Consider the following 495,125-nt stretch of genomic DNA (forward strand, 5'->3'; position numbering starts at 1 on the left):
ATCCCCGCCGGCCATGTCAGTGCAGCGCTCCCGGTCAGCGGGTCTGACCGGGGCGCTGCAGGGAGAGAAACGCCGCGAGCGCTTCGGGCAGGCGTAACAGTACCCCCCCTTAGGTCTCCCCCTCTTTTTGTCTGGATGTCGCTCCACAGAGGATGAGCACATCGGGAGCGATTGTAGAGTCTCCTTCTGGGGGACAGTGAAGTCCTGGGTTTTAACAAGAATGGCAGACCGGTCAGAAGGAGTGGGAATGGGGAGGGGGGGTAGAGGGTGAGGCTTGGCACGGGGCAGAGTGTCACCAGGACGGGGACTATGAGGGGGCACTGCACAGTCCTGACAGGCCTTGGGGAGACCAGGCACAGGAGGAGACACTGAGGACCGACAGACGGGGCTGGGAGCAGACGTGAGGCACTCTTTGCGGCAAGCAGGACCCCAATTCTTGATCTCCCCGGTGGTCCAGTCAAGGGTGGGAGAATGGTGCTGGAGCCATGGCAGACCGAGGAGGATTTCAGAGGTACAGCCGGGCAAAACCAAAAATTAAATTTCCTCGAGATGCGGTCCAATGTTCATAAGCAGGGGCACCGTGCGATAATGCACAGTGCAGTGCAGCTTGACTCCGTTGACCGAAGAAATATAGAGCGGCTTGATGAGACGGGTCACCGGGATGCAGTATGTATCAAGCAAAGAGGCCAGAATAAAATTTCCAGAAGAACCAGAGTCCAAGACGGCCACAGCAGAGAAGGAGGAGTTGGCAGAAGGAGAAATCCGTACAGGCACAGAGAGACATGGAGAAGCAGACTCCGTACCCAGAGACGCCAGGCCCACATGAGCAGGTTGCGTGCGTGCGTGCATTTTCCAGACGTGGAGGACGAATAGGGCAATTCACCAAGAAATGTTCGGTACTAGCGCAGTACAGACATAGATTTTTATCCCTACGGCGAGACCTCTCTTCAATAGTCAGGCGAGACCGATCTACTTGCATAGGCTCCTCGGCGGGAGGCACAGGGGTAGATTGCAAGGGATACCGAGAGAGAGGTGCCCAGGGATTAAGGACTTTTTCCTGGCGGAGTTCCTGGTGTCTTTCCGAAAAACGCATGTCAATGCGGGTGGCCAAATGGATAAGTTCATGCAGGTTGGCAGGAATCTCTCATGCGGCCAGCACATCTTTGATGTTACTGGATAGGCCTTTTTTAAAGGTCGCGCAGAGAGCCTCGTTGTTCCAAGATAATTCGGAAGCGAGAGTACGAAATCGGATGGCGTACTCGCCTACTGAAGAATTACCCTGGACCAGGTTCAGCAGGGCAGTCTCGGCAGAAGAAGCTCGGGCTGGTTCCTCGAAGACACTGCGAACCTCAGAGAAGAAGGAGTGTACAGAGGCGGTGACAGGGTCATCGCAGTCCCAGAGCGGTGTGGCCCAAGACAAAGCCTTCCCAGACAGGAGACTAACCACGAAAGCCACCTTCGACCGTTCTGTAGGAAATTGGTCCGACAACATCTCCAAATGCAGGGAACATTGTGACAGAAAACCACGGCAGAGTCTAGAGTCCCCATCAAATTTGTCCGGCAGGGACAAGCGAAGGTTAGGAGCGGCCACTCGCTGCGGAGGAGGTGCAGAAGCTGGTGGAGGAGATGGTAGCTGCTGTTGCAGATGCTGTAGCTGCGACTGTAGTTGCTGTACCATGGTGGACACTTCCGACAGCTGGTGACTTAGATGGGCGATCTGTCGGGATTGCTGGGCGACCACCGTGGTGAGGTCAGAGACAGCTGGCAGGGGAACCTCAGCGGGATCCATGGCCGGATCTACTGTCACGATTCGGCAGGCTGGAGGTGGATCCTCTGTGCCAGAGAGGGATTGGCGTGGACCGTGTCAGTGGACCGGTTCTAAGTTGCTACTGGTAAAGCGGGATGGTCTTGCAGCGGCGGTAGCAACCAGGTCGTATCCACTGGCAACGGCTCAACCTCTCTGACTGCTGAGATAAGCGCGGTACAAGGGAGTAGACAAGAGCAAGGTCAGACGTAGCAGAAGGTCGGGACAGGCGGCAAGGTTCGTAGTCAATGGTGGAATAGCAGGAGGTCTGGAACACAGTATGGGTAACACAGTAAAGCTTTCTCAAGGCACAAGGCAACAAGATCCGGCAAGGAAGTGCAGGGAAAGTGAGGTCATATAGCCAGGGAGCAGGTGGAAACTAATTAGGGTGATTGGGCCAGGCACCATCATTGGTGCACTGGCCCTTTAAATCTCAGAGCGCTGGCGCGCGCGCGCCCTAGAGAGCGGAGCCGCGCGCGCCAGAGCATGACAGCCGGGGACCGGGACAGGTAAGTGACCTGGGGTGCGAGTCACGGGCGGGCGCGTCCCGCTATGCGCATCGCATCCCCGCCGGCCATGTCAGTGCAGCGCTCCCGGTCAGCGGGTCTGACCGGGGCGCTGCAGGGAGAGAAACGCCGCGAGCGCTTCGGGGAGGAGCAGGGACCCGGAGCGCTCGGCGTAACACAGAGCAAAATTTGCTTTCAAAAAGCCAAATGTGACTCCTTCTCTTCCAAGACCTGCAGAGCACTTTTCACCCCCATATGGGGTGTTTTCTGAATCAGGAGTAATTGGGCTTCAAATTTTGATGGGTATTTTTTGCAATTACCCTTTTTAAAAATGTAAAATTTTTGGGAAACCAAACATTTTAGGTAAAATTTTTTTTTTTTTTTTTTACATATGCAAAAGTCGTGAAACACCTGTGGGGTATTAAGGTTCACTTTACCCCTTGTTATGTTCCCCGAGGGGTCTAGTTTCCAAAATGGTATGCCATGTGGAGTTTTTTTTTGCTGTTCTGGCAATATAGGGGCTTCCTAAAGGTGACATGCCCCCCAAAAACCATTTGTCGCTCCTTCCCTTCTGAGCCCTCTACTGCGCCCGCCGAACTCTTTACATAGACATATGAGGTATGTCCTTACTCGAGAGAAACTGGATTTCAAATACAAGTTAAAATTTTCTCCTTTTTACCCCTTGCAAAAATTCAAAAATTGGGTCTACAAGAACATGCGAGTGTAAAAAATGAAGATTTTGAATTTTCTCCTTAACTTTGCTGCTATTCCTCTGAAACACCTAAAGGGTTAAAACACTTACTGAATGTCATTTTGAATACTTTGGGGGTGCAGTTTTTATAATGGGGTCATTTGTGGGGTATTTCTAATATGAAGACCTTTCAAATCCACTTCAAAACTGAACTGGTCCCTGAAAAAATAGTGCGTTTGAAAATTTTGTGAAAAATGTCAAAATTGCTGCTGAACTTTGAAACCCTCTGGTGTCTTCCAAAAGTAAAAACTCATACATTTTATGATGCAAACATAAAGTAGACATATTGTATATGTGAACAAAAAATTTTTTTTTTGAATATCCATTTTCCTTACTAGCAGAGTGCTTCAAAGTTAGAAAAATGCTACATTTTAATTTTTTCATCAAATTTGGGGATTTTTCACCAAGAAAGGATGCAAGTTACCACAAAAGTTTACCCCTATGTTAAAGTAGAATATGTCACGAAAAAACATTCTCGGAATCAGAATGATAAGTAAAAGCATTCCAGAGTTATTAATGTTTTTAGTGACAGTGGTCAGATGTTCAAAAAAATGCTCTGGTCCTTAAGGTGTAAAATGGCCTGGTCCTTAAGGGGTTAAAGAGCATTTTGCAGAGAGCTCAAGCGGCCCAGAGCAAAATTTATAACAGATCTGCCAGGGTGAGGTCCTTCAAACCTGGGGAAAGGGTCCTAATTTTAGTGCCCACCTTTGAAAGTAAGTGTCTAGCCAAGTGGCAAGGTCCCTATGAGATTGAAGAAAAGATGAGTGAGATGAACTACAAAGTTCATCAACCAGACAGGAGAAAACTCTTCCAGGTTTACCACAAAAACCTGATCAAGCCATGGAAAGATCGTGAGGCTTTGGTGGCCTCCCAGGTTAAGGTTAAAGATGTAGTGCAACCAATTCCCCCAGTAACAATAGGTGAGACATTGTCAGTGAACCAGAAGCAGGAGGTGAGGGAATTCCTGCAGGGAAACAGACACAAATTTTCTGATCTACCGGGCCACACTCACCTAATAAAACACCATATTAAAACTGAACCTCACAGTAAAATAAACCTAAAGCCATGCAGGATTCCAGAAGCGTGAAGGGAGGCAGTGTCCTCTAAGGTCAGGCGCATGTTGGAATTAGGTGTCATTGAGGAGTCTACTAGTGAATGGTCAAGTCCCATTGTGCTAATACCAAAGCCCAATGGGACGTGGAGATTCTGTAATGATTTCAGAAAATTAAATGAGATCTCAAAATTCAATGCATATGTAGATTAATTTATTGAGAGGCTTGGGAGAGCAATTTACATCACAACACTTGACCTTACAAAGTGTTATTGGCAGATACCGTTATCTAAGGAGGCTAAAGAGAAGACTGCATTTTTCACTCCAGAAGGCCTGTTTCAGTATGTTGTGATGCCATTTGGGTTACATGGGGCCCCTGCTACAGAGGCTGATGGATTTTATCTTGAGACCACATCGTGATTATGCCGCTGCTTACCTGGACGATGTGGTAATTTTTTCGTCTGACTGGAAAAGTCACCTCTGGAAGGTAGAGGCTGTGTTAGACACCAACAATGATGCAGGCTTAACCATAAACCCTGAGAAATGAGCAGTGGGTCTAGAGAAAGCAAAATACCTTAGTTATATTATTGGTATAATATATTATATTATTGGTATATTATTGGTATATCTGGTTAAACCCCAGATCATTAAGACTGAGGCGATACAGAACTGACCCAGGCCATTAACAAAGAAACAGGTGAGGGGTTTCCTTCGCATAGCCAAGTACTACCGTCTGTTCATGCCCAACTTTGCCTCAATTGCTACACCATTGACAGACCAAACAAAAGATGGTAAGTCAGGCAGAAAAGGCTTTTCAGAGCCTAAAGTCTGCCCTATCTGAACAGCCAGTGCTTGTTTCCCCAGATTTCAGCAAACAGTTTCTGGTCCAGACGGATGTGTCCGATACAGGCTTGGGAGCAGTCCTGTCACAAGTGGTAAATGGGGAAGAACACCCAGTAATGTACCTGAGTAGAAAACTGAACCCAGCAGAGAAGAATTTTGCCATAGTTTATGCATGTGATATTATGGTACATGAATGTAGAATAGTTCAAGAAGTTTGTTTAAACTGTAAAACAGTGTCAATACTTTGTTCAGGAATGCAGATGAAGTGCTAGGACTCTGGGAAAGTTGGGTGTATGTAGTCATGTGATGACGTTCATAGAATGGTTCTTGTGATATAAAGTATGTTGTACATGTGTGATTAAGATTAAATTAATTAGGAATACATGGAGTATGACCAGTGAATGTTTTCCGGTGAAGTTGTTTATGTAAGTGTTTATGGATCCTTTTAAATTGGTAAAAAAGGAAAGAAAAAAGCAATCCTTGTAGCATTAATTGAACCTATCTGATTTTATTAAGTTCATTTTCACAGAAGTGCAGGATGGATGCAGGAAAAAAAAATGAAATGTATAAGGAAATGCAATTAATGGTCTGATTATATTATAGGAGTATCCAGAGAAGAAGTTTGGCCAAGGAAAATAAATTAAAAGTGATCACTATTTAATTAATGAATATTACTTTAAGCATTTAAAATCAGCAAAGGGTTTATTGATCATAAAATAATGAGTATTGAAGGTGATTTTTTTCCCCCCAATTTTTGAAAGAACTCTGTATATTTTTATTCTTTTACATTTTGTTTTTGGTGAGAATGTGAGCCCTGTGTGTTGTATGTCTGTATTGTTACATGTTACATGTGTCTTGTATGTCTCTTGTTGTAAAATAGCGCAGAAATCCAGTGAGACAAACTGGAAGCTCAAAACGTTGTTGAAGAATGACCTAGCCTGAGGGAAAGCAGAGAGCCAGACTCAAAGGGGTGGTGACTGGTGACAGAGGAGTGGGAGGAGAAAGGGCGGGGTTTATAGGGAGATTGACAGAAAAAGCCTTGGTCTCCTGAAACACAGTCACATTAAATTGAAGAAACTACATATCTACTGTTGACGCTTGAGTGTGTTTACATACTCTGCATACACATTGTGATATACCTATACATTCTAAATTGAATTTATTTGAATAATATCAATTTTGAGTGGATAACTTTATAATGATAAATTTAGTGTAACACGAAGATGCTGGTTGTCTTAAACTTATAAGGTAAAAAATTCAAAAGCCATGATAGGATATCAGAGAATCCATGGTTGATGCTGAGTTATAAATGTAAGTTTGTTCCAAGTAATGTAAATATGTGATAAATAAGACAGGATATATAGTGACCACACACAGAATGGAGTTCTACTGCAATGAACCACTCATCTGAGCTGGTGGTTCAGAGGAGTAGAGTTGAAGATATTCATTGAGATATGTAAGATATCTGAATGTAAGACATAATGAGTACGGGTACACTTTGTTACCGCCCACAAGTATGGGCCTATTGGAGTGAAGGTTTTGTTGAATCCTGGGGCGAACCAATCTGTAGTTGGCAATTCAAGTGTTCAAAGTCCGAGAGCGGCCAGAGAAAGTGGCCATCGCAAAGATCAGAGACACATGAAAGAAACAGCCCCAGAAGCCAAGGGGACTAAATGGTGAAGGAGGCTGCCAAGGCTGCAGTGCTCCTGTCCCCCACAATGATGGTACAAAGTGTACAGGTGGATGGGGAGTGTGGATCTGTCTGGTTAGGTCTCTTGCAGGAACCAGCTATGCATGCTGAGAGAGACCAATGGAAGAAGGAAGAGGTGGTACAGGCCAAAGACGGTATCTAGAGAGTTGGTAAGAAACTGAGTGTTCCAGCAGTCTTGTACCCCATGGTAACATGTATGACCTCATGCACTAAGCAGAAGGGAGCTATGTGTATAGTAACGTCCATACATTGGGTGGCCTCAGGATTCAACAATGCAGAAAGGAGGTTTGTACAGACGTCATCATTTACATCTGTTATGACCTAGGTATAAACAATAAAGGTACCTGACCAACACGCTCCATAAACATCTTACCTGTTTCAAAGACTATGAGTAGACTTCATTTAACTGCCTGGGGTGAGTCAATATTAGTATCTCCTTGTCTAACTGTACTGATTCCTTAACCATAGATACAGCAAAGAATACAAATAAGAACCTAATAAACCATCATATCCAGTCCTACCAAAAGTTTGCAGCAATTGCAAATCCCACCTTTGTAGACACCATGGCCATAGAAACAGCTTACTCAGATATTAATCTTTGGCTCGAGTGGATGAGGTATACCGCAGGGAAAGGTAACAAAACAAACTGTTTTGTTTGTGGTAGTGCTAGACCTCATCTAGGTACAGTCCCATTAAATATTCTAGAGCAAGTAGAGGACTGCTTCCTCAGCCCCTACACCAATATCCCCACTGATCACACAGATTGTGAATGGTGGAAGAAAGAATATCCTATACCCACTAAAACCCCTAGACCAGGAGAAGGTATCACCATTTACCCTGGAAATTATACTTGTTATGTCATTGCAGGTGATCAAGGCAGATTCATGGGAACTTTTTCTGAGGGTTACTGCTCCATCTACCAAGTTTTAAATAAAGCAAAACTACAAGGCCAAGTCCAGTATCTAGGTGATATCTACTGGTTGTGTGGAGACATGAAACTTAGAACCCGGTTGGAAGGAGAGTGGACTGGAGAATGCACATTATTATGCCTGTGCATATCTTTAACCATGAGCCAGCGGAGGAACCAGAGATCCATCATAGGAGCAAACGAGAAGCCCCCAAAGGAAGCATCGACCCTAGCCATAAAGAAATTAGAAAGCCTGTCATTAGAACTCAAACGAAATTCAGGAGTGTCAGATCCCTGGGACCAATATTTTATTGGAATGGGGGGATGGCAGAAAATGTTAATGCAAATAGGAATATCAATTCTAACAATTCTCATTCTCCTATCTTTTATCATCTGTTGTGTTCTACCATGCCTGAAGAAGATGTGTGAAAAAGCCATGGACAATGCTAATCCCTTGATAACAAATATCGACTACGAAGAATACCCAGATAAACCCCATTCACCCCTGAAGAAATACCCAAATGCTAGAAAAAAGATTAATATGTAAGGGACAGCATCTGAAAACCTATGTACAAAGTCTGTGGCAAGGGGGGTCATGGAATAGCCATGACTCGTCTAACGTACAGCAAGAAGACAAAAGAGTTGGAGAAGTACATAGGACAGATGAGATAGGACTTTATTTTTCGGGCAAGAATGTTTTAAATATATTAGCAAACGGGGCAATGTGGTAGAATGAGAATAGATATAGCGTGAGGATATATCTAAAACATAATCATGTATAATCATATATAATAATTCAATACAATCTATGGGACTTTAAAGAATATCTGCTTCAAGATTAAACTTTGCTCGATCAAATAGATAGTCATGCTGTACTAGAACACATATTGATACATCTTCTCAACAAACATGCCTGATATTTGCCTAACAATGACCGATCAACAAAATGTCAGTGTCAGGCTGACCTTCTGGGGGTAAAGAGGCACAAAAGTATGATTACTTAGCTTTTACAGAGAAAAACAGAAAAATAAGCTTAGCGCATGACAGAACTTACATGTCTGCAAAATACACGTCATTCAATAAAGATCGATAATATGGGTGTTGATTTATGTTAATCTTGAGGCCTTATAAACCTTTGTAAAATGCTTGAATAAACGAAGAGATTTGGTTATCTGAACCGTGTGTCAGCTGTCACATTTCTCCTCCACCGATGCATGCATCATCTATATATTCAATTTGGCCGGGAATAGATAAGCACTGTATGTCTGAAGAAGTCATTCTACTTCACTACTGCCTGTGTGAATACTGCCATTGCCGACCCCACCATGTGAACAGTTCCCTACACTGTCCAAAGGAAAAGCTTGCTTCTTTCATTTTTAACAAGGCCTCTGCAAAATGAAAAAAGTAATCAGATTGGTTGCTATGGGCAACTTTTCCTTTGCACAGGTTTTGATAAATCTCCCCCTCTATTCTGCCCTGTTTGTGTCTTTATATTCTGTCTGGTTGTTTGATAGTTTTCCCATTGTGTTTCATATCTGTCTTTGGCTGTGTTCATTATTTGTTTTACGCCCATTGCACTTTAGCACCGTCACCGTGGTTTTTGATCCGACGTTTAGAGCGGATGGGCAAGTAGGCAGGGAGAGTGGTTATTAGGGAAAGCTTAAGGCTCCCTTCTCCCTGTCCAACCCCTGTCGGTCATGACATCACATTTGCAGAAGCCTGGATTTTTCAAAAGTGATCGAAGACTTTGCCTCAGCAAAAGCCAGGAAGGTTCGCTTCTAGTATAGCGTTTTTGTTGTTCGGCAGCATTTGTTAAAGGGGTCATGAGGATAAATGGCTATGTTGTGAGATTACCATAACACTGTGGCCAGCTTTTTGTGAACTGGTATTTCCTGTTTGACTTTTCTTTTTTGACTACAAATTCCACAATTCCATTTTCCTCCCTCCCACACATCAACCACCCCACCCATTGAAACATAAATGAGCTTCAGACCTGTGGTTTTCAATCAGGGTGCCTACAGCTGTTCCATTAGTTGCAGGTTGATCCCTCCACCCATTGAAGCAGACAGGCTCCCTGTCATCAGTTAGGTCTCGGCCGCATTGCTAGCTGGGAAAAATCTGAGACAACAATAATTTTGTATGCTGTTAAAAATAAACGGTGGGGTGAAAATCACATAAGAATTGTGAGAAAACCGTCACACACCGGTACAGACACTATATTATGAACTTCACTAACTTTACAACCCCTGTAGATAGTCAAATAAAAAAAATCCCAGCATACCCCTTTAACCCCTTAAGGACCCAGCCATTTTACACCTTAGAACCCAGCCATTTTTTGAACATCTGACCACTGTCACTTTAACCCCTTAAGGACGCAGGACGTAAATATACGTCCTGGTGAGGTGGTACTTAACGCACCAGGACGTACATTTACGTCCTGTGCATAACCGCGGGCATCGGAGCGATGCCCGTGTCATGCGCGGCTGATCCCGGCTGCTGATCGCAGCCAGGGACCCGACGGCAATGGCCGACGCCCGCGATCTCGCGGGCGTCCGCCATTAACCCCTCAGGTGCCGGGATCAATACAGATCCCGGCATCTGCGGCAGTTCGCGTTTTAAATGAACGATCGGATCGCTCGCAGCGCTGCTGCGGGGATCCGATCATTCATAACGCCGCACGGAGGTCCCCTCTCCTTCCTCCGTGTGGCTCCCGGCATCTCCTGCTCTGGTCTGAGATCGAGCACACCAGAGCAGGAGATGACCGACAATACTGATCTGTTCTATGTCCTATACATAGAACAGATCAGTATTAGCAATCATGGTATTGCTATGAATAGTCCCCTATGGGGACTATTCAAGTGTAAAAAAAAAAATAAAAATGTTAAAAAATGTAAAAGTAAAAGTAAAAAAAAAGTGAAAAATCCCCTCCCCCAATAAAAAAGTAAAATGTCCGTTTTTTCCTATTTTACCCCCAAAAAGCGTAAAAAACATTTTTATAGACATATTTGGTATCACCGCGTGCGTAAATGTCCGAACTATTAAAATAAAATGTTAATGATCCCGTACGGTGGGAACGGCGTGAACGAAAAAAAAAAAAAAAGTCCAAAATTCCTACTTTTTTAATACATTTTATTAAAAAAAATTATAAAAAATGTATTAAAAGTTTTTTATATGCAAATGTGGTATCAAAAAAAAGTACAGATCATGGTGCAAAAAATGAGCCCCCATACCGCCACTTATACGGAAAAATAAAAAAGTTAGAGGTCATCAAAATAAAGGGATTATAAACGTACTAATTTGGTTAAAAAGTTTGTGATTTTTTTTAAGCGCAACAATAATATAAAAGTATGTAATAATGGGTATCATTTTAATCGTATTGACCCTCAGAATAAAGAACACATGTCATTTTTACCATAAATTGCACGGCGTGAAAACAAAAACTTCCAAAATTAGCAAAATTGCGTTTTTCGTTTTAATTTCCCCACAAAAATAGTGTTTTTTGGTTGCGCCATACATTTTATGATATAATGAGTTATGTCATTACAAAGGACAACTGGTCGCGCAAAAAACAAGCCCTCATACTAGTCTGTGGATGAAAATATAAAAGAGTTATGATTTTTAGAAGGCGAGGAGGAAAAAATGAAAACTTAAAAATTAAATTGTCTGAGTCCTTAAGGGGTCAAACATTAATAACTCTGGGAGGCTTTTAGTTATCATTCTGATTCCGAGATTTTTCGTGACATATTCTACTTTAACATAGTGGTAAAATTTTGTGGTAACTTGCATCCTTTCTTGGTGAAAAATCCCCAAATTTGATGAAAAATTAGAAAATTTAGCATTTTTCTAACTTTGAAGCTCTCTGCTTGTAAGGAAAATGGATATTCCAATTTTTTTAATTCACATTTATAATATGTCTACTTTATGTTTGAATCATAAAATTGATGTGTTTATACTTTTGGAAGAGACCAGAGGGCTTCAAAGTTCAGCAGCAATTTTCCAATTTTTCACAACATTTTCAAACTCACTATTTTTCAGGGACCAGTTCAGGTTTGAAGTGGATTTGAAGGGTCTTCATATTAGAAATACCCCACAAATGACCCCATTATAAAAACTGCACCCCCAAAGTATTCAAAATGACATTCAGTCAGCATTTTAACCCTTTAGGTGTTTCACAGGAATAGCAACAATGTGAAGGAGAAAATTCCCAATCTTCATTTTTTACACTCGCATGTTCTTGTAATCCCAATTTTTGAATTTTTACAAGGGGTAAAAGGAGAAAATGTATAATTATATTTGTAGCCCAATTTCTCTCGAGTAAGGAAATACCTCATATGTCTATGTAAATTGTTCGGCGGGCGCAGTAGAGGGCTCAGAAACGAAGGAGCGACAAGGGGATTTTGGAGAGTATATTTTTCTGAAATGGTTTTTGGGGGGCATGTGTGCCAGAACAGCAAAAAAAATAAAATAAAAAAAAAAACACATGGCATACCATTTTGGAAACTAAACCCCTTGAGGAACATAACAAGGAATTAAGTGAGCCTTAATAACAACTTTTGCATATGTAAAATAAAAAAAAATGATTTCACTAAAATGTGTGTTCCCCCCCAAATTTCACATTTTTGCAAGGGTTAATAGCAGAAAATATAAATATAAATAAATTGACCTGAAGAGAAGGAGTCTGTCAGAACATATGGGCCAGAATTATTGTGTGGCGTCCATTTTTAATTGTTAATCTCAGTGTTAAATTCCAGAATGTCACAGGGTGTCTGCAAGTGTGAAACATCCCTTGTCTGTGTTTATATAAACTACTTTATGGCTCAGATAAGGGCATTGGAATTCAGGTCACTTTTAACTCAGGAGTGTATATATATATATATATATATATATATATATATATATATATGAAAATACTTTTCCGTATATTCTTAACAGTAATTAGATAAGCTTTATCTATCATTATTATCGTGATTATTATTAGTTGCATGTTTATGTTATGTGGTCAGTATACCATTTATAACCTATTTAGTTTTCCTGCATCTATAAGTTAGTATGTATGTAATTTGGTGGTCTGATTTCATCCCATGAATAGAGTCTACAGAAATTCCTTCCACCTTTTTTGTCCTATTCATGTATTTGACATGACACTGCACACATGCACATTGCACTTATTTCACTAGTCACACACCTGCACACCCATATATGTGTATGTTCACGCATGTACATATATTTTTGTGCATGCTCACTTTATGTTTACACACACTCACATCATAGGTACACATTAGCTCTCATTTTCTTCCTTCTCTTTTTCCATCTTTTTTTTCTTCTTCTTTCTTCTGTGTTTTTTCTTTTCTCCTTTCTTCACCCTCTTTTTTTCTTCCTTTTTCTTATCTCACAAGAGGGTCACGGGTATCACTTTAGATTTAGTCCTAAGGAAACATAAAGGGTATAAGACGAACTAATTATTATGTTTTCAGATTATTTATAGGTATTATTTTCTCTTGCATGTTAAAATGAGTAACATATTCAGATGTATACCAAAAATGGATGACAGACAGTAACAAAGGATTGAGAGCCCCTTTACTCGGAAGTTGGGAATAAAGTGACCAGTTTTTATACCGGTTGAACACTGGGAAAACCTGTAGATGGGATGAGCTAGTTGGAAAGTACAGATGGAGTAATACTGAATATGGAGCTATTTTCAAGCCTGTAACACCTTTGACCACATGGACTCCTAATGGAACCTATTGGACTATATGGATTCCTATATGGATTCTAAACTCAGTTTATTAGACTATATGGACCCCTTGTTGAGCCTATAGGACTATGTGAACTGTTTTCTTTTTTGGCGCCACTAGATTGGGACTACTAGCTGCTCACTGGATCAGCAGAATATGCATCACAATTTGATATTATCTTACTATTTATGTGTAATATTGTATTATTTATATATAGGTATTTGTTTTCTTTTTCTTCCTTTTTCTAATTTTTTTATGTCAATTATGGGTGTATTTAATACACTTCATGGTATACTATACAAATGTGGGCAGGTTATTGAGCATCACAAATGACCTTGCAGGTTTGATAGCGGTGTCCTGCTAATAATGGATATAATAATAATAAGTGTGCAGTTAGGATATGGTATATTGTTTATGTTTTTATTATTATATAATCATGGTTTGGAAATATTCTTATGTATTTTATTATAAATTTTTCATTTTTCACTTATATGTTTTTACACATAATTATGGTTTGGGAATATTAGTATAAAATGTATTCATATATATATATATATATATATATATATATATATATATATATATATGTATATATATATATATATATATATATATATATATATTATTTTTATATTTTTTTCACTATAATCACATTTTCTCTCTTTCTTAGAGGAGTGTCTTTAATAACTTGGTGTAATTTAATAACCGGTATACAATGCATTGTTTAATCACTAACTAATTACATATTTATATATATTTTTTATAATTTTTTATTAATTATTATTTTTTATTTATTAATATACATTTCTTTTCCTGTGTGAATTTATATGATTTAACCCCTTAAGGACTCAGCCCATTTTGGCCTTAAGGACGCAGAAATTTTTTTTTTTACGTTTTCATTTTTTCCTCCTCGCCTTCAAAAAATCATAACTCTTTTATATTTTCATCCACAGACTAGTATGAGGGCTTATTTTTGCGCGACTAGTTGTCCGTTGTAATGCCATCACTCACTTTACCATAAGATATATGGCGCAACCAAAAAAAACTATTTGTGTGGGGAAATTAAAAAGAAAACCGCAATTTTGGAAGGCTTCGTTTTCACGCCGTACAATTTACGGTAAAAGTGACATGTGTTCTTTATTCTTTGGGTCAATGCGATTAAAATGATACCTGTGATAACATACTTTTCTATTACTGTTGCACTTTTAAACTTTTAAACCAAATGAGTACGTTTAAGATCCCCTATTTTGAAGACCTATAACTTTTTCATTTTTCTGTATAAGCGGCGGTATGAGGGCTCATTTATTGCGCCGTGATCTGTAATTTTTATTGATACCATATTTGCTTATATAAAACTTTTAATCCATTTTTTATTAATTTTTTTTGGTATAAAATGTTATAAAAAAGCAGCTATTTTGGACTTTTTTTTTACGTTCACGCCGTTCACCGTACGGTATCATTACCATTTTATTTTAATAGTTCAGATATTTACGCACGCGGCGATACCAAATATGTATATTAAAAAATTTTTAACACTTTTTGGGGGTGAAATAGGGAAAATGGGGCAATTTACGTTTTGATTGGGGGAGGGGTTTTTTCACATTTTTCTTACTTCATTTTTTTACTTTTTTTTCTTTGATTTTTACACTTTAATAGTCCCCATAGGGGACTATTTAAAGCAATCACTCGATTGCTAATCCTGTTCAGTGCTATGTATAGGACATAGCAATGATCAGGGTTATCGGTCATCTCCTGCTCTGGTCTGCGGGAAGGCAGATCAGAGCAGAAGACTCCCGGAAGACAGCGGAGGCAGGTGAGGGGACCTCCGTCTGCCGTGCTGGATGGTCGGATCGCCATGGCAGCGCTGCGGGCTATCCGATCATCCAATTAAGTGACCACGATCCGGCAGATGCCGTGATCGGTATTGATTACGGCATCTGAGGGGTTAATGGCGGACATCCACGGGATCGGGGGTGTCCGACATTACCGTCGGGTCCCTGGCTGCGATCAACAGCCGGGACCTGCAGCACATGATCCGGGCATCGCTCCGATGCCCGCGGTTATGCTTAGGACGTAAATGTATGTCCTGGTGCGTTAAGTACCACCTCACCAGGACGTACATTTACGTCCTGCGTCGTTAAGGGCTTAATCTCTGTAATCATGTTTTTCTTAGGGGGCGTCTCAACATATGGTGTAACTCATTAACTTGTATTGGATTTTTAACATTTGCATATTATTTAAACATTAATTTATTATTCCTAATATTTATTTAACTATTAACTATTCATATTTATTTCTAATATTTTTCTTATTTATTTAGTGTAAATTTATGGTCTTATTGATTATAGGTACTTACTATCTATACATAACGCGAGTATATATCATTCTTGATGTAAGTCATGTGATGCGCTCCAGCGGTCACATGTTGCGGTTCATTATGGTTCCGGCGCATGCGCGGTGGGGCGCGCTCTGGCACGGTTGTGTTCCGATGTCCGCGCGCTGTGTTTGACGGCGCGTGCGCATTGGGGCGTGCCTCGGCCGGTGTGCGTTCCACCGGTCATGTAATGCGGCTCATCACACAGGAAATGACTATTCCCAATATCGGAAGTTGTCGCCGACGCCATACAATGATGGCGCGGCGCATCAGGACACCGCTCTAAAACACTTGCAAGGTATTTTCTTAATTAATTATGTATGTATATAAAGTGGGGAGTCTTTCTAGGCACAAACACCCCTGAGGAAGTCACATAGGAGCGACGGAACGCGTGTGGTTCCGTGGCCCCGTCCTGACTTAATTGGCTGATTACCTCTATTTCTCCTTCCATCCATTCCAGACTGGTGACTTTTATTGTTGCACTTTAACTATGTGTATATATGAGGAATTATTTGCATGTAGTCTGGACTGGATGGGATAGTTTTGTTATTATTATTATATATCTATTTCAGGACGGGAGCTTATCTAGTGGAGGGGGTTCATGGCCCCTCACTAGGGCTGAGTTTGTGCTCTAAATGAGCTGTTTTAATGGTTTTTAACCCTTTTTCTCCCCATGTCCATTTGTTGTGTTTTTTGTAATAATAAAATTATTTTGCATGATTTGGTTTGCTCTATTTTCAGTGTACCACTTGCTTTCTTTCTTTCTTGATTCATTGCTGATTTGTACACTGTAGTAGCACCCAAATACTATTTATTATAACCTTTCTATTGGTGGATTGAGCCCCCCATTGTGTTGTTGGTGGATCCCACAGAAATTTCTTATCTGACAGATTTATAATTGTAAGAAGAAACGGGACTGAGATTCTATTCATTATTTTAAACTTGGGAGAGACCATTAATGTCAGATTCAGATTGAAGACTTGGGAAATCCCGAAATGTCTGTTGTGTGTGTATGCTACATGTCGAAATCTAATCCAGCTAATTATATTTATTGGCCATTAGTTGGAGAGATGACTTGACATGATATATCTATATCTTAGGTAATGTCTGCTAATTTTTAGGAGAATATTTTTGCAACCCATGGACAAGAGTGCCCTCTCTGGTCAGTGAAATAGTTACATCTGGGCGAGACAAGGGCCTAGCACGTTTTTGTTCAAGAGACGTGATTGGTTGGGTTTTTATCTGATCACGATAAGAAACATTGTTTTAAACTGAAATGTAAAGGGAGAGTGGGCAATTCTTTGTCCTTCTTGTTGGAGAGATCCCTGGATTATCTTTCTGCTCAGTGAACAGGCTCCTCTTATCCAATCTGCATATACCCACTGGCATTTCAACTTCGTGGTAACTATTAAAGAACTGTAATATTATTTTTCGATTATTGTTGGCTATTCTATAGCAGGGAGAGTTTGTACTTTAAGGTAATTTATATCTTCCCATCAACAAATTTTGGATGAATTTATAGATTTCTGTCCAGGTACAACTTTAGTGAATCTGCAGACACTAACATCTATCTGAACAGAATAATTTTAATTATATTTGTGATTCACATTTTCCAAAATAAATAGTCCCAAATTATAGAATTAGTAGAGACATTCCCCTCTGCATAGCCATCAATAATTTATATGTTATCAAGGCAAAGTTTCATTCATAATATCTCTAAGCGGGAAAATCATTGTTGCATGTATTAACATATCTTGTATTTCATATACTCATTTCTTATGTAGACCAACTGCATATATGCTATATACCGTTGATATCTATGCTGCCATCTTGTGGTCAATTTTGAATACCATTGTGAACTAGGGCGGTATAATCCCATCTAGTGGGCAAATTTAGGTATTACAGTAGTCCCTCAAGGTACAATATTATTTGGTTCCAGGACGACCATTGTATGTTGAAACCATTGTATGTTGAGACCAGAACTCTATGGAAACCTGTTAGTTGGCCACCAAAATGTCATCAACAAATAGGAAAAAGTGAGAATTAAAGAGAAATAAGTAGATAACTAATATAGATAAAAGTAAGAAAGATCTGATGGAAGCTTTAAATCACTGTCTACTTCAGTGTTTTCCAACCAGGGTGCCTCCAGCTGTTGCAAAACTACAACTCCCAGCATGCCCGGACAGCCAAAGGCTGTCCGGGCATGCTGGGAGTTGTAGTTTTGCAATAGCTAGAGTCACCCTGGTTGGAGCACACTGAAATAGATGTACTAGAGCAGTGGTTCGCAACCTGGGGTACAAGTACCCCCAGGGGTACTTATCAGTTCTCCAGGGGGTACTTGAAAAAAAAATCAGTAATGGCAGCCACAGCCACTGGTTACTGGTCTGGGCCACTTTGAAAGAAATGGTAGGCTGATGTAATTGCGCTGAGAAGCGGAGCAGGAGGACAGCAAAGGGGAAGCGTGGGCACTAGGATGCTGTGGGCAGTAGCTACCATCAGCTTTGTTGCTCCACTGCCCCTGCAGACCAGGGACCTACTTCTAGTATCAATAGGTCCCCAGACCAGAGGAGCAGTGGAGCACCAAAGCAGGACAGTATGATGGCCTACAATTTTATATGGGGGCAGTTTGGGGGCCTACAGCTATATTTGGGGGCACAGAGGGGACCTAACAACTTTATGGGGGCGCAAAGCAGGTACTATTACTTTGTGTGACAATAAACATGGGGAGTTTGTAAATAGGTGGCTATTGCACTGCAGAAAGGAGCCTAAAATGTTTGTTTGGCTGGTTATGTGGAAAAGGCTTTTATTGGAAAAATCTTAGTGGAGGTCTAGGCCAGATAGTGAAAAAAAGAAAAGTAAACAACTCCAGTTAGAGAAGACGTCACCTGTAAATCAGGGGACTGGGGAGATCGAAAGAGGAACAGGGGCCTGTTATAGAGGAAAGTAAAGGCTATCAATTATACTATAATCATTACAAAATGTCTCTAACATGGGGGTATCATTTTTGGGAATGGGCTGTCAAGGGGTACTCAGGCAAAAAAGGTTGAGAACCACTGTACTAGAGCTTCTTCAGGGTCCTGTACAGTTCACAAAATATCCTAAAAAAAGTAAAATGGAGCCGCCCTTACTTGGTGTCCAAAGGAGCAGCTAACATGGCTTAGTTTAAAATTAGTACAGAACATGTAATACCTCCCTGTACTGTAGGGGGCGCTACCAGACAGGAATTCAGTGCATGCACTTCAGGAATACAGGGGTTTTACCAGTGAATGCCCATTCTGATTGGTCGATTCTTCAAGCCATTGACATGTTTTTCAGATTCCATAGCATTGTATGTTTACTCTGGTTTCAAGTTACAATGGTCCAGAAAAGACCATTGTATGTTGAAACTATTGTATGTTGAGGCCATTGTAAGTTGAGGGATCACTGTATTGTGACTTAGTATGGTATAATTACATCATATTGATCTGCATATTTTATCGTATTTTATATTTCTATATTTTAATTAAAAAAATGTATATCTATTTTTACATATTTTATTGTTGAAATCTTATTTGTGCAACGATATTCCTATCTTAAATATTAACAAATAATAGAGGTATTTATTGTGTCGGCCTCTGAAGATCTCACTTGTTTAAATTTTCTCTTTATTATTCACGATCCTCATTTTTATTTTTGAGAGATAAAGATTATTACTTTATCTTCTTCGTGTATAAATTATACGACAAGTCATATTTGGCTTTTTGAGAGCAAATTTTGCTCGGGGGGCATGTCGCATTAAGGAAGCCCCTATGGTGTCAGGACAGCAAAAAAAAAAACACATGGCAAACCATTTTGGAAACTAGACCCCTTGAGGAACGTAAAAAGGAATAAAGTGAGCCTTAATACCCCAAAGGGGTTTCACGACTTTTGCATATGTAAAAAAAAAAATTATTTCACTAAAATGTGTGTTTCCCACCAAATTTCACATTTTTGCAAGGGTTAATAGCAGAAAAGACCCCCCAAAATTTGTAACCCCATCTCTTCTGAGTATGGAAGTACCCCATAAGTGGACCTGAAGTGTACTGCAGGGGCGCTACAATGCTCAGAAGAGAAGGAGTCACATTTGCAAACTTTGCTGAAATGAGGGGGGGACATGTCGCATTTAGGAAGCCCCTATGGTGCCAGGACAGCAAAAACAAAACAAAAAAAAAACACATGCAATACCATTTTGGAAACTAGACCCCTTGAGGAACGTAACAAGGGGTAAAGTAAGCCTTAATACCCGACTTTTGCATATGTAAAAAAAAGAACATTTTTTTTTTCACTAAAATGTGAGTTTTCCCAAAAATTTTACATTTTTACAAGGGTTAATAGCAGAAAAGACCCCCCACAATTTGTAAATACATTTCTTTGGAGTAAGGACATACCTTATTTTTTGATCATAATGGCTCGGCGGATGCACAGCAGGTCTTGCTGGAGTGGAAGGGCAGTCAGGGGCCTTGACCTTCATATGGAACCAGGATATGGGACCCCACCTCAAGGAGCGTTAATGGGGGAGCACTGAGCCCTAAAATAGGGGAGCACTATGAGGGACAACGGGCCGTAACTGGGGTATACAGGTGGGGTACAGAGGACCGTAATATGGGGTACAGTGGGCAAGAAAATTATAATAAAAAATTATAAATTCCCAGAATAATGACCCAGAGCATAGCCAAAACTAAAAAAAATATGCCCGCCCCAAACCCTATGCTTTGAGTCATCATTCTGGGTATGTGATGTGTGTGGCCGTCCCTAAGATGACTTGGATAGACTAAGTGTCTGGGCATCCACTTGACAAATGAGGTTCAATGTGGATAAATGTAAAGTTATGCATCTTGGTGCTAATAACATGCATGCGTCGTATGTCTTTGGGGGGATTAAACTGGCAGAGTCACTGGTAGAGAAGGATCTGGGTGTACTTGTAGATCACAGACTACAGAATAGCATGCAATGTCAGGCTGCTGCTTCCAAGGCCGGCAGGATATTGTCATGTATAAAAAGAGGCATGGACTCGAGGGACAAGGACATAATACTCCCCCTTTATAAAGCATTGGTACGGCCTCACCTGGAATATGCTGTTCAGTTTTGGCACCAGTCCATAAAAGGGACACTGTGGAGCTGGAAAGGGTGCAGAGACGCGTAAGTAAACTAATATGGGTCATGGAACATCTTAGCTATGAGGAGCGATTAAAGGAGTTACAATTGTTTAGTCTTGAGAAGAGACGTTTAAGGGGGGATATGATAAATGTATATAAGCATATTAATGGCCCATACAAAAAATATAGAGAAAAACTGTTCCAGGTTAAACCCCCCCAAAGGACGAGGGGGCACTCCCTCTGTCTGGAGAAGAAAAAGTTTAGTCTGAAGGGGCGACACGCCTTCTTTACCATGAGAACTGCGAACTTATGGAACAGTCTACCTCAGGAACTGGTCACAGCAGGAAAAATTAACAGCTTTAAAACAGGATTAGATACATTCCTGGAACAAAATAAAATTAATGCTTATGAAGAAATATTAAATCCCATCCCTTACCCAATATCGCGCCACACCCCACCCTTCAATTCCCTGGTTGAACTTGATGGACATATGTCTTTTTTCGACCGTACTAACTATGTAACTATGTAACCTGTTGCCTCAAATGCGCACCTGCTCAGGTGGAGAGAGAGCGCTGTGCATTTGAGGCAACATAAAAAAAGTCCTCGATGATAGTGACTCAGTGACTCAGAGGTCTTATCAGTTTTTAGTTTTTTTTTAGGTTTTTGGGGGCAATTTAGAGATTTATGGGGTTAAAAATTTGGAATGTACTCTGGACTTGGTACATTGGTCAAATTATGGAAAATTAACATAAGAATGGAAAATTTAGGGCTCCATGGAACTGTGATACTCCCTGAAGCAGTTTATGCCGAGGCCCGGATTATCTGGGCAAGTGTCACATTGATATGTGGTGTCCTTCCGAATCCCCTTCCTGAAACATACTCTGCATTTTTTCTGGGTTTGTACCTTCTTTCCACTGGGGGGGGATCAAACCTGGAAAGTGTTGGCCTGGGACGATCCTGGCGCCTATAACTCCAGACCCTTGGGAAGTCCGGCCTGATCTTTCCCGGTCAGCAAAGATCAGGAACCTTAGGACTTCTTCTTGGTACTGGAGGAATGTCCCTGTGTTGCCAGCGTACTGGGATAGTACAAAAGCGTTGTACATGGCAACCTGTACCATGTAGACCGCAACTTTTATGTACCATGCCCGTGTTTTCCGCATGGCGTTATATGACTTGAGTACTTGATCTGAGAGATCAACTCCCCCCATATACCGATTGTAGTCCAGAATACAATCGGGTTTGAGGACCGGTCCCACGGTACCTCTCACAGGGACAGGGGTGCTGCCGTTCCCATGAATAGTGGTGAGTATAAGGACATCCCTCTTATCCTTATACTTCATCAACAACAGGTTATCATGGGTCAGGGCACGGGACTCATCCTTGGGGATAGGCGTCTGGACCAAATTTAGAGGGAGGCCTCTCTGGTTCCTCCGCACAGTCCCACAAGCGGACGTGGATCTGGCAGAAAGGGATTTGAACAGAGGGATGCTGGTATAAAAGTTATCCACGTATACGTGGAATCCCATATCCAGCAAAGGGTGCATAAGGTCCCAAATTATTTTCCCGCTAACACCCAGAGTGGGGGGACATTCTGGGGGTTCAATACGGGAATCTCGTCCCTCATATACTCTAAACTTGCAAGTGTACCTGGAGGTACTCTCGCAAAGTTTGTAGAGTTTCACGCCATACCGCGCCCGCTTTGGGGGAATATACTGGCCCTTAAAACTGATGAGAGACTCATCTACAGAGAGGTCCCTGAGCGTACATAGGCCTCCAAAAATTTGGTCATGGGTGGGATCACCTTGGGGCGGACATGCCGCATTATCTGCATAATGCAGGCATTTCCGAATCGCCTCCAACTGCTTCCGAGTCATCGCCATACTGTAAAGCGGGGTCTGATAGAGGATCCAGTACTGATGAGCACTTGGTTTTTTGACCAGGCCCATATGCAGCGTGAGGCCCCAAAATGTCCTCATTTCCTCTGCATCAATGGCGTACCATTCATTGGACCTGGCCAAAAACGAATTGGGGTGATGGGCAATGAACTGCTGGGCATACAAGTTCGTTTGCTCCACCATGTGATTGACCAGGCTGTCACTGAACTGTCACTGTCAGGCTGTCACTGAAAAACTTAAAAAAGTCTATATCAGGGAATCCAGCATGGTCAATCCGGATTCCTGAGTTGCCAACAAACTCAGGAATCAGTGGCTGATAACCCTCTAGGGGGCTCCAGACAGGGTAACCGGAAGGGGGCTCAGCTGCACTTGTCTGGGGGGCCGGACTCCTATTACTAGGGGCATTGCCACTTGAACTAGTGTAGGCCACTGGGTCACTCTCATGGGGGGTGCGTGGCCTCGCCTGGCGGCGTCTCCGCCGTCTTACAGGGGACTCATCATCACTGCTAGAGGAAGAACACAAAAAAGTAGGGTCTTCCTCGTCCTCACTGGCAGATTCGGAGTCGGAGGCTAAAAAAGCGTAAGCAGGCCATCGCCTTTTTTCTACGGTGGCGGGGGTGGGGTGGTGGCGTGGGGGAGGGTGTGTGTGTAGTGTGTGGTGCTTGGTGTAAACTTTCAGGAAAAAAAAGCTGCGGCCCAAAAAAAAAAAATGGGTGGCACTCACAGCACGCTGAACCCCTAATAGGGCCCGGGGTCACACGGATCAGGTGACAGCGGACCCTTGGGGACCTATTAGGGGGTCGGATTAAATTTTTTCTTTTTACTGTTTTTTCACTTTTACTTTCACTTTGATTCCCTACCTGTCCCTGAAAAAGCTCACCCTCATCTAATGGGGTCCTCTTCTTCCTGAGGGTCTCCGATGCTCCGAGGGGGGATCCCGGTCCTTATCTTCCCGCTCTGCCCAGTGACTGAACTCAGTAAGCGCGCAGAGCGGGGAGAAGGAGCCGTTAACCCCTCCTTCGCCGCACTGCTATTCGCCGGACGATCGCCGGCCAATAGCAGCGTTGCTGGAGAGGTGACAGTATTGTCACCTCTCCCCAGCAACAGCAGGTGATTGGCGGTGTATCGTACACCGCCGATCACCATTTATTACTGGGTCATCGGGTCACAATTGACCCGAATGACTGGAATCGGCGCAGATCGCTTGCATGAATTCGCTTGCGATCTATGCCGATCGTCGACATGTGGGGGTCCCGGGACCCCCCTCGGCATTTATATGGCATGCCTGCTGAACAAATGGCCAGCAGCGGAGACTGGAATGACTCAGGACGTATACATACGTCCTGGGTCCTTAAGTGCCAGGGTCCCAAGACATATGCATAAATCTTGGGTCCTGAGCAGGTTAAATTGTTCTTTAACCCCTTGGGGACGGAGCCCATTATGACCCTAAGGAGGGGAGCATTTTTTGCAAATCTGACCACTGTCACTTTAAGCATTAATAACTCTGCAATGCTTTTACTTTTAAATTTGATTCCGAGATTGTTTTTTTCGTGACATATTCTACTTTATGGTAATGGTAAATTTTCGTCGATACATAATTTCTTGGTGAAAAATTCAAACATTTTATGAACATTTTGAACATTTTGCATTTTTCTAACTTTGAAGCTCTCTGCTTGTAAGGAAAATAGACATTCCAAATAAATTATATATTGATTCACATATACAATATGTCTACTTTATGTTTCCATCATAAAGTTGACATGTTTTTACTTTTGGAAGACATCAGGGGGCTTCAAAGTTCAGCAGCAATTTTCCAATTTTTCACAAAATTTTCAAAATTGGAATTTTTCTGGGACGAGTTCAGTTTTGATGTGGATTTTAAGGGCCTTCAAATTAGAAGCACCCCACAAATTACCCAATTATAAAAACTGAACCCCTCAAAGTATCCAAAATGACATTCAGTAAGTTTGTTAACCCTTTAGGTGTTTCACAGGAATAGCAGCAAAGTGAAGGAGAAAATTCTAAATCTTCATTTTTTACACTCGTATGTTCTTGTAGACCGAGTTTTTGAATTTTTACAAGTGGTAGGAGAAAAAGCCCCCCAAAATTTGTAATCCAATTTCTCCCGATTAAGGAAATGCCTCATATGTGTATGTCAAGTGTTCGGCGGGTGCAGTAGAGGACTCAGAAGGGAAGGAGCAACAATGGGATTTTGGAGAGTGAATTTTGCAGAAATGTTTTTCGGGGTGCATGTCACATTTAGAAAGCCCCTATGATGCCAGAACAGCAGAAAACCTCACATGGCATACCATTTTGGAAACTACACCCCTCAAGGCCCGTAACAAGGGGTCCAGTGAGCCTTAACACCTAACAGGTGTTTGACGACTTTTCGTTAAAATCAGATGTGTAAACGAAAAAAAAATATTTTCACTAAAGTGCAGTTTTCCCCCCAAATTTACAATTTTTACAAAAGGTAATGGGAGAAAATGCCCCCCCCCCCCAAATTTGTAACCCCATCTCTTCTGAGTATGGAAATACCCCATGTTAGGACGTAAAATGCTCTGCGGGGGCACTACAATGCTCAGAAGAGAAGGAGCGCCATTGAGTTTTTGGAAAGCGAATTCGTTTGGAATGGTAGTCAGGGTCCATGTGCATTTACAAAGCCCCCCGTGTTGCCAGAACAGTGGACCCCCCCACATGTGACCCCATTTTGGAAACTACACCCCTCACAGAATTTAATAAGGGGTGCAGTTAGTATTTACACCCCACTGGCGCTTGACAGATCTTTGGAACTGTGCAAATGAAATATTTATTTTTTCTTTTTCACTTACCACTGTTCCAAAAATCTGTCAGACACCTGTGGGGCGTAAATACTCATTGCACCCCTTAATACATTACATGAGGGGTGTAGTTTCCAAAATGGGGTCACATGTGGGGGGGTCCATTGTTCTGGCACTATGGGGGCTTTATAAACACACGTGGCCTTCAATTCCGACACATTTTCTCTTCAAAATCCCAATGGCGCTCCTTTTCTTCTGAGCATTGTAGTGCACCAGCAGAGCACTTTAAATCCACATCCATTTTGGTGAAAACTTTTTCTTTTTTTCATTTTCCCATCCAAATTTAATGAAAATTCGTCAAACACCTGTGGGGTGTTAAGGCTCACTATACCTCTTGTCACGTTCCTTGAGGGGTGTAGTTTCCAAAATGGGGTTACATGTGGGTATTTATGTTTTTGTGTTTATGTCAGAACCGCTGTAAAATCAGCCACCCCTGTGCAAATCACCAATTTAGGCCTCAAATGTACATGGTGCGCTCTCACTCCTGAGCCTTGTTGTGTGTCCGCAGAGCATTTTACGCCCACATATGGGGCGTTACAAATTTTGGGGGTCTTTTTTTCCTTTTACTGCGTGTAAAAATAAAAAGTATGGGGCAATACCAGCATGTTAGACTAATTTTTTTAATTTTTTTACACTAACAGGCTGGTGTAGACCCCAACTTTTCCATTTCATAAGGGGTAAAAGGAGAAAAAGCCCCCAAAATTTGTAGTGCGATTTCTCCCAAGTACGGAAAGCTGGAGGCTCTGTTTTGGAAACACTGCCGTACATTATGTTTTTTTCAGTTTATTGGGGGGACGGACAGTATAAGGCGGTGTATATGTAGGGTTTTAACCTTTATTATGTGGTAGTGTAGTGTAGTGTTTTTAGGGTACATTCACACTGGCGTGTTACGGTGAGTTTCCCGCTAGGAGTTTGCGCTGCGGCGAAAAATTTGTCGCAGTCCAAACTTGAAGCAGGAAACTTACTGTAAACCTGCCTGTGTGAATGTACCCTGTACGTTTACATGGGGGGGGGGGGGGGGGGCAAACCTCCAGCTGTTTCAAAACTACAACTCCCAGCATGTACTGACTGAGGAGTTGTACTTTTGCAACAGCTGGAGGCACACTGGTTGGAAAACCTTCAGTTAGGTTCTGTTACCTAACTCAGTATTTTCCAACCAGTGTGCCTCCAGCTGTTGCAAAACTACAACTCCCAGCATGTACTGATCGCCGAAGGGCATGCTGGGAGATGTTATGTTATGCAACAGCTGGAGGTACGCAACTACAACTCCCAGCATGCCGAGACAGCTGTTTGGGCATGCTGGGATTTGCTGTTTGGCAACATCTGGAGGGCTACAGTTCATAGACCACTGCACAGTGATCTCGAAACTGTGACCCTCCAGATGTTGCAAAACTACAAATCCCAGCATGCCCAGACAGCAAAGAGCTGTTTGGGCATGCTAGGAGTTGTAGTTTTGCAAGATCTGGAGGGATACAGTTTAGAGACCACTGGATAGTGGTCTCAAACTGCAGTCCTCCAGCTGTTGCAAAACTACATATTCCAGCATGCCCCGACAGCTGTCTGGGCATGCTGGGAGTTGTAGTTTTGCAACATCTGGAGGGCTACAGGTTAGAGACCACTGTAGCCCTCCAGATGTTGCTAGGCAACTTACCGGCTTCCGTAGGATCCAGGGAGCCGTCCTCTTATGCCGCATGACGTCGCAGCCCGCCGATCACCGTCACAGGTAAGTGGATCTTCAGTGCTGGTCTCCTTCGGTTCCCCGTTCTGCCCCGCCTATTGTGGGTGGTCAGGACGGGGAAAACGAAAGTTAACCCCTCCGACCCCGATCTGCTATTGGTGGTCGCGTCTAGACCACCAATAGCAGGGATAGGAGGGGTGGCACCTCTGCCATCTCACTCCTATTCCTTCAGGGATCGTAGGTGTCTTAGACAACCATGATCCCCCTTATATTCTGGGTCACCATAGACCCGTAATGACCCGGAATCGGCGCAAATCGCAAGTGTGAATTCACTTGCGATTGCCCCAATCGCCAACATGGGCATTTGCGCGGGATGCCTGCTGATCGATATCAGCAGTCACCCGGGTCCGGTCCCCGTCCAGCGTGCGGCGGGGACCGAAATTCCCACGGACGTATGGATACGCCCTTCGTCCTTAAGTACCAGGAAGCAAGGGTGTATGCATACACCCTTCGTCCCCAACAGGTTAAGGCCTCCTTTTAAAACCATTGCACTTGTCTACATTCACTGGATATTTTCTGAATGCAAAATTGAAAGCTGTATTAATTGTGTTATATTTTTTTTCTATTCTATTTGTTTAATGTTATTTAATTAAAGCATATTTTCAAATGGTCCTATATATTTTGTGTCTGAACTGACTGACTGTGCCTGTATTTATGATAGAATATTTAGAAATTTGGGGCCCCATTTTTAGGTTTGCCCAGGGCCACACTCTGTCTAAAACCGGCCCTGACCCCCAACACCATTATACCAACTATGAACTTTTTAAATTATTTGCTGAAATCAGCTTGAATCCCCCAAATAGGGTACCACCGCAGCAAGCGCTGACAACTCCATTTCCACACGTGGACGCTGCCACTTACCTCCCAACCAGTCTATCCACAGTGTAATCCCCATTTCCAGCTCCCCAAGTCGCGGACAACATCATCTGATGGGCTGGATGCAGTCCGTGCCAGTCCACGGCTAGTAGGAGAAGAGCAGGACACCGCGTTTCAAAGTGGGCATTCTAGGACTTCTAGTAGTTGTACCTACCCCAGCTCCTTTATCAGCAAACAGCTACCACTCTGTGCTGGACGCACTCTGTGCCAGCCTGCAGGATCGCGATCTTCAGTTTCAATTCTATCTGGGTTGGTAAGTGGTGACGTTCAGACTTATTGATCAGCAGAACTTTTAACATTACAGACCACATAAGTGTTTCAGCGTTGTTCATGTGTATTTTATATTCTATTTATTTAGTTGGTACTACGATTTTTAATATTCTTTTTATTAATTCATTTACATTGTATTCCTGAAACCACTAATCAGCTCAATTGTCAGCTGCTGTATGCTCCAGAGGAAGTTGTATAGTTCTTTTCCTTCTGACCGCAGTGCTCTCTGCTGACACCTCTTTCAATGTCAGAAACTGTCCAGAGTTCAAGCAAATCCCCATAGCAAACCTATCCTGCTCTGGACAGTTCCTGACACGCATAGAGATGTCAGCAGAGAGCTTTGTGGTAAGACAAAAAAGAACTATACAACTTCCTGTGGAGCATAAGTACCCTTTTAAGACATAAATGGGACAATAATAAAGCTTAGGTACAAATATATGTCATCAGCATGTTGACCTCATTTCTTATATAATGTTCTGGTGGATGTATTTCATTTGTATTAAATGCTGTGGTCATGTCCCAGCCATTTACAAAGCCAACATTGAGACCTTTGAAGATTATTTCCATTATAAGGTAGTGAACATATGCATGGAAATCACTTGTTCCTTCATACTGATTTACCATTTCACTAGTATTCTCAGTCTTAATGATAACTTTTGTTTGGGGACTTCTGAGTAGGAGACGTTCTACAGCACGACGAATGTTGAGGAGTCTTCTGATATAGTGATGGACAGGAAATAGTCTAAAATGTGCTCCAATATTTAACGCAATAACAGTATATTGGTTGCCTCCTAAAAGGTCAATTTCACGTGGAATGGAGTGTTCCTCTTTGACCGATGCATAGTCCATATTCACAAATGGCCTTCCATGTCTTTTCCAAAAAACATACATATTTCTTTCAATGTCCACACCTAAATGCTTTTGTGCCCAGCCAGTTTCATGGACATTAAGTAATGTCAATGCTGAAAAAAAAAAATATTTCATTCATTTTACGGTACATAGTTTGGTACATAACATTGTTATATTGACAGCTGATCAAACTTTATTATGAAAAATACCTTTTGTCATTAAGGAGGACCTGCAGGCAGTATTAAAAATAATTTTATACACTTTTAAAGCTGTAAAGAAAAAGGAGGGGGCATAGCAATAACAGAAAATGAAAATACAGGAAAATACAAATTGACATACATTTTTTTTCCCTGCAAGTCCACTTTAACCCCTTAAGGACTCAGCGTTTTTCCATTTTTGCTTTTTCATTTTTTCCTCATTACCTTCTAAAAATCATAACGCTTTCAATTTTGCACATAAAATTTTTGGGGGCTTCCGTTTCTACGCAGTGCATTTTTTTTTGTAAAAATGACACCTTATCTTTATTCTGTAGGTTCATATGGTTAAAATGATACCCTACTTATATAGGTTTAATTTTGTCGTACTGCTGAAAAAAATCATAACTACATGCAGGAAAATGTATACATTTAAAATTGTCATCTTCTGACCACTATAACTTTTTTATTTTTCCTGCTTATGGGCCGGAATGAGGGCTAATTTTTTGCGCCGTGTTCTGAAGTTTTTATCAGCACCATTTTTGCATTGATCAGACTTTTTGATAACTTTTTAGTCATTTTTTTAATGATATAAAAAGTGACCAAAAAGACGCTATTTTGGACTTTGGAATTTTTTTGCGCGTACGCCATTGACCGCGCGGTTTAATTAATGATATATTTTTTATAGTTTGGACATTTACGCAGGCAGCGATGTTTATTTTAATTTTTATTTACACAGGTTTTTTTTATGGGAAAAGGAGAAGGGGTTAAATGACCTTTGTTAACTTTTTTCACTTTTTTTTTGCAGTGTTATAGCTCCCATAGGGGGCTATAACACTGTACACACTGATCTTTTACCCTGATTCCTGCAAAGCCATAGCTAGATAGGGGCTCGATTGCTCAAGCCTGTAGCTCAGGCTTGGAGCAATCAAACGCCAATCGGACGCGACGGAGCAAGGTAAGGGGGTCTCTGCTCGCTTCCTAGCTGATCTGGACATCGCTATTTTATCGTGATAGTCCCGATCAGCCCAACTGAGCTGCCGGGAAGCGTTTACTTTCATTTTCAGCGCGGCGATCAACTTTGATCGCCGTGTCTGAAGGGTTAATAGTGCAGGGCACAACGATCGGTGTCACGCGCTATTAGCCCAGGGTCCCGGCTATGAATAGCAGCCAGGATCGACCCAGTGTGATGTGGGATCACGACGTGACCCCGTTTTAAACACCGGGACTGGACCCCTTTAAGGTCCAATAATAAGATTGAGCAAAAAGCAGATAGAGTATAAGAAAAAAAAAATAAAGATGTTGCGCTAATATTTTACAGTATTTTTAGCTTTCATCCTAAAGATTATTTTCCTCCTTTACACACACACACACATATATATATATATATATATACACACCAAAATAGAAATGCTGCGGCACTCCAAAAAGAACAGTGAAAAAATAATTTATTGACCTGACATCAGAAGCGACGTTTCAGCTGCCCGATTGCAGCCTTTCTCAAGCTCAACCATGGGCAACACACCATGCTGTATGTATGTTTCCGCCCCTCTCTTAAAGTATACCTGCATTTATGAATTGTCAATATTGCTAGAAGTTATCTTTTACTATATTGATGTTGATCACGCACCTGTGTGAGCAGCACCCTGCACGGGCACTTTATGTATTATATTTTCTTTAACCCACTTTGTACCTGATCTTAAATATGATCCCTTTTTACACTGTTTATATATGCTAATGATGGAAATCACATGTTGTACACTTCCTGTATAAATACTGTGTTGTTATCACTGGTGGTTGAGCTTGAGAAAGGCTGCAATCGGGCAGCTGAAACGTCGCTTCTGATGTCAGGTCAATAAATTATTTTTTCACTGTACTTTTTGGAGTGCCGCAGTATTTCTATTTTGGTGTGGATTTTTGCACATCCCTTCTCCTGTGGTGTTTTTTCTGTTGGCACCCACTGCTTTCCATAATCTGGTTGAGCTGCTCCATTGTTTATATATATATATATATATGAAATCCCATCCCTTCCCCAATATCGCGCCACACCCTACCCCTTAATTCCCTGGTTGAACTTGATGGACATATGTCTTTTTTCGACCGTACTATGTAACTATATATATATGATGCTAAAACCATCATGGAAGCAAAGGTCAATTTTCATCTTCTTAAACAAAGCATTTCTTAAGGGCTTGTCCATACAAGCATATTTTGTTTCAAACTTGCAGCAGGTTTCCCGCTGCAAGTTTGAAAGTGGCGGGCTCTCCACCAGCTGTCTGCAGCTGATTTTCAGAAGCAGAATCTGTGGAAAATCCGCTGCAGACCCAACTGACTTCACTGGCGTCTGTGTCAGAGCAGGCAGAGAGCATGCCCCTTTCAAACTTGCAGTGGGAAACCCCCTATAAATTTGAAATAAAATACGCTTGTGTGAACAAGCTCTTGGTGTAGATCTTTCGATCAACACACATTTCCAATAATCTAGTGACTGTAACCTGTTAACTGTAATATTACAAAAAGTCAAAAGTCCCCTTTCAAACTCTATTAGTGAGCTCACCATGGCAAAATCCCTGTGGCTGAGATTTCCATAGTCTCACTGCTGTTACAGTATGTTACAGTATTGAATCATCTTATTTGTTGTAGAAACATTCTTTCCCCTAGACTTGAAGAATGTCACATTGTGATAGTTACTGTTTTGAGTATTAATACATCATGGGAGACATTTCTGTATTGATTCTTGCTATATTTATACCTAGTTATTAGGTCTCCCTTGCCTTGAGGCAGATTTTTTATGAACTAAATAACCCTGATTTTTATAACCTTTAGTTTATCCATTCCATTTATTATTTTAGTTACCCAACTCTGAATCTTCTCAAGCTCTATTATTACTTTGTTGTGAATTTGTGCACCTAACTACCAATATACTATGTCTGGTTTTAATATTGTTCCATCGTTTAAAAGATAAGTTGAAAATAGGTTGAAAAAAGACAAGAGTTCATGAAGTTCAACCTAAAGCCCTACTGTGTTGATCCAGAGGAAGGCAAAAAAAAAAAAAAACATGAAGCTGATGCCAATTGCCCCATGAGAGGAAAAATTCCTTTGTGACTCCAATATGACAATCAGAATAGATCCTTTGATCAACCTCCTATTCCTGTAAATCTAGTATCCATAACCTGTAATATCATTGTTTTCTAGAAAAACATCCAGGCCTCCCTCAAACTTTAATGAGTTGGACATCACAACATCATGTTGGGAGATTTTAACTATCCAGATATAGATCGGGGTCGGGGGCTGGCTAAAACTACAAAGGGGCGACAATTCCTAAATTTATTGCAGGATAATTTTATGGGCCAGTTTGTGGAGGACCCAACAAGAAGTGATGCCTTGTTGGATCTGATCATTTCCAACAACGCAGAGCTGGTTGGTAATGTAACTGTGAGGGAAAACCTTGGTAATAGCGACCACAATATAGTTACTTTTGACTTAAAATGTAGAAAACAAAGACAGGCGGGGAAGGCAAAAACATATAACTTTAAAAAGGCAAACTTCCCTGGGCTGAGAGCTGCACTACAGGACATAGATTGGGGGAAGGTGTTGTCAAATACTGATACAGAAGGTAAATGGGACATCTTTAAATCAACTCTAAATAACTATACAGCTAAATATATACCAAAGGGGAACAAATATAAACGATTAAAACTAAATCCTACATGGCTGACAAATGATGAGAGCTTAATAAAATCTGTAAAAATGTAATAAAAATGGCAAAAATTCAAAATGAGAGACAGGTGGCCAAAGAAAGCAAAACTAATCTTAAATATTTTTTTAGATATATAAATGCAAAAAAACCAAGGACAGAGCATGTAGGACCCCTTAATAATGATAATGGGGAGGTTGTCACAGGCGATTAAGAGAAGGCAGAGCTACTGAATGGGTTCTTTAGTTCTGTATATACTAAGGAAGAAGGAGCTGACATTGGACAGGTCAGTGCTGGTAACACATCATGTAATGTACTGAACTGGCTTAATGTAGAGATGGTACAAGGTAAGTTAAGTAATTTAAATGTAAGCAAATCTCCAGGGCCAGATGGACTACACCCAAGAGTTCTTAGAGAGGTAAGTTCAGTAATATCTGCACCCTTGTTACTGATATTTAGAGATTCACTGGTGTCTGTTGTTGTGCCAAGGGACTGGCGCAAGGCGAATGTGGTGCCAATCTTCAAAAAGGGCTCTAGGTCTTCCCAGGAAACCATAGACTGGTAAGTTTAACGTGCATTGTGGGTAAATTGTTTGAAGGACTTATAAGGGATTACATACAGGAATACATAGGGGATAATAGTATGATAAGTGATAACCAGCATGGGTTTACTAAGGATAGAAGTTCTCAAACCAATCTAATTTGCTTTTATGAAGGGGTGAGTAGAAGCCTTGACAGAGGAATGCCTATGGATATAGTGTTTCTGAATTTTGCTAAAGCGATTGATACTGTCCCTCATAGATGTCTGACAGGTAAGTTAAGGTCTTTGGGTTTGGAAATTTTAGTTTGTAACTGGATTGAACACTGGCTCATGGATCGTACCCAGAGAGTGGTGGTCAATGATTCGTACTCTGATTGGTCCCTGGTTATTAGTGGTGTACCCCAAGGTTCAGTACTGGGCCCGCTGTTTAATTTATTTATCAATGATATAGAGGATGGCATTAACAGCTCGGTTTCTATCTTTGCAGATGACACCAAGCTTTGTAGCACGGTACAGTCTATAGAGGATGTGTATAGGTTACAAGATGACTTGGATAGACTAAGTGTCTGGGCATCCACTTGGCAAATGAGGTTCAATGTGGATAAATGTAAAGTTATGCATCTGGGTACTAATAACATGCATGCATGGTATGTCTTAGGGGGTGTAAAACTTGCAGAGTCACTGGTAGAGAAGGATTTGGGTGTACTTGTAGATCACAGACTACAGAATAGCATGCAATGTCAGGCTCCTGCTTCCAAGGCGGCAGGATATTGTCATGTCATGTCATGGACTCGAGGGACAAGGACATAATACTCCCCCTTTATAAAGCATTGGTACGGCCTCACCTGGAATATGCTGTTAAGTTTTGGTCACCAGTCCATAAAAGGGACACTGTGGAGCTGGAAAGGGTGCAGAGATGCGCGACTAAACTAATATGGGGCATGGAACATCTTAGCTATGAGGAGCGATTAAAGGAATTACAATTGTTTAGTCTTGAGAAGAGACGTCTAAGGGGGGATATGATAAATGTATATAAGTATATTAATGGCCCATACAAAAAATATGGAGAAAAACTGTTCCAGGTTAAACCCCCCCAAAGGACGAGGGGCACTCCCTCCATCTGGAGAAGAAAAAGTTTAGTCTCAAGGGGCGACACGCCTTCTTTACCATGAGAACTATGAACTTATGGAACAGTCTACCTCAGGAACTGGTCATAGCAGGAAAAATTAACAGCTTTAAAACAGGATTAGATACATTCCTGGAACAAAATAACATTAATGCTTATGAAGAAATATAAAATCCCATCCCTTCCCCAATATCGCGCCACACCCCTACCCTTCAATTCCCTGGTTGAACTTGATGGACATATGTCTTTTTTCATCCGTACTATGTAACTATATGTAACTATGTGGCAGAGAGTTGCATAGTCTCACAAAGAATCTTTCTGTTATGATAGTAAAACTTCTCTTTTCTAGACATAGAGCATGCCTCCTTGTCATGGATATCGGCCTACGTCTAAAAAGATCACTAAAAAGATCTTTGTACTGTCCTTTCATAAATTTGGACATTTTGATCAAATCTCCCCGAAGGCGTCTTTTCTCCAAACTGAACCTATAATACCTATCTTGGTACTGTAATTCTCACATACCATCAATTATCTTTGTTGCCCTCCTAGTGATTAATAAAGTTATAGAATCATGTTTTCATGTACATCTATGGCTCTGTTGATGTACCCTAAGCTGCTAGAAATGCAGATTTTTGTCAAACCCTGCTACAGATGCTATATATATTTTTTTTTTTATTATTCCATGTTCACTCTCAATGTTAGAAATGTGAATTTATGTGTAAATACAGATCAGCCCACTGCACAATACTTTGCTCAACTTGTTTTGCATTGTAGTGTGATAGCTTTCTAAGGGCTCCTTCTGCAGGCATACTGCTGGGATTTGTAGTGCAGCAACTGGACACAGTAATGAAGGTCACTCAGCCTACTGTACAATGCTTTGCTTAAATTACTTTGTATTGTATTTGTATAGTCTTTCTGAGATCAGTAGTTCCTCAAGGAGTTCCTCTGTGCACCACTAATTGGTCAGCCTTTTCTCTAAGATGGTGGCCACAATGCAGTGCCCAGTGCACTATGAGCTAGAACTACAAATCTTTGCGCGCTTCTCCGGCAGCAGGTTAACTCTTTCTGTGCTGACCGGACCAGAGGATTGTAGCATGAATTCATTTCGCAGTTTACACATTGCAGCAAATAAATCTTTGCCTCCCCCCCTTACTTTTCGCGTGGCCCCCTTGTAATTCGCACCGCTCCTGTACACTGTAATGCGGTCTGCAACACATGAATAAAGTCCGTTATTTTTTTGGGAGGGGGGGAGTACAGTCTCACTAGTGGCAACAGCAGCAGGCACACACCCGAATCCTGTTCGTGCTTTGTGGTGAGGGACTGTGTGGGAAAAGCCTTGTGGGGGTGTAGGGTAGTTGGGGTGTTGCTGTTCTTGATAATAAAAGGGCGCTGTTAACCCTTGTCACTCGTGATGCCAGGGTGGGGGTTAAATTCTGTAATGTTGCTGGGCCTATCGCCACCCTTCCCAAAAGCGATAGATGTGTGCGTAATAAATGGATTGTCCACAACCACTGTTGAACTTAAAACTTGCAGGAACTTTTACTGAAGAATTTCTGAAGCAGGCAATATCAATTACAGTCCAGATAACAAAGTCTATTTATAGCTGGGCAGCGATTGACAGTTGGTTGGGATCAGATAAGCTTAATGTAGCTTCTCATAGATTCTGTAGCATAGATCCGCTGGATTTAGTGGTGCGTTTAGGTCCAGTGATCTTGCAGAGATAACGAGGAATTGTAGAATGTAACAGTCTCTAGCATAGGCCGCGGCCGCAAGGCTTTGGGCCTAGAACTTGTCTTTGTAAGTTGCGGAGGTCCTACCTCATCCAGAGAGAATAATGGCGGCCGCTCCCTTACATGGGCAGGAGCTGTCACTGAAGAAAAAGCCCGTGGCTTTGAAACGCGTCTGACCTTGTCTAAAGCACAAAGACATTAGGTGTATATCACTTTAAAGAACCTATCCGCTCAATTACCAACTTGCAACTGCTGGATGCCTGCGGTATCGGGACCACCATTACGCGCGCACTGCTAGCGCATCATAGGGACACGCACCTGTTGTCGGTTACTCATTCGCAGCCCCGGACGGCAGAGCTCCTGGACACCACTCCTGGACACTACTCCGTTAGGCCGGACGCCTCTCCATGCCAGCCCAGGACATTCGGAGCCCCCGGAGAGCCACTCACCCCGACCGGAATACAGACAGGCACTGCATCCATCGCGGCTGTTGAGGAGGGTGAGTGGTGCTGTGCACCGCGATACATTTGCTACAATTATGCTTACCGATTCAGCTTACTTGCTACTGCATCCAAGACCACAACACTGGTGCAGGACTTATAATTGATTTACCCTTGATAAGTGTTACTATTGAGTCTCTGCAAGACTATATGATACTTGTGACACTCCCGGCATCCGCGCTATATTTGTGATTTTTAGCATACAGCATTGATGGATTCTATTTCTTCTCAAGGAGACTTGTGATCATTGAAAGGAGACTTTTTATCTTTGCAGCGGATATTAATTTAATTTATCTTTTGTATTTTTGTGCTATTTTTTATTAATATTTTAACATTTTATTGCCTTTCACCTGCCAGGGCCCTGCCAGGTGATTGGCTGTATACTGTATTGTTCTACATAATAAACACAATTTTATTTTCACTAAAACAATTGGATCCACATTCTATTCACTCATTTCCATTTTCCATACCCCTAGTGCTTTAGAGGACTGGTTTTTACATATTTTATATATATATATTTTTTCCTATATTAGATTAGGCCCCTTGGGTGGGGGTATCACCTTTAACCTCAAGCACTGTACTCTCTCTATATCATAAGTGAGCTGCATATTATTATCTTTTCCATATTTACATTCTTATTTACATAAATATTAGCTAACTAAGGGGTGACGAGGGGCTAACTAAGGTAGAGGACCCCCCCTATTCCTAGGGAGTCTGACTTTGGGGACCTCACCACAAGGTAATGTATGAAATACGGTACCGGGACACCACACTACGTTTATGTGTATTTTCATACATTGTTTTATATGTATGGTTTTAAGGTATTTTTTGTGTCAGTATTTTACCAATGTGTATATTGTGTATGGGTTGATCTGTTTGTGGGAAAGTAAGTGTTAATTCTTGGGATTATTCCCTGGAACTCCTCCTTCTTACTTCTGGATCCCCATATATACCTGACTATACCTAAAACTTTGTGTGCATAGACAAAGGGTTCTACACGTAGTCTTTCTCGTTGCTGTTTTATTCTGGCTGTTCGGCATATCTTGCGGTTTTTATTGGGATCCGAATAAAGTTTACATCTTTTATCACTGGCTGTTCTACATTTTGTCCATACAACGTTGGAGTCAAGCCGTGTTGGGGATCAAGTGAGAGGACCTCCTCCTTCCCTATAGATTTGTAAATTACTTCTATTTAAAAAAATCTTTAGTCTTCCAGTACTTATCAGCTGCTGTATGCTCCAGAGGAAGTTGTATAGTTATTTTCTGTCTGACCACAGTGCTTTCTGCTGACACCTCTGTCTGTGTCAGGAATAGTGTTGAGCGGCATAGGCCATATTCGAATTCGCGAATATTCGCGAATATATGGACGAATATTCGTCATATATTCGCGAATATTCGCATATTCGTTATATCCTCATTTTATTTTCGCATACGCGAAAATTCGCGTATACGAAAATTCCCATATGCGAAAATTCGCATATGCGAATATTTGCATATGGGAATTTTCGCATATGCGATTTTTCGCATGCCAGTCTCACACAGTAGTATTACAGCCTTCTTTACACCACACAAGCTGGAAGCAGAGAGGGATGATCACTGTGATGTGTACTGTGAAGAAAAAAAAAAAACGAATATTCGTAATTACGAATATATAGCGCTATATTCGCGAAATTCGCGAATTCGCGAATATGCGATATTCGCGAATAATATTCGAATTGCGAATATTCGCGAGCAACACTAGTCAGGAACTGTCTAATAAATCTTGAATGAAATCCTCCAGTAAACGATGGGATAGCAAGGCGCTGACACGATAGTAAAAGGGAACTGACGTTTAATCACCCATGATGCAACGCGTTTCACAGTACAACTGCTTCATCAGGCATACTCAGGTGACTACAGACATACATTTTATATGGTCTGAAAATTAACTCTTTCAAGGGAAATCTTAAAGGAACCTTGACTATTAAAAAGAAAAAAACTATAAAATAGACATGTAATTGACCAGGACACAAAATATCAAATGAACAAGAACTAAATTATTAAACACAATTTACAATATAACTATACATTATCAAAAATAATAATAATAATAATTAGAGATGAGCGAATCGAAACTGACGAACCCGAATTCGTTACTAATTTCATGAAATATTTGATTTGCAACAAGTGCGAATATCGCCGCGATTCTATTGCGCAAATCGCTTAATTAAATTCCATTTTACAGCGTTCCCGACTAAAGGAGACCTAAAATGGCGGATCCACATGTGAGTACATGGGGCAGGGGATTATGGGAGGGCGGGAAAGTGCGGCGGGAAGGGAGGTAGGCGGAATGACCCTGAACCACATGCGAGATGCAGCCTATCAGCATTCATTGACCCCTGTGATGTCACGGCCCTATATAATCGGCAGCCATCTTGCTGTTGCTCATTTCATCCATGCACTCATAGAGAGAGAGGACGGACTGCATGTGTGTGAATTGCTTATACCACAGCGTACCACTGGCAAATGCTAGTCACATCAGCTTTGTAGACAGACAGAAGTGCAGTGCTTTGGTGTTCTCACTGAGAAGGATCTTACGCTATATAAACCTCCTATTCACATTATTGAGCATTTCATCAGAGAGGGGCAGATAGCTTTTTGTTGCCTCATACACATCAACAAGCTGCCTGAACTTTATGAACCATCTTATCACCTTATTTTGCAGCGCAATTCTGTGCTTTTTTTGCTCCACAAATCATCTGCTGCTTAGATTTGCGTGTAGACTGTATAAAAACCAGGTCACACCATTCTTAACACTCTGTGACAGAGTGCAATTTTGGGTTTAATCCCTGTTTTCTTTTTTTTTTTTTGTGGTGCTGCACTGTTGTGTCCTGCTGCTGTTCACAAATACGTTTTTTCAGCGGACTGTAGTGCATTTGTCTGCCCTCATACGTGCATACCACATACCTACATCAAAGCATTCTACGTCTTCCAGTTCCGGCACAGGAGATGCAGGACGCGTAGAGAAGGCGCTCCCGTCCCACGGCCCATAGCAGCTTCATAACGGCGAGTACCGGTGATCTAAAGGGCCACGCTATTCACCCCTCCGACTGCCATACACCCGGCGAATCGATCGGTACCTCCAGTGGGGAGGAACGTCCGCTGGACAGCCACCGGAACGGCCTGCAATGCACAGTTGCGGCGCACCCAAGATGGCCGCCGCAGTATCAGCGCTGACACAGGAGCAGCCCACGCTGCAAGTTCGCGGTGCGCCCGAGAAGGCCGCCGCAGTTTCTCCGCATTTCCCAGCGCAAGTACTGGCATGATTACCAGAGGCCACCATACAGGATGATGACGCCACCACAGTGGGGATGGACACCAATGCTACTGCACAGCGGGCAATCACCTCAGGGTCGTCCCCTGTTCCCCCCAGCAGCGACAAGCCACACCAAAGGTTAGTGTTAGTAAGGATGCAGACTCTCTACAAATAGACTACCAACGTCTGGCCCTGGAGATGTCTCAGCAAATGACACCCAATATGAAATCCATAGTGGAGGATGCCCTGAGGAATGCTTTAGAGCACCTGCAGCTAGAACTGTCTGATCATGCGGTCAGACTGGGGGAGGTTGAATGGAGGGTCTCCTCCTTAGAGGACAGTGACATAAAAGTTTCCAACAGAACGCGCTCAGCTGAGCTGGAAATTGCCAGATTGTCAGATAAAGTTGAGGACCTAGAAAATAGGTCCCGCCGTAATAATCTACGAATTGTTGGGGTTAAAGAGTCAGTGTTACAGCCAGATCTCCAAAGGTTCTGTGAGAGGGACCTGCCGAAGGCTCTAGGCTTGTCACACCCCTGCGGGGTGGAACGAGCCCACCGAATTGGAATAGCTCCTGTGTCGTCTCAAAGGGACACTGGCCCGTTGGCTCATCGCCCACGCCAAGTGATACTCCGTCTTTTAGACTTTAATGACAAGGTTGACCTGCTGCGGGCATATAGACGCCTATCACAACCACTGGTGATTCAAGGCATGCGCCTTTTTAATATTTGAGGACTTTTCAGTTGAAGTCGCTAAAAAACGGAGGGCGTTCAGTGCTATGTGCACGTCTCTCTACAATTGGAACCGTCGCTTCCAATTGCAGTACCTGGCTGTCCTGAGGGTATTTAATGCGGATGGATCCTCCTCAACCTACAACACCCCAGAAGCAGCCGAGGCTTCCCTGAACTTGCCTCACTCCCCCTCCAGGGGCCGTACCCCCCAACCTAGGAAATCGGGCAGTCGGTCTCGCTCACCCAGAGGGGATAGGACCCCCGGGACGACTACCAGGAATGACTCTTACTCACCTGACCCAGCCGGACGTAGGAAGCATCCACGTTCACCCAGACGACATAGAGGGGACAGGCAATCTTCCCCAGACTGATCTCAGTGATAGTTTGATACTTGACTAGTTCTTATTATGTGTACTGAAGTAGGCTCTATGATCGGATTGCTTTACCTAAGACCTAACATGTTATGTTCTATTTATGTGGCTGTCTAGCGGATAGCGATTGTTTCTTCGGATACTAGTACTCTAAACCAACTCCCACCTACTTCTCCCTACCCTTCTCCTCTTCATTCCTTCTTTTATACATCTGATTCCAGCTTTTCCCCTCGTACGCCATCCTCCTTCTCCTGTCCCCCCCCCCCCCCCCTTGCACTCTGTCCCAATTTTCTCTCCTTAACCACGTTCAAATCTATGTCTCACTTTAATTATTACCAACACCGGGAGTTGATGCTTTTCCTAATTATATACAGTTGGTTGTAATGTTGATTCCCAATTGGAGTGTGCTACTATTGTCCAAGATGCATACTCAGGGTTTACTATTAACCCCTTCATACATCTGGTTGCTGTATTTTTTGTTATTGATATTGTTTTGTTGATGTTTTGTTCACATGTACTTCGCCCTTGGTGCACAAGATATGAGGTCTGGGATGTCCGATCCAGCGTTGCTGCTCCTGATGCCTACACCCAACCTACATGCCCGTTATTATATTCCAGCATTCCGATCACCTTATTTCAGGTACCATGATTACATTCATTTCTTGGAACGTCAAGGGTCTTCGCTCCCCACACAAGCGAAGGCTCTTGTTACGTTATCTCAAAAACCAGCGACCTGACATAGTCATGTTGCAGGAAACTCATTTGTCTCAGCGACACTTTTTCAGGATGCAGCAGCAGTGGGTCGGACATGTCTATGGATCTTCAGCGGTTGAGGGTAAGGCGGGAGTTCTCACATTAATGCATAAGTCTTTCACTCACGCTCTACTCTCTCAGACAACAGACGAGGAAGGCAGGCTTTCCTACCTACAGATAGATCATAATTGGGAGGTCTATAGTCTTTACAATATTTATGCTCCCAATGGGGAAAATAAGACATTTTTTGAAGGTCCTCGGGATACGATATTAACTGACGCCACTCCCCATAAGATACTAGGGGGGGATTTGAATACGGTCTTGGATCCCCTGATGGGTAGAAAGAGACGCTCCCCTGTACAGCTTAACCCTAGACAGCGTTACTGTGTTCTACCCGACTTCCTGACTACCCTAGACCTAACAGACGTCTGGCGCCTATCTCACCCGGATGACAGGGAATTCACGCACTTTTCTCATGTCCACCAGTCTTGGTCTCGAATAGACTACATTCTACTTGACCGACGGCTTAATGATCATATTGACGGGGTAAATATGGGTGACTTAGTGATCTCTGACCATGCCCCTTTGACCGGAGCGCTCGTCATGACATTCATCTCCATAGACGTACACGCCAGAGATGCCCACTCTCCCCCTTACTCTTTAATTTAGCCCTAGAGCCCCTGGCCAAAATTCTACTGGATTCCGCTGTTTTCTCGGGAATACGGGTGGGGTCGTCCGCGATTAAGCTCACTATGTTTGCGGATGACGTTCTCTTGTTTCTCGACAAGCCAACCTTATCCTTACCTAGTGTGCTATCCTTGCTCCGACTGTTTGGCGAATTTTCTGGCTACAAGATCAACATAGATAAATCTGAACTGTTGCCAGTGGGAGCCTCTCCGCCACGCTGGTTGCCAGACGTTGCAAACCTAGGGATACATTTAGCCTCTAACTCTATAACCTATCTGGGCATAAAAATTGGGAGAACCCCCAACTCCTTTTACCGCCTTAATTATACCCCTCTGATTTTAACCCATTAAGGACATAGGGCGTATCCATACGCCCCCGTTTCCAAGTCCTTAAGGACCGAGGGCGTATGGATACGCCCTGAGCATTTCCGGCCCCCACCGCTAGCCGGAGGGGAGCCGGAGCCGGATGCCTGCTGAAATCGTTCAGCAGGCATCCCGGCATATCGCCCAGGGGGGTCATTATGTCCCCCCATGTCGGCGATTGCCGCAGATCGCTGGACAATTCAGTCCAGCGATCTGCGGCGGATTCCGGGTCAATCGGGTCTCCAGTGACCCGATGACCCGGAATTACTGGCTGATCGGGGCCGTCAGAGACGGCCCCGAACAGCCATTGCCAGCAGGGGTGAGGTGGCACTGGTGCCACCTCACGATCGCCCTGATTCGTCGGCCGGATTACCGGCCGACCAATCAGGGCGCCTGCTGCGGGTGTCACTCCCGCAACCCGCTCCGCCCCTCTTCCGGAGGACGTGAGCGGGTGCGGGAAGACGACCCCCGGTGCTGGGGACCCCGATCCCCGGCGTCCCTGTTGGGATCGGGGCCCCAGGAGCAGCGGCGGCGGCGGAGACGACGAGGGACTGACCTGATGCGGCGAGGATCGTTGGAGGTGAGTGACAGCCTCCTGCTGTTGCTTAGCAACAGCTCCCAGCATGCAACAAGGGCATGCTGGGAGCTGTAGTTATGCAACAGCAGGAGGCAGACCACCACAACTCCCAGCATGCCCTTATGGGCATGCTGGGACTTGTAGTTTTGCAACAGCTGGAGGCACATTCTTTCTATGGAAAAGTGTACCTTCAGCTGTTGTGTAACTACAACTCCCAGCTTGCACAAACAGCTCAAGTGCATGCTGGGAGTTGTAGTGGTGCATCTGGTGGTTGCATAACTACAACTCCCAGCATGCCCGTTGGCTGTCGGTGACTGCTGAGAGTTGTAGTTTTGCAACAGCTGAAGGCACACTGAGTTAAGTAGTAAACCAGTGTGTCTCCAGCTGTTGCATAACTACAATCCCCAGCATCCCCAGCCAATGTAGTATGCCTCCGGCTGTTGCATAACTACAAGACCCAGCATGCCCTTCCGCTGTCCGTACATGCTGGGGGTTGTAGCTTTTGCAACAGCTGAAGGCACACTGGTTGCAAAACACTGAGTTTGTTACCAAACTCGGTGTTTCACAACCTGTGTGTCTCCAGCTGTTGCAAAACTACAACTCCCAGCATGCACTGATAGACCGTACATGCTGGGAGTTGTAGTTTTGCAACAGCTGAATGTCCCCACCCCCCCCCCCCCCCCCCCCAATGTGAACGTACAGGGTACACTCACATGGGCGGAGGATTACAGTAAGTATCTGGCTGCAAGTTTGAGCTGCAGCAAATTTTCTGCCGCTGCTCAAACTGCCAGCGAGAAACTACTGTGAACCCCCGCCCGTGCGACTGTACCCTAAAAACACTACACTACACTACACTACCACAAAATAAAATAAAAAGTAAAAAACACTACATATACACATACCCCTACACAGCCCCCCTCCCCTCCCCAATAAAAATGAAAAACGTCTGGTACGCCACGGTTTCCAGAACGGAGCCTCCATCTGTTACAAAACAACTACTCCCAGTATTGCCAGATAGCCACTGACTGTCCAGGCATGCTGGGAGTTTTACAACAGCTGGAGGCACCCTGTTTGGGAATCACTGGCGTAGAATACCCCTATGTCCACCCCTATGCAAATCCCTAATTTAGGCCTCAAATGCGCATGGCGCTCTCACTTTGGAGCCCTGTCGTATTTCAAGGGAACAGTTTAGGGTCACATATGGGGTATCGCCGTACTCGGGAGAAATTGGGCTTCAAATTTTGGCGGATATTTTCTGCTATTACCCTTTTTAAAAATGTAAAATTTTTGGGAAAACAGGCATTTTAGGTAAAACAATTTTTTTTTTTTACATATACAAAAGTCATGAAACACCTGTGGGGTATAAAGGTTCACTTAACCCCTTGTTACGTTCCCCGAGGGGTCTAGTTTCCAAAATGGTATGCCATGTGTGTATTTTTGCTGTCCTGGCACCATAGGGGCTTCCTAAATGCGGCATGCCCCCATAGCAAAATTTGCTTTCAAAAAGCCAAATATGACTCCTTCTCTTCTGAGACCTGTAGTGCGCCAGCAGAGCACTTTTCACCACCATATGGGGTGTTTTCTGAATCGGGAGAAATTGGGCTTCAAATTTTGGGGGGTATTTTCCGCTATTACCCTTTTTAAAAATGTAAAATTTTTGAGAAACCAAGCATTTTAGGTAAAAAAATAATAATTTTTTTTACATATGCAAAAGTCGTGAAACACCTGTGGGGTATTAAGGTTCACTTTACCCCTTGTTACGTTCCCTGAGGGGTCTAGTTTCCAAAATGGTATGCCATGTGTGTATTTTTGCTGTCCTGGCACCATAGGGGCTTCCTAAATGCGGCATGCCCCAAGAGCAAAATTTGCTTTCAAAAAGCCAAATGTGACTCCTTCTCTTCTGAGACCTGTAGTGCGCCAGCAGAGCAATTTTCACCCCCATATGGGGTGTTTTCTGAATCGGGAGAAATTGGGCTTCAAATTTTGGGGTGTATTTTCTGCTATTACACTTTTTAAAAATGTAAAATTTTTGGGAAATCAAGCATTTTAGGTAAAAAAAAAAAATTTTTTTTACATATGCAAAAGTCGTGAAACACCTGTGGGGTATTAAGGTTCACTTTACCCCTTGTTACGTTCCCTGAGGGGTCTAGTTTCCAAAATGGTATGCCATGTGTGTTTTTTTGCTGTCCTGGCACCATAGGGGCTTCCTAAAGGTGACATGCCCCCCAAAAACCATTTGTCGCTCCTTCCCTTCTGAGCCCTCTACTGCGCCCGCCGAACAATTAACATAGACATATGAGGTATGTGCTTACTCGAGAGAAATTGGGTTTCAAATACAAGTAAAAATCTTCTCCTTTTTACCCCTTGCAAAAATTCAAAAATTGGGTCTACAAGAACATGCGAGTGTAAAAAATGAAGATTTTGAATTTTCTCCTTCACTTTGCTGCTATTCCTGTGAAACACCTAAAGGGTTAATACACTTACTGAATGTCATTTTGAATACTTTGGGGGGTGTAGTTTTTATAATGGGGTCTTTTATGGGGTATTTCTAATATGAAGACCCTTCAAATCCACTTCAAACCTGAACTGGTCCATGAAAAATAGCGAGTTTGAAAATTTTGTGAAAAATTTCAAAATTGCTGCTGAACTTTGAAGCCCTCTGGTGTCTTCCAAAAGTAAAAACTCATAAATTTTATGATGCAAACATAAAGTAGACATATTGTATATGTGAACCAAAAAAATAATTATTTTGAATATCCATTTTCCTTACAAGCAGAGAGCTTCAAAGTTAGAAAAATGCAAAATTTTCATTTTTTTCATCAAATTTTGGGATTTTTCACCAAGAAAGGATGCAAGTTACCAAAAAATGTTACCACTAAGTTAAAGTAGAATATGTCACGAAAAAACAATCTCGGAATCAGAATGATAACTAAAAGCATTCCAGAGTTATTAATGTTTAAAGTGACAGTGGTCAGAATTGCAAAAAACGCTCCGGTCCTTAAGGTGAAAAAGGGCTCGGTCCTTAAGGGTTAAAAATACAAAAGGAACTGAGGAAATGGGCAGGAATACCACTCACTTTCATGGGTAGGTGTCATTTACTAAAAATGTTTAGTTTTGCACCCTTTTGTACCCCCTTTGTACCCCCTACACCCTTTTGCACATCTTTTGTACCCCCTACAGACCCTTCCCCTGCTACTGCGCCATGCGGACATCCGCTCACAACAATTGGCATTTACCAAATTTATTTGGAGTGGGAAGCGCCCACGTATAGCGCTTCATAAATTGACCTTACCTAAGCGTGATGGTGTCTTTAATTTCCCTAATATAAGGGGATACAACTTAGCATGTCTCTTCCGTTTCGTGATAGATTGGCTCCTTGGTTCCTCTTTCCATGTTAACTTTGGCCTGGAAAGGGACTTGGCAGCTCCCTGGAATCTAGCGGCACTGTTACATACCTCGTATTCTAGGTTACCTCCGCTGATCAAACACTCCACTTTATTAAGAGATACCATTGTAGCATGGAAAGAGGCACGTAAACTGTATCATCTTCCCTTCTTGGTGTCAAAACATCTCCCTCTTAGAGGCCTACCTGAGCTTCCGGATGGAGTCTCGGCCATAACCTTGGCAACATGGAAGGATCATGGCATCCGCACAGCAAATGATATAATGAACACTGCGGGACATACCTGGCTCACGCCTGAGCAACTGGTGGCCACATTACACTTACCAGCATCACATATGTATCCTCTCAATCAAATATATTCCTTCCTCAGACACCGATTGCAGGATCTGTCTAAGGAAGCAAATGTCCACCCTATGGACGAGGGTATATAACAAAGTTTTGAGATGAACTTTTGTTATTGACCAAATACTTATTTTCCACCATAATTTTCAAATAAATTCTTTAAAAATCAGACAATGTGATTTTATGGATTTTTATTTCTCATTATGTCTCTTATTGTTAAGGTATACCTATGATAAACATTACAGGCCTCTAATCTTTTTAAGTGGGAGAACTAGCACAATTAGTGGCTGACTAAATCCCTTTTTTTGCAATTTTGGGCTCCCTCGCAGTTTTTGAAAAAACGACCTCATGTTCAGAATTTGCCGTTCTTTCAGGAAAATGTTGGCATTTTTTTCCTCATAGAAGTCTATGGGAGTGAAAAAATGGCAAAAAAGAAAAAGCCATGTGAGTTTTGACATTGGCGTTTTTGCATGTGGTTTTTGCATGCAGTTTTTATTCTTTTTTTTTTTTTTTTTACTAGCTATCCAAAAAAAGGGATGGATTTAGTTTTTTGGTTTTTTTTTTATTACATTTTGTAGGTTACCATAAAAAAAATAGAGTAGGGATGGAAAAAAATTTAGGGAACTAAATTTATATTTTTTCAAAATATTTTTGTTTTTTAAATTTTCAATCAAGGACCAATTTATTTGAGTGGGTAGGGACATAAAAATGTAGCTGGCAATACAAAAAATGGATAAAAGGCCATGTGATTGCAAAAATGTTTATAACTTTTTTTATAAATTTTGTGAAACTTTTATTAATGTGTTTTATAAAGTGTGTTTTATTTTTACTAGTTTCAACTTTATTTATTTTTAAATTTTTTACATTATTTAGGTACTACAACTACTCACAGCTCAGAACAGATGATTCCATGCTGGGAGCTGTAGTACCTGCACTAATAAACAGATTGCAGTGGGTGTCACTCCTGACCCCTGTTGCAATTGTCCTTTATAATTAGTGTTGAGCGGCATAGGCCATATTCGAATTCGCGAATATTCGCGAATATATGGACGAATATTCGTCATATATTCGCGAATATTCGCATATTCGTAATATTCTCGTTTTATTTTCGCATATGCAAAAAAGTTGCGTATGCGAAAATTAGCATATGCGAAAAATAACATACAATAATTAGCATAAGCGAATATTCGCATATGCGAAAATTAGCATATTCAAATTTTCGTATATGCGAAAATTCGCACACAGGTCACACACCTTAGTATTAGAGCCTTCTTTACACCACACAAGCTGGAAGCAGAGAGGGATGATCACTGTGATGTGTACTGTGAAGAAAAAAAAAAAAAACGAATATTCGTAATTACGAATATATAGTGCTATATTCGCGAATAAAATTCACTTTGCGAATATTCGCGAGCAACACTATGGGAGAAGTGGATGGCTGGCATTGTACTATGCTGTGATGTGAAGTTCTCTTCACATCACAGATTCACATTTGGTGTTCAGAGTTGCGATTAGCTGGATGGTGCCAGCCAATCAAAACTCTCAGTGTCATATTTGAATCTGTGATGTGAAGAGAACTTTACATCACAGAGGAGTACAGTGCAGGGGAGCGGAGAACTGTGTCTTTTTTTCAAATCACATGGAGCACAGCTGATGCTGAGCAGTAGATATGAGTCATATATCTACTGCACAGCAAGAATTTACAGTGAACCTGTGATGTGTATACAGTATACACATTGCTGGTTCACTTAACCCTTTGCTGAGCTGAGTTCTATGCACCAGCCCAGCAAGGAAAGAGTTAACTTACACTGCTGGACAGTGTAGGTTAACCCTTTGTGTGGTATATGATATATACAGCAATCTGTATATAGCTGTATATAGTGTATACAGAACACGAGGTCCACTCAAGGGACAGGGACATAATACTCCCCCTTTATAAATCATTGGTACGGCCTCACCTGGAATATGCTGTTCAGTTTTGGGCACCTGTCCATAAAAGGGACACTGCGGAGTTGGAAAGGGTGCAGAGACGCGCGACTAAACTAATATGGGGCATGGAACATCTTAGCTATGAGGAGCGATTAAAGGAGTTATAATTGTTTAGTCTTGAGAAGAGACGTTTAAGGGGGGATATGATAAACGTATATAAGTATATTAATGGCCCATACAAAAAATATGGAGAAAAACTGTTCCAGGTTAAACCCCCCCAAAGGACGAGGGGGCACTCCTTCCGTCTGGAGAAGAAAAAGTTTAGTCTCAAGGGGCGACACGCCTTCTTTACCGTGAGGACTGTGAATTTATGGAACGGTCTACCTCAGGAACTGGTCACAGCAGGAACAATTAACAGCTTTAAAACAGGATTAGATACATTCCTGGAACAAAATAAGATTAATGCTTATGAAGAAATATAAAATCTCATCCCTTCCCCAATATCGCGCCACACCCCTACCCCTTAATTCCCTGGTTGAACTTGATGGACATATGTCTTTTTTCGACCGTACTAACTATGTAACTATGTAACTTACCTCCCTGGCTCCACTCCCTAATGATGATGTCATTAGGGGGTGGAGCTACAGACGGGAACCAGGGTGGTAAGTGTGAGGCTCTGTACACATTGTATATTTTGTATAATGTGAACAGACCCTTCTGACAGTGTCTTCCCAGACAGGGAGTCTCCAGCTGTTTCTAAACAGGCTGTCTGGGCATGCTGAGAGTTGTAGTCTTGCAACAATTGGAGGCCAGCTGTGTGGGAAGACATTGCATTATGGGCGCTCTACCCAGTTGAGAGCGCCAAAACTGTACTAATCCATTTTTTTTTCTTTTTCATTTCACATCTGTGAATGCAGAGTACAGTGGATTTGGTGGACTATGGCGATGAACTGGATTTTTTTTTAAATAAAATGTCTAACCAGGGCTGTGGGGGAGTGTTTTTTTTAAATACATTTTTTCCCAATGTGTTATGTTTTTTTTAAATAGAATTTTTAGGCTTAGTAGGGGAAAAGCAGTCTTATAGACAGAATCCATTACTAAGCCGGGGCTTAGCATTAGCCCCAGAAAAAACTAGCGTTAATCGCCATTTTATTAAATGGAAAAAAAAAATCTGTTCATCGTCATAGTCCACCGAATCCACAGTAATCCTCTGGATATGCTCATCCACTTCATCACAAGTGACATCTGACACCCCCAGTCAACAGTGGGTTCCTCAGACACAACCCTCAGTTAGCATGGCCGGGAGCAGTCCCTATCCTCTCATTGCCTTTGTCCTATGCTGTTCCCTCTCCTAGAGAAGAATCTTATGCTGTTGGTTCAGCTCCACTATTCACTGAGGACGATCTAAGCAGCTACTGCCCAGCCAAGAAGGGACGGAGACATGTGCCACTCGCTCCGCTAGGCGGCCAAGTAGTGATGCGGAGAGTGACGTGGGAAGCGGTGTTGCCAGGGTTCAGTGTCCTGAAGCAGACACTGTTGGGGAACCTGAGGAGGACATCAGTGACATGCAGACAACTGTTGATGATGATGAAGCCGATCGCAATTGGGAGCCGGGTGCAGAAGGGGCTTCATCATCATCATCATCAGGAGAAGAGAGTTGGTTGCCCTTGAGGCAGCAGCTGAGACAGCAAGGCGGAAGCACGGTTGGCAGTCAGCATGGTGGTAGGAGTTGAAATTCTGGAGCAAAATGTGCCCGGGGGAGACCAAATGCTTTGCGTTTGCCTACCTTTCTGGGAGGGGTTCCAGGAGACGGCGCCAGTAGCAGTCAATTAGTGCGGACTGTAGGTGGGAAAATCAGCTACTCGGTGGTGTGGCAGTTTCTCATCATGCATCCGGAGGAGGTTCATGTAGCCACATGCAAAATATGTCGGCAGAAGGTGAAGCGTGGCCAGGGTCCCAATGTCAGCACCATGGCCCTCCATCAACACATGCTTCGCCACCATAAAGCGGCCTGGGAGAACCGTGGCTCCGATGGAGTGGTCCAGCCTGCGGTATCACCCAGTGGCCATCCGCTCCCTCCTTCATCCAGCCAAGGCTCCACCACCTCAGCCGAAGGGAGCTGTGTGTCTGGAAATGGGAACCATGGTGACCGACAGTGGGAAGAACATCGTGTCCACGTTGCGACAAGGAAGTGTGAAACATGCGCCCTGCATGGGACACGTGTTGAATCTGGTTGTCAAGCACTTCCTGAAGTCTTCACCCCATTTGCAAAAAAATCCTGACAATGGCAAGGAAACTGTGCAAGCACTTCAACCACTTGTACACCGCAAAGCACACCCTCCTTGAGCTGCAGCGTCAGAAAGGTATCCAACAACATAGTCTTAATTGTGACGTTGCCACACGTTGGAATTCCACCCTCCATATGTTGAACAGACTATACGAACAAAGAAAAGCCATCACCGATTTCTTGATGATCCAAGCAGATAGGAGTACTCCCCTGTGTAACTTCAATGTGAACCAGTGGCAGCTCATACATGACACTTGCAGTTTGCTGAGGCCCTTTGAGGAAGCCACATTATTTGTAAGTCGCCTGGATTACGGCATGAACAACGTAATTCCACTCCTACATTTCCTACAACAAATGATTGAAATGATGGCTGTCACAGCAAAGGAGACGTTGCGCCTACATCTCAAGGCTACATGAGCCCTGTGGGGGCTGAACTGGAGGAGGAGGATGAGGGGCAGATTTGAGCACAGTTTAGGTTGGATGAGATGGCCAGTGTTTCTAGTCATCGGACAGGAGAGGAGGAGCAGGAGGAGCCAGAGGAGCTAGAGGGTTATGAGGAAGACAGAACAGAGGACCCAGACACACCGTGGCAGTATGCAGTGGAGATGAAGGCAGGTAGTCCCTCCGAGTCACTGGCGCAAATAGCACGATGCATGCTCAGTTGCTTGCGTAGTGACCCCCAAATTGATGAGTACACAAGAGGGGTTCACAACCCCTAAATTAAAAGGTGAACTTTGAAATCTCTATTGAAGATGCATGTTAGGTAGTGCTACCATCCAAAAATTTAAGGCTCAAGCCCAGAAGCATCAGTAAGCCAAGTAATTCCTGAGAGAAACAGGCGCAGGCATCAGCAGTACACCCAAGGGTTTCATAACCCCTTTACATTGCAAGATCAATGTTGAAATTTGCATTAAGCATGTATTTAGCTACTGCTAAACATCCAAAAATTAAAGGCCCAAGGCCCGAAGCATCAGTGAGGCAAGTAGTTCCTGAAAGAGACACAGGATGAGTCAGGAGCAGGTATTCTCAGTACCCAAGAGGGTTTCATAACCCATTACATTTAAAGATCAATGTTGAAATTTGCATTAAGCATGTATTTAGCTACTGCTAAACATCCAAAATTTAAAGGCCCGAGGCCCGAAGCATCAGTAAGGCAAGTAATTCCTGAAAGACACAGGATGAGTCAGGAGCAGGCATTCGCAGTACCCAAGAGGGTTTCATTACCCATTACATTTAAAGATCAATGTTGAAATTTGCGTTAAGCATGTATTTAGCTACTGCTAAACTTCCAAAAATTAAAAGGCACAAGGCCAGAAGCATCAGTGAGGCAAGTAGTTCCTGAAAGACACAGGGTGAGTCAGGAGCAGGCATTCGCAGTAGCCAAGATGGTTTCATAACCCTAATTGATAACCCAAGAGGGTTTCATAACCATAATTGTGAAGTGTTGGTGTAGCAGCATGGTCAATCTACTCGGAGGCATCTGGCATTGGTGGCTGGAAATCCTGGCTGATTCATTCCTAATTCCTCTTGACAAAGGTCAGTCTCTCCACATTTTTCGTGGACAGACGAGTTCGCCTTGGGGCGACTATGGCCCCGGTAGCACTAAACACCCGCTCTGGTGGCACACTACTGGCCAGGCAGGACAGGTTTTCCAGGGCAAACTCTGCGGCCATAAAACAAGTTTGGCTGTCCAGAAGTCCAGCGGATCTTCAATGTTTGTTGGCATGGCAATGTCAATGTATGCCACCACCTGCTGGTTCAGGTCCTGCTCCATGCCTACTTGCTGCTGATGAGTTGCTTCACTATGCGAGTGAAGAAAGCTACTCATCAGTGACTGTAGACTCAGGCTTCTGCTCATGGAGCTTATACTGCTCCTGCCACCCCTCTCCTCCCCAGCAGCCATGGCAGTGGAAGGTGAGCGCAGAGGGCCCCCCGAGTCAGACCTGTGAGTGGATGGACCATGTCGCCGATAGGCATCAGCCAACTGACTACGTAGGATCTCTCTGTAGTAGTTCAGTTTGTCCTCCCTCTCAGTGGGTGTAAAAAAGGCCCCCATTCTGGGACGGTAGCGAGGGTCCAATAAAAGGTGGAAAGCCAGAAGTCATCCCGCTGATGAATTATACCTACTGTGAATCATGGGGGTGAAACATCATGCTTTAGGGCTATTTTTCTGTAGAGGGACCAGGATGACTGATCTGTGTAAAGGAAAGAATGAATGGGGCTGTCACATATGGGCAGGGAAGGTGTGCATACTATTCTCGCCCACTCCCCTATCCCTGCCTACTTAAGTACCCACTCTAGGCAATGGTTCTGTAACCACTGTGACAGTCCCTCCATAGACAAGTGAGGGACGTAATGGTCAAAATAATAAAATAATACAGACTCAGGTCCAGGAACAGTAGGGAACAGACAGACTAACAAAAGCAAAACTAACACACACAATAAGTAAATGTCCACTATCCACGTCAAAAGCCAGGAGTTGTCAAAGTACTAATCACTAATACCAGAGAGAAGTCGAGAAGATAAGCCAAAAGTCAAAGATGCTGGGTAAACAAGAATAAACAGGGTAAATCGCTAGCTACTGGAGTTGGACGTTTTTACAGGCATTGAATAAGAGCAAACTGCCAGGTTAAATAAGCAACCCCGCAGGTGCTCACATCAAGAAGTCAGCTGACCAGCCGGACAGCTAAGCACAACAAACAGCAAAAACAAACAAAGAACGTGTCAGAACCTTTTAACCTTATAGGTTCTGACAGGGGCCATGAATCATGAGATTTTGAGTGAAAACCTCCTTCCATCAGCAAGGTCATTGAAGATGAAACAGGGCTGGGTCTTTCAGCGTGACAATTATCCTAAACACACCGCCCGGGGAAAAAAGGAGTGGCTTCGTAAGAGGCATTTCAAGGTCCTGGAGTAGGCTAGCCAGTCTCCAGATCTCAACCCCATAGAAAACCTTTGGAGTGAGTTGAAAGTCTGTGTTGCCCAGCAACAGCCCCAAAACATCATTACTCTAAAGGAGATCTGCATGGAGGGATAGGCCAAAATACCAGCAATAGTGTGTGAAAACCTTGTGAAGACTTACAGAAAACGTTTGACCTCTGTCATTGCCAACATCACAGTTCCCCCCTTTACAGCCCCTATCACAGGTCCCTCCCCCTTTGCAGCCCCACACATCACAGGTCCCCCCCCCTTTACAGCCCCTATCATCACAGGTCCCCCCCTTGACAGCCCCTATCACAGGTCCCCCCCTTTGTAGCCCCTCACATCACAAGTCTCCACTTTACAGCCCCTATCATCACAGGTCCCCCCCTTGGCAGCCCCCCCTCCCTTTACAGCCCCTATCACAGGTCCCCCCTTTGTAGCCCTTCACATCACAGGTCTCCACTTTACAGCCCCTATCACAGGTCCCCCCCTTGGCAGCCCCCCACATCACAGGTCCCCCCCCCTTTGTAGCCCCCCACATCACAGGTTCCCCCCTTTACAGCCCCTATCACAGGTCCCCCCCTTTGTAACCCCTCACATCACAGGTCTCCACTTTACAGCCCCTATCATGACAGGTCCCCCCCTTGGCAGCCCCCCACATCACAGGTCCCCCCCTTTGTAGCCCCCACATCATAGGTCCCCCCCTTTGTAGCACACCACATCACAGGTCCCCCTTTACAGCCCCCAACATCACAGTGCCCCCCTTTACAGCTCCTATCATCACAGGTCCCCCCCCGCCATCACAGGTCCCCTTCTGCAGCACCCCCCCCATCAAAGGTCCCCCTCTTACCAGACCCCCACACACACACCACATAACTGGACTCCCACCCTTTCCCTTACATAGTAATAACATTAGGTTCCCTTTTCCTCTCACCGAGTATAGTAGATCTTCCCCCAAGCAGCTGCAGACACTGTGCCGACAGGAGGAGAGGCCTGGAGCAGTGAGGAGGCAGAGAGTAGAGGACTGTCTTTTCAGCTCCCTTTACAGACTCTGTACTCCAGTCCTCCACTCACTGTATCAGCTGTCAGGAGCCTCAGGACCTGTGTGTGATGCTGCAGCTGCTGAGCAAACAGGTCCTGACACTGCTGACAGACTGACACAGTGACTTGTTGGGACTCAGGCAGCCTACGCTCCGCCCACTGCCGACCCACAGGGCAGTGGCCTACCGGGAATATTCCCGCTATCCCGGTAAGCCAGTCCGGCCCTGCTCCTAACACTCGTGATTCCACACAGGTTTTTTTCTGACATTTTTTGCAAAACTGCCACTGCAGTTTTTGAGCCAAAGTCAGAAGTGGATCTGTTGGATCTATAATATTCTGATATATTGATCGCTATATATATATATATATATCAGAATACTAATATGCCTTTGCTAAAATGCTCTATACCATTACTAAATATTGCAGAAGAACTTTGCTTTCCTTATTTCAAAATGTTTACGCTTGCTCTTTTCCCGTTATCAAGACTAGAACCTTGAGATGGAGACTATGGATGCAAGAAGTCTAAACATTGGGCTTTGTGGAAAGATGGAGAAATCTCAAGCTAGAGACGTTGCAACATAAATGACTTATGCTACGCCACGCTCAAATGACCAATCAACATTTAGAACGAAGAATAGTTTTGCCTTTCTTGCTCCCCTTTTTTGTCAGTTTGTAAAAACTGATGTGATTTCCATATAATAAACCAAACTCTCTGGAGTCCGTACCGAGGAGGGAACTCCTACCAAGGTGTGAATTTTCTTGCGTCGACACTCGGCAAAAATAGTACAGCAGTAGTCACTCACAGATTAAGGCCACACATTAACCCATCCTTAACATTTGGTGGCAGCGGTGGGATGGCCGGAACCACACTCGAGGGAAGATATGGATCCAGCGGAGCGACACTTTGGGCTGCCCGAGGCAACCCATTATTACCCAAACTAGGGGCCTGATCAACCCCACGAAAACACAGTAAGTCTGCAGATTTTATGAATCTGTAGACTTACTTGTGTATTTTGGGTAGTTTTGTGGGAGTCTGGACAAACCAAGTCGACCCTCTAGGATTGAACTCTTAGCGACAGAGATGTTCCCGCTGTGTTGTTCTCTTGTTCTCTGTTTTTAGTCGCTTGTGATTGACTGCCGCTTTAAATAGGTTCGGAAGGCAAAAGGCAGAGATTTTTTCCTTTTGCCTGTCACAAACTTGCAGTCTTATAAAAACCATTTTTTTCTCTCTTAGTAAGCTGTGAATTCCTTATCAGGAGCAGCAGATACAGTGTTCCGTAGCAAGGTGTCAAATTTGGTTCCTAATGCCAACAGGAGAATTTAACTGTGAGAGACTCTGCGTTTTTTTTTTTTTTTTTTTTTTTTTTTTTTTTTAGTCTTTAAAAATCCAGTTTTTTTTGTTCCTGATTGTTCGGATTTAATTTAATTTTTGATTTTTTTAAATCTAGCCTAGTAGATTGGGTCAAGGAAGCAAAGTGACGTAGATTTTTGAGTTCTAGGTCCTCTAATAACTTCTTTGGGCGTACTATTGGGCTTGATAACTTTTCTGGATGTCAGACAAGCTGATAGCTTCAGATAGTATTGGCCTGGTCACTTTTCCGTATTAGAGGACGGCATTACCAATAACTTCACACAGTATTAGAGGAGCCAGGATTGGCTCTCGTAGCTTTTGTACCGTATTAGTAATGCATCAGAGTAGCAGATTATAGTAGCATCATACACACTGTGGTTATCACTATGAGACTCTTTTTGTTTGGTGTTTAGTATCAATTTGTTTGGCCAATCCACTTAGAGTTCTTATTTGGGGATAGGGTAATTTGCAACCCTCTCTCTACCTGAGACTTTAAAAAGAGCTTTGAAATTGTCCAGTTCTTGCATTGATTAACTTTTAGAGATAGAGATGAACACTTTGCTGTCTTTTTTTAAAAGCCAGGCTGCTTCTGTCCCTGGATATTTAGAGGCCCGTGCAATAGTCATGCACAGTGAAGGGAAGAAGCATCTTGAAAAAATGAAGAAACTTATGTCTATCTGTGGCATTCATGAGAAGGGCAGATTATACCAAGATTTATGGGCTTAAGTCATTAAGGAGCATAAAAGGGAGTGCCAGGAAGTGTGGCACAACCCACTTCCTGTGCTGTCAGCCATCTTGGAGAACCAGGACCTACTTACTCGCTGTAATGAGCCTTCATCCAGTACACCCAAACAGAACTTGCCAGTTGCTGGAAGGTTTCCAAATGGAACTTCCTCTAGCAGTCATCCTTGTGCTGAAGCACTTGATCTCTTTCCGGGTATGATTCAGGATGGGGGGTTACTCTGTACGCAATGACCCGTTCACTGGCCTATACCCAAATCAAACCCACACACTCCCTGATCAGCCCTCACCGGAAAGCTCTGTATTTAATTCTGCTAATATTTGCTGTGCTTCCCCAAGAAGTCAGACCTCTCTACCCAGTGAAGACAGTTCTCCAGCCCAAGATAAACCCCAGACACAGTTTCATTCTCCTACCAAGGATGATGATCATCATCATCATCATCAGTCCCCAGGAAAGATACTACTTTCACCTGTTAATACATTCACACCTACTGTGGTGCAATTTCTTGAGCCTTCCAATATCTCCAACAGTAACATGTACCAAACCCTTATAGCAAATATGGTGTCTGAATCTTTTCAACCGGCCCTTGGAACAAAGATCTGGAATAACACCCTACTCCGGATTGGCATAGGTTCCATGGAAACCAAGCAAGTGCAAGCTATAGTTGACCCTGCAAATCCATATCTTCAGCATAATGATGGCCTTGCTGCTGCCTTAGTGCAGGCAGGGGGGATTAGTATACAGCATGACTCTGATCTTTTGGTACTACAACAAGGGCCCATTTGAACCTCCCAACTGGCCATTACAGGTTCTGGGACACTGCCTTGCAACATGATAATACATGTTGTTGGTCCCAGATATTCCTCTGCCCAAAATGATGATTGCATAAGGCAGCTTCAGTCCACAATACACCACATTCTCAATCCAGCTGGAGAGAAGGAAATTTCCTCTCTGGTCATTCCACCCATCAGTTCTGGATTCTTTAGATTTCCTTCTAATATCTGTACCAATGCAATAGTGTCCAGTATTAAACATCACAAGCCAATACCAACATTGCAAGAAATCAGGCTTATCTCTAAAGCATACGAAACAGTCCAAGCTCTGGTGGATGCTGTCAACTTGTTCAAGAAACCTAACCTCTTCGGTAAACACCCAATGCCACATGATGATTCAGATAACCTACAACATGGATTACCCAGATCCATGTCAACTAAACTTTTGCCCATACAGCCTGATGATTCCAGAGATCTACTGCATAGTTTTGGTGAATCCAGTCTACCGCATACTATGCCAATACCACTTACCTATGGTAGTATTAAAGGGTCTGAAAAACCTCTTTCAGAAACTCTTTATAAATAATGCAAGTAAATAATCTTGTAGCCAAACTCCCTGACCCAGAGGAACAGCCAATGCTTTTTCTACAGAAGAATCAAGCAAATCCAACAAACCTATTCATCAGTATGCAAGGATTTATATAATCTAATCTCTATCAGAACTGGAGACGCCTTTTGGCCTATCATTTCTGCCAGCCTTGACAGTTCTACTATTGTGGACGAGGAGACATACTCTTCTGGAATAGAATTCTGCAGACAACTACAAGCCTAAGGCAGAGAAAGACTAGTTTCAAGCTCCACCAATTTCTCTGATGCCTCTACGGAATCAGCTGAAACGTTTTTCTTCAGACTACTTAATCTGTTCCAGGATCAAGGTTATGACTAGAGATGAGTGAACTTTTCAAAAATTTGATTCGGGCGAATAGCCAAATTTTCCGGAAAAGTTTGTTTCGATCCCAATTTTTTTGCGGCGAATCCATATTAAAAAAGGCTATTTCTAGCCTACATACAGCCTCTATAGGGGTATAGAACACTTTGCTGTGTTCTAAAATGCATATGGAGTGTGCTTGGTTAGTGAAATAATAATGTTATTCAGAATAACATGCAGATTACCGGCATCGCTTATAGAATCACTGCCGCACAGCAGCACAATGACAGAGCCTGGTGGTGGAATCAGTGTCAGGAGACCATATAGTGACTGAATGACAGCGTGGAGGTGTTGGTAGCATGAGAACACCATATAGTGGCTAAATGGCACAGTGTGGAGGTGTTGGCAGCATGAGGACACCATATAGTGGCTGAATGACACAGCTTGGATGAAGCTGAAGCATGAGGACACCATATAGTGACTGAATGACACAGCATGGAGGTGTTGTCAGCATGAGGAGACCATATAGTGGAGGAATGACACAGCATGGACATGTTGGCAGCATGAGGACACCATATAGTGGCTGAATGACACAGCATAAACATGTTGTCAGCATGAGGACACCATATAGAGGCTGAATGACACAGCTTGGATGAGACTGAAGCATGAGGACACCATATAGAGGCTGAATGACACAGCATGGAGGTGTTGGCAGCATGAGGAGACCATATAGTGGATGAATGGCACGGCCCGGAGTTGCCAGCAGCATGAGTATGCACTAGGCCTTCACAATCCCTAAGATTAAAAGATGAATTAAGAAATTTAAACCGAAGATTTTGAATAGCGGGTGCTACCTATGAGAAAATTTGAAATTCCCAGACCCAGGCCCAACAGCGGCATCAGTAACCCATATATTGCCTGAATGACACAGCCTGGAGTGGGCTGATGTACGAGTACACACCAGGGCTTCACAATCCCTCCAAAAAAGCACCACAATTTTAGAAATGTTTGAGAAAGATTTTGGATAGCGGGTGCTACCTATGAGAAAATTTGAAATTACCAGACCCAGGCCCCACAGCGGCATCAGTAACCCATATATTGCCTGAATGACACAGCCTGGAGTTGGCTGATGCACGAGTACACACCAGGGCTTCACAATCCCTCCAAAAAAACACCACAATTTTAGAAATTTTTGAAAAATATTTTGGATAGCGGGTGCTACCTATGAGAAAATTTGAAATTACCAGACCCAGGCCCTACAGCGGCAGTAACCCATATATTGCCTGAATGATACAGCCTGGAGTTGGCTGATGAACGAGTACACAACAGGGCTTCACAATCCCTCCAAAAAAACACCACAATTTTACAAATTTTTGAAAAAGATTTTGGATAGCGGGTGCTACCTTTGAGAAAATGTGAAATTACCAGACCCAGGCCCCACAGCGGCATCAGCAACCCATATATTGCCTGAATGACACAGCCTGGAGTTGGCTGATGCACGAGTACACACCAGGGCTTCACAATCCCTCCAAAAAAACACCACTATTTTAGAAATGTTTGAATAAGATTTTGGATAGCGGGTGCTACCTATGAGAAAATGTGAAATTACCAGACCCAGGCCCCACAGTGGCATCAGCAACCCATATATTGCCTGAATGACACAGCCTGGAGTTGGCTGATGCACGAGTTCACACCAGGGCTTCACAATCCCCCCAAAAAAACACCACAATTTTAGAAATTTTTGAAAAAGATTTTGGATAGCGGGTGCTACTCATGAGAAAATGTGAAATTAACAGACCCAGGCCCAGCAGCGCCATCATTTTTTTATTTGAAATTTAAAACAACCTTTGCATGTCCCGGACCCCAGGGTGTGGATACGAAGGACCAAATCCAACAAGCCCCCACAGGGCTCATGTGGCCGTGAGATTTAGGCGAAACGTCTCCATTGCCCTGACCGGCCATTGTTTCCAATGGAAGGGCCACTGAGACTTGTCCGGGCAGTGGAGGCTTAAGACACAGAGGAGGATGTGGAGGCGGAGTAGCACACTGTCGCAGGAACAACGGGCTGACATAGTGTAGCAGGAAGCAGCATTGAGTACACACCAGGGATGCCAAAGAATCCCAAAGAAAAAACAACCATTTTTAAAATAATTTTAAGAATATTTAGGACAGCGGGTGCTACCTATATGTTGCATGAATGACACACCCTGGAGTTGACTGATGCATGAGTACACACTAGGGCTTCACAATCCCTCAAAAAAAACACAACAATTGTAGAAATTTATAAAGAAGACTTATGGATAGCGGGTGCTACCTATGAGAGAATTTTTAATTCCCAGACCCAGGCCCAACAGCACCATCAGTAAACCATATATTGCCTGAATGACAGAGGCTGGAGTTGGCTGATGCATGAGTACGCACCAAAGCTTCACAATCCCTAATAAAAAAAGACAAACATTTCTGACGAAAAATTTTAACAAAAATTTAGGACAGCGAGTGCTGGAGGCTGGAGTTGGTTGCAGCATGAGGAGACCATTGAAATGTGTGATTTTTTTATTTGAAATTTAAATCAAAATTTGTGTCCCGGACCCCGCCGTGTGGGTACAAAGGACCTTATTCTCACAAGCACCCACAGGGCTCATGTGGCCATAAGATGTAGGCGCAATGTCTCCATAGCCGTGACCGGCCATTTTTGGTTTTTGTACCTCTGTTTAAGAACAAAGGCATATCCAAGAGTCCAGAAGACTCTATAATGCAGGATGGTGGACCACCAAAAGACATTCTTCTATAAAAGAATTTTTTTATGAAATAAAGAAGCAGAGCGTATTTTTTGGGAAAATTTTACTTAAAAAATCACACGCAACAATCGTTCAATGGTGTAATGGTTATTATTGTGGAAAATTCAAGTTCATTACTGTGATAATTATCAGAAAATTTGAAAAAAAACACTACCCAAGAGTGTTTAATAACCCCATACATTGCACCATGAATGTTGAAATTTTAATTAAGCATGTATGTATGTATTTCAAAAATCCTAAAATGAAAGGCCCAAGCCCAGAAGTATCAGGAAGTCAAGTACTTCCTGAAAGACACAGGAGCAGTCAGGAGTAGGCATCAGCAGTACTCAAGAGGCTTTAATAACCCCTTACATTGCACGATCACTCGCGAGATCGAGAAATAACAGGTGTGTTATGCCCTCAGATGTCCGGGGCTGCACGCGCGCTACACTGAACGGACCAGCATGTGTCTATCTTTCACCGACAGGTGTGAGTAACCCGCTGAACCCCCTTTGCGATAGGGATCAGGGATTTCAATTATTTGCCAGGAAAGAAGAATCACAACTAAGCGCCGGTCATAAGCTCGGGTTCATTAAGTCCCTGCCCTTTGTACACACCGCATGTCTCTACTACCGATTGGATGGTTTAGTGAGGTCCTCGGATCGGCCCTGGCGGGGTAGGAGAAGGCCCTGGCAGAGCGCCGAGAATTTAAAGATCATTGTTGAAATTAGCATTAAGCATGTATTAGCTACTGCTAAACTTCAAAAAATGTAAGGCCCAAGGCCTGAGGCATCAGGGAGGCAATTATTTCCTGAAAGACACAGAATGAGTCAGGAGCAGTCATTTGCAGTACCCAAGAGGGTTTCATAACCAACCCCTTACATTTAAAGATCAATGTTGAAATTTGCATTAAGCATGTATTTAACTACTGCAAAACATCCAAAAATTGAAGGCCCAAGGACTGAGGCATCAGGGAGGCAAGTAGTTCCTGAAAGACACAGAATGAGTCAGGAGCAGTAAGGAGCAGTACCCAAGAGGATTTCATAACCATCCCCTTACATTTAAAAGTCAATGTTGAAATTTGCATTAAGCATGTATTTAGCTACTGCTAAACATCCAAAAATTGAAGGCCCAAGGCCTGAGGGCAGGGAGGCAAGTAGTTCCTGAAAGACACAGAATGAGTATGGAGCAGGCATTCGCAGTACCCAAGAGGGTTTCATAACCCCTTACATTTAAAGATGTATGTTGAAATTTGCATTAAGCATGTATTTAGCTACTGCTAAACATCCAAAAATTAAAGGCCTAAGGCCAGAATGATGCACTGATGCAGTGAGGCAAGTAGTTCCTGAAAGACACAGGATGAGCCAGGAGAAGGCAATCGCAGTACCAAAGAGGGTTCCAAAACCCTAATTGATAACCCAAGAGGGTTTCATAACCAACCATCATTGGGAAATGTTGGTGTAGCAGCTTGGTCAATATACTCTGAGGCATCTGGCATTGGTGGCTGGAAATCCTGGCTGATCCATCCCTGATTCATCTTGACAAATGTCAGTCTCTCCACATTTTTGGTGAACAGACGAGTTCGCCTTGGGGTGACTATGGCCCCGGCCGCACTAAACACCCGCTCTGATGGCACACTACTGGCCGGGCAGGACAGCTTTTCCAGGGCAAACTCTGCTAGTTGTGGCAATAAATCAAGTTTGGCTGCCCAGAAGTCCAGCGGATCTTCAATGGTTGTTGGCATGCCTGTCACGAACCGAGACGTGCGGGTGGTAGGATTATCTATAAAATCACTATTTGTCTGCACTAGACCGAAAATAATGATAAATAATCCCTCTTACACCACCCAATTTGACGATATCGCTGCCAATACCTGCCTATTTTAAGCCGACAGGAAGCTATCAATCCAATCTGGATATGCTACAATTCCCAAATATAATCTACTATCCCCAGTAGTATATAACAAAAAAAAAAAGATTAATCCAAATCTATAATGTAGCCAAAGTAAATTTAAGACTATAACTTCAATCTCTTCAAGGACAATGTAAGTCCATTTTACCAGACATAAGGCGGTACTTAATAAACGAATGATTTATTGTGAAAGAAAAATATTCACAGTACATGTAAAAATAGATGTTAATAAGACAAAGTTTCACCACACAGAAAATAAAATAAAAGGGAAAAAACGTAGAGTCCTTACTTACAAAAGTTAGAGTTCTATCCCATGGGGTCTGGTAGGAAATGGCGTCTGGCATCCAAAATTAGATCTCGTCCCTCATGCAAGCGCACCTAGTCCCCCCAGGTCTGCAGTTTTATACCCTGCTATGGACATGTGACACCTCTATGTTCAGCCCCTGGGCAGGACAAGGTGGAGAGATAGATTCTGCCCCCTTCCTCTTGATAACCTTATGCCCAAAGAATAGGAAATTACCCCTAACTTTTATCATGGGTCAGGCACCCACATAATTTTGTTATATTTGGGTTCTCCATCAAATCCTCTTTCTAGGGGTACCTGACATAACCCCCTTATTGTGTATGATTTACCCAGTGCATACAGTTCGGGCAGGGACCAATACACAGGGGTCATGTGAGGACTCATTTTAAAGGTATCATGATGGAGAATCTAACCGTATAATATAGGGGCTGCGGACATACTTCCCTGACCCCCATATATAATATTTGGAAGATATGGCATCTACATCAATTGATCTATTGACATCAGGCCTTGGAGTCTGCTTGGCTGTGAAGGTGTTACCTTTCCTGACATAGAGCAGCTGTGTTAGTGAACCCCCTGCTAGGATTAGTCACAGCTATACCCAGGCTGGATAGACATGTAGGCTCCATGGTGCCCTGATCAAAAGAGAATTAATTGCCCCCCACTGGCCACTGGATGCTATTGCTCAGATTTTCGTCTCCGGACAGTTAGACCAAACAGAAGGGATTCTTTGAAATGTTCAGCGATGCAGATAGGTGTGTAATGGAATTAACAGTTGTGCATACCGATGGACATATATTACAAATGACAACATTCACCCTGCAACATGGATATTTTTTGCAGTGGTATATGACAATGGCCATGTCAAGGTATGCCACCACCTGCTGGTTCAGGTCCTGCTCCATGTCTACCTGCTGCTGATGAGTTGCTTCACTATGTGGGTAAAGAAAGCTACTCATCCACGACTGTAGACTCAGGCTGCTGCTGATTGAGCTGGTACTGCTCCTCCCACCCCTCCCCGCCCCAGCAGCCATGGCAGTGGAAGGTGAGCGCAGAGGGCCCCCGAGTCAGACCTGCGAGTGAATGGACCATGTGGCCGATAGGCATCAGCCAACTAACTACGTAGAATGTCTCTGTAGTAGGTCAGTTTGTCCTCCCTCTCAGTGGGTGTAAAAAAGGCCCCCATTTTGGGACGGTAGCGAGGGTCTAATAATGATCCAGAAGTCATCCCACTGACGAATTTTGACAATTCGGGGGTCACTACGCAAGCAACTGAACATGCCTCGAGCCATTTGCGCCAGTGACTCGGAGGGACTACCTGCCTTCATCTCCACTGAATACTGCCACTGTGTGTCTCGGTCCTCTGTCTCAACTTCCTCATAACCCTCCAGCTCCTCTGGCTGCTCCTGCTCCTCCTCTCCTGTCCAACGACTAGAAACACCGGCCATCTCATCCAAGCTAAACTGTGCTCCGCTCTGCCCCTCATCATCCTCCTCCTCCTCCAGTTCAGCCCCCACAGCGCTCATGTAGCCTTGAGATGTAGGCGCAACGTCTCCAATGCCGTGACCAGCCATGGTTTCAATCATTTGTTGTAGGAAATGTAGGAGTGGAATTACGTCGTTCATGGCGTAATCCAGGCGACTCACAAATAATGTGGCTTCCTCAAAGGGCCTCAGCAAACGGCAGGTGTCACGTATGAGCTCCCACTGGTTCACATTGAAGTTACATAGGGGAGTACTCCTATCTGCTTGGATCATCAAGAAATCGCTGATGGCTTTTCTTTGTTCATATAGTCTGTCCAACATATGGAGGGTGGAATTCATACGTGTGGTAACATCACAAATAAGACTATGTTGTGGGATACTGTTCTGACGCTGCAGCTCAAGGAAGGTGTGCTTGGCGGTGTACGAGTGGCTGAAGTGCATGCACAGTATCCTTGCCATTTTCAGGATGTTTTGCAAATGGGGTGAAGAATTGAGGAAGTGCTTGACAATCAGATTCAACACGTGTGCCATGCACACTTCCTTGTCGCAGCGCGGACACGATGTTCTTCCCATTGTCTGTCACCATGGTTCCCATTTCCAGATTTCGTGGAGTAAGCCATACTCGGATTTCTTTACGAATGAATTTTAGCAGTTCCTCCCCTGTGTGACTCCGTTCGCCAAGGTAAACCATGTGAAGAACAGCTTGACACCGCCGTGCCCTACACACATGGTACGATGAATGGCCACCGAGATTTGGACGTGCAGTGGAGGCCGAGGACACGGTGGAGCATGAGGAGGTGGCGTCCCACACTGTAACAGGACCAACTGCCTGGGAGCGAGAGCGTGGAGGAGGAAGCGATGTGACCTGTCAAAGTTGCTGTTGTGGCTGTGCAGGAACCACATTTACCCAGTGAGCCGTAAAAGTGAAGAATTGTCCCTGCCCGTAGTTACAGCTCCACACGTCGGCGCTGCCGTGCACTTTTGAACACACCGACAGGCTCAAGGACTGGCCCACATCTCTTGCACAAACTTATGCAGGGCTGGTACTGCCTTCTTCGCAAAGAAATGACGGCTTGGGACTCTCCACCTCAGCTTGGCACAAGCCATCAATTCTCTGAAAGGTGCAGAGTCAATCACTTGAAAAGGGAGGGACTGCAACACCAGTAACTTGGACATGAGCACATTCAACTTCTGCGCCATTGGATGAGTGGGCGCATACTGTTGTCTCTTGGACATGGCTTCGCCGATGGATTGTTGGCGGAATGGCTGACTAAAAGCGGGAGAAGCAGGAGCGACAGAAGGAGGGTTTGACACACAGCTCCCTTCGGCAGAGGTGGTGGAGCCTTGGCTGGATGAAGGAGGGAGCGGATGGCCACTGGGTGATGCAGCAGGCTGGACCACTACATCGGAGCCGCGGTTCTCCCAGGCCGCTTTATGGTGGCGAAGCATGTGTTGACGCAGGGCCGTGGTGCCGACATTGGGACCCTGGCCACGCTTCACCTTCTGCCGACAGATCATGCATGTGGCTACGTGAACCTCCTCCGGATGCCTTATGAAAAACTTCCACACCGCCGAGTAGCTGATTTTCCCACCCGCAGTCCGCACTAATTGACTGCTACTGGCGCCGTCTGCAGGAACCCCTGTTCCACTACCTCCCGGAAAGGTAGGCTGCCGCGAAGCAGGTGGTCTCCCCCGGGCCGCCTAGCGGAGCAAGCGGCGCATGTCTCCTCCCCTTCTTGGCTGTCCAGTAGCTGCTGACTGTCCTCTATTGGATCGTCCTAAGTAAATAGTGGAGCCGAACCCACAGCATAAGATACTTCTTTAGGAGAGGGAACAGCATAGGACAAAGGCAATGGGAGGACACGGACTGCTCCCGGGCCATGCCAACTGAGGGTTGTGCCTGAGGAACCCACCGACTGTTGACTGGGGGTGTCAGATGTCACTTGTGATGATGTGGATGAGCGTGTTAACCAATCGACGACGGCAGATGGGTTGCTGGTGGAGACATGACCGCTGGCTGATAACGGGTGCTCAGGCCTCCAGCTGCGACTCCTACTGCCATTCGCCCCAAGTCTGCTGCCAACTCTGCCTGAAGTATTTAGGCCTCTGCCACTCCTCTGTGCACGTCCTGGCACTTCTCTGCCTGACATACTGTGATACAATTCTGACAAGTCTGTGTGAGTGTCTGATTTAGCATAGCTAGAATCATGATGAATTGTATAAAGAATAGTAATGGCTCTTGTTCTCTATGAAATTGTATAAAACTAGGGTTACTTAAGTTCAGAATATCGAGTTCCATATCTTATCTGCACATGAGGAAGATGGATGGTGATTGGTTTAACAGTACTGTTCACACGCCACCCCTTCTGGTAAACAACTACTGGGCATGCGTGATATGTCACACTTATATAACATGTTGTGTAAGAAAGCGCATAACCGTAAGTGGGCACAAACAAGACTTAACCCTAACTAGTAGCACACGTGATCACCACGAGAATGCGCAGTGGGTGCGTGAACCAATTATTGAGCATATACAGGACTGCGCAAGGCGTGGTAAATCAGGGACAAAAACTCTGGTAACTCCCAGAATCAATGGGATTTCCAGCCACAGCGGTTGCGTTGTGTGATGCAGACATAGAAGGGTATCTCCTACGATCGATGATGAGTCCCCCGATCACGGAGTGATGACACAATATCCGGTAAATGTATTGATTCTTACTTCCATGATTCATTGTTTATATTTCATTATGTTTAGATTTTAGCAAATAGGTAAATAAAATATGTCTTATGTTTAGAAGTGTGCCTGTTTTGTATAACAGTGAGCGTTTTGAGGAGTTTCAAACTAGTTAGCAAGACACATACTTAGTGCGTTTATGGAGGTATTACAATATGCTACACTACTCTTTATACAGTATTTGTCTAGAACAGCAGCAGGTGATTACTTACGGCTGTCCTTGAACAGTATTAACCCCTTCAGGACGGAGCCCATTTTGGCCTTGAGGACCGGAGCGTTTTTTGCACATCTGACCACTGTCACTTTAAACATTAATAACTCTGGAATGCTTTTAGTTATCATTCTGATTCCGAGATTGTTTTTTCGTGACATATTCTACTTTAACATAGTGGTAAATTTTTGTCGATACTTGCATCCTTTCTTGGTGAAAAATCTTTAAATTTGATGAAAAATTTGAAAATTTTGCATTTTTCTAACTTTGAAGCTCTCTGCTTGTAAGGAAAATGGATATTACGAATACATTTTTTTTGGTTCACATATACAATATGTCTACTCTATGTTTGCATCATAAAATTGACGAGTTTTTACTTTTGGAAGACACCAGAGGGCTTCAACGGTCAGCAGCAATTTTCCGATTTTTCACAAAATTTTCAAACTCAGTATTTTTCAGGGACCAGTTCAGGTTTGAAGTGGATTTGAAGGGTCTTCATATTAGAAATACCCCATAAATGACCCCATTATAAAAACTACACCCCCCAAAGTATTCAAAATGACATTCAGTCAGCGTTTTAACCCTTTAGGTGTTTCACACGAATAGCAGCAAAGTGAAGGAGAAAATTCACAATCTTCATTTTTTACACTCACATGTTCTTGTAGAGCCAATTTTTGAATTTTTACAAAGGGTAAAAGGACCAAATTTTTACTTGTATTTGTAGACCAATTTCTCTCGAGTAAGCACATACCTCATATGTCTATGTAAAGTGTTCGGCGGGCGCAGTAGAGGGCTCAGAAGGGAAGGAGCGACAAGGGGATTTTGGAGAGTACGTTTTTCTGAAATGGTTTTTGGGGGGCATGTTACCTTTAGGAAGCCCTTATGGTGCCAGAACAGCAAAAAAAAAACACATGGCATACCATTTTGGAAACTAGACCCCTCGGGGAATGTAACATGGGATAAAGTGAACCTTAATACCCCACAGGTGTTTCACGACTTTTGCAAATGTAAAAAAATAAATAAAAAATTTTACCTAAAATGCTTGTTTTCCCAAAAAAAATTTATTTTTAAAAAGGGTAATAGCAGAAAATACCCCTAAAAATTTGAAGCCCAATTTCTCCCGATTCAGAAAACACCCCATATGGGGGTGAAAAGTGCTCTGCTGGCGTACTACAGGTCTCAGAAGAGAAGGAGTCACATTTGGCTTTTTGAACGCAAATTTTGCTCTGGGGGCATGCCGCATTTAGGAAGCCCCTATGGTGCCAGGATAGCAAAAAAAAACCACATGGCATACCATTTTGGAAACTAGACCCCTCGGGGAACGTAACAAGGGGTTAAGTGAACCTTTATACCCCACAGGTGTTTCACGACTTTTGCATATGTAACATTTTTTTTTTTTTACCTAAAATGCTTGTTTTCCCAAAAATTTTACATTTTTAAAAAGGGTAAAAGCAGAAAATACCCCCCAAAATTTGTAACACAATTTCTCCCGAGTAGGGCGATACCCCATATGTGACCCTAAACTGTTGCCTTGAAATACGACAGGGCTCCAAAGTGAGAGCGCCATGCGCATTTGAGGCTTAAATTAGGGATTGCATAGGGGTGGACATAGGGGTATTCTACGCCAGTGATTCCCAAACAGGGTGCCTCCAGCTGTTGCAAAACTCCCAGCATGCCTGGACAGTCAACGGCTGTCCAACAATACTGGGAGTTGTTTTGCAACAGCTGGAGGCTCCGTTCTGGAAACAGTGGTGTACCAGACGTTTTTCATTTTTATTGGGGAGGGGGGCTGTGTAGGGATATGTGTTTATGTAGTGTTTTTTTTACTTTTTATTTTATTTTTTGTGGTAGTGTAGTGTAGTGTTTTTAGGGTACAGTCGCACAGGCGGGGGTTCACAGTAGTTTCTCGCTGGCAATTTGAGCTGCAGCAGAAAGTTTGCGGCAGCTCAAATTTGCAGCCAGATACTTACTGTAATCCTCCGCCCATGTGAGTGTACCCTGTACGTTCACATTGGGGGGGGGGGACATCCAGCTGTTGCATAACTACAACTCCCAGCATGCCCGTTGGCTGTCGGTGACTGCTGAGAGTTGCAGTTTTGCAACAACTGTAGGCACACTGGTTATGTATCACTGAGTTTGTGACCTAACTCAGTGTTTCACAACCAGTGTGCCTCCAGCTGTTGCAAAACTACAACTCCCAGCATGTACGGTGCATGGTGTACGGTGACTGCTGAGAGTTGTAGTTTGCAACAGCTGGAGGCACACCGGTCGTGAAACACTGAGTTAGGTAAAAAAAAAATCTGAGTTTCACAACCAGTGTATCACTGAGTTTGGTAACAAACTCAGTGTTTTGCAACCAGTGTGCCTTCAGCTGTTGCAAAAGCTACAACCCCCAGCATGTACGGACAGCGGAAGGGCATGCTGGGTCTTGTAGTTATGCAACAGCCGGAGGCATACTACATTGGCTGGGGATGCTGGGGATTGTAGTTATGCAACAGCTGGAGACACACTGGTTTACTACTTAACTCAGTGTGCCTTCAGCTGTTGCAAAACTACAACTCTCAGCAGTCACCGACAGCCAACGGGCATGCTGGGAGTTGTAGTTATGCAACCAGCAGATGCACCACTACAACTCCCAGCATGCACTTTAGCTGTTTGTGCAAGCTGGGAGTTGTAGTTATACAACAGCTGAAGGTACACTTTTCCATAGAAAGAATGTGCCTCCAGCTGTTGCAAAACCATAAGTCCCAGCATGCCCATAAGGGAATGCTGGGAGTTGTGGTGGTCTGCCTCCTGCTGTTGCATAACTACAGCTCCCAGCATGCCCTTTTTGCATGCTGGGAGCTGTTGCTAAGCAACAGCAGGAGGCTGTCACTCACCTCCAACGATCCAGACGCTGCAGGTCAGTCCCGCCGCCGCAGCTGCTCCTGGGGCCCCGATCCCAACAGGGGCGCCGGGGATCGGGGTCCCCAGCACCGGGGGTCGTCTTCCCGCACCCGCTCACGTCCTCCAGAAGAGGGGCGGAGCGGGTGCGGGAGTGACACCCGCAGCAGGCGCCCTGATTGGTCGGCCGGTAATCCGGCCGACGAATCAGGGCGATCGTGAGGTGGCACCAGTGCCACCTCACCCCTGCAGGCTCTGGCTGTTCGGGGCCGTCAGAGACGGCCCCGAACAGCCAGTAATTCCGGGTCACCGGGTCACCGGAGACCCGATTGACCCGGAATCGCCGCAGATCGCTGGACTGAATTGTTCGCCGACATGGGGGGGGCATAATGACCCCCCTGGGCGATATGCCGGGATGCCTGCTGAACGATTTCAGCAGGCATCCGGCTCCGGTCCCCAACCGGCTAGCGGTGGGGGCCGGAATTCCCACGGGCGTATGGATACGCCCTCGGTCCTTAAGGACTCGGGATTCAGGGCGTATCCATACGCCCTATGTCCTGAAGAGGTTAAGGCCCTTGACAGATTAACAGGTACTAGATGGTAAAATAATTGGATGTACCTATGCGGTATGCACTGATGAGGGCAGTAATATGCCTAACTATTAGTGTTGCTCGCGAATATTCGCAATGCAAATTTTATTCGTGAATATCGCATATTCGCGAATTCGCGAATATTCGCGAATATAGCACTATATATTCGCAATTACGAATATTTTATTTATTTATTTATTTATTTATTTTTTCACAGTACACATCACAGTGATCACCCCTCTCTGCTTCCAGCTTGTGTGGTATAAAGAAGGCTCTAATACTACTGTGTGAGACTGGCGTGCAAATGTTCGCATATGCGAATTTTCGTTTATGCAAATTTTGAATATGATAATATTCGCATATGCGAAAATAAAACGAGAATATTCCGAATATGCGAATATTCGCGAATATATGACGAATATTCGTCCATATATTCGCGAATATTCGCAAATTCGAATATGGCCTATGCCGCTCAACACTACTAACTATTAGCAGAAAAAACTCTGAATTTTTGTAAAACACCAGCCGGTGGATACTATTGTTTGGACTTTGACGGTTTGGAGCACCTTGACAGATTAACAGGTACTAAATGGTACAATACTTGCATGTACCTATGCGGTATGCACTGATGAGGGCAGTTATATATGCGTAACTATACGCAGAAAAAACTGTTTAAAAAAAAAAAACAGCCGGTGAATAGTATTGTTTGGACTTGTACAGTATGTAGCCAGCCCCTTAACAGATTAACAGGTACAAAATGGTGCAAATGCACTACAGTCCACTGAACAATCACATATTTCTGAACAGCAGCAGGACCCAACAGTGCAGCACCACAAAAAAAAAAAATCCAGGGATTAAACCCTAAATTGCACTCTGTCACACAATTCTGAGCAGCATAAGTTTTGTGGAGCAAACAAAAATAAACTCAACTGGGCTGAACAATGAGGAGATAAGATGCTTCAGAAAGTTCAGGCAGCTTGGAGATCTGTATGAGGCAGCTGACAGCTATCTGCCCCTCTCTGCTGCAATGCTCAATAACGTAAATAGGAGGTTTAGCAATCAATGATCCTTCTCAGTGTAACAGCACAGCACTCTGCACTCCTGCCTTTCCCTAATGCTGATGTGACTAGAAGTTGCAGTGTAACGCTGTGGTATGAGCTATTCCCAGATACGCAGTCCCGTCCTCTCCATCTGAGTGTATAGATTAAATGAAGAGAGGCAAGATGGCTGCCGATTATATAGGGGCTGTGACATCACAGGGGTCAGTGAACACTGATAGGCTGCATCTCACATATGATTCAGGGTCAGCCCGCCTATCTTCATTCCCGCCGCAGTTTCCCGCCCTCCCATAATCCCCTGCCCCATGTACTCACATGTGGATCCGCCATCTTAGGTCCCCAATAGCCCGGAACGCTGTAAAATGGAGTTTAATGAAGCGATTTGCGCGATAGAATCGCGGCGATATTCGTATTCCTTGCAAATCAAATTTTTCATGAAATTCGTAACGAATTTGGGCTCATCAACTTCGATTCGCTCATCTCTAGTTATGACCTAGGAAGCAAATTCCATAAGAAATTCTTCATCAGCACCTTTGTTACTGGCCTCCACGTGCTAAAGAAAGGTTTACGGACACTAGGCCTGAATATGTGACACTTGAACCAAAACAGCTTTTACTCATTGTCAAAGCTATTGAAAAACAAACTGAAGTGGCACCTACTAAGAGAAGCTCGGATGTGTCAATCTATCAAGATTCCCCGACGATGCTTAATACTACAGCACAATATCCGGTTCAGAATTATGTCCCTCAGTTCCAAACTGTTACTGCTCGGTACCGAGTTCCGAATTATCCCCCTCGAAGATCACCCATCAGAACGATCATCTGCTACATATGTGGTAAAATTGGACATCTCCAGCGAAACTGCAGATCAAGACTTCCTCCTTCTAACTACCGAATGGATACAGCCATTTCAAGGCCAATGATATGGACCAAAAACAATCTGGACCTCTCTCTGGACACCCAAACTACTCCAGCATGAATCAACAATGAAGACCCGACAACAGAATAACTCGAGAATCCAGCTAATTATGTGCCATATAGAAATTATCAAAAATCTGGATCTGAAATTTACTCCTTAAACTCAAAGCCACCATTATATATGAGGATGATGGCATGCACCTTGAATTATCTCAACCACTCACACCTGAAGAAGTCTGCATTTTGCAAGCCTGGTTTTGCGAAACGAAGACTATACCCGATGTCTATCTACAACAAATTCCTGACTGAGTCTAGTCCGAAGGCCCAAATGATATTAGACTCTTGCCTGTTCTGCCTCTTAAGGTCTTCTTAAAAACCGGAGCCAAGAGTACCCAGTATCCGCTCAAAGAAAACCAAGAGACTTTTCTTTCTGAACAAATCGCAACTCTTCTCAAGAATGGAGCCTTAACCAAATGTGTTTCCCCAGAAAACACTTCTTTGTTTCCAGTAAAGAAGAAGACACCAAAAGGACAACCTGAGAAGTTCCGCATGGTACAGGACCTTCGTGCCATTAATGCTGCCACAGTTCTAGATACTCCCATTGTTCCTAACCCACATACTCTGCTCAGCTCGATATCACCAGATGCCAAGTTTTTTACTGTTCTGGACTTAGCCAATGCTTTCCTCAGCATTCCTTTGCATCCAGACTATCAATACCTCTTTGCCTTTACTCACCAAGGAGGACAATACACCTGGGCACGCTTACCACAGGGATCTGAAAACTCGCCCAATCACTTTTCTCAAAGCCTTATCTACCTGTCTGCATCCATGGGTATGAGCCCATCCTAATGTGACTTTACTTCAATATGTGGATGACCTTCTACTCTGTGCCACATCGCAAGATGAGTGTGCCATCACTTCGGTTGATCTGCTATCTTTTCTTTCTTCAATCAACTGCAAGGTGTCCCTTGAAAAAGTTCAGTGGGCAAAACAAAAAGTAGTCTTCCTAGGACAATGTATCTCTCAAGGTGCTAAACACCTCTTGGAAGACAGAAAGCAAGCCATACAAGAGATTCCTGTTCCTACAACTGTCAATCAACTACAGGCCTTTCTTGGTATAATCACTTACTGCCGTCAATGGATTCCTGATGCCTCAGCACTGATACAACCTCTGTATGATGTCATTTCAGCTATGACGCAGAAGCAACCGCTTTCATGGGAAGCCATACAGTGATTGAACCGCCTAAAAGACCTTATCATGTCCATTGCTGCACTTGACATCCCGAACTATGAACTGCCATTTTTCCTGTTTGTCTCTGAAACAAAGGTCCATGCCTCTGGAGTCCTTGCACAAAAACATGGAGACAAATTAAGACCTTTGGGATACTACTCATGCAGACTATATTCTGTTGCAAAAACTGCACCCACCTGACTTTGAACTGTGAAAGCTGCTAAAGACCATTTGCACAAGACTTAGGACATCATTCTTGGACATTCTATCATTATCCTTGATTCATATGATCGGAAAGCTATTTTGACTCAATGCCAAAGAAATCCACTTTCTCTACAAAGACAAGTGAGGCTTCAATGCTCTCTCTCTCTCTTACTCTCAGATAAAGACACTCTTCAAAGATGTGCAATCCTGAATCCAGCTACCCTGTATCCTCTCTCGAGGGGGGATGATGAAGAAAAACAAATTGAACAAAATGATGGAGACCTCGGTGACCGTAAGCACAATTGTTTAGAGGTTATGGAAATGGACGGACGGTCCAAGAAACACCATTGGACAATGCAACCTTTACTCTCTACACAGACGGGTCCAGATATGCTGATGACAGTGGCAACTTCCACACAGGATACTCAGTGGTTAGCCCATTCAAAGTTCTGCGAGCAAGACAACTCCCTTCCCGTGTTTCAGCACAAGAGGCGGAACTCATTGCCTTAGCTGAAGCCTGCCGCATTTTGAAAGGACCAAACGCCAACATCTACACGGACTCTGCCTATGGGCATGGAGTGGCAATGGACTTCGGATTAAAATGGGCCTTGAGGGGGTACATGACTGCAAGTAGAACCCCTATAAAGAACTTTGAAACTGTCAGGACCCTGATTGAAGTCTTAAAATTGCCTGAACTGTCAGGACCCTTAAAATTGCCTGAACAAGTGAGAATCATCAAAGTCAAGGCGCATGGAAGATTGGACTCTGAAGAAGCCGAAGGAAATATCTTGGCAGACAAGGCAGCTAAAGAAACTGCAATACTGCCCCTTGCTCGAGAGGAATCAGGGGTATATGTGGTGACAATAAGACAGAAGAAGGGATCAGAAGAACCAGAAGAGGAAAAGGAGAACCCCGGACTCAAGACACTGAAACAGTTCCAGACTCAAGTCTTGGACAAGGGAAAGAGAAAATGGGAGAAAATGGGAGCTGAACAAAATGAATCGGCCTATGAAGAAAAGCAAACAAGATTTGTCTTCCCCAAGCCCTTTACCGGATAGGGGGGGGGGGGGGGGGGGTGACTTAATGGGCTCATGGAGTCACCCACAGAGAAAAATTATCACTTCTATCAACAAAATCTACCTTGCACCAGGAATAACAACACAATATGTCAAGTGATGTGACATTTGCAACACCTGTAACCCTGGAAGAACAGAAATTACTCCGGAGAAACATTTGGCCAAACCATGCTACCCATTTCAGAGAATCCAGGATTGACCACATGCAATTGCCCAAAATTGGAAAGTTGAGTACGTGCTAGTAGCAGTGGAGATGTTCTCAGGATGGCCAGAAGCCTGCCCAGTCACTAATATTACAGCAAAGACTACCATAAAAAAAAACTACTAATGGAACTGGTATGCAGATTTGGAGTCCCTGAAGTAATTGAAATTGACCAAGGACCGGCTGTCATTGCGGATATTTCAAGAAGAATTTTGAAAATTGGTGGGAGCAGACCTCGGATTCCATACCCCATATCATTCCGAAGCAGTGGGAAAGTTGAAAGACTAAATGGCACCCTAAAGAACAAAATCATAAAAGTCAGTAGAGAGCTGTCCCTTCCATGGCCAGAAGTGCTGCTCATAGCCCTATACCCTGTTAGAAACACACCCCGACAGCCAACAGGTCTAACCCCATTTGAGAAACTTTTTTTAGGGGGGGGGGTCCCTAAGCTAGGATGTTATTACCCTCAACAGCTTAATGCAGGAAATTATAGTTTGGTAAAATTTGTTATTACCCTGTGTAATGAGCTGAAAGTAACACATGTTGCAGTTTTATTCTTCCATTCCAGATCCAGACACTGAGCAAGGAAATCACAATCTGCAGCCCGGAGAGTTTGTCCTCGTGAAAAGACATGTGAGGGGGCCGCTGGAACCAAGATTTGAAGGTCCTTATCAGGTTCTACTGACAACTCTGATTTCGGTGAAACTGGAAGGAAAATCAATATGGATACGCCTCACACTGCAAGAGGGTTCCTACACCATGCTTCTGATACATATCCTTTTCCGTATACCTGGAGTACAAACCCAGCAACTCAATCCGACTACACCACACAACTGGGCTGACTTGACAATGACCCAAGAGTTGTTTCCCACGTTTTGATAACTCTTCCAGTGCCCAAGTGACTACCTTTAAATTTGACTTCTGTGACATAGTGAATTGTCCCGAGGTGCCAAAGCAATGTCTTATGTATGGGGATGAGCAGTGGCAGATATAATCCAAGAAAAATAGGAAATACCACAAGGCGCTGCTCCTCCTAGGACATACATATGCAGCAGTCCATGTGACAATTAACAGAGTGTCTTTATTTGCAACTCAAGTTTCGAGCTCGTGCTGAGCTCTTCGTCGGGCATAATACAGAACGTGATTCGTCGGGAATCACAGTGGTTAAAAAGCCCGGGGAAGGGACTTCTTCCGGGTCAAAAGGTCATTAAAAAATGTTTAATACATATTTAAAACCATAATAAGGATGAACATATTAAATTTTACATATGAACAGACGTTTAGAATAAATACATGCATATGACAGATGCTTGGATAATGTAATAAAAGGTCAATTTGTAGCGCTGCTACCCACGTACAGAGACCATGCTAGCGGCCTCTGAATGAATGGGATCCAGAATTAGGCTAAATAAACAAAACATAGTAAATCATAATAAACTCTCATTCACTGTGATGCACCTAGGGGTGAAGGTTAGTATATTTTGGATATTTTGCAGCAGAGCACAAGCTTCTCAGGCTGCGCTCATAGCCGCATTATGACACAGGATCGCAAATTACCTATGGTGCCGCGATGTCCCGGACATTCTAGGTAAGGCTGCATGAGTGCTGACATCCATGGGATGTCACAGTCAGCATTGCTAAGGTGTGCCCTGGTCTGTTAGCTATAAGAAAGTGCTGACATCTGTAAGATGTCATAATCGGCAGTGCAGTGGTGTATTGAATGTAAGGGAGGACACTGTTGGAAGCGCTTAGTAAACTGACATAAGCGCGGTGTTTTGATGAGTGCGATATCCTCGTTGTTTATATAAGGGAGGTAGGTGCTATGTTGTTATTACATAATGGGCACTGGAGCTTTATTGTTTGTCTTTTTGAAGAGTGTCAAAATGTATCAGACGGAATGTGCGTATGTACCCGTCCGGTACAATTTCAATGAGCGTGATAGATAGAAAAGAACAGTTATGCGTATGTACCCGTCCGGTACAATTTCAATGAGTGTGATAGATAGAAAAGAACAGTTAGGTGGAGAACACAGGGTTACCCGTGGTACCATAATAGCTGGATATAGGACCCACTGCACTGTGTCACAGACTCAGTGTGTAGGCAAAGACAGGAAATATTAATGTGGTAGCCTTGAGGGTGTATGGTAGTTGGGATGTTGTAGTAGGTAAGGGGTTAATGTTAACCCTATAGTTCGTGATGCCAGGCTGAGGGCTACTATGCTGAGGTAATTCTCCGGCCTATCGCCGCCCTTCCCAGTAACGATAGGTGCATGTATAAATGACTGAAGGTCCACAAAGTTCTTGAACTTGAACAAACTTTACTTAAGTGCTTGCGGTACATCCAATTCACAATGACAGTCTGAGGAATATAGTCTCTATATAGCTCATTGACTGACAATTCTTGCGGACCTTGAAATAGATTAAAGTCTCTGAATTTAGGGTAATTATTGCAGATCTGTCCGGATTTAGGGGATAGATAAGGGGTGGTGATGCTGCAGAGTGTTTAGGGATTGATACACTCTCAATTAGAATCGATCAGCCGTTGCCAAAAGGCTCGGGCCTAACTCACTGCGGGAGATAGTTGTACAGATCCTTCCTCGTCAGGAGCACAGGAGCAAAGAGAGAGAACAATGGCTGCTGCTCCCTTATATGGGCAGGGGCGGAGAGAATCTGATTAGTCCGAACATCTGTCACTCACCGTTACAGAGTGTGAGGGGATTGACTACGTAACAGGGACCTCCAAAGGTCCTTAAGCAGAAATACATAGAGTTCACCTGACCACGTGACCCGCAGTTCCTGCTACACTATGGGCAGGTAATTAACTATTCATTTACATTTATACAGTCATATTTACATGAATCCTAAATAAACCATTAGCTAAATGACTATCTATATGAGAGGTGACTAGGGGTGAACTACACAATTGGGACCTGACGTCCTAGGGACTCTGGCTATGAGGACCCACAACAGAAGGTACCGGATATGATACGGTACCGGGACACCACATAAAAAAATTATATAATAAGTTAAAATGTAGCAGGCTCTGCACATAGACATAAACAGTGGTTATTAGTTATAAAATTGATTAAAATAGTCCGGACAATGCAAGAAATATATTTTACTACTACGGGCTAAGTGGAATGAATAATTTTACGTGGTTTTACTATGCTGCATGAAAATTGTTAATGGCTGACAGAATATGAATTATAGCTGTTAACCAGCCTGTCTTGCTGATACAAGGTGTTATAATTATTAGATAAAAACATGTAGGGAAGATGAATTCGGCACAGAGAAGTTGTCAAAAATGATTAAATTAAATAAACAGGTTGGGAAGCAAGATGCATATAACTAGTAGTAGGTATAAAATTGTTACATACAATGATGGTTACAAGAAAAATGCATACATATACATAAACTCAATGTGTTTGCTGGTTGCATACATGCCATGCGCCCTAGCAAATTTGATGGATATTAAAATTATTATTATTACAATGATAATACCCCGGCCGAGAGATACAAAATATTTATGTTAAATATAACCGGGGATGTATACAAGGATAAAGAGTACTGAATGGAACTGAAATTATTACTTGTAAGGATCATATTTGACATAGTATATAATTATAATGGTGTGGCCCATACAGGATATATCAGATGATGGTCTCAACCACTTTGTTCAGCCCTTTTGGGAAAATTGTGGATAATTTGTACATCCACTAAACCTCTTTCTTTTTTAGAGTTTCAAAACGATTTACTATGTGGCTGGGTACATGGTCAATCGGTGTAACTGAGATTAGATTTTCTCCTCATTTGTGTAAATTGGCGCTGTGTCTAGATACACTTTGTAGCATGAAGTTATTTTTGATATTCTCTCTGTGTTTGTTTTGGCGGTTCCGGAGCGGCTGGATGGTCCGTCCTACTTACTGTGAACCACAAACACAATCTAGTAGGTAGATGACGAAAGAGGACTGACAAGTGAACCTGTATTTGAGTTTAAACTTCTCACCGGTGCTGTTAGAATGGAATATTTTAATTCCATGTTTTATCTCTTTGCAACACAGACATCTCCCATGATTACATCTAAATGAACCAGGAGATGTTGTGGAAGAGGTATCCAGAGCTTTTTGTTGTTGAATAATGCTGGGGGCAAGAATACTTTTAAGTGTGGGAGCCCGGCTGTATGTGACTTGGGGTGCACTGGGTAGTTTCTTACACAAAATATCATATATATATAATTATTTTGTAAAATGTGCCAGTGTCTTCCCAGAATACTCTTAATTTCCGTAGCGGATTGCAATATGTGGTGATGAAATTCAGTTTCCGTTGGTCCTCCATGTTTTCTGTGATGTTGATAGTTTTTTCCGATTTTAAACAGTACGCCTGGCTTTTGTTTTTCACTCTGTTATATGCATCTCTAATGATGGGCTGCGGGTAATTTTTCTCTTTGAACCGTTTTGATAGAATTTTTTCTTGTTTTGGAAAGTATCATTGTCCGTACAGTTTTTCCACATTCTTTTCTATTGTCCATACGGAACATTTCTGAGCCACTGTTTGTAGTGGGCACTGCAGTATTCCAAGTATGTATGGGCATGACAATTCAATATTTACATATGTGACGGATGACCACTGGGGGAACAACTGTGACTATTGGAGAGCAGTGGGATGTAACACGGGGACTGACTGGGACTCTAGACCACAGAGTGCCAATAGAAGAAAAGACAATACCGACAAATCCCTACTACAGAGAATAACAATTGGATGTTGCATAGTCCCATGTGTAAAGAAAACAATAATCTCCACTGTAGAGGCCGTATTTCAAACAGGGACAATGTATGCGGATATCGAACTTACCATTTCAGCTTATATGAACCAAATTGATACATCAGACCCAAGCATGACCGAGGGAATTCCCCCCATGAGAACAACTATCCTGTATGCCAATGGTGCAAGTGCAAACCCAGCAGAGTAGGATGAACATAGAAGTCCCAGGTAAAGGACAATACATTAAAAAAGGAATAAAACAACTAGCACTCAGGAGGACTCAGGAGGTGGCGGAAGCCTTTTAACCTCAGAAACGCTTCGCCCAATAATGTCCATGAATATATGCCGCACACTCATCCCTCTGTCCACATGAACTATTGAAGATAGAAGGATAAACTACATGCCATCCTGTAAATTTATTTTGCATTCCCCCAACGTGGAGTAAGTTAAGGCTTCATATGTATTGTATCTTTGCCCTCTAAATTGATGTCCTCCTGAGCGCTGGTTGTTTTATTCCTTTTTTAATGCATCATTCACACGGCTGTACTTGAAGTCCATCCGGATTTGTACCTTGACGCTCTCCAACCCTGATTGGATACCTGCCCTGGTTGAGGAATGCCCTTTATATACACCAACGTGGCCCTGGTGGTGTTTGCAGTGGATCCTATAATATATGGGACCCACTGCTCACACCAGGTGAGTGTTCTCTATATCTTTTTTATTTTGAAATTTTATTCTTCAGATTGTAGCGCTCCCTCTTTTGCTAATCTCTTGTTAATTTATCAAGTAAAGGACAAGTCTGAGTACAAAGGGGGGTGGTTCACCAGGAGCCGCTCGTCTCAAATCAGTGAAGCATCCCATGCCCGTTTTTTTTCCTCCGCCTGAACCTGGGACTATTAGGCAGAATGCACCATAGGAAAAGATGGAAGGAAACAAAGTTGTTAGGGGGGAATTGTTGGGTCTATAATATTCTGATATATTGATCGCTATATCTATACTCATATGTCTTTGCTAAAATGCTTTATGCCATTGCTAAATATTGCAGAAGAACTTTGTTTTCCTTATTTCAAAACATTTCAGCTTGCCTTTTGCCCGTAATCAAGACTAGAACCTTGAGATGGAGACTATGGATACAAGAAGTCTAAACATTGGACTTTGTGGAAAGATGGAGAAATCTCAAGCTAGAGACTTTGCAACATAAATGACTTATGCTAATCCACGGTCAATTGACCAATCAGCATATAGAACGATGCATAGTTTTACTTTGCCCCCCTCCCCCCTTTTTTTGTCAGTTTGTAAAAACTAATGTGATTTCCAAGTAATAAACACACCTCCCTGGAGTCCATACCGAGGAGGGAACTCATACCAACCTGGTCTGGTGTGAATTTTCTTGCGTCGACACTCGGCAAAAATAGTACAGCAGTAGTCATTAACCCATCCTTAACAGATCCATCAGAAAGGAGAAGTATAAGTCCTTACTTCATATTTCCCATTCCTATTGAATACACTTCTGGCTTTGTCTCAAAAACTGCAGTGGCAGTTTTCCAAAAAACGCCAGAAAAAAACCTGTGTGGAAACTTAGCCTGAAGACAGTGATTAAACTGTACAGGGTAAAAAATTGGCTGTTTCCACACACCAGAAAAAACTGCCAAAAATGCAGAAAAAAGCTGTGGCAGTTTTTCTGGTGTTTTTTAACCCCTTAAGGACCGGAGGTTTTTCCGTTTTTGCATTTTCGTTTTTTGCTCCTTGCCTTTAAAAAATCATAACTCTTTCAAATTTACACCTAAAAATCCATATGATGGCTTATTTTTTGCGCCACCAATTCTACTTTGTAATGACGTCAGTCATTTTGCCCAAAAATCTATGGTGAAGCGGGAAAAAAAATCATTGTGCGACAAAATTGAAAAAAAAACGCTGTTTTGTAACTTTTGGGGGCTTCCGTTTCTACGTAGTACATTTTTCGGTAAAAATGACACCTGATATGTATTCTGTAGGTCCATACAATTAAAATGATACCCTACTTATATAGGTTTGATTTTGTCGGACATCTGGAAAAAATCATAACTACATGCAGGAAAATTAATACGTTTAAAATTGTCATCTTCTGACCCCTATAACTTTTTTATTTTTCCGTGTATGGGGCGGTATGAGCGCTCATTTTTTGCGCTGTGATCTGAAGTTTTTAACGGTACCATTTTTGCATTGATAGGACTTATTGATTTAAATGATATAAAAAGTGACCAAAAATGCACTATTTTGGACTTTGGAATTTTTTTGCGCGCACGCCATTGACCGAGCGGTTTAATTAATGATATATTTTTATAATTCGGACATTTCCACACGCGGTGATACCACATATGTTTATTTTTATTTTTATTTACACTGTGTTTTTTTTTTATTGGAAAAGGGGGGTGATTCAAACTTTTAATAGGGGAGGAGTTAAATGATCTTTATTCACTTTTTTTTCCACTTTTTTTTTGCAGTGTTATAGGTCCCATAGGGACCTATAACACTGCACACACTGATCTTCTATGTTGATCACTGGTTTCTCATAAGAAACCAGTGATCAACGATTCTGCCGCATGACTGCTCATGCCTGGATCTCAGGCACTGAGCAGTCATTCGGCGATCGGACAGCGAGGAGGCAGGAAGGGGCCCTCCCGCTGTCCTGTCAGCTGTTCGGGATGCCGCGATTAGCCGCGGCTATCCCGAACAGCCCGACTGAGCTAGCCGGGAACTTTCACTTTCACTTTTAGCCGCGCGGCTCAGCTTTGAGCGCGCGGCTAAAGGGTTAATAGCGCGCGGCGCCGCGATCGGCGCTGCGCGCTATTAGAGGCGGGTAACCCCGCGTTATATCAGGAGAGCAGGACCAAGGACGTACCGGTACGTCCTTGGTCCTTAAGGGGTTAAAGGTGTTTTTTAAAGGTGTAAAAAAACAAACAAGTGGAAGCCTAGCTGCTACTTTCAGCCAGGCCTACACATAGATAATCTCCAAAAAGTAGAGATTTTTTACTTTTCATACAAAAGGTATTTCCTTTCTTTTTTGGGACACTAATTCTGTTGAAAGTAGACACACTAAACAATGGTGTACACCAAAAAAGTACTTTAATATCCCAGTACAGAACATAGTCCTGTACAATACTGAAGCCCTATCAGGTTGAGTCCCTCAGTGTCCTGGAGGCTCTCCTGCAGTGTCTCCCCATAATGAAGTTAGTGTTACTATGTCTAGCCAGTACAAGGTTATGTATTATGTGTAAATAAAGTATAAAGGACCTTTGGAGGACCAATGCCAATGTATAAAGGACCTTTGGAGTTATCACATGTTATGTTATCACACGTTACCCAGAGAGCACCAGTAAACCACATGACCTGCAGCTTGACCTATGGGCTTCTAGCTCAGCCCTCATTTATAAGGAAGGGAGGTGCTGCAATCTGCCTCTTTTGCTCTTTCTGCTGAGGACAGCAAAGCACAGACACCTCCGATCCAGCATTCAGTACACCTGAAGGCCATAAAGCCTGCATATGTCATTAAGTTCAGACATCTATGTCTACTGTCTCTACCTACAACCAAGTCAAGTTACCAGTCAAGTCAATTATAGTCAGAGGGGCTGCATGGAAGCCTGATCCAAAAGTATTGCAACCCCAAGCAAGCTGCAGGGCCCTTTCCGTGTTACTGGCTGACTCTCTGGGATTCTGGCCTAGCTGTAAAGACTGTAACAACTGTCTGACCTCAGTAAATCCTCCGCTAACCATAACCCGGTCGTGGTCTCTTCTTGCCCTGCCTAACCTTGGGATAACTGAGATATGGTTTGGGTGGTTGCCGATCCCCAAAAACCACTCTGGCGTCATGAACATTAGGGGTTAATAACACCTTGCCACTGGGCTATACCATCTGCCCCATCCACCTACACCCTTCACACCCCGTGGTCACACGACAACTTTGGCGTCACCACAGTACCAAAAGCAGTTATTACAAAAAAGGAATAATTTCTGAAACGCTTGAAAAAAGCCATTAAGTCTTCCAATACCTTTGTGTGCATTTTAAAAATGGCAGGCATCTGCCAACTACCAGGGATACTTTATGCAGCTTTATTTTAGTATACAAAATCTGCTAGTACATTAAACAAACTGTTAGTTACCATGGGTTACCCCATGTCACCATAACTTATCTTTTAAACCACTTTGAAACTACTTGAATGAATTCCTAGTAGTGTTATGCAGGGCAATAGAGCTTTTAGACAATGTTATACATGTATTTTGGGGCTTATTTCATTGCCAGTTTGTGGCAAACTAGTTCGACCAGAACCGAATATTTCCCAAAAGTTCGGCAAGCCCGGGCAGGCAATTGAACTTTTCAAAAGTTTGAGGCCTGTGCACCATTAATAAAAGTCCGAAACCACATGTTTACAGTCTTAGAAGGTGACACTGTAACCCATTTGAGAAAGGCTGGGTTCACAACACGTTTTGTTAACTACGGTTCCCGTACATGGCAGGGAGGAGGGGGGCGGGGCTTAATCGCGGCGCCCGCACTCAGCCGTATTCAGGAACCGTATTGAATGCATGTCTATGAGCCGACCGGAGTGAACCGCAGCTTCCGGTCGGCTTCGTTTTCGGCCGTATGCGGTTTCCCGATCGCAGGCAAAAACGCGGTCGACCACGTTTTTGCCTGCGGTCGGGAAACCGCATACGGCCGAAAACGAAGCCGACTGGAGGCTGCGGTTCACTCCTGCCGGCTCATAGACATGCATTAAATACGGTTCCCGAATACAGCTGAGTGCGGGCGCCGCGATGAAGCCCCGCCCCTCCTCCTCCCAGCCATATACGGGAACCGTTGTTAACAAAACGTGGTGTGAACCCAGCCTTACACATTTCTTGATTGTTGTGTTGGGTGTCTGGAAGTAAGCCACCTGTATAGACAGGGAAGTTTTATGTAAGCGCTCGACAAGCAAGATTTTATTTTGTGTTTTTTTTGCCTTAGTGTGAAGGCTGTATGTTGTCACAATTCGACTGGCTGGAGGTGGATCCTCTGTGCCAGAGAGGGATTGGCATGGACCGTGTCGGTGGACCGGTTATAAGTTGCTACTGGTAGTCACCAGAGCCCGCCGCAAAGCGGGATGGTCTTGCAGCGGTGGTAGCAACCAGGTCGTATCCACCGGCAACGGCTCAACCTCTCTGACTGCTGAGATAAGCGCGGTACAAGGGAGTAGACAAGAGCAAGGTCGGACGTAGCAGAAGGTCAGGGCAGGCAGCAAGGATCGTAGTCAGGGGCAACGGCAGGAGGTCTGGAACACAGGCTAGGAACACACAAGGAAACGCTTTCACTGGCACAATGGCAACAAGATCCGGCAAGGGAGTGCCGGGGAAGTGAGGTATAAGTAGGGAAGTGCACAGGTGAAGGTACTGATTAAAACCTCATGCGCCAATCAGTGGCGCACCGGCCCTTTAAATCGCAAAGACCCGGCGCGCGCGCCCTAAGGAGCGGGGCCGCGTGCGCCGGGACAGCACAGACGGGGAACGGGTCTGGTAAGCGAGTCGGGATGCGCATCGCGAGCGGGCGCGTCCTGCATCGCGAATCGCATCCCGGCTGGGAACATTATCGCAGCGCACCCGGTCGGCAGGTCTGACCGGGGCGCTGCGAATAGGAGAACGCTGTGAGCGCTCCGGGGAGGAGCGGGGACCCGGAGGGCTCGGCGTAACAGTACTTGGGTCTCCCCCTTTTTTTGGAACCTGAGAATTTGAGGACAAGATCCTTGTCCAGGATGTTGTCCTCAGGTTCCCATGATCTCTCCTCTGGGCCGCAATTCTCCCAATCAACCCCAAATTTTTTTTTACCTCTGACCGTCTTGGATGCCAGAATTTCTTTCACCGAAAAAACGTCAGAGGACCCGGAAACTGGAGTGGGAGAAACAACTTTGGGAGAGAAGCGGTTAAGGATGAGTGGTTTAAGGAGAGAGACATGGAAAGCATTAGGAATACAGAGAGAAGGAGGAAGAAGGAGTTTGTAAGAGACAGGGTTGATTTACCACTTGATTTTGAAAGGACCAAGATAACGTGGTCCCAGTTTATAACTCGGGACACGAAAGCGGACATACTTGGCGGAGAGCCATACTTTGTCTCCGGGAGAAAAAATGGGAGGCCTGTAAGAGAGAATTTTGAGTCTCTTTCCAAATGGTGGAGATGTCCCGAGTCACCTCATCAACAGCGGGCAAACCAGAGGGCATGGGAGTGGGAAGGGGGGGAAGAGGGTGACGGCCGTACACCACGAAAAATGGGGATTTACAGAAGATTCAGAGACTCTGAAATTGTACGAGAATTCGGCCCATGGTAGAAGATCTGCCCAGTCATCCTGGCGGGAGGAAACAAAATGTCGCAAATAGTCACCCAGAACAGATTAATTCTTTCTACTTGCCCATTGGATTGGGGATGATAAGAAGACGAGAAGTTTAATTTGATTTTGAGCTGATTAGAGAGAGCCCTCCAGAATTTAGACACAAATTGAACGCCTCTATCCGAGACGATATGCGTGGGCAGCTCGTGAAGGCGAAAAATGTGTATAAAAAATTGTTTCGCCAACTGAGGCGCAGAAGGAAGACCTGGAAGAGGGATAAAATGTGCCATCTTGGAGAATCGATCAACGACCACCCAAATAACTGTGTTGCCATGGGATAAAGGTAAGTCAGTAATAATACCAATCTGAGACCATGGTCGTTCAGGAACAGGCAGAGGATGGAGGAGACCAGCAGGCTTCTGGCGAGGGGTCTTGTCCCGGGCACAGACTGTACAAGCCCGCACGAAATCAACAACATCAGCTTCCAGGGTAGGCCACCAATAAAATCGAGAGATGAGCTGGATGAATTTTTTGATGCCAGCATGGCCTGCGAGGTGTGAGTGTCCCCACTTGAGAATCCTGAGGCGCTGGCGTGGAGAGACGAAGGTCTTCCCTGGAGGAGTTTGTCTGATGGAAGCTGGAGAAGTGGAGATCAGACAGTCCGGAGGAATAATTTGTTGCGGAGAAGCTTCCACTTCAGAGGCATCCGATGAACGAGAGAGGGCATCAGCCCTAATGTTCTTGTCAGCAGGGCGAAAATGAATTTCAAAGTTAAAACGGGCAAAGAAAAACGACCACCTAGCCTGGCGAGGGTTCAGCCGTTGGGCAGACTGAAGATAAGAGAGATTCTTGTGAACTGGATATTTGGATCCCTCCAGCAGGTGCCTCCATTCCTCAAGCGACAATTTTATGGCCAGTAGTTCTCGATCACCAATGGAGTAGTTTTTCTCCGCCGGAGAGAAGGTCCTAGAAAAGAAACTACAAGTAACAGCATGCCCGGAAGAATTTTTTTGTAGGAGTACTGCTCCAGCTCCCACCGAGGAGGTGTCTGCCTCCAGCGAGAAGGGCTTAGATGGATCAGGTCTGGAGAGTACGGGAGCAGAAGAAAAGGCAGTCTTGAGATGATTGAATTCGTCTTCCGCTTGAGGAGGCCAGGACTTAGGGTTTGCGCTTTTCTTGGTTAGGGCCACGATAGGAGCCACAATAGTGGAAAAGTGCGGAATAAATTGTCTGTAAGAATTGGCAAACCCCAAAAAACATTGGATAGCACGGAGTCCGGAGGGGCGTGGCCAATCCAATACGGCTGATAGTTTATCTGGGTCCATTTGTAGTCCCTGGCCAGAGACTAAGTATCCTAGGAAGGGAAGAGATTGACATTCAAAGAGACATTTTTCCATTTTGGCATATAATTGATTGTCCCGAAGTCTCTGAAGAACCATGCGGACATGCTGGTTTTTGTAGGTTAGCAGAAAAAATCAGAATATCGTCTAGGTAAACCACAACACAGGTATATAGAAGATCACGAAAAATTTCATTTACAAAGTCTTGGAAGACGGCAGGGGCGTTGCAAAGCCCAAAGGGCATAACCAGATATTCAAAGTGTCCATCTCTGGTGTTAAATGCGGTCTTCCACTCGTCCCCCTCCCTGATGCGGATGAGATTATATGCACCTCTTAAGTCCAGCTTGGTAAAGATGTGGGCGCCTCGTAGGCGATCAAAGAGTTCCGAGATAAGAGCTAGGGGATAGCGTTTTTTTACAATGATTTTATTAAGTCCGCTTTAATCAATGCAAGGGCGTAAGGAGCCGTCTTTTTTGGAAACGAAAAAAAATCCAGCTCCGGCAGGAGAAGAAGACTTGCGGATAAACCCCTTTTTTAAATTCTCTTGGATGTACTCCGACATGGCTTGTGTTTCCGGAGCAGACAGAGGATAGATTCTGCCCCGGGGTGGAGTAGTACCAGGGAGGAGGTCAATAGGACAGTCATAAGGCCTGTGAGGAGGCAAAGTCTCTGCTTGTTTTTTGCAAAAAACATCAGCATAATCCAGATAGGCCTTGGGGAGACCAGATATCGCTGGAACCACAGGGTCTTGACTAACAGTACAGGGAGCAGGCTTAAGACAGTCCTTGTGGCAAGAAGTACCCCAGTTCTTGATTTCCCTGGTGGTCCAATCGAGGGTTGGACAATGGCGTTGAAGCCACGGTAATCCAAGAAGAATTTCCGAAGTGCAGTTAGAGAGGACCAGAAATTCAATTTTTTCGTGATGGGGTCCGATGCACTTTAAGAGGGGTTCCATGCGGTAACGCACAGTACAGTCCAATCTTTCATTATTAACAGAGGCGATGTAGAGGGGTCTGGCGAGACTGGTCACCGGGATGTTGAACCTGTTGATGAAAGAGGCCAAAATAAAATTTCCTGCAGATCCGGAATCCAAGAAGGCCATAGCTGAGAAGGAGAAGGTAGAAGAAGAAATCCGCACAGGCACAGTAAGACGTGGAGAAGCAGAGTTCACATCAAGAGCTGTCTCACCTTTGTGCGGAGTCAGCTTGCGTCTTTCCTGACGTGGAGGTCGGATAGGACAATCCTTCAAGAAATGTTCGGTACTGGCACAGTACAGGCAAAGGTTCTCCATGCGGCGTCGTGTCCTCTCTTGAGATGTCAAGCGAGACCGGTCAACTTGCATAGCCTCCACGGCGGAAGGCACAGGAATGGATTGCAGTGGACCAGAGGAGAGAGGAGCCGGGGAGAGAAACCGCCTCGTGCGAACAAAGTCCATATCCTGGCGGAGCTCCTGACGCCTTTCGGAAAAACGCATGTCAATGCGGGTGGCAAGATGAATAAGTTCATGCAGGTTAGCAGGGATTTCTCGTGCGGCCAGCACATCTTTGATGTTACTGGATAGGCCTTTTTTAAAGGTCGCGCAGAGGGCCTCGTTATTCCAGGACAATTCGGAGGCAAGAGTACGGAATTGGATGGCGTACTCGCCAACAGAAGAATTACCCTGGACCAGGTTCAGCAGGGCAGTCTCAGCAGAAGAGGCTCGGGCAGGTTCCTCGAAGACACTTCGAATCTCCGTGAAGAAAGAGTGTACAGAGGCAGTGACAGGATCATTGCGGTCCCAGAGCGGTGTGGCCCATGACAGGGCTTTCCCAGACAGAAGGCTGGCTACGAAAGCCACCTTTGACCTTTCAGTTGGAAACTGGTCCGACATCATCTCCAAATGCAGGGAACATTGTGAAAGAAAACCACGGCAAAATTTAGAGTCCCCATCAAATTTGTCCGGCAAAGATAAGCGAAGTCTGGATGCGGCCACTCGCTGCGGAGGAGGTGCAGGAGCTGGCAGAGGAGATGATTGTTGAAGCTGTGGTAGTAGCTGCTGTAGCATCACGGTCAGTTGAGACAGCTGGTGGCCTTGTTGCGCTATCTGTTGCGACTGCTGGGCGACCACCGTGGTGAGGTCAGCGACAACTGGCAGCGGGACCTCAGCGGGATCCATGGCCGGATCTACTGTCACGATTCGGCTGGCTGGAGGTGGATCCTCTGTGCCAGAGAGGGATTGGCGTGGACCGTGTCGGTGGACCGGTTCTAAATTGCTACTGGTATTCACCAGAGCCCGCCGCAAAGCGGGATGGTCTTGCAGCGGCGGTAGCAACCAGGTCGTATCCACCGGCAACGGCTCAACCTCTCTGACTGCTGAGATAAGCGCGGTACAAGGGAGTAGACAAGAGCAAGGTCGGACGAAGCAGAAGGTCAGGGCAGGAAGCAAGGATCGTAGTCAGGGGCAACGGCAGGAGTTCTGGAACACAGGCTAGGAACACACAAGGAAACGCTTTCACTGGCACAATGGCAACAAGATCCGGCAAGGGAGTGCTGGGGAAGTGAGGTATAAGTAGGGAAGTGCACAGGTGAAGGTACTGATTAAAACCTCATGCGCCAATCAGTGGCGCACCGGCCCTTTAAATCGCAAAGACCCGGCGCGCGCGCGCCCTAAGGAGCGGGGCCGCGTGCGCCGGGACAGCACAGATGGGGAACGGGTCTGGTAAGCAAGTCGGGATGCGCATCGCGAGCGGGCGCGTCCCGCATCGCGAATCGCATCCCGGCTGGGAACATTATCGCAGCGCACCCGGTCGGCAGGTCTGACCGGGACGCTGCGAATAGGAGAACGCTGTGAGCGCTCCGGGGAGGAGCGGTGACCCAGAGCGCTCGGCGTAACATATGTTTTAAACTTTACTTCCATGTACCTGTCTCTATCCACTATTTGCCATAATTTGCCTAGCTCCACTGAGCTAATCTCCCACAACAGCCACACTGCTACACTTTAGTGTTCAGATTGATGGGGAAAAACAACAGGGTGGTGAAGTAAGTTATTTTGCATAAAAACTGTACATTTATACTCATTTCCAATATGTATGTGGATCAAATCTGATTTTACCAACTTTGTTTAGTGGAAAAACACCTTTAACTACACAAATTCCTTTGGGCTATGTTCACATCTACATCAAAGGCTCACTTAGGAGCCACCATCTTAGATTTTGTTGTATCTGACACTACAGTGCTATTTGTCTCAAAAAAAGGATGCTACTCATGTCTATGTACAATGAATCTGGAAGAGACCTGTGACTTCTTTATACATAAAAACCTTTATAAATGTTGCTGCATTGTAGTTTCTAATACTCACTTTTTAACTTTTTTTCAAAATATGTCATCCATTGGTGCACTGTTGAATCTCCAAACATGTAAAGAAACTTTCCCTGCATACAAGTGTTCAGTTCGTCCACACTATGATAGGTTTTCATTGTGCATGATTTTGGGTACCATATTTCTTCCATGACATGTCCACTGGGATATTCTAATCCCATTCCAATTTTGCAGTTATCTTTCTTCTGTAAACTTAAACCTTCATAGATAAAATAAGCTATTAATATTTTATTTATTATAGATGTGCATTATTAACAAAGGCATACATTTATATAGATTTGACGTGGCGAGTGGGCTTGTACTTTTTGATCAAAATGTATACTAACAACCTGTTAGTTTTTTAAATTATGCTGAGAAGCAAGTAGATCAAAATACAAAAGGTGTATGTGTATGTTTTGGATCCTAACACTTCAAACACGCATGCCGCAAGGTTTGAATAGACGACTTGACACCATACTGCATTATTAGTGGAAGTCCGTTCAAAATTATTTTTCTTTACATAAATATTTATTCTTATGCAAACCGACGTACTTCCACTTTATATGCAATTATATGGTCTCCAAGTTTAGTAAAAATAACTCCTTCCTCCATTTCTCTATCATTTTGTATCACATATTTTTTGCTTTATACCACAGCGATCATTCATGTTCATCAACATTAACCTGTTTCACCTCAAGTATGTTGTTTGAGATTACCCAAGTCGAAAAATATCAAAGTTACATGTTCTCCCATCTAATTTTATGGATATTAATGTGTCTGTTTTTATATATATTTTTTTTTCTCTCTGTGTGATCACTCACGATTATGAAAGTCTTTGTTATCTATTTTATAAGCTCTTTATACGACAAATCCTGAGTATCCAAGTAGATTTAAGGCATCGCCAATGTACTATGTTTCATTTTGTAGTATATATATTTACCACTGTACGGTGATGCTAATTACATATGCAGGTGCGGCAGAGGCGTCACCTGTGGTGTCGTCACTTCCACCTAGCATATATAAGCAGACTCACACAAAATTGTTTTATGTGTATGACTAAGGCCCAACGGGCTGAAACGCGTCACACCGCATGAATCCTTGTTGTATCCCTTAGCAACATGCATTTTAGCCAATAAAAGAAGTTCCTTTGCACAAAGGGTCTGCGCTGGATATTCCTTTCTCTGCTTACTATGTGTGGCCATGTTTCTCTATTTGTGTTGTACATTTGTAGTCTTTCCCTTCTTCCATGGCCCGCACTCCACTCCACCCATTCGGCCCAGGAATTTTAATTAGCAGGAGACTGCATAAAGGTTTCCTCCTAGCATTCTCCCAGCCCTCTGGTAGGGAGTACATGGTAGGTGTTCACACTGGGGGCTATTGCAACTTTTTTTGTGGCCTCTGATCAGGTTTTAACAAACCATTAACAAAAAAACGATTAAAGTAATTTTACTATTTATACAATTCTGTTGGATTTTTCTGACCATTTAAACCAGGGGTCTCAAACTCAAATTATCCGGGGGCCACTGGGGCGTCCCTTACATATAATGCCCCCATCATGCACCCCTCACATATAATGACCCCCCATCATGCGCCCCTCACATATAATTACCCCATCATGCACCCCTCACATATAATGCCCCCATCATGCGCCCCTCATCATCCACCAGAAACCCCCCAACTCCCCGTGTGGTAATAGCATGAGCTGACGGATGATGGGGGTGCTACTTCTGGGGGTTCCCCACATTAGGTGGGCAGCAGGTTCCCCACATTAGATAGGCAGTAGGTTCTCCACATTAGATAGGCAGCAGGTTCCCCACATTAGGTAGATAGTAGCAGTTTCCCCACATTAGGTAGTAGCAGGTTCCCCACATTAGGTAGTAGCAGGTTCCCCACATTAGGTTGAAGCAGGTTCCCCATATAAGTTGGTAGCAGGTTCCCCACATTAGGTAGTAGCAATTTCCCCACATTAGGTAGTAGCAGTTTCCCCACATTAGGTAGTAGCAGGTTCCCCACATTAGGTAGAAGCAGGTTCGCCACATTAGGTAGAAGCAGGTTCCCCACATTAGGTAGAAGCAGGTTCCCCACATTAGGTAGTAGCAGGTTCCCCACATTAGGTAGTAACAGGTTCCCCACATTAGGTAGTAGCAGGTTCCCCCACACCCTCGACTCTCTCACACACACACACACACAGACAGACACCCACACATGCGCACACACACACACAGACAGACACCCACACATGCACACACACACAGACAGACAGACACCCACACATGCACGCACACACACACACACAGACACACTTACCTGTACTGCGCTGCGCTTCTCTCCGGCGGCGGCCTGACGAGTGACGTCACTGATGTCCTCCTGTATGGGTCTGTGGAGGGACGTCACATGCGAGATGTCCCTCATCAGAATCGGGCCAGCCGGCGAAGCATTCCGGCATTTAGCGCTGCTTGCTGGAAGCAGGGCTAAATGCCTGAAGAAACCACTTGCCCGGCGCCCAGAACTGCATGTCCCGGGCGTCGGGCAATACAAATCACACATCCCTGGTGCGGGCCACAAACTTTTGTTCCGCGGGCCACAAATGGCCCGCACGCCGGGAGTTTGAGATCCCTCATTTAAACCCTTTCACAACCCTTTGAATTTTAATTTATGGCTTATGTTTTCTTCCCTCTTACATTCTAAGGCTAAGTTTCTACTGTTTTTTTTTTTGGGGGGGGGGGACGGCAAGAAACATGCCAATTCTGCTGCATGGCGTTTTTTCGGCCAAAAAATGCTCAGCCAGATGTTAGCTGAAAATCAATGAGAAATCACTAAATTCTTATTCCACTTGGCGTTTTTCATTTTGCCATTTTTTTTCATCCTTTTGGCGTTTTTTCACTCTTTTTTTGGCGTGCAGCATGTTGAGCCACTGGTGATTTTTTAGTCAAAATCGTGGCGTTTTTCTCCCATAGAAGTCTATGGGAGTGAAAAAACGACAATAAAAACGATATGTGGGTTTTAACTTTTGCAGGCAGTTTTTATTCTCTTTTGGACTTTAGCAATCCAAAAAAGTGATGGAGATACCTTTTTTTAATAAAATTTCGTAGGGTACCATTAAGAAGTAGAAATAAAAAAGATACAGTAGTGAAGGAAAACATTGTATCTAACGAAATGTATGTTTTTCATAACAAAATCTTTATTAATTTTTAAAACAGGGATCAATTTATGTGTGCGGGCAGGGACCTAAAAATGTAGCCGACAATAATAAAATGTAGTGTGTGTATGTTTTTCACTTTTTTCTTTATTTTTTATTTTTTTTTAGGTATGACTACTACTCCCAGCATGGAACACACTGTTCCATGATGGGAGTAGTAGTACCTGTACTATTTTCTCTTGCTCACATCTCTGCACTATACTCTGGCCGGCCACTCACTCACTCATTCACATGAGCGATGTTCAATTCACATCACTGGCCAGAGTATAGTGCAGAGATGCGAGCACTGTATAGAGCCGCTCCACATCTCTGCAATATTATGGACGATCGCATCGGGTGTCACGACTGACACCCGGGGCGATATGTCTATTAGTACAGATACTACTACTCCCATCATGGAACAGTCTGTACTACCTAAAAAATATAAAAAATTGAGAAACAAGTGAAACACACACACTATTAAAAATTAATTAAAATGTTGTTATAAAATATATAAATTTTATGAAATAAAAACATTTCCATCACTACTGCATCCTTTTTTTTTTTACCCAACAAATTTTGGCCACAAAAAAAAACTGCCAAGGTCCAATTTCCACACAAATGAAAAAACGCCAGAAAGAACGCCAGACGCAGGAAATTGCACTGCCGTTTTTCCAGGCGTTTTTTCTTGCGTTTTTTTTTCTTCAAACCAAAAAACGCAGGACAAAAAAACAAGTAGAAACTTAGTCTAAGACTCATAACTTATATTTTTTGTGGAACAAGTTGTACTTTATTATTGGTGCACTTTATTTGATCATATAATCTATTATTGAGCCACAATAAGATTTATATAAAAAAAAATAGGAATACAGCTTGAGGTCTAAAATATATGGAGCATATCACAAATCGCATTTAGCATATTATGATTTATTAAATAGATGGATAAAAAGCTGTCTCAATTGATGTGATTATTGCACTCACTGACAAGGACCCTAACAATATTAACAACAATATTAAAATGTTTCAATAAAATCCAAAGATAAAGTCCGAACTTCCTAGTTCCTAGTTCGAACTAGCACACTTGCAAAAAAGTGAACAACAGTCATTGGATCTGACAGAGCGCCCAATAAGTACAAAATATTCACTCCATCAGCACAAGTCACTAAAACTGGCAAAGTGGTATAGTAAGAAGATGAAGAAATATCACTCACGCGATCAGTGCAGGTCCCCCGGTTCTTGCCGCCGGCTGTGTTGGAAACAGCACGCCAGTGCAGACCTATACTCACAGTGCCACGGGCAGAGCACTGTGGTGCTGGTAACACTGTTCTTCTCCCATGCCTCCTGGTTCTTACACATGGATCCTGACTGCAGACCTGGATGTTCTTGGAGATAGCAGCGTTAATAGATGACGGGGCTTCTGCTAGTCCTTGATCCGGGTGGCATGTACAAGGTGCAGGTGAGGTATAAGGAGTGGGTGAAGTATATGGAAGTTGGCTGGTATCCTCGTTGTCAGATGGCGCACCAGAAGGAATTAAATAAAACATAATATTGCGGATTTTAGACGTGTTTCGGTCCCACCTTAGGGGCCTTCCTCAGTAAGGTCAGCAGATAAACAATAGTAAGTAATATTCCTTATCTGCTGACCTTACTGAGACAGCTTTTTATCCATCTATTCAATATATCATAACATGCTAAATCGTTATATGTGATATGCGCCATATATTTTAGACTTCAAGCGCTTGTCCTATATTTTTTTATAATTACTTATTGGATTTTTATACTTACGGTTTAGTGTATAACAAGCTACTTGGCCCCTATATTGTTTTATCAGTAATAGAGAGCCATCCCTCTTCTCTTTTTGTAAGAAAATTTATATGTGGGCAAAATAAAATATGAAATTGCGCAATTTTGAGGGGGCAATGATTGCAATCTGTTTAAACTGACATGCTAACTTTATTATTTGGGACAGTATAATTCCAATAAAACCAAACAAATAATTAATTTTTTCATGGTTAAAAAAAATGAAAACATGAGAAAGAAAACTCTGTTTATTGCCATGTTCTGACCCCTATAACAAAATTTTTCCACCTATCGAGCAATGTTAGGGTTTATTTTTTGTGCCATGAGTTGTAGTTTTTAACAGTAGTTTTTGATCACTTTTTTATAAAAAAAAATTTCAGGGAAAAGGGGAAAAAAATGGGAAAAGGGGGTGATTTAAATTATTATTGAGGAGGGGGGGGGGTTATATTCCCCAGACACCAGGGATAACTGTTAACAGCATATAACCCTTTAAATGGCAGATATGAGAGCAATTTCCGATGTCTGTCATTACCGTATTATGTCTGCTGCTGATAGCAGCCATTTTCCAAGTAATGACGTGGACTCGTGGGCATGCACCATATTCCCATGATGTTCCGGTATGTCAAGGGTTGGGAAAAGGTTATGATGTGTGAAAAAAACAAAACACATTTTGTGTAGGTTTCAATAATAAATATGTAGACATAATGTAGGGTTGTTTGGGTTTTTTCTTGTAATGTCTTTCAACTTACAAAAATTTTGTACAATTGTTTTGCAAAAGCTGACACTAAGCTGTCTGGATGGTAATAGTAAATCTAGCCAGTGTGTGCCAGAGATTGCCCCAAAAACTGTGATATATTAGGAGTAGAGTTCAGTGAGCCGAGCCCCCCCAAACTCTGATCCATATTTCAGGGGGTTCCCGGCTCACTGACCTTTATGATCTTTCTGCCAGCTGGGTAACTTAGTTATGCCACCCGCTTCCCAAGCCTGTCAATAACTATAGCAGGCTCAGGAGTAAGACTCGCCGTGATAAACAACTTTTGGCACGTGTGATTGACTTGTGAAAAATTTTCTTGCTGGTCTGAGCACTAAGCGGGATGTGCAGCAGCTGCGGCCATTGCCGTAACACAGATACTGTTTTCACCACAGTGTGCCTCCAGTTGTTTCCCCACTACAACTCCCAGCATGCGCTGACAGCCAATAGATGTCAGGGCAAACTGGGAGTTGTAGTGGTGAAACAACTGGAGGTACACTCTATAGGTGAACTAAGGGCGTAAGTCAGCCCCCTGCATGAATAAGTGATGTCACGCCGGCTGGGGATGTCTGCCTGGTAAGTGAGCACACTACCAGGCAGTAAAAAAAAGGATTTTTAATATAGTTAAAAAAAAAGGGGGGGGGGGGGGTTAGGGATATATGGGCAATAGGAAGGGACAGAAAAAAAACTACCAAAAAAAAAAAAAGGATGGTGGGAGCTACTCTTTAAGGACACAGCTCATTATGACCTTAAGGACCAGACCATTTTTTGCACATCTGACCACTGTCACTTTAAGCATTAATAACTCTGGGATACTTTTTTTTTTTTCGTGACATATTCTACTTTACCATAGTGGTAAATTTTCGTCTATACTTGCATCATTTCTTTACATTTAGCATTTTTCTAACTTGGAAGCTGTCTGCTTGTAAGGATAATAGACATACCAAATATATTATTTACTAGCTTTTGCCCGCGGCTTTGCTCGTGTTAAATTTGGCTTAACATACATTTACTTTTTATGATCCTATAGTAATGAGGCCGCACTAGGTAAAGTCTACAGGCATCCAAACGACCCGAAACATTACATCTGCTGTTTCGTGGAACTGAAGATCGACATCCTTTGAGGACTTATACTGAGTCTGTGCGCAGGGGAACCCGCCTTCTCGCGCTGCTTATATACTGCCAAAAGTCCTCATATCCTATCTTCATATCCTGTCCTCCTATCCAGTCCTCCTATCTTGGCCTCCTATCTTGACCTCCTATCCCAACCTCCTATCCCGACCTCCTATCCCGTCCTCCTATCCCGATCTCCTTTCCCGACCCCCTATGCCAACCTCCTATCCTGACCTCCTATCCCGTCCTCATATCCTGTCCTCCTATCTTGACCTCCTATCTTTACCTCCTATCCCGACCTCCTATCCCAACCTCTTATCCTGTCCTCATATCCTGTCCTCCTATCTCGACTTCCTATCTCGACCTAATACCCTGACCTCCTATCCCGACCTCCTATCCCGACCTCCTATACCGTCCTCCTATCCCGACCTCCAAACCCGACCTCCTATCTCAACCTCCTATCCAGTCCTCCTAACCAGTCCTCATATCCCGTCCTCCTATCCCTTCCTCCTTTTTCGACCTCCTATCTCGACCTCCTATCTTTACCTCCTATCTTTATTTCCTATCCCGACCTCTTATCCCGACCTCCTATCCCGACCTCATATCCTGACCTCATAACCTGACCTCCTATCTCGACCTCCTATCCCGACCTTCTATCCTGACCACCTATCCCGACCTCCTAACCCGACCTCATATCCCGACCTCATATCCCGACCTCATATCCCGACCTCCTATCTCGACCTCCTATCCCGACCTCCTATCCCTTCCTATTATCCCGACCTCCTATCCTGACCTCCTATCCCGACCTGCTATCTCAAACTCCTATATCAAACTCCTATCTCGACCTCCTATCTTGACCTCCTATACCGTCCTCCTATCCTGACCTAATATCCTGACCTCCTATCTCGAACTCCTATCCGACCTTCTATCCCGACCTCCTATCCTGTCCTCCTATCCTGACCTCCTATCCCGACCTGCTATCCCGTCCTCCTATCCCGACCTGCTATCCCGTCCTCCTATCTCAACCTCCTATCTCGACCTCCTATCCCGTCCTCCTGTCCCATCCTCCTATCCTGTCCTCTTATCTCAACCTCCTATCTCAACCTCCTATCCCGACCATCCCGTCCTACTATCTCGACCTCCTATCTCGACCTCCTATCCCGACCTTCTATCTTGACCTCCTATCTCGACCTCCTATCCCGACCTCCTATCTTGTCCTCCTATCTCAACCTCCTATCTTGACCTCCTATCCCGACCTCCTATGCCAAACTCCTATCCTGCCCTCCTATCCTGTCCTCCTATCTTGGCCTCCTATCCCGACCTCTGATCCTGACCTCCTATCCCGTTCTCCTATCCCTTCCTCCTATCTCGACCCCCTATCTTTATCTCCTATCCCAACCTCCTATCCCTTCCTCCTATGTCGACCTCCTATCTCAACCTCCTATCCTGTCCTCCTATCTCAACCTCCTATCTCAATCTCCTATCCAGACCTCCTATCCCATTCTCATATCCCGTCCTCATATCCCATCCTCCAATCTCGTCCTCCTATCCCGTCCTCCTATCTTTACCTCCTATCCCGACCTCCTATCTTGACCTTTTATCTCGACCTATCTCGACCTCTTATTTCGACCTCCTATTCCAACCTCCTATCCCGTCCTCTTATCTCAACCTCCTATCCCAAACTCCTATCCCAACCTCTTATCCAGTCCTCCTAGCCCGATCTCCTATCCCGACCTCCTATCCCGTCCTCCTATCCCGACCTCCTATACCATCCTCCTATCCCGACCTCCTATCCCGACCTCCTATCCCGACCTCATATCCCGTCCTCCTATCCCGTCCTCCTATCTCGTCCTCCTATCTCAACCTCCTATCCTGACCATCCCGTCCTCCTATCTCGACCTCCTATCTCGACCTCCTATCCCGACCTCCTATCCCGTCCTCCTATCTCAACCTCCTATCTCAGGCTCCTATCCCATCCTCCCATCCCGACCTCCCATCCCAACCTCCTATCCTGTCCTATCCTGATCTCCCATCCCGACCTCCTATCCCGTCCTCATATCCCGTCCTCCTATCCTGTCCTCCTATCCCGACCTCCTATGCCAACCTCCTATCCTGACCTCCTATCCCATTCTCCTATCCCTTCCCCCTATCTCGACCTCTGATCTTTAACTCCTATCCCGACCTCCTATACCGTTCTCCTATCCCGACCTCATATGCCGTCTTCCTATACCTTCCTCCTTTCCCGACGTCCTACCCAGACCTCCTATCCTGTCCTCCTATCACGTCCTCCCATCCTGTCCTCCTATCCCGTCCTCCTATCGCATCCTCCAATCCCAACCTCCTATCCCGACCTCCTATCTCGACCTCATATGCCATCCTCCTATCCCGTCCTCTTATCTCAACCTATCTTGACCTCCTATCCCGACCATCCCGTCCTCCTATCATGACCTCCTATCTCGACCTCCTATCCCAACCTCCTATCCCAACCTCCTATACCGTTCTCCTATCTCTACCTCCTATCCCAACCTCCTATACCGTTCTCCTATCTCTACCTCCTATCCCAACCTCCTATCACGTCCTCCTATCTCGACCTCCTATCCCGTCCTCCTATCCCATCCTCCTATCTCAACCTATCTCAACCTCCTATACCGACCATCCCATCCTCCTATCTTGACCTCCTATCTTTACCTCCTATCCCGACCTCCTATCCTCACTTTCTATCTCGACGTCATATCCCATCCTCCTATCTTGACCTCCTATCTTGACCTCCTATCCCGACCTCCTATCCAGACCTCCTATCACGTCCTCCTATCCCGTCCTGCTATCACGTCCTCCTATCCCGACCTCCTATCTGACCTCCTATCCAGACCTCCTTTCCCGACCTCCTATCTCGACCTCCTATCCCGTCCTCCTAGCCCGTCCTCCCAACTCAACTTATCTCGACCTCCTATCCCAACCATCCCGTCCTCCTATCTTGACCTCCTATCTCGACCTCCTATCACGACCTCCTATCCTGACCTTCTATCCCGACCTCCTATACCGTCCCACTATCCCGGGCTCCTATCCTGACCTCCTATCTCGACCTTCTATCCCGACCTCCTATCTTGACCTTTTATCCCGACCTCCTATCACGACCTCCCATGCCGATCATCCCGTCCTCCTATCTCAACGTCCTATTTTGACCTGCTATCTCGACCTCCTATCCCGACCTTCCATCCCGTCCTCATATCCCGACCTGTAATATGTGTACCAGGTATTGAAATATCTCCTGCCGTACGGAACTTATGTGGGAACATACATTTCCCATTGATTTTCATGGGACTTTAAACAAAAACCCCAACCCTCACAAATGGGGGTAGTTAAGGGTTAAATTAACTATCCTATATTTTAACCCCTTAAGGACTGAGGGTTTTTCCGTTTTTGCACTTTCGTTTTTTCCTCCTCACCTTTTAAAAATCATAACCCTTTCAATTTTCCAACTAAAAATCCATATTATGGCTTATTTTTTGCGTCACCAATTCTACTTTGCAGTGACATTAGTCATTTTACCCAAAAATGCATGGCGAAACAGAAAAAAAAATCATTGTGCGACAAAATCGAAGAAAAAACGCCATTTTGTAACTTTTGGGGGCTTCCGTTTCTACGCAGTGCATATTTCGGTAAAAATTACACCTTATCATTATTCTGTAGGTCCATACGGATAAAATGATACCCTACTTATATAGGTTTGATTTTGTCGCACTTCTGGAAAAAATCATAACTACATGCAGGAAAATTTATACGTTTAAAAATGTCATCTTCTGACCCCTTTACCTTTTTTATTTTTCCACGTACAGGGCGGTATGAGGACTCATTTTTTGCGCCGTGATCTGAAGTTTTTATCGGTATGATTTTTGTTTTGATCAGACTTTTTTTTTCACTTTTTATTCATTTTTTAATGGTATAAAAAGTGACCAAAATACACTTTTTTGGACTTTGGAATTTCTTTGCGCGTACGCCATTGACCGTGCGGTTTAATTAATTATATATTTTTATAGTTCGGACATGTACGCACGCGGCGATACAACATATGTTTAATTTTATTTTTTTTACACTGTTTTATTTTTTTTATGGGAAAAGGGGGGTGATTCAAACTTTTATTAGGGAAGGGGTTAAATGACCTTTATTAACACTTTTTTTTTACTTTTTTTTTGCAGTGTTATAGGTCCCATAGGGACCTATAACACTGCACACACTGATCTTCTACACAGATCACAGGCGTGTATTAACACGCCTGTGATCAGTGTTATCTGTGCTTGACTGCTCCTGCCTGGATCTCAGGCACGGAGCAGTCATTCGCCGATCGGACACCGAGGAGGCAGGTAAGGGCCCTTCCGGTGTCCTGCAAGCTGTTCGGGACGCCGCTATTTCACTGCGGCGGTCCCGAACAGCTCGACTGAGCCGGGTCACTTTCACTTTAGAAGAGGCGGTCAGCTTTGACCGCCGCTTCTAAAGGGTTAATACCGCACATCGCCGCGATCGGCGATGTGTGGTATTAGCGGCGGGGTCCCCGCCGTTGATAAGCGCCAGGACCGACGCGATATGATGCGGGATCGCGGCGCGATCCCGCTTCATATCGCGGGAGCCGGCGCCGGACGTAAATATACGTCCTGCGTCGTTAAGGTTAAGTGGACATATAAGTAACATGTGACCAAGTATTATCGAACTCTCTCCAGCTGTTTGGAAGTTACGCAGTAACATACGTTTCCCATAGACTTGTATGGGACTTAAAAAAAAAAATCCAACCCCTTTTTCATCCCCTTAAGGGTGGAATTTCGAAAAATCCTTTCTTATTCCTTGTCTACATATTAAAATCAACACCTGTGCAAAAATTCAGGTTTCTAGGTCCAAGGGTTTAGGATGAGCGTTGATGAGTCAGTGAGTCAGGTCTTTTGCCCGCAGCTTCTCTCGCTTTAAATTTGGGATAACATAGATTTACTTTTTACGTTCCTATAGTAATGAGGCCACTCTGGGTAAAGTCTACGGGCATCCAAACAACCTGAAACATTACATCTGCTGTTTCATGGAATTGTTGGAATCATGGAATCTGCTGTTTCATGGAGTCTGCACGCAGGGGAACCCGCCTTTTCGTGTTGCTTATATCATGCCAACAGTCCTCATATCTCATCTTCCTATCCCGTCCTCCTATCTCGACCTCCTATCTCGACCTCCTATCTCGACCTCCTATCCTGACCTCCTATCCTGACCTCCTATCCCGACCTCCTATCACGTCCTCCTATCCCGTCCTGCTATCACGTCCTCATATCCCATCCTCCTATCCCGATCTCCTATCCCATCCTACTAACCCGTCCTACTATCCCGTCCTACTATCCCGTCCTACTATCCCAATCTCCTATCTCGACCTCCTATCCAGTCCTCATATGCCGTCTTCATATCCTGTCCACCTATCCTGACCTCCTATCCCTTCCTCCTATCTCGACCTACTATCTTTACCTCCAATCCCGACCTCCTATCCCGACCTCCTATCCCAACCTCCTATCCCGTCCTCCTATCCCGACCTCCTATCCCGTCCTCCTATCCTGTCCTCCTATCTCGACCTTCCCGACCTCCTATCCCAACCTCCTATCCCATCCTCCTATCCTGTCCTCCTATCCCGACCTCCTATCCCGACCTCCAATCCCGACCTCCTATCCCGACCTCCTATCCTGTCCTCATATTTCGTCCTCCTATCCCTCCTATCCCGTCCTCATATCCCGTCCTCCTATCCCAACCTTCTATCTCGACCTTCCCGACCTCCTATCCCGACCTCCTATCCCATCCTCCTATCCTGTCCTCTTATCCTGACCTTCTATCCTGTCCTCCTATCTCAACCTCGTATTCCGACCTCCTATCCCGTCCTCCTATCTCGACCTCCTATCCCGTCCTCCTATCCCGACCTCCTATCCCATCCTCCTATACCGACCTCCTATCCCGTCCACCTATCCTGACCTCCTATCCCGTCCTCATATCCCGTCCTCACATCCCTTCCTCCTATGCCATCCTATTATCTCGACCTCCTAACCCAACCTCCTATACCGACCTCCTATCCCGAACTCCTATCTCGACCTTCTATCTTTATCTCCTATCCTGTCCTCATATTTCGTCCTCCTATCCCTCCTATCCCGTCCACCTATCCTGACCTCCTATCCCGTCCTCATATCCCGTCCTCACATCCCTTCCTCCTATGCCATCCTTCTATCTCGACCTCCTAACCCGACCTCCTATCCCGACATCCTATCTCGACCTTCTATCTTTACCTCCTATACCAACCTCCTATCGCGACCTCCTATCCAAACCTCCTATCCCGTCCTCATATCCCATCCTTCTATCCCTCCTATCCCGACCTCCTAACCTGTCCTCCTATCTAGACCTCCTATACTGTCCTCCTATCCCGACCTCCTATCCTAACCTCAATACCTCATTACCATCATTACCACTACAGACCATATAAGAGATTACATACAGTTATATCAGGAGACCAACAATCTCCATCAGTACACTACAGACCGTATAAGTGATTACATACAGTTATATCAGGTGACAATAACCCCCATCATTCCAACTACAGATCATATAAGAGATTACATACAGTTAAATCAGGTGGCTAACAACAACCCCCCATCATTACCACTACAGACCAAATAAGAGATTACATACAGTTATATCAGGTGACTGACAACAACCCCCATCATTACACTACAGACCATATAAGTTATTACATACAGTTATATCAGATAACTGACAACAACCCCCATCATTACCACTACAGACCATATAAGTGATTACATACAGTAATATCAGGTGACTGACAACAACCTCCATCATTACCACTACAGACAATATAAGATATTTCATACAGTTATATCAGGTGACTGACAACAACCCCCATCATTACACTACAGACCATATAAGAGATTACATACAGTTATATCAAGTGACTGACAACAACTCCCATCATTACCACTGCAGACCATATAAGTGATTGCATACAGTTTTATCAGGTGACTGACAACAACCACCATCATTACCACTACAGACCAAATAAGGCTTGTTTCACACTAGCAAAATAGCAAGTTCCATTGCTAGTTCCGTTCTAAAATCAGCTCTCACCGGCAGTAACCAAATCTTATACGTCCGTTAGAAAATCCCATTATAGTCTATGGGATTTTTCTAATATCCGTTTTAATCCATTATAGCCCGTTACTGATAACGGACATTATTTTGTGACGGAAGATAGTATGGAAGAAAACAGATCCATTATCAATATCGAGCTATAATGGATTAAAACGGATATTAGAAAAATCCCAGAGAGTATAATGGGATTTTCTAACGGACGTATAGGATTTGGTTACTGTCGGTGACAGCTGATTTTAGAACGGAACTATTCAGAATAACATGCAGATTATCGGCATCGCTTTTAGAATCAATGCCGCAGAGCAATACAATGACAGAGCCTGGTGGTGGCATCAGTGTAAGGGGACCATATAGCGACTGAATGACACAGTGTGGAGGTGTTGACAGCATGAGGATACCATATATTGCCTGAATGACACAGCCTGGAGTTGGCTGATGCATGAGTACACACCAGGGCTTCACAATCCCCCCCCTAAAGAACTCAACAATTTTAGACGTTTTTGAAAAAGATTTTGGATAGCGGGTGCTACCTTTGAGAAAATTTTAAATTCCCAGACCCAGGCCCAGCAGCTACATCAGTAAACCATATATTGCCTGAATGACACAGCCTGGAGTTGGCTGGTGCATGAGTACACACCAGGGCTTCACAATCCCCCCCCCAAAAAAACACTACAATTTTAGAAATTTTTGAAAAAGATTTTGGATAGCGGGTGCTACCTATGAGAAAATTTGAAATTCCCGGACCCAGGTCCTGCAGCGGCATCAGTAAACCATATATTGCCTGAATGACACAGCCTGGAGTTGGTTGATGCATGAGTACACACTTGGGCTTAACAATCCCCCCCAAAAAACACTACAATTTTAGAAATTTTTGAAAAAGATTTTGGATAGCGGGTGCTACCTATAAGAAAATGTGAAATTCCCCGACCCAGGCCCAGCAGCGGCATCAGTAAACCATATATTGCCTGAATGACACAGCCTGGAGTTGGCTGATGCATGAGGAGACCATTGAAATGTCTGATTTTTTAATTTGAAATTTAAATCAAACTTTGAGTGTCCCGGACTCCAGCGTGTGGGTAAGAAGGATCAAATCCAACAACCCCCCACAGGGCTCATGTGGCCGTGAGATGTAGGCGCAACGTCCCCATTGCCCTGACCGGACCTTTTTTTTTTTTTTTTTGTACCTTTGTTTAAGAACAAGCGCATATCCAAGAGTCCAGAAGACTCTAAAATGCAGGACGGTGGACCATAAAAAGACATTCTTCTCTAAAGTAATGTTTTCTGAAATAAAGAAGCAGAGTTCATCCATCTCCCTATTATTTTTGACAATTTTAATTAAAAAATCACACACAACAAGCGTTCAATGATATAATGGTTATTATTCTGGAAAATTCAAGTTTATTACTGAGAAAATTATCCGAAAATTTTAAAAAACAGCACCCAAGAGGATTTAATAACCCCATGCATTGCACCATAAATGTTGAAATTTTTATTAAGCATGTATGTATCTATTTCACAAATCCTAAAATTAAAAGCCCAAGCCCGAAGCATCATGAAGGCAAGTAGTACCTGAAAGACACAGGAGCAGTCAGGAGTAGGCATCAGCAGTACCCAAGAGGCTTTCATAACCCCTTACATTGCACGATCAATCGCAAGATCGAGCAATAACAGGTGTGTGATGCCCTCAGATGTCTGGGGCTGCACGGGCGCTACACTGAACGGACCAGCGTGTGTCTATCCTTCACCGACAAGTGCGGGTAACCCGCTCAACCCCGTTCATGATACGGATCGGGGAATGCAATTATTTGCCATGAAAGGAGAATTCCAACTAAGTGTGGGTCATAAGCTCTGGTTCATTAAGTCCCTGCCCTTTGTACACACCGCCTGTCTCTTCTACCGATTGGATGGTTTAGTGAGGTGCTCGGATCGGCCCCGGCGGGGTAGGCGACGGCCCTGGCAGAGCGCAGAGAATTTAAAGATCAATGTTGAAATTAGCATTAAGCATGTATTAGCTACTGCTAAACTTACAAAAATTAAAGGCCCAAGGCCAGAAGCATCAGTAAGGCAAGTAATTCCTGAAAGACACAGGATGAGTAAGGAGCAGGCATTCGCAGTACCCAAGAGGGTTTCATAACCCGATACATTTAAAGATCAATGTTGAAATTTGCATTAAGCATGTATTTAGCTACTGCTAAACATCAAAAAATTAAAGGCCCAATGACAGAAGCGTCAGTGAAGCAAGTAGTTCCTGAAAGACACAGGATGAGTCAGGAGCAGGCATTCGCAGTACCAAAGAGGGTTTCATAACCCTAATTGATAACCCAAGAGGGTTTCATAACCAACCATAATTGGGAAATGTTGGTGTAGCAGCATGGTCAATCTACTCTGAGGCATCTGGCATTGGTGGCTGGAAATCCTGGATGATCCATCCCTGATTCATCTTGACAAACGAGGATGAGATGACCATAAAGACAGGAGTTTTGTCCGGCGCAGAAAGGAACGGTCAGAAGGCAGAATAAAATCAAGGGATTTATTGAATGCAACGCGTTTCGCTGCGCATGTGCAGCTTCCTCAGGCATGACAAAATGAGGCTAGTGGCAGGTATATATACCCCCAACACTTAACCATTTAAAAACTTTTGAATGTTACCACATGATAATATATGCGCAAGTATACATACAATAAAATAAATACAAAGGGCATATAAATGACATAAATGCAGAAAAATATAATTATAAAAATATGGGTGGTATAGAAAGCAATATGTTCACAATAAACCTTTGAAATACAACTAATGTGAATAGACGTTTCATATAGCTCAAAGGATCACACCCATCGCAGAAAATAATTCTCCGGTGGGTGTATTCACAAGGGGATCAAAAGAACAGAATAAAGAAACAATGTTATCTGGATAGGAACCCATAAATACAAGAAGATATATATGACAAAAAAGGGGGGGGGGGAGGGGGGCAGTCCTAAGTATGTATGGGACTGCACAAGCATAGAGAAAGAAGGATCCAAAGAAATGGTTAATTGTTGGTCATTATGGTCTTTATGGTCATCTCATCCTCGTTTATACTTTACTAAGGAGGACTGCAGTGGACCGACTTATACACTTCACGTTGTGTGGGCGCACAACCAACTTTGGTAAGCGGCTTGGGATTACTTCCCTTCCCCCCACTCACAAGATCTGCTGATCCCGCACATGAGGCACCTTCTTCCCTCTCTCTAGATTTCATCTTGACAAACGTCAATCTCTCCACATTTTTAGCGGACAGACGAGTTCGCCTTGGGGTGACTATGGCCCCGGACGCACTAAACATCTGCTCTGATGGCACACTACTGGCCGGGCAGGACAGCTTTTCCAGGGCAAACTCTGCTAGTTGCAGCAATAAATCAAGTTTGGCTGCCCAGAAGTCAATGTTTGTTGGCATGGCCATGTCAAGGTATGTCACCACCTGCTGGTTCAGGTCCTGCTCCATTTCTACCTGCTGCCATGCCATTTGCGTGACTCGGAGGGACTACCTGCCTCGATTTCCACTGCATACTGCCACGGTGTGTCTGGGTCCTCTGTCTCGACTTCCTCATAACCCTCCAGCTCCTCTGGCTGCTCCTGCTCCTCCTCTCCTGTCCGATGACTAGAAACACCGGCCATCTCATCCAACCTAAACTGTGCCCCACTCTGCCCCTCATCCTTCTCCTCCAGTTAAGCCCCTACATAGCTCATGTAGCCTTGAGATGTAGGCGCAACATCTCCATTGCTGTGACCAGCCATAGTTTCAATCATTTGTTGTAGGAAATGTAGGAGTGGAATTACGTCGTTCATGGCGTAATCCAGGCGACTTACAAATAATGTGGCTTCCTCAAAGGGCCTCAGCAAACGGCAGGTGTCACGTATGAGCTGCCACTGGTTCACATTGAAGTTACATAGGGGAGTACTCCTATCTGCTTGGATCATCAAGAAATCAGTGATGGCTTTTCTTTGTTAGTATAGTCTGTCCAACATATGGAGGGTGGAATTTCAACATGTGGCAATGTCACAAATAAGACTATGTTGTGGGATACCGCTCTGACGCTGCAGCTCAAGGAAGGTGTGCTTGGCGGTGTACGAGTGGCTGAAGTGCATGTACAGTTTCCTTGCCATTTTCAGGATGTTTTGCAAATGGGGTTAAGAATTGAGGAAGTGCTTGACAACCAGATACAACACATGTGCCATGCAGGGCACATGTTTCACACTTCCTTGTCGTAGCGCGGACACAATGTTTTTCCCGTTGTCAATCACCATGGTTCCCATTTCCAGATTTCGTGGAGTAAGCCATACTCGGATTTCTTTACGAATGAATTTTAGCAGTTCCTCCCTTGTGTGACTCCGCTCCCCAAGGCAAACCATGTGAAGAACAGCTTGACACCACCGAGCCCTACACACATGGTACGATGAAGGGCCAGTGAGATTTCTACGTGCAGTGGAGGCCGTGGATTGTTGGTGGAATGGCTGCCTAAAAGTGGGAGAAGCAGGAGCATCTGGAGGGTTTGACACACAGCTCCCTTCGGCTGAGGTGCTGGAGCCTTGGCTGGATGAAGGAGGGAGCGGATGGCCACTGGGTGAGCCATCCGCTCCAGGCTGGACCACTACATTGGAGCCACGGTTCTCCCAGGCCGCTTTATGGTGGTGAAGCATGTGTTGATGCAGGGCCGTGGTGCCGACATTGGCCCCCTGGCCACGCTTCACCTTCTGCCAACATATCTTGCATGAACCTCCTCCGGATGCCTGATGAAAAACTGCCACACCGCCGAGTAGCTCATTTTCCCACCTACAGTCCGAAAAAAATCAGTTTTTTAGTAATACACCAGCCGGTGAGTACTATTGTTTGGACTTTCACAGTATGTAGGCCCTTGACAGATTAACAGGTACAAAATGGTACAATACTTGGATGTACATATGCAGTATGCACTGATGAGGGCATAAATATGCGCAACTATACACAGAAAAAAATCTGTATTTTTGTAAAACACCAGCCGAAGAATACTATTGTTTGGACTGTCACAGTATGTAGGCCCTTGACATATTAAAAGGTACACTACTTGGATGTACATATGCGGTATGCACTGATGAGGGCAGTAATATGCGCAACAATACGCAGGAAAAATCTGTATTTTTTTTAAAACACCAGCAGCTATGATACAGGCAAGGAGTCAGGACATTCCCTGTATCTAGACTTGTTACAGATACAGAATAGTAGACTGCTTTGATGTAGGCATGTGGTATGCACGTATGAGGGCAGACAAATGCACTACAGTCTGCTGAAAAATAACTTATTTGTGAACAGCAGCAGGACCCAACAATGCAGCACCACAAAAAAAAAAAAAACACAGGAATTAAACCCTAAATTGCACTCTGTCACACAATTCTGAGCAGCAGATGATTTGTGGAGGGAAAAAAACACTGAATTGCGCTGAAAAATGAAGAGATAAGATGGTTCATAACGTTCAGGCAGCTTGTTGATCTGTATGAGGCAGCTAACAGCTATCTTCCCCTCTCTGATGCAATGCTCAATAACGTGAATAGGAGGTTTATATATCAAAGATCCTTCTCAGTGAGAACACCAAAGCACTCTGCACTCCTGTCTTTCCCCAATGCTGATGTGACTAGCAGTTGCAGTGGTACGCTGTGGTATAAGCAATTCACACACACGCAGTCCCGTCCTCTCTATCTCTGAGTGCATGGATGAAATGAAGAGAGGCAAGATGGCCGCCGATTATATAGGGCTGTGACATCACAGGGGTCAATTAATGCTGATAGGCTACATCTCACATGTGATTCAGGGTCATCCCGCCTACCTTCATTCCCACTGCAGTTTCCCGCCCTCCCATAATCCCCTGCCCCATGTACTGACATGTGGATCCACCATTTTAGGTCTCCTTTAGCGTGGAACGCTGTAAAATGAAGTTTAATTAAGCGAATCGTGGCGATATTCGCATTCGTTGCGAATCAAATTTTTCATGTAATTCGTAACTAATTCTGGTTCGTCATCATTACCACTACAGACTATATAAGAGATTGCATACAGTTATGTCAGATGGCTGACAACAACCCCCATCATTACACTACAGACCATATAAGTGATCACATACAGTTATATAAGGACAACAACCCTCATCATTACACTACAGACCATATATGAGATTACATACAGTTATATCAGGTGACTGACAACAACCCCCATCATTACTCTACAGACCATATAAGAGATTACATACAGTTATATCAAGAGACCAACAATACCCATCATTACACTACAGACCATATAAGTGATTACATACAGTTATATCAGGTGACTGAAAACAACCCCCATCATTACTCTACAGACCATATAAGTGATTACATACATTTATATCAGGTGACTGACAACAAACCCCATAATTACCCCTACAGACCATATAAGAGATTACATACAGTTATATCAAGAGACCAACAATCCCCATCATTACACTACAGACCATATAAGTGAGTACATACAGTTATATCAGGTGACTGACAACAACCCCCATCATTACCACTACAGACCATAAAATGATTACATACAGTTATATCAGGTGACTGACAACAACCCCCTTCATTACCACTACAGACCATATAAGAGATTACATACAGTTATATCAGAAGACCAACAACCCCCATCATTACACTACAGACCATATAAGAGATTACATACAGTTATATCAGGTGACTGACAACAACCCCCATCATTACCACTACAGACCATATAAGAGATTACATACAGTTATATCAGGTGACTGACAACAACCCTCATCATTACACTACAGACCATATAAGAGATTACATATAGTTACATCAAATGACTGACAACAACCCCCAACATTACCACTTCAGACCATATAAGAGATTACATACAGTTATATCAGGTGACAACAACCCCCATCATTACACTACAGACCATATAAGTGCTTACATACAGTTATATCAGGTGACTGACAACAACCCCCATCATTACACTACAGACTATTCATGAGATTACATACAGTTCTATCAGGTGACTGACAACTACCCCCATCATTACACTACAGACCATATAAGAGATTACATACAGTTATATCAGGCACGCATTAAATTTGGGGTAACATAGATTTCCTTTTTACGATCCTATAGCAATGAGGCCGCTCTGGGTAATGTCTACGGGCATCCAAACATCCCGAAACATTACATTTGCTGTTTCATGGAATTGAAGATCGATATCCTTCTGAGGACTTTTATCAAGTTTGCGCGCAAGGGAACCTGCCTTCTCGCGCTACTTATATACTGCCAACAGTCCTAATATCCCATCCTGATATCCTCCTATCCTGACCTCCTATCCTGTCCTAATGTCCCGTCCTCCTATCCCTCCTATACTGACCTCCTATCCCGTCCTCCTATCTTGACCTCCTATCTCGACCTCCTATCCCATCCTCCTATACCGTCCTCCTATCTCGACCTCCTAAATCAACCTCCTAACCCGACCTCCTATCCCGTCCTCCTATCCTGACCTCCTATCCCGTCCTCCTATCTCGACCTCCTATCCCGATCCCCTATCCCGACCTCCTATCCCGATCTCCTATCCCGACCTCCTATCCCAACCTCCTATCCCGACCTCCTTTCCTGTCCTCATATTTCGTCCTCCTATCCCTCCTATCCCTTCCTCATATCCCGTCCTCCTATCTCGACCTCCTATCCCGACCTCCTATCCTGTCCTCCTATCCCGTCCCCCTTTCCAGACCTCCTATCCAACCTCCTATTCCGTCCTCCTATCTTGACCTCCTATGCCGACCTCCTGTTCCGACATCCTATCCCTTCCTAATATCCCGTCCTCCTATCCCTCCTATCCTGACCTCCTATCCCGTCCTCCTATCTCGACCTCCTATCTAGAACTCCTATCTCGACCTCCTATCCCGTCCTCATATCCTGTCCTCCTATCCTGACCTCCTATCTTGACCTCCCATCTCGACCACCTAACCCAACCTACTATCGCGACCTCCTATCCCGTCCTCCTATCCCTTCCTCCTATTTTGACCTCCTATCTCTACCTCCTATCTTTACCTCCTATCCCGACCTACTATCCCGACCTCCTATCCTGTCCTCCTATCTAGACCTCATATCCCGACCTCCTATCCTGTCCTCCAATCCCGACCTCCCATCCCGACCTCCTTCTATCTCGACCTATCTCGACCCCCATATCTTGACCTCCTATCCCGATCTCCTATCCCGACTTCCTATACTGTCCTCCTATCCCGTCCTCCTATCCCGTCCTCCTAAATCGACCTCCAATCCGGACCTCCAATCCTGACCTCCTATCTCGTCCTCCTATCTCTACCTCCTATCCCGACCTCGTATCCTGTCCTCCTATCTCGACCTCATATCCCATCCTCCTAACTCGACCTCCTATCCCGACCTCCTATCACAACCTCCTATCCCGATCATCCCGTCCTCCTATCTCAACCTCATATGTGTACCAGGTATTGAAATATCTCCAGCCGTACGGAAGTTATGTGGGAACATACATTTCCCATTGTTTTGCATGGGACTTTAAACAAAAACCCTGACCCTCACAAATTGGGGTAGTTAAGGGTTAAATTAACTATCCTATATTTTAAGTGGACATGTAAGTAACATGTGACCAAGTCTTAGCGAAATGTCTCCAGCCATTTGGAAGTTATGCAGTTACATATATTTCCCATAAACTTGTATGGGACTAAAAAAATTTATAATAAAAAAACCTTTTTCACCCCCTTAAGGGAGGAGTTTCGGAAAATCCTTTCTTATTCCTTGTCTACAGCTTAAAATCAACACCTGTGCAAAAATTCAGGTTTCTAGGTCCAAAGGTGTAGGCTGGGCGTTGATGAGTCAGGTCTTCTCTTTTTATATATAATATTACATCAGGTGACTGACAACAACCCCCATCATCACCACTACAGACTATATAAGAGATTACATACAGTTATATCAGGTGATTGACAACAACCCCCATCATTACCACTACAGACTATATAAGAGTTTGCATACAGTTATGTCAGATGACTGACAACAACCCCCATCATTACACTACAGACCATATAAGTGATTACATAAAGTTACATAAGGACAACAACCCTCATCATTACACTACAGACCATATATGAGATTACATACAGTTATATCAGGTGACTGACAACAAACCCCATAATTACCACTACAGACCATATAAGAGATTACATACAGTTATATCAAGAGACCAACAATCCCCATCATTACACTACAGACCATGTAAGTGATTACATACAGTTATATCAGGCGACTGACAACAACCCCCATCATTACTCTACAGACCATATAAGTGATTACATACATTTATATCAGGTGACTGACAACAAACCCCATAATTACCACTAGAGACCATATAAGAGATTACATACAGTTATATCAAGAGACCAACAATCCCCATCATTACACTACAGACCATATAAATGATTACATACATTTATATCAGGTGACTGACAACAAACACCATAATTACCACTAGAGACCATATAAGAGATTACATACAGTTATATCAAGAGACCAACAATCCCCATCATTACACTACAGACCATATAAGTGATTACATACAGTTATATCAGGTGACTGACAACAACCTCCATCATTACCACTACAGACCATATAAGAGATTACATACAGTTATATCAGGAGACCAACAACCCCCATCATTACACTACAGACCATATAAGAGATTACATACAGTTATATCAGGTGACTGACAACAACCCCCTAAACTACTAAACTAATATGGGGCATGGAACATCTTAGCTATGAGGAGCGATTAAAGGAGTTACAACTGTTTAGTCTTGAGAAGAGACGTTTAAGGGGGGATATGATAAACGTATATAAGTATATTAATGGCCCATACAAAAAACATGGAGAAAAACTGTTCCAGGTTAAACCCCCCCAAAGGATGAGGGGGCACTCCCTCCATCTGGAGAAGAAAAAGTTTAGTCTCAAGGGGCGACACGCCTTCTTTACCGTGAGGACTGTGAATTTATGGAACGGTCTACCTCAGGAACTGGTCACAGCAGGAACAATTAACAGCTTTAAAACGGGATTAGATACATTCCTGGAACAAAATAACATTAATGCTTATGAAGAAATATAAAATCTCATAGAGGTACATCAAGTGACTGACAACAACCCCCATCATTACCACTTCAGACCATATAAGAGATTTCATACAGTTATATCAGGTGACAACAACCCCCATCATTACACTACAGACCATATAAGTTATTACATACAGTTATATCAGGTGACTGACAACAACCCCCATCATTACACTACAGACCATTCTTGAGATTACATACAGTTATATCAGGTGACTGACAACAACCCCCATCATAACACTACAGACCATATAAGAGATTACATACAGTTATCTCAGGTGATTGACAACAAACCCCATAATTACCACTAGAGACCATATAAGAGATTACATACAGTTATATCAAGAGACCAACAATCCCCTTCATTACACTACAGACCATATAAGTGATTACATACAGTTATATCAGGTGACTGACAACAACCCCCATCATTACCACTACAGACCATAAAATGATTACATACAGTTATATCAGGTGACTGACAACAACCCCCATCATTACCACTACAGACCATATAAGAGATTACATACAGTTATATCAGGAGACCAACAACCCCCATCATTACACTACAGACCATATAAGAGATTATATACAGTTATATCAGGTGACTGACAACAACCCCCATCATTACCACTACAGACCATATAAGAGATTACATACAGTTATATCAGGTGACAACAACCCCCATCATTACACTACAGACCATATAAGTGATTACATACAGTTATATCAGGTGTCTGACAACAACCGCCATCATTACACTACAGACCATTCATGAGATTACATACAGTTATATCAGGTGACTGACAACAACCCCCATCATTACACTACAGACCATATAAGAGATTACATACAGTTATCTCAGGTGACTGACAACAATCCCCATCATTAACACTACAGACCATATAAGAGACTAGTTTTTGCCCGCGGCTTCGCTCGCGCTAAATTTGGGGTAACATAGATTTATTTTTTAGGACCCTATAGTAATGAGGCCGCTCTGGGTAAAGTGTACGGGCATCCAAACAACCCAAAACATTACATCTGCTGTTTCATGGAATTGAAGATCGACATCCTTTTGAGGACTTTTACCAAGTCTCCGTGCAGGGGAACCCGCCTTCTTGCGCTGCTTTTATACTGCCAACAGTCCTCATATCCCATCCTCATATCCCGTCCTCATATCCCGTCCTCATATCCTGTTCTCCAATCCCGTCCTCCTTTCCCGTCCTCCTATCTTGACCTCCTATCTCGACCTCCTATAGCGACCTCCTATCCCGATTTCCTAACCTGATCTTCTATCAGACCTCCTATTGTGACCTCCTATCCCGACCTCCTATCCCGTCCTCTTATCCCTACTATCCCGACCTCCTATCCCGTCCTCCTATCTCGACCTCCTATCTTGACCTCCTATCCCGTCCTACTATCCTATCCTTCTATCCTGTCCTCCTAACCCGACCTCCTATCCCAACCTCCTATCCTGTCCTCCTATCCCGTCCTCCTATCTCGACCTCCTATCTTATACACCAAAGACTAAATAAAAGATTACATACAGTTATATCAGGTAACATCAACCCCCATCATTACCAATACAGACCATGTAAGACCATACAGTTATATCAGGTGACTGACAACAACCCCCATCATTATACTACACACTATATAAGTGATTACATGCAGTTATATCAGGTGACTGACAACAACCCCCATCATTACCACTACAGATCATATGAGTGATTACATACAGCTATATCAGGTGACAAACAACAACCCCCATCATTACACTACAGACCATATAAGTGATTACATACAGTTATATCAGGTGACTGACAACAATCCCCATCATTACCACTACAGACCATATAAGAGATTACATACAATTATATCAGGTGACTGAAAACAACCCCCATCATTACCACTACAGACCATAAAAATGATTACATACAGTTATATCAGGTGACTGACAACAACCCCCATTGTTAACACTACAGACCATATAAGAGATTACATACAGTTATATCAGGAGACCAACAACCCCCATCATTACACTACAGACCATATAAGAGATTACATACAGTTATATCAGGTGATTGACAACGACCCCCATCATTACACTACAGATGATATAAGTGATTACATACAGTTATATCAGGTGACGGATAACAACCCTCGTCATTACCACTACAGACCATATAAGAGATTACATACAGTTATATCAGATGACTGACAACAACCCTCATCATTACACTACAGACCATATAAGAGATTACATATAGTTATATCAAGTGACTGACAACAACCCCCATCATTACCACTACAGACCATATAAGAGATTAGATACAGTTATATCAGGTTTCTGACAACAACCCCCATCATTACACTACAGACCATATAAGAGATTACATACAGTTATATAAGGTTACTGACAACAACCCCCATCATTACCACTACAGACCATATAAGAGACTAGCTTTTGCCCGCGTCTTCACTCACGTTAAATTTGGGGTAACATAGATTTACTTTTTACGATCCTATAGTAATTAAGCCGCTCTGGGTAAAGTTTACGGGCATCCAAACATCCTGAAACATTACATCTGCACCCCCACCATCCCCACCTTCTTGCACTGCTTATATACTGCCAACAGTCCTCATATCCCATCCTCATGTCCCGTCCTCATATCCCGTCCTCCTATCCCGTCCTCCTATCTCGACCTCCTATCTCGACCTCCTAACCCAATCTCCTATCCCGACCTCCTATCGCGACCTCCTATCCCAACCTCCTATCCCTTCCTCCTATCCCGTCCTCCAATCCCTACTATCCCGACCTCCTATCCCGACCTCCTATCCCATCCTCCTATCTCGACCTCCTATCCCATCCTACTATCCCATTCTCCTATCCCATCCTCAGAACCCGACCTCCTATCCCGACCGCCTATCCTGTCCTCCTATCCCGTCCTCCTATCCCGTCCTCCTATCTCGACCTCCTATTCCGACCTCCTATCCCGACCTCCTATCCTGTCTTCTTATACCGTCCTCCTATCCCGACCGCCTATCCCGACCACCTATCCCGTCCTCCTATCTCGACCTCCTATCCCGACCTTCCCGTCCTCCTATCCCAACCTCCTATCCCGATCTCCAATCCTGACTTTCTATCCCGTCCTCATGTCCCATCCTCCTCTCCTGTCCTCCTATCTCGACCTCCTATCCCGACCTCCTATCCCGACCTCCTTTCCTGACCTCCTATCCCAACCTCCTATCCCGTCCTCCTATCTCAACCTCCTATTTCAACCTCCTATCCCGGCCTCCTATCCCGTCCTCCTATCTCAACCTCCTATTTCAACCTCCTATTCCGTCCTCATATCCCGTCCTCCTATCTCGACCTCCTATCTTTACCTCCTATCCCGACCTCCTATCCTGACCTCCTAACCCGTCCTCCTATCCCGACCTCCTATCTTGACCTCTTATAACGATCTCCTATCCCAACCTCCTATCCCGTCCTCATATCTCGTCCTCCTATCCCTCCTATCTCATCCTAGTATCCAGTCCTCCTATCTCGACCTCCAAACCCTACCTCCTATCCCGACCTCCTATACAGTCCTCCTATCCTGACCTCCTATCCCATCCTCCTATCCCGTCCTCCTTTCCCATCCTCTTATCTCGACCTCCTATCCCGATCTCCTATCCCTACCTCCTATCCCGTTCTCCTATCCCGACCTCCTGTCCCGACCTAATATCCCCTCCTCATATCCCGTCCTCCTATCTCAACCTCCCATCCCGTCCTCCTATCCTGACCTCCTATCCCATCCTCCTATCCCGACCTCTTATCCCGACCTCCCATCTCCTATAGACCTGTTAGTTTAACTTCTGTTTTATGTAAATTGTTTGAGGGTTTCCTAAGAGATGCTATTTTGGAATATCTTGATAAAAATAAATGTATGACCCAATATCAGCATGGATTTATGAGGATTCGGTCCTGTCAAACTAACCTGATCAGCTTTTACGAGGAGGTGAGCTCCAGACTGGACCAGGGGCAGTCGCTGGATGTCATATATCTGGATTTTTCCAAAGCAATTGATACGGTTCCACATAAAAGGTTGGTGCATAAAATGAGAAGGTTTGGGCTGGGGGAGAATGTGTATAAGTGATAGGAAACAGAGGGTGGTTATTAATGGTACTTATTCTGATTGGGTGACTGTTACTAGTGGGGTACCACAGGGATCTGTCTTGGGTCCTGTCCTATTTAATATATATATTAATGACCTTGCAGAGGGGTTGAATAGTAAAGTAGCAATCTTTGCAGATGACACTAAACTCTGTAAAGCGGTAAACACATTGGAGGACAGTGAACTGTTACAAATGGATCTGGATAGGTTGAAGGTTTGGGCTGGGAAGTGGCAGATGAGGTTCAACACTGATAAATGTAAAGTAATGCACATTGGAAAGAAAAATCTGGGCTGGAATCATTTATTAAATGGGAGAACACATGTGACGACTGACATGGAAACGGACTTAGAAGTCTTAGTTAACAGTAAATTTAGCTGTTAACTAAGCTAAATCATCCCTCCTATCCGACCTCCTATCCCGGCCTCCTATCTCGACCTCCTCTCCTGTCCTCCAGTGTCGGGCAGCTGCTGCCAAGGCTAATAAAATCATGGGGTGCATCAATAGGGGCATAGATGCCCATGACAAGGAAATAATTCTACCGCTGTACAAATCCCTAGTCAGACCACACATAGAATACTGTGTACCGTGCTGGGCACCAGTGTACAAGAAAGATATAGTGGAGCTGGAGAAGGTTCAAAGACGGGCAACCATCTTTGAGTAATACGGGGAATGGGAGGACTACAGTACCCAGAAAGATTATCAGAATTTGGGTTATTTAGTTTAGAAAAAAGAAGGCTTAGGGGAGACCTAATAACTATGCATAAATATATCAGGGGACAGTACAGAGATCTTTCCCATGATCTATTAATACCCAGGACTGATCTATAACAAGGGGGCATCCTCTATGTCTAGAGGAAAGAAGGTTTCTACACCAGCACAGACAGGGGTTCTTTATTGTGAGAGCAGTGAGACTGTGGAATTCTCTCCCGGAGGAGGTGGTCATGGTGAACTCTGTAATAGAGTTCAAAAAGGGTCTGGATGCATTTTTGGAGAGTAATAACATCGCTGGTTATGTATACTAGATTTATAGGGACAGAACGTTGATCCAGGGATTTATTCTGACTGCATATTGGAGTTGGGAAGGAATTTTTACCTCTAGTATGAGGGTTTTTTGCCTTTCTCTGGATCAACTCAACTCAATAAGGACTTATTAGGGTTATAGGTTGAACTTGATGGACTCTGGTCTTTTTTCAACCTTATGAACTATGTTACTATGTTACAATCTCAACCTCCTATCCCGACCTCCTATCTCGATCTCCTATCCCGTCCTCCTATCCCATCCTCATATCCCGTCCTCATATCCCGCCCTCCTATCCCGTCCTCCTATCCCGTCCTCCTATCTCGACCTCCTAACCCGACCTTCTATCCCGGCCTCCTATTTCGACCTCCTCTCCTGTCCTCCGAACCCTTCCTCTTATATTGACCTCCTATCTCTACCTCCTATCTTTACCTCCTATCCCGACCTCCTATCCTGACCTCCTATACCGTCCTCCTATCCCGACCTCCTATCCCGACCTCCTATCCCCTCCTCCTATCTCGACCTCCCATCCCGACCTCCTATCCGACCTCCTATCCCTACCTCCTATCACTTCCTCATATCCCGACCTCCTATCTCGACCTCCTATCTTGACCTCCTATCTCGACCTCCTATCCTGTCCTCCTATCCCGTCCTCCTATCCCATCCTCCTATCCCGTCCTCCTATCCCGTCCTCATATCCCGTTCTCATACCCTGTCCTCATATCCCGTCCTCTTATCTCAACCTCCTATCCTGACCTCCTATCTTGACCTCCTATCCCGTCCTCCTATCTCGACCTCCTATCTTTACCTCCTATCCCGACCTCCTATCCCGACCTCCTATACCGTCCTCCTATCCTGACCTCCTATGCCGACCTCCTATCCCGTCCTCCCATATCGACCTCCTATCTTGACCTCCTATCCTGACCTCCTATCCCGACCTTTTATCCCGACCTCATATCACGTCCTCCTATTGAAATATCTCAAGCCGTACAAAAGTTATGTGGGAACATACATTTCCCATTGATTTGCATGGGACTTGAAACAAAAACCCTGTCCCTCACAAATGGGGGTAGTTAAGGGTTAAATTAACTATCCTATATTTTAAGTCAACATATAAGTAACATGTGACCAAAAAAAAACAACCCACATGGCATACTATTTTGGAAACTACACCCCACAAGGCACGTAAAAAGGGGTACAGTGAGCCTTAACCCCACAGGTGTTTGATGACTTTTGGGTAAAATTGGATGTGTAAATGACATTTTGTTTTCCTCTAAAATGCAGTTTTTTTTCCTCAAATTTACCATTTTAATAGAGGTAATAGGAGAAAATGCCCCATAAAATTTGTAACCCCATTTCTTCTGAGTATAGAAATACCGCATGTGTGGACCTAAAGCTCCGCACTACAATGCTCAGAAGAGAAGGAGCCACATTTGGCTTTTTGAAAGCAAATTTTGCTGAAATGGTTTTTGGGGGGCATGTCACATTTAGGAACCCCTTATGGTGCCAGAACAGAAAAATAAAAAAAACCACACGGCATACTATTTTGGAAACTACACCCCTCAAGGCACATAACAAGGGATCCAGTGAGCCTTAACAACCTACAAGTGCTTGACGACTTTTCCTTAAAATCGGATGCGTCAATGAATCACTAAAATGCATTTTTTTAATACCAAATTTACCATTTTTTCAAGGGGTAATAGGAGAAAATGCCCCCCAAAATTATTTGTAAACCAATTTTTTCTGAGTATGGAAATACCCCATGTGTGGAAGTAAAGAGCTCTGCGGGTGCAATACAATACTCAGAAGAGAAGAGCAAATTTTGCTGAAATGGTTTTTGGGGGGCATGTCGCCTTTCGGAGGCCCCTATGGTTCCAGAACTGCAAACAAAAAAGCCCCCCAAAAAAACCACATGGAATACTATTTTGGAAACTACACCCCTCAAGGGGTACAGTGAGCCTTAACACCCCACATGTGTTTGATGACTTTTCCTTAACCCCTACAGGACCCATGACGTACCGGTACATCATGAGTCCTCTCCCGTTCTATAACGCGGGGCCATGACATGGCCCCGCGTCATAGCGGGTCGGGTCCGGCCTCTAACAAAGGCCGGGACCTATGGCTAATCGCAATGCCGCACACTATTAACCCTTTAGACGTGGCGTTCAAAGTATAACTCCGTGTCTAAAGTGAAAGTAAATCATTGCCAGTTAGCTCAGGGGGCTGTTCGGGATGTCCGTGGCGAAATCACGGCATCCCGAACAGCTGTGACACAGCAGGAGTGTCAGGATTCGGCAGGCTGGAGGTGGATCCTCTGTGTCAGAGAGGGATTGGCGTGGACCGTGTCGGTGGACCGGTTCTAAGTTGCTACTGGTTGTCACCAGAGCCCGCCGCAAAGCGGGATGGACTTGCAGCGGCGGTAGCAACCAGGTCGTATCCACCGGCAACGGCTCAACCTCTCTGACTGCTGAGATAGGCATGGTACAAGGGATTAGACAAAAGCAGGCTCGGACGTAGCAGAAGGTCAGGGCAGACAGCAAGGATCGTAGTCAGGGGCAACGGCAAGAGGTCTGGAACACACGCTAGGAACACACAAGGAACGCTTTCACTGGCACAATGGCAACAAGATCCGGCAAGGAAGTGCATGGGAAGTGAGGTAATATAGGGAAGTGCACAGGTGAAGACACTAATTAAAACCCATGCGCCAATCAGTGGCGCACCGGCCCTTTAAATCGCAAAGACCCGGCGCGCGCGCCCTAGGGAGCGGGGCCGCGCACGCCGGGGCAGTACAGACGGGGAGCGAGTCTGGTAAGCGGGTCGGGATGCGCACCACGAGCGGGCACGTCCCGCATCGCAAATCGCATCCCGGCTATGGACATTATCACAGCGCACCCGGTCAGCGGGTCTGACCGGGGCGCTGCGAACAGGAGAATGCTGTGAGCGCTCCGGGGAGGAGCGGGGACCTTGAGCGCTCGGCGTAACAGTACCCCCCCCCCCTTGGGTCTCCCCCTCTTTTTAGAACCTGAGAATTTGTGGATAAGGTCCTTGTCAAGGATGTTGTCCTCGGGTTCCCATGACCTCTCCTCCGGGCCGCAATTCTCCCAATCAACAAGAAACATTTTTTTACCTCTGACCGTCTTGGATGCCAGAATTTCTTTAACCGAGAAGATGTCAGAGGACCCGGAGACAGGAGTAGGAGCAACAACCTTAGGAGAGAAGCGGTTAAGGATGAGTGGTTTAATGAGAGAGACATGAAAAGCATTAGCAATACGGAGAGAAGGATGAAGAAGGAGTTTGTAGGAGACAGGGTTGATTTGGCATTTGATTTTAAAAGGACCAAGATAACGTGGTCCCAGTTTATAACTGGGGACACGAAAGCGGACATACTTGGCGGAGAGCCACACTTTGTCTCCAGGAGCAAAGACAGGAGGAGTTCTTCTTTTTTTGTCGGCATGTTTCTTCATCCGGGATGAGGCCTGTATGAGAGATTTTTGAGTCTCTTTCCAGATGGTGTAGAAGTCCTGAGTCACCTCATCAACAGCGGGCAAACCAGAAGGCATGGGAGTGGGGAGGGGGGGAAGAGGGTGACGGCCGTACACCACAAAGAATGGGGATTTAGCGCAAGACTCAGAGACTTTGAAATTGTACGAGAATTCGGCCCATGGTAGGAGATCGGCCCAGTCATCCTGGCAGGAGGAAACAAAATGTCGCAAATAGTCACCAAGAACCTGATTAACTCTTTCCACTTGCCCATTGTATTGGGGATGATAAGAAGACGAGAAGTTTAATTTGATTTTAAGCTGATTACAGAGGGCTCTCCAGAATTTCGACACAAATTGAACGCCTCTATCCGAGACGATATGCATAGGAAGCCCGTGAAGGCGAAAAATGTGCACAAAAAATTGTTTCGCCAACTGAGGCGCAGAAGGAAGACCTGGAAGAGGAATAAAATGTGCCATCTTGGAGAAACGATCAACGACCACCCAAATAACTGTGTTGCCATGGGATAAAGGTAAGTCTGTAATAAAGTCCATAGCAATCTGAGACCATGGTAGCTCAGGAACAGGCAGAGGATGGAGGAGACCGGCAGGCTTCTGGCGAGGAGTCTTGTCCCGGGCACAGACTGTACAAGCCTGAACAAAATCAGCAACATCTGCTTCCTGGGTAGGCCACCAATAAAAACGAGAGATGAGCTGGACGGATTTTTTGATGCCAGCATGGCCGGCGAGGTGTGAGGAGTGTCCCCACCTGAGAATCTTGAGGCGCTGGCGTGGAGGGACGAAGGTCTTTCCTGGAGGAGTTTGCCTGATGGAAGCTGGAGAAGCGGAGATCAGACAGTCAGGAGGAATAATGTGTTGCGGGGAGGCTTCCATTTCAGAGGCATCAGAGGAACGAGAGAGAGCTTCAGCCCTAATGTTCTTGTCAGCGGGGCGAAAATAAATCTCAAAGTTAAAACGGGCAAAGAACAACGACCACCTAGCCTGGCGAGGGTTCAGCCGTTGGGCAGACTGAAGATAAGAGAGATTCTTGTGATCGGTGTATATAATAACTGGGTATTTGGACCCCTCCAGCAGGTGCCTCCATTCCTTGAGAGCCAGTTTTATGGCCAGTAGTTCTCGATCCCCAATGGAGTAGTTTTTCTCCGCCGGAGAGAAGGTCCTAGAAAAGAAACCACAAGTAACAGCATGTCCGGAAGAATTTTTCTGTAGGAGTACAGATCCAGCTCTCACCGAGGAGGCGTCTACCTCCAGAGAGAAGGGTTTAGATGGATCAGGTCTGGAGAGTACGGGAGCAGAAGAAAAGGCAGTTTTGAGACGGTTGAACGCCTCTTCCGCTTGAGGAGGCCAGGACTTAGGGTTGGCATTTTTCTTGGTTAAGGCAACGATAGGGGCCACAATAGTGGAAAAATGCGGAATAAATTGTCTGTAATAATTGGCAAACCCCAAAAAAGTTGGATAGCACGGAGTCCGGAAGGGCGTGGCCAATCCAATACGGCTGATAGTTTGTCCGGGTCCATTTGGAGTCCCTGGCCAGAGACTAAATATCCTAGGAAGGGAAGAGATTGACATTCAAAGAGACATTTTTCCATCTTGGCATATAACTGATTGTCCCGAAGTCTCTGAAGAACCATGTGGACATGCCGGCGGTGTTCTTCTAGGTTAGAAGAAAAAATCAAAATATCGTCCAGGTAGACCACAACACAGCTATATAATAGATCACAAAAAATTTCATTTACAAAGTCCTGGAAGACGGCAGGGGCATTGCAAAGCCCAAAAGGCATAACCAGATATTCAAAGTGTCCATCTCTGGTGTTAAACGCGGTCTTCCACTCGTCCCCTTCCCTGATGCGGATGAGATTATATGCACCTCTTAAATCCAATTTGGTAAAGATGTTGGCACCTCGTAGGCGGTCAAAGAGTTCCGAGATAAGAGGTAGGGGATAGCGTTTTTTTATAGTGATTTTATTAAGACCGCGGTAATCAATGCATGGTCGTAAGGAGCCGTCTTTTTTGGAGACGAAGAAGAATCCAGCTTCGGCATGGGAGGAAGACTTGCAGATAAATCCCCTTTTTACATTTTCTTGGATGTACTCCGTCATGGCTTGTGTTTCCGGAGCAGACAGAGGATAGATTCTGCCCCGGGGTGGAGTAGTACCAGGGAGGAGATCAATAGGACAGTCATAAGGCCTGTGAGGAGGCAAAGTCTCTGCTTGTTTTTTGCAAAAAAACATCAGCATAGTCCAGATAGGCCTTGGGGAGACCTGGTATCGGAGGATCCATAGGGTTTTGACTGACAGGACTGGGAGCAGACATAAGACACTTTTTGTGGCAAGTAGTATCCCAGTTCTTGATTTCCCCGGTGGTCCAATCGAGGGTAGGGGAATGGCGTTGAAGCCAAGGTAGTCCAAGAAAAATTTCAGAAGTGCAGTTAGAGAGGACCAGAAATTCAATCTTTTCATGATGGGGTCCATTGCACATTAAGAGGGGTTCCGTGCGGTAATGCACAGTACAGTCCAATCTTTCACCATTAACAGAGGCGATGTAGAGGGGTCTGGCGAGACTGGTCACTGGGATGTTGAACTTGTTCACGAAAGAGGCCAAAATAAAATTTCCTGCAGATCCGGAATCCAAGAAGGCCACAGCTGAGAAGGAGAAGGTAGAAGAAGAAATCCGCACAGGCACAGTAAGACGTGGAGAAGCAGAGTTCACACCTAGAGCTGTCTCACCTTTGTGCGGAGTCGGAGTGCGTCTTTCCTGACGTGGAGGTCGGATAGGACAATCCTTCAAGAAGTGTTCGGTACTGGCACAGTACAGGCAAAGGTTCTCAATGCGGCGGCGTGTCCTCTCTTGAGGTGTCAGGCGAGACCGGTCTACTTGCATAGCCTCCACGGCGGAAGGCACAGGAACAGATTGCAGCGGACCAGAGAAGAGAGGAGTCGGGGAGAGAAACCGCCTCGTGCGAACAAAGTCCATATCCTGGCGGAGCTCCTGAAGCCTTTCGGAAAAACGCATGTCAATGCGGGTGGCCAGATGAATAAGTTCATGCAGGTTAGCAGGGATTTCTCGTGCGGCCAGCACATCTTTGATGTTACTGGATAGGCCTTTTTTGAAGGTCGCGCAAAGGGCCTCGTTATTCCAGGACAATTTGGAGGCGAGAGTACAGAATTGGATGGCGTACTCGCCAACAGAAGAATTACCCTGGACCAGGTTCAGCAGGGCAGTCTCGGCAGAAGAGGCTCGGGCTGGTTCCTCGAAGACACTTCGAATCTCCGCAAAGAAAGAGTGTACAGAGGCAGTGACAGGATCATTGCGGTCCCAGAGCGGTGTGGCCCATGACAGGGCTTTCCCAGACAGAAGGCTGACCACGAAAGCCACCTTTGACCTTTCAGTTGGAAATTGGTCTGACATCATCTCCAAATGCAGGGAACATTGCGAGAGAAAACCACGGCAAAGTTTAGAGTCCCCATCAAATTTGTCCGGCAATGAGGCTGGATGCGGCCACTCGCTGCAGAGGAGGTGCAGGAGCTGGCGGAGGAGATGGTTGCTGAAGCTGTGGTAGAAGCTGCTGTAGCATCACAGTCAGTTGAGACAGCTGGTGGCCTTGTTGCGCTATCTGTTGCGACTGCTGGGCGACAACCGTGGTAAGGTCAGCGACAACTGGCAGCGGGACCTCAGAGGGATCCATGGCCGGATCTACTGTCAGGATTCGGCAGGCTGGAGGTGGATCCTCTGTGTCAGAGAGGGATTGGCGTGGACCGTGTCGGTGGACCGGTTCTAAGTTGCTACTGGTTTTCACCAGAGCCTGCCGCAAAGCGGGATGGACTTGCAGCGGCGGTAGCAACCAGGTCGTATCCACCGGCAACGGCTCAACCTCTCTGACTGCTGAGATAGGCGCGGCACAAGGGATTAGACAAGAGCAGGGTCGGACGTAGCAGAAGGCCAGGGCAGGCAGCAAGGATCGTAGTCAGGGGCAACGGCAAGAGGTCTGAAACACAGGCTAGGAACACACAAGGAACGCTTTCACTGGCACAATGGCAACAAGATCCGGCAAGGAAGTGCAGGGGAAGTGAGGTAATATAGGGAAGTGCACAGGTGAAGACACTAATTAAAACCCATGCGCCAATCAGTGGCGCACCGGTCCTTTAAATCGCAAACACACGGCGCGCGCGCGCCCTAGGGAGCAGGGCCGCGCACGCCGGGGCAGTACAGACGGGGAGCGTGTCTGGTAAGCGGGTCGGGATGCGCACCGCGAGCGGGCGCGTCCCGCATCGCGAATCGCATCCCAGCTAGGGACATTATCGCAGCGCACCTGGTCAGCAGGTCTGACCGAGGCGCTGCGAACAGGAGAACGCTGTGAGCGCTCCGGGGAGGAGCGGGGACCCGGAGTGCTCGGCGTAACAAGGAGGGTCCCTTACCTTGCCTCCTGGTGTCCAATCGCCGTTTGACTGCTCAGTGCCTGAGATCTAGGCATGAGCAGTCAAGCAGCAGAATCATTGATCAATTGTTTCATATGAGAAACCTTTGATCAATGTAAAAGAGCTCTAACAATGCAAAAAAAAGTGAAAAAAAGGTGAATAAAGATCATTTAAACCCTTCCATAAATAAAAGTTTGCATCACCCCCCCCCCCCCCCTTTTCCCATAAAAAAAAACCAGTGTAAATAAAAATATACATATGTGGTATTTCAGCGTGCAAAAAAGTCCGAATTATAAAAATATATTGTTAATTAAACCGCTCGGTCAATGGCGTACACAAAATTCCAAAGTCCAAAATAGTGTATTTTTGGTCACTTTTCATATCATGAAAAAATTTATAAAAAGCGATCAATAAGTCCTATGAATACAAAATGGTACTGCTAAAAACTTCATGGTACTGCTAAAAACGAGCCCTCTCATACCGCCCCATACACGGAAAAATAAAAAAGTTATAGGGGTCAGAAGATGACAATTTTAAACGTTTAAATTTTCCTGCATGTAGTTATGATTTTTTCCAGAAGTAAGACAAAATCAAACCTATATAAGTAGGGTATCATTTTAATCATATGGACCGACAGAATAAAGAGAAGGTGTAATTTTTACCGAAAAATTTACTGTGTAGAAACGGAAGCCCCCAAAAGTTACAAAATGTTTTTGTTTTTTTCAATTTTGTCTCACAATGATAATTTTTTTCCGTTTCGCTGTAGATTTTTGGGTAAAATGACTAATGTCATTACAAAGTAGAATTGGTGGCGCAAAAAATAAGCCATCATATGAATTTTTAGGTTCAAAATTTAAAGAGTTATGATTTTTTTAAAGTAAGGAGGAAAAAACATAAATACAAAAATGGAAAAACCCCGGGTCCTTAAGAAGTTAAAGTCGGATGTGTAAATCATTTTTTTGTATGGAAATACGCCATATGTGAATGTAAAGTGCTTTGCGGGTGCACTATAATGTTCATAAGAGAAGATTCAAAAAAGTAAATGGGTGTGGCCTAACCATGCAGGTGAAGACTCAAATATGAAAAAAAAAAAAAGGAAAACAGAAAAGAGTGCAACAATGTGCCGTTATTCTGGTGGTGGTATGTAGATTTAACTGTGAGTGTAGGTGTGCTTACCTTCTCATGTTGCGCTCGGGGCACAACACCGCACGTGGCTTGGATCCCTGGTATACAGGGGTCATATGGTTCGGAAGGGTTGCTCGCACTCTGCCCCCTCGAGGAAAAGTCCCGGACATCTGGTTTGCTGAGAAGAAAAGTGTAGGATTTCTGATCACAAAAAGATGGTGCCTTGGAGCGCTCCTTTCCAAAAGGGAGGGTGTGGAGTTGATAGCCACACAATCGGAAGGTAGATAAAATCTGGAGATTTATTGCAGGGGAAAGTACAAACATAGGATAACGCATTTCGAGGGGTGGGACCCCCTCTTTGTCAGATCTGACGAAGAGGGGGTCCCACCCCTCAAAACGAGGCACCATCTTTTTGGGATCAGAGGCACCATCTTTTTGGGATCAGAAATCCTACACTTTTCTTCTCCGCTAACCATGCAGGTGTGAGGTTCACCTGGTGAGAGCTCCCGAACGTACCGAAGCTAGAAGCTAGAATTACCCCGATATTGGCTACATACCCGGGATAAAACTGTTGGCGTATCTGGAGCTGATTTCTCTAGCCCCTTGTTTCCCCAACTTATCTTTAAGTTAAGCAAAGGAACATGGCGGTATATACGAATCTATATTGGTGAATTATCCACTGCATCTATATGCAGTTTATACCGCCTCTCCCACTTACCCATCTGAAGAGACGAAAAATACCACTCCTCTGATTTTTACCCCTCCTCCGGACCTAGACAGCACAAGAGATTTGGCTAAGGTGTAATGCCGGGACAACGCAAATCTAACCTCACTCCCGGTCTCCAAGGTGGTCTGCATGGCAAGGCATGGGAGACATCATGTTTGAGGAAACACAAATTGGGATATATGCAGCTGTTACAGCACGTACCCTCCTGATGCAACGCAAAATACATCCATTATTTGAAGAAATAAAAAAAGTTGGAGGAACATATAGATGGTACCATCCTTTTCATTTAATAATTAAAAAAGACAATAATACTTTTTTTTGCATAAATATGAAGAGTTGGAAGAACTTTTTGCACTTCAGATTACATAGTTACATAGTTAGTACGGTTGAAAAAAGACATACATCCATCAAGTTCAACCAGGGTGTGGCGCGATATTGGGGAAGGGATGGGATTTTAGATTTCTTCATAAGCATTAATGTTATTTTGTTCCAGGAATGTATCTAATCCTGTTTTAAAGCTGTTAATTTTTCCTGCTGTGACCAGTTCCTGAGGTAGACTGTTCCATAAGTTCACAGTTCTCATGGTAAAGAAGGCGTGCCGCCCCTTGAGACTAAACTTTTTCTTCTCCAGACGGAGGGAGTGCCCCCTCGTCCTTTGGGGGATTTAACCTGGAACAGTTTTTCTCCATATTTTTTGTATGGGCCATTAATATTCTTATATACATTTATCATATCCCCCCTTAGACGTCTCTTCTCAAGACTCAAGACTAAACAATTGTAACTTCTTTAATTGCTCCTCATAGCTAAGATGTTCCATGCCCCATATTAGTTTAGTCGCGCATCTCTGCACCCTCTCCAGCTCCACAGTGTCCTTTTTATGGACTGGTGCCCAAAACTGAACAGCATATTCCAGCGTATTATGTCCCTGTCCCTCGAGTCCATGCCTCTTTTTATACATGACAATATCCTGCCGGCCTTGCAAGCAGCAGCCTGACATTGCATGCTATTCTGTAGTCTGTGATCTACAAGTACACCCAGATCCTTCTCTACCAGCGACTCTGCCAGTTTAATCCCCCCTAAGACATACGACGCATGCAGGTGCAGGTTATTAGTACCCAGAGGCATAACTTTACATTTATCCACATTGAACCTCATTTGCCAAATGGATGCCCAGACACCTAGTCTATCCAAGTCATCTTGTAACACCTATACACATCCTCTATAGACTGGACCGTGCTACAAAGCTTGGTGTCATCTGCAAATATAGAAACAGAGCTGTTAATGCCATCCTCTATATCATTGATAAATAAATTAAACAACAGCGGTCCCAGTACAGAACCTTGGGGTACACCACTAATAACCGGGGACCTATCAGAGTATGAATCATTGACCACCACTCTCTGGGTATGATCCATGAGCCAGTGTTCAATCCAGTTACAAACTAAAGTGTATACAATTTTGTTGATTTTGGGGCAGATTGTGAAGCACTGTCCTTCAGGCAATAAATGGGTTCCTGATGCCGTAGAGGTGGGGCCTGGGTCTGAGAATTTAAAATTTTTGGATTGCGGGTGCTACAAAAAAAGATGGACACACCCTAATCCGTTCAGTGGAGCGCGCCTGGACATCTGAGGGCATAACACACCTGTTATTGCTCGATCTCAGGAGAAGGGGGTTCATCATCGAGAGAAGAGAGTTGCAGGTTGCCCTTGAGTCAGCAAGGCGGTAGCACAGTTGGCAGTCAGCGTGGTGTGGCAGTAGTGGAAATTCTGGAGCCAAACGTGCCCGGGGGAGACCACCTGCTTCGCGGCAGCTTACCTTTCCGGGAGTTAGCGGGTTACCAGCACCGGTCGATGAAAGATAGAGACACGCTAATCCGTTGAGTGGAGCGCGCCTGCGGCCCCGGAAATCAGAGGGCATAACACACCTGGTATTGCTCAATCTCGCAATTGATCGTGCAAAGGTAGGGGGTTATTAAAGCCTTTTGGTTACTGCTGAGAGGCCTACTCTTGACTGCTCCTAGTGCAATGTATGGGGTAATTAAACACTCTTGGGTAGTGTTTTTATTTACTGATAATTTTATCAGTAATAAAATAGAATTTTCCAGAATGCTAATCGTTACACAATGGAACGCTTGTTGCGTGTGATTTTTTTATGAAAAAAAAATAAAAATACGGACAGGGATTAACTCTGTTTCATCATTTTGGGCGAAAAAAGTTCTTTGGTGATCTGATCTTTTGGAGACAGATGCGCTTACACACATATTGAATTTGTTTTTATAAAAAAATTTCAAACATTGTGTGGTTTATTATTTTTGAGAAGAATGTCTTTGGGTGGTCCACCGTCCTGCATTATAGAGTCTTGTTAACTGTTGGATAAGTGCTTGTTCTTACACAAAGGTATTTCTTTAAAAAATTTCTAAAATGTTGTTGTTTTTTGGAGGGGATTGTGAAGCCCGGGTGTGTACTGTTGCATCAGCCAACTCCAGGCTGTGTCCTTCAGGCAATATATGGGTTCCTGATGCCGCAGAGGTGGGGCCTGGGTCTTGAAATTTCAAATTTTTGGATAGCGGGTGCTACCAATGAGAAAGCTTTGACAAAAATGTCATATATTGAGTTGGTTTTTTTGGGGGGGGATTATGAAGCCCTGGTGTGTACTCTTGCATCAGCCAACTCCAGGCTGTGTCATGCAGGCAATATATGGGTTACTGATGCCGCAGGGGTGGGGCCTGGTTCTGGAAATTTCAAACTTTTGGATAGCGGGTGCTACCAATGAGAAATCTTTGACAAAAATGTCATATAATGTGTTGGTTTTTTGGGGGGGATTGTGAAGCCCTGGTGTGTACTCTTGCATCAGCCAACTCCAGGCTGTGTCATGCAGGCAATATATGGGTTACTGATGCCACGGGGTGGGGCCTGGTTCTGGAAATTTCAAATTTTTGGATAACAGGTGCTACCAATGAGAAATCTTTGACAAAAATTTCTCATTGTGTTGATTTTGGAGGGGGGATTGTGAAGCCCTGGTGTGTACTCTTGCATCAGCCAACTCCAGGCTGTGTCATGCAGGCAATATATGGGTTACTGATGCCGCAGGGGTGGGGCCTGGTTCTGGAAATGTCAAATTTTTGGATAGCGGGTGCTACCAATGAGAAATCTTTGACAAAAATGTCATATATTGTGTTGTTTTTTTTTTGGGGGGGGGGATTGTGAAGCCCTGGTGTGTACTGGTGCATCAGCCAACTCCAGGCTGTGTCCTACAGGCAATATACGGGTTACTGATGCCGCAGAGGTGGGGCCTGGGTCTGGAAATTTCTAATTTTTGGATAGCTGGTGCTACCAATGAGAAATCTTTGTAAAAAATTTCATATATTGTGTTGGTTTTTTTTTTGGTGGGGGGGGGGGATATTGAAGCCCTGGTGTGTAGTGTACTACTGCATCAGCCAACTCCACGCTGTGCCATTCAGCCACTAAATGGTCTCCTCTTGCTGCTAACATGTCCACGCTATGTCATTCAGTCACTATATGGTCTCCTGACACTGATGCCACCACCAGGCTCTGTGTGGCAGTGATTCTAAGAGCGATGCCGGTAATCTGCATGCTATTCTGAATAACAGTATTATTTCACTACCCCAGCACACTCCATATGTGTTTTATGACACAGCAAATTGTTCTATACCCCTATAGAGGCTGTATGTAGGCTAGAAATAGCCTTTTTTAACATCGATTCGCCGCAAATAAATTCGGATCGAAACAAACTTTTCAGGAAAATTCGGCGAATCGGCCGAATCGAATTTTTGAAAAGTTTGCTCATCTCTAGTTCTGACATAAACGCAAATAAATAAATACCCACATGTGACCCCATTTTGGAAACTACACCCCTCACGCAATGTAGTGAGCCTGAACACCCCACAGGTTTTTGAAGAATTTTCATTAAAGTTGGATGAGAAAATGAAAAAAAAAATTTCACTAAAATGTTACCCTAAGTTTTTCATTTTCACAAGGGAAAATAGGAAAAAAAGCCCCCCAAAATTTGTAACCCCATTTCTTCTGAGTAAGAAAATACCCCATATGTGGATGTAAAGTGCTCTGAGGGCAAAGTACAATGCTCAGATGAGAGGGAGCGCCATTGGGATTTTGGAGAGTGAATGTGTCTGAAATTGAAGGCCATGTGTGTTTACAAAGCCCCCATAATGCCAGAACAATCGACCCCCCACATGTGACCCCATTTTGAAAACTACACCCCTCACGTAATGTAATAAAGGGTGCAGTGAGCATTTACACCCCACAGGTGTCTGACAGATTTTTGGAACACTCGTACGTGAAAATGAAAAATTTAATTTTTCATTTGCACAGCCCACTATTTCAAAGATCTGTCAAACGCCAGTGGTGTGTAAATACTCACTGCACCCCTTATTATATTCTGTGAGGGGTGTAGTTTCTAAAATGGGGTTACATGTGGGGGTCCACTGTTCTGGCACTACGGGGGGCTTTGTAAACACACATGGCCGCTGACTCCCATTCCAAACAAATTCACTCTCTGAAAGCTCAATGGCCCTCCTTCTCTTCTGAGCATTGTAGTGAGCCAGAAGAGCACTTGATGTCCACACATGGGGTATTTCCATACTCAGAAGAAATGGGGTTACAATGGGGGTCATTTAGTCCTATTACCCCTTGTAAAAATGTAACATTTGGGGGAAAAGCAGCATTTTAGTGAAAAAAATATTCATTTACACATCCAACTTTAACGAAAAGTCGTCAAAAACCTGTGGGGTGTTAAGGCTCACTGTACCCCTTGTTACATTCCTTGAGGGGTGTAGTTTCCAAAATAGTATGCCATGTGAGGGTTTTTTGCTGTCCTGCCACCATAGGGGCTTCCTAAATGGGACATGCCCCCCAAAAACCATTTCAGCTAAATTTGCTTTCCAAAAGCCAAATGTGACTCCTTCTCTTCTGAGCATTGTCGTGCACCAGCAGTGCACATGACGTCCACACATGGGGTATTTCCATACTCAGAAGAGATGGGGTTACAAATTTTGAGGGTCATTTTCTACTATCACCCCTTGTAAAAATGTAAAATTTGGGGGAAAAGCAGCATTTTAGTGAAAAATAATTTAATTCATACATCCAACTTTAACGAAAAGTCATCAAACACCTGTGGGGTGTTAAGGCTCACTGGACCCCTTGTTACATTCCTTGAGGGGTGTAGTTTCCAAAATACTATGCCATGTGTTTTTTTTTTTTTTTTTTGCTGTCCTGGTTCCATAGGGGCTTCCTAAATGTGACATGCCCCCCCTAAATGTGACATTCCCTTCTGAGCCCTCTACTGCACCCGCCGAACACTTGACATACACATATGAGGTATTTCCTTACTCAAGAGAAATTGGGTTACACATTTTAAGAAGATTTCTCTCCTTTTACCCCTTGTAAAAATTCAAAAACTGGGTCTACAAGAACATGCCAGTGTAAATAATGAAGATTTAGAATTTTCCCCTTCAATTTGCTGCTATTCCTATGAAACACCTAAAGGGTTAACAAACCTTTTGAATGTGATTTTGAATACTTTGACGGGTGCAGTTTTTATAATGGGGTCATTTGTGGGGTATTTCTAATATGAAGGCCCTTCAAATCCACTTAAAAACTGAACTGGTCCCTGAAAAATTTCGATTTAGAAAATTTTGTGAAAAATTGGAAAATTGCTGCTGTACTTTGAAGCCCTCTGATGTCTTCCAAAAGTAAAAACATGTCAACTTTATGATGTAATCATAAAGTTGACATATTTTATATGTGAATCAATATATAATTTTTTAAATTTCTATTTTCCTGATAAGCAGAGAGCTTAAAAGATACCGTATATATTCGAGTATAAGCCGATCCGAGTGTAAGCCGAGGCCCCTAATTTCAACCCAAAATCCCAGGAAAAGTTATTGACTCGAGTATAAGCCTAGGGTGGGAAATACATCATCCCCCCCTGTCATCATCCAGACCCCTGTCATTAACATCCTCATCATCATCACCCCTTCATCATCCCCACCCCCCTTCATCATCCCCTTGTCATCATCCCACAACCCCCCTTCATCATCCCCTTGTCATCATCCCCACCCCCCTTCATCATCCCCTTGCCATCATCCCACACCCCCCTTCATCATCTCCTTGTCATCACCCACCCTCAGTGGTCTTCAACCTGCGGACCTCCAGAGGTTTCAAAACTACAACTCCCAGCAAGCCCGGGCAGCCATCGGCTGTCCGGGATTGCTGGGAGTTGTAGTTTTGAAACTTCTGGAGGTCCGCAGGTTGAAGAACACTGCGGCCTTCGACATCATCCAGCCCCCTCTCACCCCCTTTAGTTCTGTACAGTACTCACCTCCGCTCGGCGCTGGTCCGGTGCTGCAGGACTGTCCGGTGAGGAGGTCGTCCGGTGGAATAGTGGTTCCGGGCTGCTATCTTCACCGGGGAGGCCTCTTCTCCGCGCTTCGGGCCCAGAATAGAGGTGTTGCCTTGACGATGATGCAGAAGTACGTTGGTAATGAACGTACCTCTGCGTCGTCGTCAAGGCAACGTGACTATTCTGGGGCCGGGCCCGAAGCGCTTAGAAGAGGCCTCCCCGGTGAAGATAGCAGCCCGGAACCCCTATCCCACCGGACGACCTCCTCACTGGACAGTCCTGCAGCACCGGACCAGCGCCGAGCGGAAGCGAGTACTGTACAGAACTAAAGGGGGTGAGAGGGGGCTGGATGATGTCGAAGGCCGCAGTGGTCTTCAACCTGCGGACCTCCAGAGGTTTCAAAACTACAACTCCCCTTGCTGGGAGTTGTAGTTTTGAAACCTCTGGAGGTCCGCAGGTTGAAGACCACTGCGGGTGGAGAGTTCACTCGAGTATAAGCCAAGGGGGGTGTTTTCAGCACGAAAAATCGTGCTGAAAAACTCGGCTTATACTCGAGTATATACGGTATAAAAATGCAAAATTTTCCAATTTTTCACCAAGAAATGATGCAAGTATGGACAAAATGTTACCACTAACATAAAGAAGAATATGTCACGAAAAAACTATCTTGGAATCAGAATGAAAGGTAAAAGCATTCCAGAGTTATTAATGCTTAAAGTGAGATTAATGTGAGATTAAAGTGAGATTAATGCTTAAAGTGGTCAGATGTGCAAAAAATGGCCGGGTCCTACAGTGAAAATTGGCTGGGTACTCCCACGGAAAACTTTTTTTTTTTTAAATCAACTGGTGCCAGAAAGTTAAACAGATTTGTGAATTACTTCTATTAAAAAATCTCAATCCTTTAAATACATTTAATGGGGTGTATACTACAGAGGAAATGCTTTTCTTTTTGGATTTCTCTGATGTCATGACAACAGTGCTCTCTGCTGACTTCTGCTGTCCATTTTAAGAACTGTTCAGAGAACCATATGTTTGCTATGGGGATTTTCTCCTGCTTTCTACAGTTTAAAAAATGGACAGCAGAGGTCAGCAGAGAGCACTGTGGTCATGACATCAAAGAAATCCAAAAAGAAAAGCATTTCTTCTGTTGTATATAGCCCCTAAAAAGTACCGGAAGGATTAAGATTTTTTAATAGAAGTCATTTACAAATCTGTTCAACTTTCTGGCACCAGTTGATTCCACGGAGGTACCCCTTTAAGGTCAAAACAGGCTATTGCCGGCTTACAACGAAAAGCGAAAACCAATCACTACTTATCAAAACTTTTGAAAAGCTTGTACATCTCTTATCAGGAGCTTATTTTGACCCTGTTTCTCTTTAAAAAAAAAAAAAAAAAAAAGGTATACGTACTGTTACAGAGAACTACATCAAGTGCCTGAATATTTCCTGGAATTTCCACTTTAACATTTGACCTAAGAGAAAAAAGATAGATACAGTAAAACCTTTTAAAAGACAACCTGAGTAGAACACTTCCTCATGCAGACAAGATATTTAGTAATTGATATTCAGTCATCCATATACAATGCAGAGTGGCCATTTTCTTTGAGAAGTCCACTTCCACAGAAGAGCATGTTTCAATGCAATTATGTGGTGGTCTACTAAGAGTTTTCACTATACATTAAATTAGCAAGTATATATTTACAAATATTTGACAAGAGCTTCCCAGACTTCTACACATTATTTTTTCAGTACAATTAGGTAGCTTCTAAAAAAAAGACTTGTGGTCAGTAAAAAAAAAGAAAGAAATATATTTGTTTAATCATTTTATAGGCTCAGTTGTCCTGTTTCCAGTGTTTTTACTTTCTTTCTACAAACATCCTCCAGTTCCCAAGTTATAGGATTTTTACAATTTGGTTGCCTTATCATTGGATTACCAGACTGCAAGGAATGTTGTTGTAAAATTGGGTGTGAATGCTAGGCTAAAGGGGTGTTATTAGAAGTTTCATAACCTTAAGGACGCAGGACGTACTCAAACGGCCCCTTTTCTGAGTCCTTAAGGACCTGGGGAGCAGCAGTTGCAGATGAGTGACAGCCTCCTACTGTTGCTTAGCAACAGCTCCCAGCATGCAAAAAGGGCATGCTGGGAGCTATAGTTATGCAACAGCAGGAGGCAGACCACCACAACTCCCAGCATTCCCTTATAGGCATGCTGGGACTTATAGTTTGAAACAGCTGGAGTATCATTTTTTCTATGGAAAAGTGTACCTTCAGCTGTTGTATAACTACAACTCCCAGCTTGCACAAACAGCTAAAGTGCATGCTGCGAGTTGTAGTGGTGCATCTGCTGGTTGCATAACTACAACACCCAGCATGCCCGTTGGCTGTCGGTGACTGCTGAGAGTTGTAGTTTTGCAACAGCTGAAGGCACACTGGTTGTGAAACTCAGAGTTTTTTTTTTACCTGACTCATTGTTTCAATACCGGTGTGCCTCCAGCTGTGGCAAACTACAACTCCCAGCATGCACCGTACATGCTGGGAATTGTAGTTTTGCAACAGCTGGAGGCACACTGGTTGTGAAACACTGAGTTAGGTCACAAACTCAGTGATACACAACCAGTGTGCCTACAGCTGTTGCACAACTAAAACTCTCAGCATGTACAGTCTGTCAGCGCATGCTGGGAGTTGTAGTTTTGCAACAGCTGGATGTTCTCCCCCCCCCCCCCTCAATGTGAATGTACAGGGTACACTCACATAGGCTGAGGTTTACAGTAAGTATCCGGCTGCAGGTTTGAGCTGCGGCAAATTTTCTGCCGCAGCTCAAACTGCCAGCGAGAAACTACTGTGAACCCCTGCCCGTGCGACTGTACCCTAAAAACACTACACTACACTAACACAAAATAAAAAATAAAAAGTAAAAAACACTACATATACACATACCCCTACACAGCCCCCCTCCCCAATAAAAATGAAAAATGTCTGGTACGCCACTGTTTCCAAAACGGAGCCTCCAGCTGTTGCAAAACAACTACTCACAGTATTACCAGACAGCCACTGACTGTCCAGGCATGCTGGGAGTTTTACAACAGCCGGAGGCACCCTGTTTGGGAATCACTGGCGTAGAATACCCCTATGTCCACCCTTATGCAAGTCCCTAACTTAGGCCTCAAATGCGCATGGCGCTCTCACTTTGGAGCCCTGTCGTATTTCAAGGCAACAGTTTAGGATCACGTATGGGGTATCGCCATACTCGGGAGAAATTGTGTTACAAATTTTGGGGGGTATTTTCTGCTTTTACCCTTTTTAAAAATGTAAAATTTTTGGGAAAACGAGCATTTTAGGTAAAACGAGCATTTTTTTTACATATGCAAAAGTCGTGAAACACCTGTGGGGTATAAAGGTTCACTTAAACCCTTGTTACGTTCCCCGAGGGGTCTAGTTTCCAAAATAGTATGCCATGTGTTTTTTTTTTTGCTGTCCTGGCACCATAGGGGCTTCCTAAATGCGGCATACCCCCAGAGCAAAATTTGCTCTCAAAAAGCCAAATGTGACTCCTTCTCTTCTGAGACCTGTAGTGCGCCAGCAGAGCACTTTTCACCCCCATATGGGGTGTTTTCTGAATCGGGAGAAATTGGGCTTCACATTTTGGGGGGTATTTTCTGCTATTACCCTTTTTAAAAATGTAAAACTTTTGGGAAAACAAGCATTTTAGGAAATTTTTTTTTTTTTTTTACATATGCAAAAGTCGTGAAACACCTGTGGGGTATTAAGGTTCACTTTACCCCTTGTTATGTTCCCCAAGGGGTCTAGTTTCCAAAATGGTATGCCATGTGGGTTCTTTCTTGCTGTTCTTGCACCATAGGGGCTTCCTAAAGGTGACATGCCCCCCAAAAACCATTTGTCGCTCCTTCCCTACTGAGCCCTCTACTGCGCCCGCTGAACACTTAACATAGACATATGAGGTATGTCCTTACTCGAGAAAAATTGGGTTTCAAATACAAGTAGAAATTTTCTCCTTTGCAAAAATTCAAAAATTGGGTCTACAAGAACATGCAAGTGTAAAAAATGAAGATTGTGAATTTTCTCCTTCACTTTGCTGCTATTCCTGTGAAACACCTAAAGGGTTAAAACGCTGACTGAATGTCATTTTGAATACTTTGGGGGTGCAGTTTTTATAATGGGGTCATATGTGGGGTATTTCTAATATGAAGACCCTTCAAATCCACTTCAAAACTGAACTGGTCACTGAAAAATAGTGAATTTGAAAATTTTTTGAAAAATGTGAAAATTGCTGCTGAACTTTGAAGCCCTCTGGTGTCTTCCAAAAGTAAAAACTCATAAATTTTATGATGCAAACATAAAGTATATAAAAGATAAAACTTCGCACACCACTTCTCACGGTGAAGTAGATTTAGATTTTATTAGCAATCCAATAGTTAAACAGTATGATGATTCGGTCCTACCTGGACCATCATCAGATCTATAAGTTATACAAACAAAAGATATCAAAAAAGGGGAAAAGAAGTAAACAAAATGCCTAGTAAAATAATGGTTAAGGAAAAAAAGAAACATAATTGTACAGTAATATCCAAGTGATGGCCGACTAGAATCCAATCAATCTCTGTAGTAACTACTGGGATCATTAATTTAAAAAGAACTGGTACCTAATCATACAGTGGCAAGTCTCATAGGATCTAAAATACAAATTAGGACATGACACAGCCGTGGATAGGATCAAGTGTGCGTATTAAAGGTGAATGCAACGCCATAAACAAGGTATGTCATAGGTATAAAATTAGCAAGATCTGATATAATATATACAAACAGGTATAACAATGCACAAAGCATGTGGGTGAAATACCGTAACCGGGATATGACATAAGTATACAGCCTGCAAGATCTGTTATCATATATATACGGGTATAACATTGTATAGAATATTCAATGCAGAAATACGTCACTCTCAAAAATGTTGTGGGTGCTGGAGTTAGGAATCCCAATCCTTACATGTATATAAAAGATAAAACTTCACACACCACTTCTCACGGTGAAGTAGATTTAGATTTTATTAGCAATCCAATAGTTAAACAGTATGACGTTTCGGTCCTACCTGGACCTTCATCAGATCTATAAGTTATACAAACAAAAGATATCAAAAAAGGGGAAAAGAGATAAACAGAATGTCTAGTAACATAATGGTTAAGGAAAAAAAGGGAAACATAATTGTACAGTAATATCCAAGTGAAGGCCGACTCAAATCCAATCAATCTCTCTAGTGACTACTGGGATCATTAATTTACAAAGAACTGGTACCTCATCATACAGTGACAAGTCTCATAGGATCTAAAATGCAACTTAGGACATGACAAAGCTGTGGGTAGGATCAAGTATCCGTACTAAAGGTGAATGAAGCACCATAAACAGGGTATGTCATAGGTATAAAATTTACAAGATCCTATATAATATATACAAACGGGTATAACAATGTACAAAGCATGTGGGTGAAAAACCGTAATCGGGATATGACATAAGTATACAGTCTACAAGGTATGTTATCATATATATACACGGGTATAACATTGTATAGAATATGTCATGTAGAGCGGATATAACCTTAGGGTTCTTATGGAGACTTACCCGGATTGCTGTGGAGGTCAGAGTAAAGAACCGCCGTATAGCCGTGTGTGGAGGTAGTCTGAAGTGCGACCTATGGTCGCTGGAGGCATCAGGAAACTGAGGTGGAAGGGGAGATGCTTAAATGTGGTGAGGAAGTGATGTCACTTCCGGTTTATACAGGTATGAATCGGTCAAACATAGACAGATGTTGAGTTAGACATGTCTGTAGGAGTATATGTGGATGGTCTATAAGGGCAGGGGATGAGAGATGGTAAAATTTGGTTACCTGTAGTGCCTGGGGTTCTAGAGCCGCCGTCGGTTGTGAAACCAGAAGTGCGGTGGGTCATGTGATTCGGGCCGTGGAACGCAAATGCGTTCCACCCATAGAGATAGATGAGAATGGAAACCGGAAGTGACGTCGTGGAACGCAAACAGCGTTCCACAGTGCAGGAAATGTGTCAGAATGGAAGAGAGTGTGTTTAAATGAGTGTATTAAAGTGATGTAAGGGAAAAAAAGATGTTATAAATAGGAAAGAACTGATGAATATAGAGAGGGGCAGCCATATAGAAGAATATAAATAAAGAATTATGTGTGATGAACAGGATCAGTGTCAAAGGTGTAAGAAACAGAAAAAAGGGGTGTGATGAACTGAGTGTAATAGAATGATGTATGGGAACAAGGTGTTATAAATGGAAAAGAACTGATGAATAGAGAAAGGGGTAGCCATAAAGGAGGATATACGTAGAGGATTATGTGTGATGAAATAGGGAAAATGTGGGATCAAAAAGTAATGTAAGAAAAAGTATAGAAGTGTGAAGAGTGTATTTAATGGGAAAAAGGAAAAAGGAAAAGCAAACATGAGAAAGATCAACAGAATAGCAGATAACCAACATTAAGGGTTAAGGGGATAATAAAATGTCTGAAAGGATACGAGAATAGGTGGGCCCCCACAGCATTGGTCCGGAGATAGTATCCTCAGCGCACCTGGGGGAAAAAAGGGTATATCATCAGCATGTTACAGCGTAGTCAAGTAAAGACACTCTACATATTAGTAATGTCATATTCCCGGTTGAGCCCATGCGGTTCCAGTGTCTGTAGTCTATGTATCCAGTATGCTTCCCTCAACTTCAACAGCCTACTTCTGTTACCACCTCTCCTATTTCTATGAATCTGTTCTAACACCTGGAATCTGAGCTGTGATGGAGTGTGATTATGTGTATCAAAGTGGTGAGGAACAGGTAGTAGTAGGTTTTTCCGTCTGATGGTAGATTTGTGCTGTGAGATACGGTCGCGAATTTTTTGGGTTGTTTCACCTACATATGCTAGGCCGCATGGACACTTCAATAGATAAATCACAAAATTAGTATCACAGGTAAAAAATCCTTTAAGAGGAATTGACTCTCCAGATCTGGGGTGGTGTGTGCGATCCCCTTTTATTATACTGTTACACTGTATACAATGGAGGCATGGGAACGTGCCATTTTTACGGGGTTTTAACAGAGTTTGTGTGGAATGTGTAGTGGCACTGCCTATGTCAGCTCATACCAAACGGTCTCTCAAATTCCTTGGTCTTCTGAAGCATGGCATAAATGGGTCTTTAAATTCATTAACATTAGGAAGGGCTTGGTGTAATAATGGCCAGTGTTTTCTTATTATGCCATGTACTTTGTATGAAAATGGATGATATGTGTGAGCAAACGGTATACGGGCTGTGTTGTTTGATCTGGGGGTTCTAGGTTGTTGTGCCTTGGAGAGGACCCGCTCAGGGTAGCCTCTTGTTATAAATTTCACTGACATTTCTTCTATACGTTGTTGTTGTATCTGTGGGTTGCTGACTATGCGTTTAACTCTGTGAAATTGTGATCTTGGAAGGGATTCTATTGTGGATTTGGGATGATAACTGGTATATAGGAGTAAATTATTGCGGTCCGTGGGTTTAATGTAGAGGTCAGTGGTGAGTTGTCCAAAGGAATCAACTATTACGGTGGTGTCTAGGAAGTCTATGTGATCTGAATGGTAGTGAATGGTAAATTGTAACTCAGGCCAAATGGAGTTTATGTATTCGTGAAATGATTGTAGGGTGGGCAATGGTCCTTTCCAAATACAGAATATATCATCGATATATCTTTTCCAGACCAAGGAGTGGGTCTGGAATGCTGGGTCAGGGTAAATGTATTGTGCCTCAAACCAAGCCATATAGGCATTGGCATAGGGGGGTGCCATGTTAGACCCCATTGCCGTCCCTTGTATCTGCAGGAAGAAATCATCCTGAAATAAAAAGTAGTTATTGTGTAAAACTAGTTCCAAAATGTCAGTGCAAAAATCTATGGTATCGGGTGTGAAGGCGGAATTGATGAGTAACTGTTTGGTGGCATGAAGTCCTTTTTCATGTTTAATTGAGGTGTACAGGCTGTTTACATCCAAGGTAACTAGAATAGAATCTGGGGGGATATTAGTGATACCGTGGATTAGTTGTATGAAGGCTGTAGTGTCGAGAAGAAAATAAGGTGTTGTCAGTTGAGGCTACAATAGGACGACCAGGAGGATGTTGAAGATTTTTATGAATTTTCGGAAGTGTGTATAAGACAGGAGTTATTGGGTGTTCTTTACGGAGAAATGTATGGGTCTTGCTATCAATGATGTTGAGTTCTAAATAGTGATCTATACATTCTAGTATTTTGTGTTCAATCTTTTTTACGGGATCTGAATCAAGTTTCCTGTATATACTGGTGTCGTTCAATTGTGAATGAATTTCACGTATGTACTCAGTGGTATCCTGTACCACTATTGCTCCCCCCTTATCCGCTGGTTTAATGATAATTGCTTTATCATTTTGTAAGTCCCCTAGGGCACGTATCTCGCTGGAGGTGAAGTTATTGGGGTAATGGAGAGTGCCTTTAGAAATTTCCTTGCGGAGAGACGAAATATCCCTTTTAATGAAATCAATAAAAGTTTCAACAGCGGGTGGTCCTCTCGGGGGCGTGAATCTGCTAGGGATTTTAATCCCGAGTGTTTGGGTGTTGATTGGGGTCAAAGTAGTGGTTTGGGTGGGAACCATACGTGTTTGACTATCAAAAAATGCTTTTAATCTGATATTTCTAAAACATCTATGTAAATCCAAATCTAGTTGGAATAGATCAAATGAATAAATTGGACAGAAAGACAATCCCCTTTGTAGGAGCTCTATCTGTGTGGGTGTCAAAGATTTAGAGGAAATGTTAAAAACTAGAGGTGGGGTTGTAGAGGTGTATGGGCATACCTGTGATCTAGTAGTCGTGGTACTCTCTGTTATGTTCGGAACTCCAAAGCAACCCATCCTTCTCTGTGGGCGGCGTCTCCCGCCGGGACGACCTCTTCCATAGTAGGCTTCATTGCCCTCGGAACTTGATGAGTATGTATCTTGTGATGTTCCTCTATTGGAGTAATAGGGTCTCTGACCGATGATGGGGTCTTGCCATCTGTACACATGATTCTGTAGATAGTCCTCGGTGTCTCGGACAAATTTGTCTCTTTTCTTCTTTTCTGAGTCCTTCTTATGTTTGTCAAGATTAGTCGTCAGTCGTTCTCCGTAAAGAACACCCAATAACTCCTGTCTTATACACACTTCCGAAAATTCATAAAAATCTTCAACATCCTCCTGGTCGTCCAATTGTAGCCTCAACTGAATCCGTACTCTCACCCCTGTCCATTACTCTCGAAAAAATCCTCACACCACTCATTAAGACAACACCTTCTTTTCTTCTCGACACTACAGCCTACATACAACTAATCCACGGTATCACTAATATCCCCCCAGATTCTATTCTAGTTACCTTGTATGTAAACAGCCTGTACACCTCAATTAAACATGAAAAAGGACTTCATGCCACCAAACAGTTACTCATCAATTCCGCCTTCACACCCGATACCATAGATTTTTGCACTGACATTTTGGAACTAGTTTTACACAATAACTACTTTTTATTTCAGGATGACTTCTTCCTGCAGATACAAGGGGCGGCAATGGGGTCTAACATGGCACCCCCCTATGCCAATGCCTATATGGCTTCGTTTGAGGCACAATACATTTACCCTAACCCAGCATTCCAGACCCACTCCTTGGTCTGGAAAAGATATATCGATGATATATTCTGTATTTGGAAAGGACCATTGCCCATCCTACAATCATTTCACGAATACATAAACTCCATTTGGCCTGAGTTACAATTTACCATTCACTACCATTCAGATCACATAGACTTCCTAGACACCACCGTAATAGTTGATTCCTTTGGACAACTCACCACTGACCTCTACACTAAACCCACGGACCGCAATAATTTACTCCTATATACCAGTTATCATCCCAAATCCACAATAGAATCCCTTCCAAGATCACAATTTCACAGAGTTAAACGCATAGTCAGCAACCCACAGATACAACAACAACGTATAGAAGAAATGTCAGTGAAATTTAGAACAAGAGGCTACCCTAAGCGGGTCTTCTCCAAGGCACAACAACCTAGAACCCCCAGATCAAACAACACAGCCCGTATACCGTTTGTTCACACATATCATCCATTTTCATACAAAGTACATGGCATAATAAGACAACACTGGCCATTATTACACCAAGCCCTTCCTAATGTTAATGAATTTAAAGACCCATTTATGCCATGCTTCAGAAGACCAAGGAATTTGAGAGACCGTTTGTTACGAGCTGACATAGGCAGTGCCAATACACATTCCACACAAACTCTGTTAAAACCCCGTAAAAATGGCACGTTCCCATGCCTCCATTGTATACAGTGTAACAGCATAATAAAAGGGGATCGCACACACCACCCCAGATCTGGAGAGTCAATTCCTCTTAAATGATTTTTTACCTGTGATACTAATTTTGTGATTTATCTATTGAAGTGTCCATGCGGCCTAGCATATGCAGGTGAAACAACCCAAAAAATTCGCGACCGTATCTCACAGCACAAATCTACCATCAGACGGAAAAACCTACTACTACCTGTTCCTCACCACTTTGATACACATAATCACACTCCATCACAGCTCAGATTCCAGGTGTTAGAACAGATTCATAGAAATAGGAGAGGTGGTAACAGAAGTAGGCTGTTGAAGTTGAGGGAAGCATACTGGATACATAGACTACAGACACTGGAACCGCATGGGCTCAACCGGGAATATGACATATGTAGAGTGTCTTTACTTGACTACGCTGTAACATGCTGATGATATACCCTTTTTTCCCCCAGGTGCGCTGAGGATACTATCTCCGGACCAATGCTGTGGGGGCCCACCTATTCACGTATCCTTTCAGACATTTTATTATCCCCTTAACCCTTAATGTCGGTTATCTGCTATTCTGTTGATCTTTCTCATGTTTGCTTCTCTTTTTCCCATTAAATACACTCTTCACACTTCTATACTTTTTCTTACATTACTTTTTGATCCCACATTTTCCCTATTTCATCACACATAATCCTCTACGTATATCCTCCTTTATGGCTACCCCTTTCTCTATTCATCAGTTCTTTTCCATTTATAACACCTTGTTCCCATACATCATTCTATTACACTCAGTTCATCACACCCCTTTTTTCTGTTTCTTACACCTTTGACACTGATCCTGTTCATCACACATAATTCTTTATTTATATTCTTCTATATGGCTGCCCCTCTCTATATTCATCAGTTCTTTCCTATTTATAACATCTTTTTTCCCTTACATCACTTTAATACACTCATTTAAACACACTCTCTTCCATTATGACACATTTCCTGCACTGTGGAACGCTGTTTGCGTTCCACGACGTCACTTCCGGTTTCCATTCTCATCTATCTCTATGGGTGGAACGCATTTGCGTTCCACGGCCCGAATCACATGACCCACCGCACTTCCGGTTTCACAACCGACGGCGGCTCTAGAACCCCAGGCACTACAGGTAACCAAATTTTACCATCTCTCATCCCCTGCCCTTATAGACCATCCACATATACTCCTACAGACATGTCTAACTCATATCCGCTCTACATGACATATTCTATACAATGTTATACCCGTGTATATATATGATAACATACCTTGTAGACTGTATACTTATTTCATATCCCGATTACGGTTTTTCACCCACATGCTTTGTACATTGTTATACCCGTTTGTATATATTATATAGGATCTTGTAAATTTTATACCTATGACATACCCTGTTTATGGTGCTTCTTTCACCTTTAGTACGGATACTTGATCCTATCCACAGCTTTGTCATGTCCTAAGTTGCATTTTAGATCCTATGAGACTTGTCACTGTATGATGAGGTACCAGTTCTTTGTAAATTAATGATCCCAGTAGTCACTACAGAGATTGATTGGATTCGAGTCGGCCTTCACTTGGATATTACTGTACAATTATGTTTCCCTTTTTTTCCTTAACCATTATGTTACTAGGCATTCTGTTTATCTCTTTTCCCCTTTTTTGATATCTTTTGTTTGTATAACTTATAGATCTGATGAAGGTCCAGGTAGGACCGAAACGTCATACTGTTTAACTATTGGATTGCTAATAAAATCTAAATCTACTTCACCGTGAGAAGTGGTGTGCGAAGTTTTATCTTTTATATATTATATAGAATATGTAATGTAGAGCGGATATAACCTTAGGGTTCTTATGGAGACTTACCCGGATTGCTGTGGAGGTCAGAGTAAAGAGCCGGCATATAGCCGTGTGTGGAGGTAGTCTGAAGTGCGACCTATGGTCGCTGAAGGCATCAGGAAACTGAGGTGGAAGGGGAGATGTTTAAATGTGGTAAGGAAGTGATGTCACTTCCGGTTTATACAGGTATGAATCGGTCGAACAAAGAAGGATGCTGAGTTAAACATGCCTGTAGGAATGTATGTGGATGGTCTATGTGGGCAGGGGATGAGAGATGGTAATGTTGGGTTACCTGTTGTGCCTGGGGTTCTGGAGCCGCCGTCGGTTGTGAAACCGGAAGTGCGGTGCGTCATGTGACTCGGACCGTGGAACGCAAATGCGTTCCAACCATAGTAATAGATGAGAATGGAAACCGGAAGTGACGTCGTGGAACGCAAACAGCGTTCCACAGTGCAGGAAATGTGTCAGAATGGAGGAGAGTGTGTTGAACTGAGTGTAATAAAGTGATGTATGGGAAAAAAGGTGTTATAAATGGGAAAGAACTAATGAATACAGAGAGGGGCAGCCATATAGAAGGATATAAATAGAGAATTATGTGTGATGAACAAGATCAGTGTCAAGGGTGTATGAAACAGAAAAAGGGGTGTGTTGAACTGAGTGTAATAAAGTAATGTATGGGAAAAAAGGTGTTATAAATGGGAAAGAACTGATGAATAGAGAGAGGGGTAGCCATATAGGAGGATATAAGTAGAGGATTATGTGTGATGAACAAGGTTAGTGTCAAGGGTGTATGAAACAGAAAAAAAAGGGGGGGGGGACACTACAGCCTTCATACAACAAATCCACGGCATTACTAATATCCCCCCAGATTCTATTCTAGTTACCTTGGATGTAAACAGCCTGTACACCTCAATTAAACATGAAAAAGGACTTCATGCCACCAAACAGTTACTCATCAATTCCACCTTCACACCTGATACCATAGATTTTTGCACTGACATTTTGGAACTAGTTTTACACAATAACTACTTTTTATTTCAGGATGATTTCTTCCTGCAGATACAAGGGACGGCAATGGGGTCTAACATGGCACCCCCCTATGCCAATGCCTATATGGCTTGGTTTGAGGCACAATACATTTACCCTGACCCAGCATTCCAGACCCACTCCTTGGTCTGGAAAAGATATATCGATGATATATTCTGTATTTGGAAAGGACCATTGCCCACCCTATAATCATTTCACGAATACATAAACTCCATTTGACCTGAGTTACAATTTACCATTCACTACCATTCAGATCACATAGACTTCCTAGACACCACCGTAATAGTTGATTTCTTTGGACAACTCACCACTGACCTCCTAAATCCACAATAGAATTCCTTCCAAGATCACAATTTCACAGAGTTAAACGCATAGTCAGCAACCCACAGATACAACAACAACGTATAGAAGAAATGTCAGTGAAATTTAGAACAAGAGGCTACCCTGAGCAGGTCCTCTTCAAGGCACAACAACCTAGAACCCCCAGATCAAACAACACAGCCTGTATACCGTTTGTTCACACATATCATCCATTTTCATACAAAGTACATGGCATAATAAGAAAACACTGGCCATTATTACACCAAGCCCTACCAAATGTTAATAAATTTAAAGATCCATTTATGCCATGCTTCAGAAGGCCAAGGAATTTGAGAGACCGTTTGGTACGAGCTGACATAGGCAGTGCCAATACACATTCCACACAAACTCTGTTAAAACCCCATAAAAATGGCACGTTCCCATGCCTCCATTGTATACAGTGTAACAGCATAATAAAAGGGGATCGCACACACCACCCCAGATCTGGAGAGTCAATTCCTCTTAAATGATTTTTTACCTGTGATACTAATTTTGTGATTTATCTATTGAAGTGTCCATGCGGCCTAGCATATGCAGGTGAAACAACCCAAAAAATTCGCGACCGTATCTCACAGCACAAATCTACCATCAGACGGAAAAACCTACTACTACCTGTTCCTCACCACTTTGATACACATAATCACACTCCATCACAGCTCAGATTCCAGGTGTTAGAACAGATTCATAGAAATAGGAGAGGTGGTAACAGAAGTAGGCTGTTGAAGTTGAGGGAAGCATACTGGATACATAGACTACAGACACTGGAACCGCATGGGCTCAACCGGGAATATGACATATGTAGAGTGTCTTTACTTGACTACGCTGTAACATGCTGATGATATACCCTTTTTTCCCCCAGGTGCGCTGAGGATACTATCTCCGGACCAATGCTGTGGGGGCCCACCTATTCACGTATCCTTTCAGACATTTTATTATCCCCTTAACCCTTAATGTCGGTTATCTGCTATTCTGTTGATCTTTCTCATGTTTGCTTCTCTTTTTCCCATTAAATACACTCTTCACACTTCTATACTTTTTCTTACATTACTTTTTGATCCCACATTTTCCCTATTTCATCACACATAATCCTCTACGTATATCCTCCTTTATGGCTACCCCTTTCTCTATTCATCAGTTCTTTTCCATTTATAACACCTTGTTCCCATACATCATTCTATTACACTCAGTTCATCACACCCCTTTTTTCTGTTTCTTACACCTTTGACACTGATCCTGTTCATCACACATAATTCTTTATTTATATTCTTCTATATGGCTGCCCCTCTCTATATTCATCAGTTCTTTCCTATTTATAACATCTTTTTTCCCTTACATCACTTTAATACACTCATTTAAACACACTCTCTTCCATTATGACACATTTCCTGCACTGTGGAACGCTGTTTGCGTTCCACGACGTCACTTCCGGTTTCCATTCTCATCTATCTCTATGGGTGGAATGCATTTGCGTTCCACGGCCCGAATCACATGACCCACCGCACTTCCGGTTTCACAACCGACGGCGGCTCTAGAACCCCAGGCACTACAGGTAACCAAATTTTACCATCTCTCATCCCCTGCCCTTATAGACCATCCACATATACTCCTACAGACATGTCTAACTCATATCCGCTCTACATGACATATTCTATACAATGTTATACCCGTGTATATATATGATAACATACCTTGTAGACTGTATACTTATTTCATATCCCGATTACGGTTTTTCACCCACATGCTTTGTACATTGTTATACCCGTTTGTATATATTATATAGGATCTTGTAAATTTTATACCTATGACATACCCTGTTTATGGTGCTTCTTTCACCTTTAGTACGGATACTTGATCCTATCCACAGCTTTGTCATGTCCTAAGTTGCATTTTAGATCCTATGAGACTTGTCACTGTATGATGAGGTACCAGTTCTTTGTAAATTAATGATCCCAGTAGTCACTACAGAGATTGATTGGATTCGAGTCGGCCTTCACTTGGATATTACTGTACAATTATGTTTCCCTTTTTTTCCTTAACCATTATGTTACTAGGCATTCTGTTTATCTCTTTTCCCCTTTTTTGATATCTTTTGTTTGTATAACTTATAGATCTGATGAAGGTCCAGGTAGGACCGAAACGTCATACTGTTTAACTATTGGATTGCTAATAAAATCTAAATCTACTTCACCGTGAGAAGTGGTGTGCGAAGTTTTATCTTTTATATATTATATAGAATATGTAATGTAGAGCGGATATAACCTTAGGGTTCTTATGGAGACTTACCCGGATTGCTGTGGAGGTCAGAGTAAAGAGCCGGCATATAGCCGTGTGTGGAGGTAGTCTGAAGTGCGACCTATGGTCGCTGGAGGCATCAGGAAACTGAGGTGGAAGGGGAGATGTTTAAATGTGGTAAGGAAGTGATGTCACTTCCGGTTTATACAGGTATGAATCGGTCGAACAAAGAAGGATGCTGAGTTAAACATGCCTGTAGGAATGTATGTGGATGGTCTATGTGGGCAGGGGATGAGAGATGGTAATGTTGGGTTACCTGTTGTGCCTGGGGTTCTGGAGCCGCCGTCGGTTGTGAAACCGGAAGTGCGGTGCGTCATGTGACTCGGACCGTGGAACGCAAATGCGTTCCAACCATAGTAATAGATGAGAATGGAAACCGGAAGTGACGTCGTGGAACGCAAACAGCGTTCCACAGTGCAGGAAATGTGTCAGAATGGAGGAGAGTGTGTTGAACTGAGTGTAATAAAGTGATGTATGGGAAAAAAGGTGTTATAAATGGGAAAGAACTAATGAATACAGAGAGGGGCAGCCATATAGAAGGATATAAATAGAGAATTATGTGTGATGAACAAGATCAGTGTCAAGGGTGTATGAAACAGAAAAAGGGGTGTGTTGAACTGAGTGTAATAAAGTAATGTATGGGAAAAAAGGTGTTATAAATGGGAAAGAACTGATGAATAGAGAGAGGGGTAGCCATATAGGAGGATATAAGTAGAGGATTATGTGTGATGAACAAGGTTAGTGTCAAGGGTGTATGAAACAGAAAAAAAAGGGGGGGGGGACACTACAGCCTTCATACAACAAATCCACGGCATTACTAATATCCCCCCAGATTCTATTCTAGTTACCTTGGATGTAAACAGCCTGTACACCTCAATTAAACATGAAAAAGGACTTCATGCCACCAAACAGTTACTCATCAATTCCACCTTCACACCTGATACCATAGATTTTTGCACTGACATTTTGGAACTAGTTTTACACAATAACTACTTTTTATTTCAGGATGATTTCTTCCTGCAGATACAAGGGACGGCAATGGGGTCTAACATGGCACCCCCCTATGCCAATGCCTATATGGCTTGGTTTGAGGCACAATACATTTACCCTGACCCAGCATTCCAGACCCACTCCTTGGTCTGGAAAAGATATATCGATGATATATTCTGTATTTGGAAAGGACCATTGCCCACCCTATAATCATTTCACGAATACATAAACTCCATTTGACCTGAGTTACAATTTACCATTCACTACCATTCAGATCACATAGACTTCCTAGACACCACCGTAATAGTTGATTTCTTTGGACAACTCACCACTGACCTCCTAAATCCACAATAGAATTCCTTCCAAGATCACAATTTCACAGAGTTAAACGCATAGTCAGCAACCCACAGATACAACAACAACGTATAGAAGAAATGTCAGTGAAATTTAGAACAAGAGGCTACCCTGAGCAGGTCCTCTTCAAGGCACAACAACCTAGAACCCCCAGATCAAACAACACAGCCCGTATACCGTTTGTTCACACATATCATCCATTTTCATACAAAGTACATGGCATAATAAGAAAACACTGGCCATTATTACACCAAGCCCTACCAAATGTTAATAAATTTAAAGATCCATTTATGCCATGCTTCAGAAGGCCAAGGAATTTGAGAGACCGTTTGGTACGAGCTGACATAGGCAGTGCCAATACACATTCCACACAAACTCTGTTAAAACCCCGTAAAAATGGCACGTTCCCATGCCTCCATTGTATACAGTGTAACAGCATAATAAAAGGGGATCGCACACACCACCCCAGATCTGGAGAGTCAATTCCTCTTAAATGATTTTTTACCTGTGATACTAATTTTGTGATTTATCTATTGAAGTGTCCATGCGGCCTAGCATATGCAGGTGAAACAACCCAAAAAATTCGCGACCGTATCTCACAGCACAAATCTACCATCAGACGGAAAAACCTACTACTACCTGTTCCTCACCACTTTGATACACATAATCACACTCCATCACAGCTCAGATTCCAGGTGTTAGAACAGATTCATAGAAATAGGAGAGGTGGTAACAGAAGTAGGCTGTTGAAGTTGAGGGAAGCATACTGGATACATAGACTACAGACACTGGAACCGCATGGGCTCAACCGGGAATATGACATATGTAGAGTGTCTTTACTTGACTACGCTGTAACATGCTGATGATATACCCTTTTTTCCCCCAGGTGCGCTGAGGATACTATCTCCGGACCAATGCTGTGGGGGCCCACCTATTCACGTATCCTTTCAGACATTTTATTATCCCCTTAACCCTTAATGTCGGTTATCTGCTATTCTGTTGATCTTTCTCATGTTTGCTTCTCTTTTTCCCATTAAATACACTCTTCACACTTCTATACTTTTTCTTACATTACTTTTTGATCCCACATTTTCCCTATTTCATCACACATAATCCTCTACGTATATCCTCCTTTATGGCTACCCCTTTCTCTATTCATCAGTTCTTTTCCATTTATAACACCTTGTTCCCATACATCATTCTATTACACTCAGTTCATCACACCCCTTTTTTCTGTTTCTTACACCTTTGACACTGATCCTGTTCATCACACATAATTCTTTATTTATATTCTTCTATATGGCTGCCCCTCTCTATATTCATCAGTTCTTTCCTATTTATAACATCTTTTTTCCCTTACATCACTTTAATACACTCATTTAAACACACTCTCTTCCATTATGACACATTTCCTGCACTGTGGAACGCTGTTTGCTTCCACGACGTCACTTCCGGTTTCCATTCTCATCTATCTCTATGGGTGGAACGCATTTGCGTTCCACGGCCCGAATCACATGACCCACCGCACTTCCGGTTTCACAACCGACGGCGGCTCTAGAACCCCAGGCACTACAGGTAACCAAATTTTACCATCTCTCATCCCCTGCCCTTATAGACCATCCACATATACTCCTACAGACATGTCTAACTCATATCCGCTCTACATGACATATTCTATACAATGTTATACCCGTGTATATATATGATAACATACCTTGTAGACTGTATACTTATTTCATATCCCGATTACGGTTTTTCACCCACATGCTTTGTACATTGTTATACCCGTTTGTATATATTATATAGGATCTTGTAAATTTTATACCTATGACATACCCTGTTTATGGTGCTTCTTTCACCTTTAGTACGGATACTTGATCCTATCCACAGCTTTGTCATGTCCTAAGTTGCATTTTAGATCCTATGAGACTTGTCACTGTATGATGAGGTACCAGTTCTTTGTAAATTAATGATCCCAGTAGTCACTACAGAGATTGATTGGATTCGAGTCGGCCTTCACTTGGATATTACTGTACAATTATGTTTCCCTTTTTTTCCTTAACCATTATGTTACTAGGCATTCTGTTTATCTCTTTTCCCCTTTTTTGATATCTTTTGTTTGTATAACTTATAGATCTGATGAAGGTCCAGGTAGGACCGAAACGTCATACTGTTTAACTATTGGATTGCTAATAAAATCTAAATCTACTTCACCGTGAGAAGTGGTGTGCGAAGTTTTATCTTTTATATATTATATAGAATATGTAATGTAGAGCGGATATAACCTTAGGGTTCTTATGGAGACTTACCCGGATTGCTGTGGAGGTCAGAGTAAAGAGCCGGCATATAGCCGTGTGTGGAGGTAGTCTGAAGTGCGACCTATGGTCGCTGGAGGCATCAGGAAACTGAGGTGGAAGGGGAGATGTTTAAATGTGGTAAGGAAGTGATGTCACTTCCGGTTTATACAGGTATGAATCGGTCGAACAAAGAAGGATGCTGAGTTAAACATGCCTGTAGGAATGTATGTGGATGGTCTATGTGGGCAGGGGATGAGAGATGGTAATGTTGGGTTACCTGTTGTGCCTGGGGTTCTGGAGCCGCCGTCGGTTGTGAAACCGGAAGTGCGGTGCGTCATGTGACTCGGACCGTGGAACGCAAATGCGTTCCAACCATAGTAATAGATGAGAATGGAAACCGGAAGTGACGTCGTGGAACGCAAACAGCGTTCCACAGTGCAGGAAATGTGTCAGAATGGAGGAGAGTGTGTTGAACTGAGTGTAATAAAGTGATGTATGGGAAAAAAGGTGTTATAAATGGGAAAGAACTAATGAATACAGAGAGGGGCAGCCATATAGAAGGATATAAATAGAGAATTATGTGTGATGAACAAGATCAGTGTCAAGGGTGTATGAAACAGAAAAAGGGGTGTGTTGAACTGAGTGTAATAAAGTAATGTATGGGAAAAAAGGTGTTATAAATGGGAAAGAACTGATGAATAGAGAGAGGGGTAGCCATATAGGAGGATATAAGTAGAGGATTATGTGTGATGAACAAGGTTAGTGTCAAGGGTGTATGAAACAGAAAAAAAAGGGGGGGGGGACACTACAGCCTTCATACAACAAATCCACGGCATTACTAATATCCCCCCAGATTCTATTCTAGTTACCTTGGATGTAAACAGCCTGTACACCTCAATTAAACATGAAAAAGGACTTCATGCCACCAAACAGTTACTCATCAATTCCACCTTCACACCTGATACCATAGATTTTTGCACTGACATTTTGGAACTAGTTTTACACAATAACTACTTTTTATTTCAGGATGATTTCTTCCTGCAGATACAAGGGACGGCAATGGGGTCTAACATGGCACCCCCCTATGCCAATGCCTATATGGCTTGGTTTGAGGCACAATACATTTACCCTGACCCAGCATTCCAGACCCACTCCTTGGTCTGGAAAAGATATATCGATGATATATTCTGTATTTGGAAAGGACCATTGCCCACCCTATAATCATTTCACGAATACATAAACTCCATTTGACCTGAGTTACAATTTACCATTCACTACCATTCAGATCACATAGACTTCCTAGACACCACCGTAATAGTTGATTTCTTTGGACAACTCACCACTGACCTCCTAAATCCACAATAGAATTCCTTCCAAGATCACAATTTCACAGAGTTAAACGCATAGTCAGCAACCCACAGATACAACAACAACGTATAGAAGAAATGTCAGTGAAATTTAGAACAAGAGGCTACCCTGAGCAGGTCCTCTTCAAGGCACAACAACCTAGAACCCCCAGATCAAACAACACAGCCCGTATACCGTTTGTTCACACATATCATCCATTTTCATACAAAGTACATGGCATAATAAGAAAACACTGGCCATTATTACACCAAGCCCTACCAAATGTTAATAAATTTAAAGATCCATTTATGCCATGCTTCAGAAGGCCAAGGAATTTGAGAGACCGTTTGGTACGAGCTGACATAGGCAGTGCCAATACACATTCCACACAAACTCTGTTAAAACCCCGTAAAAATGGCACCTTCCCATGCCTCCATTGTATACAGTGTAACAGCATAATAAAAGGGGATCGCACACACCACCCCAGATCTGGAGAGTCAATTCCTCTTAAAGGATTTTTTACCTGCGATACTAATTTTGTGATTTATCTATTGAAGTGTCCATGCGGCCTAGCATATGTAGGTGAAACAACCCAAAAAATTTGCGATCGTATCTCACAGCACAAATCTACCATCAGACGGAAAAACCTACTACTACCTGTTCCCCACCACTTTGATACACATAATCACACTCCATCTCAGCTCAGATTCCAGGTGTTAGAACAGATTCATAGAAATAGGAGAGGTGGTAACAGAAGTAGGCTATTGAAGTTGAGGAAAGCATACTGGATACATAGACTACAGACACAAGCAGTTCGCATGGGCTCAACAGGGAATATGACATTACCAATATGTAGAGTGTCTTTACTTGACTACGCTGTAACATGCTGATGATATACCCCTTTTTTCCCCAGGTGCACTGAGGATACTATCTCCGGACCAATGCTGTGGGGGCCCACCTATTTTTCGTATCCTTTCACACATTTTATTATCCCCTTAACCCTTAATGTCGGTTATCTGCTATTCTGTTGATCTTTCCCATGTTTGCTCCTCTTTTTCCTTTTTTTTCCCATATAATACACCCTTCACACTTCTATACTTTTTCCTACATTATTTTTGATCCTACATTTTCCTTATACTTTCCCCAATCCCTTCCCCCTTTCCCCCCCCTTTTTTTTCTGTTTCATACACCCTTGACACTGACCTTGTTCATCACACATAATCCTCTACTTATATCCTCCTATATGGCTACCCCTCTCTCTATTCATCAGTTCTTTCCCATTTATAACACCTTTTTCCCATACATTACTTTATTACACTCAGTTCAACACACCCCTTTTTTTCTGTTTCATACACCCTTGACACTGATCTTGTTCATCACACATAATTCTCTATTTATATCCTCCTATATGGCTGCCCCTCTCTGTATTCATTAGTTCTTTCCCATTTATAACACCTTTTTTCCCATACATCACTTTATTACACTCAGTTCAACACACTCTACTCCATTCTGACACATTTCCTGCACTGTGGAACGCTGTTTGCGTTCCACGACGTCACTTCCGGTTTCCATTCTCATCTATTACAATGGGTGGAACGCATTTACGTTCCACGGTCCGAGTCCCATGACGCACCGCACTTCCGGTTTCACAACCGACGGCGGCTCCAGAACCCCAGGCACAACAGGTAACCCAACATTACCATCTCTCATCCCCTGCCCACATAGACCATCCACATACACTCCTACAGGCATGTTTAACTCAGCATCCTTCTTTGTTCATACCTGTATAAACCGGAAGTGACATCACTTCCTCACCACATTTAAGCATCTCCCCTTCCACCTCAGTTTCCTGATGCCTCCAGCGACCATAGGTCGCACTTCAGACTACCTCCACACACGGCTATACGGCGGTTCTTTACTCTGACCTCCACATCAATCCGGGTAAGTCTCCATAAGAACCCTAAGGTTATATCCACTCTACATGACATATTCTATACAATGTTATACCGGTATATATATGATAACAGATCTTGCAGGCTGTATACTTATGTCATATCCCGGTTACGGTATTTCACCCACATGCTTTGTGCATTGTTATACCTGTTTGTATATATTATATCAGATCTTGCAAATTTTATACCTATGACATACCTTGTTTATGGCATTGCATTCACCTTTAATACGCACACTTGATCCTATCCACGGCTGTGTCATTTTACATCCTATGAGACTTGCCACTGTATGATTAGGTACCAGTTCTTTGTAAATTAATGATCCCAGTAGTTACTACAGAGATTGATTGGATTCTAGTCGGCCATCACTTGGATATTACTGTACAATTATGTTTTTTTTTTCCTTAACCATTATGTTACTAGGCATTTTGTTTACTTCTTTTCCCCTTTTTTGATATCTTTTGTTTGTATAACTTATAGATCTGATGAAGGTCCAGGTAGGACCGAATCATCATACTGTTTAACTATTGGATTGCTAATAAAATCTAAATCTACTTCACCGTGAGAAGGGGTGTGCGAAGTTTTATCTTTTATATACATGTAAGGATTGGGACTCCTAACTCCAGCACCCACAACATTTTTGAGAGTGACGTATTTCTGCATTAAGCAAACATAAAGTAGACATATTGTATATGTGAACAAAAAAAAAAATTATTTTGAATATACATTTTCCTTACAAGCAGAGAGCTTCAAAGTTAGAAAAATGCTAAATTTTCAATTTTTTGATCAAATTTCGGGATTTTTCACCAAGAAAGGATGCAAGTTACCACAAAAATTTACCACCATGTTAAAGTAGAATATGTCACGAAAAAACAATCTTGGAATCAGAATGATAAGTAAAAGCATTCCAGAGTTATTAATGTTTAAAATGACAATGGTCAGAATTGCAAAAAATGGCCGAGTCCTTAAGGTGAAAAAGGGCTAAGTCCTTGAGGGGTTAAACTCCCTGAACATGATTCAAGCCCACTCAGTCTGCTCATCACACTCTCTCTCTCTCTCTCCTTCATATCACCATTTTGCAATAAAGTTCCCAGCCATCTGACTATTCTGTAAAGAATAGAGATAGTCAACCAAATAGTAACACCCCTATATGTTGGAATTGGTGGGGAGTGGGAAAGGGGTGGGGGTAAGTGTGTGTGTGTGTGGGGGGGGGGGTAGCAAGGAAGTAAATACACCACAGATCCTCTTTGAAGCACCTCAGCCTATGCAAATATTACTTTATTGCTCCAATAAAATTAATAGTTGACAACATTTGAATTTTTTTCCCCAAAACTTCAACTTTGGGTTGGTTGACAAGGGTGTGGCTTTTTAGTGGGTGGGGTTTATGGGTAAGGATTTTCAATGCAGAGATTGGCAGAACATACTTTTTCCCAATTGTTTTTTCTGTATTTGTTATCACTTGAAGGACCTTACAAAGCTAATAGTACAGAGAGATTGGAATGCCTGCACTTAAATGCCATTTGACACACTTAAAAAATGAACAGGGCCATAAGTGAGGTGTCACAGTACAGAACACATTACACTGCCTGCTCTGTCAGGTAGATGTTGCCTCAGGTGTCTGTTCCAGCCCAAATCTCCAGGGAAGATGTTTTGTGAGACTGTATTGATTGTTTATTGATTTATGTTATTTATGTATTTTTTATATAATTAATGTGTTGTGAATAGGGCTGTTGTACCTTTCAGGGAGAACTGCAGAGGTGTCATGTGAACTACTGTGGCCAATAGGAATCTTCTCCCTTGAGTTTAGTTGGTCTATCTAGATGGGGAGGAATTGAGTTCAGTTGAGAGGGAATGTGGAGTTCAGTGCTGTCGTGCTTATTGTAAGCACCGAGACAGTGCAGAGAGAGAAGTTCTGGTGGAGTCTGAGAGAAAAGTCAATGTTCTGCAAGGGAGCAAGAACAACTTCCTACAGGTGTTCTGCCACTCAGGCCCTATCCAAGTCCAACTTGCGTTGAGAAGAAGCTAAAATACTGGGCCACCATATAGCAATGTCCAGGAACAAGAGAAGGAAGCCTCAGGCAGCTCCGGTCCACAAGTCTAAGTCCAAGCCTTGTGGCAAGTTAATTCTGTGGATGCACTATAGAAGGTCTCAAGTCAGGGTCAGTTGTCGCTAAAGTCTCAAGTAACTTAGTCAAGTCAAGTTGTATGAAAGGGTAAAGTCACCCAGACATGTATCTATTAACCAGCTCTGCAACTCTCTGTTCTGCCCAGCTGTTGAAAGACTTTATTGCCTTGGATATAACATCAGCATGCAAATTTCTTCAGTTAACTGCTCAGTGGTTTTCCATAACCTTGCATCTGGTGTCTTTACTGCCAGCACTTTTCCCAGAAGAACCACTTCACCTTGAATTGTGGTGAGCTACACTTCTGGCATCACAAACTTTTGTTTGTCAGTAGCTGCTCCAACAGCATGCTACCACCTTCAGGTTGGCCTCTGGCTCCCGCCAATGGTACTTCGATCAACCCTCCTAAGAAAGGGGTCGATCGTGAACACATATAACAGCGGGCCTTGGCCTGATCCAGGGCATGCAGAAAAAAAAATCAATGTTTTCTCGGTGCTACTGTATCCAATGCAAAAATTTGGATCCAAATGTATATAATATTCAATAATTTATTAGCCTATCAGACGCGTTTCAAGACTTATTCATCTTATTCAATGAGCAAAGACATACACTGATACTCTGCTGTCAGGGTCATTCAAGACAGATTGCTTGATTTACTAACAAAAATCCTACATCTCTCAGCGGAAGCTAATTCATCATGAACCCCTGTAGATCTTTCTATACTAAGATGTTGGGCTCAAAGGGGAATATATGCCTCTTTGGAAATACTGATGCTTCCATTTGTACAGAAAGAAAGAGGTCAGTAATGAAACTGGATCCACAACTGATCCATCTTGTTTCTTTTGAATCTTTTTGTTTTTTTAAATTCTTTATTTTTCGTTTTCATTTCCAGCACCTATACAATAATTCACAACTTAAAATATAACAAACATATTATTAACACCAATTCTTTGAGCTCTCTAATTGCTCCGGTATGCTATACTAAACTAATAGGGCCCCTTCTTTCCTCTAACTATGCCCACCAACCAGTGGAATACCAAGGGGGGCAGGGGGCGGCCTGACCCGGGTGCCACTCACAAGGGGGGTGCCAGGGGCAGACTGACCTGCCGCTGCTGAGGTCCGGGACACTCGTCCCAGATCCCCAGCAGACAGCGGTGCCTTCTCCTGTATTCGCGATACACGCACATATAGGAGAAGGTGTCCCCTCTGTGTGAGCCGCATCTGCAGCTTACACAGAAGAGACGTGATCTCCGCCCCCACGCAGCATGCAGTACAGGCGCCCGTGATGTCACTCATCCGGTGCCTGTACTGTGGAGGGGAGAAGACATGGGCCCCTGCTGCTGAGGAGATCGCTGCGTAGGATATCAGGTGAGCATTATTTCCCCCCCCCCTCAACTCTGCATATACCTATGAGGGAGGGGGGATACTCTGCATATACCTATGGGAAAGAGGGGGGGACACACTGCATATACCTATGGGAAAGAGGGGGGGGGTTACTCTGCATATACCTATGGGGAAGAGGGGGGGGGGTTACTCTGCACATACCTATGGGGAAGAGGGGGGCGTTACTCTGCATATACCTATAGGGAAGATGGGGAGTTACTCTGCATATACCTATGGGGAAGAGGGGGGGTTACTCTGCATATACCTATGGGGGAGGGGGATACTCTGCATATACCTATGGGGAAGAGGGGGATTACTCTGCATATACCTATGGGGGAGATGGGGGGTTACTCTGCATATACCTATGGGGGAGATGGGGGGTTACTCTGCATATACCTATGGGGAAGAGGGGGGAGTTACTCTGCATATACCTATGGGGAAGAGGGGGGTTACTCTGCATATACCTATGGGGGAGATGGGGGGGGAGTTACCGTATATACTCGAGTATAAGCCGAGTTTTTCAGCACGATTTTTCGTGCTGAAAACACCCCCCTCGGCTTATACTCGAGTGATCTCCCCCACCCGCAGTGGTCTTCAACCTGCGGACCTCCAGAGGTTTCAAAACTACAACTCCCAGCAAGCCCGGGCAGCCATTGGCTGTCCGGGCTTGCTGGGAGTTGCAGTTTTGAAACCTCCGGAGGTCCGCAGGTTGAAGACCACTGCGGCCTTCGACATCATCCAGCCCCCTCTCACCCCCCTTTAGTTCTGTACAGTACTCACCTCCGCTCGGCGCTGGTCCGGTGCTGCAGGACTGTCCGGAGAGGAGGTGGTCCGGTGGGATAGTGGTTCCGGGCTATCTTCACCGGGGAGGCCTCTTCTAAGCGCTTCGGGCCCGGCCCCAGAATAGTCACGTTGCCTTGACAACGACGCAGAGGTACGTTCATTGCCAACGTACTTCTGCGTCATTGTCAAGGCAACGCCGGAAGCGCGGAGAAGAGGCCTCCCCGGTGAAAATAGCAGCCCGGAACCACTATCCCACCGGACCACCTCCTCTCTGGACAGCCCTGCAGCAACGGACCAGCGCCGAGCGGAGGTGAGTACTGTACAGAACTAAAGGGGGGTGAGAGGGGGCTGGATGATGTCGAAGGCCGCAGTGGTCTTCAACCTGCGGACCTCCGGAGGTTTCAAAACTACAACTCCCAGCAAGCCCGGACAGCCGATGGCTGCCCGGGCTTGCTGGGAGTTGTAGTTTTGAAACCTCTGGAGGTCCGCAGGTTGAAGACCACTGAGGGCGGATGATGAGAAGAGGATGATGAAGGGGGGGTGTGGGATGATGAAGGGGGGTGGGGATGATGACAAGGGGATGAAGAAGGGGGGGTGTGGGATGATTACAAGGGGATGATGAAGGGGGGGGTGGGATGATTACAAGGGGATGATGAAGGGGGATGTGTGGGATGATGACAGGTGATGATGATGAGGGTATGGATGATGACAGGCGGTGATGATGATGAGGATGTTAATGACGGGGGTCTGGATGATGACAGGGGGGGATGATGTATTTCCCACCCTAGGCTAATACTCGAGTCAATAACTTTTCCTGGGATTTTGGGTTGAAATTAGGGGTCTCGGCTTATACTCGGGTCGGCTTATACTCGAGTATATACGGTACTCTGCATATACCTATGGGGGAGATGGGGGGTTACTCTGCATATACCTATGGGGAAGAGGGGGGGAATTACTCTGCATATACCTATGGGGAAGAGGGGGGGTTACTCTGCATATACCTATGGGGAAGAGGGGGGAGGGGGGGTTACTCTGCATATACCTATGGTTAGGAGGGGGGAGGGGGGGTTACTCTGCATATACCTATGGGTAAGAGGGGGACGGGGGGTTACTTTGCATATACCCATGGGGAAGAGGGGGGTTACTCTGCATATACCTATGGAGAAGAGGGGGGTTACTCTGCATATACCTATGGAAAAGGGGGGGTAACTGCATATACCTATGGGAAAGAGGGGGGAGGGGGGGTTACTCTGCATATACCTATGGAGAAGAGGGGGGGTGTATCTCTGCATATACCTTTGAGGAAGAGGGGGGGGGTGTAACTCTGCATATACCTAAAGGAAAGAAGGGGGGGATGTAACTGCATGTACCTATGGGAAAGAGGGGGGTAACTGCATATACCTGTGGGAAAGAGGGGGGTGTAACTGCATATACCTATGGGACAGGGGGGTAACACTGCATATACTTATGGGAAAGAGGGGATGGTGCACCTGCTTATACCTATGAGAAAGAGGAGGGGGGTAACTCTGCCTATACCTATGGGGAAAGGGGGGGGGTCGGGTAACTGCCTATACCAATGGGGAAAATGGAGGGGTGGTAACTCTGCCTATACCAATGGGGAAGAGGGGGAACTCTGACTATACGTACAGGGAAAGGGGGTGGGGGGACTCTGCTGTCTATACCTAAAGAGAAAGGGGGGTTAACTCTGTTCCTATACATATTGGGAAGGGGGTTTAACCCCTTCAGGACGGAGCCCATTTTGGCCTTAAGGACCGGAGCGTTTTTTGCACATCTGACCACTGTCACTTTAAACATTAATAACTCTGGAATGCTTTTAGTTATCATTCTGATTCCGAGATTGTTTTTTCGTGACATATTCTACTTTAACATAGTGGTAAATTTTTGTCGATACTTGCATCCTTTCTTGGTGAAAAATCCGTAAATTTGATGAAAAATTTGAAAATTTTGCATTTTTCTAACTTTGAAGCTCTCTGCTTGTAAGGAAAATGGATATTACGAATACATTTTTTTTGGTTCACATATACAATATGTCTACTTTATGTTTGCATCATAAAATTGATGAGTTTTTACTTTTGGAAGACACCAGAGGGCTTCAAAGTTCAGCAGCAATTTTCCGATTTTTCACAAAATTTTCAAACTCAGTATTTTTCAGGGACCAGTTCAGGTTTGAAGTGGATTTGAAGGGTCTTCATATTAGAAATATCCCATAAATGACCCCATTATAAAAACTACACCCCCCAAAGTATTCAAAATGACATTCAGTCAGCGTTTTAACCCTTTAGGTGTTTCACACGAATAGCAGCAAAGTGAAGGAGAAAATTCACAATCTTCATTTTTTACACTCACATGTTCTTGTAGACCCAATTTTTGAATTTTTACAAGGGGTAAAAGGATAAAATTTTTACTTGTATTTGTAGCCCAATTTCTCTCGAGTAAGGACATACCTCATATGTCTATGTAAAGTGTTCGGCGGGCGCAGTAGAGGGCTCAGAAGGGAAGGAGCGACAAGGGGATTTTGGAGAGTACGTTTTTCTGAAATGGTTTTTGGGGGGCATGTTACCTTTAGGAAGCCCTTATGGTGCCAGAACAGCAAAAAAAGACACATGGCATACCATTTTGGAAACTAGAACCCTCGGGGAATGTAACATGGGATAAAGTGAACCTTAATACCCCACAGGTGTTTCACGACTTTTGCAAATGTAAAAAAAAAAAAAAATTTTTACCTAAAATGCTTGTTTTCCCCCCAAAAATTTATTTTTAAAAAGGGTAATAGCAGAAAATACCCCTAAAAATTTGAAGCCCAATTTCTCCCGATTCAGAAAACACCCCATATGGGGGTGAAAAGTGCTCTGCTGGCGCCCTACAGGTCTCGGAAGAGAAGGAGTCACATTTGGCTTTTTGAACGCAAATTTTTCTCTGGGGGCATGCCGCATTTAGGAAGCCCCTATGGTGCCAGGACAGCAAAAAAAAACCCACATGGCATACCATTTTGGAAACTAGACCCCTCGGGGAACGTAACAAGGGGTTAAGTGAACCTTTATACCCCACAGGTGTTTCACGACTTTTGCACATGTAAAAAAAAAATTTTTTTTACCTAAAATGCTTGTTTTCCCAAAAATTTTACATTTTTAAAAAGGGTAAAAGCAGAAAATATCCCCCAAAATTTGTAACACAATTTCTCCCGAGTACGGCGATACCCCATATGTGACCCTAAACTGTTGCCTTGAAATACGACAGGGCTCCAAAGTGAGAGCGCCATGCGCATTTGAGGCCTAAATTAGGGATTGCATAGGGGTGGACATAGGGGTATTCTACGCCAGTGATTCCCAAACAGGGTGCCTCCAGCTGTTGCAAAACTCCCAGCATGCCTGGACAGTCAACGGCTGTCCGACAATACTGGGAGTTGTTTTGCAACAGCTGGAGGCTCCGTTCTGGAAACAGTGGTGTACCAGACGTTTTTCATTTTTATTGAGGAGGGGGGTTGTATAGGGGTATGTGTATACGTAGTGTTTTTTACTTTTTATTTTATTTTTTGTGGTAGTGTAGTGTTTTTAGGGTACAGTCGCACGGGCGGGGGGTTCACAGTAGTTTCTCGCTGGCAATTTGAGCTGCAGCAGAAAGTTTGCGGCAGCTCAAATTTGCAGCCAGATACTTACTGTAATCCTCCGCCCATGTGAGTGTACCCTGTACGTTCACATTGGGGGGGACATCCAGCTGTTGCATAACTACAACTCCCAGCATGCCCGTTGGCTGTCGGTGACTGCTGAGAGTTGTAGTTTTGCAACAACTGTAGGCACACTGGTTATGTATCACTGAGTTTGTGACCTAACTCAGTGTTTCACAACCTGTGTGCCTCCAGCTGTTGCAAAACTACAACTCCCAGCATGTACGGTGCATGGTGTACGGTGACTGCTGAGAGTTGTAGTTTGCAACAGCTGGAGGCACACCGGTCGTGAAACACTGAGTTAGGTAAAAAAAAACTCTGAGTTTCACAACCAGTGTGCCTTCAGCTGTTGCAAAACTACAACTCTCAGCAGTCACCGACAGCCAACGGGCATGCTGGGAGTTGTAGTTATGCAACCAGCAGATGCACCACTACAACTCCCAGCATGCACTTTAGCTGTTTGTGCAAGCTGGGAGTTGTAGTTATACAACAGCTGAAGGTACACTTTTCCATAGAAAGAATGTGCCTCCAGCTGTTGCAAAACCATAAGTCTCAGCATGCCCATAAGGGAATGCTGGGAGTTGTGGTGGTCTGCCTCCTGCTGTTGCATAACTACAGCTCCCAGCATGCCCTTTTTGCATGCTGGGAGCTGTTGCTAAGCAACAGCAGGAGGCTGTCAATCACCTCCAACGATCCAGACGCTGCAGGTCAGTCCCTCGTCGTCTCCGCCGCCGCAGCTGCTCCTGGGGCCCCGATCCCAACATTAACGCCGGGGATCGGGGTCCCCAGCACCCGGGGTGCACGTCCCGCACCCGCTCACGTCCTCCAGAAGAGGGGCGGAGCGGGTGCGGGAGTGACACCCGCAGCAGGCGCCCTGATTGGTCGGCCGGTAATCCGGCCGACGAATCAGGGCGATCGTGAGGTGGCACCAGTGCCACCTCACCCCTGCGTCAGAGACGGCCCCGAACAACCAGTAATTCCGGGTCATCGGGTCACTGGAGACCCGATTGACCCGGAATCGCCGCAGATCGCTGGACTAAATTGTACAGCGATCTGCGGTGATCGCCGACATGGGGGGGCATAATGACCCCCCTGGGCGATATGCCGGGATGCCTGCTGAACGATTTCAGCAGGTATCCGGCTCCGGTCCCCAACCGGCTAGCGGTGGGGGCCGGAATTCCCACGGGCGTATGGATACGCCCTCGGTCCTTAAGGACTCGGGATGCAGGGCGTATCCATACGCCCTATGTCCTGAAGAGGTTAACTCTGTGCCTATACCTATGGGGAAGGGTGGGGGCTAACTCTGCTGCCTATACCTTTGGGGGAGGGGGTTAACTCGGCTGCCTATACCTACAGGGATGGGGAGGGGTTAACTCTGCTGCCTATACCTACAGGGAAGGGGGGGCTAGCTAACTTTATACCTGGATGCCTAACTACTTACCTACATACCCAGCTACCAAACGATGTACATACCTGGCCTTCATACATGGCTGCCTGACTACCTAGCTAGCCCCCTACCTACCTAACATGTCATCTACCTACATATCTGGCTTCCTGATCTACCTACCTAGTTACCTATTTACCTGGCTGCCTACCTACATGCCCTTTTACTGTGCAGGACACCAAGGAGGGCATTATTTCAGTGTGTGGGTCTATAGATGGAAAGATTGTAGAGGAGGGGAGAGCACTGGAAAAATGCAGAGTCTGACATGTTTTTCCTGCAGATGTTAAGAGAACCACATGGCAGTCTTATCCGGACGGAGAAGAAAAGGAAAGAGGACGCCGCTGATCAGAAAAGACGTAACTGTGAGTCCCAAAATGTAACTGTAATCGCTTATATGGTATACGCATCCTGTGTATAGCTGATATCTAACGCCATTGTTACGCCGAGCACTCCGGGTCCCTGCTCCTCCCCAGAGCGCTCGCGGCATTTATCTCCTGTTCGCAGCACCCCGGTCAGACTCGCTGACCGGGAGCGCTTCTCTGATTCCCCCGGCGGGGATGCGATCCGCGTGGTGGGGCGTGCCTGCCCGCGGGTCGCATCCCGTTCTGCTCACCTGCCCCGTCCTCTTTCGGCTCCGTCCTGGCATGCGTGGCCCCACTCTCTAGGGCGCGTGCATGCCGGCTCTATGAAATTTAAAGGGCCAGTGCACCACTAAGTGGTGCCTGGCCCAATCAGTGTATTACCATCAAACACTACATAAACCCACTTCCCCTTCCTGTCCTCGACGGATCTTGTTGCCTTGTGACCTCGAGAAAGCGTTTTAGTGTGTTCCCAAGCCTGTGTACCCAGACCATCTGCTGTTGCCCCTGACTACGAACCTCGCTGCCTGCCCTGACCTTCTGCTACGTCTGACCTCACCTCTGTCTAGTCCTTGTGTACTGCGCCTGTCTCAGCTGTCAGGGAGGTTGAGTCGCTATCGGCTGGAACGACCTGGGGTTTACCTGCCGCTGCAAGTCCATCCCGCTTTGCGGCGGGCTCTGGTGAAAACCAGTAACCCCTTAGATTCCGTTCCCCTGGTACGGCCCACGCCATCACCTCACTGACAGAGGATCCACCACCAGTGTCCTCTCCGCATAGCAGTCCGGATCCTGACAGTAGATCCGGTCATGGATCCCGCTGAGGTCCCGCTGCCCAGTGTTGCTGACCTAACCTTCGTGGTCGCCCAGCAATCACAGCAGATCGCGCTACAAGGACAACAGTTTACTCAGTTGACCGCTATGCTGCAACAGCTTCTTCCGCAACAACAGCAACCCTCTCCCCCGCCAGCTCCTGCATCTCGTCCACAGCGAGTGGCGGCTCCCAGTCTCTACCGGACAAGTTTGATGTGGACTCTAAACAGTGCCGTGGATTCCTGTCTCAGTGTTCCCTGCACCTGGAGATGATGTCAGATCAATTCCCTACAGAACGGTCTAAGGTGGCGTTCGTGGTCAGCCTCCTGTCTGGAAAGGCCTTGTCATGGGCCACACCGCAACGATCCTGCCACTGCTACAATCCAGTCCTTCTTCTCTGAAGTATGTAGTGTATTTGAGGAGCCAGCCCGGGCTTCCTCAGCTGAGACTGCTTTGCTGAATCTTGTCCAAGGGAATTCTTCTGTGGGCGAATACGCCATCCAGTTCCGCACCCTCGCCTCAGAGCTATCCTGGAATAATGAGGCCCTCTGCGCGACCTTCAAGAAAGGCTTATCCAGTAACATCAAAGATGTCCTGGCCGCACGAGAAATTCCTGCTAATCTGTCTGAACTTATCCATTTGGCCACCCGCATCGACATGCGTTTCTAGGAAAGACGCCAGGAGCTTCATCAGGAAAAGGATCTTGTTCACACCAGGCGGTTTTCCTCCCAGGCTCCTCTCTTCCAACGTCCTTTGCAATCTGTTTCTGTGCCTTCCACCGAGGAGGCTATGCAAGTTGATCGGTCTCGTCTGACCCAACAAGAGAGGACTCGCCGCCGAAACGAGAATTTGTGCCTGTACTGTGCTATTACCGAACATTTCCTAAAAGACTGTCCTATCCGCCCTCCGCGTCAGGAGAAACGCACGCACCTAGTTCACGTGGGTGAAACGACACTTGGTGTGAATTCTGCCTCTCCACGTCTGACTGTACCTGTGCGGGTTTCTCCTTCTGCCAACTCCTCCTTCTCAGCAGTGGCCTTCTTGGACTCAGGTTCTGCAGGAAACTTTATCTTGGCCTCTTTCGTTAATAGGTTCAGTATTCCAGTAACTCGCCCCGTCAAGCCGCTCTTCATCTCTTCAGTAAACGGAGAGAAATTGTACTGCACTGTGCGCTACCGCACTGAACCTCTGCCCATGAGCGTTGGACTTCACCATGAAAAAATTTAATTTTTCGTTCTGCCTAACTGCACCTCTGAAGTTCTTCTCGGCTTGCCGTGGCTCCAGCGTCATGCTCCTGCCCTCGACTGGACCACCGGGGAGATCAAAAGTTGGGGTCCTTCTTGTCACAAGCGATTTCTCACGTCTGCTTCCACTAGTCAAACCCCTGAGGCTCCTTCTTTAATGGGCCTTCCCAAGGCTTACCAGGACTATTCTGATGTATTCTGCAAAAAGCAAGCAGAGGTCTTACCTCCACATAGACCTTATGATTGCCCTATTGACCTTCTTCCTGGTACCCCTCCGGACCGTGGCAGGATTTACCCTCTATCAGCCCCAGAGACTCAAGCCATGACGGAGTGCATCTTGGAGAACTTAAAGAGGTGTTTTATTCGGAAATCCTCGTCCCATGCTGGAGCGGGGTTCTTCTTTGTTTCTAAAAAGGATGGATCCTTACGCCCATGTATTGACTACCGCGGTTTAAACAAGATTACCATCAAAAACCATTATCCCCTGCCTTTGATCTCCAAACTCTTTGACCATCTACGCGGAGCAAGTATCTTCACCAAACTGGATCTAAGGGGCGCGTATAATCTTATTCGCATTCGTAAAGGTGATGAGTGGAAAACCGCTTTCAATACCAAAGATGGACATTTTGAATATCTAGTCATGCCCTTTGGGCTTTGCAACGCCCCTGCTGTCTTCCAGGACTTTGTTAATGAGATCTTTCGGGACTTATTGTATACCTGTGTTGTGGTCTACTTGGATGACATCTTGTTTTTTTCCTCTAACTTAGAGGAACACCGTCGTCATGTCCATCAAGTGCTTCAAAGACTCAGTGAAAACCACCTATACGCAAAATTTGAAAAATGTCTCTTTGAATGCAACAGTCTTCCTTTCCTAGGTTATCTAGTCTCTGGCCAAGGGCTTCAAATGGATCCAGATAAACTGTCGGCGGTTTTGGATTGACCACGCCCTTCTGGACTCCGTGCTAACCAACGCTTCCTGGGATTCGCCAACTATTATCAACAGTTTATTCCCCACTTCTCCACCATTGTGGCTCCTATTGTGGCTCTGACTATGAAGAATGCTAATCCAAAGTCTTGGCCTCCACAAGCGGATGAGGCCTTTAAACATCTCAAAGCTGCCTTCGCCTCTGCACCAGTTTTGTCCAGACCTGATCCGTCGAAACCATTCTTCCTGGAAGTAGATGCTTCCTCAGTTGGAGCCGGAGCCATTCTTCTACAAAAAAAAGCTACTGGACGTAACATTACTTGTGGTTTTTTCTCTAAGACTTTCTCTCCAGCAGAAAAGAACTACTCTATTGGAGATCGTGAACTCCTGGCCATCAAGTTGGCACTCGAAGAGTGGAGACATCTTTTGGAGGGTTCCAAACACCCCATTGTCATTTACACTGACCACAAGAATTTGTCTTACCTCCAGTCCGCTCAGCGTTAGAATCCTCGCCAGGCTAGATGGTCATTGTTTTTTGCCCGCATCAACTTCGAGATACATTTCCGTTCCGCTGACAAGAATGTCAGAGCCGATGCCCTATCTCGTTCCTCTGATGCCTCCGAGTCTGAAGCCCCTCTGCAGCATATTATACTACCTGAGTGCCTGGTCTCCTCTGCTCCAGCTTCACTGGGGCAAACCCCCCCCCCCTGAAAGACTTTTGTTCCTCCACGCCTTCGTCTCAGGATCCTCAAATGGGGGCATTCTTCTCACCTGGCTGGTCATGCTGGCATTAAAAAGTCCATTCAGCTAATCTCCCGTCTGTATTGGTGGCCTTCACTGGAGTATGACGTTACTGATTTTGTTCGGGCTTGTACTGTTTGTGCCCGTTATAAAACTCCTTGCCAGAAGCCTGCTGGACTCCTCCATCCTTTACCCGTCCCTGAGCAACCATGGTCCCAAATTGCCATGGATTTCATTACAGATCTTCCTGTATCCCATGGCAACACTGTCTTCTGTGTGGTCGTTGATCGTTTTTCCAAAATGGCTCACTTTATTCTGCTTTCAGGCCTTCCTTCTGCGCCACAGTTGGCGAAGCAATTTTTTCTGCAGATTTTTTGTCTTCACGGGCTTCCCACGCATATCGTCTCGGATAGAGGCGTTCAATTTGTGTCAAAATTTTGGAGAGCTCTCTGTAATCAATTAAAGATCAAATTACATTTCTTGTCCTCCTATCACCCCCAATCCAATGGACAAGTGGAAAGAGTAAACCAGATTCTTGGTGACTACTTGCGACATTTTGTCTCCTCCCGCCAAGATGATTGGGTTGACCATCTGCCCTGGAATGAATTCTCGTACAATTTCAAAAATTCTGAATCTTCTGCCTAATCCCCATTTTTTGTGGTGTACGGCCGTCACCCTCTGCCCCCTCCTCCCCATTCCCATTTCTTCTGGAGTTCCTGCCGTGGATGATGTAACTCGGGATTTCTCTGCTATCTGGAAGGAGACACAAAAGTCACTCCTACTGGCCTCGTCTCGAATGAAGAGACATGCAGATAAAAAAAGAAGAGCTCCTCCTGTCTTTCTCCCTGGGGGAGACCTAAGGGGTGTGGGGTACTGTTCCGCCGAGCGCTCCGGGTCCCTGCTCCTCCCCGGAGTGCTCGCGGCATTTATCTCCTGTTCGCAGCGCCCCGGTCAGACTCGCTGAACGGGAGTGCTATCCGCGAGGCGGGGCGTTCCTGCCCACGGGTCGCATCCCGTTCTGCCCACCTGCCCCGTTCTCTTTCGGCTCTGTCCCGGCACGCGCAGCGCGCTCTCTAGGGGGCGCGCGTGCCGGCTCTATGAAATTTTAAGGGCCAGTGCACCACTAATTGGTGCCTGGCCCAATCCTTTCATACACCGGCAGGTGTATGATGTGTGGTATAACACTGAATTTAGCACAGAGACAGAGTAACAGGTGAAAAATTGTAAAAAAAGCACTAAAGACCACACTAATATGACTTATTTCTGAACAGCAGCAGGACCCAACTGGGCAGCACCACAGAAAAAAAAATTACAGGGATTAAACCCTAAATTGCACTCTGTCACACAATTGTGAGAATTTGTGGAGCAACAGAAAAAACTCAATTGGGCTGAAAAAAGAGGAGATTCGATGCTCCATACAGGTAAAACAGCTGTGAGATCTATGACTCAGGTGACTGCTATGCAGCACCTCTATGCCTGCTATATTGAGTAAGGAGAATACGAGGTTTTGCTAAAATCATTATCGGTCAGAACTGCAGCAACACTGTGCCCTGTATCTTTCCCTAATGCTGATGTCAACGCTACTCGTAGCGGTCGGATGCTGTATAACGCCGTTGTATGCGATCAGCACACAGACGTGCAGTCACTTCCTTTCCCTATCTCATGTGGAGAAGATATGACCAGAGGGAAGATGACCACCGATTATATAGGGCTGTGACATCACAGGGGTCAGTGAACACTGATAGGCTGCATCTGACATGTGATTCAGGGTCAGCCCGCCTACCTTGATTCCTGCGCCAGCTTCCCGCCCTCCCATGGTGCCTTGCCCCATGTACTGACATGTGGAGCCGCCATCTTAGGTCTAAAACAGCCTAGAACGCAGGAAAATGGAGTTTAATAAAGCGATTTGTGCGATCGAATCGCGACGAAGTTCGTATTCAATCAGAATCAAATTTTTCCTGAAATTCGTAACAAATTCGGGTTCATCAGATTCGATTCGCTCATCTCTATACATGATCATTGTGATTCATTAAGTGGATTTTCTATGTCAAGTTTCTTTTTAGTCATAACCTCTCCCTCTGATCTTTCTTTCAATATTTTACATTATCTGTTTTATTGTCACTTTGATCTCTGTTTCTGTGTTCGTTATCTGCATTGTAAGTCCTTGTTATTTTTATATGGCTCTAAAGACTCGTTCATTTGTTTAAACTGTTACAACTGTTGCATCATGCTTATGTAAAAACAATGTAATAGATCCTCCTATTGATCAGGTTAGAGATGCAAACCTCTTGGTATAATATTCTCTTGTATAGATATGCATAAATTTGAGGTCCAAATGGAGTTGGATCTCTGTTTTGAGTAAGTGCTCCAACAGTAGAAGATCTCCACAGGGAGATATTCTACTCCTTTCTTTTGTGGTGAAACAAAGGTTTGGTCTGATCCAGGAACAGCAAGTACTCCTACCAAAGACCACTCCACTCCACTGCCTCCCTGACACTAAGGATAGCACTAAAGGTGCTTTGGCCTGGAATGGAGCCCTGCTGAGCCTCCAAAAGGAGCCGGCGTGCAAACTTCACCACCCAAATAAACACCATCTTAGCCAGAAGCTTTCTGTCTGTATTAAGAAGAGCTATGGGTCTCCAAATCTCAACACAGCTCGGATCTTTACCATTTGAGAGAAGAATTAGGGCAGACCTCCTCATTGACCTGGGCAAACTGCGCAAGAAGAGACATTAATTGAAGGTTTTGGTCAATAGGGGAATCAAGATTTCCTTGAAGGTCTTAAACCACTTGGATATTAAAGGGGTACTCTGCTGCTCAGCATTTGGAACGAACTGTTCCGAATGCTGGAGCTAGCGCCGGGAGTTCATGATGTCATAGCCCCACCCCCTCAATGCAAGTCTATGGGAGGGCTGCAATGCTATTTGCATTTGCATTTCCAATTGCAAGGCTATGATGTCACAAGCTTCCGGCACCGACACCAACGTTTGGAACAGTTTGTTTCGAACGCTGAGCAGCGGAGTACCCCTTTAAGCTTCTCAGATGTGTCTTCTGCCAAAACGCCAAGAGGGGTCTACTCAGGAATGGTTTCAGCCAAAAAAGCTGACATGTCCTGATCTACTGACATCTTACAGTTTCTGTAGGGGTTGGATGGCTAGTACCTCCCAATATCAGGTAGTAAACGCAGATATTTCTTCCACTTGTGGAAAAAGGATTTTGCTTGTAATTCCATGTTTCTAATTGCCAATAACAATTCCCTGTGCATGACTGTATGAAATTCTTTAAGAATCCCTCTAGGAGGGATTGGACATTTCCGCACGTGGCGATACCACATTTGTTCATTTTTATTCAGAGTTTTTTTTTTTTAAATGGGAAAAGGGGGTTGATTTCTTGAAAGAAATTAGCTCAGTTTTTTCTATTCCTATTTCTATTCCCTTTAACAGTAAAATATACCTGTAGTGACCAATGCCAGGCAGCTGCTGCCAGGGCAAATAAAATCATGGGATCAAAAGGGGCAAACAAGAAAATAATTATTCCACTGTACAAATCACTAGTCAGACCACACATGGAATACTGTGTACAGTACTGGGCACCAGTGTACAAGAAAGATATAGTAGAGCTGGAGAGGGTTCAAAGACAGACAACCAAAGTAATATGGGGAATGGGAGGACTACAGAACCCAGAAAAATGATCAGAATTAGGATTATTTAGTTTAGAAGAAAGACGGCTCTGGGTGACCTAATAACTACGTATAAGCATATCAGGGGGAAGTAAAGAGATCTCTCCCATGATCTATTATATCCAGGACTGTATCTATTACAAGGGCACATCCTCTACATCAGGAGGAAAGAAGGTTTATACACCAGCACAGATGGGGTTTCTTTACTGCAAAAGCTCACTGCTATGGAACTCTCTGCCAGGGAAAGTGGTCATGGTGAACTCAATAAAAGAGTTCAAAAGAGGCCTGGACGTGTTTCTGGACAGTAATAACATGGATATTATTATTATACATTATTATTTATGGATATTAGATTTAAAGGGACAGAACTTTGATCCAGGGATTTATTCTGATTGCCATATTTGGAGTCGGGAAGGAATGGGGCAATTGACATCAGCCTCATAAGGGTTTTTGGCCTTCTTAAAGATTAACATCGAAGGTACAAAATAAGGTTATATATTGAACTTGATGAACTCTGGTCTATTTTCAACCTTAAGGACTATGTAACTATATAACTATATCTGGGCAAATATTTTAAGTCCAACCATTTAAATAAAGTGCTCTCTTACAATTACATATTTTATTGAAATACATACCTTGTAAGGAGAATGCTTTCTAGTTTGGACAGCTGTGAATCAAGATTCTTCACATTTTTATACTCCGTAAATGAATCACAGCTGAAATTTTGAGGTTTCACACAATAAAAGTATTCTTCATTTTCATGGTCAGCATATTCACAAAGTTCATCTTTTTTGTCAAGAGCAAATCCACACTTTGTCACCATTTCTTTACCTTTCCAATTGAATTTTCCTAAGTATGCCATTTGACCATACCAGCTATTTCTTGATTTCCAGAGAGCAGAAACTGCTTCGCTTGGGTGCATGAGAAATACAGATAGCACAACTTTACCTTCCCAAAATAAGGTAAAATGAATATGATATGTTCCATTGTTAAAATCTTCAATGCTCCCTGAAGCTCCGGCTTTCTTATCTGGACTGGAAATTCCTGCTCTAATATAATCTCCTCCATAGTTTTTTCTCTTTCCCAGAAAATCGTACACATCAACCTGGACAGTTAATTGATCCCCGACACAATAACCGATCTGGGGGTTTTTAATGAACAATTTGCTGTTTGCAGCACTAGTTGTATTGTCTTGATCACTAAAAGTTACTTTAGGTATTCTCCGATTTATCTGATTGAATATTTCTGTTATCTGCATTTTAAGCTCGGAGGTCTTCTCAGGGCCATTATTTAAGATATGATTCTTTGTATTTAAACCCTGCCAAACAGACAAAATATTATTATAGATGAGAAAAAAAATAGCAAAAATTTTACAATAATTAATAGTCACAAAATTTAAGTCAGTATAATTTTAGTTTCCCACCATCAGCATGGGTTTATGAGGGATCGGTCCTGTTAGACTAATCTTGATCAGCTTCCTGGGTGAAGTTGTTGAGATTGTGTATTTGGACTTTTGTAAGACATTTGATACTGTGCCACACCAAAGATAAATACATAAAATGAGGATGCTGAGACTAGGGAGAATATGTGTAACTTGCTCAGTGATTTAAAAAAAAAACTAGTATAGTTATTAATGGAACATTCTTCGATTGGGTGACAATAGCAGGTGTGGTACTGCAGGGGTCAGTACTGGGCCCACTTATTTTCAATATTACCTTGTAGAGGGATTACAGAGTAGAATTTCAATATTTGCAGATGACTAAGTAATGTAATCACTAGAGTGGAGCAAACTTTTGAAAAGTTTAATTGGCAGGCTCGCCAAATTTTCAGAAATAGTTTGGTTCACAGTGAACAGGTTCTCTGCGAACCAGCAATGAAAAAAGCCCACAAAACAAGTTTGACTAACAGAAGAAACAAAGAGCAGAGCTTCCCATGGGACAGTATGTTTTCACAGGTTTAAATGATAACACAGATGCAAAAAGAAAAAATGTGTGCTCACCTTTCGGAGTTGTGTGAGATACACAACTACTGTAACAGCATGAATAAGGTAGAAAATGGTGCAGCAGTCCCGGAGTCGAACCATGGGCTATCCACATTGATTATCATGCAGGTAAAGCAGGTGCAGAGACCAAAGAAAAAATCGTGTTTGAAGGCGCGATCCGTGTATCAGAAACATGACGTTGATCCAGTGTTAAGATCAAATGCTTTATTTGCTAAGATCAAGCGCGTTTAGAGACTTCTGTCTCTTTCTCAATGATCAGTAGTGGCTATAACAAATAATATGCTACTACTATTTATACAACCTAAAAGGGCGCACAGGAACCAGCTTAATTGAAATACCTCCTTATGTGAATGACTCATAATTACAAGACAGCGCTTAAAAATGACGCGTAGGTTGTCACATACCACAACAGATTAAAAGGGTACAGAGATTGCATATAATCATATTAAATTTTACAATACTAAAATAGAAAGTTTAAAATGCTACTGGTTGTATAGCGGAAGAATAGAGTAAACGGCATTAGGAAATTGTCAAGCTGCTGTATAAGGCAATGTGCTCCATGCATTGGGTATGTGTAACACTACTCTTATATACACATATCAGTTACTATGTCATGGGATTGTTTGACTGTCGAGGGTGATTACTTATGGATTGCTTGCATATACGCACGTCCGCAGCTGCTGCGCTCAGAGCTGCCGGGCAGGGGGACTATGACAGTTCCTGTGCGCTTTTCGCAAGCGCCTATGTGTTAAAATTAATATGTAAAGAGAGTGTTTGTATGTCAGCGGTATATTCACAAGTGATTGCTCACGTAGTGGGCAGGTCCCCAGCTAGTGTGCTCAGAGCTGCTACACTGGGGGACTGTGACAGCTCCTATGGGCTGTGCGCATGCGCAGAAACGAGGATGCTACTCATCGAGTGACAAGGCATGTTCACCAGTCGTCCTGGTCCTGTTTTTCAGCAAAGGGATCAGGACGACTGATACATGTAAAGGAAAGAATGAATCATGAAATTTTGAGTAAAATCCTCTTTCCACCAGCAAGGGCATTGAAGATGAAACGTGGCTGGGGCTGGATCATGACAATGATTCCAAACACACTGCCCGGGAAACGAAGGATGGCTTTGTAAGAAGCATTTCAAGGTCCTGGAGTGGCCTAGCCAGTGTCCAGATCTCAACTCCATAGAAAACCTTTGGAAGGAGTTGAAAGTCTGTGTTGCCCAATGACAGCTGTAACGCTGAGCGCTTCGGGTCCCGTATCCATCCCGGAGCGCTCGCGGCGTCTGGTCTCCTGCAGCGCCCCGGTCTCTCACTCTGAGGGCTGCCGACAGGGATGCGATCTGCATGGCGGCACTAATCCGCTTGCGGATCGCATCCCGCTCTGTTTACCTGCCCTGTCCTCTGTCTCAGTCCCGGCGCGCGCGGTCAAACTCTCTAGGGCGTGCGCGTGCCGGGTCTCTCAGATTTAAAGGGCCAGTGCACCATTAATTGGTGCCTGGCCCAATCTGTTCCTAATCAGTCCTAATTACTGTGAATACTATATCAACTCACTTCCCCTTCCTGTCCCTGCCGGATCTTGTTGCCTTGTGCCTTGTGAAAGTGTTTAGTGTGTGCCATAACCTGTGTATCTAGACCTACTGCTGTTGCCCCTGACTACATACCATTGCCGCCTGCCCTGACCTTCTGCTACGTCTGACCTCGCCTCTGTCTAGTCCTTCTGTACCACGCCTATCTCAGCTGTCAGTGGGGTCGAGTCGCTATCGGGGGATACGACCTGGGAGTTACCGCCGCAGCAAGCCCATCCCGCCTTGCGGCGGGCTCTGGTGAAAAACAGTAACTCCTTAGAACCGGTCCTCCGGTACGGCCCGCGTCATCGCCTCACTGACCAGAGGATCCACTACCTGCATACCAGTCCGGATCGTGACAACAGCCCTAAAACGTCACTCACTGCTCTAGAGGAGATCTGCATGGAGGAATGGGTCAAAATAGCAGCAACAGTGTGTGAAAACCTTGTGAAGACTTACAGAAAATGTTTGACCTCGGTCATTGCCAACAAAGGGTATATAATAAAGTATTGAGATGAACATTTGTTATTGACCAAATACTTATTCTCCACCATAATTTGCAAATAAATTCTTCAAAAATCAGACAATGTGATTTTATGGATTTTTTTTTCCTCATTATATATTTTTTTCCCTCATTAATATTCTCATATACCTATGATGAAAATTACAGGCCTCTCTCATCTTTTTAAGTGGGAGAACTTGCACAATTGGTGGCTGACTAAATACCTTTTGGCCCCACTGTATGCTGTATTGTAGGTCAAATGGGGATAAATGCTGTGAATGATGGGTTATAACAAGATTGGGGTGTATAGAGACCCAACTGGTCCGCTGCTGATGCACAGTGGAGCCAATGGACTTTTATAGATAGCTGAAAGATAATAAAGTGATGAATGATGGTGGTCTCAGCGTAATGGGACAGTGTTTAAAAACAGGGCTAATGTATATATAATGCTTCCATGTGGGAAGCATCCTAAATAGGCAAGTACAAATTGTGCAGAGGTGTAAAGTTGGCACATGATTGACCATGTGGTTTGCCTTAGTTATGGTGAAAAATGGGTTACAGTGTAGATGAACATAGTATACAGAAAGAAATGGGATAATGGCAGTGGATGATGTAATGATAATGATAATCATAAAGTAATTAGAAGAGATGATGAGTGTTGACAAATAAACCGTAAAGGCATGAAAAGTTCATCGCTTTCCATGGCAACACCAAATATTCATAGTGTGTACAGGTGAAAAAGTAGGAATTATGACTTATCGATAATTCGGTTTTCATGAGTCCATCACAACAGCACCACATGAGATTGCCCCATCTGCATAGGAACAGGAAGCACAAGAGAGGTTAAAAGGTGTTTATAAATTACTAAGGGTGGTTTCACACCACGTTTTGTCCTTACTTTCCCCGTATATGGCTGGGAGGAGGGGGGCGGGGCTTAATCGCGGTGCCCGCACTCAGCTGTATAGGGGAACCGTATTTAATGCATGTCTATGAGCCGACCGGAGTGAACCGCAGCCTCTGGTCGGCTGCGTTTTCAGCCATATGCGGTTTCCCGACCATAGACAAAAACGCGGTCGACACCTGGTGTACTTCTTGTGCTTCCTGTTCCTATGCAGATGGGCAATCTCATGTGGTGCTGTTGTGTTAAACTCATGAAAACCGAATTATCGATAAGTCATAATTCCTACTTTTTCACCTGTACACACTATGAATATTTGGTGTTGCCATGGAAAGCGATGAACTTTTCATGCCTTTATGGTTTATTTGTCAACACTCATCATCTCTTCCCCTCCTCCCAGCCGTATACGGGAACCGTAAGTACAAAACGTGGTGTGAAACCACCCTAAGAGAGCAAGTATTAAAATACATGTAAAAATACATATAATATATGGGTGGGAAAAAATAGGTGCTGTCGTGATGGACTCATGAAAACCGAATTATCGGTAAGTCCTAATTCCAACTTTTCACTTCGTCCAGTCACGACTAGTGATGTTGCGAACATAAAATTTTCGGTTCGCGAACCTTGCGAACCGTTATTGGGCAGGGGAATTTTAAAACCTACAGGGACTCTTTCTGGCCACAATAGTGGCAGCACATAGAGCCCCCCTTTAGGCATCACACAGTTAGATCCCCCTTTAGACAGCACATATATTCCCCCATATTAGGCAGCACATAGTTAGAGTCTCCCTTTAGGCAGCACATAGTTAGAGCCCCCCATATTAGGCAGCACATAGTTAGATTTGAACCCAAGGCCCCAACGCTGCAAGACAGCAGTGCTAACCTCTGAGCCAACATGCTACCCTTAGCATACATCTAATATCCACGGTTGATAAAATGGACAGAGATGTCAGCAGAGAGTACAAGAAAAATTAGGCATGTACTCATGCCTGAAAAATTTGGTATTGTTGCTGCCGCTTCTGTAGCAGTGGCCAGAAAAATTGCAGCACCATAACAAGTGCAGCAGCAGAGGCCAGAAAAATTAGGCATGTACACATGGATGAAAAATTTGGTATTGTCGCAGCCGCATCTGTAGCAGCAGCCAGAAAAATTGCAGCACCAGAAAAAGTGCAGCAGTAGAGGCCAGAAAAATTAGGCATGTACACCCGGCTGGAAAATTTGGTATTGTCGCAGGTGTAGCAGCAGCCATAAAAATTGCAGCACCATAACAAGTGCAGCAGCAGAGGCCAGAAAAATTTGGCATGTACACATGGATGAAAAATTGGGTATTGTCCCAGCCGCAGCAGCACCATAACAAGTGCAGCAGCAGAGGCCCGAAAAATTAGGCACGTACACCTGGCTGGAAAATTGGGTATTGTCGCAGCCGCTGCTGTAGCAGCGGCCAGAAAAATTTCTCTTTGTTTCGCCAGACAGAAAGTGCCCTAAAACATTGCGGCTTGAACCCTAGTTGGTGGCGGAAAAGTCACGCAAGTCATCTGGCATTCAGAGTTCAAATACAGCAGCGTGTGGACCATTTTTAGCCAAAGGCAGCTCATCTGATCAGGCCTTGTTCAGTCAAATGTATCGCCCAGTGTCAGTCCCTTCGGGATCCATCCCTCATTAATTTTAAGAAAGGTGAGGTAATCCAGACTTTTTTGACCAAGGCGACTCCTCTTCTCAGTGACAATACCTCCTGCCGCACTGAAGGTCCTTTCTGACAGGACACTTGAAGCGGGACAGGCCAGAAGTTCGAGCGCAAATTGGGATAGCTCAGGCCACAGGTCAAGCCGACACATCCAGTAGTCAAGGGGTTCATCGCTCCTCAGAGTGTCGATATCTGCGGTTAAGGCCAGGTAGTCTGCTACCTGTCAGTCAAGTCGTTCTCTGATGGTGGACCCCGAAGGGCTGTGGCGATGCGTAGGACTTAAAAAGCTCCTGTACAGCATCCTGTCCTTGCCAGCGTGTTCGTGGGAGGAGGAGGATTACTTTCACCTCTTCCCCTGTTAGATCCCTGTTGTGCTGTGACATGACCCTTATACGCTGTGTACAGCATACTTCTTAATTTATTTTGGACCTGCTGAATCCTTTCCGCCTTGCTGTAATGCGGTAACATGTCAGGCTCTTTATGTTTATACCGGGGTCTAGTAGCGTGGACACCCAGTACAGGTCGTTCTCCTTCATCCTTTTTATACGAGGGTCCCTCAACAGGCATGACAGCATGAAAGAGCCCATTTGCACAAGGACGGATGCTGAGCTATTCATGTCCCGTTCCTCGTCCTCAGTGATGTCAGGGAAGGTATAATCTTCTTCCCCCCAGCCACGTACAACACCACGGGAACCAGATAGATGAAAACGAGCACCCTGGGATGCCTGCTGTGGTTGGTCTTCCTCCTCCTCTTCAAAGCCACATTCCTCCTCTGACTCCTCTTCCTCACAATCCTCTTCCAGCATTGCTGAAGGTCCAGCAAGCGATGCTGATAAGGCTGTTTCTGGTGGTGATGGTGTCCACAACTCTTCCACTTCACGCTCATCTACTGCCTGATCCAGCACTCTTCGGTGGGCACGCTCCAGGAAGAAAACAAACGGTATGATGTCACTGATGGTGCCTTCGGTGCGACTGACCAGGTTTGTCACTTCCTCAAAAGGACGCTTGAGCCTACAGGCATTGCGCATGAGCCTCCAGTAACGTGGCAAAAAAATTCCCAGCTCCGCACATGATGTCCTAGCACCCCGGTCATACAAATATTCGTTTACGGCTTTTTCTTGTTGAAGCAGGAGGTCGAACATTAGGAGTGTTGAATTCCAACATGTCGGGCTGTCGCAAATCAAGCGCCTCACTGGCATGTTGTTTCCCCGCTGGATATCTGACAAGTGCGCCATGGCTGTGTAGGAATGCCTGAAATGGCCACACACCTTCCTGGACTGCTTCAGGACATCCTGTAAGCCTGGGTACTTGAGCACAAAGCATTGTACAATCAGATTACACACATGTGCCATGCACGGCACATGTGTCAACTTGCCCAACCTCAATGCCGCCAACAAATTTGTTCCATTGTCACAAACCACCTTGCTGATCACCAGTTGGTGCGGAGTCAGCCACTGGTCCACCTGTGCGTTCAGGGCTGACAGGAACGCTGGTGCGATGTGACTCTCCGCTTTGAGGCAAGTCAACCCCATGATGGCGTGACACTGCCGTATCCGGGATGTGGAATAGCACCTGGGGAGCTGGGGGGGTGCCGGTGATGTGAAGCAAGACACAGCAGTGGAAGAGGACTCGACTGAGGATGCTATGGAAGAGGATGGAGTAGGAGGAGTAGAGGAGGTGGCAGCAGGCCTGCCTGCAAGTCGTGGCGGTGTCACCAACTTCTCTGCAGAACCACGCATTCCATGCTTGGCAGTCATCACCAGGTTTACCCAATGCACAGTGTAGGTGATATACCTGCCCTGACCATGCTTTGCAGACCAGGTATCAGTAGTCAGATGGACCTTTGCCCCTACACTGTGTGCCAGACATGCCATCATTTCCTTTTGCACAATGGAGTAAAGGTTGGGGATTGCCTTTTGTGCAAAAAAATTTCGGCCGGGTACCTTCCACTGCGGTGTCCCAGTGGCTACAAATTTTTTAAAGGCCTCAGACTCCACCAGCTTGTATGGTAAAAGCTGGCGGGCTAGCAGTTCCAACAAGCCAGCTGTCAGATGCCGGGCTAGGGGGTGACTTTGAGACATTGTCTTCTTACGTTCAAACATCTCCTTGACAGACACCTGACTGTGGGCAGATGAGCAGAAACTGCTCAAGGCGAGAGACAGAGAGGCGGATGGTTGAGAGGGGGCAAGGAGGGCAGCAGTGGTTGACCTGGCTGAAGATGCTGGACCAGGAGGAGGATGGCGTCTTTGACTTTGTGTGCTGCTTGTACTGACATGCTGATTCCATAGGCGTTTGTGATGTGACATCATGTGCCTTCGCAAAGCAGTTGTGTCTAGGTGGGTGTTGGACTTCCCAAGACTCAGTTTCTTCTAGCACAGGTTGCAAATGGCCTCGCTGTTGTCAGAGGCAGACACACAAAAAAAATGCCACACTGCTGAGCTCTGCGATGACGGCATTCTGATGGTGGCAACAGCTTGCGTTGATTGGCGTCCCGTCTGGCTGACCACGGGTGCCGATGCATGCTGTCTGACTGTGCCACTAGCTCCTTGCGACGACCTCCCCCTGCTTCCAACTCGTCTCCTTCTCCTGTCTGTCTCCCCATCTGAACTTTCCCCCTCTTCTTCTCTTCTAGCGGGCACCCATGTGGCATCCACGGACACATCATCATCATCAACACCTTCAAAGCTATCTGACACCTCAAGAAAGGAAGCAGCAGCGGGTACAACATCATCATCACACCGCACGTCCATGTGTGTAATGCTGCCTGACTGAGACATATCCCTGTTAACTACATCCTCTGGCAATAATGGTTACGCATCACTCATGTCTTCAAATTGATGTGTAAATAACTCCTCTGACGGATCAAGTAAAGCTGCTGTGGTGCTAGTGTTGGTGGTGATGGCAGGCGGGCAAGTGGTAGCATGAGAGGTGCCCGAAGCTAAGCTAGAGGAGGAGAAGGATGGTGCGTCAAGGTTCCGAGCGGAAGCTGTAGTAGATTGGGTGGCTTGTGATAGCCAGTCAACTAAGTCCTCAGAACTTTGGGGGTTCAGGGTACGTGGCCTCTGAACACTGGCCATTCCAGGGCCAAAGGGAATCCCAGCACCACGACGGCCCCTGTGGGGTGGCCTTCCTCTGCCTGTCATTTTTTTGGTTAAATTTGCACAAGTGTCACACCAAATGTGATTTGCACTAGGGCGACACAATTTGCCCTGCAGGCAAAAAAAACTAGCAACTGTGACGTGAACTGACAGTGACTGGTTTTATTTAACAGACAAAAAAGGTTTTTTTTTTTTTTAATTTGCACAACTTTCACACCAAATGTGATTTGCAGTAGGGTGACACAATTTGCCCTGCAGGCAAAAAAACTGGCAACTGTGGCGTGAACTGACAGTGACTGGTTTTATTTAACAGCCAAAAAAGGTATTTTTTTAAATTTGCACAACTGTCACACCAAATGTGATTTGCACTAGTGTGACAATGAGCAAAAAAGCTTGTGAGCGGAGTTCCCCTTTTAAGCAGTGGTCCCCAACCAGGGTGCCTCCAGCTGTTGCAAAACACATTGACTGATATATGTCAGCCCTTTGAATTCTGTAGTAGTTAGTTGCTTTAAAGAAAAAAAGCTTGCTGGCGGAGTTCCCCTTTTAAGCAGTGGTCCACAACCAGGGTGCCTCCAGCTGTTGCAAAACACATTGACTGATATATGTCAGCCCTTTGAATTCTGTAGTAGTTAGTTGCTTTAAAGAAAAAAAGCTTGCCAGCGGAGTTCCCCTTTTAAGCAGTGGTCCCCAACCTGGGTGCCTCCAGCTGTTACAAATCATACAGTCTGATATCTGTCAGCCCTTTGACTACTGTAGTAGTTAGTTGCTTTAAAGAAAAAAAGCTTGCCAGCGGAGTTCCCCTTTTAAGCAGTGGTCCCCAACCAGGGTGCCTCCAGCTGTTGCAAAACACATGGACTGATATATGTCAGCCCTTTGAATTCTGTAGTAGTTAGTTGCTTTAAAGAAAAAACAGCTTGCTGGCGGAGTTCCCCTTTTAAGCAGTGGTTCACAACCAGGGTGCCTCCAGCTGTTACAAAACACACGGACTGATATATTTCAGCCCTTTGAATACTGTAGTAGTTAGTTGCTAAAGAAAAAAAGCTTGCCAGCGGAGTTCCCCTTTAAAGCAGTGGTTCCCAACCAGGATGCCTCCAGCTTTTTCAAAACACACGGACTGATATCTTTCAGCCCTTTGAATACTGTAGTAGTTAGTTGCTTTAAAGAAAAAAAGCTTGCCAGCCGAGTTCCCCTTTTAAGCAGTGGTCCCCAACCAGGGTGCCTCCAGCTGTTACAAAACACACGGACTGATATATTTCAGCCCTTTGAATACTGTAGTAGTTAGTTGATTAAAAGAAAAAAAGCTTGCCAGCGGAGTTCCCCTTTTAAGCAGTGGTCCCCAACCAGGGTGCCTCCAGCTGTTGCAAAACACATGGACTGATATATTTCAGCCCTTTGAATACTGTAGTAGTTAGTTGCTTTAAAGAAAAAAAGCTTGCCAGCGGAGTTCCCCTTTCAAGCAGTGGTCCCCAACCAGGGTGCCTCCAGCTGTTGCAAAACACACGGACTGATATATTTCAGCTCTTTGAATACTGTAGTAGTTAGTTGATTAAAAGAAAAAAAGCTTGCCAGCGGAGTTCCCCTTTTAAGCAGTGGTCCCCAACCAGGGTGCCTCCAGCTGTTGCAAAACACATGGACTGATATATTTCAGCCCTTTGAATACTGTAGTAGTTAGTTGCTTTAAAGAAAAAAAGCTTGCCAGCGGAGTTCCCCTTTCAAGCAGTGGTCCCCAACCAGGGTGCCTCCAGCTGTTGCAAAACACACGGACTGATATATTTCAGCTCTTTGAATACTGTAGTAGTTAGTTGCTTGAAGGAACTTAAGTTTTATTCTGGAGTACGATTATGTATAAAGCTGATAAAACAGCTAAAATACCAGTCCTCAAGGTATAAATAAAGATGAAAGAGATAGACAGTAATAGATGATCCAGGTATTAGTAATAAAAGTATTTATTTGGTACTATGTATGTTAATAGGTACTGTTCGCTGTCCCTGCAGGGCCTTGCATGGGACAAAGAACAAAGGAAATTGTAGCGATTGTATAAAAAATAAGTGAAACAAATATAATGACAAAATCAGCAACTTGCATCTATGGTGGTGAATAAATAGTTGGAATAGATAGTCCATTATTAAAATAAAATAAAAATAACAATAAAAAGTCCTTGATATTAAATGTCTCTCAATAGCATTCAGATAGCTAAATACGATGTTAGCTTCTCTGTATAATTAGAATGGATAGTGGCGGTTGTAGAATATGATGTGATCAGCACTTAAATATACTGTCAATCTTAATCAAGGGTAGCAGTTTTGTAATACAACATTTCCAGTATTGGAAGTACAGTCTTTATGTGCGTTGGTGACACAGTAGCAGTGAAAGCACAAGGTCCGGTGCACAGCACCACTCACCACTCCTGGAATCGTTCTGACAGCCGGCTCTGCGGTATGGCACGTAGGTGTCAACCTCCGGAAATGACTGGTATCGGTCTCCAGTGGATTGGCAACGCTGTAGGTCTCCTCCTCCAGACGTCTGCGGCTGGCACGGATGGCACCAGCCCAGCAGGTATGCCGAGGGTCTGTGAGTGGCGTGTGGAGATAGCGGTAGTGTGGCGATGTAGTGGCAGCAGCTGTGAGAGCAGGAGCGGCGTCCCTCGTGTGAATTAGTTGCAAATGCGTGCACGGGGCAGCAGTAGTGGTGGTCCCCAAACTGGGGACTTCCAGCAGTTGCAAGCAAAGTTCTGGATTATGCTGGATTAAAGGTGCTTTTGGATAAATATGGATAGATGCAAGTGATGGATGAGAATCTAGACGCGTTTCAAGGCCTCGGGCCTTTTCCTCAGTAGAAATATAGGTGTATACTGTGGATCAGAAGCATTTTTGGGGGCGGGGCTTGCCGCAGAGGTGAAAGGATGCGTGCCTGAGTGTCTCCTCCATCTACCCTGAAAGAAGCGTCTCATAGCGGCGATATACCGCATATACTAAGAAATATCCTTTCTCCCTGACTTACCTACCACCTGCTGACCATTTGGAGATCGCTCCCGGCTCCCTCCGTGCCCGCATATTCATCTGAGCCCCGGCACTGCAGCGCGCGCGCTCTAACCACAAAGCAGGCGCCATCTTCCCTCCATCCTCGCAGCTGTTCTCAAGTCTGGAGGTTAGTGGGGGCAGGCAATATGTGAAGCGCAGATGAAGCGACCCGGAGCTTTCACCCACGGCACCGCTTCACGATCAGAGAGGAGCGGCCCGGACTTTGCCAAATACAATAGCGCATGTGGTAAACTCAGCTCTGTTCCGGTGTGGGAGCTGCAGGAGGAGCTATATATAGATAGTCTAAGCGCCATCTTGAAATATCCTCCACGCTGTTGAGGGTCAGAAGCGGTGCTGAGGTGGTGTGGGGGACGGAGAACTGGACTTGAAGACACAGGAATAGAGTTCTGTTCTACAGTGCTACCATTACCCTTCCCATGCACAGTGAGTGGCCATACAAGGATTTGCATGCAGCTTCTGGATCTACTCTGAGCCTCAGCTCAAAAGCTAAGTACCTACCTGCTGTGGAATTTATCCCATTAGCTCCTATTCATTAAACCATTATAATCTGATGAACTGTTCACTGACAATACCACCTGCAATACCTTACCACACATAGTATATCAAACCTGTCTACATACTGCTGGGGACAGATCAGACACATCCCCCAGAGATTGAAAGACTGTCAGATACCGGGGTGTGGGAAGATCAAGGGACTGAGAGTCTGAAAATCCTTAGTTAACAACTATCTGGTCTACTTCGGTTTACTAGCCTGTTACCCCTTGGAAGTCTCAGATTGGACATATTCCCTTATAATTTTACTGCTGTGTGACCATTGAATAATTCTCTGCAATACTCCTTTTCCACCACAGGGTGGCACTGGAGATACACATTACCATCTCCACTATACTCATTGAAGTAAATCACTACCTTCAAATCAGTGATGTCTCCATGCAATTCTTCTATGTAAAACTTCTGCTTCTCATCCCCTGCATCTTAAAGTATGCCCAGTAGGCGTCTCAAGAAACAGAAATCCCTCAAATTGACTGAGTTCTATTCCTTACGGAGTAAACCGGCTACACTAGCCTCATCTGAGAGTAACCTCTCTACATCCAAGTTAACTGTTACTACTCCAAACTGCTCTCTTAGTGACGCTATAACTCCACTCAAATTCTCATCATATTCTGAGTGCCTACAAAGTGATCTTTCCCTTTCACCAGTTACGTTGCGGAGTGGTTCTCTAGTTTCCAGTGACTTACCCATCACTAGTGACAGCACCATGGAGACCCCGAAAGGATCAAGTCCTCCCCAATAGTATGGAATCTACTATTAGATCCCTGTTTCAAGAATTCAGGGAGACTTTGCAAAAGGACTTTATGTCATCCCTGAGCTCTCTGTCTAAAGAGGTGTCTCAACTCGGAGAACGTACAGCGCATATTGAAGAGAAAATGGAGAAGTTCACTGAGGCTCATAATGCGTTGGTTGATTTACAGAATGACACCACTGATGATATGCACAGGGTCCAGCTAAAATTGTCGAACCTCGAGGACAGATCAAGGAGGAACAATATCAGATTCAGGGGAATCCCAGAGGAGGTGACCAACTTGGAACTGAGAGAGTTCCTCATGGACTATTTCAGTATTCTCACTCCAGATACGGATTCACGAGATATGATAATTGATAGAGTACATCGGATCCCGAAACCCCCGCAACTACCACGTGAAGTCCCGAGGGATGTCTTGGCGAGGATTCACTTTTATCACTACAAAGAAGCCGTAATGGTTGCGGCTAGAAAGGTTAAAAACGTCCCAGCACGTTTTTCAAAGTTGTCCCTCTTTGCTGACTTATCTGCTGCCACGCTTAAGAGACGCAAAGCCTTCTCAACATCTACTTCAATTCTGAGAGGAGAGGGAATCCAATATAAGTGGGGATTCCCCATGAAACTTCTAGTTCAAAGGAACGGTGCCACCCACTCGTTCCTCACTTCAAAAGAAGCCCTTGTGGCCATCAGCAAATGGTACCCGGACCTTGTGAAAACATCCGTGATTAGATCCCCAGCAAGAAAAAATCTCCCACTCCATCAAGAATGGTCTACGGTGGGACACAAGTCCCCCAATATCTCAACTAAAGACTGTTCCAGACATGGCGACATTTCAAGACCTCCCACCTGAATTCTTGGGTTATCCTGATACTCAGTCTACTGCTCCTTCTCTCCCCCCTTCTTCTCGATGTTTGTCTGTTCCCCCCCTCTTATGTCTCAACAGGTTCGCCAATGGGAGCAAGACCAAGAAAAAAGATGCTGACAAAGCATTAGAGGGACTTTAAGGTCTAATTGGATAATGGGACTTTGCTGACATTAAGCATCGCAGATGCAGTTACTGATAGTTAAGTTTGTTCAGGGTTAGAACTACCTTTGACTTGACTCATTCTTACCCCCACCCTCACTGCCAATATATGCCGTAAGGCCATGGCTTGTTCTTACAGAACGTCAATTTTTACCACATTACTATTGTTTAATTTGTTAATTGTTTGTAATTTTCTAACTGCCAACAACTCTCGCTCCGTAATTAAATTCTGCAGGAGGTCATCATACTATTGGATAGGTAATGTTGTGATGCGTGTGCTACTGTATGTCAATAGTCTGAAAGTTCTTTACTTAGCAAATATTTTTACTTCCTTTAATGGTCATTACAATTTCCTCATTGAATGTTAAGGGTCTTAATAGCCCATTCAAACGTAGCCTATTCTGGTCGGAGTGTCGGAGGTTGAAGTCAGATATTATGTGTGCTCAAGAAACACACTTAAAGGAAGCTGAGACCTTCAGAGTTAATAATAAAAAGTTCCCTCATATATTCTTTTCTCCAAATGCCATGAAAAAGAAGGGTGTGCTTATTGCTATCAAGGATTCCGTAGCTTTCAAACTAGTTAAGGTCATTTATGACCCTTATTGCAGATATATTTTATTGAACTGCGAAATCAATAATACCAAATTGACCCTTGTTAATTTATATGCTCCCAATAAAAAACAGGGTAAGTTTCTAGCGCATGTACTAAAAGTTTTATCTAATAACAAATATGGAGCCACTATGCTAGTAGGAGACTTTAATAAAGTTCTCTCTCCGCAAATTGACAAAACTCCCCATAAACCTAATGAGAGAAACACGGATATATATAAACTTTTATTTAGAGACGATCTGTATGATTCCTGGAGATCCTTGAATGCAAATGACAAAGACTACACCTTTTTTTCTCACTCACACCAAATGTACTCACGTATAGACTTAATAGTGGTCGATAAATGGCTTCTGCAGAAGGTCTCGGCTTCCAAAATAGGCATAATTAGCTGGTCAGATCACGCCCCGGTTACGGTATCCATTAGAGAGGAATTTAACACTCCTCCCACAAGTATATGGAGACTTAACAACTCCTTACTGTCCGACTTGGCCTATTCTAAACATATTGAAAAGGAATTAATAGAATATTTCCAGATTAATGATCCTAACGACACCTCGGTTTTCACTAACTGGTGTGCTCATAAGGCTGTCATCAGAGGGGTTTGTATTAAATTAGCCTCTGATCAGAAGAAATCTAGAATGACTAAAACTTTAGAATTGACTAGTGCCATAAAATCTCTTGAAGATAACCACAAACTGTCGAGAGATCCTAACATTTTAAAAGAATTGTCCTCCCTACGTTTCCAATTGTACCAACTCTTGCATTATAAATTTGATTTTTACCTCCAACGTTTAAACACTAAATTCTACTGGCAGGGAAATAGAGCGGGAAAGATGTTAGCTAATAGGTTCAAAAATAGAGCGGCCAAGACAAAAATTCCGTTTGTTCTCTCATCTACAGGGGAGAAAATTTTAAACCCACAAAATATAGCCAATATATTAGCTGACTACTATAAAACGTTGTACAATTTACGATCTGATAACTCTATTCCCCAACCTCAGACGCACTCTATCAAATCCTTCCTGGACAGATTACATCTTCCCTCAGTAGATATGGAATTATTGGACAAATTAAACAAACCCATAATTATTTTAGAACTTACCTCGGTAATCTCCTCCTTGAAACCAAATAAATCACCAGGCCCCGATGGTTTTACGGGGGAATATTATAAAAAATTCCAAACGATTCTCTCTAACCATCTCCTCCCTCTATATAATGAAATATTCCACAAAGCTTATATTCCACCAGAAATGTTAAAAGCCATGATTATCACTCTCCCTAAGCCTGGAAAAACCCCTGATAGACCAGAAAACTTCCGTCCCATTTCGTTACTGAACATTGACCTAAAAATTTATGCGAAAAGTATTGCAAACTGGCTAAATGATATTCTTCCCTCTCTTGTTAAAAACGACCAAGTGGGTTTTGTTAAGTTGAGACAGACAGTGGACGGTACCAGACGTTTTATAGACTTAATACACCATGTAGAATCCAGTCGAACGCCTTCGTTGCTGCTTACATTAGACACGGAAAAGGCGTTCGACAGAGTTAGTTGGAAATATCTAGACTTAGTCCTATCTAAATTTGGTATAATTAATAATATTAAAACGGCAGTGATGGCTCTATATACTTGCCCCTCAGCGTCAGTATTCACATCAGGGTTCTTATCTCCCTCTTTTGAGATTACTAATGGGACTCGTCAGGGGTGTCCACTGTCCCCTTTAATTTTTGCATTAGCTATGGAGCCCTTAGCTGAAAAGATTAGGACAAACCCTGACATTTCAGGAGTAGATATGGGAAACTATAACCACCGCATTGGCCTCTTTGCCGATGATGTGATAATCATTTGTAAGGACCCCTTGACATCACTGACTAATATACTATCTGACCTAAATTCATTTGGGAGTATTTCATATTATAAAATTAACCACACTAAATTTCAAATCCTTGGTCTAGGCCTCTCAGACAGAGTATCCCGCATAATTAAATCCTGTTTCTCCTTCCCGTGGGCTACAGCTTCTATTACATGTCTGGGCATAAAATTGACCTATCCATGCAGCGGGCTTTTTGAGGCAAACTATTCCACCTTGTTGAAAAGCTTGAAAAACTCTGTTGCTAATCTCCCCGTACTGGGCATCTCGTGGTTAGGAAGAGTAGCTGCTATTAAAATGATGATCTTGCCGAAGATTTTATATACATTTAGAAATGTTCCGATCTACTTACCTAACCCATACTTGAAAAAGATTCAATCTATTTTAATGCACTTTGTCTGGGCCAAGAGTAGACCAAGGGTTCAAGTGAATTCCCTCTTCCCGCCTGTTTCGGAGGGAGGTATTGGTTGCCCTTCGATTGTCCACTACTATAACGCAGTCCATTTGGAACAACTCAAGAGCCTTTGGACGGGAGATAACTCTAAACATTGGGTGGTCATGGAAACATCCCTACTGAGCGGCACATCTCTTAACTATATTCTCACAGCAGCTCATATATTCAGCTCAAAAGTCTCTTTCACACATCCGACTCTGGAGGCCACGTTTAGATGCTGGAACCATTTCATTTTAAAACATAAACTTTGCACCATTAATATACTACAATCTCATATGTTGGTCCTCATGGCACATATTCCTGGGCTCAACGTGCTGGGTTGGATATCTAGGGGAGTGACCCACATAGCAGATTTGTGGGACGGGAATATATGCAAACCATTTGAAGAATTACATAATAGGTACGATATCCCACACAAAGATTTTTACAAATATCTCCAAATAAGACATGCATTATTTTCAATTAAGGGCCTCCCACAGGTCAACAACTCAGAACTTCTTGTTTGGCTATTAAATACAAATCTAATGAAACACAACATTTCCTGGAGCTATTCCTTTCTTCTCAAACACACCTTGTTCCCACCAAAGAGCCACTTGTCCCATTGGGAAAAGGACTTACATATCCAAATTACTGAATATCCATGGTTTAAAGCCCAATCTGTTCTTCCTAAGCTCTCCAGGTGTATTAGCCACTTAGAAACTTCAAAAAAATTACTTTATAGGTGGTACTTAACGCCATCTCGCCTCGCCCAATTCACAGCAATTAAAGACACTTGCTGGAGATGTCCGAATGTGGGCACCTTTCTACATATTTGGTGGGATTGCCCACAGATTATCCTTTTCTGGAGGAAGTTAGGCAAATTTATATCTCATATTTGTGGACTTCCGATTATATTAAGTCCAGCCCTAGCCCTTCTCAATTTAAACATTGACGAATATTCTTTTTTCCATAAAACTATCAAAATACATGTTCTTATTGTGGCAAGGCAATCTATTGTTCGAAGGTGGAGATCTTCACCGATTCCCAGCATTAAAGAGATCATTAAGGGGGTCAATTTGAATTGCTGGCATGTATACAAAGTGGCATGTACCCTCAATACAGAGAGAGTTTTCTTGGCCAGATGGGATGTGTGGCTGAATAGTCCTCATAATACAGTAAAACTGTAAAGCATACACTCACTGTACGATTGGGTGATGTACACATAACCTGATCTTCCTGCATTTATATATCTGCTAGTTAGAACCGTGTTAGAGAGCGAACATTGACAGTGTTTGATTTGTTAATGTTCTTTGACCACTGTTCTTGTTAAATATTACCACAATATATAGGTTGAGCACTGCTCACATGAGGTGGGCAAAAAAGTGGTTTGCTATGTTTCCTAATTTTCACCTTGTATCATTGTGATATATTACTTGTGAGCTTTGTTTATTTTTTTTATTTTTTTTTTCAAAAAATTTGAAATAAAATCTTGTTATAAAAAAAAAAGAAGCATTTTTATAATGTGAACAATAGTTAGGGAAACTTGGAAACTCTGGAAAGAACCAGGTGATAGGTAAAATAGGGTACTGGATCATGTGGAAAAAAAGTGGAAGATAGTAGTAAATGGAAAGAAATAGGAATAAATGTAGTGAATGAGTGTATATTTTTGAATGTACAGGGCCGAAAGAGCAGCGGTCAAGACACAATATAATTATCACATAGACATATAAATTGATGCCCATGGTTTGTTGATAAATATTTTATATAAATAAGTGATGAACATATTGTGGGACTAAAATATGAATGGAATATTAATAAAATGGGAAATCATAAAAATTATTAGGGAACAATTAAATATATAAGAAAATTTGAAAATATGGAAATATGAAAACATATATAAAAAATATATATAATATATAATAAATATAATATATTATATACTGAATCAAAAATCTGTAGTAGAGTTATATATAAAAATGTATAGAATTGGAATATATATATATATATATATATATATATATATATATATATATATAATGATAAAAATAAAGTAAAAAATACAAATACAAATAAAAACAAAGTAAAAAATAAAAAAGATGATAGAAAATAATGATGATGAGACCTAGACAGAAAGAAATAATACAAGAGCATAGCCTAAAACTGGGACAAGAAACAATTATGTATATTACAATATATGATAAAACTGCAGACAGGAACATAAGTAGGGTGATGTGTATTCTCGGATGGGCTAGACCGCAGGAACCGTCGCCGAGTCAAAATGCGACCAGTTGGCGACGGGTCGTGCGGAGGAGCCCAATCTCGAGTATCACAGGAATCCAAAAATCTCCAGCTCCGCATTGAGTCCCTTGGGAATCAATGTGTCGAACTCAAAGATCTTGCGGGATTCGGCCTTAGACATGCGAGTGATAAAGTCGCCACCTCTCCAGCATTTTTTACTTTTAGGAGGGCTGTAAAAAATAGTTGGGAAGGGTCTTGAGCATGATATTCTGTAAAATGAAGGGACAATGGGTGTGTTTTGTTACCCTTTTTGATATTATAAATGTGCTCAGAGATACGGGTTTTTAATTGCCTTTTGGTTCTTCCAATGTATTGTTTGCCACACGTACATTGTATTAAATAAATAATCCCTTTGCTGTGGCAGGTTAAGCAATCTACGATTTTATGGGTAAACTGGCTAGTTTTCGAGGATATCTCTGTAATTGTTTTGGGTGAAGTAGTAATTTTACAACCTGAACAGGATCCACATTTATGGAACCCTTTGGTTTGGAGCCAGGTGGAGGATGATATTGAGGGGGGGTTGGCGAATAGTTGGGGCGACTTGTATGCCTAAATTGGGGGCCTTTGTGTACACTATAGGTGGGTGTATAGGGATGGTATGACAGATGCTTTTGTCATTCTTCAAAAACTGGCATTTTTTGAAGAATGACAAAAGCATCTGTCAAATGACAAAAGCATCGGTCATACCATCCCTAGACACCCACCTATAGTGTACACAAAGGCCCCCAATTTAGGCATACAAGTCGCCCCCACTATTCGCCAACCCCCCTCAATATCATCCTCCACCTGGCTCCAAACCAAAGGGTTCCATAAATGTGGATCCTGTTCAGGTTGTAAAATTACTACTTCACCCAAAACAATTACAGAGATATCCTCGAAAACTAGCCAGTTTACCCATAAAATCGTAGATTGCTTAACCTGCCACAGCAAAGGGATTATTTATTTAATACAATGTACATGTGGCAAACAATACATTGGAAGAACCAAAAGGCAATTAAAAACCCGTATCTCTGAGCACATTTATAATATCAAAAAGGGTAACAAAACACACCCATTGTCCCTTCATTTTACAGAATATCATGCTCAAGACCCTTCCCAACTATTTTTTACAGCCCTCCTAAAAGTAAAAAAATGCTGGAGAGGTGGCGACTTTATCACTCGCATGTCTAAGACCTTATCCTGCAAGATCTTTGAGTTTGACACATTGATTCCCAAGGGACTCAATGCGGAGCTGGAGATTTTCGGATTCCTGTGATACTCGAGATTGGGCTTCTCCGCACGACCCGTCGCCTACTGGTCGCATATCGACTCGGCGACGGTTCCTGCGGTCTAGCCCATCCGAGAATACACATCACCCTACTTATGTTCCAGTCTGCAGTTTTATCATATATTGTAATATACATAATTGTTTCTTGTCCCAGTTTTAGGCTCTTGTATTATTTCTTTCTGTCTAGGTCTCATCATCATTATTTCCTATCATCTTTTTTATTTTTTACTTTATTTTTATCATTATTATATATATTCCAATTCTACACATTTTTATATATAAATCTATTACAGATTTTTGATTCAGTATATTCTATTCATTATATATTATATATATTTTTATATATGTTTTTTATATATGTTTTCATATTTCCATATTTTCATATTTTCTTATATATTTGATTGTTCCCTAATCATTTTTATGATTTCCCATTTTATTAATATTCCATTCATATTTTAGTCCCACAATATGTTCATCACTTATTTATATAAAATATTTATCAACAAACCATGGGCATCAATTTATATGTCTATGTGATAATTATATTGTGTCTTGACCGCTGCTCTTTCGGCTCTGTACATTCAAAAATATACACTCATTCACTACATTTATTCCTATTTCTTTCCCTTTACTACTATCTTCCACTTTTTTTTCCACATGATCCAGTACCCTATTTTACCTATCACCCGGTTCTTTCCAGAGTTTCCAAGTTTCCCTAACTATTGTTCACATTATAAAAATGCTTCTGACCCACAGTATACACCTATATTTCTACTGAGGAAAAGGCCTGAGGCCTTGAAACGCGTCTAGAATCTCATCCATCACTTGCATCTATCCATATTTATCCAAAAGCACCTTTAATCCAGCATAATCCAGAACTTTGCTTGCAACTGCTGGAAGTCCCCAGTTTGGGGACCACCACTACTGCTGCCCCGCGCGCGCATTTGCACCTAATTCACACGAGGGACGTCGCTCCTGCTCTCACAGCTGCTGCCACTACATCGCCACACTACCGCTATCTCCCCACGCCACTCACAGACCCTCGGCATACCTGTTGGGCCGGTGCCATCCGTGCCAGCCGCGGACATCTGGAGGAGGAGACCTACAGCCAGGGCCGGACTGGGGATGAAAATCAGCCCTGGAAATTACTGCATACCAGCCCCACAGCATTGTGTCATTGTGCTGGCAAATGGCCACCGAGCACAGGCGTATCACTTTGCGTGGCTATATATATTTATATATATATATATATATATATATATATATATATATATCACAGAAGGAATACACCAGTACTTTGCAAATGTTTCAATAAAGTGGTGTCAGCGTCCAAGACCAGATCATAGTCCACCACAAATTCAAAAAGTAAAATGGCACAACACTCCCTTATAATCAGGGCCGGTTTTAGGCTTAGCGTGGCCCTAGGCAATATCAAAAGTGGGGCCCCAAAAGTCGTAGTAGTGCACTAACCAGATTTGAACATTTTTGGTCACTTCAAATACTATAAAAAAAATATCTAAAAAGCTATTGAAAAGTCCCATCAAAACAAAAATGGTACCGATAAAAACCACAAATCACAGCTCAAAAAATGACCCTCATACATCCCCATATACAGAAAAATAAGAGTTATAGGGATCAAAATAGTACAATTTTATATTTTTGTACAGTTCCCCCCACATTAGGTAAAGACTATAGCTCCCCCACATTAGGTTGGCAGTATAGTTCCCCCACATTAGGTGCAGTATAGTTCCCCCACATTAGGTGCACTATAGTCCCCCACATTAGGTGCAGTATAGTTCCCCCACATAAGGTGCAGTATAGTCCCCCACATTAGGTGCAGTATAGTTCCCCCATATTAGGTGCAGTATAGTCCCCCACATTAGGAGCAGTATAGTTCCCCCACATTAGGTTGGCTGTATAGTTCCCCCACATTAGGTGCAGTATAGTTCTTCCCACATTAGGTGCAGTATAGTTCCCCACATTAGGTGCAGTATAGTTCTCCCCACATTAGGTGCAATATAGTTCCCCACATTAGGTGCAGTACCGTTCCCTCCACATTAGGTGCAGTAAAGCTACCCACATTAGGTTGGCAGTATAGTTCCCCCACATTAGGTGCAGTATATAGTCCACCCCCCCTCATTAGGTGCAGTATAGTTCCCCCACATTAGGTGCAGTATAGTTCCCCACATTAGGTACAGTATAGCTCTCCACATTAGGTGCAGTATAGCTCCCCCCATTAGGTTGGCAGTATAGTTCCCCCACATTAGGTGCAGTATATAGTCCCCCCTCATTAGGTGCAGTATAGTTCCCCCACATTAGGTGCAGTATAGTTCCCCACATTAGGTGCAGTATAGTTCCCCACACACACATTAGGTGCAGTATAGTTTCCCACATTAGGTGCAGTATAGTTCCCCCACATTAGGTGCAGTATAGCTCTCCACATTAGGTGCAGTATAGTTCCCCCACATTAGGTTGGCAGTATAGTTCCCCCACATTAGGTGCAGTATAGTTCCCCACGCTAGGTGCAGTATAGTCTCCCACATTAGGTGCAGTATACAGTAGTCCCCCCACATTAGGTGCAGTATACAGTAGTTACCCACATTAGGTACAGTATACAGTAGTTCCCCACATTAGGTTCAGTATACAGTAGTCCCCCACATTAGGTGCAGTATACAGTAGTTCCCCACATTAGGTGCAGTATACAGTAGTCCCCCCACATTAGGTGCAGTATACAGTAGTCCCCCCACATTAGGTGCAGTATACAGTAGTTCCCCACATTAGGTGCAGTATACAGTAGTCCCCCCACATTAGGTGCAGTATACAGTAGTCCCCCCACATTAGGTGCAGTATACAGTAGTCCCCCCACATTAGGTGCAGTATACAGTAGTCCCCCCACATTAGGTGCAGTATACAGAAGTCCCCCCACATTAGGTGCAGTATACAGTAGTTCCCCACATTAGGTGCAGTATACAGTAGTTCCCCCACATTAGGTGCCGTATACAGTAGTTCCCCCACATTAGGTGCAGTATACAGTAGTTCCCCCACATTAGGTGCAGTATAGTTCCCCCACATTAGGTGCAGTATAGCTCTCCACATTAGGTGCAGTATAGTTCCCCCACATTAGGTGCAGTATAGTTCCCCCACATTAGGTTGGCAGTATAGTTCCCCACATTAGGTGCAGTATAGTTCCCCACGCTAGGTGCAGTATAGTCTCCCACATTAGGTGCAGTATACAGTAGTCCCCCCACATTAGGTGCAGTATAGCTCTCCACATTAGGTGCAGTATAGTTCCCCCACATTAGGTGCAGTATAGTTCCCCCACATCAGGTTGGCAGTATAGTTCCCCACATTAGGTGCAGTATAGTTCCCCACGCTAGGTGCAGTATAGTCTCCCACATTAGGTGCAGTATACAGTAGTCCCCCCACATTAGGTGCAGTATACAGTAGTTACCCACATTAGGTACAGTATACAGTAGTTCCCCACATTAGGTTCAGTATACAGTAGTCCCCCCACATTAGGTGCAGTATACAGTAGTTCCCCACATTAGGTGCAGTATACAGTAGTCCCCCCACATTAGGTGCAGTATACAGTAGTCCCCCCACATTAGGTGCAGTATACAGTAGTTCCCCACATTAGGTGCAGTATACAGTAGTCCCCCCACATTAGGTGCAGTATACAGTAGTCCCCCCACATTAGGTGCAGTATACAGTAGTCCCCCCACATTAGGTGCAGTATACAGTAGTCCCCCCACATTAGGTGCAGTATACAGTAGTCCCCCCACATTAGGTGCAGTATACAGTAGTCCCCCACATTAGGTGCAGTATACAGTAGTCCCCCCACATTAGGTGCAGTATACAGTAGTTCCCCACATTAGGTGCAGTATACAGTAGTTCCCCCACATTAGGTGCCGTATACAGTAGTTCCCCCACATTAGGTGCAGTATACAGTAGTTCCCCCACATTAGGTGCAGTATACAGTAGTTCCCCCACATTAGGTGCAGTATAGTTCCCCACATTAGGTGCAATATAGTTCCCTCACATTAGGTGCAGTATAATTCCCCACATTAGGTGCAGTATAGTTCCCCCACATTAGGTGCACTATGATTCCACCACATTAGGTGCAGTATAGTTCCCCCACATTAGGTGCAGTATGTACCCCTACAGACATACAGCCTTCAGCCATATACAGTGTATGGCTGGAGGCTGTATGCCTGTTTACTGCCCCACTTGAGTATTCCGACCACCGCTCCGGGGTCACGATCTACTGCTATTGCCTATGGGCCATCCCGGTCACGATCTACTGCTATGGCCTATGGGCCATCCCGGGAACACTGAAGATGACCGTAGGTGGTAAACTATGAGGTAAATGGGGCATTCTTGTTATGAGGCCGCTATGAGGTAAACGGGGCATCCTTGTGTCCTGAAAAGATTTTTCGGGACACAGGAATGTCCCGAATGTGACGGGGCCCCCTGCGGGCACAGGGCCCGGAGCTGGTCACTGTTTTAGAGTGGCTGCGGCCGGACTGCAAATCTTTAACAAGAAGCCAACGCTGCGGCCACTTTAAAACATGTTAAAAAAGGTTATATGTGAAAATCCGGTATATTGAGAGCAATATTACCAATAATGCCAGTATACAAGGAGGAAAATTATCACCATACATATTACCATGATACTGTTACTGACCAAATCCTGTATGTTGAGAGTAATATTATCAATAATACTAGTATACAAGGAGGAATATTATCCCCATACATATTACCATCATACTGTTACTAGCCAAATCCTGTATACTGAGACGAATATTACCAGTATACAAGGCGAAATATTATGCCCATACATATTACCGTCATACTGTTACTGACCAAATCCTGTGAACTGAGATTGAAGTTATCAATATCAGTATTCAAGGGACAAGTAATACCGCCACATCATGACCAGTATCAGTGCAGAATGACTAATATCTTCACACTGCTACTGAAAAAAATCTACTAGGCAAAAACCAAGGTTAACTCCATACAGTGATCATATACAGATAGATACCAACACTACAAAGGTGCCCCCCTTCCTTCTCCCCTTCTTAGCTAAGTAAATGTTCAGCCTTAATATATTAGGTAGGCAGGCTTCTTCCCACTTCTACCTCCATTCCACATTAGGCTGCATTCGCACCACGATTGTTACATAAGGGACCGGATCCGATAGGGACATGTGAAAACCAGGCACTCCCGTATCTCAGCCCCCATCCCAGCCCCCATCTCATTCATTTGAATGAGCCGACCGGAGTCAAAAAGTGACTCCGGTCGGCTTATTTTTGCCCCATATCCGGTTTTGTGACCTGACTTAAAACCGTGGTATACTACAGTTTTAAGTACGGTCACAAATCTGGATACGGGGAAAAACTGAGCCGACTGGAGTCATTGTCTGACTCCGGTCGGCTCATTCAAATGAGATGTGGGACGGGTCCGGCTGAGATACGGGAGCGCCTGGTTTTCACATCTCCCAGCCAGATCCGGTATGTAACAATTGTGGTGTGAATGCAGCCTTTGCTAGCTATATATCTCCCCCCCACCCAGGGCGGAACTGGGGCTAAAAACCAACCCTGAAAATGATCATACCAGCCCCACAGCATTGTGTCATTGTGGCAGCCGCAGGGAAGGGACAGGGAAGCTTGACATTTGATTTGCCAGACCTCCATAAGAAAGCTTTGTTGTGGCAGAAATGTGGTATTAAAGGGGTATTCCAGACAAAAACTTTTTTTTATATATCAACTGGCTCCGGAAAGTTAAACAGATTTGTAAATTACTTCTATTAAAAAATCATAATCCTTCCAATAGTTATTAGCTTCTGAAGTTTTCTGTCTTACTGCTCAATGATGATGTCACATCCGGGACATGAGTCATCAGAAAGCAGTGAGACAGAAAACAACAACTCAACTTCAGAAGCTAATAACTATTGGAAGGATTAAGATTTTTTAATAGAAGTAATTTACAAATCTTGGAATAGAGAAGAAGAGCATGGTCCAGCTCCCAAGGAAAACGAATAAAATCCAAAATTTTAATTCAAGCCATTAAAAAATGAGTGAACAAAAGAGAGAGGGGGAATAAAATCATAGCAGAAACACTGACGTGTTTCGGACTATATAGTCCTTAATCATGGCATTGAACTACATGCATCCTATATATACCATGGGTGAATACCCACTGAATTAAACAGTTAGTTGAGGAACGCCTACTCGTGCCGGAGGTTCCGGAGGTGAGACTATGACGTAATTTATTGGGTGCACCTGTGAAAAGGCTGGAAAGAATTAACCAGCTCAGTACTGCACAGTGGAGTATCACATAGCAACCGTCACATCTCTATCATATATTGAAACACTCGTCACAATATATGTGCATATGTTATGTTTTTAACCCCTTAAGGACTCAGGGTTTTTCCATTTTTGTACTTTCGTTTTTTCCTCCTTACCTTTTAAAAATCATAACCCTTTCAATTTTCCACCTAAAAATCCATATTATAGCTTATTTTTTGCGTCGCCAATTCTACTTTGCAGTGACATTAGTCATTTTACCCAAAAATGCACGGCGAAACGGAAAAAAATCATTGTGCGACAAAATCGAAAAAAGAAACGCCATTTTGTAAATTTTGAGGGCTTCCGTTTCTACGCAGTGCATATTTTGGTAAAAATTATACCTTATCATTATTCTGTAGGTCCATACAGTTAAAATGATACCCTATTTATATAGGTTTGATTTTGTCGCACTTCTGGAAAAAATCAAAACTACATGCAGGAAAATGTATACGTTTAAAAATGTCATCTTCTGACCCCTATAACTTTTTTATTTTTCCACGTACAGGGCGGTATGAGGACTCATTTTTTGCGCCGTGATCTGAAGTTTTTATCGGTATGATTTTTGTTTTGATCGGACTTTTTGATCACTTTTTATTCATTTTTTAATGGTATAAAAAGTGACCAAAATACGCTTTTTTGGACCTTGGAATTTTTTTGCGCGTACGCCATTGATCGTGCGGTTTAATTAATGATATATTTTTATAGTTCGGACATTTACGCACGCGGCGATACCATATATGTTTATTTTTTTTTTTTTACACTGTTTTATTTTTTTATTAGGGAAGGGGTTAAATGACCTTTATTAACACTTTTTTTTTTACATTTTTTTTGCAGTGTTATAGGTCCCATAGGGTCCTATAACACTGCACACACTGATCTCTCATCCTGATCACAGGCGTGTATTAACACGCCTGTGATCAGTGTTATCGGCGTTTGACTGCTCCTGCCTGGATCTCAGGCACGTAGCAGTCATTCGCCGATCGGACACCGAGGAGGCAGGTAAGGGCCCTCCCAGTGTCCGGTCAGGTGTTCGGGACGCCGCGATTTCACCGCGGCGGTCCCGAACAGCCCGACTGAGCAGCCGGGTTACTTTCACTTTCACTTTAGAAGCGGCGGAGCTTTGACCGCCTCTTCTAAAGGGTTAATACCGCACATTGCCGCGATCGGCGATGTGTGGTATTAGCCGCGGGTCCCGGCCGTTGATGAGCGCCGGGACCGACGCGATATTATGCGGGATCGCGGCGCAATCCCGCTTTATATTGCGGGAGCCGGCGCAGGACGTAAATATACGTCCTGCGTCGTTAAGGGGTTAATAAACATAGTAGGATCAAAAGATATTTTTCTGTAAGTGGAAGTGTCATTGAGCATATCAAGAACCAATTTTTCATAAAGTAAGGTGTCTAGCACCTTTTCATGGGGTGGGCTGGTACGGCCGTTATATAGATGACCTGCTTATCATATGGTCATTATCTAAAGATAAGGCTATGACTTTTCTTGAGGAAATAAATAATAATTATCTTGGTTTAAAATTTACCCTTGAATGGGGTGGCAGTACAATTAATTTTTTAGATGTCACCCTCTCAGGCGACACTAAAAACAATAATATCCATACAAAATTATATAGGAAAAGCTGCCACCCCAAACATGTGGTTAATAATCTCCCAGTGGGAGAATTTGTAAGGGCAAGACGTGCATCATCTAACGAGGACTCTTTTTCACACTCATGTACTGACATAAAACAAAGATTATTTAAAAGAGGCTATCCTCCTCGTATCCTGACTAGAGCAGAAAGTATAGTCATTGCACGACCAAGAGCCAATTATTTATCATCTCAGAATTCTTTACAACAAAAGGAAAATCCTTCTAGCAAACACAATTTTCAGTTTTTTCTACAGCATACTCCACAGAATTTAATGACATCAAAAATATTATTTTTAAATATCTTCCTGTTCTTCATGAAATTTTGTCTCAAATTTTGTCTCAAATTCTACAAAAAGGTGTTAAATGTGTAGCAAAAAGAGGCTGTACCTTATCTAACAGATTATGTCCCAGTGATTATTCCACAATACGATGTACTGAAAGTCACACATGGCTCCATTTAACAGGAAATTATAAATGTTTCCAAAATAGATGTAGTCTATGCCCTCTTATGCACAAAACAGACACTTTCATATCCACAGCAACCAAACAATCTTACCATATGTCCTCATTCATAAATTGTAATTCAACACATATCATCTATTCAGCTATATGTACAATTTGCAACCTTCAGTACATTGGTTGCACAACCAGAAAGTTAAAACGCCGCATATACGAACATCTCCATGCAACCACCACTATAGGAAGAGGCATGTAAGGTCTATCTAGACATATTATGGAAATCCATCAAGGGGATAGCACATGCATATCCATAATGGGCATAGAAAAAGTGTCACGTCCTAAGCGAGGTGGAGATTGGTATCATAAAGTTTTAATGCGTGAAGCATTTTGGATCCTGAGAATACAGTCGCGCACTCCTTTAGGTCTTAATTATCGTCAGGAGCTATATTATTTTTACTAGCCAGTTTACAATTCTAGGCATGTTTTTGTTCATAAGTTTTTCATGCGTTTTTTCTTTTCTCTTCTATTCCTCAATTTATATATAGACATGCTTAATTTATATTTGAGATATATATACATACATCTAGCATGTAACCCTTTTGGTTTTGGTTTTTGATTATTCATTTTTTGCATTATTCTTTGCATTTTTTGGTTTTACTCATTTATTTTGTATTTCTTTGTTTACAGGACGGAGCCCATTTTGGCCTTAAGGACCGGAGCGTTTTTTGCACATCTGACCACTGTCACTTTAAACATTAATAACTCTGGAATGCTTTTAGTTATCATTCTGATTCCGAGATTGTTTTTTCGTGACATATTCTACTTTAACGTAGTGGTAAATTTTTGTCGATACTTGCATCCTTTCTTGGTGAAAAATCCGTAAATTTGATGAAAAATTTGAAAATTTTGCATTTTTCTAACTTTGAAGCTCTCTGCTTGTAAGGAAAATGGATATTACGAATACATTTTTTTTTGGTTCACATATACAATATGTCTACTCTATGTTTGCATCATAAAATTGACGAGTTTTTACTTTTGGAAGACACCAGAGGGCTTCAACGGTCAGCAGCAATTTTCCGATTTTTCACAAAATTTTCAAACTCAGTATTTTTCAGGGACCAGTTCAGGTTTGAAGTGGATTTGAAGGGTCTTCATATTAGAAATACCCCATAAATGACCCCATTATAAAAACTACACCCCCAAAGTATTCAAAATTACATTCAGTCAGCGTTTTAACCCTTTAGGTGTTTCACACGAATAGCAGCAAAGTGAAGGAGAAAATTCACAATCTTCATTTTTTACACTCACATGTTCTTGTAGACCCAATTTTTGAATTTTTACAAGGGTAAAAGGACAAAATTTTTACTTGTATTTGTAGCCCAATTTCTCTCGAGTAAGGACATACCTCATATGTCTATGTAAAGTGTTCGGCGGGCACAGTAGAGGGCTCAGAAGTGAAGGAGCGACAAGGGGATTTTGGAGAGTACGTTTTTCTGAAATGGTTTTTGGGGGGCATGTTACCTTTAGGAAGCCCTTATGGTGCCAGAACAGCAAAAAAAAACACATGGCATACCATTTTGGAAACTAGACCCCTCGGGGAATGTAACATGGGATAAAGTGAACCTTAATACCCCACAGGTGTTTCACGACTTTTGCAAATGTAAAAAAAAAAAAAAAAATTTTTACCTAAAATGCTTGTTTTCCCAAAAATTTTTTATTTTTAAAAAGGGTAATAGCAGAAAATACCCCTAAAAATTTGAAGCCCAATTTCTCCCAATTCAGAAAACACCCCATATGGGGGTGAAAAGTGCTCTGCTGGCGCACTACAGGTCTCGGAAGAGAAGGAGTCACATTTGGCTTTTTGAACGCAAATTTTTCTCTGGGGTCATGCCGCATTTAGGAAGCCCCTATGGTGCCAGGACAGCAAAAAAAAACCCACATGGCATACCATTTTGGAAACTAGACCCCTCGGGGAACGTAACAAGGGGTTAAGTGAACCTTTATACCCCACAGGTGTTTCACGACTTTTGCATATGTAAAAAAAATTTTTTTTTTTTTACCTAAAATGCTTGTTTTCCCCAAAATTTTACATTTTTAAAAAGGGTAAAAGCAGAAAATACCCCCCAAAATTTGTAACACAATTTCTCCCGAGTACGGCGATACCCCATATGTGACCCTTAACTGTTGCCTTGAAATACGACAGGGCTCCAAAGTGAGAGCGCCATGCGCATTTGAGGCCTAAATTAGGGATTGCATAGGGGTGGACATAGGGGTATTCTACGCCAGTGATTCCCAAACAGGGTGCCTCCAGCTGTTGCAAAACTCCCAGCATGCCTGGACAGTCAACGGCTGTCCGACAATACTGGGAGTTGTTTTGCAACAGCTGGAGGCTCCGTTCTGGAAACAGTGGCGTACCAGACGTTTTTCATTTTTATTGGGGAGGGGAGGGGGGCTGTGTAGGGGTATGTGTATATGCAGTGTTTTTTACTTTTTATTTTATTTTTTGTGTTAGTGTAGTGTAGTGTTTTTAGGGTACAGTCGCACGGGCGGGGGTTCACAGTAGTTTCTCGCTGGCAATTTGAGCTGCAGCAGAAAGTTTGCGGCAGCTCAAATTTGCAGCCAGATACTTACTGTAATCCTCCGCCCATGTGAGTGTACCCTGTACGTTCACATTGGGGGGGGACATCCAGCTGTTGCATAACTACAACTCCCAGCATGCCCGTTGGCTGTCGGTGACTGCTGAGAGTTGCAGTTTTGCAACAACTGTAGGCACACTGGTTATATATCACTGAGTTTGTGACCTAACTCAGTGTTTCACAACCAGTGTGCCTCCAGCTGTTGCAAAACTACAACTCCCAGCATGTACGGTGCATGGTGTACGGTGACTGCTGAGAGTTGTAGTTTGCAACAGCTGGAGGCACACCGGTCGTGAAACACTGAGTTAGGTAAAAAAAAACTCTGAGTTTCACAACCAGTGTGCCTTCAGCTGTTGCAAAACTACAACTCTCAGCAGTCACCGACAGCCAACGGGCATGCTGGGAGTTGTAGTTATGCAACCAGCAGATGCACCACTACAACTCCCAGCATGCACTTTAGCTGTTTGTGCAAGCTGGGAGTTGTAGTTATACAACAGCTGAAGGTACACTTTTCCATAGAAAGAATGTGCCTCCAGCTGTTGCAAAACCATAAGTCCCAGCATGCCCATAAGGGAATGCTGGGAGTTGTGGTGGTCTGCCTCCTGCTGTTGCATAACTACAGCTCCCAGCATGCCTTTTTGCATGCTGGGAGCTGTTGCTAAGCAACAGCAGGAGGCTGTCACTCACCTCCTGCTGATGCTCCACGATGCCGCCGCACAGGTCAGTCCCTCGCCGCCGCAGCTGCTCCTGGGGCCCCGATCCCAACAGGGGCGCCGGGGATCGGGGTCCCCAGCACCCGGGGTGCACGTCCCGCACCCGCTCACGTCCTCCAGAAGAGGGGCGGAGCGGGTGCGGGAGTGACACCCGCAGCAGGCGCCCTGATTGGTCGGCCGGTAATCCGGCCGACGAATCAGGGCGATCGTGAGGTGGCACCAGTGCCACCTCACCCCTGCAGGCTCTGGCTGCCACTGGAGACCCGATTGACCCGGAATCGCCGCAGATCGCTGGACTGAATTGTCCAGCGATCTGCGGCGATCGCCGACATGGGGGGACATAATGACCCCCCTGGGCGATATGCCGGGATGCCTGCTGAACGATTTCAGCAGGCATCCGGCTCCGGTCCCCAACCGGCTAGCGGTGGGGGCCGGAATTCCCACGGACGTATGGATACGCCCTCGGTCCTTAAGGACTCGGGATGCAGGGCGTATCCATACGCCCTATGTCCTGAAGAGGTTAAACACTTATTCCAGTTCCGCATGATTGTGTTTTTTTCATCTTATTTTATCTCATACATTCGTTTTTCTTCCATATACCTTGTCGCTGTCATATAGGTCATGGCTATATTTCAGACCTTGCGGTTTTTTTCATCCACCTGCCGTTTTACTTACCATATATACTTATATCGCTAGTTCCATTATTTAGGTTTTTTCTCTTTTTTGGTGCAGGTGGGTGTGCCGCAGGTCATATGCACATATATCGTGACGAGTGTTTCATTATATGATAGAGATGTGACGGCTGCTATGTGCTACTCCACTGTGCAGTACTGAGCTGGTTAATTCTTTCCAGCGTTTTTACAGGTACACCCAATAAATTACGTCATAGTCTCACCTCCGGATTACGTCATAGTCTCACCTCCGGAACCTCCGGCACGAGTAGGCGTTCCTCAACTAACTGTTTAATTCAGTGGGTATTCACCCATGGTATATATAGGATGCATGTAGTTCACTGTGACATGCCATGATTAAGGACTATATAGTCCAAAACGCGTCGGCGTTTCTACTATGATTTTATTCCCCCTCTCTCTTTTGTTCACTAATTTTTTAATGGCTTGAATTAAAATTTGGGATTTTATTAATTTTCCTTGGGAGCTGGACCCTGCTTCTTCTTCTCTATTCAAAGTCTTCATTCCAAGCATGCGGTTGGATGTTGTTCGTGCTTCCTATCCACACTTGAAGTCCTCCTCCTCTCAAGAACTTACATGGTGGTGAGCTGGTTTTCCTCTTATATAGACTTTGGTTAAATTTACAAATCTGTTTAACTTTCCGGAGCCAGTTGATATATGAAAAAAAAAGTTTTTGCCTGGAATACCCCTTTAACGCTATGTAAAATTCACTTGGGAAGACAGTATAAAAAAAAACCTTTCTTCCTTGCTCTTGCGCTACCGCCAGAATCACAAAATTCAGTTCCCAGTGTCCAGCGCTTCTGGGTTAGGTGACGTTACACAGCTGCTCATTCAGTTATGGGCCGAAGCAATGTCCAGCCTCAGCTGCTGATTGGATGGCTAGCCATGTGACGTCACCTAACCCGAAAAAGCCAGATACCAGGAACAGAATTCCAGTAGTAGTGCAGAAGCGAGGAATTTAACTGTATAGGGACTAGGGCTCCAAACTGTGGACTGCTAGTTGTTTCAAAATGGTCTGGGCATGCTGGGAGTTGTAGTTTTGCTGGGTGTTTTAGTTATGCAACAGCTTGGAGGTCCACAGTTTGGAGACCATTGGCATAGGGAGAGATGCGTCACCCGCCCCGCTGGCACCAGCCCCAGGGACTAATTTCCGGGGTTTCAGCAGGATTTTCACAACTAAGATTACTCTGAATAACCGAGTGTCTCAGTGTTTTTCCTAGTGTCCTGGGATCGTGATGCCTGCACCAGTTTTATGCTGCCCACTGTTTAGGCAGCATAAAACTGATAAAACATTCCCCCTTAACTGTAGTTAAATATAAAAAAAAAATATTTATTATTTTTCATTAACTAACAACTTAAATTGCAATAAAAGAAAACCAAAGTGCCCCTCTCTTACAAAGTAGTAACAGCAGGTCTTCTCTCCATAGAGGCCACCCCCCACCCCACATAACAGCCCCCCACATGACAGGCCCCCCCTCTCAAGTTCCCCCCCCCCCCCACATCACAGGTCCCCCCTCTCAAGCTCCCTCCCCCACATCACAGGTTCCCCCCACATCACATGTCCCCCCTCTCCAGCCCCCACACATCACATGTCCCCCCTCTCCAGCCCCCCACATCACATGTCCCCCCTCTCCAGCACCCCCATCACATGTCCCCCCTCTCCAGCCCCCCCATCACATGTCCCCCCCTCTCCAGCCCCCATCACATGTCCCCCCCTCTCCAGCCCCCCATCACATGTCCCTCCTCTCCAGCACCCCACAATCACATGTCCCCCCTCTCCAGCACCCCCACATCACATGTCCCCCCTCTCCAGCACCCCACATCACATGTCCCCCCTCTCCAGCCCCCCACATCACATGTCCCCCCCTCTCCAGCACCCCCACATCCCATGTCCCCCCTCTCCAGCACCCCACATCACATGTCCCCCTCTCCAGCACCCCCCACATTACATGTCCCCCCTCTCCAGCACCCCACATTATATGTCCCCCCTCTCCAGCCCCCCACATCACATGTCCCCCTCTCCAGCCCCCCACATCACATATCCCCCCTCTCCAGCCCTCCACATCACATGTACCCCCTCTCCAGCCCCCCCACATCACATGTCCCCCCTCTCCAGCACCCCACATCACATGTCCCCCCCTCTCCAGCACCCCACATCCCATGTCCCCCCTCTCCAGCCCCCCCCCCCCACATCACATGTCCCCCCTCTCCAGCCCCCCATCACATGTCCTTCCTCTCCAGCACCCCACATCACATGTCCCCCCCTCTCCAGCCCCCCATATCACATGTCCCACCTCTCCAGCCCCCATCACATGTCCCCCCTCTCCAGCCCCCCATCACATGTCGCCCCTCTCCAGCCCCCCACATCACATGTCCCCCCTCTCCAGCCCCCCCACATCACATGTCCTCCTCTCCAGCCCCCCACATCACATGTCCCCCCTCTCCAGCACCCCACATCACATGTCCCCCCTCTCCAGCACCCCACATCACATGTCCCCCCTCTCCAGCCCCCCATCACATGTTCCCCCTCTCCAGCACCCCACATCACATGTCCCCCCTCTCCAGCACCCCACATCACATGTCCCCCCCTCTCCAGCCCCCCCATCACATGTTCCCCCTCTCCAGCACCCCACATCACATGTCCCCCCCTCTCCAGCCCCCCACATCACATGTCCCCCCTCTCCAGCACCCCACATCACATGTCCCCCCTCTCCAGCACCCCACATCACATGTCCCCCCTCTCCAGCACCCCACATCACATGCCCCCCTCTCCAGCCACCCCATCACATGTCCCCCCTCTCCAGCACCCCACATCACATGTCCCCCCTCTCCAGCACCCCACATCACATATCCCCCCTCTCCAGCCCCCCCACATCACATGTCCCCCCTCTCAAGCCCCCACCACATCACATGTCCCCCCTCTCCAGCACCCCACATCACATGTCCCCCCTCTCCAGCCCCCCACATCACATGTCCCCCCTCTCCAGCACCCCACATCACATGTCCCCCCCTCTCCAGCCCCCCACATCACATGTCCCCCCCTCTCCAGCACCCCACATCACATGTCCCCCCCTCTCCAGCCCCCCCACATCACAAGTCCCCCCTCTCCAGCCCCCCCACATCACATGTCCCCCCTCTCCAGCCCCCCCACATTACAGGCCCCCCCTCTCCAGCCCCCCACATCACACACTACATAACAGGACCTCTCACCCCTTTCCCCTTACATAGTAATAGCATTAGGTCCCCTTTCCTCTCACCCTGCATAGTAGATCTTCCCCCGAGCAGCTGCAGTCACTGTGCCGACAGGAGGAGGGGCCAGGAGCAGTGAGAAGGCAGAGAGTAGAGGCCGAGGTGAGTGTCTTGTCTGTACAGCTCCCAGTACAGACTCTGTAGCCCCCAGTCCTCCGGACTCCGCTCACTGTATCAGCCTGTCAGGCCTGACAGACTGATACAGTGATTTGTCGGGACTCAGGCAGCCTGTCCTCCAGACACTGCCGGCCCAGAAGGCGCACGGCCTAGCGGAAATTTTCCCGGTATCCTGCTAGGCCAGTCCAGCCCTGCCTACAGCATTGCCAAACCACTGGAGACCGATACCAGTCATTGCCGGAGGCTGACACCTCCGTGCCATACCGCAGAGTCGGCTGTCAGAACGATTCCAGGAGTGGTGAGTGGTGCTGTGCACCGGACCTTGTGCTTTCACTGCTACTGTGTCACCAACGCACATAAAGACTGTACTTCCAATACTGGAAATGTTGTATTACAAAACTGTTACCCTTGATTAAGATTGACAGTGTATTTAAGTGCTGATCACATCATATTCTACAAACCGCCACTATCCATTCTGATTATACAGAGAAGCTTACATTGTATTTAGCTATCTGAATGCTATTGAGAGACATTTAATATCAAGGACTTTTTATTGTTATTTTTATTTTATTTTAACAAGGACTATCTATTCCAACTATTCCAACTAATCAGCAAGTTGCTGATTTTATCATTATATTTGTTTCACTTATTTTTTATACAATCGCTACAATTTCCTTTGTTCTATGTCCCATGCAAGGGCCCTGCAGGGACAGCAAACAGTAGCTATTAACATACATAGTACCAAATAAATACTTTTATTACTAATACCTGGATCATCTATTACTGTCTATCTCTTTCATCTTTATTTATACCTTGAGGACTGGTATTTTAGCTGTTTTATCAGCTTTATCCATAATCAATTTGATAGACCTTTGGGTGAAGGTAACACCAGTTAACCTCAGGTATTTATTCTACTGAGTGAGCTACACTCATTTTTACATATTTATTCTGAAGTACCCCTTTTAACCAGTGGTTCCCTCCCAACCAGGGTGCCTCCAGCTGTTGCAAGACGCACGGACTGATATTTGAGCCCTAAAAAGGGCTTTTTTTTGGGTGCTGTCCTTAAAGCAGATGTTACACTAGTGCTTTAGGAGTAAACTGGACCCTGAATACACCACCTAGCAGCAACCTAGCTATCGCTTTCCCTATACAGCAGGAGCAGCTTCTCTGACCCTCCACTTCCTAAGCCTGCAGCTTGCCAAATGAGGGTAAAATGTCGTCCGTGAAAGAGGTAGGTGGGTCTGGAAGGGAGGGACTGCTGCTGATTGGCTGTAATGTGTCTGCTGACTCTGACTCACAGGGTCAAAGTTTACCGCAATGTTAAAGTATAGGGGGTGGATCGAACTTCACATATGTTCGCCCTGCGAGGCGAACGCGAACATGCTAAATTTGCCGGGAACTGTTCACCGGCAAACAATTCGCGACATTTCTACGTGGAGGTGTTGGCAGCATGAGGACACCATATAGTGGCTGAATGACACAGCGTGGAGTTGTTGGCAGCATGAGGAGACCATATAGTGGATGAATGGCACAGCCCGGAGTTGCCAGCAGCATGAGTAGGCACTAGGCCTTCACAATCCCTAAGATTAAAAGATGAATTTAGAAATTTAAAGATTTTGGATAGCTGGTGCTACCTACCATAACAAAATTTGTATTCCCAGACCCAGGCACAGTAGCGGCATCAGTAAACCATATATTGCCTGAATGACACAGCCTGGAGTTGGCTGAAGCATGAGTACACACCAGGGCTTCACAATCCCCAAGAAAAAAACACAAAAATTTTTTTAATTTAAAATGAAGATTTTGAATAGCTGGTGCTGCCTATCAAAAAATGTTTAATTCCCAGACCCAGGACCAGCAGCGGCATCAGTAAACCATATATTGCCTGAATGACACAGCCTGGAGTTTGCTGATGCATGAGTGCACACCAGGGCTTCACAATCCCTAAGAAAAAACACAACAATTTTAGAAATTTTTTAAGAAGATTTTGTATAGCGGGTGCTAAATATGCTAAAATTTTAATTTCCCAGACCCAGGACCAGCAGCGGCATCAGTAAACCATATATTGCCTGAATGACACCGCCTGGAGTTGGCTGATGCATGAGTACACACCAGGGCTTCACAATCCCTAAGAAAAAAACACAATTTTTGAAATTTTTGAAGATTTTGGATAGCGGGTGCTACCTGTGATAAAATGTTATTTTCCCAGACCCAGGCCCAGCAGCGGCATCAGTAAACCATATATTGACTGAATGACACAGCCTGTAGTTGGCTGATCCATGAGTACACACTAGGGCTTCACAATCCCTAAGAAAAAAACACAACAATTTTTGAAATTTTTGAAGATTTTGGATAGCGGGTGCTACCTGTGATAAAATGTTATTTTCCCAGACCAAGGCGCAGCAGCGGCATCCGTAAACCATATATTGCCTGAATGACACAGCCTGGAGTTGGCTGAAGCATGAGTACACACCAGGGCTTCACAATCCCTAAGAAAATAAACAAACATTTTTGAAATTTTTGAAGATTTTGGATAGCAGGTGCTATCTATCATAAAATTTTTATTCCCAGACCCAGGCCCAGCAGCGGCATGAGTTAACCATATATTGCCTGAATGACTCAGCCTGGAGTTGGCTGATGCATGAGTACGCACCAGGGCTTCACAATCCCTAAGAAAAATCACAATAATTTTTGAAATTTTAGAAGAAGATTTTGGATAGCGGGTGCTGCTTATCATAAAATTTAAAGTTCCAGACCCAGGGCCAGCAGCGGCATGAGTAAACCGTATACCGTATATACTCTAGTATAAGCCGAGCCGAATATAAACCGAGGCCTCTAATTTAACCGCAAAAAACAAGGAAAAGTTATTGACTCGACTATAAGCCCCATGTCATCATCCAGACTCCCGTCATCATCCAGACCCCGTCATCATCCCCTCCCCCCATCATCATCACTGCCTGTCAATCCCTTCAGACATGGGCTGTCCAGTTATGCTGCGAGTTGCAGTTTTGAAACCTCTGGAGGTCCGCAGGTTGAAGACCACTGCGGCCATCGTCATTATCCAGACCCCCGTCATCATCCCCCCTTCATTATCATCACCTGTCAATCCCTTCATCAGTGGTCTTCAACCTGCGGACCTCCAAATGTTGCAAAACTACAACCGCCAGCATGCCCGGACAGCCATCGTCTGTCCGGGCATGCTGTGAGTTGTAGTTTTGAAACATCTGGAGGTCCGCAGGTTGAAGACCACTGAGGCCTTCGTCATCATCCAGACCTTTAGTTTTCTACTCCCCTCCCCTCGGTGGGAAGGAAGGGTGAGCTGGTCCGGGCCTCTTCTCTGCGCTCTGGGCCTGTCCCGTACTAGTGACCTTGCCTTGCCGACGACGCACAGGGTCGTTCATGCGCGTCCCTGTAAGTTGTCATCAAGGCAACGTCACTAGTCCGGGGCAGCGCGGAGAAGAGGACCGTCCTCCCCACAGGACGGTCCCTGCAGCATAGATGGCCCGGACCAGCTCACCCTTCCTTACCACCGAGGGGAGGTGAGTAAAAAACTAAATAGGGGGGGGTCTGGATGATGATGAAGGCCGCAGTGGTCTTCAACCTGCGGACCTCCAGAGGTTTCAAAACTACAACTCCCAGCATGCCCGGACAGCCATCGGCTGTCCGGGCATGCTGGGAGTTGTAGTTTTGCAACCTCTGGAGGTCCGCAGGTTGAAGACCACTGAGAAGGGATTAACAGGCGGAGAGTTCACTCGAGTATTAGCTGAGGGGGGCGTTTTCAGCACGAAAAATAGTGCTGAAAAACTTGGCTTATACTCGAGTATATACGGTATTGCCTGAATGACACAGCCTGGAGTTGGCTGATGCATGAGTACGCACCAGGGCTTCACAATCCCTAAGAAAAAAACACAAGAATTTTTGAAATTTTAAATGAAGATTTTGGATAGCTGGTGTTTCATAACCCCTTAAATTTAAAAATCAATGTTGAAATTTGCATTAAGCATTTATTTAGCTACTGCTAAACATCCAAAAATGAAAGGCCCAAGGTCCGAAGCATCAGTGAGGCAAGTAGTTCCTGAAAGACACAGGATGAGTCAGGAGCAGACCTTCGCAGTACCCAAGAGGGTTTCATTACCCCTTACATTTAAAGATCAATGCTGAAATTTGCATTAAGCATGTATTTAGCTACTGCTAAACATTCAAAAATTAAAGGCACAAGGCAAGAAGCATCAGTGAGGCAAGTATTTCCTGAAAGACACAGGATAAGTCAGGAGCAGGCATTCACAGTACCCAAGAGGGTTTCATAACCAGAATTGTGAAGTGTGAAGGCTGATCCTTCCCCAATTCATCTTCACAAAGGTCAGTCTCTCCACATTTTTCGTGGACAGACGAGTTCGCCTTGGGGTGACTATGGCCCGGCCGCACTAAACACCCGCTCTGATGCCGCATGACTGGCAGCTTTTCCAGGGCAAACTCTGCTAGTTGCGGCCAGAAATCAAGTTTGGCTGCTCAGAACTCTAGCGGATCTTCAAGGTTTGTTGGCATGACCATGTCAAGGTATGCCAACACCTGCTGGTTGAGGTCCTGCTCCATGTCTACCTGCTGCTCATGAGTTGCTTCACTATGCGGGTGAAGAAAGCAGTGACTGTAGACTTAGGCTGTTCATAAGGGAGCTGGTACTGCTCCGGCCACCCCTTCCCTCACCAGCAGCCATGGCAGTGGAAGGTGAGCGCAGAGAGCCCCCCGAGTCAGACCTGCGAGTGGATGGACCATGTCGCCAATAGGCATCGGCCAACTAATTACGTAGGATCTCTCTGTAGTAGTTCAGTTTGTTCTCCCTCTCAGGGATGGTAGCAAGGGTCCAATAAGGTGGAGAGCCAGAAGTCATCCCGCTGACGAATTTTGACAATTCGGGGGTCACTACGCAAGCAACTGAGCATTCATCATGCCATTTGCGCCAGTGACTCGGGGGGAATACCTGCCTCCATCTCCACTGCCACGGTGTGTCTGGGTCCTCTGTCTCGCCTTCCTCATAACCCTCTAGCTCGCCTGTCCAATGACTAGAAACACCGCCCATCTCATCCAACCTAAACTTTGCTCCACTCTGCCCTTCATCATCCTCCTCTAGTTCAGCCCCCACAAGGCTCATGTAGCCGTGAGATGTAGGCGCAACATCTCCATTACCGTTACCAGCCATCATTTCAATCAATTGTTGTAGGAAATGTAGGAGTGGAATTATGTCTTTCATCCTGTAATCCAGACGATTTACAAATAATGTGGCTTCCTCAAAGGGCCTCCTATCTGCTTGGATCATCAAGAAATCTGTGATGGCTTTTCTTTGTTTGTATAGTCTATCCAACATATGGAGGGTGGAATTCCAACGCGTGGCAACGTCACAAATAAAACTATGTTGTGGGATAATGTTCTGACGCTGCAGCTCAAGGAGAGAGTGCTTTGCGGTGTACGAGTGGCTGAATTGCATGCACAGTTTCCTTGCCATTGTCAGGATGTCTTGCAAATGGGGTTAAGACTTCAGGAAGTGCTTGACAACCAGATTCAACATGTGTGCCATGCAGGGCGCATGTTTCACACCTCCTTGTCGCAGTGCGGACACAATGTTCTTCCCGTTGTCCGTCACCATGGTTCCCATTTCCAGATTTTGTGGAGTAAGCCATACTCGGATTTCTTGACGAATTAATTTGAGCAATTCCTCCCATGTGTGCCTCCGTTAGCCAAGGCAAAACATGAGAAGAACAGCGTGACACTGCCGTGCCCTACACACATGGTACGATGAAGGGCCACTGAGATATGTAAGTGCAGTGGAGGCCGAGGACACGATGGAGGATGAAGAGGCGGAGTCGCACACTGTCACAGGACCAACTGCCTGAGAGCGAGAGCTTGGAGGAGGAAGCGGTGTGACCTGTCCAAGTTGCTGTTGTGGCTGTGCAGGAACCACATTTACCCAGTGGGCCGTAAAAGACATGTATTGTCCCTGCCCGTAGTTACAGCTTCACACGTCGCTGCTGTCATTCATTTTTGAACACACCGACAGGCTCAAGGACTGGCCCACCTTCTCTTGTACAAAATTATGGAGGGCTGGTACTGCCTTCTTTGCGAAGAAATGAAGGCTGGGGACTCTCCACCTCGGCTCGGCACAAGCCATCAATTCTCTGAAAGGTGCAGAGTCCATCACTTGAAAAGGGAGGGACTGCAGCACCAGCAAAAGACAGGAGCACATTTAACTTTTGCGCTGTTGGATGAGTGGGCGCATACTGTTGTCTCTTGGACATGGCTCCGCTGATGGATTGTTGGCGGAATGGCTGACTAAATGCGGGAGAAGCAGGAGCATCTGGAGCGACAGAAGGAGGTTTGACACACAGCTCCCTTCGGCTGAGGGGGTGGAGCCTTGGCTGGATGAAGGAGGGAGCGGCTGGCCACTGGGGGATTCGGCAGGCTGAACTACTACATCGGAGCCAATGTTCTCCCAGGCAGCTTTATGGTGGTGAAGCATGTGTTGACGTCGGGCCGTGGTGCTGACATTGGGACCCTGGCAACGCTTCACCTTCTGCCGACATATCTTGCATATGGCTACGTGAACCTCATCTGGATGCCTGATGAAAAACTGCCACACGGCAGAGTAGCTGATTTTCCCACCTACAGTCCGCACTGATTGACTGCTACTGGCGCCATCTCCAGGAACCCATGTTCCACTAGCTTCCGGAAAGGTAGGCTTCCGTGAAGCAGGTGGTCTCCACCAGGCACGTTTGGCTCCTTAATTTCCCCTTCTGCCACCATGCTGACTGCCAACCGTGCTACCGTCTTGCTGGCTCAGTGCTGTGTCTGCAACAGGTGTCTGCATATCACTAATGTCCTCCTCAGGTTCCCCAACAGTGTCTGCTTCAGGACCCTGAACCCTGGCAACACCGCCTCCCACGTCACTCTCCGCATCACTACCTGGCCGCCTAGCGGAGCAAGCGGCGCATGTCTCCTCCCCTTCTTGGCTGGGCAGTAGCTGCTGACTGTCCTCTATTAGATCGTCATCAGTAAATAGTGGAGCTGAACCCACAGCATAAGATACTTCTCTAGGAGAGGGAACAGCATAGGACAAAGGCAATGGGAGGACTGCTCCCGGGTCATGCCAACTGAGGGTTGTGTCTGAGGAACCCACTGTTGACTGGGGGTGTCAGATGTCACTTGTGATGAAGTTGGTGAGCGCGTTAACCAATCGACAACGGCAGATGGGTTGCTGGTCGAGACATGACCGCTGGCTGATAACGGGAGTTCAGGCCTCTCACTATGACTCCTGTTGCCACTCGCCCCTAGTCTGCTGCCAACTCTGCCTGAAGTATTTAGGCCTCTGCCACTCCTCTGTGCACATCTTGGCACTTCTCTGCCTAACATACTTAGTGCGTATATGAGGGTATTACAATACGCTACACTACTCTTTAAACAGTATTTGTCCGCAGTGTCTTTGAGGAACCGGCCCGTGCCTCATCTGCGGAAACTGCCTTGCTGAACCTTGTCCAAGGAGACTCTACTGTGGTCGAATACGCCATACAATTCCGTACTTTGGCCTCTGAGTTGGCCTGGAACAATGAGGCTCTCTGCGCGACCTTTAAAAAAGGTTTATCCAGCCACATTAAGGATTGTCTGGCCGCACGAGAGATACCCTCCTTCCTGACTGAACTCTTCCACCTGGCTACCCGCATTGATATGCGCTACATTGAAAGACGTCAGGAGCTCCGCCAGGAGAAAGATCTCGTTCGCACCAGGCGATACCCATGCCTGGCTTCTCTCTTCCAGCATCCTTTGCAGCCTGTTACTGTACCTCCCGTTGAGGAGGCCATCCAAGTGGACTGGTCTCGTCTGACCCAGCAAGAGAGGACTCGCCGGAGGAACGAGAACTTATGCTTATAATGTGCGAGCTCTGAACATTTCCTAAGGGATTGTCCTCTTCGTCCTCAGCGTCAGGGAAACGCTCGCACGTAGTGAACGTGGGAGAGGCATCACTGGGTGTAAATTCTTCCTCTCCACGCCTGACTATTCCAGTGTGGATTTCTCCAGCTGATAGAGCCTTCTTCTCTGCGGAGGCTTTCTTGGACTCTGGTTCAGCAGGAAACTTCATTAAAGCCTCCTTCATCAACTGGTTTAACATCCCTGTTATCCGTCTCGTCAAGCCCTTCTTCATTTCCTCAGTTAACGGAGAACAACTGAATTCCACCGTGCGTTACCGCACGGCCCCAGTACGCATGTCCGTGGGGGTTCTCTATCAAGAAATTATTGAGTTCTTTGTCCTGCCTAACTGCACCTCAGACATCCTTCTTGGCTTACCCTCGACTGGACCACTGGGGACATTAAATCCTGGGGCTCTTCCTGCCACACACGCTGCCTTAAGTCACAACCTACCAGCCAAGTCTCCATTGCTTCTCCTTTGCTCGTCCTTCTAAAGGCCTATCAAGACTTTTCTGACGTCTTTTGCAAGAGACAGGCAGAGGCCTTACCACCACATAGGCCCTACGACTGCCCTATTGACTTGCTCCCTGGTACCACACCTCCCCGTGGCAGGATTTACTCTTTCTCCGCTCCAGAAACTAAGGCCATGACAGAGTATATTCAGGAGAATCTCAAAAAAGGTTTCATCAGGAAGTCTTCTTCTCCTGCTGGGGCAGGATTCTTCTTTGTTGCCAAGAAGGACGGGTCTCTACGCCCTTGTATTGACTACCGCAGTCTCAATAAAATCACTATAAAGAACCGCTACACTCTGCCTCTCATCTCGGAACTCTTTGACCGGCTGCGGGGAGCAAAGATTTTTACTAAACTTGACCTCAGGGGCGCGTATAATCTCAACAAAATTCGTGAAGGAGATGAGTGGAAAACTCAAACTTTTAACACCCGAGATGGTCACTTCGAATACCTTGTCATGCCATTCGGTCTTTGCAACGCCCCTGCAGTCTTCCAAGAATTTGTCAATGATATCTTCCGGGACTTGTTGTATACTTGCGTGGTGGTCTATCTAGATGACATTCTAATCTTCTCATCCACTCTAGAGGAACACCGCCTCCATGTTTGTCAAGTGCTCCAGCGCCTACGTGTTAACCATCTCTACGCCAAGATAGAAAAATGCCTCTTTGAACGTACCTGTCTTCCTTTCCTGGGATATCTGGTCTCAGGACTTCAAATAGATCTCAACAAGCTCTCCGCGGTCTTGGATTGGCCACGCCCCTCCGGACTTTGCTCTATCCAGCGCTTCCTCGGATTCGCTAATTACTACCATCAGTTTATCCCCCACTTCTCCACTATCGTGGCTCCGATTGTGGCTCTGACCAAGAAAGATTCGAATCCGAGATCCTGGCCTCCCCAAGCGGAAGAAGCTTTTACTCGCCTTAAGGCTGCCTTCGCCTCCGCATCAGTTTTGACTAGGCCTGATCCTCTGAAACCACTGTTCCTTGAGGTAGAAGCCTCTTCAGTAGGAGCCGGGGCGGTTCTTCTTTAAAAAAAAACGCTAAAGGAAAAAACGTCACTTGCGGTTTTTTCTCTAGAACCTTTTCTCCTCCTGAAAGAAACGACACTATTGGTGACCGAGAATTGCTGGCCATTAAGTTGGCACTTGAGGAGTGGAGGCATCTCCTGGAAGGATCCCTCCATCCTATCACCATCTACACTGACCACAAAAATCTGTCCTACCTACAGTCCGCCCAGAGCTTAAATCCTCGCCAGGCCAGGTGGTCATTGTTCTTCGCCCGCTTCCAGATCCGTTTTCGTCCTGCAGACAAGAATGTCAGGGCGGATGCCCTATCTCGTTCCACTGATGCCACGGAAACAGAAACCTCTCCCCAACACATCATTCCCCCTGGATGTCTGATCTCTGCTGCTCCTGCTTCTCTGGCGCCAGTTCCTCCAGGAAAAACCTTTGTCCCCCCACGTCTTCGCCTCCGGACTCTCAAGTGGGATCACTCCTCCCACTTGGCGGGTCACGATGGAATCAAGAAGTCCATTCAGTTGATTGCCAGACACTATTGGTGGCCTTCCTTTGAAAAACATATGACTGACTTTGTACGCTCCTTTACTGTCTGTGTACGTGATAAAACTCCTCGCCAGAGGCCTGCGGGTCTTCTTCTTCCTCTGCCGGTACCCGAACAGCCTTGGTCACACATAGCGATGGACTTCTTCACTGACCTTCCTGTATCCCATGGCAACACTGTCATTTGGGTGGTCGTTGATCGATTCTCCAAAATGGCCCATTTCGTTCCACTTCCTGGTCTTCCTTCTGCGCCACAATTGGCGAAGCAATTCTTTTTGTACATTTTTTTCGTTTCCACGGACTGCCTACGCATATCGTCTCTGATAAAGGCGTTGAATTCATCTCGAAATTCTGGAGAGCACTCGGCACCCAATTAAAGATTAAATTGAATTTTTTCTCCGTCTACCACCCACAATCTAATGGACAAGTGGAGAGAGTAAACCAGATCCTTGGTGACTACCTGCGACATTTTGTCTCCTCCCGCCAAGATGATTGGGTCGACCTGTTACCCTGGGCTGAATTCTCGTACAATTTAAAAAAACTCTGAGTCATCCGCCAAGTCTCCATTCTTTGTGGTGTACGGCCGTCACCTGCTTCCCCCCCTCCCCATTCCCACTTCATCTGGAGTTCCTGCCATAGATGATTTGACCCGGGACTTTTCCTCAATTTGGAAGGAGACTCAAAAGTCGCTCTCGCTGGCCTCCTATCGTATGAAGAAACATGAGGACAAGAAGAGAAGAATTCCTCCTGTCTTTGCCCCTGGTGACAAAGTGTGGCTCTCTGCCAAATATATTCGGTTTCGTGTACCTAGCTACAAGCTGGGTCCACGTTACCTCGGGCCATTTAGGGTCATAAGTCAAATCAACTCTGTCTCTTACAAGCTCCATCTTCCTCCTTCTCTTCGTATTCCTAACTCCTTTCATGTTTTCCTTCTAAAGCCTCTCATTCTTAACCGCTTTTCCCCCAAGGTCACCGTTCCTGCTCCAGTCTCAGGGTTCTCTGACGTCTTCTCGGTTAAAGATATCCTCGCTTCCAAGGTTGTCAGAGGTAAAAAAAAAAAAAATGTTCTTGTTGATTGGGAGAATTGTGGCCACGAAGCGAGATCTTGAGAGCCAGAGGACAATATCCTAGACAAGGAATTCCTCGGTTCCAAGAAAAGGGGGAGACCCAAGGGGGGGGTACTGTCACGCCGAGCTCTCCGGGTCCCACTGCCTCCCCGGCGCGCTCACGGTGTGTTTCCGCTTGCAGCGCTCTGGTCGGCATCGCTGACCGTGAGCGCTGCTCTCTGGTCTCCGGAGGGGACGCGATCCGAGGCACGGGTCGTGCCCGCCCTCGGATTGCGCCCCATGTCACTTACCTCTCGCCCCCATCTGCTTCCTCCCGGCACGTGCGCCGGCTTGCTAAAATTTAAAGTGCCAGTGCACCACTAATTGGTGCCTGGCCCAATCACTCCCATTCCTATAAAAACCCACTTCCCCTTCCTCCCCTTGCCGGATTTTGTTGCCTTGTGCCCTGAGAAAGCGTTATAGTGTGTTCCTAAGCCTGTGTACCCAGACCTTCTGCTGTTGCCCCTGACTACGAACCTCGCTGCCTGCCCTGACCTTCTGCTACGTCTGACCTCGCCTCTGTCTAGTCCTTGTGTACCGCGCCAGTCTCAGCTGCCAGAGAGGTCGAGTCGCTACTAGGGTACACGACCTGGTAGTTACCTCCGCAGCAAGTCCATCCCGCTTTGTGGCGGGCTCTGGTGAACACCAGTAACTGCTTAGAACCGATTCCCCAGTACGACCCGCGTAATCGCCTCTCTGGCACAGAGGATCCACCTCTAGTGTTCTCACCAGCCGCTAGTCCGGACCCTGACAGGAATCCTAGGAATTCTATTTCCTCAGAGGGGGATAGAATGGATTTTTCTGAGTTGATGATGAAACCCAGATTGGAAAGCAGAGTGAGTGTCCATTGGATGTGTAAATGTATTAGTGGCAGAGTTTGAGCCATGATAAGGATATCGTCCAGATAAATGATTAACCGGACACCTCTTGCCCTCAAGATCACTATTAGTGGTTTCAGCAGTTTTGTAAAGCACTATGGTGCTGAAGAAAGGCCGAAAATGAGGCTGAGGAACTGCCATTTCTGATCCTTCCAAATGAATTGGAGATAAGGTTGAGATTCTGGATGCATGGGTACCGTGAGGTAAGCATCCTTGAGGTCTATCTTGGCCAACCAGTCGTTGTGTAAAAGCAGATCTCTCAGGAGATGAATACCTCCCATTTTCAAATGGCGGTAGTAGACAAAATTGTTCAATGTTTTCAGATTTATGACTGGGCAAAAGCCTCCGCCTTTCTTTTTTACCAGAAATAAATTGCTCACATACCCTGGAGCGCTCAAAGGAACTTGTATTATTGCTCCTTTGGACAATAAGTCTTTGAATTCTTTGTCTATGAGATTTTGATCTGGTTTCGAAAAGATTATTGGATGGGGTAGTTGTTGTTGCATTGGTGGATGAATGAAATCTATTTGAAATCCCAATACTGTGTTTAAAACCCAGGCATCTGCGGTAATCATAACCCAGACGGGGAAAAAATGAGAAATCCTTCGTCCTAACTTTAAGTGGGAAGAATGGGGAAGATGTGGGCTTACCTTTTGGAGGTCTTGACCTTGGATAACCACGGTGTCCTCTCGCTCTCCATGGTCTTGCTCTTGAAGGGAAGAAAGGGGATGGTTGGAAGGGAATGGAGGGGTTTGGGAATCTGTGCACATGGGTGGGTGGGGAACGGGAATAATGTCCCTCTTGGGATGTTCGGCTGAGAAGTCTGCCCCTTCTCTTCCCAGCCCTGGCAAAAGCCAGAGGTTGGAACAATTTCCTCAACGAGGATTGATACTTGTCGAGGGATGAAAAAAGATTAACGTATTTGTTAATTTCTTTAATGAAAGAGTCTCCAAAAAGGAGTCCTTCAGTGGGAGAGTCCGGTTCAGTATTAGCTAAGTGAATAAGTTGTGGATCTAATTTTAATAAAATGGATCTCTTTCTTTCTGCACTAATGGTAGAATTAATGCCTCCATATATACAAATGGCCCTCTGGGCCCAACCCCGTATGGTCAATAAATTCATGGGGACATTTGAAGCTAAAGCTTCCTCAGACAGGTCCAAAATTTTTGTAAGAGGACCCAATAAATCATGAAATCTGTCCTGGATAGTCTTGAAAGATCTATCCACTCCTTTTTTCGGGTTCTTTCCAGATTTGTTTAGAAACTTTACTATAGAGGGGTCAATCTCAGGTGTGTCTGTTAATTTATGAGGCAAAGTGGGCCTTGGGCATTCAGCCTTTAATTTACTTCTAGTAGATTTGTCTAATGGCTTTCGTAGCCAGAGACTTAAACATTTTTTGTTTTTAGGGTGAGGAACCCATTCCCCCGATCTGGGATGTTGAATATCTATCGGATCAAAAAATGGGTTTCCTGCACTATCTAGAATCGTGTGTCCCTGATCCTCAGGATCGGTAATAATTTCTTCCTCAGAGATCTCTATATAGTCAGAATCGTTATCCGATACAGCTGATTCTGAATGATCTGAGGAGGAATGGCTGGGATGTTCATTATATGAGTCTGGCTTTGATGTATGCGAGACTTTATGAGCCCATTTATGTTTTGTCTCCTCACGGCTAGAGGGGATGGGATGCACCTGAGAGGCATCTGTATGTTTGCTTTTCACAGAAGCATCATTAGTATCCTGGTCCTTAGATATTTTTCCTTTTCTTTGTGGCATATGAAGGACCGGTAAGATGGCGCCTTTTTTGGGAGGCTTTCCCTGATTTCTTCCAGCCAACCTGAAGTTTGGAAACGGACTCCTCTGGGGACCAATATTGGTCGGAGGGTGTAGAGGGAATTTGTTTTGAGGTATCAACAGTGACCTGCTTAATAGCTGAGGCTACTGAATTTGCAATTAATTCAGGAAAAGAGGACATTGCTGAACATACAGCAGAGTGAATGGATTTATTAATCGACTGGTCTACCATATTTTGTAATACTGAATCTTCCACATAATCAAAATTTTGTGGCTCAGTAGGGGTAATTTTGTCCTCATTAGCCATTTTGCTCAATATATATATATATATATATATATATATATATATATGCAGAGCAATATATAGATTAAGGTGACTAATATGTAATTAGATATAATGGAAGGGGAAATAGGTATTAAGCTGAAAGGGAGAGAATTTTTTTTTTATTAGAAAAAGATATATATTACCACTACAGACCATAAGATGGTGCTGTAGGATAACAAATAGAGATACTTCACCTTGTGAGAAAAGAACTGTAGATATATAGTATTGTTATTTTACTATCGCTGTGGTCTCTGTCTGAAGCGTCCGCTTTGACAGGAATCCCGCACTGACAGGATTCCTATGTGTGAGGTGATTTATGAGCAAACTTCGTGAGGCACGGCTGATCGCCAGCCAGGCGCGTATTATCGCGAGATTACAGAAATGTATTGCAGACGCGAACGGAGGTGAGTAACGAGCTGTGACAGAAATGAAAGATAGAAACAACGAGTAATGAATGTAAGGAAGTGATGAGGTACACAAAGTATATGGCAGATAACTATCAGAGAAAAAAAAAGTGTATATATATATATATATATATATATATATATATAGCGTTATGACATAGTTAGAGATGAGCGAACTTTTCAAAAATTCGATTCGGCCGATTCGCCGAATTTTCCTGAAAAGTTTGTTTCGATCCGAATTTATTTGCGGCGAATCGATGTTAAAAAAGGCCATTTCTAGCCTACACACAGCCTCTATAGGGGTATAGAACACTTTGCTGTGTCCTAAAACGCATATGGAGTGTGCTGGGGTAGTGAAATAATACTGTTATTCAGAATAGCATGCAGATTACCGGCATCGCTCTTAGAATCACTGCCGCACAGCAGCACAATGACAGAGCCTGGTGGTGGCATCAGTGTCAGGTTCAAATAATTTTTTATTGAATTTTTTCAAGAATTTTTTTTCACAAAACGGAATTGGCCAATAGATCACAAACACGGCCAAAAGAACAATACAGAAATAAATACAACAGAATCAAACAAATTCTTTAGAAATGATCACTCAGTTTAGATACACTTTTGAAAAAAAAATTACAATAATTAATCAGATCCATCGAATATTGTAAAAGCATATCTGGAATGTGTTGGAAAAATCTATAAGATTTACCATTAATTAAATGAACAGATAACTAATAACTTTACTATACCTGAGGTAGTCCATCAGCAAGTAAATTTATGCAGGATCCCGCAGTCCTCCCCTCTCTCGCCACAGGCAGCCATATAAAGTATGTGGAGAATATAACATACATCATGTAATGACCTATGTTCATGTGTACGTAGCCCTTGGTATAGTCTACACACCAAAACGGTACTATGAACACTAGAACACAAGTGACGCCATTTAAGTGTGAAACGTGCAATAGTTTGGACTGTGGATAATGTTTCGTCCAGCTGCACTATCTAGACTCGCAGTCATCTCTGTATTCAACTTCCATGCGTACGTTATTTCGTAGAAACAGTTGGTCTTGACAGCGTCAATAATGTCAGCCGGTACAGATGGAGTCTTCCACCTGGCTGCAATGTGTGTCCTGTAAGCTATTAAAATGTGGCAGATAGGTGTCCTAAATCTAACATCTACAGCATGCAGGCCTATATTTAAAAGTGCTAGTTTGCTAGACAAAGAAACTGATTTACTTGATATTAGTTTTATTAACTCATCAATGCCCTTTTTCAAGTTATGTAGCATAGGACATGCCCAAAAGACATGGCTAATAGTGCCTACCTGCCCACATCCTCGCCAGCATAACTGGGAGCAAGTGGGTATCATAGAATGAAGCTTAGCAGGGGTGTGATACCATCTGGATGTAATTTTGAAAAATTGCTCCTTATGTCCAATACAAGATGTAGCCTTCTTTAATGTCAGATAAGCTTGAGCCCATTCGTAATTAGAAATAATAATGTTTAATTTTTTTTCCCACTTGGAGTGTTGTGGACTATTATTTATGTATATATCATTATTGCAAAACTGGTAAATTGGTCTAGTTGTTAGTTTGGAAATGGAGTCTGAGGATAGGCCCATCAAGTTGGTCAGATTTTGAGGTATTAGCACATTAGGTTTAGGGAATTTCTTAAGGTGCTTAACAATAATGTCATATGTTTTCCTTTCAGAGTCCGGTAAATGATGTATATTTTGTAATTCCTCAAAGGATAAAAGCTTATCATCTTTGTATAAGTGGGTCCATAAAGTAATGTCTTTCTCTACCCATACGTCAAGGTTAGAAATCGTAGTGAAATGCCTGACAGATGGCAAGGTCAAATTGACAAGTGTATTACTGGCGGAATCGGAGCTGCTGTTAGGCCTAATGTTCCATACCTTAATATTGTCTTAAACCATTTTGTTCAATCTAAGAGTGGATTTGTTAATTTTATGGGAATTAAATAGTAAAGTTTTCCAATCTTGTATACCGCACAATGATCCCTCCAGGAGAACCCAAGGTTTCCTGTCAGCTAAAGGCTTCAGCCATTCTAGTGATTGTTTCAGCATGTGAGTAAGCTGACAAGTTGGGGAGACCAGCACCTCCATTTTCAGGTCTTTTTGTCATTAGTTCTGCGGATATTCTGGGCCGGGACTTTTGCTAAACAAAGTCTGACATTTGTCTGTGAAGTTTTGTCAATAGACTCTTGGGCAATGCTAGAGGGATCGTCCGCATAAGATACAAAAGTTTTGGCAGTATGAACATTTTGTAAACACTAATCCTCCCAAACCAGCTACAATAAAATTTACCAAATTAAATTAAATCTTTTTGTATTGAGGTGTATAGGTTATGGAAGTTCTCTGGGATCAAGTTATTCATGTCTACTGTTAAATTGATTCCTAAATAAGGTAGGGATGATTTTTCCATTTATATGGGAATGAATGTTGAATTTGTGTAGCAATGGTTTTTGTCAGCCAGATCTTTAGTATATTAGACTTTGTTACGTTAACTTTATAATATGATATTCTACTATAAGCCTGTAGTTCCAGAGAGATTTCTGAGAGGGATTGTTGTGGAGTAGAAAGCATTAGCAGGATGTCATCTGCAAACAAACTAATTTTATTGTTTCCATGTGAAGGGGCTAATTTGGAAATATTGGCATTCTGTCTAATTTCTATGGCCAAGGGTTCTATAGCTAATACGAACAAGAGTGGGGAAAGAGGACATCCTTGCCTCGTTCCATTAGATATAAAAAAGGGGTCAGAGAAGTGGTTATTTAGAAACACGGATGGGGACGCATATAGGGCAAAAACTGATGAGATTAATTCTTCAGGAAAGCCATTATGATAAAGGACCCTCCTCAAATACAATCAGTTGACCCTGTCGAATGCTCTCTGCATCTAGAGATAAGAGCTAGACTTGTGCACTAGAAAAATTTTCGTTTCATTTCGTTTCGTTTTTTCGTTTTGGAAAAAAATTTCGGTTCGGCAATATTTTCGGTTTAGATTTTTCGGATACATTCGGTATTCGGGTATTGGGGGGGGGTGGTGGTGTTGATTTTTTTCGGATACATTCGGTATTCGGGTACATTCGGTAAATTTTTTATTTTTTTTGGGACTTTAGCGATCCTAAAAAATTATGGCCATACCTTTTTTATTAAAATTTCGAAGGGTATCATAAAAAAATCATAATAAAAAAGATACAGTAGTGATGGAAAAAATTGTATCTAACGAAATGTATCTTTTTTATTATGAAATGTTTATTCATTTTTAAACAGGGATCAATTTATGTGAGCGGGTAAAGCACTAAAAATGTAGCCGACAATAGTAAAAATGTAGTGTGTGCGTGTTTTTCACTTTTTTTTTAAAACATTTTTTAGGTAGTACTACTACTCCCAGCATGGAACACACTGTTCCATGATGGGAGTAGTAGTTACCTGTACTAATTGACAGATCGCAGGGGTCCCTTGCGATCCTCTTGTATAATGTATAGATGCGGCGGCTGCTCTTCTATGGTCCCCTTCACTCACGTATATATACACATATTCATATTTCCCGCAGAGCTGTGATTGGCCAGATCATTCCAGCCAATCACAGCTCTCTGTGAGAAATAGGAATATGTGTATATATACGGCCGTGCAGGGGACCATAGGAGAACGGTCGCCGCATCCATACATTATACAGGAGGATCGCAGCGGCTGTCAGGAGTGATACCCCCAGTGATCTTTCCTTTACTACAAGTACTACCACTCCCAACATGGAGTACACTCTGCTCCATGCTGGGAGCTGTAGTACCTGCATTAATAGACAGATCGCAGCGGGTGTCAGAAGTTACACTCGCTGCGATATGTCTATTAATGCAGGTACTACAGCTCCCAGCATGGAGCAGAGTGTGCTCCATGTTGGGAGTATTAGTACCTGCAGTAAGGGACAGATGCCAGGGATGTCACTTCTCCTGACAGCCGCTGCGATCCTCCTGATGTGAATGTCGGGATCAGCTGTTCTCATGGCTACAGAGCCGGGAGAACAGCTGACGCTGAGCCGTAGGTATACATCGTATATCTACTGCCCAGTAAGAACTTACAGTGAGCCTGCAATGTGTATACAGTATACACATTGCTGGCTCACTTCACACCTTGCTGAGCTGTGCGCTATGCGCAAGCCCAGCAAGGGAAGAGTTAACTTACACTGCTGGACAGTGTAGGTTAACCCTTTGGGCGGTATACACTATATACAGCTATCTATAGATAGCTGTATAAAGTGTAAACAGAAGACGAAGTCCAGCTTACTTCCCTCGAGTCCCGGGCCGGTCCGTGTAGCTCCGCCCCCTAGTGATGACGTCATTAGGGGGCAGAGCTACAGAAGGGAACAAGGCTAGTTTATCTGAAGCTCTGTTCACATTGTACGTTTTGTATAATGTGAACAGACCCTTCTGGCAGTGTCTACCCAGACAGGGAGACTCCAGCTGTTGCTAAACTACAACTCCCAGCATGCCCAGACAGCCAAAGGCTGTCTGGGCATGCTGGAAGTTGTAGTTTTGCACCAATTGGTGGCTCCCTGTTTGGGTAGACATTGCATCATGGGTGCTCTCCCCAGCAGACAGCGCCAGAAATGTCATAACCATTTTTTTTGTGTTTTTTTTTCGTTTCAGATCCGTGTATGCAGAGGATTACTGCGGATTCGATGGATTACGGCGGATTATTATTTTTTCCTTTAATAAAATTATTATTGAGGGCTGTAGGGGAGTGTTTTTTTTTAAATAAAATAATTTTTCCAATGTGTTGTGTTTTTTTTATTTTTATTGATTTTTCAGGGTTACATAGTTACATAGTTACATAGTTAGTATGGTTGAAAAAAGACATACGTCCATCAAGTCCAACCAGGGAATTGAAGGGAAGGATGTAAGGGGATAAGGGAAAGGGATGTAGTGGTTAGTAGTGGAAGCTGTCTTATTGACGGAATCCATTACTAGGCCAGGGCTTAGTGCTAGCCCCAAAAAGAGCTAGCGCTAACCCCCAATTATTACCCCGGTACCCACCGCCACAGGGGTGCCGGGAAGAGCCGGTACCAACAGGCCCGGAGCGTCAAAAATGGCGCTCCTGGGCCTAGGCGGTAACAGGCTGGCATTATTTAGGTTGGGAAGGGCCAGTAACAATGGTCCTCGCCCACCCTGGTAACGTCAGGCTGTTGCTGTTTGGTTGGTATTGTGCTGAGAATGAAAATACGGGGAACCCTATGCGTTTTAAAAAAAAATTTAAATATAAAAAAATAAAAATAAAAACGCATAGGGTTCCCCGTATTTTCATGCTCAGCACAATACCAACCAAACAGCAACAGCCTGACGTTACCAGGGTGGGCGAGGACCATTGTTACTGGCCCTCCCCAGCCTAAATAACGCCAGCCTGTTACCGCCTAGGTCCAGGAGCGCCATTTTTGACGCTCCGGGCCTGTTGGTACCGGCTCTTCCCGGCACCCCTGTGGCGGTGGGTACCGGGGTAATAATTGGGGGTTAGCGCTAGCTGTTTTTGGGGCTAGCACTAAGCCCTGGCCTAGTAATGGATTCCGTCAATAAGACAGCTTCCACTACTAACCCTGAAAATTCAATAAAAAAAAAAAAAACACAACACATTGGAAAAATTATTTTATTTAAAAAAACACTCCCCCCACAGCCCTCGTTAACCATTTTATTAAAGGAAAAAAATAATCCGCCGTAATCCATCGAATCCGCAGTAATCCTCTGCATACACGGATCTGAAACGAAAAAAAAACACAAAAACAATGGTTATGACATTTCTGGCGCTGTCTGCTGGGGAGAGCACCCTTGATGCAATGTCTACCCAAACAGGCCACCAATTGGTGCAAAACTACAACTCCCAGCATGCCCAGACAGCCTTTGGCTGTCTGGGCATGCTGAGAGTTGTAGTTTAGCAACAGCTGGAGTCTCCCTGTCTGGGTAGACACTGCCAGAAGGGTCTGTTCACATTATACAAAACGTACAATGTGAACAGAGCTTCAGATTAACTAGCCTTGTTCCCTTCTGTAGCTCTGCCCCCTAATGACGTCATCACTAGGGGGCGGAGCTACACGAACCCGGCCCGGGACTCGAGAGAAGTAAGCTGGACTTCGTCTTCTGTATACACTTTATACAGCTATCTATAGATAGCTGTATATAGTGTATACCGCCCAAAGGGTTAACCTACACTGTCCAGCAGTGTAAGTTAACTCTTCCCTTGCTGGGCTTGCGCATAGCGCACAGCTCAGCAAGGAGTTAAGTGAGCCAGCAATGTGTATACTGTATACACATTGCAGGCTCACTGTAAGTTCTTGCTGGGCAGTAGATATACGATGTATACCTACGGCTCAGCGTCAGCTGTTCTCCCGGCTCTGTAGCCCTGAGAACAGCTGATCCCGACATTCACATCCGGAGGATCGCAGCGGCTGTCAGGAGGAGTGACATCCCTGGGATCTGTCCCTTACTGCAGGTACTAATACTCCCAACATGGAGCACATTCTATTCTGTAACTTCTGACACCCGCTGCGATCTGTCTATTAATGCAGGTACTACAGCTCCCAGCATGGAGCAGAGTGTACTCCATGTTGGGAGTGGTAGTACTTGTAGTAAAGGAAAGATCACTGCGGGTATCACTCCTGACAGCCGCTGCGATCCACCTGTATAATGTATGGATGCGGCGGCCGTTCTCCTATGGTCCCCTGCACGGCCGTATATATACACATATTCCTATTTCTCACAGAGAGCTGTGATTGGCTGGAATGATCTGGCCAATCACAGCTCTGCGGGAAATATGAATATGTGTATATATACGTGAGTGAAGGGGACCATAGAAGAGCAGCCGCCGCATCTATACATTATACAAGAGGATCGCAAGGGACCCCTGCGATCTGTCAATTAGTACAGGTAACTACTACTCCCATCATGGAACAGTGTGTTCCATGCTGGGAGTGGTAGTACTACCTAAAAAAATGTTTTAAAAAAAAGTGAAAAACACACACACACTACATTTTTACTATTGTCGGCTACATTTTTAGTGCTTTACCCGCTCACATAAATTGATCCCTGTTTAAAAATGAATAAACATTTCATAATAAAAATGACACATTTCGTTAGATACAATTTTTTCCATCACTACTGTATCTTTTTTATTATGATTTTTTTATGATACCCTACGAAATTTTTATAAAAAAAAAGGTATCTCCATAATTTTTTAGGATCGCTAAAGTCCCAAAAAAGAATAAAAAGATTTACTGAATGTTCGGGAAATAACGAAAGTATTCGTTACTTTGCTATTCGTATTGTAGTGGCGATTCGGGAATGTTCAAAATATGTTTTCGTGCATTCGGATCGGTCCGAATGCACGAAAACTGTAAAATTCGGTAAATTAGACATTCGTGCCGAACCGAATTGCACATGTCTTATAAGAGCAGAGAAGGCACTCTATGGCTCCTAGCCCATGATATGATATCAATCACTCTCCTGGTACCATCGCAAGCTTGACGTCCAGGAGTAAACCCTACTTGATCGGGGTGAAGTAAATTTGGAAGCATTTGTTGTATGCGAGTGGTCAAAATTTTTGCATAAATCTTCATGTCTATATTTATCAGGGAAATGGGATGAAAATTAGCCGGTATAGTTGGATCCTTTCCTGGTTTTGGTAGCGTGATAATGTTTGCGGCTAACATGTCATGTGAAAATGATCCTGTGGTGGCTGCTTGATTAAACATATTGCATAAATGGGGTGATAAAATGTCTATATATGCACTATAGTATTCTGCTGAATACCCATCCGGTCCAGGGGCTTTTCTAAGTTTCAGATGTTTTATGACATGTTCAATCTCCTCAATAGTAATTGGCCTTTTAAGATCAGAAATGTCTTCCGGATTTAATTTAGGAAGAGCACAGTACTTATCTATATCTTCAATTTTCGGTTGAAATGTACTAGAGTCATCTTTTAGATTATACAGTGTTTTATAGAAGTTGGCTATTTCGTTAGCGATATGTTTGGGATGTGTAATCTTCGTGTTATCCCTACTATTTATTAGATAGGGTACTCTACATTTCCCTCTAGGGCCTTTGGCAAGTAAGGCTGTAAGCCTAGTGGGCTTGTTTAGTTGGTGATATCCATTGCATTGTAGTTTCCTGAAATGTCTATCAAATTTGTCAGAAAGAAGATTACATAGCAATGTCCTTTTTTCCCTAAGTGTCTGCAAAGTAAGTAAATCTTTAAATTTCCTGTGGTGTTTTTCTAAAGAAGCTATTTCCTGTAGAAGTTGTTGTGATTCCTTAAGCTTTTTCTTTCTGTGCCTAGAGGCTTGTTGAATGAGCATACCTCTAATGTAGGCTTTGTAAGAAGCCTATAAAATGGTCGGATTAAAAGTAGATGGTGAGTTTAAAGCAAAAAACTCATCTATGTCTGTTTTAATTTTTTGTTTGTATTCCGCTTTGGACACGAAAAAGGGGTCAAGCTTCCATTGGAAATTGCCCAGCATACCAATTCGAGAAGTTATGTGCAAAGTCAAAGGGGCATGGTCAGTCCATGTAATCTGGCCGGCTAGCTCACATTGAGATGTCTCTAATATTTGGTCGCTATGAACTAAAAACATGTCCAGTCTTGTGTAGGTGTTATGGGAACTGGAGTAAAAAGTGTAGTCCCTCTCTGTGCTATGTAGACACCTCCATACATCGCAGAGGTTATTATTATGCAACCAGTCAGAGAGTTCAGTCCTGTGACCTGGGATAGTGTTTGTGGTGTCCGTGGTAATGTCAGCGATTGCATTAAAGTCGCCTCCTATCACTAATGTACCTACTTTTATTTTATCAATTTTCTTCAATAGTTTATTAATGAAATGTTCTAGTCTAGTAAGAGGGGCATATATGTTAACTAATGTGAATTTTTTGTTGTTTATTGAGCAAATGATGACTAAATATCTCCCATTAATGTCTGAAATATGTTTGTGTACTTCTAGTGTAATGGTATCCCTAAATGCTATCACCACTCCAGCATGTTTAGTGTCCGAGTTAGCTAAGTACACATGTGGGAAAATTTTTTGAGTAAGGTTAGGATGAGCATTTTCCTTAAAATGAGATTCCTGTAAAAATACAATCTCCGCTTTTTCTTTAAGGGCCTCTTTCCACATGTATGCCCTACGTTTAGGACTATTAAGTCCTCTACAATTAAACCCCTTAAGGACCAAGGGCGTACAGGTACGCCCTTGGTCCTGCTCTACTGATATAACGCGGGGTTACACAGTAACCCCGCGTCATATCACGGCGGGCCCAGCGTCATAGTGAAGCCGGGACCCGCCTCAAATAGCGCGCAGCGCTGCGCGCTATTAACCCTTTAGCTGCGCGCTCAGAGCTGAGCCGTGCGGCTAAAAGTGAAACCGAAAGTGGCCGGCTAGCTCAGTCGGGCTGTTCGGGATAGCCGCGGCTAATCGCGGCATCCCGAACAGCTGACAGGACAGCGGGAGGGCCCCTACCTGCCTCCTCGCTGTCCGATCGCCGAATGACTGCTCAGTGCCTGAGATCCAGGCCTGAGCAGTCATGCAGCAGAATCGTTGATCACTGGTTTCTTATGAGAAACCAGTGATCAGCATAGAAGATCAGTGTGTGCAGTGTTATAGGTCCCTATGGGACCTATAACACTGCAAAAAAAAAAGTGAAAAAAAAAGTGAATAAAGAACATTTAACTCCTCCCCTATTAAAAGTTTGAATCACCCCCCTTTTCCAATAAAAAAAAAACAGTGTAAATAAAAATAAACATATATGGTATCACCGCGTGCGGAAATGTCCAAATTATAAAAATATATCATTAATTAAACCGCTCGGTCAATGGCGTGCGCGCAAAAAAATTCCAAAGTCCAAAATAGTGCATTTTTGGTCACTTTTTATATCATTTAAAAATGAATAAAAAGCGATCAATAAGTCCTAACAATGCAAAAATGGTACCAGTTAAAAACTTCAGATCACGGCGCAAAAAGTGAGCCCTCATACCGCCCCATACACGGAAAAATAAAAAAGTTATAGGGGTCAGAAGATGACAATTTTAAACGTATTAATTTTCCTGCATGTAGTTATGATTTTTTCCAGAAGTCCGACAAAATCAAACCTATATAAGTAGGGTATCATTTTAATCGTATGGACCTACAGAATAAAGATAAGGTGTCATTTTTACCGAAAAATTTACTACGTAGAAACGGAAGCCCCCAAAATTACAAAACGGTGTTTTTTTTTTCAATTTTGTCGCACAATGATTTTTTTTCCGTTTCACCGTAGATTTTTGGGCAAAATGACTGACGTCATTACAAAGTAGAATTGGTGGCGCAAAAAATAAGCCATCATATGGATTTTTAGGTGCAAAATTGAAAGAGTTATGATTTTTTAAAGGCAAGGAGTAAAAAACGAAAATGCAAAAACGGAAAAAACCCCGGTCCTTAAGGGGTTAAGCTAAAAATCTTGTGTGACATCTTGCTTTTGTTCCTGTCTGTGGATTAAGACAGCAGTCTCTGTCCACAGAAAGGAAGTGGGATAGTGAATGTGTAGATTACCTCAATACCTGCGTGTAGACGAGAGAAGGGAATCTTCCGGGTCCATATATTGGAGTAATTCAATAAAGTCTGAGTGATTAACTCTTATCTAAATTTAAAAAAAGGAAACAAAATAAACAAACTACAACAAAGAAAATATTACAGAAATTATTGCAATAAAATATAGTAAAACCACAAGAAAAGGGGAAAACTCTAGGTAGAATACTACCTGACAGAATTAGTGGCAGAATAGGTACATAATGCAGCGCAATGCCACACGAACTTGGGGGAATAGTTCATACAGAAAATAGGAAAACAGGAAAGAAAAAAGGACCAATATTGAAATCTCCTCTGCCGACACTAAAATATATCATGTGATAACTCCTGTGATCTGTAGTAAGTGAAAACATGAAAGGGAGGATGATGTTGTTTGAAGGAAAGAAAGAAAAAAAAAAGTCTCACTGAGTAAATGTGTAGGAATTTGGGAAAAGCAAAGAATTGTGTCTTCAGTAAGGTAAATAAGGCCAAAGGTAAAGCATAGCAGGAAAATTATAATTGGTCTCAAGGGATATATACAGGTATATCTGAAAGTAAAAAGATAGAATAAGTACGATGGATGCAGAAGTAAAATGAAAGATGCCTCCACAAGAATTTCACACTAGTGGACTGATTAGAGAAAGGATTGTAAAATATAGTAGGCCTTCCTAAGTAGATGAGCAAAGTAAGACCAAGTGGGAGGAGGGGGGGGGGGGGTAGAACAGAGTAGTTTGTATATAGAAGGATGAACCTAGAGTAATAAACCATCAATTTAAAGCCATAAAACAGTATTACAATACAATACTTGTTACCCCAGTCCATAGAGTGTCCATGAAAGTACTCTCTTTAATAGGAAAGATAGTCCATGGCCTTGTTGAGGGAAAAATAAAAATAAAAATAAAAAAAACAGCAGCAAAATGATTCAGCAAGAATAATACAGCAATAACAAGATTTTAATAATTTAAATCCAGTTCAAATAATTCTGTCTTCTTGCATCCTTGTAGTGGCCCAAGTAACTGAAAAAATGAATATGAGTCTAGCCATGCCCACTTCTGACAGGTGCAGGGGTGATGTCCCATTTGCTCAACAATTCCAGGCCCTGATCCGGAGTATGAACAATTCTGGTAGTATGTCCATCAGGAATTATGAGTTTAACAGGGAAACCCCACCTATACGGAATGTCATTGTCTCTCAGGGCAGTGGTGATGGGTTGAAACAGTCTCCTTTGCTGAATTGTGACCTGCGATAAATCTATGAAGGTAGTAATTTTGTTGTAAGGGTCCGGTAAGTCCTTCTTATTCCTCATGGCCTGTAGGATGTTTTCTTTCGTTTTATAGAAATGGAACCGAGCTATAACATCTCATGGTATAGAAGGATCTAGGTTTCTGGGTCTACGCAACCGGTGAGCCCTATCTATCTCCATCTCGAGAGCAGTACATTCTGGCAATAGAACTTTGACAAAATCCTTTAGGAAAGATTCAAGCTCTTTGGGGGGTATGGATTCAGGAATCCCCCTGAATTTTAAATTGTTTCGCCTATTCTTGTCCTCCATGTCAGGTAACTTCATTCTCAAAGCAGTGACCTCATCTTTTGTAACATCTTGATCATCTGCTAAGTTATTCTGTGCAGTAGCAAATTCTCCCATTTTATTCTCAATGTGCTCAACTTTGGAAGTTAGTATGCTGACTTGCTGTTTGGTGGGTTCTATCAATTTTTGGATATCCTGTTAAAATGAGCGCCTTAGCATTTGCATAAATTCTACTATAAACTGTTCAGACGCAGTATTTGTTGATGAGGACAAAGTTGACAGTGGGTCAATATCATTACTTCCCTCAGGAGGGTCAGGAGTAACATCTTGATCTGTGTCCTTCCTAGATTTTTGTTTCACCGGACTTATAGAGGGGGATGACTCCACTGATGACATCTTGCTTTTATCCTCTAACACTTCCTCAGAAATTAACAGGGAAGTAAATCTATTTGCATTAGGATTACTCCCTTTATTAGTGTTGACTCCCTGTCTGAGTGAAGGTGGCGTATAATTTTGAGGAACAAATGTGGGAAAGTTCTTTTTGAGGGACTTCTGATTTGTTTGTTGGATTCTTGTGCTCATTCTAGGTGTAAATTGACTCATCTTCAATGTAGTATACCCAAGCCAGTCAAATAATATTCCAAGCATGCAATGTATGCAATGTCAAACAATATCTAGTTTGGCCTAGTGAGGATTAAAACTCAGTAAATTATGTCCAGGGACTGGATACAACATCAGTTCAGTAAATATTCTTCAGATCAGTGCTGTGCAACTCAGTCAAACACTTGTGGCTAGCAGCAGAGAACAGAAAAGCACAGTTCAGAACAATAGTCACTCTCAGCTCAATAGAATAGCAATTATGAGGTAAAAATGTTGCCAAACAGTACCTGAATAAACTGTTTTCTATCAGGAAGATGATTACAGTGTTATCTGTGTGATGAAAGCAATGCAGTCTTACTGTGTCCTGGAGCTGCCATGTGCTCCTTCTAGATGACTCAGCACTTTCTGTATCTCCCTCTGTAATGGGCTCTCTGCTTCCTCTCTTCTTCAGGGCTTGTAAGCTTCTCCACAGTATTTCTCCCAGTAAATGCAGAATTTCAGCATAAAGTATGTATCTGTAGAAAGCTCTCCTTCTTCTCTTTCATATGAGATGTTGGCAGGGATTCTTCCACTATGTCCTGTAATGCAGAGGAACTTGTTGCAGGCTCACTGCTCCTGTGAGGTGACTCAGCACTTTCCGTATCTCCTTCTGCAATGGCTGGTGCTTCCTATCTGCTAGCAGGGCTGATAAACTTCTTCACAGTGTTTCTCCAGGAAAATGCAGAATTTCAGCAAAAATTTGGTATCTGTAGAAAGCTCTTCCTCCTCTTTCATATGATATGATTTATGCCTAAAAAGGCATAGGAGTTGTAACTGTAGGTCACTTATTAGTGTCTGAGGCACAGGAGCTCCTGCTAAACACTTCTGCTAGTGCCAACTTCAGGTCCGCCCCCATCGGCATCAGTGTCAGGAGACCATGTAGTGACTGAATGACATAGCGTGGAAATGTTGGCAGCAAGAGGAGACCATTTAGTGGCTGAATGGCACAGCGTGGAGTAGGCTGATGCACTAGTACACTACACACCAGGGCTTCACAATCCCCCCCCAAAAAGCAACACAATATATGACATTTTTGTCAAAGATTTCTCATTGGTAGCACCCGCTATCCCAAAATTTGAAATTTCCAGAACCAGGCCCCACCCCTGCGGCATCAGTAACCCATATATTGCCTGCATGACACAGCCTGGAGTTGGCTGGAGCAAGAGTACACACCAGGGCTTCACAATCCCCCCCCCCCCCCCCCCAAAAAAAAAAAACCAACACAATATATGACATTTTTCTCAAAGATTTCTTATTGGTAGCACCCGCTATCCAAAAATTTAAAATTTCAAGACCCAGGCCCCACCTCTGCGGCATCAGGAACCCATATATTGCCTGAAGGACACAGCCTGGAGTTGGCTGATGCACCAGTACACACCCGGGCTTCACAATCCCCTCCAAAAAACAACAACATTTTAGAAATGTTTTAAAGAAATACCTTTGTGTAAGAACAAGCGCATATCCAACAGTTCACAAGACTCTATAATGCAGGACTTCCATATCTTTTATCCTTTCCTCATTTTCTTACCGGACCGCAGAGTCACGGGAAAAGGGACGCGGAGGCTGCTACCTTCATTGGCTCATAGAGTCTATATGTCATCGAAGGTGTTGCACTCTCAGTGCAACACCATATGGTAAGGTGCAATATTTTACATTCATCTTACTGATTACCCCGCAATATTTCACTGGGAGCGCACCTCTTTTTGTTCATTTTTACTTCTATAATGCAGGACGGTTGACCACCCAAAGACATTCTTCTATAATATAATAAACCACACAATATGTAAATTCTGCTGCATCAGTAACCCATATATTGCCTAACGGACACAGACTGGAGTTGACTGATGCACGAGTACACACTACACACCCGTCACCTGGGCTTCACAATCCACCCCCAAAAAACACAATTTTTTTTCGAAATTGTCTGACAAAATACCTTTTTGTTAAAACAAGCGCATATACAGCAGTTCAGAAGACTCTATAATGCAGGACGGTGGACCACCCAAAGACATTCTTCTATAATATAATAAACCACACAATATGTTCAATTTTTTTTAATAATTGAAATTCCAAGACCAAGGCCCCACCTCTGCTGCATCAGTAACCCATATATTGCCTAACGGACACAGACTGGAGTTGACTGATGCACGAGTACACACTACACACCCGTCACCCGGGCTTCACAATCCACCCAAAAAAAACGCAAAATTTTATCGAAATTGTCGGTCAAAATACCTCTTTTTTTTAAAAACAAGCGCATATACAGCAGTTCAGAAGACTCTATAATGCAGGATGGTGGACCACCCAAAGACATTCTTCTCAAAAGTAATAAACCACACAATGTTTGAAATTTGGTTAAAAAAATTATTACATGTGTGTAAGTGCATCTGTCTCCAAAAAATCAGATGGCAAAAGGATTCTATTCGCCAAAAATGATTAAGCAGAGTTAATCCCTCTCCATCAATTTTTTTTTTCGTTAAAAAATCACACGCAACAAGCGTTCCGTTGTGTAACAGTTAGCATTCTGCAAAATTCAATTTTATTACTGATAAAGTAAATTTAACAATAACACTACCCAAGAGTGTTTAATTACCCCATACATTGCACCAAGAGCAGTCAGGAGTAGGCCTCATCAGTACCCAAGAGGCTATAATAACCCCTTACCTTGCCCGATCAATTGCGAGATCGAGCAATAACAGGTGTGTTATGGCCTCAGATGTCCTGGGCCGCACTAGCGCTTCACTGAACGGATTAGCGTCTCTCTATCTTTCAAGGACAGGTGCGTGTTGCACGCTGAAACCAGTTCGTGATAGGGATCTGTGATTGCAATTATTTAATCTTAAAACAAGGAATTACCAGTAAGTGAGGGTCATAAGCTGGCGTTTATTAAGTCCCTGCCCTTTGTACACACCGCCCGTCGCTATAAGCGATTGGATTAGTTAGTGAGTTGGTTAGTGAGGTCCTCGGATCGGCCCAGGCGGGGTAGGAGAAGGCCCTGGCTGAGCACCGAGAATTTTACGATCATTGTTGAAATTTGCATTAAGCATGTATTTAGCTACTGCTAAACATCCAAAAATTTAAGGCCCAAGGCCAGAAGAACCAGGGAGGCAAGTAGTTCCTGAAAGACACAGAATGAGTCTGGAGCATGCATTTGCAGTACCCAAGAGGTTTTCATAACCCCTTACATTTAAAGATCAATGTTTACATTTGCATTAAGCGTGTATTTAGCTACTGCTAAACTTCAAAAAATTATAGGCCCAAGGCCTGAGGCACAAGGGAGGCAATTAGTTTGTGAAAGACACAGAATGAGTCTGGAGCAGTCATTCGCAGTACCCAAGAGGGTTTCATAACCCCTTACATTTAAAGATCAATGTTGACATTTGCATTAAGCATGTATTCAGCTACTGCTAAACTTCAAAAAATTATAGGCCCAAAGCCAGAAACTTCAGTTTTCCCCATATTAGGAGCATAGTTGTCCCTCAGAGTAGGCAGCATAGATGTCACCCAGATTAGGCAGCATAGATGTCCCCCAGATTAGGAGCATACTTGTCCCCCAGATTAGGCAGCATAGATGTCCCCCAGATTAGGCAGCATAGTTGTCCCCCAATCAGCGCGGGCCGGTCAGAGCCAATCAAAGGGCCATATGTGTCAAGCGGGCCGTACAATCCCCAGGTCTGCCCCAGAGGGTTTCATAACCAACCACAATAGAGAAAATTTTGTTGTAGGAGCATGGTCAATCTACTCAGACCCATCTGTCATTGGTGGCTGGAAATCCTTGCTGATCCATCACTGATTCATTGTGACAAACGTCAGTCTCTCCACATTTTTAGTGGACAGACGAGTTCGCCTTGGGGTGACTATGGCCCCGGCCGCACTAAACACCCGCTCTGATGGCACATTGCTGGCCGACAGGACAGCTTTTCCAGGGCAAACTCCGCTAGTTGCGGCCATAAATCAAGTTTTGCTGCCCAGAAGTCCAGCGGATCTTCAACGGTTGTTGGCAGGGTCATGTCGAGGTAAGCCATCACCTGCTGGTTCAGATCCTGCTCCATGTCCACCTGCTGCTGATGAGTAGCTTCACTATGCGGCTGAAGGAAGCCACTCATCAGCGACTGTAGACTCAGGCTGCTGCAGATTGCGTCGGTACTGCTCCTGCCACCCCTCCCCTCCCCAGCAGCCGTGGCAGTGGAAGGTGAGCGCAGAGGACCCCCGAGTCAGACCTGCGAGTGGATGGAACATGTGGCCGATAGGCATCGGCCAACCGACTACGTAGAAGCTCCATGAAGTAGGTCAGTTTGTCCTCCCTCTCAGTGGGTGTTAAAAAGGCCACCATTCTGGGCCGAAAGCGAGGGTCTAATAAGGTGGAGATCCAGAAGTCATCGTGCTGAAGAATTTTGACAATTCGGGGGTCACTACGCAAGTAACTCAGCATGCATCGTGCCATTTGTGACAGTGACTCACTGGTACTACCTGCCTCCATCTCCACTGCATACTGCCACGGTGTGTTTGGGTCCTCTGTCTCGCCTCCCTCGTAATAACTCTCCAGCTCCTCTGGCTGCTCTTGCTCCTCCCCTCCTGTCCAATGACCAGAAACACCGGCCATCTCATCCACCGTAAACTGTGCTCCGCTCTGCCCCTCATCATCCTCCTCCAGTTCTTTCCCCACAGGACTCATGTAGCCTTCTGATGTAGGCACAACATCTCCATTGCCGTGACCAGCCATGTTTTCAATAATTTTTTGGAGTAAATGTAGGAGTGGAATTATGTCGTTCATGGCGTAATTCGAGAGACTAACAAAAAATGTGGCTTCCTCAAAGGGCCTCAGCAAACGGCAGGTGTCACGTATGAGCTGCCATTCGTTCACATTAAAGTTACACAGGGGAGTACTCCTATCTGCTTGTATCATCAAAAAATCTGTGATGGCTTTTCTTTGTTTGTATAGTCTGTCCAACATATGGAGGGTGGAATTCCAACGTGTGGCAACGTCACAAATGAGACTATGTTGTGGGATACTGTTCTGACGCTGCAGCTCAAGCAAAGTGTGCTTGGCGGTGTATGAGTGGCTGAAGTGCATGCACAGTTTCCTTGCCATTGTCAGGACGTCTTGCAAATGGGGTGAAGACTTGATGAACTTTTTGACAACCAGATTCAACACGTGTGCCATGCAGGGCGAATGGTTCACACTTCCTTGTCACAGCGCATCCACAATGTTCTTCCCATTGTCGGTCACCATGGTTCCCATTTCCAGATTTCGTGGAGTAATCCATACTCGGATTTCTTCCCTAATGAACTTCTGCAGTTCCTCCCCTGTGTGACTCCATTCGCAAAGGCAAACCATGTGAAGGACGGCTTGACACCGCTGTACCCTACACACGTGGTACGATGAAGGGCCACCGAGATTTGGATGTGCAGTGGAGGCCGAGGACACGGGGGAGGAGGAGGAGGCGCACACTGTAAAAAGACCAACTGCCTGGGAGCGAGAGCGTGGAGGAGGAAGCGGTGTGACCTGTGGCTGTGCAGGAACAACATTTACCCAGTGGGCCGTAAAAGACATGTATTGTCCCTGCCCGTAGTTACAGCTCCACACGTCTGCGCTGCCGTGCACTTTTGAACACACCGACAGGCTCAAGGACTGGCTAACCTTCTCTTGTACAAACTTATGCAGGGCCTTCTTTGCAAAGAAATGACGGCTTGGGACTCCCCACCTCGTCTCGGCACAATCCATCAATTCCCTGAAAGCTGCAGAGTCCACCAGTTGGAAAGGGAGGGAGTGCAACACCAGCAACTTGGACAGGAGCACATTCAACTTCTATGCCGTTGGATGAGTGGGCGTATACTGTTGTCCCTTGGACATGGCTTCGCCGATCGATTGTTGCCGGAATGGCTGAAGCAGGAGCGCAAGAAGGATGGTTTGACACAATGCTCCCTTCGGCTGAGGTGGTGGAGCCTTGGCTGGATGACGGAGGGAGCGGATGGCCACTGAGTGATGCGGCAGGCTGGACCACTACCTCGGAGCCACGGTTATCCAAGGTCGCTTTATGGTGGCGAATCATGTGTTGACGCAGGGCCGTGGTGCCGAGATTGGGACCCTGGCCAAGCTTCACTTTCTGCCCACAGATTTTGCGTGTGACTACGTTAAGGTCCTCCGGATTCTTTATGAAGAACAACCACACCGCAGAGTAGCTGATTTTCCCACCCGTAGTTCGCACTATTTCACTGCTATTGACGCCGTCTCCAGGAACCCCTGTTCCACTATCTCCCTGAATGGTAGCTTGCTGCGAAGCAGGTTGTCTCCCCCTGGCACGTTTGGCTCCTGAATTTCCACTACTGCCACCACCACGCTGATTGCCAACCGTGCTACCGCCTTGCTGCCTCATAGACAATGAGCAAATCTCTTCTCCTGATGATGATGAAGCCCCGGCTTCTGCACCCGGCTCCCAATTGCGATCGGCTTCATCATCATCAAAAGATGTGTGCACGTCACTGATGTCCTCCTCGTGTTCCACAACAGTGTCTGCCTCAGGACCCTGAGCAATTGAAACACCGCCTCCCACGTCACTCTCCGCATCACTACTTGGCCACCTTGCGGAGCAAGGGACGCATGTCTCCTCACATTCTTGGCTGCCCATTAGATGCTGACTGTCCTCTATTACATCGTCCTCGCTAAATAGTGTAGCTGAACCCAAAGCATGAGATACTTCTTTGGGAGAGGGAACAGCATAGGACAAAGGCAATGGGATTACAGGGACTGCTCCCGGGCCATGCCAACTGAGGGTTGTGTCTGAGGAACCCATCGACTCTTGACTGGGGTTGTCAGATGTCGCTTGTGATGATGGGGATGAGTGTGCAAACCAATTGACGAGGAGAGATGGGTCGACGACACGACCGCTGGATGTTAACGGGAGCTCAGGCCTATTGCTGCGACTCCTGCTGCCACTCGCCCCAAGTCTGCTGCCAACTCTGCCTGACGTATGTAGGCCTCTTCCCCTTCCCTGTGCACGTCCTGGCACTTCCCTGCCTGACATACTTAGTGCGTTTATGAGGGTATAGAACAGCAGCAGGCGATTACTTACGGCTGTCCTTTCAAAGTATATAGACCCTAGACAGAATAACAGTTACTAAATAGTACACTCCTTTGTTGTATGTATGCCCTTTGCAATGATGAGCGCACTGTTAAGCGTATTTATACGCAGAAAAAAACTCTTTTTTTGTTGTATACACCAGCCAGTGTATACTAATGTGTGGAATATCACTGAATTTAGCACCGAGACAGAAATACAGGTACTAAATAGTACACTACTTGGTTGTATGTATGCCCTTTGCAATGATGAGCGCACTGTTAAGCGTATTAGTACACAGGACAAACTTTTTTTTTTCTTTAATACACCGGCAGGTGTATAACGTGTGGTATAACACTTAATTTAGCACAGAGACAGAAAAAAAGGTGGTATATGGTACACTATTTGATTGAATTTAGGCCCTTTGCAATGTTAAGGCCACTGAAAAAGCGTATTTTTTTTACGCAGGAAAACCTTTTTTTTCTTTAATACACCGGCAGGTGTATAACGTGTGATATAAAACAGAAAGACAGGTTCTAAATAGTACGCTATTTGCTTGTATGTAGGCCCTTTGCAATGATAAGGCCACTGTTAAGCGTATTTTTACTTAGGAAAAAAATTATTTTCTTTAATACACCGGCAGGTGTATAATGTGTGGTATAACACTGAATTTAGCACAGACACAGAAAAAAAGGTGGTATATGGTACGCTATTTGCTTGTATGTAGGCCCTTTGCAATGATAATGCCACTGAAAAAGTGTATTTGTACTCAGGAAAAACGTTTTTTTCTTGAATACACCGGCAGGTGTATGACATGTGGTACAACACTGAATTTAGCACAGAGACAGAAAAAAAGGTAGTATATGGTACGCTATTTGCTTGTATTTAGGCCCTTTGCAATGATAAGGCCACTGTTAAGCGTATTTTTACTCAGGAAAAAAAAAAATCTTTAATACACCGGCAGGTGTATAATGTGTGGTATAACACTGAATTTAGCACAGAGACTGAGTAACAGGTGAAAAATGGTAAAAAGGCACTAAAGTCCACACTAATATAACTTATTTCTGAACAGCAGCAGGACCCAACAGTGCAGCACCACCAAAAAACAAAAATCCAGGGATTAAACCCTAAATTGCACTCTGTCACACAATTGTGAGCAGCAGAAGATTTGTGAAGAAAAAAAACCTCAATAGAGCTGAAAAATTAGGAGATGAGATGCTTCAGAAAGTCCAGGCAGCTTGGAGATCTGTATGAGGCAGCTGACAGCTATCTGCCCCTCTCTGCTGCAATGCTCAATAACGTGAATAGGAGGTTTAGCTATCAATGATCCTTCTCAGAGTAACAGCACAGCACTCTGCACTCCTGCCTTTCCCTAATGCTGATGTGACTAGCAGTTGCAGTGTGACGCTGTGGTATGAGCTATTCACACACACACACACAGTCCCGTCCTCTCCATCTGAGTGCATAGATGAAATGGAGTGAGGCAAGATGGCCGTCGATTATAAAGGGGCTGTGACATCACAGGGGTCAGTGAACACTGATAGGCTGCATCTCACATATGGTTCTGGGTCAGCCCGCCTACCTTCATTCCCGCCGCTGTTTCCCGCTCTCCCATAATCCCCTGCCCCATGTACTCACATGTGGATCCGCCATCTTAGCTCTACAATAGCCTGGAACGCTGTAAAATGGAGTTTAATGAAGCGATTTGTGCGACAGAATCGCGGTGATATTCATATTCGTTGCGAATCAAATTTTTCATGAAATTCGTAACGAATTCGGGTTCGTCAAGTTCGATTCGCTCATCTCTAGACATAGTATATAGTATATATATATTAGTCATAGAAAAATATAGATAACTTATCTTGATGAAGAGCAGCAAAGAAGAGGATGTATGTTACCTGTCTCCACCTTATATTACCTATGCCTATCACTGATTGGTTGTTATGGTATACCTGTTTTGCATATTACCTGTTTTTTATTTCTTTAAAAAAGCTTTATTGTATCTGCTGCTAATTCTGACAGTAAAGAAGAATAGCATAATGGAAGTCTCCTGTTGTGCCATAAAATCTGTATTTTTGTAGAACACCAGCCGGTGAGTACTATTGTTTGGACTTTCCCAGTATGTAGGCCCTTGACAGATTAACAGGTACAAAATGGTACACTACTTGGATGTACGTATGCGGTATGCACTGATGAGGGCAGAAATATGCGCAACAATACGCAGAAAAAATGTGTATTTTTTAAAACACCAGCTGGTGATTACTTTTGCCAGGACTTTACCTGTGTCTAGACTTGTTACAGATACAAAATAGTAGACTGCTTTGATGTAGGTATGTGGTATGCACGTATGAGGGCAGACAAATGCACTACCGTCCGCTGAAAAAACGTATTTGTGAACAGCAGCATGACCCAGGACCCAACACAAAAAAAAGAAAACAGGGATTAAACTCTAAATTGCACTATGTCACAGAGTGTTAAGAATGGTGTGCACTGTTTTCTTTTTACAGTCTACACATGATTCTGAGCAGCAGATTTGTGGAGCAAAAAAAGCACTGGATTGCGCTGAAAATAAGATGGTTCATAAAGTTCAGGCAGCTTGCTGATCTGTATGAGGCAGCGAAAAGCTTTCTGCCCCTCTCTGATGCAATGCTCAATAACGTGAATAGGAGGTTTATATATGGTAAGATCCTTCTCAGTGAGAACACCAAAGCACTGCTCTCCTGTCTGTCTGCAATGCTGATGTGACTAGCAGTTGCAGTGGTATGCTGTGGTATAAGCAATTCACACGCATACAGTCCTGTCCTCTCTCTCTCTCTGAGTGCATGGATGAAATGAGCAGCAGCAAGATGGCTGCTGATTATGTAGGGCTGTGACTAGAGATGAGCGAATCGAAGCTGACGAACCCGAATTCGTTACTAATTTCATGAAAAATTCAATTCGCAACGAATGCGAATATCGCCGCGGTTCAATCGCGCGAATCGCTTCATTAATCTCCATTTTACAGTGTTCCAGGCTATTGGAGACCTAAAATGGTGGATCCACATGTCAGTACATGGGGCAGGGGATTATGGGAGGGCGGGAAACTGCGGCGGGAATGAAGGTAGGCGGGATGACCCTGAATCACATGTGAGATGCAGCCTATCAGCATTAATTGACTCCTGTGATGTCACAGTCCTATATAATCGGCAGTCATCTTGCCTCTCTTCATTTCCTCCATGCACTCAGAGATAGAGAGGAAGGGACTGCGTGTGTGTGAATTGCTTATACCACAGCGTACCACTGCAACTGCTAGTCACATCAGCATTGGGGAAAGACAGGAGTGCAGAGTGCTTTGCTGTTCTCAATGAGAAGGATCTTTCATATCTAATCCCCCTATTCACGTTATTGAGCATTGCATCAGAGAGGGGCAGATAGCTGTTAGCTGCCTCATACAGATCAACAAGCTGCCTAAACTTTATGAACCATCTTTTTCTCCAAATTTTTCAGTGCAATTCAGTGTTTTGTTTTATTTTATTTTTTTGCTCCACAAATCATCTGCTGCTCAGAATTGTGTGACAGAGTGCATTTTAGGGTTTAATCCCTGTTTTTTTTGTGGTGCTGCCCTGTTGGGTCCTGCTGTTGTTCACAAAGATATTATTCAGCGGACTGTAGTGCATTTGTCTGCCCTCATACGTGCATACCACATGCCTACATCAAAGCAGTCTACTATTCTGTATCTGTAACAAGTCTAGATACAGGAAAAGTCCTAACTCCTGGCAAAAGTAATCACCTGCTGTTGTTTTTAAAAAATACAGATTTTTTTCTGCTTATTGTTGCACATATTTCTGCCCTCATCAGTGCATACTGCATACGTACATCCAAGTATTGTACCATTTTGTACCTGTTAATCTGTCAAGGGCCTACATACTGTGAATGTCCAAACAATAGTATTCATCGGCTGGTGTTTTACAAAAATACAGATTTTTTACTGTGCATTGTTGCGCATATTTCTGCCCTCATCAGTGCATACCGCATACGTACATCCAAGTAGTGTACCATTTTGTACCTGTTAATCTGTCAAGGGCCTACATACTGTGAATGTCCAAACAATAGTATTCACCGGCTGGTGTTTTACAAAAATAATTTTTTTTTACTGCGTATTGTTGCGCATATTTCTGCCCTCATCAGTGCATACCATATACGTACATCCATTTTGCATTTTTCTAACTTTGAAGCTCTCTGCTTGTAAGGAAAATGGATATTCAAAATACATTATTTTTTGGTTCACATATACAATATGTCTACATTATGTTTGCATCATAAAATTGACGTGTTTTTACTTTTGGAAGACACCAGAGAGCTTCAAATTTCAGCAGCAATTTTCCAATTTTTCACAAAATTTTCAAACTCAATATTTATCAGGGACCAGTTCAGTTTTGAAGTGGATTTGAAGGGTCTTCATATTAGAAATACCCCATAAAATGACCCCATTATAAAAACTACATCCCCCAAAGTATTCAAAATGACATTCAGTCAGTGCTTTAACCCTTTAGGTGTTTCACATGAATAGCAGCAAAGTGAAGGAGAAAATTCAAAATCTTCATTTTTTACACTCGCATATTGTTGTAGACCCAATTTTTGAATCTTTGCAAGGGGTAAAAGGAGAAAATCTTTACTCTCTTGAGTAAGCAATTATCTCCTATGTCTATGTAAAGTGTTCGGCGGGCGCATTAGAGGGCTCAGAAGGGAAGGAGCAACAAGGGGATTTTGGAGAGAACATTTTTCTGAAATGGTTTTTGGGGGGCATTTAGGAAGCCCCTAGGGCACCAAAACAGCCCCTAGGGCACCATTTTGGAAACTAGACCCCTTGAGGAACGTAACAAGGAATTAAGTGAGCCTAAATACCCCCACAGATGTTTCATGACTTTTGCAAATGTAAAAAAAATTTTTTTACCTAAAATGCTTGTTTTCACAAAAATGTTACATTTTTAAAAAGGGTAAAGCAGAAAATACCCTTCAAAATTTGAAGCCCAATTTCTCCCGATTCAGAGAACGCCCCATATGGGGGTGAAAAGTGCTCTGCTGGCACACTACGGGTCTCAGAAGAGGAGTAGTCACATTTGGCTTTTTGGAAGCAAATTTTGCTCTAGGGGCATGTCGCATTTAGGAAGCCAGGATAACAAAAAAAAAAACCCACATGGCATCACATTCTGGAAACTAGACCCCTTGGGGAATGTAACAAGGGGTAAAGTGAACCTTAATACCCCACAGGGGTTTCACGACTTTGGCATATGTAAAAAATTATAATAATTTACCGAAAATGCTTGGTTTCCCAAAAAAATTAAATTTTTACAAAGGGTTAAAGCAGAAATTACCCCCCAAATTTGAAGCCCAATTTCTTCTGATTCAAAAAACACCCCACATGGGGGTGAAAAGTGCTCTGCTGGCGCACTACAGGTCTCAGAAGAGAAGAAGTCACATTTTGGCTTTTTGGAAGCAAATTTTGCTCTGGGGGCATGCCGCATTTAGGAAGCCCCTATGGTGCCTTAGACACCAAAAAAAAACACATGGCATCACATTTTGGAAACTAGACCCCTTGGGGAATGTAACAAGGGGTAAAGTGAACCTTAATACCCCACAGGGGTTTCACAACTTTGGCATATGTAAAAAAAAAAAAAAAAAATTACCAAAAATGCTTTGTTTCCCAAAAATTTTACATTTTTACAAAGGGTTAATGCAGAAAGTACCCCTAAAAATTTGAAGCCCAATTTCTCCTGAAGCAGAAATTACCCCCCAAAATGTGAAGCCCAATTTCTCCTGATTCAGAAAACACCCCATATGGGGGTGAAAAGTGCTCTGCTGGCGCACTACAGGTCTCGGAAGAGAAGGAGTCACATTTTGGCTTTTTGGAAGCAAATTTTGCTCTGGGGCATGCCGCATTTAGGAAGACCCTATGGTGCCAGGACAGCAAAAAAAAAACAAAAAACACATGCTATCACATTTTGGAAACTAGACCCCTTGGGGAACGTAACAAGGGGTAAAGTGAACCTTAATATCCCACAGGGGTTTCACGGGGGTTTCACGACTGGCACATGTAAAAAAAAATTATAAAATTTACCGAAAATGCTTGGTTTCCAAAAATTTGACATTTTTACAAAGGGTTAAAACAGAAATTACCCCCCAAACTTTGAAGCCCAATTTCTCCCGATTCAGAAAACACCCCAAACGGTGGTGAAAAGTGCTCTGCTGGCGCACTACAGGTCTCAGAAGAGAAGGAGTCACATTTGGCTTTTTGGAAGCAAATTTTGCTCTGGGGGCATGCCGCATTTAGGAAGCCCCTATGGTGCCAGGACAGCAATAAAAAACCACATGGCATCACATTTTGGAAACTAGACCCCTTGGGGAACATAACAAGGGGTAAAGTGAACCTTAATACCCCACAGGGGTTTCACGACTTTGTCATATGTAAAAAAAAAAAAAAATTACCGAAAATGGTTGGTTTCCCAAAAATTTTATGGTGCCAGGACAGCAAAAAAAAAAAAAAAAACACATGGCATCACATTTTGGAAACTAGACCCCTTGCGGAACGTAACAAGGGGTAAAGTGAACCTTAATACCTCACAGGGGTTTCACGACTTTGGCATATGTAAAAAAAATAATAATAATTTTACCGAAAATGCTTGGTTTCCCAAAAATTTTACACTTTTACAAAGAGTTAAAGCAGAAATTACCCCCCAAAATTTGAAGCCCAATTTCTCCCGATTCAGAAAACACCCCATATGGGGTGAAAAGTGCTCTGCTGGCGCACTACAGGTCTCAGAAGAGAAGGAGTCACATTTTGGCTGTTTGGAAGCAAATTTTGCTCTGGGGGCATGCCGCATTTAGGAAGCCCCTATGGTGCCAGGACAGCAAAAAAAAAAAAAACCCACATGGCATTACATTTTGGAATCTAGACCCCTCCGGGAACATAACAGTGTTACAGTGAGTACTTACACCTCACAGGTTTTTTGAACAGTGGGCCGTAAAAGTGAAAAATTAGATTTTTTTGCACTATATTGATAGTGTTACCCCAAATGTTTCATTTTCACATTGGGTAATAGGGCAAAAGGCCCCCAAAATTTGAGGAACAATTTTGTCTGAGAAAAAAAAATACCCCATTTGTGGATGTAAATTGCTATGTGGAAATTCTGCAATGCTCAGAAAATTTTGTTGAAATTGAAGTCGGGGGTCATGTGCATTTATAAAGCCCCCAACAGCAAAAAAAAAAAAACACATGTGACACCGTTTTAGAAACTACACCCCTCAATGAACGTAACAAGGGGTACAGTGAGGAATAACACCTCACAGGTTTTTTGAAAAGTGGGCCATAAATTGAAACATTTGATTTTTTTACACAAAAAGCCTGGGGTTACCCAATTTTTAACATTTTCACAAGGGGTAATTTGAGGAATTGGGTTACAAATTTTGGAGGGCGTTTTCCCCTGACTATAAAAATACAGCCACATATGGGGTAACATGCTGGGCGGGCGCACAACAAGGCTCAGAAGTCATAGAGGTCAGTTTGTATTTGTGGCCTATGGCATATCAGTAGCTGACATACATTCTGAGGAAAATATAAAAATGAAACACCCACATGTGGCACTATTACAGAAAGTACCCATCGTGAGGAATGGGTATAGGGGTAAAGAGGACATTTTGAACGCACAGGTGTTTCCTAAATTAATTTTCCAGGAATGGATGAAGGGTATGGGAGGACATAGGCTGATACTCTACTGACAAGCATAGAAATAGAAGCACTTTATTCATCAATTCCATACTATTTGGCAGTTGCATACTATTTGGCGTTCAAAGGAACCCTGACCATTGTCACACTTTTGCATACCAATCTAGGGGTTTGCACTGTATCGGATGCCCTCTTATATACATCTCTCGGTAGTGCCAATACTTTTCTCATTAATGCAGTGAACCATGACCTTAGATGGGCACAACTAAGATTGCCCTCTACTCTGTATTATTCTTCCCCTGATGACGCCATGATACTGTGGTAGAAACGCTTTGGGAGGCTGATCATTTTGGTGGCATATGGCCATGGTGTTACTGTAAATCCACATAGCAATGTGGTAACTGCATTCATGGTTGCAATTATTTTATTGTAGGATTAATTATGATTTGGTGCTGGTGAAATTAGAGCACAATCACGAGTATTGGTGTAGTTTTTAATGCAAACCAAATAAAAGTTTTATCTTATGGCATTTCCCTCATTTCAACACATTTATTTTAGTTGAAAACAATATATATCTTCCATTTTCTAATAATTGTTCCCACTGTTGATTTCTTCACACCAAGCTGCTTGCCTATTGCAGATTCAGTCTTCCCAGCCTTGTGCAGGTCTACAATTTTGTTTCTGGTGTCCTTCGACAGCTATTTGGTCTTGGCCATAGTGGAGTTTGGAGTGTGACTGTTTGAAGTTGTGGACAGGTGTCTTTTATACTGATAACAAGTTCAAACAGGTGCCATTAAAACAGGTAACAAGTGAAGGACAGAGGGAACTCTTAACCTGTTGGGGACGAAGGGCGTATGCATACGCCCTTGCGTCCTGGTACTTAAGGACGAAGGCCGTATCCATACGCCCGTGGGAATTTCAGTCCCCGCCGCGCGCCGGGCGGGGACCAGACGGGGTGACTGCTGATATCAATCAGCAGGCACCCTGCGCAAATGCCCAGGGGGGGTCATAAGACCCCTCCATGTCGGCGATTGGCGCAAATCGCAAGTGAATTGACACTTGCAATTTGCGCTGATTCCGGGTCATATGGGTCTATGGTGACCCGGTGACCCGGAATATAAGTGGGATCGCGGTTGTCTAAGACACCTACGATCCCCCTGAAGGGATAGGAGTGAGGTGGCAGGGGTGCCACCCCTCCTATCCCTGCTATTGGTGGTCTAGACGCGACCTAGCAGATCGGGGGCGGGGGGGTAACTTTCGTTTTTCCCTTCCTGCCCACCCACAATAGGCGGGGCAGGATGGGGAAACCGGCAGGGACCGGCACCGAAGATCCACTTACCAATCCGGAGGCTGCGGGCGACGGTGATCGGCGGGCGGTGATGACGTGCGGCAAAAGATAACGGCTCCCTAGATCCTATGGAAGCCGGTAAGTTTCCTAGCAACATCTGGAGGGCTGCAATCTGAGTCCACTATACAGTGGTCTCTAACCTGTAGCCCTCCAGATGTTGCAAAACTAAACTCTCAGCTTGCCCAGACAGCTGTTTGGGTATGCTGGAATATGTAGTTTTACAACAGCTGGAGGGCTACAGTTTGAGACCATTATACAGTGGTCTCTAAACTGTATCCCTCCAGATCTTGCAAAACTACAACTTCTAGCATGCCCAAACAGCTGTTTGCTGTCTGGGCATGCTGGGATTTGTAGTTTTGCAACATCTGGAGGGTCACAGTTTGGAGATCACTGTGCAGTGGTCTATAAACTGTAGCCCTCCAAATGTTGCAAAACTGCAAATCCCAGCATGCCCAAACAGCAAGCAGCATGCTGGGAGTTGTAGTTAAGTACCTCCAGCTGTTGCATAACTACATCTCCCAGCATGCCCTTTGGCGATCAGTACATGCTGGGAGTTGTAGTTTTGCAACAGCTGGAGGCACACTGGTTAGAAAATACTGAGTTAGGTAACAGAACCTAACTGAAGGTTTTCCAACCAGTGTGCCTCCAGCTGTTGCAAAAGTACAACTCCCAGCATGCACGGTCTGTCAGTACATACTGGGAGTTGTAGTTTTGAAACAGCTGGAAGTTTGCCCCCTCATGTGAAGATACAGGGTACATTCACACGGGCAGGTTTACAGTAAGTTTCCTGCTTCAAGTTTGGGCTGCAGCAAATTTTTCCCCGCAGTGCAAACTCCTAGCGGTAAACTCACCGTAAGACGCCAGTGTGAATGTACCCTAAAAACACTACACTACACTAACAAAATAAAGGGTAAAACACTACATATACACCCCCTTGCACTGTCTTCCCCAATAAAAATGAAAAATGTATTGTACGGCAGTGTTTCCAAAACGGAGCTTCCAGCTGTTGCAAAACAACAACTCCCAGCATTTCTGGACAGCCACTAACTGTCCAGGCATGCTGGGCGTTTAGCAACAGCTGGAGGCACCCTGTTTGGGAATCACTGGCATAGAATACCCCTATGTCCACCCCTATACAATCCCTAATTTAGTCCTCAAATGCGCATGGCGCTATCTCACTTCAGAGCCCTGTCGTATTTCAAGAAAACAGTTTAGGGCCACATATGGGGCATCTCCGTACTCGGGAGATATTGAACTACAAATTTTAGGGGGCTTTTTCTCCTTTTACCCCTTATGAAAAGGAAAAGTTGGGGGTTTCACCAGCCTGTTAGTGTCAAAAAAATTAAAATGTTTACACTAACATGCTGATGTTGCCCCATACTTTTCATTTTCACAAGCAGTAAAAGACCCCCAAAATTTGTAACGCAATTTCTCCTGAGTACGGTATTCCCCATATGTGGGCGTAAAATGCTCTGCGGACACACAACAAGGCTCAGGATTGAGAGCGCACCAAGTACATTTGAGGCCTAAATTGGTGATTTGCACAGGGGTGGCTGATTTTACAGCGGTTCTGACATTAACGCATAAACATAAATACCCACATGTGACCCCATTTTGGAAACTACGCCCCTCACGGAACGTGACAAGGGGTATAGTGAGCCTTAACACCCCACAAGTGTTTGACGAATTTTAATTAAAATTGGATGGGAAAAGGAAAAAATAAATGCTAAACACTAAAATGCTGGTGTTACCCTACATTTTTCATGTTCACACGGGAAAATAGGAAAAAAGCCCCCCAAAATTTGTAACCCCATTTCTTCTGAGTAAGAAAATACCCCATATGTGGATATAAAGTGCTCTGCAGGCAAACTACAATGCTCAGAAGAGAAGGATCATTGGGATTTTGAAGAGACAATTTGTCCGGAATTGAAGGCCACGTTTGTTTACAAAGCCCCCATAGTGCCAGAACAATGGACCCCCCCCACATGTGACCCCATTTTGGAAACTACACCCCTCATGTAATGTATTAAGGGGTGCAGTGAGCATTTACGCGCCAAAGGTGTCTTACAGATTTTTGGAACAGTGGTCCGTGAAAATGAAAAAAATCATTTTTCATTTGCACAGCCCACTGTTCCAAAGATCTGTCAAACGCCAGTAGGGTGTAAATACTCACTGCACCCCTTATTAAATTCTGTGAGGGGTGAAGTTTCCAAAATGGGGTCACATGTGGGGGTCCACTGTTCTGGCACCACGGGGGGCTTTATAAACGCACATGGCCCCTGACTACCATTCCAAACAAATTCTCTTTCCAAAAGCTCAATGGCGCTCCTTCTCTTCTGAGCATTGTAGTTCGCCTGCAGAGCATTTTATATCCTAACATGGGGTATTTCCATACTCAGAAGAGATGGGCTCCCATTACCCTATGTAAAAATAGTAAATTTGGGGGGAAAAACTGCACTTTAGTGAAAACATTTTTTTTTTCATTTACACATCCGATTTTAACAAAAAGTCCTCAAACACCTGTGGGGTGTTAAGGCTAACTGGACCCCTTGTTACGTGCCTTGAGGGGTGTAGTTTCCAAAATGGTATGCATTGTGGGGTTTTCTGCTGTTCTGGCACCAAAGTTATTTTCTAAATGTGACAAGCCCCCCAAAAACCATTTCAGCAAAATTCACTTTCCAAAATCCCATTGTCGCTCCTTCCATTCTGAGCCCTCTACTGTGCCCGCCAAACACTTGACATACACATATGAGGTATTTCCTTACTCAAGAGAAATTGGGTTAAAAATTTGGGGTGGCTTTTTCTCCTATTACACCTTGTAAAAATTCAAAAACTGAGTCTACACGAACATGCGAGTGTAAAAACCGAAGATTTTGAATTTTCTCCTTCACATTGCTGCTATTCCTGTGAAACACTTAAATGGTTAACACACTAACTGAATGTCATTTTGGATACTTTGAGGGGTGTAGTTTTTATAATTGGGTCATTTGTGGGGTATTTCTAATATGAATGCCCTTCAAATCCACTTCAAAACTGAACTGGTCCCTGAAAAATTCAGATTTTGAAAATGTTGTGAAAAATTGTAAAATTGCTGCTGAACTTTGAAGCCCTCTGTTGTCTTTCAAAAGTAAAAACATGTCAACTTTATGATGCAAATATAAAGTAGACATATTGTATGTGTGAATCAATATATCATTTATTTGGAATGTCTATTTTCCTTACAAGCAGAGAGCTTCAAAGTTAGAAAAATGCTAAATTTTTAAATTCACATTTTTGAATTTTTCACCAAGAAATTATGCAAGTATCGACGAAAATTTACGACTACCATAAAGTAGAATATGTCACGAAAAAACTATCTCGGAATCAAATTTATAAGTAAAAGCATCCCAGAGTTATTAATGCTTAAAGTGACAGTGGTCAGATTTGCAAAAATGCTCCCGTCCTTAGGGTCATAATGGGCTCCGTCCCCAAGGGGTTAAAGAAGTTACAGGTCTGTGAGAGCCAGAAATCTTGCTTGTTTATAGGTGACCAAATACTTATTTTACTGAGGAATTTACAAATTAATTCATTAGAAATCCTACAATGTGATTTCCTGTATTCTTTCCTCCCATTCTGTCTCTCATAGTTGAAGTGTACCTATAATGAAAATTACAGGCCTCTCTCATCTTTTGAAGTGTGAGAACTTGCCCAATTGGTGGCTGACTAAATACTTTTTTTCCCCTCTGTAATTAAAGTTTGGATAGTGCCTGGCTTTGCCCACCAGTTTATTTCTTGTCAATACTTACATCATTACTTTGTGAAAAATTCAAAAAATTCCATGCAAAATTGGAAAATTTTGCCTTTTGCTAACTTTGAAACTTTCTGCTTGTAAGGAAAATGGACATGCCAAAAAATGTTATATTGATTCACATACACGATATTTCTACTCAGTGGCGTAGCTATAGAGGTTGCAACGGTCACCCCTTGCCACAATCACATGATGGCTGGCATCGCCATCATGTTAATTAATCAGTATGACAGCTGCTGCTACCAGACCTGTTCGTCCGGCAGCAGAGGAGTTTACATGAGGACCTGGGGACAGAGTAACTATCCTAGGGGCAGAGCACGTATGGCGCCTAGTACAGGAAGTCCTGCCTCTCTCTTTCCGCAGTGACTGCCCGCTCATTCATCTGCTCGGCCGCCCGCAGGACCGTCAGTCACAGCCCAGCAATCCGCCCGCAGAACCGTCTGTCACAGTCCGGCCATCCACCCGCATGACCTTTTGTCTGTCCGCTTCCCTTCGGCCAGCGGACCCCGATATCCCGCCCGGTATGAGTAAATCCCTGCGCATTATAAATGTACGGTGCTGCAGCGCGCAGCGCCGTTCATTTACGGCATGGCTATGAAGTTAGTGCAGGAACTCCTGCTCACTTCATAGTAGTTGCGCATAGTGACATCCTTTGACATCAGAAGCCAGTGTTCTCCAACCATGGTGCCTTCAGCTGTTGTAAAACTACAATTCTCAGCAGGCCTGGACAGCCAAATGTTGTTTGGGCATGCTGGTAGTTGTAGTTTTGTGTCTCCTGCAGTTTCAAAACTACAACTCCCAGCATGCTGGGACAGCCAAAGGCTGTCTGGGAGTTGTAGTTTTGCAACAGCTGGAGGTACCATGGTTGGAAAACACTGGCTTACAGTAAATGTCTTAAAGGAGTCCTTCAGGATGCAAAAATTGTCATTCAGACTGCTGGCAGTAAAATAATAAATATACATTCCTGCTGTCCCTCCCCTGGTGCCTCCGCCACGATCCTCTTCCTGGTTGCTGTGGTCGGTGAGTCATACTGCACTCAGCCAGTCACCGTCCGCAGCAAAGTCCCGCCTAGGCCGGCGATACGCTGAGCGGCAACCAGGAAGAGTATCGCGGGGGAGGCCGCTCCTCTGGAGGCACCAGGGGAGTGACAGCAGGTATGTATATTTATTATTTTACTGCCTGCAGTCTGAATGACAATTTTTGCATCCTGGAGTACTCCTTTAAGTTAGAGAAAAAAATAGTTATTGTGGAAACATCTCTTATCATAAATCATCCTGTACAGATTAACATTAGAATAAGTTTACATGTAACAGATCAGCAGCGTATTTTACACTGCAGATCCGCCGATGACTTTACTCTATAGTTTTTTCCCCCTGTGTGCTGGTCACAACAGCAATCTGACACTAACAAGACACACAGGGACCTGCGAGTGACCGTGGGCACATGGTGTGTACTCTGAGACATTGTGTAGCGGCAGATTGCTGCTGCAAGCAGGACACGGAGGAAAACAGCTGGAGGCCCACTATAGGGTCAAGTCATTGACGGATCAGCAGAGTAACATACACTACTGATCTGTTACATGTGACCCTATCCTAAGGGTGCGTTCACGTGTGTGTATTTTTGCTGCAGATTTTCTTCAGCAGATTTTGCTGCCCATTGACTTGAATGGGTAGCAAAATCTACCACAGCAAATCTGCAGCAGAAAATTTGCACGTGTGAACTGACCCTAAGGGTGTGTTCACACATACAGGATGTGCCGCAAATTTTTGCTACATATTTTGTGCAGCTGATTTTGCTACCCATTAACTTCAATGGGTAGCAAAATTAGCTGCAGAAATTGTGAATGTACCCTTAGGGTGCGTTCACACGCAGTGGCGTAGCTACAGAGGTTGCCACTGCCACTACACTATACTACCGCCGCAGGTCGGGCCCTCAGGCAATGCCCGAGGTCCCGGGCCTGAAGGGGAGGCTTGTCGCTGCCAGCACCAGGCTCGGTGCTAGCCTGAAACCCCACACCCCAGCGCTTGCCTGAAATCCCCCCCATCACATGCAAGCACGTACCGTGAGCTCCCTCGCCATCAGCGCAGCGCTACCTCCGCCAGGACATGATCACCAGCAGGCCTCACCGCTGATCTTCATGGCAGCCACAGTTGAGGAGGCGGTGGAGCGGCGGCGAAGGGGTGAATTTGAATCTTTGAATCTGTTATTGAATCTGTGGTCTGGGGGGGGGGGGGTGGAGGAAGTTATTGAATCTCTGGGGCGGGGGGATTTGTGGGCTGATGTATGAATGATGTGTGTATGTACTGTATGTATGACGTATGAATGATGTGTGCGTATGTACTGTATGTATGATGTATGAATGATGTGTGTATGTACTGCATGTATGATGTATGAATGATGTGTGTGTATGAATGATAGATGTGTGTAAACAAGATGTATGTATGTATGATGTGCGGATATGTATTATGCAGCGGGGATCTGGAGGCAGCGGATGTATGTATGATATGTATATGCATGATGTGTATGCATGATGTGTGTATATGTATGTATGTATTATAAATGTGTGTGTATGTACTGTATGTATGAATGATGTGTGTAAGTACTGTATGTGGCAGTATTATATTCAGAGGGTACAGTAGAAGGCAGTATTATATTCAGGGGTACAGTAGGAGGCAGTATTATATTCAGGGGGTACAGTGGGTGGCAGTATTATATTTAGAGGGTACTGTGGATGGCAGTATTATATGCAAGAGGTACAGTGGATGGTAGTTTTATATTCAGGAGAGACAGTGTGTGGAAGTATTATATTCAGGGGGTACAGTAGAAGGCAGTATTATATTCAGGGGGTACAGTGGGTGGCAGTGTTATATGCAGGAGGTACAGTGGATGGTAGTTGTATATTCAGGGGACACAGTGTGTGGCAGTATTATATTCAGGGGTACAGTTAGTGGCAGTGTTTTAAATTCAGGGGTACAGTGGGTGGCAGTATTATATTCAGGGGTACAGTGGGTGGCAGTATTATATTCAGGGGGTACAGTGGGTGGCAGTATTGTATTCAGGGGGTACAGTGGGTGGAAGTATTATATGCAGGGGGTACAGTGGATAATAGTTTTATATTCAGGGGATACAGTGTGTGGCAGTATTATATTCAGGGGGTACAGAATTTAGCAGAATAATAATGATTATTGTCTTCATACAGAGGATGAGGATCTACTGACAAAGTGAGGAGCCAATGATGTCCGGGTATCAGACTTTGCAGAGAAGATGGAGCTGGAAGAAGTCCTGACATCTGGACCAGATGGAGAAGAAAAGAAAATACAACAGAGAAGACATCACTCAGGTCACTGATATCTTTGTGTTCTCTCCTGACTGTCCCATCAGCTGGAGTCACTTGTAAGTTCTGCAGTGATGATGGGTGAGGATGTAGCCTTATCTGTGGCTCTCCATCTGTTGCAAAACTACAACTCCTATAATGCCTGAGGCTCTCCAGATATGAAGGGAGTTATAGCTTTATAACAGCTGGAGAGCAACTGGAACCAAGGTGATTGGGTGATTGGTGGGGGTCCCAGCAGTTGGACCCCTCCAGAAAAATGGGATGCTTATTCTTATATGTCTGTTTTGTCTGTATGGCCCTGCCTGTTAGTCACTTATATAGTTCTGTATTCTCCTGACTGTGTCCCATCAGTGCTGTAGTCACTGATATCTTAGTGCGGCCGAGTAAGGGGTCGTCTGGGATTGGGGAAGCAGGTCGTCAGGTAGTATGGGGGCCCAAGGCAATTTTTTTGCACGGTGACCCTGGAGTTTCTAGCTACGCCCCTGTTTCTACTTTATCTTGGCATTTAAAATCTGACTTTTGCAGGGACCAGTTCAGTTTCAAGTAGAAGTGAAGTGTAAGAAATCCCCCATAAATGACCCCATTATAGAAACGACACCCCTTAAAGTATTTGAAATGACATTTGTTAACCCTTTAGGTTCCTTTCACAGGAACAGCAGCAAAGTGGAGGAGAATTCTCAAAATCTCAATTTTTTTTTACACTGACATATTCTTGTTTATTCTTGAGAACAAGCCCCTCAAAATGTGTAACCCAATTTCTCTACATATGAGGATGAAGTGTGCTTTGCTGGTGCACTAGAAGGCTCAGAAGGAAAGGAGTGACATTGGGCATTTGAAGAGCGAATTTAGCTAAAATGGATTGGGGGGGGGGGGCATGTCACATATAGGAAGCATTTATGGTGCCAGAACAGCAAAAAAAAAAAAAAAAAAAAAAAAAAAAAAAACACACTATTTGGGAAACTACACCCCTCAAGGAAGATAACAAGGGGTACAGTGAGCCTTAACACTCCACAGATGTTTGACTAACATTTGTTAAAGTGGGACATGAAAATGTGATTAGAATTATTTACTAAAATGCTGGTGCTACCCCAAATTTCTCATTTTTAAAAGGGGTAATAGAAGAAAAAGCCCCCCAAATTTTGTAACCCCATTTCTTCTGAGTATGGAAATACCCCATATGCGGATGTAAATCGCTCTTCGGGTGCACTACAGGGCTCAGAAGATAAGGAGCAAAATTTGGCTTTTGGGGTGTGAATTGTGCTGAAATGGTTTTTCAGGGGCATGTCGCAGTTAGGAAGCCCCCATGGTGCCAGAACAGAAAAAAAAAAAGACATATGGCACACTATTTGGGAAACTGATTGTGTTACCCTACATTTTTCATTTTCACAAGGGATAATAAGAGAAAAGGCCCCCCAAAAATCGGAAGCCCAATTTCTCCTGAGTTAGGAAAAATCCCATATGTGGACGTAAAGTGCTCTGTAGGCGCACAACACAGCTCAAAAGAGAAGGAGCGCCATTGGGCTTTTGGAGAGAAAATTTGGCTGGAATTGAAGTTGGGGGCCATGTGCGTTTACTAAGCTCCCATGGTGCCAGAACAGCGGACCCCTCCCCCCATGTGTCATCCTTTTGGAAACTACACCCCACAAGGAATATAGCAAGGAGCACAGTGAGTACTTATATCCCACAGGTGTTTGGAACAGTGGGTCATAAAACAAAAAAATAACTAAAATGTTGGGGTTACCCCAAATTTTTCATTTTCACAAGGGATAATAGGAGAAAAAGCCCCCCAAAATTTGTAGCCCAATTTCTCTCGAGTAAGGAAATACCCCATATGTGGATGTAACTTGCTATGCGGGTGCACAACAGGGCTCAGGAGTCAGAGAGCACCAAGCACATTTGAGGCCTACAATGGTGATTTGCACTGCAATGGCAGAGGTTTTAACATCAAATCTAAAAAATAAAAAAAAATGAAATTGACCTCAAGTTTGAAATTGCACCCCTCGAGGAATGTAACATTACAAGTATTTACACCTCATAGGTGTTTTGGGCTGTAAAAATGAAGTTTTTATTTTTTACACTGTAATGGGAGAAATTGGGTAACACATTTTGGAGGGCTTTTTTATTGAGTATGGAAATGGATATTTGAAACAGAAGGGTGTTCCCTAAATTTATTTTCCAGGAATGGATAAAGTGTAGTTTGTTAAAAATGAAAATTGCTATATTTTACTAATATGACAATTATGTACTCAGAATGTACCCAGAGCATTGTCAAAAGAAAAACCTGTGCCCGCCCCAAACCCTATGCTCGACTGCATCATTCTGGGGAAATTAGGTGTTGCTGTCCCTAAACTGTTGCCTGCAAATGCGCATAATGCTCGGGGGGGGGGGGGGGGGATCACTGTGTGCATTTGAGGCAACTTGGAAACCTCTAATGTGAGTGACCCATGACCCTTTTTTTTTAATTACCCCAAGAGGTGTTATCAGGGATATTATGTGAAGAGTTTTTTTGGGGGGGTTTCTGGGTTAAAAATTTGGAAGAGAATGTAATGTGGACAGGTACATTGGGGTCAAATAAAGGGAAATGGGGTTAGAGGATTATAGATTTAGCACTCCCGGAAGCAATTATTAATGCAGAGGCCTGGATGATCGGGCCATGTGTCACACTCTACATTTTTCTGGGACCGTTCCTTCTTTCCGATGTGGGGGACCTCACCTGGAAAATGTTGGCCTGGGATGATCCAGGCGCCTATAGTTCCAGAGGTACTCTGGACAGATCACTAGAGATGAGCGAATTTTTGAAAAATTAGATTCGGCCGATTCGCTGAATTGCCTGAAAAAATTTGGTTCGGTCTGAATTTTTTGCGGCAAATCTCTATTAAAAACGCCTATTTCTGGCATACAGAGAGCCTCAATAGGGGTGTAGAACACTTTGCATTGTCGTAACACGCATAGGAAGTGTGCTTTGTTAGTGAAATAATACTGTTATTCAGTATGACATGGGGATTACAGGCATCTCTTCTATTCCGTTGGATAAGTGGGCGCATAAATCTAGAAGTGGCTGCAGTGAAAAAGCTCGTACTTGTATCTTAAAATTGAACTAATGGTCCTCCACCAGGCGAGCTACCACCTGTTCCATCCCCTGCCCCCATACTGTGAAAGTGGGAATGTTTCATTTATTCAGTTATGGTTCAGTGCTATAGCTCCAACCTGTTTCATTGGATTCTTGTGGTAATTCCACAGGTACTATATGACATCGACGACCATAGGGCCTCATTTTTTTTAATTTAAAATTAAGATTTTGATTAGATTCACAAGTTTAATGTCCCGGGTGCTCGAAGCATTTGCTTTGAACTAATACTGTATGACCACAAAACCCAATATAACAATGAGTCACATGGTGGAACAATGACAGAGCCTAGAGGTGGCAGCATCCCGACAAGACCATAGGGCCTCACAATAGAAAAGATTAAAGGTATTTTTTAAAATTTTAATTGAAGATTTTAGAGGGTTCAAACTGGGATACAGCCAGTTTGAACATGTGTGCCATGCAGGGCGCATGGCTCAGGCTTTCTTGAAGCAGTGTAGACAAGATGTTCTGCCCATTGTCGGTCACCATTCCCATTTCCAGTTTTTGTGGAGTAAGCCATAATTTGATTTCTTGATAAATGACTTTTAGCAGTTCCTCCCCTGTGTGAGACTCCGTTCGCCAAGGCAAACCATGTGAAGAACAGCGTGACATCGGCATGCCCTGCACACATGGTATGCTGCAGGGGCATTTTTATTAAAATTATTAATTCAAATTATTTCAAATAAAAAATTATTTCTTAAAATGTATTCAAATTCTTTATTATTTAAAATGTTTATGTAATGTGCCAGCAGCATGAGACTACATGGTGGCACAATGACACAGCCTGCAGGTGGCAGGAGCATAAGGAGACCATATAGTGGCAGAAGGACCAAGCCTGGAGGTGGCAGCAGTTGGAGGAGACCATAGGGCCTCACAATTGAAAATATTAAAGATATATTTTTAAATTTTAATTGAAGATTTTAAATAGATTAACATAAAAATATTTACGTAATGTGCAAGCAGCATGAGGAGACCACATGGCGGGACAATGACACAGCATGGAGGTGGCACCAGCATGAGGAGACCAAAATGTGGCAGAATGACCAAGCCTGGAGATGGCAGCAGCAAGAAGAAACCATATGGTGACAGAATGACACAGCCTAGAGGTGGCGGCAGCCTGACGAGACCAAAGGGCCCCACAATTGAAAATGTTAAAGATATTTTTTTAATAGCATGTGGCTATGTTAACCTGTTGGGGACGGAGGGCATACAAGTACGCCCTCGCGTCCTGGTTCTTAAGGACAGAGGGCGTTCCTGTTTCCGATCACCACCGCTGGCTGGGCGGTGATTGGACCGAGATGACTGCTGATATCTATCAGCAGGCATCCCGTGGCAATGTCCAGGGGGGTCCTGAGACCCCCCCCCCCCCCCCCATGTCGGCGATCAGTCAATTCAGACCGGCGATTTGCGGTGATTCCGGGCCAGGTGACCCAATCGCCAGGAAAATAAGAGTGATTGGAGCTGTCAGAGACAGATCGGAGTCCGGGCAGAGTGAGGGGAATGGCTGGCTTACCTGAGCAGCGGCGGTGGAGGTATCGGGGGCATCGTGCGGCGGCGGCAGGAGTAATGCGCCCAGAAAGTGCGGCGGTGGAGGAGGCTGCAGTGAAGATCGCTGGTAAGTTATCTTCACTGTGTCCTTCTAAAAGTTGCAAAACTACAACTCCCAGCATGCCCAGACAGCCAAAGGCTGTCTGGGAATGCTGGGAGTTGTAGTTTTGCAACATCTGGAGGGCCACAGTTTGGAGACCACTGTGTAGTGGTCTCCAAACTGTGATCCTCCAGATGTTGCAAAACTATAACTTTCAGCATGCACTGACTGTCCAGGCATGCAGGGAGTTGTAGTTCTGCAACATCTAAAGGGCCAGATATTGCAGAACTACACTGCCCAGCATCCCTGACTGTCTGGGCATGCTTGGAGTTTGCAACATTTGAAGTGGCACAGTTTGGAGACAACTATATGGTGGTCTCAAAACTGTAGCCCTCCAGATGTTTTAAAACTACAATTCCCAGCATGCCCAGACAGTCAGGGATGCTGGGCAGTGTAGTTCTGCAATATCTGGCCCTTCAGATGTTGCAGAACTACAACTTCCAAAAGTTGTAGTTTTGCAACATCTGGAGGGCTACAGTTTGGAGACCATGACTTAGCTGTCGCCAAACTGTTCTTCCTTAGTTGTTGCATAACTACAACTCCTAGCATGCCTTTCGGCTGTCAGTGCATGCTGGGAGTTATAGTTTTGCAACAGCTGTAGGCACACTGGTTGGGGAAAAACTGAGCTAGAGTCTGTCTCCTAACTCAGTGATTCTAACCCGTGTGCCTCCAGCTGTTGTAAAACTACAACTCCCAGCATGTACGGTCAGTCATTGCATTCTGGGAGTTGTAGTTTTGCAACAGCTGAAGGTTTGGGGCTCTCCCCCCCATGTGAATCTACAGGGTACATTCACACGGGTGGGTTTACAGTGGGTTTCCTGCTGGGTTTTCTGCCGCAGCTCAAACTCACAGAGGAAAAATCACTGTGAACCCCTGCCATGTAAATGAACCCTAAAAACGCTACACTACATTAACACAAAATAAAAAGTAAATGCTACATACACACCCTTATACGTCCCCTATGAAAATGAAAAACGTCTCATATGGCAGTGTTTCCTAAATGAAGCCTCCAGCTGCTGCAAAACAACAACTCCCAGTATTGCCGGACAGCCATTGACAGGCTGGGAGTTTTGCAACAGCTGGAGGCACCCTGTTTGGGAAACACTGCCGTAGGGTTTTGGTAGAGACAAGTGCCATCCTTGTATCCGGGTCTGCCCCTATTGCAAATCCCTAATTTAGGCCTCAAATGCATGGCGCTCTCTCGCTTTGGAGCCCTGTCTTATTTCAAGGCAACAGTTTAGGGCCACATATGGGGTATTTCCGTACTCGGGAGAAATTGTTTTACAAATATTGGGGGGATTTTTCTCCTTTTACCCCTTATGAAAAGGAAAACTTAGGGTCTACAACAGTATGTTAGTGTAAAAAAATAAAAAATTTTACACTAACATGCTGGTGTTGCCCCATACTTTTCATTTTCACAAGAAGTAAAAGGAAAAAAAAACACAAAATTTGTAGCACAATTGTAATGGAAAAACCCCATATGTGTACATAAAATGCTCTGCGGACTAACTACATGGCTCAGGAGTGAGATAGCGCCATGTACATTTGAGGCCTAAATTGGTGATAGTTACAGCGGTTCATTCTGACATGAACGCAAAAAAAAAAACCATGAACATGTGACCCCATTTTGGAAACTGCACCCCTCAAGAAATGTAACAAGGGGTATATTGAGCGTTAACACCCCACAGGTCTTTGACAAATTTTCGTTAAAAATTTTCCCCTGAAATGCTGGTGTTACCCCAATTTTTTCATTTTCGCAAGGAGTAATAGGAAAAAAGACCCCCAAAATTTGTAACACCATTTCTTATGAGTATATAGATATCCCATATGTGGATGTAAACTGCTCTGCTGGCGCAGCACAATGCTCAGAAGAGAAGGAGCACATTGGATTTTTGGAGAGAGAATTAGACTGGAATTGAAGGCCATGTGCCTTTACAAACCTCCATGGTGCCAGAACAGTGGACCCCCCCACATATGATCCCATTTTGGAAACTACACCCCTCACATAATGTAATAAAGGGTACAGTGAGCATTTATACCCCACAGGTGTCTGACAGATTTTTTGAACAGTCGTCCGTAAAAATGAAAAAAATAATTTTTCATTTGCACAACCCACTGTTCCAAAGATCTGTCAAACGCCAATGGGGTGTAAATGCTCACTGTACCCCTTATTACATTTTGTGAGGGGTGTAGTTCCCAAAATGGGGTCACATGTGGGACGGTCCACTGTTCTGGCACCATGGGGGCTATGTACATGCACATGGCCCTGACTTCCATTCCATACCATACCATTCCATTCCATTTTCTTCTATTACTCCTTGTGAAAATGAAAAGTTTGGGGTAATACTAGCATTTTAGTGTTAAAAATCAAATTTTTCATTTTCACGTCCCACTTTAATTAAAGTTCGTCAACCACCTGTGGGGTATAAAGACTCAATTTATCCCTTGTTACTTTCCTTGAGGGGTGTAGTTTCCAAAATAGTGTGCAATGTGGGGTTTTTTTCCCACTGTTTTGGCATCATGGGGGCTTCCTAAATGTGACAAGCCCCCAAAAACCATTTCAGCAAAATTCACTCTCCAAAATGCCATTGTCGCTCCTTCCCTTCTGAGCCATCTAGTGCACCCACAGAGCACCATCCACATATGAGGTATTTCCTTACTCGAGAGTTTTGGGGGTCTTTTTACCTTTTACCCCTTGGAAAAACGGAAAAAAAAATGGGGCTACAATAACATGTTAGTGTAAAAAATTGAGATTTTGATTTTTCTCTTCCATTTTGCTGCTATTCCTGTGAAACACCTGAAGGGTTAAAAAGCTTTTTGAATGTCATTTTGAATGCTTTGAGGGGTGCAGTTTTCATAATGGGGTCCATTATAGGGGATTTCCAACATAATAACTGGTCCCTGAAAAATTCTAATTTTGAAATGATGCCAACATAAAGTTAACATAAGATGTGCAAAAAATGCTTCCGTCCTTAGAGTCATAATGGGCTCCGTCCCCAAGGGGTTAAGGACGGAAGGCGTACCTGTGCGTCCTCCGCATTTCCGCTGGTGACCCGATCGCCCAGAAAATAAGCATGATCGAAGCTGCCCCAATCACTTTGAAGGATAGGAGTGAGGTGGCAGGGGTGCCACCTCCTCCTATCCCCTGCCATTGGTCAGTCAGGAGTGACTGACCAATGGCAGTTGGGGACATGGGGGGGGATGAAAGTTCATTTTCCCCGCTGTGCCCACCGATCCATGTTCAGGCAGAGCGGGGGGGGGGGGGGGGAAGAAGAGCGATGAGGGGGGAACAATCGAATTACCAGGCAGCATGGACTGATAAATGCCGGGTGGCGGCACAGCCAGCAGGCGGCACAGATGTCGGAGGAGGCTGCAGTGAAGATCTATGGTAAGTGATCTTCACTCTGGCCTTCTCAAAGTTGCAAAACTTCAACTCCCAGCTTGCCCAGACAGTCAAAGGCTGTCTGGGCATGCTGGGAGTTGTAGTTTTGCAACATCTGGAGGGCCACAGTTTGAATACCAATGTGTAGTGGTCTCCAAACTGTGGTCCTCCAGATGTTGCAAATCTACAACTCACAGCATGCCCAGACAGTCCAGACATGCTTGGAGTTTTAGTTCTGTAACATCTGGCACTTCAGCCTGGACAGTCTGGGTATGCTGGGAGTTGTAGTTTTTTAACATCTGAAGGAGCACAGTTTGGAGACCTCTATACTGTGGACTCCAAACTCTAGCCCTCCAGATGTTGCAAAACTACTGATAGACCGTGCATGCTGGGAGTTGTAGTTTTGCAACAGCTGGATGCACCACTGAATTAGTCTGTTACATAACTTGGTGTTTCCTCACCAGTGGGCCTACAGCTGTGGTGAAACTGCAACTCCCATCATGCACGGTCTGTCAGTGCATACTGGGAGTTGTAGTTTTGCAACAGCTGGAGGCATCCTCCCCACCCCCACCCCATGTGAATGTACAGGGTACAGCTCAACTCCTGGTGGGATATTCGTTCACTGTGAACCCCCACCTGTGTGACTGTACCCTAAAAACATTACACTACACTAACACAAAATAAAGAGTAAAACACTACATATACACACATATACACTGCCTCAATCTCTTGTACAGCATTGATTCCTAAACGGAGCCTCCAGCAGTTGCAAAATAACAACTCCCAGCATTGCTGGACAGCCATTGACTGTCCTGGCATGCTTGGAGTTTTGCAACAGCTGGAGACACCCTGTTTGGGAAACACGGCCGTAGGATAATTTTGGTGGAGGCGGCAAATGCCATGCTTGCATCTGTGTCCACCCCTATACAAATCCCTAATTTAGGCCTCAAATGCGCATGGCACTCTTTCAGCGCACCATGTACATTTGAGGCCTAAATTGGTGATTTGCACAGAGGTGGCACAGCGGTTCTGACATGCACGCAAAAAACGAAAACACCCACATGTGACCCCATTTTGGAAACTACACCTCTCAAGGAATGTAACAAGTGATCCCTAACACCCCACAGGTCTTTGACAAATTTTCATTAAAGTTGGATGTTAAAATGAAAAATTAGATTTTTTTCACTGAAATGCTGGTGTTACCCCAAATTTTTTATTTTCACAAAAGGTAATAGATGAAAAAGCCCCCCAAAATTTGTAACCCCATATGTGGATGTAAAGAGCTCTGCAGGTGCACTACAGTGCTCATAAGAGAAGAAGCAAAATTAGATTATGTAGAGAGAATTTGGCTGGAATTGAAGGTCATGTGCATTTACAAAGCCCCCATGCTGCCAGAACAGTGGACCCTCCGACATGTGACCCCATGTTGGAAACTACACCTCTCATGGAATGTAATACGGGGTGCAGTGATCATTTACACCCCACAGGTGTCTGAGATATTTTTTGAACAGTTATCCGTAAAAATAAATTAAAAAAAATTTCATTTTCACAGCCCACAGTTCTAGAGGTCTGTCAAATGCCAGTGGGGTGTAAATGCTCACTACACCCCTTATGACATTCCGTGAGGGGTGTAGTTTCCACTGTTCTTTGCACATGGGGGATTTGTAAACACACATGGCTCCCAACTTCCATTCCAACCAAATTCTCTCTCCAAAAGCTGAATGGCGCTCCTTCTCTTCTGAGCATTGTAGTGTGCCCGCAGAGCTCTTTACATCGACATATTGGGTTTTTCCATACTCAAAAGAAATGGTGTTACAAATTTTTGGGGGCTTTTTCTCCTATTACCCCTTGTGAAAATGAAAAATTTGGGGTAACACCTGCATTTTATTGCAAAAAATCTAATTTTTCATTTTCACGTCCCACTTTAAGGAAAGTTTGTCAATCACCTGTGGGGTGTTAAGGCTCTCTGTACCCCTTGTTACGTTCCTTGAGAAGTGTAGTTTGCCAAATAGTATGCCATGTGTTTGTTGCTGTTCTGGCACCATGGGGGCTTCCTAAATGAGACATGCCCCCCAAAAACCTTTACAGCAAAATTTACTCTTCAAAATCCCATTGTTGCTCCTTCCCTTCTGAGCCCTGTAGGGCGCTCGCAGAGCATTTAACATCCACATATGAGGTGTTTTCTTACTCGAGAGAAATTGAATTACAAATTTTTGGGGGCTTTTTCACCTTTTCCCTCTTGTAAAAATAAAAAAATGGGGCTATAAAAACATGTTAGTCTAAAAAATTTAGATATTGAATTTTCAAGTATCGACAAAAGTTTAACACTAACATAAAGTAGAATATGTCACGAAAAAAACTAACTCTGAATCAAATATATAAGTAAAAACATCCCAGAGTTATTAATGCATAAGGTGACAGTGATCAAATTTTCAAAAAATGCTCCCATCCTTAGGGTCAAAATGGGCTCCATCCTCATTTAACATCGGATACTTGATGAAAAACTTCCACACCGCAGTCCGCACTGACTGACTGCTACTGCCGGCGACTCCAGGGACCCCTGTTCCACTACCTCCTTGGCAGGTAGGCTGCCATGAAGAAGGTGGTCTACCCCAGGCCCGTTTGGCTCCAGACTTCCTACTGCTGTCACCGTGCTGACTCCCAACCATGCTACCACCTTGCTGGCTCAACTGCTGCCTCATGGGCAACCTGCAACCCTCTTCTCCTGATAATGATGAAGCCCCTTCTGCACCCAGCTCCCAAGTTCAATCGGCTTCATCATCATTGAGTTGTGTCTGCATGTCACTGATGTCCTCCTCAGGTTCCTCGACTGGCACCAGTCTTCCAGCAACCACCGCAACCTTCTACGTTGCCTCCCGCAGTGAAGGCTATGCAGGTGGATCGGTCTCGCCTGACTCTGCAGGAAAGAACTCGCGGACGAGCTTAAAATCTATGTCTCGACTGTGCCAGTGCAGATCATTTCCTCAAAGATTGTTCTGTCCGTCCACAGTCACAGGGAAACGCTCGCACCTAGGGTTTGTAGGAGAGGCCTCCCTAGGTGTGAACACCACCTCTCCACGCTTGAATTTGTAGGTCCAGCTTTCTCTACCCTTCAAAGAGATTATTTCCGTTCTTGCCTTCCTGGATTCTGGTTCCGCAGGAAATTTTATTCATGCCTCCATAGTACATAGGTATCATCTGCCGGGGTCTCGTCTTTTGAAGCCCTTGTACATCTCTACGGTTAACAGAATAAATCTGGACTGTACCGTGCTATACCGCACAGAACCGATATAAATGCAGGTCGGAGTCTCACATAAGGAGAACTTGTCCTTCTATGTGCTACCTCACTGTACCTCTCCTCTCCTGCTTGGCCTTCATTGGTTCCAACTCCATGCCCCGCAGCTGCATTGGAAAACTGGAGAAGTTCTCCATTGGGGACCTTATTGCAACAGTCACTGCATTCATACTCGTCAGTTTAAGCGGGTGCCTCCTTCTACTCCTCTGCCCGGTTTGCCTTAGTTTCATCAGCACTATGTTGACATCTTCAGTGAGAAACAAGCTGAAGTACTGCCACCTCATCGTGAAGTACTGCCAACACTCCTCCTCGGGGAAGAATTTACTGAAACTCTATTCCTGAAACTCAGGTCATGTCTAAATATATTCAAGAAACTCAGGTCATGTCTAAATATATTCAAGAAAATCTTCAAAAAGGCTTTATTAGGAAGTCATCTTTCCCTGCCAGAGCCGGATTCTTCTTTGTAGAGAAAAAAGACGGTTCTCTGCAACCCTGCATTGACTATTGCGGACTGAATAAAATCACTGTCAAGAACCGCTATCCTCTTCCCTTGATCTCGGAGTTATTTGACCGTCTCCTTCAGGCGAGGATCTTCTTCAAACTAGACCTACAAGGTGTCTATAACCTTATTCGCATAAGAGAAGGTGACAAATGGAAGACTGCATTTAATACTCGGGATGGACATTTTGAGTATCTGGTGATGCCGTTCGGACTTTGTAATGCTCCAGCGGTCTTCCAGGAGTTCGTTAATGATATCTTTCGTGACCTCTTATACACCTGTGTCATGGTCTAATTGGACAATATATACTCATCTACTCGTCCAATCTTCAGATTAATCATCCCCACATCTGCCAGGTCTTACAACATCTTTGTGACAACCATCTTTACGCTAAACTTGAGAAGTGTGTTTTCGAAAAGTCCAGACTTCTTTTTCTGGGTTACATTGTTACTAGTCAAGGTCTACAGATGGATCCTAACCAGTTGTCAGCTGTACTGGACTGGCCCCGACCTACCGGCTTAAAAGCTATTCAGTGTTTTCTTGGTTTTGCCAATTACTATCGGCTGTTTATTCCGCATTACTCCACCTTGTTAGCGCCCATTATCTCTCTCAACAAGAAGACTTCTAATCCCAAGGTCTGGACTCTAGAGGCTGCTTTTAAATATTTAACCCCTTAACAACGAAGGATGTATATGTACGTCCTCCGCCGGCTCCAGCGATATGCCGCGGGGTCACGCGGTGTCCCCGCGGCATATCGGGTCGGTCCCTGCGGCTATCAATGGCCAGGGCCCGCGGCTAATACACCGATCGCGGTGATGCCCTGTATTAACCCTTCAAAGCAGCGATCAAAGCTGACCGCCGCATCTGAAGTGAAAGTGAAAGTAACCCGGCTGCTCAGTCAGGCTGTTCGGGACCGCCGCGGTGAAATCGCGGCATCCTGAACAGCTTACAGGACACCTGGAGGGCCCTTACCTGCCACCTCGGTGTCCGATCGATGAATGACTGCTCCGTGCCTGAGATCCAGGCTGGAGCAGTCAAGCGCCGACAACACTGATCACAGGCGTGTTAATACACCCCAGTGATCAGCATGAGAGATCAGTGTGTGCAGTGTTATAGGTCCCTATGGGACCTATAACACTGCAAAAGAAAAGTAAAAAAAAAGTGTTAATAAAGGTCATTTAACCCCTTCCCTAATAAAAGTTTGAATCACCCCCCTTTTCCCATAAAAAAAAATAAAACAGTGTAAATAAAAATAAAAATAAACATATGTGGTATCGTCGCATGCATAAATGTCTGAACTATAAAAATATATCATTAATTAAATCGCACGGTCAATGGCGTACACGTAAAAAAATTCCAAAGTCCCAAAAAAAGCTTATTTTTTGTCACTTTTTATACCATTAAAAAATTAATAAAAAGTGATCAAAAAGTCCAATCAAAACAAAAATCACGACGCAAAAAATGAGTCCTCCTACCGCCCTGTACATGGAAAAATAAAAAAGTTATAGGGGTCAGAACAGTACGACAAAAAGTACGACAAAATGAAACCTATATAAGTAGGGTATCATTTTAACCGTATGGACCTACAGAATAATTATAAGGTGTAATTTTTACCGAAATATGCACTGTGTAGAAACGGAAGCCCCCAAAAGTTACAAAATGGCGTTTTTTCTTCGATTTTGTCACACAATGATTTTTTTTCTGTTTCGCCGTGAATGTTTGGCTGTAACGGTATGTGGATCCACTAACCTGAGTGGCTGATGACACGGCCGCATCGGGGAGCGGAGTCTAAGGTGCTGCTGATCTTCACCAGAGTCTGCCGCAAGGCAGAATGGTTTTGCTGCGGCAGGCAACACCCAGGTCGCTACCCCCGATACAACTCGACCACACAGATAGCTGGGCGAGGCGAAGTACAGTAGGATGAGGCAGAGGCGTAGTCGGACTTAGCAGAAGGTCAAGGCAGGTGGCAAAGGTGCGTAGTCAAATAACGTAGCAGAAGGATCAGAACACAGGCAAGGCAAACAGACAGTATAGAATGCTTAATCTCAGGCAAATGGCACTGAAGATCCGGAAGGGAAGAGTGGAAGGTGCAGGGACTTATAGAATAGTGTCAGGTGTTTCACATAATTGTGGGCGTACTAGCCCTTTTAATTTCAGAGCTCCGGCTGAAGGGAGGACAATGCGCTCCAGTACGCTTAAAACATTATTTGTGTACAACACCAGCCAGTGTGTACTTTTGGCTGGCCTTTCACAGTATCTAGGCCCTTAAGACTTTAACAGGAACAAAATAGTACACCACTTAGATGTACAAAATATGGTATGCACTTCTGAGGGGAGGAAAATGCGCTCCAGTACGCTTAAAACATTATTTGTGTACAATACCAGCAGTACACATCAGTGCTGCAGCAAACATTTGCTGTGAACTACACCCAAAATTGCACTTTCTCTCTCAATCTCACTCCCTTAACTATCAGTGCTTCTAGGCAGGATTTGGGTTTATGGTGAATCGCTGCTGTTTTGTGCAACACACTGTACAATACACTGCTCTCTGTCCTTCTCTGTAAAAGAACGCTGTAGTGACTGAGAGGTGAATCACTGATGTAAAATGCTTTTCTGTCCAACACACACTGCTCTCTGTCCCTCTCTATGTGCAGCTGATGTGACTGGGAGGTGAATCACTACTGGAAAAATCCTTTTCTGTGCAACACACAGCACTGTCCTTCCCTCTCTATCTCTCTGCAATAAAATGCTGAAGTGACTGGCCGCAAGATGGCTGATGATTATATAGGGCTGTCACAACACAGGGGTGGCTAGCTGCTGATAGGCTGCATGCTGCATGTGATTCAGGGTCATCCCGCCTACCCTTGTTCCCGCCTTTCCTTGCCCCATGTCCTCACATGTGGATCTGCCATTTTAGATGCCCTGGAGCCTGGACGGCACTAAATGGAGTTTAATGAAGCGATTTGCGCGATCGCATCACAGCGATACTTATATTCATTGCAAATCAAATTTTTCCTGAAATCTGTAACACATTTTTTTAAAGCAGTACAATAATAGAAAAGTATATAAATATGGGTATAATTTTAATCATATTGACTTACAGAATAAAGATGTAATTTTTACCATAAAGTGTACAGCGTGAAAAAAACGAAACCTTCTAAGTTTCTTTAATTGCGGTTTACTTTTTAATTTCCTCACACAAGTAATATACTTTTGGTTTTGCCATACATTTTATGGTAAAATGAATTACATCAATACAAAGGACAATTGGTCAACCCAAAAAACAAGCCCTAATATGGGTCAGTGGACACGTTATGATGTTTAGAAGGAGGAAAAAATGAAAGTTTAAAAATAAAACTGTCTGTGTCCTTAACCCCTTAAGGACCTGGCCCATTTTGGCCATAAGGACCAGACCAATTTTATTTTTGCATTTTTGTTTTTTCCTCCTCGCCTTCTAAAAATCAGAACTCTTAATATTTCCATTCACAGACCCATATGAGGGCTTGTTTTTTGCATCACCTATTGTACTTTGTAATTACATCACTTATTTTACCATAAAATGTAAGGCTCAACCAAACAAATATTCCCCCAAAAAATTTTGATAATTTTTTTTTTATAAAATGTGACAAAAAAGTAGCAATTTTGTACTTTTTAATTTTTTTTTACATTTAAGCCGTTCACCGTACGGGATGATTAACAATATATTTTAATATTTCAGACTTTTATGCACGCGACGATACCAAATATGTGTATACATTTTTTTACGCTTTTTTGGGGCTAAAATGGGAAAAACTGACGTTTTACTTTTTTATTGGGGAGGGGATTTTTCACATTTTTTTAACCTTTTTATTTTAAATTTTTTTACTTTTTTTTTTTTTTTACACTTTAATAGTCCCCATAGGGGACTATTCATAGCAATCATTTGATTGCTAATACTGTTTAGTGCTATGTATAAGACATAGCACTGATCAGTATTATCGGTGATCTTCTGCTCTGGTCTGCTCGATCTCAGACAAGAGCAGAAGACCCGGGGAGAGAGCTGGAGCCAGGTGAGGGGACCTCCGGATGCCATGCTGGCGCTGCGGGTGATCCGATCATCCATTCAAAGTACCGCACTGCCGCAGATGCCGTGATCTGTATTGATCACGGCATCTGAGGGGTTAATGGCGGACATCCGCGCGATCGCAGATGTCTGCCATTACCGGCGGGTGCCTGGCTGCTGATAGCAGCCAGGACCTGCCGCGCATGATGCAAGCACCGGAGCATGGCGGCTCATAAATGTACGTCATGGTGCGTTAAGTACCACGGCACCATGACATATATTTACGTCCATTGTCATTAAGGGGTTAAAGGGATACTCCACTGGAAAACATTTTCTTTTAAATCAACTGGTGTCAGAAAGTTAAACAGATTTGTAAATTACTTCTATTAAAAAAAACTTAATCCTTCCAATACTTATCAGCTGTTGTATGCTACAGAGGAATTTCTTTTCTTTTTGAATTTTCTTTCTGTCTGACCACAGTGCTCTCTGCTGACACCTCTGTCCATTTTAGCAACTGTCCAGAGTAGGATAAAATCCCCACAGCAAACCTCAACTGCTCCGGACAGTTCATAAAATGGACAGAGGTGTTAGCAGAGAGCACTGTGGTCAGACAGAAAGGAAATTCAAAAAGAAAAGAACCTCCTCTGTAGCATAAAGCAATTGATAAGTACTGGAAGGATTAAGATTTTTTAATAGAAATAATTTACAAATCTGTTTAAGTTTCTGACTCCAGTTGATTTAAAAAAATGTTTTCCAGTGGAGTACCCCTTTACGGCCAAAATGGGTTGTAATCTTAAATAGTTTAACCATCTTTAATGCACAACACATCAAATCTTGAAGCGAATGGGCTATAGCAGCAAAAGACCACACTGGACACCATTCCTGTCAGCTAAGAAGGTAAAACTGGTTACAATTTGCACAGACTCACCAAAATTGGACAATGGAAGATTAGAAGAACAATGTCTGGTCTGATGAGTCTTGATTCTAGCTAATGGCATTCAGCTAGAAAGCATGAATCCATTCTGCCTTTTATCAATGGTTCAAGCGGTTGGTAGTGGTGTTATGGTTTGGGGGACATTTTCTTGACTTACTTTGGGCCCCCTAGTACCAAATGAGCATTGTTTAAATGCAACAGCCTACCTAAAGTATTGTTCTTAACCATGTCTATCCCTTTATGACCACAGTATACCCATCTTCTGATGGCTACTTCAAGCAGAATAATGCACCATATCCTTAAAGGGGTATTCCAGGAATTTTTTTTATTTGACTATGCTACAGGGGCTGTAAAGTTAGTGTAGTTCATAATATGGGGTCTGTACCTGTGTGATGGTTTTCTCACAATTCTTATGTGATTTTCACTCCAATATTTATTTTTAACAGCATACAAAATGACTGTTGTCTCTGATTTTTCCCAGCTTGCAATGCAGCCGAGACCTGACTCACTAGTCAGCTGATGACAGGGAGCCTGTCTGCTTCAATGGGTGGAGCGATCACTTGGTGGGAGAGAGATCAATCTGCAACTAATGCAACAGCTGTAGGCACCCTGATTGAAAATCTCAGGTCTTTTGTTTCAATGGGTGGGGTGGCTGAAGTGTGGGAGGGAGGAAAATGGAATTGTGGGATTTGTAGTCAAAAAAGAAAAGTCAAACAGGAAATACAGGTTCACGAAAACCTAGCCACAGTGTTATGGTAATCTCACAACATTGCCATTTAGCCCCAAGACAAGCGCAGATCCTTCCTAAGCATGTCCATTACTGCCTGCCAGGCACGTACTAAAATCACCTTATGGTGGATAACCCCTTTAATCACTTGGTGACAACTGTCAGAGATACAAGTATGTATGCAGTGAATGGGGCTCTGAGTGTGTGTGTTAGAGAGTGGTATGGAGGGGTGTAAAATGGTGTGAAGTATTAAGGCATGTCTTTAAAGTGTGAAGATGAAGACCTCTTCTGCATTCTCTGAACAAAGGAAGATTGTCTCCCTGATCCTCTGGCTATTATTTGTTCATAGGCAAAGGTCATATGTACCGGACAATATGGATCAAAATTTCTCAGGAATGATTCCTGAACCGTTTAGAAAATATGTAACAAAGAATGAAGGCAGTTCTGAAGGCATAAGGCGTTCCAACCTTACATACACTCACTGGCAACTTTATGAGGGAAACATTGCCAGGAAGCTGGAAATGTTTCCACTGGATTCCACTCAGAAATGCGAACATGGCTTAAGTATATCTAAGCAACTATCATGATATGCTATACTGAAAATTGAAGTGACACTTAAAACATGTTTTCTTACCTTTCTTAAGTTCTGATGATAAAGGAAGCTCACCAGGAAAAATAATGCAGCGAATGATATTATATAGTGTTTATACATTCGGAGGGATTTCATTTTGCTTAAAGAGAAACAATACAAAGTATTAAAGTAGCTTTCACAAAATAAAATAAATAAAGTAATTAAAGAGTAATGTTAAAAATTAGCTTTCTGTAACATAACTAAAGGAATGCAGTATAGTATCTGGCAAAAAATATAAGGCTGGCAAAATGTTCATGTCTCTTACTTTAGTTATACAAACAAATAGCGATGTCTAGTTATCTATCTATGTCTATATTTCTGTATACAATCTCTACAGAAACTTACCACAATGCTGGCTGTATTAGCTATGAATTCAACTGAACTTTGACTAAGGAAAGAAAAATAGGTCAAAGCAAATGAAGGAGGATAAAAGGGTGTGCACTAAATACATCACTATGAGGAGTCATCATTTTACAGACTAACTGTACAATTAAAGACTTATTTATATCTAAGAATATGCTGCAAACACTGCTGTAAAAATTATGAAATAATTACATAAATAAATATGACACAGTAAAGTGTTCGTGGTTGCTAGAGTTGTTATTAACCCCTTAGGGACTCAGCCCATTTTCACCTTAACTCCTTAGGGACGGAGGGCGTATGCATACGCCTTCGCGTTCTGTCACTTAAGGACGGAAGGCGTATCCATATGCCCTCCGCATTTCCAATCACCGCCGCTCGCCGGGCGGTGATGGGACCAAGATGACTGCTGAAATCTATCAGCAGGCATCCCGTGGCAATGCCTAGGGCGGTCCTGAGACCCCCCCATGTCAGCGATCATGACAAATCGTTGGTCAATTCAGACAAGCGATTTGCCCGCGATCTGGGCTAATCGGGTCACTGCTGACCCGATCTCCCGGAAAATAAGCATGATCGGAGCTGTCAGAGACAGCTCCGACCATCTTAAAGCATAGGAGCGAGGTAGCAGTGTTACCACCCCCTCCTATCCCCTGCCATTGGTCGGTCAGGCTGACCACCCATGGCAATGGCAGGAGGGGGGCGGGGGGGTTAGAGTTAATTTCCCCCCGCTCTGCCCACCGATCAGAAGTCAGTGCAGAGCGGGGGGAATACGTGCGGCGAGGGGGGAGCATGGTCCGTTTTACCCGGACCGGTGGAGGCATCCTGGACCAGCGGCAGCAGCGGCGACGGCAGTTGGAGTGGCCAGAAAGTGTGGCGGAGAAGGCTGCAGTGAAGATCGCGGCAAGTGATCTTCTCTGTGGCCTTCTAAAAGCTGCAAAACTACAACTTCCAGCATGCCCACACAGCCAAAGGCTGCTTGGGCATGCTGGGAGTTGTAGTTTTGCAACATCTGGAGGGTCACAGTTTGGAGACCACTGTATAGTGGTCTCTAAACTGTGGTCCTCCAGATGTTGCAAAACTACAACTTTCAGCCTGCACTGACTGTCTGGGCATGCTGTGAGTTGTAGTTTTGCAACATCTGAAGTGGCACAGTTTGGAGACCACTATAAGTTGGTCTCCAAACTGTAGCCCTCCAGATGTTGCAAAACTACAACTCCCAGCATGGCCAGACAGTCAGGGATGCTGGGCGTGTAGTTCTGCAATATCTGGCCCTTCATATGTTGCAGAACTACAACTCCCAGCATGCCTGGACAGTCTGGGCATGCTTGGAGTTGTAGTTTTGCAACATCTGGAGGGCCACAGTTTGGAGACCACTACTTAGCAGTCTCCAAACTATTCTTCCCCAGTTGTTGCATCACTACAACTCCAAGCATGCCCAGACTGTCCAGGCATGCTGGGATTTGTAGTTCTGCAACATATGAAGGGCCAGATATTGCAGAACTACACGCCCAACATCCTTGACTGTCTAGCCATGCTGGGAATTGTAGTTTTGCAACAGCTGAAGGCACACTGGTTGGGAAACACTGAGCTAGAGTCTGTTTACTAACTCAGTGTTTTCAACCCATGTGCCTCCAGCTGTTGCAAAACCACAACTCCCAGAATGCACTGAGTTGTAGTTTTGCAACAGCTGGAGGCACATTGATTGGAATCACTGAGCTAGAGTCTGTTTTCTAACTCAGTGGTTCCCCACCAGTGTGCCTACAGCTGTTGTAAGTTGTCAGTGCATTCTGGGAGTTGTCATTTTGCCACAGTGAACAAGGATTATTTGCATATCATTTATCGTGTTCGCTCATAGAATGTAAACGCTTGTACTGTGAGTGCAGAGAAACACCGGTCAAGTACTGCACAATCACTTAACACGGGCACAAGTGCCCTAAGAAACAGTGAGAGAAACATTTTAACAAAGAACCAAAATACAAGGAAAAAAACTTGGGCAATACTATCCGAAACATTGAGCAGTAGAGACCTTTTTTATTATGTTTACTTAAAGGCTGTGAATGACAGTAGGAGATTTCTCTACATGAAGTGCCTGAGATTGAATGTAGAAAAGTTCTGTGAGAGAACTGTCAGAGATACAAGTATGTATGCAGTGAATGGGGCTATGAGTGTGTGTTACAGAGTGGTATGGAGGGGTGTAAAATGGTGTGAAGTATTAAGGCATGTCTTTAAAGTGTGAAGATGAAGAACACTTCTGCATTCTCTGAACAAAGGAAGATTGTCTCCCTGATCCTCTGGCTATTATTTGTTCATAGGCAAAGGTCATATGTACGACCCACCCAGGTGCAGTAAAAAATTCTTCTTTATTTTCATGAAGTGTTCATGTATCCACGGCAGAGCAGTACAGGGGAGTTATCGGAGGGATGCAGGGTGCGGGTGTGCAACAATTGTATCGCTCGTTCACTGAGCTTCTTCTGGGAGGGAGAGAAGTGGTGGTAAAGGAAGTCATTACATGTAAAAGTACGCATGTGGTATATGGCATAACCTGCCAGTGCGGCCGATTTTATATCGGAAAAACTAAAAGACAGCTGTGTACCAGATTCAGGGAACATTTGTATTCTCTAAAAACTGGAAAAGGTGTTCCCAGACTCATAAAACATATGAGAGAGGAACATCATAATGATCCCAAGGCTCTGAAATTCTTCGGGATCCAGCGGGTCCCCCTTCTACAAGATGGAGGGGACAGAGAAAATCTGTTAATACAGTTGGAGACTCGCTGGATCCTAAGAACAGGAGCACTGGGACCGGCAGGGTTAAACGACCGAGCTGAATTCGGACCATTCCTATGATATTCTATTGGTTTTAAGCACTTGAAGGTGATTTGACCCTAGGGTGAAGGTTCCTCCCCTCCCCCTCCCCTTCCCTTCACGTACCTGGTTTTTAATCACGGCAGGTCAGCACACACATGTGTGAAGCCAGAAGAAGCTCAGTGAACGAGCGATACAATTGTTGCACACCCGCACCCTGCATCCCTCCGATAACCCCCCTGTACTGCTCTGCCGTGGATACATGAACACTTCATGAAAATAAAGAAGAATTTTTTACTGCACCTTGGTGAGTCGTCCGTCTTTTCTTTTTCTCTTTCATGAATATCATATGGAACTGTTTGCCTGTCAGACGTAGACGCTCCCTGCGAGGTGTACACACTAGAGCAGTTCATCATTCCGACAGTTCGGAGCAGCAATAATTAGCAAGTAGGCAGTGCCTGGTGTAAATCTCTTTGTATGCCACAAAGGTCATATGTATCTTCTGCATTAGGGCCTCCAAAGTAGGTAGCTTATTTGACTTCCAATTGCTCACCATTACAATTTTCGCTAAAATATATATAATGCAATACAGTTCCTGGGTATTTCTTGGCAAAAGGTTTAAGTCAAGGAAAAGCAGCACTGATTGCGGGGACCAGGGGACACTCCTGCCAAAAATGTCTTGCAGAAGCCCTTTGCAAGAGGACCAGAACGGTTGCAGTAGAGGACATGACCATAAAATATGGGTTAGGGTTCCCCTAGATCCACAATCCCGCCAACAGCGGTCAGATGCTTCCGGATATATCTTGCTGAGTTTGTCAGGTGTGTAATAACATCGTAAGGTGGTTTTATAAGCTGATTCTAGGTGTGAAGTACATTGAAAAGCTTTATGTGTCAATTTAAAAGCCTTTTGCCATTCTTCCACTGTGTTGGTGTGTTCTAACTCCCTTTCTCAGACCCTTAAGGGATATGATTTAGACACCATTTTGTCTGGAAGTAATCTAAGATAAAATGGTTTCAGACCTTTAATGGGAGAAGCCAGTATTTTGAGAGCTGAAAAGTCCAGAGGGGTCGTTGAGTATGTCAGTCCCACTAAAAAGTGGCGAATTTGCAAATATTTATAAAAATCGTGTTTGGCTATGTGATAGGTGGTAGTAAGAGAAAGAAAGGTCGCAAGAGATCCACCATCATAAAGGTGACTTACGTGCGTTGTGCCCTTAAAGACCCAAGCTGAAAGGTCTATATCAGGGATGCAACTTTGGACGAATGATAGCGGTAAATCCTTTTTGATGGGGGGGGGGGGGCATAGAAATAAATTTCCCCCAGGCCGCATAGGAAGCTTTAACCAAATGATTAGGTAAAGTAGGGGTAGGTACATTCCAGTAAGGGAGAATCAGTAGGTATTTAGTCAAAATGTTTCTTCTACCTAAATTTCTCTATTTTTTTTTCATACTCTTCCCATTGCTCTCCCTGCATCTTTCTGTAACGCAGGTGTCCTAAGGCGAGCTCAGGGAGGACAGAAACCTCCCTTTGAGCAGAGCTTTTACCCTTCTGCTCAACGGGAGGTTTCTGTCCTCCCTGAGCTCGCCTTAGGACACCTGCGTTACGGTCCTACGTCCAGCCAGGTCTCTACGTCCAGCCAGGGAGAGTCAGCTGAGTCATGCCACCAATGCCGCAGTGCCGAAACTAGAGTGACTATATAATAATAGTGCAGATTAGGGGTTCCTAGGCCGCCCGCTCTTTTGGACCTGGTAAGTATATTCGCGGAGAGTCTTGGGCCTTTACCTGACCAAATGTATGAGGTGAGTAGTCTTTGAGCTTGAGTAAAGAAAGATGCAGGGAGAGCAATGGGAAGAGTACGAAAAAAAAAATAGAGAAATTTAGGTAGAAGAAACATTTTGAAAGCCGCCACCCTGCCCACCCAGGAAACCTCAATTTTAGAGAATGAGTCCACCTCTGACTGTAAGTTTCTAAGGAGGGGGACGTAATTCGCAGTGTACAGAGTTTTCTGCAGGTATGAAAGCTGTATGCCTAGGTAGCTAATAGAGCACTGTTTCCAGTCAAATGTGTAGGATGATTGGAGGAATTGAATGGTAGCCCGGGGTGTGTTTATGGGAAGTGCTTGAGTTTTGGTAGCGTTGAGTGAATAATAGTAGATGTCACCAAACATGGCTATTGTGTCCATGACCGCTGGCACTGAGACAGTAGGATTGGAAAGAGTCAAGATGATATCATCAGCATACAGTGAAATGATGTAATCTCTACTTCCAACCTTTATGCCCGAAACACTCGGGTGTTGGCGGATCGCTTGTGCCAGTGGTTCCATTGACAAAATATATATAAGTGGCAAAAGGGGGCACCCTTGGCGGGAACCATTCGTTGTGTGGAAGACATCAGACATGGCGCCGTTAGCTAGCACTCTAGCCATAGGGCAAGAGTAGAGGGAACATAAGACATTATTGGGCCATTGAACCCCATATGTACCAGGGTCGAGAAGGCATACGACCACCGAAGGCGATCGAACGCCTTCTCGGCATCCAATGCAAGAACCACCGCAGATGAACCAGATCATTCCAGAAAATCGAATAGATCTAGAAGTCTTCTGGTGTTATCCAAAGCCTGACGGCCGGACACGAAACCTGACTGGTCTGGGGAGAGTAGGTGTGGAAGGGTTTGGGAAATGCGGGAAGCTAGGACCTTTGCATAAATTTTGATATCTTGATTTAGTAGCGAGATGGGTCGGAAATTTTGGGGACGATCCAGTGTTTTTCCCGTTTCCTGATCTGAGGAAGGAAGGGATACTCCCGAAACGCGTAATCTTGTCCATTTTACTGTTTTTTTTTATAAAATGTCCTGCTGAGGACTTTTCTATTACCTTTGGCATCCGCCTCATCTGTCTACAAGAGTCTGCAGCGCCATACCTGAGGGTTTTTTCTTGCTCTACTTCTAATATTGACTCCCAGGATGACTTGTTTCCTCCTGCAACCCATCGGCATAGCAGCGACTCGCACTACAGTACCCACATTATATCGTGGGTGATACGCTTTTTTGCATAGATCTCAAGGTGAGCGGCCATCTATAAGCCCCGTGGGGTTGCCCCCCCACCCACCACCCGATCTATTGAGGGTAAATACACGATTCGCCGTCCATCGGTCCTATCTTTTCTTTTCTCTACAGATTTTTCCCGGTTTTGGGAGGGTTGTGATGGTGGCCTGCCGGTTTTCTTCAGGGAACCGACCCGTGGACATGGCTGCATTACAGAAATTAGTTAAATGAGGGCCTAGAAGGGCGCAAAACTTTTTGTAGTATGTGTTGATATAACCATCCGGGCCCGGGGCTTTTTCCAATGGGAGAGAACTAATTGTGGTTTGGATCTTCTGCAGTGTTATTTCTTTATTAAGCTGGGAAAAATGGTCCGCAGACAGAGACGGGAGCTTAAGCGAGGCTAGAAAAGCGGATGTCGTGTCAGCGATATTAGGTGGGGAGGCTATTGTGTCTTTTAAATTGTAAAGGGAAGAATAATAAGAGAGAAAACCATTAGCTATCGATAACGGGCTATATAGAGTATCATGGGTATCTGGATGAGGTGAGGGATTCGGGACTTCATCTGGCGCTTTATAAGTCATTGTGCAAGGAGCTTTCCAGCCTTGTTGTTTTGGGAATAATAGGTAGCTCCCAGTTTCCTATGGGACTTTTCATAAGTTGCTATTAAAATACAGCAAAGTTCATTACGTATGGAGGCTAATTCAGAAGCTAGCTCCGATGAAGGGGAGACCTTATTAGCTTGTTCGACAGACTTTAATCTCCTTATCATGTCCTCCAGACGCTGCTCTCGCTGTCTTTTAAGCAATGATCCATATTGTATACAATAACCCCGGATCACCGCCTTATGGCAATTCCATAAAACAATGGGATCTGTCACAGAGCCTTCATTTTGGGAGAAATAGTCTTCAATGTCTTTCCCCTACTGATCTCCATAAATGTGATGGGACCAAATAAATGGATTACCTCTCCAGTTGTATGTTACAGGAGAGGAAGCCGAGTCATTAGTTTTTGGAGGAACCTAATTTGGCCGTAATTGGGAGCATATAATGCCACGATGGTGAGTGGAGCGGTGACACAACACAGGATAACGTACTTTCCCTGTGGATCGGAGATTGCTTCCTTGAGAGTGAAAGTCACTGTATGCTTGATCGCGATTGAGACCCCTCTGGACTTGGTGCTGTAATGGGAATGATAGATATGTGGAAACATGGGGTGAGATAATCTAAAAACATCAGTAGCTAACAAATGAGTTTCTTGTAAGCAAGTGGGACCTCTTATGTGGAACATTAAGCCCATTCAAATTAAGGCAAGCAAACTTAATGACTATCTTATGCAAATATAAAACATGAAAATGTACAAATGCAGGTAATGTGTCTTATTTGGACAGAGCGCACCTCACAGCCAGCGTGCGCCTGTCAGTGGTAGGCAGTACATACCTGATGAACCAATAAAAGAAGGATTGCCCAGACAAAAAACAACAGAAAAACATAGAGAGAAGGAACAAAAAAATAGATAGAAAAGGATGGCTTCAGCCATCCACATTGGAGTGGGGATTAGAGTCACACCGTGCCCGCAATCTTGCAAGGAAGAGAAATATCATCACCGATTCAAGCAACGTCCCAATCCTTAGCGAGAGGAGTTGATCTGGGATTGGAGCGAGGTTTTCCAGTTGGAGCAGGAGCAATGTTCCATGAGGAGAGCACAGATTCTTCTTCCTCTGGGGTTCGGATGACATGGATGACACTGTCCCTTTTAATCAATAATCGAGTTGGGAATCCCCAGCGGTATGGCACATTTCAAGCCCGCAAAGCGGATATGATCGGCAGTAGAGCTCATCGAGCTTGTAGAGTCGCAGCCGACAGGTCAGCATAGAGAAGGACTTTGTGGTAAGGTGCCAGCAGTCCATCATCGTCTTGCAATTTGATATTATTGCGGCGGCTATGGTCCTCCAAATCCGCCACTTTGGCCTTTAGAGCAGCAATATCATCTTCTGCCTCATTATGCTTATGCACAAGGGAATTGTGCGAGTTGGCAAACTCGCTGAACTTATTCTCAAGATGATCCACTCTGGAGCCCAGGGAATTTACCTTCGTCTGGAGAGGATGCATTAGCTTGTGAATATCTTGCAAAAACGTGGAACGTAATAATAATAACATATTCCTCATAGTGGTGTCAGTGAGGGATTGATTTAGGACAGGGAGGTCAGCCAGAGGGTCTGCAGCAGTAGAGATTATAGCAGAATCAAGTGATCCTCTTCTTACCTCCTCTGAGTCTGGCCTGGGTGAGTTCAGTGGAGAAGCTGGTGCCGGGCTCATATGTGGAGAGAGCGTGGGAGAGGAGCTGCAGTTGGGAGGATTGCAGTTGGGGACAGACAGGGCAATCTGTCACAAAGACCGGGATCGCCGAACAGTGTGCTGTCTGCCTGGCGCACGAGTTCGGCACATCGCGGATCGGGTTGACAGGTTGTTGGGCGGGGCTGGAGAGGACCCAGCAGTCATGGTACATATTGGCACCAATGACAAAGTAAGAGGTAGGTGGAGTGTCCTTAAAAATGATTTCAGGGACTTAGGCCGCAAGCTTAAGGCAAGGACCTCCAAGGTAGTCTTTTCTGAAATACTACCAGTACCACGAGCCGCACCAGAGAGGCAGCGGGAGATCAGGGAGGTAAACAAGTGGCTCAGAAGCTGGTGTAGGAAGGAAGGGTTTGGGTTCATGGAGAACTGGGCTGACTTCGCTGTCGGTTACCGGCTCTACCGTAGGGACGGGCTGCACCTCAATGGGGAGGGTGCAGCTTTGCTTGGGGAGAAGATGGCTAGAAGGGTGGAGGAGTGTTTAAACTAGGGACTTGGGGGTAGGGAACCTACAGCAAAGAGGGGGAAGATAGTGTAGATAGAGAGGTGGGAATTATAAATGTACCTGGGGGTGGAGCGGAGGGAGGGGTTAGAATAGTTAATAGGAATAGGCTTCATAGGATAATAAAACTTACACCCTTGAATCCCATTAACCCCAATAACATAAAGGATGGAAATGTAAAGTGTATGTTCACAAATGCCAGAAGCCTAGCAAATAAAATGGGGGAGCTTGAGGCCTTGATACTGGAGGAACATATTGATATAGTTGGGGTCACTGAGACATGGCTGGACTCCTCGCATGACTGGGCTGTCAATCTGCAGGGGTTTACATTGTTTCGCAAGGATAGAATGAACAGAAAAGGTGGTGGAGTCTGTCTGTATGTAAGAAGTGGTATGAAAGTCAGTGTGAACGATGCCATAGTGTGTGTGATGATTCTGAGGATGTGGAATCATTGTGGGTAGAATTACAAAAGGAGGGAAATACTGAAAAAATAATATTTGGGGTAATCTACAGACCCCCTAATATCACTGAAGAGATAGAAGTTCGGCTTCATAAACAAATAGAGAGGGCCGCCCGGGCAGGTACAGTGGTAATAATGGGAGATTTTAACTATCCAGATATAGATTGGGGTCCGGGGTTGGCTAAAACTACAAAGGGGCGACAATTCCTAAATTTATTGCAGGATAATTTTATGGGCCAGTTTGTGGAGGACCCAACAAGAAGTGATGCCTTGTTGGATCTGATCATTTCCAACAACGCAGAGCTGGTTGGTAATGTAACTGTGCGGGAAAACCTTGGTAATAGCGACCACAATATAGTTACTTTTGACTTAAAATGTAGAAAACAAAGACAGGCGGGGAAGGCAAAAACATATAACTTTAAAAAGGCAAATTTCCCTGGGCTGAGGGCTGCACTACAGGACATAGACTGGGGGGAGGTGTTCTCAAATACTGATACAGAAGGTAAATGGGACATCTTTAAATTAACTCTAAATAACTATACAGCTAAATATATACCAAAGGGGAACAAATATAAACGATTGAAACTAAATCCTACATGGCTGACACATGATGTTAAAAGAGCAATAAAGAGCAAAAAAATAGCCTTCAAAAAATACAAATCTGATGGGTCAGCGATAACATTTAAACAGTACAAGGAGCTTAATAAAATCTGTAAAAATGTAATAAAAACAGCAAAAATTCAAAATGAGAGACAGGTGGCCAAAGAAAGCAAAACTAATCCTAAATATTTTTTTAGATATATAAATGCAAAAAAACCAAGGACAGAGCATGTAGGACCCCTTAATAATGATAATGGGGAGGTTGTCACAGGCGATCAAGAGAAGGCGGAGCTACTGAATGGGTTCTTTAGTTCTGTATACACTATGGAAGAAGGAGCTGACATTGGCCAGGTCAGTGCTGGTAACACATCATGTAATGTACTGAACTGGCTTAATGTAGAGATGGTACAAGGTAAGTTAAGTGATATAAATGTAAGCAAATCCCCAGGACCGGATGGACTACACCCAAGAGTTCTTAGAGAGGTAAGTTCAGTAATATCTGTACCCCTGTTCATGATATTTAGAGATTCTCTGGTGTCTGGTATTGTGCCAAGGGACTGGCGCAAGGCGAATGTGGTGCCAATCTTCAAAAAGGGCTCTAGGTCTTCCCCAGGAAACTATAGACCGGTAAGTTTAACGTGCATTGTGGGTAAATTGTTTGAAGGACTTATAAGGGATTACATACAGGAATACATAGGGGATAATTGTATTATAAGTGATAGCCAGCATGGGTTTACTAAGGATAGAAGTTGTCAAACCAATCTAATTTGCTTTTATGAAGAGGTGAGTAGAAGCCTTGACAGAGGAATGGCTGTGGATATAGTGTTTCTGGATTTTGCTAAAGCATTTGATACTGTCCCTCATAGACGTCTGACAGGTAAGTTAAGGTCTTTGGGTTTGGAAATTTTAGTTTGTAACTGGATTGAACACTGGCTCATGGATCGTACCCAGAGAGTGGTGGTCAATGATTCGTACTCTGATTGGTCCCCGGTTATTAGTGGTGTACCCCAAGGTTCAGTACTGGGACCGCTGTTGTTTAATTTATTTATCAATGATATAGAGGATGGTATTAACAGCTCTGTTTCTATCTTTGCAGATGACACCAAGCTTTGTAGCACAGTACAGTCTATAGAGGATGTGCATAAGTTACAAGATGACTTGCATAGACTAAGTGTCTGGGCATCCACTTGGCAAATGAGGTTCAATGTGGATAAATGTAAAGTTATGCATCTGGGTACTAATAACCTGCATGCATCGTATGTCTTAGGGGGGATTAAACTGGCAGAGTCACTGGTAGAGAAGGATCTGGGTGTACTTGTAGATCACAGACTACAGAATAGCAGGCAATGTCAGGCTGCTGCTTCCAAAGCCGGCAGGATATTGTCATGTATCAAAAGAGGCATGGACTCAAGGGACAGGGACATAATACTCCCCCTTTATAAAGCATTGGTACGGCCTCACCTGGAATATGCTGTTCAGTTTTGGTCACCTGTCCATAAAAGGGACACTGCGGAGTTGGAAAGGGTGCAGAGACGCGCGACTAAACTAATATGGGGCATGGAACATCTTAGCTATGAGGAGCGATTAAAGGAGTTACAATTGTTTAGTCTTGAGAAGAGACGTTTAAGGGGGGATATGTTAAACGTATATAAGTATATTAATGGCCCATACAAAAAAGATGGAGAAAAACTGTTCCAGGTTAAACCCCCCCAAAGGACGAGGGGGCACTCCCTCCGTCTGGAGAAAAAAAAGTTTAGTCTCAAGGGGCGACACGCCTTCTTTACCGTGAGGACTGTGAATTTATGGAACGGTCTACCTCAGGAACTGGTCACAGCAGGAACAATTAACAGCTTTAAAACAGGATTAGATACATTCCTGGAACAAAATAAGATTAATGCTTATGAAGAAATCTAAAATCCCATCCCTTCCCCAATATCGCGCCACACCCCTACCCCTTAATTCCCTGGTTGAACTTGATGGACATATGTCTTTTTTCGACCGTACTAACTATGTAACTATGTAACTATGTAACCTGTGCACCATCCGGAGCAGCGGGCGAGGTGAGCCCTGAGACCAGAGCCTGAGGGTCGGACTCAACAGCCGGGGAGAGCAGTGCGGTGTCTGAGGATGATCTGTGCTGCATTGGTGTGGGCAGCGTCCCCGTAGAGCGGTGCCTGCACTGCGACTGTGCCGGAGAGCAGGATCTTTCGCGCACTCTGTCCACGCCATCTTGGTCAGCAGGCGTGAGAGGAACAAAGCTAAATGTTGCCAGTGATCTCCTCTTACCTACTTGGGATATTTTCTGTATGTATACCCCCTAATCTTGCATATATACCTTGTGGTGCTGTTTTTGACTTTTCTTATGGGACACTGGTGCTATATTTTACTATGTAATACTGTTGCACTTTAGTACTGTTTTGCATCATTGCACATATAGGTATCCTGTTACTTGATTTATGCACATGCACTTTACTGGGGACAGCAATATTTCATAATTGTATATTGTTATAAGGGTTACTGGAGGGGCTCGGACTGACAACTTTTTGTTTTTTGCCACTTGTTTCTTCTCCCCTTGGGGATTGTTTCCTCTCTTGTTTTTATGCTACTTAATAAAGAAATATATTATTTATATGAATTGGTGAAATGACTCCTTTTTCTCTTGTGTGTATATAAATTAAGTGTTATACCACACGTTATACACCTGCCAGTGTATTAAAGATTTTTGTTTTTCCTGAGTACAAATACGCTTAACAGTGGCCTTATCATTGCAAAGTGCCTAAATACAAGCAAATAGCGTACCATATACTACCTTTTTTCTGTCTCTGTGCTAAATTCAGTGTTATACCACACGTTATACACCTGCTGGTGTATTAAAGAAAAAAAGTTTTTCCTGAGTAAAAATATGCTTATCAGTGGCCTTTTCATTACAAAGGGCCTAAATACAAGCAAATAGCGTACCATATACTACCTTTTTTTCTGTCTCTGTGCTAAATTCAGTGTTATACCACATTTTATACACCTGCTGGTATATTAAAGAAAAAAAAGGTTTTCCTGCGTAAAAATACGCTTAACAGTGGCCTTATCATTGCAAAGGGCCTACATACAAGCAAATAGCGTACTATTTAGTACCTGTATTTCTGTTTTATACCGCACGTTATACACCTGCCGGTGTATTAAAGAAAAAAAGGTTTTCCTGCGTAAAAATACACTTTTTCAGTGGCCTTATCATTGTAAAGGGCCTAAATTCAAGCAAATAGTGTACCATACACCACCTTTTTTTCTGTCTCTGTGCTAAATTAAGTGTTATACCACACGTTATACACCTGCCGGTGTATTAAAGAAAAAAAGGTTTATCCTGCGTACAAATACGCTTAACAGTGCGCTCATCATTGCAAAGGGCATACATACAACCAAGTAGTGTACTATTTAGTACCTGTATTTCTGTCTCGGTGCTAAATTCAGTGCTATTCCACACATTAGTATACACTGGCTGGTGCAAACAACAAAAAAAGAGTTTTTTTCTGCGTATGAATATGCTTAACAGTGCGCTCATCATTGCAAAGGGCATGCATACAACAAAGGAGTGTGCTATTTAGTAACTGTTCTTCTGTCTAGGGCCTATATACTTTGAAAGGACAGCCGTAAGTAATCGCCTGCTGCTGTTCTATACCCTCATAAACGCACTAAGTATGTCAGGCAGGGAAGTGCCAGGACGTGCACAGAGAAGGGGCAGAGGCCTACATACGTCAGGCAGAGTTAGCAGCAGACTTGGGGCGAGTGGCAGCAGGAGTCGAAGCAATAGGCCTGAGCTCCCTTTAACACCCAGCGGTCGTGTCCTTGACCCATCTCTCCTCGTCAATTGGTTTGCACACTCATCCCCATCATCACAAGCGACATCTGACAACCCCAGCCAACAGTCCGTGGGTTCCTCAGACACAACCCTCAGTAGGCATGGCCCGGGAGCAGTCCCTGTAATCCCATTGCCTTTGTCCTATGCTGTTCCCTCTCCCAAAGAAGTATCTCATGCTTTGGGTTCAGCTACACTATTTAGCGAGGACGATGTAATAGAGGACAGTCAGCATCTAATGGGCAGCCAAGAATGTGAGGAGACATGCGTCTCTTGCTCCGCAAGGAGGCCAAGTAGTGATGCGGAGAGTGACGTCGGAGGCGGTGTTTCAATTGCTCAGGGTCCTGAGGCAGACACTGTTGTGGAACACGAGGAGGACATCAGTGACGTGCACACATCTTTTGATGATGATGAAGCCGATCGCAATTGGGAGCCGGGTGCAGAAGCCGGGGCTTCATCATCATCAGGAGAAGAGATTTGCTCTTTGTCTATAAGGCAGTAAGGCAGTAGCACGGTTGGCAATCAGCGTGATGGTGGCAGTAGTGGAAATTCCGGAGCCAAACGTGCCAGGGGGAGAATACCTGCTTCGCGGCAAGCTACCATTCAGGGAGGTAGTGGAACAGGGGTTCCTGGAGACGGCGCGAATAGCAGTGAAATAGTGCGAACTACGGGTGGGAAAATCAGCTACTCTGTGGTGTGGTTGTTCTTCATAAAGAATTCGGAGGACCTTAGCGTAGTCACATGCAAAATCTGCGGACAGAAAGTGAAGCGTGGCCAGGGTCCCAATCTCGGCACCACATGATTCGCCACCATAAAGCGGCCTGGGATAACCGTGGCTCCGAGGTAGTGGTCCAGCCTGCCGCATCATCCAGTGGCCATCCGCTCCCTCCGTCATGCAGCCATGGCTCCACCACCTCAGCCGAAGTGAGCATTGTGTCAAACCATCCTTCTTGCGCTCCTGCTTCCTCCGCTCGTAGTCAGCCATTCCGCCAACAATCGATCGGCGAAGCCATGTCCAAGAGACAACAGTATGCGCCCACTCATCCAACAGCGCAGAAGTTGAATGTGCTCCTGTCCAAGTTGATGGTGTTGCAGTCCCTCCCTTTCCAACTGGTGGACTCTGCAGCTTTCAGGGAATTGATGGCTTGTGCCGAGCCGAGGTGGAGAGTCCCAAGCCGTCATTTCTTTGCGAAGATGGCAGTACCAGCCCTGCATAAGTTTGTACAAGAGAAGGTGAGCCAGTCCTTGAGCCTGTCAGTGTGTTCAAAAGTGCACGGCAGCGCCGATGTGTGGAGCTGTAACTACGGGCAGGGACAATACATGTCTTTTACGGCCCATTGGGTAAATGTTGTTCCTGCACAGCCACAGCAGCAACTTGGACAGGTCACACTGCTTCCTCCTCCACGCTCTCGCTCCCAGGCAGTTGGTCCTTTTACAGTGTGCACCTCCTCCCCCGTGTCCTCGGCCTCCACTGCACATCCAAATCTCGGTGGACCTTCATCATACCACGTGTGTAGGGCACAGCGGTGTCAAGCCGTCCTTCACATGGTTTGCCTTGGCGAACGGAGTCACACAGGGGAGGAACTGCTGAAGTTCATTAGGGAAGAAATCCGAGTATGGCTTACTCCACGAAATCTGGAAATGGGAACCATGGTGACCGACAATGGGAAGAACATTGTGACCGCGCTGCGACAAGGAAGTGTGAACCATTCGCCCTGCATGGCACACGTGTTGAATCTGGTTGTCAAGAAGTTCATCAAGTCTTAACCCCATTTGCAAGACGTCCTGACAATGGCAAGGAAACTGTGCATGCACTTCAGCCACTCGCACACCGCCAAGCACACTTTACTTGAGATGCAGCATTAGAACGGTATCCCACAACATAGTCTCATTTGTGATGTTGCCACACGTTGGAATTCCACCCTCCATATATTGGACAGACTATACAAACAAAGAAAAGCCATCACGGATTTTTTGATGATACAAGCAGATAGGAGTACTCCCCTGTGTAACTTCAATGTGAACGAGTGGCAACTCATACGTGACACCTGCCGTTTGCTGAGGCCCTTTGTGGAAGCCACATTTTTTGTTAGTCGCTCGAATTACGCCATGAACGACGTAATTTCACTCCTACATTTACTCCAAAAAATGATTGAAAACATGGCTGGTCACGGCAATGGAGATGTTGCGCCTACATCAGAAGGCTACATGAGTCCTGTGGGGAATGAACTGGAGGAGGATGATGAGGGGCAGAGCGGAGCACAGTTTACGGTGGATGAGATGGCCGGTGTTTCTGGTTATTGGACAGGAGGGGAGGAGCAGGAGCAGCCAGAGGAGCTGGAGGGTTATTACGAGGGAGGCGAGACAGAGGACCCAGACACACCGTGGCAGTATGCAGTGGAGATGGAGGCAAGTAGTCCCAGTGAGTCACTGTCACAAATGGCACGATGAATGCTGAGTTGCTTGCGTAGTGACCCCCGAATTGTCAAAATTCGTCAGCGCGATGACTTCTGGATCTCCACCTTATTAGACCCTCGCTACCGGCCCAGAATGGGGGCCTTTTTTACACCCACTGAGAGGGAGGACAAACTGACCTACTTCAGGGAGCTTCTACGTAGTCGGTTGGCCGATGCCTTGCAGGTCTGACTCGGGGGGGCCCTCTGCGCTCACCTTCCACTGCCACGGCTGCTGGGGAGGGGTGGCAGGAGCAGTAACGGCTCAATTAGCAGCAGCCTGAGTCTACAGTCACTGATGAGTAGCTTCCTTCAGTCGCATAGTGAAGCTACTCATCAGCAGTAGGTGGACATGCAGCAGGACCTGAACCAGCAGGTGATGGCTTACCTCGACATGACCCTGCTAACAACCGTTGAAGATTCGCTGGACTTCTGGGCAGCCAAACTCGATTTATGACCGCAACTAGCGGAGTTTGCCCTGGGAAAGCAGTCCTGCCCGGCCAGTAGTGTGCCATCAGAGCGGGTGTTTAGTGCGGCCAGGGCCATAGTCACCCCAAGGCGAACTCGTGTGTCCACTAAAAATGTGGAGAGACTGACATTTGTCAAGATGAATCAGGGATGGGTCAGCCAGGATTTCCAGCCACCAATGACGGATGGGTCTGAGTAGATTGACCATGCTCCTACAACAAAATGTTCTCTATTGTGGTTGGTTATGAAACCCTCTGGGGCAGACCTGGGGATTGTACAGCCCGCTTGACACATACGGCCCTTTGATTGGCTCTGACCGGTCCGCGCTGATTGGGGAACAACTATGCTGCCCAATCTGGGGGACATCTATGCTGCCTAATCTGAGGGACAAGTATGCTCCTAATCTGGGTGACATCTATGCTGCCTAATCTGGGGGACAACTATGGTCCTAATCTGGGGGACAACTATGCTCCTAATATGGGGAAAACTGAAGCTTCTGGCTTTGGGCCTATAATTTTTTGAAGTTTAGCAGTAGCTAAATACATGCTTAATGCAAATGTCAACATTGATCTTTAAATGTAAGGGGTTATGAAAACCTCTTGGGTACTGCAAATGCATGCTCCAGACTCATTCTGAGTCTTTCAGGAACTACTTGCCTCTCTGGTGCCTCAGGCCTTGGGCCTTAAATTTTTGGATGTTTAGCAGTAGCTAAATACATGCTTAATGCAAATTTCAACAATGATCGTTAAATTCTCGGCGCTCTGCCAGGGCCTTCTCCTACCCCACCTGGGCCGATCCGAGGACCTCACTAACCAACTCACTAACTATTCCAATAGCATATAACGACGGGCGGTGTAAACAAAGGGCAGGGACTTAATAAATGCCAGCTTATGACCCTCACTTACTGGTAATTCCTCATTTTAAGATTAAATAATTGCAATCACAGATCCATATCACAAACTGGTTTCAGCGTGCAACACGCACCTGTCCTTGAAAGAAAGAGAGACGCTAATCCGTTCAGTGGAGGGCTAGTGCGGCCCAGGACATCTGAGGCCATAACACAACTGTTATTGCTCGATCTTGCAATTGATCGGGCAAGGTAAGGGGTACTGGGTACTGCTGAGGCCTACTCCTGACTGCTTCTGGTGCAATGTATGGGGTAATTAAAAGGATATTCCAGGAAAACTTTTTTTTTAGATATCAACTGGTTCCAGAAAGTTAAACAGATTTGTAAATTACTTCTATTAAAAAATCTTAATCCTTTCAGTACTTATGAACTTCTGAAGTTAAGGTTGTTCTTTTCTGTCTAAGTAATCTCTGATGACACGTGTCTCGGGAAATGCCCAGTTTAGAAGCAAATTCCCATAGCAAACCTCTTCTAAACTGGGCGGTTCCCGAGACACGTGTCATCAGAGATTACTTAGACAGAAAAGAACAACCTAAACTTCAGAAGCTCATAAGTACTGAAAGGATTAAGATTTTTTAATAGAAGTAATTTATAAATCTGTTTAACTTTCTGGAGCCAGTTAATATATAAAGTTTTTTCCTGGATAACCCCTTTAAACACTCTTGGGTAGTGTTATTGTTAAATTTACTGGTAATTTTATCAGTAATAAAATTGAATTTTGCAGCATGCTAACCGTTACACAACGGAACGCTTGTTGCGTGTGATTTTTTAATGAAAAAAAACAAAAATAGATGGAGAGGGATTAACTCTGCTTAATCATTTTTGGCGAATATAATCCTTTTGCCATCTGATTTTTTGAAGAAAGATGCACTTACACACATGTAGTAATTTTTTTTAAAAATTGCACACATTGTGTGGTTTATTACTTTTGAGAAGAATGTCTTTGGGTGGTCCACCATCCTGCATTATAGAGTCATCTGAACTGCTGTATATGCGCTTGTTTAAAAAAAAAAAAAAGGTATTTTGTCCGACAACTTCGATAAAATTTTGCGGTTTTTTGGGGGTGGATTGTGAAGCCCGGGTGACGGGTGTGTAGTGTGTACTCGTGCATCAGTGAACTCCAGTCTGTGTCCGTTAGGCAATATATGGGTTACTGATGCTGCAGAGGTGGGGCCTTGGTCTTGGAATTTCAATTATTCAAAAAAATTGAACATATTGTGTGGTTTATTATATTATAGAAGAATGTCTTTCGGTGGTCCACCATCCTGCATTATAGAGTCTTCTGAACTGCTGTATATGCTCCTGTTTTAACAAAAATGTATTTTGTCAGACAATTAAAAAAAAAATGTGTTTTTTTGGGGGTGGATTGTGAAGCCCGGGGGTGTATTCGTGCATCAGCCAACTCCAGGCTGTGTCTTTCAAGCAATCTATGGGTTATTGATGCAGCTGATGTGGGGCCTGGGTCTAGGAATTTCAATTTTTTTAAAAAAAAATTCAACAATTATGTGGTTCATTATTTTTGAGAAGAAAGTCTTTGGGTGGTCCACCCTCCTGCCTTATAGAGTCTTCTGAAATGTTGGATATGCGCTTGTGCTTACACAAAGTTGTAAATAAAAAAAAAAATGTATACAATTTTGTTGATTTTTGGGCGGATTGTGAAGCCCTGTGTGTACTGGTGCATCAGCCAACTCCAGGCTTTGTCCTTCAGGCAATAAATGGGTTCCTGATGCCGCAGAGGTGGGGCCTGGGTCTGGGAATTTAAAATTTTTGGATTGCGGGTGCTACAAAAAAAGATGGACACATCTTTCAGTGGAGCGCACCTGCGGCCCCGGACGTCTGAGGGCATAACACACCTGTTATTGCTCGATCTCAGGAGAAGGGGGTTCATCATCGGGAGAAGAGAGTTGCAGGTTGCCCTTCAGTCAGCAAGGCGGTAGCACAGTTGGCAGTCAGCGTGGTGTGGCCGTAGTGGAAATTCTGGAGCCAAACGTGCCCGGGGGAGACCACCTGCTTCGTGGCAGCTTACCTTTCCGGGAGTTAGCGGGTTACCAGCACCGGTCGATGAAAGATAGAGACATGCTAATCCGTTCAGTGGAGCGCGCCTGCGGCCCCCGAAATCAGAGGATATAACACACCTTGTATTGCTTGATCTCGCAATTGATCGTGCAAAGGTAGGGGGTTATGAAAGTCTCTTGGGTACTGCTGAGGCCTACTCTTGACTGCTCCTGGTGCAATGTATGGGGTAATTAAACACTCTTGGGTAGTGTTTTTTTATTTTTTATTTACTGATAATTTTATCAGTAATAAAATTGAATTTTCCAGAATGCTAATCGTTACACAACGGAACGCTTGTTGCGAGTGATTTTTTTATTTAAAATTAAAAAAATAAAAATAAAAAATACGGACAGGGATTAACTCTGCTTCATCATTTTGGGCGAAAAAAGTTGTTTGGTGATTTGATCTTTTGGAGATAGATGCGCTTACACACATATTGAATTAGTTTTTGTAAAAAAACAATTTCAAACATTGTGTGGTTTATTATTTTTGAGAAGAATGTCCTTGGGTGGTCCCCCGTCCTGCATTATAGAGTCTTGTGAACTATTGGATATGTGCTTGTTCTTACACAAAGGTATTTCTTTAAAAAATTTCTAAAATGTTGTTGTTTTTTGGAGGGGATTGTGAAGCCCGGGTGTGTAGTGGTGCATCAGCCAACTCCAGGCTGTGTCCTTCAGGCAATATATGGGTTCCTCCTGATGCCGCAGAGGTGGGGCCTGGGTCTTGAAATTTCAAATTTTTGGATAGCGGGTGCTACCAATGAGAAATCTTTGACAAAAATGTCATATATTGTGTTGGTTTTTTGGGGGGATTGTGAAGCCCTGGTGTGTACTCTTGCATCAGCCAACTCCAGGCTGTGTCATGCAGGCAATATATGGTTTCCTGATGCCACAGAGGTGGGGCCTGGGTCTTGAAATTTCAAATTTTTGGATAGCGGGTGCTACCAATGAGAAATCTTTGTCAAAAATGTCATATATTGGCCCTCATTTACTATTCTAAACCCGACCTCTTTTGTCGGGTTTTTTTGGCGCATCTTTGTCTGCGCCATGTCGCAGACATCGTGCGCCAGTCTGCGACACTATGCGACATTTTTTCCCGACGGACCCGATGTGGATTCTCCCAAACCCGAAAAAGGGGCGTTACCCGACATTTCTGAGCTTTCCCACGTATTTATTAAGGTTTACAACCCGAATTTGTTGAATTGTTGTGGATTTTTTCCCGACAGCTCAGAGGAGTTGGAAACCAAAACCTACAAAACCCACGTGCGACAAACAGGATGCGACATAATAATAAATACCAGGGGAAAAAAGCAGTCGGGTAAGAAAGCAACATAGACTTACAACCCGATTTTCTTAGTAAATGAGGGCCATTGTGTTGTTTTTTTTGGGGGGGATTGTGAAGCCCTGGTGTGTAGTGTACTAGTGCATCAGCCAACTCCACGCTGTGCCATTCAGCCACTAAATGGTCTCCTCTTGCCACGCTATGTCCACGCTATGTCATTCAGTCACTATATGGTCTACTGACACTGATGCCACCACCAGGCTCTGTCATTGTGCTGCTGTGTGGCAGTGATTCTAAGAGCGATGCCGGTAATCTGCATGCTATTCTGAATAACAGTATTACAGCAAAGTGTTCTATACCCCTATAGAGGCTGTATGTAGGCTAGAAATAGCCTTTTTTAACATCGATTCGCCGCGAATAAATTAGGATCGAAACAAACTTTACGGGAAAATTCGGCGAATCGGCCGAATCGAATTTTTTAAAAGTTCGCTCATCTCTAGTAGAGATGGTACAAGGTAAGTTAAGTAATTTAAATGTAAGCAAATCTCCAGGGCCAGATGGATTGCACCCAAGAGTTCTTAGAGAACTAAGTTCAGTAATATCTGTACCCCTGTTCATGATATTTAGAGATTCACTGGTGTCTGGTATTGTGCCAAGGGACTGGCGCAAGGCGAATGTGGTGCCAATCTTCAAAAAGGGCTCTAGGTCTTCCCCAGGAAACTATAGACCGGTAAGTTTAACGTGCATTGTGGGTAAATTGTTTGAAGGACTTATAATGGATTACATACAGGAATACATAGGAGATAATTGTATTATAAGTGCTAGCCAGCATGCCTGTGGATATAGTGTTTCTGGATTTTGCTAAAGCATTTGATACTGTCCCACATAGACGTCTGACAGGTAAGTTAAGGTCTTTGGGTTTGGAAATTTTAGTTTGTAACTGGATTGAACACTGGCTCATGGATCGTACCCAGAGAGTGGTGGTCAATGATTCATACTCTGATTGGTCCCCGGTTATTAGTGGTGTACCCCAAGGTTCTGTACTGGGACCGCTGTTGTTTAATTTATTTATCAATGATATAGAGGATGGCATTAACAGCTCTGTTGCTATCTTTGCAGATGACACCAAGCTTTGTAGCACGGTACAGTCTATAGAGGATGTGTATAGGTTACAAGATGACTTGGATAGACTAAGTGTCTGGGCATCCACTTGGCAAATGAGGTTCAATGTGGATAAATGTAAAGTTATGCATCTGGGTACTAATAACCTGCATGCGTCGTATGTCTTAGGGGGGATTAAACTGGCAGAGTCACTGGTAGAGAAGGATCTGGGTGTACTTGCAGATCACAGACTACAGAATAGCATGCAATGTCAGGCTGCTGCTTCCAAGGCCGGCAGGATATTGTCATGTATAAAAAGAGGCATGGACTCGAGGGACAGGGACATAATACTCCCCCTTTATAAAGCATTGGTACGGCCTCACCTGGAATATGCTGTTCAGTTTTGGTCACCAGTCCATAAAAGGGACACTGTGGAGCTGGAAAGGGTGCAGAGATGCGCGACTAAACTAATATGGGGCATGGAACATCTTAGCTATGAGGAGCGATTAAAGGAATTACAATTGTTTAGTCTTGAGAAGGGGGGTTTAGTCTTAAGGGGGGATATGATAAATGTATGTAAGTACATATGGCCCATACAAAAAATATGGAGAAAAACTGTTCCAGGTTAAACCCCCCCCCCCCAAAGGACGAGGGGGCACTCCCTCTGTCTGGAGAAGAAAAAGTTTAGTCTCAAGGGGCGACACTCCTTCTTTACCATGAGAACTGTGAACTTATGGAACAGTCTACCTCAGGAACTGGTCACAGCAGGAAAAATTAACAGCTTTAAAACAGGATTAGATACATTCCTGGAACAAAATAACATTAATGCTTATGAAGAAATATAAAATCCCATCCCTTCCCCAATATCGCGCCACACCACTACCCTTCAATTCCCTGGTTGAACTTGATGGACATATGTCTTTTTTCAACCGTACTATGTATGTAACAGTTTAGGGCCACATATGGGGTATTTCTGTACTCGGGAGAAATTGCACTACAAATTTTTGGGGGCATTTTCTCCCATTACCCTTTGTAAAAATGAAACATTTGGGGGGAAAAACTGCACTTTAGTGAAATTTTTTTTTTTCATTTACACATCCGACTTTAACGAAAAGTCGCTAAACACCTGTGGGGTGTCAAGGCTCACTGAACCCCTTGTTACATGCCTTGAGGGGTTTAGTTTCAAAATAGTATGCCATGTGGGAGTTTTTTGCTGTTCTGGCACCATAGGGGCTTCCTAAATGTGACATGCCCCCCAAAAACCATTTCAGCAAAATTCACTCTACAAAATCCGACTGTCGCTCCTTCCCTTCTGTGCCCTCTACTGCACCCACCAAACACTTGACATACACATATGAGGTATTTCCTTACTCGAGAGAAATTGGGTTACAAATTTTGGGGGGATTTTTTCTCCCATTACCCCTTGTAAAAAATTCAAAAACTGGGTCTACAAGAACATGCGAGTGTAAAAAATGAAGATTTTGAATTTTCTCCTTTACGTTGCTGCTATTCCTGTGAAACACCTAAAGGGTTAACAAACTTTCTGAATATCATTTTGAATACTGTGAGAGGTGAAGTTTTTATAATCGGGTCAAATATGGGGTATTTCTAAAATGAAGGCCCTTCAAATCCACTTTAAAACTGAACTGGTCCCTTAAAAATTCAGATTTTGAAAATTTTGTGAAAAATTGGAAAATTGCTGCTATACTTTGAAGCCCTCTGATGTCTTCCAAAAGTAAAAAAAAATATCAATGTTATGATGCAAACATAAAGTAGACATATTTTATTTGTGAATATCATTTATTTGGAATGTCTGTTTTCCTTAAAAGCAGAGAGCTTCAAAGATAGAAAAATGCTACATTTTCAAATTTTTCATGAAATTTTGGAATTTTTCACCAAGAAATGATGCAAGTATCGACGAAAATGTACCACTAACATGAAGTAAAAAAAACTGAAAATGTAGCCAGCACCTAAACCCAATACACGGGTGCACGCTGCTGTGGCAAGTACAAAACATGTAAAAAAAGAAAATGGCAGCAGCACACTTGGTCAACAAAATGGAGGCTCTTAGCGCACTTTTTGATCAAAACGTGTCCCCCATCCACCACGCGGAGGTGGCCTCTTATCGGATGGGTCCCTAAACACTCACCTACCTCAGGCTGGGTGACATGTTGGATCCACTAACGATCCAAACCACCTCCTGTGAAAATAGGGGAGGGGATGCACGGCTACAGAGGGAGCCACTCCCCCCAAATTTGCACAGCAAAGAAAAAAAACTGAAAATGTAGCCAGCACCTAAACCCAATACACGGGTGCACGCTGCTGTGGCAAGTACAAAACATGTAAAAAAAGAAAATGGCAGCAGCACACTTGGTCAACAAAATGGAGGCTCTTAGCGCACTTTTTGATCAAAACGTGTCCCCCATCCACCACGCGGAGGTGGCCTCTTATCGGATGGGTCCCTAAACACTCACCTACCTCAGGCTGGGTGACATGTTGGATCCACTAACGATCCAAACCACCTCCTGTGAAAATAGGGGAGGGGATGCACGGCTACAGAGGGAGCCACTCCCCCCAAATTTGCACAGCAAAGAAAAAAAACTGAAAATGTAGCCAGCACCTAAACCCAATACACGGGTGCACGCTGCTGTGGCAAGTACAAAACATGTAAAAAAAGAAAATGGCAGCAGCACACTTGGTCAACAAAATGGAGGCTCTTAGCGCACTTTTTGATCAAAACGTGTCCCCCATCCACCACGCGGAGGTGGCCTCTTATCGGATGGGTCCCTAAACACTCACCTACCTCAGGCTGGGTGACATGTTGGATCCACTAACGATCCAAACCACCTCCTGTGAAAATAGGGGAGGGGATGCACGGCTACAGAGGGAGCCACTCCCCCCAAATTTGCACAGCAAAGAAAAAAAACTGAAAATGTAGCCAGCACCTAAACCCAATACACGGGTGCACGCTGCTGTGGCAAGTACAAAACATGTAAAAAAAGAAAATGGCAGCAGCACACTTGGTCAACAAAATGGAGGCTCTTAGCGCACTTTTTGATCAAAACGTGTCCCCCATCCACCACGCGGAGGTGGCCTCTTATCGGATGGGTCCCTAAACACTCACCTACCTCAGGCTGGGTGACATGTTGGATCCACTAACGATCCAAACCACCTCCTGTGAAAATAGGGGAGGGGATGCACGGCTACAGAGGGAGCCACTCCCCCCAAATTAACATGAAGTAGAATATTTCACGAAAAAACAATCTCAGAATCAGAATGAAAAGTAAAAGCATCCCAGAGTTATTAATGCTTAAAGTGACAGTAGTCAGAATTGCAAAAAATGCTCCCTTCCCTAGGGTTATAATGGGCTCCGTCCCCAAGGAGTTAAAGGGGTACTTTTTTTTTAAATCAACTGGTGCCAGAAAGTTAAACAGATTTGTAAATTACTTCTATTAAAAAATCTTAATCCTTCCTGTACTTATTAGCTGCTAACTACTACAGCGGAAATTATTTTATTTTTGAAACACAGAGCTGTCTGCTGACATCATGAGCACAGTCCTCTCTGTCCATTTTAGGAACTGTCCAGAATAGCATATGTTTGCTATGGGGATTTCCTTTTACTCTGGACAGTTCTTAAAATGGACAGAGATGTCAGCAGGAGAGCACTGTGCTCATGATGTCAGCAGACAGCTCTGTGTTTCAAACGGAAAATAATGTCCACTGTAGTATTCAGCATCTAATAAGTACAGGAAGGATTAAGATTTTTTAATAGAAGTCATTTACAAATCTGTTTAACTTTCTGGCACCAGTTGATTTAAAAAAAAAAAAAAAAAAAAAAGTTTTTCAAGGACTCAGCCCTTTTTTGCAATTCTGACCACGCTCACTTTATGCATTAATAACTCTGAGATGATTTTACATTTTATACTGATTCTAAGATCGTTTTTTCATGACACATTCTACTTTAACATACTAGTAAATTTTCATCGTTACTTGCATCCCTTCTTGGTGAAAAATTGGGAATTTTCCTATCCATTGTGACGGAAAATTTGGATTTTAATAAAGACAAAACGCGAGTATTATGCTTATATGACTTCTTTACTGACACAGCAGCAAACATATATTGTATATAATAAAAGAAAAAACGTTTTACATATGTAATGCATATAACCATGAAACCTAGGACGCAACCTAGTATGCTATATGGATCCTCCAATCAGTCCACAGCCCAGGTAATAAAGGTAATCCACACACAGGTATCTTCCTCTTCTTTGCTGTGAACTGGATAATCTGTAGAAGAAGTAACTTAGACACGAAAGATAGAACTGAAGACGATGAACATGAAAACTTCTGAAAACAACGAGGGAACGAAGTTCGGAGGCGTTGAAGACGTAGTCTCATCAAATCCACCATACGAAGAGGTTGCAGATGAAGAAAACTGATGGGTTATTGTTGTACTATTGGAAATAAAGAACAAAATAGTTATAGGGATGGGTGTATTACACAAAGGGAGGGATAATACTCGCGTTTTGTCTTTATTAAAATCCAAATTTTCCGTCACAATGGATAGGAAAATTCCCAATTTTAAGGCAAGACAAAACGCTCCTATTATGCTAGTTTAAAGCTAGATATAAAATACAATCATGTGTCTAAAAACATATAAATATGCATAATAATAACATTATAATAATACCATAGAAACATGAGATTCGGGTCTGAAATAAAAAGTTTTAAAAGTAGACTCGGAGGACCAATTGGCAGCTTTTAGTAAATCTGAAAGGGATGCTCCTGATTGAAAAATTTTTGTAGATACTGCTCCTCTAGTAGAATGAGCACCAAATTTGGTGATGTCAATACCCGCCATTTGCATGGTCTGTCTAACCCATCTAGCAAGTGTGGTTGAGGTAACTGGAGCGTGGGGTTTACAAAAAGAGATAAGTAATTGAGATGAAGAAGAAAGTCTAAGAGATTCCGTTTTAGATTCGTAAGAGTGCAGACAACGGACAACGCATAGTTTATCTTGATATGGAAAAGAGGGGTAGAACACAGATTGAAGGTTGGTTTTTGTACGACGAAAAATAGAGAAAAGAACCCCTTGAGGAGTAAATTGTCTACGTGTTATGTCTAAAGCACGAACGTCGGAAATGCGTTTGATTGAGATAAGGCAAAGGAGAACTGTTAATTTGAAAGATAGGAGTTTAAGAGAAAGAGAATCATTATCCTCCCAGGTGGTGAACATTTGTAGGATAAGATTGACATCCCAAGTTGTTGAATATTTGGGTAAAGGTGGACGTCTGAATCGAATACCCTTAAGTAATTGGCATACTAAAGGATGTTTGCCAATAGGGATGGAGTCAATAGGCGGGTGATTTGATGAGATAGCAGAACGGTAGAGATTTATCGTTCTGTAAGCTTTACCCTCATCAAATGAAAAAGAAAGAAAATTCAAGATATTGGGAATAGATGCATGTAAGGGATCCACATCCCGTTGATTGCACCAACGAATCCATAATCCCCAGGCTGATCTGTAAGCCTTTCTGGTACCCGGGGCCCAGGCATCTGATAATATGTCTTTAGTTGATTGAGAAAAATGGAAGTCAGGTCTGTTTGGCCTGATATCAACCAGGCAACCAGAGGTAGTTGGTTGGATAAGATCAAAGGATGAAAGTTCCCTTGAGGGTCTAGGAGAAGATGAGGGAAAGCTGGTAGAAGACGAGGAAAGTCGATGAGGAGACTTAAAACTTGAGGATACCAGGATTGAGTTGGCCATAGAGGTGTAACTAACACCAGGGTGATTTTCTGAATCAAAACTTGAAATAGAACCCGAGGGATAAGGTTGAAAGGTGGAAAGGCGTAGAGGATCTTCCTCGGCCAAGATTGAAGGAAGGCGTCCACTCCCAGCGCTTCTGGGTCCGGACGCCAACTGAAAAATTGAGGAAGTTGGGTATTGAGTCGAGATGCAAAGAGATCCAGATGTAAAGGACCCCATAAAGAATTGATCCTCTGAAAGACTGGGGGATGAAGTCTCCAGTCGCTGTTGTCTGTAAGATAACGAGAATACCAGTCCGCTATGGAATTGGAAATCCCTGGTATATATTCTGCCTTCAGGACAATATTTTTGTCCAAGCAGAAATGCCAAAAATCTTTGACAAAATCTGCAAGCATTTTGGAATTCGTGCCTCCCAGATGATTGATGTATTGGACAGCAGATATGTTGTCCATCCGAAGGAGGATGCAACAATTTGAGGAATTCTTTGCAAAGCTCTTTAAAGCAAAGAAACCTGCCAGGAGTTCCAGGCAATTTATGTGTAGAGTAGATTCCGAGGGAGACCATTTCCCTCCGGTCGAAAGAGGTCCACAATGAGCGCCCCATCCAGAAAGACTCGCATCGGATTCTATGATTAAATCCGGATTTGGATGGAAGATCGCTTTTCCGTTCCAGGATTCTATGTGGACGAGCCACCAGAGAAGTTCCTCTCTGGCTTCGGAAGATAGACGGATGTCGTCTGAATAACCCAGCCCCTCTCTTAGATGGTGAATTTTCAACCGTTGAAGAGCTCTGTAGTGGAGGGGGGCTGGAAATATAGCTTGAATGGAAGCAGCCAGAAGACCCACTATGCGGGCTATCGTTCTCAGGGAGATCAAGTCCTTGCGAAGAACTTGACGAATCTCCTTTCTGATAGTCTTTAATTTCCTGGATGGAAGACTTAAGGTAGTTGATTGGGTGTTGATCAGAAAACCCAGAAATTCGATTTCTTGTGATGGGATAAGAACTGATTTTTCGAAGTTTATGAGGAAACCCAAATGGGTTAAGAGAGACATAGTCCAATCCGTGTGAAGAGATAGAAGTTCCTTGGATTGAGCCATAAGAAGAATGTCGTCGAGGTATATTATAAGGCGAACCCCGCGACCTCTGAGTAATGCAATCACCGGTTTGAGAAGTTTTGTGAAGCACCAAGGTGCTGATGATAGGCCGAATGGGAGGCAAGTGAATTGCCACCTTTGGTTGTTCCATAGGAACTGAAGGAAAATTTGGGATGAAGGATGGATTGGAACCGTAAGGTAAGCGTCCTTCAGATCTATTTTGGCGAGCCAATCGTTTTTCATTAAAATATCTCTTAGGAGGTGAATTCCCTCCATCTTGAAATGACGATATACAACCAGGTTGTTGAGGGATTTCAGATTGATGACCGGTCTGTGACCGCCATCTTTCTTTTTGACTAAAAAGAGATTGCTGAGATAGCCTGTAGAATGATAGGGGATTGGAGTGATTGCACTTTTTGAGAAGAGATCTTTGATTTCTAGATCTATGAGTTCTTTGTCTGTCATGGAGAATTGGATCGGGTGAGGGAGAGACATTTGAATTGGGGGCGAAACAAATTCTATTTGATAACCCCTGACTGTGTTTAGAATCCAGGAGTCTGATGTAATCATACTCCAATTTGTTAAAAAATGTAGAAGTCTCCCTCCTAATGGGATATGAAGGGAAGAACACTGGACATGTCTTACCTGAAGATGGTCTGGATCGTGGGTAACCCCGTTGTCCTCGTGCACGCCAAGGTCTGCCCCTGTATGGGAAGAATGGTGTCGGGGTGGGTGTAGTGAAGGAGGGTTGTGGTGGGTTATATGTGGTTCTATATTGGGGTCTATACTGAGTTGAGCGGCTGGAAGAGCGGCCCCTGCCTCTTCCAGCCTTTCCAAAAATCTTCTGAGAGAAGACCTTCTTCATAGAGACCTGTGCCTTACTTAGAGACGAAAACAGGCCCACGTATTTGTTCATTTCTTTTATGAACTCGTCTCCAAAGAGTAATCCTTTAGTAGGATTAGGTGGCTCCGTAGAGGCCAAATTGGTCAACTGCGGGTCTATTTTCATTAGGATAGACCTCTTTCTCTCTGTAGAGAGAGCGGCATTGGCATTGCCGAATAAGCATATGGCTCTTTGAGCCCATCCCTTCAGAGTTTCGGTATCCACCGAAGTATTTGAGTTAGAAGCCAGTTCTGCCAAATTGAGAATTTTGGTTAATGGACCTAGCAGGTCCATAAGTTTGTCCTGGCAAGCCTTGAAGCTGCGGTCGATCCCTTTCTTTGGGTTCTTTCCCGTCTTAAATAAAAATTTATTGAGTAAAGGGTCCAACTCAGGGGTGGCCGAAGAATTATGCGGGAGAGATGGGCGGGGGCACTCTGACTTTAATTTGCTCCTAGAAGCCTTGTCCAGAGATTTAAATACCCACATAGCCAGGTATTCAGCCACCTTAGGTTCAGGTAACCATTCCCCTGACCGAGGGTGATAAATCAAGGAGGGATCGAAAAAGGGGTCATTAGAATCACCTGTTTTGGTGTCGTCCTGCAGAGCAGGGTCGTCATGGTCTGAGCCACCTTCCTCAGAGATATATAAAATATCGTCCACATCCTCAATGTCTGAGTGATCAGAATCTTCAGATGAGGACTCTCTAAAGGAGTCTGGTTTGGATCTAAAGTCCACTTTTTTCCCTTTAGAGGAGTGAGCCTCTTCTAGGGTGGAAGAAGAATTATCTGACTGGTTAATTCCCCTTATAGGGACGGAGTCATTTGCCTGTGATTTGGAGGGGGCATGAGATTCTAAAGTGTATCTATTAGGTTTGGAATAAGGATCAACAGACAAATGTCGTCTCTTTGATTTGGACTTTCCAGGTCCTTTAAAGCCCTTAGCCAGTTCAGAGACTGATTCTTTGGGCGACCAGTATTGGTCAGATGGAGTTTGGGGTGGTAAATCTGAGGGGTTTTGAAGGGTGGCACGTGCCAAAACCAGGTTCATGGATTTTGTGATTGTGTCTTGCAAGGTAACAATCGCTGCTTGAACCGATTTGGACACAGATGCGTCCACCATTGCTTGAATACGATCCTGTGAAGGATCAGATACAGTTTTATTTTCCTCAGACATGTTGAGAATAAAGAGAATGTAGGTATACAATGAGAGAAATATACTGTGAGAAAAGGTGAAGGAAAAAACAATAATGTTGAATAATATCCACTAGTATATTAATTAATTAAATAAATAATTATCAAGCAGTTGTAAATTGAGAAAAAATTAATTAATTAATATATAAGTATATATATCTATATAAACCTACACACATACATACATATATACATTTGTATTTATGGCAAAGTCAATTGGTTATGGAGGGGTAATACGCTGAGGGAAAAAGTTTTTCCCTCCAGCTTGTAATATATATTACAGCCACTAGATGGCAGTCTAACACAGTAGGTGAGAAACTAGAAAGAAATTTTTAAAATGGAAAGTGAAAAGGATACAAAGTATAATGGCGAACAGTTGTGAGGTAACAATGTAACGTTAAGTCACTGTGCGCTGCTACTCGCTCCGTCGCTCTGAGGAGAATGACGGAAATCTCGTTCACCCTGACAGGAGATCACCTCACTGCCGGGTATCGCGAGACTTCGCGAGAGACGCGCTCGAGCGGCACCTAAGATGGCGGCGGCTATGCGAAGAATAGGAAAGGCGCAAGCCGAGGGAACGAACAGGGGACAAAGCCGGGATGAAGGTGACCAGGTGTAGAGAACGGGGTTAGTGGAAAAAACCCCCAGCGGTAAGTATATGTATAAATTTAGAAGAAGGCTAATGCTGAAACATTATACTGTTGAGTATAATATGAAAGCAAGGAAGAAAAAATGGCGAAATTACAGTATATGAATCAATTGTCTTGAAAAAGACAATTATATGTATGAACTGAAAGAAGATTATAGCAAAATAAAATGAATGAAATAGATAAATTAAATAAATTAAATTAAATAATAATTAAGTAATAAAATAAATTAAATTAAGAAGTAATGAAAATAATAATTTTTTAATAATGAAATATTAGAGCAAATTTGAAAAAGTGAAGCACAAAATATTTTTTCAAATAACAGAGAGTACTTATCTGAACTGCTGAGCAGCAAAGAAGAGGAAGATACCTGTGTGTGGATTACCTTTATTACCTGGGCTGTGGACTGATTGGAGGATCCATATAGCATACTAGGTTGCGTCCTAGGTTTCATGGTTATATGCATTACATATGTAAAACGTTTTTTCTTTTATTATATACAATATATGTTTGCTGCTGTGTCAGTAAAGAAGTCATATAAGCATAATAGGAGCGTTTTGTCTTGCCTTAAAATCCCAAAATGTTATGAAAATTTAGAAAATGTAGCATTTTTCTAATTTAGAAGCTTTCTGCTTGTAAGGAAAATTGACATTCCAAATAAATTTTATATATTGATTCACAAATACAATGGGGGATATTTATCTAGACTGATTTTTCCTGTCTAAATTTGTCACACAGAAAGTCGCAGTCTAAATATGTGCGACTTTTCTGCGACTTTTGCTTTAGAGGATTTTTAGAACATGATGCATTCTAGTCTATTTGAGACGGAAAAATGCATTGCTGAATTTATCAAAAGCGAGTTTTCAGCGACAAGTCGCATCGGCTGAAAGTATGCCAAAATGTCAGACCATGCCGGAGCAGGTTTAAATACAGTCTAAACTATAGATCCTGAAGTCCGTGCACAGAATTTATCAAGAGTCGTGAGCCTTTTGATAAATTAGGCAAACAATAGACCAGCCTAAAACTCTGTAGTTTGGTCTATATTGATGTGGGACATAGACAACTTTGATAAATCTCCCCCAATATATTTACTTTATGTTGGCATCATAAAGTTGACATGTTTTTTCTTTTTGAAGACATTAGAGGGCTTCAAAGTATAGCAGAAACTGTAAAAAATTTTCACGAAAAATTCTAAATCTGAATTTTTCAGGGACCAGTTAAGTTTGAAGTTTTGAAAGCATTCACAATGACATTCAGAAAGTTTGTTAACCCTTTAGGTGTTTCACAGGAATAGCAGCAAAGTTAAGGAGAAAATTCTAAATCTTCATTTTTTACACGCACATTTTGTTGTAGAGCCATGTAGATGTTAAGTGCTCTGCGGGTGCACTAGGGACCCCTCAAGAAACATAACAAGTGGTACAGTGAGCCTTAACACCCCACAGGTGTTTGACGACTTTTCGTTAAAGTCAGATGTGTAAATTAAAAAAAAAAATGTTTTCACTAAAATGCTGGTTTTTCCCCAAATTAAATTTTTTTTACAAGGGATAATAGGAGAAAATGTACCCCCATTTCATGTAACCCCATTTCTTCTGAGTATTGAAATACCCCATGTGTGGGCATCAAGTACACTGCAGTTGCACTACAATGCTCAGAAGGGAAGGAGTCACATTTGGCTTTTGAAAAGCAAATTTTTCTGAAATGGTTTTTGGGGGGCACGTTGCACTTAGGAAGCCCCTATGGTGCCAGAACAGCAAAAAAAAAAAAAAAACATGGCATACTATTTTAGAAACTACACACCTCAAGGAACGTAACAAGGGGTACAGTGAGCTTTAACACCCCACAGGTGTTTGACGACTTTTTGTTAAAGTGGCATGTGTACAGTGGAGATCAAAAGTTTGGGCACCCCAGGTCAAATTTTGTATTAATGTGCATAAAGAAGCCAAGGAAAGATGGAAAAATCTCCAAAAGGCGTCAAATTACAGATTAGACATTTTTATAATATGTCAACAAAAGTTAGATTTTATTTCCATCATTTACACTTTCAAAATAACAGAAAACAAACAAATGGCATCTGTAAAAGTTTTGGCACCCTGCAGAATTTATAGCATGCACTGCCCCCTTTGCAAAGCTGAGACCTGCCAGTGTCATGGATTTTTCTCAATCATCATCTGGGAAGACCAGGTGATGTCAATCTCAAAGGTTTTAAATGCCCAGACTCATCTGACCTTGCCCCAACAATCAGCACCAGGGGTTCTTCTCAGCAGTTGTCTAGAAATCTGAAACTGAAAAGAGTTGACACTCACAAAGCTGGAGAAGGCTATAAGAAGATAGCAAAACGTTTTCAGATGTCAATATCCTTTGTTCAGAATGTAATCAAGAACTGGCAGTCATCAGGAACAGTGGATGTTAAACCAAGATCTGGAAGACCAAGAAAAATATCAGACAGAACAGCTCGCAGGATTGTGAGAAAAACAATTCAAAACCCATGTTTGACTGCACAATCTCTCCACAAAGATCTGGCAGACACTGGAGTTGTGGTACACTATTCCATTATAAAGAGATAGTTGTACAAATATGGTCTTCATGGAAGAGTCATCAGAAGAAAACCTTTTCTACGTCCTCACTACAAAAATCAGCGTTTGAACTTTGCAAATGAACGTATAGACAAGCCTGATGCATTTTGGAAACAAGTTCTGTGGACCGATGAGGTTAAAATTGAACTTTTTGGCCGGAATGAACAAAGGTACGTTTGGAGAAGAAGAGAACCTCTGTCCAACTGTTAAGCATGGGGGTGGATCAGTCATGCTTTGGGGTTGTATTGCAGCCAGTGGTACAGGGAAATCTCACGAGTAGAAGGAAAAATGGACTCAATAAAATGTCAGCAAATTTTGGATGCTAACTTGATGCCATCTGTGAAAAAGCTGAAGTTAAAGAGAGGATGGCTTAAACAAATGGATAAGGATCCATGGGGGATTACATCAAGAGGCGTAAACTGAAGATTTTGTCATGGACTTCACAATCTCCTGACCTCAACATAATTGAAAATCTATGGATAGACCTTAACCCCTTAAGGACCGGGGGTTTTTCCATTTTTGCATTTTCGTTTTTTGCTCCTTGCCTTTAAAAAATCATAACTCTTTCAATTTTGCACCTAAAAATCCATATGATGGCTTATTTTTTGCACGACCAATTCTACTTTGTAATGACATCAGTCATTTTGCCCAAAAATCTACAGTGAAACGGAAAAAAAATCATTGTGCGACAAAATTGGAAAAAAAAACGCAGTTTTGTAAATTTTGGGGGCTTCCGTTTCTACGTAGTACATTTTTCGGTAAAAATGACACCTTAACTTTATTCTGTAGGTCCATACGATTAAAATGATACCGTACTTATATAGGTTTGATTTTGTCGGACTTCTGGAAAAAATCATAACTACATGCAGAAAAATTAATATGTTTAAAATTGTCATCTTCTGACCCCTATAACTTTTTTATTTTTCCGTGTATGGGGCGGTATGAGGGCTCATTTTTTGCGCCGTGATCTGAAGTTTTTAACGGTACCATTTTTGCATTGATAGGACTTATTGATCACTTTTTATTCATTTTTAAATGATATAAAAAGTTACCAAAAATGCACTATTTTGGACTTTGGAATTTTTTTGCGCGCACACCATTGACAGAGCGGTTTAATTAATGATATATTTTTATAATTCGGCCATTTCCGCACGCGGTGATACCACATATGTTTATTTTTATTTTTATTTACACTGTGTGTTTTTTTTTTTTATTGGAAAAGGGGGGTGATTCAAACTTTTAATAGGGGAGGAGTTAAATGATCTTTATTCACTTTTTTTTCACTTTTTTTGCAGTGTTATAGGTCCCATAGGGACCTATAACACTGCACACACTGATCTTCTATGCTGATCACTGGTTTCTCATAAGAAACCAGTGATCAACGATTCTGCCGCATGACTGCTCAGGCCTGGATCTTAGGCACTGAGCAGTCATTCGGCGATAGGACAGCGAGGAGGCAGGTAGGGGCCCTCCCGCTGTACTGTCAGCTGTTCGGGATGCCGCGATTAGCCGCGGCTATCCCGAACAGCCCGACTGAGCTAGCCGGCCACTTTCGGTTTCACTTTTAGCCGCGCGGCTCAGCTCTGAGCGCGCGGCTAAAGGGTTAATAGCGTGCGGCGCCGCGATCGGCGCTGCGCGCTATTAGAGGCGGGTCCCGGCTTCACTATGACGCCGGGCCCGCCGTGATATGACGCAGGGTTACTGTGTAACCCCACGTTATATCAGGAGAGCAGGACCAAGGGCGTACCTGTACGCCCTTGGTTCTTAAGGGGTTAAAAGAGCAGTGCGTGACAAACAGCCCAGAAATCTCAAAGAACTGGAAGACTTTTGTAAGGAAGAATGGGCAAAGATACCTCAAACAAGAATTGAAAGCCTCTTGGCTGGCTACAAAAAGCGTTTACAAGCTGTGATACTTGCCAAAGGGGGCAGTACAAAATATTAACTCTGCAGGGTGCCCAAACTTTTGCAGACACCATTTGTTTGTTTTCTGTTATTTTGAAACTTTTGTTGACATGTTATAAGAATGTCTAATCTGTAATTTGATGCCTTTTGGAGATTCTTCCATCTTTCCTTGGCTTTTTTATGCACATTAATACACATTTTTCTGGGGTGCTCAAAATTTTGATCCCCACTGTAGATGGGGGAAAAAAAATGTTTTCACTAAAATGCTTTTTTTCCCCACATTTTACATTTTTACAAGGGGTAATTGGAGAAAATGCCCCCCAAAATTTGTAACCCCATCTCTTCTTAGTATGGAAATACCCCATGTGTGGATGTAAAGTGCTCTGCAGGCGCACTACAATGCTCTGAAGAGAAGGAGCGCCATTGAGCTTTTAATGTAAGTCATGGGCCGTGTGCGTTTACAAAGCCTGCATGGTGCCAGAACAGTGGACCCCAGGGCCGGACTGAGACCAAAAATAGGCCCGGGCATTTTAGAATGAGCAGCCCATTTTTTTTGGCGATGTCCAACTGCTGAGACCCTCGACCGATCACCTCAGTTTAGGTGGCTCTCCAGCTGTTGTCCATCATGTCTGGAGAGCCTCAACAATTATGGAAGTTGTAGTTTTGCTACAGCCACAGATTGGGGAACAGTTTAATCCATCATCACTGCAGAACTTAAAATTGACTACAGCTCTGAGACAGGCAGGAAAATACACAATATCAGTGACTAAATTTGATGGGACAGTCAGGAGAATACACCATGATATCAGTGACCTGAGTCATGTCTTCTCTGTTGGTCCAGACGCCAGGACTTCATCCAGCTACATCTTCTCTGCAGATTGTGACTTCCGGACATTGTTGGCTCCTCACTTTATCACCAGATCCGTATCCCCTACATGAAAAGAATAATTAATATAACACTGCAAAAACACTGTGCTCCCTGAAAAGAACCCTGACACACATTGTACCCATTATAATAATACTGTCACACTGTACCTGTAATAATAATTATGCCACACGCTGTTTATTCTCAGATCGGCTGAATCCCACCCTTGTACTGTCTTCCTCCATTCCCCTCTTCAGACCCCTCTGTCCTCCTCCAGACCACTCTGTCCACCTCCTCCAGACCACTCTGTCCTCCTCCTCCAGACCCCTCTGTCCTCCTCCTCCAGACACCTCTGTCCTCCTCCAGACCACTCTGTCCTTCTCCTCCATCCTCCTTTGTCCTCCTCCAGACCCCTCTGTCCTTCTCTTCCATCCTCCTTTGTCCTCTTTCATCCTCCTCCTCCAGACACCTTTGTCCTCCTCCATCCTACTGCTCCAGACCCATGTGTCCTCTTTCTCCAGACTCCTCTTTCCTCATCGACGCTCCTCCCCCAGACCCCTCTGTCATTCTGCATCCTTCTCCTTCAGACCCCTCTTTACTCCTCCATCTTCCTCCTGACCCCTATGCCCTCCTCCTCAATACCATTTTTTCTCTTCTCCTTCAGACCCCTCTGTCCTCCTCCTTTAGACCAATCTTTACTACTCCATCATCTTCCTCCTCCTCCAGGCCCCTGTGTCCTCCTCCAGGCCCCTGTGTCCTCCTCCTTCCTTCACCTCCAGACCTCTCTTTTCCCTTCTCCAACAGACCCCTCTGTTCTCCTCCATCCTCCTTCTTCAGATCCCTCGGTCCTCCTCCAGACCCCTCTGTCCTCCTTTATCCTTCTTCTTCAGAGCCCTCTGTCCTCCTCCAGACCCCTCTGTCCTCCTCCATCCTCTTCCTCGAGACCACTCTGTCCTCCTCCTCCAGACCTCTCTTTTCTCTTCTCTTCCAGACCACTTTGTCCTTCTCCATCCTCCTCCCTCAGACCCCTTTGTCCTCTTCCCCTCTCCTCCTTTAGACTAATCTGTCCTCCTACATCCACCTACTCCAGATCCCTCTGTCCTCCTCCTCCGCCCTCCTGCTCCAGACCCCTTTTGACTCCTTCATCCTCCTCCTCCTCCACCTGACCCCTCTGTCCCCCTCATCCAGATACATCTTTCGCCTTCTCCTGTCCTCCTCTATCCTCCTGCTCCAGACCCCTCTTTCCTCCTCCTCCAGGCCATTCTTTACTCCTCCATCCTCCTTCTCCACCAGACCCCTCTGACCTCCTCTATTCTCTTCCTCCAGACTCCTCTTTCCTCCTCAACCCTCCTCCTCCAGACACATCTTTCCTTCTCCTCCAGACCCCTCTGTCCACCTTTATTCTCCTACTCCAGACCCTTCTTTACTCCTCCATCATCCTCTTGACGTCTCTGTCCTCCATCCTCCTCCTGACCTATTTTTCCTCCTGAATCCTCAATACCTCTTTTCTCTTCTTCTCCAGTCCCTCTGTCCTCTTCAATCCTCCTTCTTCAGACCCCTCTGTTCTCCCCCATCCTTCTCCTCCAGACCCCACTTTACTCCTCCACCCACCTTTGTCCTCCAGACCCCTCTGTCCTCCTCCATCCTCCTCCTGACCCCTCTTTTGCTCCTCCAGACTCCTGTCTTTCTCTGTCCACCACCTCCAGAGCTCTCTGTCCTCTTCCTTCAGAACCTTCTGTCCTACTCCTACAGACCCTTCTGTCATCCTCCTACAGACCCCTCTTTTTTCTACTCCTTCAGACTCCTCTGTCTTTCTCTGTCCACCTCCTCCAGAGCTATCTGTCCACTACAGACCCCTGAGGTTATGTTCAAATGGTGTTAATTGTGCTGAATGTCCACACGTAAAATGCGTGCGGACAATCCGCACATTTGAATAATCTGGCGGGCACTAGGACCACTCGGAAATAAGCCGTTTTATAGACGGCAATGCATTTCTGAGCAAAATCCGCAGGAAAGAATATACATGTCTATTTAGTTTGCAGATGCTGGAAGCCGGATTTCCGCAAAATTCCACTATGCAAACAGTGTAGCAGAATCCCATTGAAATCAATGGGACTCTGCAGCAGCGAAATGTCCATGTGACATACCCTAAGTCTTCCTCCCTGCTCCTCTGGTACACCCTTACCCCTAACCCAAATGTCTGCCAGACTCCTCTGCCCCCCCCCCCAACCCCTAACTGAGTCCTTTCCAGGCTCCTCTGCCCCCCTCCTCCAGACCCCTAAGTATCATAGATGTGTATATGACTGTTGTAAGAATCATAGATGTGTATATGCATGATAGATGTGTTTAAGTATGATAGATGTGTGTATGATACACACACACATCATACATATATGTACGTATCATACATACACACACATGCTACACACTTCATACATACACCCGCTGCTTCTCCCCCACATCATACAATACATACATACACATACACTTCATACCTACACACACAACATACATACACACACATCATACATACATACACACGTACAATACATACACAAATAATTCATAAACGCACACATCAAACATACATCGCACTTACACACATCTATCATAAATACATATATTACATACATACACACATTCTACAGACAACACACATATACGTGCACATCAGATGTACACACACATCATACATACACATCATGCTGCTACACATCATACAAACACACACACAATACATACACATCATACATACACCTGCCGTCACCAACACATCATACATTACATACATACATACTTACACACCCTACACATGTCACACATACACACATAAATTCACCACCATGCATACACACATGCAATAATACATACACACATAATACATAAACTCACATAAAACATACACATACACGTGTGGTGTCCCGGTAAAGTATTGCATACCGTACCTAGTGTAGAGGTCCCCAAAGTCAGAGTAACTACGTTCAGGTAGGGTTCCTCAGGTGGGACAGCCCCTAGTCACCTCTCCTCAAGTATATCTCTAATAATAATATATATGTATATATTTAATAATTAGATATATTTTATAGTAATGTATAGTACTTACCTTGTTCAGCGTTGCATGACCTTCGGTCATGTGACCATGCCAATAACCTCTATGGTATGTTTGAGGACCTTTGGAGGTGCTTGGGTCACGTGTTACCCACAAATCTTTGTAATTGTGATTGACATCAGCCTTGACCAATTAGCAATAGTCAAGCCCCTGTCCATATAAGGGAGCTGCGTCCAATTATCGCTCTCTTGAGCTGCTGCTCTCGTGGATGCCAGACTAACAGGACGGCGCTACGCAACTTTCAAAGACACGCTAGGCCTTAAAACCCTGCCGGGCTCAGCTGAACCAAAACCGTGAGTTCAAATCTAAATCCCCGCTAATGCTAGCGTGACTACTGGACCACAACTAAACTCCTAAATCCAGTGGAATAATGCACAGTACTAAAAGACTCTAAATACTAAAGTCCCAATCTTTGTCAATCTCCAAGGAAAGCCGTTGTTATGCTGAGAGACTGTTATGTTATTGAAGCTTGCAGAAAACCTTCAGTAAAAGTTAATACTGTTTCAGAAACTCTCTGGTTGTGGACAATCTATTCTTATTATCTACCTCCCTATCGCTCTTGGGAAGGGTGGTGGTAGGAAAAGCGTTATTGAGGAGCCCTCACCCTGGCATCACGAATAGCAAGGGTTAACAAGCACCCTTTAATTACTGCACAGCTACACTCCCCATACCCTACATCCCCCAGGCTATCACATAGCTTTTTGGCGTCTTATGAACAGGATACGGGTGTGTGCCTCCAGCTGTTGCCACCAAGTGTACTCCCCCTAGGCAAAAGACTTTATTAATGTATTGTGAATCTCCTGCTAAACTACGGAACTGTGTTGCTGGTGCAGTGTGCAGAAAGTGCGCGCGAAAAGTAAGGGCGGAGCCGCAATTCGCAGCGCAAGGGGTTAAGGGCACAGCTAGTCCTTCCTGCTCGCGCCATCCTGAAACTCCGCCCACCGAGGTCTCCGGAGCCACGGCAGCCATTTTGGCAGAGCGTCGGACAGAAAATCTGCTGACAAGCCTAGCTGGTGTGAAAAAGAAACGCAGAGCGGGGCTGAAGACCAAAAGCCTTAAAGAGCCAGTACAGTATAAAACCCTGAGGCACCAGATCGCTAAGCTGAAGTCTTGGCTGAATTCTATTCAACTCCCGATCGTCGCACTCAAGTTCCAGATCAGCGCACTCAAGTTCCAGATCTACCCACTCAAGTTCCAGATCAAAGAAGAGCTACGTCTCTTAAAGGGACCGACGTTCCCGAGCTTCATTGAAGGGGACAATTCCGTTTGCCAACATGTCTGATCCAGCAGTAGCTATACCGCTTCCAGGACCTGCTCCACCACCGGATCCTGCTCCGGTACCTGCCCCAGTGCCACCTGCACCCCCTAGTCAACAAGATGGTGGTGCTCCAGTGGTCTCCTCAGCGGAACCAACACAGCCGGCAGGACGGGTCCAACCGATTTCATCGCCAGCTGCTGCCATAACCTCCAGGACACCTGCTGCCGCACCTGTCTTTCTGGGGAACCCTGTTCTCCCACATTATAGTGGTGATCCGTTTACACTGAGGGACTTCAAAGAGAAGATCTCCAGCCTCTTCACTTTTTATGCTCTCTCCCCTCATCTACAGTTGCAGTTACTTACTGGACGCACATGGCCATCAGTAGAGATGACTGAACTTTTCAAAAATTTGATTCGGCCGGTTCGCTGAATTTTCCGAAAAAGTTTGTTTCGATACTAATTTTTTCACGGCAAATCTATATTAAAAAAGGCTATTTCTAGCCTACATACAGCCTCTATAGGGGTATAGAACACTTTGCTGTGTTCTAAAACGCATATGGAGTGTGCTGGGGTAGTGAAATAATACTGTTATTCAGAATAACATGCAGATTACCGGCATCACTTTTAGAATCACTGCCGCACAGCAGCACAATGACAGAGCCTGGTGGTGGCATCAGTGTCAGGAGACCATATAGTGACTGAATGACATAGTGTGGAGGTGTTGGCAGCATGAGGAGACCATATAGGGGCTGAATGGCACAGCGTGGAGGTGTTGGCAGCATGAGGACTCCATATAGTGGCTGAATGACACAGCTTGGATGAGGTTGAAGCATGAGGACACCATATAGTGGCTGAATAACACAGCATGGAGGTGTTGGCAGCATGAGGAGACCATATAGTGGCTGAATGGCACAGCGCGGAGGTGTTGGCAGCAGGAGGAGACGATATAGTGGATGAATGGCATAGCCCGGAGTTGCCAGCAGCATGAGTAGGCACTAAGCCTTCACAATCCCTAAGATTAAAAGATGAATTAAGAAATGTAAACCGAAGATTTTGGATAGCGGGTGCTACCTATGAGAAAATTTGAAATACCCAGGCCCAGCAGCGCCATCAGTAAACCATATATTGCCTGAATAACACAGCCTGGAGTTGGCTGATGCACAAGTATACACCAGCGCTTCCCATTCCCCCTCAAAAAACACACAATTTTAGAAATTTTTGACAAATATTTTGGATAGAGGGTGCTACCTATGTGAAAATTTGAAATTACCAGACGCAGGTCCAGCAGCACCATCCTTTTTTTTATTTGAAAATTAAAACAAACTTTGAGTGTCCTGGACCCCATCGTGTGGGTACGAAGGACCAAATCCAACAAGCCCCCACAGCAACATCAGTAAAGCATATATTGCCTGGAGTTGGCTGATTCACGAGTACATAGCAGGACTTGACAATTCCCCCCCAAAACACCACAATTTTATAAATTTTTGAAAAAGATTTTGGATAGCGGGTGCTACCTATGAGAAAATTTGAAATTCCAAGACCCAGGCCCCACAGCGGCATCAAGTAACCCATATATTGCCTGAATGACACAGCCTGGAGTTGGCCGATGCACGAGTATACACCAGGGCTTCACAATCCCACCAAAAAAACACAATTTTAGAAATGTTTGAAAAAAGATTTTGGATAGCGGGTGCTACCTATGAGAAAATTTGAAGTTCCCAGACACAGGCCCAGCCGCCCCATCATTCTTTTATATGAAAATTAAAACAAACTTTGAGTGTCCCCGACCCCATCGTGTGGGTAGGAAGGACCAAATCCAACAAGCCCCCACAGCAACATCAGTAAAGCATATATTGCCTGAATGACAAAGCCTGGAGTTGGCTGATTATGGCGCTGCAGGGCCTGGGTCTTGGAATTTCACATTTTCTCATAGGTAGCACCCGCTATCCAAAATCTTTTTAAAACCTTTCTAAAATTGTGGTGTTTTTTGGGAGGAATTGTGAAGCCCTGCTGTGTACTCACACAGCAGGGCTTCACAATTCCTCCCAAAAAACACCACAATTTTAGAAATGTTTTAAAAAGATTTTGGATAGCGGGTGCTACCTATGAGAAAATGTGAAATTCCAAGACCCAGGCCCTGCAGCGCCATAATTTTTTTATTTGAAATTTAAAACAACCTTTGCGTGTCCCGGACACCAGCGTGTGGGTATGAAGGACCAAATCCAACAAACCCCCACAGGGCTCATGTGGCCGTGAGATGTAGGCGCAACGTCTCCATTGTCCTGACCGGCCATTGTTTCCAAGACTACTCGCGAAGGCAAACCATGTGAAGAACAGCGTGACACCGCCATGACCTGCACACATGGTATGCTGAAGGGCCACTGAGACTTTTCCGGGCAGTGGAGGCTTAAGACACAGTGGAGGATGTGGAGGCGGAGTAGTACACTGTCACAGGACCAACGGGCTGAGAGAGTTTAGCAGGAAGCAGCATTGAGTACACACCAGGGCTTCAGAATCCGTAAGAAAAAGCTACCATGTTAAAAAAAAAAATAAGAATATTTAGGACAGCGGGTGCTACCTATATATTGCCTGAAGGACACAGCCTGTAGTTGACTGATGCATGAGTACACACTAAGGCTTCACAATCCCCCCCCAAAAAACACAACAATTGTAGAAATTTCTGAAGAAGACTTTTGGATAGCGGGGTGCTACCTATGAGAAAATTTGAAATTCCCAGACCCAGGCCCAGCAGCACCATCAGTAAACCATATATTGACTGAATGACACAGGCTGGAGTTGGCTGATGCATGAGTACGCACCAAAGCTTCACAATCCCTAATAAAAAATACAAACATTTTTGACGAAGAATTTTAACGAAAATTTAGGACAGCGAGTGCTCTCTATATATTACCAGAATGACGCAGCCTGGAGTTGGCTGCAGCATGAGGAGACCATTGAAATGTGTGATTTTTAAATTTGAAATTGAAATCAAAATTTGTGTCCTGGACCCCGCCGTGTGGGTACAAAGGACCTAATCTCACAAGCACCCACAGGGCTCATGTGGCCGTAAGATGTAGGCGCAACGTCTCCATAGCCCTGACTGGCCATTTTAGTTTTTTGTACCTTTGTTTAAGAACAAGCGAATATCCAAGAGTCCAGAAGACTCTATAATACAGGATGGTGGACCACCAAAAGACATTCTTCTATAAAATAATTTTTTATTAAATACATTTTTTGGGAAAATTTTTCTTAAAAAATCACACGCAACAAGCGTTCAATAGTGTAATGGTTATTATTCTGGAAAATTCAAGTTTATTACAGTGGTAATTATCGGAAAATTTGAAAAAAACACTACCCAATAGTGTTTAATAATCCCATACATTGTACCATAAATGTTGAAATTTAAATTAAGCATGTATGTATGTATTTCAAAAATACTAAAATTAAAGGCCCAAGCCCAGAAGCATCATGAAGTCAAGTAGTACCTGAAAGACACAGGAGCAGTCAGGAGTAGGCATCCGCAGTACCCAAGAGGCTCCGCTCTCTAGGGCGCGCATGCGCCAGCTTTCTAAGATTTAAAGGGCCAGTGCACCGCTAATTGGTGCCTGGCCCAATCAGCTCACCTGCTCCAGGCCTATATTACCTCCCTTCCCCTTCCCTGCATTGCCGGATCTTGTTGCCCTTGTGCCAGTGAAAGCGTTTCTGTGATTGCCTCACCAGTGTTTGTTACCATACCTTCTGCCGTTACCCTTGACTGGCCTGCCTTGACCTTCCTTGACCTTCCGCCTGCCATGACCTTCTGCTGTGTCTGACCTCGCCTCTGTCTAGTCCTTCTGTCCCACGCCACTCTCAGCAGTCAGCGAGGTTGAGCCGTTACCGGTTGGATACGACCTGGTTGCTACCGCCGCAGCAAGACCATCCCGCTTTGCGGCGGGCTCTGGTGAATACCAGTAGAAATTTAGAACCGGTCCACCGGTACGGTCCACGCCAATCCCTCGCTGACACAGAGGATCCACCTCCAGCCTGCCGAATCATAACAGCAATCCTAAAAAATTATGGAGATACCATTTTTATTAAAATTTCGTAGGGTACCATAAAAAAATATTAATAAAAAAGATTCAGTAGTGATGGAAAAAAGTTGTATCTAACTAAATGTATCTTTTTTATTATGAAATGTTTATTAATTTTTAAACACGGATCAATTTATGTGAGCGGGTAAAGCACTAAAAATGTAGCCAACAATAATAAAAATGTACTGTGTGCGTGTTTTTCACTTTTTTTTTAAAACATTTTTTAGGTATTACTACTACTCCCAGCATGGAACACACTCTTCCATGATGGGAGTAGTAGTTACCTGTACTAATTGACAGATCTCTCTTTACACGAGCATCACCGCGGGTGTCAGGAGTGATACCCGCAGTGATCTTTCCTTTACTACAAGTACTACTACTCCCATCATGGAGTACACTCTGCTCCATGCTGGGAGTTGTATTACCTGCATTAATAGACAGATCGCAGCGGGTGTCAGAAGTTACACTCGCTGCGATATGTCTATTATTGCCGATACTACAGCTCCCAGCATGGAGCAGAGTGTGCTCCATGTTGGGAGTATTAGTACCTGAAGTAAGGGACAGATCCCAGCGGATGTCACTCTTCCTCACACCCGCTGCGATTGTCCTTATGTGAATGTCGGAATCAGCTGTTCTCGGGGCTACAGAGCCGGGAGAACAGCTGACGCTGAGCCGTAGGTATACATCGTATATCTACTGCCCAGCAAGAACTTACAGTGAGCCTGCAATGTGTATACAGTATACACATTGCTGGCTCACTTAACCCCTTGATGAGCTGTGCGCTATGCGCAAGCCCAGCAAGGAAAAAGTTAACTTACACTGCTGGACAGTGTAGGTTAACCCTTTGGGTGGTATACACTATATACAGCTATCTATAGATAGCTGTATATAGTGTATACAGAAGACGAAGTCCGCTTACTTCCCTCGAGTATCGGGCAGGTCCGTGTTGCTCCGCCCCCTAGTGATGACTTCATTAGAGGCTGAGCTACAGCAGGGAACAAGGCTAGTTAATCTGAAGCTCTGTTCACATTGTCCGTTTTGTATAAAGGGAACAGACCCTTCTGGAAGTGGCTACCCAGACAGGGAGACTCCATCTGTTGCTAAACTACAACTCCCAGCATGCCCAGACAGCCAAAGGCTGTCTGGGCATGCTGGGAGTAGTAGTTTTGCACCAATTGGTGGCTCCCTGTTTGGGTAGACATTGCATCATGGGTGCTCTCCCCAGCGGAAAGCGACAAAAGTGTCATAACCAATTTTTTGTGTTTTTTTTTCTTCTCGTTTCAGATCCTTGTATGCAGAGGATTACTGCGGATTGGATGGATTACGGCGGATTATTTTTTTTTTCTTTTAATAAAGTGGTTAACGAGGGCTGTGGGGGAGTGTTTTTTTAAATAAAATAATTTTTCCAATGTGTTGTGTTTTTTTTTTTTATTGAATTTTCAGGCTTAGTAGTGGAAGCTGGTCTTATTGTCTGAATCCATTACTAAGCCAGGGCTTAGCACTAGCCCCAAAAACAGCTAGCGCTAACCCCCAATTATTATCCCAGTACCCACAGGTACAGGGGTGCCGAGAATACGGGGAACCCTATGTGTTTTTATTTATTTATTTAAATTAAAAAAAATTAAAAAAAACGTATAGGGTTCCCCGTAATTTCATTCTCAGTACAATACCAACTAGACTTGTGCACGACCAAAAAATTCGTCTATTTTCGTTTCGTACATTTTCGTATTAAAAAAAATTCAGTTCTGTTGCACATTCGTTATAGAGTAATTCGTTTCATTCTGTTTTCGGATGCATCCGTACATTTTCGGATCCATCCGAAATATAGCTCGGATACATTCGTTATATCACACCCGTCCATTATTTCGTACACATTTGTTACATTTGGCCCTTTCGTTACTTCGAACGTATTCGTTATTTCGGTCGCATTCGTTATTTCGTCCGCATTCGTTTTACTTTCGAATTCGGCAGATTACATTATTCGTTTTATGTTGCTGTATTTCTAACGATTAACGAAAACAGCCGAAGTAAAGTTAGGCCAGGTCAGTCAGGGGCTCAGAGTTTTCACCCAGTGGCCCAGATTTATCAAACTGTGTGAGAGAAAGAGTGGAGTGGTCTGGTCTCCCATAGCAACCAATCACAGTTCAGCTTTCACTTTACCAGAGTTCATTATCTGACATGTGATTGGCTGTTGTGGTCACTCCCCTTTTTCTCTCACACAGATTGATAAATCTTGCTAGCGTGTATTGAGAGTGAGAAATTGATTGTATTGTGCGTAAATTGTGTGAAAAAAACAATGTCTGGAATGAGAGAAATTGTGTCTGTGGTGTCTGGGAGAGAGGATGGTGACGGTGAGCGTGCTGTTGTGGATGTGAGTGATAGAGCATGTGTGAGTGAGTGTGCGGATGATATGTCTGAGTGTAGTGGTGGCGTGGAGAGGAGAGGAGAGAAGAGGAGGCGTAAAGTCCGAGCAGGTCCAATCGCAAGACAAAGTGGTTGGACAATATCGGACTCTGGCAGTGGCAGAGTCTGAGAGTCTGCACTCAGTGGGAGTCCCACCAGCCAAAAAACAAAGAGGGCCGAAATTCACGGAGGCAGAGAACGTAGTACTGGTGGCTGCTGTTAGCACAGAAAAATCTGTGTTATTCAACATGACAGTGGGCACCCAGGAGAAGATGGCCGCCTGGAGCCGGGTGTGGGAGAAAGTGTCCCAAGTTGCAAGTGGCACAGTGGACAGGACAGTTCTCAGCATCAGGCATCGGTGAGTAAATATTTCAGTATGATATCATCATCAATGTGTTGGCAAAGACATATTGCAAAGCATAAACTATGCTGGTCTTGGTCTATGACAATACCATTCTATAACCTTTATTGTTTGTTACACATTTGTCCTTTACATCCTAGATTTGTAATTACATCTAGTGTATACCGATGTATCCGTGGTTTCGCCCCTAAAGCAAATGCTCCATAAGTGGGGAACCACCTTTCTTGCAAAAAAAATAGTGGACTTGTTCATCTGCATAACTACCGGTAATTATGTATGCGTGACATGAGGATCCACATATGAGGGGGCAATTTTTTGTATTCTGACCCCTATAACTTTCTTAGTTCTCCTTATACAGTCCTGTATGATGCACCCCGGTCTGTAGTTTTTGACAGTACCATTTTTGTTTTAAATGGGTACTCTGGTTGAAAACTTTTTTTTTTTTCTTAAATCAACTGGTGCCAGAAAGTTGATCAGATTCCATAAACCTTACAGTACGTATTAAGTTGCTGCTGAATTCTACATAGGAAATTCATTACTATTTGTAACCCAGAGCTCTCTGCTGATATCACGAGCACAGTGCTCTCCGCTGACATCTCTTTCCATTTTAAGAACTGTCCAGAGTAGGAGAAAATCTTCATAGCAAACATATGCTGTTCTGGACAGTTCTTAAAATGGACAGAGATGTCAGCAGAGAGCACTGTGCTTGTGATGTTAGCAGAGAGCTCTGTGTTTGAAAAAGAAAATAATTTCCTCTTTAGCAGCTAATAAGTACTGGAAGCAATATTTTTTTTTTATTAAAATGTACACATCTGCCTAATTTTCTGGCACCAGTTGATTTAAAAAAAAAAGTACCCTTTTAATGTGACATTTTTTATGTATTTTTTATTTTTTTAAGTCAGGAGTTGCAGTTAGTTACTACAACTACCATCATGCCCTCATACATGTGGCTCATCAGCTGATCCAAATGAAATTCCAACTCCCAGCATGTTGGACTATACTAGTATATAGTCCATAGGTCAGTGTTTCCCAACCAGGGGTGCCTCCAGCTGTTGCAAAACTACAACTCCCAGCATGTTGGGAGTTGTAGTTTTGCAACAGCTGGAGGCACCCCTGGTTGGGAAACACTGACCTATGGACTATATACTAGTATAGTCCAACATGCTCAGATTTGTAGTTTTAAAACAGCTGGAGGCACCCCTGGTTGGTAAACACTGCTATAGTATATTTTGCCATTTTCCGGGACTTGAAGGATTGGTTTGATAAACTAGTAAAGATAAAGAGGATAAGTCTGACTATATCTGTGTAGTGTGGTATAAATGCAGAAATATGAGCATTCAAGCAAAAGAACAAAATTGTTTCTCAACAAAACTGTTTATTGTCATAAAACGGAAATGGTATGATAAACTTGAATAAACTATTTTATGTAAAACACAAACGGGTACTATGACTGCAGGGCATCAATCCTCAAAAAAATAAAAAAGCAGCAGCAGAGGAGGAACATCAACTTCAAGAACTGGGAGCTGGAGTTGAAGAAGCACCTCCTGCCAGAGGCTCAGACATCCGAGGCAGAGAGATCTGGTGAGTAAAATGATATATATATATATATATATATATATATATATATATATATATATGATTAATTACAGACAAGGTAAGGCCGCTCACCACTCTCGCGTGTGCTGCACGACCCCGTGCCACGGACACCGGCACCGCTCCCGGCTTAATAGAAGTCACACAAGAAGACGTCCGGCACTCGGGAAGATGCAGGTAAAACTTGTCAATGGCTTTATTCACACGCTTAAAGGCAGGACACAATCTGACGCGTTTTGCACGCTCGGGTGCTTAGTCGTAGATAGACATACATTCAATGGTACGGATTAAAATACACATGACTTTGGTCACATGATCACATGAATCTTAATTAAAAACAGTTGGTTACAAAACATGGCATTGGGAATCATGATTACATTTAGTCATTCGGAGAGAGTTCACAAAAGGGTGCAAATGCTGCGGTTTTAGTTTCAATTTCGAATAATCAAAAAACTGGTTATTAGATACTACTCCTAGATATTCCATCACCAAAAATTTTTACATACTCATTTGGAGTCCGTATCTACCGGACTGAATAATTTAGACTATACATATAAATCAAGATATAAGATATTTATGTGTTGACTATTAGCCGCATAGCATGTATCTCCCTGTGTGAACACCCCCCTATAAATATTTACGACACTCCGAAGATTTTAATATATATGGGAACAGGGGGTATTGGACCGAGGACTAAACACACACAGTTGACAGTAAATTGTATACATCAGATATATTCTCTTATTCCATTTATGCACACGTCCACATTAAATCCAATCTTTTATTTAACCCTTGCAAGTATCTTGTTCCCAAGAGGAACATCCAATGTGCCTCTCTATTGTATAGTTTCTTTCTGAGATCGCCTCCCCTAGGTCCTAAGGTGACTTTTTCCACTCCTAATACTCGTAAATGGGTGGTATCCCCTAAATGGGACTCTCTAAAATGACGTGACAGCATGGAGATGCTTGTTAGAGTACTTTTAGCATCCGTAATATGTTTCCTAAACCTCATTTTTAATGAATTCCCTGAGCATCCTACATACTGCAAATTGCAAGCTATACATGTTGCTACGTATATAATGGATTTGGTGTTGCAATTAATGTACTGGTGTATGTTATGTGTCCTGCTCGTTGTGCAAGACGTTACAGTATTCGAATTCACCATATGTGCACAAGTGATACATCTGGTATGACCGCATTTGCGATTACCTGTGTTCCTCAACCAGTCCCGGTCCTTTACACTTTCCCTTTGACTGATAAATAGACTAGGTGAGACTCTGGTTCCAATAGTGGGGCCTCTCCTGGACACAATGGAAATAACTTCTGATAATATATCTCTTAATATTGGATCTGTTTCCAATACTGGAATATATCTATTTATTATTTTCTTAATCTGTCCAAATTGGGTACTATATGATGTCACGAAAAATGGTTGTCTATCCTTATTCTTATTTTTGTTTTCGTTTTCATTTTTATTTTTGGCTATTTTTCCTCCAGCCTTGTATGAGTCCCTTCTATTTTGATGTCTTCTAGAATAGGATACTAGTTCCTCGCGCCCCAGTCCCTCCATTCTTTTCTGTGCTTTTTTTAGTATTTTTTCGCTGTACCCCCTCTGCTCAAATCTAGTATGAAGTTCTTTAGCTGCAATTTTAAATTGTTTATCGCAAGAACAGTTGCGTTTTATTCTACATAATTCCCCGAAGGGAATATTATCCAAGATGTGTCGTGGATGGCAGGAGGAGGCCAATAAAATGGAATTAGAGGCTGTATCTTTTCTATAAGGACGAATTTCTATACCTTCACTCCCGCCAATCAACGAAATGTCTAAAAAATTAATTGTATTTTTATCAAAATGTGAGGTGAACCCCAAATTTAAATTGTTGTTCCCAATGTACCTAACGAATTCCGAAAAGTGTGTCTCCGTACCCCTCCAGATTATCAATAAATCATCTATATAGCGACTGATCCAATGTATATTGTCATGATATGGGTTATTATCACTGAAAATGAAGAGCTGCTCCCAATGGAACATATAAATGTTTGCAAAAGATGGGGAATATTTTGCCCCCATTGATGCTCCCCTGGTCTGCAGGTAGAAACCACCATCAAACACGAAGTAGTTGTGTTTAAGCAAAAACTCCGTGGCGATGGTGATGAATTCCCGCAGACCAGGGGAGTATGTGCTGAACTTTTCCATATGGGCAGACAGAGCTTCTAAGCCCTTAGACCAGGGAATGCATGGATATAAGCCTATGACATCACAGGTTGCCCATGACAACTGCTCATCCCAAACAATTTATTGATAACATGCTTAGTGTCTTGTATGAACGTGGGGGTGGTTTTAGTCAAGGGTTGGAGATAGTGGTCCACCCACTCCCCAAGGCGCTCACCCAGCGATCCAATGCCAGCGACTATGGGTCGAAGGGGAGGTGGGAAAACCCCTTTGTGAACCTTGGGGAGTGAGTGGAACACTGGGGTGACTGGATTCTCTACAAACAGGTACTCCTCCAGTTTTTTGTTAATTGCCCCCAGGGCTACACCCTCCTCCAATATTTTCTTAAGTTCCGCTTGGAACATTCTAGTGGGGTCACTTTTTAATTTACAGTAAGTTGATGTGTCTGATAACATATCTTCATTAAGTTTTTTATGTAACCCAGAATCCAAAACAATAATATTTCCACCTTTGTCGGCATTACGTATCACGATAGATTTATTCTCAGATATTTCTTTCAATGCTACACGTTCATTTTTATTCAGATTATCATAAGCATTACCGAGAGACACCTGTTCATTAAGTTTAATTACGTATTACAAAAATATTAATTGATAAAACAACAAGAAAATTAAAATTAAAAATAACTATTACAACTTATACAATAACTGTATTACTATATATTTGTATTTTCCCCCCCCCTAGCTCAATAATGATTCTTAAAGGTGAAAACCTAAACCTTTTTTCTTTTAAATCAACTGGAGGCAGAAAGTTAAACACATTTGTAAATTACTTCTATTAAAAAATCTCAATCCTTCCAGTACTTATTAGCTGCTGAATGCTACAGAGGAAACTCCTTTCTTTTTGGAACGCTGATGACATCACGAACACAGTGCTCTCTGCAGACATCTCTGTCCATTTTAGCAACCATGCATAGCAGATGTATGCTAAGGGCAGCATGGTGGCTCAGTGGTTAGCACTGCTGCTTTGCAGTGCTGGGGCCTTGGGTTCAAATCCCACTAAGGACAAAAATAAATAAAGTGTTATAAGTGATAAGTGTTATAATAACGTCAGCAGAGAGAACTGTGGTCGTGATGTCATCAGAGAGCATTCCCAAAAGAAAAGAATTTCCTCTGTAGTATTTAGCAGCTAATAAGTACTGGAAGGATTAAGATTTTTTAATAGAAGTAATTTACAAATATGTTTAACTTTCTGCCACCAGTTGATTTAAAAGAAAAAAGGTTTTCACCGGAGTACCCCTTTAAAGAATTTATGCTATTTGTAATGTTGGGGCATGCAGATTTCAGGGAATCTAGTCTACCCCGTTGTTGTCCTATACAGTAACCCCCCGACATGCGATGGCCCCGACATATCATCAAATCGACATATGATGGCCTCTTAGAGGCCATCGCATGTCGATGTCAGCATCGACATACGATGCTTTTATATGTCGGGGCCATCGCATTAACTGCTATCCGACAGCGCAAAATGCTTAAGCTGCTGTCGGATAGCAGTTTAAGCATCCCGGACAGGATCACTTGCCTATCCCCGCTGCTCTGGGTCCACTTCACGATCCTCCGGCGTCTTCTGTATCTTCTCCAGGGTCCGGGCCCCGCTTTCCGGCGTCGCTATTACGTTGTTATGAACGCCGTCTTGGCGCAGCAACGTAATAAGGTCACCAGAAAGCGAGGCCCGGACCCTGCAGAAGATGCGGAAGAAGCCGGAGGATCGTGAAGTGGACCCGGAGCAGCGGGACAGCATCGGGAGCCCCTGGGACAGCATCGGGAGTGGTGAGGACGCGGTCCGGAGCGGCGGGGACAGGTGAGTACAGCTTCCTATACTTTACATTGCACGGATCCCTCAACATACGATGGATTCGACAAACGATGGGTGGTTTCGAAAGAATTACCTTCATATGTTGAGGGACCACTGCACTATCAGACCAAATAACGAAGTAGAGCAGGCCCCCATAGAGATTAATTAAATAATTAACATAGAGCATATCAGACAAAATGGCTGAACTGAACAGCATATACAGTGGTCCCTCAACATACGATGGTAATCCGTTCCAAATGAACCATTGTTTTTTAAAACCATCGTATGTTGAGGGATCCGTGCAATGTAAAGTATAGGACAGTGGTCTACAACCTGCGGACCTCCAGATGTTGCAAAACTACAACACCCAGCATGCCCTGACAGCCAACTGTTGTCCGGGCACTGCAGGGAGTTGTAGTCTTGCAACATCTGGAGATCCGCAGGTTGAAGACCACTGGTATTGGAGGTTATACTTACCTTTACCCGCCACTACGGACCGTCACGGCTTTTCATCGCTGCCCTGGATGTCACGTGCCATCGCTGTCGCTGTGTCCCCGACGCTCCGGCAAGGCCTCTGCTTCCTCGGCATCCTCGCTCTCCGTCGTCGCCATTACGCCGCTATGCAAGCCACTCCTATTGGATGACAGGATGGCGTGCACAGCGACGTGATGACAACGATGGAGAGCGCTGACGATGCAGGGGATCCTGAAGAGGACGCGCCGGAGCCCCGAGGACAGGTAAGCTATGTTGAGAAATGGTCACATGATTGAAAGCCCGGAAGTAGAGTGATCTACGGCCACCCCTTTCCTTAAGAATAAGATGGCAGCGAGTCAAAGGAATGAGTCACACTGTAATGTCATCTTTTGACATGTCCACACAACTCGTAAATTTGTACTTTCTAATTCTATATTGATAACAATGTGGATATTATGTAAATTACTCAGCTAAATTGCCTATTGTGATAAAAAGCATGGTGAGCTATTTGCAATGGTGTATATTTGTGGTGTATAATGGTGTATAACATTTATAGGGTTAGATGACAAATATACACCAGTACAATAACTTAATTATTATATTGTTAAGCCTTAGGGAGAGTATGTTGTGTATCATGTAATGATCAACAACACAACTGTTTTCAGTCACTTGATTTTTATTTTAAAATACCTTTTTTTTATTTTTTTTATCATTATTATTTTTTTTTCGATCAACAAGGCCAGGCTTTATTAAGGAGTCACCATGACAGTTCCCCACCATCACCTGTCCTGTCACAATTGGAGAGCTGGAGGGAGGTTGAGGCAGATGATAATGTGCCAATACCTGAGGAGGACATGGGCCAACCCTTGAGCTCAGCTGCCTGTTCACCAGCTATCCACAGTCCACCCAGTCCACTATCTCCAACCCCAGCACCCGCATCTGTCCCAATGGACACGTACCTTAGGGTACTCCAAGAAAGGGACAGGTTGTCCAGGGAGACGAGGCACCTTGCATGGGAGATGCAACGCTTGAATAGGACCATGCACCGACTTCACCGTCGGCAGGTTGACGACTTCCAAGTGATGTTGGCCCGGGTCAGCCAGCAGCACCTTCAGGCCACAGCACAGCTAAGGGTGGACCTCCTGACGGCAATATCAAGAATCAGCCAATCACCTCCATGGGCTGACAGCCGCAGCAGCAACAACGGGGCACCTTCACAAACCTAAAAGATTAAAGAATTATTATTTTTAGGCTGGTTGACAGTTTTGTTATGTTAGAAATATTGGCAATGTTCAGGTTTATTGTTTTACCTCTGTATTCTATTACCAAAGTTTCATGTTGACTTGTATTTTGTAACCTCATACAAAATGGTGCCAAATCCTTCCTACATTATAAACATGCAATTGGTATGATTATGCTGGCTGATTGTAGACAGCAGGCATGCAAGGCAAAAAATGATGATTACAGTTGTTATGTATTGCTACATTTGCATTCAAGGCCTTTGCCATCAAAATATATAAAAAAAATTGTAGGTAAGAAAAAATTGATCTCCTGTTGTGGTGTCTACATGATTGATGATAACTTTGATAGCAGAGCACAGATTCCACCAGTGCATGAAATGTGTATTGCAATAGTACCTCTAATTTATTATTATTATTTACCTCAACAGTTGGAGAGGTGGGGTCCTGAGGCATTGTGAACCTGGGTGTAATGTCCGTTTATTTGTTTTTGCATTTTCCCGTTTCAGGCCCTGTTCAGACATTGTTTTTCATGCATTATATGTTTTCTGTGCTTTTCTTCCAGGCGTGGAAGAGTTAAGCCTTTCACACATGTGTTAGGCGAGTGTGTTAGGCGAGGATAGGGGATAAGATGTCTGATCGCTGGGGGTCCCAGCAGTGGGCCCCCGCGATCAGACATCTTATTCCCTATCCTTTGGATAGGGGATCAAATGTTTTTGCCCAGAATACCCCTTTAAGGTACTAAAGCTATACATTTATTACGCTGTGACTTTTAATATGCTGCTGGGATCTGTGCTCCATTTAATAGAGGTCACTTAAGTGTCAGATGCATTGTAAAGCACTACTGTCATTTAAGGGGTACTCCGGCGCTTAGACATCTTATTCCCTATCCAAAGGATAGGGGATAAGATGCCTGATAGCGGGGGTCCTGCCGCTGGGGACCCCTGTGATCTTGCACGTTGCACCCCAGTTAAAATCAGTCCCCAGAGACTGATTTTAACTGGGGTGCCGCATGCAAGATGAGGGGGGTCCCCAGCGGCGGGACCCTCATGATCAGGCATCTTATCCCCTATCCTTTGGATAGGGGATAAGATGTCTAAGTGCCGGAGTACCCCTTTAAGAAAAAAAAATTGTCATTTACTTACCACTGATTTGCTGATCTCCTTTACCACATAAATGGATGTCCTTGTTGTATCCTCAAAAATGTCCACTAAATGTCCACTAAATCCTAAAAGAAGGAGGGAAAGATATAAATTAAATAGAAATTATTAGCATTCTAAATGTAATGTTAGGAGGCTAAGGGGAAAATTGACAGACCACTAACCTGTTTGATGGTGCTGTTCACTTTCTTAACTTTTTCAAACGACTGATAACACAACGGGATCCAACATTCCAACTTGTAACCAAGAACTTCAACTTTTAACTTGAACTGTAGAACTCATAACTAATTGGTGTCAAAGCTTAGGGCAGGGTATCCCAGCTTGGGCATGTTTACTTTAAGAAAAGTCATCTGCTCCATGAGCTGAGGGGCCAGCTGTGAACGCTTTAGGCAGACAATATTGCCAGTGACTGAAAATACCCGTTCACTTTGCACAGAGGTTGGGGGGCAGGATAGGAGCTCCTGGGCCACCATGGGGAGAGCAGGCCAAATTGCCCTCCTTTCATCCCAGTACTATCCGCTGTAGGTGCCAGATGGGGTTCAGACAAATAACTTTTTACAGTCTCTGCAACCTTATCTCTGGGTATCCTTGAGGGTTGTCTGGTGTGTCCGACCAAGGTTTGCAAAGTTTCTGCTCAAAAGTCAGCAGCTCTTGATGAATGTCCAGCAGTGTTTGTGATGGATGATGATGAGGACATAGCAGGCTCATCCTCCTCTTCTTCTTCATCATCATCATCCTCATCGTTCCTCTCTGACGGCACAACCAAGTGTCTTTGCCTGTCACACACCCTGTTGATTAATTTCTCTCTCCAGCTTGTTAGGGAATTGGCTTGGAGTGCCATTTTGCCCTTAATTCGGGGGTCACACATGGTGGCAAGCATCAATTCAGGGCAAGCATCGGTGAGCTCTGTGATCCTTCGGTTTAATTGTCCATGCAGTCTCCTGACAAGTGTGGCAACATCAGGTACTATGTATCCTCCAGGCAAGTTTTCTGTATGGTTGAGGATGGCATCCATTTTGTTAACAAGATGGGTAAAGAGGGGGATGACTTGAGCAAAGCTTGCATTTTCTTGACTTAGGTTTTCTGTGGCTGCACAAAAGGGGCTTAGTACAGTCACCACCTGAGCTATTATTTTCCACTCCTCCCTGCTAAGTGGTCTGGTCACACCGATGACATGCTCATGTGACATTGCATGTATAGCTTTTTGTTGCTCCAGAATTCTTTCAAGCATGTCCAATGTAGAATTCCACCTGGTGCTTACATCCTGCTTCAGGTGGTGTTGAGGAAGACCTGCCTTAATCTGCTCCTGCCTGAAAATGTGACTGTCCTTGACACTTCTATGAAAATGGCCTGCAATTTTCCTACAGGAGTCTAACACTTCAGAGAGCTTTGTATTGCTCTCAGTGGTGTCATCTATACCTGCCTTTACTACAAGATGGAGGACATGGGCGGAGCATCGGACACCAACAAATTTGCCATCCCACAGTGCTTTTAACATATTGGCTGCCCCATCAGTGACCACAAACCCCATCTTTGCCTGTGTATTTGCCTGCTCCCCAAGCCACTCTGCCACAATTTTCTGTAATGCACGGGTTATGTTATGCGAGCTGTGCTGCTCATCTAAAACCTCTGCATGCAGTAGGAATGAGCAGTGCCCCTGATTTAGTTTTTCTACAACACCAGCTCCTGTGCTTCTTGGCCCTGATGTAATTTGGGCTGGTTCCATTACAATGGGCTGCCACCAGTGTGCTGTTAGTGATAAGAAGGCATGCTGCCCACTGGGAGCACTCCACAAGTCTGTGGTGAAATGTACAGACTGTCGTGTGGCTTTGCCTAGCTCCTGTTTTATTAACTCCACACAAGATTTATGTAAGGAGGGTACTATATTGCGACTAAATGTTGTACGGGATGGAATTACATACTGGGGTGCAACTGCCTGCATTAGACATTTAAACGGTCCCCCTCCACCATGTTAAAGGGAGCTCCCCCGACGGCTATGAGCTCGCCAATGAGGCGGGTAATTTTTCGGGACTGCTGTCTTGAAATCCCCCTGGAATGAAATCCCCTAAATTGATCCAAGGTGGGCTGTTTTGCTTGACTGGGGTCAACAGCTTCACCTCTGTGCCCCTTGTCCAGGTTATCTGAGCTGATGGTAGCACTGGAACTAGCACTTGCCCTTTTTTTACTGGGTGGAGGTGACAACAACCCACGGTCTTCTCTTAACAGGACTGGCTTGTGGTGTGTGCGCAAATGGTGATTTCTGCCAGAATTAGTTAGATGCCCTATAACTCTACCACGACTGACTTCCCTGCCACATAGCTTACATTTAGCTGATCTACCATCACCAACTATTGAAAAATGCTCCCAAACTTTAGATTTCTGGCTGGAACTGGAACCGGGTTGTGCAGATGGGGCATTTTGCGGGAGGGGATTGCTTTTGGAAGCTTGAGGTCTTGTACTGGGGACGGTGGCACTACTTGAATGGGAGGGTGGTGTATCCATTACAACTAAAGAGCCAGAGGATGATGGTGGTGATGATTCTGGAAGGTCAGTTGTAAATAGGAGTGGCGATAAAGGACTTTGATATTGTTCAGGACTGGACACATCATGAATGAAATCAAGGGTTACCTCCTCTTCTATGCTTCCAATGTCTACACCTTGAAGAGGCGTACTTAAATGCATTGTGTCCATGTCTGATTGTGAGCCCTGCTTCTTCTTTCCCTATCCTTCTTGGTGTCTAACAGATTGCGAGACATTAAGGGCGACAGTAGCAGCACTAGTGGTGGCTGTCTTATTTTTTTCTTGGATATGATGATGAGTATGGCCACTTGATGAAGCATGGGACTTTGCTGCAGGCCTTGCTGCTGATCCTCTTTTGTAAAAAAGTGCAGGTGTAACCTTAGCTTGTTTGCCTGTTGTCTCTGTGCCAGAAGCCAAGTTATCATCAGGTAAACCGTCCATTTCTGCGAATCCAGTGACTCACTCCACACACTGCAACTGTAACACCACCAGCCAGTCTCACAGGACTACCTAAAAACTGAATAAAACAGCCTTACTGTCAGCAATACAGTAGGGATTGAATAGAATAAGCTAATTGGCTAAAAGTTATCATATGGTACCATGTAACAATAAACTCTGATCATGTGACCTCCCAAGGACCAATTAAAAGAATGCAGAATTATTACTTTACTTTTTTTTACGGACAACGAATGCATTCGTTATTCCCCGAATGATTCGTTATTTAACGAATGCATTCGTTATTCCCCGAACGATGTTATTCACCGTACGCATTCGTTGTTCACCGAACGCATTCGTTGTTTGCCTGTTCGTATTATCGGAGCTCTTCGGAGATGCTCAAGATATGTTTTCGTTCATTCGGATCGCACCGAATGTACGGAAACGGTAATTTTCGTTAAATATAACATTCGTGCCGAACCGAATTGCACATGTCTAATACCAACCAAACAGCAACAGCCTGACGTTACCAGGGTGGGCGAGGACCATTGTTACTGGCCCTCCCCAGCCTAAATAACGCCAGACTGCTACTGCCTAGGCCCAGGAGCGCCATTTTTGACATTCCGGGCCTGTTGGTACCGGCATCCCTGTGGCGGTGGGTACCGGGGTAATAATTGGGGGTAAGCGCTAGCTGTTTTTGGGGCTAGCGCTAAGCCCTGGCTTAGTAATGGATTCAATCAATAAGACCAGCTTCCACTACTAAGCCTGAAAATTCAATAAAAAAAAACACAACACATTGGTTATTTTATTTTAAAAAACACTTAAATCTAGGTGTTTGCAGATTATCTGCAATCTAGGTGTTTCTGCGTGCTGCGCCTGCCCAAAGAGTGCCTGGGTGAAAATGATGATGCAGGCATGTCGGGTGCCACTGTCTGCACCAGCCCAGCAAGTTTTGAGCAGATATCTCCTTCCGTTCGGCCGGAATTTCAAGAAGTTTGTGCATCTTCTATGTTTGTCGCGGTCAATGGCAAAAGGCGCTTATCTGCAATTTAGGTGTTTCTGCGTGCTGCGCCCGCCCAAAGAGTGCCCGGCGGAAAACTACAACGCAGGCATGTTGGGTGCCACTGTCTGCGCCAGCACAGCAAGTTTTGAACAAATATCTCCTTCCGTTCGGCCGTAATTGCAAGAAATTTGTGCATCTTCTATGTTCGTCACGGTCAATGGGAAAAGGCGCTTATCTGCAATCTAGGTGTTTCTGCGTGCTGCGCCTGCCCAAGGAGTGCCCGGGTGAAAACAACAACGCAGGCATCTCGGGTGCCACAGTCTGCACCAGCACAGCAAGTTTTGAACAAATATCTCCTTCCGTTCGGCCGTAATTGCAAGAAATTTGTGCATCTTCTATGTTCGTTGCGGTCAATGGCAAAAGGCCCTTATCTGCAATCTAGGTGTTTCTGCGTGCTGCGCCAGCCCAAAGAGTGCCCGGCTGAAAACGACAACGCAGGCATGTCGGGTGCCACTGTCTGCACCAGCATAGCAAGTTTTGAGCAGATATCTCCTTCCGTTCGGCCCGAATTGCAAGAAGTTTGTGCATCTTCAATGTTGGTCGCGGTCAATGGCAAAAGGCGCTTATCTGCAATCTAGGTGTTTCAAAGAGTGCCCGGCTGAAAACTACAACGCAGGCATGTCGGGTGCCACTGTCTTGAGTTTTGAGCAGATATCTCCTTCCGTTCGGCCGGAATTGCAAGAGGTTTGTGCATCTTCTATGTACGTCGCAGTCAATGGTAAAAGGCGCTTATCTGCAATCTAGGTGTTTCTGCGTGCTGCGCCTGCCCAAAGAGTGCCCGGGTGAAAAGGACAACATAGGCATGTCGGGTGCCACTGTCTGCATCAGCACAGCAAGTTTTGAGCAAATATCTCCTTCCGTTCGGCCGCAATTGCAAGAAGCTTGTGCATCTTCTATGTTCGTCGCGGTCAATGGGAAAGGGCGCTTATCTGCAATCAAGGTGTTTCTGCGTGCTGCGCCTGCCCAAAGAGTGCCCGGGTAAAAACGATAACGCAGGCATGTCGGGTGCCACAGCAAGTTGTGAGCAAATATCTCCTTCCGTTTGGCCGCCATTGCAAGAAGCTTGTGCATCTTCTATGTTTGTCGCGGTCAAAGGGAAAAAGAAGCTTATCTGCAATCTAGGTGTTTCTGCGTGCTGCGCCTGCCCAACAACGCAGGCATGTCGGGTGCCACTGTCTGCACCAGCACAGCAAGTTTTGACCAAATATCTCCTTCCGTTCGGCCGCAATTGCAAGAAGCTTGTGCATCTTCTATGTTCGTCGCGGACAATGGGAAAAGGCGCTTATCTGCAATCTAGGTGTTTCTGCGTGCTGCGCCTGCCCAAAGAGTGCCCGGGTGAAAAGGACAACGCAGGCATGTCGGGTGCCACTGTCTGCACCAGCACAGCAAGTTTTGAGCAAATATCTCCTTCCGTTCGGCCGCAATTGCAAGAAGCTTGTGCATCTTCTCTGTTCGTCGCGGTCAATGGGAAAAGGCGCTTATCTGCAATCTAGGTGTTTCTGCATGCTGCGCCTGCCCAAAGAGTGCCCGGGTGAAAAGGACAACGCAGGCATGTCGGGTGCCACTGTCTGCACCAGCACAGCAAGTTTTGAGCAAATATCTCCTTCCGTTCGGCCGCAATTGCAAGAAGCTTGTGCATCTTCTATGTTCGTCGCGGTCAATGGGAAAAGGCGCTTATCTGCAATCTAGGTGTTTCTGCGTGCTGCGCCTGCCCAAAGAGTGCCCGGGTGAAAAGGACAACGCAGGCATGTCGGGTGCCACTGTCTGCACCAGCACAGCAAGTTTTGAGCAAATATCTCCTTCCGTTCGGCCGCAATTGCAAGAAGCTTGTGCATCTTCTATGTTCGTCGCGGTCAATGGGAAAAGGCGCTTATCTGCAATCTAGGTGTTTCTGCGTGCTGCGCCAGCCCAAAGAGTGCCCGGGTGAAAAGGACAACGCAGGCATGTCGGGTGCCACTGTCTGCACCAGCACAGCAAGTTTTGAGCAAATAACTCCTTCCGTTCGGCCGCAATTGCAAGAAGCTTGTGCATCTTCTATGTTAGTCGCGGTCAATGGGAAAAGGCGCTTATCTGCAATCTAGGTGTTTCTGCGTGCTGCGCCTGCCCAAAGAGTGCCCGGGTGAAAAGGACAACGCAGGCATGTCGGGTGCCACTGTCTGCACCAGCACAGCAAGTTTTGAGCAAATATCTCCTTCCGTTCGGCCGCAATTGCAAGAAGCTTGTGCATCTTCTATGTTCGTCGCGGTCAATGGGAAAAGGCGCTTATCTGCAATCTAGGTGTTTCTGCGTGCTGCGCCTGCCCCAAGATTGCCCGGGTGAAAAGGACAACGCAGGCATGTCGGGTGCCACTGTCTGCACCAGCACAGCAAGTTTTGAGCAAATATCTCCTTCCGTTCGGCCGTAATTGCAAGAAATTTGTGCATCTTCTATGTTCGTCGCGGTCAATGGGAAAAGGCGCTTATCTGCAATCTAGGTGTTTCTGCGTGCTGCGCCTGCCCAAGAAGTGCCCGGGTGAAAACAACAACGCTGGCATGTCTGGTGCCACTGTCTGCACCAGCACAGCAAGTTTTGAGCAGATATCTCCTTCCGTTCGGCCAAAATTGGAAGAAGTTTGTGCATCTTCTATGTTCGTTGCGGTCAATGGCAAAAGGCGCTTATCTGCAATCTAGGTGTTTCTGCGTGCTGCGCCTGCCCAAAGAGTGCCCGGGTGAAAACGATAACGCAGGCATGTCGGGTGCCACAGCAAGTTTTGAGCAAATATCTCCTTCTGTTTGGCCGCAATTGCGAGAAGCTTGTGCATCTTCTATGTTCGTCGCGGTCAAAGGGAAAAAGAAGCTTATCTGCAATCTAGGTGTTTCTGCGTGCTGCGCCTGCCCAACAACGCAGGCATGTCGGGTGCCACTGTCTGCACCAGCACAGCAAGTATTGAGCAAATATCTCCTTCCGTTCGGCCGGAATTGCAAGAAGTTTGTGCATCTTTTATGTTGGTCGCGGTCAATGGCAAAAGGCGCTTATCTGCAATCTAAGTGTTTCAGCGTGCTGCGCCGGCCCAAAGAGTGCCTGACTGAAAACTACAACGCAGGCATGTCGGGTGCCACTGTCTTGAGTTTTGAGCAGATATCTCCTTCCGTTCGGCCGGAATTGCAAGAGGTTTGTGCATCTTCATTGTTCGTCGCGGTCAATGGCAAAAGGTGCTTATCTGCAATCTAGGTGTTTCTGCGTGCTGCGCCTGCCCAAAGAGTGCCCGGGTGAAAAGGACAACGCAGGCATGTCGGGTGCCACTGTCTGCACCAGCACAGCAAGTTTTGAGCAAATATCTCCTTCCGTTCGGCCGCAATTGCAAGAAGCTTGTGCATCTTCTATGTTCGTCGCGGTCAATGGGAAAAGGCGCTTATCTGCAATCTAGGTGTTTCTGTGTGCTGCGCCTGCCCAAAGAGTGCCCGGGTGAAAAGGACAATGCAGGCATGTCGGGTGCCACTGTCTGCACCAGCACAGCAAGTTTTGAGCAAATATCTCCTTCCGTTCGGCCGCAATTGCAAGAAGCTTGTGCATCTTCTATGTTCGTCGCGGTCAATGGGAAAAGGCGCTTATCTGCAATCTAGGTGTTTCTGCGTGCTGCGCCTGCCCAAAGAGTGCCCGGGTGAAAAGGACAACGCAGGCATGTCGGGTGCCACTGTCTGCATCAGCACAGCAAGTTTTGAGCAAATATCTCCTTCCGTTCGGCCGCAATTGCAAGAAGCTTGTGCATCTTCTATGTTCGTCGCGGTCAATGGGAAAGGGCGCTTATTTGCAATCTAGGTGTTTCTGCGTGCTGCGCCTGCCCAAAGAGTGCCCAAGTAAAAACGATAACGCAGGAATGTCGGGTGCCACAGCAAGTTTTGAGCAAATATCTCCTTCTGTTTGGCCGCAATTGCGAGAAGCTTGTGCATCTTCTATGTTCGTCACGGTCAAAGGGAAAAAGAAGCTTATCTGCAATCTAGGTGTTTCTGCGTGCTGCGCCTGCCCAACAACGCAGGCATGTCGGGTGCCACTGTCTGCACCAGCACAGCAAGTATTGAGCAAATATCTCCTTCCGTTCGGCCGGAATTGCAAGAAGTTTGTGCATCTTCTATGTTCGTTGCGGTCAATGGCAAAAGGTGCTTATCTGCAATCTAGGTGTTTCTGCATGCTGCGCCTGCCCAAAGAGTGCCCGGGTGAAAACGACAACGCAGGCATGTCGGGTGCCACTGTCTGCACCAGCATAGCAAGTTTTGAGCAGATATCTCCTTCCGTTCGGCCGGAATTGCAAGAAGTTTGTGAATCTTTTATGTTGGTCGCGGTCAATGGCAAAAGAAGCTTATCTGCAATCTAAGTGTTTCAGCGTGCTGCGCCGGCCCAAAGAGTGCTCGACTGAAAACTACAACGCAGGCATGTCGGGTGCCACTGTCTTGAGTTTTGAGCAGATATCTCCTTCCGTTCAGCCGGAATTGCAAGAGGTTTGTGCATTTTCATTGTTCGTCGCGGTCAATGGCAAAAGGTGCTTATCTGCAATCTAGGTGTTTCTGCGTGCTGCGCCTGCCCAAAGAGTGCCCGGGTGAAAAGGACAACGCAGGCATGTCGGGTGCCACTGTCTGCACCAGCACAGCAAGTTTTGAGCAAATATCTCCTTCCGTTCGGCCGCAATTGCAAGAAGCTTGTGCATCTTCTATGTTCGTTGCGGTCAATGGGAAAAGGCGCTTATCTGCAATCTAGGTGTTTCTGCGTGCTGCGCCTGCCCAAAGAGTGCCCGGGTGAAAAGGACAACGCAGGCATGTCGGGTGCCACTGTCTGCACCAGCACAGCAAGTTTTGAGCAGATATCTCCTTCCGTTCGGCCAAAATTGGAAGAAGTTTGTGCATCTTCTATGTTCGTTGCGGTCAATGGCAAAAGGCGCTTATCTGCAATCTAGGTGTTTCTGCGTGCTGCGCCTGCCCAGAGTGCCCGGGTGAAAACGATAACGCAGGCATGTCGGGTGCCACAGCAAGTTTTGAGCAAATATCTCCTTCTGTTTGGCTGCAATTGCGAGAAGCTTGTGCATCTTCTATGTTCGTCGCGGTCAAAGGGAAAAAGAAGCTTATCTGCAATCTAGGTGTTTCTGCGTGTTGCGCCTGCCCAACAACGCAGGCATGTCGGGTGCCACTGTCTGCACCAGCACAGCAAGTTTTGAGCAAATATCTCCTTCCGTTCGGCCGCAATTGCAAGAAGCTTGTGCATCTTCTATGTTCGTCGCGGTCAATGGGAAAAGGCGCTTATCTGCAATCTAGGTGTTTCTGCGTGCTGCGCCTGCCCAAAGAGTGCCCGAGTGAAAACGACAACGCAGGCATGTCGGGTGCCACTGTCTGCACCAGCACAGCAAGTTTTGAGCAAATATCTCCTTCCGTTTGGCCGCAATTGCAAGAAGCTTGTGCATCTTCTATGTTCGTTGCGGTCAATGGGAAAAGGCGCTTATCTGCAATCTAGGTGTTTCTGCATGCTGCGCCTGCCCAAAGAGTGCCCGGGTGAAAAGGACAACGCAGGCATGTCGGGTGCCACTGTCTGCACCAGCACAGCAAGTTTTGAGCAAATATCTCCTTCCGTTCGGCCGCAATTGCAAGAAGCTTGTGCATCTTCTATGTTCGTCGCGGTCAATGGGAAAAGGCGCTTATCTGCAATCTAGGTGTTTCTGCGTGCTGCGCCTGCCCAAAGAGTGCCCGGGTGAAAAGGACAACGCAGGCATGTCGGGTGCCACTGTCTGCACCAGCACAGCAAGTTTTGAGCAAATATCTCCTTCCGTTCGGCCGCAATGGCAAGAAGCTTGTGCATCTTCTATGTTCGTCGCGTTCAATGGGAAAAGGCGCTTATCTGCAATCTAGGTGTTTCTGCGTGCTGCGCCTGCCCAAAGAGTGCCCGAGTAAAAACGATAACGCAGGAATGTCGGGTGCCACAGCAAGTTTTGAGCAAATATCTCATTCCGTTCGGCCGCAATTGCAAGAAGCTTGTGCATCTTCTATGTTCGTCGCGGTCAAAGGGAAAAAGAAGCTTATCTGCAATCTAGGTGTTTCTGCGTGCTGCGCCTGCGCAACAACGCAGGCACGTCGGGTGCCACTGTCTGCACCAGCAAAGCAAGTATTGAGCAAATATCTCCTTCCGTTCGGCCGGAATTGCAAGAAGTTTGTGCATCTTCTATGTTCGTTGCGGTCAATGGCAAAAGGCGCTTATCTGCAATCTAGGTGTTTCTGCATGCTGCGCCTGCCCAAAGAGTGCCCGGGTGAAAACGACAACGCAGGCATGTCGGGTGCCACTGTCTGCACCAGCATAGCAAGTTTTGAGCAGATATCTCCTTCCGTTCAGCCGGAATTGCAAGAAGTTTGTGCATCTTTTATGTTGGTCGCGGTCAATGGCAAAAGGCGCTTATCTGCAATCTAAGTGTTTCAGCATGCTGCGCCGGCCCAAAGAGTGCCCGACTGAAAACTACAACGCAGGCATGTTGGGTGCCACTGTCTTGAGTTTTGAGCAGATATCTCCTTCCGTTCGGCCGGAATTGCAAGAGGTTTGTGCATCTTCATTGTTCGTCGCGGTCAATGGCAAAAGGTGCTTATCTGCAATCTAGGTGTTTCTGCGTGCTGCGCCTGCCCAAAGAGTGCCCGGGTGAAAAGGACAACGCAGGCATGTCGGGTGCCACTGTCTGCATCAGCACAGCAAGTTTTGAGCAAATATCTCCTTTCGTTCGCCCGCAATTGCAAGAAGCTTGTGCATCTTCTATGTTCGTCGCGGTCAATGGGAAAGGGCGCTTATTTGCAATCTAGGTGTTTCTGCGTGCTGCGCCTGCCCAAAGAGTGCCCGAGTAAAAACGATAACGCAGGAATGTCGGGTGCCACATCAAGTTTTGAGCAAATATCTCCTTCTGTTTGGCCACAATTGCGAGAAGCTTGTGCATCTTCTATGTTCGTCGCGGTCAAAGGGAAAAAGAAGCTTATCTGCAATCTAGGTGTTTCTGCGTGCTGCGCATGCCCAACAACGCAGGCATGTCGGGTGCCACTGTCTGCACCAGCTCAGCAAGTATTGAGCAAATATCTCCTTCCGTTCGGCCGGAATTGCGAGAAGTTTGTGCATCTTCTATGTTCGTTGCGGTCAATGGCAAAAGGCGCTTATCTGCAATCTAGGTGTTTCTGCATGCTGCGCCTGCCCAAAGAGTGCCCGGGTGAAAACGACAACGCAGGCATGTCGGGTGCCACTGTCTGCACCAGCATAGCAAGTTTTGAGCAGATATCTCCTTCCGTTCGGCCGGAATTGCAAGAAGTTTGTGCATCTTTTATGTTGGTCGCGGTCAATGGCAAAAGGCGCTCATGTGCAATCTAAGTGTTTCAGCGTGCTGCGCCGGCCCAAAGAGTGCCCGACTGAAAACTACAACGCAGGCATGTCGGGTGCCACTGTCTTGAGTTTTGAGCAGATATCTCCTTCCGTTCGGCCGGAATTGCAAGAGGTTTGTACATCTTCATTGTTCGTCGCGGTCAATGGCAAAAGGTGCTTATCTGCAATCTAGGTGTTTCTGCGTGCTGCGCCTGCCCAACGAGTGCCCGGGTGAAAACGACAACGCAGGCATGTCGGGTGCCACTGTCTGCACCAGCACAGCAAGTTTTGAGCAAATATCTCCTTCCGTTCGGCCGCAATTGCAAGAAGCTTGTGCATCTTCTATGTTCGTCGCGGTCAAAGGGAAAAAGAAGCTTATCTGCAATCTAGGTGTTTCTGCGTGCTGCGCCGGCCCAAAGAGTGCCCGGCGGAAAACGACAACGCAGGCATGTCGGGTGCAACTGTCTGCACCAGCACAGCAAGTTTTGAGCAAATATCTCCTTCCGTTCGGCCGTAATTGCAAGAAATTTGTGCATCTTCTATGTTCGTCACGGTCAATGGGAAAAGGCGCTTATCTGCAATCTAGGTGTTTCTGCGTGCTGCGCCTGCCCAAGAAGTGCCCGGGTGAAAACAACAACGCTGGCATGTCGGGTGCCACTGTCTGCACCAGCACAGCAAGTTTTGAGCAGATATCTCCTTCCGTTCGGCCGAAATTGGAAGAAGTTTGTGCATCTTCTATGTTCGTCGCGGTCAATGGCAAAAGGCGCTTATCAGCAATCTAGGTGTTTCTGCGTGCTGCGCCTGCCCAACGAGTGCCCGGGTGAAAACGACAACGCAGGCATGTCGGGTGCCACTGTCTGCACCAGCACAGCAAGTTTTGAGCAAATATCTCCTTCCGTTCGGCCGCAATTGCAAGAAGCTTGTGCATCTTCTATGTTCGTCGCGGTCAAAGGGAAAAAGAAGCTTATCTGCAATCTAGGTGTTTCTGCGTGCTGCGCCTGCCCAACAACGCAGGCATGTCGGGTGCCACTGTCTGCACCAGCACAGCAAGTATTGAGCAAATATCTCCTTCCGTTCGGCCGGAATTGCAAGAAGTTTGTGCATCTTCTATGTTCGTTGCGGTCAATGGCAAAAGGCGCTTATCTGCAATCTAGGTGTTTCTGCATGCTGCGCCTGCCCAAAGAGTGCCCGGGTGAAAACGACAACGCAGGCATGTCAGGTGCCACTGTCTGCACCAGCATAGCAAGTTTTGAGCAGATATCTCCTTCCGTTCGGCCGGAATTGCAAGAAGTTTGTGCATCTTTTATGTTGGTCGCGGTCAATGGCAAAAGGCGCTCATCTGCAATCTAAGTGTTTCAGCGTGCTGCGCCGGCCCAAAGAGTGCCCGACTGAAAACTACAACGCAGGCATGTCGGGTGCCACTGTCTTGAGTTTTGAGCAGATATCTCCTTCCGTTCGGCCGGAATTGCAAGAGGTTTGTGCATCTTCATTGTTCGTCGCGGTCAATGGCAAAAGGTGCTTATCTGCAATCTAGGTGTTTCTGCGTGCTGCGCCTGTCCAAAGAGTGCCCGGGTGAAAAGGACAACGCAGGCATGTCGGGTGCCACTGTCTGCACCAGCACAGCAAGTTTTGAGCAAATATCTCCTTCCGTTCGGCCGCAATTGCAAGAAGCTTGTGCATCTTCTATGTTCGTCGCGGTCAAAGGGAAAAAGAAGCTTATCTGCAATTTAGGTGTTTCTGCGTGCTGCGCCGGCCCAAAGAGTGCCCTGCGGAAAACGACAACGCAGGCATGTCGGGTGCCACTGTCTGCACCAGCACAGCAAGTTTTGAGCAAATATCTCCTTCCGTTCGGCCGTAATTGCAAGAAATTTGTGCATCTTCTATGTTCGTCACGGTCAATGGGAAAAGGCGCTTATCTGCAATCTAGGTGTTTCTGCGTGCTGCGCCTGCCCAAGAAGTGCCCGGGTGAAAACAACAACGCTGGCATGTCGGGTGCCACTGTCTGCACCAGCACAGCAAGTTTTGAGCAGATATCTCCTTCCGTTCGGCCGAAATTGGAAGAAGTTTGTGCATCTTCTATGTTCGTCGCGGTCAATGGCAAAAGGCGCTTATCAGCAATCTAGGTGTTTCTGCGTGCTGCGTCGGCTCAAAGAGTGCCCGGCTGAAAACGACAACGTAGGCATGTCGGGTGCCACTGTCTGCACCAGCACAGCAAGTTTTGAGCAAATATCTCCTTCCGTTCGGCCTCAATGGCAAGAAGCTTGTGCATCTTCTATGTTCGTCGCGGTCAATGGGAAAAGGCGCTTATCTGCAATTTAGGTGTTTCTGCGTGCTGTGCCCGCCCAAAGAGTGCCCGGGTTAAATCGACAACGTAGGCATGTCGGGTGCCACTGTCTGCACCAGCACAGCAAGTTTTGAGCAAATATCTCCTTCCGTTCGGCCTCAATGGTAAGAAGCTTGTGCATCTTCTCTGTTCGTCGCGGTCAATGGGAAAAGGCGCTTATCTGCAATCTAGGTGTTTCTGCGTGCTGCGCCCGCCCAAACAGTGCCCGGGTGAAAACGACAACGCAGGCATGTCGGGTGCCACTGTCTGCACCAGCACAGCAAGTTTTGAGCAAATATCTCCTTCCGTTCGGCCGCAATGGCAAGAAGCTTGTGCATCTTCTATGTTCGTCGCGGTCAATGGGAAAAGGCGCTTATCTGCAATCTAGGTGTTTCTGCATGCTGCGCCCGCCCAAAGAGTGCCCGGGTGAAAACGACAACGCAGGCATGTCGGGTGCCACTGTCTGCACCAGCACAGCAAGTTTTGAGCAAATATCTCCTTCCGTTCGGCCGCAATGGCAAGAAGCTTGTGCATCTTCTCTGTTCGTCGCGGTCAATGGGAAAAGGCGCTTTTCAGCAATTTAGGTGTTTCTGCGTGCTGCGCCCGCCCAAAGAGTGCCCGGGTTAAATCGACAACGTAGGCATGTCGGGTGCCACTGTCTGCACCAGCACAGCAAGTTTTGAGCAAATATCTCCTTCCGTTCGGCCTCAATGGCAAGAAGCTTGTGCATCTTCTATGTTCGTCGCGGTCAATGGGAAAAGGCGCTTATCTGCAATTTAGGTGTTTCTGCGTGCTGTGCCCGCCCAAAGAGTGCCCGGGTTAAATCGACAACGTAGGCATGTCGGGTGCCACTGTCTGCACCAGCACAGCAAGTTTTGAGCAAATATCTCCTTCCGTTCGGCCTCAATGGTAAGAAGCTTGTGCATCCTCTCTGTTCGTCGCGGTCAATGGGAAAAGGCGCTTATCTGCAATCTAGGTGTTTCTGCGTGCTGCACCCGCCCAAAGAGTGCCCGGGTGAAAACGACAACGCAGGCATGTCGGGTGCCACTGTCTGCACCAGCACAGCAAGTTTTGAGCAAATATTTCCTTCCGTTCGGCCGCAATGGCAAGAAGCTTGTGCATCTTCTATGTTCGTCGCGGTCAATGGGAAAAGGCGCTTATCTGCAATCTAGGTGTTTCTGCATGCTGCGCCCGCCCAAAGAGTGCCCGGGTGAAAACGACAACGCAGGCATGTCGGGTGCCACTGTCTGCACCAGCACAGCAAGTTTTGAGCAAATATCTCCTTCCGTTCGGCCGCAATGGCAAGAAGCTTGTGCATCTTCTCTGTTCGTCGCGGTCAATGGGAAAAGGCGCTTTTCAGCAATTTAGGTGTTTCTGCGTGCTGCGCCCGCCCAAAGAGTGCCCGGGTTAAATCGACAACGTAGGCATGTCGGGTGCCACTGTCTGCACCAGCACAGCAAGTTTTGAGCAAATATCTCCTTCCGTTCGGCCTCAATGGCAAGAAGCTTGTGCATCTTCTATGTTCGTCGCGGTCAATGGGAAAAGGCGCTTATCTGCAATTTAGGTGTTTCTGCGTGCTGTGCCCGCCCAAAGAGTGCCCGGGTTAAATCGACAACGTAGGCATGTCGGGTGCCACTGTCTGCACCAGCACAGCAAGTTTTGAGCAAATATCTCCTTCCGTTCGGCCTCAATGGTAAGAAGCTTGTGCATCTTCTCTGTTCGTCGCGGTCAATGGGAAAAGGCGCTTATCTGCAATCTAGGTGTTTCTGCGTGCTGCGCCCGCCCAAAGAGTGCCCGGGTGAAAACGACAACGCAGGCATGTCGGGTGCCCCTGTCTGCACCAGCACAGCAAGTTTTGAGCAAATATCTCCTTCCATTAGGCCGCAATGGCAAGAAGCTTGTGCATCCTCTCTGTTCGTCGCGGTCAATGGGAAAAGGCGCTTATCTGCAATCTAGGTGTTTCTGCGTGCTGCGCCCGCCCAAAGAGTGCCCGGGTGAAAACGACAACGCAGGCATGTCGGGTGCCACTGTCTGCACCAGCACAGCAAGTTTTTAGCAAATATCTCCTTCCGTTCGGCCGCAATGGCAAGAAGCTTGTGCATCTTCTCTGTTCGTCGCGGTCAATGGGAAAAGGCGCTTATCTGCAATCTAGGTGTTTCTGCGTGCTGCACCCGCCCAAAGAGTGCCCGGGTGAAAACGACAACGCAGGCATGTCGGGTGCCACTGTCTGCACCAGCACAGCAAGTTTTGAGCAAATATCTCCTTCCGTTCGGCCGCAATGGCAAGAAGCTTGTGCATCCTCTCTGTTCGTCGCGGTCAATGGGAAAAGGCGCTTATCTGCAATCTAGGTGTTTCTGCGTGCTGCGCCCGCCCAAAGAGTGCCCGGGTGAAAACGACAACGCAGGCATGTCGGGTGCCACTGTCTGCACCAGCACAGCAAGTTTTGAGCAAATATCTCCTTCCGTTCGTCCGCAATGGCAAGAAGCTTGTGCATCCTCTCTGTTCGTCGCGGTCAATGGGAAAAGGCGCTTATCTGCAATCTAGGTGTTTCTGCGTGCTGCGCCCGCCCAAAGAGTGCCCGGGTGAAATCGACAACGCAGGCATGTCGGGTGCCACTGTCTGCACCAGCACAGCAAGTTTTGAGCAAATATCTCCTTCCGTTCGGCCGCAATGGCAAGAAGCTTGTGCATCTTCTCTGTTCGTCGCGGTCAATGGGAAAAGGCGCTTTTCAGCAATTTAGGTGTTTCTGCGTGCTGCGCCCGCCCAAAGAGTGCCCGGGTTAAATCGACAACGTAGGCATGTCGGGTGCCACTGTCTGCACCAGCACAGCAAGTTTTGAGCAAATATCTCCTTCCGTTCGGCCTCAATGGCAAGAAGCTTGTGCATCTTCTATGTTCGTCGCGGTCAATGGGAAAAGGCGCTTATCTGCAATTTAGGTGTTTCTGCGTGCTGTGCCCGCCCAAAGAGTGCCCGGGTTAAATCGACAACGTAGGCATGTCGGGTGCCACTGTCTGCACCAGCACAGCAAGTTTTGAGCAAATATCTCCTTCCGTTCGGCCTCAATGGTAAGAAGCTTGTGCATCTTCTCTGTTCGTCGCGGTCAATGGGAAAAGGCGCTTATCTGCAATCTAGGTGTTTCTGCGTGCTGCGCCCGCCCAAACAGTGCCCGGGTGAAAACGACAACGCAGGCATGTCGGGTGCCACTGTCTGCACCAGCACAGCAAGTTTTGAGCAAATATCTCCTTCCGTTCGGCCGCAATGGCAAGAAGCTTGTGCATCTTCTATGTTCGTCGCGGTCAATGGGAAAAGGCGCTTATCTGCAATCTAGGTGTTTCTGCATGCTGCGCCCGCCCAAAGAGTGCCCGGGTGAAAACGACAACGCAGGCATGTCGGGTGCCACTGTCTGCACCAGCACAGCAAGTTTTGAGCAAATATCTCCTTCCGTTCGGCCGCAATGGCAAGAAGCTTGTGCATCTTCTCTGTTCGTCGCGGTCAATGGGAAAAGGCGCTTTTCAGCAATTTAGGTGTTTCTGCGTGCTGCGCCCGCCCAAAGAGTGCCCGGGTTAAATCGACAACGTAGGCATGTCGGGTGCCACTGTCTGCACCAGCACAGCAAGTTTTGAGCAAATATCTCCTTCCGTTCGGCCTCAATGGCAAGAAGCTTGTGCATCTTCTATGTTCGTCGCGGTCAATGGGAAAAGGCGCTTATCTGCAATTTAGGTGTTTCTGCGTGCTGTGCCCGCCCAAAGAGTGCCCGGGTTAAATCGACAACGTAGGCATGTCGGGTGCCACTGTCTGCACCAGCACAGCAAGTTTTGAGCAAATATCTCCTTCCGTTCGGCCTCAATGGTAAGAAGCTTGTGCATCCTCTCTGTTCGTCGCGGTCAATGGGAAAAGGCGCTTATCTGCAATCTAGGTGTTTCTGCGTGCTGCACCCGCCCAAAGAGTGCCCGGGTGAAAACGACAACGCAGGCATGTCGGGTGCCACTGTCTGCACCAGCACAGCAAGTTTTGAGCAAATATTTCCTTCCGTTCGGCCGCAATGGCAAGAAGCTTGTGCATCTTCTATGTTCGTCGCGGTCAATGGGAAAAGGCGCTTATCTGCAATCTAGGTGTTTCTGCATGCTGCGCCCGCCCAAAGAGTGCCCGGGTGAAAACGACAACGCAGGCATGTCGGGTGCCACTGTCTGCACCAGCACAGCAAGTTTTGAGCAAATATCTCCTTCCGTTCGGCCGCAATGGCAAGAAGCTTGTGCATCTTCTCTGTTCGTCGCGGTCAATGGGAAAAGGCGCTTTTCAGCAATTTAGGTGTTTCTGCGTGCTGCGCCCGCCCAAAGAGTGCCCGGGTTAAATCGACAACGTAGGCATGTCGGGTGCCACTGTCTGCACCAGCACAGCAAGTTTTGAGCAAATATCTCCTTCCGTTCGGCCTCAATGGCAAGAAGCTTGTGCATCTTCTATGTTCGTCGCGGTCAATGGGAAAAGGCGCTTATCTGCAATTTAGGTGTTTCTGCGTGCTGTGCCCGCCCAAAGAGTGCCCGGGTTAAATCGACAACGTAGGCATGTCGGGTGCCACTGTCTGCACCAGCACAGCAAGTTTTGAGCAAATATCTCCTTCCGTTCGGCCTCAATGGTAAGAAGCTTGTGCATCTTCTCTGTTCGTCGCGGTCAATGGGAAAAGGCGCTTATCTGCAATCTAGGTGTTTCTGCGTGCTGCGCCCGCCCAAAGAGTGCCCGGGTGAAAACGACAACGCAGGCATGTCGGGTGCCCCTGTCTGCACCAGCACAGCAAGTTTTGAGCAAATATCTCCTTCCATTAGGCCGCAATGGCAAGAAGCTTGTGCATCCTCTCTGTTCGTCGCGGTCAATGGGAAAAGGCGCTTATCTGCAATCTAGGTGTTTCTGCGTGCTGCGCCCGCCCAAAGAGTGCCCGGGTGAAAACGACAACGCAGGCATGTCGGGTGCCACTGTCTGCACCAGCACAGCAAGTTTTTAGCAAATATCTCCTTCCGTTCGGCCGCAATGGCAAGAAGCTTGTGCATCTTCTCTGTTCGTCGCGGTCAATGGGAAAAGGCGCTTATCTGCAATCTAGGTGTTTCTGCGTGCTGCACCCGCCCAAAGAGTGCCCGGGTGAAAACGACAACGCAGGCATGTCGGGTGCCACTGTCTGCACCAGCACAGCAAGTTTTGAGCAAATATCTCCTTCCGTTCGGCCGCAATGGCAAGAAGCTTGTGCATCCTCTCTGTTCGTCGCGGTCAATGGGAAAAGGCGCTTATCTGCAATCTAGGTGTTTCTGCGTGCTGCGCCCGCCCAAAGAGTGCCCGGGTGAAAACGACAACGCAGGCATGTCGGGTGCCACTGTCTGCACCAGCACAGCAAGTTTTGAGCAAATATCTCCTTCCGTTCGTCCGCAATGGCAAGAAGCTTGTGCATCCTCTCTGTTCGTCGCGGTCAATGGGAAAAGGCGCTTATCTGCAATCTAGGTGTTTCTGCGTGCTGCGCCCGCCCAAAGAGTGCCCGGGTGAAATCGACAACGCAGGCATGTCGGGTGCCACTGTCTGCACCAGCACAGCAAGTTTTGAGCAAATATCTCCTTCCGTTCGGCCGCAATGGCAAGAAGCTTGTGCATCTTCTCTGTTCGTCGCGGTCAATGGGAAAAGGCGCTTATCTGCAATCTAGGTGTTTCTGCGTGCTGCGCCCACCCAAAGAGTGCCCGGGTGAAAACGACAACGCAGGCATGTCGGGTGCCACTGTCTGCACCAGCACAGCAAGTTTTGAGCAAATATCTCCTTCCGTTCGGCCGCAATGGCAAGAAGCTTGTGCATCTTCTCTGTTCGTCGCGGTCAATGGGAAAAGGCGCTTATCTGCAATCTAGGTGTTTCTGCGTGCTGCACCCGCCCAAACAGTGCCCGGGTAAAAACGACAACGCAGGCATGTCGGGTGCCACTGTCTGCACCAGCACAGCAAGTTTTGAGCAAATATCTCCTTCCGTTCGGCCGCAATGGCAAGAAGCTTGTGCATCTTCTCTGTTCGTCGCGGTCAATGGGAAAAGGCGCTTTTCAGCAATTTAGGTGTTTCTGCGTGCTGCGCCCGCCCAAAGAGTGCCCGGGTTAAATCGACAACGTAGGCATGTCGGGTGCCACTGTCTGCACCAGCACAGCAAGTTTTGAGCAAATATCTCCTTCCGTTCGGCCTCAATGGTAAGAAGCTTGTGCATCTTCTCTGTTCGTCGCGGTCAATGGGAAAAGGCGCTTATCTGCAATCTAGGTGTTTCTGCGTGCTGCGCCCGCCCAAAGAGTGCCCGGGTGAAAACGACAACGCAGGCATGTCGGGTGCCCCTGTCTGCACCAGCACAGCAAGTTTTGAGAAAATATCTCCTTCCATTAGGCCGCAATGGCAAGAAGCTTGTGCATCCTCTCTGTTCGTCGCGGTCAATGGGAAAAGGCGCTTATCTGCAATCTAGGTGTTTCTGCGTGCTGCGCCCGCCCAAAGAGTGCCCGGGTAAAAACGACAACGCAGGCATGTCGGGTGCCACTGTCTGCACCAGCACAGCAAGTTTTGAGCAAATATCTCCTTCCGTTTGGCCGCAATGGCAAGAAGCTTGTGCATCCTCTCTGTTCGTCGCGGTCAATGGGAAAAGGCGCTTATCTGCAATCTAGGTGTTTCTGCGTGCTGCACCCGCCCAAAGAGTGCCCGGGTGAAAACGACAACGCAGGCATGTCGGGTGCCACTGTCTGCACCAGCACAGCAAGTTTTGAGCAAATATCTCCTTCCGTTCGGCCGCAATGGCAAGAAGCTTGTGCATCTTCTCTGTTCGTCGCGGTCAATGGGAAAAGGCGCTTATCTGCAATCTAGGTGTTTCTGCGTGCTGCACCCGCCCAAAGAGTGCCCGGGTGAAAACGACAACGCAGGCATGTCGGGTGCCACTGTCTGCACCAGCACAGCAAGTTTTGAGCAAATATCTCCTTCCGTTCGGCCGCAATGGCAAGAAGCTTGTGCATCTCTGTTCGTCGCGGTCAATGGGAAAAGGCGCTTATCTGCAATCTAGGTGTTTCTGCGTGCTGCACCCGCCCAAAGAGTGCCCGGGTGAAAACGACAACGCAGGCATGTCGGGTGCCACTGTCTGCACCGGCACAGCAAGTTTTGAGCAAATATTTCCTTCCGTTCGGCCGCAATGGCAAGAAGCTTGTGCATCTTCTCTGTTCGTCGCGGTCAATGGGAAAAGGCGCTTATCTGCAATCTAGGTGTTTCTGCGTGCTGCGCCCGCCCAAAGAGTGCCCGGGTGAAAACGACAACGCAGGCATGTCGGGTGCCACTATCTGCACCAGCACAGCAAGTTTTGAGCAAATATCTCCTTCCGTTCGGCCGCAATGGCAAGAAGCTTGTGCATCTTCTCTGTTCGTCGCGGTCAATGGGAAAAGGCGCTTATCTGCAATCTAGGTGTTTCTGCGTGCTGCACCCGCCCAAAGAGTGCCCGGGTGAAAACGACAACGCAGGCATGTCGGGTGCCACTGTCTGCACCAGCACAGCAAGTTTTGAGCAAATATCTCCTTCCGTTCGGCCGCAATGGCAAGAAGCTTGTGCATCTCTGTTCTTCGCGGTCAATGGGAAAAGGCGCTTATCTGCAATCTAGGTGTTTCTGCGTGCTGCGCCCGCCCAAAGAGTGCCCGGGTTAAATCGACAACGCAGGAATGTCGGGTGCCACTGTCTGCACCAGCACAGCAAGTTTTGAGCAAATATCTCCTTCCGTTCGGCCTCAATGGTAAGAAGCTTGTAAATCTTCTCTGTTCGTCGCGGTCAATGGGAAAAGGCGCTTATCTGCAATCTAGGTGTTTCTGCGTGCTGCGCCCGCCCAAAGAGTGCCCGGGTGAAAACGACAACGCAGGCATGTCGGGTGCCACTATCTGCACCAGCACAGCAAGTTTTGAGCAAATATCTCCTTCCGTTCGGCCGCAATGGTAAGAAGCTTGTGCATCTTCTCTGTTCGTCGCGGTCAATGGGAAAAGGCGCTTATCTGCAATCTAGGTGTTTCTGCGTGCTGCACCCGCCCAAAGAGTGCCCGGGTGAAAACGACAACGCAGGCATGTCGGGTGCCACTGTCTGCACCAGCACAGCAAGTTTTGAGCAAATATCTCCTTCCGTTCGGCCGCAATGGCAAGAAGCTTGTGCATCTTCTCTGTTCGTCGCGGTCAATGGGAAAAGGCGCTTATCTGCAATCTAGGTGTTTCTGCGTGCTGCACCCGCCCAAAAAGTGCCCGGGTGAAAACGACAACGCAGGCATGTCGGGTGCCACTGTCTGCACCAGCACAGCAAGTTTTGAGCAAATATCTCCTTCCGTTCGGCCGCAATGGCAAGAAGCTTGTGCATCTTCTCTGTTCTTCGCGGTCAATGGGAAAAGGCGCTTATCTGCAATCTAGGTGTTTCTGCGTGCTGCGCCCGCCCAAAGAGTGCCCGGGTTAAATCGACAACGCAGGAATGTCGGGTGCCACTGTCTGCACCAGCACAGCAAGTTTTGAGCAAATATCTCCTTCCGTTCGGCCTCAATGGTAAGAAGCTTGTAAATCTTCTCTGTTCGTCGCGGTCAATGGGAAAAGGCGCTTATCTGCAATCTAGGTGTTTCTGCGTGCTGCGCCCGCCCAAAGAGTGCCCGGGTGAAAACGACAACGCAGGCATGTCGGGTGCCACTGTCTGCACCAGCACAGCAAGTTTTGAGCAAATATCTCCTTCCGTTCGGCCGCAATGGCAAGAAGCTTGTGCATCTCTGTTCGTCGCGGTCAATGGGAAAAGGCGCTTATCTGCAATCTAGGTGTTTCTGCGTGCTGCACCCGCCCAAAGAGTGCCCGGGTGAAAACGACAACGCAGGCATGTCGGGTGCCACTGTCTGCACCGGCACAGCAAGTTTTGAGCAAATATTTCCTTCCGTTCGGCCGCAATGGCAAGAAGCTTGTGCATCTTCTCTGTTCGTCGCGGTCAATGGGAAAAGGCGCTTATCTGCAATCTAGGTGTTTCTGCGTGCTGCGCCCGCCCAAAGAGTGCCCGGGTGAAAACGACAACGCAGGCATGTCGGGTGCCACTATCTGCACCAGCACAGCAAGTTTTGAGCAAATATCTCCTTCCGTTCGGCCGCAATGGCAAGAAGCTTGTGCATCTTCTCTGTTCGTCGCGGTCAATGGGAAAAGGCGCTTATCTGCAATCTAGGTGTTTCTGCGTGCTGCACCCGCCCAAAGAGTGCCCGGGTGAAAACGACAACGCAGGCATGTCGGGTGCCACTGTCTGCACCAGCACAGCAAGTTTTGAGCAAATATCTCCTTCCGTTCGGCCGCAATGGCAAGAAGCTTGTGCATCTTCTCTGTTCTTCGCGGTCAATGGGAAAAGGCGCTTATCTGCAATCTAGGTGTTTCTGCGTGCTGCGCCCGCCCAAAGAGTGCCCGGGTTAAATCGACAACGCAGGAATGTCGGGTGCCACTGTCTGCACCAGCACAGCAAGTTTTGAGCAAATATCTCCTTCCGTTCGGCCTCAATGGTAAGAAGCTTGTAAATCTTCTCTGTTCGTCGCGGTCAATGGGAAAAGGCGCTTATCTGCAATCTAGGTGTTTCTGCGTGCTGCGCCCGCCCAAAGAGTGCCCGGGTGAAAACGACAACGCAGGCATGTCGGGTGCCACTATCTGCACCAGCACAGCAAGTTTTGAGCAAATATCTCCTTCCGTTCGGCCGCAATGGTAAGAAGCTTGTGCATCTTCTCTGTTCGTCGCGGTCAATGGGAAAAGGCGCTTATCTGCAATCTAGGTGTTTCTGCGTGCTGCACCCGCCCAAAGAGTGCCCGGGTGAAAACGACAACGCAGGCATGTCGGGTGCCACTGTCTGCACCAGCACAGCAAGTTTTGAGCAAATATCTCCTTTCGTTCGGCCGCAATGGCAAGAAGCTTGTGCATCTTCTCTGTTCGTCGCGGTCAATGGGAAAAGGCGCTTATCTGCAATCTAGGTGTTTCTGCGTGCTGCACCCGCCCAAAAAGTGCCCGGGTGAAAACGACAACGCAGGCATGTCGGGTGCCACTGTCTGCACCAGCACAGCAAGTTTTGAGCAAATATCTCCTTCCGTTCGGCCGCAATGGCAAGAAGCTTGTGCATCTTCTCTGTTCTTCGCGGTCAATGGGAAAAGGTGCTTATCTGCAATCTAGGTGTTTCTGCGTGCTGCGCCCGCCCAAAGAGTGCCCGGGTGAAAACGACAAAGCAGGCATGTCGGGTGCCACTGTCTGCACCAGCACAGCAAGTTTTGAGCAAATATCTCCTTCCGTTCGGCCGCAATGGCAAGAAGCTTGTGCATCCTCTCTGTTCGTCGCGGTCAATGGGAAAAGGCGCTTATCTGCAATCTAGGTGTTTCTGCGTGCTGCGCCCGCCTTAAGAGTGCCCGGGTGAAAACGACAACGCAGGCATGTCGGGTGCCACTGTCTGCACCAGCACAGCAAGTTTTGAGCACACATCTCCTTCTGTTCGGCCGCAATAGCAAGAAGCTTGTGCATCCTCTCTGTTCGTCGCGGTCAATGGGAAAAGGCGCTTATCTGCAATCTAGGTGTTTCTGCGTGCTGCGCCCGCCCAAAGAGTGCCCGGGTGAAAACGACAACGCAGGCATGTCGGGTGCCCCTGTCTGCACCAGCACAGCAAGTTTTGAGAAAATATCTCCTTCCATTAGGCCGCAATGGCAAGAAGCTTGTGCATCCTCTCTGTTCGTCGCGGTCAATGGGAAAAGGCGCTTATCTGCAATCTAGGTGTTTCTGCGTGCTGCGCCCGCCCAAAGAGTGCCCGGGTAAAAACGACAACGCAGGCATGTCGGGTGCCACTGTCTGCACCAGCACAGCAAGTTTTGAGCAAATATCTCCTTCCGTTTGGCCGCAATGGCAAGAAGCTTGTGCATCCTCTCTGTTCGTCGCGGTCAATGGGAAAAGGCGCTTATCTGCAATCTAGGTGTTTCTGCGTGCTGCACCCGCCCAAAGAGTGCCCGGGTGAAAACGACAACGCAGGCATGTCGGGTGCCACTGTCTGCACCAGCACAGCAAGTTTTGAGCAAATATCTCCTTCCGTTCGGCCGCAATGGCAAGAAGCTTGTGCATCTTCTCTGTTCGTCGCGGTCAATGGGAAAAGGCGCTTATCTGCAATCTAGGTGTTTCTGCGTGCTGCACCCGCCCAAAGAGTGCCCGGGTGAAAACGACAACGCAGGCATGTCGGGTGCCACTGTCTGCACCAGCACAGCAAGTTTTGAGCAAATATCTCCTTCCGTTCGGCCGCAATGGCAAGAAGCTTGTGCATCTTCTCTGTTCGTCGCGGTCAATGGGAAAAGGCGCTTATCTGCAATCTAGGTGTTTCTGCGTGCTGCACCCGCCCAAAAAGTGCCCGGGTGAAAACGACAACGCAGGCATGTCGGGTGCCACTGTCTGCACCAGCACAGCAAGTTTTGAGCAAATATCTCCTTCCGTTCGGCCGCAATGGCAAGAAGCTTGTGCATCTTCTCTGTTCTTCGCGGTCAATGGGAAAAGGCGCTTATCTGCAATCTAGGTGTTTCTGCGTGCTGCGCCCTCCCAAAGAGTGCCCGGGTGAAAACGACAAAGCAGGCATGTCGGGTGCCACTGTCTGCACCAGCACAGCAAGTTTTGAGCAAATATCTCCTTCCGTTCGGCCGCAATGGCAAGAAGCTTGTGCATCCTCTCTGTTCGTCGCGGTCAATGGGAAAAGGCGCTTATCTGCAATCTAGGTGTTTCTGCGTGCTGCGCCCGCCTTAAGAGTGCCCGGGTGAAAACGACAACGCAGGCATGTCGGGTGCCACTGTCTGCACCAGCACAGCAAGTTTTGAGCACACATCTCCTTCTGTTCGGCCGCAATAGCAAGAAGCTTGTGCATCCTCTCTGTTCGTCGCGGTCAATGGGAAAAGGCGCTTATCTGCAATCTAGGTGTTTCTGCGTGCTGCGCCCGCCCAAAGAGTGCCCGGGTGAAAACGACAACGCAGGCATGTCGGTTGCCCCTGTCTGCACCAGCACAGCAAGTTTTGAGCAAATATCTCCTTCCATTAGGCCGCAAAGGCAAGAAGCTTGTGCATCCTCTCTGTTCGTCGCGGTCAATGGGAAAAGGCGCTTATCTGCAATCTAGGTGTTTCTGCGTGCTGCACCCGCTCAAAGAGTACACGGGTGAAAACGACAACGCAGGCATGTCGGGTGCCACTGTCTGCACCAGCACAGCAAGTTTTGAGCAAATATCTCCTTCCGTTCGGCCGCAATGGCAAGAAGCTTGTGCATCTTCTCTGTTCGTCGCGGTCAATGGGAAAAGACGCTTATCTGCAATCTAGGTGTTTCTGCGTGCTGCGCCCGCCCAAAGAGTGCCCGGGTGAAAACGTTAACGCAGGCATGTCGGTTGCCCCTGTCTGCACCAGCACAGCAAGTTTTGAGCAAATATCTCCTTCCATTAGGCCGCAATGGCAAGAAGCTTGTGCATCCTCTCTGTTCGTCGCGGTCAATGGGAAAAGGCGCTTATCTGCAATCTAGGTGTTTCTGCGTGCTGCACCCGCTCAAAGAGTGCACGGGTGAAAACGACAACGCAGGCATGTCGGGTGCCACTGTCTGCACCAGCACAGCAAGTTTTGAGCAAATATCTCCTTCCGTTCGGCCGCAATGGCAAGAAGCTTGTGCATCTTCTCTGTTCGTCGCGGTCAATGGGAAAAGACGCTTATCTGCAATCTAGGTGTTTCTGCGTGCTGCGCCCGCCCAAAGAGTGCCCGGGTGAAAACGTTAACGCAGGCATGTCGGGTGCCACTGTCTGCACCAGCACAGCAAGTTTTGAGCAAATATCTCCTTCCGTTCGGCCGCAATGGCAAGAAGCTTGTGCATCTTCTATGTTCGTCGCGGTCAATGGGAAAAGGCGCTTATCTGCAATCTAGGTGTTTCTGCGTGCTGCGCCCGCCCAAAGAGTGCCTGGGTTAAAGCGACAACGCAGGCATGTCGGGTGCCACTATCTGCACCAGCACAGCAAGTTTTGAGCAAATATCTCCTTCCGTTCGGCCGCAATGGTAAGAAGCTTGTGCATCTTCTCTGTTCGTCGCGGTCAATGGGAAAAGGCGCTTATCTGCAATCTAGGTGTTTCTGCGTGCTGCACCCTCCCAAAGAGTGCCCGGGTGAAAACGACAACGCAGGCATGTCGGGTGCCACTGTCTGCACCAGCACAGCAAGTTTTGAGCAAATATCTCCTTCCGTTCGGCCGCAATGGCAAGAAGCTTGTGCATCTTCTCTGTTCGTCGCGGTCAATGGGAAAAGGCGCTTATCTGCAATCTAGGTGTTTCTGCGTGCTGCGCCCGCCCAAAGAGTGCCCGGGTGAAAACGACAACGCAGGCATGTCGGGTGCCACTGTCTGCACCAGCACAGCAAGTTTTGAGCAAATATCTCCTTCCGTTCGGCCGCAATGGCAAGAAGCTTGTGCATCTTCTCTGTTCTTCGCGGTCAATGGGAAAAGGCGCTTATCTGCAATCTAGGTGTTTCTGCGTGCTGCGCCCGCCCAAAGAGTGCCCGGGTTAAATCGACAACGCAGGAATGTCGGGTGCCACTGTCTGCACCAGCACAGCAAGTTTTGAGCAAATATCTCCTTCCGTTCGGCCTCAATGGTAAGAAGCTTGTAAATCTTCTCTGTTCGTCGCGGTCAATGGGAAAAGGCGCTTATCTGCAATCTAGGTGTTTCTGCGTGCTGCGCCCGCCCAAAGAGTGCCCGGGTGAAAACGACAACGCAGGCATGTCGGGTGCCACTATCTGCACCAGCACAGCAAGTTTTGAGCAAATATCTCCTTCCGTTCGGCCGCAATGGTAAGAAGCTTGTGCATCTTCTCTGTTCGTCGCGGTCAATGGGAAAAGGCGCTTATCTGCAATCTAGGTGTTTCTGCGTGCTGCACCCGCCCAAAGAGTGCCCGGGTGAAAACGACAACGCAGGCATGTCGGGTGCCACTGTCTGCACCAGCACAGCAAGTTTTGAGCAAATATCTCCTTCTGTTCGGCCGCAATGGCAAGAAGCTTGTGCATCTTCTCTGTTCGTCGCGGTCAATGGGAAAAGGCGCTTATCTGCAATCTAGGTGTTTCTGCGTGCTGCACCCGCCCAAAAAGTGCCCGGGTGAAAACGACAACGCAGGCATGTCGGGTGCCACTGTCTGCACCAGCACAGCAAGTTTTGAGCAAATATCTCCTTCCGTTCGGCCGCAATGGCAAGAAGCTTGTGCATCCTCTCTGTTCGTCGCGGTCAATGGGAAAAGGCGCTTATCTGCAATCTAGGTGTTTCTGCGTGCTGCGCCCGCCTTAAGAGTGCCCGGGTGAAAACGACAACGCAGGCATGTCGGGTGCCACTGTCTGCACCAGCACAGCAAGTTTTGAGCACACATCTCCTTCTGTTCGGCCGCAATAGCAAGAAGCTTGTGCATCCTCTCTGTTCGTCGCGGTCAATGGGAAAAGGCGCTTATCTGCAATCTAGGTGTTTCTGCGTGCTGCGCCCGCCCAAAGAGTGCCCGGGTGAAAACGACAACGCAGGCATGTCGGTTGCCCCTGTCTGCACCAGCACAGCAAGTTTTGAGCAAATATCTCCTTCCATTAGGCCGCAATGGCAAGAAGCTTGTGCATCCTCTCTGTTCGTCTCGGTCAATGGGAAAAGGCGCTTATCTGCAATCTAGGTGTTTCTGCGTGCTGCACCCGCTCAAAGAGTGCACGGGTGAAAACGACAACGCAGGCATGTCGGGTGCCACTGTCTGCACCAGCACAGCAAGTTTTGAGCAAATATCTCCTTCCGTTCGGCCGCAATGGCAAGAAGCTTGTGCATCTTCTCTGTTCGTCGCGGTCAATGGGAAAAGACGCTTATCTGCAATCTAGGTGTTTCTGCGTGCTGCGCCCGCCCAAAGAGTGCCCGGGTGAAAACGTTAACGCAGGCATGTCGGTTGCCCCTGTCTGCACCAGCACAGCAAGTTTTGAGCAAATATCTCCTTCCATTAGGCCGCAATGGCAAGAAGCTTGTGCATCCTCTCTGTTCGTCGCGGTCAATGGGAAAAGGCGCTTATCTGCAATCTAGGTGTTTCTGCGTGCTGCACCCGCTCAAAGAGTGCACGGGTGAAAACGACAACGCAGGCATGTCGGGTGCCACTGTCTGCACCAGCACAGCAAGTTTTGAGCAAATATCTCCTTCCGTTCGGCCGCAATGGCAAGAAGCTTGTGCATCTTCTCTGTTCGTCGCGGTCAATGGGAAAAGACGCTTATCTGCAATCTAGGTGTTTCTGCGTGCTGCGCCCGCCCAAAGAGTGCCCGGGTGAAAACGTTAACGCAGGCATGTCGGGTGCCACTGTCTGCACCAGCACAGCAAGTTTTGAGCAAATATCTCCTTCCGTTCGGCCGCAATGGCAAGAAGCTTGTGCATCTTCTATGTTCGTCGCGGTCAATGGGAAAAGGCGCTTATCTGCAATCTAGGTGTTTCTGCGTGCTGCGCCCGCCCAAAGAGTGCCTGGGTTAAAGCGACAACGCAGGCATGTCGGGTGCCACTATCTGCACCAGCACAGCAAGTTTTGAGCAAATATCTCCTTCCGTTCGGCCGCAATGGTAAGAAGCTTGTGCATCTTCTCTGTTCGTCGCGGTCAATGGGAAAAGGCGCTTATCTGCAATCTAGGTGTTTCTGCGTGCTGCACCCTCCCAAAGAGTGCCCGGGTGAAAACGACAACGCAGGCATGTCGGGTGCCACTGTCTGCACCAGCACAGCAAGTTTTGAGCAAATATCTCCTTCCGTTCGGCCGCAATGGCAAGAAGCTTGTGCATCTTCTCTGTTCGTCGCGGTCAATGGGAAAAGGCGCTTATCTGCAATCTAGGTGTTTCTGCGTGCTGCACCCGCCCAAAGAGTGCCCGGGTGAAAACGACAACGCAGGCATGTCGGGTGCCACTGTCTGCACCAGTACAGCAAGTTTTGAGCAAATATCTCCTTCCGTTCGGCCGCAATGGCAAGAAGCTTGTGCATCCTCTCTGTTCGTCGCGGTCAATGGGAAAAGGCGCTTATCTGCAATCTAGGTGTTTCTGCGTGCTGCGCCCGCCCAAAGAGTGCCCGGGTGAAAACGACAACGCAGGCATGTCGGGTGCCACTGTCTGCACCAGCACAGCAAGTTTTGAGCAAATATCTCCTTCCGTTCGGCCGCAATGGCAAGAAGCTTGTGCATCTTCTCTGTTCGTCGCGGTCAATGGGAAAAGGCGCTTATCTGCAATCTAGGTGTTTCTGCGTGCTGCGCCCGCCCAAAGAGTGCCCGGGTGAAAACGACAACGCAGGCATGTCGGGTGCCACTGTCTGCACCAGCACAGCAAGTTTTGAGCAAATATCTCCTTCCGTTCGGCCGCAATGGTAAGAAGCTTGTGCATCTTCTCTGTTCGTCGCGGTCAATGGGAAAAGGCGCTTATCTGCAATCTAGGTGTTTCTGCGTGCTGCGCCCGCCCAAAGAGTGCCCGGGTGAAAACGACAACGCAGGCATGTCGGGTGCCACTGTCTGCACCAGCACAGCAAGTTTTGAGCAAACATCTCCTTCCGTTCGGCCGCAATAGCAAGAAGCTTGTGCATCCTCTCTGTTCGTCGCGGTCAATGGGAAAAGGCGCTTATCTGCAATCTAGGTGTTTCTGCGTGCTGTGCCCGCCCAAAGAGTGCACGGGTGAAAACGACAACACAGGCATGTCGGTTGCCCCTGTCTGCACCAGCACAGCAAGTTTTGAGCAAATATCTCCTTCCGTTCGGCCGCAATGGCAAGAAGCTTGTGCATCTTCTCTGTTCGTCGCGGTCAATGGGAAAAGGCGCTTATCTGCAATCTAGGTGTTTCTGCGTGCTGCGCCCGCCCAAAGAGTGCCCGGGTGAAAACGACAACGCAGGCATGTCGGGTGCCACTGTCTGCACCAGCACAGCAAGTTTTGAGCAAATATCTCCTTCCGTTCGGCCGCAATGGCAAGAAGCTTGTGCATCTTCTCTGTTCGTCGCGGTCAATGGGAAAAGGCGCTTATCTGCAATCTAGGTGTTTCTGCGTGCTGCGCCCGCCCAAAGAGTGCCCGGGTGAAAACGTTAACGCAGGCATGTCGGGTGCCACTGTCTGCACCAGCACAGCAAGTTTTGAGCAAATATCTCCTTCCGTTCGGCCGCAATGGCAAGAAGCTTGTGCATCTCTGTTCGTCGCGGTCAATGGGAAAAGGCGCTTATCTGCAATCTAGGTGTTTCTGCGTGCTGCACCCGCCCAAAGAGTGCCCGGGTGAAAACGACAACGCAGGCATGTCGGGTGCCACTGTCTGCACCGGCACAGCAAGTTTTGAGCAAATATTTCCTTCCGTTCGGCCGCAATGGCAAGAAGCTTGTGCATCTTCTCTGTTCGTCGCGGTCAATGGGAAAAGGCGCTTATCTGCAATCTAGGTGTTTCTGCGTGCTGCGCCCGCCCAAAGAGTGCCCGGGTGAAAACGACAACGCAGGCATGTCGGGTGCCACTATCTGCACCAGCACAGCAAGTTTTGAGCAAATATCTCCTTCCGTTCGGCCGCAATGGCAAGAAGCTTGTGCATCTTCTCTGTTCGTCGCGGTCAATGGGAAAAGGCGCTTATCTGCAATCTAGGTGTTTCTGCGTGCTGCACCCGCCCAAAGAGTGCCCGGGTGAAAACGACAACGCAGGCATGTCGGGTGCCACTGTCTGCACCAGCACAGCAAGTTTTGAGCAAATATCTCCTTCCGTTCGGCCGCAATGGCAAGAAGCTTGTGCATCTTCTCTGTTCTTCGCGGTCAATGGGAAAAGGCGCTTATCTGCAATCTAGGTGTTTCTGCGTGCTGCGCCCGCCCAAAGAGTGCCCGGGTTAAATCGACAACGCAGGAATGTCGGGTGCCACTGTCTGCACCAGCACAGCAAGTTTTGAGCAAATATCTCCTTCCGTTCGGCCTCAATGGTAAGAAGCTTGTAAATCTTCTCTGTTCGTCGCGGTCAATGGGAAAAGGCGCTTATCTGCAATCTAGGTGTTTCTGCGTGCTGCGCCCGCCCAAAGAGTGCCCGGGTGAAAACGACAACGCAGGCATGTCGGGTGCCACTGTCTGCACCAGCACAGCAAGTTTTGAGCAAATATCTCCTTCCGTTCGGCCGCAATGGCAAGAAGCTTGTGCATCTCTGTTCGTCGCGGTCAATGGGAAAAGGCGCTTATCTGCAATCTAGGTGTTTCTGCGTGCTGCACCCGCCCAAAGAGTGCCCGGGTGAAAACGACAACGCAGGCATGTCGGGTGCCACTGTCTGCACCGGCACAGCAAGTTTTGAGCAAATATTTCCTTCCGTTCGGCCGCAATGGCAAGAAGCTTGTGCATCTTCTCTGTTCGTCGCGGTCAATGGGAAAAGGCGCTTATCTGCAATCTAGGTGTTTCTGCGTGCTGCGCCCGCCCAAAGAGTGCCCGGGTGAAAACGACAACGCAGGCATGTCGGGTGCCACTATCTGCACCAGCACAGCAAGTTTTGAGCAAATATCTCCTTCCGTTCGGCCGCAATGGCAAGAAGCTTGTGCATCTTCTCTGTTCGTCGCGGTCAATGGGAAAAGGCGCTTATCTGCAATCTAGGTGTTTCTGCGTGCTGCACCCGCCCAAAGAGTGCCCGGGTGAAAACGACAACGCAGGCATGTCGGGTGCCACTGTCTGCACCAGCACAGCAAGTTTTGAGCAAATATCTCCTTCCGTTCGGCCGCAATGGCAAGAAGCTTGTGCATCTTCTCTGTTCTTCGCGGTCAATGGGAAAAGGCGCTTATCTGCAATCTAGGTGTTTCTGCGTGCTGCGCCCGCCCAAAGAGTGCCCGGGTTAAATCGACAACGCAGGAATGTCGGGTGCCACTGTCTGCACCAGCACAGCAAGTTTTGAGCAAATATCTCCTTCCGTTCGGCCTCAATGGTAAGAAGCTTGTAAATCTTCTCTGTTCGTCGCGGTCAATGGGAAAAGGCGCTTATCTGCAATCTAGGTGTTTCTGCGTGCTGCGCCCGCCCAAAGAGTGCCCGGGTGAAAACGACAACGCAGGCATGTCGGGTGCCACTATCTGCACCAGCACAGCAAGTTTTGAGCAAATATCTCCTTCCGTTCGGCCGCAATGGTAAGAAGCTTGTGCATCTTCTCTGTTCGTCGCGGTCAATGGGAAAAGGCGCTTATCTGCAATCTAGGTGTTTCTGCGTGCTGCACCCGCCCAAAGAGTGCCCGGGTGAAAACGACAACGCAGGCATGTCGGGTGCCACTGTCTGCACCAGCACAGCAAGTTTTGAGCAAATATCTCCTTCCGTTCGGCCGCAATGGCAAGAAGCTTGTGCATCTTCTCTGTTCGTCGCGGTCAATGGGAAAAGGCGCTTATCTGCAATCTAGGTGTTTCTGCGTGCTGCACCCGCCCAAAAAGTGCCCGGGTGAAAACGACAACGCAGGCATGTCGGGTGCCACTGTCTGCACCAGCACAGCAAGTTTTGAGCAAATATCTCCTTCCGTTCGGCCGCAATGGCAAGAAGCTTGTGCATCTTCTCTGTTCTTCGCGGTCAATGGGAAAAGGCGCTTATCTGCAATCTAGGTGTTTCTGCGTGCTGCGCCCGCCCAAAGAGTGCCCGGGTTAAATCGACAACGCAGGAATGTCGGGTGCCACTGTCTGCACCAGCACAGCAAGTTTTGAGCAAATATCTCCTTCCGTTCGGCCTCAATGGTAAGAAGCTTGTAAATCTTCTCTGTTCGTCGCGGTCAATGGGAAAAGGCGCTTATCTGCAATCTAGGTGTTTCTGCGTGCTGCGCCCGCCCAAAGAGTGCCCGGGTGAAAACGACAACGCAGGCATGTCGGGTGCCACTGTCTGCACCAGCACAGCAAGTTTTGAGCAAATATCTCCTTCCGTTCGGCCGCAATGGCAAGAAGCTTGTGCATCTCTGTTCGTCGCGGTCAATGGGAAAAGGCGCTTATCTGCAATCTAGGTGTTTCTGCGTGCTGCACCCGCCCAAAGAGTGCCCGGGTGAAAACGACAACGCAGGCATGTCGGGTGCCACTGTCTGCACCGGCACAGCAAGTTTTGAGCAAATATTTCCTTCCGTTCGGCCGCAATGGCAAGAAGCTTGTGCATCTTCTCTGTTCGTCGCGGTCAATGGGAAAAGGCGCTTATCTGCAATCTAGGTGTTTCTGCGTGCTGCGCCCGCCCAAAGAGTGCCCGGGTGAAAACGACAACGCAGGCATGTCGGGTGCCACTATCTGCACCAGCACAGCAAGTTTTGAGCAAATATCTCCTTCCGTTCGGCCGCAATGGCAAGAAGCTTGTGCATCTTCTCTGTTCGTCGCGGTCAATGGGAAAAGGCGCTTATCTGCAATCTAGGTGTTTCTGCGTGCTGCACCCGCCCAAAGAGTGCCCGGGTGAAAACGACAACGCAGGCATGTCGGGTGCCACTGTCTGCACCAGCACAGCAAGTTTTGAGCAAATATCTCCTTCCGTTCGGCCGCAATGGCAAGAAGCTTGTGCATCTTCTCTGTTCTTCGCGGTCAATGGGAAAAGGCGCTTATCTGCAATCTAGGTGTTTCTGCGTGCTGCGCCCGCCCAAAGAGTGCCCGGGTTAAATCGACAACGCAGGAATGTCGGGTGCCACTGTCTGCACCAGCACAGCAAGTTTTGAGCAAATATCTCCTTCCGTTCGGCCTCAATGGTAAGAAGCTTGTAAATCTTCTCTGTTCGTCGCGGTCAATGGGAAAAGGCGCTTATCTGCAATCTAGGTGTTTCTGCGTGCTGCGCCCGCCCAAAGAGTGCCCGGGTGAAAACGACAACGCAGGCATGTCGGGTGCCACTATCTGCACCAGCACAGCAAGTTTTGAGCAAATATCTCCTTCCGTTCGGCCGCAATGGTAAGAAGCTTGTGCATCTTCTCTGTTCGTCGCGGTCAATGGGAAAAGGCGCTTATCTGCAATCTAGGTGTTTCTGCGTGCTGCACCCGCCCAAAGAGTGCCCGGGTGAAAACGACAACGCAGGCATGTCGGGTGCCACTGTCTGCACCAGCACAGCAAGTTTTGAGCAAATATCTCCTTCCGTTCGGCCGCAATGGCAAGAAGCTTGTGCATCTTCTCTGTTCGTCGCGGTCAATGGGAAAAGGCGCTTATCTGCAATCTAGGTGTTTCTGCGTGCTGCACCCGCCCAAAAAGTGCCCGGGTGAAAACGACAACGCAGGCATGTCGGGTGCCACTGTCTGCACCAGCACAGCAAGTTTTGAGCAAATATCTCCTTCCGTTCGGCCGCAATGGCAAGAAGCTTGTGCATCCTCTCTGTTCGTCGCGGTCAATGGGAAAAGGCGCTTATCTGCAATCTAGGTGTTTCTGCGTGCTGCGCCCGCCTTAAGAGTGCCCGGGTGAAAACGACAACGCAGGCATGTCGGGTGCCACTGTCTGCACCAGCACAGCAAGTTTTGAGCACACATCTCCTTCTGTTCGGCCGCAATAGCAAGAAGCTTGTGCATCCTCTCTGTTCGTCGCGGTCAATGGGAAAAGGCGCTTATCTGCAATCTAGGTGTTTCTGCGTGCTGCGCCCGCCCAAAGAGTGCCCGGGTGAAAACGACAACGCAGGCATGTCGGTTGCCCCTGTCTGCACCAGCACAGCAAGTTTTGAGCAAATATCTCCTTCCATTAGGCCGCAATGGCAAGAAGCTTGTGCATCCTCTCTGTTCGTCTCGGTCAATGGGAAAAGGCGCTTATCTGCAATCTAGGTGTTTCTGCGTGCTGCACCCGCTCAAAGAGTGCACGGGTGAAAACGACAACGCAGGCATGTCGGGTGCCACTGTCTGCACCAGCACAGCAAGTTTTGAGCAAATATCTCCTTCCGTTCGGCCGCAATGGCAAGAAGCTTGTGCATCTTCTCTGTTCGTCGCGGTCAATGGGAAAAGACGCTTATCTGCAATCTAGGTGTTTCTGCGTGCTGCGCCCGCCCAAAGAGTGCCCGGGTGAAAACGTTAACGCAGGCATGTCGGTTGCCCCTGTCTGCACCAGCACAGCAAGTTTTGAGCAAATATCTCCTTCCATTAGGCCGCAATGGCAAGAAGCTTGTGCATCCTCTCTGTTCGTCGCGGTCAATGGGAAAAGGCGCTTATCTGCAATCTAGGTGTTTCTGCGTGCTGCACCCGCTCAAAGAGTGCACGGGTGAAAACGACAACGCAGGCATGTCGGGTGCCACTGTCTGCACCAGCACAGCAAGTTTTGAGCAAATATCTCCTTCCGTTCGGCCGCAATGGCAAGAAGCTTGTGCATCTTCTCTGTTCGTCGCGGTCAATGGGAAAAGACGCTTATCTGCAATCTAGGTGTTTCTGCGTGCTGCGCCCGCCCAAAGAGTGCCCGGGTGAAAACGTTAACGCAGGCATGTCGGGTGCCACTGTCTGCACCAGCACAGCAAGTTTTGAGCAAATATCTCCTTCCGTTCGGCCGCAATGGCAAGAAGCTTGTGCATCTTCTATGTTCGTCGCGGTCAATGGGAAAAGGCGCTTATCTGCAATCTAGGTGTTTCTGCGTGCTGCGCCCGCCCAAAGAGTGCCTGGGTTAAAGCGACAACGCAGGCATGTCGGGTGCCACTATCTGCACCAGCACAGCAAGTTTTGAGCAAATATCTCCTTCCGTTCGGCCGCAATGGTAAGAAGCTTGTGCATCTTCTCTGTTCGTCGCGGTCAATGGGAAAAGGCGCTTATCTGCAATCTAGGTGTTTCTGCGTGCTGCACCCTCCCAAAGAGTGCCCGGGTGAAAACGACAACGCAGGCATGTCGGGTGCCACTGTCTGCACCAGCACAGCAAGTTTTGAGCAAATATCTCCTTCCGTTCGGCCGCAATGGCAAGAAGCTTGTGCATCTTCTCTGTTCGTCGCGGTCAATGGGAAAAGGCGCTTATCTGCAATCTAGGTGTTTCTGCGTGCTGCACCCGCCCAAAGAGTGCCCGGGTGAAAACGACAACGCAGGCATGTCGGGTGCCACTGTCTGCACCAGTACAGCAAGTTTTGAGCAAATATCTCCTTCCGTTCGGCCGCAATGGCAAGAAGCTTGTGCATCCTCTCTGTTCGTCGCGGTCAATGGGAAAAGGCGCTTATCTGCAATCTAGGTGTTTCTGCGTGCTGCGCCCGCCCAAAGAGTGCCCGGGTGAAAACGACAACGCAGGCATGTCGGGTGCCACTGTCTGCACCAGCACAGCAAGTTTTGAGCAAATATCTCCTTCCGTTCGGCCGCAATGGCAAGAAGCTTGTGCATCTTCTCTGTTCGTCGCGGTCAATGGGAAAAGGCGCTTATCTGCAATCTAGGTGTTTCTGCGTGCTGCGCCCGCCCAAAGAGTGCCCGGGTGAAAACGACAACGCAGGCATGTCGGGTGCCACTGTCTGCACCAGCACAGCAAGTTTTGAGCAAATATCTCCTTCCGTTCGGCCGCAATGGTAAGAAGCTTGTGCATCTTCTCTGTTCGTCGCGGTCAATGGGAAAAGGCGCTTATCTGCAATCTAGGTGTTTCTGCGTGCTGCGCCCGCCCAAAGAGTGCCCGGGTGAAAACGACAACGCAGGCATGTCGGGTGCCACTGTCTGCACCAGCACAGCAAGTTTTGAGCAAACATCTCCTTCCGTTCGGCCGCAATAGCAAGAAGCTTGTGCATCCTCTCTGTTCGTCGCGGTCAATGGGAAAAGGCGCTTATCTGCAATCTAGGTGTTTCTGCGTGCTGTGCCCGCCCAAAGAGTGCACGGGTGAAAACGACAACACAGGCATGTCGGTTGCCCCTGTCTGCACCAGCACAGCAAGTTTTGAGCAAATATCTCCTTCCGTTCGGCCGCAATGGCAAGAAGCTTGTGCATCTTCTCTGTTCGTCGCGGTCAATGGGAAAAGGCGCTTATCTGCAATCTAGGTGTTTCTGCGTGCTGCGCCCGCCCAAAGAGTGCCCGGGTGAAAACGACAACGCAGGCATGTCGGGTGCCACTGTCTGCACCAGCACAGCAAGTTTTGAGCAAATATCTCCTTCCGTTCGGCCGCAATGGCAAGAAGCTTGTGCATCTTCTCTGTTCGTCGCGGTCAATGGGAAAAGGCGCTTATCTGCAATCTAGGTGTTTCTGCGTGCTGCGCCCGCCCAAAGAGTGCCCGGGTGAAAACGTTAACGCAGGCATGTCGGGTGCCACTGTCTGCACCAGCACAGCAAGTTTTGAGCAAATATCTCCTTCCGTTCGGCCGCAATGGCAAGAAGCTTGTGCATCTCTGTTCGTCGCGGTCAATGGGAAAAGGCGCTTATCTGCAATCTAGGTGTTTCTGCGTGCTGCACCCGCCCAAAGAGTGCCCGGGTGAAAACGACAACGCAGGCATGTCGGGTGCCACTGTCTGCACCGGCACAGCAAGTTTTGAGCAAATATTTCCTTCCGTTCGGCCGCAATGGCAAGAAGCTTGTGCATCTTCTCTGTTCGTCGCGGTCAATGGGAAAAGGCGCTTATCTGCAATCTAGGTGTTTCTGCGTGCTGCGCCCGCCCAAAGAGTGCCCGGGTGAAAACGACAACGCAGGCATGTCGGGTGCCACTATCTGCACCAGCACAGCAAGTTTTGAGCAAATATCTCCTTCCGTTCGGCCGCAATGGCAAGAAGCTTGTGCATCTTCTCTGTTCGTCGCGGTCAATGGGAAAAGGCGCTTATCTGCAATCTAGGTGTTTCTGCGTGCTGCACCCGCCCAAAGAGTGCCCGGGTGAAAACGACAACGCAGGCATGTCGGGTGCCACTGTCTGCACCAGCACAGCAAGTTTTGAGCAAATATCTCCTTCCGTTCGGCCGCAATGGCAAGAAGCTTGTGCATCTTCTCTGTTCTTCGCGGTCAATGGGAAAAGGCGCTTATCTGCAATCTAGGTGTTTCTGCGTGCTGCGCCCGCCCAAAGAGTGCCCGGGTTAAATCGACAACGCAGGAATGTCGGGTGCCACTGTCTGCACCAGCACAGCAAGTTTTGAGCAAATATCTCCTTCCGTTCGGCCTCAATGGTAAGAAGCTTGTAAATCTTCTCTGTTCGTCGCGGTCAATGGGAAAAGGCGCTTATCTGCAATCTAGGTGTTTCTGCGTGCTGCGCCCGCCCAAAGAGTGCCCGGGTGAAAACGACAACGCAGGCATGTCGGGTGCCACTGTCTGCACCAGCACAGCAAGTTTTGAGCAAATATCTCCTTCCGTTCGGCCGCAATGGCAAGAAGCTTGTGCATCTCTGTTCGTCGCGGTCAATGGGAAAAGGCGCTTATCTGCAATCTAGGTGTTTCTGCGTGCTGCACCCGCCCAAAGAGTGCCCGGGTGAAAACGACAACGCAGGCATGTCGGGTGCCACTGTCTGCACCGGCACAGCAAGTTTTGAGCAAATATTTCCTTCCGTTCGGCCGCAATGGCAAGAAGCTTGTGCATCTTCTCTGTTCGTCGCGGTCAATGGGAAAAGGCGCTTATCTGCAATCTAGGTGTTTCTGCGTGCTGCGCCCGCCCAAAGAGTGCCCGGGTGAAAACGACAACGCAGGCATGTCGGGTGCCACTATCTGCACCAGCACAGCAAGTTTTGAGCAAATATCTCCTTCCGTTCGGCCGCAATGGCAAGAAGCTTGTGCATCTTCTCTGTTCGTCGCGGTCAATGGGAAAAGGCGCTTATCTGCAATCTAGGTGTTTCTGCGTGCTGCACCCGCCCAAAGAGTGCCCGGGTGAAAACGACAACGCAGGCATGTCGGGTGCCACTGTCTGCACCAGCACAGCAAGTTTTGAGCAAATATCTCCTTCCGTTCGGCCGCAATGGCAAGAAGCTTGTGCATCTTCTCTGTTCTTCGCGGTCAATGGGAAAAGGCGCTTATCTGCAATCTAGGTGTTTCTGCGTGCTGCGCCCGCCCAAAGAGTGCCCGGGTTAAATCGACAACACAGGAATGTCGGGTGCCACTGTCTGCACCAGCACAGCAAGTTTTGAGCAAATATCTCCTTCCGTTCGGCCTCAATGGTAAGAAGCTTGTAAATCTTCTCTGTTCGTCGCGGTCAATGGGAAAAGGCGCTTATCTGCAATCTAGGTGTTTCTGCGTGCTGCGCCCGCCCAAAGAGTGCCCGGGTGAAAACGACAACGCAGGCATGTCGGGTGCCACTATCTGCACCAGCACAGCAAGTTTTGAGCAAATATCTCCTTCCGTTCGGCCGCAATGGTAAGAAGCTTGTGCATCTTCTCTGTTCGTCGCGGTCAATGGGAAAAGGCGCTTATCTGCAATCTAGGTGTTTCTGCGTGCTGCACCCGCCCAAAGAGTGCCCGGGTGAAAACGACAACGCAGGCATGTCGGGTGCCACTGTCTGCACCAGCACAGCAAGTTTTGAGCAAATATCTCCTTCCGTTCGGCCGCAATGGCAAGAAGCTTGTGCATCTTCTCTGTTCGTCGCGGTCAATGGGAAAAGGCGCTTATCTGCAATCTAGGTGTTTCTGCGTGCTGCACCCGCCCAAAGAGTGCCCGGGTGAAAACGACAACGCAGGCATGTCGGGTGCCACTGTCTGCACCAGTACAGCAAGTTTTGAGCAAATATCTCCTTCCGTTCGGCCGCAATGGCAAGAAGCTTGTGCATCCTCTCTGTTCGTCGCGGTCAATGGGAAAAGGCGCTTATCTGCAATCTAGGTGTTTCTGCGTGCTGCGCCCGCCCAAAGAGTGCCCGGGTGAAAACGACAACGCAGGCATGTCGGGTGCCACTGTCTGCACCAGCACAGCAAGTTTTGAGCAAATATCTCCTTCCGTTCGGCCGCAATGGCAAGAAGCTTGTGCATCTTCTCTGTTCGTCGCGGTCAATGGGAAAAGGCGCTTATCTGCAATCTAGGTGTTTCTGCGTGCTGCGCCCGCCCAAAGAGTGCCCGGGTGAAAACGACAACGCAGGCATGTCGGGTGCCACTGTCTGCACCAGCACAGCAAGTTTTGAGCAAATATCTCCTTCCGTTCGGCCGCAATGGCAAGAAGCTTGTGCATCTTCTCTGTTCGTCGCGGTCAATGGGAAAAGGCGCTTATCTGCAATCTAGGTGTTTCTGCGTGCTGCGCCCGCCCAAAGAGTGCCCGGGTGAAAACGTTAACGCAGGCATGTCGGGTGCCACTGTCTGCACCAGCACAGCAAGTTTTGAGCAAATATCTCCTTCCGTTCGGCCGCAATGGCAAGAAGCTTGTGCATCTCTGTTCGTCGCGGTCAATGGGAAAAGGCGCTTATCTGCAATCTAGGTGTTTCTGCGTGCTGCACCCGCCCAAAGAGTGCCCGGGTGAAAACGACAACGCAGGCATGTCGGGTGCCACTGTCTGCACCGGCACAGCAAGTTTTGAGCAAATATTTCCTTCCGTTCGGCCGCAATGGCAAGAAGCTTGTGCATCTTCTCTGTTCGTCGCGGTCAATGGGAAAAGGCGCTTATCTGCAATCTAGGTGTTTCTGCGTGCTGCGCCCGCCCAAAGAGTGCCCGGGTGAAAACGACAACGCAGGCATGTCGGGTGCCACTATCTGCACCAGCACAGCAAGTTTTGAGCAAATATCTCCTTCCGTTCGGCCGCAATGGCAAGAAGCTTGTGCATCTTCTCTGTTCGTCGCGGTCAATGGGAAAAGGCGCTTATCTGCAATCTAGGTGTTTCTGCGTGCTGCACCCGCCCAAAGAGTGCCCGGGTGAAAACGACAACGCAGGCATGTCGGGTGCCACTGTCTGCACCAGCACAGCAAGTTTTGAGCAAATATCTCCTTCCGTTCGGCCGCAATGGCAAGAAGCTTGTGCATCTTCTCTGTTCTTCGCGGTCAATGGGAAAAGGCGCTTATCTGCAATCTAGGTGTTTCTGCGTGCTGCGCCCGCCCAAAGAGTGCCCGGGTTAAATCGACAACGCAGGAATGTCGGGTGCCACTGTCTGCACCAGCACAGCAAGTTTTGAGCAAATATCTCCTTCCGTTCGGCCTCAATGGTAAGAAGCTTGTAAATCTTCTCTGTTCGTCGCGGTCAATGGGAAAAGGCGCTTATCTGCAATCTAGGTGTTTCTGCGTGCTGCGCCCGCCCAAAGAGTGCCCGGGTGAAAACGACAACGCAGGCATGTCGGGTGCCACTGTCTGCACCAGCACAGCAAGTTTTGAGCAAATATCTCCTTCCGTTCGGCCGCAATGGCAAGAAGCTTGTGCATCTCTGTTCGTCGCGGTCAATGGGAAAAGGCGCTTATCTGCAATCTAGGTGTTTCTGCGTGCTGCACCCGCCCAAAGAGTGCCCGGGTGAAAACGACAACGCAGGCATGTCGGGTGCCACTGTCTGCACCGGCACAGCAAGTTTTGAGCAAATATTTCCTTCCGTTCGGCCGCAATGGCAAGAAGCTTGTGCATCTTCTCTGTTCGTCGCGGTCAATGGGAAAAGGCGCTTATCTGCAATCTAGGTGTTTCTGCGTGCTGCGCCCGCCCAAAGAGTGCCCGGGTGAAAACGACAACGCAGGCATGTCGGGTGCCACTATCTGCACCAGCACAGCAAGTTTTGAGCAAATATCTCCTTCCGTTCGGCCGCAATGGCAAGAAGCTTGTGCATCTTCTCTGTTCGTCGCGGTCAATGGGAAAAGGCGCTTATCTGCAATCTAGGTGTTTCTGCGTGCTGCACCCGCCCAAAGAGTGCCCGGGTGAAAACGACAACGCAGGCATGTCGGGTGCCACTGTCTGCACCAGCACAGCAAGTTTTGAGCAAATATCTCCTTCCGTTCGGCCGCAATGGCAAGAAGCTTGTGCATCTTCTCTGTTCTTCGCGGTCAATGGGAAAAGGCGCTTATCTGCAATCTAGGTGTTTCTGCGTGCTGCGCCCGCCCAAAGAGTGCCCGGGTTAAATCGACAACGCAGGAATGTCGGGTGCCACTGTCTGCACCAGCACAGCAAGTTTTGAGCAAATATCTCCTTCCGTTCGGCCTCAATGGTAAGAAGCTTGTAAATCTTCTCTGTTCGTCGCGGTCAATGGGAAAAGGCGCTTATCTGCAATCTAGGTGTTTCTGCGTGCTGCGCCCGCCCAAAGAGTGCCCGGGTGAAAACGACAACGCAGGCATGTCGGGTGCCACTATCTGCACCAGCACAGCAAGTTTTGAGCAAATATCTCCTTCCGTTCGGCCGCAATGGTAAGAAGCTTGTGCATCTTCTCTGTTCGTCGCGGTCAATGGGAAAAGGCGCTTATCTGCAATCTAGGTGTTTCTGCGTGCTGCACCCGCCCAAAGAGTGCCCGGGTGAAAACGACAACGCAGGCATGTCGGGTGCCACTGTCTGCACCAGCACAGCAAGTTTTGAGCAAATATCTCCTTCCGTTCGGCCGCAATGGCAAGAAGCTTGTGCATCTTCTCTGTTCGTCGCGGTCAATGGGAAAAGGCGCTTATCTGCAATCTAGGTGTTTCTGCGTGCTGCACCCGCCCAAAAAGTGCCCGGGTGAAAACGACAACGCAGGCATGTCGGGTGCCACTGTCTGCACCAGCACAGCAAGTTTTGAGCAAATATCTCCTTCCGTTCGGCCGCAATGGCAAGAAGCTTGTGCATCTTCTCTGTTCTTCGCGGTCAATGGGAAAAGGCGCTTATCTGCAATCTAGGTGTTTCTGCGTGCTGCGCCCGCCCAAAGAGTGCCCGGGTTAAATCGACAACGCAGGAATGTCGGGTGCCACTGTCTGCACCAGCACAGCAAGTTTTGAGCAAATATCTCCTTCCGTTCGGCCTCAATGGTAAGAAGCTTGTAAATCTTCTCTGTTCGTCGCGGTCAATGGGAAAAGGCGCTTATCTGCAATCTAGGTGTTTCTGCGTGCTGCGCCCGCCCAAAGAGTGCCCGGGTGAAAACGACAACGCAGGCATGTCGGGTGCCACTGTCTGCACCAGCACAGCAAGTTTTGAGCAAATATCTCCTTCCGTTCGGCCGCAATGGCAAGAAGCTTGTGCATCTCTGTTCGTCGCGGTCAATGGGAAAAGGCGCTTATCTGCAATCTAGGTGTTTCTGCGTGCTGCACCCGCCCAAAGAGTGCCCGGGTGAAAACGACAACGCAGGCATGTCGGGTGCCACTGTCTGCACCGGCACAGCAAGTTTTGAGCAAATATTTCCTTCCGTTCGGCCGCAATGGCAAGAAGCTTGTGCATCTTCTCTGTTCGTCGCGGTCAATGGGAAAAGGCGCTTATCTGCAATCTAGGTGTTTCTGCGTGCTGCGCCCGCCCAAAGAGTGCCCGGGTGAAAACGACAACGCAGGCATGTCGGGTGCCACTATCTGCACCAGCACAGCAAGTTTTGAGCAAATATCTCCTTCCGTTCGGCCGCAATGGCAAGAAGCTTGTGCATCTTCTCTGTTCGTCGCGGTCAATGGGAAAAGGCGCTTATCTGCAATCTAGGTGTTTCTGCGTGCTGCACCCGCCCAAAGAGTGCCCGGGTGAAAACGACAACGCAGGCATGTCGGGTGCCACTGTCTGCACCAGCACAGCAAGTTTTGAGCAAATATCTCCTTCCGTTCGGCCGCAATGGCAAGAAGCTTGTGCATCTTCTCTGTTCTTCGCGGTCAATGGGAAAAGGCGCTTATCTGCAATCTAGGTGTTTCTGCGTGCTGCGCCCGCCCAAAGAGTGCCCGGGTTAAATCGACAACGCAGGAATGTCGGGTGCCACTGTCTGCACCAGCACAGCAAGTTTTGAGCAAATATCTCCTTCCGTTCGGCCTCAATGGTAAGAAGCTTGTAAATCTTCTCTGTTCGTCGCGGTCAATGGGAAAAGGCGCTTATCTGCAATCTAGGTGTTTCTGCGTGCTGCGCCCGCCCAAAGAGTGCCCGGGTGAAAACGACAACGCAGGCATGTCGGGTGCCACTATCTGCACCAGCACAGCAAGTTTTGAGCAAATATCTCCTTCCGTTCGGCCGCAATGGTAAGAAGCTTGTGCATCTTCTCTGTTCGTCGCGGTCAATGGGAAAAGGCGCTTATCTGCAATCTAGGTGTTTCTGCGTGCTGCACCCGCCCAAAGAGTGCCCGGGTGAAAACGACAACGCAGGCATGTCGGGTGCCACTGTCTGCACCAGCACAGCAAGTTTTGAGCAAATATCTCCTTCCGTTCGGCCGCAATGGCAAGAAGCTTGTGCATCTTCTCTGTTCGTCGCGGTCAATGGGAAAAGGCGCTTATCTGCAATCTAGGTGTTTCTGCGTGCTGCACCCGCCCAAAAAGTGCCCGGGTGAAAACGACAACGCAGGCATGTCGGGTGCCACTGTCTGCACCAGCACAGCAAGTTTTGAGCAAATATCTCCTTCCGTTCGGCCGCAATGGCAAGAAGCTTGTGCATCCTCTCTGTTCGTCGCGGTCAATGGGAAAAGGCGCTTATCTGCAATCTAGGTGTTTCTGCGTGCTGCGCCCGCCTTAAGAGTGCCCGGGTGAAAACGACAACGCAGGCATGTCGGGTGCCACTGTCTGCACCAGCACAGCAAGTTTTGAGCACACATCTCCTTCTGTTCGGCCGCAATAGCAAGAAGCTTGTGCATCCTCTCTGTTCGTCGCGGTCAATGGGAAAAGGCGCTTATCTGCAATCTAGGTGTTTCTGCGTGCTGCGCCCGCCCAAAGAGTGCCCGGGTGAAAACGACAACGCAGGCATGTCGGTTGCCCCTGTCTGCACCAGCACAGCAAGTTTTGAGCAAATATCTCCTTCCATTAGGCCGCAATGGCAAGAAGCTTGTGCATCCTCTCTGTTCGTCTCGGTCAATGGGAAAAGGCGCTTATCTGCAATCTAGGTGTTTCTGCGTGCTGCACCCGCTCAAAGAGTGCACGGGTGAAAACGACAACGCAGGCATGTCGGGTGCCACTGTCTGCACCAGCACAGCAAGTTTTGAGCAAATATCTCCTTCCGTTCGGCCGCAATGGCAAGAAGCTTGTGCATCTTCTCTGTTCGTCGCGGTCAATGGGAAAAGACGCTTATCTGCAATCTAGGTGTTTCTGCGTGCTGCGCCCGCCCAAAGAGTGCCCGGGTGAAAACGTTAACGCAGGCATGTCGGTTGCCCCTGTCTGCACCAGCACAGCAAGTTTTGAGCAAATATCTCCTTCCATTAGGCCGCAATGGCAAGAAGCTTGTGCATCCTCTCTGTTCGTCGCGGTCAATGGGAAAAGGCGCTTATCTGCAATCTAGGTGTTTCTGCGTGCTGCACCCGCTCAAAGAGTGCACGGGTGAAAACGACAACGCAGGCATGTCGGGTGCCACTGTCTGCACCAGCACAGCAAGTTTTGAGCAAATATCTCCTTCCGTTCGGCCGCAATGGCAAGAAGCTTGTGCATCTTCTCTGTTCGTCGCGGTCAATGGGAAAAGACGCTTATCTGCAATCTAGGTGTTTCTGCGTGCTGCGCCCGCCCAAAGAGTGCCCGGGTGAAAACGTTAACGCAGGCATGTCGGGTGCCACTGTCTGCACCAGCACAGCAAGTTTTGAGCAAATATCTCCTTCCGTTCGGCCGCAATGGCAAGAAGCTTGTGCATCTTCTATGTTCGTCGCGGTCAATGGGAAAAGGCGCTTATCTGCAATCTAGGTGTTTCTGCGTGCTGCGCCCGCCCAAAGAGTGCCTGGGTTAAAGCGACAACGCAGGCATGTCGGGTGCCACTATCTGCACCAGCACAGCAAGTTTTGAGCAAATATCTCCTTCCGTTCGGCCGCAATGGTAAGAAGCTTGTGCATCTTCTCTGTTCGTCGCGGTCAATGGGAAAAGGCGCTTATCTGCAATCTAGGTGTTTCTGCGTGCTGCACCCTCCCAAAGAGTGCCCGGGTGAAAACGACAACGCAGGCATGTCGGGTGCCACTGTCTGCACCAGCACAGCAAGTTTTGAGCAAATATCTCCTTCCGTTCGGCCGCAATGGCAAGAAGCTTGTGCATCTTCTCTGTTCGTCGCGGTCAATGGGAAAAGGCGCTTATCTGCAATCTAGGTGTTTCTGCGTGCTGCACCCGCCCAAAGAGTGCCCGGGTGAAAACGACAACGCAGGCATGTCGGGTGCCACTGTCTGCACCAGTACAGCAAGTTTTGAGCAAATATCTCCTTCCGTTCGGCCGCAATGGCAAGAAGCTTGTGCATCCTCTCTGTTCGTCGCGGTCAATGGGAAAAGGCGCTTATCTGCAATCTAGGTGTTTCTGCGTGCTGCGCCCGCCCAAAGAGTGCCCGGGTGAAAACGACAACGCAGGCATGTCGGGTGCCACTGTCTGCACCAGCACAGCAAGTTTTGAGCAAATATCTCCTTCCGTTCGGCCGCAATGGCAAGAAGCTTGTGCATCTTCTCTGTTCGTCGCGGTCAATGGGAAAAGGCGCTTATCTGCAATCTAGGTGTTTCTGCGTGCTGCGCCCGCCCAAAGAGTGCCCGGGTGAAAACGACAACGCAGGCATGTCGGGTGCCACTGTCTGCACCAGCACAGCAAGTTTTGAGCAAATATCTCCTTCCGTTCGGCCGCAATGGTAAGAAGCTTGTGCATCTTCTCTGTTCGTCGCGGTCAATGGGAAAAGGCGCTTATCTGCAATCTAGGTGTTTCTGCGTGCTGCGCCCGCCCAAAGAGTGCCCGGGTGAAAACGACAACGCAGGCATGTCGGGTGCCACTGTCTGCACCAGCACAGCAAGTTTTGAGCAAACATCTCCTTCCGTTCGGCCGCAATAGCAAGAAGCTTGTGCATCCTCTCTGTTCGTCGCGGTCAATGGGAAAAGGCGCTTATCTGCAATCTAGGTGTTTCTGCGTGCTGTGCCCGCCCAAAGAGTGCACGGGTGAAAACGACAACACAGGCATGTCGGTTGCCCCTGTCTGCACCAGCACAGCAAGTTTTGAGCAAATATCTCCTTCCGTTCGGCCGCAATGGCAAGAAGCTTGTGCATCTTCTCTGTTCGTCGCGGTCAATGGGAAAAGGCGCTTATCTGCAATCTAGGTGTTTCTGCGTGCTGCGCCCGCCCAAAGAGTGCCCGGGTGAAAACGACAACGCAGGCATGTCGGGTGCCACTGTCTGCACCAGCACAGCAAGTTTTGAGCAAATATCTCCTTCCGTTCGGCCGCAATGGCAAGAAGCTTGTGCATCTTCTCTGTTCGTCGCGGTCAATGGGAAAAGGCGCTTATCTGCAATCTAGGTGTTTCTGCGTGCTGCGCCCGCCCAAAGAGTGCCCGGGTGAAAACGTTAACGCAGGCATGTCGGGTGCCACTGTCTGCACCAGCACAGCAAGTTTTGAGCAAATATCTCCTTCCGTTCGGCCGCAATGGCAAGAAGCTTGTGCATCTCTGTTCGTCGCGGTCAATGGGAAAAGGCGCTTATCTGCAATCTAGGTGTTTCTGCGTGCTGCACCCGCCCAAAGAGTGCCCGGGTGAAAACGACAACGCAGGCATGTCGGGTGCCACTGTCTGCACCGGCACAGCAAGTTTTGAGCAAATATTTCCTTCCGTTCGGCCGCAATGGCAAGAAGCTTGTGCATCTTCTCTGTTCGTCGCGGTCAATGGGAAAAGGCGCTTATCTGCAATCTAGGTGTTTCTGCGTGCTGCGCCCGCCCAAAGAGTGCCCGGGTGAAAACGACAACGCAGGCATGTCGGGTGCCACTATCTGCACCAGCACAGCAAGTTTTGAGCAAATATCTCCTTCCGTTCGGCCGCAATGGCAAGAAGCTTGTGCATCTTCTCTGTTCGTCGCGGTCAATGGGAAAAGGCGCTTATCTGCAATCTAGGTGTTTCTGCGTGCTGCACCCGCCCAAAGAGTGCCCGGGTGAAAACGACAACGCAGGCATGTCGGGTGCCACTGTCTGCACCAGCACAGCAAGTTTTGAGCAAATATCTCCTTCCGTTCGGCCGCAATGGCAAGAAGCTTGTGCATCTTCTCTGTTCTTCGCGGTCAATGGGAAAAGGCGCTTATCTGCAATCTAGGTGTTTCTGCGTGCTGCGCCCGCCCAAAGAGTGCCCGGGTTAAATCGACAACGCAGGAATGTCGGGTGCCACTGTCTGCACCAGCACAGCAAGTTTTGAGCAAATATCTCCTTCCGTTCGGCCTCAATGGTAAGAAGCTTGTAAATCTTCTCTGTTCGTCGCGGTCAATGGGAAAAGGCGCTTATCTGCAATCTAGGTGTTTCTGCGTGCTGCGCCCGCCCAAAGAGTGCCCGGGTGAAAACGACAACGCAGGCATGTCGGGTGCCACTGTCTGCACCAGCACAGCAAGTTTTGAGCAAATATCTCCTTCCGTTCGGCCGCAATGGCAAGAAGCTTGTGCATCTCTGTTCGTCGCGGTCAATGGGAAAAGGCGCTTATCTGCAATCTAGGTGTTTCTGCGTGCTGCACCCGCCCAAAGAGTGCCCGGGTGAAAACGACAACGCAGGCATGTCGGGTGCCACTGTCTGCACCGGCACAGCAAGTTTTGAGCAAATATTTCCTTCCGTTCGGCCGCAATGGCAAGAAGCTTGTGCATCTTCTCTGTTCGTCGCGGTCAATGGGAAAAGGCGCTTATCTGCAATCTAGGTGTTTCTGCGTGCTGCGCCCGCCCAAAGAGTGCCCGGGTGAAAACGACAACGCAGGCATGTCGGGTGCCACTATCTGCACCAGCACAGCAAGTTTTGAGCAAATATCTCCTTCCGTTCGGCCGCAATGGCAAGAAGCTTGTGCATCTTCTCTGTTCGTCGCGGTCAATGGGAAAAGGCGCTTATCTGCAATCTAGGTGTTTCTGCGTGCTGCACCCGCCCAAAGAGTGCCCGGGTGAAAACGACAACGCAGGCATGTCGGGTGCCACTGTCTGCACCAGCACAGCAAGTTTTGAGCAAATATCTCCTTCCGTTCGGCCGCAATGGCAAGAAGCTTGTGCATCTTCTCTGTTCTTCGCGGTCAATGGGAAAAGGCGCTTATCTGCAATCTAGGTGTTTCTGCGTGCTGCGCCCGCCCAAAGAGTGCCCGGGTTAAATCGACAACGCAGGAATGTCGGGTGCCACTGTCTGCACCAGCACAGCAAGTTTTGAGCAAATATCTCCTTCCGTTCGGCCTCAATGGTAAGAAGCTTGTAAATCTTCTCTGTTCGTCGCGGTCAATGGGAAAAGGCGCTTATCTGCAATCTAGGTGTTTCTGCGTGCTGCGCCCGCCCAAAGAGTGCCCGGGTGAAAACGACAACGCAGGCATGTCGGGTGCCACTATCTGCACCAGCACAGCAAGTTTTGAGCAAATATCTCCTTCCGTTCGGCCGCAATGGTAAGAAGCTTGTGCATCTTCTCTGTTCGTCGCGGTCAATGGGAAAAGGCGCTTATCTGCAATCTAGGTGTTTCTGCGTGCTGCACCCGCCCAAAGAGTGCCCGGGTGAAAACGACAACGCAGGCATGTCGGGTGCCACTGTCTGCACCAGCACAGCAAGTTTTGAGCAAATATCTCCTTCCGTTCGGCCGCAATGGCAAGAAGCTTGTGCATCTTCTCTGTTCGTCGCGGTCAATGGGAAAAGGCGCTTATCTGCAATCTAGGTGTTTCTGCGTGCTGCACCCGCCAAAAAAGTGCCCGGGTGAAAACGACAACGCAGGCATGTCGGGTGCCACTGTCTGCACCAGCACAGCAAGTTTTGAGCAAATATCTCCTTCCGTTCGGCCGCAATGGCAAGAAGCTTGTGCATCTTCTCTGTTCTTCGCGGTCAATGGGAAAAGGCGCTTATCTGCAATCTAGGTGTTTCTGCGTGCTGCGCCCGCCCAAAGAGTGCCCGGGTTAAATCGACAACGCAGGAATGTCGGGTGCCACTGTCTGCACCAGCACAGCAAGTTTTGAGCAAATATCTCCTTCCGTTCGGCCTCAATGGTAAGAAGCTTGTAAATCTTCTCTGTTCGTCGCGGTCAATGGGAAAAGGCGCTTATCTGCAATCTAGGTGTTTCTGCGTGCTGCGCCCGCCCAAAGAGTGCCCGGGTGAAAACGACAACGCAGGCATGTCGGGTGCCACTGTCTGCACCAGCACAGCAAGTTTTGAGCAAATATCTCCTTCCGTTCGGCCGCAATGGCAAGAAGCTTGTGCATCTCTGTTCGTCGCGGTCAATGGGAAAAGGCGCTTATCTGCAATCTAGGTGTTTCTGCGTGCTGCACCCGCCCAAAGAGTGCCCGGGTGAAAACGACAACGCAGGCATGTCGGGTGCCACTGTCTGCACCGGCACAGCAAGTTTTGAGCAAATATTTCCTTCCGTTCGGCCGCAATGGCAAGAAGCTTGTGCATCTTCTCTGTTCGTCGCGGTCAATGGGAAAAGGCGCTTATCTGCAATCTAGGTGTTTCTGCGTGCTGCGCCCGCCCAAAGAGTGCCCGGGTGAAAACGACAACGCAGGCATGTCGGGTGCCACTATCTGCACCAGCACAGCAAGTTTTGAGCAAATATCTCCTTCCGTTCGGCCGCAATGGCAAGAAGCTTGTGCATCTTCTCTGTTCGTCGCGGTCAATGGGAAAAGGCGCTTATCTGCAATCTAGGTGTTTCTGCGTGCTGCACCCGCCCAAAGAGTGCCCGGGTGAAAACGACAACGCAGGCATGTCGGGTGCCACTGTCTGCACCAGCACAGCAAGTTTTGAGCAAATATCTCCTTCCGTTCGGCCGCAATGGCAAGAAGCTTGTGCATCTTCTCTGTTCTTCGCGGTCAATGGGAAAAGGCGCTTATCTGCAATCTAGGTGTTTCTGCGTGCTGCGCCCGCCCAAAGAGTGCCCGGGTTAAATCGACAACGCAGGAATGTCGGGTGCCACTGTCTGCACCAGCACAGCAAGTTTTGAGCAAATATCTCCTTCCGTTCGGCCTCAATGGTAAGAAGCTTGTAAATCTTCTCTGTTCGTCGCGGTCAATGGGAAAAGGCGCTTATCTGCAATCTAGGTGTTTCTGCGTGCTGCGCCCGCCCAAAGAGTGCCCGGGTGAAAACGACAACGCAGGCATGTCGGGTGCCACTATCTGCACCAGCACAGCAAGTTTTGAGCAAATATCTCCTTCCGTTCGGCCGCAATGGTAAGAAGCTTGTGCATCTTCTCTGTTCGTCGCGGTCAATGGGAAAAGGCGCTTATCTGCAATCTAGGTGTTTCTGCGTGCTGCACCCGCCCAAAGAGTGCCCGGGTGAAAACGACAACGCAGGCATGTCGGGTGCCACTGTCTGCACCAGCACAGCAAGTTTTGAGCAAATATCTCCTTCCGTTCGGCCGCAATGGCAAGAAGCTTGTGCATCTTCTCTGTTCGTCGCGGTCAATGGGAAAAGGCGCTTATCTGCAATCTAGGTGTTTCTGCGTGCTGCACCCGCCCAAAAAGTGCCCGGGTGAAAACGACAACGCAGGCATGTCGGGTGCCACTGTCTGCACCAGCACAGCAAGTTTTGAGCAAATATCTCCTTCCGTTCGGCCGCAATGGCAAGAAGCTTGTGCATCTTCTCTGTTCTTCGCGGTCAATGGGAAAAGGTGCTTATCTGCAATCTAGGTGTTTCTGCGTGCTGCGCCCGCCCAAAGAGTGCCCGGGTGAAAACGACAAAGCAGGCATGTCGGGTGCCACTGTCTGCACCAGCACAGCAAGTTTTGAGCAAATATCTCCTTCCGTTCGGCCGCAATGGCAAGAAGCTTGTGCATCCTCTCTGTTCGTCGCGGTCAATGGGAAAAGGCGCTTATCTGCAATCTAGGTGTTTCTGCGTGCTGCGCCCGCCTTAAGAGTGCCCGGGTGAAAACGACAACGCAGGCATGTCGGGTGCCACTGTCTGCACCAGCACAGCAAGTTTTGAGCACACATCTCCTTCTGTTCGGCCGCAATAGCAAGAAGCTTGTGCATCCTCTCTGTTCGTCGCGGTCAATGGGAAAAGGCGCTTATCTGCAATCTAGGTGTTTCTGCGTGCTGCGCCCGCCCAAAGAGTGCCCGGGTGAAAACGACAACGCAGGCATGTCGGTTGCCCCTGTCTGCACCAGCACAGCAAGTTTTGAGCAAATATCTCCTTCCATTAGGCCGCAATGGCAAGAAGCTTGTGCATCCTCTCTGTTCGTCGCGGTCAATGGGAAAAGGCGCTTATCTGCAATCTAGGTGTTTCTGCGTGCTGCACCCGCTCAAAGAGTGCACGGGTGAAAACGACAACGCAGGCATGTCGGGTGCCACTGTCTGCACCAGCACAGCAAGTTTTGAGCAAATATCTCCTTCCGTTCGGCCGCAATGGCAAGAAGCTTGTGCATCTTCTCTGTTCGTCGCGGTCAATGGGAAAAGACGCTTATCTGCAATCTAGGTGTTTCTGCGTGCTGCGCCCGCCCAAAGAGTGCCCGGGTGAAAACGTTAACGCAGGCATGTCGGTTGCCCCTGTCTGCACCAGCACAGCAAGTTTTGAGCAAATATCTCCTTCCATTAGGCCGCAATGGCAAGAAGCTTGTGCATCCTCTCTGTTCGTCGCGGTCAATGGGAAAAGGCGCTTATCTGCAATCTAGGTGTTTCTGCGTGCTGCACCCGCTCAAAGAGTGCACGGGTGAAAACGACAACGCAGGCATGTCGGGTTTCACTGTCTGCACCAGCACAGCAAGTTTTGAGCAAATATCTCCTTCCGTTCGGCCGCAATGGCAAGAAGCTTGTGCATCTTCTCTGTTCGTCGCGGTCAATGGGAAAAGACGCTTATCTGCAATCTAGGTGTTTCTGCGTGCTGCGCCCGCCCAAAGAGTGCCCGGGTGAAAACGTTAACGCAGGCATGTCGGGTGCCACTGTCTGCACCAGCACAGCAAGTTTTGAGCAAATATCTCCTTCCGTTCGGCCGCAATGGCAAGAAGCTTGTGCATCTTCTATGTTCGTCGCGGTCAATGGGAAAAGGCGCTTATCTGCAATCTAGGTGTTTCTGCGTGCTGCGCCCGCCCAAAGAGTGCCTGGGTTAAAGCGACAACGCAGGCATGTCGGGTGCCACTATCTGCACCAGCACAGCAAGTTTTGAGCAAATATCTCCTTCCGTTCGGCCGCAATGGTAAGAAGCTTGTGCATCTTCTCTGTTCGTCGCGGTCAATGGGAAAAGGCGCTTATCTGCAATCTAGGTGTTTCTGCGTGCTGCACCCTCCCAAAGAGTGCCCGGGTGAAAACGACAACGCAGGCATGTCGGGTGCCACTGTCTGCACCAGCACAGCAAGTTTTGAGCAAATATCTCCTTCCGTTCGGCCGCAATGGCAAGAAGCTTGTGCATCTTCTCTGTTCGTCGCGGTCAATGGGAAAAGGCGCTTATCTGCAATCTAGGTGTTTCTGCGTGCTGCGCCCGCCCAAAGAGTGCCCGGGTGAAAACGACAACGCAGGCATGTCGGGTGCCACTGTCTGCACCAGCACAGCAAGTTTTGAGCAAATATCTCCTTCCGTTCGGCCGCAATGGCAAGAAGCTTGTGCATCTTCTCTGTTCGTCGCGGTCAATGGGAAAAGGCGCTTATCTGCAATCTAGGTGTTTCTGCGTGCTGCACCCGCCCAAAGAGTGCCCGGGTGAAAACGACAAAGCAGGCATGTCGGGTGCCACTGTCTGCACCGGCACAGCAAGTTTTGAGCAAATATCTCCTTCCGTTCGGCCGCAATGGCAAGAAGCTTGTGCATCTTCTCTGTTCGTCGCGGTCAATGGGAAAAGGCGCTTATCTGCAATCTAGGTGTTTCTGCGTGCTGCGCCCGCCCAAAGAGTGCCCGGGTGAAAACGACAACGCAGGCATGTCGGGTGCCACTATCTGCACCAGCACAGCAAGTTTTGAGCAAATATCTCCTTCCGTTCGGCCGCAATGGCAAGAAGCTTGTGCATCTTCTCTGTTCGTCGCGGTCAATGGGAAAAGGCGCTTATCTGCAATCTAGGTGTTTCTGCGTGCTGCACCCGCCCAAAGAGTGCCCGGCTGAAAACGACAACGCAGGCATGTCGGGTGCCACTGTCTGCACCAGCACAGCAAGTTTTGAGCAAATATCTCCTTCCGTTCGGCCTCAATGGTAAGAAGCTTGTGCATCTTCTCTGTTCGTCGCGGTCAATGGGAAAAGGCGCTTATCTGCAATCTAGGTGTTTCTGCGTGCTGCGCCCGCCCAAAGAGTGCCCGGGTGAAAACGACAACGCAGGCATGTCGGGTGCCACTGTCTGCACCAGCACAGCAAGTTTTGAGCAAATATCTCCTTCCGTTCGGCCGCAATGGCAAGAAGCTTGTGCATCTTCTCTGTTCGTCGCGGTCAATGGGAAAAGGCGCTTATCTGCAATCTAGGTGTTTCTGCGTGCTGCACCCGCCCAAAGAGTGCCCGGGTGAAAACGACAACGCAGGCATGTCGGGTGCCACTGTCTGCACCGGCACAGCAAGTTTTGAGCAAATATCTCCTTCCGTTCGGCCGCAATGGCAAGAAGCTTGTGCATCTTCTCTGTTCGTCGCGGTCAATGGGAAAAGGCGCTTATCTGCAATCTAGGTGTTTCTGCGTGCTGCACCCGCCCAAAGAGTGCCCGGGTGAAAACGACAACGCAGGCATGTCGGGTGCCACTGTCTGCACCGGCACAGCAAGTTTTGAGCAAATATTTCCTTCCGTTCGGCCGCAATGGCAAGAAGCTTGTGCATCTTCTCTGTTCGTCGCGGTCAATGGGAAAAGGCGCTTATCTGCAATCTAGGTGTTTCTGCGTGCTGCGCCCGCCCAAAGAGTGCCCGGGTGAAAACGACAACGCAGGCATGTCGGGTGCCACTATCTGCACCAGCACAGCAAGTTTTGAGCAAATATCTCCTTCCGTTCGGCCGCAATGGCAAGAAGCTTGTGCATCTTCTCTGTTCGTCGCGGTCAATGGGAAAAGGCGCTTATCTGCAATCTAGGTGTTTCTGCGTGCTGCACCCGCCCAAAGAGTGCCCGGGTGAAAACGACAACGCAGGCATGTCGGGTGCCACTGTCTGCACCAGCACAGCAAGTTTTGAGCAAATATCTCCTTCCGTTCGGCCGCAATGGCAAGAAGCTTGTGCATCTTCTCTGTTCTTCGCGGTCAATGGGAAAAGGCGCTTATCTGCAATCTAGGTGTTTCTGCGTGCTGCGCCCGCCCAAAGAGTGCCCGGGTTAAATCGACAACGCAGGAATGTCGGGTGCCACTGTCTGCACCAGCACAGCAAGTTTTGAGCAAATATCTCCTTCCGTTCGGCCTCAATGGTAAGAAGCTTGTAAATCTTCTCTGTTCGTCGCGGTCAATGGGAAAAGGCGCTTATCTGCAATCTAGGTGTTTCTGCGTGCTGCGCCCGCCCAAAGAGTGCCCGGGTGAAAACGACAACGCAGGCATGTCGGGTGCCACTGTCTGCACCAGCACAGCAAGTTTTGAGCAAATATCTCCTTCCGTTCGGCCGCAATGGCAAGAAGCTTGTGCATCTCTGTTCGTCGCGGTCAATGGGAAAAGGCGCTTATCTGCAATCTAGGTGTTTCTGCGTGCTGCACCCGCCCAAAGAGTGCCCGGGTGAAAACGACAACGCAGGCATGTCGGGTGCCACTGTCTGCACCGGCACAGCAAGTTTTGAGCAAATATTTCCTTCCGTTCGGCCGCAATGGCAAGAAGCTTGTGCATCTTCTCTGTTCGTCGCGGTCAATGGGAAAAGGCGCTTATCTGCAATCTAGGTGTTTCTGCGTGCTGCGCCCGCCCAAAGAGTGCCCGGGTGAAAACGACAACGCAGGCATGTCGGGTGCCACTATCTGCACCAGCACAGCAAGTTTTGAGCAAATATCTCCTTCCGTTCGGCCGCAATGGCAAGAAGCTTGTGCATCTTCTCTGTTCGTCGCGGTCAATGGGAAAAGGCGCTTATCTGCAATCTAGGTGTTTCTGCGTGCTGCACCCGCCCAAAGAGTGCCCGGGTGAAAACGACAACGCAGGCATGTCGGGTGCCACTGTCTGCACCAGCACAGCAAGTTTTGAGCAAATATCTCCTTCCGTTCGGCCGCAATGGCAAGAAGCTTGTGCATCTTCTCTGTTCTTCGCGGTCAATGGGAAAAGGCGCTTATCTGCAATCTAGGTGTTTCTGCGTGCTGCGCCCGCCCAAAGAGTGCCCGGGTTAAATCGACAACGCAGGAATGTCGGGTGCCACTGTCTGCACCAGCACAGCAAGTTTTGAGCAAATATCTCCTTCCGTTCGGCCTCAATGGTAAGAAGCTTGTAAATCTTCTCTGTTCGTCGCGGTCAATGGGAAAAGGCGCTTATCTGCAATCTAGGTGTTTCTGCGTGCTGCGCCCGCCCAAAGAGTGCCCGGGTGAAAACGACAACGCAGGCATGTCGGGTGCCACTATCTGCACCAGCACAGCAAGTTTTGAGCAAATATCTCCTTCCGTTCGGCCGCAATGGTAAGAAGCTTGTGCATCTTCTCTGTTCGTCGCGGTCAATGGGAAAAGGCGCTTATCTGCAATCTAGGTGTTTCTGCGTGCTGCACCCGCCCAAAGAGTGCCCGGGTGAAAACGACAACGCAGGCATGTCGGGTGCCACTGTCTGCACCAGCACAGCAAGTTTTGAGCAAATATCTCCTTCCGTTCGGCCGCAATGGCAAGAAGCTTGTGCATCTTCTCTGTTCGTCGCGGTCAATGGGAAAAGGCGCTTATCTGCAATCTAGGTGTTTCTGCGTGCTGCACCCGCCCAAAAAGTGCCCGGGTGAAAACGACAACGCAGGCATGTCGGGTGCCACTGTCTGCACCAGCACAGCAAGTTTTGAGCAAATATCTCCTTCCGTTCGGCCGCAATGGCAAGAAGCTTGTGCATCTTCTCTGTTCTTCGCGGTCAATGGGAAAAGGCGCTTATCTGCAATCTAGGTGTTTCTGCGTGCTGCGCCCGCCCAAAGAGTGCCCGGGTTAAATCGACAACGCAGGAATGTCGGGTGCCACTGTCTGCACCAGCACAGCAAGTTTTGAGCAAATATCTCCTTCCGTTCGGCCTCAATGGTAAGAAGCTTGTAAATCTTCTCTGTTCGTCGCGGTCAATGGGAAAAGGCGCTTATCTGCAATCTAGGTGTTTCTGCGTGCTGCGCCCGCCCAAAGAGTGCCCGGGTGAAAACGACAACGCAGGCATGTCGGGTGCCACTGTCTGCACCAGCACAGCAAGTTTTGAGCAAATATCTCCTTCCGTTCGGCCGCAATGGCAAGAAGCTTGTGCATCTCTGTTCGTCGCGGTCAATGGGAAAAGGCGCTTATCTGCAATCTAGGTGTTTCTGCGTGCTGCACCCGCCCAAAGAGTGCCCGGGTGAAAACGACAACGCAGGCATGTCGGGTGCCACTGTCTGCACCGGCACAGCAAGTTTTGAGCAAATATTTCCTTCCGTTCGGCCGCAATGGCAAGAAGCTTGTGCATCTTCTCTGTTCGTCGCGGTCAATGGGAAAAGGCGCTTATCTGCAATCTAGGTGTTTCTGCGTGCTGCGCCCGCCCAAAGAGTGCCCGGGTGAAAACGACAACGCAGGCATGTCGGGTGCCACTATCTGCACCAGCACAGCAAGTTTTGAGCAAATATCTCCTTCCGTTCGGCCGCAATGGCAAGAAGCTTGTGCATCTTCTCTGTTCGTCGCGGTCAATGGGAAAAGGCGCTTATCTGCAATCTAGGTGTTTCTGCGTGCTGCACCCGCCCAAAGAGTGCCCGGGTGAAAACGACAACGCAGGCATGTCGGGTGCCACTGTCTGCACCAGCACAGCAAGTTTTGAGCAAATATCTCCTTCCGTTCGGCCGCAATGGCAAGAAGCTTGTGCATCTTCTCTGTTCTTCGCGGTCAATGGGAAAAGGCGCTTATCTGCAATCTAGGTGTTTCTGCGTGCTGCGCCCGCCCAAAGAGTGCCCGGGTTAAATCGACAACGCAGGAATGTCGGGTGCCACTGTCTGCACCAGCACAGCAAGTTTTGAGCAAATATCTCCTTCCGTTCGGCCTCAATGGTAAGAAGCTTGTAAATCTTCTCTGTTCGTCGCGGTCAATGGGAAAAGGCGCTTATCTGCAATCTAGGTGTTTCTGCGTGCTGCGCCCGCCCAAAGAGTGCCCGGGTGAAAACGACAACGCAGGCATGTCGGGTGCCACTATCTGCACCAGCACAGCAAGTTTTGAGCAAATATCTCCTTCCGTTCGGCCGCAATGGTAAGAAGCTTGTGCATCTTCTCTGTTCGTCGCGGTCAATGGGAAAAGGCGCTTATCTGCAATCTAGGTGTTTCTGCGTGCTGCACCCGCCCAAAGAGTGCCCGGGTGAAAACGACAACGCAGGCATGTCGGGTGCCACTGTCTGCACCAGCACAGCAAGTTTTGAGCAAATATCTCCTTCCGTTCGGCCGCAATGGCAAGAAGCTTGTGCATCTTCTCTGTTCGTCGCGGTCAATGGGAAAAGGCGCTTATCTGCAATCTAGGTGTTTCTGCGTGCTGCACCCGCCCAAAAAGTGCCCGGGTGAAAACGACAACGCAGGCATGTCGGGTGCCACTGTCTGCACCAGCACAGCAAGTTTTGAGCAAATATCTCCTTCCGTTCGGCCGCAATGGCAAGAAGCTTGTGCATCCTCTCTGTTCGTCGCGGTCAATGGGAAAAGGCGCTTATCTGCAATCTAGGTGTTTCTGCGTGCTGCGCCCGCCTTAAGAGTGCCCGGGTGAAAACGACAACGCAGGCATGTCGGGTGCCACTGTCTGCACCAGCACAGCAAGTTTTGAGCACACATCTCCTTCTGTTCGGCCGCAATAGCAAGAAGCTTGTGCATCCTCTCTGTTCGTCGCGGTCAATGGGAAAAGGCGCTTATCTGCAATCTAGGTGTTTCTGCGTGCTGCGCCCGCCCAAAGAGTGCCCGGGTGAAAACGACAACGCAGGCATGTCGGTTGCCCCTGTCTGCACCAGCACAGCAAGTTTTGAGCAAATATCTCCTTCCATTAGGCCGCAATGGCAAGAAGCTTGTGCATCCTCTCTGTTCGTCTCGGTCAATGGGAAAAGGCGCTTATCTGCAATCTAGGTGTTTCTGCGTGCTGCACCCGCTCAAAGAGTGCACGGGTGAAAACGACAACGCAGGCATGTCGGGTGCCACTGTCTGCACCAGCACAGCAAGTTTTGAGCAAATATCTCCTTCCGTTCGGCCGCAATGGCAAGAAGCTTGTGCATCTTCTCTGTTCGTCGCGGTCAATGGGAAAAGACGCTTATCTGCAATCTAGGTGTTTCTGCGTGCTGCGCCCGCCCAAAGAGTGCCCGGGTGAAAACGTTAACGCAGGCATGTCGGTTGCCCCTGTCTGCACCAGCACAGCAAGTTTTGAGCAAATATCTCCTTCCATTAGGCCGCAATGGCAAGAAGCTTGTGCATCCTCTCTGTTCGTCGCGGTCAATGGGAAAAGGCGCTTATCTGCAATCTAGGTGTTTCTGCGTGCTGCACCCGCTCAAAGAGTGCACGGGTGAAAACGACAACGCAGGCATGTCGGGTGCCACTGTCTGCACCAGCACAGCAAGTTTTGAGCAAATATCTCCTTCCGTTCGGCCGCAATGGCAAGAAGCTTGTGCATCTTCTCTGTTCGTCGCGGTCAATGGGAAAAGACGCTTATCTGCAATCTAGGTGTTTCTGCGTGCTGCGCCCGCCCAAAGAGTGCCCGGGTGAAAACGTTAACGCAGGCATGTCGGGTGCCACTGTCTGCACCAGCACAGCAAGTTTTGAGCAAATATCTCCTTCCGTTCGGCCGCAATGGCAAGAAGCTTGTGCATCTTCTATGTTCGTCGCGGTCAATGGGAAAAGGCGCTTATCTGCAATCTAGGTGTTTCTGCGTGCTGCGCCCGCCCAAAGAGTGCCTGGGTTAAAGCGACAACGCAGGCATGTCGGGTGCCACTATCTGCACCAGCACAGCAAGTTTTGAGCAAATATCTCCTTCCGTTCGGCCGCAATGGTAAGAAGCTTGTGCATCTTCTCTGTTCGTCGCGGTCAATGGGAAAAGGCGCTTATCTGCAATCTAGGTGTTTCTGCGTGCTGCACCCTCCCAAAGAGTGCCCGGGTGAAAACGACAACGCAGGCATGTCGGGTGCCACTGTCTGCACCAGCACAGCAAGTTTTGAGCAAATATCTCCTTCCGTTCGGCCGCAATGGCAAGAAGCTTGTGCATCTTCTCTGTTCGTCGCGGTCAATGGGAAAAGGCGCTTATCTGCAATCTAGGTGTTTCTGCGTGCTGCACCCGCCCAAAGAGTGCCCGGGTGAAAACGACAACGCAGGCATGTCGGGTGCCACTGTCTGCACCAGTACAGCAAGTTTTGAGCAAATATCTCCTTCCGTTCGGCCGCAATGGCAAGAAGCTTGTGCATCCTCTCTGTTCGTCGCGGTCAATGGGAAAAGGCGCTTATCTGCAATCTAGGTGTTTCTGCGTGCTGCGCCCGCCCAAAGAGTGCCCGGGTGAAAACGACAACGCAGGCATGTCGGGTGCCACTGTCTGCACCAGCACAGCAAGTTTTGAGCAAATATCTCCTTCCGTTCGGCCGCAATGGCAAGAAGCTTGTGCATCTTCTCTGTTCGTCGCGGTCAATGGGAAAAGGCGCTTATCTGCAATCTAGGTGTTTCTGCGTGCTGCGCCCGCCCAAAGAGTGCCCGGGTGAAAACGACAACGCAGGCATGTCGGGTGCCACTGTCTGCACCAGCACAGCAAGTTTTGAGCAAATATCTCCTTCCGTTCGGCCGCAATGGTAAGAAGCTTGTGCATCTTCTCTGTTCGTCGCGGTCAATGGGAAAAGGCGCTTATCTGCAATCTAGGTGTTTCTGCGTGCTGCGCCCGCCCAAAGAGTGCCCGGGTGAAAACGACAACGCAGGCATGTCGGGTGCCACTGTCTGCACCAGCACAGCAAGTTTTGAGCAAACATCTCCTTCCGTTCGGCCGCAATAGCAAGAAGCTTGTGCATCCTCTCTGTTCGTCGCGGTCAATGGGAAAAGGCGCTTATCTGCAATCTAGGTGTTTCTGCGTGCTGTGCCCGCCCAAAGAGTGCACGGGTGAAAACGACAACACAGGCATGTCGGTTGCCCCTGTCTGCACCAGCACAGCAAGTTTTGAGCAAATATCTCCTTCCGTTCGGCCGCAATGGCAAGAAGCTTGTGCATCTTCTCTGTTCGTCGCGGTCAATGGGAAAAGGCGCTTATCTGCAATCTAGGTGTTTCTGCGTGCTGCGCCCGCCCAAAGAGTGCCCGGGTGAAAACGACAACGCAGGCATGTCGGGTGCCACTGTCTGCACCAGCACAGCAAGTTTTGAGCAAATATCTCCTTCCGTTCGGCCGCAATGGCAAGAAGCTTGTGCATCTTCTCTGTTCGTCGCGGTCAATGGGAAAAGGCGCTTATCTGCAATCTAGGTGTTTCTGCGTGCTGCGCCCGCCCAAAGAGTGCCCGGGTGAAAACGTTAACGCAGGCATGTCGGGTGCCACTGTCTGCACCAGCACAGCAAGTTTTGAGCAAATATCTCCTTCCGTTCGGCCGCAATGGCAAGAAGCTTGTGCATCTCTGTTCGTCGCGGTCAATGGGAAAAGGCGCTTATCTGCAATCTAGGTGTTTCTGCGTGCTGCACCCGCCCAAAGAGTGCCCGGGTGAAAACGACAACGCAGGCATGTCGGGTGCCACTGTCTGCACCGGCACAGCAAGTTTTGAGCAAATATTTCCTTCCGTTCGGCCGCAATGGCAAGAAGCTTGTGCATCTTCTCTGTTCGTCGCGGTCAATGGGAAAAGGCGCTTATCTGCAATCTAGGTGTTTCTGCGTGCTGCGCCCGCCCAAAGAGTGCCCGGGTGAAAACGACAACGCAGGCATGTCGGGTGCCACTATCTGCACCAGCACAGCAAGTTTTGAGCAAATATCTCCTTCCGTTCGGCCGCAATGGCAAGAAGCTTGTGCATCTTCTCTGTTCGTCGCGGTCAATGGGAAAAGGCGCTTATCTGCAATCTAGGTGTTTCTGCGTGCTGCACCCGCCCAAAGAGTGCCCGGGTGAAAACGACAACGCAGGCATGTCGGGTGCCACTGTCTGCACCAGCACAGCAAGTTTTGAGCAAATATCTCCTTCCGTTCGGCCGCAATGGCAAGAAGCTTGTGCATCTTCTCTGTTCTTCGCGGTCAATGGGAAAAGGCGCTTATCTGCAATCTAGGTGTTTCTGCGTGCTGCGCCCGCCCAAAGAGTGCCCGGGTTAAATCGACAACGCAGGAATGTCGGGTGCCACTGTCTGCACCAGCACAGCAAGTTTTGAGCAAATATCTCCTTCCGTTCGGCCTCAATGGTAAGAAGCTTGTAAATCTTCTCTGTTCGTCGCGGTCAATGGGAAAAGGCGCTTATCTGCAATCTAGGTGTTTCTGCGTGCTGCGCCCGCCCAAAGAGTGCCCGGGTGAAAACGACAACGCAGGCATGTCGGGTGCCACTGTCTGCACCAGCACAGCAAGTTTTGAGCAAATATCTCCTTCCGTTCGGCCGCAATGGCAAGAAGCTTGTGCATCTCTGTTCGTCGCGGTCAATGGGAAAAGGCGCTTATCTGCAATCTAGGTGTTTCTGCGTGCTGCACCCGCCCAAAGAGTGCCCGGGTGAAAACGACAACGCAGGCATGTCGGGTGCCACTGTCTGCACCGGCACAGCAAGTTTTGAGCAAATATTTCCTTCCGTTCGGCCGCAATGGCAAGAAGCTTGTGCATCTTCTCTGTTCGTCGCGGTCAATGGGAAAAGGCGCTTATCTGCAATCTAGGTGTTTCTGCGTGCTGCGCCCGCCCAAAGAGTGCCCGGGTGAAAACGACAACGCAGGCATGTCGGGTGCCACTATCTGCACCAGCACAGCAAGTTTTGAGCAAATATCTCCTTCCGTTCGGCCGCAATGGCAAGAAGCTTGTGCATCTTCTCTGTTCGTCGCGGTCAATGGGAAAAGGCGCTTATCTGCAATCTAGGTGTTTCTGCGTGCTGCACCCGCCCAAAGAGTGCCCGGGTGAAAACGACAACGCAGGCATGTCGGGTGCCACTGTCTGCACCAGCACAGCAAGTTTTGAGCAAATATCTCCTTCCGTTCGGCCGCAATGGCAAGAAGCTTGTGCATCTTCTCTGTTCTTCGCGGTCAATGGGAAAAGGCGCTTATCTGCAATCTAGGTGTTTCTGCGTGCTGCGCCCGCCCAAAGAGTGCCCGGGTTAAATCGACAACGCAGGAATGTCGGGTGCCACTGTCTGCACCAGCACAGCAAGTTTTGAGCAAATATCTCCTTCCGTTCGGCCTCAATGGTAAGAAGCTTGTAAATCTTCTCTGTTCGTCGCGGTCAATGGGAAAAGGCGCTTATCTGCAATCTAGGTGTTTCTGCGTGCTGCGCCCGCCCAAAGAGTGCCCGGGTGAAAACGACAACGCAGGCATGTCGGGTGCCACTATCTGCACCAGCACAGCAAGTTTTGAGCAAATATCTCCTTCCGTTCGGCCGCAATGGTAAGAAGCTTGTGCATCTTCTCTGTTCGTCGCGGTCAATGGGAAAAGGCGCTTATCTGCAATCTAGGTGTTTCTGCGTGCTGCACCCGCCCAAAGAGTGCCCGGGTGAAAACGACAACGCAGGCATGTCGGGTGCCACTGTCTGCACCAGCACAGCAAGTTTTGAGCAAATATCTCCTTCCGTTCGGCCGCAATGGCAAGAAGCTTGTGCATCTTCTCTGTTCGTCGCGGTCAATGGGAAAAGGCGCTTATCTGCAATCTAGGTGTTTCTGCGTGCTGCACCCGCCCAAAAAGTGCCCGGGTGAAAACGACAACGCAGGCATGTCGGGTGCCACTGTCTGCACCAGCACAGCAAGTTTTGAGCAAATATCTCCTTCCGTTCGGCCGCAATGGCAAGAAGCTTGTGCATCTTCTCTGTTCTTCGCGGTCAATGGGAAAAGGCGCTTATCTGCAATCTAGGTGTTTCTGCGTGCTGCGCCCGCCCAAAGAGTGCCCGGGTTAAATCGACAACGCAGGAATGTCGGGTGCCACTGTCTGCACCAGCACAGCAAGTTTTGAGCAAATATCTCCTTCCGTTCGGCCTCAATGGTAAGAAGCTTGTAAATCTTCTCTGTTCGTCGCGGTCAATGGGAAAAGGCGCTTATCTGCAATCTAGGTGTTTCTGCGTGCTGCGCCCGCCCAAAGAGTGCCCGGGTGAAAACGACAACGCAGGCATGTCGGGTGCCACTGTCTGCACCAGCACAGCAAGTTTTGAGCAAATATCTCCTTCCGTTCGGCCGCAATGGCAAGAAGCTTGTGCATCTCTGTTCGTCGCGGTCAATGGGAAAAGGCGCTTATCTGCAATCTAGGTGTTTCTGCGTGCTGCACCCGCCCAAAGAGTGCCCGGGTGAAAACGACAACGCAGGCATGTCGGGTGCCACTGTCTGCACCGGCACAGCAAGTTTTGAGCAAATATTTCCTTCCGTTCGGCCGCAATGGCAAGAAGCTTGTGCATCTTCTCTGTTCGTCGCGGTCAATGGGAAAAGGCGCTTATCTGCAATCTAGGTGTTTCTGCGTGCTGCGCCCGCCCAAAGAGTGCCCGGGTGAAAACGACAACGCAGGCATGTCGGGTGCCACTATCTGCACCAGCACAGCAAGTTTTGAGCAAATATCTCCTTCCGTTCGGCCGCAATGGCAAGAAGCTTGTGCATCTTCTCTGTTCGTCGCGGTCAATGGGAAAAGGCGCTTATCTGCAATCTAGGTGTTTCTGCGTGCTGCACCCGCCCAAAGAGTGCCCGGGTGAAAACGACAACGCAGGCATGTCGGGTGCCACTGTCTGCACCAGCACAGCAAGTTTTGAGCAAATATCTCCTTCCGTTCGGCCGCAATGGCAAGAAGCTTGTGCATCTTCTCTGTTCTTCGCGGTCAATGGGAAAAGGCGCTTATCTGCAATCTAGGTGTTTCTGCGTGCTGCGCCCGCCCAAAGAGTGCCCGGGTTAAATCGACAACGCAGGAATGTCGGGTGCCACTGTCTGCACCAGCACAGCAAGTTTTGAGCAAATATCTCCTTCCGTTCGGCCTCAATGGTAAGAAGCTTGTAAATCTTCTCTGTTCGTCGCGGTCAATGGGAAAAGGCGCTTATCTGCAATCTAGGTGTTTCTGCGTGCTGCGCCCGCCCAAAGAGTGCCCGGGTGAAAACGACAACGCAGGCATGTCGGGTGCCACTATCTGCACCAGCACAGCAAGTTTTGAGCAAATATCTCCTTCCGTTCGGCCGCAATGGTAAGAAGCTTGTGCATCTTCTCTGTTCGTCGCGGTCAATGGGAAAAGGCGCTTATCTGCAATCTAGGTGTTTCTGCGTGCTGCACCCGCCCAAAGAGTGCCCGGGTGAAAACGACAACGCAGGCATGTCGGGTGCCACTGTCTGCACCAGCACAGCAAGTTTTGAGCAAATATCTCCTTCCGTTCGGCCGCAATGGCAAGAAGCTTGTGCATCTTCTCTGTTCGTCGCGGTCAATGGGAAAAGGCGCTTATCTGCAATCTAGGTGTTTCTGCGTGCTGCACCCGCCCAAAAAGTGCCCGGGTGAAAACGACAACGCAGGCATGTCGGGTGCCACTGTCTGCACCAGCACAGCAAGTTTTGAGCAAATATCTCCTTCCGTTCGGCCGCAATGGCAAGAAGCTTGTGCATCTTCTCTGTTCTTCGCGGTCAATGGGAAAAGGTGCTTATCTGCAATCTAGGTGTTTCTGCGTGCTGCGCCCGCCCAAAGAGTGCCCGGGTGAAAACGACAAAGCAGGCATGTCGGGTGCCACTGTCTGCACCAGCACAGCAAGTTTTGAGCAAATATCTCCTTCCGTTCGGCCGCAATGGCAAGAAGCTTGTGCATCCTCTCTGTTCGTCGCGGTCAATGGGAAAAGGCGCTTATCTGCAATCTAGGTGTTTCTGCGTGCTGCGCCCGCCTTAAGAGTGCCCGGGTGAAAACGACAACGCAGGCATGTCGGGTGCCACTGTCTGCACCAGCACAGCAAGTTTTGAGCACACATCTCCTTCTGTTCGGCCGCAATAGCAAGAAGCTTGTGCATCCTCTCTGTTCGTCGCGGTCAATGGGAAAAGGCGCTTATCTGCAATCTAGGTGTTTCTGCGTGCTGCGCCCGCCCAAAGAGTGCCCGGGTGAAAACGACAACGCAGGCATGTCGGTTGCCCCTGTCTGCACCAGCACAGCAAGTTTTGAGCAAATATCTCCTTCCATTAGGCCGCAATGGCAAGAAGCTTGTGCATCCTCTCTGTTCGTCGCGGTCAATGGGAAAAGGCGCTTATCTGCAATCTAGGTGTTTCTGCGTGCTGCACCCGCTCAAAGAGTGCACGGGTGAAAACGACAACGCAGGCATGTCGGGTGCCACTGTCTGCACCAGCACAGCAAGTTTTGAGCAAATATCTCCTTCCGTTCGGCCGCAATGGCAAGAAGCTTGTGCATCTTCTCTGTTCGTCGCGGTCAATGGGAAAAGACGCTTATCTGCAATCTAGGTGTTTCTGCGTGCTGCGCCCGCCCAAAGAGTGCCCGGGTGAAAACGTTAACGCAGGCATGTCGGTTGCCCCTGTCTGCACCAGCACAGCAAGTTTTGAGCAAATATCTCCTTCCATTAGGCCGCAATGGCAAGAAGCTTGTGCATCCTCTCTGTTCGTCGCGGTCAATGGGAAAAGGCGCTTATCTGCAATCTAGGTGTTTCTGCGTGCTGCACCCGCTCAAAGAGTGCACGGGTGAAAACGACAACGCAGGCATGTCGGGTTTCACTGTCTGCACCAGCACAGCAAGTTTTGAGCAAATATCTCCTTCCGTTCGGCCGCAATGGCAAGAAGCTTGTGCATCTTCTCTGTTCGTCGCGGTCAATGGGAAAAGACGCTTATCTGCAATCTAGGTGTTTCTGCGTGCTGCGCCCGCCCAAAGAGTGCCCGGGTGAAAACGTTAACGCAGGCATGTCGGGTGCCACTGTCTGCACCAGCACAGCAAGTTTTGAGCAAATATCTCCTTCCGTTCGGCCGCAATGGCAAGAAGCTTGTGCATCTTCTATGTTCGTCGCGGTCAATGGGAAAAGGCGCTTATCTGCAATCTAGGTGTTTCTGCGTGCTGCGCCCGCCCAAAGAGTGCCTGGGTTAAAGCGACAACGCAGGCATGTCGGGTGCCACTATCTGCACCAGCACAGCAAGTTTTGAGCAAATATCTCCTTCCGTTCGGCCGCAATGGTAAGAAGCTTGTGCATCTTCTCTGTTCGTCGCGGTCAATGGGAAAAGGCGCTTATCTGCAATCTAGGTGTTTCTGCGTGCTGCACCCTCCCAAAGAGTGCCCGGGTGAAAACGACAACGCAGGCATGTCGGGTGCCACTGTCTGCACCAGCACAGCAAGTTTTGAGCAAATATCTCCTTCCGTTCGGCCGCAATGGCAAGAAGCTTGTGCATCTTCTCTGTTCGTCGCGGTCAATGGGAAAAGGCGCTTATCTGCAATCTAGGTGTTTCTGCGTGCTGCGCCCGCCCAAAGAGTGCCCGGGTGAAAACGACAACGCAGGCATGTCGGGTGCCACTGTCTGCACCAGCACAGCAAGTTTTGAGCAAATATCTCCTTCCGTTCGGCCGCAATGGCAAGAAGCTTGTGCATCCTCTCTGTTCGTCGCGGTCAATGGGAAAAGGCGCTTATCTGCAATCTAGGTGTTTCTGCGTGCTGCACCCGCTCAAAGAGTGCCCGGGTGAAAACGACAACGCAGGCATGTCGGGTGCCACTGTCTGCACCAGCACAGCAAGTTTTGAGCAAATATCTCCTTCCGTTCGGCCGCAATGGCAAGAAGCTTGTGCATCTTCTCTGTTCGTCGCGGTCAATGGGAAAAGGCGCTTATCTGCAATCTAGGTGTTTCTGCGTGCTGCACCCGCTCAAAGAGTGCCCGGGTGAAAACGACAACGCAGGCATGTCGGGTGCCACTGTCTGCACCAGCACAGCAAGTTTTGAGCAAATATCTCCTTCCGTTCGGCCTCAATGGTAAGAAGCTTGTGCATCTTCTCTGTTCGTCGCGGTCAATGGGAAAAGGCGCTTATCTGCAATCTAGGTGTTTCTGCGTGCTGCGCCCGCCCAAAGAGTGCCCGGGTGAAAACGACAACGCAGGCATGTCGGGTGCCACTGTCTGCACCAGCACAGCAAGTTTTGAGCAAATATCTCCTTCCGTTCGGCCGCAATGGCAAGAAGCTTGTGCATCTTCTCTGTTCGTCGCGGTCAATGGGAAAAGGCGCTTATCTGCAATCTAGGTGTTTCTGCGTGCTGCACCCGCCCAAAGAGTGCCCGGGTGAAAACGACAAAGCAGGCATGTCGGGTGCCACTGTCTGCACCGGCACAGCAAGTTTTGAGCAAATATCTCCTTCCGTTCGGCCGCAATGGCAAGAAGCTTGTGCATCTTCTCTGTTCGTCGCGGTCAATGGGAAAAGGCGCTTATCTGCAATCTAGGTGTTTCTGCGTGCTGCGCCCGCCCAAAGAGTGCCCGGGTGAAAACGACAACGCAGGCATGTCGGGTGCCACTATCTGCACCAGCACAGCAAGTTTTGAGCAAATATCTCCTTCCGTTCGGCCGCAATGGCAAGAAGCTTGTGCATCTTCTCTGTTCGTCGCGGTCAATGGGAAAAGGCGCTTATCTGCAATCTAGGTGTTTCTGCGTGCTGCACCCGCCCAAAGAGTGCCCGGCTGAAAACGACAACGCAGGCATGTCGGGTGCCACTGTCTGCACCAGCACAGCAAGTTTTGAGCAAATATCTCCTTCCGTTCGGCCTCAATGGTAAGAAGCTTGTGCATCTTCTCTGTTCGTCGCGGTCAATGGGAAAAGGCGCTTATCTGCAATCTAGGTGTTTCTGCGTGCTGCGCCCGCCCAAAGAGTGCCCGGGTGAAAACGACAACGCAGGCATGTCGGGTGCCACTGTCTGCACCAGCACAGCAAGTTTTGAGCAAATATCTCCTTCCGTTCGGCCGCAATGGCAAGAAGCTTGTGCATCTTCTCTGTTCGTCGCGGTCAATGGGAAAAGGCGCTTATCTGCAATCTAGGTGTTTCTGCGTGCTGCACCCGCCCAAAGAGTGCCCGGGTGAAAACGACAACGCAGGCATGTCGGGTGCCACTGTCTGCACCGGCACAGCAAGTTTTGAGCAAATATCTCCTTCCGTTCGGCCGCAATGGCAAGAAGCTTGTGCATCTTCTCTGTTCGTCGCGGTCAATGGGAACAGGCGCTTATCTGCAATCTAGGTGTTTCTGCGTGCTGCGCCCGCCCAAAGAGTGCCCGGGTGAAAACGACAACGCAGGCATGTCGGGTGCCACTATCTGCACCAGCACAGCAAGTTTTGAGCAAATATCTCCTTCCGTTCGGCCGCAATGGCAAGAAGCTTGTGCATCTTCTCTGTTCGTCGCGGTCAATGGGAAAAGGCGCTTATCTGCAATCTAGGTGTTTCTGCGTGCTGCACCCGCCCAAAGAGTGCCCGGGTGAAAACGACAACGCAGGCATGTCGGGTGCCACTGTCTGCACCAGCACAGCAAGTTTTGAGCAAATATCTCCTTCCGTTCGGCCGCAATGGTAAGAAGCTTGTGCATCTTCTCTGTTCGTCGCGGTCAATGGGAAAAGGCGCTTATCTGCAATCTAGGTGTTTCTGCGTGCTGCACCCGCCCAAAGAGTGCCCGGGTGAAAACGACAACGCAGGCATGTCGGGTGCCACTGTCTGCACCAGCACAGCAAGTTTTGAGCAAATATCTCCTTCCGTTCGGCCGCAATGGCAAGAAGCTTGTGCATCTTCTCTGTTCGTCGCGGTCAATGGGAAAAGGCGCTTATCTGCAATCTAGGTGTTTCTGCGTGCTGCACCCGCCCAAAAAGTGCCCGGGTGAAAACGACAACGCAGGCATGTCGGGTGCCACTGTCTGCACCAGCACAGCAAGTTTTGAGCAAATATCTCCTTCCGTTCGGCCGCAATGGCAAGAAGCTTGTGCATCTTCTCTGTTCGTCGCGGTCAATGGGAAAAGGCGCTTATCTGCAATCTAGGTGTTTCTGCGTGCTGCGCCCGCCCAAAGAGTGCCCGGGTGAAAACGACAACGCAGGCATGTCGGGTGCCACTGTCTGCACCAGCACAGCAAGTTTTGAGCAAATATCTCCTTCCGTTCGGCCTCAATGGTAAGAAGCTTGTGCATCTTCTCTGTTCGTCGCGGTCAATGGGAAAAGGCGCTTATCTGCAATCTAGGTGTTTCTGCGTGCTGCGCCCGCCCAAAGAGTGCCCGGGTGAAAAGGACAACGCAGGCATGTCGGGTGCCACTGTCTGCACCAGCACAGCAAGTTTTGAGCAAATATCTCCTTCCGTTCGGCCGCAATGGCAAGAAGCTTGTGCATCTTCTCTGTTCGTCGCGGTCAATGGGAAAAGGCGCTTATCTGCAATCTAGGTGTTTCTGCGTGCTGCACCCGCCCAAAGAGTGCCCGGGTGAAAACGACAACGCAGGCATGTCGGGTGCCACTGTCTGCACCGGCACAGCAAGTTTTGAGCAAATATCTCCTTCCGTTCGGCCGCAATGGCAAGAAGCTTGTGCATCTTCTCTGTTCGTCGCGGTCAATGGGAAAAGGCGCTTATCTGCAATCTAGGTGTTTCTGCGTGCTGCGCCCGCCCAAAGAGTGCCCGGGTGAAAACGACAACGCAGGCATGTCGGGTGCCACTATCTGCACCAGCACAGCAAGTTTTGAGCAAATATCTCCTTCCGTTCGGCCGCAATGGCAAGAAGCTTGTGCATCTTCTCTGTTCGTCGCGGTCAATGGGAAAAGGCGCTTATCTGCAATCTAGGTGTTTCTGCGTGCTGCACCCGCCCAAAGAGTGCCCGGGTGAAAACGACAACGCAGGCATGTCGGGTGCCACTGTCTGCACCAGCACAGCAAGTTTTGAGCAAATATCTCCTTCCGTTCGGCCGCAATGGCAAGAAGCTTGTGCATCTTCTCTGTTCTTCGCGGTCAATGGGAAAAGGCGCTTATCTGCAATCTAGGTGTTTCTGCGTGCTGCGCCCGCCCAAAGAGTGCCCGGGTTAAATCGACAACGCAGGAATGTCGGGTGCCACTGTCTGCACCAGCACAGCAAGTTTTGAGCAAATATCTCCTTCCGTTCGGCCTCAATGGTAAGAAGCTTGTAAATCTTCTCTGTTCGTCGCGGTCAATGGGAAAAGGCGCTTATCTGCAATCTAGGTGTTTCTGCGTGCTGCGCCCGCCCAAAGAGTGCCCGGGTGAAAACGACAACGCAGGCATGTCGGGTGCCACTATCTGCACCAGCACAGCAAGTTTTGAGCAAATATCTCCTTCCGTTCGGCCGCAATGGTAAGAAGCTTGTGCATCTTCTCTGTTCGTCGCGGTCAATGGGAAAAGGCGCTTATCTGCAATCTAGGTGTTTCTGCGTGCTGCACCCGCCCAAAGAGTGCCCGGGTGAAAACGACAACGCAGGCATGTCGGGTGCCACTGTCTGCACCAGCACAGCAAGTTTTGAGCAAATATCTCCTTCCGTTCGGCCGCAATGGCAAGAAGCTTGTGCATCTTCTCTGTTCGTCGCGGTCAATGGGAAAAGGCGCTTATCTGCAATCTAGGTGTTTCTGCGTGCTGCACCCGCCCAAAAAGTGCCCGGGTGAAAACGACAACGCAGGCATGTCGGGTGCCACTGTCTGCACCAGCACAGCAAGTTTTGAGCAAATATCTCCTTCCGTTCGGCCGCAATGGCAAGAAGCTTGTGCATCTTCTCTGTTCTTCGCGGTCAATGGGAAAAGGCGCTTATCTGCAATCTAGGTGTTTCTGCGTGCTGCGCCCGCCCAAAGAGTGCCCGGGTGAAAACGACAAAGCAGGCATGTCGGGTGCCACTGTCTGCACCAGCACAGCAAGTTTTGAGCAAATATCTCCTTCCGTTCGGCCGCAATGGCAAGAAGCTTGTGCATCCTCTCTGTTCGTCGCGGTCAATGGGAAAAGGCGCTTATCTGCAATCTAGGTGTTTCTGCGTGCTGCGCCCGCCTTAAGAGTGCCCGGGTGAAAACGACAACGCAGGCATGTCGGGTGCCACTGTCTGCACCAGCACAGCAAGTTTTGAGCACACATCTCCTTCTGTTCGGCCGCAATAGCAAGAAGCTTGTGCATCCTCTCTGTTCGTCGCGGTCAATGGGAAAAGGCGCTTATCTGCAATCTAGGTGTTTCTGCGTGCTGCGCCCGCCCAAAGAGTGCCCGGGTGAAAACGACAACGCAGGCATGTCGGTTGCCCCTGTCTGCACCAGCACAGCAAGTTTTGAGCAAATATCTCCTTCCATTAGGCCGCAATGGCAAGAAGCTTGTGCATCCTCTCTGTTCGTCGCGGTCAATGGGAAAAGGCGCTTATCTGCAATCTAGGTGTTTCTGCGTGCTGCACCCGCTCAAAGAGTGCACGGGTGAAAACGACAACGCAGGCATGTCGGGTGCCACTGTCTGCACCAGCACAGCAAGTTTTGAGCAAATATCTCCTTCCGTTCGGCCGCAATGGCAAGAAGCTTGTGCATCTTCTCTGTTCGTCGCGGTCAATGGGAAAAGACGCTTATCTGCAATCTAGGTGTTTCTGCGTGCTGCGCCCGCCCAAAGAGTGCCCGGGTGAAAACGTTAACGCAGGCATGTCGGTTGCCCCTGTCTGCACCAGCACAGCAAGTTTTGAGCAAATATCTCCTTCCATTAGGCCGCAATGGCAAGAAGCTTGTGCATCCTCTCTGTTCGTCGCGGTCAATGGGAAAAGGCGCTTATCTGCAATCTAGGTGTTTCTGCGTGCTGCACCCGCTCAAAGAGTGCACGGGTGAAAACGACAACGCAGGCATGTCGGGTGCCACTGTCTGCACCAGCACAGCAAGTTTTGAGCAAATATCTCCTTCCGTTCGGCCGCAATGGCAAGAAGCTTGTGCATCTTCTCTGTTCGTCGCGGTCAATGGGAAAAGACGCTTATCTGCAATCTAGGTGTTTCTGCGTGCTGCGCCCGCCCAAAGAGTGCCCGGGTGAAAACGTTAACGCAGGCATGTCGGGTGCCACTGTCTGCACCAGCACAGCAAGTTTTGAGCAAATATCTCCTTCCGTTCGGCCGCAATGGTAAGAAGCTTGTGCATCTTCCCTGTTCGTCGCGGTCAATGGGAAAAGGCGCTTATCTGCAATCTAGGTGTTTCTGCGTGCTGCACCCTCCCAAAGAGTGCCCGGGTGAAAACGACAACGCAGGCATGTCGGGTGCCACTGTCTGCACCAGCACAGCAAGTTTTGAGCAAATATCTCCTTCCGTTCGGCCGCAATGGCAAGAAGCTTGTGCATCTTCTCTGTTCGTCGCGGTCAATGGGAAAAGGCGCTTATCTGCAATCTAGGTGTTTCTGCGTGCTGCGCCCGCCCAAAGAGTGCCCGGGTGAAAACGACAACGCAGGCATGTCGGGTGCCACTGTCTGCACCAGCACAGCAAGTTTTGAGCAAATATCTCCTTCCGTTCGGCCGCAATGGCAAGAAGCTTGTGCATCCTCTCTGTTCGTCGCGGTCAATGGGAAAAGGCGCTTATCTGCAATCTAGGTGTTTCTGCGTGCTGCACCCGCTCAAAGAGTGCCCGGGTGAAAACGACAACGCAGGCATGTCGGGTGCCACTGTCTGCACCAGCACAGCAAGTTTTGAGCAAATATCTCCTTCCGTTCGGCCGCAATGGCAAGAAGCTTGTGCATCTTCTCTGTTCGTCGCGGTCAATGGGAAAAGGCGCTTATCTGCAATCTAGGTGTTTCTGCGTGCTGCACCCGCTCAAAGAGTGCCCGGGTGAAAACGACAACGCAGGCATGTCGGGTGCCACTGTCTGCACCAGCACAGCAAGTTTTGAGCAAATATCTCCTTCCGTTCGGCCTCAATGGTAAGAAGCTTGTGCATCTTCTCTGTTCGTCGCGGTCAATGGGAAAAGGCGCTTATCTGCAATCTAGGTGTTTCTGCGTGCTGCGCCCGCCCAAAGAGTGCCCGGGTGAAAACGACAACGCAGGCATGTCGGGTGCCACTGTCTGCACCAGCACAGCAAGTTTTGAGCAAATATCTCCTTCCGTTCGGCCGCAATGGCAAGAAGCTTGTGCATCTTCTCTGTTCGTCGCGGTCAATGGGAAAAGGCGCTTATCTGCAATCTAGGTGTTTCTGCGTGCTGCACCCGCCCAAAGAGTGCCCGGGTGAAAACGACAAAGCAGGCATGTCGGGTGCCACTGTCTGCACCGGCACAGCAAGTTTTGAGCAAATATCTCCTTCCGTTCGGCCGCAATGGCAAGAAGCTTGTGCATCTTCTCTGTTCGTCGCGGTCAATGGGAAAAGGCGCTTATCTGCAATCTAGGTGTTTCTGCGTGCTGCGCCCGCCCAAAGAGTGCCCGGGTGAAAACGACAACGCAGGCATGTCGGGTGCCACTATCTGCACCAGCACAGCAAGTTTTGAGCAAATATCTCCTTCCGTTCGGCCGCAATGGCAAGAAGCTTGTGCATCTTCTCTGTTCGTCGCGGTCAATGGGAAAAGGCGCTTATCTGCAATCTAGGTGTTTCTGCGTGCTGCACCCGCCCAAAGAGTGCCCGGGTGAAAACGACAACGCAGGCATGTCGGGTGCCACTGTCTGCACCAGCACAGCAAGTTTTGAGCAAATATCTCCTTCCGTTCGGCCGCAATGGCAAGAAGCTTGTGCATCTTCTCTGTTCTTCGCGGTCAATGGGAAAAGGCGCTTATCTGCAATCTAGGTGTTTCTGCGTGCTGCGCCCGCCCAAAGAGTGCCCGGGTTAAATCGACAACGCAGGAATGTCGGGTGCCACTGTCTGCACCAGCACAGCAAGTTTTGAGCAAATATCTCCTTCCGTTCGGCCTCAATGGTAAGAAGCTTGTGCATCTTCTCTGTTCGTCGCGGTCAATGGGAAAAGGCGCTTATCTGCAATCTAGGTGTTTCTGCGTGCTGCGCCCGCCCAAAGAGTGCCCGGGTGAAAAGGACAACGCAGGCATGTCGGGTGCCACTGTCTGCACCAGCACAGCAAGTTTTGAGCAAATATCTCCTTCCGTTCGGCCGCAATGGCAAGAAGCTTGTGCATCTTCTCTGTTCGTCGCGGTCAATGGGAAAAGGCGCTTATCTGCAATCTAGGTGTTTCTGCGTGCTGCACCCGCCCAAAGAGTGCCCGGGTGAAAACGACAACGCAGGCATGTCGGGTGCCACTGTCTGCACCGGCACAGCAAGTTTTGAGCAAATATCTCCTTCCGTTCGGCCGCAATGGCAAGAAGCTTGTGCATCTTCTCTGTTCGTCGCGGTCAATGGGAAAAGGCGCTTATCTGCAATCTAGGTGTTTCTGCGTGCTGCGCCCGCCCAAAGAGTGCCCGGGTGAAAACGACAACGCAGGCATGTCGGGTGCCACTATCTGCACCAGCACAGCAAGTTTTGAGCAAATATCTCCTTCCGTTCGGCCGCAATGGCAAGAAGCTTGTGCATCTTCTCTGTTCGTCGCGGTCAATGGGAAAAGGCGCTTATCTGCAATCTAGGTGTTTCTGCGTGCTGCACCCGCCCAAAGAGTGCCCGGGTGAAAACGACAACGCAGGCATGTCGGGTGCCACTGTCTGCACCAGCACAGCAAGTTTTGAGCAAATATCTCCTTCCGTTCGGCCGCAATGGCAAGAAGCTTGTGCATCTTCTCTGTTCTTCGCGGTCAATGGGAAAAGGCGCTTATCTGCAATCTAGGTGTTTCTGCGTGCTGCGCCCGCCCAAAGAGTGCCCGGGTTAAATCGACAACGCAGGAATGTCGGGTGCCACTGTCTGCACCAGCACAGCAAGTTTTGAGCAAATATCTCCTTCCGTTCGGCCTCAATGGTAAGAAGCTTGTAAATCTTCTCTGTTCGTCGCGGTCAATGGGAAAAGGCGCTTATCTGCAATCTAGGTGTTTCTGCGTGCTGCGCCCGCCCAAAGAGTGCCCGGGTGAAAACGACAACGCAGGCATGTCGGGTGCCACTATCTGCACCAGCACAGCAAGTTTTGAGCAAATATCTCCTTCCGTTCGGCCGCAATGGTAAGAAGCTTGTGCATCTTCTCTGTTCGTCGCGGTCAATGGGAAAAGGCGCTTATCTGCAATCTAGGTGTTTCTGCGTGCTGCACCCGCCCAAAGAGTGCCCGGGTGAAAACGACAACGCAGGCATGTCGGGTGCCACTGTCTGCACCAGCACAGCAAGTTTTGAGCAAATATCTCCTTCCGTTCGGCCGCAATGGCAAGAAGCTTGTGCATCTTCTCTGTTCGTCGGGGTCAATGGGAAAAGGCGCTTATCTGCAATCTAGGTGTTTCTGCGTGCTGCACCCGCCCAAAAAGTGCCCGGGTGAAAACGACAACGCAGGCATGTCGGGTGCCACTGTCTGCACCAGCACAGCAAGTTTTGAGCAAATATCTCCTTCCGTTCGGCCGCAATGGCAAGAAGCTTGTGCATCTTCTCTGTTCTTCGCGGTCAATGGGAAAAGGCGCTTATCTGCAATCTAGGTGTTTCTGCGTGCTGCGCCCGCCCAAAGAGTGCCCGGGTGAAAACGACAAAGCAGGCATGTCGGGTGCCACTGTCTGCACCAGCACAGCAAGTTTTGAGCAAATATCTCCTTCCGTTCGGCCGCAATGGCAAGAAGCTTGTGCATCCTCTCTGTTCGTCGCGGTCAATGGGAAAAGGCGCTTATCTGCAATCTAGGTGTTTCTGCGTGCTGCGCCCGCCTTAAGAGTGCCCGGGTGAAAACGACAACGCAGGCATGTCGGGTGCCACTGTCTGCACCAGCACAGCAAGTTTTGAGCACACATCTCCTTCTGTTCGGCCGCAATAGCAAGAAGCTTGTGCATCCTCTCTGTTCGTCGCGGTCAATGGGAAAAGGCGCTTATCTGCAATCTAGGTGTTTCTGCGTGCTGCGCCCGCCCAAAGAGTGCCCGGGTGAAAACGACAACGCAGGCATGTCGGTTGCCCCTGTCTGCACCAGCACAGCAAGTTTTGAGCAAATATCTCCTTCCATTAGGCCGCAATGGCAAGAAGCTTGTGCATCCTCTCTGTTCGTCGCGGTCAATGGGAAAAGGCGCTTATCTGCAATCTAGGTGTTTCTGCGTGCTGCACCCGCTCAAAGAGTGCACGGGTGAAAACGACAACGCAGGCATGTCGGGTGCCACTGTCTGCACCAGCACAGCAAGTTTTGAGCAAATATCTCCTTCCGTTCGGCCGCAATGGCAAGAAGCTTGTGCATCTTCTCTGTTCGTCGCGGTCAATGGGAAAAGACGCTTATCTGCAATCTAGGTGTTTCTGCGTGCTGCGCCCGCCCAAAGAGTGCCCGGGTGAAAACGTTAACGCAGGCATGTCGGTTGCCCCTGTCTGCACCAGCACAGCAAGTTTTGAGCAAATATCTCCTTCCATTAGGCCGCAATGGCAAGAAGCTTGTGCATCATCTCTGTTCGTCGCGGTCAATGGGAAAAGGCGCTTATCTGCAATCTAGGTGTTTCTGCGTGCTGCACCCGCTCAAAGAGTGCACGGGTGAAAACGACAACGCAGGCATGTCGGGTGCCACTGTCTGCACCAGCACAGCAAGTTTTGAGCAAATATCTCCTTCCGTTCGGCCGCAATGGCAAGAAGCTTGTGCATCTTCTCTGTTCGTCGCGGTCAATGGGAAAAGACGCTTATCTGCAATCTAGGTGTTTCTGCGTGCTGCGCCCGCCCAAAGAGTGCCCGGGTGAAAACGTTAACGCAGGCATGTCGGGTGCCACTGTCTGCACCAGCACAGCAAGTTTTGAGCAAATATCTCCTTCCGTTCGGCCGCAATGGTAAGAAGCTTGTGCATCTTCTCTGTTCGTCGCGGTCAATGGGAAAAGGCGCTTATCTGCAATCTAGGTGTTTCTGCGTGCTGCACCCTCCCAAAGAGTGCCCGGGTGAAAACGACAACGCAGGCATGTCGGGTGCCACTGTCTGCACCAGCACAGCAAGTTTTGAGCAAATATCTCCTTCCGTTCGGCCGCAATGGCAAGAAGCTTGTGCATCTTCTCTGTTCGTCGCGGTCAATGGGAAAAGGCGCTTATCTGCAATCTAGGTGTTTCTGCGTGCTGCGCCCGCCCAAAGAGTGCCCGGGTGAAAACGACAACGCAGGCATGTCGGGTGCCACTGTCTGCACCAGCACAGCAAGTTTTGAGCAAATATCTCCTTCCGTTCGGCCGCAATGGCAAGAAGCTTGTGCATCCTCTCTGTTCGTCGCGGTCAATGGGAAAAGGCGCTTATCTGCAATCTAGGTGTTTCTGCGTGCTGCACCCGCTCAAAGAGTGCCCGGGTGAAAACGACAACGCAGGCATGTCGGGTGCCACTGTCTGCACCAGCACAGCAAGTTTTGAGCAAATATCTCCTTCCGTTCGGCCGCAATGGCAAGAAGCTTGTGCATCTTCTCTGTTCGTCGCGGTCAATGGGAAAAGGCGCTTATCTGCAATCTAGGTGTTTCTGCGTGCTGCACCCGCTCAAAGAGTGCCCGGGTGAAAACGACAACGCAGGCATGTCGGGTGCCACTGTCTGCACCAGCACAGCAAGTTTTGAGCAAATATCTCCTTCCGTTCGGCCTCAATGGTAAGAAGCTTGTGCATCTTCTCTGTTCGTCGCGGTCAATGGGAAAAGGCGCTTATCTGCAATCTAGGTGTTTCTGCGTGCTGCGCCCGCCCAAAGAGTGCCCGGGTGAAAACGACAACGCAGGCATGTCGGGTGCCACTGTCTGCACCAGCACAGCAAGTTTTGAGCAAATATCTCCTTCCGTTCGGCCGCAATGGCAAGAAGCTTGTGCATCTTCTCTGTTCGTCGCGGTCAATGGGAAAAGGCGCTTATCTGCAATCTAGGTGTTTCTGCGTGCTGCACCCGCCCAAAGAGTGCCCGGGTGAAAACGACAAAGCAGGCATGTCGGGTGCCACTGTCTGCACCGGCACAGCAAGTTTTGAGCAAATATCTCCTTCCGTTCGGCCGCAATGGCAAGAAGCTTGTGCATCTTCTCTGTTCGTCGCGGTCAATGGGAAAAGGCGCTTATCTGCAATCTAGGTGTTTCTGCGTGCTGCGCCCGCCCAAAGAGTGCCCGGGTGAAAACGACAACGCAGGCATGTCGGGTGCCACTATCTGCACCAGCACAGCAAGTTTTGAGCAAATATCTCCTTCCGTTCGGCCGCAATGGCAAGAAGCTTGTGCATCTTCTCTGTTCGTCGCGGTCAATGGGAAAAGGCGCTTATCTGCAATCTAGGTGTTTCTGCGTGCTGCACCCGCCCAAAGAGTGCCCGGGTGAAAACGACAACGCAGGCATGTCGGGTGCCACTGTCTGCACCAGCACAGCAAGTTTTGAGCAAATATCTCCTTCCGTTCGGCCGCAATGGCAAGAAGCTTGTGCATCTTCTCTGTTCTTCGCGGTCAATGGGAAAAGGCGCTTATCTGCAATCTAGGTGTTTCTGCGTGCTGCGCCCGCCCAAAGAGTGCCCGGGTTAAATCGACAACGCAGGAATGTCGGGTGCCACTGTCTGCACCAGCACAGCAAGTTTTGAGCAAATATCTCCTTCCGTTCGGCCTCAATGGTAAGAAGCTTGTGCATCTTCTCTGTTCGTCGCGGTCAATGGGAAAAGGCGCTTATCTGCAATCTAGGTGTTTCTGCGTGCTGCACCCGCCCAAAAAGTGCCCGGGTGAAAACGACAACGCAGGCATGTCGGGTGCCACTGTCTGCACCAGCACAGCAAGTTTTGAGCAAATATCTCCTTCCGTTCGGCCGCAATGGCAAGAAGCTTGTGCATCTTCTCTGTTCGTCGCGGTCAATGGGAAAAGGCGCTTATCTGCAATCTAGGTGTTTCTGCGTGCTGCACCCGCCCAAAAAGTGCCCGGGTGAAAACGACAACGCAGGCATGTCGGGTGCCACTGTCTGCACCAGCACAGCAAGTTTTGAGCAAATATCTCCTTCCGTTCGGCCGCAATGGCAAGAAGCTTGTGCATCTTCTCTGTTCTTCGCGGTCAATGGGAAAAGGCGCTTATCTGCAATCTAGGTGTTTCTGCGTGCTGCGCCCGCCCAAAGAGTGCCCGGGTGAAAACGACAAGGCAGGCATGTCGGGTGCCACTGTCTGCACCAGCACAGCAAGTTTTGAGCAAATATCTCCTTCCGTTCGGCCGCAATGGCAAGAAGCTTGTGCATCCTCTCTGTTCGTCGCGGTCAATGGGAAAAGGCGCTTATCTGCAATCTAGGTGTTTCTGCGTGCTGCGCCCGCCCAAAGAGTGCCCGGGTGAAAACGACAACGCAGGCATGTCGGGTGCCACTGTCTGCACCAGCACAGCAAGTTTTGAGCAAACATCTCCTTCCGTTCGGCCGCAATAGCAAGAAGCTTGTGCATCCTCTCTGTTCGTCGCGGTCAATGGGAAAAGGCGCTTATCTGCAATCTAGGTGTTTCTGCGTGCTGCGCCCGCCCAAAGAGTGCACGGGTGAAAACGACAACGCAGGCATGTCGGTTGCCCCTGTCTGCACCAGCACAGCAAGTTTTGAGCAAATATCTCCTTCCGTTCGGCCGCAATGGCAAGAAGCTTATGCATCTTCTCTGTTCGTCGCGGTCAATGGGAAAAGGCGCTTATCTGCAATCTAGGTGTTTCTGCGTGCTGCGCCCGCCCAAAGAGTGCCCGGGAGAAAACGTTAACGCAGGCATGTCGGGTGCCACTGTCTGCACCAGCACAGCAAGTTTTGAGCAAATATCTCCTTCCGTTCGGCCGCAATGGCAAGAAGCTTGTGCATCTCTGTTCGTCGCGGTCAATGGGAAAAGGCGCTTATCTGCAATCTAGGTGTTTCTGCGTGCTGCACCCGCCCAAAGAGTGCCCGGGTGAAAACGACAACGCAGGCATGTCGGGTGCCACTGTCTGCACCGGCACAGCAAGTTTTGAGCAAATATTTCCTTCCGTTCGGCCGCAATGGCAAGAAGCTTGTGCATCTTCTCTGTTCGTCGCGGTCAATGGGAAAAGGCGCTTATCTGCAATCTAGGTGTTTCTGCGTGCTGCGCCCGCCCAAAGAGTGCCCGGGTGAAAACGACAACGCAGGCATGTCGGGTGCCACTATCTGCACCAGCACAGCAAGTTTTGAGCAAATATCTCCTTCCGTTCGGCCGCAATGGCAAGAAGCTTGTGCATCTTCTCTGTTCGTCGCGGTCAATGGGAAAAGGCGCTTATCTGCAATCTAGGTGTTTCTGCGTGCTGCACCCGCCCAAAGAGTGCCCGGGTGAAAACGTTAACGCAGGCATGTCGGGTACCACTGTCTGCACCAGCACAGCAAGTTTTGAGCAAATATCTCCTTCCGTTCGGCCGCAATGGCAAGAAGCTTGTGCATCTTCTATGTTCGTCGCGGTCAATGGGAAAAGGCGCTTATCTGCAATCTAGGTGTTTCTGCGTGCTGCGCCCGCCCAAAGAGTGCCTGGGTTAAAGCGACAACGCAGGCATGTCGGGTGCCACTATCTGCACCAGCACAGCAAGTTTTGAGCAAATATCTCCTTCCGTTCGGCCGCAATGGTAAGAAGCTTGTGCATCTTCTCTGTTCGTCGCGGTCAATGGGAAAAGGCGCTTATCTGCAATCTAGGTGTTTCTGCGTGCTGCGCCCGCCCAAAGAGTGCCTGGGTTAAAGCGACAACGCAGGCATGTCGGGTGCCACTATCTGCACCAGCACAGCAAGTTTTGAGCAAATATCTCCTTCCGTTCGGCCGCAATGGTAAGAAGCTTGTGCATCTTCTCTGTTCGTCGCGGTCAATGGGAAAAGGCGCTTATCTGCAATCTAGGTGTTTCTGCGTGCTGCACCCTCCCAAAGAGTGCCCGGGTGAAAACGACAACGCAGGCATGTCGGGTGCCACTATCTGCACCAGCACAGCAAGTTTTGAGCAAATATCTCCTTCCGTTCGGCCGCAATGGTAAGAAGCTTGTGCATCTTCTCTGTTCGTCGCGGTCAATGGGAAAAGGCGCTTATCTGCAATCTAGGTGTTTCTGCGTGCTGCACCCGCCCAAAGAGTGCCCGGGTGAAAACGACAACGCAGGCATGTCGGGTGCCACTGTCTGCACCAGCACAGCAAGTTTTGAGCAAATATCTCCTTCCGTTCGGCCGCAATGGCAAGAAGCTTGTGCATCTTCTCTGTTCGTCACGGTCAATGGGAAAAGGCGCTTATCTGCAATCTAGGTGTTTCTGCGTGCTGCACCCGCCCAAAAAGTGCCCGGGTGAAAACGACAACGCAGGCATGTCGGGTGCCACTGTCTGCACCAGCACAGCAAGTTTTGAGCAAATATCTCCTTCCGTTCGGCCGCAATGGCAAGAAGCTTGTGCATCTTCTCTGTTCTTCGCGGTCAATGGGAAAAGGCGCTTATCTGCAATCTAGGTGTTTCTGCGTGCTGCGCCCGCCCAAAGAGTGCCCGGGTGAAAACGACAAAGCAGGCATGTCGGGTGCCACTGTCTGCACCAGCACAGCAAGTTTTGAGCAAATATCTCCTTCCGTTCGGCCGCAATGGCAAGAAGCTTGTGCATCCTCTCTGTTCGTCGCGGTCAATGGGAAAAGGCGCTTATCTGCAATCTAGGTGTTTCTGCGTGCTGCGCCCGCCTTAAGAGTGCCCGGGTGAAAACGACAACGCAGGCATGTCGGGTGCCACTGTCTGCACCAGCACAGCAAGTTTTGAGCACACATCTCCTTCTGTTCGGCCGCAATAGCAAGAAGCTTGTGCATCCTCTCTGTTCGTCGCGGTCAATGGGAAAAGGCGCTTATCTGCAATCTAGGTGTTTCTGCGTGCTGCGCCCGCCCAAAGAGTGCCCGGGTGAAAACGACAACGCAGGCATGTCGGTTGCCCCTGTCTGCACCAGCACAGCAAGTTTTGAGCAAATATCTCCTTCCATTAGGCCGCAATGGCAAGAAGCTTGTGCATCCTCTCTGTTCGTCGCGGTCAATGGGAAAAGGCGCTTATCTGCAATCTAGGTGTTTCTGCGTGCTGCACCCGCTCAAAGAGTGCACGGGTGAAAACGACAACGCAGGCATGTCGGGTGCCACTGTCTGCACCAGCACAGCAAGTTTTGAGCAAATATCTCCTTCCGTTCGGCCGCAATGGCAAGAAGCTTGTGCATCTTCTCTGTTCGTCGCGGTCAATGGGAAAAGACGCTTATCTGCAATCTAGGTGTTTCTGCGTGCTGCGCCCGCCCAAAGAGTGCCCGGGTGAAAACGTTAACGCAGGCATGTCGGTTGCCCCTGTCTGCACCAGCACAGCAAGTTTTGAGCAAATATCTCCTTCCATTAGGCCGCAATGGCAAGAAGCTTGTGCATCCTCTCTGTTCGTCGCGGTCAATGGGAAAAGGCGCTTATCTGCAATCTAGGTGTTTCTGCGTGCTGCACCCGCTCAAAGAGTGCACGGGTGAAAACGACAACGCAGGCATGTCGGGTGCCACTGTCTGCACCAGCACAGCAAGTTTTGAGCAAATATCTCCTTCCGTTCGGCCGCAATGGCAAGAAGCTTGTGCATCTTCTCTGTTCGTCGCGGTCAATGGGAAAAGACGCTTATCTGCAATCTAGGTGTTTCTGCGTGCTGCGCCCGCCCAAAGAGTGCCCGGGTGAAAACGTTAACGCAGGCATGTCGGGTGCCACTGTCTGCACCAGCACAGCAAGTTTTGAGCAAATATCTCCTTCCGTTCGGCCGCAATGGTAAGAAGCTTGTGCATCTTCTCTGTTCGTCGCGGTCAATGGGAAAAGGCGCTTATCTGCAATCTAGGTGTTTCTGCGTGCTGCACCCTCCCAAAGAGTGCCCGGGTGAAAACGACAACGCAGGCATGTCGGGTGCCACTGTCTGCACCAGCACAGCAAGTTTTGAGCAAATATCTCCTTCCGTTCGGCCGCAATGGCAAGAAGCTTGTGCATCTTCTCTGTTCGTCGCGGTCAATGGGAAAAGGCGCTTATCTGCAATCTAGGTGTTTCTGCGTGCTGCGCCCGCCCAAAGAGTGCCCGGGTGAAAACGACAACGCAGGCATGTCGGGTGCCACTGTCTGCACCAGCACAGCAAGTTTTGAGCAAATATCTCCTTCCGTTCGGCCGCAATGGCAAGAAGCTTGTGCATCCTCTCTGTTCGTCGCGGTCAATGGGAAAAGGCGCTTATCTGCAATCTAGGTGTTTCTGCGTGCTGCACCCGCTCAAAGAGTGCCCGGGTGAAAACGACAACGCAGGCATGTCGGGTGCCACTGTCTGCACCAGCACAGCAAGTTTTGAGCAAATATCTCCTTCCGTTCGGCCGCAATGGCAAGAAGCTTGTGCATCTTCTCTGTTCGTCGCGGTCAATGGGAAAAGGCGCTTATCTGCAATCTAGGTGTTTCTGCGTGCTGCACCCGCTCAAAGAGTGCCCGGGTGAAAACGACAACGCAGGCATGTCGGGTGCCACTGTCTGCACCAGCACAGCAAGTTTTGAGCAAATATCTCCTTCCGTTCGGCCTCAATGGTAAGAAGCTTGTGCATCTTCTCTGTTCGTCGCGGTCAATGGGAAAAGGCGCTTATCTGCAATCTAGGTGTTTCTGCGTGCTGCGCCCGCCCAAAGAGTGCCCGGGTGAAAACGACAACGCAGGCATGTCGGGTGCCACTGTCTGCACCAGCACAGCAAGTTTTGAGCAAATATCTCCTTCCGTTCGGCCGCAATGGCAAGAAGCTTGTGCATCTTCTCTGTTCGTCGCGGTCAATGGGAAAAGGCGCTTATCTGCAATCTAGGTGTTTCTGCGTGCTGCACCCGCCCAAAGAGTGCCCGGGTGAAAACGACAAAGCAGGCATGTCGGGTGCCACTGTCTGCACCGGCACAGCAAGTTTTGAGCAAATATCTCCTTCCGTTCGGCCGCAATGGCAAGAAGCTTGTGCATCTTCTCTGTTCGTCGCGGTCAATGGGAAAAGGCGCTTATCTGCAATCTAGGTGTTTCTGCGTGCTGCGCCCGCCCAAAGAGTGCCCGGGTGAAAACGACAACGCAGGCATGTCGGGTGCCACTATCTGCACCAGCACAGCAAGTTTTGAGCAAATATCTCCTTCCGTTCGGCCGCAATGGCAAGAAGCTTGTGCATCTTCTCTGTTCGTCGCGGTCAATGGGAAAAGGCGCTTATCTGCAATCTAGGTGTTTCTGCGTGCTGCACCCGCCCAAAGAGTGCCCGGGTGAAAACGACAACGCAGGCATGTCGGGTGCCACTGTCTGCACCAGCACAGCAAGTTTTGAGCAAATATCTCCTTCCGTTCGGCCGCAATGGCAAGAAGCTTGTGCATCTTCTCTGTTCTTCGCGGTCAATGGGAAAAGGCGCTTATCTGCAATCTAGGTGTTTCTGCGTGCTGCGCCCGCCCAAAGAGTGCCCGGGTTAAATCGACAACGCAGGAATGTCGGGTGCCACTGTCTGCACCAGCACAGCAAGTTTTGAGCAAATATCTCCTTCCGTTCGGCCTCAATGGTAAGAAGCTTGTGCATCTTCTCTGTTCGTCGCGGTCAATGGGAAAAGGCGCTTATCTGCAATCTAGGTGTTTCTGCGTGCTGCGCCCGCCCAAAGAGTGCCCGGGTGAAAAGGACAACGCAGGCATGTCGGGTGCCACTGTCTGCACCAGCACAGCAAGTTTTGAGCAAATATCTCCTTCCGTTCGGCCGCAATGGCAAGAAGCTTGTGCATCTTCTCTGTTCGTCGCGGTCAATGGGAAAAGGCGCTTATCTGCAATCTAGGTGTTTCTGCGTGCTGCACCCGCCCAAAGAGTGCCCGGGTGAAAACGACAACGCAGGCATGTCGGGTGCCACTGTCTGCACCGGCACAGCAAGTTTTGAGCAAATATCTCCTTCCGTTCGGCCGCAATGGCAAGAAGCTTGTGCATCTTCTCTGTTCGTCGCGGTCAATGGGAAAAGGCGCTTATCTGCAATCTAGGTGTTTCTGCGTGCTGCGCCCGCCCAAAGAGTGCCCGGGTGAAAACGACAACGCAGGCTTGTCGGGTGCCACTATCTGCACCAGCACAGCAAGTTTTGAGCAAATATCTCCTTCCGTTCGGCCGCAATGGCAAGAAGCTTGTGCATCTTCTCTGTTCGTCGCGGTCAATGGGAAAAGGCGCTTATCTGCAATCTAGGTGTTTCTGCGTGCTGCACCCGCCCAAAGAGTGCCCGGGTGAAAACGACAACGCAGGCATGTCGGGTGCCACTGTCTGCACCAGCACAGCAAGTTTTGAGCAAATATCTCCTTCCGTTCGGCCGCAATGGCAAGAAGCTTGTGCATCTTCTCTGTTCTTCGCGGTCAATGGGAAAAGGCGCTTATCTGCAATCTAGGTGTTTCTGCGTGCTGCGCCCGCCCAAAGAGTGCCCGGGTTAAATCGACAACGCAGGAATGTCGGGTGCCACTGTCTGCACCAGCACAGCAAGTTTTGAGCAAATATCTCCTTCCGTTCGGCCTCAATGGTAAGAAGCTTGTAAATCTTCTCTGTTCGTCGCGGTCAATGGGAAAAGGCGCTTATCTGCAATCTAGGTGTTTCTGCGTGCTGCGCCCGCCCAAAGAGTGCCCGGGTGAAAACGACAACGCAGGCATGTCGGGTGCCACTATCTGCACCAGCACAGCAAGTTTTGAGCAAATATCTCCTTCCGTTCGGCCGCAATGGTAAGAAGCTTGTGCATCTTCTCTGTTCGTCGCGGTCAATGGGAAAAGGCGCTTATCTGCAATCTAGGTGTTTCTGCGTGCTGCACCCGCCCAAAGAGTGCCCGGGTGAAAACGACAACGCAGGCATGTCGGGTGCCACTGTCTGCACCAGCACAGCAAGTTTTGAGCAAATATCTCCTTCCGTTCGGCCGCAATGGCAAGAAGCTTGTGCATCTTCTCTGTTCGTCGCGGTCAATGGGAAAAGGCGCTTATCTGCAATCTAGGTGTTTCTGCGTGCTGCACCCGCCCAAAAAGTGCCCGGGTGAAAACGACAACGCAGGCATGTCGGGTGCCACTGTCTGCACCAGCACAGCAAGTTTTGAGCAAATATCTCCTTCCGTTCGGCCGCAATGGCAAGAAGCTTGTGCATCTTCTCTGTTCTTCGCGGTCAATGGGAAAAGGCGCTTATCTGCAATCTAGGTGTTTCTGCGTTCTGCGCCCGCCCAAAGAGTGCCCGGGTGAAAACGACAAAGCAGGCATGTCGGGTGCCACTGTCTGCACCAGCACAGCAAGTTTTGAGCAAATATCTCCTTCCGTTCGGCCGCAATGGCAAGAAGCTTGTGCATCCTCTCTGTTCGTCGCGGTCAATGGGAAAAGGCGCTTATCTGCAATCTAGGTGTTTCTGCGTGCTGCGCCCGCCTTAAGAGTGCCCGGGTGAAAACGACAACGCAGGCATGTCGGGTGCCACTGTCTGCACCAGCACAGCAAGTTTTGAGCACACATCTCCTTCTGTTCGGCCGCAATAGCAAGAAGCTTGTGCATCCTCTCTGTTCGTCGCGGTCAATGGGAAAAGGCGCTTATCTGCAATCTAGGTGTTTCTGCGTGCTGCGCCCGCCCAAAGAGTGCCCGGGTGAAAACGACAACGCAGGCATGTCGGTTGCCCCTGTCTGCACCAGCACAGCAAGTTTTGAGCAAATATCTCCTTCCATTAGGCCGCAATGGCAAGAAGCTTGTGCATCCTCTCTGTTCGTCGCGGTCAATGGGAAAAGGCGCTTATCTGCAATCTAGGTGTTTCTGCGTGCTGCACCCGCTCAAAGAGTGCACGGGTGAAAACGACAACGCAGGCATGTCGGGTGCCACTGTCTGCACCAGCACAGCAAGTTTTGAGCAAATATCTCCTTCCGTTCGGCCGCAATGGCAAGAAGCTTGTGCATCTTCTCTGTTCTTCGCGGTCAATGGGAAAAGGCGCTTATCTGCAATCTAGGTGTTTCTGCGTGCTGCGCCCGCCCAAAGAGTGCCCGGGTTAAATCGACAACGCAGGAATGTCGGGTGCCACTGTCTGCACCAGCACAGCAAGTTTTGAGCAAATATCTCCTTCCGTTCGGCCTCAATGGTAAGAAGCTTGTGCATCTTCTCTGTTCGTCGCGGTCAATGGGAAAAGGCGCTTATCTGCAATCTAGGTGTTTCTGCGTGCTGCACCCGCCCAAAAAGTGCCCGGGTGAAAACGACAACGCAGGCATGTCGGGTGCCACTGTCTGCACCAGCACAGCAAGTTTTGAGCAAATATCTCCTTCCGTTCGGCCGCAATGGCAAGAAGCTTGTGCATCTTCTCTGTTCGTCGCGGTCAATGGGAAAAGGCGCTTATCTGCAATCTAGGTGTTTCTGCGTGCTGCACCCGCCCAAAAAGTGCCCGGGTGAAAACGACAACGCAGGCATGTCGGGTGCCACTGTCTGCACCAGCACAGCAAGTTTTGAGCAAATATCTCCTTCCGTTCGGCCGCAATGGCAAGAAGCTTGTGCATCTTCTCTGTTCTTCGCGGTCAATGGGAAAAGGCGCTTATCTGCAATCTAGGTGTTTCTGCGTGCTGCGCCCGCCCAAAGAGTGCCCGGGTGAAAACGACAAGGCAGGCATGTCGGGTGCCACTGTCTGCACCAGCACAGCAAGTTTTGAGCAAATATCTCCTTCCGTTCGGCCGCAATGGCAAGAAGCTTGTGCATCCTCTCTGTTCGTCGCGGTCAATGGGAAAAGGCGCTTATCTGCAATCTAGGTGTTTCTGCGTGCTGCGCCCGCCCAAAGAGTGCCCGGGTGAAAACGACAACGCAGGCATGTCGGGTGCCACTGTCTGCACCAGCACAGCAAGTTTTGAGCAAACATCTCCTTCCGTTCGGCCGCAATAGCAAGAAGCTTGTGCATCCTCTCTGTTCGTCGCGGTCAATGGGAAAAGGCGCTTATCTGCAATCTAGGTGTTTCTGCGTGCTGCGCCCGCCCAAAGAGTGCACGGGTGAAAACGACAACGCAGGCATGTCGGTTGCCCCTGTCTGCACCAGCACAGCAAGTTTTGAGCAAATATCTCCTTCCGTTCGGCCGCAATGGCAAGAAGCTTATGCATCTTCTCTGTTCGTCGCGGTCAATGGGAAAAGGCGCTTATCTGCAATCTAGGTGTTTCTGCGTGCTGCGCCCGCCCAAAGAGTGCCCGGGAGAAAACGTTAACGCAGGCATGTCGGGTGCCACTGTCTGCACCAGCACAGCAAGTTTTGAGCAAATATCTCCTTCCGTTCGGCCGCAATGGCAAGAAGCTTGTGCATCTCTGTTCGTCGCGGTCAATGGGAAAAGGCGCTTATCTGCAATCTAGGTGTTTCTGCGTGCTGCACCCGCCCAAAGAGTGCCCGGGTGAAAACGACAACGCAGGCATGTCGGGTGCCACTGTCTGCACCGGCACAGCAAGTTTTGAGCAAATATTTCCTTCCGTTCGGCCGCAATGGCAAGAAGCTTGTGCATCTTCTCTGTTCGTCGCGGTCAATGGGAAAAGGCGCTTATCTGCAATCTAGGTGTTTCTGCGTGCTGCGCCCGCCCAAAGAGTGCCCGGGTGAAAACGACAACGCAGGCATGTCGGGTGCCACTATCTGCACCAGCACAGCAAGTTTTGAGCAAATATCTCCTTCCGTTCGGCCGCAATGGCAAGAAGCTTGTGCATCTTCTCTGTTCGTCGCGGTCAATGGGAAAAGGCGCTTATCTGCAATCTAGGTGTTTCTGCGTGCTGCACCCGCCCAAAGAGTGCCCGGGTGAAAACGTTAACGCAGGCATGTCGGGTACCACTGTCTGCACCAGCACAGCAAGTTTTGAGCAAATATCTCCTTCCGTTCGGCCGCAATGGCAAGAAGCTTGTGCATCTTCTATGTTCGTCGCGGTCAATGGGAAAAGGCGCTTATCTGCAATCTAGGTGTTTCTGCGTGCTGCGCCCGCCCAAAGAGTGCCTGGGTTAAAGCGACAACGCAGGCATGTCGGGTGCCACTATCTGCACCAGCACAGCAAGTTTTGAGCAAATATCTCCTTCCGTTCGGCCGCAATGGTAAGAAGCTTGTGCATCTTCTCTGTTCGTCGCGGTCAATGGGAAAAGGCGCTTATCTGCAATCTAGGTGTTTCTGCGTGCTGCGCCCGCCCAAAGAGTGCCTGGGTTAAAGCGACAACGCAGGCATGTCGGGTGCCACTATCTGCACCAGCACAGCAAGTTTTGAGCAAATATCTCCTTCCGTTCGGCCGCAATGGTAAGAAGCTTGTGCATCTTCTCTGTTCGTCGCGGTCAATGGGAAAAGGCGCTTATCTGCAATCTAGGTGTTTCTGCGTGCTGCACCCTCCCAAAGAGTGCCCGGGTGAAAACGACAACGCAGGCATGTCGGGTGCCACTATCTGCACCAGCACAGCAAGTTTTGAGCAAATATCTCCTTCCGTTCGGCCGCAATGGTAAGAAGCTTGTGCATCTTCTCTGTTCGTCGCGGTCAATGGGAAAAGGCGCTTATCTGCAATCTAGGTGTTTCTGCGTGCTGCACCCGCCCAAAGAGTGCCCGGGTGAAAACGACAACGCAGGCATGTCGGGTGCCACTGTCTGCACCAGCACAGCAAGTTTTGAGCAAATATCTCCTTCCGTTCGGCCGCAATGGCAAGAAGCTTGTGCATCTTCTCTGTTCGTCACGGTCAATGGGAAAAGGCGCTTATCTGCAATCTAGGTGTTTCTGCGTGCTGCACCCGCCCAAAAAGTGCCCGGGTGAAAACGACAACGCAGGCATGTCGGGTGCCACTGTCTGCACCAGCACAGCAAGTTTTGAGCAAATATCTCCTTCCGTTCGGCCGCAATGGCAAGAAGCTTGTGCATCTTCTCTGTTCTTCGCGGTCAATGGGAAAAGGCGCTTATCTGCAATCTAGGTGTTTCTGCGTGCTGCGCCCGCCCAAAGAGTGCCCGGGTGAAAACGACAAAGCAGGCATGTCGGGTGCCACTGTCTGCACCAGCACAGCAAGTTTTGAGCAAATATCTCCTTCCGTTCGGCCGCAATGGCAAGAAGCTTGTGCATCCTCTCTGTTCGTCGCGGTCAATGGGAAAAGGCGCTTATCTGCAATCTAGGTGTTTCTGCGTGCTGCGCCCGCCTTAAGAGTGCCCGGGTGAAAACGACAACGCAGGCATGTCGGGTGCCACTGTCTGCACCAGCACAGCAAGTTTTGAGCACACATCTCCTTCTGTTCGGCCGCAATAGCAAGAAGCTTGTGCATCCTCTCTGTTCGTCGCGGTCAATGGGAAAAGGCGCTTATCTGCAATCTAGGTGTTTCTGCGTGCTGCGCCCGCCCAAAGAGTGCCCGGGTGAAAACGACAACGCAGGCATGTCGGTTGCCCCTGTCTGCACCAGCACAGCAAGTTTTGAGCAAATATCTCCTTCCATTAGGCCGCAATGGCAAGAAGCTTGTGCATCCTCTCTGTTCGTCGCGGTCAATGGGAAAAGGCGCTTATCTGCAATCTAGGTGTTTCTGCGTGCTGCACCCGCTCAAAGAGTGCACGGGTGAAAACGACAACGCAGGCATGTCGGGTGCCACTGTCTGCACCAGCACAGCAAGTTTTGAGCAAATATCTCCTTCCGTTCGGCCGCAATGGCAAGAAGCTTGTGCATCTTCTCTGTTCGTCGCGGTCAATGGGAAAAGACGCTTATCTGCAATCTAGGTGTTTCTGCGTGCTGCGCCCGCCCAAAGAGTGCCCGGGTGAAAACGTTAACGCAGGCATGTCGGTTGCCCCTGTCTGCACCAGCACAGCAAGTTTTGAGCAAATATCTCCTTCCATTAGGCCGCAATGGCAAGAAGCTTGTGCATCCTCTCTGTTCGTCGCGGTCAATGGGAAAAGGCGCTTATCTGCAATCTAGGTGTTTCTGCGTGCTGCACCCGCTCAAAGAGTGCACGGGTGAAAACGACAACGCAGGCATGTCGGGTGCCACTGTCTGCACCAGCACAGCAAGTTTTGAGCAAATATCTCCTTCCGTTCGGCCGCAATGGCAAGAAGCTTGTGCATCTTCTCTGTTCGTCGCGGTCAATGGGAAAAGACGCTTATCTGCAATCTAGGTGTTTCTGCGTGCTGCGCCCGCCCAAAGAGTGCCCGGGTGAAAACGTTAACGCAGGCATGTCGGGTGCCACTGTCTGCACCAGCACAGCAAGTTTTGAGCAAATATCTCCTTCCGTTCGGCCGCAATGGTAAGAAGCTTGTGCATCTTCTCTGTTCGTCGCGGTCAATGGGAAAAGGCGCTTATCTGCAATCTAGGTGTTTCTGCGTGCTGCACCCTCCCAAAGAGTGCCCGGGTGAAAACGACAACGCAGGCATGTCGGGTGCCACTGTCTGCACCAGCACAGCAAGTTTTGAGCAAATATCTCCTTCCGTTCGGCCGCAATGGCAAGAAGCTTGTGCATCTTCTCTGTTCGTCGCGGTCAATGGGAAAAGGCGCTTATCTGCAATCTAGGTGTTTCTGCGTGCTGCGCCCGCCCAAAGAGTGCCCGGGTGAAAACGACAACGCAGGCATGTCGGGTGCCACTGTCTGCACCAGCACAGCAAGTTTTGAGCAAATATCTCCTTCCGTTCGGCCGCAATGGCAAGAAGCTTGTGCATCCTCTCTGTTCGTCGCGGTCAATGGGAAAAGGCGCTTATCTGCAATCTAGGTGTTTCTGCGTGCTGCACCCGCTCAAAGAGTGCCCGGGTGAAAACGACAACGCAGGCATGTCGGGTGCCACTGTCTGCACCAGCACAGCAAGTTTTGAGCAAATATCTCCTTCCGTTCGGCCGCAATGGCAAGAAGCTTGTGCATCTTCTCTGTTCGTCGCGGTCAATGGGAAAAGGCGCTTATCTGCAATCTAGGTGTTTCTGCGTGCTGCACCCGCTCAAAGAGTGCCCGGGTGAAAACGACAACGCAGGCATGTCGGGTGCCACTGTCTGCACCAGCACAGCAAGTTTTGAGCAAATATCTCCTTCCGTTCGGCCTCAATGGTAAGAAGCTTGTGCATCTTCTCTGTTCGTCGCGGTCAATGGGAAAAGGCGCTTATCTGCAATCTAGGTGTTTCTGCGTGCTGCGCCCGCCCAAAGAGTGCCCGGGTGAAAACGACAACGCAGGCATGTCGGGTGCCACTGTCTGCACCAGCACAGCAAGTTTTGAGCAAATATCTCCTTCCGTTCGGCCGCAATGGCAAGAAGCTTGTGCATCTTCTCTGTTCGTCGCGGTCAATGGGAAAAGGCGCTTATCTGCAATCTAGGTGTTTCTGCGTGCTGCACCCGCCCAAAGAGTGCCCGGGTGAAAACGACAAAGCAGGCATGTCGGGTGCCACTGTCTGCACCGGCACAGCAAGTTTTGAGCAAATATCTCCTTCCGTTCGGCCGCAATGGCAAGAAGCTTGTGCATCTTCTCTGTTCGTCGCGGTCAATGGGAAAAGGCGCTTATCTGCAATCTAGGTGTTTCTGCGTGCTGCGCCCGCCCAAAGAGTGCCCGGGTGAAAACGACAACGCAGGCATGTCGGGTGCCACTATCTGCACCAGCACAGCAAGTTTTGAGCAAATATCTCCTTCCGTTCGGCCGCAATGGCAAGAAGCTTGTGCATCTTCTCTGTTCGTCGCGGTCAATGGGAAAAGGCGCTTATCTGCAATCTAGGTGTTTCTGCGTGCTGCACCCGCCCAAAGAGTGCCCGGGTGAAAACGACAACGCAGGCATGTCGGGTGCCACTGTCTGCACCAGCACAGCAAGTTTTGAGCAAATATCTCCTTCCGTTCGGCCGCAATGGCAAGAAGCTTGTGCATCTTCTCTGTTCTTCGCGGTCAATGGGAAAAGGCGCTTATCTGCAATCTAGGTGTTTCTGCGTGCTGCGCCCGCCCAAAGAGTGCCCGGGTTAAATCGACAACGCAGGAATGTCGGGTGCCACTGTCTGCACCAGCACAGCAAGTTTTGAGCAAATATCTCCTTCCGTTCGGCCTCAATGGTAAGAAGCTTGTGCATCTTCTCTGTTCGTCGCGGTCAATGGGAAAAGGCGCTTATCTGCAATCTAGGTGTTTCTGCGTGCTGCGCCCGCCCAAAGAGTGCCCGGGTGAAAAGGACAACGCAGGCATGTCGGGTGCCACTGTCTGCACCAGCACAGCAAGTTTTGAGCAAATATCTCCTTCCGTTCGGCCGCAATGGCAAGAAGCTTGTGCATCTTCTCTGTTCGTCGCGGTCAATGGGAAAAGGCGCTTATCTGCAATCTAGGTGTTTCTGCGTGCTGCACCCGCCCAAAGAGTGCCCGGGTGAAAACGACAACGCAGGCATGTCGGGTGCCACTGTCTGCACCGGCACAGCAAGTTTTGAGCAAATATCTCCTTCCGTTCGGCCGCAATGGCAAGAAGCTTGTGCATCTTCTCTGTTCGTCGCGGTCAATGGGAAAAGGCGCTTATCTGCAATCTAGGTGTTTCTGCGTGCTGCGCCCGCCCAAAGAGTGCCCGGGTGAAAACGACAACGCAGGCTTGTCGGGTGCCACTATCTGCACCAGCACAGCAAGTTTTGAGCAAATATCTCCTTCCGTTCGGCCGCAATGGCAAGAAGCTTGTGCATCTTCTCTGTTCGTCGCGGTCAATGGGAAAAGGCGCTTATCTGCAATCTAGGTGTTTCTGCGTGCTGCACCCGCCCAAAGAGTGCCCGGGTGAAAACGACAACGCAGGCATGTCGGGTGCCACTGTCTGCACCAGCACAGCAAGTTTTGAGCAAATATCTCCTTCCGTTCGGCCGCAATGGCAAGAAGCTTGTGCATCTTCTCTGTTCTTCGCGGTCAATGGGAAAAGGCGCTTATCTGCAATCTAGGTGTTTCTGCGTGCTGCGCCCGCCCAAAGAGTGCCCGGGTTAAATCGACAACGCAGGAATGTCGGGTGCCACTGTCTGCACCAGCACAGCAAGTTTTGAGCAAATATCTCCTTCCGTTCGGCCTCAATGGTAAGAAGCTTGTAAATCTTCTCTGTTCGTCGCGGTCAATGGGAAAAGGCGCTTATCTGCAATCTAGGTGTTTCTGCGTGCTGCGCCCGCCCAAAGAGTGCCCGGGTGAAAACGACAACGCAGGCATGTCGGGTGCCACTATCTGCACCAGCACAGCAAGTTTTGAGCAAATATCTCCTTCCGTTCGGCCGCAATGGTAAGAAGCTTGTGCATCTTCTCTGTTCGTCGCGGTCAATGGGAAAAGGCGCTTATCTGCAATCTAGGTGTTTCTGCGTGCTGCACCCGCCCAAAGAGTGCCCGGGTGAAAACGACAACGCAGGCATGTCGGGTGCCACTGTCTGCACCAGCACAGCAAGTTTTGAGCAAATATCTCCTTCCGTTCGGCCGCAATGGCAAGAAGCTTGTGCATCTTCTCTGTTCGTCGCGGTCAATGGGAAAAGGCGCTTATCTGCAATCTAGGTGTTTCTGCGTGCTGCACCCGCCCAAAAAGTGCCCGGGTGAAAACGACAACGCAGGCATGTCGGGTGCCACTGTCTGCACCAGCACAGCAAGTTTTGAGCAAATATCTCCTTCCGTTCGGCCGCAATGGCAAGAAGCTTGTGCATCTTCTCTGTTCTTCGCGGTCAATGGGAAAAGGCGCTTATCTGCAATCTAGGTGTTTCTGCGTTCTGCGCCCGCCCAAAGAGTGCCCGGGTGAAAACGACAAAGCAGGCATGTCGGGTGCCACTGTCTGCACCAGCACAGCAAGTTTTGAGCAAATATCTCCTTCCGTTCGGCCGCAATGGCAAGAAGCTTGTGCATCCTCTCTGTTCGTCGCGGTCAATGGGAAAAGGCGCTTATCTGCAATCTAGGTGTTTCTGCGTGCTGCGCCCGCCTTAAGAGTGCCCGGGTGAAAACGACAACGCAGGCATGTCGGGTGCCACTGTCTGCACCAGCACAGCAAGTTTTGAGCACACATCTCCTTCTGTTCGGCCGCAATAGCAAGAAGCTTGTGCATCCTCTCTGTTCGTCGCGGTCAATGGGAAAAGGCGCTTATCTGCAATCTAGGTGTTTCTGCGTGCTGCGCCCGCCCAAAGAGTGCCCGGGTGAAAACGACAACGCAGGCATGTCGGTTGCCCCTGTCTGCACCAGCACAGCAAGTTTTGAGCAAATATCTCCTTCCATTAGGCCGCAATGGCAAGAAGCTTGTGCATCCTCTCTGTTCGTCGCGGTCAATGGGAAAAGGCGCTTATCTGCAATCTAGGTGTTTCTGCGTGCTGCACCCGCTCAAAGAGTGCACGGGTGAAAACGACAACGCAGGCATGTCGGGTGCCACTGTCTGCACCAGCACAGCAAGTTTTGAGCAAATATCTCCTTCCGTTCGGCCGCAATGGCAAGAAGCTTGTGCATCTTCTCTGTTCGTCGCGGTCAATGGGAAAAGACGCTTATCTGCAATCTAGGTGTTTCTGCGTGCTGCGCCCGCCCAAAGAGTGCCCGGGTGAAAACGTTAACGCAGGCATGTCGGTTGCCCCTGTCTGCACCAGCACAGCAAGTTTTGAGCAAATATCTCCTTCCATTAGGCCGCAATGGCAAGAAGCTTGTGCATCCTCTCTGTTCGTCGCGGTCAATGGGAAAAGGCGCTTATCTGCAATCTAGGTGTTTCTGCGTGCTGCACCCGCTCAAAGAGTGCACGGGTGAAAACGACAACGCAGGCATGTCGGGTGCCACTGTCTGCACCAGCACAGCAAGTTTTGAGCAAATATCTCCTTCCGTTCGGCCGCAATGGCAAGAAGCTTGTGCATCTTCTCTGTTCGTCGCGGTCAATGGGAAAAGACGCTTATCTGCAATCTAGGTGTTTCTGCGTGCTGCGCCCGCCCAAAGAGTGCCCGGGTGAAAACGTTAACGCAGGCATGTCGGGTGCCACTGTCTGCACCAGCACAGCAAGTTTTGAGCAAATATCTCCTTCCGTTCGGCCGCAATGGTAAGAAGCTTGTGCATCTTCTCTGTTCGTCGCGGTCAATGGGAAAAGGCGCTTATCTGCAATCTAGGTGTTTCTGCGTGCTGCACCCTCCCAAAGAGTGCCCGGGTGAAAACGACAACGCAGGCATGTCGGGTGCCACTGTCTGCACCAGCACAGCAAGTTTTGAGCAAATATCTCCTTCCGTTCGGCCGCAATGGCAAGAAGCTTGTGCATCTTCTCTGTTCGTCGCGGTCAATGGGAAAAGGCGCTTATCTGCAATCTAGGTGTTTCTGCGTGCTGCGCCCGCCCAAAGAGTGCCCGGGTGAAAACGACAACGCAGGCATGTCGGGTGCCACTGTCTGCACCAGCACAGCAAGTTTTGAGCAAATATCTCCTTCCGTTCGGCCGCAATGGCAAGAAGCTTGTGCATCCTCTCTGTTCGTCGCGGTCAATGGGAAAAGGCGCTTATCTGCAATCTAGGTGTTTCTGCGTGCTGCACCCGCTCAAAGAGTGCCCGGGTGAAAACGACAACGCAGGCATGTCGGGTGCCACTGTCTGCACCAGCACAGCAAGTTTTGAGCAAATATCTCCTTCCGTTCGGCCGCAATGGCAAGAAGCTTGTGCATCTTCTCTGTTCGTCGCGGTCAATGGGAAAAGGCGCTTATCTGCAATCTAGGTGTTTCTGCGTGCTGCACCCGCTCAAAGAGTGCCCGGGTGAAAACGACAACGCAGGCATGTCGGGTGCCACTGTCTGCACCAGCACAGCAAGTTTTGAGCAAATATCTCCTTCCGTTCGGCCTCAATGGTAAGAAGCTTGTGCATCTTCTCTGTTCGTCGCGGTCAATGGGAAAAGGCGCTTATCTGCAATCTAGGTGTTTCTGCGTGCTGCGCCCGCCCAAAGAGTGCCCGGGTGAAAACGACAACGCAGGCATGTCGGGTGCCACTGTCTGCACCAGCACAGCAAGTTTTGAGCAAATATCTCCTTCCGTTCGGCCGCAATGGCAAGAAGCTTGTGCATCTTCTCTGTTCGTCGCGGTCAATGGGAAAAGGCGCTTATCTGCAATCTAGGTGTTTCTGCGTGCTGCACCCGCCCAAAGAGTGCCCGGGTGAAAACGACAAAGCAGGCATGTCGGGTGCCACTGTCTGCACCGGCACAGCAAGTTTTGAGCAAATATCTCCTTCCGTTCGGCCGCAATGGCAAGAAGCTTGTGCATCTTCTCTGTTCGTCGCGGTCAATGGGAAAAGGCGCTTATCTGCAATCTAGGTGTTTCTGCGTGCTGCGCCCGCCCAAAGAGTGCCCGGGTGAAAACGACAACGCAGGCATGTCGGGTGCCACTATCTGCACCAGCACAGCAAGTTTTGAGCAAATATCTCCTTCCGTTCGGCCGCAATGGCAAGAAGCTTGTGCATCTTCTCTGTTCGTCGCGGTCAATGGGAAAAGGCGCTTATCTGCAATCTAGGTGTTTCTGCGTGCTGCACCCGCCCAAAGAGTGCCCGGGTGAAAACGACAACGCAGGCATGTCGGGTGCCACTGTCTGCACCAGCACAGCAAGTTTTGAGCAAATATCTCCTTCCGTTCGGCCGCAATGGCAAGAAGCTTGTGCATCTTCTCTGTTCTTCGCGGTCAATGGGAAAAGGCGCTTATCTGCAATCTAGGTGTTTCTGCGTGCTGCGCCCGCCCAAAGAGTGCCCGGGTGAAAACGACAAGGCAGGCATGTCGGGTGCCACTGTCTGCACCAGCACAGCAAGTTTTGAGCAAATATCTCCTTCCGTTCGGCCGCAATGGCAAGAAGCTTGTGCATCCTCTCTGTTCGTCGCGGTCAATGGGAAAAGGCGCTTATCTGCAATCTAGGTGTTTCTGCGTGCTGCGCCCGCCCAAAGAGTGCCCGGGTGAAAACGACAACGCAGGCATGTCGGGTGCCACTGTCTGCACCAGCACAGCAAGTTTTGAGCAAACATCTCCTTCCGTTCGGCCGCAATAGCAAGAAGCTTGTGCATCCTCTCTGTTCGTCGCGGTCAATGGGAAAAGGCGCTTATCTGCAATCTAGGTGTTTCTGCGTGCTGCGCCCGCCCAAAGAGTGCACGGGTGAAAACGACAACGCAGGCATGTCGGTTGCCCCTGTCTGCACCAGCACAGCAAGTTTTGAGCAAATATCTCCTTCCGTTCGGCCGCAATGGCAAGAAGCTTGTGCATCTTCTCTGTTCGTCGCGGTCAATGGGAAAAGGCGCTTATCTGCAATCTAGGTGTTTCTGCGTGCTGCGCCCGCCCAAAGAGTGCCCGGGTGAAAACGTTAACGCAGGCATGTCGGGTGCCACTGTCTGCACCAGCACAGCAAGTTTTGAGCAAATATCTCCTTCCGTTCGGCCGCAATGGCAAGAAGCTTGTGCATCTCTGTTCGTCGCGGTCAATGGGAAAAGGCGCTTATCTGCAATCTAGGTGTTTCTGCGTGCTGCACCCGCCCAAAGAGTGCCCGGGTGAAAACGACAACGCAGGCATGTCGGGTGCCACTGTCTGCACCGGCACAGCAAGTTTTGAGCAAATATTTCCTTCCGTTCGGCCGCAATGGCAAGAAGCTTGTGCATCTTCTCTGTTCGTCGCGGTCAATGGGAAAAGGCGCTTATCTGCAATCTAGGTGTTTCTGCGTGCTGCGCCCGCCCAAAGAGTGCCCGGGTGAAAACGACAACGCAGGCATGTCGGGTGCCACTATCTGCACCAGCACAGCAAGTTTTGAGCAAATATCTCCTTCCGTTCGGCCGCAATGGCAAGAAGCTTGTGCATCTTCTCTGTTCGTCGCGGTCAATGGGAAAAGGCGCTTATCTGCAATCTAGGTGTTTCTGCGTGCTGCACCCGCCCAAAGAGTGCCCGGGTGAAAACGTTAACGCAGGCATGTCGGGTACCACTGTCTGCACCAGCACAGCAAGTTTTGAGCAAATATCTCCTTCCGTTCGGCCGCAATGGCAAGAAGCTTGTGCATCTTCTATGTTCGTCGCGGTCAATGGGAAAAGGCGCTTATCTGCAATCTAGGTGTTTCTGCGTGCTGCGCCCGCCCAAAGAGTGCCTGGGTTAAAGCGACAACGCAGGCATGTCGGGTGCCACTATCTGCACCAGCACAGCAAGTTTTGAGCAAATATCTCCTTCCGTTCGGCCGCAATGGTAAGAAGCTTGTGCATCTTCTCTGTTCGTCGCGGTCAATGGGAAAAGGCGCTTATCTTCAATCTAGGTGTTTCTGCGTGCTGCGCCCGCCCAAAGAGTGCCTGGGTTAAAGCGACAACGCAGGCATGTCGGGTGCCACTATCTGCACCAGCACAGCAAGTTTTGAGCAAATATCTCCTTCCGTTCGGCCGCAATGGTAAGAAGCTTGTGCATCTTCTCTGTTCGTCGCGGTCAATGGGAAAAGGCGCTTATCTGCAATCTAGGTGTTTCTGCGTGCTGCACCCTCCCAAAGAGTGCCCGGGTGAAAACGACAACGCAGGCATGTCGGGTGCCACTGTCTGCACCAGCACAGCAAGTTTTGAGCAAATATCTCCTTCCGTTCGGCCGCAATGGCAAGAAGCTTGTGCATCTTCTCTGTTCGTCGCGGTCAATGGGAAAAGGCGCTTATCTGCAATCTAGGTGTTTCTGCGTGCTGCACCCGCCCAAAGAGTGCCAGGGTGAAAACGACAACGCAGGCATGTCGGGTGCCACTGTCTGCACCAGTACAGCAAGTTTTGAGCAAATATCTCCTTCCGTTCGGCCGCAATGGCAAGAAGCTTGTGCATCCTCTCTGTTCGTCGCGGTCAATGGGAAAAGGCGCTTATCTGCAATCTAGGTGTTTCTGCGTGCTGCGCCCGCCCAAAGAGTGCCCGGGTGAAAACGACAACGCAGGCATGTCGGGTGCCACTGTCTGCACCGGCACAGCAAGTTTTGAGCAAATATTTCCTTCCGTTCGGCCGCAATGGCAAGAAGCTTGTGCATCTTCTCTGTTCGTCGCGGTCAATGGGAAAAGGCGCTTATCTGCAATCTAGGTTTTTTCTGCGTGCTGCGCCCGCCCAAAGAGTGCCCGGGTGAAAACGACAACGCAGGCATGTCGGGTGCCACTATCTGCACCAGCACAGCAAGTTTTGAGCAAATATCTCCTTCCGTTCGGCCGCAATGGCAAGAAGCTTGTGCATCTTCTCTGTTCGTCGCGGTCAATGGGAAAAGGCGCTTATCTGCAATCTAGGTGTTTCTGCGTGCTGCACCCGCCCAAAGAGTGCCCGGGTGAAAACGACAACGCAGGCATGTCGGGTGCCACTGTCTGCACCAGCACAGCAAGTTTTGAGCAAATATCTCCTTCCGTTCGGCCGCAATGGCAAGAAGCTTGTGCATCTTCTCTGTTCTTCGCGGTCAATGGGAAAAGGCGCTTATCTGCAATCTAGGTGTTTCTGCGTGCTGCGCCCGCCCAAAGAGTGCCCGGGTGAAAACGACAACGCAGGCATGTCGGGTGCCACTGTCTGCACCAGCACAGCAAGTTTTGAGCAAATATCTCCTTCCGTTCGGCCGCAATGGCAAGAAGCTTGTGCATCTTCTATGTTCGTCGCGGTCAATGGGAAAAGGCGCTTATCTGCAATCTAGGTGTTTCTGCGTGCTGCGCCCGCCCAAAGAGTGCCTGGGTTAAAGCGACAACGCAGGCATGTCGGGTGCCACTATCTGCACCAGCACAGCAAGTTTTGAGCAAATATCTCCTTCCGTTCGGCCGCAATGGTAAGAAGCTTGTGCATCTTCTCTGTTCGTCGCGGTCAATGGGAAAAGGCGCTTATCTGCAATCTAGGTGTTTCTGCGTGCTGCACCCTCCCAAAGAGTGCCCGGGTGAAAACGACAACGCAGGCATGTCGGGTGCCACTGTCTGCACCAGCACAGCAAGTTTTGAGCAAATATCTCCTTCCGTTCGGCCGCAATGGCAAGAAGCTTGTGCATCTTCTCTGTTCGTCGCGGTCAATGGGAAAAGGCGCTTATCTGCAATCTAGGTGTTTCTGCGTGCTGCGCCCGCCCAAAGAGTGCCCGGGTGAAAACGACAACGCAGGCATGTCGGGTGCCACTGTCTGCACCAGCACAGCAAGTTTTGAGCAAATATCTCCTTCCGTTCGGCCGCAATGGCAAGAAGCTTGTGCATCCTCTCTGTTCGTCGCGGTCAATGGGAAAAGGCGCTTATCTGCAATCTAGGTGTTTCTGCGTGCTGCACCCGCTCAAAGAGTGCCCGGGTGAAAACGACAACGCAGGCATGTCGGGTGCCACTGTCTGCACCAGCACAGCAAGTTTTGAGCAAATATCTCCTTCCGTTCGGCCGCAATGGCAAGAAGCTTGTGCATCTTCTCTGTTCGTCGCGGTCAATGGGAAAAGGCGCTTATCTGCAATCTAGGTGTTTCTGCGTGCTGCACCCGCTCAAAGAGTGCCCGGGTGAAAACGACAACGCAGGCATGTCGGGTGCCACTGTCTGCACCAGCACAGCAAGTTTTGAGCAAATATCTCCTTCCGTTCGGCCTCAATGGTAAGAAGCTTGTGCATCTTCTCTGTTCGTCGCGGTCAATGGGAAAAGGCGCTTATCTGCAATCTAGGTGTTTCTGCGTGCTGCGCCCGCCCAAAGAGTGCCCGGGTGAAAACGACAACGCAGGCATGTCGGGTGCCACTGTCTGCACCAGCACAGCAAGTTTTGAGCAAATATCTCCTTCCGTTCGGCCGCAATGGCAAGAAGCTTGTGCATCTTCTCTGTTCGTCGCGGTCAATGGGAAAAGGCGCTTATCTGCAATCTAGGTGTTTCTGCGTGCTGCACCCGCCCAAAGAGTGCCCGGGTGAAAACGACAAAGCAGGCATGTCGGGTGCCACTGTCTGCACCGGCACAGCAAGTTTTGAGCAAATATCTCCTTCCGTTCGGCCGCAATGGCAAGAAGCTTGTGCATCTTCTCTGTTCGTCGCGGTCAATGGGAAAAGGCGCTTATCTGCAATCTAGGTGTTTCTGCGTGCTGCGCCCGCCCAAAGAGTGCCCGGGTGAAAACGACAACGCAGGCATGTCGGGTGCCACTATCTGCACCAGCACAGCAAGTTTTGAGCAAATATCTCCTTCCGTTCGGCCGCAATGGCAAGAAGCTTGTGCATCTTCTCTGTTCGTCGCGGTCAATGGGAAAAGGCGCTTATCTGCAATCTAGGTGTTTCTGCGTGCTGCACCCGCCCAAAGAGTGCCCGGCTGAAAACGACAACGCAGGCATGTCGGGTGCCACTGTCTGCACCAGCACAGCAAGTTTTGAGCAAATATCTCCTTCCGTTCGGCCTCAATGGTAAGAAGCTTGTGCATCTTCTCTGTTCGTCGCGGTCAATGGGAAAAGGCGCTTATCTGCAATCTAGGTGTTTCTGCGTGCTGCGCCCGCCCAAAGAGTGCCCGGGTGAAAACGACAACGCAGGCATGTCGGGTGCCACTGTCTGCACCAGCACAGCAAGTTTTGAGCAAATATCTCCTTCCGTTCGGCCGCAATGGCAAGAAGCTTGTGCATCTTCTCTGTTCGTCGCGGTCAATGGGAAAAGGCGCTTATCTGCAATCTAGGTGTTTCTGCGTGCTGCACCCGCCCAAAGAGTGCCCGGGTGAAAACGACAACGCAGGCATGTCGGGTGCCACTGTCTGCACCGGCACAGCAAGTTTTGAGCAAATATCTCCTTCCGTTCGGCCGCAATGGCAAGAAGCTTGTGCATCTTCTCTGTTCGTCGCGGTCAATGGGAAAAGGCGCTTATCTGCAATCTAGGTGTTTCTGCGTGCTGCGCCCGCCCAAAGAGTGCCCGGGTGAAAACGACAACGCAGGCATGTCGGGTGCCACTATCTGCACCAGCACAGCAAGTTTTGAGCAAATATCTCCTTCCGTTCGGCCGCAATGGCAAGAAGCTTGTGCATCTTCTCTGTTCGTCGCGGTCAATGGGAAAAGGCGCTTATCTGCAATCTAGGTGTTTCTGCGTGCTGCACCCGCCCAAAGAGTGCCCGGGTGAAAACGACAACGCAGGCATGTCGGGTGCCACTGTCTGCACCAGCACAGCAAGTTTTGAGCAAATATCTCCTTCCGTTCGGCCGCAATGGTAAGAAGCTTGTGCATCTTCTCTGTTCGTCGCGGTCAATGGGAAAAGGCGCTTATCTGCAATCTAGGTGTTTCTGCGTGCTGCACCCGCCCAAAGAGTGCCCGGGTGAAAACGACGACGCAGGCATGTCGGGTGCCACTGTCTGCACCAGCACAGCAAGTTTTGAGCAAATATCTCCTTCCGTTCGGCCGCAATGGCAAGAAGCTTGTGCATCTTCTCTGTTCGTCGCGGTCAATGGGAAAAGGCGCTTATCTGCAATCTAGGTGTTTCTGCGTGCTGCACCCGCCCAAAAAGTGCCCGGGTGAAAACGACAACGCAGGCATGTCGGGTGCCACTGTCTGCACCAGCACAGCAAGTTTTGAGCAAATATCTCCTTCCGTTCGGCCGCAATGGCAAGAAGCTTGTGCATCTTCTCTGTTCGTCGCGGTCAATGGGAAAAGGCGCTTATCTGCAATCTAGGTGTTTCTGCGTGCTGCGCCCGCCCAAAGAGTGCCCGGGTGAAAACGACAACGCAGGCATGTCGGGTGCCACTGTCTGCACCAGCACAGCAAGTTTTGAGCAAATATCTCCTTCCGTTCGGCCTCAATGGTAAGAAGCTTGTGCATCTTCTCTGTTCGTCGCGGTCAATGGGAAAAGGCGCTTATCTGCAATCTAGGTGTTTCTGCGTGCTGCGCCCGCCCAAAGAGTGCCCGGGTGAAAAGGACAACGCAGGCATGTCGGGTGCCACTGTCTGCACCAGCACAGCAAGTTTTGAGCAAATATCTCCTTCCGTTCGGCCGCAATGGCAAGAAGCTTGTGCATCTTCTCTGTTCGTCGCGGTCAATGGGAAAAGGCGCTTATCTGCAATCTAGGTGTTTCTGCGTGCTGCACCCGCCCAAAGAGTGCCCGGGTGAAAACGACAACGCAGGCATGTCGGGTGCCACTGTCTGCACCGGCACAGCAAGTTTTGAGCAAATATCTCCTTCCGTTCGGCCGCAATGGCAAGAAGCTTGTGCATCTTCTCTGTTCGTCGCGGTCAATGGGAAAAGGCGCTTATCTGCAATCTAGGTGTTTCTGCGTGCTGCGCCCGCCCAAAGAGTGCCCGGGTGAAAACGACAACGCAGGCATGTCGGGTGCCACTATCTGCACCAGCACAGCAAGTTTTGAGCAAATATCTCCTTCCGTTCGGCCGCAATGGCAAGAAGCTTGTGCATCTTCTCTGTTCGTCGCGGTCAATGGGAAAAGGCGCTTATCTGCAATCTAGGTGTTTCTGCGTGCTGCACCCGCCCAAAGAGTGCCCGGGTGAAAACGACAACGCAGGCATGTCGGGTGCCACTGTCTGCACCAGCACAGCAAGTTTTGAGCAAATATCTCCTTCCGTTCGGCCGCAATGGCAAGAAGCTTGTGCATCTTCTCTGTTCTTCGCGGTCAATGGGAAAAGGCGCTTATCTGCAATCTAGGTGTTTCTGCGTGCTGCGCCCGCCCAAAGAGTGCCCGGGTTAAATCGACAACGCAGGAATGTCGGGTGCCACTGTCTGCACCAGCACAGCAAGTTTTGAGCAAATATCTCCTTCCGTTCGGCCTCAATGGTAAGAAGCTTGTAAATCTTCTCTGTTCGTCGCGGTCAATGGGAAAAGGCGCTTATCTGCAATCTAGGTGTTTCTGCGTGCTGCGCCCGCCTTAAGAGTGCCCGGGTGAAAACGACAACGCAGGCATGTCGGGTGCCACTGTCTGCACCAGCACAGCAAGTTTTGAGCACACATCTCCTTCTGTTCGGCCGCAATAGCAAGAAGCTTGTGCATCCTCTCTGTTCGTCGCGGTCAATGGGAAAAGGCGCTTATCTGCAATCTAGGTGTTTCTGCGTGCTGCGCCCGCCCAAAGAGTGCCCGGGTGAAAACGACAACGCAGGCATGTCGGTTGCCCCTGTCTGCACCAGCACAGCAAGTTTTGAGCAAATATCTCCTTCCATTAGGCCGCAATGGCAAGAAGCTTGTGCATCCTCTCTGTTCGTCGCGGTCAATGGGAAAAGGCGCTTATCTGCAATCTAGGTGTTTCTGCGTGCTGCACCCGCTCAAAGAGTGCACGGGTGAAAACGACAACGCAGGCATGTCGGGTGCCACTGTCTGCACCAGCACAGCAAGTTTTGAGCAAATATCTCCTTCCGTTCGGCCGCAATGGCAAGAAGCTTGTGCATCTTCTCTGTTCGTCGCGGTCAATGGGAAAAGACGCTTATCTGCAATCTAGGTGTTTCTGCGTGCTGCGCCCGCCCAAAGAGTGCCCGGGTGAAAACGTTAACGCAGGCATGTCGGTTGCCCCTGTCTGCACCAGCACAGCAAGTTTTGAGCAAATATCTCCTTCCATTAGGCCGCAATGGCAAGAAGCTTGTGCATCCTCTCTGTTCGTCGCGGTCAATGGGAAAAGGCGCTTATCTGCAATCTAGGTGTTTCTGCGTGCTGCACCCGCTCAAAGAGTGCACGGGTGAAAACGACAACGCAGGCATGTCGGGTGCCACTGTCTGCACCAGCACAGCAAGTTTTGAGCAAATATCTCCTTCCGTTCGGCCGCAATGGCAAGAAGCTTGTGCATCTTCTCTGTTCGTCGCGGTCAATGGGAAAAGACGCTTATCTGCAATCTAGGTGTTTCTGCGTGCTGCGCCCGCCCAAAGAGTGCCCGGGTGAAAACGTTAACGCAGGCATGTCGGGTGCCACTGTCTGCACCAGCACAGCAAGTTTTGAGCAAATATCTCCTTCCGTTCGGCCGCAATGGTAAGAAGCTTGTGCATCTTCTCTGTTCGTCGCGGTCAATGGGAAAAGGCGCTTATCTGCAATCTAGGTGTTTCTGCGTGCTGCACCCTCCCAAAGAGTGCCCGGGTGAAAACGACAACGCAGGCATGTCGGGTGCCACTGTCTGCACCAGCACAGCAAGTTTTGAGCAAATATCTCCTTCCGTTCGGCCGCAATGGCAAGAAGCTTGTGCATCTTCTCTGTTCGTCGCGGTCAATGGGAAAAGGCGCTTATCTGCAATCTAGGTGTTTCTGCGTGCTGCGCCCGCCCAAAGAGTGCCCGGGTGAAAACGACAACGCAGGCATGTCGGGTGCCACTGTCTGCACCAGCACAGCAAGTTTTGAGCAAATATCTCCTTCCGTTCGGCCGCAATGGCAAGAAGCTTGTGCATCCTCTCTGTTCGTCGCGGTCAATGGGAAAAGGCGCTTATCTGCAATCTAGGTGTTTCTGCGTGCTGCACCCGCTCAAAGAGTGCCCGGGTGAAAACGACAACGCAGGCATGTCGGGTGCCACTGTCTGCACCAGCACAGCAAGTTTTGAGCAAATATCTCCTTCCGTTCGGCCGCAATGGCAAGAAGCTTGTGCATCTTCTCTGTTCGTCGCGGTCAATGGGAAAAGGCGCTTATCTGCAATCTAGGTGTTTCTGCGTGCTGCACCCGCTCAAAGAGTGCCCGGGTGAAAACGACAACGCAGGCATGTCGGGTGCCACTGTCTGCACCAGCACAGCAAGTTTTGAGCAAATATCTCCTTCCGTTCGGCCTCAATGGTAAGAAGCTTGTGCATCTTCTCTGTTCGTCGCGGTCAATGGGAAAAGGCGCTTATCTGCAATCTAGGTGTTTCTGCGTGCTGCGCCCGCCCAAAGAGTGCCCGGGTGAAAACGACAACGCAGGCATGTCGGGTGCCACTGTCTGCACCAGCACAGCAAGTTTTGAGCAAATATCTCCTTCCGTTCGGCCGCAATGGCAAGAAGCTTGTGCATCTTCTCTGTTCGTCGCGGTCAATGGGAAAAGGCGCTTATCTGCAATCTAGGTGTTTCTGCGTGCTGCACCCGCCCAAAGAGTGCCCGGGTGAAAACGACAAAGCAGGCATGTCGGGTGCCACTGTCTGCACCGGCACAGCAAGTTTTGAGCAAATATCTCCTTCCGTTCGGCCGCAATGGCAAGAAGCTTGTGCATCTTCTCTGTTCGTCGCGGTCAATGGGAAAAGGCACTTATCTGCAATCTAGGTGTTTCTGCGTGCTGCGCCCGCCCAAAGAGTGCCCGGGTGAAAACGACAACGCAGGCATGTCGGGTGCCACTATCTGCACCAGCACAGCAAGTTTTGAGCAAATATCTCCTTCCGTTCGGCCGCAATGGCAAGAAGCTTGTGCATCTTCTCTGTTCGTCGCGGTCAATGGGAAAAGGCGCTTATCTGCAATCTAGGTGTTTCTGCGTGCTGCACCCGCCCAAAGAGTGCCCGGGTGAAAACGACAACGCAGGCATGTCGGGTGCCACTGTCTGCACCAGCACAGCAAGTTTTGAGCAAATATCTCCTTCCGTTCGGCCGCAATGGCAAGAAGCTTGTGCATCTTCTCTGTTCTTCGCGGTCAATGGGAAAAGGCGCTTATCTGCAATCTAGGTGTTTCTGCGTGCTGCGCCCGCCCAAAGAGTGCCCGGGTTAAATCGACAACGCAGGAATGTCGGGTGCCACTGTCTGCACCAGCACAGCAAGTTTTGAGCAAATATCTCCTTCCGTTCGGCCTCAATGGTAAGAAGCTTGTGCATCTTCTCTGTTCGTCGCGGTCAATGGGAAAAGGCGCTTATCTGCAATCTAGGTGTTTCTGCGTGCTGCGCCCGCCCAAAGAGTGCCCGGGTGAAAAGGACAACGCAGGCATGTCGGGTGCCACTGTCTGCACCAGCACAGCAAGTTTTGAGCAAATATCTCCTTCCGTTCGGCCGCAATGGCAAGAAGCTTGTGCATCTTCTCTGTTCGTCGCGGTCAATGGGAAAAGGCGCTTATCTGCAATCTAGGTGTTTCTGCGTGCTGCACCCGCCCAAAGAGTGCCCGGGTGAAAACGACAACGCAGGCATGTCGGGTGCCACTGTCTGCACCGGCACAGCAAGTTTTGAGCAAATATCTCCTTCCGTTCGGCCGCAATGGCAAGAAGCTTGTGCATCTTCTCTGTTCGTCGCGGTCAATGGGAAAAGGCGCTTATCTGCAATCTAGGTGTTTCTGCGTGCTGCGCCCGCCCAAAGAGTGCCCGGGTGAAAACGACAACGCAGGCTTGTCGGGTGCCACTATCTGCACCAGCACAGCAAGTTTTGAGCAAATATCTCCTTCCGTTCGGCCGCAATGGCAAGAAGCTTGTGCATCTTCTCTGTTCGTCGCGGTCAATGGGAAAAGGCGCTTATCTGCAATCTAGGTGTTTCTGCGTGCTGCACCCGCCCAAAGAGTGCCCGGGTGAAAACGACAACGCAGGCATGTCGGGTGCCACTGTCTGCACCAGCACAGCAAGTTTTGAGCAAATATCTCCTTCCGTTCGGCCGCAATGGCAAGAAGCTTGTGCATCTTCTCTGTTCTTCGCGGTCAATGGGAAAAGGCGCTTATCTGCAATCTAGGTGTTTCTGCGTGCTGCGCCCGCCCAAAGAGTGCCCGGGTTAAATCGACAACGCAGGAATGTCGGGTGCCACTGTCTGCACCAGCACAGCAAGTTTTGAGCAAATATCTCCTTCCGTTCGGCCTCAATGGTAAGAAGCTTGTAAATCTTCTCTGTTCGTCGCGGTCAATGGGAAAAGGCGCTTATCTGCAATCTAGGTGTTTCTGCGTGCTGCGCCCGCCCAAAGAGTGCCCGGGTGAAAACGACAACGCAGGCATGTCGGGTGCCACTATCTGCACCAGCACAGCAAGTTTTGAGCAAATATCTCCTTCCGTTCGGCCGCAATGGTAAGAAGCTTGTGCATCTTCTCTGTTCGTCGCGGTCAATGGGAAAAGGCGCTTATCTGCAATCTAGGTGTTTCTGCGTGCTGCACCCGCCCAAAGAGTGCCCGGGTGAAAACGACAACGCAGGCATGTCGGGTGCCACTGTCTGCACCAGCACAGCAAGTTTTGAGCAAATATCTCCTTCCGTTCGGCCGCAATGGCAAGAAGCTTGTGCATCTTCTCTGTTCGTCGCGGTCAATGGGAAAAGGCGCTTATCTGCAATCTAGGTGTTTCTGCGTGCTGCACCCGCCCAAAAAGTGCCCGGGTGAAAACGACAACGCAGGCATGTCGGGTGCCACTGTCTGCACCAGCACAGCAAGTTTTGAGCAAATATCTCCTTCCGTTCGGCCGCAATGGCAAGAAGCTTGTGCATCTTCTCTGTTCTTCGCGGTCAATGGGAAAAGGCGCTTATCTGCAATCTAGGTGTTTCTGCGTGCTGCGCCCGCCCAAAGAGTGCCCGGGTGAAAACGACAAAGCAGGCATGTCGGGTGCCACTGTCTGCACCAGCACAGCAAGTTTTGAGCAAATATCTCCTTCCGTTCGGCCGCAATGGCAAGAAGCTTGTGCATCCTCTCTGTTCGTCGCGGTCAATGGGAAAAGGCGCTTATCTGCAATCTAGGTGTTTCTGCGTGCTGCGCCCGCCTTAAGAGTGCCCGGGTGAAAACGACAACGCAGGCATGTCGGGTGCCACTGTCTGCACCAGCACAGCAAGTTTTGAGCACACATCTCCTTCTGTTCGGCCGCAATAGCAAGAAGCTTGTGCATCCTCTCTGTTCGTCGCGGTCAATGGGAAAAGGCGCTTATCTGCAATCTAGGTGTTTCTGCGTGCTGCGCCCGCCCAAAGAGTGCCCGGGTGAAAACGACAACGCAGGCATGTCGGTTGCCCCTGTCTGCACCAGCACAGCAAGTTTTGAGCAAATATCTCCTTCCATTAGGCCGCAATGGCAAGAAGCTTGTGCATCCTCTCTGTTCGTCGCGGTCAATGGGAAAAGGCGCTTATCTGCAATCTAGGTGTTTCTGCGTGCTGCACCCGCTCAAAGAGTGCACGGGTGAAAACGACAACGCAGGGCATGTCGGGTGCCACTGTCTGCACCAGCACAGCAAGTTTTGAGCAAATATCTCCTTCCGTTCGGCCGCAATGGCAAGAAGCTTGTGCATCTTCTCTGTTCGTCGCGGTCAATGGGAAAAGACGCTTATCTGCAATCTAGGTGTTTCTGCGTGCTGCGCCCGCCCAAAGAGTGCCCGGGTGAAAACGTTAACGCAGGCATGTCGGTTGCCCCTGTCTGCACCAGCACAGCAAGTTTTGAGCAAATATCTCCTTCCATTAGGCCGCAATGGCAAGAAGCTTGTGCATCCTCTCTGTTCGTCGCGGTCAATGGGAAAAGGCGCTTATCTGCAATCTAGGTGTTTCTGCGTGCTGCACCCGCTCAAAGAGTGCACGGGTGAAAACGACAACGCAGGCATGTCGGGTGCCACTGTCTGCACCAGCACAGCAAGTTTTGAGCAAATATCTCCTTCCGTTCGGCCGCAATGGCAAGAAGCTTGTGCATCTTCTCTGTTCGTCGCGGTCAATGGGAAAAGACGCTTATCTGCAATCTAGGTGTTTCTGCGTGCTGCGCCCGCCCAAAGAGTGCCCGGGTGAAAACGTTAACGCAGGCATGTCGGGTGCCACTGTCTGCACCAGCACAGCAAAGTTTTGAGCAAATATCTCCTTCCGTTCGGCCGCAATGGTAAGAAGCTTGTGCATCTTCTCTGTTCGTCGCGGTCAATGGGAAAAGGCGCTTATCTGCAATCTAGGTGTTTTCTGCGTGCTGCACCCTCCCAAAGAGTGCCCGGGTGAAAACGACAACGCAGGCATGTCGGGTGCCACTGTCTGCACCAGCACAGCAAGTTTTGAGCAAATATCTCCTTCCGTTCGGCCGCAATGGCAAGAAGCTTGTGCATCTTCTCTGTTCGTCGCGGTCAATGGGAAAAGGCGCTTATCTGCAATCTAGGTGTTTCTGCGTGCTGCGCCCGCCCAAAGAGTGCCCGGGTGAAAACGACAACGCAGGCATGTCGGGTGCCACTGTCTGCACCAGCACAGCAAGTTTTGAGCAAATATCTCCTTCCGTTCGGCCGCAATGGCAAGAAGCTTGTGCATCCTCTCTGTTCGTCGCGGTCAATGGGAAAAGGCGCTTATCTGCAATCTAGGTGTTTCTGCGTGCTGCACCCGCTCAAAGAGTGCCCGGGTGAAAACGACAACGCAGGCATGTCGGGTGCCACTGTCTGCACCAGCACAGCAAGTTTTGAGCAAATATCTCCTTCCGTTCGGCCGCAATGGCAAGAAGCTTGTGCATCTTCTCTGTTCGTCGCGGTCAATGGGAAAAGGCGCTTATCTGCAATCTAGGTGTTTCTGCGTGCTGCACCCGCTCAAAGAGTGCCCGGGTGAAAACGACAACGCAGGCATGTCGGGTGCCACTGTCTGCACCAGCACAGCAAGTTTTGAGCAAATATCTCCTTCCGTTCGGCCTCAATGGTAAGAAGCTTGTGCATCTTCTCTGTTCGTCGCGGTCAATGGGAAAAGGCGCTTATCTGCAATCTAGGTGTTTCTGCGTGCTGCGCCCCGCCCAAAGAGTGCCCGGGTGAAAACGACAACGCAGGCATGTCGGGTGCCACTGTCTGCACCAGCACAGCAAGTTTTGAGCAAATATCTCCTTCCGTTCGGCCGCAATGGCAAGAAGCTTGTGCATCTTCTCTGTTCGTCGCGGTCAATGGGAAAAGGCGCTTATCTGCAATCTAGGTGTTTCTGCGTGCTGCACCCGCCCAAAGAGTGCCCGGGTGAAAACGACAAAGCAGGCATGTCGGGTGCCACTGTCTGCACCGGCACAGCAAGTTTTGAGCAAATATCTCCTTCCGTTCGGCCGCAATGGCAAGAAGCTTGTGCATCTTCTCTGTTCGTCGCGGTCAATGGGAAAAGGCGCTTATCTGCAATCTAGGTGTTTCTGCGTGCTGCGCCCGCCCAAAGAGTGCCCGGGTGAAAACGACAACGCAGGCATGTCGGGTGCCACTATCTGCACCAGCACAGCAAGTTTTGAGCAAATATCTCCTTCCGTTCGGCCGCAATGGCAAGAAGCTTGTGCATCTTCTCTGTTCGTCGCGGTCAATGGGAAAAGGCGCTTATCTGCAATCTAGGTGTTTCTGCGTGCTGCACCCGCCCAAAGAGTGCCCGGGTGAAAACGACAACGCAGGCATGTCGGGTGCCACTGTCTGCACCAGCACAGCAAGTTTTGAGCAAATATCTCCTTCCGTTCGGCCGCAATGGCAAGAAGCTTGTGCATCTTCTCTGTTCTTCGCGGTCAATGGGAAAAGGCGCTTATCTGCAATCTAGGTGTTTCTGCGTGCTGCGCCCGCCCAAAGAGTGCCCGGGTGAAAACGACAAGGCAGGCATGTCGGGTGCCACTGTCTGCACCAGCACAGCAAGTTTTGAGCAAATATCTCCTTCCGTTCGGCCGCAATGGCAAGAAGCTTGTGCATCCTCTCTGTTCGTCGCGGTCAATGGGAAAAGGCGCTTATCTGCAATCTAGGTGTTTCTGCGTGCTGCGCCCGCCCAAAGAGTGCCCGGGTGAAAACGACAACGCAGGCATGTCGGGTGCCACTGTCTGCACCAGCACAGCAAGTTTTGAGCAAACATCTCCTTCCGTTCGGCCGCAATAGCAAGAAGCTTGTGCATCCTCTCTGTTCGTCGCGGTCAATGGGAAAAGGCGCTTATCTGCAATCTAGGTGTTTCTGCGTGCTGCGCCCGCCCAAAGAGTGCACGGGTGAAAACGACAACGCAGGCATGTCGGTTGCCCCTGTCTGCACCAGCACAGCAAGTTTTGAGCAAATATCTCCTTCCGTTCGGCCGCAATGGCAAGAAGCTTGTGCATCTTCTCTGTTCGTCGCGGTCAATGGGAAAAGGCGCTTATCTGCAATCTAGGTGTTTCTGCGTGCTGCGCCCGCCCAAAGAGTGCCCGGGTGAAAACGTTAACGCAGGCATGTCGGGTGCCACTGTCTGCACCAGCACAGCAAGTTTTGAGCAAATATCTCCTTCCGTTCGGCCGCAATGGCAAGAAGCTTGTGCATCTCTGTTCGTCGCGGTCAATGGGAAAAGGCGCTTATCTGCAATCTAGGTGTTTCTGCGTGCTGCACCCGCCCAAAGAGTGCCCGGGTGAAAACGACAACGCAGGCATGTCGGGTGCCACTGTCTGCACCGGCACAGCAAGTTTTGAGCAAATATTTCCTTCCGTTCGGCCGCAATGGCAAGAAGCTTGTGCATCTTCTCTGTTCGTCGCGGTCAATGGGAAAAGGCGCTTATCTGCAATCTAGGTGTTTCTGCGTGCTGCGCCCGCCCAAAGAGTGCCCGGGTGAAAACGACAACGCAGGCATGTCGGGTGCCACTATCTGCACCAGCACAGCAAGTTTTGAGCAAATATCTCCTTCCGTTCGGCCGCAATGGCAAGAAGCTTGTGCATCTTCTCTGTTCGTCGCGGTCAATGGGAAAAGGCGCTTATCTGCAATCTAGGTGTTTCTGCGTGCTGCACCCGCCCAAAGAGTGCCCGGGTGAAAACGTTAACGCAGGCATGTCGGGTACCACTGTCTGCACCAGCACAGCAAGTTTTGAGCAAATATCTCCTTCCGTTCGGCCGCAATGGCAAGAAGCTTGTGCATCTTCTATGTTCGTCGCGGTCAATGGGAAAAGGCGCTTATCTGCAATCTAGGTGTTTCTGCGTGCTGCGCCCGCCCAAAGAGTGCCTGGGTTAAAGCGACAACGCAGGCATGTCGGGTGCCACTATCTGCACCAGCACAGCAAGTTTTGAGCAAATATCTCCTTCCGTTCGGCCGCAATGGTAAGAAGCTTGTGCATCTTCTCTGTTCGTCGCGGTCAATGGGAAAAGGCGCTTATCTTCAATCTAGGTGTTTCTGCGTGCTGCGCCCGCCCAAAGAGTGCCTGGGTTAAAGCGACAACGCAGGCATGTCGGGTGCCACTATCTGCACCAGCACAGCAAGTTTTGAGCAAATATCTCCTTCCGTTCGGCCGCAATGGTAAGAAGCTTGTGCATCTTCTCTGTTCGTCGCGGTCAATGGGAAAAGGCGCTTATCTGCAATCTAGGTGTTTCTGCGTGCTGCACCCTCCCAAAGAGTGCCCGGGTGAAAACGACAACGCAGGCATGTCGGGTGCCACTGTCTGCACCAGCACAGCAAGTTTTGAGCAAATATCTCCTTCCGTTCGGCCGCAATGGCAAGAAGCTTGTGCATCTTCTCTGTTCGTCGCGGTCAATGGGAAAAGGCGCTTATCTGCAATCTAGGTGTTTCTGCGTGCTGCACCCGCCCAAAGAGTGCCAGGGTGAAAACGACAACGCAGGCATGTCGGGTGCCACTGTCTGCACCAGTACAGCAAGTTTTGAGCAAATATCTCCTTCCGTTCGGCCGCAATGGCAAGAAGCTTGTGCATCCTCTCTGTTCGTCGCGGTCAATGGGAAAAGGCGCTTATCTGCAATCTAGGTGTTTCTGCGTGCTGCGCCCGCCCAAAGAGTGCCCGGGTTAAATCGACAACGCAGGAATGTCGGGTGCCACTGTCTGCACCAGCACAGCAAGTTTTGAGCAAATATCTCCTTCCGTTCGGCCTCAATGGTAAGAAGCTTGTAAATCTTCTCTGTTCGTCGCGGTCAATGGGAAAAGGCGCTTATCTGCAATCTAGGTGTTTCTGCGTGCTGCGCCCGCCCAAAGAGTGCCCGGGTGAAAACGACAACGCAGGCATGTCGGGTGCCACTGTCTGCACCAGCACAGCAAGTTTTGAGCAAATATCTCCTTCCGTTCGGCCGCAATGGCAAGAAGCTTGTGCATCTCTGTTCGTCGCGGTCAATGGGAAAAGGCGCTTATCTGCAATCTAGGTGTTTCTGCGTGCTGCACCCGCCCAAAGAGTGCCCGGGTGAAAACGACAACGCAGGCATGTCGGGTGCCACTGTCTGCACCGGCACAGCAAGTTTTGAGCAAATATTTCCTTCCGTTCGGCCGCAATGGCAAGAAGCTTGTGCATCTTCTCTGTTCGTCGCGGTCAATGGGAAAAGGCGCTTATCTGCAATCTAGGTTTTTTCTGCGTGCTGCGCCCGCCCAAAGAGTGCCCGGGTGAAAACGACAACGCAGGCATGTCGGGTGCCACTATCTGCACCAGCACAGCAAGTTTTGAGCAAATATCTCCTTCCGTTCGGCCGCAATGGCAAGAAGCTTGTGCATCTTCTCTGTTCGTCGCGGTCAATGGGAAAAGGCGCTTATCTGCAATCTAGGTGTTTCTGCGTGCTGCACCCGCCCAAAGAGTGCCCGGGTGAAAACGACAACGCAGGCATGTCGGGTGCCACTGTCTGCACCAGCACAGCAAGTTTTGAGCAAATATCTCCTTCCGTTCGGCCTCAATGGTAAGAAGCTTGTAAATCTTCTCTGTTCGTCGCGGTCAATGGGAAAAGGCGCTTATCTGCAATCTAGGTGTTTCTGCGTGCTGCGCCCGCCCAAAGAGTGCCCGGGTGAAAACGACAACGCAGGCATGTCGGGTGCCACTATCTGCACCAGCACAGCAAGTTTTGAGCAAATATCTCCTTCCGTTCGGCCGCAATGGTAAGAAGCTTGTGCATCTTCTCTGTTCGTCGCGGTCAATGGGAAAAGGCGCTTATCTGCAATCTAGGTGTTTCTGCGTGCTGCACCCGCCCAAAGAGTGCCCGGGTGAAAACGACAACGCAGGCATGTCGGGTGCCACTGTCTGCACCAGCACAGCAAGTTTTGAGCAAATATCTCCTTCCGTTCGGCCGCAATGGCAAGAAGCTTGTGCATCTTCTATGTTCGTCGCGGTCAATGGGAAAAGGCGCTTATCTGCAATCTAGGTGTTTCTGCGTGCTGCGCCCGCCCAAAGAGTGCCTGGGTTAAAGCGACAACGCAGGCATGTCGGGTGCCACTATCTGCACCAGCACAGCAAGTTTTGAGCAAATATCTCCTTCCGTTCGGCCGCAATGGTAAGAAGCTTGTGCATCTTCTCTGTTCGTCGCGGTCAATGGGAAAAGGCGCTTATCTGCAATCTAGGTGTTTCTGCGTGCTGCACCCTCCCAAAGAGTGCCCGGGTGAAAACGACAACGCAGGCATGTCGGGTGCCACTGTCTGCACCAGCACAGCAAGTTTTGAGCAAATATCTCCTTCCGTTCGGCCGCAATGGCAAGAAGCTTGTGCATCTTCTCTGTTCGTCGCGGTCAATGGGAAAAGGCGCTTATCTGCAATCTAGGTGTTTCTGCGTGCTGCGCCCGCCCAAAGAGTGCCCGGGTGAAAACGACAACGCAGGCATGTCGGGTGCCACTGTCTGCACCAGCACAGCAAGTTTTGAGCAAATATCTCCTTCCGTTCGGCCGCAATGGCAAGAAGCTTGTGCATCCTCTCTGTTCGTCGCGGTCAATGGGAAAAGGCGCTTATCTGCAATCTAGGTGTTTCTGCGTGCTGCACCCGCTCAAAGAGTGCCCGGGTGAAAACGACAACGCAGGCATGTCGGGTGCCACTGTCTGCACCAGCACAGCAAGTTTTGAGCAAATATCTCCTTCCGTTCGGCCGCAATGGCAAGAAGCTTGTGCATCTTCTCTGTTCGTCGCGGTCAATGGGAAAAGGCGCTTATCTGCAATCTAGGTGTTTCTGCGTGCTGCACCCGCTCAAAGAGTGCCCGGGTGAAAACGACAACGCAGGCATGTCGGGTGCCACTGTCTGCACCAGCACAGCAAGTTTTGAGCAAATATCTCCTTCCGTTCGGCCTCAATGGTAAGAAGCTTGTGCATCTTCTCTGTTCGTCGCGGTCAATGGGAAAAGGCGCTTATCTGCAATCTAGGTGTTTCTGCGTGCTGCGCCCGCCCAAAGAGTGCCCGGGTGAAAACGACAACGCAGGCATGTCGGGTGCCACTGTCTGCACCAGCACAGCAAGTTTTGAGCAAATATCTCCTTCCGTTCGGCCGCAATGGCAAGAAGCTTGTGCATCTTCTCTGTTCGTCGCGGTCAATGGGAAAAGGCGCTTATCTGCAATCTAGGTGTTTCTGCGTGCTGCACCCGCCCAAAGAGTGCCCGGGTGAAAACGACAAAGCAGGCATGTCGGGTGCCACTGTCTGCACCGGCACAGCAAGTTTTGAGCAAATATCTCCTTCCGTTCGGCCGCAATGGCAAGAAGCTTGTGCATCTTCTCTGTTCGTCGCGGTCAATGGGAAAAGGCGCTTATCTGCAATCTAGGTGTTTCTGCGTGCTGCGCCCGCCCAAAGAGTGCCCGGGTGAAAACGACAACGCAGGCATGTCGGGTGCCACTATCTGCACCAGCACAGCAAGTTTTGAGCAAATATCTCCTTCCGTTCGGCCGCAATGGCAAGAAGCTTGTGCATCTTCTCTGTTCGTCGCGGTCAATGGGAAAAGGCGCTTATCTGCAATCTAGGTGTTTCTGCGTGCTGCACCCGCCCAAAGAGTGCCCGGCTGAAAACGACAACGCAGGCATGTCGGGTGCCACTGTCTGCACCAGCACAGCAAGTTTTGAGCAAATATCTCCTTCCGTTCGGCCTCAATGGTAAGAAGCTTGTGCATCTTCTCTGTTCGTCGCGGTCAATGGGAAAAGGCGCTTATCTGCAATCTAGGTGTTTCTGCGTGCTGCGCCCGCCCAAAGAGTGCCCGGGTGAAAACGACAACGCAGGCATGTCGGGTGCCACTGTCTGCACCAGCACAGCAAGTTTTGAGCAAATATCTCCTTCCGTTCGGCCGCAATGGCAAGAAGCTTGTGCATCTTCTCTGTTCGTCGCGGTCAATGGGAAAAGGCGCTTATCTGCAATCTAGGTGTTTCTGCGTGCTGCACCCGCCCAAAGAGTGCCCGGGTGAAAACGACAACGCAGGCATGTCGGGTGCCACTGTCTGCACCGGCACAGCAAGTTTTGAGCAAATATCTCCTTCCGTTCGGCCGCAATGGCAAGAAGCTTGTGCATCTTCTCTGTTCGTCGCGGTCAATGGGAAAAGGCGCTTATCTGCAATCTAGGTGTTTCTGCGTGCTGCGCCCGCCCAAAGAGTGCCCGGGTGAAAACGACAACGCAGGCATGTCGGGTGCCACTATCTGCACCAGCACAGCAAGTTTTGAGCAAATATCTCCTTCCGTTCGGCCGCAATGGCAAGAAGCTTGTGCATCTTCTCTGTTCGTCGCGGTCAATGGGAAAAGGCGCTTATCTGCAATCTAGGTGTTTCTGCGTGCTGCACCCGCCCAAAGAGTGCCCGGGTGAAAACGACAACGCAGGCATGTCGGGTGCCACTGTCTGCACCAGCACAGCAAGTTTTGAGCAAATATCTCCTTCCGTTCGGCCGCAATGGTAAGAAGCTTGTGCATCTTCTCTGTTCGTCGCGGTCAATGGGAAAAGGCGCTTATCTGCAATCTAGGTGTTTCTGCGTGCTGCACCCGCCCAAAGAGTGCCCGGGTGAAAACGACGACGCAGGCATGTCGGGTGCCACTGTCTGCACAGCACAGCAAGTTTTGAGCAAATATCTCCTTCCGTTCGGCCGCAATGGCAAGAAGCTTGTGCATCTTCTCTGTTCGTCGCGGTCAATGGGAAAAGGCGCTTATCTGCAATCTAGGTGTTTCTGCGTGCTGCACCCGCCCAAAAAGTGCCCGGGTGAAAACGACAACGCAGGCATGTCGGGTGCCACTGTCTGCACCAGCACAGCAAGTTTTGAGCAAATATCTCCTTCCGTTCGGCCGCAATGGCAAGAAGCTTGTGCATCTTCTCTGTTCGTCGCGGTCAATGGGAAAAGGCGCTTATCTGCAATCTAGGTGTTTCTGCGTGCTGCGCCCGCCCAAAGAGTGCCCGGGTGAAAACGACAACGCAGGCATGTCGGGTGCCACTGTCTGCACCAGCACAGCAAGTTTTGAGCAAATATCTCCTTCCGTTCGGCCTCAATGGTAAGAAGCTTGTGCATCTTCTCTGTTCGTCGCGGTCAATGGGAAAAGGCGCTTATCTGCAATCTAGGTGTTTCTGCGTGCTGCGCCCGCCCAAAGAGTGCCCGGGTGAAAAGGACAACGCAGGCATGTCGGGTGCCACTGTCTGCACCAGCACAGCAAGTTTTGAGCAAATATCTCCTTCCGTTCGGCCGCAATGGCAAGAAGCTTGTGCATCTTCTCTGTTCGTCGCGGTCAATGGGAAAAGGCGCTTATCTGCAATCTAGGTGTTTCTGCGTGCTGCACCCGCCCAAAGAGTGCCCGGGTGAAAACGACAACGCAGGCATGTCGGGTGCCACTGTCTGCACCGGCACAGCAAGTTTTGAGCAAATATCTCCTTCCGTTCGGCCGCAATGGCAAGAAGCTTGTGCATCTTCTCTGTTCGTCGCGGTCAATGGGAAAAGGCGCTTATCTGCAATCTAGGTGTTTCTGCGTGCTGCGCCCGCCCAAAGAGTGCCCGGGTGAAAACGACAACGCAGGCATGTCGGGTGCCACTATCTGCACCAGCACAGCAAGTTTTGAGCAAATATCTCCTTCCGTTCGGCCGCAATGGCAAGAAGCTTGTGCATCTTCTCTGTTCGTCGCGGTCAATGGGAAAAGGCGCTTATCTGCAATCTAGGTGTTTCTGCGTGCTGCACCCGCCCAAAGAGTGCCCGGGTGAAAACGACAACGCAGGCATGTCGGGTGCCACTGTCTGCACCAGCACAGCAAGTTTTGAGCAAATATCTCCTTCCGTTCGGCCGCAATGGCAAGAAGCTTGTGCATCTTCTCTGTTCTTCGCGGTCAATGGGAAAAGGCGCTTATCTGCAATCTAGGTGTTTCTGCGTGCTGCGCCCGCCCAAAGAGTGCCCGGGTTAAATCGACAACGCAGGAATGTCGGGTGCCACTGTCTGCACCAGCACAGCAAGTTTTGAGCAAATATCTCCTTCCGTTCGGCCTCAATGGTAAGAAGCTTGTAAATCTTCTCTGTTCGTCGCGGTCAATGGGAAAAGGCGCTTATCTGCAATCTAGGTGTTTCTGCGTGCTGCGCCCGCCCAAAGAGTGCCCGGGTGAAAACGACAACGCAGGCATGTCGGGTGCCACTATCTGCACCAGCACAGCAAGTTTTGAGCAAATATCTCCTTCCGTTCGGCCGCAATGGTAAGAAGCTTGTGCATCTTCTCTGTTCGTCGCGGTCAATGGGAAAAGGCGCTTATCTGCAATCTAGGTGTTTCTGCGTGCTGCACCCGCCCAAAGAGTGCCCGGGTGAAAACGACAACGCAGGCATGTCGGGTGCCACTGTCTGCACCAGCACAGCAAGTTTTGAGCAAATATCTCCTTCCGTTCGGCCGCAATGGCAAGAAGCTTGTGCATCTTCTCTGTTCGTCGCGGTCAATGGGAAAAGGCGCTTATCTGCAATCTAGGTGTTTCTGCGTGCTGCACCCGCCCAAAAAGTGCCCGGGTGAAAACGACAACGCAGGCATGTCGGGTGCCACTGTCTGCACCAGCACAGCAAGTTTTGAGCAAATATCTCCTTCCGTTCGGCCGCAATGGCAAGAAGCTTGTGCATCTTCTCTGTTCTTCGCGGTCAATGGGAAAAGGCGCTTATCTGCAATCTAGGTGTTTCTGCGTGCTGCGCCCGCCCAAAGAGTGCCCGGGTGAAAACGACAAAGCAGGCATGTCGGGTGCCACTGTCTGCACCAGCACAGCAAGTTTTGAGCAAATATCTCCTTCCGTTCGGCCGCAATGGCAAGAAGCTTGTGCATCCTCTCTGTTCGTCGCGGTCAATGGGAAAAGGCGCTTATCTGCAATCTAGGTGTTTCTGCGTGCTGCGCCCGCCTTAAGAGTGCCCGGGTGAAAACGACAACGCAGGCATGTCGGGTGCCACTGTCTGCACCAGCACAGCAAGTTTTGAGCACACATCTCCTTCTGTTCGGCCGCAATAGCAAGAAGCTTGTGCATCCTCTCTGTTCGTCGCGGTCAATGGGAAAAGGCGCTTATCTGCAATCTAGGTGTTTCTGCGTGCTGCGCCCGCCCAAAGAGTGCCCGGGTGAAAACGACAACGCAGGCATGTCGGTTGCCCCTGTCTGCACCAGCACAGCAAGTTTTGAGCAAATATCTCCTTCCATTAGGCCGCAATGGCAAGAAGCTTGTGCATCCTCTCTGTTCGTCGCGGTCAATGGGAAAAGGCGCTTATCTGCAATCTAGGTGTTTCTGCGTGCTGCACCCGCTCAAAGAGTGCACGGGTGAAAACGACAACGCAGGCATGTCGGGTGCCACTGTCTGCACCAGCACAGCAAGTTTTGAGCAAATATCTCCTTCCGTTCGGCCGCAATGGCAAGAAGCTTGTGCATCTTCTCTGTTCGTCGCGGTCAATGGGAAAAGACGCTTATCTGCAATCTAGGTGTTTCTGCGTGCTGCGCCCGCCCAAAGAGTGCCCGGGTGAAAACGTTAACGCAGGCATGTCGGTTGCCCCTGTCTGCACCAGCACAGCAAGTTTTGAGCAAATATCTCCTTCCATTAGGCCGCAATGGCAAGAAGCTTGTGCATCCTCTCTGTTCGTCGCGGTCAATGGGAAAAGGCGCTTATCTGCAATCTAGGTGTTTCTGCGTGCTGCACCCGCTCAAAGAGTGCACGGGTGAAAACGACAACGCAGGCATGTCGGGTGCCACTGTCTGCACCAGCACAGCAAGTTTTGAGCAAATATCTCCTTCCGTTCGGCCGCAATGGCAAGAAGCTTGTGCATCTTCTCTGTTCGTCGCGGTCAATGGGAAAAGACGCTTATCTGCAATCTAGGTGTTTCTGCGTGCTGCGCCCGCCCAAAGAGTGCCCGGGTGAAAACGTTAACGCAGGCATGTCGGGTGCCACTGTCTGCACCAGCACAGCAAGTTTTGAGCAAATATCTCCTTCCGTTCGGCCGCAATGGTAAGAAGCTTGTGCATCTTCTCTGTTCGTCGCGGTCAATGGGAAAAGGCGCTTATCTGCAATCTAGGTGTTTCTGCGTGCTGCACCCTCCCAAAGAGTGCCCGGGTGAAAACGACAACGCAGGCATGTCGGGTGCCACTGTCTGCACCAGCACAGCAAGTTTTGAGCAAATATCTCCTTCCGTTCGGCCGCAATGGCAAGAAGCTTGTGCATCTTCTCTGTTCGTCGCGGTCAATGGGAAAAGGCGCTTATCTGCAATCTAGGTGTTTCTGCGTGCTGCGCCCGCCCAAAGAGTGCCCGGGTGAAAACGACAACGCAGGCATGTCGGGTGCCACTGTCTGCACCAGCACAGCAAGTTTTGAGCAAATATCTCCTTCCGTTCGGCCGCAATGGCAAGAAGCTTGTGCATCCTCTCTGTTCGTCGCGGTCAATGGGAAAAGGCGCTTATCTGCAATCTAGGTGTTTCTGCGTGCTGCACCCGCTCAAAGAGTGCCCGGGTGAAAACGACAACGCAGGCATGTCGGGTGCCACTGTCTGCACCAGCACAGCAAGTTTTGAGCAAATATCTCCTTCCGTTCGGCCGCAATGGCAAGAAGCTTGTGCATCTTCTCTGTTCGTCGCGGTCAATGGGAAAAGGCGCTTATCTGCAATCTAGGTGTTTCTGCGTGCTGCACCCGCTCAAAGAGTGCCCGGGTGAAAACGACAACGCAGGCATGTCGGGTGCCACTGTCTGCACCAGCACAGCAAGTTTTGAGCAAATATCTCCTTCCGTTCGGCCTCAATGGTAAGAAGCTTGTGCATCTTCTCTGTTCGTCGCGGTCAATGGGAAAAGGCGCTTATCTGCAATCTAGGTGTTTCTGCGTGCTGCGCCCGCCCAAAGAGTGCCCGGGTGAAAACGACAACGCAGGCATGTCGGGTGCCACTGTCTGCACCAGCACAGCAAGTTTTGAGCAAATATCTCCTTCCGTTCGGCCGCAATGGCAAGAAGCTTGTGCATCTTCTCTGTTCGTCGCGGTCAATGGGAAAAGGCGCTTATCTGCAATCTAGGTGTTTCTGCGTGCTGCACCCGCCCAAAGAGTGCCCGGGTGAAAACGACAAAGCAGGCATGTCGGGTGCCACTGTCTGCACCGGCACAGCAAGTTTTGAGCAAATATCTCCTTCCGTTCGGCCGCAATGGCAAGAAGCTTGTGCATCTTCTCTGTTCGTCGCGGTCAATGGGAAAAGGCGCTTATCTGCAATCTAGGTGTTTCTGCGTGCTGCGCCCGCCCAAAGAGTGCCCGGGTGAAAACGACAACGCAGGCATGTCGGGTGCCACTATCTGCACCAGCACAGCAAGTTTTGAGCAAATATCTCCTTCCGTTCGGCCGCAATGGCAAGAAGCTTGTGCATCTTCTCTGTTCGTCGCGGTCAATGGGAAAAGGCGCTTATCTGCAATCTAGGTGTTTCTGCGTGCTGCACCCGCCCAAAGAGTGCCCGGGTGAAAACGACAACGCAGGCATGTCGGGTGCCACTGTCTGCACCAGCACAGCAAGTTTTGAGCAAATATCTCCTTCCGTTCGGCCGCAATGGCAAGAAGCTTGTGCATCTTCTCTGTTCTTCGCGGTCAATGGGAAAAGGCGCTTATCTGCAATCTAGGTGTTTCTGCGTGCTGCGCCCGCCCAAAGAGTGCCCGGGTTAAATCGACAACGCAGGAATGTCGGGTGCCACTGTCTGCACCAGCACAGCAAGTTTTGAGCAAATATCTCCTTCCGTTCGGCCTCAATGGTAAGAAGCTTGTGCATCTTCTCTGTTCGTCGCGGTCAATGGGAAAAGGCGCTTATCTGCAATCTAGGTGTTTCTGCGTGCTGCGCCCGCCCAAAGAGTGCCCGGGTGAAAAGGACAACGCAGGCATGTCGGGTGCCACTGTCTGCACCAGCACAGCAAGTTTTGAGCAAATATCTCCTTCCGTTCGGCCGCAATGGCAAGAAGCTTGTGCATCTTCTCTGTTCGTCGCGGTCAATGGGAAAAGGCGCTTATCTGCAATCTAGGTGTTTCTGCGTGCTGCACCCGCCCAAAGAGTGCCCGGGTGAAAACGACAACGCAGGCATGTCGGGTGCCACTGTCTGCACCGGCACAGCAAGTTTTGAGCAAATATCTCCTTCCGTTCGGCCGCAATGGCAAGAAGCTTGTGCATCTTCTCTGTTCGTCGCGGTCAATGGGAAAAGGCGCTTATCTGCAATCTAGGTGTTTCTGCGTGCTGCGCCCGCCCAAAGAGTGCCCGGGTGAAAACGACAACGCAGGCATGTCGGGTGCCACTATCTGCACCAGCACAGCAAGTTTTGAGCAAATATCTCCTTCCGTTCGGCCGCAATGGCAAGAAGCTTGTGCATCTTCTCTGTTCGTCGCGGTCAATGGGAAAAGGCGCTTATCTGCAATCTAGGTGTTTCTGCGTGCTGCACCCGCCCAAAGAGTGCCCGGGTGAAAACGACAACGCAGGCATGTCGGGTGCCACTGTCTGCACCAGCACAGCAAGTTTTGAGCAAATATCTCCTTCCGTTCGGCCGCAATGGCAAGAAGCTTGTGCATCTTCTCTGTTCTTCGCGGTCAATGGGAAAAGGCGCTTATCTGCAATCTAGGTGTTTCTGCGTGCTGCGCCCGCCCAAAGAGTGCCCGGGTTAAATCGACAACGCAGGAATGTCGGGTGCCACTGTCTGCACCAGCACAGCAAGTTTTGAGCAAATATCTCCTTCCGTTCGGCCTCAATGGTAAGAAGCTTGTAAATCTTCTCTGTTCGTCGCGGTCAATGGGAAAAGGCGCTTATCTGCAATCTAGGTGTTTCTGCGTGCTGCGCCCGCCCAAAGAGTGCCCGGGTGAAAACGACAACGCAGGCATGTCGGGTGCCACTATCTGCACCAGCACAGCAAGTTTTGAGCAAATATCTCCTTCCGTTCGGCCGCAATGGTAAGAAGCTTGTGCATCTTCTCTGTTCGTCGCGGTCAATGGGAAAAGGCGCTTATCTGCAATCTAGGTGTTTCTGCGTGCTGCACCCGCCCAAAGAGTGCCCGGGTGAAAACGACAACGCAGGCATGTCGGGTGCCACTGTCTGCACCAGCACAGCAAGTTTTGAGCAAATATCTCCTTCCGTTCGGCCGCAATGGCAAGAAGCTTGTGCATCTTCTCTGTTCGTCGCGGTCAATGGGAAAAGGCGCTTATCTGCAATCTAGGTGTTTCTGCGTGCTGCACCCGCCCAAAAAGTGCCCGGGTGAAAACGACAACGCAGGCATGTCGGGTGCCACTGTCTGCACCAGCACAGCAAGTTTTGAGCAAATATCTCCTTCCGTTCGGCCGCAATGGCAAGAAGCTTGTGCATCTTCTCTGTTCTTCGCGGTCAATGGGAAAAGGCGCTTATCTGCAATCTAGGTGTTTCTGCGTGCTGCGCCCGCCCAAAGAGTGCCCGGGTGAAAACGACAAAGCAGGCATGTCGGGTGCCACTGTCTGCACCAGCACAGCAAGTTTTGAGCAAATATCTCCTTCCGTTCGGCCGCAATGGCAAGAAGCTTGTGCATCCTCTCTGTTCGTCGCGGTCAATGGGAAAAGGCGCTTATCTGCAATCTAGGTGTTTCTGCGTGCTGCGCCCGCCTTAAGAGTGCCCGGGTGAAAACGACAACGCAGGCATGTCGGGTGCCACTGTCTGCACCAGCACAGCAAGTTTTGAGCACACATCTCCTTCTGTTCGGCCGCAATAGCAAGAAGCTTGTGCATCCTCTCTGTTCGTCGCGGTCAATGGGAAAAGGCGCTTATCTGCAATCTAGGTGTTTCTGCGTGCTGCGCCCGCCCAAAGAGTGCCCGGGTGAAAACGACAACGCAGGCATGTCGGTTGCCCCTGTCTGCACCAGCACAGCAAGTTTTGAGCAAATATCTCCTTCCATTAGGCCGCAATGGCAAGAAGCTTGTGCATCCTCTCTGTTCGTCGCGGTCAATGGGAAAAGGCGCTTATCTGCAATCTAGGTGTTTCTGCGTGCTGCACCCGCTCAAAGAGTGCACGGGTGAAAACGACAACGCAGGCATGTCGGGTGCCACTGTCTGCACCAGCACAGCAAGTTTTGAGCAAATATCTCCTTCCGTTCGGCCGCAATGGCAAGAAGCTTGTGCATCTTCTCTGTTCGTCGCGGTCAATGGGAAAAGACGCTTATCTGCAATCTAGGTGTTTCTGCGTGCTGCGCCCGCCCAAAGAGTGCCCGGGTGAAAACGTTAACGCAGGCATGTCGGTTGCCCCTGTCTGCACCAGCACAGCAAGTTTTGAGCAAATATCTCCTTCCATTAGGCCGCAATGGCAAGAAGCTTGTGCATCCTCTCTGTTCGTCGCGGTCAATGGGAAAAGGCGCTTATCTGCAATCTAGGTGTTTCTGCGTGCTGCACCCGCTCAAAGAGTGCACGGGTGAAAACGACAAAGCAGGCATGTCGGGTGCCACTGTCTGCACCAGCACAGCAAGTTTTGAGCAAATATCTCCTTCCGTTCGGCCGCAATGGCAAGAAGCTTGTGCATCTTCTCTGTTCGTCGCGGTCAATGGGAAAAGACGCTTATCTGCAATCTAGGTGTTTCTGCGTGCTGCGCCCGCCCAAAGAGTGCCCGGGTGAAAACGTTAACGCAGGCATGTCGGGTGCCACTGTCTGCACCAGCACAGCAAGTTTTGAGCAAATATCTCCTTCCGTTCGGCCGCAATGGTAAGAAGCTTGTGCATCTTCTCTGTTCGTCGCGGTCAATGGGAAAAGGCGCTTATCTGCAATCTAGGTGTTTCTGCGTGCTGCACCCTCCCAAAGAGTGCCCGGGTGAAAACGACAACGCAGGCATGTCGGGTGCCACTGTCTGCACCAGCACAGCAAGTTTTGAGCAAATATCTCCTTCCGTTCGGCCGCAATGGCAAGAAGCTTGTGCATCTTCTCTGTTCGTCGCGGTCAATGGGAAAAGGCGCTTATCTGCAATCTAGGTGTTTCTGCGTGCTGCGCCCGCCCAAAGAGTGCCCGGGTGAAAACGACAACGCAGGCATGTCGGGTGCCACTGTCTGCACCAGCACAGCAAGTTTTGAGCAAATATCTCCTTCCGTTCGGCCGCAATGGCAAGAAGCTTGTGCATCCTCTCTGTTCGTCGCGGTCAATGGGAAAAGGCGCTTATCTGCAATCTAGGTGTTTCTGCGTGCTGCACCCGCTCAAAGAGTGCCCGGGTGAAAACGACAACGCAGGCATGTCGGGTGCCACTGTCTGCACCAGCACAGCAAGTTTTGAGCAAATATGTCCTTCCGTTCGGCCGCAATGGCAAGAAGCTTGTGCATCTTCTCTGTTCGTCGCGGTCAATGGGAAAAGGCGCTTATCTGCAATCTAGGTGTTTCTGCGTGCTGCACCCGCTCAAAGAGTGCCCGGGTGAAAACGACAACGCAGGCATGTCGGGTGCCACTGTCTGCACCAGCACAGCAAGTTTTGAGCAAATATCTCCTTCCGTTCGGCCTCAATGGTAAGAAGCTTGTGCATCTTCTCTGTTCGTCGCGGTCAATGGGAAAAGGCGCTTATCTGCAATCTAGGTGTTTCTGCGTGCTGCGCCCGCCCAAAGAGTGCCCGGGTGAAAACGACAACGCAGGCATGTCGGGTGCCACTGTCTGCACCAGCACAGCAAGTTTTGAGCAAATATCTCCTTCCGTTCGGCCGCAATGGCAAGAAGCTTGTGCATCTTCTCTGTTCGTCGCGGTCAATGGGAAAAGGCGCTTATCTGCAATCTAGGTGTTTCTGCGTGCTGCACCCGCCCAAAGAGTGCCCGGGTGAAAACGACAAAGCAGGCATGTCGGGTGCCACTGTCTGCACCGGCACAGCAAGTTTTGAGCAAATATCTCCTTCCGTTCGGCCGCAATGGCAAGAAGCTTGTGCATCTTCTCTGTTCGTCGCGGTCAATGGGAAAAGGCGCTTATCTGCAATCTAGGTGTTTCTGCGTGCTGCGCCCGCCCAAAGAGTGCCCGGGTGAAAACGACAACGCAGGCATGTCGGTTGCCCCTGTCTGCACCAGCACAGCAAGTTTTGAGCAAATATCTCCTTCCATTAGGCCGCAATGGCAAGAAGCTTGTGCATCCTCTCTGTTCGTCGCGGTCAATGGGAAAAGGCGCTTATCTGCAATCTAGGTGTTTCTGCGTGCTGCACCCGCTCAAAGAGTGCACGGGTGAAAACGACAACGCAGGCATGTCGGGTGCCACTGTCTGCACCAGCACAGCAAGTTTTGAGCAAATATCTCCTTCCGTTCGGCCGCAATGGCAAGAAGCTTGTGCATCTTCTCTGTTCGTCGCGGTCAATGGGAAAAGACGCTTATCTGCAATCTAGGTGTTTCTGCGTGCTGCGCCCGCCCAAAGAGTGCCCGGGTGAAAACGTTAACGCAGGCATGTCGGTTGCCCCTGTCTGCACCAGCACAGCAAGTTTTGAGCAAATATCTCCTTCCATTAGGCCGCAATGGCAAGAAGCTTGTGCATCCTCTCTGTTCGTCGCGGTCAATGGGAAAAGGCGCTTATCTGCAATCTAGGTGTTTCTGCGTGCTGCACCCGCTCAAAGAGTGCACGGGTGAAAACGACAACGCAGGCATGTCGGGTGCCACTGTCTGCACCAGCACAGCAAGTTTTGAGCAAATATCTCCTTCCGTTCGGCCGCAATGGCAAGAAGCTTGTGCATCTTCTCTGTTCGTCGCGGTCAATGGGAAAAGACGCTTATCTGCAATCTAGGTGTTTCTGCGTGCTGCGCCCGCCCAAAGAGTGCCCGGGTGAAAACGTTAACGCAGGCATGTCGGGTGCCACTGTCTGCACCAGCACAGCAAGTTTTGAGCAAATATCTCCTTCCGTTCGGCCGCAATGGTAAGAAGCTTGTGCATCTTCTCTGTTCGTCGCGGTCAATGGGAAAAGGCGCTTATCTGCAATCTAGGTGTTTCTGCGTGCTGCACCCTCCCAAAGAGTGCCCGGGTGAAAACGACAACGCAGGCATGTCGGGTGCCACTGTCTGCACCAGCACAGCAAGTTTTGAGCAAATATCTCCTTCCGTTCGGCCGCAATGGCAAGAAGCTTGTGCATCTTCTCTGTTCGTCGCGGTCAATGGGAAAAGGCGCTTATCTGCAATCTAGGTGTTTCTGCGTGCTGCGCCCGCCCAAAGAGTGCCCGGGTGAAAACGACAACGCAGGCATGTCGGGTGCCACTGTCTGCACCAGCACAGCAAGTTTTGAGCAAATATCTCCTTCCGTTCGGCCGCAATGGCAAGAAGCTTGTGCATCCTCTCTGTTCGTCGCGGTCAATGGGAAAAGGCGCTTATCTGCAATCTAGGTGTTTCTGCGTGCTGCACCCGCTCAAAGAGTGCCCGGGTGAAAACGACAACGCAGGCATGTCGGGTGCCACTGTCTGCACCAGCACAGCAAGTTTTGAGCAAATATGTCCTTCCGTTCGGCCGCAATGGCAAGAAGCTTGTGCATCTTCTCTGTTCGTCGCGGTCAATGGGAAAAGGCGCTTATCTGCAATCTAGGTGTTTCTGCGTGCTGCACCCGCTCAAAGAGTGCCCGGGTGAAAACGACAACGCAGGCATGTCGGGTGCCACTGTCTGCACCAGCACAGCAAGTTTTGAGCAAATATCTCCTTCCGTTCGGCCTCAATGGTAAGAAGCTTGTGCATCTTCTCTGTTCGTCGCGGTCAATGGGAAAAGGCGCTTATCTGCAATCTAGGTGTTTCTGCGTGCTGCGCCCGCCCAAAGAGTGCCCGGGTGAAAACGACAACGCAGGCATGTCGGGTGCCACTGTCTGCACCAGCACAGCAAGTTTTGAGCAAATATCTCCTTCCGTTCGGCCGCAATGGCAAGAAGCTTGTGCATCTTCTCTGTTCGTCGCGGTCAATGGGAAAAGGCGCTTATCTGCAATCTAGGTGTTTCTGCGTGCTGCACCCGCCCAAAGAGTGCCCGGGTGAAAACGACAAAGCAGGCATGTCGGGTGCCACTGTCTGCACCGGCACAGCAAGTTTTGAGCAAATATCTCCTTCCGTTCGGCCGCAATGGCAAGAAGCTTGTGCATCTTCTCTGTTCGTCGCGGTCAATGGGAAAAGGCGCTTATCTGCAATCTAGGTGTTTCTGCGTGCTGCGCCCGCCCAAAGAGTGCCCGGGTGAAAACGACAACGCAGGCATGTCGGGTGCCACTATCTGCACCAGCACAGCAAGTTTTGAGCAAATATCTCCTTCCGTTCGGCCGCAATGGCAAGAAGCTTGTGCATCTTCTCTGTTCGTCGCGGTCAATGGGAAAAGGCGCTTATCTGCAATCTAGGTGTTTCTGCGTGCTGCACCCGCCCAAAGAGTGCCCGGGTGAAAACGACAACGCAGGCATGTCGGGTGCCACTGTCTGCACCAGCACAGCAAGTTTTGAGCAAATATCTCCTTCCGTTCGGCCGCAATGGCAAGAAGCTTGTGCATCTTCTCTGTTCTTCGCGGTCAATGGGAAAAGGCGCTTATCTGCAATCTAGGTGTTTCTGCGTGCTGCGCCCGCCCAAAGAGTGCCCGGGTTAAATCGACAACGCAGGAATGTCGGGTGCCACTGTCTACACCAGCACAGCAAGTTTTGAGCAAATATCTCCTTCCGTTCGGCCTCAATGGTAAGAAGCTTGTGCATCTTCTCTGTTCGTCGCGGTCAATGGGAAAAGGCGCTTATCTGCAATCTAGGTGTTTCTGCGTGCTGCACCCGCCCAAAAAGTGCCCGGGTGAAAACGACAACGCAGGCATGTCGGGTGCCACTGTCTGCACCAGCACAGCAAGTTTTGAGCAAATATCTCCTTCCGTTCGGCCGCAATGGCAAGAAGCTTGTGCATCTTCTCTGTTCGTCGCGGTCAATGGGAAAAGGCGCTTATCTGCAATCTAGGTGTTTCTGCGTGCTGCACCCGCCCAAAAAGTGCCCGGGTGAAAACGACAACGCAGGCATGTCGGGTGCCACTGTCTGCACCAGCACAGCAAGTTTTGAGCAAATATCTCCTTCCGTTCGGCCGCAATGGCAAGAAGCTTGTGCATCTTCTCTGTTCTTCGCGGTCAATGGGAAAAGGCGCTTATCTGCAATCTAGGTGTTTCTGCGTGCTGCGCCCGCCCAAAGAGTGCCCGGGTGAAAACGACAAGGCAGGCATGTCGGGTGCCACTGTCTGCACCAGCACAGCAAGTTTTGAGCAAATATCTCCTTCCGTTCGGCCGCAATGGCAAGAAGCTTGTGCATCCTCTCTGTTCGTCGCGGTCAATGGGAAAAGGCGCTTATCTGCAATCTAGGTGTTTCTGCGTGCTGCGCCCGCCCAAAGAGTGCCCGGGTGAAAACGACAACGCAGGCATGTCGGGTGCCACTGTCTGCACCAGCACAGCAAGTTTTGAGCAAACATCTCCTTCCGTTCGGCCGCAATAGCAAGAAGCTTGTGCATCCTCTCTGTTCGTCGCGGTCAATGGGAAAAGGCGCTTATCTGCAATCTAGGTGTTTCTGCGTGCTGCGCCCGCCCAAAGAGTGCACGGGTGAAAACGACAACGCAGGCATGTCGGTTGCCCCTGTCTGCACCAGCACAGCAAGTTTTGAGCAAATATCTCCTTCCGTTCGGCCGCAATGGCAAGAAGCTTATGCATCTTCTCTGTTCGTCGCGGTCAATGGGAAAAGGCGCTTATCTGCAATCTAGGTGTTTCTGCGTGCTGCGCCCGCCCAAAGAGTGCCCGGGTGAAAACGTTAACGCAGGCATGTCGGGTGCCACTGTCTGCACCAGCACAGCAAGTTTTGAGCAAATATCTCCTTACGTTCGGCCGCAATGGCAAGAAGCTTGTGCATCTCTGTTCGTCGCGGTCAATGGGAAAAGGCGCTTATCTGCAATCTAGGTGTTTCTGCGTGCTGCACCCGCCCAAAGAGTGCCCGGGTGAAAACGACAACGCAGGCATGTCGGGTGCCACTGTCTGCACCGGCACAGCAAGTTTTGAGCAAATATTTCCTTCCGTTCGGCCGCAATGGCAAGAAGCTTGTGCATCTTCTCTGTTCGTCGCGGTCAATGGGAAAAGGCGCTTATCTGCAATCTAGGTGTTTCTGCGTGCTGCGCCCGCCCAAAGAGTGCCCGGGTGAAAACGACAACGCAGGCATGTCGGGTGCCACTATCTGCACCAGCACAGCAAGTTTTGAGCAAATATCTCCTTCCGTTCGGCCGCAATGGCAAGAAGCTTGTGCATCTTCTCTGTTCGTCGCGGTCAATGGGAAAAGGCGCTTATCTGCAATCTAGGTGTTTCTGCGTGCTGCACCCGCCCAAAGAGTGCCCGGGTGAAAACGTTAACGCAGGCATGTCGGGTACCACTGTCTGCACCAGCACAGCAAGTTTTGAGCAAATATCTCCTTCCGTTCGGCCGCAATGGCAAGAAGCTTGTGCATCTTCTATGTTCGTCGCGGTCAATGGGAAAAGGCGCTTATCTGCAATCTAGGTGTTTCTGCGTGCTGCGCCCGCCCAAAGAGTGCCTGGGTTAAAGCGACAACGCAGGCATGTCGGGTGCCACTATCTGCACCAGCACAGCAAGTTTTGAGCAAATATCTCCTTCCGTTCGGCCGCAATGGTAAGAAGCTTGTGCATCTTCTCTGTTCGTCGCGGTCAATGGGAAAAGGCGCTTATCTGCAATCTAGGTGTTTCTGCGTGCTGCGCCCGCCCAAAGAGTGCCTGGGTTAAAGCGACAACGCAGGCATGTCGGGTGCCACTATCTGCACCAGCACAGCAAGTTTTGAGCAAATATCTCCTTCCGTTCGGCCGCAATGGTAAGAAGCTTGTGCATCTTCTCTGTTCGTCGCGGTCAATGGGAAAAGGCGCTTATCTGCAATCTAGGTGTTTCTGCGTGCTGCACCCTCCCAAAGAGTGCCCGGGTGAAAACGACAACGCAGGCATGTCGGGTGCCACTATCTGCACCAGCACAGCAAGTTTTGAGCAAATATCTCCTTCCGTTCGGCCGCAATGGTAAGAAGCTTGTGCATCTTCTCTGTTCGTCGCGGTCAATGGGAAAAGGCGCTTATCTGCAATCTAGGTGTTTCTGCGTGCTGCACCCGCCCAAAGAGTGCCCGGGTGAAAACGACAAAGCAGGCATGTCGGGTGCCACTGTCTGCACCAGCACAGCAAGTTTTGAGCAAATATCTCCTTCCGTTCGGCCGCAATGGCAAGAAGCTTGTGCATCTTCTCTGTTCGTCGCGGTCAATGGGAAAAGGCGCTTATCTGCAATCTAGGTGTTTCTGCGTGCTGCGCCCGCCCAAAGAGTGCCCGGGTGAAAACGACAACGCAGGCATGTCGGGTGCCACTATCTGCACCAGCACAGCAAGTTTTGAGCAAATATCTCCTTCCGTTCGGCCGCAATGGCAAGAAGCTTGTGCATCTTCTCTGTTCGTCGCGGTCAATGGGAAAAGGCGCTTATCTGCAATCTAGGTGTTTCTGCGTGCTGCACCCGCCCAAAGAGTGCCCGGGTGAAAACGACAACGCAGGCATGTCGGGTGCCACTGTCTGCACCAGCACAGCAAGTTTTGAGCAAATATCTCCTTCCGTTCGGCCGCAATGGCAAGAAGCTTGTGCATCTTCTCTGTTCTTCGCGGTCAATGGGAAAAGGCGCTTATCTGCAATCTAGGTGTTTCTGCGTGCTGCGCCCGCCCAAAGAGTGCCCGGGTTAAATCGACAACGCAGGAATGTCGGGTGCCACTGTCTGCACCAGCACAGCAAGTTTTGAGCAAATATCTCCTTCCGTTCGGCCTCAATGGTAAGAAGCTTGTGCATCTTCTCTGTTCGTCGCGGTCAATGGGAAAAGGCGCTTATCTGCAATCTAGGTGTTTCTGCGTGCTGCGCCCGCCCAAAGAGTGCCCGGGTGAAAAGGACAACGCAGGCATGTCGGGTGCCACTGTCTGCACCAGCACAGCAAGTTTTGAGCAAATATCTCCTTCCGTTCGGCCGCAATGGCAAGAAGCTTGTGCATCTTCTCTGTTCGTCGCGGTCAATGGGAAAAGGCGCTTATCTGCAATCTAGGTGTTTCTGCGTGCTGCACCCGCCCAAAGAGTGCCCGGGTGAAAACGACAACGCAGGCATGTCGGGTGCCACTGTCTGCACCGGCACAGCAAGTTTTGAGCAAATATCTCCTTCCGTTCGGCCGCAATGGCAAGAAGCTTGTGCATCTTCTCTGTTCGTCGCGGTCAATGGGAAAAGGCGCTTATCTGCAATCTAGGTGTTTCTGCGTGCTGCGCCCGCCCAAAGAGTGCCCGGGTGAAAACGACAACGCAGGCTTGTCGGGTGCCACTATCTGCACCAGCACAGCAAGTTTTGAGCAAATATCTCCTTCCGTTCGGCCGCAATGGCAAGAAGCTTGTGCATCTTCTCTGTTCGTCGCGGTCAATGGGAAAAGGCGCTTATCTGCAATCTAGGTGTTTCTGCGTGCTGCACCCGCCCAAAGAGTGCCCGGGTGAAAACGACAACGCAGGCATGTCGGGTGCCACTGTCTGCACCAGCACAGCAAGTTTTGAGCAAATATCTCCTTCCGTTCGGCCGCAATGGCAAGAAGCTTGTGCATCTTCTCTGTTCTTCGCGGTCAATGGGAAAAGGCGCTTATCTGCAATCTAGGTGTTTCTGCGTGCTGCGCCCGCCCAAAGAGTGCCCGGGTTAAATCGACAACGCAGGAATGTCGGGTGCCACTGTCTGCACCAGCACAGCAAGTTTTGAGCAAATATCTCCTTCCGTTCGGCCTCAATGGTAAGAAGCTTGTAAATCTTCTCTGTTCGTCGCGGTCAATGGGAAAAGGCGCTTATCTGCAATCTAGGTGTTTCTGCGTGCTGCGCCCGCCCAAAGAGTGCCCGGGTGAAAACGACAACGCAGGCATGTCGGGTGCCACTATCTGCACCAGCACAGCAAGTTTTGAGCAAATATCTCCTTCCGTTCGGCCGCAATGGTAAGAAGCTTGTGCATCTTCTCTGTTCGTCGCGGTCAATGGGAAAAGGCGCTTATCTGCAATCTAGGTGTTTCTGCGTGCTGCACCCGCCCAAAGAGTGCCCGGGTGAAAACGACAACGCAGTCATGTCGGGTGCCACTGTCTGCACCAGCACAGCAAGTTTTGAGCAAATATCTCCTTCCGTTCGGCCGCAATGGCAAGAAGCTTGTGCATCTTCTCTGTTCGTCGCGGTCAATGGGAAAAGGCGCTTATCTGCAATCTAGGTGTTTCTGCGTGCTGCACCCGCCCAAAAAGTGCCCGGGTGAAAACGACAACGCAGGCATGTCGGGTGCCACTGTCTGCACCAGCACAGCAAGTTTTGAGCAAATATCTCCTTCCGTTCGGCCGCAATGGCAAGAAGCTTGTGCATCTTCTCTGTTCTTCGCGGTCAATGGGAAAAGGCGCTTATCTGCAATCTAGGTGTTTCTGCGTGCTGCGCCCGCCCAAAGAGTGCCCGGGTGAAAACGACAAAGCAGGCATGTCGGGTGCCACTGTCTGCACCAGCACAGCAAGTTTTGAGCAAATATCTCCTTCCGTTCGGCCGCAATGGCAAGAAGCTTGTGCATCCTCTCTGTTCGTCGCGGTCAATGGGAAAAGGCGCTTATCTGCAATCTAGGTGTTTCTGCGTGCTGCGCCCGCCTTAAGAGTGCCCAGGTGAAAACGACAACGCAGGCATGTCGGGTGCCACTGTCTGCACCAGCACAGCAAGTTTTGAGCACACATCTCCTTCTGTTCGGCCGCAATAGCAAGAAGCTTGTGCATCCTCTCTGTTCGTCGCGGTCAATGGGAAAAGGCGCTTATCTGCAATCTAGGTGTTTCTGCGTGCTGCGCCCGCCCAAAGAGTGCCCGGGTGAAAACGACAACGCAGGCATGTCGGTTGCCCCTGTCTGCACCAGCACAGCAAGTTTTGAGCAAATATCTCCTTCCATTAGGCCGCAATGGCAAGAAGCTTGTGCATCCTCTCTGTTCGTCGCGGTCAATGGGAAAAGGCGCTTATCTGCAATCTAGGTGTTTCTGCGTGCTGCACCCGCTCAAAGAGTGCACGGGTGAAAACGACAACGCAGGCATGTCGGGTGCCACTGTCTGCACCAGCACAGCAAGTTTTGAGCAAATATCTCCTTCCGTTCGGCCGCAATGGCAAGAAGCTTGTGCATCTTCTCTGTTCGTCGCGGTCAATGGGAAAAGACGCTTATCTGCAATCTAGGTGTTTCTGCGTGCTGCGCCCGCCCAAAGAGTGCCCGGGTGAAAACGTTAACGCAGGCATGTCGGTTGCCCCTGTCTGCACCAGCACAGCAAGTTTTGAGCAAATATCTCCTTCCATTAGGCCGCAATGGCAAGAAGCTTGTGCATCCTCTCTGTTCGTCGCGGTCAATGGGAAAAGGCGCTTATCTGCAATCTAGGTGTTTCTGCGTGCTGCACCCGCTCAAAGAGTGCACGGGTGAAAACGACAACGCAGGCATGTCGGGTGCCACTGTCTGCACCAGCACAGCAAGTTTTGAGCAAATATCTCCTTCCGTTCGGCCGCAATGGCAAGAAGCTTGTGCATCTTCTCTGTTCGTCGCGGTCAATGGGAAAAGACGCTTATCTGCAATCTAGGTGTTTCTGCGTGCTGCGCCCGCCCAAAGAGTGCCCGGGTGAAAACGTTAACGCAGGCATGTCGGGTGCCACTGTCTGCACCAGCACAGCAAGTTTTGAGCAAATATCTCCTTCCGTTCGGCCGCAATGGTAAGAAGCTTGTGCATCTTCTCTGTTCGTCGCGGTCAATGGGAAAAGGCGCTTATCTGCAATCTAGGTGTTTCTGCGTGCTGCACCCTCCCAAAGAGTGCCCGGGTGAAAACGACAACGCAGGCATGTCGGGTGCCACTGTCTGCACCAGCACAGCAAGTTTTGAGCAAATATCTCCTTCCGTTCGGCCGCAATGGCAAGAAGCTTGTGCATCTTCTCTGTTCGTCGCGGTCAATGGGAAAAGGCGCTTATCTGCAATCTAGGTGTTTCTGCGTGCTGCGCCCGCCCAAAGAGTGCCCGGGTGAAAACGACAACGCAGGCATGTCGGGTGCCACTGTCTGCACCAGCACAGCAAGTTTTGAGCAAATATCTCCTTCCGTTCGGCCGCAATGGCAAGAAGCTTGTGCATCCTCTCTGTTCGTCGCGGTCAATGGGAAAAGGCGCTTATCTGCAATCTAGGTGTTTCTGCGTGCTGCACCCGCTCAAAGAGTGCCCGGGTGAAAACGACAACGCAGGCATGTCGGGTGCCACTGTCTGCACCAGCACAGCAAGTTTTGAGCAAATATCTCCTTCCGTTCGGCCGCAATGGCAAGAAGCTTGTGCATCTTCTCTGTTCGTCGCGGTCAATGGGAAAAGGCGCTTATCTGCAATCTAGGTGTTTCTGCGTGCTGCACCCGCTCAAAGAGTGCCCGGGTGAAAACGACAACGCAGGCATGTCGGGTGCCACTGTCTGCACCAGCACAGCAAGTTTTGAGCAAATATCTCCTTCCGTTCGGCCTCAATGGTAAGAAGCTTGTGCATCTTCTCTGTTCGTCGCGGTCAATGGGAAAAGGCGCTTATCTGCAATCTAGGTGTTTCTGCGTGCTGCGCCCGCCCAAAGAGTGCCCGGGTGAAAACGACAACGCAGGCATGTCGGGTGCCACTGTCTGCACCAGCACAGCAAGTTTTGAGCAAATATCTCCTTCCGTTCGGCCGCAATGGCAAGAAGCTTGTGCATCTTCTCTGTTCGTCGCGGTCAATGGGAAAAGGCGCTTATCTGCAATCTAGGTGTTTCTGCGTGCTGCACCCGCCCAAAGAGTGCCCGGGTGAAAACGACAAAGCAGGCATGTCGGGTGCCACTGTCTGCACCGGCACAGCAAGTTTTGAGCAAATATCTCCTTCCGTTCGGCCGCAATGGCAAGAAGCTTGTGCATCTTCTCTGTTCGTCGCGGTCAATGGGAAAAGGCGCTTATCTGCAATCTAGGTGTTTCTGCGTGCTGCGCCCGCCCAAAGAGTGCCCGGGTGAAAACGACAACGCAGGCATGTCGGGTGCCACTATCTGCACCAGCACAGCAAGTTTTGAGCAAATATCTCGTTCCGTTCGGCCGCAATGGCAAGAAGCTTGTGCATCTTCTCTGTTCGTCGCGGTCAATGGGAAAAGGCGCTTATCTGCAATCTAGGTGTTTCTGCGTGCTGCACCCGCCCAAAGAGTGCCCGGGTGAAAACGACAACGCAGGCATGTCGGGTGCCACTGTCTGCACCAGCACAGCAAGTTTTGAGCAAATATCTCCTTCCGTTCGGCCGCAATGGCAAGAAGCTTGTGCATCTTCTCTGTTCTTCGCGGTCAATGGGAAAAGGCGCTTATCTGCAATCTAGGTGTTTCTGCGTGCTGCGCCCGCCCAAAGAGTGCCCGGGTTAAATCGACAACGCAGGAATGTCGGGTGCCACTGTCTGCACCAGCACAGCAAGTTTTGAGCAAATATCTCCTTCCGTTCGGCCTCAATGGTAAGAAGCTTGTGCATCTTCTCTGTTCGTCGCGGTCAATGGGAAAAGGCGCTTATCTGCAATCTAGGTGTTTCTGCGTGCTGCACCCGCCCAAAAAGTGCCCGGGTGAAAACGACAACGCAGGCATGTCGGGTGCCACTGTCTGCACCAGCACAGCAAGTTTTGAGCAAATATCTCCTTCCGTTCGGCCGCAATGGCAAGAAGCTTGTGCATCTTCTCTGTTCGTCGCGGTCAATGGGAAAAGGCGCTTATCTGCAATCTAGGTGTTTCTGCGTGCTGCACCCGCCCAAAAAGTGCCCGGGTGAAAACGACAACGCAGGCATGTCGGGTGCCACTGTCTGCACCAGCACAGCAAGTTTTGAGCAAATATCTCCTTCCGTTCGGCCGCAATGGCAAGAAGCTTGTGCATCTTCTCTGTTCTTCGCGGTCAATGGGAAAAGGCGCTTATCTGCAATCTAGGTGTTTCTGCGTGCTGCGCCCGCCCAAAGAGTGCCCGGGTGAAAACGACAAGGCAGGCATGTCGGGTGCCACTGTCTGCACCAGCACAGCAAGTTTTGAGCAAATATCTCCTTCCGTTCGGCCGCAATGGCAAGAAGCTTGTGCATCCTCTCTGTTCGTCGCGGTCAATGGGAAAAGGCGCTTATCTGCAATCTAGGTGTTTCTGCGTGCTGCGCCCGCCCAAAGAGTGCCCGGGTGAAAACGACAACGCAGGCATGTCGGGTGCCACTGTCTGCACCAGCACAGCAAGTTTTGAGCAAACATCTCCTTCCGTTCGGCCGCAATAGCAAGAAGCTTGTGCATCCTCTCTGTTCGTCGCGGTCAATGGGAAAAGGCGCTTATCTGCAATCTAGGTGTTTCTGCGTGCTGCGCCCGCCCAAAGAGTGCACGGGTGAAAACGACAACGCAGGCATGTCGGTTGCCCCTGTCTGCACCAGCACAGCAAGTTTTGAGCAAATATCTCCTTCCGTTCGGCCGCAATGGCAAGAAGCTTGTGCATCTTCTCTGTTCGTCGCGGTCAATGGGAAAAGGCGCTTATCTGCAATCTAGGTGTTTCTGCGTGCTGCGCCCGCCCAAAGAGTGCCCGGGTGAAAACGTTAACGCAGGCATGTCGGGTGCCACTGTCTGCACCAGCACAGCAAGTTTTGAGCAAATATCTCCTTCCGTTCGGCCGCAATGGCAAGAAGCTTGTGCATCTCTGTTCGTCGCGGTCAATGGGAAAAGGCGCTTATCTGCAATCTAGGTGTTTCTGCGTGCTGCACCCGCCCAAAGAGTGCCCGGGTGAAAACGACAACGCAGGCATGTCGGGTGCCACTGTCTGCACCGGCACAGCAAGTTTTGAGCAAATATTTCCTTCCGTTCGGCCGCAATGGCAAGAAGCTTGTGCATCTTCTCTGTTCGTCGCGGTCAATGGGAAAAGGCGCTTATCTGCAATCTAGGTGTTTCTGCGTGCTGCGCCCGCCCAAAGAGTGCCCGGGTGAAAACGACAACGCAGGCATGTCGGGTGCCACTATCTGCACCAGCACAGCAAGTTTTGAGCAAATATCTCCTTCCGTTCGGCCGCAATGGCAAGAAGCTTGTGCATCTTCTCTGTTCGTCGCGGTCAATGGGAAAAGGCGCTTATCTGCAATCTAGGTGTTTCTGCGTGCTGCACCCGCCCAAAGAGTGCCCGGGTGAAAACGTTAACGCAGGCATGTCGGGTACCACTGTCTGCACCAGCACAGCAAGTTTTGAGCAAATATCTCCTTCCGTTCGGCCGCAATGGCAAGAAGCTTGTGCATCTTCTATGTTCGTCGCGGTCAATGGGAAAAGGCGCTTATCTGCAATCTAGGTGTTTCTGCGTGCTGCGCCCGCCCAAAGAGTGCCTGGGTTAAAGCGACAACGCAGGCATGTCGGGTGCCACTATCTGCACCAGCACAGCAAGTTTTGAGCAAATATCTCCTTCCGTTCGGCCGCAATGGTAAGAAGCTTGTGCATCTTCTCTGTTCGTCGCGGTCAATGGGAAAAGGCGCTTATCTGCAATCTAGGTGTTTCTGCGTGCTGCGCCCGCCCAAAGAGTGCCTGGGTTAAAGCGACAACGCAGGCATGTCGGGTGCCACTATCTGCACCAGCACAGCAAGTTTTGAGCAAATATCTCCTTCCGTTCGGCCGCAATGGTAAGAAGCTTGTGCATCTTCTCTGTTCGTCGCGGTCAATGGGAAAAGGCGCTTATCTGCAATCTAGGTGTTTCTGCGTGCTGCACCCTCCCAAAGAGTGCCCGGGTGAAAACGACAACGCAGGCATGTCGGGTGCCACTGTCTGCACCAGCACAGCAAGTTTTGAGCAAATATCTCCTTCCGTTCGGCCGCAATGGCAAGAAGCTTGTGCATCTTCTCTGTTCGTCGCGGTCAATGGGAAAAGGCGCTTATCTGCAATCTAGGTGTTTCTGCGTGCTGCACCCGCCCAAAGAGTGCCCGGGTGAAAACGACAACGCAGGCATGTCGGGTGCCACTGTCTGCACCAGTACAGCAAGTTTTGAGCAAATATCTCCTTCCGTTCGGCCGCAATGGCAAGAAGCTTGTGCATCCTCTCTGTTCGTCGCGGTCAATGGGAAAAGGCGCTTATCTGCAATCTAGGTGTTTCTGCGTGCTGCGCCCGCCCAAAGAGTGCCCGGGTGAAAACGACAACGCAGGCATGTCGGGTGCCACTGTCTGCACCAGCACAGCAAGTTTTGAGCAAATATCTCCTTCCGTTCGGCCGCAATGGCAAGAAGCTTGTGCATCTCTGTTCGTCGCGGTCAATGGGAAAAGGCGCTTATCTGCAATCTAGGTGTTTCTGCGTGCTGCACCCGCCCAAAGAGTGCCCGGGTGAAAACGACAACGCAGGCATGTCGGGTGCCACTGTCTGCACCGGCACAGCAAGTTTTGAGCAAATATTTCCTTCCGTTCGGCCGCAATGGCAAGAAGCTTGTGCATCTTCTCTGTTCGTCGCGGTCAATGGGAAAAGGCGCTTATCTGCAATCTAGGTGTTTCTGCGTGCTGCGCCCGCCCAAAGAGTGCCCGGGTGAAAACGACAACGCAGGCATGTCGGGTGCCACTATCTGCACCAGCACAGCAAGTTTTGAGCAAATATCTCCTTCCGTTCGGCCGCAATGGCAAGAAGCTTGTGCATCTTCTCTGTTCGTCGCGGTCAATGGGAAAAGGCGCTTATCTGCAATCTAGGTGTTTCTGCGTGCTGCACCCGCCCAAAGAGTGCCCGGGTGAAAACGTTAACGCAGGCATGTCGGGTGCCACTGTCTGCACCAGCACAGCAAGTTTTTAGCAAATATCTCCTTCCGTTCGGCCGCAATGGCAAGAAGCTTGTGCATCTTCTATGTTCGTCGCGGTCAATGGGAAAAGGCGCTTATCTGCAATCTAGGTGTTTCTGCGTGCTGCGCCCGCCCAAAGAGTGCCTGGGTTAAAGCGACAACGCAGGCATGTCGGGTGCCACTATCTGCACCAGCACAGCAAGTTTTGAGCAAATATCTCCTTCCGTTCGGCCGCAATGGCAAGAAGCTTGTGCATCTTCTCTGTTCGTCGCGGTCAATGGGAAAAGGCGCTTATCTGCAATCTAGGTGTTTCTGCGTGCTGCACCCACCCAAAGAGTGCCCGGGTGAAAACGACAACGCAGGCATGTCGGGTGCCACTGTCTGCACCAGTACAGCAAGTTTTGAGCAAATATCTCCTTCCGTTCGGCCGCAATGGCAAGAAGCTTGTGCATCCTCTCTGTTCGTCGCGGTCAATGGGAAAAGGCGCTTATCTGCAATCTAGGTGTTTCTGCGTGCTGCACCCGCCCAAAGAGTGCCCGGGTGAAAACGACAACGCAGGCATGTCGGGTGCCACTGTCTGCACCAGCACAGCAAGTTTTGAGCAAATATCTCCTTCCGTTCGGCCGCAATGGCAAGAAGCTTGTGCATCCTCTCTGTTCGTCGCGGTCAATGGGAAAAGGCGCTTATCTGCAATCTAGGTGTTTCTGCGTGCTGCACCCGCTCAAAGAGTGCCCGGGTGAAAACGACAACGCAGGCATGTCGGGTGCCACTGTCTGCACCAGCACAGCAAGTTTTGAGCAAATATCTCCTTCCGTCCGGCCGCAATGGCAAGAAGCTTGTGCATCTTCTCTGTTCGTCGCGGTCAATGGGAAAAGGCGCTTATCTGCAATCTAAGTGTTTCTGCGTGCTGCGCCCGCCCAAAGAGTGCCCGGGTTAAATCGACAACGCAGGCATGTCGGGTGCCACTGTCTGCACCAGCACAGCAAGTTTTGAGCAAATATCTCCTTCCGTTCGGCCGCAATGGCAAGAAGCTTGTGCATCTTCTCTGTTCGTCGCGGTCAATGGGAAAAGGCGCTTATCTGCAATCTAGGTGTTTCTGCGTGCTGCACCCGCTCAAAGAGTGCCCGGGTGAAAACGACAACGCAGGCATGTCGGGTGCCACTGTCTGCACCAGCACAGCAAGTTTTGAGCAAATATCTCCTTCCGTTCGGCCTCAATGGTAAGAAGCTTGTGCATCTTCTCTGTTCGTCGCGGTCAATGGGAAAAGGCGCTTATCTGCAATCTAGGTGTTTCTGCGTGCTGCGCCCGCCCAAAGAGTGCCCGGGTGAAAACGACAACGCAGGCATGTCGGGTGCCACTGTCTGCACCAGCACAGCAAGTTTTGAGCAAATATCTCCTTCCGTTCGGCCGCAATGGCAAGAAGCTTGTGCATCTTCTCTGTTCGTCGCGGTCAATGGGAAAAGGCGCTTATCTGCAATCTAGGTGTTTCTGCGTGCTGCACCCGCCCAAAGAGTGCCCGGGTGAAAACGACAACGCAGGCATGTCGGGTGCCACTGTCTGCACCGGCACAGCAAGTTTTGAGCAAATATCTCCTTCCGTTCGGCCGCAATGGCAAGAAGCTTGTGCATCTTCTCTGTTCGTCGCGGTCAATGGGAAAAGGCGCTTATCTGCAATCTAGGTGTTTCTGCGTGCTGCGCCCGCCCAAAGAGTGCCCGGGTGAAAACGACAACGCAGGCATGTCGGGTGCCACTATCTGCACCAGCACAGCAAGTTTTGAGCAAATATCTCCTTCCGTTCGGCCGCAATGGCAAGAAGCTTGTGCATCTTCTCTGTTCGTCGCGGTCAATGGGAAAAGGCGCTTATCTGCAATCTAGGTGTTTCTGCGTGCTGCACCCGCCCAAAGAGTGCCCGGGTGAAAACGACAACGCAGGCATGTCGGGTGCCACTGTCTGCACCAGCACAGCAAGTTTTGAGCAAATATCTCCTTCCGTTCGGCCGCAATGGTAAGAAGCTTGTGCATCTTCTCTGTTCGTCGCGGTCAATGGGAAAAGGCGCTTATCTGCAATCTAGGTGTTTCTGCGTGCTGCACCCGCCCAAAGAGTGCCCGGGTGAAAACGACAACGTAGGCATGTCGGGTGCCACTGTCTGCACCAGCACAGCAAGTTTTGAGCAAATATCTCCTTCCGTTCGGCCGCAATGGCAAGAAGCTTGTGCATCTTCTCTGTTCGTCGCGGTCAATGGGAAAAGGCGCTTATCTGCAATCTAGGTGTTTCTGCGTGCTGCACCCGCCCAAAAAGTGCCCGGGTGAAAACGACAACGCAGGCATGTCGGGTGCCACTGTCTGCACCAGCACAGCAAGTTTTGAGCAAATATCTCCTTCCGTTCGGCCGCAATGGCAAGAAGCTTGTGCATCTTCTCTGTTCGTCGCGGTCAATGGGAAAAGGCGCTTATCTGCAATCTAGGTGTTTCTGCGTGCTGCGCCCGCCCAAAGAGTGCCCGGGTGAAAACGACAACGCAGGCATGTCGGGTGCCACTGTCTGCACCAGCACAGCAAGTTTTGAGCAAATATCTCCTTCCGTTCGGCCTCAATGGTAAGAAGCTTGTGCATCTTCTCTGTTCGTCGCGGTCAATGGGAAAAGGCGCTTATCTGCAATCTAGGTGTTTCTGCGTGCTGCGCCCGCCCAAAGAGTGCCCGGGTGAAAAGGACAACGCAGGCATGTCGGGTGCCACTGTCTGCACCAGCACAGCAAGTTTTGAGCAAATATCTCCTTCCGTTCGGCCTCAATGGTAAGAAGCTTGTGCATCTTCTCTGTTCGTCGCGGTCAATGGGAAAAGGCGCTTATCTGCAATCTAGGTGTTTCTGCGTGCTGCGCCCGCCCAAAGAGTGCCCGGGTGAAAACGACAACGCAGGCATGTCGGGTGCCACTGTCTGCACCAGCACAGCAAGTTTTGAGCAAATATCTCCTTCCGTTCGGCCGCAATGGCAAGAAGCTTGTGCATCTTCTCTGTTCGTCGCGGTCAATGGGAAAAGGCGCTTATCTGCAATCTAGGTGTTTCTGCGTGCTGCACCCGCCCAAAGAGTGCCCGGGTGAAAACGACAACGCAGGCATGTCGGGTGCCACTGTCTGCACCGGCACAGCAAGTTTTGAGCAAATATCTCCTTCCGTTCGGCCGCAATGGCAAGAAGCTTGTGCATCTTCTCTGTTCGTCGCGGTCAATGGGAAAAGGCGCTTATCTGCAATCTAGGTGTTTCTGCGTGCTGCGCCCGCCCAAAGAGTGCCCGGGTGAAAACGACAACGCAGGCATGTCGGGTGCCACTATCTGCACCAGCACAGCAAGTTTTGAGCAAATATCTCCTTCCGTTCGGCCGCAATGGCAAGAAGCTTGTGCATCTTCTCTGTTCGTCGCGGTCAATGGGAAAAGGCGCTTATCTGCAATCTAGGTGTTTCTGCGTGCTGCACCCGCCCAAAGAGTGCCCGGGTGAAAACGACAACGCAGGCATGTCGGGTGCCACTGTCTGCACCAGCACAGCAAGTTTTGAGCAAATATCTCCTTCCGTTCGGCCGCAATGGTAAGAAGCTTGTGCATCTTCTCTGTTCGTCGCGGTCAATGGGAAAAGGCGCTTATCTGCAATCTAGGTGTTTCTGCGTGCTGCACCCGCCCAAAGAGTGCCCGGGTGAAAACGACAACGCAGGCATGTCGGGTGCCACTGTCTGCACCAGCACAGCAAGTTTTGAGCAAATATCTCCTTCCGTTCGGCCGCAATGGCAAGAAGCTTGTGCATCTTCTCTGTTCGTCGCGGTCAATGGGAAAAGGCGCTTATCTGCAATCTAGGTGTTTCTGCGTGCTGCACCCGCCCAAAAAGTGCCCGGGTGAAAACGACAACGCAGGCATGTCGGGTGCCACTGTCTGCACCAGCACAGCAAGTTTTGAGCAAATATCTCCTTCCGTTCGGCCGCAATGGCAAGAAGCTTGTGCATCTTCTCTGTTCGTCGCGGTCAATGGGAAAAGGCGCTTATCTGCAATCTAGGTGTTTCTGCGTGCTGCGCCCGCCCAAAGAGTGCCCGGGTGAAAACGACAACGCAGGCATGTCGGGTGCCACTGTCTGCACCAGCACAGCAAGTTTTGAGCAAATATCTCCTTCCGTTCGGCCTCAATGGTAAGAAGCTTGTGCATCTTCTCTGTTCGTCGCGGTCAATGGGAAAAGGCGCTTATCTGCAATCTAGGTGTTTCTGCGTGCTGCGCCCGCCCAAAGAGTGCCCGGGTGAAAAGGACAACGCAGGCATGTCGGGTGCCACTGTCTGCACCAGCACAGCAAGTTTTGAGCAAATATCTCCTTCCGTTCGGCCGCAATGGCAAGAAGCTTGTGCATCTTCTCTGTTCGTCGCGGTCAATGGGAAAAGGCGCTTATCTGCAATCTAGGTGTTTCTGCGTGCTGCGCCCGCCCAAAGAGTGCCCGGGTGAAAACGACAACGCAGGCATGTCGGGTGCCACTATCTGCACCAGCACAGCAAGTTTTGAGCAAATATCTCCTTCCGTTCGGCCGCAATGGCAAGAAGCTTGTGCATCTTCTCTGTTCGTCGCGGTCAATGGGAAAAGGCGCTTATCTGCAATCTAGGTGTTTCTGCGTGCTGCACCCGCCCAAAGAGTGCCCGGGTGAAAACGACAACGCAGGCATGTCGGGTGCCACTGTCTGCACCAGCACAGCAAGTTTTGAGCAAATATCTCCTTCCGTTCGGCCGCAATGGCAAGAAGCTTGTGCATCTTCTCTGTTCTTCGCGGTCAATGGGAAAAGGCGCTTATCTGCAATCTAGGTGTTTCTGCGTGCTGCGCCCGCCCAAAGAGTGCCCGGGTTAAATCGACAACGCAGGAATGTCGGGTGCCACTGTCTGCACCAGCACAGCAAGCTTTGAGCAAATATCTCCTTCCGTTCGGCCGCAATGGCAAGAAGCTTGTGCATCTTCTCTGTTCGTCGCCGTCAATGGGAAAAGGCGCTTATCTGCAATCTAGGTGTTTCTGCGTGCTGCGCCCGCCCAAAGAGTGCCCGGGTGAAAACGACAACGCAGGCATGTCGGGTGCCACTGTCTGCACCAGCACAGCAAGTTTTGAGCAAATATCTCCTTCCGTTCGGCCGCAATGGCAAGAAGCTTGTGCATCTTCTCTGTTCGTCGCGGTCAATGGGAAAAGGCGCTTATCTGCAATCTAGGTGTTTCTGCGTGCTGCGCCGGCCCAAAGAGTGCTCGGGTGAAAACTACAACGCAGGCATGTCGGGTGCCACTGTCTGCACCAGCACAGCAAGTTTTGAGCAAATATCTCCTTCCGTTCGGCCGCAATGGCAAGAAGCTTGTGCATCCTCTCTGTTCGTCGCGGTCAATGGGAAAAGGCGCTTATCTGCAATCTAGGTGTTTCTGCGTGCTGCGCCCGCCAAAAGAGTGCCCGGGTGAAAACGACAACGCAGGCATGTCGGGTGCCACTGTCTGCACCAGCACAGCAAGTTTTGAGCAAATATCTCCTTCCGTTCGTCCGCAATGGCAAGAAGCTTGTGCATCCTCTCTGTTCGTCGCGGTCAATGGGAAAAGGCGCTTATCTGCAATCTAGGTGTTTCTGCGTGCTGCGCCCGCCCAAAGAGTGCCCGGGTGAAAACGACAACGCAGGCATGTCCGGTGCCACTGTCTGCACCAGCACAGCAAGTTTTGAGCAAATATCTCCTTCCGTTCGGCCGCAATGGCAAGAAGCTTGTGCATCTTCTCTGTTCGTCGCGGTCAATGGGAAAAGGCGCTTATCTGCAATCTAGGTGTTTCTGCGTGCTGCACCCGCCCAAAGAGTGCCCGGGTGAAAACGACAACGCAGGCATGTCGGGTGCCACTGTCTGCACCAGCACAGCACGTTTTGAGCAAATATCTCCTTCCGTTCGGCCGCAATGGCAAGAAGCTTGTGCATCTTCTCTGTTCGTCGCGGTCAATGGGAAAAGGCGCTTATCTGCAATCTAGGTGTTTCTGCGTGCTGCGCCCGCCCAAAGAGTGCCCGGGTGAAAACGACAACGCAGGCATGTCGGGTGCCACTGTCTGCACCAGCACAGCAAGTTTTGAGCAAATATCTCCTTCCGTTCGGCCGCAATGGCAAGAAGCTTGTGCATCTTCTCTGTTCGTCGCGGTCAATGGGAAAAGGCGCTTATCTGCAATCTAGGTGTTTCTGCGTGCTGCACCCGCCCAAAGAGTGCCCGGGTGAAAACGACAACGCAGGCATGTCGGGTGCCACTGTCTGCACCGGCACAGCAAGTTTTGAGCAAATATCTCCTTCCGTTCGGCCGCAATGGCAAGAAGCTTGTGCATCTTCTCTGTTCTTCGCGGTCAATGGGAAAAGGCGCTTATCTGCAATCTAGGTGTTTCTGCGTGCTGCGCCCGCCCAAAGAGTGCCCGGGTTAAATCGACAACGCAGGAATGTCGGGTGCCACTGTCTGCACCAGCACAGCAAGCTTTGAGCAAATATCTCCTTCCGTTCGGCCGCAATGGCAAGAAGCTTGTGCATCTTCTCTGTTCGTCGCCGTCAATGGGAAAAGGCGCTTATCTGCAATCTAGGTGTTTCTGCGTGCTGCGCCCGCCCAAAGAGTGCCCGGGTGAAAACGACAACGCAGGCATGTCGGGTGCCACTGTCTGCACCAGCACAGCAAGTTTTGAGCAAATATCTCCTTCCGTTCGGCCGCAATGGCAAGAAGCTTGTGCATCTTCTCTGTTCGTCGCGGTCAATGGGAAAAGGCGCTTATCTGCAATCTAGGTGTTTCTGCGTGCTGCGCCGGCCCAAAGAGTGCTCGGGTGAAAACTACAACGCAGGCATGTCGGGTGCCACTGTCTGCACCAGCACAGCAAGTTTTGAGCAAATATCTCCTTCCGTTCGGCCGCAATGGCAAGAAGCTTGTGCATCCTCTCTGTTCGTCGCGGTCAATGGGAAAAGGCGCTTATCTGCAATCTAGGTGTTTCTGCGTGCTGCGCCCGCCAAAAGAGTGCCCGGGTGAAAACGACAACGCAGGCATGTCGGGTGCCACTGTCTGCACCAGCACAGCAAGTTTTGAGCAAATATCTCCTTCCGTTCGTCCGCAATGGCAAGAAGCTTGTGCATCCTCTCTGTTCGTCGCGGTCAATGGGAAAAGGCGCTTATCTGCAATCTAGGTGTTTCTGCGTGCTGCGCCCGCCCAAAGAGTGCCCGGGTGAAAACGACAACGCAGGCATGTCCGGTGCCACTGTCTGCACCAGCACAGCAAGTTTTGAGCAAATATCTCCTTCCGTTCGGCCGCAATGGCAAGAAGCTTGTGCATCTTCTCTGTTCGTCGCGGTCAATGGGAAAAGGCGCTTATCTGCAATCTAGGTGTTTCTGCGTGCTGCACCCGCCCAAAGAGTGCCCGGGTGAAAACGACAACGCAGGCATGTCGGGTGCCACTGTCTGCACCAGCACAGCACGTTTTGAGCAAATATCTCCTTCCGTTCGGCCGCAATGGCAAGAAGCTTGTGCATCTTCTCTGTTCGTCGCGGTCAATGGGAAAAGGCGCTTATCTGCAATCTAGGTGTTTCTGCGTGCTGCGCCCGCCCAAAGAGTGCCCGGGTGAAAACGACAACGCAGGCATGTCGGGTGCTACTGTCTGCACCAGCACAGCAAGTTTTGAGCAAATATCTCCTTCCGTTCGGCCGCAATGGCAAGAAGCTTGTGCATCTTCTCTGTTCGTCGCGGTCAATGGGAAAAGGCGCTTATCTGCAATCTAGGGGTTTCTGCGTGCTTCGCCCGCCCAAAGAGTGCCCAGGTGAAAACGACAACGCAGGCATGTCGGGTGCCGCTGTCTGCACCAGCACAGCAAGTTTTGAGCAAATATCTCCTTCCGTTCGGCCGCAATGGCAAGAAGCTTGTGCATCTTCTCTGTTCGTCGCGGTCAATGGGAAAAGGCGCTTATCTGCAATCTAGGTGTTTCTGCGTGCTGCACCCGCCCAAAGAGTGCCCGGGTCAAAACGACAACGCAGGCATGTCGGGTGCCACTGTCTGCACCAGCACAGCAAGTTTTGAGCAAATATCTCCTTCCTTTCGGCCGCAATGGCAAGAAGCTTGTGCATCTTCTATGTTCGTCGCGGTCAATGGGAAAAGGCGCTTATCTGCAATCTAGGTGTTTCTGCGTGCTGCGCCCGCCCAAAGAGTGCCCGGGTTAAAGCGACAACGCAGGCATGTCGGGTGCCACTGTCTGCACCAGCACAGCAAGTTTTGAGCAAATATCTCCTTCCGTTCGGCCGCAATGGCAAGAAGCTTGTGCATCTTCTCTGTTCGTCGCGGTCAATGGGAAAAGGCGCTTATCTGCAATCTAGGTGTTTCTGCGTGCTGCACCCGCCCAAAGAGTGCCCGGGTGAAAACGACAACGCAGGCATGTCGGGTGCCACTGTCTGCACCAGCACAGCAAGTTTTGAGCAAATATCTCCTTCCGTTCGGCCGCAATGGCAAGAAGCTTGTGCATCTTCTCTGTTCGTCGCGGTCAATGGGAAAAGGCGCTTATCTGCAATCTAGGTGTTTCTGCGTGCTGCGCCCGCCCAAAGAGTGCCCGGGTGAAAACGACAACGCAGGCATGTCGGGTGCTACTGTCTGCACCAGCACAGCAAGTTTTGAGCAAATATCTCCTTCCGTTCGGCCGCAATGGCAAGAAGCTTGTGCATCTTCTCTGTTCGTCGCGGTCAATGGGAAAAGGCGCTTATCTGCAATCTAGGTGTTTCTGCGTGCTGCGCCCGCCCAAAGAGTGCCCGGGTCAAAACGACAACGCAGGCATGTCGGGTGCCACTGTCTGCACCAGCACAGCAAGTTTTGAGCAAATATCTCCTTCCGTTTGGCCGCAATGGCAAGAAGCTTGTGCATCCTCTCTGTTCGTCGCGGTCAATGGGAAAAGGCGCTTATCTGCAATCTAGGTGTTTCTGCGTGCTGCGCCCGCCCAAAGAGTGCTCGGGTGAAAACTACAACGCAGGCATGTCGGGTGCCACTGTCTGCACCAGCACAGCAAGTTTTGAGCAAATATCTCCTTCCGTTCGGCCGCAATGGCAAGAAGCTTGTGCATCTTCTCTGTTCGTCGCGGTCAATGGGAAAAGGCGCTTATCTGCAATCTAGGTGTTTCTGCGTGCTGCACCCGCCCAAAGAGTGCCCGGGTGAAAACGACAACGCAGGCATGTCGGGTGCCACTGTCTGCACCAGCACAGCAAGTTTTGAGCAAATATCTCCTTCCGTTCGGCCGCAATGGCAAGAAGCTTGTGCATCCTCTCTGTTCGTCGCGGTCAATGGGAAAAGGCGCTTATCTGCAATCTAGGTGTTTCTGCGTGCTGCGCCCGCCCAAAGAGTGCCCGGGTGAAAACGACAACGCAGGCATGTCGGGTGCCACTGTCTGCACCAGCACAGCAAGTTTTGAGCAAATATCTCCTTCCGTTCGTCCGCAATGGCAAGAAGCTTTTGCATCCTCTCTGTTCGTCGCGGTCAATGGGAAAAGGCGCTTATCTGCAATCTAGGTGTTTCTGCGTGCTGCGCCCGCCCAAAGAGTGCCCGGGTGAAAACGACAACGCAGGCATGTCCGGTGCCACTGTCTGCACCAGCACAGCAAGTTTTGAGCAAATATCTCCTTCCGTTCGGCCGCAATGGCAAGAAGCTTGTGCATCTTCTCTGTTCGTCGCGGTCAATGGGAAAAGGCGCTTATCTGCAATCTAGGTGTTTCTGCGTGCTGCACCCGCCCAAAGAGTGCCCGGGTGAAAACGACAACGCAGGCATGTCGGGTGCCACTGTCTGCACCAGCACAGCAAGTTTTGAGCAAATATCTCCTTCCGTTCGGCCGCAATGGCAAGAAGCTTGTGCATCTTCTCTGTTCGTCGCGGTCAATGGGAAAAGGCGCTTATCTGCAATCTAGGTGTTTCTGCGTGCTGCGCCCGCCCAAAGAGTGCCCGGGTGAAAACGACAACGCAGGCATGTCGGGTGCTACTGTCTGCACCAGCACAGCAAGTTTTGAGCAAATATCTCCTTCCGTTCGGCCGCAATGGCAAGAAGCTTGTGCATCTTCTCTGTTCGTCGCGGTCAATGGGAAAAGGCGCTTATCTGCAATCTAGGTGTTTCTGCGTGCTTCGCCCGCCCAAAGAGTGCCCAGGTGAAAACGACAACGCAGGCATGTCGGGTGCCACTGTCTGCACCAGCACAGCAAGTTTTGAGCAAATATCTCCTTCCGTTCGGCCGCAATGGCAAGAAGCTTGTGCATCTTCTCTGTTCGTCGCGGTCAATGGGAAAAGGCGCTTATCTGCAATCTAGGTGTTTCTGCGTGCTGCGCCCGCCCAAAGAGTGCCCGGGTCAAAACGACAACGCAGGCATGTCGGGTGCCACTGTCTGCACCAGCACAGCAAGTTTGAGCAAATATCTCCTTCCTTTCGGCCGCAATGGCAAGAAGCTTGTGCATCTTCTATGTTCGTCGCGGTCAATGGAAAAGGCGCTTATCTGCAATCTAGGTGTTTCTGCGTGCTGCGCCCGCCCAAAGAGTGCCCGGGTTAAAGCGACAACGCAGGCATGTCGGGTGCCACTGTCTGCACCAGCACAGCAAGTTTTGAGCAAATATCTCCTTCCGTTCGGCCGCAATGGCAAGAAGCTTGTGCATCTTCTCTGTTCGTCGCGGTCAATGGGAAAAGGCGCTTATCTGCAATCTAGGTGTTTCTGCGTGCTGCGCCCGCCCAAAGAGTGCTCGGGTGAAAACTACAACGCAGGCATGTCGGGTGCCACTGTCTGCACCAGCACAGCAAGTTTTGAGCAAATATCTCCTTCCGTTCGGCCGCAATGGCAAGAAGCTTGTGCATCTTCTCTGTTCGTCGCGGTCAATGGGAAAAGGCGCTTATCTGCAATCTAGGTGTTTCTGCGTGCTGC

At 47.0% G+C, this 495,125-nt stretch overlaps 1 protein-coding gene across 1 annotated transcript; it reads right to left on the bottom strand.

Moving 5' to 3' along the window:
• Positions 1-28,838: 28,838 nt before the first annotated feature.
• Positions 28,839-284,809, bottom strand: LOC130293619 (NXPE family member 4-like). Its single transcript, XM_056542504.1, has 5 exons — positions 284,718-284,809; positions 179,112-179,794; positions 139,815-139,876; positions 92,889-93,107; positions 28,839-29,377 (listed from the first exon to the last, which is right to left on the bottom strand). Exons 1-5 carry the CDS (start codon positions 284,793-284,795, stop codon positions 28,839-28,841), a joined length of 1,581 nt encoding a protein of 526 aa, XP_056398479.1. The 5' UTR covers positions 284,796-284,809.
• Between the last annotated feature and the right edge of the window lie 210,316 nt (positions 284,810-495,125).

This window comes from Hyla sarda, chromosome 10, assembly GCF_029499605.1.
Source record: "Hyla sarda isolate aHylSar1 chromosome 10, aHylSar1.hap1, whole genome shotgun sequence".
NCBI classification, from domain to species: Eukaryota; Metazoa; Chordata; class Amphibia; order Anura; family Hylidae; genus Hyla; species Hyla sarda.

Excerpts from the sequence above, each read along its gene's own strand:
- LOC130293619 (XM_056542504.1), bottom strand. The coding sequence starts at position 284,795 with ATGTATAAACACTATATAATATCATTCGCTGCATTATTTTTCCTGGTG. Across the intron at positions 179,795-284,717 it reads ATCATCAGAACTTAAGAAAG|GGTTTAAATACAAAGAATCA; the intron begins GTAAGAAAACAT and ends TCTGTTTGGCAG. Across the intron at positions 139,877-179,111 it reads GAAAGCATTCTCCTTACAAG|GTCAAATGTTAAAGTGGAAA; the intron begins GTATGTATTTCA and ends TTTTTCTCTTAG.